At 40.7% G+C, this 492,462-nt stretch overlaps 2 protein-coding genes and 3 long non-coding RNA genes across 13 annotated transcripts; 3 read left to right on the top strand and 2 right to left on the bottom strand.

Moving 5' to 3' along the window:
- Positions 1-71,161: 71,161 nt before the first annotated feature.
- On the bottom strand, positions 71,162-85,363 carry LOC309628358 (uncharacterized protein; the record flags this gene model as incomplete). Of its 5 annotated transcripts, XR_014244438.1 has the most annotated exons (5): positions 71,162-73,277; positions 73,675-73,782; positions 76,840-78,457; positions 84,041-84,213; positions 84,757-85,173. XR_014244438.1 is itself a non-coding variant. In XM_082391364.1 (4 exons), the coding sequence occupies 4 exons, from the start codon at positions 85,171-85,173 to the stop codon at positions 78,446-78,448; spliced, it is 675 nt and encodes a 224-aa protein (XP_082247490.1). In that variant the 3' UTR covers positions 77,584-78,445. The 5 variants fall into 5 exon arrangements, 1 of the variants encoding a protein (XP_082247490.1); XR_014244437.1 differs by having other exon boundaries at positions 71,162-73,782; XM_082391364.1 differs by lacking the exons at positions 71,162-73,277; positions 73,675-73,782 and adding an exon at positions 80,994-81,066 and having other exon boundaries at positions 77,584-78,457.
- Positions 85,313-304,660, top strand: PDGFC (platelet derived growth factor C; the record flags this gene model as incomplete). Of its 5 annotated transcripts, none has more annotated exons than XM_082391355.1 (7): positions 85,396-85,535; positions 202,083-202,143; positions 213,750-213,945; positions 250,307-250,487; positions 290,754-290,961; positions 295,612-295,829; positions 303,112-304,660. In XM_082391355.1, 5 exons carry the CDS (start codon positions 213,842-213,844, stop codon positions 303,226-303,228), a joined length of 828 nt encoding a protein of 275 aa, XP_082247481.1. In that variant the 3' UTR covers positions 303,229-304,660. The 5 variants fall into 5 exon arrangements, with proteins under 5 accessions (XP_082247480.1, XP_082247479.1, XP_082247481.1 ...); XM_082391357.1 differs by lacking the exon at positions 85,396-85,535 and adding an exon at positions 85,650-85,922; XM_082391354.1 differs by lacking the exon at positions 202,083-202,143 and having other exon boundaries at positions 85,313-85,535; positions 290,757-290,961.
- LOC309628369 lies at positions 256,524-282,225 on the top strand. The gene is made up of 2 exons (XR_014244459.1): positions 256,524-266,595; positions 271,453-282,225. It is a non-coding gene; the product is annotated as an uncharacterized lncRNA (long non-coding RNA).
- Positions 304,661-448,369: 143,709 nt separating the features above from the next.
- LOC309628366 lies at positions 448,370-470,600 on the top strand. Its single transcript, XR_014244456.1, has 2 exons — positions 448,370-448,503; positions 452,723-470,600. It is a non-coding gene; the product is annotated as an uncharacterized lncRNA (long non-coding RNA).
- A 6,026-nt stretch (positions 470,601-476,626) lies between these two features.
- Positions 476,627-484,510, bottom strand: LOC309628371. Its single transcript, XR_014244461.1, has 4 exons — positions 483,886-484,510; positions 477,787-477,885; positions 476,992-477,073; positions 476,627-476,656 (listed from the first exon to the last, which is right to left on the bottom strand). It is a non-coding gene; the product is annotated as an uncharacterized lncRNA (long non-coding RNA).
- Positions 484,511-492,462: the final 7,952 nt, after the last annotated feature.

Raw genomic sequence — 492,462 nt, 5'->3', positions numbered from 1 at the left:
CAATTGTGGGAAGAAGGATGAAGTGTTTTGACAACGCAGTTGATACGGAGAACTGATGGACTGCGGAGGATAGTGAAAAGCACTCGAAGACCACTCGCAGTTTTTGAACTTGGATGAGTAGCTGGCCATTGGGATATTTCTAGAAAGACGGAACAGAAGAAGTGCAATTGTGGGAAGAAGGATGAAGTGTTTTATTTCAGGGGCACTGAGATTGAGACAGCAAACCAGTGCTTAGGAGAAAGTCAGGGAAGCAGAGGTAATATCAGGCACAATGCCAACCGATACACTGAGGGAAAATACAGAATAAGAGGGCCAGGTGCGTCTGTGGGGACGCTTACACTTAGAGGAAGAATGATGGGGAAATTGTTAAAATTGATAAGGAAATGAAATTCATGGAAGCGAAGAAAGGAGAGCGTTTGAAAAAAAAAAAGAGAGAGAGAGAGAGGACTTCAGAGCCTAAGGCTGCAGTTTGCCATCTTCAATGAGTAAGATGGAGCTCACGGGAAAATGCGGTCGGGGGTCGGGGGGGAGGTCAGGGACCCAGAACAAGCATGGATCCACTACCTTACATCAGAAGCTTTATGGGCTGTATCTCTGACACTGAAGGCAGGTATCGGATTTCATTTGTTTCTGTGTTAGAGCCAGGTTTGAAATCTAGGTCTTTTCATTTTCATACCCTGCTTCATGGAAATGAGTCATAGTAAATTACCTATATGGAATGTTAAAATAAATACATTTGAAGTCAAAACACAGTATTGAACAGAAAATAGAATTGGTAAGAATAAATGATAGATAGATAGATACCTAGATGTAGATAGACTCTAAAAAAACATTAGTAGAAGCTAATTTCTACTAAGTAGCTTTTTTGACATTCTTCAACCTCATATGTAGGTCACCAAGTGCCAATAAGAGATCTCCATAAGCATTTATGAAGTCCTCATTAGTCAAAATTGACAGTCCCAAGTGAAAACTATTTAAACCAAGACAAGATAACTAACTGTACTTTTGATAAAATTCTTCTTTCGTTATTGTGTTCAATTTCTTTTATATACTAATTCTAACTAATTCAACTCAGTTTCCTATGCTTTCTTTGTAGATTATTGAAACCTAGAATCTGGTCATTGAAAGTTCTTGAAGGTGGAAATGATAGATGCTTAGAACAATGACATCAGACAATACTTATTTTTAGTAAGAAAATTAATTAAAGCTGAAGAAATATCATATAGCTCATTTTAATTCTATTTTTTTTTTCAATAAAAACATGTTCTGGGTATTCACTATGGGTCAAACATTGTGGAAGCAACTGAAATATAAAAACTCGTAAGAAATGGTACTTACACTAAAGTGATCCAAAGTGAGGCAAACAGATATATTTATAAAACTATGTTACATGTTGCCACTTAACACAATGGCTGGATCATCATAGGGAAATGGAAAAAGATGAAGCCAGAGAGGAGAGTATAACCAGATAATGAAGAACATTGAACAACATGCTTAAGAGTTTATTTTCATTTTATTCTGAAGACTATGAGAGCTATTGAAGAACTTTAATTGGGAGATAAAAATGACCAGATTAACATTTAAGAAGTATGATTAGCAAAAGAACATGCTGATTTTGAATTGCTGTCAAATATTGAAGGGTGTCATTAAAATAGATTAAGCAAACAGTGTAATGAATTTGCACTGAGAGTAAATCTCTTTCAAAGTAACATATTGCGATTCCAAAATAACACAGCACCGTTATTTCAATTTTGTGCTATATTAATTACTTTTAGGTAATTTTATTAGAATAGAGGTAAAACTGATTCAAGAAGTTATTTATGATATTTTTTAAAATGTAAATCTCTCCACTAACAAATTCTGTGCAAAACTTGACTGTCAACCAATCTCTATCCGCGATTAATAACTGGCTCTATCCCAATGGTATGTGTTAAGTAATTTTGTACCTAAAACTTTTTAAAAATAAAAATAGTACTGGCATAAAGGAAAATAATGTGAAAAAATATACATATATGTATATAATTGAATCACTTCGTTGTATACCTGAAACTAACATAATACTGTAAATCAACTCTACTTCTGTTTTAAAAAATAGAGCTGGCAAAAATAGTTGCTCTAACACAAATCAGTGTTACTCAAGGAAATTCCGCCTGTGCTGCCATAACTGTGGCTGGGTTTGCTGAACCTCTGGAAGCCTGATGCCCGAGCAGGCACGGACTGCTAGTACGTGCACACAATGGACAGGCTTGCATTGGGAACACTTAAAGAGGAAGAAGAGAGACATTTATATCTCAGGATGAATTTGGAGCAGCCCTGGGGAATCTTTTCCACTAGACTTATGAATTAAAGTTTTTAATCTTCCTAAGTATTGGAGAACTATATGACACAATAGGGTCAGAATTCCTAGCTATTTAATATAAATCTCTGTCCATGGATTTTGGAAAACTTCCAGATGAATAATACATTTAAATTGCATAAGGATAAAATATTTATTATCTTTTTTCTAGTCTAGAATATAATGATATGTATTTAGGAAGACAAGCATAAAAACAGATCAGTATGATACTTGAGATGTGAGTCTACGCCCCTTGGAAAATTAGGGGGTAGTTTTGTTTGTGTTTGTGTTTGAGCGTGTTTTACAAAGAAATATAGGAATTCCAGAAATGATTCTTCATTTATTGCCATTCCATTTTGGTTAGTATAATTCCAAGGGAAAATATGTGCAACTGATTGAGTTAATTGTTTCCGTTTGAAAACCAAGACAAAAGATGTGTCCTCCACATGCCACACCAGGTACAGTGTTACTGATGGAATAGCTAAAAGCAGGACTCGTGGAAGAACATATTTCACATTTTACAGTAGGTGGCATTTAGTGCAGTTCCACTGATTTCCTTATGAACACGTAAATGCTGCTTTTAGCAAATTTGTGGCTCCAAATGGGAATTGATCAGGAAGATGAGGAAAGCCAGGGAGGAGAAAGTATGCCAAGATTTAAGGAGGTCAAAAGAAACTGGAATGTTGACACGTGAGTAAAGCTCAGTAAATTTAATGCTATTTCCATTGTTTTTGAGCAACGTATTTTATGATCTCCACATTGACAAGTAGGCCAAAATGTATTTCAAGAAATAGGCCTCTTCATTTTCACAATTTATCAGGATAATATTATTTTGTGAATAAATAGGGCAGTCTTGATTTGAGAATTTTCACTTGGCCAGATGTGAAATAAGAATTGAAGAGTTTTTCTAATACAAAGATATAGATATAGTTCTTTACTTCAGTTAATTGAAATGTGAGGATCTCTTTTACTTATAAAGATGAAATATTAAGCATTCTGCAGTCTTTGTCAGGCACACATTGCTGTATTTTAGCAGATCTCAATATAAAAGGGCTGCTTCGTCTAATTTTTTGTTATTCAAGAAGATGGAAAAAAGTTAATAACCAGCAAAAGAGTCTATAAAGATGGCTTCCTATGCTACTAATAAATCCTTTTCTAAAAATATTACCTCCTTAGTCATTTGAGTGTGTGTGTGTGTGTTCTAAGAATTGGGGGCCAAGGGCTACAGCTTAGGGAGAAGCAGGAGATCACCCTGTCTTGTAAAATGTGCTGTCTTCCAAGGGGCCCTGCAAGCAGCAGTGTCCGTCACGAGGCTGTGAAGTCTGAAAGGACAGCCTGCTGAGGACACTAGGGTGACGACGTCCCAGGCTGTGGCTTTCGCAGAGGAATGCCCCTGTCTGCTTTGTGATCATGGCTCAGGGAAAAGCATAAAGCTCTTATCCATCGTGTCCCCCTAAGGAGGACTGGCCAGGGGAATGGGAAGCCAGGAGAAGAATGCCCCTCTCTGCTCCCTGCCTAAGGGCTGACAAACCTGGAGGAGTCCAAATAGGGCCACTCGACCTATGGTCAGCTTGCCAGGCCATGGGGTCCTCACCAAATGATGACAGGATTCATTTCTAACCTCTCACCACCTGGGTAAGACATTCCCCAGATATGAGTAAGGAAATAAAATTGAATCTTAAAATAATAAAAGAGGACACTTCAAAGAAATGGGCAGAGAGCCAAAAAAGTTTTTTAAAAAGCAACAAAATGATTTTTGTATATTGAGGAAAAGAAATTAAAAATAGACTCCATTGACGCTCCATTGACAGAGGAGTGGATAAAGAAGATGTGGTACATATACACAATGGAGTATTACTCAGCCATAAAAAAGAATGAAAAATGCCATTTGAGACAACATGGATGGACCTAGAGATTATCATACTAAGTGAAGTAAGTCAGACAGAGGAAGACAAATATCATATGATATCACTTATATGTGGAATCTAAAAAAATGGTACTAATGAATGTATTTATAAAACAGAAATAGGTTCACCGATACAGAAAACAAACTTACAGTTACCAGGGGAAGGGAGGGGAGGGATAAACTGGAGGATTGGGATTAACATATACACACTACTATATATAAAATAGATAACTAATAAGAAACTACTGCATAGCACAGGGAACGCTACTCAATACTCTGTAGTGGCCTATATGGGAAAAGTATCTTAAAAAGAGTGGATATATGCATATGTATAACTGATTCACTTTGCTGTACACCTGAAACTAACACAACATTGTAAATCAACTATACTCCAATAAAAATTATTTTAAAAAAAAAGAATTCTTAAAATAATACAAGAAGACACTTCAAAGAAAAGAGCAGAGAACACAATAATGTTTAAAAATTTTTAAAACAGCAACAAAATAATTTTGTATATTAAAAAAATGTTAATAAAGAAAATTAAAAATGGACTTCCCTGGTGGTGCAGTGGTTAAGAATCCACCTGCCAATGCAGGGGACACGGGTTCGAGCCCTGGTCTGGGAAGATCCCACATGCCGCGGAGCAACTAAGCCCGTGCGCCACAGCTACTGAGCCTGCGCTCTAGAGCCTGCGAGCCACAACTACTGAGCCCGCGTGCCACGACTACTGAAAAGCCCACATGCCTAGAGCCCATGCTTGGCAACAAGAGAAGCCACCGCAATGAGAATCCCATGCACCGCAATGAAGAGTAGCCCCCGCTCGCTGCAACTAGAGAAAGCCCTCGCACAGCAACAAAGACCCAACACAGCCAAAAATAAATAACTAAATAAATACATAAAAGCAACCATTAAAAAAGGAAAGAAAAGAAAATTAAAAATAGATTGCTGAAAGCAAATTAATTTGGGAAATTGAAGGTCAGAATACACACAACACAAAGAATGATGGTATGGCATTTATGGGTTGAATTGCCCTATTAAAAGACAAATACTAGGTTGGATTAGAAAACAAAATCCAGCTATGTGCCTTTCACAAGGAACAAGACAAAAACAAAGTCACATAGAAAGGCTAACAATAATGAAATGACTAAGGATATATTAAATAATCATCTAAAAATCAAATAAACTGACCTATGACATGAAAAGCATTAAATGAGGCCAAAACCAAGTATATTTATAATGATAAAGACTAGATTGGGAGTTCCAGTTTCAGACGTAAAGAGCTGGGAAGAACTTGGAAGTTGTTACTCCTAAACCTACAGCAAGAGAAAGCTGAATAAACTGAAAATCAGTGATTTTTTTTCTTAGACCTTTCGGAGAACTAAGTTCGTAGTGAAAGTCTCCATCCCCGAATCTGGAGTGACGGGCAAACCTAGAGCCTCCTAGCTGAGATCTGCTTACCTGCAGCAGAAGCCCTTGAGCTGTGAACGGATAGGAACCCGTAAATGGGATTTTGACAAATTATCGAGGCAGAGTGAAGACTAGTGTAAGAGTGAGATCTCCTGGGGGCTGAGTTCCGAGCGAGCGTCACACTTCTTGGACTTTACCTTTAGGGACCTCCCCTGATTGTCACAGTGAAGACTGGGGAAAAGTCCCTTAGTGGCTCTGACAGGGGAAGAGAAGAGTGAGCTTTGTGATAAATGCCCGGAGACTTTGCTATGACAAGAATCAAGACTTCCTCAGAGCCTGGTCCCTGTCTTCCTAAGAGGAGAAGCCATACAAGAAAAAACACTCGTGAAGGTCACAGGCCAGAGATATAGGCCCCATGAAAGAGATTTAACTGGAAATTTGTGGAATGCCCTCTGTCATCCATACCTTATTATAAGAATAGTGGATTACAACGATTACAACTGTATACAAACAGACTCTCTGAGAAGTACTTAAGGAATTCCAAAGTCAAGAAGGAAAAAAAAAAAAAAGGACACAAGACGAGTCTGAAGTCTTGTCACTTAACAGCCACAGCAAACAGTAAGGAAAGCCCAACTCCAAACCAGATTAGCACAAAACTACACCCTAAGGACCTATCACCTCACTTCCCATTATCCAGTAAAACATGCTCGGATTTCATGAAAAAATTACAAGGCACATCAAAAAGTAAGAAAAAAACCATCTGAAGAGACAATGTGAGCGTCAGACCGGATCCAGATATGACAACAGGTATTGGCATTCTCAAACAGGGAATTTAAAATAACTGTGATTAGGGAATTCCTTGGCAGTCCGGTGGTTAGGACTTGGTGATTTCATTGCCATGGGCCTGGGTTAGATCCCTGGTCAGGAAACTGAGATCCCACAAGTCGTGTGGCATGGCCAAAAATAAAATAAAATTAAATTTAAAAATAAAATTAAAAAATAACCACGATAAACATGATAAGGGCTCTAATGGGAACAGCAGCAACAAGTAAGAGGAAGTGGGTGATGTAAACAGACAGATGGGAATTCTAAGAAAGAATCGAAGGAAGTGCTAGAAGTCTAAAAGACTGACAGAAATGAGGAATGCCTTTGATGACCTCGTCAGGAGACTGAACACAGCAAGGGAAGAAATAGCTTACCTAAAGAATGTTTGATAATCACAAATTTTCATGCCTCATAGGCTAGCCTTAAGGCATGTACAGCAAAAATTTCTATTAATAGAAAGAGAAGTACACAATTCTACCATCATGGTGGGAGATTTTAATATATATCTTTCAGAAATTGTCAGATGAAGTGGACAAAAAAGATAAAAGGTACAGAATGTGTTTGCTTTTTGCTTCTTCTATTTGCTTTGTTAACAAGATATATGATGCTCCTTGCCTCTGAGTAGGTCTGTGCTGCATGAAATATGAAGTAACTGGAATCGCCCTCAATTTTGTCTCCCTATTGTCCCTCCTCCCTCCCCCTTCCCCATCTCTGTCTGGATTGGGACCAAATGCTGAGGATAGAATTCAAATGAAACAATTAACATGATTGATCTAATATAGATAGAATTTTATAGCCAATAACAAAGGAAAAAATCACAAAGAAATGTTAACAATCCACAGATATTCTTACCCCAAACCCTAATTCTTTGCCCCTGCAGTAGTAGACATTGGCTATGTATAAGGCCACAACAAATAACTCAATTAATTTCTGGAAAAAGAATCTATACAGGCCTCATTTTCAAGCTACAATGCAATAAACTAGATGTTAGCTACAAATGACTCAAAACATACACATACCCATAAAGAATAAAAAATTTAAAATCCATTTCTAAATAAAACTTGGGTTAAAGAGGAATCAAAACAAATATATATATATATGAACTTTAAGACTTAATCATGAATCTCCATATTTCAAAAATAATGGAGTTAGACCAAAGCAGTACTAAGAGGAAAATTTATGACTATAAATGCATTCATTATAATTCAAGAATATTTTAAATAAATGAATTAAACATTCAGTCCAAGAAATTACAAAGAAGAACAAGGTTAATTTTCTTTTAAATATAGACAATAAAATCAAAAGTAAAAACTAATTAAAATAAATAACAAGTAAATTATGCCAATTAAGTATAATAATGTCTGGCCAAGTATTATTTTTATCAAAATAAAAGTTGTTAGCAACACATTATTAGTAATGAGAAAACAGACAGAAAGAAAAAATAAATTCAGTTGCAATACATGATGACAGCCAAGTAGATAGATAAATGACGAAAATTGACTCAAGAAGACAGAGAAAACACAAAAACACCAATATCCACAGACTATATTGAAAAGAATACTGGATTTTCTATTGCACGGATTGACAAACATTTTTCTGTAAACCTTCAAGTTGCGAACTTTCAAAGATGCGAACAGGTGTTCGCATGTCCAGTCACGTAAGTTAGTTCACGTGTCTGGCATACATTGTCACATGCGTGCATCCTCTACAAGTGGTTGTGCTGTTGTGTACTTTACTGTACAGGACTGTATAGAGCACAGTAGCACAGTATCTTTATTTCAAGATCAGGATGTCTGGAAGCAAGTGTAAAAGCAGCGGTGATGTAGCTGGTACTGCTAAGAAGTGCCAGGAATTGGAGGCCCAGGGAAAGGATGAAGAGAGACAAGAGGAAGAAGTAGTAACTGAAGAACTGAAGAGACTCACGACGCAGGAAATGGCAAGGGGATTTTCTTTATTAGAGGAAGCACTGTTAGTTTTTGAGGCACAGGACCTGAAGGTAGAATGGTATACGAAGGTCGCAGCATCTGTTCCACATGCAATCCAGTGCTACCATGTCATCTATGATGAGAAAAACAGATCTACTACCCAGACATCACTGGATCGTTTTTTCAAGAGGGTAGATAGAATTGAATCCGACAAGGAACCAGAACCTGTGCCATCAACGTCAGGTGTGAGTGAAATTGCAGTTTGCCCTCGGTCTCCTATTGCTGATGATTCTTCAGCTCTACCATCTCCCACCTCCTCTCCCTCCTCCAGTCAGTAACTCTTCTCGCCTGTTCACTCCATGCCAGCCCCTGGATGCCAGCTGTTGTGCTGTACTACTGTACTTTTCAAGGTGCTGTACTGTAAGACTAAAAATGTTTTCTTTACTTTTTGTGTTTGTTTTTTATGTATTATTTGTGTGAAAAGTATTATAAACCTATTACAGTACAGTACTATATAGCCAATAGTGTTAGTTGGGTATGTAGGCTAAATCTGTCAGACTTACGAACAAATTGGACTTACGAACGCGCTCTTGGAACAGAACTCGTTCACATGTAGGGGACTTACTGTATTTGAAACTTTGCCAGCAAGATTGTCTCTATTACAAATACACAGTTCTGGAGATCTATAAAGATGGCAGGATGAAGGGACGTGGAGCTCACCTGCCCCCAGGAACACATCCAAAAAATCTACATGGGGAACAATTCTCATGGAAAACTAGATACTGGCAGAAGGACTCCTGTACAACCAAGGCTGAGGAAAGCCACACAGGTAATCAGAATGGAAGGAAAGCAATCAGGTCAGGACCTGGGCCCCTGCGAGGGGACTCGGAGGAAAAGGGAGAACACACAGGTGGACACTTGCCCCAGGGACTGAGTGGGGAGAGCCACAGATTGGGGGCCCCAGTCCTGGGACCCCCAGCAGGAAGACAAGCCCCCCTTGCTGATTGGAGGGCCACTGGGACCCACAGGAGGGCAGCGGGAAGCCTGAGGGTGGCCTGTGCTGGCTTGTCCCGGGCCGGGCGGAAAGAGGTCTGCTCTGTGGCTGCTAGGTTTCCCACACTGGCCTCGGCCCCAGCTGAGCAAACACTATGGTCCCAGGCACGGGGCGGTGCCGGGTCTGGGGCAGCCATAGGTGGGCAGAAGATTTGACCATGGGACATCCAGGACCCACGATCCGGGGGCGGAGCCCAGGTGGGGCAGTGGTGCCATTGTGGGCGCTCGCCTTAGGGCACCTTAGAAGCCACCCAGCCCTGGGACAGGGGCCCCTCCACTTCAGCCCCACCCCCGACCACGGCGGCCGGCACACCCTGGGGAAAGACACCAGTCGCATCCATGTCAAATCCCACCACAGGCACTGGACACAGAGTCCCCGCAGGGACGTCCCCACATAAAAACTCCGCTTCAAGGCCGCAGTAGGTAACTGGTTCACCGAAGTTCGTAGAGGCAGAGAACATTAAGCAAAATGAGAAGGCAGAGGATCTGCTCTCAATCGAAAGAGTGAGAGAAAAACCATAAAAAAAAAATAATGAAACAGAAATAAACAGGTTACCAGATAAAGAATTCAAAGCATTGGAAAAAATAATGCTAACTGAATTAGGGAAAAGAATGAATGTACAAAGTGAAAATTTTAGCAAGGATCTAGAAAATACAAAACAGACCAAATCAGAAATAAAGAATTCAATACTGGAATAAAAAACACACTAGAAGGAATGAATAGAAGACTAAGTGATACAGAAGAATGCCTAAGTGATCTGGAAGAGAGAATAATGCAAATCATCCAATCAGAACAGCAAAAAGAAAATCAAATTTTAAAAAATAAAAACATTTTAAGAGATCTCTGGGAAAACAATAAGAATACCAACATTTGCATTATAGAGGACCCAAAAGGAGACTAGAGAGGATTGAAAATGTACTTGAGGAAATTTGTATATTATCACTTTCAATCGTCACAAAACCTTTATGGTGCGCTATTATTATTTTCATTTTATAGATGTAGACTGGGGACATAAAGGAAAAGAATTTAGTTCAAAGTAATATTTTCAACAATGATTCAATTTTAGCAAAATATCTTATGCTAGAAAACTATATTTCTTGTCATATAAATTTCCTGTGGACTGTTAGGAAATTATTTTATCGATGGAAATAACAAGGTCCAAGGAAGTTAAGTAACCTGCACCAGGTTACATACTCAATAAATGCTAAGTTACCAGTATTATACAGATTTATAGTTCTGAAACACACACACACTGCCTGACCTGTATTAAAGTTGAGAAACCTGAAGATAACAGGGCATCACTGATGTGATGGTTCGCTGGATCTTTGTGGATTCTATTTCCCACACTTCAGACACACGGGTCTTATCAAGGCCTCCAAATCACTAGCCGCTTTGGCTCATCCAGTTGCGTTAGTATAAGGGCATCACTATCATGGACCAATGTGATGCACTGTGGTGCATCCACAAGGCACAGATCTCCTTGGACCACATTGTGACACAGTGTGCCCTGGGGCAGAACTCTAAAGGTCTCTAAATGTCTTGTCTATTCCAAGTAAATGTGAGCTTTTTTTTTTAATTGAAGTACAGTTGATTTACAATGTTGTGTTCATTTCAGCTGTACAGCACAGTGATTCAGGTACAGTTCCCTGTGCTATACAGTAGGTCCTTGCTGTTTACCTATTTTATATATAGTAGTGTGTATCTGTTAATCCCCAAATCCTAATTTATCCCTTGCGCCCTTTTCCCCTTTGGTAACCATAAGTTTGTTTTTTATGTCTGTGAGTCTACTTCTGTTTTGTAAATAAGTTCATTTGTATCATTCTTCTAGATTCCACAAACAAGTGATATTATATGGTATTTATCTTTCTCTGTCTGACGTACTTCACTTAGTATGATCATCTCTAGGTCCATCCATGTTCCTGCAAATGGCATTATTTCATTCTTTTTTATGGCTGAGTAATAGTCCATTGTATATATACACCACGTCTTCTTTATCCATTCACCTGTTGATGAACACTTAGGTTGCTTCCATGTCTTGGCTATTGTAAATAGTGCTATGAACATAGGGGTGCATGTATCATTTTGAATTAGAGTTTTCTCCAGATATACGCCCAGTAGTGGGATTGCTGGATCACACGGTAATTCTATTTTTAGTTTCTTGAGGAACCTCCATACTGTTCTCCATAGTGGCGGTATCAATTTACATTCCCACCAACAGTGTAGGAGGGTTCCCTTTTCTCCACACTCTCTCCAGCATTTATTGTTTGTAGACTTTTTGATGATCGTCATTCTGACCAGAGTGAGGTGATACATCATTGTAGTTTTGATTTGCATACGAACTGTTTATGATGCTCTTTGTTAGTAAGAATGGAAAATAACAAACTCATCAAATCAGTGGCCATACACCATGCACCTGTTATTCTACTCCAGCAAAGACAATCACATCTGGCTCAGGAGCTGCAACTTGGATGAGGCCTTGGTAGACTTTCCAGTAGTCTGCTGCATCCTCCAGCCAGGCAGCAGACGAGCCAGCCCTGAAATCCTGTGTTAGCATCTGCTCCTTTGAACACTCCTGGCACCGGCTACTGCGATTTGGCTTCCCTACGAAGCATGCTCTGAGATGAAGATGAGTTTGCCAGACATTTGTTAAAGAGTACTCCTGGGACTCCACAAGTGTAGAAGAGACAGAAAGGAAACAGGATTGGACAGAAGGAGAAGCAGAGCTGCGATGACGTCCCGGTAAAAGACTCCCCGGATTCCACGGAGACGTCTGGAGCAGGCATGGCCTTTCAGAGTTGCCCCAGGTTGGGAAAGAGGGGCCTGGGCCGATCGGTCACTGGGTGCAGGAGAACCCCATTAGCAGCTGTGACCTTGAGCGGGCCAGTCTCCTTCAGCCGAGGCCATCACCGTAAATGGCTGTCAGTCTGGAAGCATCTCCCAGCAGCTTTCTCCCCATCTTCATCATTCTCAGCTGCCGACAGAAGGAGCCCTTCATTTGTTGAGGGAAATACGGGCTGCTCACCAGCGCACCCACCCCTGTCAGGTGACAGTCTGCGGGGCCGCTTCTGGGCTTTCAACTTCTCCGTCTGCACAAATATCACATTGTTCTAATTACTGCAGCTTTATAATAGGTCTTGCTGTTTGGAAGCGTCTAGCATTGTACTCCCAAGGATCATAAATTATCCCGCCGTTTCTTTAGCCTTTCATCTTAAGAAGGATTTTAGTTTCTAGTGCAGAGGCTTTGAACCTCTTTTGATAGATTTATTCCTAGATACTTGATGTTTCTTGATGTGATCGTAATGGTATAATTTTTTCCACTTCATTTTTGTCATTTGTTGATGGAATGCAAACGATTTTTGTAGATTGAACACATATGCAGTAACTTTGCTAAATTCACTTATTAATTTTAAATGTTTGTAAACTCGTTATATTTTCTAAGCATACAATGGCTATGTCTGAATAATGATCGTTTTATTTCTTCTTTTCCAATTGTTATGTCTTTTTTCCTTGCCTTATTTTACTGGCTAAATCTCCAGTACAGTGTTGAATGACATGTTGATAGTGAACACCCTTGTCTCCTTCCTAATTTCAAGGACAGTCTTTTCAGTATTTCACCATTTTGTAAGATGTTTGCACTAGGTTTTTTACAGATATTCTTATAGATCACTTATAGATTAAGATATTTCCCTTCTATTTCTAGTATTCTCAGAGTTTTTAATCATGAATAAGTGTTGAATATTGTCAAGTGATTTTTCTCAACCTATCAAAATAATGTGATTTTTCTCCCCTCCACCGTTTTTGGTTAGTGTGGTAAATTACACTGAAGGTTTTTCAGTGTTAAACTAACTTTGCATATGGAAGGATGATATCGGCATATATATAGACATACATATACATATACTGAATTGGAATTGCTAACATTTTATTAAGGATGTTTGCATCTATGTTCACTGTTGGTCTGTAATATTACTTTCTTGTAATTTCCTTGCCAGGATTTGGAATCAATGATTGGATGCTATTATAAAAAACAAACAAATAAACAAAAAAATACCCAAGGAATTATTCCCTTTTTTCCATGTCCTGGAAGAATTTATGTCTGGCTGGTATTTCTTATTTACATTTCTTCTTTAAAAGTTTAGAAAGATACACCAGTGAATGTTTCTGGGTCTGGGATTTTTACTATGAGAAGGTTTTTAAATGACGTATTCAACTTTAAATTCTAGACTATTAGGGAGTGATATTTAATCCCTATTTATTGAGTGTATCTTACCTACCAAGCTATGTATCAAATGTATATACTATACCAGTGTGATAGAGGTTGATGATTCAGCGGTAATCCTATGAGTCTAAAATGGAGCTTGTGTTGAAAATACAAAGGTGAGATGCATGGGCTTTCTTTTCTGGAATATACTCTAGAGGAAAGACCGGCTTTTGTCAACTATACAGCAATAAACATAAACTTTCAATCTTAATGAATTTAAATAGAGGCTCTGGGTGCCATGAGAGTTAATAACAAGAAGATTTGATCCCTAGACATATTAGAAACAACTTTCGTAAAGAAATACTGTGTGGGCATAACTAAATGTTTTCAACTTATCTGTATTTTTACCTGTTAATTATTCCTTTCATCTTTAAAAACATTCTGTTGACAAGCTGCTCCTCCACATAGCTGTTTCTCCAAGACGGGCTGTAGATGGGGTCACATCCCTCAGGAGTATCCACGCTGAGAGGAGACCCCAGCCCTCCTCTGTGGTCCTCCCCCACCCCCCTTAGGTGGGGAAGCTCGGTTTCTCATCCTTCTCCTGCTGCCATTGCTTCTCCCCACCACAAGGTGTCTCTGTTGACAACTCATACTCCACGGTCGCCTAGGTGATGAGTCCCTGCATCCCCAAAGGGCTCTGCTCTGAGAAGCCCTTGGAGCAAGCATCTCCGATGCTTGGACGAGCATCACCCAGCTTCTTGTGCTTACACCGCTAAGCCGTCTTGGCCATCCTCTAGGACCAGGGAGCACAGCGTCCACATTTTCTCAGAAACTGTCTTTGCGTTTCTGAACCTGCCGCTTTGTAACTCTCAAAACCCAAAGGGCCCCATGTGCCCCTTCTCCCCAGTTCAGCCACCTACCTTTGTAAGGATGTTAGATCAAATGTCCTGGGTCTAAGACCAGGCAAAACGCAAGAGAAGCCTATGGATCCCCTTTTTTAGACCAAGGAAGCTACTCTGTCTGTTCAGAGAGAGAGGGATCTATTTTCAGGTCTTAAGGGAGAGTTCTCCTCCTAGGGATTATTGAGGTAACTTTCTAGCGCTCCTCTCGCTAGATCAAAGAAGTGGAAAAACACACACACACACACACACACGTTTAACTTGGGGGTATATATACAGTTAAATGCTCTTTAATTGAACACCCTTCTTTTGTTCTAGGAAACACTGGTGTGGAGAAAAAAAACAATAATTAGTTACAATCTGGTGAAAATACCTCACGTATCTAATTATAACAATCAGGCTGCCCCATGGGCTTCTCTTCTCTACTATAAGCAACACAATTCTTCAAAACTTTCCTCAGGTTACTATTTTCTGTTCCTGTCTTCATTTTCCTCATTCCTTTCCCATCTTTTCCAGTTTGTCCGCATCTCTTACAAAGTATAGTGACACAAAGTAGCCACAGGATCCTAGTAAAGAGTTCATGAATGCATAATATAGCAGGAATATTGCTTCCAAATGCCCCATGAATTATTCCTTTTAATAAATTCCAGAATCCTCACAGCTTGGGTTCAGCATCCAGACTCCAGGTTTTTCTTTTATATTTTTGTCTAGTCAGTCCTTTCCATTTTTTTTTTTTCTACAAAATTTTATCCTGCTTTAGAAATCAACAGTTTTATTAATGTCACTTTGATTCTTATTTTCACATTTCAGAAAAATGGCAAGTTTTCCAAAGGCAAAGTTATTTCACATCGCAACCCTTTTTTATATACGAGATTGATTATTCAATAGTTTCAATATACTGACCTTTAAAATAATTACTTTGTACTCTCCCCCGGCCAACAGCTTAACATCTATTTTTTAAAAGCACAGCTTAGACGATAACTCACAATGTCCTTCCGATTCTGGCAAATTTAATTGAATTTTCTCCAATTTTAGCAATAATGCAACAATTTTCTACCAGAGACCCATTTCTATTCAATAAAGTGCTGTTACTAAAGAAAATATTTTATCTTACTTTTGTATGCTAATGTATCTGGAAGCAAATAGGTAGACAGGATGATTTCTCCATTCTTTGTAGCACCATTATTTTAAGCAAGGTCATGTGTATAAATTCTATAGCATATCATTATACTGTTCAGCAAATAACAAAATTTGTTGTATTGTTCGTCTATGATTCATTGAATCAAATAACCCCCAACCCATGAATCTTGAAATGACATTAGAAATCATCAAATAAAACCCAAAATTAAGACCATGAGGTTCATCCTGTCTCTGGCAGTGACACCTTCATCATCACCCAAACTGCTGGTAACTGTACTAAGTGTTTTGCATACATTATTTCATTTAAACTTCGTGACAGTCTTAGGATTATTGTTCTCACTTTACAGATGGGGAAACTGAGGCCATGCTTGTCTTTGTGATTTTAGAGGCAATGCTTTTAACCTCTACAGAGCCATTCTCTGTACTGTTTTCAGAGTGATCTATTTAAATAAACAATTTCTGATTGTGACAACTTACAAGCTTTTCATTTTTCTAGTGACTGCCCCTTGCTTACAGAAGCAAATCTAAATTTCCTAACATGGTATGCAAATATTGATAGATATGTTCCTGCCCATTTCTCCTGCCCCTTATCTTTCTTCACCTAGCACTTTGAAACCTCCCTATCCTACCATCCTGGATTTCTTGTAGTTTCCAGTATGCTGGCTTGTGTATCTGTGTCTTATGTTTCTTGTTCTACCTTGGATTTCCTTTTTCCTTCAACTTGTGACATAGACTTTTTCTTCATAACAAACTCCAGTGTTACCTGCAGCAGAAAAACTTTGCTGACCCTTGAACTCACTGACCACCTTGCCCATTTGCTTCTGTATCATTCTATGCACACATTTACTGGAATGTTTTACCTTGTGTATCTATCCCCACTCTTACCAGACTGTAAGAGAAAAGAATTTATGGGTTTAGTTCTGTTATCTTGGTGTATGGAACACAATAGACCCACACAGTAAATGTTCATTAAATGAAAAAAAAAAAAAAAAAAGACTATGAGGTTCAGGCAACTTAAGAGATGTGTCTAAAATCAATTAGTGATCAAAACTGGATTAGAAACCAGTTTTTCTGACGCAAAATCTAAGGTTCTTTCCTCTACATAACACTATCTTCTGAGTTTGCCATTTCAATAACATTTAATGAAAGGTAGAGTTAAATGTGAGTAATATATAGAACATTTTACTCTATGAGCTTAAATACCAAAGAATTGTAGCTATATAGCAGAAAAATCATATTACTAGTATTGATTAATTTGTTGTAAATATAATTTGTAATTACAGCTAAATGAACGTCGATAGGTGTTTTCAAAGAATGTAATAAGTAGACATTGTCAATATTTGCCTAATCATTGTGCTGGGTTTTTTTACATTTATTTATTTTTATTCTTTTTTTTTTTTTTTTTTTTTTTAATGTTTATTTATTTATTTATGGCTGTGTTGGGTCTTCGTTTCCGTGCGAGGGCTTTCTCTAGTTGTGGCAAGCGGGGGCCACTCTTCATCGCGGTGCGCGGGCCTCTCATTATCGCGGCCTCTGTTGTTGCGGAGCACAGGCTCCAGACGCGCAGGCTCAGTAGTTGTGGCTCACGGGCCCAGTCGCTCCGCGGCATGTGGGATCCTCCCAGACCAGGGCTCGAACCCGTGTCCCCTGCATTGGCAGACAGATTCTCAACCACTGCGCCACCAGGGAAGCCCCTATTTTTATTCTTATCATTGTTATTTTTTACTGAAGTCTAGTTGATTTACAATGTTTTGGGTGTACAGCCAAGTGATTCAGTTATACATGTATATATCTCTTCTTTTTCAGATTCTTTTCCATTATAGCTTATTATAAGATATTGAATCTAGTTCCCTGTGCTCTACAGTAGGACCTGGTTGGTTATCTATTTTATACATAGTAGTGTGTATATGTTAATCTAAAATTCCTAAATTATCCCTCCCCCACCTCTTTTCCTCTTTGGTAATCGTAAGTTTCATTTCTATGTCTGTGAGTCTGTTTCTGTTTTGTAAATAAGTTCATTTGTATCTTGCTTTTAGATTCCACATACATGGAATTGGAAGATTTGGATTCTTTAAATGGAAGTTTTCACAGACAAGAATTTTCTATATATTCTTTTTTTGATTAATTAATTTATTTATATTTACTTTTGGCTGCGTTGGGTCTTTGTTGCTGCGCGCGGGCTTTCTCTAGTTGTGGCGAGCAGGGGCTACTCTTTGTTGCAGGGCACGGGCTTCTCATTGTGGTGGCTTCTTTTGTTGCGGAGCACGGGCTTGCGAAGCACGGGCTCTAGGTGCATGGGCTTCAGTAGTTGTGGCTCGTGGGCTCAGTAGTTGTGGCTCGTGGGCTCTAGAGCACAGGCTCAGTAGTTGTGGCTCACGGGCTTAGTTGCTCCGCGGCATGTGGGATCTTCCAGGACCAGGGCTCGAACCCGTGTCCCCTGCATTGGCAGGAGGATTCTTAACCACTGTGCCACCAGGGAAGTCCCTCTCTATACTCTTTTTTTTTTTTTTTTTAAGAAATTCACGTTCTTTTATTTATTTGTTTATTTATTTATGACTGTGTTGAGTCTTCGTTTCTGTGCGAGGGCTTTCTCTAGTTGCGGCAAGTGGGGACCACTCTTCATCGCGGTGCGTGGGCCTCTCACCATCGCGGCCTCTCTTGTTGCGGAGCACAGGCTCCAGACGCGCAGGCTCAGTAGTTGTGGCTCACGGGCCCAGTTGCTCCGTGGCATGTGGGATCTTCCCAGACCAAGGCTCGAACCCGTGTTCCCTGCATTGGCAGGCAGATTCTCAACCACCGTGCCACCAGGGAAGCCCTCTATACTCTTAAGTATTATAATTAGTCTTTTTTTATGCAGTTAATTTTATCCAGGTAAATTCTTAGGATTCATGCAAATGTAATTTTATTAACAATTTTGTTTTATAGGTAAGTTTATTTCTCTTAGAATTTATATCACTGTCAGCTCCACTTTCCATATGTTTATTCAGTTATATTATTCTCGATGTATTTATTTATGCATTTTCTCTAAAGTTTTGGAAAAACTATTTTCTCAAACTAACAATAGGAACAATTATGGCAAATGGTTAACATGTTTGATTACACAAAAAAAACTTGGAAAATTATAAACATAACATTATAAATTTATAATTTTTAATTACTGAAATGTATTCTCCTTGATTTATTTTTCTTATTAAAGTGGCTTACTGTGATAATTTCACTGGTGAAGTGCAGTGACTATTTTGTTATATTCCAGAAGTGTGTGAATTATAATCCAACTACTGCCCTGGGTCATAAGTGGTGTGACAATGAGATGGATATTTGGAAGAATTATCAGCAGTTAACTCTGCTGATTCCAAAAATTTGAAAAATTACTTTTTCACAAATATCCAAAATAGAAAATAAAATGGAGCGGTTATTTGAATTATTTTTACTGGTACATGAAAAGTCTTTGTTGCTTTATGTCCCTTGCTTGGCATAACTTTTGAACTGAAACTCCATCTGCTTAATTAATAAGCTGGACCCTTAAAATTCACTAAGATTCAGACATTACGCAGAGCATTCTTGTTTGAATTAAGTAGCTGTAGCACAACTAAACGGAAACAGACTCACAGACCTAGAAAACAAACATATGGTTATCAAAGGGGGAAAGGGGGAGGGGAGGGATAAATTAGGAGTTTGGGATTCATAGATACACACTACTGTATGTAAAATAGATAAACAACAAGGACCTACTGTATAGTACAATGAACTATATTCAGTATCTTGTAATAAAACATAATGGAAAATAATCTGAAAAAGAATATATATTATATATGTGCATATATACATATAAACTGTACACCTGAAACTACATTGTAAATGAACTATACTTCAATAAAAATATAAATAAATAAATAGATATCGTCTCCCAATATTATGGTCCTTTATCCATGTCTACGCTGGATAAAGTTTAAGCCTCCTCCCTCCCCTCCACTCTGTGTGGCTTGTTCTCCGTCCAGGGCATCCCAGGGGACCAGGCAGCCCAGAAGTTCCTCTCAGCAGCCTGGCCACGCCTGCGTCCGCAGGGAACGTGCTGGGCTCTGGCTCTGTCCTTCTGTCCCATTGATCCTCTGCCACATTCCTTAAAACTGAAGCCACCTGTCACAGCTGGAGCTTAATCATGTGATAAAAGAATGCATACAGTAGAATGTCAAGGAAAACTGCCCCAGGACTTTGCAATAACAAAAAACCCTGCCGTTTGGAAATGATATAATTTGAGATAAAGTGATAAACTCCTAATGGTGAAATTCTAGTGCGTGCAGCAGGCCAGTGGGAACCAATGCAGAGAGTGGGTTCTTATGGTAAATACGCATCCTTTGTAATATCCTGCCTTTCAGTGTTGAAAAGTAGTATCAAATATAGCAAGAGGGGAAAGATCTCTGTAAGAGTGACGGAGTGAGAGAAAAGATCTCTGTGAGGGTCTATGAGCTTAGAAGTTGGAAATTTTCTTTTTCACTTTGAACAGTGTTTTCGATAATTCAGACATACAAATGGTAATCTTTGAACCAAGGAAGCTGAGCCAGAGAAAAACAAATTTAATCTCACTTCAAAGAAAGACATGGACCATAGTCTTCATCATAAATTAACGTGATTATTTTTTGTTTGGCCACCACAAAGAATATTGTATTTTTCACCAGTTAAAGATGGAATTTTGGCCTGATTTTACAAAACTTGAGCCAGATTAGCTTATTTTATTTGGATCCTTGGTTTATCTCAAGAGATGGAATTCAGGGCCAGCCCAATTGTGAAACTTTCAAATTATCTTCAGAGCCTGAGCTAATCCCTATACATCTTTACAAGAACTGCTTATCTTAGAATCTTGGCATTTCGTAAAGAAATGAATATTCATCTTCAAGAACAAATATTTGGGACATAATTATATTAAAAGTATCTACCTAAAAAGACTTACAGGAATAGTTCTGATATTTGACGTGTTAATAATTCTCACTGTCGTTAACCAATTCACCAGTAATGTAAAAAGTGATGAGATATACAATATATGCGAAGCAAGATTTTCTCAGTTTCAAAGGAGGCCATGGTGAGTGGCTTGGCAACTTTGAGAACTGAATTTTGTTTTACGATTTTAAATGAATATTAAATATCTTCAGGTTGCTATCTGTAATGGTGGATATAGATTAATTATTATCCTTGTCTTCAAAATTGGGTTGACCCCATCACATTCTACAGTTACAAGTGTGGGTAGTTCATTCAACTCCCAGAGAACTGCCTGTGTTAGGTGCTGTCTCCCTCATGTTGACCAAAGTATTTTCACGATTCAAAAAAAGTGTCACATCTTCCTGAGCTGCCCTTTGCCTGTGATTTCCGTTTTTTCTGAAGGTCCCAATAAAATAAGCATAATTTCAGAAAGACATGAGTGTTGGAAAAATTATAGCAAATCATTAGCTTTTTTAATTGAAGAAGACATCTTGGAAAATTGTAAACACATCATAATTGTCCTTATTATTAAAATAAATGTATAGGGGCTTAATGGTTGTTCTGGCACTACATGATAAGAAAGTCTCAGATGGAGTTCTGACCTCTACATCTCAAAAATCAGGCATATTTTAATCTGCTCTCTCTGCAAGGAAGTTCATATTTAAAGGCAGACTCCAAAATGACCTCTTGGGGGCACTGATGTGTCCTCATATGAAACCCCAGGTATCTTGTGAAAAAGTGCAAATTATGATTCAGTAGGTCCAGGGTGGAGCCCAGGAATCCACTTTCCTAATAAACTCCCATGGGAGGCTGCTCCTGCTGGTCCATGAATTCACCTTGAATAGAAGATTCTAGAACAGTCATCCCAATAGAACTTTCTGCAAAGAAGAAAAGGGTCTCTATCCCTGCTTTCCAACATGATAGATAGTAGGCATAGTTAGCAAGTAAGCTTTTGAAATATGGCAAGTGGGAGTGAAAGTTTAATTTTAGTACATTTAAGTTAACTCAAGTATTAACTGTCAGGTATGTCTAGTGACTCTTGTTGGAGCTTCCCTAGACCGCCTATGAGCGAATACAGTACCCCTAGCCATTGAACTCAGTGTCTGAAAACAGAGAAGTTAATTCCACAAATACCTTTGATGTCTCAGTATAATCAACTTTTCCTAACAAGAGGTGCCTCTTCTAAACTAGAGAAACAAATTGACCTTTTGAGGTAAACTTTCAGAATGAAGTACATTTGCTGGGAGTCACTGTGGTGATCCAAAGGAAAAAGTCTACGAAGGTTTATCTTGATTCACATAATAAAGAGATCACTAAAGAGGAATGAGAAAAAAAAAAAAAGCAGTATAGAACAGCAAGAGAAAGGTTGAAAAGACTGGGAGTATTGGAGGGGCAGCTGTCACTCCTGAGGGTCTCTGGAGAGATGGAAAGATGAAGAAGATTTGAATAAACTTGGGAAATTTCCCTAGGTCTCAGGTATTTCTCAGGAAAACTCCTTATTCTTCTGCATGTTTTTTACAATTAGATATTGTTTTCTTTGCATGTGTTACCTCCCACTCATGCTTTGAAGGAAAAGCCAAGAAAGGCAGATAGCTCTGGTATGAGCATGTTACCTGTGTCCTCCCTAATTCTCCCTCATTCATATCCCTTGACTCTGGAATTGACTATTTGGATATTTGCAATCTGTGAAAATTTTGGTTTCAATAATGATCACTTAAAAGGATAAGAATGTAGAAAACAAACTGATGGTTACCAGAAGGGAAAGGAAGAGGGATAAACTGGGAGATTGGGATTGACATATACACTCTACTATATATAAAATAGAGAACCAACGAGGACGTACCGTATAGCACAGGGAACTCTACCCAATACTCTATAATGACCTATATGGGAAAAGAATCTAAAAAAGAGTGGATATGTGTATGTATATAACTGATTCACTTTGCTGTACCCCTGAAACTAACACATCATTGTAAATCAACTGTGCGCCAATAAAAATTTTTTTGAAAATAAATAAAGTAAAAGGATAAGAGCTTTATTATACCGAGTTATAAAACAAACTACCTTAAGATAGTTCTATTCTTATGAAACCTGCCTTCTTAACACTTCCTAGATCTTCAAATAGCCAGGTCTCCTGGCCTCCCTCCTTTAATTTCTTTCATAGCAGTGGATACAGAATCAGCTGGGAAGAGCATGAGCTGAGCTGCTGACTGCATCACACTTTACCACACGCGTCAGCTTTTTCACTCTGTCTTTTGACCTAGACATCTCTATATAACTTTTCTGTCCTGATAATCTACTCCAAATTTCCTGCCTACCTGTGAGAGATTTCTGCAACGTATTTTACAGACTTTTCCATTCATTTGTTGAGCCCACAAAATCCCTGCTTAAAATATGACATTGGTGAAAGCTATGAAGAAAACAGCTATTGTTCAGACTGGAAATGTCTGTGGCCAAGAATAGCAGTGATTTCTCTGGTGCCATTTCTATCATCAGTATTCTTATTCCTGGCAATTCAACATCAGCATGCAGGGAATTTATTGAACAAAGAAAAATTGAATTAATGAGCCAACAAAAATGATCAACATCAAAGACCCGATGTAGATGGAAAAATTGAGCCAGAGAATTGAGTGTGTTCAAAGATGTTAGCACATTGCGTGACTATTCTAAAGGATGTCAGCTATCAACCTTTTGAATAAACAAAACACTCGTTAACAGTTGGCACTGCAATCGCCTCTTCCGAGGGCAGATTTGGATGAGATCCCAGTGACTATATCACCCAGGGAGAATGGAGGATTTTCCCTAATCTCTAACACTTTAAACCCAAAGCCATTCCATAGAATCTTCAGAGCTTTCCAATACCTGTTTAACTAATCCATTTATACCAGTTGTCGAGATTCTGCGCGTAACATACGCAATAGTTCCTACGAGCCCTAGCTGAAAGGAAAAGGTTGAAAATGTGTATTATAAGTGTACATTAGTCTACCTGCTTGGGCTGTAACGCTGGTACTGACTGTGCTCTATGGTGAGGTAAGGAGCCAAAGACATGGGTACTTCTCAAGATTCTAGCAATAAGATAAAGTAGGACTCACCACCAGGGTCCTGGGGACCCTGGGCCAAAACTGTACAGCAACAGGCAGACCTGTTAGAAAGTTATGAGTTTATGATACAATAGAATGCAATACAGTATAATGCAATATGATATGATATGATATGATATGATATGATATGATATGAAATGATATGATACCAGTTGAGTTGAGACACTCCAAAATGTGGTTCTGGGTGCTAATTCATATCCTGTTGAAATTTTACAGCTGGGCTAGTTGTCATGGTCAAATTAAGTAGAGCACTGAAACACTTTGGGGTAATGGCCTGAGATGGTCTGATAAATACTTGCCCCAATTCTGGGACTCATGGTGGAATAACAGTGACATAATGGGGCTATGGAAAAAAGAAGCTTAAGGAATTTACAGAGCATGGAATTAAACGGGGTAAACAACTAGAATTTTAGAAGCATCGTACTTTAATCCAAATCTTAGGGCTCCTCCTATTTGGAAGCATTTGAAACAATTTGTGTTTGCCACGGTTTTCGTCTCTGTTGGATGAGGGAAATGCTGTCATCCTAAACTTAGCAAATGAAATGATGCCTTAAAAAATGTGAAAATTACAATCTGAAATTTTGAAAGCGCGGCATAGGATGTAAAGCATTTGCTGGTATTTTTAATGGCTTTGCTTTCGTTTTCAGAGTTACGTTTTCCTTGAGAAGAAATTTACACATTACCCTCAAACTTTCACTAGCGTGCCTTCGAATCACCCAGAGAGTGAATATAAAAACGGGCAAGACCCTGGGCTCCACTCTCTGTAGATTCTGACCCAGCATGTGTGAGTCAGGCCCTCTGGTGGTTCAGGTGTAAACACTGCACCTGACCTGCCCCGTTGCAGAAATCGTGTCACTCATTTTCCATGTAGCTGCCAGTGTCCCTGATGTCAGGAGTTACTCTGTAATGAGTGGATGTGTGAATCACACTGGCTATTTAATGAATCTGGTTTAAGATTTGATGAGTATATGAAGCCTTAGGAGAAAAACTGTTGCATATTGGCCTCCCCATTGAAATCATTCTTTTATCCCAGTTACCAAATTCTGATGCCCAGTACAGGGGAACAAATGAGGTAAGTTTGATGAATGGTGAAATATTTTTCATTTATCATGTTTTTCTACCCAATACATTTTCTCTTATATCTTTTGGAAAATGCTAGAAAAAATTTATAAAGCTAATGTGTTTTAATAAACCAACATCTGGTAATAAGGTGTTTTCCCCTCATTGTCAAGTGTGTGCATTTGAGAGAGAGAGAGAGAGAGGAGAAAAAGAAAAAGTATTCTTGGTTGCAGCAGGCGAATACACAGAGAATCGTGCCTGAAGGCAATGCAGCTGGGACAGTTTCCACATTCTACTATAGGACCGCGTCCCAAAACATTACCAGACTCAGGTCCAGCTGCTTGCTGCTCGAAAATCAGTACCCAAGGGGCAAGTGTTGGTAGAAAGGAAAGTTGCTTTTAATCCGAAAGCCATCAATCTGGGGAGAAGGTGGTGGACTCAGTGTCCCCAAAAGCCACCTCCAAAGATTTTGCTCGGCCATGAAGGTTTTTAAAGGGAAAAAGGGAAGTAATTTCAGTGAATCATTGAGAAGGGAGGTGAGATCGGTCGTCATCCCCCGCTGCGTTCAGGCTTGTCAACTCCTCGTGATCTTTCTTCAGACGCTGTCTTGTTCACACACTTTGTTTGCCAGATTACTGAAGGGAAAGCTGGGGAAGAGATCTGGTCATCTGTTAATTACTTGTTCTTTATTTCTACTTTGATCTACGGAAAGAACCAACAGGTTAGGCAAAGTATTGCGTGCTTGGGCCAGAGATGAATAGAGCATGGGGGCGCCTGGTTTAAGATTAGTGACAATATAGCTCTGCTAAAGTAACAAGAAAAGGGGCTTCCTGCTGAGGGTGGTTTCCTGCAAAGAGCTGCTTACAAAAATAGAGGAAAATCATCAGCAAATGCTGGAGGCCATGAGTGCTTACCACACCACACATCTCTACAGGTCAGTAACAGTGGTCAGTCCACCACTGAAAGTCCTCTCATGAGGGATGTTATAATACCCTGATATTATAATACAAAACTGCAAGACCCTGTGCCTGATGATGGTGCCACGGATGTGGAAGAGTGAGATCATGTAGCGGGAGAAGAGCCTGTAATTATGAAACATCCTTGGCCTTTGTATGTGCTTAAACTACTGGCTGGGTGGGACCATTCTATGCTACTTATTATTCAATGTTAGCTACCTGTATGGAGACTCCAGACATTTTTCTGGAAATAAAAAAAAAATAGAAACTGACAATTAGACAATGTCCTCATCAGTGGTCAATCCCTCAATCTTGCCTTTAAGAGCAAACATGAATTTTATAAAACTCCTAAGAGGGTGTAGCTAAAGAAGGTACAACATTTCCAACATTGAATAATTTGGATATGATATGATTGTCTGAATTAGTTTATGTTGAATTTATGCTGCTTTCCTTTTAGAATCTTAGAAACCAAGGGGGCATTATGGTAGTTTCTTCTACGATTGTCTGAATTAGTTTATGTTGAATTTATGCTGCTTTCCTTTTAGAATCTTAGAAACCAAGGGACATTATGGTAGTTTCTTCTAAATCATTGAGTTTACTGCTCTACCAAATTTGTATCAGATAGATACAAGAATGCTGACTGCAACGATCACTTAAAAATGCAAATGCGCGGGACACCAGAAGACAGTGCCTCAGGCCTTGCGGAAAACAGCAGAGAATATTCCCGTGTGCTTCTCACCCACCACTGTTCCTCTTCCACTCGCACGTGCACAGAAAACATCTCCTGCAATCTTACGTAGCCCCCTTCTTTGTGCTTTCTGTCGCCCTTTCTAGTCCTGGTGAGAAAAATCAGTCCTACTATTTTCATGATAATTATAAATGTGTTCATGATAAATGTGATTTACTTTTTTTTTCAAATGAAAACATTTGAAGATTGTAAAGTTGTCAGCTTTACAATCAAATCTTTCAAGGCGCATTTAAATATGACATATTTACTGTTCTTTAGACATGGATATTTTACAAAGTTAGATGTGGTTTGATAATTTGATAGCTTCCAGAGGAAACTATTTTAATTCATTATTTAAGTTACTGGCCAAAATGTCTTATTTTCCCTGACTTACGATGGGGCTAAGTCCTGATAAATCCACTGTAAGCTGAAAATATCATAAGTCAAAAATGCATTGAATACACCTAACCTACCACACATCATAGCTTAGCCTAGCCTAGCTTAAACAGACTCGGAACACTTACATTAGCCTAGGGTTGGGCAAAATCATCTAAAAAACCTATTGTATAATAAAGTGTTGACTGTCTCATGTAATTGATTGGATACTGTACTGAAAGTGAAAAGCAGAATGGTTGTCTGCATGCAGAGTGGTTGTAAGCATATCGGTTTTTTACCCTGGGGATCACGGGGCAGCCCAGCATCACAAGACAGGACTGAACCACAAATCACTTGCCCGGGAAAAGATCAACACCCCAAATTCCAAGTGTGCTTTCTACGGAATGCCTGGTGCTTTTGCACTATCCAAAAGTCAAAGAATCATAAGTCAAATCATCACAGTATGATGGTCCCTGACCATCATACTAGGAATTCTCTCTCTCTCTCTCTCTCTCTTCTTGTTAAGATAGGAATTTCAGTTAAGATTCTTCTTGGATTTTCAAAGTCTACTTTCACTGAGTAGCTTAAAAGGAATGTTGAGGTCCCTTGGATTCTAACAAATTTAAATATCTTAAATATTTTATAAACAGTTAATTTTCTTGCAAATTGGGAAGACTTTGATCTATATATTATAAATTTAATTCAACTACAGAGTAAATACATGAGTAAAATAATAGAGAAATACTTAATTTTTCACACAGGTCCACGAAAAAAACAACTGGTAAAGCTAGTGTAGTGAAGCCAAGGAATTTTGTAATAAAATTCATGAATATCAGTGGAAGGGATGCTGAAGTCTGGGTGAAAAGACACACTTTAAGCTTCTAGTCTTATAAACAGTATTTTTAAATTTTTTCCATTATTATAAATTTAAAACAAATTTTTTCTATTTTTTCTTATACATGCTCATTTCTAACAGATTTTTCTCTTCTGGATAGACTTCTGAAGACTACTTTGGATTTCAGTGTCTTCAGGCTCTTGTGTGAAACTACACTTAGAACGCAGCATCAAACTAAAATATGTAATTAATACAAAGGGAAGGAATTTCTAAAATGACTCAAGACTTTAGAAGGCTTAAGATCTTTCCCTTCGTTCTACAGCTGCTTCTGTCATGGCGACAGAGACAGCAGGGAAAAAGCAAGTGCAGTTCAACCTTAGTACTGTTACAAACTTCATGACTCAAGTTTCTTTTGGTTTATAAGAATATCTAGACATAATGCTGACAATTCTGTTTTACATCCCCTGAGTTTTAAACTGATGCAAACTCAGAAGAATAAGCCAATACACTCACAAACCAAGTAAACTTGGGGGAAAATTTTCCTAAATTCTCAATAACATTAATTGTAATACTTTTCTCAAGAATTCTTAGGAGGGACTTCCCTGGTGGCGCAGTGCTTAAGAATCCGCCTGCCAGTGCAGGGGACATGGGTTCGAGCCCTGGTCCAGGAAATCCCACATGCCGCGGAGCAACTAAGCCTGTGCGCCACAACTACTGAGCCTGTGGTCTAGAGCCTGTGAGCCACAACTACTGAGCCCACGTGCCACAACTACTGAGCCTATGTGTCACAACTACTGAGCCTGTGAGCCACAACTACTGAGCCCACATGTCACAACTACTGAGCCTTCGTGTCACAACTACTGAAGCCTGTGTGCCTAGAGCCCGTGCTCTGCAACAAGAGAAGCCACCGCAATGAGAAGCCCGTGCACCGCAACGAAGAGTAGCCCCCGCTCGGCGCAACTAGAGAAAGCCCGCATGAAGCAACGAAGACCCAACAAAGCAAAAAAAAAAAAAAAAAGAAAGAATTCTTAAGAAGTCTTTTCTTCTTTACCTCTGGCTGCACTAGAAAAACAAATTCGTTGTAGACCATCTTTACTTTAGGGCATTTTTCCTTAGTACTCATGTTTGGGTCTTCTTACCCTTTGTCAGAAACAATATTGAATCTAGTCAATATATATCTTGGCCAAAAAATATATTTATTACTTTTTATATCAATATGAACATTAATGAAAGATAACCCCTGGAGTTTCCAAGCATCTTCTTCACTGTGTCTTAATTAAAAGTTTTTCTTTTACCCACACGCAAAAATTATTTATGTATTTACATTGTATGTTAAATTGGTAAGCCTTTAAGTCTGACTTTTTATACAGGACATATGTGTCTCCTTCATTTATTGAAAACAGATTTATTAGCATCTAAAATCTAAGAGCTTGGGAAAAATCATGAATTTATTCAGCAGTGACTACTGAGCATTTACAACGGGCTAAATCCCAGACATAGGCACGAGTGCAGGTGTCTGATACGATGAGTCACGGCTGCTGCTTGTATCAGCGTTAATGTATGAGTGAATTTCAGCGCAGGTGTTTGTTAGTCAATGTGGGTGAGTGGAAATGCGTACTGTAGTGAGGGCAGCATGGCAACTGCAAACGCAATTTCTGTTTCACGTTTCCCTCTGAGAAAACGTAATATATTATACATCTGTGATGGTCGCAACCCTGACGCTGTGTCCTGAGTGCTAATCAGCATCTGTGGCTCAAGGGGTTTCTCACTTTTATCTTAGACGCGCTGGAAATGAGAAACCATTTCATTTCTGAGTCCTCCAGCTTTCCTTAGACTCTCTGTGTCCCCTCGCAAACAGTACAGATGTTTTCTGAGCTTATTCTTTCTTGTATTAGCTTTACAGATATATCAAACCACAACCAATTTCAAACCCCAAATCCATTACATTCTCAGCCCCTCAGGTATTTGCATTCAAAAGTTCAGCCAAATATTCCCTTATTACATAACACGGCTTGCCATTTTTTCCAGACTCCTAAAAGTTTTCTTACATTACATCAGCCAGCCCCAAGCCAATGCCAGAGCTTTCTATTTCTTTGTTGTTATTGTAAAAAATGCTTCAATCTTAGATGTTAATATCTCCATTCGTCAGCTTTAAATATGTTATGCTCCATAAAAAGAAGAAAAAATCTCCAAATCTTAAGGGCTCACACTGCAAATACATCTTATTCACATTGCCTGCTGTTGGCTGTGGACGGTGTGGGCTGCAGCTGTGCTTCAGGCTATGAACTGGATTAGGTGTGCTTCACAAATTGAGGAAAACTTGTAATCTCTTTTAAAGGCTAGAGCTATCAAAATGTCACTTTTGCCACATTCCATTAGCAAAGCAAGTTATATGACCAAACCCAAAATTGATGGGGTGGGTAAGTACGGTGCTCTCAGTGGTAAGAGAGAAGAGGATTGAATATTTATTGACAAAAAATACAATTTACCACAGTTACTATACCTTTATTGGCCTTACTATGATGTGAATCAATTAAAGGAAAGGGCAATGTACAAACTTTCATACTTTGTGACTAATGATAGAAGCTAAAATATCATCTATGTGTTCAGTATTTACAGAATAGTTTTAATATACTAGCAATTAGTTTGAAATCAAACTGAAACATATTTACCCCTTGCTCTCTCTGTAAGTGGCTTTATTATAGTGTACTAACTTTCCTACTGTACGTACCCTGAAGTCAATGAGCTTGCAGTAATGACATTTAGATCTGGTACTGCACAGCTGTCAGTAACTCATAATTAAAAATCCGTGAGAAATGACAGTAATTTCTTTATCTGTAGTGTCAAAACACATAAAAGTGAATTTATCACCCCTTTGGACAACTTTCAATATCATTCAATCACCAGAGCGCTCACTGAAGGACATTTGGCAAATAAATTGGCTTTTAGTGCCATCATGATATGGTCAGTTTGCCTGTTAGCCAGGTTTACCCAGGTTTCCAGTTGAAAGATAAGAAAAATAATTTTCTTCTGTAACAAGACCAGGAATAAAGTAAAATTTCTTCCATTACCCACCCTCCTTCCTCTCCCCCAAACTTCAGTAGTGTGGAGTTTGGAATTCTTTGGAATTATATGAATTGTTAGGCTCTATCCTTCACAATATTTACATACAAGGGTCAGAATTAGAGCAGTCATCCCAAAGCTTACTGCCAAAAGGGAAGTGTGAACCACGGAGAATGTGCGTCTCTGACCAGGAATTTCTCTTATCCACTCTCAGCACCTTTAAAAATCTCACTCAGCACCTGACAGTCACTTCAGAATGTTAACAGATATCTGCAAAAAGCAACTGTATCAGTGTCCTAAGCTTCGTACCTGTGCCCTAATCCGCAGCCATCCTGTGACCATTTGGTTGTCCTTCTGTCACATCTCATAAATGCAGAGATAAAAGAGTCAGCACGTCGAAAGGAATTTTATACCAGCTGCTCTTGTCCATTTCCGACCTGTTTATTTTATCGCAAGCTCAACTTTATAAGGAAGGTGTGCAACTTTATAAAGAAGGTGTGCAACTTTATAAAGAAGATGTGCAACTACATAGTTGCAACTATGCAACTACATTCAGGGCAAAGCATGGGGCCATTAGTTCCAGAGCTGGGACTGGCTCCTCCGATCTTTGGGGATACTGGGTCGATTCATCCACCATCACAGTGATCTGACCTGCTCTCGGACGTGAGCCAGAAAGTACTGGAGTCAGTAAAGGATAAACAAAGTAAATTGCACAGAATTTTAACTCTTAGAAGCATGTTTTTCAGCTGAAGTTCCCACTTGTTCATACATGAAAGTTGAGTCTAAGACCCAAGGTGACCTACGATTTCAATAAATTAAGCCTGGATTCCCAGATGTAAACCTCAGTTCTCTACTGTTTTCTTCCACTTTTCACAGGTAATAAGGAGGACTTTGTCTGAAAACACAGGACAGAATTCAGTACCATGGAATAAAATTTAAGAAGAATCACTACACACTTACTAAAATGACTAAAATCCAAAGCACTGACAACACCAAATGTTGACAAGGATGTAAAGGAGCAGGAACGCTCGTTCATTGCTGGTTGGGATGCAAATGGTGCGGCCGCTTGGGAAGACTGTTTGGCAGTTTCTTACAAGATTAAACACACTCACAAAATCTGATCCAGCAATCTTGCTCCTTGGTATTTACCCAAATTCATTGATAACTTCTGCTCACACAAAAATCTGCACATGAATTTTTAAAGCAGCTTTACTTATACATTGCCAAAACATGGAAGCAACCAAGATGTCTTTTAACAGGAAAATAGATAAATAAACTGTGGTCCATCCATGCAATGGAATAGTATGCAATCACAAAAAGAAATGAGTTATCAAGTCATGAAAAGACATGGAGGAAACTTAAATGCATATTGCTAAGTGAAAGAAGCCCGTCTGAAAAGGCTCCGTGCATACCGAGTGATTCCAAATATATGACCTTCTGGAAAAGATAAAACTATGGAGGCAGTGAGGAGATCAGTGGCTGCCAGGGCTTCAGAAGAAAGGACCGAGGGAAGGATGAATAAGCAGAGCACAGAGAATTTTTGCATAGTGAAACTCTTCTGTATGATACTGTAAGAGTGGGTGCATGTCATTATACACTTACAACACAGCACAGCGAGTGAACTCTAAACTATGGAGTTTCGTCAGTAATAATGTACCAGTACTGGCTCATCAATTATAACAAACAATAAAGCACATCTTCTCACTGTAACATCTTGCACAATAATCCAAGATGTTAATAATAGGGGAAGGGAGAGGTATATGAAAACCCTCTGTACCTTCTGGTCAGTTCTTTTGTAAACTTAAAACTGCTCAAAAATTCAAGTCTATCAATGTAAGGAAAAGATTTAAGAAGATAGAGCTGTGGGGAGAATGAATTAGGTTACAACATGTGGCATCATGAGTTAAAATTCGTCCAACTGATTCCATGTTACACATGGCAATCAATGTCATTACACGTGACTTTTCATTTCATATTTCACAACAATCCCAGATATATTCAGCAAAAAGAGTTAAAAGAAGAGTGAATACTGACACAGTATTTGCCGAGTGTTTAAAAGCTGTAGATTTTTAAAATATAGTTTATTATTAAAGAACCATGTATTTTAAAAAGTATTCTTTTTTTTTAAAGGAATTCCTTTATTTTTATTTATTTATTTATTTTTATTTATTTATTTTTGGCTGTGTTGGGTCTTCGTCTCTGTGCGGGGGCTTTCTCTAGTTGCGGCAAGTGGGGGCCACTCTTCATCGCGGTGCGCGGGCCTCTCACTATCGTGGCCTCTCTTGTTGCGGAGCACAGGCTCCAGACGCGCAGGCTCAGTAGCTGTGGCTCACGGGCCTAGTCGCTCCGCGGCATGTGGGATCTTCCCAGACCAGGGCTCGAACCCGTGTCCCCTGCATTGGCAGGCAGATTCTCAACCACTGTGCCACCAAGGAAGCCCTAAAAAGTATTCTTTTTTAAAATAATTTCCAAATTGAAGATATCTTTAAATAGTTACTCATACTGCTTCCTGCCATTGCCTTAGTTAAAGGTACCTATTACCTCTTGCTGAGAATACTCATTCACTTATTTTTTCAACATATATTGAGTGCGTACTATGTGCAGGGCGTTGTCTCAGATGTTTCGGTAGAACAAGAGGTACACATAAATAGAGCAAGACCTCTGAGCTCAAGGAGCACATGCAATCTAGTGAGACAAAGTGAGTTTAGTTCTGTAAGAAACATGTCAAAATCTCCGCAGCCTAACACAGCAAAGGTTCATTTCCGGCTTATATCACAGCCTAGTGTGGACGTGTGGCCGGGGCGCGGATGGGGGAGTCGGGGGGGCGAGGGGCCTCCATGCCGTGACTCAGAAACTCAGTTTCTTTTTACCTAGCGGCTCCATCAGCTTCAACGTGTGGCCTTAAAAATTGCCGTAAACGGGGAAAAAGGAAGTTAGGATGAGGAAGACCGTGCAAGGGTCATACAGCCAAGCCTCCAAGTTCCGTACATCACAGGGTTTCATGGAAACCGTGGGGTTCCAGGGTGGAAAATAGCATCTTTCTATTTGGCCGGAAGAAGTGGATTGATATGGAATATAATGTTTTCTCCATCACACAGACATGGAAGAAAGTATTTCTAATGCAATGTGGTAGGTGATAGAACAGAGCCGTGTGTAGGCAGTCCCATTTTATTCAAAGGGGGAACTTTCCAAAGACATTAAATTAACACTCACATAATTCAACTAATTTCCCCATAAAAATAAATGTCAGTTAGAGGAGGTGTGTTCTTGGATATTAGAACTACTCTCGAACTATTTTAGCACCTTTTTTGCTTGACCGTCCCCTTTCATTTTCTCAACCTAGGTTCAATATTTTAAAGTTTCCCATTTCAAATGAATTAGCAAGATTTGTCCTGCAGTGTTTGACCTTGGCACTTCCTGTCATCTCTCGTGCATCCCAAAGTTTAGGGACGTATTTTTCAGCAAATTCAGTGCAAATGACCTCCAGATGATACTGTTAAAGGACATAAAAATATTCTACATAATAATATCATCTGATAAAATACATCTCCATATATAGACAGTCTGAGGCCCATAAACAAATCACATAATACCGACTAAATATGGATAGAAGTCATATCCGTTTACCGGTCAAATTGGTGTCACCTCACGACAATACTGTTTACATAGTTTACAATTTCCTCTGCCTGATAGCTTTAAAAGTATGTGATCTTTACACTTGAAACTAACACAACATGGTAAACCAACTATACTTCCATTTAAAACAATGGAAAAAAAAAGATGTGATCTTGATGAATATTTAAAAAATTTTTCAGATTCTCAATATCTCAGAGTGTGACAATCTTAAGGTTTTAGCTGTTCAAAATTACATAATAAACTTTGCATAAAATGTGCCCACATTTATAAACTGTGTTTTCAGTAGCCTCCTCGGCAACAGGCTGATCTGGGATAGCTTTTCTATCCTTAGAATTCCAATTCCGTCCCCACGTCATCCTCAGAGAACTGTCAACAAGGAGCACAAATCTCATTGTGTCGTTCCCTTAAGTCAAAGTCTTCAACGGTTCTTCACTCCACCGGCTCCACTACAGGACAAAGGCCAAACTCTAAAGCTTTTAAATACAGTTCCATGCAACAAACGTTTAATGAAAATCTACTAGATGCCAAGTCTTTGGGAGAAACAAAACTTAAAAACTTTGTAATCATTGTAACACTCTTCCATCTGTATTTTCTGCCCCGTCCATCCTTGGCTCTAACCCATCTAGCAGATCCTGATTCCCTGACCACAGACTTTTTTTTTCCCCACATCTCTTGCCTTTGAACATGCCGTGTCAGCCAGAGTGGAGCGTGGTAAACAGATATTTCCAGCAGAAGAGATTTGACACAGGAAATTAAATGCTTACGAAATGATCGAAGGGCTGCAGCAGGAGGAGGGGCGTGGGCAGCTCCTGCACTGATGGTTTCAAGGACACACTGGCCGCTGACAACTAGACCCAGGTGTGTGGACCGCGGCTTCTGCAATGGCTGCCTTTAGACCCACCAGACGCCAGACTATTAAGTCTGGCCGCTACAACCGTCTTTAAACCCTAACATCTCTTTGGGATTATTGGTACTTAAAGTAGCAGTGAAAAAATGGCTCCTACGACATAGCCAGGTTCCAAATTTCACACAAATGCATCCAGTTAGCGTGACCTAATTTGCATCCAGACCTGGGCTACCAGGAAGCCCAGGAGACATAGTTTTCAGCTCTCTGTCTACCATCATTCAGGAATGCAGATAGCAAGAAGTAGGAGAGGACGCTGAGTCACAGGCAGAACATAGAACGTACCTGATGCCTGGGTTGAATTCCTCTCCTATTCTTTGCCTGCTACCAGCCCCATGCCAGCGCCTAACGCTAGTACTTCCTTCTATGAGATGATGTCCGGGCTATCAGGACCACAACGTTGCTCAGTTCCTGAGGGCACCCTTCTCTCAGGAGGTATTGGAGCTAAAGAATCCATAGACTGTCTTGGGTTCTGAGTGAGTGGTCCCTCCTGAAATGGTTCACCTGAGCAGCCCCCACTGTAAATCTTCCACTTCCACAGTCTGACTGTGCTGTGGTGCTCTGCTCTCTGTTCACCCCGTAGACTGTGTACTTTCCGAACGCAAAACCTGTATCTTACTCTGTTTAGGAAGTCTTCTTTTCTTTTCCCCATGCCCAGGTGTACAAAACGTACCTTAGATGCTGCACACCTGAAACTAACACAACACTGAAAAGCAACTATACTTCAGTTAAAAAAATAGATTTAAAAACAGAATGTAGATATAAGGAAGAAGTATTTAGGTAGCAGAATCAACAAAACTTGGTGACTGCTTGAAAAATAAGTAAATAAAAATAAAGGTATGCCACCTAAAAAATAAATAGGTAAATAAAAGGCACTTAGGAAAAGTTTGTTAAAGTGAATGAATACATAAAGAAACAAATCTTTCAATCATGGACTTTTATGTCATTTTTGTTTGATGTCATCAGAGCAAGATGAAGCCTTCTGGAAACTTTTTTACGTATATGGAAAAGATGTTTGGTGAAATTTTAAGTACATAGGAGACCCTTTTTAATCACTTATCTTAAACGAGTTTAAGATGATTATCTGGGAAGATACATAGATACATAATGACTCATACTGGAGCGTTACCAACTCTGGGTCATGTACATAAGTTTTGTATGTATGGGTGATCTTCCATGAACTTCTCAGTTTCTGTTGGTTGGTTTGTTTTTGTTTCTTTTTCCTATTAAGGGTTCAGAATTAAGCTGGAAACAAAGGAGGGCACTTTAGTGTGGCTGGTATAACAGATGTTCTCTTTAGAGTTTTGTTGATGTCACATGGGACATGAGCTCACTGGGAATTCACACAAACGGGGCGTGAAGTGAAGCTGGAAACAGCCAAGAACCCAGGCAGCCCCGGGGAGGAGCCCTCCTCTGTCTCTGGAGCCACGTGGCTTCCCTGATCTCTCCTGCTCTGTGTGTGTTTACACTTCTCTCCTCTTCTCGGCCTCCTACTTCATAAAGGAGCTCCCTTGGCTTCCCTGATCTCTCCTGCTCTGTGTGTGTTCACACTTCTCGCCTCTTCTCGGCCTTCTACTTCATAAAGGAGCTCCCTTGGCTTCCCTGATCTCTGCTGCTCTGTGTGTGTTTACACTTCTCTCCTCTTCTCGGCCTCCTACTTCATAAAGGAGCTCCCTTGGCTTCCCTGATCTCTCCTGCTCTGTGTGTGTTCACACTTCTCGCCTCTTCTCGGCGTTCTACTTCATAAAGGAGCTCCCTTGGCTTCCCTGATCTCTGCTGCTCTGTGTGTGTTTACACTTCTCTCCTCTTCTCGGCCTCCTACTTCATAAAGGAGCTCCCTTGGCTTCCCTGATCTCTCCTGCTCTGTGTGTGTTCACACTTCTCGCCTCTTCTCGGCGTTCTACTTCATAAAGGAGCTCCCTTGGCTTCCCTGATCTCTGCTGCTCTGTGTGTGTTTACACTTCTCTCCTCTTCTCGGCCTCCTACTTCATAAAGGAGCTCCCTTGGCTTCCCTGATCTCTCCTGCTCTGTGTGTGTTCACACTTCTCGCCTCTTCTCGGCGTTCTACTTCATAAAGGAGCTCCCTTGGCTTCCCTGATCTCTGCTGCTCTGTGTGTGTTTACACTTCTCTCCTCTTCTCGGCCTCCTACTTCATAAAGGAGCTCCCTTGGCTTCCCTGATCTCTGCTGCTCTGTGTTTACACTTCTCTCCTCTTCTCGGCCTCCTACTTCATAAAGGAGCTCCCTTGGCTTCCCTGATCTCTGCTGCTCTGTGTGTGTTCACACTTCTCTCCTCTTCTCGGCCTCCTACTTCATAAAGGAGCTCCCTTGGCTTCCCTGATCTCTCCTGCTCTGTGTGTGTTTACACTTCTCTCCTCTTCTCGGCCTCCTACTTCATAAAGGAGCTCCCTTGGCTTCCCTGATCTCTGCTGCTCTGTGTGTGTTTACACTTCTCTCCTCTTCTCGGCCTCCTACTTCATAAAGGAGCTCCCTTGGCTTCCCTGATCTCTGCTGCTCTGTGTGTGTTCACACTTCTCTCCTCTTCTCAGCCTCCTACTTCATAAAGGAGCTCCCTTGGCTTCCCTGATCTCTCCTGCTCTGTGTGTGTTTACACTTCTCTCCTCTTCTCGGCCTCCTACTTCATAAAGGAGCTCCCTTGGCTTCCCTGATCTCTGCTGCTCTGTGTGTGTTCACACTTCTCTCCTCTTCTCGGCCTTCTACTTCATAAAGGAGCTCCCTTGGCTTCCCTGATCTCTGCTGCTCTGTGTGTGTTTACACTTCTCGCCTCTTCTTGGCCTTCTACTTCATAAAGGAGCTCCCTTTCCTCACACTTTTCTTCCTGAGAAGTTTGACTCGCCTGAGATCTCATGGCTCTGACGACATCCATCCATGGGCACCTCTCTCCACATCCTTTCAGCTGCAGTACCTGCCGTGTCGGATTCTGTCTCCCACTCAGAATCCTGAGAGAAGACTCTCCTCGGTCCAGCTTGTCTTTTCATGCTAGACCACATCCTGGGAAGTTTTCACATCAGGCCCGTGTTTTCAGCCCTGTGAGTCACAGCTGGAAACATTCTCAGTGTCCCGAGAGTACTGGCCCGTCCCAAGCCAGCAGGAAGATAAGTTCTTATAATTCCATAGGCAGTCATGAGTCACTTCCCATATAACACTTTACCCCAGTGAAATGTTCCTGGTTATCCGGGGTGTATATAGATGTTTCACGCCATATGACAGTATCTAGGTCTGTAAACAGTCTGTAGTAGCCACCAAGAGCTCTGATGAGTTTGGGATTATGCTGTGCTTGCGAGCTGCGTTGGACGGCCACGGTTTCGGCGACGTGCAGAAGCCGCGATGCTCCCGGGGGACGTGCGGAGGCCGCGATGCTCCCAGGTCAGAGAACAGGACAGTTTCTTACCCACACCAACAGCAGTAGCCTGAGCTCCACCCTCTTCTTCTCTCAGCTCCAGGAGGGAGGGCTACGTGACAGGGCCAAGCGACGCCCCCACACACAGTGGCTTGCGTCCCAGGAAAGGTCCTCCAGCTGAGGCCACCCACCCCAATCTTGTATCAGTAGAAGACCAGAGCAAACCTGCACATGACCTTTGCTTGGGAAGAAGACATCATCCTTATTATCACAGCGGACCACAGACACACCAGCCCTCTGTCCCAGAGGGACACAGTAGCTCTATCTTCCAAGGCCACTTGCTACAAACACCTTTGAACAGATAATCCAAACAGAACTATCAATGCTTGTAAGATACTCGGAAACCGGAGAGACCAAGATAGAATTTTCTCGCATCGTAGCTCACTGCTTCACTTTACGCCCCGTTGGTGTGAATTCCCAGTGAGCTCACTTTCCGTGTGACATCAACAAAACTCTAAAGAGAATGTGTTATACCAGCCACACTAAAGTGCCCTCCTTTGTTTCCAGCTGAATTCTGAACCCTTAATAGGAAAAAGAAACAAAAACAAAACAAACCAACCAACAAAACCTGAGAAGTCCATGGAAGATCACCCATACATAAAAACCTCACGTACATGACCCAGAGTTGGTAACGCACCAATGAGTCATTATGTATCTATGTATCTTCCCAGATAATCATCTTAAACTCATTTAAGGTAAGTGATTAAAAAGGGTCTCCTATGTACTTAAAATTTTCACAAAACGTTTTCTCCATATACATAAAAAAGTTTCGTCATTTTGTTCATTAATATAAAATACAAATTTGCATTGAAATCTTTATGTGGACAATGTTACCTTTTGATGAATATGTTAAGAATGTGCTATACGAATTTAAGTTTATATTTTGTTTCTATTCTGGGATTTTGCTATACTTCTTAAAAGTTTACTAATATAAACAAGACTAATATTTTACGCTGATTTAGATGGTCCATAAAAATAAAGCTGCATTCCTAATGCGTTGGGGTTTTTTCCACTGCAACAATGTCTATTTTGTGTAAAGTTAATAAATATTTATTGTAATTGATTCCTACTAACATTTTGCTCTAAATGTAGCTGCTTAGCTAAGCTTTGCGATGTCATTCTGTTTTCTAAAAAAGGTGTATGTAGGTGTTTGATCCCTAAAATTGTAGACTTCTACATTCTAATTATAGACTTTAACATTTTTTCATGTTAAAATGCTAATTTAGAGCAATGATACAAAATTTTATAATCTCATCCTTAGAGTGGAATGAATTAATAACAGTTAGGAAAGATCTTTATCCTGGGTATTTTTGAGCTAATATTTTTCCACTGGCATGATGACCAGCGAAATGTCATATATTTATGGTTTTGGTGGAAAAGCACATAAAAGCATTAGGTCTTGAATTAAGGAGTAGAAAAGAACTGTAAATCAAATATAATTACACTTAAAAGATAAATAAGCTCTTCATATTTCTACAGAAATCAGTTGGCAAAACTTCTATATAAACTTACTCCCAATTCTTACACAAGCTACGCTATTACACACACTTTCTTCATCACCTCGATATGGAAAATTACTTACCAAGAAAGTATCCAAACTATTAATATTTGGACAGGTTGAGTGTTTAAGAAAATATGAATATTGATATAAACAAACCAGCATACTTAGAGTATCTTAGCTAATTTCCTGGTAAAGAAGGAAAGAAAATGACCATATATTAAACCCTTGTGATATATACACTAGGTGTTGTTATAGACATTATCTTTTTTCTTTTTATATTTTTTTAAACATCTTTATTGGAGTATAATAGCTTTACAATGGTGTGTTAGTTTCTGCTGTATAACAAAGTGAACCAGCTATACATATACATATATCCCCATATCCCATCCCTCTTGTGTCTCCCTCCCACCCTCCCTATCCCACCCCTCTAGGTGGTCACAAAGCACCGAGCTGATCTCCCTGTGCTATGCGGCTGCTTCCCACTAGCTGTCTATTTTACATTTGGGAGTGTATATATGTCCATGCCACTCTCTCACTTCGTCCCAGCTTACCCTTCCCCCTCTCCAGGTCCTCAAGTCCATTCTCTGTGTCTGCGTCTTTATTCCTGTCCTGCCCCTAGGTTCATCAGAACCATTTTTTTTTTGATTCCATATATATGTGCATTAGCATACAGTGTTTGTTTTTCTCTTTCTGACTTACTTCACTCTGTAGGGCAGAGTCTAGGTCCATCCACCTCACTACAAATAACTCAATTTCGTTCCTTTATATGGATGAGTAATATTCCATTGTATACATGGGCCACATCTTCTTTGTCCATTCATCTGATAGACATTATCTTATGTAACATAAACACTGCTTGTAAACTACATACTATTATCATCTGTTTTAAAATAAGGAAATGCGATCCTACTGTTACAGTGAAGAACCAAATCTGACTCCATGTTGGATCTGTTTCCTTTACTTTAACCTTTACTTTCCACTGCTTTTGTTCACTAAAAGGTTACTGTCTATACATAATGGCCTGCCTCGGGGAACCCTGCCCTCTGCCTGAATGGTAAACTAAAGTGCCTTTGCTCAGGGAAACATCCTGACCCTGTCCCCCTGCGGATGGCTGCAAGAAAGAAGACATTAACACATCCCCTCCCCGAGGCTGGCCATTCCTGGGGACATTTGCAAACCTTGTGGTCTTTTCACTTTACTTCCTCATCTCCTCCCCCTCTCTGTGCTATAAAAGAAACTGGCACCCAGACCACAATACGATGATTTTCTGGAGATATTAGTCTGCCGTCTTCTCGGTCTGCCGGCTTTCCAAATAAAGTCGTCTTCCTGGCCTCAATGCCTTTTCTCCGATTCATTGGCCTATCATGAAGCTAGCAGAGTGACCTTGGACTCAGCGACACTACCGCAATTCACATAGCTTCTAAGTAACGTAGCCAAAATTCAAACTCAGGTCTTATCTGCCTCCAAAGCTCATGGGTTCTTTGTACACAGTGCTGGGATTTATATTTAATGGAGGGGAAAACTAATTAGTATAAGGAATAACATAACCTGCCCTGCTTCAATTCACTTGAGACAAAGGTGTGATGAAGAAATGGGATTTGTCCCCTCCTGGAGAAGGTTAGAAGAGTAGTGAATTAAGGACATCTATGGAGGCGTCTATGTACCTCCTTGCCAGTATTGTATCGATAACGCAGGCTCCAAGGTCAGGTTCGATTTCAATCCTGTCCCCACCGTTTAATAATAGCTGTGTGACTCTGAAGAAGTTAGGAAGGCTTTGATCTCAATTCCTCGTTTATAAAATGGTAATGATGAGAGTACCTACCTTCAACAGTTATTGTGGGGATTAAATGAGGTCACACGGGAGAAGACCTTCTAACGGCACCTGCACAAAGTTAGCATGTGATTTTTTTTGTCATTATTTCCACTACAACCTGCACATGTGTGTAAACTGAGTATAATTTAACGAACCAGGGCCACCCCATGATATTAATAAATAAATACATATTAAATTCCAAACATTTTAATAATAATGTGGGTATTACAGAAGGGTTGGTCACACTCACGTAGAACAAAACTTCCTAAGAATATTCTTTAGGCTTCTCTCTTCCCAGGTCCTAAGCAGAGGTTCTCCTAATTCTAAGTTTTTCCTCTGTCTGTCTGTCTATCTGTCTCTCTCTCTACCCCTCCACTCTCTTATTCTTTTAGCCTCAAAGCCAAGCTGCCTTTTGAATCTACCATCCCCAAAACTGAATACCCAGGAAGTAGTCAGCTTTTCTTGAAGGAGACAATGGTTTTATGGTGCATACAATCATTCATTATTTTACACGGAAAACTAATTTACATTGAAGCTAATGAAGTTTAATCTTCAAAGCCCTTGGGAAGAACCCTAGCAGGGTTTTCATATGGTCATATATTTTTATAGAATTTGCAGACGTTCACTATGTTTGCTCTAATCTCGTAATAACACTACCTCTTTCCATCTGATTATCCCTCCAACACATATTCCCTTTTATTGTGAGTGGTGGGTAGAAAACTGGAGCAGTCACAAACATTTTAGGGATCTAAGATGCATTTAGTTTAGGTTTGGTCTAGTAAAATTTACTGTGGGATTTGGGGTCACTACTGTATATAGATTAAATTAGTTCTAGCAAAATCCCACAGGTTAATAAGTGGCAGAATCGAGAATCAAACCAAAGTTTGTCTAATGCTAATAATTCTTTTTTTTTTTTTTTAATGCTAATAATTCTTGAACGTCCCAATCAAAGACGGCCAGATACAGTGGTAGTCAGAAAGCTATGTTGGTGTTTTGTTGTTGTTGTTGTTTTTTGGTGGTTTTTGTTTTTTATTAGGTTTTTTGTTTTTGTTTTTATTTTGTTGTTGTTTTGTTTTTTTGCTAGTTGCCGGGAATGCAACTCAAAGGAACTATGGCATGTCTCAGAAAAGAGGAATTGGAATGTACTTCTTGAATGAGTTGGGCTTAGGCTGGTTAAGAAACAGGGATCTGGGCTTCCCTGGTGGCGCAGTGGTTGAGAATCCGCCTGCCACTGCAGGGGACACGGGTTCGAGCCCTGGTCTGGGAAGATCCCACATGCCGTGGAGCAACTGGGCCCGTGAGCCACAACTACTGAGCCTGCGCGCCTGGAGCCTGTGCTCCACAACAAGAGAGGCCGCGATAGTGAGAGGCCCGCGCACCGCGATGAAGAGTGGCCCCCACTCGCCGCAACTAGAGAAAGCCCTCGCACAGAAACGAAGATCCAACACAGCCAAAAATAAATAAATTAAAAAAAAAAAAAAAAAAAGAAACAGGGATCACATTGTAGTTTTGATGTGCATTTCTCTAATAATTAGTGATGCTGAACGTCTTTTGGTGTGTTTGTTGGCCATGTGTATGTCTTCTTTGGAGAAATGTCTATTTAGGTTTTCTGCTCATTTTTTGATGGGGTTGTTTGTTTTTTCGATATGGAGCTGCATGAGCTGTTTGTATATGTTGGAGATTAATCCTTTGTCCGTTGCTTTGTTTGCAAATATTCTCTCCCATTCTGAGGGTTGTCTTTTTGTTTCATTTATGGTTTCCTTTGCTGTGCAAAAGCTTTTAAGTTTCATTAGGTCCCATTTGTTTATTTTTGTTTTTATTTTCATTACCCTAGGAGGTGGGTTATAAAAGATCTTGTTTCTAGATTGGCTACTGTCACAAAGAGGTGACAATTGGGTGGTTGGTTATTGTGTCATTCCGGGTCCAATGAGGACGTTGATTGGGAGAAAGACTTAGGAAGGATGGAGGGAGGAGGAAGGGCCAAGAGAGCCCTTGACCCTGGATGCGGGTCTGACATCCGTGAGGAGAGAGAGGAGGCAGGAGGCTCGGGGTGGAGGCGCTCAGACTAGAGAGCCACACAGACCAGGCCAGGCTGTCGTGGAGCCAACAGCAAAGGTGTCCAGTCGGGGAGGCCCGTGACGGAAAGAGGGCCCAGCTCCAGCGCCACCGCAGGCTTGGCTGGCGCTGCCTGGGACAGCCGGCGTGTCCTCGGCGGGAACGCTGCTCTGTGGAGCCCAAGGGGGCTGCCCCAGGCCCTCAGCGACCCCCATTCCTCCCAGCAGGGGAATCTGAGAGGTGACCTTCAAGGCTCCCGCTCTCCACTCGTTACACCGCACAGACACACAGATGCTCAGGGAGAAGCTTCTCCAGGGTCCCAGGGTTCTCACTTCCCACCCAAAGTGGAAACGTGGAGGAGGGAGTTGGTGGGACATAAACAAGCCCCAGTGGCTATTCTTGGTCTCTGACTGCAAATGCCATTCATCCTTACTCTCCTCCACTATCCCTTATCCATTCCCCTCCCTCAGCAGCCAGCCCTGCAGAGCCTGGGGGCCCACCCGGCAGTGGCAGCCAGCTTTTCCTGTCTGAAGCGTACCTTTCTCAGGCCAGGGCTGCTGTCGGGTCTGTTCATCACACGGCTGAAAAGGGGTACCAGGAGATGCCCCGGTGGTCACCTGAGTCCCACACGTGCTCCCCCCTGCCCAGCCGTGTAAGAGCAGCCCTCTCTTCCCGATGACCGGTGACAATCACCCTCCTCTTCTGCCTGCTGGGCTCTGGTCACAAGGACCTACAGCTTGTAGTTCCAGGGATAACTTTTGTGTTTGCTACTGTGAGAGGGACTCCTTCGAGTTTCCACTGCAACTGGAGAGAGCACAGAGTTCCCGGTGGGCCATTGGCAGTGACAGTAAGTGGGACCACTTTGGTCCTGAGAACTGTGTATTCTTCCCATTGGAGATACAGAGCCACATGGAGAGGTCACTCGATTTTTTTTTTATTTAAGTATAGTTGATTTACAATGTTGTGCTAGTTTCAGGTGCACAGCAAAGTGACTCAGTTATACATACATATATATCTATTCTATTACAGATTCTTTTCCATTATAGGTTATTACAAGATACTGAGTATAGTTCCCTGTGCTATACAGTAGGTCCTTGTTGGTGATTTTATATATGGTAGTGTGCTTATGTTCATCTCAAACTCCTAATTTATCCCCCTCTTTCCCCTTTAGTAACCTTCAATTTGCCTTCTATGTCTGTAAGTCTGTTTCTGTTTTGTAAATAAGTTCATTTGTATCATTTTATTTTAGATTCTACAGATAAGTGATATCATATGATATTTGTTTTTCTCTTAGTTGGATAATGTCTAGGTCCATCCATGTTGCTGCAGATGGAATTATTTCATTCTCTTTTATGGCTGAGTAATATTCCTTTATATGTATATATATATATGCACCACATCTTCTCTATCCATTCATCTGTCACTGGACATATAGGTTGCTTCCATGTCTTGGCAATTGTAAATAATGTTGCTATAAACATTGGGGTGCACGTATCTTTTCAAATTGTGGTTTTCTTGGGAGGTCTCTTAATTTGCTGCGTATACTGTATCCTGGGAGTGACACCGCTTCCTTGCAGACTATTACCTCCAAGATGGCACTTCAGGGAAGCCTTCAAAAAGCCATCCCAGGGCTCTAGCAGGCCGGCTGCCTCTGGTTGGTGTGGTACGTGACACAACCAGGGGATTCTAGGAAAATGAGTCTGCTACCACTTCTGCTTCAGTGTTCAGATGATGCGTCATGTGGGGTTTCCCGCCTGAGGGTCAGGAACTCTGTAAGCCCCCAAAGAGTGATGCTGGCTGAGGCTCTGAGGGCAGGAAAGGCAAAGCGGTACACCAACTAGGTACCTGTTCCTGGAAGGATGAATTCTGGGCAATGGGGCCCAGTGTAGCTGAATTGCCACCAGGCTGATGGTTGGTCTCCTTGAGAAACCAACATATGGGAGGCTCAGCATTGGTCTCCGTTGCTGGCAAGTGAGATCTTTAGAGGCCACAGCAGCTATGTCAGCCTCTGCAAGTGGGAATCCGTCTGGCCGGGTGCATGCGTATTCTCCTCTCTGCCGTCTTGATCACCCCCCTGGTGGGCCCACTGTGCCTGTTCTCGGATGGCTAACGACCAGGATGGGCCAAATCATTTCGTCACCATAGCTGTTCAGTGCCTTTCCCACGACGGACACTTTCTGGTGGGAGGACATGAACATATGATTGTAAAGCTATCTTCACACTCTGCCCACTCCTACATGCATGCCTCTACCTCCCATGTCTTTGTCTCTGATTTTTTAGTACTTTTCCTTCTAGGCCCCTGACCAACTGGCCAGGGCACTGACGACCGCCCACAGGTTTGTATATGCCCTCTGCCTGGGCTCCATCTTCCTGCATGACCGTGAAGCTCCAGCCACGGGGAAGGTCTTCCTGCACCACTGCTCGTATATGCACGGTTCCCCTACACCTTTCCAGTGTCAGAATCGCCACACTGGCAAGAGCATTCCGCTCCAGCAGGAGCCGCCGCTGGACCACCATCATGCACCCGGGAGCGCCTGTGACCTCAGACCACCGGGCCAGCATCCCCCGGTCCTCTCTGCCACTTAGGGGCTGAGTGACGCCATCCATCGGCAGACCCGACCTTCATCCTGCCTCCGCACAACCAACCGTGTCAGATTATCCTCTGGGAAGCAGACGCCAAGTAGAAAGTACAAGTGCAAGAGATTTATCAGGGGACCATCTCTGGAGAGACAAGGGAGGGGCAGCGGGAAGAAGCAGGGGACCTACAGGCCACCATGTTTCTCTGACATTTGTGAAAGGAGGTGGGATAGGAAATCCTTCTGACTCAGAGCTGTGCTGAGAAACACTTGGGGGGCGGGGGGCCAGTGGGGCAACCAGCCTCTCCGTTAGAAGAGTCCACATCAGGCAGAGATGCCCCAGCTCTGGGGCCCCTACCACCGTGTCACTGGCTTGGGAACAGCCCTGGGAGAGGTGACGTCCCGGGAAGCCAAAGAGGGGGCGGCTGGAGGCCATCTCACCCGTTCTTGCAGTGGGAGGGCTGAGCCGAGGACCCTTGTGGAGTCCGGAGGGAGGGGGCACGTTTAGTCCCTTTTATGGCTGCAGAGGGAACTCTTCCCGGCTGACAACGTTTACGTGAAGTGGGATCATTATGGACTGACTGCCACCAGAGCTGTTTCTCACTTTCTCGTCACCCTAACAGTGCAGTCTATTATCTTATGCCACTTTGTGATCTAGTATCAGGCCTTTAATTACCTAACTTTGAGGCAATACACTCTATTCATGATGACTTACCAGCATTGGACGCTTGGTCCTTGCTGAGTCATTTGCATCTGATACTATATCCCACCTTCCCACCTGACTCTGGAACACCTTTCTGACACATCACTTGGTGATTCCTGACCCTACAGGATGTCCTGTTCTAACTGGGCACCTTGCTATTGCCAGTCTATGCCTTCCTTCACTCTTCCCTTGGCCAGAAATGGGCTTGCCTGTATCTTAGCTATTCAGGACCTTACTAATTTCTTGCCAGCTTAACATAAAATGCTAACATCAATAAAAATAATATGCAATTCATATTACGCCATTACAGTGAGGGCATTGACCCTACGATGAGTGCCGCTGACATTCTGGTTAAGATTAGTCACAGTATAAGGACACTTAAAATGCCCTAAAATCATACAGCTCACATTTGAAATAAACTGTACACGGATTTTCTTAAATACGACTACACTCCTAGAGATTCACAGAGTAATCCAAAAAGTAGAAAATCTGAAACAATCATTTCTAAACCATTAATAAGAAGAAGTAAATCTTGATCTACCAGACTATAGGAAAGAACAGACTATTTCCCTATTCTCAGTGCAGCAGATGATATTATCAAACTACAATCAAATGAAGAGATGGATTAGACTCTACATCAAAATAAAACAGGAAGAATTTTGTGCAGGGATATATCAGACAGTTAGTAACCTCTAAATGCTATATCCACCAGAGGGAAACATTTTAAAATATTAATATAGAGTGTTATCTGTGTCTTACTATGTCAATATAAGAGTATAGTTCTGGTGGGAATGTACATTGATATAAACTTACTGCAATGGAACTCAAAATTTTAAGATTGCTTCTTAAATTTTTTGAAGGAGAAATTCTTAAGCTTTCTGATACTGAATAGTATCTCTTGGCTTTGAGAACACTTAAGCAATTGTATTTTGGCAGAAATGAGGACATGTTATCTTTTTTGAAATACTAGCATCGTAGTAGAATAGAAAGACACGGGACTGAAAACCAGGATAGCTAGCTGCTAGTTTCGTTTCTACAATAAATTAAACTTTTTTCTTTGGTCAAGTCATTGAATCAGCTTTTCCATCTGAAAAATTAGAGGATTAGCCAAAGTTTCTTGCTATACTAAAATTATAGGACTATTACCATCGATTCACCAGAAAATATAAATATCATGTTTACACGTGTGTTCTGCTTTGTACAGAAACCAAATAAAATTTCAGGTATTGTAACAGCTTGGTCAGTGATTAGTATTATCAGTCAGTATCAATGTTTATCACGCTCTTTTCTGGGGGTATTCTAGAAAAGTTTTCCATTACATTCAAGATGACTCCTTTTTAGAAAGTAAATGAAGGAATATTTGCAACTACCAAGACAAATTGTAGTCTATATGAGCTGTAACGCAGACTCAGAAAATAGTGACTTGAGTAAGAGGGACTTTTTATTTTTCCATGTAAAACGAATCCAGGGATAAGCAATCCAGGTTCATGAAGTATTTACAACCCAGGCTCCTTCTTAGTTTCTACTCTGCCTTCTCCAAAGCAATATCCATGGTCCAAAAAGGCTGCTAGAGCACCAGCCTTCACGTCTGCATTTCACATAGCAGGATGGAGGGAAAATCCAGGAAGGGAATATCCAGTTCCTTTAAAGTAGATTTTCTAAAAGCAGCACACCAATTTTACCACAGCTCATTGGCCAAACTGTCATCACTCGACTATAACCAGCTGCAAGGAAGGATGGAGAATGTCCTTACTTCTTCCTGGACTGCAGTGTGTTCACTGACCACCAGGGTAGTTATTACTAAGGAAGTAAGGAAGACTAGGTATTGGGATGCCGCTAGCCATCTCTACAACAGCGTGCTTACCTCATCTTCGAAGAAGTTACTGCAATTATGATGCTTTACTTCCAAGAATTTGTTTAGCCCTGGCCCTCCAGTTTTTTCCTGATTTCTGTTCCATTGCCTTGCTCTGATTTTTTCTGTTTCAGGAGCGAACTTCTGGCCATCTGCCTTCCTGCTCTTTTGCTTTCTTCCTAGGTCTGCCGCTCAAAGCCCAGCCCCTACCTGAGCCGGCGGTCAAGTGAAGTCCCCACCCTGAAGTCCGGCTCTGTCAGTCGCTACTCAAGCCTGAACCTAGCACTCTGGTTCCCTCCTTTTCCAGGAAGAGAGATCATCCACTAACAGGCTAAGATTTTCCAGTGCAAACTAGAACCCTAGATTTTCAAGCCTTTTCTAAATTTTACAAAGGGGTAGGTTTTCATCTTTTAGATCAGTTGCTCCATGACCACATTAATTTATTCACCCATTGCCTTACTACCAAACATCTACTGAGTACCCACCATACGCCAGGCACTGAATTAGCAGAGGATCTTTTCCCTCTACACTGACTCGTTTGTACAAAGCACACACTCCGAATCCAGCAGCAAAAGTGAGTTAAGGATACCTGGACACGGATTCGGTTGGAGAGCTGCCTACAGGGCCAGATCAGTTTGCTGTTCCACATCAGGATCTGAATAACAAGCAAACCCAACATCAAAAGCTCCCAGAGGCAGTTCCAGTGCTAGAGTGGAGTCAGAATCAGGCCTTCGTTCTGCCTTCTCGACACAAAAGTAAGACTAAAAACATAGGTCTAGATAGATTGTGGCAGATGGCGGAAGAGTAAGACGCGGAGATCACCTTCCTCCCCACAGATACATCAGAAATACATCTACACGTGGAACTGCTACTACAGAACACCCACTGAACGCTGGCAGAAGACCTCAGACCTCCCAAAAGGCAAGAAACTCCCCACGCACCTGGGGAGGGCAAAAGAAAAAAGAAACAACAGAGACAAAAGAATAGGGACGGGCCCTGCACCAGCGGGAGGGAGCCGTGAAGGAGGAAAGGTGTCCACACACTAGGAGCCCCTTCGCGGGCGGAGACTGCGGGTGGCGGAGGGGGGGAGCTTCGGAGCCACGGAGGAGAGCGCAGCCACAGGGGTGCGGAGGGCACAGCAGAGAGATTCCCGCACGGAGGCTCGGCGCCGAGCAACTCTCACCAGCCCGAGAGGCTTGTCTGCTCCCCCGCCGGGGCGGGCGGGGCTGGGAGCTGAGGCTCGGGCTGCGGTCGGATCGCAGGGAGAGGACTGGGGTTGGCGGCGTGAACACAGCCTGAAGGGGCTAGTGCGCCACGGCGAGCCGGGAGGGAGTCCGGGAAAAGTCTGCAGCTGCCGAAGAGGCAAGAGACTTTTTCTTACCTCTTTGTTTCCTGGTGCGCGAGGAGAGGGGATTCAGAGCGCCGCCTAAACGAGCTCCAGAGACGGGCACGAGCCGCGGCCATCAGCGCGGACCCCAGAGACGGGCCTGAGACGCTAAGGCTGCTGCTGCCGCCACCAAGAAGCCTGTGTGCGAGCCCAGGTCACTCTCCACACCGCCCCTCCCGGGAGCCGGTGCAGCCGCCACCGCCAGACTCCCGTGATCCGGGGACAACGTCCCCGGGAGAACGCACGGCGCGCCTCGGGCTGGTGCAACGTCACGACGCCTCTGACGCCGCAGGCTCGCCCCGCCTCCTCCGTACCGCTCCCTCCCCCCACCTGAGTGAGCCAGAGCCCCCGAAGCAGCTGCTCCTTTAACCCCGTCCTGTCTGGGCGGGAACAGACGCCCTCAGGCGACATACATGCAGAGGCGGGTCCACATCCAAAGCTGAACCCCGGGAGCTGTGCGAACAAAGAAGAGAAAGGGAAATTTCTCCCAGCAGCCTCAGGAGCAGCAGATTAAAGCTCCACAAACAACTGGATGTGCCTGCATCTGTGGAATACCTGAACAGACAACGAATCATCCCAAATTCAGGAGGTGGATTTTGGGAGCAGGATATATTAATTGTTCCCCTTTTCCTTTTTTTGTGAGTGTATATGTGTATGCTTCTGGGTGAGATTTTGTCTGTATAGCTTTGCTTTATAATAGCTTTATTTCATTTCATTTTATTTTATCCTCTTTCTTTCTTTCTTTCTATTTTTTCTCCCTTTTACTCTGAGCCGTGTGGATGAAAGGCTCTTGGTGCCCCAGCCAGGCATGAGGGCTGTGCCTCTGAGGTGGGAGAGCCAACTTCAGGACACTGGTCCACAAGAGACCTCCCAGCTCCACATAATACCAAACGGCGAAAATCTCTCAGAGATCTCCATCTCAACATCAAGACCCAGCTTCACTCAACGACCAGCAAGCTCCAGTGCTGGACACCCTATGCCAAACAACTAGCAAGACAGGAACACAGCCCCATCCATTAGCAGAGAGGCTGCCTAAAATCATAATAAGGCCACAGACACCCCAAAACACACCACCAGACGTGGACGTGCCCACCAGAAAGACAAGATCCAGCTTCATCCACCAGAACACAGGCACTAGTTCCCTCCACCAGGAAGCCTACACAACCCACTGAACCAACCTTAACCACTGGGGACAGATACCAAAAACAACGGGAACTACGAACTTGCAGCCTGTGAAAAGGAGACCTCAAACACAGTAAGATAAGCAAAATGAGAAGATAGAAAAACACAACCCAAAACATTTAAGAAAATGGGAATAGGAATATACATATCGATAATTACCTTAAATGTCAATGGATTAAATGCTCCCACCAAAAGACACAGACTGGCTGAATGGATACAAAAACAAGACCCATATATATGCTGTCTACAAGAGACCCACTTCAGACCTAGAGACACATACAGACTGAAAGTGAGGGGATGGGAAAAGATATTCCATGCAAATGGAAATCTAAAGAAAGCTGGAGTAGCAATTCTCATATCAGACAAAATAGACTTTAAAATAAAGACTATTACAAGAGACAAAGAAGGACACTATATAATGATCAAGGGATCGATCCAAGAGGAAGGTATAACAATTGTAAATATTTATGCACCCAACATAGGAGCACCTCAATACATAAGGCAAATACTAACAGCCATAAAAGGGGAAATCGACAGCAACACAATCATAGTAGGGGACTTTAACACCCCACTTTCACCAATGGACAGATCATCCAAAATGAAAATAAATAAGGAAACACAAGCTTTAAATGATACATTAAACAAGATGGACTTAATTGATATTTATAGGACATTCCATGCAAAAACAACAGAATACACTTTCTTCTCAAGTGCTCATGGAATATTCTACAGGATAGATCATATCTTGGGTCACAAATCAAGCCTTGGTAAATTTAAGAAAATTGAAATCGTATCAAGTATCTTTTATGACCACAGCGCTATGAGACTAGATATCAATTACAGGAAAAAATGTGTAAAAAGTACAAACACATGGAGGCTAAACAGTACACTACTTAATAACCAAGAGATCACTGAAGAAATCAAAGAGGAAATCAAAAAATACCTAGAGACAAATGACAATGGAGACACGACGACCCAAAACCTATGGGACGCAGCAAAAGCAGTGCTAAGAGGGAAGTTTATAGCAATACAAGCCTACCTCAAGAAACAGGAAACATCTAGAATAAACAACCTAACCTTGCACCTGAAGCAATTAGAGAAAGAAGAACAAAAAAACCCCAAAGCTAGCAGAAGGCAAGAAATCATAATGATCAGATCAGAAATAAATGAAAAAGAAATGAAGGAAACAATAGCAAAAATCAATGAAACTAAAAGCTGGTTCTTTGAGAAGATAAACAAAATTGATAAACCATTAGCCAGACTCATCAAGAGAAAAAGGGAGAAGACTCAAATCTATAGAATTAGAAATGAAAAAGGAGAAATAACCACTGACACTGCAGAAATACAAACGATCATGAGAGATTACTACAAGCAACTCTATGCCAATAAAATGGACAACCTGGAAGAAATGGACAGATTCTTAGAAATGCACAACCTGCCGAGACTGAACCAGGAAGAAATAGAAAATATGAACAGACCAATCACAAGCACTGAAATTGAAACTGTGATTAAAAATCTTCCAACAAACAAAAGCCCAGGACCAGATGGCTTCACTGGCGAATTCTATCAAACATTTAGAGAAGAGCTAACACCTATCCTTCTCAAACTCTTCCAAAATATTGCAGAGGGAGGAACACTCCCAAACTCATTCTACGAGGCCACCATCACCCTGATACCAAAACCAGACAAAGATGTCACAAAGAAAGAAAACTACAGGCCAATATCACTGATGAACATAGATGCAAAAATTCTCAACAAAATACTAGCAAACAGAATCCAACAGCACATTAAAAGGATCATACACCATGATCAAGCGGGGTTTATCCCAGGAATGCAAGGATTCTTCAATATACGCAAATCAATCAACGTGATACACCATATTAACAAATTGAAGGAGAAAAACCATATGATCATCTCAATAGATGCAGAGAAAGCTTTCGACAATATTCAACACCCTTTTATGATAAAAGCCCTGCAGAAAGTAGGCATAGAGGGAACTTTCCTCAACATAATAAAGGCCATATATGACAAACCCACAGCCAACATTGTCCTCAATGGTGAAAAACTGAAACCATTTCCACTAAGATCAGGAACAAGACAAGGTTGCCCACTCTCACCACTATTATTCAACATAGTTTTGGAAGTGTTAGCCACAGCAATCAGAGAAGAAAAAGAAATAAAAGGAATCCAAATCGGAAAAGAAGAAGTAAAGCTGTCACTGTTTGCAGATGACATGATACTATACATAGAGAATCCTAAAGATGCTACCAGAAAACTCCTAGAGCTAATCAATGAATGTGGTAAAGTAGCAGGATACAAAATTAATGCACAGAAATCTCTTGCATTCCTATATACTAATGATGAAAAATCTGAAAGTGAAATTAAGAAAACACTCCCGTTTACCATTGCAACAAAAAGAATAAAATATCTAGGAATAAACTTACCTAAGGAGGCAAAAGACTTGTATGCAGAAAATTATAGGACACTGATGAAAGAAATTAAAGATGATACAAATAGATGGAGAGATATACCATGTTCTTGGATTGGAAGAATCAACATTGTGAAAATGACTCTACTACCCAAAGCAATCTACAGATTCAATGCAATCCTTGTCAAACTACCACTGGCATTTTTCACAGAACTAGAACAAAAAATTTCACAATTTGTATGGAAACACAAAAGACCCCGAATAGCCAAAGCAACCTTGAGAACGAAAAATGGAGCTGGAGGAATCAGGCTCCCTGACTTCAGACTATATTACAAAGCTACAGTAATCAAGACAGTTTGGTACTGGCACAAAAACAGAAATATAGATCAATGGAACAGGATAGAAAGCCCAGAGATAAACCCACGCACATATGGTCACCTTATCTTTGATAAAGGAGGCAAGCATATACAGTGGAGAAAAGACAGCCTCTTCAATAAGTGGTGCTGGGAAAATTGGACAGATACATGTAAAAGTATGAAATTAGAACACTCCCTGACACCATACACAAAAATAAACTCAAAATGGATTAAAGACCTAAGTGTAAGGCCAGACACTATCAAACTCTTAGAGGAAAACATAGGCAGAACACTCTATGACATAAATCACAGCAAGATCGTTTTTGACCCAGCTCCTAGAGAAATGGAAATAAAAACACAAATAAACAAATGGGACCTAATGAAACTTAAAAGCTTTTGCACAGCAAAGGAAACCATAAACAAGACCAAAATACAACCCTCAGAATGGGAGAAAATATTTGCAAATGAAGCAATTGACAAAGGATTAATCTCCAAGATTTACAAGCAGCTCATGCAGCTCAATAACAAAAAAACAAACAACCCAATCCAAAAATGGGCAGAAGACCTAAATAGACATTTCTCCAAAGAAGATATACAGATGGGCAACAGACACATGAAAGAATGCTCAACATCATTAATCATTAGAGAAATGCAAATCAAAACTACAATGAGGTATCACCTCACACCAGTCAGAATGGCCATCATCAAAAAATCTAGAAACAATAAATGCTGGAGAGGGTGTGGAGAAAAGGGAACCCTCTTGCCCTGTTGGTGGGAATGTAAATTGATACAGCCACTATGGAGAACAGTATGGAGGTTCCTTAAAAAACTACAAATAGAACTACCATACGACCCAGCAATCCCACTACTGGGCATATACCCTGAGAAAACCATAATTCAAAAAGAGTCATGTACCAAAATGTTCATTGCAGCTCTATTTACAATAACCAGGACGTGGAAGCAACCTAAGTGTCCATCATCGGATGAATGGATAAAGAACATGTGGCACATATATACAATGGAATATTACTCAGCCATAAAATGAAATGAAATGGAGGTATTTGTAGTGAGGTGGATGGAGTTAGAGTCTGTCATACAGAGTGAAGTAAGTCAGAAAGAGAAAAACAAATACAGTATGCTAACACATATATATGGAATCTAAGGGAAAATAAATGTCATGAAGAACTTAGTGACAAGACGGGAATAAAGACACAGACCTACTAGAGAATGGACTTGAGGATATGGGGAGGGGGAGGGGTAAGATGTGACAGGGTGAGAGAGTGTCATGGACATATATACACTACCAAATGTAAAATAGATAGCTAGTGGGAAGCAGCCGCATAGCACAGGGAGATCAGCTCGGTGGTTTGTGACCACCTAGAGGGGTGGGATGGGGAGGATGGGAGGGAGGGAGATGCAAGAGGGAAGAGATATGGGAACATATGCATATGTATAACTGATTCACTTTGTTATAAAGCAGAAACTAACACACCATTGTAAAGCAATTATACTCCAATAAAGATGTTTAAAAAAAAAAAAGTGAGTTAAGGATAGATCACTGTTTTTCCTACTAAAACACGTTGCCACGTAAAACAAGGGATCACTGTGTACTTTCACAGGGCCTCCCAGGCTAATATTTCAATATTTCAAGACAGTTATAGCACATTTCCTTATTTATCTCCCTGCTCTTTCAGCTCCTAGGTTTCAGGTGTTGGCAGGTAGACTTTGGCACCTTTCCGTGGATATCCTTATACACCTTCCAGCAGGAATAGCTTCAAAGAATCAGCCTATTTACTGTTACCGATTATGCAGCACCTCATCTTGACAACCATAACACGACTTCCTGGAATTATGAGAACACGTTGTACTGAACTGACAACTGATGGAAGAAGTATAAAAATAATTGCCCAAGAAAATAGTGTATGATAAATCAAAAACAATTTAAAGTATTTCTTACATCAAATGTTATCTAAATATATTTCAATAATCCAGAGCATGTAAGTGGCAGACAATATTTTAGGAAAAAATAGAGTGATTTAATATAGGCCCTTAGCTTCAATGAGATCAAATTCCTGGCAATGAGGTCAAATTCTTGGCAAATCACCAAATGTTTGAATTCTGATGTGAGTTTCCGAGCAAACATGGGGATCAGAAGGTGAAAATTGACATTATCTGCTAAATGAGGTTTAATTTTATGATCTAAACATGAAAAAAGTTAACCTGGGATCTCTTAATGCTGCTCTAGCTTCCAAATTTTATAAAACTAAATGAAATATCAAAAATGTGCATTTGCTTTTAAGACCGTGAAAACTCCCCTTTTTTCCTCCTTTGCCTCATCACCAGATCCTTCAAACAATACTCTCTATGTTTTTGACCCAGTTTGTCATCACTTGTTCATTTTTGTGACTCTTAGAATTTGGTATATATTGTATGATAAGGTTTGCTGCAGGAATAAATTAATTTCAAAGCTGTTATGGACACACACACACACACGTGTTGTTTGCCTTCAGAAAGTCTGCTGCAAGTCAGTGACTCTGCAGAGCTACTGCTTTCTGATGAGTCAGGGATCTAGAATGTTCCATCTAGTGGCTCCGGAATCTCACTACACACCCACACGAGCACGGGGTGTGGAAAAGGACCAGCTGGAGCCTCATAGCACCGACTTTCATTGTCTCAGCCCAGAAGTGACACACAGACGTTCTTCTCCTCTCCTCATAGCTTCATTGTCTCAGCCCAGAAGTGACACACAGACGTTCTTCTCCTCCCCTCATAGCTCACTGCATCTGTCATAACTAAGCACGTGGCTTTGCCCGTTCGCAAGAGGGCTGGAAGGCAGGGTCACGGCTTCTGCCCAGTGCAGAAGGAGAAGACTTGGCTGTTGGGAAGCTTTAGCAGTGTCTACCATACCAATTTACTGAAGCCACCTCTTTATTTTTAGATATGACCATACTTTCCTAATGCCTTATAGTTATTAATTTCATTATCATCGTCTTCCCACGTTTGTTATTTCTGTTCCCAAATCTGGATACACTCAGAACCCGTTTTGAACCCTTGACCAAAGCTGCAGGCGCATCTTTTTAAAAAACCCAAACCCAAAGCAAAACTTCGCCATCAGCTTGGCCCCTGTGGTCTGCACCTCAAGAAGTTCATCTAGACTCCTCTTCTGAGCCCTCGCTCTAAGCCTGTGGGCTGTGGCATGGCCTCCCTGGTGGCCTTAAGGCCACCTGCCCTCACATTCAGAAAGGACGCTGAGAACAGGAACCCCAGCCCCCTGCTGATGGTGTCTCCCTCCTAACCGTCTGCTGGCCGCCTGTCTTGTCTTTACTCTGCTGGAGACTCTTACAGATGTGCTTGCTCATGGCGAGAACTTTCGGAAAGCCCCATCCATTTCCCAGTGGATAGCATCACTAGCGCAGGCCCTCAGATTCCCTGACTTCCTCTCCTCACGGGACACCTGCGTGTGATCCTTACCCAACCCTAATCAAGTCCCTGCGTGGAAACTCTGCCTTAAATCAAACTCCCCTGTCAATCGACGCTGCCTTCCCTCCTCCCACTTGGAGACAGTACAAAGGTCCCTGAAGGCGCTGCCTTCCTGACCCCGTAAGCAAGCGCTCGGCTTTGTGTTACCAACACAGCACGGTTTAGGAAGTCCCACAGAATGACACAAATGAACTTACTGAAAGACTCACAGACATAGAGAACACACTTACGGTTACCAGAGGGGAAATGGGGGGAGGGATACATTAGGAGTTCAGGACTGACATACACACACCACTATATATAAAGTAGCTAAACAACAAGGACCTGCTGTAGAGCACAGGGAACTCCACTCAATGTTCTGTGATAACCTATATGGGAAAAGAATCTGAAAAAGAAAATACATATGCAGAAATATATGACTGAATCACTTTGCTGTGCACTTGAAACTAACACAGCATTGTAAATCCACTCTACTCCAATAAAAAGAAGTAGTTTTTGCTGCCTAAAAAAGTCTTCTCTTTTCATAATTTTCATTTCGCTGCTGACTTCATCTATTATTATTATTATTAATTATGATAATGATTGTCATCCTTGGCTCTACACTTTGTAACCAGGAGTCAGTCTACTCCAGCTTCTGACTCAAAGGAAGTCCAAAGTTGCTGACAATTAGAACTGTACAGAAATGGTGTGGTCAGCTTTGAGATGCAGAAATGTCCTTGTCTCCAGAGGTATTCAAGCAGAGTTTGGACAAAATCTTATTAGGATTCTTTTACTATTGATTAAACTATCGTTTATAGAATTGGACTAGATGCCTCATGGAAGATTTCAACCCAGAGTTACTAATTTTGAAACCGAGCCGGACCCTGTGGGGCTCCTGGGCATGGAAGCCTTTCTATGTCCCCAGTTTCTTATTTGTAGGGAATAGACACCAGCCTCCGTGACCTTCCCTGAGTACCAAAGGGCAGATTTGAACAGCTACTCATCAGGGAAGGGAGGGCTGCAGAGACAAGGGAGGGGCCGTCAAGAAACAATGGTGCAGCCTTGGGGCAGGGTCCCGGTTCCCCCTCCAGGCGTGCACAGAACAACATCATTGAGCTGTTTTGCAGATACTGAAATGCCCATCAAATGAAAGATGAAGCATTCTTCATTCCGGAAGACAGGAAGCACAGAAGCTCATCAGGAGACCTCCTGAGGCCAGATGAAAGGAGCACAGGCCCTGGTACACCCTGGTCCTTATCAGCAAGCCCACCCTGAACCATTGCTATAAAACTCCTCACCAAATCCTCCCGGGTTGGGACACACCACAGTTTTTGGAGGGCACAAGCCCACTGTGTCCCCCTTTGCCTGGCAAAGCGATAAACCTATTCTTTTCTACTTCACCCTAAACTCTGTCTCTGAGGTTTGATTCAGCAGCGGTGCACAGAGGCCGAGCTTTTGGCATCAATTTCATGATTCAATTCAATCCTGGTTGTGTATGTGGGTTGACTCTCCTGGAACCGTAGTGCCACCCTAAATGCCCTCTTCTAGAGTTGCGGTGTGTCATCTTTGTGTAGCAAGGTGTTAAGGTGAGGCTTTCCTCTTGAGAGCTTCAGCTCAGGCCCCAAAGCCGAGGACAAGGTATGATAAGAACCCCTGACGTGGATGATTTGAAACAGTCCATTGCCAATGGAGAGCTAGGCAGCTTTCCAGAAACATCTGGAAATACATCTCTGTACCCAGCTGGGTGCTCACGAAGCTGCAGAAACTCAGGCCTCCCAACAGTGGCAATGTCCTTGGAAGTCTGTGATCCCTGGGGCTTGGGGGTGGGTGGTAGGCTGAGACTCCACTCCACGTGGTGACTGATTCTTCCCTGGGAGACTCAAAATCTAGGATTGGAGTTACTTGAAAATTAGAGCAAAGATTGCAGCTGCCAGCGGAGTGGCCCCTAAAGAATTTGGTGGGCAAATACATATAACATTTCCCAAAGCCAGAGGCTATAGCCTGGAAGGCAGCCAGGGTGACTCACCGGGAAAGAATGTGACATCAGCGGTTCTTCTCGGTGAATACCCTCGGGGCTAGGGCTCAGTGGCAAACGTAAGGAAAATATTAGCCAGAAAATCCACTGCTTGAGTTAGGAAACCATGCAGTGTTGGAGAAGGGGATGGGAAATGGGGAGGGGAGTCCCAAAGCGAATAGGAGAGAAGTATGGCCGGGACATTGGCCACGGCAGAGGCCCACGTACATATGGCAAGAGCACCAGTCCCCGGAGAACCCCACCTTTCCTCTCTCCCTGGCACCCTTTCCTCATCCTCGGATCATTGGCAGCACGGAGAGAGGAGGGCTTTTGGAGAAGCCAGCTGGGGAAAGAGGAAAGAGCGAGGCAACCTGCCAGGGCCCGGTCCCCATGGCAGAGCTCACGGGCTGGGTAGGAGCTGGAACAAGGAAAAAGCTCTGGGGGACTGAAGTTGGGACATTAGGTTGGAGAAACACTTTAATAACTAAAAAATGACCCTTAAAAGGCACCGCAAGGCCGGGGCCTTTGCCCAAGATACTGCTACAGAAGCAGGAGAGGTGCCCAGAGGCAGACTGGTAAAGCAGAGGCGGATGGCAAAAAGTCGCTTCAGCTCGCACCTCACCACCTATGCCTGATTTTATGAACCTCTTCCAGTTGTCACAGCGACCTTTCCTGCCCACATGCGAGTCTCTCTTTCCTGGGTACTCTTCACAGTTCTGCGCAGATCTGGTGAGGCAGTGGCCCATGTTACGATGCGAACTGTGTATCGGTTAACAGCTCCCAGACTTCAATTGTTGCAGAAATTCTTCTTTTCACGGACTTGTAAGACACTCAAGCTTTCCCTCTTTCCTGTCTTTGTTTTTAATTTTATTTTATTTTTGAATTTTATTGAAGTATAGTTCATGTACAGTGTTGTGTTAATTTCTGCTGTGCAGCAAAGTGACTCAGTTATAAACATATATATTCTTTTTCATATTCCTTTTTATTATGATTTATCACAGGATATTGAATATAGTTCCCTGTGCTCTACAGTAGGACCTTGTTGTTTATCCATCCTGTATATAATAGTTTGCATCTGCTAAACCGAAATGCCCAATCCTTCCCTCCCTCCCCCTCCCTCCACCTTGACAACTACAAGTCTGTTCTCTATGTCTGTGAGTCTGTTTCCGTTTCATAGATAAGCTCATTTGTGTCATATTTTAGATTCCACATATAAGAGATATCGCAGGGCGGTAAATGTTTGCATTTACTGCAGGACTTACACATTTCTTTATCATTTAACACATGTAACACCTCACTGCCACTTTTACTACTTCCCTGTCTTTTTTTTTTTAAATTAATTAATTAATTAATTAATTTATTTTTGGCTGTGTTGGGTCTTTGTTTCTGTGTGAGGGCTTTCTCTAGTTTCGGCAAGCGGAGGCCACTCTTCATCGCGGTGCGCGGGCCTCTCACCATCGCGGCCTCTCTTGTTGCGGAGCACAGGCTCCAGACGCGCAGGCTCAGTAGTTGTGGCTCACGGGCCCAGTTGCTCCGCGGCATGTGGGATCTTCCCAGACCAGGGCTCGAACCCGTGTACCCTGCATTGGCAGGCGGATTCTCAACCACTGCGCCACCAGGGAAGCCCTTCCCTGTCTTTTTTAATTTTGTTTTATTTTTGAATTTTATTGAAGTATAGTTCATTTACAACGTTGTGTTAATTTCTGCTGTGCAGCAAAGTGACTCAGTTTATAAACATATATATTCTTTTTCATATTCTTTCCCATGATGGTTTGTCACAGGATACTGAACAGAGTTCCCTGTGCTCTACAGTAGGACCTTGTTGTTCACCCATCCTATATGTAATAGTTTGCCTCTGCTGATGTCCTTGAATTAAAGATGTCATATGTTTTAGGCATTAGTCATTTGAGAACATTAGTTGAACTCTCATGTTGCTGTGTAGCTGAAGGATTTTTTCTCCCCCTCAACCACGTCCTTCACCGATGACACACCGCTCTCCACCCACTGGCAGCCTGGGACAAAAACAGGGGGGCGGAGGGAAAGAGTAATATCTGTCCACTTAAGGAAATATGCACAACCTAAAAGTTGAGCACGATGCTTTATTCGGGGGGCATCCTTAGGACTTCAGCCCGGGAGGCAGCATCTCAAGCAACCCTGAAAAAGGGCTCCGAGGAGGCGAGGAGGGGGCCAGGTTATAGGGGAGATTCTGCAACAAAGGGCAGGTAGTCTGAACATTAAAAGATTATTGTTAGCTAAGGAAAAACAGAGATCTCAAGGAATTTAGCACTTTTCTATGTTTGGGAAGATGCAAGAGTCTGGGCTCACTGAAATCATTCCTTTGATGTGCACCTCAGCCATCTGCGGCCAGCATCCTGTGCTTTCTCATCCTGAGTTTCCTTGGGGTGCCCCCTCGGGGTTGGCTGCAGTCTGATGGCTGCTAGATGGCAGGTATTCTTTCCTTCCTGAGTCCCCTCGGGGCCCACGGGCTCACCGTTGGCTGGTGGCCACAATCCTGATGACTGTGGCATCCTTTGCTTACTGATGTGGCAGGAAATATTCCATTTCTCATATCTTAAAAGGGTATTTAAAGAAAGGAATTGATGGTGAAGGGAGAGACTGACACTGGTTTAACGTAACGCGGGAGCCACACGCTGTAGGAGGTGTTCTAACCAGAAGTTAAATTTTACATCTAAGGTCTGATTTTCTTTTAAATGGTCCATCGGGAGGCTAGACGATGTTGAGAAGCCCAGGTCTAACTCCTTCTCCCCCTCCTGCTCCTGGCCCCCCCCCCTTTCTGGTCCTCCTCCTCCACCCTGAGAGGACGGGGAGGGAGAGGGGAAGCACAAGAGGACCAGGAGGGCTGCGCGGGCGGTAATTCAGAGGACCTGAGGGATGGGGGGGGGGGCGGTGGGGACTGAAAGGGAGGGTCATGGCAGGACTTGCTGTAAACAGAAGCCCAGGTCTGTAAACAGCACTGGGAGTGATGGGGAAAAACTGAAGCTCTCAAAACCTCTGGCTTTCCTTGGACGGCGCACGGCCCCGAATACCTACCAGCCTTCCTTCCTGAACCACCTCTAATTCCGTCTCCACGCTGCAACAGCAGTATCTTCCTAAACGCCATGGCAATCAACGGATCTCCTTCTCCTCCTCCTTCTCAGCCCAGGACGAAGTCTAGAGGAGGCCTTGGAGTTCCCTTCCCCACCCTCAGCGTTGATCCCTCCCCTTCCCTAGGCCTCAGGAGCCAATAACACCGCATGCCTTTGTTCCAGTTCCCTCAACGAGCCACGCTCCCTCTGGCTTCTAGGGCTTTGCACGTGACCCTTCTGTTCTGATGAGAACGTTCTCCCATCCCACATTCACCTGAATATCTCCTATAACAGCTCCGCTCAGAAGCACCTCCCGCTGGGACAGCCTCTCTGCCCCCCAGGCCAGGCTAAGTTTCCTGTGTGTCCTGCAGATGCCTGCTCCTTGGTACCCTGTGCTGAAGTGCCTTGTGTCTGGGTCTGCCCACCCTCGGACTCGGTGACAGCAGAGCTCTGGTCACTGGTCGGTCCTCGGAACCTTGCACATGCCTGGCACCAATGAGATGCTCAGTAAACTGTCAAGGTTTCAGGGAATGGCTGGAAAGTAAAGTTTACTGGAAGACACGACATTTGACTGTTGAAACTAAAACCAAGAATTGAGGTCCTGGGCTTCTATGGTGGCGCAGTGGTTAAGAATCTGCCTGTCAATGCAGGGGACATGGGTTCGAGCCCTGGTCCGGGAAGATCCCACATGCCGCGGAGCAACTAAGCCCCTGCACTACAACTACTGAGCCTGCGCTCTAGAGCCCGCGAGCCACAACTACTGAGCCCGCGTGCCACAACTACTGAGCCTGAACTCTAGAGTCCACGCGCCACAACTATGGAAGCCCGTAAGCCTAGAACCCATGCTCCACAACAAGACAAGCCACCACAAGGAGAAGCCCGCGCACCACAATGAAGAGTAGCCCCTGCTCGCCGCAACTAGAGAAAACCCACGTGCAGCAATGAAGACCCAACGCAGCCAAAAATAAATAAATTAAATAAATTAATTTAAAGAAAAAAAGAATTGAGGTCCTTGTCTTCTGAAACAGAACCAGTGTCGGTTTCCCAACAATTCTAGAGTTTGATCCCAGGAGTCATTTGATCAGCTCCAAGGACCTTCGTCTGTGTTCCTGAAGTTGTGTATGGTTCTCTTACAGAACTTCTCTTTTTTATTATAAAAATTTTGAATGAGTGTGTTCCCCCAGCAGGCTCTCCACACATGAGACAGGACATATTTCCTCCGTTTTGGTGTTGGGTTACCGAACTGCAGGCATTCAGCAGTCTTTGCTAATGCTTGATGGACCCTCTTAGGGAAATTAATCCTCTCAGGAGTGTGATCCCTCTAGTGGCTGACCTGCGTTACTACAGATTTTTACTTGATAAAACCCTTGCTCTGAACCAGCTCAGCCAGATACGTAACAACAGGATTACATTTCCGTCTCAGTTTTATTATGTGATGTTAGCAACACCTTGCTTTTATACACCTTTTGATTGAGGAGAAGGAACAGGTGGGGAAAAGAATTCATTAATCACACTTAACAAATATGAATTCACTGCATTCTTGATCTCTTAATACATGCCTAATGAGCAATAATAATTCTTTAATTAACATTTAAGAATAAAGTGTGTTTGAGTTCTTGTGGGTATATTAGTATATATTTTTAAATAAAATCTTTTTACCATCAAAAACTTAAATAATGTTGTTGTTTTCTGTACATTGCCGTGTGTCTGGTAACAGGGACATGCAGACCAAATGATATACATTTCCTATTTGGAATCTATTCAATTTTGGATACATTCACAGGGCTCAGCCTATTAACATTTGACTTGATGCCATGGACTTCCAAAAAAACCATATTTTTAGTCTTCACCTGTTCGTGTGAGTGGAGCCTACCAATTGCTGAAAACCTATGGCGATTTGATCAAAACCGTTCTTGGCAGTTTTTGCTTTGGCTACATGGGGATGGCTCCAATTTGCATACTTGTCACATGTGGCATCAGGAAATGCTTTGCTAGCAGCTTCATGATATCACAATAATTCACTTTTTTATTTACACTTCTGATATAACTATGTCCATAATTAATATGGCTAATTTTGTTTTTAACAAACATCTATCCCAAAGTACTTTGTTGTACTCAAAAGAATTTTTAGGGTACTAGTCATGAAAACCAATAGGGTTGGCATTGCTCAAAATACAGTTTTTAAAGCATGTTATATTTTTGTGTTATGCTCAGATGCACAGGCATTTATTTCTTTAGCAAACGTTTAATGAACATCAGCCATGGGCCTGATTTTGTGACACATCTCCTGTCTCAAGAATCTGGGGAGGGGGCCCGTGGTGAACACGTATGAATTAACACTCATAACCCAGTGCAGTCAGTGGAGTCACGGACATGATCACCCACTCCGGGATCTCAGGGGAGAGTCACGTAACTCAGCACGGAGGTTTCCAGGTTTCCAGAGGGAAATGGTGTCACAGCTGTGCCCTCACAGGTACATGGACATTAGCCAGGGAGGAAAAAGTGAAGAAAACATTGTAAGCAAAAGCATGAAGGCGAGAAAGAGCCTGATGTGCAGGAGGAAATACACCTTGTTTGGTCTTGCAGGGGCCAGTCGCCGAAGCAGCAGAGCCGAAATTGACGACAGGATCCTGACGATCAGGCCACGCCATCCATCGGGATGGAGAACAGCTGAAGACCGTTAAGAACGGGGACGACGGGGCTTCCCTGGTGGCGCAGGGGTTAAGAGTCTGCCTGCCAATGCAGGGGACACGGGTTCGGCCCTGGTCTGGGAAGATCCCACATGCCGTGGAGCAGCTAAGCTCGTGCGCCACAACTACTGAGCCTGCGCTCTAGAGCCCGTGAGCCACAACTACTGAGCCCACGTGCCACAACTACTGAAGCCCGCATGCCTAGAGCCCATGCTCTGCGACAAGAGAAACCACTGCAATGAGAAGCCCGCGCACAGCAACGAAGACCCAGAGCGGCCAAAAATAAATAAATAAATAATAAATAAATCTTAAAAAAAAAAAACAGAATAGGGATGACATGACATGGTCACATTTGGAAAGAAGTGTGCATCTGAGAAAGAGGAGACCAGAAACAGCAAGGCCAGTTACAAGGCAGCTAAAATCGCTCAGGCAACAGTCATGAAGGACTTAAGTAGAACAACAGTAGTAGGCCTGGGAGGGCTGGGAGGGGGCCCAGAAATTGAAGACTATTTTAAAGATGAAGCCGGCAGTCTCTGTGCTATGAGAAGGAATCAGGGGGATTTCCTAGACTCGGGTGATAAACCAGCTTCGAGGATTCGTTTCACGAGTGACGGAAACCTCACTTCAAAGCGGCTTGAAAAGAAATGAGACTAAACTGGGAGATTGGGATTGATACATACACACTACTATATATAAAATAGATCACTAATATGGACCTGCTGTAGAGCACAGGGAACTCCACTCAATACTCTGTAATGACCGATATGGGGAAAGAATCTAAAAAAGAGTGGATATATGTAACGTATAACTGAGTCCGTTTGCTGTACACATGAAACTAACACATCATTGTAAATCAACTAGACTTCAATAAAAATTAATTAAAAAAAAAAAATGAGACCAAGACTTTCTTGCTTCAGGCATGAAGCTCACACAGACCATCTGAGACTTAGTCCCTCTGTGCCTCCCCTCCCCCCATTTGGAGCCCACCCCTCAAATGCCCTGGGCAACCCTCTGTTTCTCCGGGAGCCCCCCCGGGCCCCTCCAAAACCCAGCAATAAGATTCACCCCTGGGCCAGCAGGAAACATCTATGAATCGCCTCCAGCACCACGGCTGATTTTTAGGGCCAGACAAATTGGTAAATCCTTTGGCCGCTTTGATACCGGACTCATGGCACGGATTCATTTTATATTAGGCACAGGTAACACAGAGTGCTTTGTTATATTAGATCATGGGGCTGATTCATCCGATTTGGTGAGCAGGAATTGGTAAGTTCTCTGGATGCCCCAATAAGATGCATGGGTGCTATCATGTAAAGCTTAAACAGATTCGGGGGCCTGGCACATTGGTGAAGCTTTAGGGGTCCAGAGATCTGAGTCAGGCTATGATGCTCTTTCCATACCGATGGGTATATTCTTGGAGCTTACAGCCCCCTAGAAGCAAACCCTGAGACAAGGCTTAAAGCGCAATAAGTTTCAAAAGTGATCCCAACGAGCACCGATAGGGAAATAGGAAAGTTAAACCAAATAAGAATATTTTACAAGCAGATTACCATTGTGTAAGCAGAACTTAATCCCTTGGGGATTCTAGCAGCCAACGAGGCTTGAACTCAGCGTTGATCCACTTGAGGGACAAAGGAGCTGGGATATTTATAGACCAACTTCCACTAGCGACTGGTTAAGAACTAACCATGGAGAGTTGATTCCTCAGCACTTCTGGCCTCTGTGCAGTTCTGATCACCAAGAAAACACTCAGTCAAGATTTTTGGAATCATGTATAAGAGAATCCTGCTTTTAAAAATGCTAGTTACCAGAACTTGTGAAATGATATATGGACCGATCGGTTTGCAAGTGTATATTATTTGTAGCCTACTCTATTTGTTCAGCTCCACTGTTAACTACCCACATACCTGGTACCATTGTGCAAGTATTGGACCCCAGTTCAAAAAATGACTTCCAGAAGCTACTAGCTTTTCGTGAGTTCAGTTCCAAATTACATGTCTGTTCTACACACCAAATTCTATTTTGTCTCTTATTCCTCATCATAGATTGCTTTTCTTACAATGAAACTGGCTTCCCTACAAATACAAATACAAATACTGATGTTGTATGTGGCCACTGTGCTTATGTCTGCTTCACACTGTAATGCTGGGCGATCCAGTAAGTAGCATGCCTATCGGCCATTGTTAGCACAATGACAACATAGCGGTGATTATGATGGGGGCAGGTGTTATGGCAGATCCATTTTTTAGGTTTATAACTTCTTAACTACTATCATTAAGCGAAAACAAAAAAGACTTTATATATAAACAGAAAATAAAAGGAAGCACTCAGTCAAAAGGTGCATGTGCCGGCGGTCAGAAGTCAGCCCTGGGAAGGCTGGGATGAGGATGGGGTACTATCCAGATCCACTTATGGCCCTTGATCAGCTCATCCGTTCCCCTCACTGCTTCTTCAAGGTGGTGTCTGATCACCACTTCCGATGGAAAGATTCTAGTAGGAAGATTTGTGGAACGAGGCATGGTCCCTGCCACATCTTTTGGGCTCAGTGGTTCAACACATCACTCAAGATACTGCTCGCGCACAGCCATCACCTCTGGTGGTCCAGTTCGCTTTCCCAGTGGAGTAACACAAACCTCCTTGTTGCGAGGTTGGAGCCTCTGGTTATTACGCCTTGTGAAATGGGGCGATTGCCCGCTCACTGCTATGGCAGGCTGTGGAAGTGACGAAGAACACTGAAGTTATCTTCTGAGTTTCAGACTTGATCCTTCGTGCTCCATTAGGACACAGCAAGCCTGTCTCCTCATGATGATTAACGCCACTTAATTCCTCCCGTGAATACAGGAAACTCCTTTCCTTTACTCTTGGAATGTGGGCATGGTGAGCCCAAAAGGACCAGGAGGGAGTGATGCTTTCGTAGCATCAATATTGCCTCTGGTAGCTGCTCTCCCCCAAAACCCAGGATGAAGATCATGAGTTTACTAGAGACTCCCTTCCTTCTACCCTTGATTCTGAGACCATATATTTTCACTACCAGGGACACAGCTCCATAGAATGGCCATAGGTTTAAGGTATATATCACATCCTGAAGGTCAGAGCCTCAACTCTACAGGCTATCATCTTTAAGTTGGCACCTTATTTACTTTTCTCTGAGGCTATTCCAACATTCTGTCAGACCAAGAGCACCCAGGTCAGTCTACATAGGACGAGAGCAGTGGATTCTATTATCATATGCCCATTGTCTCACCTGCTTTACTTTGAAAAAGGTCCCTTGGACTGAGGTGATGTTTTGTAGGATGTTAGTAAATCAGACACAGTGAGCTTTTACTAGAAGAATTAGACAAAAATAAATAAATAAATAAAGAAAACAGTAAGGATATAGAAGATCTGAATGACACTATCAATCACCTTAACCAATAAGATCAAACATACAGTCTTCTCAAATTTGAACAATTACCCAGTGAAACCTTTTATGAGGTCAGCATTACATTAATACCAACTCTAGAAACATGCATTCCAAACAAAGAAAACTACGGACCCTAGACACAAAAATCTTTAATAAATCCAGTATTCGTCAACTGAATATAACTAAGGAAACTAAGAAAACTACCAGTGGAAGGCAACTTTCTCAACCTGATAAAAACCCACAGCCAACATCAGCTGTGAGGTGAAAGTCTGGATCCGTAATTCGCTGGGATCAGGATGCAGTCAAGGATGCACATTCTCCTCACTTGTAATCCACATCTTACTGGGTATACTAGCGACTGTAACAGCAGGAAGAAGAAATAAGTGACATAGAGGTTCGAAAGAAAGAAACAAAACTCTCTACTTGCAGTTTCCTTGGGCTGCCGTAGCAAATAGCTCAAACAAGGTGGCTAAACGCAGCTAAGTAATTTCTGGGAGCTAGAAGCCTAAAATCAAGGTTTTGGCAGGGCCACAATGCCTCTGAAACTTCTAGAGGGAAGACCTTCCCGGTCTCTTCCCATCTTCTGGTGAGGCTGTCAATCCCTAATATTCCTTGCCTTGTAGCTATTTAACTCCATAACCTGCCCTAATCTTCACAGGGTGCTCTCTTTGTGCGTCTGTGTCTGCACGTGGCCATCTTCCTATAAAGACATCAATCCTATTGGATTAAGGTCCATCCTAATGACCTCATCTTACGTTAATTAAATCTGTGAAGACCTATTTTTAAATAAGTAATAAGTACATTCACGTGTACTGGGTGTTAGGACTGCAACATGTCATTTGAGGGGAGAATTGAGGGGAGACTTTCAACCCATAATAAGATGACATGGTTGTGTATGTAGAAAATTATAAGGAATCCACAAAAGATCTATTCGAATTAGTAAGTGAATTTAGGCAGATCAATGAGATCAATATATTAATACAAAAATTGATATTATTTCTATTCACTAGGAACACACAACTGGAAAAAGAAGTAAAAAGACGCAATTCCACTTATAATATCGTTTAAAAACAAGAAGAATTTGTTGTGAATTTCACAAAACACGTACAAAATCTGTCTACTGAAATCTACCAAACATTGCTGAGAGTAACTAAAGACCTAAATAAATGAGGATGTGGGACAGAATATGCTCACAGACTGAGAGACTTGATATTATTAAGAGGTCAATTCTCCCTAAATTTATCTATAGATTTAAAGTAATCTTAATAAAAATTCCAGCAGGATTTTTGGGTAGAATTTGACAAACGGACTCAAATTATCTATAGTCACAGCAATTTAAAAAAGAAAAAGAACCAACCTGGAGGACTCACATTGCTTGATTTCAAGGCTTACTATAAAGCTACAATAGTTCAGATGGCACAGAATTGGCAGAAAAAGAGAAATACAGATCTAGGGAACTGAACGAAGTGTTCAGATGTGGACCCACACATGTGCTCAATTGATTATCAACCAAGGTGCCAAGTTAATTCATTGGGAAAAGTAAAATCTTGGCAACAAAGAGTCTTGGAGCAATTAGATATGCATAATGGGGAAAAATGTAATTTTTTTCACTTTCCTCCATACCCAAATGTTAACTTGAAATGGATCATAGACAAAAACTGCAAAAATTCCAGAAGAAAACACAGGAGAAAATCGTATAAATTTGAGTAGGTAAAGATTTCTTAGGTAAGATATAAGAAACTTCACAAACCCTGAAATAAACACATGATAACTCAGACTCTATCTAAATTAAAACAATTTCTTTTTGAAAGATACCATTAAGCACCTAAGAAGGCTAACCACGGAGTGGGAGAAAATGTTCTCAATTAATATGAGAAAAGACAAAAGACATATCTGACAAAGACATATCTAGAATATAGAGAGAACTCTCATCATTTAATAAGAAGACCAGTCGCCCAAGGTGGTGGGGAGCAGACACTTGTTTTCGTCTGCTAGGGCTGCCATAACCCCAGCAAAGCGCCCAAAGTACCATAGCCGGGGTGGCTTAGACAAGAGAGGTTTATGTTCTCACAGTTCTGGAGGTTAGAAGTCCGAGATCAAGGCGGGGGAATTTTTGGCTTCTTCGAGGACCCTCTCCTTGGCTTACACGTGGCCGCCTTCTTGCTGTGTCTTCACATGGTCATCCCATCAGTTCCCTATCATCAGTGTCTACGTGGGGCAAACCTTACCAAAGAGTACACTTAAAATGCACAAATTAATTGTATATAAATGATAATACAATGGATTACTTAAATTAAAAACCAATCTGCAATTAACTCTTCCACTCATCCCATTCTAGCTACTGTCATTGCCTTACCACTAAATCTGCTTTTGTCAAGGTCAGCAATGACCTCCATGGTCCCAAACCCAATGTGCTCTTTATCTAATAGTTCCCACAGATGCTACCCAGTAACCACATTCCTTACCTCTAACAACTGAACACGTACTCTTTCCCCAGCTCTCCTGACAACATGTCTTGTGTTTGTTACACCTCACAGGACTGGCTCTTCTTAGACCCCTTTTCTCAATTGTTCTTCTCGACCCGAAGTCTACATATTAGAGATTCTCAGGGCTTCGTCCTGGCTACTGTCAGTTGTCTCCCAGGACCTAGCACAGTGCCTGATACTCATAGTCAATACTTTTTTGGAAAAAGGTGGAAATAAAATACTGAAAATAAAACTTCAGAATACACCTGTATCAATTACAGTATTATGATGCATGATCTTCAAAAGAGTCTCTGTCTAAGATGCTAATCATGGCACTTTAAATCAGTAAATACTATAAGATATTGTACATTTATTTCTCTGTCCGCTCACCCTAAAAATGATTTTGGTCCGCATACTCAAATCAAATTTATCCATAATGCATTCCAATTCCTCTTTATGGTTCCTTTTATGTTACAGAGGGAAAAAAACATCCAGTAAGTGACAGAGCTATGATTTGAGCCAGATCACACTGTCTCTAGAGCCTACGTACAGAATAACGTGTCAGCATCTTTAGAGGAAAACAAAAGTTGTAGTTTACTCTCCTTAAAAACTCAGCTATTTGTTTGTGTTGTTCTAACTAGCTATATTTTCCTTGAGAAGAAAGATAGGAAGCATACAACTTTAAACAATTTTTAAAATGCGATATCTAATTTCCAACGGCAATTCTAAAAGAGGTGGACAGTACTATTTAAATTTATGCATAATAATGGTTGCTTTTTCTTTCAAAATATGTCCAATAGTCACCATAGTAACAGATACAGAGTCTCCTGTATGTGCCTCCTGGTGTTATCGACGTGAATAACCACACAATATTAGATTCAGAGGAAGGCAAAGAACAAATCCATAGCAGAATGTCAGGAGATAAGTTTTAATAATTGTAGTGTTTTTAATTTGCATTGAAGTCTAGAAGATAATAATATTCATTATTATGATATAATGATAAAGGAAATGTTTCCTTTTGTATCTAGACAATATTAATATTAATGCAAACACAATTTGCGTATGTATAGAAGACAGAGCCATCAATCAATATCCTTTCATATTGCTCCATGGAGTTCAAACATCACAGGCTTGCCACTGCAGAACCACCAGTAGAAGCCAAAGCAGAAATTGGCCACTGTCACTTTGTAACTCATATTCATATGAAAAGATAATGACCAAAAGCAGTATAAAAATCCTAAACTGTTAAACACTTGAAGAATAATTTGGATAATCGTTTTTTCTAAACACATGGAAATTTTGATTATAGGATCCTTATCTTTCTCCCTTGGGAGTTTTTTTTTCCTTTCTTCTTTTTTTAGATTTCACATTCTTCCCCCCGCCCTCCAGTAAATTTTTGTTTGTTTTTTTGTTGTTTTAAACATTTAAAAATTTTTAGAGTGATCTATATACTGCCTCTGGCCAGAAAAGTCTTTAAGGTCAAGGCAGGCAGGTCTCTAAGAAATCATGACTGCTCTGATGTGACGTCCAGCTAAGTAGAAGCTCTCTGGACACAGGTTGTTTCCCTTTAAAGAAAAAAAAAGAAGATCCTTTAAGATGTAATTGTCTCCACACAAGAAAGACTATGAGAATAGATATTTTTTCCAGTAAAAAAGAAACAAAGTGTATATTGAATCGGAAAGTGTTGGAAAAAGAATCCTGAAATCAACCAGGTAAACTTTCATTTTTGCAGTTGTAGAAACTAAGGACCAGACAAGTTAACTCTTCCTTGGGGTTAAAGTCACAAATCTAATTGTGGTGGAACACAGAACTTCCAGTTGTGTGTACTTCTCATCGTAATATGATGTCCTACAATAAATTAACATCCTGCATCAGCATTTGGTATATTGTAAAACATTTAAAAATCTTTCAAAATTAGATTACTAATGAAAGCTCAATCCTAGTTTCAGAAATATATGCTACCTTTCTCCTGTGAAGTTTTGTGTCTGATCAAGTTCACCAGGGACATTTACATGAGGCAGTGCTTGGAAACTCCATACCTCAGCAGCTGCAAATGCATCATTTCAGCATCTGCGGTGAAAGGAACAAGGAAACTATCATAGACAGCATTTTTATTTATTTTTATTGAACTATAGTTGATTTACAATGCTACATTAGTTTCAGGTGTACAACACAGTGATTCAATTTTTTTATAGACTATACTCCATTTATAAACAGTATTTTTAGGTCACAATAAATAGAATCCATTATCATGAACTTAAAGCGTCATGAGTAATTATATTTTATCTAAGCTCATTAAGGAAGTGTTTTTCATTACTGTGTTATGAATTAATTTATTTCTAAGAATAAAATCTCAGCATATGTTTTTTAAAAATTGTTTTTTATTGAAATATAGTTGATTTACAATGTTGTGTTAATTTCAGGTATACAGCAAGGTGATTCAGTTATACATTCATATATATATATATATATATACACACACACACACACACACACACATATATATTCTTTTTCAGATTCTTTTCCTTATAGGTGTTAGAAATATTGAGTATAGTTCCCTATGTGCTGTTTTTAAAGTAATGAATTGGTGTCAGATAAGACAAAAAATCATGAAGTGGCACGTTTGGTTCAGGCCATGTCAGTTTCTTTATTTTGTAAGATATTAACTCAGAGCTGAAGTCTAATACTTCACAGTAAAATTAACTGCCCAAAGCACAGGAGATGCAAAGTGAATTGTCCTTTCATTAAATTACTTTACGTATGAATCTTCATAAACAGCTACCCTTCATATCCCATTGCAGCTCGGTGGCTCTTGAAATTTCTTCTCCCCGGGCAGCAACAGTCAGCAATTATTATTTCAAAACCACATGCTTTCACACACATACATGTTTTAGAACTGTAACACACAAATTTAAAATCTAAAATTAAAAAACAAAGGATTTCATTTGACATCATACTTTCAAAATAGGAAGAAGATACTTTCCTAGAAGTTGTTTTTCAAAATGATGACATCTTGGCTGTAACAGATTGGCTATTAGAGTCTTGTGAACCATCTGTTACATAAGATTTTTCTCTCATAACTCTATTTAAACCATTCAGGCAATACGAATTGGGCTGTTTGCCAGGCTTTAGAAATAACCTTGTAATATTGGAATGAGTATTACCGTAGGACTTCTGCAAAGACAGATTCTGCATTGCTTCCATTTTAGAACGTGCTCACCTGGTCTTCTTTCAGCTCATCAAATAAATAAAATTACATGAATAATTTTCACTTAGGTGTGAGCCTAGAGATTTGTACACTTTGACTCCTGTTTTCCATAATTCAGCTCTTCCGTTTACAAGCTCCCCAACTCTGACTGACAGCCAAGCAAGAAAATGAACTCCACACGGTCCAGTCTCCGCCACTGTGTCAGAAGGAGCTGCGCCTCATTCATTTCTCTTCCATGAAGATTTATCATGGGTGTAACTGCATTTGGCTACTTCATACTTTTGTTTATTTCACTCACCAGCTATTAAAGGATGTGTTCAACATGGAAGTGCACACATGCAGAGTTAAGTGCTGCGGTGGGCAGGCGGTCCAGGGGTGGTTAGATTTAAAACAAGAAAGAGAGAGAAGGCACGATTTCTGCCATCAAAGCTTTTACAGTCAGTTTCAGGGAGGGTTGCATCAGCAAAACTAGAGGATATTATCATTAATTTGGGGGCAGTGGGGTTAAGGGTTTGTCCTAGAAAGTTTTTGGAAGGATGAGACTTACCCTGGTGATGACTCAGTGATGGTGAGAAAAGGAGAGAAGTTAGGGAAAGACTTCTTTATGTAGCCAAAAAAATTACTTAGTGTTATCTTTATTTTAAGACACCATTAATGATAAAATCCTCCACTGAATTAATAACAGCCTTTTGGAGAGGAAAAAAAAGATGTTAGCTTGTACCTCTGACTTCAATGCTTAGATGGTGACTGGGCGTCTACACGGCCTCCCGTACTGGTTGGACACCTTCTGTTAGAGGCAGAGTGATGGTCGAAAGCAGGGACTCGAGAATTAGACTTTACCAAGGTCAAGACCTGGCTCTGCCACCTACAGCCTGAGTGGTCTTAGGTAAATCGCTTAGCCTCTCTGTTCTTACTCTGCTTCTCTGTAAATCCTATTGAGTACACCCATCTCAGACAGAGAAAGACAAATACCATGTGGTATCACTTATACGTGGAATCTAAAATATGACACAGATGAACTTATATACGAAACAGACTCACGGACATAGAGAACAGACTTGTGGTAGCCAAGGGGGAGGAGGTTGGCGGGGGATGGATTGGGAGTTTGGGGTTAGCAGATGCAAACTATTATATACAGAATGGATAAACAACCAAGTCCTACTGTATAGCACAGGGAACTATATTCAATATCCTGTGATAAACCATCATGGAAAAGAATATGAAAAAGAATGTATATATGTGTATAACTGAGTCACTTTGCTGTACAGCAGAAACTCAGAACATTGTAAGTCAACTATACTTCAATAAACTAAATTAAACAATAATACACCCATCTTGTATGTTTGCAGTGAGAATGAAGATGTAAGTATACGTGAAATCTTTAGAATGGTGCCGGGCACATGGTAGAGTTAGCGATTATTATTTGATAAGTGCAGTATGTTAAGTACTGGGAAAAAGTAGCTGATAAGAAGAGTAAAACAGAATAGAAGAAGCCCCAGATTGAGCAATCTATAACTGTGGAGTGAGCATATAAGAAAAGAAGCAAAGACCAGCAAGTGTGAACACAGGAGCTGTGGTGCATCGGAAGTGTGAGACCCGGTGGGTAAGGAAGAGCAGATCACGCCCAAGGAGAATTTTTTTTTTTCTCCTGCAGGTAAGGGGGAGGCCCAGACTTTTACAGCAGGGCTCAGGCTGTGATCAGCTTTGTGTTTAAACAGAGGAAGCTGGTAACCTGAGGACAGCTTTCAGGAACATTAAGAGTGGACCGGGCAGAGTGCAGTCTGCAGGGCTTTCTGCAGACTGTAGATGATGCAAGAGGACAGGTCACATCACGGGTGGAAACACACACACGTGAAGATGACTGGAGGCCCCAAATCAGGGGGAACTCACTGAGGGCAGCAATCATGCCTTTTATTTACCTTGTAGCATCTTGGGTCCAACAGCATACAAGCATCGAAGCTCCCACCAGATTGCCGTCTTGGTCAAGTCCATGATGATCTCAAGGTTAGCGGTAACAGAAACTCTGGCTCCTACTTAGAACGTTCACCTTTCCCCAGAAACAAGTTAGTCACCTCACTGCCTTTGCTTTTTCCTACTTCTGTCCTTCAGAAACTGATGTGAATACAAATCATGCTTTTCCTTCATCACAGGTCGTCAGACCCAGGAACACAGAAAAGACGATTTTATGGCAAAGTCTTCTCGCTAAGAATCAGGGCAACAGACCCTTTTCCCTTTGGATGGTTTCAGGAGATTCATTTCACATTTCTATAGCCACTAAAAAGGGTATTCCATCTAAGACACCGTGATGGTTTCATTGACTGAGTGCCTGGTTCCTGTAGGCTTGGGGCAGTGCTTTTGATGTGAGACCAGAATCAAAATGATGTATGTTTGTCGTTGGCAGTAGAATTTTTAAGTTACATATTTATGACTAAAACGGTGTAGAGTCATAAAATAAACACCAAGTGCTTAATATAAATGTACATTTCATAAGTCTGAGATGTCTTTTTGGAGACACTCGTGGAGGAATGAAAACGTGATGGTTTAAAGTGCCAGCACCGGAACCAAGTACCCGCATTCCAATTCTGGCTTCAATACTGATGCAGAAAACTCCGCCTCTGTGCACCGGTGCTGAATGGAATCTCAGAGACACAGCTGGGTGAAGTAGAAAAGAAGAGCTTTATTACTTTTCCAGGCAAAGGGGGACACAGCAGGCTCCTGCCTTTGAAAATTGTGTGTCCCAACCGGGAGGATTTGGTGAGGAGTTCTGTAGCAATGGTTCCAGGGTGGGGTTGCCGATAAGGGTCAGGGTGTGAGCAGGGCCTGTGCTCCTTTCATCTGGCCTCAGGAGGTCTCCTGATGAGCTTCTGTACTTCCTGTCTTCCGGAATGAAGAATGCTTCGTCTTCCATTTGATGGGGGTGTTAGTTCTGTAAACAACTCAAAGACATTGTTCTGCGCACCCCTGGAGGGGGAACCGGGACCCTGCCCCAAGGCTGCACCACTGTTTCCGGACTGCTCTTCCCTTGTCTTTGCAGCCCCTCCCTTCCCTGATGAGCAGCTGTTTGAACCTCCATGGGAAGCCCATGGACGCTGGCGCCTGCTGCCTACAAACAAGAAATGGGGGACCGAAAGGCTTCCGAGACCAGGAGCCCCGCAGGGTCCTGCTTGGTTTTGCTACTCACAAACATGTGACTCTGGTCAAGTTACAAAGCCTTCCTGGGGCTCAGTTTCTCATCTTTAAAATGGGGATTGTATTAACAGTTATGCACAGAGTTGTCGTTAATTAATTTAGCCGTCATTTGTAGAAACTCCACTGTAGAGTACTTCATTGTGGACATTTCAGTCAAAAAGGTGGTAATGTGATAACAGCTCTGCAGGATGTAAAATGAAAATAGGCTACTATACTTCACAGACTAGGTGACAGTCGATTCGTGTACCAGACCACACAGATTCCGAGGGATGGGACGTTTCTTCCCCCTTCAGGGCTGAGAATGCTGAACGTGGGTGTACACGGTGATGACCGTCTTCAAACAGAAATCTAGGTAGGCAGGAAGGAAGAGGGATTAGGAAGTGCTCTGAATTCTTAAAATAGTGTTTTTTAACAGACGCATAGTATAATCATTTGCCTCAGTAAGTGTGAAAAATAGTGGCTAGAATAATTGGCTGATTCTCACATTTTTGTTTGGTTTTACGTGTGTCTAAAAAGTCATTCAAGAAAGAAGAGAAAGAATGAATTTTTTTCCACACTAACTGTCCAGTGGGACAAAAATTGATACCGTGAGTGTCTTTTCCACTCGTATATCCCTTCAGATACAAAGGGAATTTATTTCAGGAATTAGAATTTCATCTGAAGACTTTTACTCGCCTGAGGGCTTAACAGGTCGCTGGTTAGTTCTTGTCTTTGGCCTTTGAATAACTCCAGCCAATCTAAAAATACCTTCATAAAATTATCAATGAAGATGCAAATTTGCCTTGCCATAGGGCTTTAAAAAAACACCGGAGACCAGGAATTTTGAATTAGAAACACGTGGAGGGATACACATAGAAATGGTAGGCGTGAAAGAAGCCTAGACTCTGACACCTAGAGTTCATCATAAATTGATTCTTCCAAGGGAACAACTGGGAAAAGAGTGTATTTCTTCCCAGCCCTGATGCTGTAATTCGGTAGCAATCACGAGCAGGAAGAGAGGAATGAGAATTCCTTCCCCTTTGTCCTCAAAGACAAGGAGATAGATTCTTCGTAACTGCCCACAGCTGGTGCAGACTGAGGCATTCCCTGGATGACTAACTTGGCCAGGATAAACAGGATGCTCCTGCCGGCCCACGCTTTGGGTGGGCTTCGACCCCAGGCCAGCTTTCCGATGCCTTAGTCACCACCCTACCTCCAGTGACCCAGATTCAGTCTGGCCCAAATCTTTTATTTAGGCTGCTCCAGAAAGATGCTAGCTGTCTCGGCACTGTGCTCTTGAACACGTGGGAAAGTTTGTCTACGTACGCCAAGGTCTACCCCAGATCAAACAGGGGGAGGGCAGTCATCATGAAGAAAACTTTGGGAAACATGTAAAAGCTTCACGTGGGAATGCTTTGGTCCAAAATCCAGGGCCTCAAAGTGTCAAATGAAACGCACTGGAGTCTAAGGGGAGTCGGGAGACAAAGGTGACCTGTACCTGTCACCGTAGTGTCACCCCAGGCAAATTCTCTATCTCTCTGCAGTAACATGGGGGAAACTCCGGGTTTCCTCAAAGGATTGGTGGGAAGATGAAATGAGAAAATATATTTCAAGGTATCTAACAGTTCCTGGGACATGACAGGTGCTTCACAAAGTAAATCTGAACCTGAATGATTCTCTCCTCACTGTTACTTTCCCTGGTTGCCTTCTGTTTAACTAGCAATCTGTGGGGAAAGACATGCTTTTTACCCTCCTAATTTCATGAAGGACCAGTAAAAGATAATCTAGACAATGAGCAAGGAGAGACTGCGGTCCGGGAAGATGGGGAAAGCATCAAAGCCAACTGTGCCCCCAGAAATAAAATTTGGGAAAATAAAACGATGCCTTAGGATGTCGCAAGGCTGTTTTAGGATAGAAGAGAGCAGGCACTTTTCTGACCATAAAGATGACAGACGGCTGAGAGCAGTAATCACAGTAGAAAAGGGTTATGACAACTCTTTGAACTATCCTGAACTTCAAAAGCAATTGAGGGAACCTTGATGTAAGATGAGTTAAGCTCTCTTTCCCTGCCTGCTAACAAACAGCACTCTTTTCACATTCGTGAAGTTGCATACTGAGGCTCTGGGCCCCTTTTACAAAGGCTGACAGCCAAGGAAAGACTGCCCTTGAAACAATGATCACAAAGTGAGAGGGTCCTTCTCTCATGACCTCTGGAAGAAGGGGCTCACTGTCTGAGAAAGGAAGATCTGTGGCCGTGTCTTGAGTTCTTTACTACGATTTGTCACCATGTGGACAGAAGCCTTCATAGCCTACACATGATTTCGGGGGAGAGAAAAATGACATTTATTGACTACAGGATATGATCAAACACAGTGTTTGGTGGTTGTCCGAATTTTCAGGGGGTGCCCCGATCTCAGGATTGTTCCGGATGCCACCCGTGGGCCTCTGTGGAATAGTAGGAGATCGGATGCCCGCGCTTGGCTAATGACGACAGAATTTCCTTACGATGTACAGCTCACTTATGTACTGTACTGTTTTTCTTTACCTCGGAACCACACTTGGCATCTTCTGATGATACCAAACAGATATTAAACATTAAAAGGCGGCTACCCACGCTTAATTTATTGTTTTCCTGAATTCAATACAATTCCTGGCACTTGCCTTAGTCAGTGATTTCCAAACTCTGTTTTCTCCCCTTCTTTCTGGTTACCCGTAGAATTTCTCTTTCCCAACCAGGGTCATAACAGGTGAAAGAATTACCATGACTGGACGGACCTGGGGAGAAGCACCTGGCCATCCTCTCTTGCCGGCCGCCAGGGACCCCGGAGCTGAGGCCAGGAAACAGGTCCTAGTCCCGTATCATCACAGAAGCACAATTAAGTTGAAAAAGAATTGACAGCACTACCTGTCGTGGCTTAGAGAATGGAAGAATTCTAAAGCAGTAAGAGGATGGAGGCAGACCCCAGTGTAAATTTCTCCTGCAAGGAAAAGGGGCAGAGAGGATTCTAGATCAAGGCTGTGCTGTCTGTTAGCAGTGAAGCCAGCCTCAGTCCGGGGTCTTCCGTCTCCCGGTGAAACAATCTTTCGTTGTGGTGGTTCTGAGTTGGCCAGGGCTCCTCTTTCTCTGGGGCTGTTTCTGGCTACTTACTCACTCTGGGTTCTGAGTCAGACAAGCACTTCTGCGATTTTGACAAAAAACCTTTGCATACTCAACCGTGATTTCCAGAAGGAAACAGCAGCTTGAGTTCAATGGGCAAAGCCACCTCAAGGCCGGTCCTTGTGTCCCGTGTCTCTGGGCCACACACCTTTAGCTTCCCACCTCCGGACTCCCCTCCCTCAAAAGGCCACAATGAGAAAGTACATCTGCTTCTCTGAGAGCGGGGCCCCGACACAAGCCTCTACTGTTTGCCTCCGCAAGGCTTTCTGACTCCAGCTGTACATGGGGAGGTAAGGCGTGACCGATCTAGATAAACAAAATATAAGGAAAAGTGCATTTTCTGTTTTTAGAGTGGAAGAACAGAGTATTAATACATCCTGAGGTGTCTGAAGAGAGCGAGGTCATGTGTTTCTCAGGGTAATTGGACAGAGTGGAGAAAGAAAAGCATGATTCTGAGAGAGATTTTACTTCACTTCTTCCTTCCCCCAGAACAGTCTTTATTCCTGCTGTGATCTGTGGGCATTCACTTTGCTTACTAACGACACCCCCAGCTCTCAGCCTCATTTAAATGTGTATAGAAGTGTTGCTGGGCTTCCCTGGTGGCGCAGTGGTTGAGAATCTGCCTGCCAATGCAGGGGACACGGGTTCGAGCCCTGGTCTGGGAAGATCCCACATGCCACGGAGCAACTAAGCCCCCACGCCACAACTACTGAGCCCATGAGTCACAACTACTGAAGCCCGTGCACCTGGAGCCCGTGCTCCACAACAAGAGAAGCCACCGCAATGAGAAGCCCACGTGCAGCAACCAAGACCCGATGAGGCCAAAAATAAATAAGTAAATTTATTTAAAAAAAGAAAAAAGAAGTATTGCTAGTTAGTCATTCTAGAAAGTAGTGGACACTTAGGTTGCTAGTTAGTCATTCTAGAAAGTAGTGGACACTTCAGTTCATAGTGCTCTAAACTTCAGAAACTCCTGCTCAGTCATCTGCCACTAAAATACTGAAAAGTTCTGGGAAAAGTCAAAATCGTTTTGCATGTGTCCCTGTGTGTGTGTGTGTGTGTGTGTGTGTGTGTGTGTGTGTGTGTGTGTGTGTTAGGACTGAATCAGAAGAAGAGCAAGAAAACTTGTAATATTTGATTTTCTGGGCAAAATATACGGCCCCATGGTTCCTGCCCTCCTGAGTGTTAAGTGATTAGTTGAATGGATAGTTGGCTTTAAATCTTATTTCATTTCAAAAAAAAGTTAGTAGCGACACCCACCCTCCCTCCCCCCAAAAGTGATCATGGCTAATATCCGAGTACCTTCCGGCATGTTCCTCATCAGGAATTTGTAGGTGGCACTCTACATATATTCAGCCGGAGTGGGCACGCCTGCTGAAGGTTTAAGAAAACACGAAAACCACAAAGAATGTTCCCAATTATTTTCTCCTGGTGGGCGGAACAGATGCCTTTCCCCAAGGAAAATGCTTTAGGCCAAAACAAAGCCATATTCATTCAGAACCCATTGTTTAGTAACTGTGCAGACTCTGGGTTATATAAAATTTACTTTCTATGCAAGGACCCCACTTTCCTAGGAAGGGTTTATAAGCAGAACGGAGCAGAGGATGATACAGTGTTAAAACAATCAACCTTGCCAAGGGCAAGAGCAGTTCAAGAGACACTAGTGCAAGGACACGGGAGGGAACCCAGGCAATGGAGATGTGGGCGGATTTGCTCTGGAGTCCTGCAGGGGCACCCGGCTGGCTTTATTCATAAGGCCAGTGCCAAAGCAATCTGTAGACTATGGATAAGGTGAAACGCAGCGGTGGAGGATTATTCTAGATCGTGTGTAACTTTTCAAATACAACCTCCATGCTGAAATTCCAGGGCGAATGTAAGTGACTCCAATCAAGAAACCTGTCAGTCAGTCACGAGTGTTTCGTTATGAGCTCCCTGGGCCAGGCACTCTTCTAGCCAATATGAAACGATACAAAAGAAACGGTAGTCATCACCCTTATCATCTCGTGAGAGCAAATGGATTAAATCTGCACACACACACACACACACACACACACACACACACTCTATGTGGGTGGTCATCAAACTCAACGATATAGACACAGAACAGCCTCATTTAGAAAAATCCTGATTAGGAAATTAAATGTACCGAATTCGAAAATCCGGGGAGCGATTAGTTTTAGGACAAATAGATTAGAGTGTGTTCATAAAGCATGTCTTTTACGTAACGAGTCTCCTTAAGCTGTTAAAACTGGGAACTCTCCCCCGGATCTACAGACCACGCTTAGAACACATTTACTGCGCAAATATGGATTCACAGTGGCCTTGAGAAGCCGCTCAAGTGAATACACTGCCAAGGCCTGTGTCTGCCAAACCGCAGCACCTTCAGGGTCAGAGACTGGGCCTTCCTTATCGGCCTTAACGTCCTGCCCTCTGAAGACAGACGTGGTGAAGCAGCAAGAATGACCCCACGGGGGAGGTGAGCAAAGGTCTCAAAGGGGAGTTGAGCCTCGGAGAATGTTAAGAGGGGAAAAAAGAGAAAAGAACTAGGATGTTACAAGCAGAGAGGTCAAGTTGGCCGGGCTCGGTGGGCATCCGAGCAGAGGAAGGGGGCTTGCCAGGTTCAGCGGGAAGGCTCCGCCCCGAGCTGGGTCCACGGAGGTGGCGTCCCCGCCCGAGCGTCCCTGCACCCTTCCCCGGGCGGCGCCCTCCGTACTGCCCGAGGGCCTAGCAGGAGCCCTGAAAGCCCGCCCGTATCTCAGCTCACGCCCTGGGGCTCCGTCCTTCCCCGGCCTTACCTGGTCCTGCCGTTCGCCTCGGCTCTTTGACAGGAGGTGGGCGCTCTTTGTGCTTTCTGCCCTGGCACTTGCTTGACAACTAATTTGAGGCAGGCTTCAGGAGGGCAGAGCCTTTCGCCTGGCTTCACGTCTGCAGCCCTAGAGCAGTGCCCGACGCAGGAGGCATTCTGTCCCTACAGTGTTTGTTAAAGGAGTAAACGGTGTTCTTATCCCGGCCATTTGTCTTTCCTTTTACTTTTTTCCACCCCCTGCTTCCCAGGGCTGGAAGCTGGAGGCAAAGACCTCCCTGCGTCCCGCTTTCCCTTCTTCCTCGGGCGCAGAAAGCCTGGCCGAGGGTCCCAGCCCGGCCCTCTGGGGACGGGGATGCCCTCGGGAAGGAACGAGGAGCCCCGGCCCGGGGGGGAGGGCCGGGGGGAGGCGGGGAGGCGCAGGAAGTTCTTCCCTCGTCCCCCGGCTCGGCAGCGCCCGCCGCGCCCAGCCGGCTCGTCGCGTCCCCGCCGGGGCCCCGCGGCACCCCGCGCGCGCGCCGGCACCTGCCGGACGGCCCGGGCGCGCAGGACCCCGGCCCCGCCCCCCCCCCGGCGCCGGGAAGGTGGGGAAGGGGAGGGACACGCGAGGTCCGCGCCGGCCTGCTCCGCGCCCGGGGCCCGCCCGCCGCGCCGCCCGAGCGCGGGGGAGGGGACGCCCGAGCGGCCCCCGCGCGACCCCGGCCCGACCTCCGGCGCTGCGCGGGGCGGGCGCGCGGGACCGCCTCCAGGTGCCCGATCCGCGCCGCGCGCCGGGCGGGCAGCGCGTCCCGCGGCCTCCGTGCGCCGGGCCCGGGGCCGCCTCGGCCGGGACCCCGGCCCTGCTCGGGACCCCCCCGGCCCCGGCGCCGCGCCCGCGCCCGGGCCTCCCCTCCCCCTCGGGCTGGGGGCGGGGCGGCGGCGGCGCCCGGAGAGCGCCCCGACCGGCAGCTCTGCGACCGATCGGGAGGTGCCGGCCGCCCCGCGGGCTGCAGGCCGGCCCCGCGCGACCCCCGACCCGCCGCCGGGCCGTCGGCCGGCTGACAGGTGCTCGGGGCCCCGGCCGGGGACTCGTCGGCGGCGCGCGCGGCCCCCGCGTCCCCCCCTCCCCCTCGCCTTCGCCCCCATCCCCCCCCCCCCCCCCCCCGCCGCCGCGGCGCGGCGCAGGATCTGTTCAGACCTCGGGGAACTGGTTCAGGTCCAGGTTCTGCTTTGATCCTCGGCGCAAACTGGAGACGCCGAAGAGGGCCCTCGGAGAAAGCCTTGGATGGGAGGATGTGGGAAGGAGCCCGCGGGGCTCGGCGGCGCTGAGCACGGCCCGCAGCCCCGCCGCCCCGGTGCCCGCCGCCCGCGCGCCCGCCCGCTCAGCCCAATGCTCCTCTTCGGGCTCCTCCTGCTGACATCCGCCCTGGCCGGCCAGAGACCCGGGACCCGGGCTGAGTCCAGCCTGAGCAGCAAGCTCCAGCTCGCCAGCACCAAGGAGCAGAACGGTGAGTGCCCCCCGCTCCGTCCCCCGCCGCGCCGCCCGCGCCGCCCGCGCCGCCCGGCGCGCCCGGGCGGGACGCACCCCGGCCCGCGCGCCGCGTTCGCGGAGCTTCCGCGCAGCCTGCGGCTGGGGCAGCCCGAGTGTCCCCGCCGGCGCCGCCGCAGCGCGGACATGCTGGGAGCCCTGGGGGGCGTCAGGGCCAGCGCGCTCGCAAGACCTCTCGTCGCCGGAGTCCTAAGTTCGAGAACTGCCTCTAGACCCGAGTCCGACAAGAACGCGTCCTGGCATGTTTGACTCTCCTCCGAGCTTTTTGCCCTGGGGAGGGGTGTCCCAGGACGTGTGTCAGCCGCATTAATTGAAGCGCTCGCGGTGGAAAGGCATCAATTAATCAGTAAGTAGAGAGCAAGCCGAGAGGTCGAGGGGCCCCGTGGACGTGTGCAGGGGGGAATTTAAAAAAATGTATTTCTCTTGTGCTTTTTTTTTTTTTTTTTAATGTGCCTTTGTACTCCTGAAGCCCTTACCTTTCTGGTGGTGTGTTTTTATATGCGATGGTGAGTGACTGCTATTTTGTGTGTGCTGGAAACGACTTAATCCTGCATAGGAAATGAGAATTACTTTCAGCTTTCAAGTGTACCTGAAATGTTTAGAAAACTCTCAGATGCAAGTTCCCTTGGGCTGGGATCGCACAGAGCCGGAGAAAGGCTCCTTTCATAAAGCCAGGGCTGCTTCAGGGTGTGTAATTTGCTTAGCCTCTGAACCCCATATGATTTACATCATTCAATTTCTAAACCCTTTTGCTCTTGATCTAACATTATGAAGTCATTTTTGAGACTACTTTGTAAATAGAAACTTTATACTGCACATGAAACCACAATGTCAATGCAGGCTGTCTAAAATTAGAATATTAAACACCCTGTTTACAAGTGGCGGCTCTTGGTGTTATTTGAAAAGAAATGTACATGTTTTTACGGCTTTGTATGCCATCTGTTCACAATGCAAGAAGGCTGTCACTTCATGAACCGGGCGAAATGAACATGAGCAGCGTACCTAGGAGATAAGAATGCCCTGAACTGTGTTTTTAAGTCACAGGCAACTTTTTCTGTATGTTTCGGGGGGTGTTTCAGAGCTTCAAGTCTGGATTGAAACTCTCCAAAGTGTTCACCTTTAAGAAAGCACAGAAAGTTCTAGAGTCCAAAAAGAGAGAAAATAAGGATTCCTGGGACCTTTGTAGCCATTATCTGTACTCGTTGTTTGGGCAGCAAGACGAGGAATCACATTTATCAGCTGATAGTACTGTGGTTGCTTCTTACGACTTGGTGATGTGATGGGACGGGGCACCTGCAGGCTGCTTGAACTGCTGATCAAAGGGATCCATCTCTAATCACGGGGACTGCAGAGGGCCGGGGCCGTGGGGACGGGGCGGGGGGCGAGGGGGGGGATCAAAGAAGCCGCAGCGCCAGTTGTACCCTGGCAGGAGACGGATCAGACCAACCTCTGTTCTTTATCACGTAAAATAAATGCCCAGTTCAAAATATTGCTTCTTACTGGACCAAGTTTCCCCAAATGACCATGCACCGTATCCCTGGCTCCTGGCTTCTGTGTTTTGATTTTTTCCGTCCCAGGTCCCTTCTCCTGATGCTCTGACTTACGTATCAGGCCTGTCCTGGCATCTCTCACCTTCCCGAGTCCCCTCGCGACCCGTGCTTGTCATTGTCCTTTCCGTGTCATTCTTTCTTGTGGTCCACGTGCCATCATCGCTTTGTAACGAGGCCCAGAACTTTCACCGGGGTCTTTGGCCCCTTTCCGGGGTCGATTCACCCCCCCCTCCTGAGAAGTGGGCTCGTGAAGCCAGGCCACACACATTGTGTTGCCGTCAGAGGCTGGGCCATTTCCATTCCTAAGATGCATGATGCTAAAAATAGCCGCGTGGTTTCCTAATCTGTGTGCAGGGGACTGGTCTATGTTTAGCCTTTGGGAGGGTTGGCAGCCGGAAGTAAGTGGAGGTGGAGGAGCCGCTCACCTTGCGGTGCTCAGCCGGAGACGCGGGCGGCCAGCGCTAGGGGGCGGTGTAGAGCTATCTTCCCGCGCATGGAAGGTTCCAGGATGCGGGGATAACAGGTGGGTGCTGAGGAAGATCCCCGGGAAAGTGAGCGGCTGTGCTGGAACTTCCCCCTCTCTTTGTGGCTTTCAACTTTTCCGCTCCGTCATGTGGGCATTTTTTTTTTTTTTTTTTTTGCCCTCTTACTGAATTATGATTGGTTTCTGATTGCCCTGTTGCTCCTCGCAATTCAGGTGAGAGTCTAATTCCCCCAGTACAGACCCACCTGCGGGTGCCACATAGAAAACGCCATTCGCCCAGTCTGTGCACTGCGTCATATCCAGAAAGGTCTTCCAAGTGCTAAATGTGAGACGTCCAAACAGTCGGAGCTCATTCTGTCCACCGCTGACCACCCCCCTCCCCGGTGGAAGGCTACTCTCTTCCCTGGAGGATTCCAGAGCCTCCTGTGGGGCTGACTCCATCAGATCCCCAGGCCTGCTCAGCTTCAGAATCAGCTGGGTGTCCTGAGCCCTGTCATACATGGAAACTGATTGCTCTAGCCGATGGTGGGCACCTGGATTTAGACTGGGGCAAGGGAGGCACTTCAACATTAGGTGTGAGGGGTCAGTGTCACTTACCCTGTTATTAGTTACTTGTTTGTCGCCTCAAAACTCTGTTGCAGTTCTTGCCACTTTACTGGAAAAATAATTTTATCCTCCAGTACTATGAGGTGGCTTTGTGTCTTTTTTTTTTTTTTTTTTGGCTTCTCTGCGCAGCTTGTGGGATCTTAGTTCCCAGACCAAGCATTGAACCTGGGCTCCATGAGCGAAAGCGCAGAGCCCTAGCTAACCACTGGACCACCAGGGAACTCCCGCCTTTGTGTCTTTCATTCTTAATCTGACTGCTGACAATGAAGTCTCACATATCCACCAAGGATCTGCCCCCAGATTTAACGTAGCGAGGGAGATGAAAGGTCAGAACGCTGACGCAGGTGGGGTTTCTGGCCTGGACCCGCTGCACGGCCATGGGGAAATGGCTGTGGTCTGCATGCACTCGTTTTAGGAGAGGAATCCTCCCAGGAAACGGGTGAGTTCTGGGATGCTGCTTCCGGGCTGCAGCAGAGGGAATCAGGCGCATCTCAAGCGAAAGGGAACACAGCTCACTTTATTGCGTGTATTTAGCCCCAGTAGACGCCAGTCACAGGGTTGTCGGTGGGCTAAGGCCTCACCTACTTTGTGTCACTGGGGAGGGATTTGAATTTACCCATAACCCTGAAACATGCTTCTGACTGTTCTCTTGTTAAGTGTTGTGAGTGTAGATTTGGGATATGTCTCTGTTGATTAGGGTTTTCCTTGCGAACATTATTTTTAAAAATGTAAGTGTAGTTGATGTATAATATTGTGTAAGTTACAGGTGTACAATATAGTGATTCACGATTATTAAAGGTTATACTCCATTTATAGTTACTGTAAAATACTGGCTACATTCCCATGTGGTGTAATATATCCTCATAGCTTATTTTCAACATAATAATAGCGTACCTTCTAATTCCCTACCCCAGATTGCCCCTGCCCCTTCCCTTTCCCCACCGAACATCATTCATTGTTTGCGCACTTGTCCTCAAGGGCTTCTGTGGCCTGTGCAGCCATTTACTCTGGGGACAAATGGTCCCCTGGTAATGCCTTGCTCAGTACGTGTATCTTGTGTTTACGGCTTTTCAGTGTGTCTCTTTCAGTGCCAGTTTACCCCTCCTCCCATTGCCAGTGTGCCCATATCCACTCCCCTCCCCTCTACCCTAGGTAGCAGCTTCAAAGCTGTATTTGACTGCAAGGCAGATCGTCACAACCTTTAGAATAGTGTCCAAGGGTACATAGCTCTGCCCGAGGACCCAGGGGACTTTCCTGTTAGTCTATAAGTTGTTGTGCATGACCTTTGTGACATTTATTTTTGTTATCTAGAGGTTTTTTTTTTTTTTTTTTTAACTTCCTCCTGGTTCTCTGCTCTTTTTGGGGTAGTTGAGGAAGTTGGAGAAGCAAAGTACCATTATGTAATGATGAATATTGCTTTTCACCATAGGTGACAAAAAAATCCCCCTTCTATTTTATGGTGACTTTTCCTCTTCTCCCAGCTGTTACCTTCTACCCTTAATCTTATAAACTTGGTGTTTACCTCTGAAAGGTAATTAGAAAGTACAAAGGTCTGTACGAAGCCTCAGGGACTATATATCATTTGTTGAATAGTTGTAAATAGATGCTGGGGGCCGACCCTACACTTTCCTCCTTGGTGCATTTTGTAGTGCCCTGTGTCGGGCACCAACGTCTTAGCTTGGTTTATTCTTAGTTCATCCTTCCTGAAACTAATTCCTTACATATCTTTTTGACATTCTCTTCTACTACATGTTTTTTTCAACATTTTGGTGCAAAAATTGTTTTATCTATAAACTTGCACACTTTTTGTAGAAATAGAAATCTAATGATAATGTGATGTATGTTAAATAAAGAATAATTGAATCAGTTTATTTGTAATGTCCACCTTCCCCCCAAAATGTTCCCAAGACTGCTAAACATTTCCCCAGACGTTTCTTTTTTTTTCTTTTTAAAAATATTTTATTTTATATTGGAGTATAGTTGATTAACAGTGTGTTAGTTTCAGGTGTACAGGAAAGTGATTCAGTCGTACATATACATATACATATATATATATATTCTTTTTCACATTCTTTTCCCATTTAGGTTATTCCAGAACACTGAGCAGAGGGGAAGTTTCTCTTTGTATCAACCAACATGGTAGAAGTCGTAATAGAGGTCCTTTCATTTACTTGGTCTGCTTTTGATGCCTCTGATGGTTTTATTTGCAAGTGTTATCCGTAGCCAGGATATCTCTGTATGACGCTCTATAATATCTGTACGCTCACTGGTTAGTCTCTGTGAATTATTTTGCTCTACCACTGCCTCCACCTGTGATTTTTTTCCCTCGCGTCCCCCTTCTCTGTCTCCTGGGGATACGTCTAGTGGTTGATTTTTGGCTGGTAAGCACGGGGTACGACCACACCCATTGTGGAGATACTGAAGCATCCCCAGTGGGTTGAGAAGGAGCCCGGCCACTCCGCCAGGACGGATGGAGCACCTTTGAGCAGAGCTGCAGCGTTAATGCCCGGCACAGCTGGGGACATCGGGGACGCTGCCCCAACCCCGCTGGCCTCCTTCCTGCTGGATCCCTGCACCTGCCACACTGATGCTTAAGCCTTTTGACACTTTCAGCTGTGGACAGTTTAGTTCACAGGGGAGTTAAAACTCCTGTCTCTTCTCCCCATTGCTGGGCACTCGGGCCTGGCCCACCTGCAGCTTGAAGGACCCGGAGAGAAGAAAGGGTACAGCCTCCTTCAAGCCTCCTTCCTGCAGCTTCTTTGCTTCGAGCCTGTCAAGGGTGGAGGCCTGGGGGTGAGATGGGGCAGGGGACGTGGCACGCGTGGCGTGGGATTGCAGCCCTCAGGTGCCAGTTCCTGCTTCCCCGGGCAACACCGGGCAGCTGCTTTGGCCTGGGCACCACCTTCCTGCCATCTGGGTTAAAGAGAACACCTTCTCTGCGAGGTCTTTTTTCTAACCACTTTCGTTAACCACCCCTGTTTATCACATCAAGGGTAATTCACCGCATAGCACTTACCACTGTGGTATTCTGCTTGTTTATTGGTTTATTTATTGTCTCCCTGCCACCCCTGTAGAATGTAAGGTCTCTGAGTGCGTGGCCCTGTCTGACTTGCCCTTTGTGGGTGCGCCAGCACCTGTAACTAAGGGTGGCGTAGAGTAAATGTTTGTTAGACGGTTCTGGATGTAGTGCCTTGCTCAGGCAGGACTCTGCTGTTGCCTGGAACAGCAGCCCGTCTTGGAAGGTGGCTTTCTGATACTGCAACTTTCACCATTGCTTGACTTTTTGCAAAGGAAGGTGCACTTGCTTACTGGTTGGGATGGGAGCCGCCAGTGAGAGTTCTACTTTGTCATCTTGGTAAATGTACCACGTGACCAGGAGCGTGTGTACCAAGCCGGTGGGTAGGTTTCCCAGAAGTGGTGCTCGTTACTGTCTGAAAAGTGCCACGGGGGTGTGCACGTCTGTAGTGCTGCAGCTGGGCCGCATGCACGTGATCTGGACCCAGGACTGCGCAGAACGGTGAGGCTGACTGGCCGACACGCTCCAGCATCAGTGTACTTCCCACCTTCTGCTTGCGGCTCACGGAGAACGTGCACAGCCTAGAAATCCCCAGTAAATCTGGCAGGTGGGACGTCAGGGCCGGAAGGGTCCCAGGAGTCCGTCCACAGCGATGTGTATGGTGAGGCCTTGCGTAGGCCTTGTGTAGACCACCGAGGTGACTTTGTCAAGGTCGCGCTGGAGGGTAGCCGGGTTCAACTGCTTATGGGCTGATATGTTTTCCTTCCATGGGAACCAGTGAGGCAAATGGCATTCTAGTTTCAAAATTCCAACACTTGGCATAAATGCATTTCTTTACTGTTTTAGGAGGTTTCGTGCTTTGCGGGTTGTAAGGGCAGCTTGGGCTCCCTTGATCCTGAAACATTCTTCACAGGCACGCTAAGGACAACAATCTCGGGATAATCCTATTAATGATGCAGAACACATACTCTGGCTAAGGTCTACAGTAACACCTCTGTTGGGGTAGAAATCTGACAGTTTGGCAAATGACTTGAAATACTTCCTTTAGAATTGTTCCTGTGACGTGCTGGGATCGAATTTTCAGCGGGTCCGTGGATGAACAGTGTTTATTGGCGTATTTTGCCGTATTTCTTGACGCTGAGGAGGAAGGCTGACGTGGGAAAGCTTGGTTCCACTGCGGGGTTTCCTTTTCTTTTCTTTTCTTTCTTTCTTTTCTTTTAACAATTTTGAACATTTTATTTAGCAGGATGTCTCAGTGGTGAAGTACCACAGAAGTGAGTAAATAAGCATGGTTTAAAGAACTCTAGAACACACAGCCTGTTACTCTTTTGCAATGGATGTAATGAGTGATTTAAGCCTTTATTTACACTATATTGTACAGGGCATTCTATTCAGAGGTTCAGACTGCTCTTAAAGTCGAGAGCATCGAGGAGATAAATTCATAGCTGTGGACTCGAACGGCTTGCCTAAAACAGGATTCATTTACCTTCTTAAAAAATCTTGTTTACAGAGTTCAAAATCTGAGAACAAATGAACCACAGTTATAAAGAGGAGTTAAGTTAATTACATTTATCCTTCGAGCCAAGTTCCTAAGCGTGATGTTTTCGGTAGCATGAGCTCATTCTGTGGTTTAGGCCAGGAGGATACATTTCAGATGGAGCTCAGCCCCTCTTATCTGCCATCTGCCTTCACGTCGGACTTCCTGCCCCACCTTCAAGTGGTTATTCCCAGTCTCCTGGTGATGGGGCAGCCGCCCCCGCCCCCCTGGACATCTGCCTTGTTGCAAAGCCAAACCATCTTTGCCAGGCTGGCTTCACTAATTTTGCTTTCGTGGTGTTAGGCTTAATTCCTTTTTATTTTCAAACTGTGATTTTTTTTTTTTTTTTTTTCGGATTTGGCATTTTCCCCATTGAAGAGTAGTTGAACCATCTCTCAATTAAGGGATGGTGTGTCGGGTTGTTGCAGTGTCTGGAGGGAGGGGGCAGGCAAAGCGGGGGTCTGGCTCCTTGAGAGAAAACACCATCCCCGGACAGCACGAGGCCCGTCGATGGAAACCAGTGCAAGAACGCGGCTCTGCATCGCTCCTGGGTTCGCCGCGCGCTGATGAGAAACCGGCACGCGCTCCCGGGAAGGGCGGTGTTTGGCATCGATGCCGCCCCGGGGGGCGATTCAGTGGGACCCAGGGGTCCCTGGTGGGCCTCTGGCTTTGTGATGTTGGTGATGACCCCCCGAGAGCCCGCTGGGTGCGGCGCTGGTGCTCGGCGTTTGCAGACGGTCGGCAGTTCATCTCTGTGGCCTCCCCGTGCGCTATTGGGAGGAACAGCGAGGCTAGGCTGGCCAAGGTCGCACAGCTGGCGAACGTTGGGACCGGGCTCCGACTCCAAGCCAAGGACTCAGACACGCGCCTCCCCCGTCATGAGTTAATGGCCTAACGTTTTATTAGAGCACTGTTTTTAAACAGCAAATATTTATGAGCGTGCGCTCTGTGCTGAGCTCTGCCCGAGGTGCCGGGTACACAGAAAGGAGGTGCAGCCCTTGCCCTGGCGAAGCGCTGTCCAAGGAGGATGGCGGCTCTGGAGTTTATCTCCAGGTCTGTTAGTTCTGGGCGTCAGGAGCTGTGGGAACGCAGAGGGCTTCACCGTACCCCCCAGATCCTCTGGTGACGGACCAGGTGGCGGATTCCGCCCGGAAAAGAAGTGCATGGAGAAAAAAGCTCCCACGGGGGAGATGACGTACTTTGAAGTGGGCCTGAGAAGGGAGAAGAGGAAAGTGCTCTAGGCCGAGGGCACAGCCTGCAGCCCAGGAGAGAAGCAAGTCTGGGGTGTAGGATGGGCAGTGGCAGGGGAGATGCCGGGACCTGACGCTGTGTGAGGGCAGCTCTCCAACAGAATCCAGGAGAAGGTTGTCTTCACTCTGCAAACAACAAATCCTGGAGAGGGGGTGGAGGAAAGGGAACCCTCCTGCACTGCTGGTGGGAATGTAAATTGATGCAGCCACTATGGAGAACAGGATGGAGGTTCCTTAAAAAACTAAGAATAGAACTACCATACGATCCAGCAATCCCACTACTGGGCATATACCCTGAGAAAACCGTAATTCAAAAAGAGTCACGTACCACAATGTTCACTGCAGCACTATTTACAATAGCCAGGACATGGAAGCAACCTAAACGTCCATCGACAGGTGAATGGATAAAGAAGATGTGGTGCATATATATATATACAATGGAATATTACTCAGCCATAAAAGGAATGAAATTGAGTTATTTGTACTGAGGTGGCTCGACCTAGAGTCTGTCATACAGAGTGAAGTGAGTCAGACACAGAAAGACAAATATCATGTGATATCACTTATATGTGGACTCTATTGATTCCGTATAAAAAATGATAGAGGTGAACTTGCTTACAAAACAAACTCAGACTTACAGACATAGAAAACAAACTTAAGGTTACCAAAGGGGAAAGGTGGGGAAGGGATAAATTAGGAGGTTGTGATTAGCAGATACACACGACTATATATAAAATAGAGAACAAACAGAGACCTACGGTAGAGCACAGGGAGCTCCACTCAGTATTTTGTAATAACCTATAAGGGAAAAGAATCTGAAAAATCATAGATATAGATATATAGGTGTGTGTGTGTAACTGAATCACCTTGGTGTACACTTGAAACTAACACAACATTGTAAATCAACTTTAATTTAAAAAAAGGAAAGGCTGTCTTCACGTTTAAGATTGAGTCACACCTTTTTTTCCAGTTGCTTTCTAGGCAGGCAGGTAGCAGTTCGGCTTTGGTGCGAGAGGCTGAGGGCTCACTGGGGTTTTCTTGGGAAGTTCTGAACCGGTCCGAGCGCGGCCTGCACAGCCTCAGTGACACTCAAATAAGCTAAGCCTGTGTCCACGCCGTCTCTGCTGCCTGCCTTATGTAAACACAGTGCTAATTTCACACTTCATTCACAAAACGGATGGCATGCAGAAGGAGGCTGGGTGTGGGACAGGGTGTGCTAAAGGGGCAGTGCACATAGGATCAGTGTAGTGAAGCTATTCCCTCGCAAGGAGCAAGGAAAACGGCCTTTGTACTTTTAGGGGCGAGGATTTTGAATTTCCTGGAAAATTAATTCCTGTGAGGTTAGTTTGCATTGAGTAACCTCTGGGGAGGTTCGTCCTGGTTCCTTGGACCCAATGCTAGAACTATTTTGAGGTATTGAAGGATTTGAAATGAATGCATTTGCTGTGATGTGGATACCGTGCTACGTGTTTTGAAGCCAGGCCATTTGCATTCCAGGAAAGCCTTGCTCGTGAGTGGGTACCATTTTAAGCTTGTCAGTGTTTGGGAGATGGGGCTGGGCTTCTGTGCTCCGCTGCCCAGCTGGCTCCTTCACCTGCCCTGAGAGTCACTGCAGAGATCAGAAACCATGAACAACAGAAGCTGGACTTGCCAGGGGCTCACCTTGTGTTGTTTCTGGCAGTTATTTTTGCTGGGTGTTTATAAGGACATCTGTCTTTTAAAGAGTCCTATTATTTATCTTTTTTTTTCCGACTGAGGAATGAATCACAGCTTGTTTTCTGTATTGCCACACACAGTCATAGGCTGAGGTGATTAGAAATGCAAATTGGGAGTCATTAAAGCGTTACAATGTCTTTTTCTGTGGCAACAGGCGATGTTTAAAATCCGTGTATGAAGAAGGGATGTTTGCTCAGAATGTGATTAAGATGGGAACAGATGAGAACAAAAAAGGATTCAGTTCCTTACTGGAAATGTCTTCCTGGGTTCGGAAAAAAGGGGAACCTGCAGGGTTCATTTCTGATGTATCTGACTTTAAACCTGAGGCATGGTGGTAGGGTGCAAATGGTTGAAGAGCACAGGAAGAACACAGTAACTTCCAGCATTTTCATGTTTTTCTTTGGAAATAGACTAGACTCCTTCTTACTAGAGTGTGACTTGCCATCTGCTTAGCCATTCAAAGGAGACTGAACGCCATAAAAACGAGAAACCGAATTGGCTAGTGCACATCGAGGGCCAGAGACGGGGTGTCCTGGAGGCGGGTCTCCCCTGCTGGTAATCGGGTTATGTTGTGGGTAATAAAAGATATTGGGGAGGCTTCCTGTTAGATAAGCAGCAATGTCTCAATGCGTATGTTTCGTGACTCGCTTTACTTTTATCTCTAAACTAAACTACACTGTTTCTGGAGGTCCACATGACAGTGGATGGCCTCTGTGATAGATCTAGGTGACTAGATCTCATAGCGTACTATGTTTTTACAGTTTCAGATGCAGTTTCCTGTATATTAGAGATGTGTATGGCCTCGGCTGTATCTGTATTTTGTGTTAGTCACAAAATTGTCTGGCTGTAGAAAACTCCACAATCAAAAACTAGCAGGTGTTCCTGGTCAAAATCTGGCCCGGATGTTGACTCTAGATACCTCATTGATAAATGCTAACCCTTGAAAAAGTGGTTCTAACCTCTCTTTTCTTGAGAAAATTAACAGGCTTAGTATTTGCAGGCATGATTAAGAATGTAAAATTAAAAATTAAATAATCTGTGTGTTTGTTTTAAGAAAGCACTTGTTTTGTAATGGTAGAAAATTTATCTTTAATCTGTACTGATAACTTTTTATTGGCTGTGTTGGGTCTTCGTTGCTGTGCACAGGCTTTCTGTAGTTGCGGCGAGCAGGGGCTACTCTTCGTTGCGGTGCGCGGGCTTCTCACTGCGGTGGCTTCTCTTGTTGTGGAGCACGGGCTCTAGGAACATGGGCTCAGTAGTTGTGGCTCGTGGGTTCAGTAGTTGTGGCTCGCGGGCTCTAGAGTGCAGGCTCAGTAGCTGTGGCACACAGGCTTAGTTACTCCGCGGCATGTGGGATCTTCCGGGACCAGGGCTCGAACCCGTGTCCCCTGCATTGGCAGGCGGATTCTTAACCACTGCGCCACCAGGGAAGTCCCGTACTGATAACTTTTGATGGGCACTGCTTGGGCACCCCATTAAGCTAACTGCTTTAGAATGGTTTCCTTTGAGGACTAACATTTACGTTCTCGGAAATCAATTAAGGTGTCTGGATCCCACATTTCCTTACAGTCTTCCTTTGCAGTCATTTCCAAACAGCCAAACTACCCTAGCAAAACACTCGGAGGTGCAAATCTTCTGGAAGAAGTGCAAATGCCACACTTTTTACTAGGAAAAATGGAAAAGGAGGACTTATTTAATACATATGCTGGACGTTTAAAACTGCATAAAGCACAGGAAGTACTTTGGGAGCGTGGGAGTGTGTGGTGTTTCCACACTACAAACATTGTTTTGAAAATTTCCCCGGTCCTGGTGAATTATATGAGACCACGTCCATCTAAGGAGAGCTCGTTTAACTGGCTTGTGGTCCGGAGGTTCATTCAAACACTCTTAAACAAAATAAAGGGAAAGGATGTAATGACTTCTTTATGGCAAGGCCGTAAAAAGGTACAGAGCTGTGTAAACAAATTGAGTCATTTACTAGACGTTTCAGTGATAGATTTGCAGTCCAAATTCAGGGTTAGGTATTATGTTTTATAGGCTCTGACCATGTTCCACCTTGAAAATGAAGTTACAAGCTTATTTTTTTGGTTTGTTTGTGTGTTTGTTTTTCTTTGGTGCGTGGAGACCCATTATCGCTATTTTATATGGCAGCTTGTAAAAGTACTTAAAATTCTGAGCATTTACGTTTATGTTGGTTCAACTTCAGAAAACGGTGCGAAACCTTTGTGTGAAAAGTCGAATTGACCTGAGTTTTGGTAGCACTGGGTTCTATTCAAGGAAAATAAGATGACTGAAATTGAAGTTTTCCTTCTGGGCTCAGACATGTCCCATCTAATTGTAAAATAATTCTTCTGGATAGCAAGAGTGGACTCATAGCTATAACTATGTGAAGTAGAAAGCCAACCAAAGTTCTGATTTACAGTTACTGTAACTGCCGCTCATGTAGTAAAAGCGCTATTATATCAACCGACTGTGACATTCATTCCTCTTACTTGAGGCGTAGGTAGAAAATCCTATCCCAAGTTGTCTTGCTTTAGAGAGTTGCTTTATTGCATTAGAATATTAACTGACCTCCCCTAACATTGGCATGAGGGCTGTGCCAGAATTGTCCAATAAAGGGGAGGCGGGCAGGGGGATTGTAAGAATGCGTGGTCCTGCACGTTGCTGGTGATTACTAGCGGGAGGAAGCCAGAAATAAATTTGGAAATCGAAGTGAGGAAAGGAAAGTAAATAATTTCTATGTGGATACCATAACATTTATTCATCCTGTAACTTCTCTCCATCAGGGTTGGCTTGCTTGGCCTTAGAGGAAGTGGATTGTGTAAGAAACTGCAGTAAAAATCAATGAACCTTTCTAAGTTCTGGAAATTGGTGGCATCACACCGTACTGGTAGCTTTCACGTGTTGCTGCTGGAGGTTTGGCAGTGGAAAGAACTGCTCCAGCTCCATGGGCCTGAAAAACAAGGGACAATGGTGGATATTATAGTTTCTGTGTAATGTGTGACTTGCTATTTCCTCTCCCCCGCCCCCTTTTTAATGAGTAACTTAGGGCTAGATGGCCTTACGTCTATGAAAAATCCAGGATCTGCTTTTAAATCGGATCCTTGGCCCGGACGTACGTCTGACTCCTCGTGGTGTGTGGCAGATAAGGACAGGGGCGGAGCTGCTGGACACGGAAGACTACAGGGAAGGAAAAGGCAGTCCCACCTTTGTGGTCCAGAACCAGGAAGATGAGTCCCTGCAGGGAGACAGGGAAGGAAACAAAGGGGGGAGAAGAGGAGAAAAAGAAACAGAGAAAAATGAGAGGGAGGGAGGGAGGAGAGAGAAAGAAAGAGGGAGGAGGGGAGGAAAGAAAGGAGGAGCCGTAAGGCAGGTAGAGGAGGAGGGTGCCAAGGACGGGAGAGAAAAGTCAAGGAAACTGGCCGACGGTACAAACTACAGTAGAGTTTAGGGAAATGAGGACCAGTGAATAAACAGCTTATGATGTTTCAATGTTGACAGAAGACAAAACAAAAGCCAGAACGCTTCAGTGTGATGAGGGGTGCAGAAGTGGAAGGAAGAATGTTTATGGGCTCAAGTGGAGAAGTGAGACATGAAGTCTGTAAGACTTTTGGGAGAGTTTTAGGGATCAAGGGGGGGGGCGATCTGAGATTGCTCCCAGAGGGGAAGGAGGACAGAGTATGTTTTGTTTACTTGTTTGGGGGGCTGGAGAGAGCCCCGCAGTGGGGTCTGGGTCCAGCCAAATGTCTCCTAGATAACAGGAGAGAAAAGGTAAGGAGAGTGGGTGTTTTCTCATGGTCTGTCCATCTAGAGGGAGAATGAGGTGACAGGCTTGGGAGGTGGACACGGACAGAAGATGCATGATGGCCGTGGCGGGAGATATGATCATGCGTAGCAGTGAAAATACTAATGGGGAGGTCAGGGACATGCAAAATGTGTGCTAAAGAGACACATCTAAACCAGCATTAGCAAAGACTATTAACCTAGAAAAAGCCGCAGAGATTTAAAAAAGAACCATGGAAATTCAAATTCAATGACCACTTTGTTACTTTAATTTTTATTTTATATTGGAGGAGAGTTGATTTACAATATTGTGTCAGTTTCAGGTGTACAGCAAAGTGATTCAGTTATACATATACATGTATCTTTTTTTTTAAAACACCTTTATTGGAGTATAATTGCTTTACAATGGTGTGTTAGTTTCTGCTGTATAACAAAGTGAACCAGCTATACGTATACATACATCCCCATGTCCCCTCCCTCTTGCGTCTCCCTCCCACCCCCCCATCCCACCCCTCTAGGTGGTCACAAAGCACCGAGCTGATCTCCCTGTGCTATGCGGCTGCTTCCCACTAGCTATCTATTTTACATTTGGTAGTGTATATATGTCCATGCCACTCTCTCACTTTGTCCCAGCTTACCCTTCCCCCTCCCCGTATCCTCAAGTCCATTCTCTAGTAAGTCTGTGTCTTTATTCCTGTCCTGCCCCTAGGTTCTGCATGACCATTTTCTTTTAGATCCCATATATATGTGTTAGCATACGGTATTTTTCTCTTTTTTTTTTGAATTTTACTTTTTTTTTATACAGCAGGTTCTTATTAGTTCTCCATTTTATACATATTAGTGTATATACGTCAATCCCAATCTCCCAATTCCAGCCACCCACCCCTTTCCCCCCATGGTGTCCATATGTTTGTTCTCTACATCTGTATCTCTATTTCTGCCCTGCAAACTGGTTCATCTGTACCATATTTCTAGGTTCCACATATATGCCTTAGTATATGATATTTGTTCTTCTCTTTCTGACTTACTTCACTCTGTATGACAGTCTCTAGATCCATCCACATCTCTACAGATGACCCAATTTCCTTTCTTTTTATGGCTGAGTAATATTCCATTGTCTTCTTTATCCAATCGTCTGTCGATGGACATTGAGGTTACTTGCATGACCTGACTATTGTAAATAGAGCTGCTGTGAACATTGTGGTACATGACTCCTTTTGAATTATGGTTTTCTCAGGGTATATGCCCAGTAGTGGGATTGCTGGGTCATATGGTAATTCTCTTTTTAGTTTTTTAAGGAACCTCCATACTGTTCTCCATAGTGGCTGCATCAATTTACATTCCCACCAACAGTGCAAGAGGGTTCCCTTTTCTCCACACCCTCTCCTGCATTTGTTGTTTGTAGATTTTCTGATGATGCCCATTCTCACTGGTGTGAGGTGATACCTCATTGTAGTTTTGATTTTCATTTCTCTAGTAATTAGTGATGTTGAGCAGCTTTTCATGTGCTTCTTGGCCATCTGTATGTCTTCTTTGGAGAAATGTCTATTTAGGTCTCTACCCATTTGTTGATTGGGTTGTTTGTTTTCTTAATATTGAGCTGCATAAGCTATTTATATATTTTGGAGATTAATCCTTTGTCCGTTGATTCGTTTGCAAAGATCTCCCATTCTGAGGGTTGTCTTTTCGTCTTGTTTATGGTTTCCTTTGCTGGGCAAAACCTTTTAAGTTTCATTAGGTCCCATTTGTTTATTTTCGTTTTTATTTCCATTACTCTAGGAGGTGAGTTATAAAAGATCTTCCTGTGATCTATGTCAAAGAGTGTTGTTCCTATGTTTTCTTCTAAGAGTTTTATAGTGTCTGGCCTTACATTTAGGTCTCTAATCCCTTTTGAGTTTATTTTTGTGCATGGTGTTAAGGAGTGTTCTAATTTCATTCTTTTACAGGTAGCTGTCCAGTTATCCAAGCACCACTTATTGAAGAGGCTGTCTTTTCTCCATTGTATATCCTTGCCTCTTTTGTCATAGATTAGTTGACCATAGGTGCATGGGTTTATCTCTGGGCTTTCTATCCTGTTCCATTGATCTATATTTGTGTTTTTGTGCCAGTACCATATTGTCTGGATTACTGTAGCTTTGTAGTATAGTCTGAAGTCAGGGAGTCTGATTGATTCCTCCAGCTCCATATTTTTCCCTCAAGATTGCTTTGGCTCTTCGGGGTCTTTTGTGTGTCCATACAAATTTTAAGATTTTTTGTTCTAGTTATATGAAAAATGCCATTTGTAATTTGATAGGGATTGCCTTGAATCTGTAGATTGCTTTGGGTAGTATAGTCATTTTCACAATATTGATTCTTCCAATCCAAAAACATGGTATATCTCTCCATCTGTTGGTATCATCTTTAATTTCTTTCATCAGTATCTTATAGTTTTCTGCATACAGGTCTTTTACCTCTTTAGGTAGGTTTATTCCTAGGTATTTTATTCTTTTTGTTGCAATAGTGAAAGGGATTGTTTCCTTAATTTTCTGATCTTTCGTTGTTAGTGTATAGGAATACAAGAGATTTCTGTGCATTAATTTTGTATGCTGAAATATTACCAGATTCATTGATTAGCTCTAGTAGTTTTCTGGTGGCATCTTTAGGATTCTCTATGTAGTGTAAAATGTCATCTGCAAACAGTGACAGTTGTACTTCTTCTTTTCCAGTTTGTATTCCTTTTGTTTCTTTTTCTTCTCTGATTGCCATGGATAGGACTTCCAAAACTGTGTTGAATAATAGTGGCAAGAGTGGACATCCTTGTCTTGTTCCTGATCTTAGAGGAAATGCTTTCAGTTTTTCACCATTGAGAATGCTGTTTGCTGTGGGTTTGTTGTATATGGTCTGTATCATGTTCAGGTAGGCTCCCTCTAGGCCCACTTTCTGGAGGGTTTTTATCACAAATGGGTGTTGAATTTTGTCAAAAGCTTTTTCTGCATCTGTTGAGATGATCAAATGGTTTTTATCCTACAATTTGTTAATATGGTGTATCACATTGATTGATTTGCGTATATTGAAGAATCCTTGCATCCCTGGGATAAATCCCACTTAATCATGCTGTATGATCCTTTTAATGTGTTGTTGGATTCTGTTTGCGAGTATTTTGTTGAGGATTTTTGCATCTATATTCATCAGTTATATTGGTCTGTAATTTTCTTTTTTTGTAATATCTTTGTCTGGTTTCACTATCACTGTGATGTTGGCCTCGTAGAATGAGTTTGGCAGTGTCCCTTCCTCTTCAATTTTTTGGAAGACTTTGAGAAGGATGGGTGTTAGCTCTTCTCTAAATGTCTGATAGAATTCACCTGTGAAGCCAGCTGGTCCTGGACTTTTGTTTGTTGGAAGATTTTAAATCACAGTTTCAATTTCATTACTTGTGATTGGTCTGTTCATATTTTCTATTTCTTCCTGGTTCAATCTTGGAAGGTTATACCTTTCTAAGAATTTGCCCATTTCTTCCAGGTTGTCCATTTTATTGGCCTGGAGTTGCTTGTAGTAGTCTCTTCTGATGCTTTGTATTTCTGCGGTGTCCGTTGTAACTTCTCCTTTTTCATTTCTAATTTTACTGGTTTGAGTCTTCCCCCTCTTATTCTTGATGAGTCTGACTAAAGGTTTATCAATTTTGTTTATCTTCTCAAAGAACCAGCTTTTAGTTTTATTGATCTTTGCTATTTTCCTTGTTTCTATTTCATTTATTTCTCCTCTGATCTTTATGATTTCTTTCCTTCTGCCAACTTTGGGTTTTCTTTGTTCTTCTTTCTCTAGTTCCTTTAGGTGTAAGTTTAGATTGTTTATTTGAGATTTTTCTTGTTTCTCGAGGCAGGCTTGTATAGCTATAAACTTCCCTCTTAGAACTGCTTTTGCTGCATCCCATAGGTTTTGGGTCGTCGTGTTTTTCTTGTCATTTGTCTCTAGGTATTTTTTGATTTCCTCTTTGATTTCTTCAGTGACCTCTTGGTTATTTAGTAATGTATTCTTTAGCCTCCATGTGTTTGTGTTTTTTACGTTTCTTTCCCTGTAATTGATTTCGAATCTCATAGTGTTGTGGTCGGAAAAAATGCTTGATGTGATTTCAGTTCTCTTAAATTTACTGAGGTTTGATTTGTGACCCAAGATGTGATCTGTCCTGCAGAATGTACTGTGTGCACTTGAGCAGAAAGTGTAATTTGCTGTTTTCGGATAGAATGTCCTATAAATATCAATTAAATCTATCTGGTCTGTTGTGTCATTTAAAGCTTGGGTTTCCTTATTAATTTTCTGTCTGGATGATCCATCCATTGGTGTAAGTGAGGTGTTAAAGTCCCCCACTATTATTGTGCTGCTGTCGATTTCCTCTTTTATAGCTGTTACCATTTGTCTTATGTATTGATATGCTCCTATGTTGGGTGCATAAATATTTATAATTGTTATATCTTCTTCTTGCATTAATCCCTTGATCATTATGTAGTGTCCTTGTCTCTTATAAAATTCCTTATTGTAAAGTCTATTTCATCTGAAATGAGTATTGCTACTCCAGCTTTCTTTTGATTTCCATTTGCATGGAAAATCTTTTTCCATTCCTTCAGTTTCAGTCTGTATGTGTCCCTAGGTCTGAAGTGGGTCTCTTCTAAACAGCATATTTATGGGTCTTGTTTTTGTAGCCATTCAGCAAGCCTGTGTCTTTTGGTTGGAGCATTTAATCCATTCACATTTAAGGTAATTATCGGTATGTATGTTCCTATTACCATTTTCTTAATTGTTATGGGTTTGTTTTTGTGGGTCCTTTTCTCCTCTTATGTTTCCCACTTAGAGAAGTTCCTTTAGCATTTGTTGTAGTGCTGGTTTGGTGGTGCTGAATTCTGTTAGCTTTTGCTTGTCCGTAAAGCTTTTGATTTCTCTGTTGAATGTGAATGAGATCCTTGCTGGGTAGAGTAATCTTGGTTGTAGGTTCTTCCCTTTCATCACTTTAAATATATCATGCCACTCCCTTATGGCTTGTAGAGTTTCTGCTGAGAGATCAGCTGTTAACCTTATGAGAGTTCCCTTGTATGTTATTTGTCGTTTTCCCTTTGTTGCTTTTAATAATTTTTCTTTGTCTTTAATTTTTGTCAGTTTGATTACTATGTGTCTCGCCATGTTTCTCCTTGGGTTTATCCTGCCTGGGACTCTCTGTGCTTCCTGGACTTGGGTGGCTATTTCCTTTCCCAGGTTATGGACGTTTTCGACTATAAACTCTTCAAATATTTTCTCGGGTCCTTTCTCTCTCTCTTCTCCTTCTGGGACCCCTATAATGTGAATGTTGGTGCATTTAGTGTTGTCTCAGTGGTCACTCAGGCTGTGTTCATTTCTTTTCATTCTTTTTTCTTTATTCTATTCCGCGACAGTGAATTCCACCATTCTGTCTTCCAGGTTACTTATCCGTTCTTCTGCCTCAGTTATTCTGCTATTGATTCCTTCTTATGTGTTTCTCATTTCAGTTATTGTATGTTTATCTTTTTTTGTTTGTTCTTTAATTATTCTAGGTCTTTGTTAAGCATTTCTTGCATCTTCTCGATCCTTGCCTCCTTTCTTTTTCTGAGGTCCTGGATCATCTTCACTGTCATTATTCTGAATTCTTTTTCTGGAAGGTTGCCTATCTCCACTTCATTTAGTTGTTTTTCTGGGGTTTTGTCTTGTTCCTTCACCTAGTACCTAGTCTTCTGCCTTTTCATTTTGTCTGTCTTTCTGTGAATGTGGTTTTCGTTCCACAGGCTGCAGGATTGTAGTTCTTCTTGCTTCTGTTCACATGTATCTATTCTCTTCCACATTCTTTTCCCATTTAGGTTATTAGAGAATACTGAGCAGAGTTCCCTGTGCTATACAGTAGGTCCTTGTTGGTTACCTATTTTAAATACAGCAGTGTGTACATGTCAATCCCAAACTCAGTATCTATCCCTCCCCCCACCCTTCCCCACTGTTAACCATAGTTCGTTCTCTAAGTCTGTGAGTCTGTTTGTGTTTTGTAAATAAGTTCATTTGTACCATGTTTTTTAGATTCCACATATGAGCTGTATTATATGGTATTTGTCTTTCTCTGTCTTACTTTCTTCACTTAGCATGAAGATCTCTAAGTCAGTGACCTCTTTAATGATCTTTACTTGATTTTTCTGGTTCTGATGCTCTTAAAAATATGCCCTCAAGTCATAAAAGGTAGGAGAACACCAGGGTAAGCCTTCTGGGTTCTCTGCTGTGGCATCTTTAGCATCTGTTGTAAGCACTACACAGATTTGTTCTGATTTGTTTTTTAACAGTTATTGAAGCCACATAGAAGTTTATTGGGTGTGGGTTCAAGTTATGGCAGTTGTTTGCTCAAGAGAAGAATATATCTTGGTATGTGTTTCCCACACCCGCCAAAGAGGGCTGTTTTCTGTGTACATCTGCAGAGTACATTTTCTGCAGGGATTCTCTGTGCTCCTGTCCTGGGGATCCTTCTTTATGTCCCCGTGGTCATTGGCAACATGCTGTTGGGAATTGGTTTGTTTATGGTCATGACTCTTGGGTCTTGATCAAAATACAATGTTATTTGCGTTGCTCCTGACTTTTACTGAGCAGGGAAATCTTCCCCTATCCAAGGATAGATATTTTTGCAAGACGGTGTTTTTATCAGCTCACTCCTAAGAGGTACAGAGTTCTAGAGTGACTTCAAAAGTAAACACCCATACAATTTACCAATGAGATTGCCCCGTCCTTTGGAATAAATAAAACTCTAAATGTGAGAGCTCTGGATCTCTTCACCCCCTGCCTAGGCCTGCTTCTGAGTGGGACCCTGTTTGGAAAAGGAAGTGGGATGGAGGAGGATTACACGTTTAGGGAAGGCTTTTGGCCATTTCCCTTGAACTCTGCATGTGGCGGCATCTGTCTTACTGTCGCTTCGGTATCTGGCACCTGTCTGTCTGCACCTGAGTCCCATTAGAGCATCCAGTTACACACATGATTACAGGATTTCCTATCCCTCCTATTGGGCTTGCTCTTACAACTGCAAGTCTGAGAGTGCAACCTAAAACTAACAACTTTTGTTCTGTTTAAATATCATTCCTTGGGGCTTGCTGCCTGGTGGCATAGTGGTTCGGAATCCGCATGCCAACGCAGGGGACACGGGTTCGAGCCCTGGTCTGGGAAGATCCCACATGCCGCGGAGCAACTAAGCCCATGTGCCACGACTACTGAGCCTGCGCTCTAGAGCCCGCGAGCCACATCTACTGAAGCCCGTGCACCTAGAGCCCGTGCTCCGCAGCAAGAGAAGCCACCACAATGAGAAGCCCGCGCACCGCAACGGGGAGTAGCCCCCGCTCGCTGCAACTAGAGAAAGCCTGCGTGCAGCAACGAAGACCCAATGCAGCCAAAAATAAATGAAAAAAATAAAAATAAATATCATTCCTTCACAAAAATTCAAAATGTGTAATATAGTAGATCAAACAAGCATAGCATTATTGTTTACAATACAGTACATTAATCAAGCACAGAGTTACTGTTAAGCTAATGGGTGAATATTAACATTTCTATTTTTAGGTAAAGCCAGTCTGTTTGTAATTTCTGCTTTCTCGCTGTCATCCCCCCAGGTCAGGCGCTGGCTACCTCAACGGTGGCAGAAGTATCCTTTCTCTTCCTTCTGCACCCAGGCTTTCCTCATACCCTCCTGCAAGCAACTGATCTTACGTAGGAGACTGATAGCAGACAGTCTTCCTGTAGTAGAATTCTGGCTGTTACTCCTGTGTCGCTTGGGTCAGTGCTTCTCACACTCTGGTGTATGTACATGTCACCTGGGAAATGTTAGTAAAACGTACTCTGATGTTGTGGGTTGGATGGGGGGGCAGTGAGTCACTGGGAATGCTGGTGTGAGGACCACACTCTGAGTCCTGAGGGCTCTCCCCGTGTTCCAAGGGCTGCTGTGATCTCATCGTATTTTTATTATCTTTCTAATAAAACGGTTGCACAAAGCCCATCTCTGCTCAGCACAGAGAGGCCCCTGTACCACTGCTTTTGAGACTCTTTTAACCAAGTAATCCAGGTCCATCCAGTGACCATCGAGAACCTTGTGTTCAAGGTACCACATCACATCCTGAGGACGGATAAACAAAGTGCGGTTCTTAGGGTCCTTGATGTTAACAGTCATGTGGCTTGTGACACACCAGAGGTGTCCTCAGAACCCACAAGAAACCAAGGAAGCTCCAGTTCCCAGCCATGAAAGACTCCACAGGAGGCTGTCGTACAAGTTGGGTCTTGAAGGATGAAGAGAATTCACTAGAAAAGGAGGAGGGTTCTAAGCAGATGATGTAGACTTGGGAGAGACCACAGTCTCTTTAAAGTCAGCTCTGTTTGGTGGGAAATATGACTGAAAAAGTGATTCATTAAATGTAAAGAGCTCTGTCTGACATGTTTGGACCTATTGGACGATGCAGGGGGAGGCTGTAGTTCCTAATCGTAAAGGCCTGTCTTTCCCTCCGTTTTCATATTCTTACGCTATAACAGATCAGTAACTATTCACTGAATGGTCAGATTTGGTTTTCGTTTGTTTTGTTTTTATTTGGTTTTGTTTTTTGCTTTCAAAAAAATTGTACATCAGGATGACTGTAAAGGACAGAGAAGCTAGAAGCAGAAGCTAGACCCCAGTTTGAAGGCATTGGTAACAGTTCAGATGTCGGATGTCCCCTGCCTGGGACAGAGGCAGGTCCACACCGCTTCTCCGTTACTCTGCGTGTTCACAGCCTGCAGGTATTCAAGGCCCGGCCTTCCTGTTTCTCAGGCTGGCATGTCTGCCTTCTCCAAACTCCCAGAATATTGCAGAATCCACCACTTTCTACCTGAGATTGTAATTATACATGTGCCTTATCTCCCATAATTGTCAAGTGTCAGAGTAAGATGTGGAAGAGTCTTGAGCTTGGAGCCCCATTGGATGGCAGATCTTTGAAGTGAAGCGAAAGCAGCCCCCTTGACCCAAGGCAGCCGGTCCTGTCAGCGTGGACCTCTGGTCTCATGGGTCATGGCTGATGGCTCTAAGAAGTCATCTGCCTTATTTCACAACCAAGGATGCAGCTAACGTCTGGCTTCATTTTGAGGAACTAAAAGGGGATGCACTGAGGACATCTTAATCTTTCTGCTTAGACTGAGCAAAACGAATGTGCAAAGAACCTCACTGGCAAAATTATAATGATGACTGCTTAGAATGTGATTTCCTTCACAAGAAGAAGAAACATATCATTTCCAGGAAACTTATTTTTAGACAGGGAACTTTGTGATAACGTTTATTGCAATCAGTTTATTCTAAGAAAAACATGACTATCAAAATCAATTTTCAAGAGATTTCACTTGTTTTTGTTCGGGATTATTCCCCCCTTCTGTCTTCTAGTTAACATAAAACGTGTACTTTCTTATTTTTGGTTTGTTTTTCTTTTTTTCTTTGAGATTGACAACTGTGATTTATTCCCTGGAAGGCAAAAATCTTGAAGAAAATCCTTATTTTAGAAAGTCACTCAAAGAATGTATTTTTTTTCTTGGAAATAAAGTGGAATTTGTCAGCCCTGATCGTATGAGATTATGGGCAAGTAGTCTTTCATTCTGGCATGTGGGCAAAACAGAAGCAGTCCCTGGAGAGGGAAGCTCAGAATCCATGGCAGGGAGCACACGCTCCGTGTGCCAGTGAGTGTGGTGTCACGTCCAAGTCAAAACCATACCCTCAGAAGTGCAGCCCCCAGACTGCACGAGTTTGTGCCCGTGTTTCTGGGTAAACCTAAGGCAGTACAGATGCTCAGGGCTCTTAGGGACCAGACTCTTTATCTTCACATCCTTTTGATTTTGCTCTGTGAGGCAGAGTGAATTGTCTTCACTTCTGTTCTTTCTGAAGGACTTGCATGTAGCAGAGGTGAAAACTGGCTTTGTGCTTTCCCACGTGATGCATTCAGGTAGTTACACCCTGGTCCGCTTACGTGCGGGCTGGGGGCAGTTAGATGTACTGCTTACTTATCATGAACATGGACAGCTTCGTATTTGTTTTTCTTAAGATTTCGAGTGATTTTTACTTTATTGTTCCAAAAATTTTTTTTGAAATGGCCATGTGTGTTTTTTTTTTTGCAAAAACAGGTACAGAGTTTATTATTAGAGACGTACACAACAACAGGTGGGAGAGCACACAGAGAAACAGTTTGTTTAGTTAAGACAGAAGCAAGGCAGAGATGCACACGGCCATGTGTTTTTAAATAATTTTTTAAAGCTATCTCTATAGGGAGGAAAAAATCATAAAATATAATGAAGATCTCATTTAAAATTGCAACAGAGGTATATAACCATTAGAAATAAATTTAACAAGAAATATATAGAAAAGACTTTAAAACTTTGATGGATATAAACGAAAGCTTATCTACCTGTATTGACATCCCCTGGTATGGAATAGAACCTCTTTGTTTTATTTTTTTTTAAATTTACTTCTCTTCTTTTCTTTTTTTCAATTTTTATTTTATATTGGAGCATAGTTGATTAACAATGTTGTGTTAGTTTCAGGTGTACAGCAAAGTGATTCAGTTATACAAGTATCTGTTCTTTTTCAAATTCTTTTCCTGTTTAGGTGATAAAAGAGTATTGAACAGAGTTCCCTGTGCTGTACAGTAGGTCCTTGTTGGTTGTCTATGGATGGCTTCTTAGATTAGATGGGTAGGTCCCCATCTTTACTGTATAGTGTCTTATTTCTGCTAGTAGAGGACCTGGATTACACCAGTTTGGAAAAAGAAAAATTCCAAGCATATTTTTGGTAAGAAGACATAGTTTCTGTCTTTTTATGGCAACTTTGAAAGCATTACCATCTGGTAAATTTTTAAGAACAGTAAAATGTCAGAAGCCTTGTTGAGATTCCATCTTTTCTATTTTTACAAGACCAAGAAATCTGGTAATTTAAGTTATAATCACACTGCTAGGCACTTGTACAGCATTCGAAGTGACAAAGGTAGTACAAAACTGCAGGGGTATGATTGGAAAGCGGTTTTGTAGAAAACAGGCTATCACCTTTGCTGGTGGATATGACATTTGCGTGTGAGTGCATCGCTAATGGTCTTTTTGAAAGTCCTAGGTTCTTGCCAGATTCCTTCGGATTTTAGCGTTAGCTGAGACTCTAGTCTAGAAAAAAATCTGGACAGGAAACAGATTAGTAGACCTCTTTAGAGTTTGGCTCTTTGACTCTTGGGGAGATGGTCCTATAAGTCAGTGTCAAGCGAAAGTTTTTCACAATAGTTGGTGACCACAAGTGGCCATCTATTCTGCAAGGGGGAGTCTTTCTCATTTGTAGGATAAAAGAAGTTTTTAAAGAGTAACTTCCCTGTGAGCAAATGAAGCTTGACTGTGTAAATCCTTCTTTTACGATGGAATAGGATCCAAGATACTTAAGAAGCTATTTTGTTTTTTTTGAGTTCAGTAATTTAAACATTGTGCTTAGGATCTTTTTTGGTAGTCCAGACATTGATCCTTGAGATTTCCCTTGGTGTTTCCTTAAAAAGACAAAATTCAGTATGTTTTCATTGTAAATAATTGTCTTAAAGATAGACAAAACAGAAAACAAACTTTACCATTTTTTTTCAGATGAAATATTCAATTGTTTTTATGCCCAAGAATTTTAAAATGATCACAGATTTTTTACTGATCTTTTAAAATCTTATTTTGGTGCTGAATAAAAAAAAAAAAACCGTACCGATTACTGTGGGTGTTTGAATCCTGTGCAGATTAATAAAAAATACCAAGGAACTTTCCTTGGTTGTACATTAGAAGGTTGAGGAAGATCACTGGCTTTTGAAGTCCTTTAGTACATCAATGTATTGAATGTTTAGTGTTAGGCGTGTCATTTACAGGCAGTGTCGTGGGCCTGGGGATACTTGGCCTGTGCTATTTACATTCTTGTCCAGCTGCTAACATTGATTTTCCCCATTTTGTTTGCAACTTAGGTCTTTGTACTGGAATAGATGGCAGGTTAAAGAATGGTTCATATCTTAAAACATTAATAGATTAAGTTCCGGTGCTGTCAGTGATCTTAGTGGCTGATAAGAACATTCTTTTGTGTGTATATTTAAAATGTAGATTTAGAGAATTGAAGAATTAAAGAATTGAAGATTTCTATTTGATTTTCTACATGGTAATAAGTATTGATATCTACCTCAGTGGTAACTGACAATAAATAAGTATTCCATTTCCTAAGGAACTTGACTGTATCATTGTATGTCTCTGTGTAGTAAGTAACCCATAATTTAGGTTAACTCCATCATTATTTTGTGACTTGAAATTCTTTGCTTCTGCCTGTTTCTTGAGTCCTTTTAAATTTTATGGAAAATACCTTATTTATTTAAGTGGACAGAGGATGTTGGTAAAATCAGATGTTTAGTAAAAGCTCTAGAAAGAAGTTTTGCTTATTTGAAACACCCAATATATAAAAATCCAGCAGAGTCATCCTTTTGGTTAAGTATATTGTCATAGGTTATAAACAGGACATGCTTCATTTCATTGTACATATAAAAGAGGTTATGCCACAAATAAGATAATGTGACCAACAGTCGTCATTTTTACTGTTTTGGGGGAAGGAAGTCTGAAGCAGAAGAATATTCCTAGAGGAAGGATTTGGTTTCTTTTCTACCAGTTTAGACATTTCACTATCAGTTTCTTTGCCACTGAAATTTATTCTTGAAATGGTTTAGAAATTTTAAATGTGGAACATTTTGGGGGCCTGAGTACATTGTGGGTTTAGGAATGACTAACGTTGTTGACCTTTTGTACAATTGGTCTGCATTAGAAAACAAGGATTTTCATCTTTCCAGCCACATGGAATGTGGATCTCCAGGCTCAGATTTTGGCTAACTTGAGAAAGATGTTCCTCTGGCTAGATTAGTATGACAAGACTAAGGCTGGCTCTGGCACAGAAGCAGTGGTTGCCTTCTTTTCATTGTCATTTGCCATTTGAATTGTCTTTGATGGGTTGGTATCATGACCTTGAACACGAAGACACTCAGGAGTCCTGGTTAACTTTTGCCCCGTGAGACAGTCTCATAGGAGAAACTGCCCTTTCAACAGATATTTCAGCAAGAAACCAAAACATAGAGAACCTAATCACAACTCGCTAATCAAAACTTGCAAGGTTAATAGTGATTTCAGAATTGAAGACCAATAGTCTGATGTTGGCGTACTCACAAGCAAACATATAGAAATACAGAAATGTGTATATTGTGCATCCTCTTTGCCTATATTGATTGTGGTGAGCACTCAAAAATTGAAAGAATGAATAAGTGAATTTTAAAAACTACAAAAACGTGAACTGCTGATTTTATTTGTTACAAAGACATATCAATTGGCATTTTTATTTTGCTATTTTGGCCAATTTTTATCAATTTATAAATTTTTGCACTTCACAAATTTATAGTCACTTAGCACTTCAACAATTATAGACATTTTGGAGATCTATGTATTTGTAAGTGTTAGTAGGATTTTTCCAACTCAACACTGCTTTTCAAACTGCCTATTGAATTATAGAAGGTGGGGGACATTTTCTCTACACTCTTAGATTCAGTCCTTGCTGTGTGTAAATTAAACTGACAAAAGACACATTAACAGGAGAAAGGCATACAAATTTTGTTAATATTTTTAATTTTATGTGCACAGAGTCTTCATAGAGAGGGATGAAAAATCCAAAGAAGCAGTTAGACTCAGGGGGCTTGTATACCATTTTAACAAAGGGCTATAAATAGTGTGAAAGTGACTAGGAAAGATATGGAGGAAATTAATGGAAGATAATGGTTATTTTCATTTTAGTGGGGTCTGTTTATTCATATTCATCTCAGTGCTGGCTCTCTGTCTCCAGGGATATGGGTAGCTTTTCTTACCCAGTTACTGGGGTAGGGGGTGAAATTTATGCCACCTTCCCAAAGGGAAATTTATGCTGGTACATGTGTACCTCTGTGTAAAGCTACTGTTATTTTCTGGTACACTCCTTACTTTTCTTGTAAAAGCCGAAAGGTACAAATAATATGGCATCTAGTTCTTAGTTTAGCTTCTGCCAGGACTAGGTCCATATGACCTCAAATATTCTCTGCAACGCGTAGGCAGGAGGGTGAGTGAAGGAGAAGCAATTCTCCAGCCTCATTTGTGCCGTCCTGGATTTCTGTAGAAATTTGGAGGTCGTTCTAGCAACACACAGCTAGGAAATGTGAAGTGTTCTGACTCATTGCGTGTTGGCTTTGCGCAGTATAGAAACTTCCTTGGCCGGGAAGGAATTCCTTTCCAGCTGCCCATCCTCCCGAGCTGTGAGTTGTGTTCTCTTCCCTCTGAATAGGTAGTTTTCTCTTTGCTCAGACATTCTTCTGGGCTTAGCTGCTGTGTAACCTCCTAACCCCTCATTAATAATTTCCTGAGGCTGGTTTGTTATAAAGAAACATTGCAGCACAGACAGTGTGTGTGTGTGAGTTGCGTGCGTGTGTGTGTGTGTGTGTGTGTGTGTGTGTGTGTGTGAGAGAGAGAGATGACTCCTTAATGACCAACTCTAATGATATTAATGCTCTGTAGGAAAAAAACAAGTGAGCATCGGATACTTCCCCCTTTAGTTTGCATGTTAATTTAGGAGATCATAGCCTCAGGCAGAAGGTAATGAATGCTTCTTAACTTCTCTCCATGATTCAAATTAAATGCCTCATTTTCTATATTGTACACACATCTCAATGGCTTGAGTATTTAAAGGAAAAATCGTGAATCTCTCAAAGGCTTTGTAATGTTAGGACACCAGAGAATACATTTGTCTCTTCTGGGTTCTTAAGAAAAAGAGGTTCTTTCTAGCTTCTTTTTCTTGGCAGGGGTTGTTGGAAAGGTTTTATTTGTTTACCTGTTTTTTAATTTTATGGGAATAAAGTTGATTTACAATGTTGTGTTAGTTTCAGGTGCACAGCAAAGTGATTCAGTTATACATATACATGTATCTATTCTTTTTCAGATTCTTTTCCCATGTAGATCACCCCAGAGCACTGAGTAGAGTTCCCTGTGCTGTACACATCAGGACCTTGTTGGTTAATCTCTCTTATATATCCGTATCTTGGTAGTCTCTTGAAGAGACCCCCCTGGAGCTGCGTGTTTTCCGAGGTGGGCTCCCATCGCATACACGTTCTCACCTTTCTCCGGTTTCAGCTTCACAAAGTGCTGTGAATTATCCAAAGCTGTCATTACTCAGGGAATAAGGGGTGGGGATCAAACTGCTGTCTGACCCTGGGAAAATGCTCACACTATGGTGTTAACAGGAAAGGCAGGGTGAAAGTTGGATTTTAAGATACTTCTACATATGCCCACATACATTTACCATGGTTGCAGAAGAGTAGAATGAAACATCCTCACATGTTCTTAGTATTTTATCAACAAGCGAAGCAGTGGGGATGCTGATATTTTCCTTCCTGCAATACATTTAATAGCTCTAAATTTTCCTGTAATACGCTTGCATTACTATTAGAGTTGAAGCCACGCTGTACTAATTGTGGAAACCAAATTTAAATGAAAGGGGGGCGGATTCAAACAATAGCATTTTCTCCTCTTCTGAAGGGAAGCACCTAAAATGCAAGCCTTGTTTTAGACGCCAGGAGGAGGTGGCATCGCGAACGTGGCCCAGCAGGGCTGAGAGCTGAACTTGGCTCTTAGTTTTCCCCCGGAGGCTGGACGTGGCTACGGCAGTCGGCAGGGGCAAGCCATCACGACAATGATCTGTGTTGTTTTTGGCCCTTTGCAAGAAATGTTGTTTTCACAAGACCACAGAGTTTTGTCCAGGAAGAGAGGAGAGATCATTTGGTACCATACGGGGATTTCTGCTTTCTCCTTTTTTTTTTTTTTTTCCCCAAGCTTAGTGCATAGTCTGTACACCCTACTCTTAAGCCTTAAAGAGTAAAACAGTATGGTGGGGCTTTTTGCACACTTGTTGGAAACATCAGGAACGTGCCACTAGGTTGCATACCATGGGCTTCATTTACAAACAAGTGTGTGAGATAAACCATCATGTAAAAAAAAAAAAAAAAAGACCTCCTACAGCTGCATCCTACGGCTCACATGATCCCAGGTCTGTATGGACCGCAGAATCCCATTCACCCAGACTGGTAGACTGAGAAACACACGGGACTCGCCCTTCTAAGCACAGCAGGTCCTTCCGATGGACCAGGCCCTGGTCCCCTACTGGGGTCAGGCACCTTCCGTCAGGGCTGTGCTGCCCCGAGGCCACAGGCTGTCACACTTTAGTTTTGTTTTTTTCATTTTCTAAAAAATTTATTTTATTGAAGTCTAGTTGATTTACAATGTTGTGTTAATTTCTGCTGTACAGCAAAGTGATTCAGTTATACATTAATCTACATTCTTTTTCAGATTGTTTTCCATGATGGTTTATCACAGGATATTGAATACAGTTCCCTGTGCTCTACAGTAGGACCTTGTTGTTTATCCTTTCTCTGTATAATCATTTGCATCTGCTAATCCCAGACTCCCACTCCAGCCCTCCCCCTTGGCAACTGCAAGTCTGCTCTCTGTGTCTGTGAGTCTGCTTCTGTTTCGTAGATTTGTTCATATGTGTTGTATTTTGGGTTCCACATATAAGTGATGTCATATGATACTGAATCTGCGACTGCCTTTTTAGAAATTCAAGACTCAAAATTATTTCAAACTCCAGGTGTAAAGCAGAAAGAAAACTCTGCTCTGGGGAATACTTTTTTGGAAGAAACCCTATGGTTTGTACTTAAGACACTGCAGGTTGAGTTTAGGGAATGAGAAAAAAAAAGACTCATAGTGATGACTTGTTTTTTTGTGCCCGTGGGTGAAGTTACACCTCAACTAAGGTGCTTACTTTGGGATATCCCCGCTCAGAGGTTCATCTATCAAGTAAGCAGTGACATTGGTAATCAATAAAAGAACGAAGAGAAACAAAAACCCAAAATAACAAAGATACTGCACAAATGATTGGTTTTTTTGGCTCTCCCTTCTCCCTGCTGCCCTCATACTTCATGGCCGCGCCTTCATTTTGAGGTTGAATTCTTATGGTTCCGTGATGCCAGTGAAAGATTCTGTCTGCAGAGGCTGGCGCCCCTCCAAGTGCACTGAGCTCTGCGACTCGCCAGCTCAGGGGGGGATCCTCAGTGAAAAGGGGGTTCTGAGTGGGGAAGGAGATTCGGGCTTCTGCACGGGGAAGCAGTGCCTCAGGGACCCTCTGTAAGCCGTGAAGGGTCGGGCGCCCGGGGCGCAGGGCGGGCGCAGCCGTGTGGACACAGGGTCTGAGCTGCCCGTGGCTAGGCAGGGCCCTGTGGGCACTGCGGCTCTTTTCCCCTTTGGTCTTCCATCCAGTTGACTGCCTCGTGGCGAGAGTCGTAGGACATCAGAGAGCGATGCGTTTGTCCATCCCGCGGACCTCCTTGCCCTCTGTGGCTGGAGAGTGAGTGGTGACTTATCCCCGCCGAGGGGCTGGGCTGTCTGAGCCACGGTGATGGCCACGCTCCCAGCCTTGAAACCCGGAGAGCCCTCTGGGCCTCAGCCTTCTCCACCAGAGTAGCTCAGAATATTATTTCAACATTCTGAAATAGACTTGAGGATGTCTTTTTAATGCTTCTGTTCTGGACATTTCCCGGATGATAGGATCCAGAGACAGGCCCTGGGAGTGGGTGAGATGCTTGTCAGGGGCCCCTCCTTGTCTGGGAGGTGAAGTCATGTCCTGAGTCACGGAGGCCTTGACAGAAGGACCGGAGCACAGGCTGACTCTCGCCCTGGCTGGTGGGCCGCACCCTGACCTGCCCTCGGTTCAGGTTGTCCTGGTGACGGAAGGTGACCTCCCGAGAAGAGACAAGGGCTCTGCCTTCCAGTGACCTTGGCACATCTGAGGTCACTGTGGCCTCAGAAACGGGGCTTTAAAACAATGCCATGCTCATTAAATGAAGAAATGATACCAAGGCCATTTTTCAGAACAGGTCAAAACCTTGCTCTGACATATTTGTTTATAATTTTCATGGATAAATAAATGAAATCATCTCGCGTGAAATATTGTGTAATATACTTTTAAATGGGTTGGTCTCTTTTTCTGACTTACACATTTTGTGTCTCTGGTTAGGTTGTCACTGTATCCTTTGAAACCAGAGCTGTTATTTCTGCCTTGACCTGGGTACATACTCCGTATTCTAGGTGGCAGATAAGGAGACATTGCAGAATTTCACCTTAAATTCCTTGACTTTTAAAATTACTTTCTTTGTATCTCCTCTGTCCATGTGAATGATATTAATTAGTACTTTCTGCAGGGCTTACTCTTCTCCTCTTTTCATATGCTGTCGGTTGCTTTAATAGGTAGGACACAGCCTACTTTTAATCCATTTTTCGTAACTAATACACACTCTGTAGTTTACAAGAAGACACAGCAAGGCTAAAGCATCCTGTTGTTGGGGTGATAAATAGGAGCAAACCAAATACGAGACGAGGACAGAATACGAGTTCTAATTCTCTAATTCCTTCCTTCTTAGCGGCTGGTTTGGAGGAGGTGGGGTTACTGTGTGTGGCAGCAGAGGGCCGGCGTCCTCCTGATGACGGGCCAGGTGATGCAGGAGCCACATTGAACCCCTGAGTAGGAATCTCAGTAGAGAGACGGTTACAGAGCTGGATACTCTTCAGATTAGAACGGAAACCAAACAGCTGAGTCTCGATGGCCATTACAGTCCCCAAGGTGCTTTTCGCAAGATTATGAGCTGTTAGCCAGCATCTCGGCCACGTGAGCAATTGCTCTGTCAGTCGGTCCTGCAGTTTCATTCGGGCAAGGTCATTGCCTCCACCTCCCAAGCAAAACCATCACATTCAGGGAGAGTGGCCTCTCTAACTGAGAGGGGGCAAGTTCTTTAATTCACAGACTTATACATTTATTGGTTTTTTTTCCCCCTGCTTTGGGAAATGAGACAGTGGTTGTTTAGCTTCTAAAAATTAGAGCTTATGATGAAGGGAAGTTGATGAGGGAAAGTCTCTCTATATTGAAGAGATAAGGATATTAACGCATTGTTTACAAATAACTTGCAAATATTTTTTTCTACCTTGTCATTTGTCTTTTTTCTTATGGTGCTTTTTTGCCATGCAAGTTTTTAAAAAATTTTTATGTAATAAAATCGATCAATTTAAAAAAAATAGAGTTTAGGTTTTTTTCTTTCATTTTTTCTTTTAAATCTTTGGGTTTTGATTTTAGATTTTTGTGCAGGAGAAGGCGTATTGCTGTCTGAAGTTTTTGCTACTAAGATTATATATATATTGATATATACATATATTTCTGTCTTGAAATATTAGGAGATCTCTAGACTATTCATGAGTCTAGGGGTGAATGGGATGGGAAAAGGATACCCCCTATTCATTTATTCTTTCAATGCATATTTCCTGAGCTTTTATTACGTAGACAGCAAGATACTAGACGCAGGTGATACGGCGATGAACAGAATGTCCAAATCCTCCTGAGACAGGCTGGGACCTGGGACCCTTTGCTGCAGTGCTGGCACCTGGACAGATGTCTCCTGGAGCAAGAGATACAGAGAAACTATAAGGGACTAAAAATAACTGCAGGCCTGAGCAGGGGGGCAAAGTCTGAACAAGATACAGAAAGGCCACAAGCCAACTGCGCTCCTGAGGTCCCCGAGGAGCAAACGCGGGTCCTGAGCAGGAAGCCTGCGCACAGCTCCACCCGGGGGGCGGGCAGCCCGCCTCAGCCGCCCCTCTGGCCCTGACCCTCGGGTCTGCCTCCACCCTCATCCCACGTAGGGGACCAGCCTGCCCTTCCCCCGCGGGGAGCGAGCAGGGGCCCCTGTTGCTTGTTTTCACTCCCGCCTGCTGCAACCGGGGCCCCGGTAAAGCCCGGCGTGGGTCCCTTGTCTGGCCTCTGACCAATTTCTGTTGATTAAAGAGCCCAAGGCGGGCTTCCCTGGTGGCGCAGTGGTTGAGAATCTGCCTGCCAATGCAGGGGACACGGGTTCGAGCCCTGGTCTGGGAAGATCCCACATGCCGCGGAGCAGCTGGGCCCGTGAGCCACAACTACTGAGCCTGCGCGTCTGGAGCCTGTGCTCCGCAACAAGAGAGGCCGCGACAGTGAGAGGCCCGCGCACCGCGATGAAGAGTGGTCCCCACTTGCCGCAACTAGAGAAAGCCCTCGCACAGAAACGAAGACCCAACACAGCCAAAGAGAAATAAATAAATAAATTAAAAAAAAAAAAAGAGCCCAAGGACCCGGGTCGGTAACACTGTGACCCGGGGGCCTTTGCAGTCTGGTGCGGAGAGAAGGTGACACGCACACGCAGAAGGAAGCCGCTGGCGCTCCGGGGCTGGATCGGGGCTGGATCGGGGCTGGATCGGGGCTGGATCGGGGCTGGGGCTGGAGGATGGGCAGAGTGGCCGGAGCTCGTGCCCGCAGTTGAGAACCGGCCGCGGGGTCTCCGCAGGGTGGCGCTGAGCTTGGATCTGAGGACGTGGCGAGAGGGCCTCGCAGGCGGGGCCCTCAGCGGGGACTGTGCCCTGTGCCGGACGCCCGGGGACAGCGGGGGGGGGTGGGGTGGGGGCTGCGGCGGGCAGAGCCGAGGGGTGGCTCTTTCTGCAGGGCTTGTTACTTCTGCAGGGCGGGGGGGAGAAAAGGGTGACTTCGACCACAGTGAAGGGGGTCGGGGGTCAGATTTGGCTGTGTTCTGAAATCAGAGCTGTTAGAATTGTCGGGAGCTGGGAGTCAGTTCTCAGGAGGAAGCCTGAAGCTCTGGCCCACGGCCCACGGGCCAGACTGGCATCTCGGTCTGCGGCCCGTGTTTATGTCTTCAAGGCTTCAGGCGACTTGTCAGTTGCTCTTCTGGGTACCCCGGACACATGGCTTGATTGTGACCGTGAAAGGATGTAAGAGATGCAAGTTGGTGATGGGTTTCATTGTTCATAATTAATAATGATAAGCGATCAACGTGTGTGAGTTTAAGAGCAACAAAAGAGAAGAAAGCAACGTCGTATTGATTTGGAAGAATATTACCAGCTGCTTACTAGGTGGAAGACTGGACCTTTTTATTGTAACCAGAGGCGGGTTGTACTGGAATAAATAACATCTAATAACAAATATACTTAACCGTTACCGAGTGCTTACTATACACCATGCGTTAATGCATGATTTACATACTTTGACTCCTTTAATCTTTGCAAAAACCTCTGGGGGCGATGGCTAGGATTATTCCCAGTTTGAGGAGGGTGTAAGCCACTTGCCCAGGGTCAGGGGCTCCAAGCAAGGCAGGCTGGTCCCAGGGTGCCTGCCCTTAACCACTGCATCACCCGGCCTCTAATCACCACCCTGCTGTGTTGGAACGAGAGCTTGAATTTGGTTAAGAACTGAGCAGACTTGCTCACATGTGGTTCCACTTTTTTTTTTTTTTTTTTTAAATTTATTTATTTATTTATCTATTTATGGCTGTATTGGGTCTTCGTTTCTGTGCAAGGGCTTTCTCCAGTCGCGGCAAGTGGGGGCCACTCCTCATCGCGGTGCGCGGGCCCCTCACTATCGCGGCCTCTCTTGTTGTGGAGCACGGGCCCCAAACACGCAGGCTCAGTAGTTGTGGCTCACGGGCCTAGCCGCTCCGCGGCATGTGGGATCCTCCCGGACCGGGGCACGAACCCGTGTCCCCCGCATTGGCAGGTGGATTCCCAACCGCTGCGCCACCAGGGAAGCCCCTGGTTCCACTTTTTAAAAAGATTTTATTGGAGTGTCGGTGATTTACAATGTTGTGTTAGTTTCAGGTGTACAGCAAAGTGATTCAGTTGTACGTATACATAGATCCACTCTTTTTTAGATTCTTTTGCCATATAGGCCATTGCAGAGTCTCTGTGCTATACAGTAGGTCCTTACTAGTTATCTGTTTTATACATAGCAGTGTGTGTATGTCAGTGTTCACTGAAGCACTGTTTACAACAGCCAGGACATGGAAGCAACCAAACGCCCATCAACAGAGGCATGGATAAAGAAGATGTGGCACACGTATACAGTGGAATATTACGCAGCCATAAAAAAGAATGAAATAGTGTGGTTCCACTTCTTCAATGTCTAGAAGGCACTGGGGGCCCTGAATACCATGGAGGTTTTTCTCTCCGTCATCACGTTCTTGTTTTCGGGAAAGCCTGGACATTTGGGGTGAGAAGAGCCCATAGAGGAAGGAAAGGATGGAAGTATGACTTAGTGGAGCCTGGAACTGAGCTCGAATCCTGCTTTACCCACTTGTTACTTCTTCCGTTCGTTGCCTCACCTTTCTGAGTGCCCAGGTCTCCTGTTTGTAAAATTTTAAAATTAAGAACTCCCTCACAGAGTAGAGTAATGAAAAGTAGCAAAATGTCTGGTCCAGTTAACACGTTTGACTTCCTCTGCCCATCTTCCAGGCTAGAGAGGCTGAAAACGAACATAGGGGTTTCCAAAAACAAGTTGGATAGAATGGAGAAAAAGACCCTGATGCAGGAGGCAGGCAGAACAAGGCAGTGCAGCCCCACAGCAGGACGGTAAAGAAATAACACGTGCATTTGCTCAGCTCAGTGCTCCTCAGACTGGAATGCTCCTTTGAACCCTCTGGGATCTCGATAAAATACAAATTCTGCTTCAGCAGGCTTGGGGTGGGGCCTGAGATTCTGCAGTTCTAACAAGCTGAAGGGATGCTGGTGCTGGTGGTCTGGGGACCGCACTCTGCCCGTTACCAAACCAAACCTCGGTCCCCTTGCTCACCTCGCTGCAAAGCCAAGCTACTGACACCCAGTTGTGGCCAAGGAAAGTACAGCATTTATTGCAGGGCATCAGGCAAGGAGAGTGGGCAGCTCATGCTCAAAAGACCTGAACTCCCCGATGGCTTTCAGGGAAGGGTTTTTAAAGGCAGCATTTGGGGTGAGGGCTGCGGGGTGCATGCCTTTCCTCTGATTGGCTGGTGGTGAGGTCACAGGGTGGTGTTTCCGGAATCTTCATCATCAGCCTTCTGGTTCCAACCAGTCTGGGGTCTAGTGCTTGCTGTCGGCATGTGGTCACCGTCCGCCACCTGGGCAGGGGTCTTAGTTTCTGCAGCACAACTCAAAGATACGTGTCAGATTGTTCTGTACATCCCTTGGGGAGCAACTCGGACTCTGATCACTCAACTATTGTTTAAGCTAACATTACTTTTCTTGTTTCACTGCTTTTCTTTTGTTTCTGCATGCCCTCCCTTCCCTAATTAGTAACTGCTTGAGTCTGCTCTTTGGAACTCAAGGAAGGTCTAGGAGACTAAAGCCTTTTTCTACAAACAAGAAACAGGGGACATGGAGGGGGTTTGTACCCAGGAGGGCCCCGCAGGTTCCTGCTCAGTTTCATGACAAGCCAGGGCTTATCAAAATAGGTTTATGAAGTACATGGGAAGCGATACTGGTTGATCTTCAGGTCAATATCAGGAAGACATTCTCCCGGAGCATCTCAGAGGCGAGGTGAGCTGTATCCCGGGAGACCTTTCCCCAGTCACTGCTGATGTTCTGGGGATTGAGCCAGACTCACACCTCACCTGACCCACTAGTACGGGGTAACCTCGCCTAGGAGCGGTGGAGCCTTTACGCGTTGTTGGCGGAGATCGTGTGAGTCTCTCTGGACAGTGAGACCAGCAAGCACAGACGTTTTAGCGGGAATTCACTCACTGCGATGATGGTCAGATGAGATACTGTTAATATTCACTGTAGCCTTGTGATGGGTCTTTAAATCAGACACTAATTCCAGCTGAAAGCGGTACTCAGATCTGTACCGTGTCTCTTTAACACAAGTTACTAAACTGAAATCTCAGAGTTTCCTAAGAGTTTTAAATGGAAACTATTCATAGTCATATCCACATGTTTGCTCTGTGATCATGGTGTTGTAGTCACCCCCCCCCCCCCAAGTATCATGTGCCTGCTGTGCCTTTAATTTATTGTTACCAGTATTTTTTGCCAGTTTTACATCATGGTAGTGTGTGCACTTAATGTTTCTCAGAAGTTTTCAAACTTTAGCCTTCTAGAAATATAAATGGATAGCCCATTGTGATGGAACAGAAATACCTTCTTTATTCCTCAGTTTTCACACAGCTGTACTGTTACTAGAAAAAAGTGCCTATTTATGGGAAGTGTGTCTTCTCTCCTCCTGCTGAATCTTAAGGGCTTATTTTCAACTATTTCTGGAGCTGTCACCTGTTAAATGCTAGTGATCTTAGCTTTGTAGATATTTTTCTCAGGAGAGAAGATAAGCTAGAAAAATAAAGTACATAAGACGTTGGGAAAACGTCACAGACTTTTTGAATCCTGTTTGCATTGCACCCGGGACCCACCTCTTCTGGCCAGGCTTCAGGAGCACCAGTGAGCACACGGGAATGGCATGTATTTATACTTGTGTAAATAAGATCCTGTATACTCTGCCCTGGGCACATGCAGGCGGCCCTTTTATGGTCAACCAGGGGTTTTCCCTCTGGCCTTCAGGCAGACAATGGGGCTAGGAGCTGGAGTGTATTTCTGATACCGTCTGTAGGAACGGTTTCACAAGCTGGTTCCCTTTTATAAAATCTTAGAAATGGCTTTGTGATGCTTGCCTTTGTTAGCTGATAGGTCATCTTGAACGAATGAAGGGATTTATGCAGAAAGACAACGTTTTTGCTTTTTTCAAACTCACCTCTCTTCCTGTTCAATTTTTAGCTTTGTTAATAGGTTCTGCTTACAAAATAGGCAGTGTCACCTTGTTATTTTAATCGTAACTTGTTCTGTACAGAATGGCTAGTGTTCCTTCCAGGAATAGATGGTATTACTTTGTCCCTTAAGTAACGTCCACATTTGTCTCTGAGGAGGAATCTCGTGTATTCTACACCCAAGGAGATTACTAACCAGCCTGAAAGGACAAAGGGTGAGTGATTTTAGGAAACACCATTGCGCAAACACATATTTGATATTTTCTTTGGATTTGACATTATTTTTTAAAGGGAAATAATATTAACATAGACCGTAATAACATTATTTAAAAACTGACGCATCCTCGAAAATGAGAGAACCAACCAGAAACCACACTCTTTCCCTCAGCACAGTTGTCCTAGGAAAGATGGTTGCGTGTCCGGCTTTAAATTCAAGATGTTCTCTAGAATTACAGCATAGAGTCTGTGCAGAGGCAGTAAACATCCATGGCTGTGGCTCCGTCACCCATCCAGTTTCTCATTTGTAAGGGACCACTTCATTTTTAATCATTGTCTACAAGTTGCTCAATGGCTTGGAAAACATTTTAAATAGCACGACTTACAAACTGTGTGCGTTGTTATAGAAAAGTTCTGCCCCCTCTTGTCTTGTGCTCACCTCATAGATCTGTGCCACCCTTCGGATCCCAGTTCAGCTATCCCTGTGTCTGCTTGGCCTTCCCTCTTAGTTCACGATTCAGTACTTACTTGAGCGCCAACTGTATGCTGAACCATTGGTTCTCTGACTTCTTGGTCTTAAGATCCTTGTATCCATGTGAAAACTATTGAAGATGCCGAAGAGCTTTTGTTTGAGGGGTTTACATCTATTGGTATTGATCATATTCGAAATTAAACTGAGGAAGCTTCAACATACTTATTCGTTTAGAAGTAACTGATAAATATTAACGTGAACATATTTTATGAAAAAAATCATTGTTTTTCCAAAGCAAACGCAATGAGTAGGAAGTGTGTTGTTGTTTTACATTTTTAAAAAAATCTAGTGTCTGGCTTGCGGGAAGACAGGTGAATTCTCATATCTGCTTCTGTACTCAATCCGCTGAGATATTGTGCATCAGGAAAATATGACTCAGGAAATAACCTCAGGAAAATATGACTGCACGTTCGTAGGAAAATAACTTTGATCTCACAGACCCCTCAAAGGTTCCTAGAGCACACTTTGAGGACCTCTGTGTCAGCTGCAGGTATAGACTGGTACACAAAAAGGGACTCTAGTCTTGGCTTTTGTGGACCTAAGTACGGTTTATTCTCATAGTAGGTGCAATTTTTCTTTTTAATTATTACTTTTCATTCTCCCATTACAGTAAAGTCTCCAAAAAGACTTCTTGTTTTTGATTCTCACTTATGGGTTTATTTTATTATTAAACATTTATGGGGTGAATGGATAAAATCAGCTGTTTATGGTGTTGAATGTACACTTTCTAACCCCATATTTAGGGCATGTGTTCTACTAGTATAGACATGACTCCAGATCTTAGAGCAGGCTGGCTTAAATCTCCCTGGATGAAGTGCTATACTTTTTTAACTTTTTCAGGATACTTGGAAATAGATAGAGTTAGTTGACCCTTGAACAACACAGGTTTGAACTGCACAGGTCCACTTATACACAGAATTTTTCCATAGTAAATAGACAGTACTACACAATCCAAGGTTGGTTGAATCTGAGGATACGGAATAACCTAGGATATGAAAGAACTGTGGGTTCGGAGGGCTGACCGTAACTTATCCGTGGATTTTCAACTTCACAGAGGGTTGGGGTCCTTAACCCCCGCTGTGTTCAAGATTCAACTGCACTAAAGTAGTTAGGAAGGAAATGCTATTTTCAAGTTTGAAAATAATTGATTTTATGTAATAGTAAGATGGTTTCCTTTATAGTTCCTTGACTACAACCAGTAGTTTGATTCTTTAAATATGTATTTCTGGTAGTTCACATTGTTCAGCATTATAAAAACCTTTCATCGGTGAAGAATCTACCTGAATTGTTACTTGGTTCGGATATCATGAGGAAATTAGAAACTCAGCTCTGCCTTTTTTTTTTCATGTGGTTGTCAGTAAAAAGCTGTACAGTGTTGTGCAGTGACACTGGTACAACTGTTTACCAGTTTCCAAGACTTTCTTTCCAGTAAGTCACTGACAGTTTCATATATTGTAAACCCTCTTGGTATAGTTCCATCTTTATTGTGTCCGGTGAACGTGAAACTGGTATCGGGTTGACAGTTTTCTATCACAAGAGCAATATCTAAGAAGTAGTTTGTAGGGGAAGGATCAAAGTTAGGAATCAAAATTATTATATAAGACGTGCTTAGAAGTAATATGTCTTAGAAGAATATGTTAATTTGATTTCTTCTGATGACACATCAGTATCATAATATGTTTTTTTAATTTAATTTTTATTGGAGTACAGTTGACTTACAATGTTGTGTTAGTTTCATGTGTACAGCAAAGTGATGCAGTTATACATATACAAGTATCTATTCTTTTTCAGATTCTTTTCTTATATAGGTTATTACAGAATATTGAGTAGAGTTCCCTGTGCTATACAGAAGGTCCTTGTTGGTTATCTATTTTATATATAGTAGTGTGTACATGTCAGTCCCAATCTCCCAATTTATCCCTCCCCACCCTTTCCCCTTTGGTAACCATAAGTTTGTTTTCTGTGTCTGTCTGTTCCTGTTTTGTAAATGAGTTCATTTCTTTGATTTTTTTTTTTTTTAGATTTCACATATAAGTGATATCCTACGATATTTGTTTTTCTCTGTCTGACTTACTACACTTACCGTGATAATCTTTAGTTCCATCCTTGTTGCTGCAAATGGCTTTATTTCGTTGTTTTTTATGCCTGAGTAATACACACACACACACACACACACACACACACACACCCCCCACATCTTCTGTATGCATTCATCTGTTGATGGACATTTAGGTTGCTTCCATGTCCTGGCTGTTATAAATAATGCTGCAGTGAACACTGGGGTGCATGTATCCTTTCGGATTATGGTTTTCTCCGGATATGTGGATATATGCCCAGGAGTGGGATTGCTGGATCATATGGAAATTCTATTTTTAGTGGTTTAAGGAACCTCCATACTGTGTTCCACAGTGGCTTCACCAGTTTACATTTCCACCAACGGTGTAGGAGGGTTCCCTTTTCTCCACACCCTCTCCAGCATTTATTATTTGTAGGCTGTTTGATGATGGCCATTCTGACTGGTGTGAGGTGATACCTCATTGTAGTTTTGATTTGCATTTCTCTAATAATTAGCAACGTTGAGCACCTTATGTTTTTGTAAGGTATATTATTTAAACAAGCCACGATTTAACTATGCCACAGTAAGAAATTTTCTTTGTATATTCTCTTTGGCTCATAATACAATTCTGAAGTGAATTCCTCATTCCCATGTAAATGAAAAATGTGTTTTCTTATCTTGGAGATTTATGTAGACTCATCTTTTCAAGCCCTCTTTTTATGAGCCAAATTTTATTTTTCAGGTTTATGAGAGAAATTCCAGGAGTGAGAGTAGGCCTTGCCGATGATAGGGTTTTCTTTCATGTAGAGATGAACTTGCTTGTTATTTCTTGTTTCTGCGTCTGACTCACTGAGTTATTTTTCTACTGAATTCACTTTGTTCATGATGTCAGCATTACAAGTTTACACACATGTTGTAGAATATAATTTAAGATAATATTTGGACCAGAAAAAGCATAGCTTTCAAGTGCTGATATGGTTGGACTGTGGTGTGTGTCTGGGCATACCTTTGAGCCTAAAGAATACGGACATGTAAATTAAATATAAAAAGATCTTCAGTTAATTCATAAAGCAGGCCTAGACTTTATTGATCCAGAGGCTGAGAGAGAAGCCAGCGTCTTCTGAGGCTGAGTCACAGACAAGGTCACAGCATCCTGGGTGAGGGCAGTGACCTCTGACCTGCCGTTCTCCTCCCATTGATATATCTAGTCTATCTGCCTTCTAACATGTCTCCCTTTTGCCTTTTGGAGAAAATCCACATTCCTTAGCCCGGATTTCAGATCTTTCAATCTAGTCTTTTCTCTTTGTCTCCCTACCTGGCATTTACCTGTTGGTCCGACCCACGAATCAAACTGCGGAGGGGAACAGTCCTGTGTCCTCCCAAGCTCTGCCCTCTTCCCTGAGATGCTTTCACGATAGCCCGCAGTTCTGCATTGCCTGGTCCAGGAAGCCTCCCCGGAACGTTTTAGCTATGTTACCTGCTTCTCCTTGCTTTCATGAATATTGGCCACCTGGTTACTAAAGTTAATTTTGGTGTGTCACCTTCCATTTTTTTCTTGTGCGTATTTACAGATCTGTTTTCACAAAAATGGACTATTAGGATCCATCTGCTTTATAGTATGATTTTTCACGAAATAATAAAATACCGTGGATATAAAATATTAGTTGGCAGCATTATTTTGTTCATGATATACTGGCCCTTTCATGTTTTATAATTCCTTGAGCCAGTTTTCTGTTGAAAAATTTTGACCTAACTTTTGGTATCTCTGTAAGCAATGATGGAATGATTAGCCTTTTTAGCTCCATCTTCTTTTATAACACTTAAAAGCAATTTCTCATTTTGCATAGCGTAATTTTAGTACTGGTAAAGTTGAACGTTTTTCCCTTTCTTTTAAGTTTCATTTGTGGTCATCTGCATTTCCCTCTTGGTGACTACATCTTCATACCCTGGGTCTATTTTTGTGTTGGTCAATTTCTTTTTCTCATTATGCGTAAGAATATGTTTACAATAAAGAGTTTAATGCATTGACACCTCTCTAGTGAATATGTTCTCCAGCTTACAGTTTGCTTTTCAATGTGTGCGCAGAAGATAAAGAACAGGTAGTTGAAGAGATCTTTTTAACAATGGCGTTTATCTTTTTTTCTGTGGTTGAAATATGAACAAAACACCGGGTTCCTTTTATTCAGGAATCAAAGCTGCTGGTGCTGATTGTACTAAACCCATGTCAGGCTCCTTACCCGTGTTTCTTTTCCGCTGAAGACTCTGTTTTTCTCTCTCTTCTTGGGGAGACCATCGGCCACTTGGTCTTTGGGGCTTGTTGCTCCACCAGACTGGCTGAATTGAATGACATGTTGGAATTTAACCCCCCAGTTTTTCTTCCTTTACTGTTCCCGAAGGCAAGTACAGAGGCTTTCTGCGTTTGAAAGGTTTTATTTTTAGTTACAAGCATTTGGTAAGTAAAATGGTTATGACTATATATAAAACTACTATAATTGAGCCGGACTACTTTGTTGAAGGGATAAATGAAGGTCAGGGGGGCCCCTGGCTTCATCGCCTGCTTTGAGACAGCAACTCCCGAAACCTTCTCTCATAAGTGCTTTGGGACCTAAGACATCCTTTCCCCGCCCCCCCTCATCATCCCTGATTGACAGAACTTGCGCCCCAAGAGCGGACAGCCTAGTGGTGACCAAATAACAGCTTTGGTGAAGGCTGGGCACCCATCCAATAACTCTGCCAAGTGCAGAGGTTCAGACAAATTATGTTGGAGAACGGGATTTGCACTTGAGACCGAAATAGAGTTTTTGCATCCATCACTGGGTCCTTAAACAGCCTGACCTGTTTTACCTACCAAGTCAGGGAGGTGGGCCTTTGTGGAAGGGGTTTGGAAGGAGATGCCCCTGTGGCTGGAAGGATCCTGGCAGGAAACAGATGGAAACTTTAAATATAACAACAAACCCATTGTATGTTACCCTAAATAACGTAATTTTATGAATCATAAAATTGCATTTTCCAAAGAAAAATTTTATTGATAGTGCTAGAATTCTGTCACGTTTTTGCCGATTTCTTTAACGTCTGGCCTGTTGGAAGACAGCTGGGTGTTCATATCCGTGTCTGCACTCAGTAGGTTGTGGTATCAGGTCCCGTTGCCGTTGGCAAAGTTCATTGCACACGCGTGACAGAGTGAGTGTGAAAAAGGCAGAATGCATGCTAATATGATTATGAAAATAATCTTGAGCTCATGGACCCTTGAAAGGCCCTTGGGGACACAAAGGGGTGCCTGGACCACATGTAGTGAGCCTCTAATTTGAGGGCAGGGGGTTGGCGGATCAGAGAATAAACTTACAGCCAGGACTTGAACTTCAAGGCAGGGACGAGAGGAAGTAAAGGGCTCAGCCTTTTCCTCCTTCTGCCCTCTGAGCTTGGGCCAGTGCCTAGTTGACCACACCCGGCCAGATGCTGGAGGGCAGGGGCGCCTGGCCTGGTGGCCTATGCAGGTCGGCACCCAAGGGAGGGCACAGGACAGGGGGGGAAGGGTGCATTGTGAGGGAGGAGAGCCAGTGCATCCCCTGCCTTTCTTTGCTTGCTGCACCAGACGATAAAATAAGGAGAAAAGAACAAACGGGCTCAGGGCTGGCCTTCGTAGGTCACAGAGAGAGGCCGCAAGCTGTTTGTTGGTTTTGTTTTAAAGACACAGTAAGACACTTAGGAGGGAAATTCATAGTATTGGTGCCTTCCCCTCCCTTGAAGGGGAATGAGTCGAAGGGGCGGGTGGGGAAGAGAAAGGCTGATGCCGAATCCGGCCTCTGTACCCGAACTAAATCTCGGAGACAGAGTTTTGGGTGAAGTAGAGAAGAACAGCTTTATTGCTTTGCCGGGCAAAGGGGGCCGCAGTGGGCTCAGGCCCTCCAAACCCTGTGTCAGGACCTGGAAGGGTAATGGGGAGGTTTATCATCGCGGTTCAAAGAGGGCGTGGTCAGCTCGTGGACGGCCTTCTGATTGGTCGGTGGTGAGGTAAGTGGGAGGAGTCGGCATCATCAACCTTCTGGTTCCCGCTGGTCTGGGGTCTGCGTGCTTGCGGGAAGCTGGCTGTGTTACCTGTTAACTTCTCCCACCTGGTGGGCGCTTCAGTATCTGCAGAACAGCTCAAAATATTGTTCTGTGCACCCCTGGAGGGGGAACCGGGACCCTGCCCCCAGGCGGCACTGTTGTGTCTTGGCTGGTCCTCCCAGGGTCTCTGCACCCCCTCCCTTCCCTGGTTAGCGACTTTCTGAACCTGCCCGCTGGAACTCAGGGAAGGTCCTGGAGGCTGAATGAAGCCTATTTACTGTCATCAAGAAAACAGGGGACACGGAGAGGCTTTTGTGCCCAGGAGCCCCATGGGGTCCTGCTGGGTATCAAGACCTGAAGTGGGGTGGAAATCGTCTTCAGAGGGCTCCACTGGCCACCTTCTGACTTATTCGTGAGATGCAGTCAAGGCTCAAAGTTGAAATACCCTCAAGGGAAACAGTTCACATCCTGAACAAAACAAAGATACTTTTTGAAACTCAGCCCGTGGAGGTGATGGGCACATGATGGGTTTAACTACTAGACACAGCAGACTGTGATAAGGGGTTGTATAGCAGGCAAAGGAGTGTCGCCTGATTCCAGCCAGAGACTGGTAATTTATAGTTTAATAGTAACCTCCAATGACAGGATGTTTGTGTATTTTACATAATTTGAAAACGAATGACACAAATTTTGTTTGTATCTTAATGTTTAACGAAGTGTGTACTTGACATTTTCATTTCCTTGAGAGCAAGGGGCTCTGTGCTTTAATTGTGCACTCCTGTTGCTTAACGTGAGGTCTGGTGTATACATACCGTCACTTGTTGCCATCCGTGGTAGTCATGTGGTGTGAAGTCATCGCAAACGAGAGTTAGCGAATACCAAACCATTGCTCCTCCAGGAAACGTGGGATCCGGTTCCCGTGAGCCCCTGGTCACATTTCCTTCAGCCCATCACCTCATATACCCGGTTTTATGTGCGTTTCTGTTTAAAGACACCTTATTTGATCTGTATTGTTGATTCAGGACAACTGAACTCACGGCCAGTGGCATATAACTCGTGTCTGAACAAAGCTTATCTCACACCCACAAAGGGCATTGCAGGGATGCAAGCCGGCGCATCAGTACCAGCTTGGGGACGTTGAAAACAGTGAACTCTCCCCAGAAACACAAAAACGAGGAACGTGTAGTGCTAAATATGCTGTGGAAAGGAAACTCGTTCGCAGGAAGGGGCTGAAACCAGCCGGAGCGTGTCGCCTGGTTGGACGTCGCAAACGTGGAAGCCACAAGTACTGAGAATCTAGTGTAGGGAGTTTGAATGTGTCTGAAACAGGTGAGCAGCATTTCATTTATGAGAAGCGTGTGCAGCTAAAGTCTACTAATGTCTGCCGTGGCCAGGAGTTCCTTAGCTTTCTTTCCTGCGGGTCTTTAAGCAAACCTGTGCGTTCGCTGACTTTGCTGGTTGAGGTGAGGCAGCTCAGACTCTGAGAAGTTCTGGAACCTAAGGGCTTACGGTCGGATTCTCAACAGGCCTGTCTGCCCCCCCCCCCCCACCGCCCGGTGATGCTCATGATTAAATATTAACTCTGTCTCTGCACTTTTTTTTGTTCCCTCTTTGAGCACAAAGGGTGGCATTTCTGGGTTTACTTCCTTTAACCAGAGAGTAAATATTATACCTTCCTGGCTTTCTGAAAGCTGAACCTAAGTGCCTTCATTCTTAAAGGTTTTTGCAGCGTTTCCCTTAGAAATGTCAACTGCAGGAAACCTGAGGAGGAAACGCACACAGACTCCTGATCAAAACAGAGGCTTTGGCGTATTAAAAGTTCCTAATAATAGATGAAATTAACCTTACATTGGTAAGGAAAAAGCCCCCCTGACTCCTTTTATTTATACAAAACTTGGAGCTATTTGAAAGCCAACTCATATGCTATAAATGTCATGACCAGGTATTGTGTGCTTTTTCAACGTTGCCATAATACACTCTTTGGGAAGGATGCATGGAACAATTTTCAAAGGAAAGAAGATTCTGAAATAAAAGTAAAGCAGACGGTACTACCTGAGACTTTTCTGTTCAACAGATGTAGATTAAAAAAAAAAAAAACAACCTCGTATAAATGTGATGTTTAAAATCCACACAAAGATAAGTATAAACCATAATTCCGAATAAATATCTCCACTTCAGTTTAAGATGACAGTTAGCATAGCGCATGTCTGGGTGGTCTGGGGTCTGCTGGGACGTGAGTCTTCTGGGGAGTTGGGGCCAGTGCTGACAGCTTGCCTTTGTCCACTGCCCTGGCCTTCCCGTCCCAGCTGCGATCCACACGTGAGGTGCCTCCAGATTACCTTGGGCTGTTTTTCCTGGATAGTAAGGAAAGGCCATGGCTCCTGTCCTTCTTCCCCGAGCAAGCCAACCCTGCGATCGTCACATGTCCCTGAGCACATGCACTGACCACAGAGGTGAACGTGATCCCGGGCAGCTCAAGCCTTTGTGGATCTTTGCCTATGATTTCAGTGCTCTTCTCAGTAGAAATATGATACTCCTGTCCCCTAGCTGACAGGCCCTCTTAATGGTCTTCTCATTGTCCCCGCGCAGTTATCTGTTCAGAAGCTCTCGTGACCCTTGGGAAGGTAATCCACAAATGCTTGAATAACAGGAAATCTGTGCCGTGTTACCCCTGGTACAAAAGAAAGCATGCAGACTGGGGAGCTGAGTCGTACCTTGGGTTTCCTGTTCTGAAGGTCAGAATTCGGAGGCTGTCACATCCCTTGCTTTCACGGCTCTTGTCAGTTTTGTCTGTTCAGATCGACTTGGCTGCGTTCCACACTTGGCAGGCTCTCTCGCTCCCCAGTGGGTAGGTAGCAGGCAAAGAAAGTTAAAATACATTGTGGGATTACAGGGCAGGGAAATTAGCACCGATGATAATTTCCCACCCATGTGGGAAAGGGAAAGAAGCCAGGCTGAATTTCGCCTGTAATAAACACGTAAACCTAGATTCTTCATTGTGGCCTTTATTACAAGTAGTCTCAGCTTTATAATGGGATTTCATTTTTGTTTACAATTATATGACTCTTGTGGTAATGCCTCATTTAAAGAAAGAGTCTTTTCGGATCATGTAAACAAATTGTTCTGTACGTTATTGCCTTTCAAAAATCTAGAGATAGGATTTCCTATTTTACAAATCGTCCATGGATCAAGCTCAAACTCCTTATTGCCCTCAGCCATCCACCTCTGATGTCTTAAGTCTCAGCTTTTCTGCAATCCTGACGATTCCCCACACTGTTTGATTTTTGCACGATTTTGCACACTCTCTTCCCAGTGCCCGAAATTCTTTTTCCATGAGGCTGCCTGGAAAAGTCATATAGCAATGAGGGTGAACTATAGAGAATTTTTTCCTTTAAATCTGTTGTTGAACAAGATTATTGCTTGCAATTTTAAGAGATACTTGCATACAGTGTATGTAAGTTACCCGTTATTCCCACAAAGGCATGCAGGCGAGGTCACAATGAAAATGTGCTCTTTGGAGGTTAGAAAGATGAGTCTAATGACAAATTAATCCAGTTAGTAACCCAGCTCATTTAGTTTAGACCCAAACTCAAATGGCAACCCACTTGGTGTTTTCCAGCATCTGGTATATTACCATCTGTGAGCTGACGATTTTTTCAACATTCTACTTGGGTGGGCCTTCTGGGCGGGGCGCTGCAAGTTCGGGCCTGTCAACACAGATATCTTGAAAGGACCATTTGAAAGTAGGAGAGGTAACTTGATGTGAACCCAAGTATTTAAAAATGTTATCAACTGTGCCTTGTATCCCTCTGAAGGGTAAAGAACCAGGGAATATTTTTCATTCTGTAATGTCTGAGTACCAGCTCCCTCTTTTTTCTTTCTTTTTTTTCCCCCCTTAAGCTGACCTGAGTTAACCCTTGTTGAACAATAAATCATTCATTGAAGGAGGAGGAGGAGGAAGAAAGATTTTGTCTCTTTGGGTCATTCTGTTGTATTTTGATGCTTTCCGGAAGGCTGGAAGAATAGAAATTACATGTGCACGTGCTGGGGGGCAAAATTAGTTTTGTTTTTTAACTGGAGAGTAGTTGTATATTTTATTGCCCATTTTTACTATGAAAAATTGATTTTATGAACTATAAAAATTATTTTTATAAGATAGACTTACTTTTTCTCCTCTTTCTTTCCTTTTTTTCCTCTTTCCTCCCCAACTGGTATCTTACCTAGATAGCTCAGGACATAGAATATATTATATTTTCATAATTTCTGTGTCGAGCAGACAATGTTAAATTTTCTTTGAAAGTACACAGGTATTTAAATGTTGGATTAACATGTTATTTACATAGTAGTAGTATCATTCAGTCATTCTCTATAAGCGTTGACGGATTTGTATGTGGTGTCTTCTTGGTAGTTGTCATTTTGCACATTTTTTTAACTAAGGGTTTCTAAGTTATTGAGTCTTAAGGCCCAGTCCGTGCAGGGGGGTCACTGCTCCTTTGTCACTTGCTTCCAGCCCATCCACCTGAGGTTCCCCTCACGGATTCACTTATTGCAGTTGTTTCCACTCACCTTTCTTTTGGAAAGAGGTCAGGCATATTCTTTGAGTTTATCCCTTCTTTGCCTGTTGCGTTTTCTAACTTGTAACTTGGTTTCACTTTCCTGTACGTGCAGTCACATATCGTTAGCATGATAGTCTTCTTGAGACCCACCATAGAGATAAACACTTGGTCCTTCAGTGATTATAAACTTTATTCTTACAACAAACAATATGAGAAAATGTGCAGTCTCTCATGGGCAGTGTTTTTCAGAAAGTCCTTTATGGCTACGTTTTTGTTTTGGGGTAACTGTGAACTAAGAAGTCTTCAAATGCCACCATAAAAGGATGTTTCTCATGGTCTCCTAAAGAATGGCAAAAAGGAGCTGAACTGGTGGGTCTAAAATGAAGGCTGTCTAGAGACAAGTGCAGGGTGTGGAGCTGGTGACACCCTCTCTGTGGTCCACACATCCGGGCCCCTCCATCGGTCACTGGGGCATGTCCCCTGTACTTCACTGTTCTGCGCCTTTTCCATCTTCTTTTTACCCAGCCCAGGTCTTTTCCTTTCCCTTTTTACTGACCAGTAATTAGGAATCCCACCTTACAGATCCAATTTTAATGCACAAATTTTCAGTCTTTAAACAGAAAATCAGATAGACAGGTAGATGGGAAATTATCTACAATGTGGGAACAGTATAACCGAAATGGGCAATGAAAGTGAGAACCGAATTTCTAAGTGCATAATGATTGTTCATAGTAGTGGAGTATAGTGGAAAACAATATTCTATAAAAAGGAGGTGAAATGAAAGTATGTCTTTTAAAATTTTTTCTTAAACCCGGCCAAATATATATTTAACACTGTGGAAAGTGAATTATTTACTTACATGGAATATTTGAGAAATGAATTTAATAACTCTGTATTTTAGAAATATTCACCACCTATTTCCCATTCATACATTTTATCATCTTGCAAATTGAGCTACTTAATGAACTCCAGAATTATGCTCCCTCCAATGTCCCATCTCTGTGATTTTGTTCTTTAAATCTCTAACTCTTGAAATGCATCCACTTTCTAAGTGTTTACAGGGCAAGTTCTACAAATTTGAAAAGGCTTTAAGCCCCAGCTTAAATGCTACTTTCCACTCAAAACCTTTTATGATTTTGCCAGGTGGAAGTAATCTCTTTCTCTTGAGTTTCCATGGTCCTTTTTCTCTATCTCCTGGGACAATTACTGTGGTCAATCTTTAATCTTGAAGGGTTTGTAGACCTTAGATCTTAAAAATGAGGATTAATATATGATATATTTTTAATTTCCTACAGTTCTCAGCATATTACCATGTGTCTCTTTTATGTTCAATAAGTAATTTTTATTGAGGTATATAGTTGATTTACAATGTTGTGATAGTTTCAGGGGAATTGTATATTCAATAAATAATGAATGAATGACTCACCTGTGATTACTGCGGTACGTTTTACGGATACAGTAAAAGATTACTGACATGAAACTATTATTTGCAGGATAACAGTCTGTCTTTGGAACCCATTTCTTTATCTAATCTCTTGACTTCAAATGCAGTATGCGTGTGGATGACTCTGATATTGATCTCTAGTTCTGATGTTTCTCTGATTTCAAACTTGTCTTTTTTCTCCATCTGCAAATATCTCGTAGGCATCTTAACTTTAACTTGACTGAAACAACCACTTCATTTCTTTCCTCAAATATACTCCTCCTCTAGTCTTCTTCCTTCTAAGTAAAAGGTCGCACTGACACTACCGGACACAGAATCCCTACAGAAGAACGCACGCAGGGTTTTTGGTCTGGCCTCTCCTGCCCGCCCGCCCCGCCATGAGTCCGCCTCTGTAGCAGCATCCTGACTTTCCTGCTTCCACTCAGGACTCCGCTACTCATTTGCACCAGTCATCTTTTGAAAATTGAAATTATAGAGGAATGGATAAGGAAGATGTGGTATGTGCGCATGTGCGTGTGTGTGCGCGCGCGCGCGCGCACACACACACACACACACACACACACACACACACAGAGTGGAATATTACTCAGCCAGAAAAAAGAATGAAATAATGCCATTTGCAGCAACATGGATGGACCTTGAGATTATCATACTAAGTGAAGTAAGTCAGACAAAGACAAATACCATATGATATCACTTACATGTGGAATCTAAAATCATGATACAAATGAACTTATCTACAAAACAAAAAATAGACTCACGGACTTAGAGAACAAACTTACGGTTACCAAAGGGGAAGGCGGGGCGAGGGGGGTAAATTAGGAGTTTGGGATTGACATATACACACTACTATATATAAAACAGATAACCAACAAGGGCCTGCTGTACAGCACAGGGAACTCTACTCAATATCTTGTAATAACCTATAATGGAAAAGAATCTGAAAAAGAATATATATATTATGTATATCTATACACACACACACACACACACACACACACACACACACACACACACACACACACACACACACATATATAAGTAAAAAAAGAAGAAGAAAATGCACATAAGATCCTGTCGAGCCCGTATTTCCCACTGGTGTCTCCCAGGCACTTTACTCTGGCGTCCAGAGCCCTCTGTGGTCTGATGTGATATTGTCATCCACTTTGCTCCAGACATTCTATCTGGGTGACCTTGGATAAGCACTCCAAGCTTGACCCTGTACTAGCAGTTCCTTCCGTCTGGGAGTCTTTTACCCTGGATCCTTCCCTCCATCTAGACCCCAGCGCACCTGTCGCCTGGTCCAGGAGGCCCCCTGCAGGCACAGCCCTGCACCCTGCCTGCTACATCCCTGCAGACCTGTGGCATCTACACCTCACTTGAGCCTCCCTTATGGCCCAGAAGGGCAGAAGTGCCAGGGAATTGATACTCTCTCCCCATCGGCTCTCAACCAATGACTGATAGGACTTGGTGTATAAATACCCCAGCTCCCCACCCCTCAGGATTGGGAAACTCGGAAGCATGCGTATGTCCATAGGGTCTCAGGGTTTGCCCAGAAAATTAACACCAGGGATTAAGTGATGTTGCTCATGGCGGTGACTGTCCTGATATAGAAGCTTCTACTGGCTACTCAATCTCCTGGTCTCAGTCCCCCACCCCCACTGGTGTTTCTTCCACATTTCGAATAAACGTTTTGCGCCTGAATCCTTGTCCCAAGGTCTACTTCTGGGGATGTCAGAACTAAGACACCTGAGGCCACCAGAGGACCCACCCTGTCTCTGTCACGTCACACCATTTCAATTCTGTGTGTAGCGCACATCACTGTCTGATATTTTTGTTGTTATTTTAGACAACATTTATTTTGAAAAGTTTTTATTCCCGCTGGGACTTAAGAGCAGGTATTTTTCTCGTGTCAGTACACCAGCAACTGAAGGATGCTCTGTGTATCCCAAGCACTCTGTAAGTGACTGATGGACGAGGTAATGAGTTTACGCAGGAAAAGAGGGCCCGATTTCAAGAATGCAGATTGTAGGGTAAGACCGTTCAGCTGCCCCTGAATAGACACTTGACTGCACGTCATGAAGTTTTAAACTTTTACATGACCCAGATTTGCAGAGACCAAAAAAGGGCTATTCATTTGGCCCACGTTTAGTGAGTGCCTCCTCTGTGCCTTTTCGACCAGGCTGCTTGGCTGGGGCTGCTCATTAAGCAGAGCCTTGAAAGAATAATATTTCCACTGATGCGGTGAGGCAGGGGGTACAGGCAGGGGGGCGACATTTCCTTCAGGAATAGGCATCGGCAGCTCCACACCGTCCATCTTTCATTTTCCCTGAACCTCACCACACAGCCACCTGTCTTCCCGTTGGCCTCTCTATCCGCACCTCCGTCCGTGTTTGCTGCTTTTCTGTCTTGTATGTTCTCCAGACCATGGGCTGCAGAATTGCAGGAACTGATTTTTTTTTTAACCTCTTTGTCCCCTATTCCTTGCATGTATTAGTAAATGATGAACAAATATTTGCTGACCGATTAGATGCGGTGTCTGTTGGAAGGTGGGTTTATGTGTCATATGGCCCCTTTTTGAGAATTTTACAGGTTATTTTAAAAGGCACTACTGGCAATCATCGGTCCTTCTAATGCCATTGAATGGAATTCGAAAAAGGAGTCTTTGCTTTGATAGTTCATTTAAAAAGGTGGCTTGAAGAAAATGGCTTCTGAGTTTTCTTTGAAACTCCTTCTTTGTTTATTTACAAATTGCTTTCTGCAGTATTTCCCTTTCGTGCTAGTAATTTAAAGTATTTAAAAATAATTAGTAACCACTTCCAGTCCTGATTTTCCAAGTCTATTCATTGAATAAAATTGAATAGCTTGCTTATTTTCTCTTTATTGTTTTTGAGATAGTTTTTTTAGCTTTTTTTTTTTAATTTTTTTTTATTTTTTTGGCCGTGCCACACGGCATGCGGGATCCTAGCTCCCCGACCAGGGATTGAACCCTCGCCCCCTGCAGTGGGAGCGCGGCGTCTTAACCACTGGACCGCCGGGGAAGGCCCTAGCTTTTTTTTTAAGGCTTACAGAGCATTGAGTTTGATCCATAGATTTGAAATAATCTTCATTTATGTCTAGCTGGTATATAATTATAGTAAACTATTAAAAAACATTTTAATAGTTTACTATAATTGTAGGAGAATGTGAGAGGCAGACATCATGAATTAATAATTATACCTGACTATGAATATATGTTCATTTTTCTCATACATTTAAATTTTATATAAGGAAGAAATTAATTACTCTGGAATTCTTTCGGCCAAAATAATTACTTCAAAGACCAACAGAATAAATATATTTTGGGATGCTTTAAACACAGGTTTTACAATCTGAAATCAGGAAACAATGGCCTGGAATTCATGTCTAATGTACAATATTACTACCATCCTTAAGCCACTCTTAGAGGCTTTTATATGTAAACAGCTAGGAAATTCAAAGGTCAGTTTGACATTTCATTGCTAACAGATGCCACTCTTGTGGACTAACTTTAACTTAAGCCATGATTAAGAAAAATAAAATGGGTAGACCATGCTATGGGCGACATTACTCTTTTTATTTTATTTTTATTTTTATTTTTTTGGCTGTGCCTCGCGGCTCCCAGGATCTTAGTTCCCGGACCAGGGATCGAACCCGGGCCCCTGCAGTGGAAGCTTAGAGTCCTAACCACTGGACAGCCAGAGAATTTCCAGTTACTCTTTTTATATGTTTATTGTGTATGTTATTTGTTGCTTTTGCTGGATGTTATTGGCATGGGGGTAATATGGTATTTCTGTACTTTTTTTTATTAAAAGACTATCTGTATCAATTTGGATAACAGTGTGGAGGTTCCTTAAAAACCTAAAAATAGAACTACCATATGACCCGGCAGTCCCACTCCTGGGCATATACCCTGAGAAAACCGTAATTCAAAAAGACACATGCACCCCAATGTTCATTGCAGCACTATTTACAATAGCCAGGACATGGAAGCAAGCTAAGTGTCCATCGACAGATGAATGGATAAAGAAGAGGTGGCACATATATACAATGGAATATTATTCAGCCATAAAAAGAAATGAAATTGAGTTATTTGTAGTGAGGTGGATGGACCTAGAGTGTGTCATACAGAGTGAAGTAAGTCAGAAAGAGAAAAACAAATACCATATGCTAACACATATATAGGGAATCTAAAAAAAAAAAAAAAAGGGTTCTGAAGAACCTAGGGACAGGACAGGAATAAAGAGGCAGATGTAGAGAATGGACTTGAGGACACGGGGAGGGGGAAGGGTAAGCTGGGACAAAGTGAGAGAGTGGCATGGACATATATACACTACCAAATGTAAAATAGCTAGTGGGAAGCAGCTGCATAGCACAGGGAGATCAGCTCGGTGCTTTGTGACCACCTAGAGGGGTGGGATAGGGAGGGTGGGAGGGAGACGCAAGAGGGAGGGGATATGGGGATATATGTATATGTATAGCTGATTCACTTTGTTATATAGCAGAAACTAACACACCATTGTAAAGCAATTATACTCCAATAAAGATGTTAAAAAAAAAAGTACTATCTGCTTAAGTTAAGAAAATGAAAACTGCTGATGTGTTATAATAATTTATTATATCTGTATTGAATATTTGGTAGGTCCTTGACCCCAAGATGCACATTTTTTACAAATTTCTATTGCTGAAGTTGGAGTAGACCTTGGAATACATTTAACGTTCTCTTTTTGCTTCAGAGCTGTTATGAAATCCATGATGCCTCTTCAGGTCGATGGCGTTTTAGGCATATGAATCACCTACAAAGAACAGCTCTTGCGAAGTGTGAAGTACGCTGATTTAAATCACGTATATTTGATACGGAAAAGCCCTTCAGGTAGCACACGGCTTCGTAGTTCCAGTCTTTTATTTTACTCGTAAGGCAGCTGAGGTCCAGAGCAATGATGAGAGTTATTGACAGTCAAGCAACTAATACATTTACGAGTAGAATAAGGGGACTTCAGGAATAGTGTTGATTACCTAACCCTTTAGAAAGAAGAATTTGGGAGTAACATATACACACAACTGTATTTAAAATAGGTAAACAGTGAGGACCTGCTGTATGGCACAGGGAACTCTACTCAATATCTTGTAATAACCTATATGGGAAAAGAATCTGAAAAAAATATATACCTATATGTATTCATTTAATATATTTTATATATATATATAACTGAACCACTTTGCTGTACACCTGAAACTAACACATTGTAAATCAACTATACGTCAATAAAAAATAAATTAATTAATATAACCAAAGACTATACTAATTTAACTGTCGTTCCGGGTTGGGGGAGATTCCCATTTCAGTGCTGGTGGAAGAGAAGGCAGTGGTGTCATTTCTCACACATCAGCCTCTATTAACCAGTGTTAGGACCACAGCTCTGGCCTCATGGTGCTGATGAACACGGTAGCCACTAGCCACATGTAACTGTGTACGTTTAAGTGAATTAAAGCTAAATAAGCTTAAATTAAAAATTCATTTTCTCAGTTGCTGTAGTCGCTTGGAAGTCGGTCACCACGTATGGCTAGTGGTACTGGGCTGTGAAAACATTCCTATCATCCCAGGAAGTTCCAATGGAAAAGGACAGGGATACCTTCTGGCTATCACCTTGAAAGCCTAAAATCCACCTACAAGAGATGCTTTTATTAAGACATAATGTGAATAAATCTCTATCCACACCCTGGGAAACTTGTCTTTGTGTATTAATTCCAACTTTGGTAGTAAACTCCTTTTTTTTTTTAACATCTTTATTGGAGTATAATTGCTTTACAACGGTGTGTTAGTTTTTGCTTTGTAACAAAGTGAATCAGCTGTACGTATACATATATCCCCATATCTCCTAAACTCTTTTTGGCAGCTAGGGGTTGGGGGGTCATTAGAGTGGATTCTCCATTGGTGGGAGGTTGTTTCAGTTACGAGACATTTTCATTGTCTTGGGGTTTTTTGTTTGTATTGTGTTCTCTTCTTTTTCTTTTCATTACACTCGGAGGTGGATCCAGAAAGATCTTGCTATGATTTATGTCAGAGTGTTCTCCCTGTGTTTTCCTCTGAGGGTTTTAGAGTATCCGGCCTTACATTTAGGTCTTTAATCCATTCTGAGTTTAATTCCGTGTACGGTGTTAGAGAACATTCTCTCCAGTGTCTTATTTATGTACCTGTTTAACTTCAGCTGGTGGTATTTGCCTCCGTGGCAGGGCTGGCGGGGCCTGCAAGCCTCTACCTGCCCCAGAACCTCCTTCCCGCAGGTTTCACGGGCTCCACGTTCCCCTCCTGGAGGGCCTGACATTCCTCACCTCAGGACCCGTCATTACAGTAGAGATCCAAGGGCACTGTTTCCAGAAGGCTGCTTGTAACATTTATTCTCAGAGTGGAAAGTGGAGGTAACCATCTGTAGCAATTTCCAAGGAGAATAAAGTATCAAGACAGTGTTCACTGTATCGTCAGTTTCCTGCTTGGTACATAGTAGGCGCTCAGTAGATGTCTGAGAATGACCAGGGATTGAAGAATGAGAAGATGGCTTAAGAAGACTCTTTTAATGTTGGTGTTGTATGATCCTGTGACTAAGCCATATCTCTTATAATAGCGATGTGTTGGTCTCTTAGCCCCTTTAATAGCAATTCAGTGAACTTCCTTTATATGCTGGACCTTCCTAGAAACACTCCTTTATTCTTGGTGTAGGAAGGACAAGCACTTTTCAGCTGCTCAGTTGATGATCTGAACGTTCTTGGGGCTGATCTCACTGTCCTTGTTTTCACAGTCTCGGTTCCTTGCAGTCAGGGGTTCTTCCTCGTCTCTTGGGACCATCCGTACTGTACTTGCTTCCTCATGGGCTTTAATTTCAGTCTGAGGCTATTAAAATTTTTATTGTTTTGTATTTGAATACTCCACTTACCCTTTGAGCTTTCATTCAGTATGTTGTATTTGTGTTTCACGTTTCAGCTTTTCTAAAAAAAATTCTTATTTTAGATTGGAGTATAGTTGACTGAAATGTTGTGTTAGTTTCAGGTGTGCAGCAAAGTGATTTAGATATACATATACATATATCCACTCTTTTTCAGATTCTTTTCCCATATAGGTCATTACAGAGTACTGAGTAGAGTTCCCTGTGCTCCACAGTAGGTCCTTGTTGTTCATCTGTTTTATATAGAGTAGTGTGTATACGTTCATCCCAAACTCCTAATCTATCCTCCCGCACCTTTAGGTTCCACCTTATATGCCACTGCTTTAGCACGCTTTTCCATCTGCCTGACGCTTCCTTTTAGGTTGTCCTCCGGTGGGCTTATTCCTGTCTCAGCTCCTATCACTCAATCTTTACTATCTTTAGCTCTTAAACAAGTGTCTTTTGAGTGTCTACGATGTGCCAGGTATTGTTCTCGGCCTTTGGGATGGGAAGGTGAGTAACACGGGCAGAATCCCTTCTAGAGGTTCCTTCTGGTGCGAGAGGAAGACAATACACAAAGATACTGCCTCCACAACACACGCACACGAGGGAGAAAGTAGAAAAAGTACATCTTTGGAGAGTGGCAGCTGCTCTGGATGAAGTCACACAAGATGAAGGGAACAGAGAGGGAGGAAGGAGGGTGTGTTTGGACGTGGCGGGCAGGGAGGGCGTCCCACTTGGCTGGAGACGGAGTGATGAAAGGGACGCAGTACCAAAACCACAGGTGAGCATTGCCAGGCAGGGAGAACGGGAAGCGTGAAAGGCCTGAGTCAGGACCCACCCGGCCTTTAACGGAGGGGCCTCAGGGCAGCCTGTGTGGCTGAAGGGGACCCGGTGAGGGACCAGGAGACCCAGCTGGGAGGTTGCCCAGGGGTCCCGTCGTGGAGGACAGCTTCGCGGGTCAGGATAAGGAGTTTGGATGATCTCCTAAGAGCGGTGAGAAACCACCGGCGGGTTTTCAGGGGAATAAAATGATCTGATTCGTGTTTAAAAGAATCACCCGCTTCCGTGTGGAGAAGAGACAGGGCACCTAGGAAGCCGCGGAGTGACCAGCAGGAGAAGGCGTGGACTTGAACGTGGTCGGGGTGGCCGCAGTGGCCTGGGGTCCCCTCAGCACCGCCGTGGCCGCGATGCTGCCTCACGCATCCCTCCTGCTTGTCCCCTCTCTTCCCATTGCTCCCCTTTCTCCAGCATCTTCTCCCCAACATCAGTCCACGAGGATGCCCGCGCCCTCTCCCCCCCATCTTCGCCTGGGGATATTCCCTCCACCTTCGCGTGTGGCCTGGCTCGGCCCCCACACCTCTGCACGTGAACACGAGCCACGGTCGTCGGTGCCCTACCTTACGGACAGCCTTCGAGGTTCATGCCGTTGCGCACGCCAGCCTCGGCCCTTCCACTTGCTGTCCCAGAGACGCACCTCACACCACGTGTTGTCATTACTACTTTCTAATATTCCTAGTACATTGACATTTCCGGAAGAACAGACCTGGGTGCACTTTCTTCAGTGTTGTAGTCTCAGCGCCTACAGTATTATTTGGATGTGTTAGTTATCGAATGGATAAATGAATGCGTTTTCCAGGTTGGAGGTGAAACAGAAGAGTCCTTTTCAAAATTCAGCACCAGTGAACAGTGTTTAACTGAGTACATACTTTACATAAGAACTGAACCAGGAACCAGAAACACACACATGCGTGCCATCCCCCCTTGAAAGGATGAATCCTTGTGACATGGGTACGGCCCTATGGACTCCTAACTGTATATTTTTAAATAGCCCTCATTAAGCTGATTTTCATTTTTTCGTTTCCCACTAGGCTGAAGCCCCTTGAGGGCTGGGTCTGGGCCACGTTCATCGCTATTGTCTGCACACCTGTTATTAGCACACTTAGCAAGTTGTTCCGTCGATCGGCAATTGTAATCATCCCTGTGCTGGGACCATGAAGACGTGTGTGTGTGTGGGTGTGTGTGTGGGTGTGTGTGTGTGTGAAGAGAGTTGCTCAGGAGGGAAGAATTTTGAGGTGACAACTTATGTATCAGAGAAAAATTAGAAATATTAACGACAGAAACTCAAATCAGTAGAAATAGTTATCTGTGTTTCTTTTAATAAAAGAGTTTCCTAACAGGCTTATAAGTTATATATATATGTTATATATATACTTGTATATATATGTTTTATATATATATATATTATATATATATATATATATATATACTTATATACACACTTATAAGTAGGTTGAGAATGTTTTTCTTAAGTTAAGTTTTTTTATGAAAAGCTTCCAAAAATGAGTCATGAAAAGAGAAACACCTTGAACTAGGGTGCAGGAGAACTGTTGGTGAAAAGCTGTAAGACGTTGGCAGGTGTTTGCTTCTTTGGAAATCACTCCTCTTTTATAGAATGGAGGGTTGAACTAGATGGGTTCTACTATTGCACGGTCTTTGATCGGAGACGTAAGATTACTCAGTTCAGAAGGTCAATTTAAATTAAAAAATTCAGGCATCACCCCAGAAACCTTTCTGTCCCTCAACTTGGTCACCAAGGGAAAAACCCTCTAGATGAGTGTTTGTCTTTTTCTTTCCTTCATTCCTCCTTTCCTCCCCTGCCCCTGCTTCTTTCTGGAAGTTCCTAGCTACCCACCAAATTCTCCAGACATCTGGCACCACATTCTCCTAACTCCCAAACACGCCCCATCCTGTTTATTGTGGGAAGCTCACCACGGTTCTCGGTATTTGGGAGGTTAGGGTTTGAGGTTAGGGTTTGATATTCTCCGATTGTCTGTTGCTCTGAAAACCTGGTCGTGGGTGACTGGATTCCTGGTCGTCACTCCTTCCCTCCAGCCATCTTGTGTAGAGAAATTTAACTTTTAATCTCCAGGCTCTGGGCTCCAACATCCTTGGCACAAAAGACAGGATTCATTGTACTTTCCCCCAAAACAGAAGAACCATCTACCAGGCCATAGGCTTTTTGGACCAGAAAAATATAGAAAAAGGTTTGCAGTGCCAGTTTTCATTTAAGTTGGGCCAGAGAAAATTCTTAGGCAGACCTTCTCTTCACCCATAGGACGAACTACAGGGCTCTGTGTGTGTGTGTGTGTGTGTGTGTGTGTGTGTGTGTGTAAGACTGTGAGTTTTCCCTTCCTTTTAAGGTTTTCAACAGCAGAATTTATATACTCTCAAAATACAAACACTTTCTCAGATCATGTGATTTTTCTTTTAACTGGAGAAGTCTGCTGATTTAAGCTAAGTTCTAAATTATCTTGGAACTGAAGACATTTTTCTCGAGGTAGGGGCAGAAGTTTGGGGAGAGTGTAGAATTTGGAGCCAACTCTTCTGCATTCACAGCCTCGTCTACCACTTTCCGTTCTTCAGTCTGTGGCCTCAGTGGTTTCCATCTGTAGAGATGATGGCAGTGTCCACCTCACAGAATTGTTACAGGGACTAAACAAGACAAGGCTTAGGCAGTGGCCTGTCTGCCCATGTGAGGTACCGCTTAGCTGTATTAAAAAATCAAGACAGGGAAGTTGACCCCAGGCTTATACGTTAATAAGAATAGTTCTGTTTTTAGAGAGCTAAGATATGTTGAAATTCCAATTAAGTGTCTTGCCGGTTGTAGAGACGTGGATAGACCTAGAGACTGTTATACAGAGTGAAATAAGTCAGAAAGAGAAAAGCAACTATCGTATAGTAACGCATATATATGGAACATAGAAAAATGGTACAGATGATCTTATTTGCAGGGCAGGAATAGAGACACAGACGTAGACAACAAATGTATGGATACCAAGGGGGAGGGGGTGGGTGGGAGGAATTGGGAGACTAGGATTGACCCATATACATTATTGATACTATGCGTAAAATAGACAACTGATGGGAACGCACTGTATAGCACAGGGAGCTCTACCTAATGCACGGTGGTAATCTAAATGGGAGGGAAGTCCAAAAGGGAGGAGATAAACGTCTGTGTACGGCTGAGTCATTCCGTTGTGCAGTGGAGGCTGACACAACATTGTAAAGCAACCACACTCCAATAAAAATTAACAAAAAAAATGCATAAAAAAAGGTTCATGCCGGTAACTCGGTCCAAATTAATACCGTCCTGTTGTTATTCGAATGACTGTGGAGATCACGGCTGACAGCCGGCCTCGGGTGCCGGTGGCATCTGTGTGCCCTTAACCGGGGGGCTGGGACGCATCCCGGGGGCCTTCTCCCTGGTCCTCAGCCTCGTGTCCATGCTCTTTGCTCCCACCAGAGGACAGAGCCCAGGTGGGCAGCCGGCTGAGGGCCATGCCTGGTCTGACCCGTGGAACCTGAGGGTCGGGCAGGTGCAGAGGAAGAGACCAAGATGCTGTGAGGACGTGGGCCCAGGCCGTCCTCTGGGCTGAACGGTTTCCTTCTCTGGAATCGCTCCGTTTTCAGTCGGGAGTTTCAGACAATTTTCCGTAAGTGCTTTGGTCTGCTCCACTTTCTATCCCGGTAAATTTTCCACTCAGATGGAGATTATGAAATTTGGGGGCCATTTAGGAAGGTTAGGGATTACCTGCATGTAGGAAAAGGTACATGTACTTCTCAGTAATGAATTTTTAGTTTTCCTTTTTTAGTTTGTAAGGAGATTAGTGAGAAAATATGATTTGGGAAGCCAGCCTGCCTTAAAAGAGAATGCTTTGCTTAACTTTTCTCAGATGTCCTGATACGAACAAGTTTTGAATGGTGTACTTTATATTTCTGCATTTGCATACTCGTATAAATCAGATTGAAAGCACATTTGAAAACAAGTGAATGTCTTTCTAGGCCTGAAAAGAGGGTACTTAGTACATAGCACTGGAAATATGTCCATATTTAGTAAGTCATATTGTAGAATCACTTTCCTTCTTTGGCAGAATCTTTATTATCCTACAACCTAATACAATACTAGAAACCATTACAAGCTATACATTCAAAGAAAGTTCTTTTAGGAAATTTGGTAATATCTTTTTTGATAACTTCATGAATTTCACTTCTTAAGGATGTTCGCTATAACAATTAGTAAAAATACTCCGTACCTATCTAAGGGACGTGGTCTTATAGATACAACCTTTTCAATGCCTGTTTTTTCTCCTTTATTATTCCTAAATGGAGTATATACTCTGTTTAACTCCATATACGTAGCTTATCTTCAGTATTCAAATCATTATGATTTCTTAGAGTAAATTCCCCAAGAATACTTATTTCTAAGGAGAAACAATAGTTTAAGAATAAGCAAATTTTAAAAGTGCCCGTTTAAAAAAAAAAAACAACAAAGAAAAAAATGCCCGTAAGACAAAAAAACAATGAAATGTCTTCAATTATGAGTTAAAGATGATGTGGTAGAAGTGATTTACTGTGCAATGTCAAGTTTGTAAAGAGATCACTATCGAAAACTAAATGCACTTAAGCATACATTTAAAACTTAAAAAGCGTTTTTTCTCACTAATGGAATTTAATTAGATTTGAAACAAAACTCTTTTGAACATTGGAAGAGAGGAGTGGTTTTAAGTATGGATCTACTTGAGAAAGGAACGAAAACAAAATAAAGCATTATTTACCATTCATGCAGAATTATTTTTTAACATTCTGAAAGCTTGAAAACTAAAAACCCCACATAGGCAAAATATTCCATTGAATATAACTCATGTAAATCAGATAAGTTACAGCTGGATTAACTTAATTTGTTAAAGATTTTGCAAAATAAGCATTTTAGAGCTTCTATTTTACAACCCCATTCAGGAAATTCTCTTTTTTTTAATATCTGCTATTTTAATATGTAAGTGAAAATCAGACTCAAGGCTTAAGTAGAACTTTTGACCTTACATTTCTTTTTAAATGTTTAAAAATTTTTTAATTTTTAATTTTAAAAAATTTTTGTCAGAGTATAGTTGCTTACATTGACATTTTAGCATAGTTGGTATACAAGTGTGACAGCACTAAAGTGATTGAAAAGTGCTCTTCAAATTATGTTTACAGGAACCTTTACTACAGTGCTTGTGTTTTACCATTGAATTACACACTTCGTATGGGTGAATTATGTGGTTGTGAATTATATCTCAATAAAGTAAACTATTGACCCACGGGATCTAGGTGGCCCGGTTCTTAGCTGAAGGATGGAAATGTTTGCATGTATAGCTATGTGCCAGTGATGCCCAGGGTGTGTAAGAAATCTTCCAGGATCTCTACTCTTTGAAGAGAATGGCGACACAGGGAACTGGCTGTTGAAAGGCAGACTTTTTTTAACCTGAACTTTGCATTTGGGTCTTTCTGTTAATGGGTCGTGGGCATCAACTTCCCAGCTGGAAGCCTCTGTCCAGAACGTGAGGATGGGTGTGGACTGTGTCTCAAAAGACTGTAATTGGAGAAACGAAGGGGAAAGCATCTGTTAAAATTTTAAATCCCTCCAGCTTTTTGTGCAGCATTCTTTTTATTTTATAACCTGTAATTAAAAAAATATATATATGTGTGGGACTTCCCTGGTGACACAGTGGCTAAGAATCCGTCTGCCAATGCAGGGAACACGGGTTCGAACCCTGGTCCAGGAAGATCCCACATGCCACAGAGCAATTAAGTCCGTGCGCCACAACTACTGAGCCCGCGCGCCACAACTACTGAGCCCACGAGCCACAACTACTGAGCCCGTGCACCTAGAGCCCGTGCACCTAGAGCCCGTGCTCCACAGTTACTGAGCCTGCACTCTAGAGCCTGTGAGCAACAACTACTGAGCCCACGTGCCACAACTACTGAATCCTGTGCGCCTAGAGCCCGTGCTCTGCAACAAGAGAAGCCACTGCAATGAGAAGCCTGTGCACCGCAATGAAGGACAGCCCCCGCTCACTGCAACTAGAGAAAGCCCGTGTGCAGCAACGAAGACCCAATGTGACCAAAAAATAAAGTAATTAAAAAAAAAAAGATTAAAAAATATATATATGTGTGGACTATGTGACATCCTACTGACTACCTGCAAAGTAGACAAAAATGTAAATGTGTATATAATATTGACAGTGTACTTACATACTTCCTGAGTTTGCCTCTTTTTCTCTCCTTAAGATTATGATCGATTCATTTCGTTAAAATTGTGAAATCTCATTAAAGTTGACAAATGAGGCCAGTGCTGTTGATGATCAGAATTTAGGGATAGATTCTGGCTTTGCCTTCCGTATCCTCACCTGCCAGAAAGAAGGAAGGAGGGAAGGAGGGAGAGAGAAGGGGGCAGAGGGAGGGAGAGAGAGGAATTTTCTAAGGACATTTGCCTTGAGTGCAATAAGGACTTCTGAATCATTAGAGGCCATGATCAACAGACATGTGAGCTTTGAATATCTACCATGGCACAGGGACTGAGTTCTTTTTTAAAAAATTTATTTTATTGAAGCATAGTTGATTTAGAATGTTGTATTAATTTCTGCTCTAGTGATTCAGTTATACATATGCACATATATTCTTTTTCATATTCTTTTCCGTGATGGTTTATCACAGGACATTGAATGTAGTTCCCTGTGCTATACAGTAGGACCTTGTTGTTTATCCATTCTCTATATAATAGTTGGCACCTGCTAATCCCAAACTCCCACTCCATCCTTCCCCCACCCCACCTTGGAGACCACATGTCTGTTCTCTATGTCTGTGAGTCTGTTTATGTTTTGCAGATATGTTCATCTGCCTCATATTTTAGATTCCACATATAAGTGATATCATATGGTATTTGTCTTTCTCTTTCTGACTGACTTTGCTTAGTGTGATCATCTCTAGGTCCATCCACGTAGCTGCAGATGGCTTTAATACATTCTTTGTATGGCTGAGTAATATTCCATTGTATCTATCCACCACATCTTCTTTATCCATTCCTCTGTCAATGGACATTTAGGTTGCTTCCATGTCTTGGCTGTTTGTGAACAGTGCAGCTATGAACATTGGGGTGCATGTATCGTTTCAAGTTAGAGTGTTCTCTAGATATATGCTCAGAAATGCGATTGCTGGATCACATGGTAGCTCTATTTTTAGTTTTTAAGGACCCTCCATACTGTTCTCCATAGTGGCTGCCCCAATTTACATTCTCACCAACAGTGTAGGAGGCTTCCCTTTTCTCCGCACCACGGAACTGAGTTCTTACATGTAGCACACTCAGTGTCTACAAACCCGGAATGCCTGGCCTCAAGGAGTTTGCCAGCTCATTCCTCAGGTGGCGACCTCAGCCAAACGGAATACATGCAGAGTCCAGCTCTTTTAATGTTGATGAATACTTAAGGCTTCCCTTGTTCAATGCCCGGTTTTCATTCCAGCTTGCTGAGAATTAGATACCCCGTTCTTGTCCTAGAATCCCTTTTCCTAACCGCCAGAAAAAAATCAGTTTCTAAGTTTAAACTAAATTCACTCTCTGCCTCCTTTGTTGTTGTTGTTGTTTTTTTTTTTTTTTTTTTGTCTAAACCCTAACAAAACTCTACTTATTCCCTCAAATCCAGACTCTGGCCCCTCTTTTTTCATATCAAAATCTTGATCCAAAACTAATTTCTGCCAAAGAATATAGATATTTGTTGTCCAGCTATAATTAATTCTCCAGTCATCATACTATTGTATATAAATCATAAACACATCTACCCATAGGAAATATAGCTTTTCCTTACCAGTAATTATGTGGACCTATTTTCAAATACGTCCTCTATCTTAACACCCCCTGTTATTCAGCTGTCTGTTGGGATAATTATACGTGTGTTGTGCTTAAGGGATTAATTCTGGCATCAGACAGAATTGGATTCATTTCTTATCTCTACCGCTTTCTGGCTGTTAGGGACTGAATGTTTGTGTCCCCAGAATTCGTATGTTGAAGTCCTAACCCCCAGTGTGATGGTATTAGGAGGTGGTATAATGCTGGTGGGAAAGTGAAATGCTACAGTCACTCAGGGAAATAGTTTGGCAGTTTCTTATAAAAATAAACGTGGTCTTACTGAATGATCTAGAATTGCACTCTTGGCCATTTATTCCAGATTATGAAAGCTATGTTCTCACACACACAAACTCTATATATGAATTTTCATAGCAGCTTTGTTTGCAAGAGCCACAAACTGGAAACAACCTTAAGTGTCTTTCGACCAGTGAACGGTTAAAAAAAATTGGTGCTTCTGTGCCGTGGAATATTGCTCAGCAATAAAAAGTTGTGTAGATATACCACGTTGGGTTTAACCACTCATCAGTTGATGGACAATTGGATTATTTCCAACTTTTAGTTATTATGAATAAAGCTGCCATACTTGTCTGATTATTACTTAAGGCTGTTGGAACTATAATTTCAAGCATAGGTCCAATTAAATGGATGGTAGGTTTAGGTAGCCAGAAATTGACACAAAGTTACTAGGTGGAAAGAACTTTTCCTGAAACAGAATTAGGATATCATTACAGTACTACTAAATTTTGTTATTTTGTTTACTGTTCTTGTGCTGACAATTTCCCAGTGCCAATTAAGTTTTGTGCTTTTTATTACTTAAAATAAGAAAAAATGTCATACCTCTTGTGCTTCTAAATAAAGGTTTTTCTCTTGTGCTGGTTAGGAGCCGGCATCATTTATTTAGATATTTTAATTCTAAATTGGCATTTCTGGGTTGAAATAATTATTTTTAAATGAATGAAGAGTATTAAGAGAGTTAGATTGTTTAGTAAATTGCCTTTAATGAAATGTTATATATTTCACCAACTGTTCTAGGTAATTAGAATAGTGTTGTCATGATAAGGCACTATAAATCTCTTAATTTTTTATTATCGATCAGTCAATATTTTCTTATTCCCTTAAAGCTAAGCTTTATTTTGTGAAAAGAGATACAAGAAATGAAGTCTTCAGACACTGAGATTAATTAAAAGATGCAAAGGAAGAAGAAGAAAGACTTCATTTCATCCGTTGTAGAGTACCAGATCTCTAGACTTTTATGTTCCATTTCTTGGTGCGAATTCCAGAAGTCATCGTTAGGCATGCTTGGATTTTCTTTTGTTTGCGTTTTTGACTTACATTTTATATTACATAACTTCACTCAAATACAAGCAAATGTATAGTTTATGATTAGAATTAGGTGTTAGGTTAAGAAAATCTGGTGAAAAAATCAGGATGTGTAAAAAGATAGAATAGTTTTATTTTTCACATTACCAAATTATTAAAGACAGGTGTTAACTTAAATCAGGCATTTCTTAGTCTCTTAAAAAGTCTCTTTAAAAATTATTGTTAATCTCTTTTTGACCCATTTTTATTTTTAAGTCTTTGTGGTAGTAAATTCTCCATGTAGGATGGATCCTGGGCTCCAAATACGCCTGTGCTCTGAGCAACGTAAATGCAAGTAATAAACAACATGACTGTCATTACAAAAGTGCATTTTTCATGACAGTAAAGATGTAATTTCTATCATGAAACATATTTGGCTACATCTGCATCATTTTATTGACTCACGTGTAGCGGATGGGACAGAATTGATACCCAGCCCTCTTAGTCTGCTCAGGCTGCCACAACAAAGTTCCACAGACTGGGGGAGCTTAAACAACACAACAGGAGTTTGTTTCTCATAGTTCTGGAGGCTGGATGTCCAAGATCAAGGTGCCTGTAGATTTAATCCTGGGTGAGAGCTCTCTACCTGGCTTGCAGACACCTGCCTTCTCACTGTGTCCTCACGTGGCCAAGAAAGCGCTAAGAACACCAATCCTGTCATGGGGTCATATAAGCCTCATCACCTCCTGAACGCCCCACCTCCAGTTACCATTGCATTGGGGTCAAGGCTTCAACACAAGAATCTTGGAGGGGACACAATTCAGTCCATAGCACCAGCTCAAACCAGGCTTCCTGTTTCCAGATGGGTCTCTTTGGAAGTGATTATAAAATTAAAGCATGTTAGAAATTATCCTAGAAATTAAAGGAAAAGCATGATTAACTTTTAAAAGTCCTATTTTGCATACAACTCTTTTGTAATATGACTGCTACCCAAAATAAACCTTATCAAATTGTGATGATATATAAATTCAGGAATATCTTTGATATCTTTTGTAACATGAAGAAAACATCAATAATTAAATGCCTTGTAGTAAGATCATCGCTGTACAGTTTTTAAGGAAATCCAGGTGAGTTTGATTGTGTTTCTTTGTCAAAGCATTTACTTTCTTTCCCCTCACTGGTTTACCTAAAAATCCTATCTGCCTCAAATAAAATATAGTTTCTAATACGGTATATTTTGGCCAACCTGGTGAGATTATTGGCAGAGATGCCAGAAGCAAACTAGACATATGGGAAACTTACTATATAACCCAGGGCCTCAGTCAGTTATACTTGGTTGAAGAAAAAACGCTTCTTCACATATTGCCCCACAAATTTGAGACAGTTTATGATAAATGGCAGAGACAATGACTGCTTTGAACGTTTGGAGAATGTCAGGAGCTATTTGTAAGGTCCACACGCGTCATGGCATAGCTATGATGATGGATTTGGGGATGCACTACCCCTCTGTATTTTCAAGGGAGGGAATAAATACAGGCAACAAAGTGCGAAAGTGTTCATCTGAAGTCTACAGCCTGGTACATTTTTACATGTATGTACCCAGTCAGTCAGAACTTATCCCTGCTGTAACCACTCTTTTGACTTTTATCATCATTGCTTTTTTTTCCCTTGAACTTCATTACAAATGGAAACATTTTATTAATACACTATTTAAATGTCAGTAAAGTACCCTTTAGTACTTCAACTTTTAAATTATTGAGTTACACTGAATTGCCGATATCTCCAAAAACTTACCTTAAGTTATATGCACGTATTATGTGTATACACAAAAGTAATCATGGAAGAGTTATATAAGTATGCCTTAATAAATTTTGCTTTATGTTAGCAAAATTTCAGGAAGTTGGAGAGGTTTTTATGCCTCTAATCATTAGCATCTTAAATATTTCCCCTTTTTTGAGTATTATATTTGATGAGATCTTTAAATTTATAGGTTTCCTATGTTCTTATGGAAATGTATTTGTATCCGTTTTAATATTTGATTTTTGTTTGGTAGATACCATCATCACTAATTAAAGTAAAAGTCATTGATGCTAGAATTTTGAATTAATTTTTATGTAGTTGTTTATATTATTAATATTCTCTTCATGGAATAGCTTTGGATGGAATTTATTTAAATTGCATGAGATTCATCATTTTTTCTAAAGTTTTTAATGCAAGTTGTTTCTCCTTTTAGAATGAAGCTTTCTACCAGGTTTTTGGGTATAGGTTAAATAGTGGACAATATTGAAGGTTTTGGTATTCACTGTTTTTGTTTTTTTTTTAATTAAAAAGCATAGTCTCCAATAGATTAGAATTGCCTGAAGTAGAAATGACTTTAAAAACTAACCTAATGTTTTAACTAATATCCACATGTCTATACTGATGTAAATAAATTATTGAATAAATAAATGAGGAGTATAGACAAATTTTCCCATGCAGATGAAACCAAAAAACTTATGTAGCTACTTTGCCCTCAAAGAGGTAGAACATAACTCCCCACCGCTTAAGTGTGAGCTCTGCATTATGATTTCCTTCCAAAGAATACAGTAAAACGGGGGAAAGAGTAGTTTTATAGTGGAGGAACTTGACAGATACTATGTCAGCCAGGTGATCAAGGTTAATATCAGCAGCCATACGTCATGTTGATAGTATACACCTTTGATAGGATGTGCTAAGGATGGCTGTTTCCTCTGTGGTCTCACTCCTAATAATCCATAACCTCAGTCTAATCATGAGGAAAACATCAGTCAAATCTCAGTTAAGGGCCATTCAACGAAATGCCTGACTGGTATGCCTCAAAGCTGTTTAAGGTCAGCCAAAAAAAAGGAATGTCTGAGAAGTTGTCACAGTAAAGGGAACCCTAAGGTAATTCAATAACTACATGTAAATGTGATGTCCTGGAACAGAAAAGGGACTGTAGGCAAAAACTAAGGAAGCGTGGATAAATTTTTGACCTTTGTCAATGACAGTGTATCAATATTGGTTGTTTAATTAGGACAAATGTACCATAGGAACGTTAAAATGTTAATGATGGGGAACAAGGTTTAGGGTTAATGGGTACTCTCTCTGTACTATCTTCACAATTTTTCTGTAAATCCCAAGCTTTTCTAAAATAAAAAGTTGATTTAAAAACTACATGTCATTACATGTAATTGAGGGAAAAAAGTCCCAGTTGCCAAATGCCACAGAGCTACAAATAAAGTCCATTGTGTACACCCCTTTCCTCACCTTGAGACGCCCTGAGACAACGCAGAGGGGTAGCCAGAAACCAAGTCTGCAAAGAGGAAATTATAAGAGCTTTATGAATCCCAAGTCTATTTCCACTTTAATTATATCCCCAAACTTCAAAGAGAAACCTTTGTCCACGCTCAGAATTTCTTCAAAGTACATCATAAATCTTTTTTTTTTTTTTTGGAAACTGTCCCCCTAAGCTACCTTCCAAGAATTCCTAATTACACCACAGGGAAGAAGCAGGAAGTCAGCTCCCATTACACATCTGTCTACTCTCAAGAATATAGTTTTACATTCCACTGTATCACATGTTTTACAGGTGATGATAAATATATAGTAAATCCAAGTGAGAAAGTGGTTATTCCTACAAAAGAGGAGGCCAAACCACCTCTCACCAGGAACCGTAAACGTTCTAGAATTTAAGCAAGGAAATAGAAGTTGAAGAGATAAACAACAAGGTCCGACTGTAGAGCACAGGGAACTATATTCAATATCCTGTAATAAACTATAATGGAAAATAATATGAAAAATAATATGTATATATAACTGAATCACTATGCTGTATACCTGAAAGTAACACGACATTGTAAATAAATATACCTCAAAAAAATCGTGAAAAAAAAAAACAAAAAAAGAAATTGAATTTCATTTGCTATCTTTAACAATGGATATAATTTTAATGAAAAGGAAGAGCAGAAAAAGCTTAAAATTTCCATTTTCACAAGTTAGGATATTACTATGCTAATAAACTCAGTCTTTACCTGCCCCCCCACCAAAAAAGTTAGGATATTAAGAAATCTAAGTCAGCAATATTTTTAAGTGGTTTGTATTTGTTTGGGTGCAATGATCATATGAAATCCTCTCTTGAATCTTTTAAAAATTTCCGACGTTATAACTCCAGAAGAGCCAGCGTGTAAAATGTATTTCACATATATATTACATGTGTACATACAAACAGAAACATTAAATGCATATGTGTAGATTATAAATGTATGTCTCTCTGTATACTTACACACACACGTATACACACACCACAACACGAGCTGACAAAGCCAGGGAGCATCTTTCTCCCGATAATACTGGGTGGCATATTTTACTTCTGGTCCCTGACACATTTGCATAAGGGACATGTAAGCAGAGCTCATATGTATGCCTGAGATATTGTATCTGCAGTACATTAAATGTGAGACAGTATCGGACAATTATGTTCCTTTATTCCATTTCGGAGATAGAATGCGTGCTTTGAGTGCCCCGTGGGTAATACAGAAAGGCTTTTCTAATGGAATTAAAAGAAAGCTGAGCTCTTTAAACTCTAAATAGATTTACTTTGGTATCTGGGGAAATAGTCTTTCTTTGGGAATGAATCAGAGATTGGATGCCAGGATTTCTAAATGGTTGACTGAGAGGGGAGAAGTAGATACATATTTTCTATTCCAAGTTGAACCACTTGACAGTTTAGAAGATCTGTTTTATAAAAATTTGGAGTGATCATGTAGTACTTTAGACAGAATAAGAAGCTTTGAAGTCAGGCTGGAGTGTGAATCCTGGTCCTGGTACCTAAATCTCTGTGTTATTTGGGTAGATTTTACTAATCTCTTTGAGTCACATTTCAGTTTACACATCTGCACATTATGGGCAACTGTCTTCTCTTTGAGAAACAGAGTGAACATAAACGAATGTGTGAAATACCTCTGCAACGTGTCTGGCATGTAGTCAGAATTCAAGAATGACACCGAAGCCATGCAGGGCTTTAGTGGGGATTCAATGACATCATAAACGTAACATATCTACAACAATGCCTGGCTTTTGGTAGACGGGTCCCCATTCTGCAGCAGTGCTCTCAGATCGCTGTATTCGTATTCTCTCAGAAATGCTGATGAATTCATTCAGTGGAGTTTGGGGGTTACTTTTGGGGTCAGTGTCTACTTCTGGGTCTAGGCCTGTCCCTAGACATTACCAGCGGCAGAATCGCCATTCTTTATTTTTTTTTTTGTCTTTTTAAAAATTTTTATTGGAGTGTAGTTGATTTACAATGTTGTGTTAGTTTCAGGTGTCCAGCAAAGTGACTCAGTTATACACATACATGTATTTATTCTTTTTCAGATTCTTTTTCCATTCACGTCATTACAGAGCACTGAGTAGAGTTCCCTGTGCTATACAGTAGGTCCTTGTTGATTGTCTGTTTTATATACAGTCGTGTGTATATGTCCATCCCAATCTCCCACTGTATCCCTCCCTCCCCCCCTTTCCCCTTTGGTAACCATAAGTTTGTTCTCTATGTCTGCGACTCTATTTCTGATTTGTAAACAAGTCCATTTGTGGCATATTTCAGATTCCACATGTAAGTGGTGTCATATGACATTTGTCTTTGTCTGCTACTCACTTCGCTTCTGGGTAAGGGATGTGCAGTGCCCAGATACTCCTGCTGCTAAGATACACGCATTAACGCCAGGGTGATTTTCCTCTTCCGACGTTCAGTCTGCTCTGAAGGTGGTTTTCTTTTTAACTCAGGTTTTTAATTCATCAAATACTTATTGGGCACCTATTATGCCAGCAATTATGCAGTAAAAATACAGAGGAAGTGTCTCTTCCCATGGAGATTTCATACCAGTGAGGGTCGACAACCAGTAAACTTATAAGATATGTCAGGTGGTGAGGAGTGCTAAGAAGGAAAACGAAACAGGAGACTAGTCTAGGGGACTAGAGAGGCAGGTGTGCCTGTTGGCAGGTGCTATTTTAGTAACCAGGGAAGACCCCACAGAGGAGGCGCTTTTGAGCTTCAGGGTAGAGTAGATGGTTGGAATAACTGTAGAACACATGTGCACACGAGTGAAAGTTTCTTAAAGCTTGCTTATATCTCCTGAAGCTTATGTCACACAAACATCTTAAGAGATAATTAGTTCTTCTTTGGATCTTATAAAGGATGGAACTAGTGTTTCGAGAGGTGGATAAAGGGTGGTCTTTTTACTAAGGAAATGCTGAGTTTTTATCGGTAAGGGAACTGATAAATGCAGGACACTTTTCTGTGTGTTATTTTACTTAATGTTCACAATGGTTAAAGAAGGTATAATTAGCCCTGTTTTAGAGGTGATAGAGGCTCAATAAAATTAAGTAATTTGCCTAAAGTCACACACTATTAATGGCTGATGGAAAAAGGATTTCAGTCATGATCTCTTTCCGTTATGTGAGCTTTCATCCATTACTTCACGTGATAAATTAGGAGCCGCGAAAGACTGAAAGTCTAAGTCAGGTGATGAGGTTCTCAGTTCTCTGTTCAGATAAAGACTCATGATCCTCCCTCAGCTCCATTTTAATCCCAATTTAATCTAATTTTGCCTGTAACTGGTATGTTGTGATTTCAGTGCAACAGTATGACAGGTAAATTCATTTTCTTTTTTTTTTTTAATTTTTAAAATTTTATTTATTTATTTTTGGCTGCTTTGGGTCTTCGTTGCTGCTTGCAGGCTTTCTCTAGTTGTGGCGAGCGGGGGCTACTCTTTGTTGCGGTGCACAGGCTTCTCATTGCGGTGGCTTCTCTTGTTGTGGAGCACGGGCTCTAGGAGCACGGGCTCAGTAGTTGCGGCGCACAGGCTCAGTAGTTGCGGCGCACAGGCTCAGTAGTTGCAGCTTGTGGGCTCAGTAGCTGTGGCACACGGGCTTAGCTGCTCCGCAGCATGTGGGATCTTCCCGGACCAGGGCTCGAACCCGTCTCCTCTGCATTGGCAGGCGGATTCTTAACCACTGTGCCACCAGGGAAGCCCCTAAATTCATTTTCATTGACAAAGTCGATTATTACATTTCGTGTAGTTATTTGAAGTTTATAGTTAACCTGGTTTTGGATTTCTAATGAGGCATGATTTACCAGCTTAAAGGCAGGTGTCACTCTGAACGTTAGATCAGACTAGTGAAGTTAAAACTGGTTGTTAAGAGAAAAACCTTTCAGAGTTCTTCACCTTTCAAAACCTTCTTTGAGTTCAGAGTCTCCCTTTCCTTCCTCTTCCTGTCAAATCTGTGTATTTGTTTATTTCTCTACGTATACTTTGCTATATTATAAATTTAATCTTGAAATTATGACGAGATCCTCCTGAATTGTTTGTCCTACAAAAATGGATTGTGTGGTCCGTGTGCTGGTGTTTGGTAAGTCACGCTATTTGCACATACGGATTTAGCTCTATTTCTGATAACTTGACAAGGCTGTTGTCTTGAATTGCCATGTCTTTCCAGTCAGCGTTCAGTCTTATCAGTCAACATTCAGTCTTTCATTTTGGAGTCACTTTTATTTCTAATATCTGTTTCTGGAACTTCCCTGGTGGTGCAGTGGTTGAAAATCCGCCTGCCAATGCAGGGGACACAGGTTCGAGCCCTGGTCCGGGAAGATCCCACATGCCGCGGAGCAGCTAAGCCCGCGCACCACAACTACTGAGCCCGCGCGCCACAACTACTGAGCCCGCGTGCCACAACTACTGAAGCCCGCGTGCCTAGAGCCCATGCTCTGCAACAAGAGAAGCCACCGCATTAAGCCCATACACTGCAACGACGAAGAGTAGCCCCCACTCGCCAGAAATAGAGAAAGCCTGTGTGCAGCAACAAAGACCCAATACAGCCAAAAATAAAATATAAAATAAATAAATAAATTTACAAAGCAAAAATATCTGTTTCTGAACTTGCTGTGTGTTATTTTTTAGTTTTATATTTTGGATGTAGTTTTCACTGTTCATAGGTGAAAACTGTCATGTCTGTTGCTAGTGCATAAAAATAAGTATACTTGTAGAAGTGGTACTTAACTTTACCGTCTGGGAACACTATAAATTCTTCTGATAGGCTCTTTTATCACCTTTGCTTACTTTGGTGTGGTCTCCTAATTGTTGTTTTTATTGAGTCTGTGTTCCCCTGTGAAGACTTAAATGGACACATACACATAAATGATATAGCTCATCAGGGCATCATTTTATCATAGAAAGTTGCTGTTTAATTTGTTCCATAAATCATTTTATTTCATAAACATATCCCCCTTACTGGTTTGTAGCTTGAAGATTTCATCTCATTAGAAAATTAAGATTTCTTTAAGTAACTGCCCTCTCACACTGTATTACACACACACACACACACACACACACACACACACACACACACACACACTTCTTGTCGTTGTTGCTTTCTTTCTTCACCATCAGAGCCAGGAGAGTAGGAAGTATTTGAAACCACTGTATGTTATTCTAACAAGTGAAACATAGTAGGAGCTCTGTAAATAAATCTTCAGCAACTAGATACTTGATTCATCCAGTAAACAATTACTGAGTGCCTGTTTTTTGCTCTGTATAGTTGAAGACTGAGAAGTTTGAAGGAAGCCAGAAAGGAAAAAAATACTGTTTGCTAATATACTGATTCTGGGAAGGATATTTCAGGTGGATATGAAATGAACCAAGGCCAGATGTTCAGGACCACAGGTTGTTGTTTGCCTGGGGTATAGACTGCAGATATAGTGTTAACTACCTACAAGCCCATCAAGATGTAATTTCATGAATAAACTATGGTGAATTTATACAACATACTATACAGTGATTAAATAGTTTAGAGCCTATTTTACCTGAATGCATTCAGAGATATAGCATTGAATTAAGAAAAGTAAATTATAGATGGTGCTTATAGTTTGATAGAACTTATGTAAAGTGTGGAAACATGCAAAGCAATCGGATATACACATATTAGGGAGAGTATAAAAACATACAAGAAATAATTAAAACCAAATTTAGCACAAAAGTTTTCTCCAGGGAGGCAAGGAGGAAAATGGGATTATGAAAGGGAGCATGGAGTCTTCAACTGTGTCCTCAATAATGAATTTCTTTTGAAAATTCTGAAGCAATTTTGGCAGAATATTAAGACTTGTTAAAGTTGGGGAGTAGATAACTAAGTTTTCATTATAAGATTTTCTGAACTTTTTTGAAATATTTTATGACAAAAGTCACAAACATGTTTTGTAACAAGATACGGTAGTAGACAGCAGTTAAAGAATAAGAAGATTGAAGGAGTAGCCAGGAGTTAGATCGGAAGGTGTTTGATGTGTCATGCTAAATTTTGGATTTGCCGTGAATGTATCCACTATTACGGTTTTTGTTACTCATCTTTTGGTTGATGACTCTGAAATCCTTGAGCTCAACCCAACCCAGCCTCCTCCTCTTCATGTCGGATTTCTGTGTCCCACCGCCCTTGTCCTGGTAGCACTGTGGATATAACATGCCCCAGACTAGACATCTTCTACTTTATTCTAGATAGCTCACCATTATTCTCATCTCTCACTCACCCCCATGATATAATGGTTCACCTGCTTCTACCTGTCTCATCTGCCATGGATTTGTCTTATGATTCTCTTTCTTCTCTTCCATCATCAACTGAGTCTGGCCCCCTGGTCCCTCTGTCCTGGTTTGCTGCGGTGTCCTTGCTGGTGGCACTTTGGGCTCACTCTACTTACCAATCCTTCACCTACTTTCTAGAGAGACCCACTCAAAGCCAGTCTGACCCTTCCCTGTGCTTGCTGAGAACCCTTTCAGGACCCTACAGGCTCTCTAAGGTCGTTTGTGTGATCCATGGAGGCCCTGGAATCAAAGCCACCTGTGGTCCTTGTCAAAAAGGCAAGTTCCCTGGCACAGACTCTGACCTGATGACTAAGAGTCTCTAGGGGTGGGTCTCCGATGAGTGTTTGTAAGAAACAGCCCAGATGTTTTATGTGCATCATACAATCTGGGAATCATCACTCTATTAGATAAAAGACCAGCTCTGGAGCTGGGTGTGGAAAGCTCATTCCTCACTCACCAACACCATCTGTTTCCTCTGGGCTTCCGCGCTCACTTCCCTGCCCTGTCCTTTAGTGCGTTCACTCTTGCCCATCCTTTAAGACTCAATATGCTATAGCATCTCATCTCAAAGTCTTACCTGTTTCCCTCCGCCAACTCCACAAGTTTATCTCTCTCAAGCCACTTATCCTAGTTTCTCAAACCTTCCCTTCCTTTAAGTGGGAATGGTCCTGAGGCTGGGAGAGTCTTGTTTATATAACACACAGCAAGGGATCTGGCATAAGAGGGGCCTTCTAAAAAGATTGTTAAATCAATAGCACTGCTTTAAAGGTGACAGGGAATCAGCCATGCCTTTTGAGCCTGCATTTTCGGTAGATCACTCAAGAGATTTATGAAAAAGAGAACAAAACTGGCCATGTTGAATTCTAGCAGGAATTTATAAAATTAGATTATAGAGGAGATCAAGATTGGAGATTTGCATTTGATGAAGGTAGAGATGACTAACATCTCAGGGCTGTAGCCAGGTGGGTGGAAAAGGTGAGGCTTTCTGTTTTGCACATATTTGGGTCAAGTTTTCTGTTTATTTATTTAATAAAGATGACTGATATTTATTTAGGGGTACAGACTCATGATCTTAAGTCTAGACATGAACTATTTGGAAGACATCAGCCAAGCTGGGGTAGTTGAAGTGAAGTGATTAGATTATCACTTAGAGGAAGGAATAGAAAGCATAGGATATAAATAATAGAGAATACCAATACTAAAGAGAAACTGAGCATCAGGGCTTCAGAGAAGGAGTGACCACATATAGGGCTAGCAGCAGAGTGGAGAGTTTATGGAGAGCAGCAGTGGTCAGCCATGACAAATGCGGCTGAAAGGTGCAGTGAATTGAGGGGATTGAAAGTTATCTTTTGGATTTTGCAATTAGGACATCAATAGGCACCATAAGAAAAGCCATTTTAATGGGGGCGGTGGGAGTGGAAGCCCTTGGGTTAGTAAGTGAATGGCCAGTGGAGATGTATTGATGATGAGATTCGACTCCGTGTTCAAGAAGCTTTAGACAAGAGCAGTAGGGCAGCAAGGCAATCATGCATTTGACTGGTTTTGTTTTGCTGGCTTTAGTTACAGTGGGTGTAACTTGAGCATGTGGAATTGCCCAAGAGATAGAACTCCTAGAAAAAGAAAAGTGCCTTAGAATCAAGAAGGACTGGATACTGTTGATATCAAGAGTGTGGGTTATTCTGAGCGGAAGTAGAGGAACTCTTAACTTGAGTAGGGGGACACATGCCTCTTCCTTGGGAGCGAAAAGGAAAGAGGAAATGCAGACTCCGTTTGGAGACATGCTTATGCGGAGGTGAGAGAGAGATCTGGAAGGTCTGTGCACACCAAACTCCTCTGATCCTCCACGGTGGGTGTCGGTAGCTTTTACTAGCGCACGTAGCTTGTTAGTTAAGACTCCGTAGGGCTTCATCTCATCCATCTCAAGCAGAGTAACATTTCTGTGGTGTGAAGCTCACAGTTTTGTTTTATTGTAAAGCCAACATTTATTACTTGAAGTCTCAATCGCGATGACGGGTTAAAGCAAATCTCTTCGCAAAGTGAGTTTCACGAGTCTTACGCATGAGCCAGTCTCTTCTGCTTGGTGATTGAGCTCGCTCATACACAGCTCGAAAAGTGGAAATAACCTCAGTTGTAAGTAACGTGTGTCTACCCAGACATGAATGTTCATGAATGTGAATATTGATAGTGAGCTTTCTGGAAATCGATGTAGATCACGGAGCTGTAATTGTCTCATATATTTTCTCATATTTTCAATTCATATTTAATGTAGAAAAAGAAATGATTCTGCATCCTGGCTAGGCTCTCTCCTGATAGGTCAGGTAGAGCTCATTCAGTCCTTTTCCTGTGGGCGAAGAGTCGCGTAATTTGGGGGCCAGAAAATGTGTGTATGTGCAGGGAGCAGAATAAAAGTATAAGAAGGCTGACCTAACGTGTGTTGAGTTTGAAAGAATGATTTTGGCTATAATACTGTTACTTCGAACAATTTCCTGTGTGCAATTATCAAAGAAAATGTAGCTTTCAGGTAACTAAAAAAAGTGAGATCTCCTCCCTTTATTTTTGAGTCCAGTGCCTTCCTGTTTACCTCAATAAAACCTTAGCAATTAATCTCACTGCTTTAAATCCCCCAGGAAGCTTCTGTTGTCTTTCCTATTATGTGTGGAGGCCTGCACATCTAAAGATTTCTTTATTGCTGCAGAGGGGCATTGACCGGGCTTCTTCATTGTACGTATTAAATTATACTCCTCATAAAGTGAGTGAGATCTTTCCTGCCCAGAGTGATGCCATTGTTTTAGCAGATGGTCCAGAGACACAGAGTCAGTCTCTTCCTGGGTCAATTTCAAATCTGAATAGAAGATTTCCTTCTTCAAAAAAAAAAAAAAAATCTACTTCCAGATATGGTACTTGGTGGTCCTTAAAGCTTACAGTTTTCCATAAAGCATCTTTCAGTGGCTTGTTTCCGAGCTTCCTGTACCTGGATGGTTGAGTAACCTTCTACCTTCTGACTACTTGGGTTGCTGTAGTAACTTGCTGTTCAGATTGCACAGTGGGATCTGCATAGTTTTCTCTGTATTTTCACCTCTTAGTGCACACTTAGTGTGTTACATGCATGACTTTTCCAAATATATAACTAAAATTTTGATTTGTTGATATTCTATGTGATATTAATATGTTAATTAATATGCACCAGTTTAAAATCGTGATGAAAGTTGGAAAGCAGTAGCTACGATTCAGTGCTGGAGGGATCCACATCAGATGGCATTTCTTAGACAGTCCAACCTATAGACCTGTGTGTCTAGGGGCGTGTAAACTACTTGCTCTTCACATTTCTAACCTGTAGAATGAGGATGTCACTTACCTCTCAGGGTCGTTGTGGGGAGTGAATGAGAGTATGAGAGCAGTTCGCACTTTCCCAGTCATCGATCAGATACTCATAGACATTGGTGGACAGTTGTTGAACCTCAGAAACTTCTTCAAGACTACAAGGATTTTTATAGCTAATCTTTACACACTGTAAGGTTATGAGGTAGTTTTGAATTATGCTAAGAAAGATTAAATTATGCCTTCTATATTTCTTTTATTTAAAATTATTATTCCCATTTTCTTTAAATTAAAAAGATTTATTGAAGTATAGTTGATTTACAATGTTGTGTTAGTTTCAGGTGTACAGCAAAGTGATTCAGTTACACACATACATATGTGTGTGTGTGTGTGTGTGTGTGTGTTCTTTTTCAGATTCTTTTCCCTTATAGGTTATTACAAGATATTGAGTAGAGTTCCCTGTGCTATACAGTAGGTCCTTGTTGGTTATCTATTTTATATATAGTAGTGTGTATATGTTAATCCCAATCTTCTAATTTATCCCTGCCCCTGCTTTTCCCCTTTGGTTACCTTTAGTGTGTTTTCTATGTCTTTGAGTCTGTTTCTGTTCTGTAAATAAGTTCATTTGTATCATTTTTTTAGATTCCACATATAAGTGATATCGTATGATATTTGTCTTTCTCTGTCTGGCTGACTTCACTTAGTATGATCATGTCTAGGTGCATCTGTGTTGCTGAAAATTATGCCCTGTATATTTCTGAATTGTGTATTAGGTAAAAAGGTTCATCATGTTTGGTACATTAATTGCTTTAATATGTAATTAATCAGATTTCCTTAATCCTGATATCAGGTCTCCATTATTATTCATTTTCTTTGTAATCTGTAGTTGAAATGCTATAATCATTTCTAATCTTACTTAATTTTTATCGAGATTTGACTAAGTTGTCTTCTTTTGATTCACTCAGTGGAAGTGGATTAATTATTATTGTAGCAATGCTAATGTTTAATGTATTAGTCATGTTTGTTTTCCTAGTAAATCAACCTTTTCAGCTCTTCTGTTACTTTGCTAACTTTTCTGTCTCCATTTCATCCTTCCCTGTTTACTTACTGTCTTCTGCCTTTCTGTGCCATTAACTTTAGCCTCATGCTTTCGTTTAAAACCACTGAAGTAGGCTTCCCTGGTGGTGCAGTGGTTAAGAATCTGCCTGCCAATTCAGGGGACATGGGTTTGAGCCCTGGTCCGGGAAGATCCCACGTGCTGTGGAGAAACTAAGCCCGTGTGCCACAACTACTGAGCCCACGTGCCACAACTACTGAGCCTGCGTGCCACAACTACTGAAGCCCACGTGCCACAACTACTGAAGCCCATGTGCCTAGAGCCTGTGCTCCGCAACAAGAGAAGCCACCACAATGAGAAGCCCATGCACTGCAACGAAGAGTAGCCCCCGCTCGCCGCAACTAGAGAAAGCCCGCACGCAGCAACGAAAACCCGATGCAGCCAAAAATAAATAACTAAATAACTAAATAAGTTAAAACAAAACAAAACAAAAACCCACTTAAGTGTTTTGCGTATATATTGTACTATAAATACACAGACATATAGATATATCCATAGAGTTTATGTCTCTTTGAGGAAATAAGGTAGAATTTATCACTTTTATGAAACCTGTGTTTTTTTAATAGATTGTTAAGCCCAAATTAAGTATCAAAGCATTTAAATTTTTGTATAACTTACAGCACTTTTGTGTTAACACTGTTTTGTAGAAATAGAAGATTTAGAGAACTAAGTGGACCCTCCTGCTGGTTGGGTCTGTAGTCTCATCAAGACTAGGGCCCCCGTTCACTAAGAAGAGTTCTCTGTTGGACAGTCATTCTGTGGTCCTCCTGTGGAGTGGTCCCTACATGGCACTCTTAGTGGCAGGGCCTGTGAGGGGACAAAGAAATATAACATGTGCTCTGAATTCACAGGACTCCACCTGCAGAGGCAAGAGGAGCTCATGAAAAGTGGACGTGACGTAATTGGATGTGATTGCACAGTGCGTTGCACGCAGCACTGCGGAGTTGCCTGTCCAGTGGCTGTGACGGTCCCCAAGGGTGGTCATAGCAAGAGACGGTCGACTGAAGAATACAGGGATGGGTCAAAGTCTAGAAAAGGGACTAAATGAGCGAAGAACCTGTGGCTTGGTTTTTGTTCGTTTTTCTGTTAACGTCTCAGACAGGATAATCTATCTTCTGGCTTATTACCACTGAGGCCTTTCATTTCCTATTTGGTGGAATCCCAACTATTCTATACCATTTTTTCAAGGTATAATTAACTGTTTTTTTTAAATTTTTTATTTTATCTTGGAGTATAGTCGATTTACAATGTTGTGTTAGTTTCAGGTGTACAGCAAAGTGATTCAGTTACACATATACATTTCCCTATTCTTTGTCAAATTCTTTTCCCTTATAGGTTGTTATAGAATATGGAGCAGAGTTCCCTGTGCTGTAGAGTAGGTCCTTGTTGATGCTATAATTTATCTCCTGTGTAACATATTTCCTGTTTACAACCTGCCTCTGAATGAGAGAATGAATTCGTTTTGAATACAAGATTTTGGAGGTTGAATTATTGCCATGTATTTGCTCGTATTAATTGATTAGTGGCTGAATTTTTTTAATATATGTTTAAATACCTATTGTGTTCATCACAGTGGTGATGAGACCAGCCCTGCTGGAGCAGATTGTCCGTAAAAAGCAGAAGCAGAACATACATTTAGAAGGATCTATAACTCCTCTATGGAGAGACTTAAATCCTTGGCTTTAGCATGAATTTGGGGGAGAACTGGATAACTAAGTTGCCCAGCTAGGAACTTAGAGTGATAATGTAAGTTATGAAATTTTACATTATATGTTTAGACTATAATTAGGCTTCTTATTTCTCCAAAGACTTTAAAACAGCCTCTAATAAAAAAGTCAAGTTTAGTAAAGTAAACTATAGTTCATCAAATTGTAAAAAGGGAGTTAACACAGCAGAATTTTTGCTAATATATTTGTGGTGATAAAGTAATAAATTGGGGCGTGAATGTTCTTTTAACCATGGAATAAAAGATGCGAATACATAATTAATTAAACAATTGTTTTTGAGCACCTATTGTATATCTGGCACCTTGGAAGATGTTAGGAATAAAAGGTGAATGATACCTTAGCTGTGTATCACCTTCAGGAAACACATGATCTAAAGGGAGGCCTCAAGGTCTAGTCTGTGAGAGAAAAAAATTACGAAAGAGAAAAAAATTAACCTCTGGCGTGATTTTCATGGAAGACTTTGAAATATAATATTTATATATATTTTCCACCTTAAGACGTTAAAACATTCTGAGTTTCTAAATTATATTTGTTTTGCTTCCCCTTGAACGAGTTAGTGTACCTCACTGCTGGTTAACCAAGCATGGAAACCAGCAGACCAATGCGTGTAATAATTGTCCCCACTGTTACTTCATCATGAAGTTTTTTTTAATGATGATGAATGAGTTCATAAATAGATCCAGCAGAGCTCTTTTTACCTGTTGTGTCCCTGGGTGCCTTCTCACCATAAATGACAGGACTGAAGTTGAAATCGTGTATTGTTGTATAGAATGAGCAGAATATATACACTACCAAATGTAAAATAGACAGCTAGTGGGAAGCAGCCGCATAGCACAGGGAGATCAGCTCGGTGGTTTGTGACCACCTAGAGGGGTGGGATAGGGAGGGTGGGAGGGAGGGAGACGCAAGAGGGAAGAGATATGGGAACATATGTATATGTATAACTGATTCACTTTGTTATAAAGCAGAAACTAACACACCACTGTAAAGCAGTTATACTCCAATAAAGATGTTAAAAAATAAATAAATAAATAAAAGTAATTTCGTGGGGAAAAAAAAAAAGAAAACTAGGCTCTCAGACAAATATGATATCACTCATATGTGGAATCTAAAAAAGTGATACACCTGAACTTATTTTAAAAACAAAAATAGACTCACAGACATAGAAAACAAACTTCTGGTTACCAAAGGGGAAAGGAGGGGAAGGGATAAATTAGGAGTTAGGGATTACCATATACACACTACTAAATATAAAATAGATAAACAACAAGGACCTACTGTATAGCACAGGGAACTCTACTCAATATCTTATAATAACCTATAATGGAAAAGAATCTGAAAAAGAATTTATATATATATATATATATATATATATATATATATATATATAACTGAATCACTTTGCTGTACACTTGAAACTAACACAACATTGTAAATCAACTAAAATCAACTATACTTCAATAAAAATGCATAAAAAAGAAAACTAGACTCTCATCTTAACCTTTTTTTTCCACTACAGTTCTTTTGTTGACTTGCAACATATTTTTAAAGGATTGTGACAAATGCTGTTATCCTGTTTCCAAATGAACAGTATTGCAATACAAAATATTGAGAAAGGATGTTATAGGTGTTTGTAAGATTCACCTGATGTTACTTTGCTTACCTGAAACTAGCACAACACTGTTATGCAACTATGCTCCAATATAACATAAAAATTAAAAAAATGAATCTGTGTGGTGTAGGGGTGGTGAGGGCTTAGCCCAGCATGTGCCAGGGATCTGCATAGTTGACTCCAGAGCACTTAGTAGGAAGTCAGGTCCTCCAAACACAGCAGCAGGTACACCGCTGTGCGAGCCCAGGGCCCGCCCTGCCTTGAGGCAGCGGTCCCCAACCTTTTTGGCACCAGGGACCGCTCTCGGGGAAGACAGTTTTTCCACGGATGGGGGAGGGGGAGGGGATGGTTTGGGGATGATTCAAGCGCATTACATTTATTGTGCACTTTATTTCTATTATTATTGCACTGTAATAAATAATGACATATTTATACAACTCACCGTAATGCTGACAGGAGGCGGAGCTCAGGCGGTAACGCGAGCAATGGGGAGCGGCTGTAAATACAGACGAAGCTTCACTCGCCCGCCCGCCGCTCACCTCCCGCTATGTGGCCCGGCTCCTAACAGGCCACGGACCAGGGACCCCTGCCTTAGGGGACTGACTCAGTCAGTAAATAGCTGGGGTGATAAACAGTGTGTGTGCCAACACTTAGCAAACAATATCGTGGTCCAGTGTGATTGTGCAGGTCATTTTCCATCATCAGTGTCATTTGCTGAGAAATTATAAATTCAGCTGAAATCCTTCGGCTGCATAGTTTATGTAACAAAAGCACATTTAAAGGCCCATCCATATTATAATGGATTATATATTTATACTTTTCTCCAACTTTTTTTTTTTTTTTTTTTTAAAGACTATTTTTCGAGGGGATGATTTTTTTTTTTTTAATAGCTACTTTATTATTTATTTATTTATTTATTTTGTTTGTGTTTGGGTCTTCGGTTCGTGCGAGGGCTTTCTCTAGTTGCGGCAAGCGGGGGCCACTCTTCATCGCGGTGCGGGGACCGCTCTTCATTGCGGTGCGCGGGCCTCTCACTATCGCGGCCCCTCCCGTCGCGGGGCACAGGCTCCAGACGCGCAGGCTCAGTAGTTGTGGCTCACGGGTCCAGCTGCTCCGTGGCATGTGGGATCTTCCCAGACCAGGGCTCGAACCCGTGTCCCCTGCATTGGCAGGCAGACTCTCAACCACTGCGCCACCAGGGAAGCCCAACTTTCTTCATAATAATCTCTCAGGACTTGTAAATCCTTTTTTTGGACTCCCAGTTGACCATTCATCAAAGATTAGGACAGCTTTCTGTTATGATTACATTTCATTTTTGTTTGAGACTTGTGGTAAGAAAAATGATGGTGCCATCAGAAAACTAAAAAGTAATAAAAGAAATCACAACAACAAAAATAAAAAAAATAAGTATACCGTGTCTAAGAACTGATTCTGGGGAGGAGAGCATTCATTCTGCTTTAAATGTGTTGCATTTTAGTAGCTCCTAGGACCTCAAAGCTGAGTTGAGAAACATGTCACTTTTGTGTTAATTATGCCTCCCGTAGGGTGTAATCTACATAAAGAGAGTCACTATATTCATTATTGTACAGCATCTGCCGCTACTGATGTCTCAGTGGTTTCTGGCATTTCTGGCGCCTTACCTATTTTGTTTTGTCATCTGTCTTACTAGGTAGATGTTCTTTTGCCCTATTTTATAGATAAGGACCTCCAAGGTCAGGGATTTTAATTGTTCCAGGTTACATAGCTGGTGAAGCCAGGACGGAGCCAATCTTGACTGTGCTGAGAGCTTGTGCAAGACTAAACACCACAGGGCTCAGAAATTGCCGTCTGGGTGACAGGCAGCAAGGACTCCACATCTAGGTAAAATAGAACACCCTATGCATCACAATAATGTCATTTAGAGTTACAGGACTAGTTTGTGCTTGTGTTCAAGTTTTTCAATTATAAAATCTTTTCTGTGCATTGATGCTGATAGGAACTTCATTTCTCGTGGGAAATGATCAGACTTTTAATGGAAGCTCTCCCTTTGGTAGAAATGATCGGTGAATTATTCAGCCGTAAAGCCAGTGCCTGTACTCAGCACGGTGTCTTAGCACACGTGGTAAGGAAGGGGGAAAGGTTTATATTGTTTGCTCGAGTCTGCACTTAACTTATTTAACTGAACACTCGAGAAGTTTGCAGAAAGGTTAATCTGAGGTCATTTCAGTTTGTCTTTGGCCACTGCCCAGGTGGAGATCACTATTCCTCTCTGAGGCTTGATGTCATAAGACTATGTCTTCCGTGAAAATGTAATATATATGCATATGTGTTACCAACTTGATGTATGTCACGGGGAACAGAAAAATTTAAACATTGAAATGATACATTTAGGGAGTATTCGGTTTGTAAAGGGTATTGTTTACATTTATATTTGCCACTGTATTGCCATAGCAAGATTTACATGAAACATTGTACAGTTTATTAAGGTTTTGTTTTGTTTTGTTTCCTTAGCCTTTTATTCAACACATTCACAGAGTGTCTGTTTTACTCTGTTTTTTAAACCGAGTAAAGAGAGGCCAGAGATCTTTGCTCCTGCTTCAGGGGGATCTCAGTTTAGTGACAAAGACAAGTAAACAAGAGGGGTGCATGTGCTTTGGTAGCATGGGGAAGAGGGAACCCTATCTTTCAGCAGCTCGACACCAAAAAATACCCAGACACCTAATTAAAAAGGGGCAGAGACCTGAACAGACATTTTCCCAAAGAAGACATGCACATGGCCGACAGGTACATGAAAAGATGCTCAACATCACTAATCATTAGAGAAATGCAAATCAAACCACAGTGAGGTACCACCTCACACTGGTCAGAATGGCCATCATCACAAAGTCTACAAACAACAAATGCTGGAGAGGGTGTGGAGAAAAGGGAACCCTCCTACACTGCTGGTGGGAATGTAAATTGATACAGTCACTATGGAGAACAGTATGGAGGTTCCTCAAAAAAAGTAAAAATAGAACTGCTGTATGATCCAGCAATCCCACTTATATCTGGAAAAAATTAAAAAAATTAAAACACTAATTCCTTACACTAATGTGTAAAGATACACGTACCCCAAAGTTCATATGGCACTATTTGCAATAGCCAAGATATGGAAGCAACTTAAATACCTATCAACGGATGAATGGATAAAGAAGATGTGGTGTATATATACATCGGAATACTCCTCAGCCATAAAAAAGAACAAAATAATGCCATTTGCAGCAACATGGATGGACCTAGAGATTGTCATACAGAGTGAAGCAAGTCAGACAAAGACAAATATCATATGATAAACTAATCTAAAAACTAAAACTAATGAATGAAGCAGACTCACAGATATAGAGAACAAGCTAGTTGGTACCAGAGGGGAGAGTTATTACATGATCTTGTAATAACTTTTGATGGAGTATAATCTGTAAAGGTACTGAATCACTGTACTATACAGCTGAAGATGACATAATGTTGTAATTCAACTCTGCTTCAATTAAAGAAACAAAAAAAGAATGCAGGCAGTGCTGGGTCAGGGGCACTGTGCAGCGGCGTCTTCTGAGAGGCTGAGACTTTCCCTGGGTCTGGAGACTGAGGAGAGAGGACTTGGGAGGAGGAAGGCGTCCCAGCCAGAGCAGCAGCTGTGCCAGATGCTGAAGCAGGGAAGCCAGGGGTGCAAGGCTCAGCTGGAATTCAGGGGGCGGGGGGCACGACCCTCTCAGACTAGCAGAACCCCAGCCTCCAGGGGGAACGTCTGGTTCTTGCAGTGGTCACCTCGCTTTCCTGGTCCCCCCGGTCTCTGGATGGACGCTCCGGTGCTTCCTTTTCCTCTGCAGTCTGGTCCGAGAGTCACTGCTTCTAACTGACCCCCTTCCCGTGTGTTTTCGTCCCCTCACTGGACACATGTCACTTTCAGCCAGTGCCCACCCTCCTTGTAAACCCAGGCGCTAACAAAACGCAGACCGTCAGCATGTATGAACTCAGAATACCTGCTTAGGTAAAGTTAAACGCATACACAAAAATAAGGAACGAATTGATTAAATAAGCAAGAAAACCCCCATCCCTACTTCTAGGTACCATATACCTTTTCCCCAGATAAACCAATGCTTGGACTGTTCAACATTGAAAAAACAGCTGCATGTACACAGTTTGCTAAACCTTTATGCGTGAAGCTTGCAAAGCTGCTGTTTAGACATTCACGTGAACTACATTCTGTTCACAGAGAAACCCAGTTGGCTGCTGTGGAGAATTGGGCAAACGCCGAGATCAGAGGAAAGCAAGACAGTTTCTGTGAGCTCCAGGTCTCCTTTTGGTTTGGAGGTCTGCCGTATTAAGCTGGTCCGTGTACGCCCTGTGGGGTTGTGTGGAGGGAGTTCTGTGGGCCTACGAGCTCCTGTCAGTGAAGAAAAGGCTCAGGTGTTACATGTGAACTCCACGTTACAGAATCGGCGTTGTAGACACCTGGACAGGTGTGCGGCAGTTAAGAGCTTTGGCCTTGAAAGTTGTGCACGTTGAAATCCCAGTTCTAACACTTGGGCAGGTGACTGAAATCTGTTAGGGCTGAGTATCCTCGCAGGGACTGTGGCATAGTGTCTGTTCCTTCTCCATAACAGGGACGCTCTGTGGATCAGATGACATCTTAAATATAGTCAGGCCTCCACACCCACGGACTCAACCAACCGTAGATCAGAAATATTCAGAGAGAGCTTCCCTGGTGGCGCAGTGGTTAGGAATCTGCCTGCCAATGCAGGGGACACGGGTTCCAGCCCTGGTCCGGGAAGATCCCATATGCCATGGAGCAACTAAGCCCCTGCGCCACAACTACTGAGCCTGTGCTCTAGAGCCCGCGAGCCACAACGACTGAGCCCACGAGCCACAACTACTGAGCCCACGTGCCACAACTGCTGAAGCCCGCGCTCCTAGAGCCCGTGCTCCACAACAAGAGAAGCCACTGCAATGAGAAGCCCGTGCACCGCAACGAAGAGTAGACCCCGCTTGCCGCAACTAGAGAAAGCCCACATGCAGCAACGAAGACCCAACGCAGCCAAAAATAAAAAATAAATTAAAAAAAAAAATTCAGAGAAAAAAATTCCAGAACTTTCCCAAAAGCAAAACTTGAATTAGCTGCACACCTCGACGATTTACATGGCATTTACATTGTATTGCGGATTGTAAGTTATCTAAAGATGACTTAAAGTATACAGGAGGAAGTGTGTATGTTGTATGCAAATACTGTATTATTTTATATAAGGGACTTGAGCATCTGTAGATTTTGGAGGGTCCTGGAACCAATGGCCCGTGGATACCAAGGGCCAACTGTGTGTATGTGTCTGGGAAAGTATGAAATGCGATGCACGGTAGGCTGGCTGTTTAATAGGAAGGTGTGATGTTTAGAGAAACTACCAGATCCGTATGTGAGACTTTTGCAGACGCAATTGGGTGTTTGAGTACATGAGAACAGGAGGAAAAGAGTAATAACGGTGAGTAGAGTTAAGAGATCATGGCTGAGGGGAGGATAGGCCTGTGTCTGGGCACGAAAACTAGATTTCTGAAGATAATAACTTTGAGTGAGAAATGGGAGGTTTGTAATCACACAGAATAGTGAGTGTCTGGATTCTTCATCCCAGTGGTAGACACTCAATGTGTTCGTTCTCTCGGAGTTCTGAGGGCAGTTCACAAAGGAGTCATTACACGCCCTGCAGTACAATAGTACATTAGCCCTAAAGAGTAACTCAAGGCATTTAACAGATTGACTTTGAAAAAACAGGTTTTTTTCTCAAGCCTGTAGGTCGTGGATAAACGGTTCCCGCCTCTAATTGTTTGAGAGCTGTATGTGCCCTTTTCTTCAGCGTCTTGTGAATACTTCCTGCAGGCAGCTGCTGAGCCTTCAACACCCGTTTGGTAAAGGATGCAAAACTGACAAACGATAAATATACGCTATTGTTGGAGGAAAAAGGGGTGAAACACAAAGAATGATGTGAATTGCAAATAAACAAAAGATGGAGCAAGCCTGAGTCACGTGAGAAGAAACCAAAGCAACAGGCAAAATAGATCAAAAAAGTTAGGCAGACTATGCAGGAAAGGGCCTTCTGAGGACGGATTTCTGGGTGATGAACCAGGAAGAAGCAGCAGCATGTGACCCAAGTGGAGGTGCTCTTTGGAGAATATTTTCATCTCACACCTAATTTTATACCTGAAATTATGGTCAGTAAAGGTCTTTTCTCTTTAAGGGATTTCTTGAACTAAATCAGGTTATAAATATGTAGATGGTATAAATGTGCACAAAGTTGAATTGTAAGACGATATTTGTGAGGTGACCAGGTAACTAACTGCAACCTTAAATGATGTGTCACAGTGGTAAGGTTTTCTCCTCTTTATGTTATTCAGATACCAGGATGAATAACCTCTTAGGATTGCTTGACCTGGAGACTGCTTACACACTCGCATGGTAAACATGCTTTAATTTTCTGTGGATACTTATCAAGAGGAGAGTAAAATAAGCCTATTATTTTAAGGGAGATTCCTAATAGAAAACTCTTTGAACTGTTATGGGACTAGGGTATCAGTTTCTGCTTTTCCTATGCTGGCAGTAATCTTGAACATGGACTTTTCCGGTCTCCTTGTCCTGAGACCAACATGGACTCCCAGATTTTCTTTAAAAATTGATTGCTTTTTTTTTTTTAAGAAGTTATTCCTTCTGTGACGTTGTCAGTTATCCCATTAATAAGAAAGAGTTCAGGTAAACTATGTGACCTCAGGCACAATTCTAATGCTCCTATTTGACGATAATGCATGTAACCTGTCCTTATTCCTGAAAGAGAAATGAGAGGATCAGGAGTGGTGAATGGACAGTTGCCCTGAAATGAGTTCTTTGTGTTCCGTGTTTAGTCACATGACTAAACAGATGACCTAGAGGGAGTCTTTCTAACAAATTGACATCAGACTTTTAAATAAGCAATTGGTATAAATGCTTTCTTAAATCAGATTTTCACACCTACGCTAAACTGGGATGCTGTGAAACGTTCATGGTGATCTCTTCTCCCTCACGTTCTAATGAGTATATGACCTAAGGTGTGTGAATGCAGAAATACGTTTCGTAATAGTAGGTCGTATGGCTCTATTTTTGGATGCATATTATGTGTATATACACACATGATTTCTAATATAGGGTCATCACGTAGCATGCTAATAACTGCCTGTAACAAAACACTCAACTCATAGCTTACGTGTTATGTTTATTGTCTCTTATAACAAGACGTCTGGAGTTCGGGCAGGATCAGGCTTACTTAGTTCCAGGGCTCAGTGTCATTGCCACCGGGCTCATTAAACTTGTTTCTCCACCATCCTCAGCCTGTAGACGTCAGACCTGAGGCTCTTCCCAGTATCACCTCCTCACGGAGCTGTGTCCAGACGCAGAAAAGGAAACTTCAACACGGCTATCTCGTTTTGAACTGCAACTTTTCCTTCATTGGCCAGAACTGGGTCTCAGGCCTCTGTCTAGAAGTCACTGGTCACAGGGCAAGGAGACCGCAGTTCATCGTATTAGGTCATTTCTGAGTCCCTGCTGGGCTGGGGAGGTGATCCGCTTCCAGTGAAGGACCTGACCCCTTGGAGAAGGGAGAAAAAAAAAATCAAGACTCTGTTAACAGAGTATAGTGAGTGTGGGATGACAATTGGAGCATTCACAAAACTGTGTCTACCAAATACTAATTCACAATATAAAACTACTTTAATTTTATTTTTAGCACAGAGTTTAAAAAAAGTCCCAACTAGAGCTGCAAGTCTTGTGGGAACGATCATCAAGGATGAAGGAGCAATTAACCTCTTGGTCATCTATGGATTGTTTGTAATACGTTGGCATTTTATTGACACATAAGTGAAGTCTCTAAAAAATGCCCCCCCAAATATACTTACATCAATAGTTAGGATTTTATGTAAGAGACTTGGCTATGAGTTACTCTTGTTTTGTTTATAACCTCCCCCAATTCTTATCCCCATCTGAGTCGTGATTTCATTTCCACCCACCCCCAAGTCTGGTTTCCTGCTAAATTGGCTTTGCAGTGCAACATTTTAATAATTGAACAAGAATTCTAGGTGATAATGATCAACCCAGGAGACAAAATGTAGTGTACTCTTAAATATTCCTCTAAGTGTGCTAGAATACTAAAAGAATTGCCAAAATTATTTTGTTATACTGGAAGCTGAAAAATAAAGAATGTAGATGCCTACATCTTATGACACAAAATGAAATGGCAGCAATTTGACAGTTAATGAGTGCTTACTTCAAATTATCAGTTGAAATTTCCATTTTTATATGACATTCATATTTAAACTGTTAGAAATGTAGAGTCTTAAAGCCACACATGGCTTTGAAAGGGTTCACAGGTACTCTAAGCCTTATTAAATGCATTTTAATTAATTTAATTTTTACAGCCTAGAAAATTTTGAAACTTACATTTTCACTGATCTCTTTATTGAATGTAATGCCCATCACTTGTATTAGGACATATATGTAACGCAAGATTTCATTGGATGCTATTAACATGGAAGAAGTAAGATAAAATAAGCCCACATAAACCTTCTGTTTGTGGAGTAGAATTGTTGGTAAAATATTTAGATATTAAATGTTTATGTAAGGGTGGGTATATGTGTGTGTTTCTGTGTGTCCACACACACGCAGACACATACATATGCACGTATGTAGGCCTGAGTCCTTTTTTTTTCTCATATTCTATTTCTGGTTAGGTTAGGACATTCGTTCTGAAATGTCTAACAGAAGAAATATTATTATTATGGCCTCTCCAAATATGCAGTACCTGAAGCAACAGTGCCAGTAATAATATGAAAATGTCTTTCATCTAAAGGTTTATAATTCACATGTAGGGGCTGGAAAGATTCTTTTTGGGAGAGGTTTGCCTAAGCCAACCTGAACTCCCAGCAACTTGAAGCCTACAGATCGCGTCGTTCTTTTCTAAGAAAACATTGATAAGATTCTACTTTTGTAGAATTCATTAGGGGATTTAGTGTGGCTCGTGACAGCAAGGTGATCCTTTTGTACATGTGTAAAATCACTTTCACGTAAGATATTTGCTGCGGAGAATCTGAGGTCCCTGTCTGCTAAGCCTCGGCTTCTCTGCATTTGAGGTTTGGGTCAGATAAGAGTCTCTTTACCCGCTAACAGCTACTTGAACGTACTTGTTAACTCAGCACGATTGTTCAGCGTCAGTGGGTGCTGTCTCTCATTTTCTAAGAAAACTGGAACTTTTAAATTGATCTGAAATAGACATTGTGTAGCTTACAGAGCTTGTACAAAACAGAACAAAGCCATCTTCAATCGTCATTCTCTCAATACAAACACAGACTCTCTGTAGATGACAGATCTCTGATATTAACAATTATAGCCATAGAGATATATGTATATATTTAAATCAGCTCCAGAAACCAATGCTTAAGGCCAATAAAAATATAGCCTAGTGTATTTATATTTTCCTAAAAGTATATGCATTTTAAATAATTATGACAGTCTGTGGTTTCATGACCTATTTCTATTACAAGGAAAAGGGAGAAAGTAAGGATGAACAATCTTTCAAGCCTCACAAATGTTAAATATACATTATGTCAGCTGATTTTATCTAACTAATATAAAGCATTACTATGGCCTCGTGTAAATGTGACGTTGTTGTGGAATCTAAATATATTTGAATGTAAAAACTAGTTGCCAGGTTTGCTTTCCCATGGGTTTCCTCCTGATCTCACTTCGTTTTTTTTTTTTTTTCTTGGAGGCAATCTCCAAGCAGGACATGACTTAAAAGAGGGGAAGGGGTGCTTAGGGATCCACAGTAGAATACACGCCTTTAATTCTTCTGCTGAAAGTCAGGGTGGATTAATTCTAAGTGGTCTGTAAGAGGTGGACATCCTTAACTTCCCCTCAAAACTGGTGCATGAGTGGTGTTTGCCAAAAGACCCAAGGTTTCTTGCGGGTGTGCTTGGATTTAGGTAGATACTCAGTAAAAGTGAAAGCCTAAATAAAGGGCCCCTATCAGCTCTGATGATATTGTTAATTAAGTTTTCAGTGAATAGAAATAACAATTTAGAAAACAGCAATTTAGATAAGCAGCTACTTGAGTTTTCTTTAAGATACTGAGAGGGAGAAAAGAAAGTCCCAGATCATTACAGATGCCCTTATCCTCATCAAGAAGAAAGTTCAGAATACACATAAGACCACTATAATTGAGGGTCATTGGAATTATTCTAGCTAATTTGTTTTCTTCTGCATAAGGTAAATGGGCAGTGTAATCTATCAAGGCAATTATATTTGAAAGTTTGCATTTTTTTCTTTTAATTTATTTTTTGGCTGTATTGGGTCTTCGTTGATGCTCACGGTCTTTCTCTAGTTGCGGCGAGCAGGGGCTACTCTTCCTTGTGGTGCGCGGGCTTCTCATTGCGGTGGCTTCTCTTGTTGTGGAGCACGGGCTCTAGGTGCGCGGGCTTCAGTAGTTGCGGTGTGTGGGCTCAGTAGTTGTGGCTCGTGGCTCAGTAGTTGTGGCTCGAGGTCTCTAAGTGCAGGCTCAGTAGTTGTGGTGCACGGGCTTAGTTGCTCCGCGGCACGTGGGATCTTCCTGGACTAGGGCTCGAACCCATGTCCCCTGCATTGGCAGGCGGATTCTTAACCACTGAGCCACGAGGGAAGTCCCTGAAAGTTTGCATTTTGAAAGCATTTCACAAAAAGAGTTAACATAGCCCCTGCCTCCTGAAACTGATCGTTCTTGGGGTAGGCTAATTGGAAGCCTGTGAAAGAGAGGGTAATGCGGCAGGCTAGGATGAGACGAGGACCAAGGGTCTGAAGATCACCTGGGTGTGTTTTCAGCTCCAGCCTCTGAAAAACCCAAATGGCTTTGATCCTGTCATATCATGGTGCTTAGTCACATAGCCCTCATCTGTAAATTAAAGAGTTGGACCTGAGGACCTCTCAGGTCTTTTCCAACTGTGCAATATTCTGAAATAATAGGGAAACACAGCAGTATCCAAAAGCGTGCAATCTTGTTTGATGTAGACAAAGACAAGAAAAGTGCCTAGGAATATTAGAACAACGAAGACGTCAAGCCGGAGTTACTGAGTGACGTTTCCTGTGTTATATTGTGGTCCTGAAGGCTGCAGTTATCTTAACAATGCAGTAGCAGCTCATTTAAATTTGTGCTTAAAATGGCTTTAGGGAAATCTATTTCAAAATCTACTGCTGATTACTTTTAGTGAAAAGATCTCCACTGAGTCAAATTTTAGCTTTCTAAGAAGAGAGAAGAATAATCTTTATCAACACACAACTTTCTATAATTGTAAACATTATGTGTGGCATCTTTTAGCCTTCTGAACCCTGTGTGTTTATATATTTAAGATGGTAGTTTTAAATATCTTACAATATGGTTCTGGAGTCTTTTTAGGTTGTCTTATATTTGGGGCATTAAATGCTCATTTAAGGATAACTGCCTTAATAGTTCTTCACGTTAAGTGAATTATACAGTGTTATATTTTTGTATTATTATGACTTCTTGGAAATAGGTTTTTGAGTCTTGATGCAGTTTGTATTCCGTGAAATATTTTTGTCAGAAAATTCCTTGATTACAATTTACAAAGGGATTAAAAGACAGACAGTGAATGGCAAAGATTGAAGACTCAATTGTCAAAGTAAATGAAAACTAGATTTTTCAGTTGTGGAATAATGAAACAGTTGGATACATAAGACTTGGAAGACTTATTACTATTTGAGATATAAATATCTAGTTTGGAAAGTCTGCCTGGTAATATAGGGTCATAAAACTAATTGATAATTTTACTTTGGAGATTACTGGAGGCTTTGAAAGAACTGTACTTCAGGAGAGGAAAATAGTGTGTTATTGTTTAAAATCAAAACAATGAAAATCTGCATGTTCTACTCAGTAGCTAAAAAATGTCCATAAATCATGGTTAAGAATACTGGAATTTGGAGTAAATGCCCCATGTTTGTATAAAGGCTTAAATACTGATCAACAGCTTTGTTCTTTATTATTAATGTACTGTATTTTTAGTTACACTGAGTAGTTTGGTTTTCTTGTGCCTTTGGAGAATTCATTTTTTTGTTTTCTATGTCACTGTTAGGCTTTTTTCTAAGGGGAGGGCTTTAAGAAAGTAAGCAACTTAAAAGAGGAAACAAGGAATTAAAATCTAAAATGCTTTACTTTCTCCCCTCGCCTCTGCCTTTGCTAGATGGGATTAGATGGTTGATGCCATATTTTGGTAGATTTTTGTTATCTGTAAGTGTGAAAGTGAGTCTTTCAGATATCTTGTGAAGATAATAAAAATTAGTTACTCTCATCAACTAGCAGGGACAAAGCTTTCCTTATTGTGACATCTGAAGAGAGAGTGATTTAATGGTTAAATGTTGTTGTGTTTTTCAAACTAAACTTCTAAGGCTTATCAAGTCTTTTCAGTAAAGAGCAGTAAGGAAACCTCCAGAAGGAAGAAGAATGGGAAAGGAGGGAACTCATTTTTGAACGTATATTATGTAGAAAACACTCTATAAGGCAACTAATGTTAACTACATTTACAGACAAATTATCTGGGGCACAGAGATGTTATATAAAGTAGTCATGATCACATAGTTCAGCCAATGTTTGAGGCGGTTCAAAATCAGACACATTTCAAGTGTTCAGGACCTATAAGATGTCAAGCACTATGTTAGTCTTTGGAAATACAAAGAGAAAGGAAACATAGAAATGCTTTGCAGGAATTCCTTCTGGTGGTGAGTCATTATTCTTTAATTCTGAAGTTCCTGCTCTATTCATTTATTGTAGAATAGTATTGGAGATGGAACTTATAGGCTGTGCAAAGATTCTACCCCAGTTAGAGGGAATGGAAGTCAGAAAGCTTTTGAATACTGGACCAGTGATTTTGTACTGCTTTAGTCTGCACTGGGAAGCCACAAATACTTTTGAGCCATAGAATGATATTATTGATTGGAATATTACTCAGCCATAAAAAAGAATGAAATAATGCCATTTGCAGCAACATGGATGGACCTAGACATGATCATTCTAAGTGAAGTCTGTCAGACAGAGAAGGACAAATACCATATGATAGCACTTATATGTGGAATCTAGAATAGGGCACAAATGAATTTATCTAGGAAACAGAAACAGACTCACAGACATAGAGAACAGACTTGTGGTTGCCAAGGTGGAGGAGGGTGGGGGAGGGAAGGATTGGGAGTTTGGGGTTAGCGGACGCAAACTAGTACATATAGGATGGATAAACCACAAGGTCCTACTGCACAGCACAGGGAACTGTATTCAGTACCCTGTAATAAACCACCATGGAAAAGAATATGAAAAAGAGTGTATATATGTATAACTAAGTCACTTTGCTGTACAGCAGAAATTAACACAACACCGTAAATCAACTCTACTTCAGTTTTTAAAAGATGATATTATTTAAACAGATTTGTGAACTATAATTTAAAATCATTTTTGTGGTGAATTTCACGTTTGGTAGAATCCATTCTGCCGTATTTTGGTTGCATCCTGCTTTTCCCAGCCAATCCGTGATGACTCGATAAGAGTACCCACTCCCCCATCCCACCCTCTCCAACCAAAGGCCGTTTCATCTCCTCTCCTTTCCCCGATCAGAATCCCAGGTAACTGTCTATCCATCCCACCCCTTTGCTCGTTGCACAAATATTTAAGTGCTTTCCCCGCACGGGGCCCAGGGGTACGTCTTGGAGTGAGCAGTGGTAGGGCCAGTGCCGTCTGTGCCAGAGGAACGTACCTCCCGGTTGGGTTGGTGGGCAACAAAGAGCTGATGAGTCCAGGTGCACTTCCAGTATGTGTTGTGAAAGAAAGACACGCTCAGTATCGCGTGCTCCGCGAGGGGTCCTGTCCCACCCTGGAGAACCAGGGGCAGTCTCCGTGGGCAGAGGAGAGCTGAAGGGTGAATAGAATTAACTAAGCAAGAAGATCTGGATGTGGATGGAGGGTAGGGTGGCTTGAGGATCCCCAAGGGGATGGTGTCAGGGGACGAAACAGCATGGTCCACTTATCCTGCTTTCCCTCCTTCTGAATTTCTTGGCACTCGGGGTTTGTAACCAGCGTTAGGTTGCACTGAATACAAGCGTGAAGTAGGGTATTCTGCTTTGCCGCCCTTCCTGACTGTGCACCCGTACAGCACCGGGATTTCTATTTTTACCTCCCAACAAGGCTTGCCTTATAGTATTTGCTCAGCGGACACTTGATTACAATATACAGTTTCGGCAAGATGTGGAATGGAGTTCAGTAGGAAGAAAGAACTTTTATAAAAATAACCTACACCATGCATCACTAACCCTATTATAACATTAACATTTACTTAAAATGATTAAGTTATGGTCATTTGAATGTGCCATGTAAAATTTGTCATAAGTAATTTTTGAAAAAGATTTATTTATTTATTTATATTTATTTGGTTGAGCCAGCTCCTTAGCTGTGGCCCACGGGCTCCTCAGTTGTGGCTCACGGGCTCCTTAGCTGTGGCTCACGGGCTCCTCAGTTGCGGCTCACGGGCTCCTTAGCTGTGGCTTACGGGCTCCTCAGTTGCGGCTCACTGGCTCCTTAGTTGTGGCATGTGAACTCTTAGTTGCAGCATGCATGTGGGATCTAGTTCCCTGACCAGGGATCAAACCCGGGCCCCCTGGATTGGGAGTGTGGGGTCTTAACCACTGTGCCACCAGGGAAGTCCCTGTCATAAGTAATTTTTAGATTAAAAGAGAGCAATGTTAAAAAAGTGAAACTATTTCTTTCATACCTAGAAGGGTATGTAGATGCTATATCATTGTTAGGTGATATTGAAATGATTAACTTGAGACATTTAACTAAGTGGGCCACTCTTTCTTAGATTAGGTATTGTTTTTGACTGCTGAAAAGCATAATAGAGATATATTTGATCTGTGAATTGAAGATATATGTCAACTTATACTCTTATAAGGGGACAGGGTATTGTGCTTAGGGATTACACTGGCATTTTTTGCTTTAATGGTGCTTCAGCAAATGAAGATATGCTGTTAATGATGAGAAAAAATTCAAAGTTTTATAATTTTAATAAAGCTACTCTTATCCTAGCATAATATGATAAATAGCATATATTTATTTTTTAGCATATTCCAAAGTTCTCACCAGAAATTCTATATTACGAAGAAGGGATCATAATCTCAGTTATGGTCTCATATTTAAAAGAGTTATGCAGTGAAATCAGGAGAAATCATGGCAGCCAAGACCCTCAGCAGTGTGAACCGTGACTCCCGTTTTGGAGGCCACCTCAGTTTTTCTTCTCTTAGTGCCATCCGTAAACCCTGCCGGGGTCATGTGTAATTCTCTGTGATTCAGTTTGCTCAGCTATTAAATGGGAGACTATACAGTAGTTATTTCAAAGGTGTGTTGGGAAGAGTAGACAGAATAAGTAATCTGAAGTTTAGGATTTTTCCCTATATTTTTATAATTTAAAATATTGTGGGGAAATGATTAGGAATAGATCGTCTTTCATTAAGTTTGTAAAGGGCACGCACGGGGAGACTTGTTATCTGCTTATTCATGTCATCGCTTTGTTTTCTTTTTCTCTGCACAGCCAAGCATTCGTGTTCGATTCTGTTTCTGTTCCAACTTCATGTTTTCTTCCGCAGGAGCATCTATCATTCTTAGGTTGACTCTCCATCCTTTGTGTTCTGTGTCCACTAGCTTCTCCCACAGCTCAGGGGTCATGCTTCCTCAGGATTCCATTTTTCATTTTACAAACATGTAAAACAGTTTTAAAATTATTTCGTCACGCTTCTGTGCTCAGTCACTTTTGAGATGCCTTTTCCTCTGATCTGTCGGGCTAATATTACCTTTTGCCTGGGCTTCAGTGATTTTATGATAGTCTCCATAGATTTATTTTACCACTTAGCTTGACTGCATGAAGGGACATCTGGTAGACCTGGGTGTTGCTGGAGGTCGGGGTGTGTGGACTTTTAAGGGCTCAGCGTCCACTTGAATCATGGTCACATTCCCTCTTCAACTCTGTAAATAGAAGGAAGGTTAATAAGCGTTAGATCCAGCCCAGTTCCCAGTGAGCTGGGCTACCCTTAATCATCATTGTCTTCATTCTGTTATTCTGACCAGAAGGGAGACATTACTGACATTTGTAAGTTCCACTGTGTGCACTTACCAGACATGTTCCTGGATGCACTCTGCTCGGAACAGTATAACATTCTGAAAAGACACGTGCACCCCAGTGACCACAGCAGCACTGTTTATAATAGCCAGGACATGGAAGCAACCTGAGTGTCCACCAACAGAGGAATGGATAAAGAAGATGTGGCACATATATACAATGGAATATTACTCGGCCATGAAAAGGAATGGAATAATGCCATCTGCAGCAACATGGATGGATCTAGAGAGTCTCATACTAAGTGGAGTAAGTCAGACAGAGAAAGACAAATATCATATGATATCACTAACATGTGAAATCTAAAAAAGAAAAGATACAAATGAACTTCTGGATGGCAGTTTTAACCCCTGACATCGGTCTTAATTCTGCTCTCACTCATCATTTAGTTTTGCTTTGTTTTCTGATAATTGCAATATCTACATGGTCATGCACATAAAAGGCAGTACATACACCTAAAATGATGCTGGCCATTTCAAAAATAAGTTATCAAATAGAGAAATGTTTATTTTGTCTGGCACGTATCCAATGTTTTTGACCAAGAGGCAGCTGGAGGGAAGATGCAGTATCTTCCTTCTTTTTTTTTTCAGGTGTGTAGGCTTTTTAAATTTCTTGAGCTGAATCATAGGTAAACTACTGATTTATTTTTTATATCAGCTGCCTTGACTATATCATACATGTAAATTCTCCCCAGATTGTGTGAGATCTGTTTCGCTACTCATAGTTTTTGTTGTATTTGAGTCTCCATTGTTCTCCAGCGTCTGTCTTAGAAACCACCTTAAACTAAAGTTGTTCTTATGTTTCAGTCTTCAAACTGGATGTTTAATAAATGTTTTAAATATTTTTAAAAAACTGCTGTACGGTCTATGATCTATAATTTTACTCTTTTGATTCTTTGAAAATGGTCATCTTTATGGTATATATTAAATTTTCTTTCCATATTTATGACACTTAAGACAATTTATTAACTATATAATACTCAGCTGTACATGTTTACAATTATACAACTGGGCAGTTACACAATTCTTACAACATTTTTTGAACATCTTGTAATTTAATGTCTCATATTAGAGCTAATGCCCAAAGGGCCGTTAGGCTGTTGATTTTGATTTTAATACAGAAGATACGTCGTGTCTGGAATTTGGTCATGCCACACCCTCTTCAGTCTTAAAAATCTCCTGATCACTACTTCTGCAAGTGACAATATATGCATATGTAGCAGTAAACACCTAATCTGTTATATCGTTGTAATCCATGCACAAGCCTGGGCTTTCATGTTTCTGACCAGGAATGACTTGTGATAGTTTCAAACAATTTAGTAAAAGTAAGAAAAGATCTTTGCAGCTCTGGGACTTTAGTATTCATTGAATTACTTTGCATATTTAATTTTGCTGTCTTTTGCTCAAACCTGACATTTTTCTTTTTTTTACCAAGCGAGAAGACCTACCTATGCATTATATGCTTTCCAAAAATGTTTATTAAGAGCATAATAAGTCCAAAGAATGTGCTAGACCTTTCGTATAAAACAACACATCAGCTTTGGTTCCACCCTCATGACCTTACAGCCTTTATTCCAGACTTGACACTGCATTACACCCGTTCATAGTTTTGACCAAGGTTTTACTCACCTGTTACTCACTAAATTATTCACTCAAATATTCCCTAAATATTTTTTCTTACATTGAGCAACTTTTCTCTTTTTTTTTTTTTTAAGATTTTTTGATGTGGACCCTTTTTAAAGTCTTTATTGAATTTGCTACAATATTGCTTCTGTTTTATGTTTTGGTTTTTTGGCCCTGAGGCATGTGGGATCTTAGCTCCCCGACCAGGGATCGAACCTTCACTCCCTGCATTGGAAGGCAAAGTCTTAACCACTGGACAGCCAGGGAAGTCCCATGAGCACCTTTTCTCTTAATTGAATAGATCTTTAAAAGAAGCAGTAGGGGGGCTTCCCTGGTGGCGCAGTGGTTGAGAATCTGCCTGCCAATGCAGGGGACACGGGTTGGAGCCCTGGTCTGGGAGGATCCCACAGGCCGCGGAGCAACTAGGCCCATGAGCCACAACTACTGAGCCTGCGCGTCTGGAGCCTGTGCTCCGCAACAAGAGGGGCCGCGACAGTGAGAGGCTCGCGCACCGCGATGAAGAGTGGTCCCCGCTTGCCGCAACTAGAGAAAGCCCTCGCACAGAAACGAAGACCCAACACAGCCATAAATAAATAAATAAATAAATAAAATTTTAAAAGAAGTAGTAGGAAATATCCATGGAAACAAAATATAATTTATGTATAGTTAATACTTATTAAAGTGAATTATCAACTGTTAAATAAAGAACGTGCCTTTTTAAGGTACTAACGAAAATCGTACTGAAACCTTCTAGTGGTACAGTTACTACGCTTCCAGAAACAGTGGTCCAGAGCAAGGGTTCCGAACTGGATCGCCAGGAACGAAGCTGACGGTCATGCTCATTCTGGGAGTTGGGGGTGAGAGCTGTGGTCAAACTTACTTTTCCTGAATCCATGCCTAGTGAGCTGCTGATATTGATGGGTGAAGAGTAGTTGCATAAACCTAGTCTTGACAGGAGGCAGTTATAATAAATAGTAAATGTTTTGTGTATTTTGTCAATATCATGGTGCATTTAGCATTATATATACTTTCTTTCAGCGCAAGAGGTTTTTTTAACAAAAGGCTAACAGTCCAAATGAATGTTGTCACTCACAGCCATCCTGAAATGCATATGTTTAATTGCTTACTGTGTGCAGAACAATCTTTGTCAAAGATGGAATCATCTGAAATTCTATATTCAGTCGCATTAACGTGGAATGTTGTAAAGGAAAACACACTAAGGTATATTTTGTGGCCTGAAGTAATCGCCAGTCTAGTTAAGGGGATAAAACTTCCACATATCCTCCAAGTAAAGAACAGTGAAGGCCTCCAAGCTTAAGCTGCAGAATGTGTGAGTCTGTCTGCTGTGCCCCGGGCGCTCAGGGGGAATGAGGTCATTGTGGGTGACGGGTCCAGGGCTGTGTGCTGGTCCGCCTCTGCCGCTGGCCCTTTGAAGCTCTGAGTCAACAGCGTGTTCCAGTTGGAACGCATCAAAGCGGTGCCACCAGAAATGTCTGCTAATGTGTGTGCTACAAAAAACAAATCCTTAATCAGGTTTCGGGATTTGAAGACCTAGCCTTGTTTGCACTTTTTTCAGGCCACGGACTCGTTGCTCTGCTTTCCCAGAAATCCACACCTGTGGCACGTTGTTTACACTTGGGTTTAGCGACGCGGGTGCGTGGGTGTGTACGTATTGTATATGTACAGATAAATTTCAGTATATTATCATATTTATGACAAACATGGTAAAGGACAGCAGCTGTGACTATTGTGTTAAAGGGGTCCCCAAGTATAACCAGAGTGGGCAAAACTATTATTTTTAATCTAAGTGGTAAATAGAGGTTTAGGGATCTTATTTGTGGTTTTTTAAAGAGGTTTATTTTTATAACCTTGTTAGTTTTTTTGTTGTTATTTATTCTTTAATTAGTTTTATTCCTTTAAAATATGCCGTTTGATTATTGAGAACCAAAAAAGTGTAGATTTATCAGAAAAACTATTTGAGAACTAGACCCCAGCGTTATTGGATAGGCACAGGTGCGTAAGTTAAAAGCCTGCAATTGATACATCTTTGGTGACACCTTTATCTTTCATATGGACCCACATGATCAGGATTCTGATGTTCATTTACAATAATACTGAAGTGTTATTGCCTAGCCTATAACTTTTTAAAAAGTAGCTTTTATTTAACCTTGTGGCTAAAGTACTTAAGCAGTATATTCTCTTTAATAAATTTTCCTACAGTGTGTCTTAACTCATTTTCACTTGAATTAAATATTTAAACACGCTTTATATTAATCCATAAACAAACATCTAAATATATAGGTATTGAGCAAAAATGATTGAAAGTTTTAAAATAGAAGACAGTTGTAACAGATGAGTTCTCTTATGCATGGCCCATTAAAAGAGTCAATTTCTTCATTCACTTTTTAAAAATTATTATACCTGCACCATTTCTTACCTTCAACCAAAAGTGTAAAACAAAAACTCAGAATGACACAGTAACTTCTTGTTTAGCCTTACTGGGCCCTTGTGATTGCTTGTTTGTTTTCATGATTTACAGTCTTCACCAGGAAAATAGTTTTAAATCTAATCCTTTTTAGGTTTTTTCGTCTATAAATTGCCTAGATTTGTTCCAGTTCCTTCCGTTTGTCTCTTTTCTTCCTGCTACTATTTGCAAGGAACTTCTTACACACTTCCCATCCTCAGCTGATTAAAACTCTCGCGTTGGCATCTCCCTAAGAGAATTTGCAGCTGCTACTACGGACTGAGCGGTTTATTGGAAGGAATAATGAGCATTATGGCCTTTTCCGCCCCACGTTGGTTTTCTTTGCACCGTACACTCGACACAAAAAAGCTTCTGCCTGTGAACCGTTATTCTGTTGACCTACAGGATTTTCCTCCACGTTGACTTTTAGTATTTTGAATCACTCAGCATTCAGTGTTTTCTATGATCTTTTCCCCTTTACTGTTTCCTTTGTCCAGTTTCTTCAAAGAAACTTTGCAACCGTTTTATAAAGCATAGCTTTTGTTGTCATAGAACTATAGCAAGATAGAATATACAAATAAATGGCATTAAAATTGGGCTAGACTTTGGAATACTGTGTGAACATGGACGGGTGAGAAAGTCATTTAGTTCCCCATAGGAAGTGGCTCTGTATTAAGGATTTCTTCATCTTCATGGTGTTTACGTATCAGTAGCATAGGGGCTGAGCATTCTTTTGAAGCACTCATTCCATATTTCTCTTTTAAAAAAATAAGTTTGTAATAAGCCTTGTGGAAACAACTTTGTAATATCAATTTATCTGTAGGTGAAGAGAATAAAAGCCATTTAAAGACGGCAGGGATAACATCTTCAAGAAGATTATGGGGAAGAGTGAGTTTCACAGAGACAGCGTGCTGGAGAGGAAAGTTCTTAGAAGCAGAAGATAATGCTGTGTTGTGTTCACCTTTTCATTCCATATTTAAGACAAAAACATTGCTTTAAGTTCACTTCAGCCTTGGGGCTTTATAACACTATGAAATTTGTGTGAAACACTCTAAACTTTTGTCCTAATGAAATTCCTTTGGGTGAGATAAATGGGGAGAGGAAAAAGAAAATCCTATTAAGGTAAAATGAGAGAGAGAAAAAGAAGACTCTTTAAAGTGTAATAAATGGGTAGAAAAAAGTGAAGGGAAGAAGTAGGAGGAGGCCTGAACCGGGGAAGTAAGTCAATCATTTTTGTTCAGTAGACTTTCCTGGTTTGGCTATGACGCCAGTCCTTTTGGTATCCTCTTCGTGGATAACAGGATCACAAAACTATAAAACTGTTAAGACAGTCTGACTATTGTATAGTTACATTTAAGGCATATTGTTAGATGAATATGAATTTACTAATTCAACAGATACATACTGTGTACTTCCTATGGACAATGTATTACTATAGTTGCTGGGAAGGTAGCAATAAACAGTCCAGGCAGGATGCCAGCTTTCAAGGGACCCACCTTCTGGAAGGGAGAGAAGGGCAGTGAAGCAAATGCCTGTTAACATAAGATGATTTCAGATAAGTACTGAGGAAAACACTGAAAGCAACGGATGAAAAAGCCATTGTAAACAGCGTGAAAAACTCCTATTCGTGACAACTTCACAACTGCTGCCTTTCAGTTCATCTGAAAGAAGGTGTGTGAGACCTTTGGGAAGATAACTGAAATTGTATTGAAATAGTAGCTGGAGAACTGTTAAAGCTGTGCAGGCGGCGTAAGGGAGACAGTGTCTCTTCTGGAGATGGGAGCGAGCCAAGATTTAGAACACTTTGGCAGCTGATGGTTTTGAGGGCCGTATGCAGCGGTTACTTTCTCCGCTGTGCATCTGTTTTGATTCCCTACCCTTGGATTTGGCTTTGGGATGTTGTCACAGATCTGACGCTGGCATTTCCTAGCTGACGGGAGAACACTTACCAGCAGTTTTATGCTTGTTCCTTACCTTTTCAGTAGCTGTCTTTGGAGGTGTTCAAATAGTCTTAAAAAGAAAGGAACACATAAGCTGTAAATAAATGAAGAGAGAAATACCATGCTTACTGGTGGGCGAATTTAACATTACAGTTACGTAAAGTATCCTCCCATCATTTTATAAATTCAGCATAATGTCAGTGGAATTCTTGTAGAATTTCATGGAACTTGATTAGCTAATCTGAAAACTGATGTAAAGATGTAAAGGGCCATGAGTAAGTAGCCAAGGCAGTAAAGCGTATTATAAAGACGTAATAACCATATGGTGTTTTTGTACAAGAATAGGCACACAGTACAATGAAAAAGAACAAAAAGACCAGAAATTGATTTATATACATACAGCAATTTGATTTGTGAGACAGAGAATAGAGAAATGTTTAGAATATTGTCCATCCATATGGGAAAATTAATGAAATTAGACATGATTCATACCATACACAAAAACCTTTTTTAAGAAACATTCAGGGGTGAAATATAAAAGAATATCCTTTCGACCTTATAAGATATAGTTTCTTAAATAAGACGTGAAAGACTCAAAATTTGACTACTAGTATTAAACTTTTGTGTATGTGTGTGTGAAAAAACCATACCAACGTTTTAAAAAGATCAGAAACCGCTTCCCTCTTAATTGTGTTCACTTAAAAATTCACTCTGATAAAACCAGACATGAAGAGGCATATTTGGTGAAATATGTTTACTTCCTAAGTTTATTCCTTAAGGAGGTATGGGATTATCAGTATTGATTTTAATATAGAAGATTTGTTTCACTTATAGGTGTGTACAAGTAGTACACAAATATGCTGTTAGTCGCAGGGGGCAAAACTCTGGTCGCAGAGCAGGAAGAGGCAGATTGCTGTCTGATCAAACTGAGTAATCCATACCGAAGACAGTTGCAGACACGATAGTAACCAGTATGTATTGAGCACTAACCGCGTCCTAGGCCACGTTTTATTTTAAAATCGTCTCAATCATATTAAATTGGCCATGTAGTGTCACACACAAAAGTTAAAGTAAAAAATAAGGAGATTTAGAGGCTAACTGGCTGGTGAAATGGTGATTCCGTTTATAGAAATTAGAAAAAAAAAAGTAGAAGAGGATCTAGACCTTATACGTAAGTTTGGAGTAGGATATATTGATTTACAGGACTAGTCAGACACTTGGGAGTGTGATTTTGTGGCTTGAGAGAGAGTTCGGAGCTACTGCTCTAGATTCAAAGAGCATATGCTTGTGGAAGATACTGACTTCAGTCCAAGAAGTAAGGTCGCCCAGGATTTGAGAACGTAGAAAGAATACTGAGGACAAATTCTTGGAGAAGAAGGAACTCTAGGTAGAAGAGGATGCACTTCTGTAGCATCTAAGATATCTAAAGTAGGAAAGGAAGTAGAAAGTGGTGCCAGATAGCACAATGAAATGAAGCAGTTAAAAGAGCAATCGGTAACTGTCATATCGTCCCATTGGTGGTCGGTAGCAAACTATTATAAAATCAGTCTCTGAAAATATATGAAAAAATAGTATGCTTCTAATTTTGGAGAGTTATGTTTACATATCCATTTTTTCCTTGGGTGTTTTTTGTTCATTGTAAAACGTTATTAAATTGATTCTTTAACAGATGCACTTACATTTTCAAAGCTGGTGACAGATAATCCTTAAATAGCAGTGTTTCCACAGGAATCATTTTGAGAAAAAATTTGTTTTTGTAGTAATAAAATTTTATTTGACTTTAAAATGACCTATGAAAGAATTAAGTTCCCAGCTCAAGAATTAGTTTTACGTTAGCTAAAAATATTCCATTTGAACTTTCAAAATGCTCCTTTTTCTTTTTAATGACAGGTCTGACTGGGAGTTGCATGACATTCATAGTATTTAATATCCTGCCTTTATTGCCACAAAATATTTATTCATGCAGTTTCTTCACGTGACATTACTTTGTCAGCGAATCCCATGATTTGGTCTTTGGGGCTTGAATTTAACTTTCACATTTTACTTTGACACTTCCATAGATTCTTAACACTGCATCAGTTCTGTCATATTGGGGGTTTATGGTTTTAATTTTAAGAACTCTGTTTAAAATATTAAAACTAGCTATAATCACATGCTTGTGAACAGCAAGAGAGACATATCACTTAAAACAGGAACCCCCTGAGGTTACAGTGAGCATCTGTCAATTCTCTAAGCCTTCTCTAGATGATTTGCTGCTTTTCTTCAGGTCAGAGCCGGCTGTGGGACGCTTGGTGGCTAGGTTCGCTTGAACTGATAGGCGTGTACACTTGGCTTTGGCCGTGATGTCCACGTAGCGCTTCTGCCAACTTCCACCTGGACCATCACCAGCCACCACTGTCTCTTGAAGCAAATGGAGACCTTAAGTGACTATGGAGACTTAGGCTATGCCTTTCAAAGTCACTTAGTTCAAGAGGTAGAAGGGTCACCTAGCATTGTTGCTTAGCACGTTGTACTTCAAGTAAGTGACACCCAAGTGTGGAGCAGTGAGCCCGGGCCCACCAGGCTGCAGCAGCCGGGCTCCTGTCTTATGCCCTGAACTCAGTGGACGGTCAATGAATATTTGTTGACTGCAACATTTAGGCATAGCTCTGAAGTCTAATTCTACTTAGAATATGTTCTGTCCATGATTTACTAAACATGTCAGCTTCATATGCATGCTAAGGTATTTTATTCTTGACTAAAACATGAAATTTGGGGGTGAAGACATTTTTTAAATTATAATTTAACTGCTTTTTAGGACTTTTATTATATTGGACTGTTTATACTCTACTGCGTGCTATACTTTTTATGGAGTAGGAGAATATGAAAGATACGAAGGAGATCACAGTTTCTGAAGTCTCTTCTCCACCTCACTTACACTCGACAGAGACAAGTAGAGAATGATGATGATTCCAGAGCCTTACATGGGCCTGAATCCAATGCTGATTTAATTTGTACTCACCGTGCACTGTTTTCCCGTACATTTTCTGTACCATGCTCACTGAAGAAAGAACCTACGTACTGTACATTTGTCAAGAAAAAACTGTTTTAGTTAATATGATTGAGTAAAATATTCAACTACCTACAGAGAACTTAAATATATACAGTACTGTTGTGTTTTTAAACTTTCTCTAATCTCCCTTATGAAATAGAAAGTCTGGTGAAAGATTTTAATTACATTATAACACTTCTTGAAGAAGCAAAAAATAACAGCATATGCAATCTTTGTGTTACTGCTTTTCAGCCTGACTGAACGGGCTTTTGGGTTGTTAAAACCAAAGGTAGATGAAAATTTCTAATGCTGTCTTAAGTATCTTCTGAAAATGAATCACTATCAATTCGGTCACCAAAGATCTAGGATTGAATTAGATCTGTTTCGTGCTATCTGACCCCCTGCATGGCTCAGGAGAACCACAGCCCATTTCAAAATACGTGAACTCCTGTCACTACCCACCCTAGGGGACAGTTACAGCTGCCCCAGAAGAAGGCAGCTTTGTTATCAACCCATGCCCAGGTGGGAGCATCTTCCCTGGGGGCAGGGGGGGCACATTCATAAATACCATTTTTTTATTCTCTGTGCTCATGATGTGTTGTTAGAAGTTAGAAGTGTTCTCCTTGGTGGAGCAGTGATACCAGAGTCTCCCTAACAGTATTTCTTCCTGGTTCAGTCTAGGAAGGTTGTATCTTTCTAAGGATTTGTCCCTTTCTTCCAGGTTGTCCATTTTGGCGTATAGTTGCTTGTAGTAGTCTCTTAGGATCCTTTGTATTTCTGTGGTGTCAGTTGTAACTTCTCCTTTTTCATTTCTAATTTGATTGATTTGAGTCCTCTCCTTTTTTTCTTGATGAGTCTGGCTAAAGGTTTCTCAATATTGTTTATCTTCTCAGAGAACCAGCTTTGGGTTTCATTGATCTTCGCTATTGTTTTCTTTGTCTCTATGTCATTTATTTCTGCTCTGCTCTTTATGATTTCTTTCCTTCTACTAACTCCCTGACAGTATTGCTGTAGGACAGTTCACGTGAGTGCCTGAGAGTTACTTGTCCACAATTATTGCTCAAACATTGGTAACTGCTCTGTCCTTTGCACTTATAAACTACTATAGTAAACAATCCTTCTTGTTAAAATACTATCTTATATTCTTTTATGTATACATTTCTTTTACATATATGTGTTCTTTTTCCAATTCTTTTCCATTATAAGTTATTATAAGATACTGAATATAGTTCCCTGTGCTATATAGTGGGACCTTGTTTATCTGTTTTATACATAGTAGTGTGTGTGTGTTCATCCCAAACTCCTAATTATCTTCCCCACTCCTTCACTATCCCCTCTGGTAACCATAATGTGTTTTCTTTGTCTATGAGTCTATTTCTGTTTTTGTATACATTTCTTGATAACAAATCTTTAAAATTTCTCCAGAAAAGAGAATATTTGAAGAATATCACTGAAAAGTGAATGTAAAGAATTCTTAGATTGTTCTAAATTACACATTTTAGATACACTTTTCCAGGAAATATTTTAAACACTTTTATACAGTTGCACTGGAGGTCTGAAATATTGTCATTATTTTTATGTAAAAAACATGCTACACCTACTATATGTGTATGTGTGTGTATATATGTATACATGTGTGTGTATGTATGTATACATACGTATATATTTTATTTACTCCAAAACTCAAGTTAGTCTTTCAGAATAATTTTCTTTTTTCATCCCTGATTGCTAAATTGTTTGCTTTTTTGCACTGATGCTGTTTTATCAAAATGGTTCTGTGTTTGTTTTGCTTTATAATGGACAAGTTATTTTTGAGCAAAGCCTTCTTAGCCTTGATTTCATAGATAAAAGGTGCATGGATAGTTTCTAGGGGCTGGATGGATACTCTGAAATTATATGCTATTTTGTGAAAATTATGAGAGTCTGTATTTAGATATATAATTTTCTGGCTTGAACATTCATATCTTTCATCAGATTCTCAAGACTTTCTCAAGCCACAGTTTAAAAGGATCAAAAAATAGCTCTTGTTATACTTGGTTCATCAGTTCAACATTCTTGAGGAATCCTAGTTTTATAATTGGAGCAATTGTAAAGGAACAGAGGATTATAGGCATTATTTAGCAAATTATATCAAGGTTTTTTTTGTCTCAACAACTTCCTACATTATTATATTCTGTATAGACCAGCCTATATCATGCTCTTCGCCATAATGGTGCTATTGTATTATCCCACCATTCCGTAATGCTCACAATCAGTTCTTAACATTACCTTTTATACCTCTCATCTGGCACAGAAAAATGAAAGCATAAAGCTAACTAAAACACGTTTTGATCTTGGAATCGTGTCAGAAAGGGAATTGTGAAGTGAAAATCTCAACTTTGTCCGTGTTTCGTATATATGTGTTTCTAAAGTCTGACCAAGAGAATGGGGATTTTATTTTTTAAAATAGGTACTTGACTTTTGATTTCAGAAAGGGAAAGAGAGTTTCTTCCCTGAATATGATGCTCTATGAATGAAATCTTACAGTTGCTTGAAGGTTTCTTTTAGAGATCTCAGAGATACGGTGAAGTAATTCCAAATATGCATTTAGTATAACTCAATTCCATAGAAACAGCTTTGATGGCGTGGCAGTAGATTGCTGGCGTCTTTGCATATAATGTGAAGGATTTGGGTTGATTCTTCTAAAGGCCAGAGATCTTCAGAAAGCAGCAATGTGCCAGGAGTCTACCCACATGCCATCCTTTTTATCTACTGAACTTTCTTTGTAAATGTGTTTGCAGCTGAAACATGGGCCTTTACTCCGGACAGCTCAGCCAGTCAACAAATATTTAAGTGTCTGTTTTGGGGGATGTGCTGTGTTATTTTGGGGGGGGTGGATACCTTACCTTAGGGAAAAAAGCAAACAATGAAAACAAAGCAAAACAAAAACCTAAGCAACATCCGTGATCTTTTGGAGTTTGTTAATGAAATTACACACAAATACTTTAAAAATTGAATAATCAAATAAGTAAATGAATATATACGTGAGACAGCACTCACTGTGAAAGGTAAGCAGTTTTTACTTTTAGTATAGCTTCATTTTTCTGTACTTTTTAACCCTAATGCTAAAGTACCTTTTATTTTTTTTGATTTTTTTTTTGACTTAAATTTTATTTTATTTTTGGGTCCATAGTAAACTACACTGTCCATTTCCCTGAGTTAAAAATTAAGAGAATTAAGAGCTAAACTTTTAAAACCAGTTCAAGCACTCTCTTTTTTTTTGACATCTTTATTGGAGTATAATTGCTTTACAATGGTGTGTTAGTTTCTGCTTTATAACAAAGTGAATCAGTTATACATATACATATGTCCCCATATCTCCTCCCTCTTGCGTCTCCCTCCCACCCTCCCTATCCCACCCCTCTAGGTGGACACAAAGCACCGAGCTGATCTCCCTGTGCTATGCGGCTGCTTCCCACTAGCTATCTATTTTACATATGGTAGTGTATATGTGTCCATGCCACTCTCTCACTTCATCCCAGCTTACCCTTCCCCCTCCCCGTGTCCTCAAGTCCATTCTCTATGTCTGTGTCTTTATTCCCGTCTTGCCCCTAGGTTCTTCATGACCATTTTTTTTTCTTTAGATTCCATATATATGTGTTAGCATATGGTATTTGTTTTTCTCTTTCTGACTTACTTCACTCTGTATGAGAGACTCTAGGTCCATCCACCTCACTGCAAATAACTCAATGTCATTTCTTTTTATGGCTGAGCAATATTCCATTGTATATATGTGCCACATCTTCTTTATCCATTCATCGGTCGATGGATTAAAGTACCTTTTAATTGATCTTTTATCTTCTCCCAATTAATAAGGAATTTATCATTTGTTAAGGAGTACCAAATTCTGGAAGCTGTTTATAGTTAGAGGTAGAATTAATGTCAAACTTATTGGTCCAAGCACTGAAATGGAGCTAGAATCCAGCAAATCAGCAATAATTGGTAAAAATGTCTCCCGATTCCTTGGTAGTATTAGAAAGACCTCACAAATAACCTGTTAAAAAGTGGTTAAACAGAGAAAGTTATTAGGATTGTGATTTTTGCTGTTTTGTCGTTTTAACTTACCTTGAAATAAAGTACAGTGAAAGTAATAGGTATTACCAAGTTTATGAAAACAAAAAGTTCTACTCGGTGTGCTGAGTTGACTAAAGATGATGATAAGAGGAAAACATACACTTAAGAATTCATCACACAGATGTTCAGGGTGAAAGATTTCCTGATTTAGACACAAAAGACCTGGATTGAAGGTTAATGCTGTCATTTGTCATTAGGGTAACCAATTGCCCAGGTTGTCTGGGGACCGTCCTGGTTTATATCTGTGGTCCTGACACAGTTAATAATACTGCCCTCTTTCAGGGCCCTCTTAAAAATGTGTTGGTTTGGGCAAGAAATTATATGGCCAACTTACTGTGACGACCAACTCTATTTTTACAATAATAAAGTTTGCGTAATACATTTGGTCTTTCAGGCTGTTGAGGTAGCCGGAAGAAACCTGTGTATAAGAAAACATTTTGTAATCTGAGCATCATTTATAAGAACTAGAAAGAAGTATATAAATATTAGTGTATTCATTTGAGCAGAAAGACTACAGTGACTTGTATACAGAGAGTGGTTTTAGTTTAGTCAGTCATTCTCGAACAAATTTGGTATTACTCTTGTTTAAGTGGTTGTATAATGCCCTAGTTTCCCAGAATGTGTTATGTTGAAATCAAGGCACAACAGGACAACGAAGAATATTGAAACCTAGATTTTACTTGTGAAGAGGATAAGGGGTAGATTCAAGGTCCCTTTATCAGTAGGAAGGAGAAACTTAATTCTGCCTAAATCTGAGAAGCCATTAACTAAGCGTCGTGTGGACCACAGAACCTTGGCAAGCAAGAGTCAGCTCACCATTTGGAACTTTTAAAAATACAGTTTCTGGGACAAGATAATAGGGGATAGGTATTACTACTTCACAGGGTAGTTAAAAATATTAAAGAGATAATGTATACGGAAACATCGGGTCTGTAACCTGCAATTTTGAGTAGCTGCTTAATAAATACTAGTTGAGTAAATGCGCAAGATCTGGGAAGAATGAAGCGTTAAGGGAATATATCCTACAAAATAATGCTCTTTCTTTAATTTTTTTCTATGCCAGCCAAGACCTCTCCCTTATAGATTGTTACGAATGACCATGAATACAAGTTCATTTGACTGACTCAAATAACACTTATTACAAGCTTTGTGCGTCTTCTCAATCATTCAAACTATTTTTACTTCCAAAATCTGAAACTGAAGATTCTGAACCCCCTAGCTTAGGATTTGAGGTCACCAAAAGACTCAATTTTACTATCTCCATCTACTGGCAGGGAGGAACTATCCCCAAGCATCTGGACTGGCATAGAAAAGAGGAGAAAAAACATTTAAAAGGTAAGCGGAACATATATTTTATTTACTCTCCATTTTAAACTTTCCTTATACACGCTTGACATAATCTCACGTGATTAAGGTTTATACAATGAACCCTATTAAAGCAGAGAATTTCTTTAGGTGGGATCACATTCTTACCTGATTCTTCGACACGAGCAAGTGTAGACTTGACTGTTTTCCTTTCATAGCGGGAGTCCTCTCACATCCTTGTACTTCTAAATGTCTGTCCACTTGTGCCACTGCTTCAGGGCTGTTTTCATATTCCTAATAATCTGCAAACTGCAGCATGCTTACTGAAACGTCTCTGTTCTCAGTTGTGTATTCTCTGATGTGTTCAAGGGAACGTCCCCTGGCATATTATTTGGCTGTTATGGTGTAGAGAGAGTAGCAGGGTGTTTTTCGAAGTGTAATTGATTATTCTGGTGTTTCTTAAGAGTTTTTTTCCATCCTTCATTGATACTTACTTTCTTTGGCAGAACTTACCGAATAAAAGCTTCTTGTTAATTCCTGAGTAAAAGTCTTAATGCATTTTTTTTATATCAGGGGCTTTTTCTCGGTATGTTGCTTCCCCATCATAAATCTTTTGTTCCGGTTGACTTTTAACAGGATTACAACATTGCAATCAAATTTGAAAGTATGATGACTGCTATAAAATAAATATTTTGACGGTTTGTGTGGCTGTGTAGGAATAGATCTCTGTAAATTTAAATCATGTGTTTTAAGTGATTAGTGTAGTTGTTCTTCAGGCTTCTGTTATGAATATCTTTCTTTAAAAAGCCTGATCTCTACTGGAAAATAAGAGTGAGAGATAGCCACATGTCAAGATAATTAGTATTACTACAGTTGCTGTAATTAAATTAAGTACAATTTGTACTTTTTCTCCTGTTAGTTTTCTCCTGCTTCCCCTCACTCCCTGGGCATGTGTTTCCATAACTTTGTTCCATTTCTTTGGACAATGTTCAATTTCTTTCAGAAGAGGAATGGATGGATTTATAGGAAACATGGGTGGAGAGCTTTCAGCATCAAAATCAGATTTCATGGGCAAGAATTTTCAAGGAAATGCTCTGTTGAGACAGGTCTGTTCCCTTGCTGGGAGGTCACGAATGCAGCTGGTCCATTTGCTGGCTGGGGATTACACTCACGTAAACAGTGCAAATACCATGCAGAAGGATTCTTAATCTTCTTGTGGCATCTGACACCGTCCAATCTGACAGACGTATCCTCAGAGTCTTTCCTGAGATCAGAAGCTAGGGGAGTAGGTATTTGTGAATAATGTTGAAGGAACCAGTGATAAGGAGTGTCAGAGAATCATCCCTCCTCACAAATGAAACTTCCAGTGGACTCTGTAACGTTCAGTTCAGTTCCTGCTTTGAAACTGTATTCAAAATTCAAAATATGTACCTTCTTGACTCTGTCCCATTCTGTGTTTCAGCTCCTCTTTTTAGACTGCTCGACTCTGGATCTTTGGTTTGATTTTAAAACTATTGTCATACAACTAGCTGTTGCTGAAGAATTCTGCTAACGGTTATATTCAGGCCAATTATTCGACATCTTCATGTTTGTGCTTATTTACTCCCTTATAATAGCCCAACTAGATGATAAAATAATATAAGCTGAGATGAAATAGCTTGGCATGATTTGCTATCTCCTGGTCATTATTAAAAAATGCCTTTGCTTTGAGAAATAAAATTTAAGTAATCTATTTCCCCACCAAAATTATGTGTTTTATTGATATTATTAATTTGCGACTTCCACTTCTTTTAAGTCTCCCAGTTGTGTTTTATACACATTCTAACATCACTTTACGATTGAGGACAGTTGCTGGCTGTGGAGGGTGGGGTAGGGAGGTGATGTTTTCCAGCAGGGCAGAATGGTTGGAATATTCATGAGCATAAGTCTGCCTAAACGTGGCCTGTGAAGGGCAGTCACGTCCAGTGTAACTGCTTTTCACTTATTCCTGCTATCTTGATGTGGAATGACTACTGAAACCAAAGGTCCTGCTGCAGATGTAACTTGTAAATCTCAAATGTTGCGTATGGAAAGAGCTGCAAACCCAAACGCTCTCCATTATTGAGAGTGTTTAATTAATAACATTTAAAACATAAGATGGGAGGACACGATTTGTGTAGAAGTGACCAAATTTATTATTTTTCCTATCTTTGGATGTTATTCATAAGAAACTCATAGGCTCATTACCTGTAAATTATATGCATTCATCTTTAATGATAAATATAATTAGGAAGCAGCAAAGTCTCATTTTTCAACACTGATGATGGTTGAATATATTAAGGCTGCAACAGGTTCCTATTTTATTGTTTCCTAGAAATCATTTATTTTGCCTAATTCAGAATTTAACATAAGAGAGAATTTTAAACATACTTTAAAAATTCACTTAAGTCATATACAAATGGCCTTATTTAATGAGTAAGTTTGTACTGATTACTGTTTCATTATTATTTTCCTTGATGCATTTTAAATATCTTCCCATCAGAATGTCACTACTGTATCTAGACATTGTGTGTTCACAAAGAAATAGGTCACTGCTTTCCACATTTGAAATTGCTGGTAAATTCCATCTGAATGTTGTAAATTATATGTCCAGAGCAGATACAATATACTGACAGATCCTGAGTCTCCAAATGGATTAGGTTCTTTATTGGACATACCTTTTCTTAAATAAGCATATTTGTTTGTTTAGAGGTTAAGTAATATGAATTTGCGCTTAATCGTGTGTCATAATATTTCACGTAAATACATTTCGCTGCTTAAAATATTTCAGAGCTCCTGGTATTTAATGTAAACTTTCTACACTGAATAATAGTTTTAATTCAACAGGAGAGTCAATTAAATATTGAAAAAATGAAATCAATAGTGAATCTTTAAAATGAATGTTTCTTTTATTCCTCATTTGTCTCTGTTCTACATTCTGGTTTTAGCCGCCTTGTGGTATGTAAAATAATGCACAATTTAATGCAGAATAAAAACTAATAGCATTGCCTAAACATGTTTCTGTGTAATGGTGTGTGTAACGTGTGTGTATAGAATTATATTCGTTACTAATTGGTGTGCAGTAAAGGCTTTAAGGAGATTCTGTGTTTATGTACTTGGTGATTTATCCTGCAGCGTAAGAGGTAAGAAGATTATTGCCAGTGTGTCTCCCATAATTGAGCCTTCACTGAAAATGTTATGTCATACCCCATTGTATAAAACCCAAATAGGTTATTTTTACCACTACCTTAAGGCTAAAATACCATGCTGTCAAATCATTACCATTTCTATATCTCGTGCCTCAATAGCAGAAGAACTTTATAGATCTTACTTGCCGTGTCCTTTGTAACATTAATCCAGATATTTTCAAGCATGAACAGGGAACACCAGTAATAATCACGCCAGGATAATGGGCCTGAACCATGGCCCATTTTGATTTTGGTCGCATGCGTAAAAATCTTAACTCTTAACTTAAATAATAGTAAAAAGTGATTTGTTTAGTCATGTACCTGAGAAGCCCAGAGATGGGCTGAATTTACTGTGTGGTTTGAGCTGGGATCTGGCTCCACTTTGCTGTACTGCTGTGTGTCTGTCTACTTCTGGGCACTGACTTTTCCATCAGACTGGCTTCTAATATGACAGCTTATTGGCTACAGCAGCTCTGGACATCACTTCTGCGCCCAACATGGTCTAATCCGCAGCTGTTGAGGGAAGAAAAAAAAAAGCCATTGGATTCACTCTGATTGGCCCCTTCGAGCCACCCGTGCATTGAGGGAAATGGACTCGTGTTGATTTTCCAGGAATATTTCTGGGTAGGGTCGACCAGGGCTGCTTCACGGTGCTGGTGGGCAGGGGGACGGATGCTGGGTAGATGCTCATGGGCAAACTTTCCCTCATTGCATTTGGAAGTTTTGCTATGAACTTCTCAACATGGGCCCTCGTTTCTTACCATTGCTCATAGGTAGGTAGGAGGCTTATGGCTGAATTCTTTTGCTTCTTTTTAGATACAAAAAAGAATTCAAACCTCTTTTTAGAGATAGTGCCAAGTCAAAGAAATGGCATAATTTCTACAATGTTATCCTCTTTCCTCCTCTTCAATCAACCTGTAGAAGGGACCAGAGATTTGCATCACTGCCGAAAAATTACTGCTTCTTGCTTCATCAGTTCGATCTTTGTGAAACTGGATTCCTTATACATATTGACCCATTTTGCATTATCTTCCATAGCAATCTTCTATTTACTAACATCAGAAAAACTGGATACCTGATAATAAATTTTCTTTCTCACTGTGTTTGAATTAGGCCGAATATGATGGACAGTTTCTCCTTCACGTACATACTGATTTGTGATTATCAAGGTGGTTAGTTTATACGAGCATCATTTCATATGAACTTCAAAACAGTCTCTGATTATCTCTAGTTTATAAAAAAATAAACCCTGATATCAAGTGTCTTGCCTAAAATAAAAGATTTTTTAAAATTAATTAATTACTCTATTTATTTTTGGCTGCATTGGGTCTTCAGTGTGGCTCGCGGGCTCTAGAGCTCAGACTCAGTAGTTGCGGCGCACAGGCTTAGTTGCTCCGCGGCATGTGGGATCTTCCCGGACCAGGGCTCGAACCCGTGTCCCCTGCATTGGCAGGCGGATTCTTAACCACTGCGCCACCAGGGAAGTCCCAAAATAACAGATTTTTATTATCAACTGATTCATAGTTCAGAGTTAAGATAAAATAATGACAATAATTGTGGCATTCTCTGTGTGGTAAAATTATAAAACACGTTTTATTTTAAAATGATTTAGTATGTTAAGAAAATGGCAAATCTCAGTAATGAGTAATCTGTCACCTTCAGCTGAAATATATATGTAGGTTACAATAGATGAACTTGGAGTAAAATATGAATTAAGGGACTTTAATTGGGGAGGAATGTACATTGTAAAAGCCTCTTATTCTCATATGTATAGTCTCTGGAAACTTATGAATGAAGGATGGAATGTTGAAACTGTTTTATTGCCAAGTTCCAAGATATCAAGTTTCTTTATACTAACAATATGTATTATGTGGTGCCGTGTGCCAGGCACAGAGCTAGACACTGGTTACAGACTTCAAAATCAGTTTTGTCTAGACGATTTTCTACCTCACTAGAAGTTCACAGTGTGGCAGAAAAGAAAGAAACGTCAGCCCACACGTGGTGATTAAAATATGCCGTCCTACACAGAGAACAGATTTGTGGTTGCCAAGGGAGAGGGGGTGGGAGAGGGATGGACTGGGAGTTTGGGATTAGCAGATGAAAACTATTATATAGGAAGGATAAACCACAAGGTCCTACTGTATAGCACAGGGAACTATATCCAGCCTCCTGGGGTTAAACCATAATGGAAAAGAATATAAAAAAGAATGTATATATAGGTATAACTGAATCACTTTGCTGCACAGCAGAAATTAACACAACGTTGTAAATCAACTATACTTCAATAAAATAAATTTTAAAAAATGCAGCCCTAAAGGGATGTACAAAGGGAATTAAGGATTACATTCCATCAAAGGTGACATCTGAAGTGGGTTTTGATAATTGAATATGTATTTACTAGAATACCTAGTCTAGGAATGATACTAAATTACAGTCCTAGAAGTTGTCACATTAAGAGGACAAGGCTTTGTCTTGCTCTGATGTCCCAAGCCCTTGGTACAGCGCATGAAACATAATAGGTTCTCAATATATGATTTTTTTTTCTTTTTTTTTTTAACTTTTGGGGTTTTATTTATTTATTTATTTATTTATTTTATGGCTGTGTTGGGTCTTCGTTTCTGTGCAAGGGCTTCCTCTAGTTGCGGTAAGTGGGGGCCACTCTTCATCGTGGTGCGCGGGCTTCTCACCATCGCGGCCTCTCTTGTTGCGGAGCACAGGCTCCAGACGCGCAGGCTCAGTAGTTGTGGCCCACGGGCCCAGTTGCTCCGCGGCATGTGGGATCTTCCCAGACCAGGGCTCGACCCCGTGTCCCTTGCATTGGCAGGCAGATTCTCAACCAGTGCGCCGCCAGGGAAGCCCTATGATTTTTGACTATTCATTCCCTTGAGGAATAAAATGATTATCTTCTGGAATAAATTCAAGAACTTCAAATGGGCATATTTTAAATAATTGCATTTCTTTTTATGGCTTACTTAATATAGCAATCTCTTCTTTTATTTTTCCTTAGTGAACATTTATTTTTGCAATTTGTAAACAGTTTGAGGTAGACAACACTAACTTTTTTTGATTGTCTTTGTTTTATTTTGCTGTTGTTTTAAAGTATGGGAAACTAGACGGAGCCAATAAGAAAACAAAAACTTGAGTCTCCGTTTTTTTGTATTATTGTATTAAGTAGTATTGTACTTTTGTGTTTAGTCAGAATTTAAATTATTAAGCATGAAAACAAGGTACTTCTATATAGTTTGGAATTTATGGAGAGAGATTTGTTTGCGCTGTGGAGTTCAAGTATACGTTCTCTCTACAGAATCAAGTAAGATTAGGTGAGATTACTCTGGATTTTCTAGGTAAAAAGGGCCAATTTATGGAGCCAGTGAAACTAGCAACAAATACATATACATATGTATGTGTGCATGTATATATATGTTAAATGATTTTAACTAACTTTTGTTAAAAGTGAAATTTGTTAATTAAGAGTTAGTGAGATTGAAAATGGAAATAGCCGTATAAAAAACTAGCAAGATTAAGATAAAGAAGGATTATCACAGGCAAAAAAAAAAAAAAGAAAAAATAGTGAACAGACCAAAGCACAAATAAGACCAGGAGGGATTTGGAAATAGGTGCACCTGACTATTACAGAAATACCTTTTCTAGCGCAATTTGAAGATAACATATATTTGGAAGTAAACGCATCAGAAATCTCATAAGACACCTGTGAAATCTACCAGTTTATGGGGACACATCCCTACGCCCTCCCTATGTGAACAGGAACCGGAATTCTTCAGACCTTAAAGCTAAACCAAAACTGGAGGCCTTTCTTTTTACCTCATTCTTAATCCTCCAGGTCTTTTCTGCTATAGCCAACTTAAAGCATTAGCATGGAGAAGGACATGGATGGTTCCTCTTTCTTTAGGAATTATATCTTGTCCACAGACTTTTTTTTTTTTTAATGTTTATTTATGTGTTTATTTTGGCTGCTCCAGGTCTTAGTTGCGGCGTGCATGTGGGATCTAGTTCCCTGACCAGGGATGGAACCTGGGCCCCCTGCATTGGGAGCGTGGAGTCTTACCCACTGGTCCACCAGGGAAGTCCCTACAAAACTTCTTTTTTGATGTTATCTTTTTAAATAATACAGCTTTTCAAGCATTAAATTTTTTTATTGCTTTTCATGATTCTCTTACTCCTTCCCTCTTTCGTTCTTAATACATATACTTTTAAAGGGGCTAACAGTGTGAAATGCATGGCAAATATTATGAAATTGCTTTGGTTTTACTGTTAACTTATTGAATTCATACAGATGTGTAATGATTCTTCATAACTGAATTGTATGTGAACATACATAGTCAACAGTTTTACAGTATTCACATTATTAATCTCCCTTCTTTTCCTTTTCTGTTGTTATTTCATGTTAGTTTTCAATACTGACCTCAAGGAGGGTTGGGAAGGATAATATGAAATGGTGTTAATTTTAATTTTTAAAATTTAGTGTTTATATATATATTTTCACTTTTCATGCTGTCTTATCTGGATGAACAAGACTTATCTGGATGAACAAGGCTTATTCTTGTTGAGGGTGCATTGCAAGGAGCATGTTGTAAATACGTTAATGATTGCTGACTTACATTTGTTTGATTTCTTCGGTACTTTCTTTGAGTGTACTGTCCATTGTTTAGGAAAAGCAAATGTTCAATAAAGTAGTCATAAAATAGGTACTTGTCTCATCCCTAAAATCCTAGTAAAGTTCTGGGTTTGGAAAGATGATTTTTTAAGCAACTGAACTACGAATGCAAAGTCTTATTTTGGTAGATACTACTCTTTGTTGCTTCTTTTTTTTTTTTTCTTTTCGATTATAGGCCTAGTTGTTTGAGATTTACATGTAACGTTGACAGTCGTGTGCAAATCATATGTATTTGGTGGCAAACCTCACTGCGTTCTGAGATGATTTTGGGGGAGCAGCAATTTAACTTAAAATAATTTAACTTAAAAGGAAATTTACAATTCTTTTACCACAAATAAGGCCTAGATTTTCAGCCTTTAAATTATGCTTAATTATAGTTTAATGGAATTGTGAACTATAAAGGAAAAAATAAAGATGTAAACACAATCTAAGTATATACGTTTTAGCCATGAGCTTTTTTGACTGAAGATATAAAAATAGAATTCAGATCTTTTAGTAGCCATGTAGTTTACGCATATGAAAGTGTAAACACTGTTATATTTGTAAACAGTGCTGTGGATGATATAAGGCACTCTTTTTTTTTTTCTTTTTTGAAACAGAATGGGGCAAATAATAAATTTTAATAAATTTGATTGGAAAAAATTAATTCATTAAAAAAAATATTAGCTGCCAAAATGAGAAGGACTCTTGATATAAGCTACTGCTCTAAAATACCTCTGAAATATGTAGGCTATTGTATTAAAATTTAGATAGTGGGGAAATATCTCATTTTTGAAAGAAATCTTTGAAAACAGACAGTATATTAATTTAATTTTAATAGTAGATTATAATCATTTTCTTTAAAAAATTGTCAGTATAGAGGAGAATTCATCTAACTTGGTAGATCCTTCTGTGTCCTTATGAGATATACTGGTGCTAAATTATGTGCACAGGAGAGGTATTGATTATTTGATATATGTTAATATAACCAATGGCCATATCAAACATTAGCCCCCAATAAGAGGGAACATGCTTTTGCACAGGTTATAATTATAATTATAAATAATAATTATTTAATTTAAACATCCTATGGCACTTAAGGCATATTTACTAATATGATGATATTCCCCGTTATATGCACTGTATATATTCAAAGGAAATTATGTTTGTCTTTATCTTGTCTTAGACAATATAAAATCATACTTAACAGACTCACTGTTGAAACAGCTGAGTTTAAGAGAATGAAAAAGCTGCTTTAAGAACCATAACTACAACTTGTTAAAATTATCTGGGGTGTTTTAACAATAAAACAGGTATTCTTTAACCCTAATCATATTCTCACTAATAAATAACCCTTGACATTGTCTTTTGAATTCAAGAAGTTTCTTAGAGCATATTCTTAAGTTGCATTTTATCAGTGTGAAATATGTATTTTGAGTCACATAAATAGTAAATGAAAAGTTGCTACAATTACTCTAAGTGCCGTTGAAGAACTAAGGGCAAAAAGACATACTTGCAAATCAAATAGCTTTGTGCACAACAGAAGGTGTATGAATTGTCTACTGTTAGGTAAGAAATCACCACAAACCCGCAGTTTTAAACACCCTGTTTGCTCTCAGCTCTGGAGCTCAGAAGTCCAGGCCTGGGAGACTGGGCTTTTGCTCCAAGTTTTTACAAGACTAAAATCAAGGTTATCAGCGAGATTCGATTCCTTTCTGGAGGCTGGTGAAGAGTCTGCCTCCGATTCATCGAGGTCTCTTGAGGTTTCAGGATAAAGCCCCCTCTTTCTCGGTACCTCTCAGCCGCCCACGTCCTGGGCACACAACCTGCTCCCTTTCCAAGGCCACCACACAGAATTCCCCCCGTTGAGTCTCTTTCACACCTGGAATTTCTAAGATCAAGAAGGGCCGGCTTCTGTTAAGGGCTCACCCTATTAGGTTAGGCTCTTCCTATAATGTAACTTCTGGTTAACTCAGAGTTAACTGTGACCATGGGGGTAATACCCCATCCTTGTCACAACTTCCACCCACTCAAGGCAGGGGCTCCTGACGCGTGACGGACATTGGGGGTCGCCTTAGAGTCTGCCTTCCAGAGCGGGAAGCAAGGTCATTGGTGTAAAATCATGGGGAGAACACGTGGAGTTGAAATACTGAGCAGGCAAGCTTGGCACTAAGGAGTCCATTGGTTAAAAAGGAATTAGGATTCACAGATCCACACTACTGCCTATAAAACAGAGAACCAACAAGGACCCACTGTAGAGCACAGGGAACTGTACTCAGTGTCTTGTAATGACCTGTAATGGAAAAGAATCTGAAAAAAGTGGATACATATGTATGTATAACTGAATCACTTTGCTGTACACCTGAAACTAACACAATACTGTAAATCAATTATATTTCAATTTAAAAAAAGGGAAGTAGGGTATGGAAGTGAAAGAATTGAAGAGGAAAAGGCAGAAAACCATAATAGAAAGAAAAAAAAAAGAGAGAAGAAAAATGAAGTTTAGTATAAAATGTCAATGATTTAATAGGCCTTAGACAACTCTGTATTGCACAGTTTGATGGGATGTACCTAAAAGGAGTCAATAAAATGAGAATTTTTTCATATTTCTGCAAGTAACTATGCATATATTGAGATTGGATGTTGGGAAGTGGGCAAATAAAGGAAAAACGGTGCTTATAAAGTAATGATAGTCTTCTCTCTGTGTAATACTGCAAATACAAAGTTCAGTCTTATGAAGCATATCTCTAAATCATGAAAACTAATGAGGTATTGGTATAGGATAATATTGTTGTCCTGATGTTATGAGTTGTCAAAGGTGAACAAAAAAACGTGTCAGGTGTTGTACCATGCGCGTTACTTCATGTGTTCAAGGTGCAGTTTAGGACTTTTACATTGTTTCAGAAATTGAATAAAAGAGTCTTTAAAAGGTTTTGTTTTTGTTTGTTTGTTTGTTTTTTACTGGGATTTAGCAAACTTAATGGATTGGATTTTCATGGCCTGAAAAAGTGTAACTGTCTTACTTCTTAGATTTTCTTTGTGTAGGTAAACAGCTGCTCATTTTCCAAATACCAATGATGTGTTTCCTCTCATTATGAACTCTCAGTTGGGTGGATATAAGAACACTTTTGTCTCTGTGCTACTGTGTGTAAAATAGATAAACAACTGGGGCCTACTGTATAGAACAGGAAACTATATTCAATATCTTGTGATGATCTATAATGGAAAAGAATCTGAAAAAAAAATATATAAGTGAATCATGTTGCTGTACCCCTGAAACACTGTAAGTCAACTATGCTTCAATAAAAAAAAGAACACTTTTGTCTCAACAAATTGTCTCAATTTGCCCGTCCCTTCGTCTCTCCCCCAACAATCTAAGCAAAAGAAAAAGATATTAATAACAATGTATTTTGGCGTTTCACCGTGTAAAAGGTTACCATGCCTAATAAACTTGGAAGCTATTTTATACTTCTCCTCTTCTAAAATTCATGTTAGCCTTTCAAAGTCACTGAGAAGTCCTGCAACATTTCTTATAATTTCATATCTTTATAGACTGCTGTTAGTTCCCTTACAACAAGAAATTGACACCATTGCTTTGACCTCATTTCTTTTTTCTTTTTTCGAGGTCATTTAAGGGTTGAAATCATTTAGTAATTACAGTTCATGGGAAACTTTGGGCTTGTATTGGTTACCTTTTTTCAGAAGTTATTTTGAAACCTATAATTTTTGAAATGTCCGTTCTAAGTGTGTGTCTATGCTTATGTTTTTACTTTCAGGAGTACAAGATCCCCAGCATGAGAGAATTATTACTGTGTCTAGTAATGGAAGTATTCACAGCCCACGGTTTCCTCATACTTATCCAAGAAATATGGTCTTGGTATGGAGATTAGTAGCAGTAGAGGAAAATGTATGGATACAGCTCACATTTGATGAGAGATTTGGGCTTGAAGACCCAGAAGATGACATATGCAAGTAAGTGATCATACTTGAAATTCCAGCAGTGTAACAACTGTTACAGTCTTTCAAGTTGCTTCATTTTGAGGCTGTGATTTAAAATGGCATCTTTTGTTCTCTTATGTTTTTCTGATGATCCAAGAAATGTACAACCTTATTTAAGCTCTGCTTCTATCTACATCTGAAAGTAATTTGAGGTAATATATGGTAAAAAAAATTACATATAGAGTAAAACAATTTATAAAATAAGGAATAGAGAATAAAAAGCCAAGTAAAGGAATGTAGGTTGTGCCAGAGTTACCACTAGTGCCAAAACTTTTACATTTGAGCTTCCTTAGAGCCAAATCAATAAGATAAATAGTAAGCTATAAAAAGAAAGAGAAGTGTCCATGTATACATATTATGCATAGTGTCCAGTATCCATAGGTACACAAATAGATACATACATACATACACCCAGAACTAAGAGGTTTGAATATTTCATTACAAGGAAGAAGTACAGCTCTGAAGGCAGAATTAGACATTTAGGCTAACATTATACTTGGCCAGGTAGAAATTTATCATAATTCTCCTGGAAGCTTTCATGAACCAAAGTCAGCTGGAGTATTTCACCCACGCAAAAGACCACCTACCGTATGTCATACAAATATTACTCTTTAAATCCTATGTGAATATTCTTGTCAAGGTTGGGTGGTCTCATGGAAGATTTTTCACTTCAGTGGCATTTGTATATCATGAAAATATTTTACTTGAGCTTCTTTGTGGGGTTCTTTATTTTCCCTTTGATATACAAGTTAAAAGAGAATTTTCTCTTTATGGTATATTACAGATAAATATTTCAATACAGATAAGATAAACTTTATACTTGCTGTCATCACAGTTTGTATCTTTAACATTTATATATAGTTACATTTTTTTTTTCAAGTTCTTCTTTCTGTGGCTATGCGTTTCAGGTTATTTTTTCCCTTACATCTCTAATTTTAGGCTTTGAGAAGGATAAGTTATTCTAGCTATTTTTGGAGATGGTGTTACTCAACCCTTCATTTTATAGATAAGCAAACAAGCCAGAGAAGTAAAGTAGCTGCCCTAGATCTCATTCATGTTTTATAACTCAACACATACTAAAATCCATTTTTCTAACCCTCGTAGAGAGATGGTTTTTCAGCACGCTGTTCTACACCTCTTGCCTTCTTTTCATATGGACGATTACATAATGTTGTAAAAACTGCAGAGGGTTTAAGGTTTGGCCCTCCTTGCAAAGTAGCAGCTTAACCTATCACAGTTTCGTGGACGCTGATTGCGGACAGGGGGCTCCCGGGTCCGAGACAAAGGACCGGTGACAGCAGTGGCTGTGACAGGAGTTCTGTTCCCACAGGTCAGTGCCAGGAGGGCCACGTGACACCTGCACGCCTGGCTGGACGTGTGACGGGACAGGCAGCGTCCTGTGTGCGTGCGTGTGTGCACGCGTGCGTGTGTGCACGCGTGTGTGTGATGCATGTGAACAGTTAGATCACAGAAGATAAACTATCGTCCAGAATGGCTAGCGTCGCCTGTGGCTCAACTTCACTCACCATGAGACTCGAGGAAAGTGACTCTTCCAGTAGTTCTGAAATCCCTTCTTTTTGTGCTTCCTTGATTTACCTTCCTATTATTCCTGCACATATAATCATTGTCTTAAGTTATTCTCTTTTTCCTCGACCTCCCGATTTTCTCTGTAATTTTACCACATGTACACATCTCCCTGTGAACTAGCCTGTAAAAATTATGTTTTGCCTCTTTTGAAGTATATATCAGTGGGATAATACAACGTGCTTACTCCTGTGACTTGATGCAGTGCGATGTTTTTCGAGTTCACGTGGGTGCAAAGAGCTTGGATCCTTTGCTTTCTGTGACGGACCGAACTCCCTTGTATAAATAGGCAACCTTTCTTATCTTTTCCGCTTTGATGAATGTCTGGCGTATTTCCAGCTCTCCTTGTCCAAAAGTGCAAGAAAACTTTCTTCGAATCTATAGCTAAGATTGGTATTGCTGTCTTAAGAAATTAATATTTTCAACTTCACGAGGTAGAGTTAAATTATTCTTAAAAGTGACCAATTTACAGTTCCACCAACAATATACAAAATTTTGTTTTTCTGCATTCTCCCCAACCTTTTGATTTGGCATTCTTTTAATTCTGGGTGTTAGGGTAAGTGTAGAATTGTACCTTAATGTTAATTCCTATTTGTTTCTTCTTATTACCAGTGAGCTTGAAAATTTTCATATTGTTATTGGCTACTCAGATATCCTTTGCTGTGAAATGCCTGCTCATGTCTTTTGCCCAGTTTTTACTGGGATCTTTGGCTATTTAAACTTTGGTTTCCACATTTAAGTCCTCGATTCATCTGTAATTTATCTTATCGATGTGAGGTTTTTCACTAGGGTATCCCATGGAGTCCTGATGTCATTTATTGAATAGTCACACTTTCTTCCAATGATGTGCAAAGCCAGCTAACTTACAGGTCAGATTTTTGTATCTGATCTGGCCTGTTTCTCGGTTCTCTGTTCTGTTCCTTGGGTTTACTGTGCCCCACTGTGTACCAAACTGCCCCTGTCTCAATTACTGTAGCGTTACAGAAGCTGTGTGGTGGGGAAGTCACCTCGTGTTCCTCTCCTTTTCAAGCATTCTCACCATTTTACTTTTCAATATATGTTTTTACAAATAGGTTACCAAGTTCCTTGAAAACTCCTGTTGTGATTTTTATTGAAATAGCATTGCATGTATAGATCATTCTGGAAAGAATTGCCATCCTTATTGTAATGACCTTCCTGTCCTTGAGAACTTTATGCTTCTCCGATTATTTGGGTCTTCTTTATTGTCTGTACAGTTTTAAACTATTCTTTATAAAGATGTGATGCATCATTATTTAGATTTCTTTCTATGGTCTCTTACTAAAATCCCTTTTTGAAAATTACATTTCTAATTGTATGTTGCTGGTATATAGAAAGGCAATCAACTTTTTAGTATCGATCTTATATCTAGCAAACTCACTAAGCTCTTTATTTTAATAATGGTTCTGGCAATTATTTTGGATTTGTGCAAAAAAAGATATGGTTCATGAAAAAGATTTCTTTCTTCCAGTCAGTTCTTTTTAGTCTTTTCTATTTCTTATTAAGTTGTTGATTGCATGAGGTGGTGTCTCTGACTTCCTGATTTTAGAGTTTGCTTCCTTAAAAAAAAATAAAGTTTAAACTCTGGAATAACTTTAGGTTTACAGAATGTTGCCAAGATGGTACAGTTTCCATATTCCCAGGTTCCTCCCGTGTTACGTCTTCTGTCACCACCACATATTTGTGTAACTAAGACACCAGCATTCATACAATGCCACTCACTGAACTACACGCTTCACTCAGATGCCAGCAGTGCGGTCACTCCGTGTGCTTTTTCTGGTTCAGGATCCTGTCCAGGATGAGCCTTGCATTTAGCCCTCAAGCCTCCTTAGTCTCCTCTGATCTGTGAGTTTCTCTTTTTGGTCTTTCATGGCCTTGACAGTTTTGAAGAGAAGTGGTCAGGCAATTTGTAGAAGAGGCCTCAGTTTAGGTTCTTCAGATGTGTCCTCGTGATTACACTGAGGTTATTGGTTTGAGGGCAGGGTTCCAAATAGGTAAGCTGCTCTTCCCCTCATATGGCGGCAGAGGGTACGTACTACCAACCGCACTCATCACTGATGGTGTTAGCAATAATCACTCAGGTCAGGTGGGCTTCTCCTCGGGTGAGGGTGTACATTTCCCTTCCATATGCTATTATTTGGAGGGATGTGACTAAGTTCAGTCCACGTTCTAGGAGACAGTGATTAAGTTACACCTCCTAGAGGGGGGAATATATACATATACTATTGGGAATTCTTCAGTAAAGAAAATTTGTGCCGTTTCCTTTTCTACCCTCCTTCCCTCCTTCCTTCCTTCCTTCCCTCCTTCCCTCCTTCCCTCCTTCCTTCATTCCTTCCCTCCTTCCTTTGTTCCTTCCCTCCTTCCTCCCTTCCTTCCTTACTTCCTTCCTTCCTTCCCTCCTTCCCTCCTCCCTCCCTTCCCTCCTTCCCTCCTTCCTTCGTTCCTTCCCTCCTTCCTTCCCTCCTTCCTCCCTTCCTTCCTTCCCTCCTTCCCTCCTTCCTTCGTTCCTTCCCTCCTTCCTTCCCTCCTTCCTCCCTTCCTTCCTTCCTTCCTTCCCTCCTTCCCTCCTTCCTTCCTTCCTTCCTCCCTCCCTTCCCTCCTTCCTTCTTTCCTTCCTTCCTTTCTTCCTTCCCTCCTTCCTTCGTTCCTTCCTTCCTTTATTTCTTCAATCATTTGTATCAGTATAGACTCACAGAGATTTATTTTATGCCCTGTGTTATAACGCAGTGCTATTGTTATTTACTTTGTTGTTGAAATCGTTTCATCTTTGGCCACTGGAAGTAAAAGGTTTGCTGTTAACACATCGACATTGAATATGATGATGATGAAGATTTTCTTATATTATTTGAAGTACTTTGTTTTTGTTTTGTTTTTTCTTACTTTTCTAAGAGGCCTTTTTCCCCTTTGGGAGACATTATTTTATTTATATAATTTGGCTTTTAAAAATAAGTTACAGACATAATGACACTTTATACCTCACCATGTATCACCTAAGAACTAGGATATTTCCTTTGTGTTTTGAAAACCAGTATCACCTGCAAGAAATGTAACATTAACATGAAACTGTTACCTGATATATAGTTGATTTTCCAATGTTTCTCATGATCCCAATATGTTATCACTTCATTATTTGCTTTTTTTCATATTATGTTTTAATTCGGGAATCAATCATTGATTGAAGTTGGTTATTGTAACTCTTTTCTTGCCTTTTCTTCACTTTCATGACACTGATATTTGTGAACTATCCAGCCCGTTTGTTCTGAGGAATGTCTCTCAATTTCATTTCTGAGTGTGTCTTCATAATTAAGTCCTGCTGAAAGGTTCTGGCCAGAACGTTCTCCAGGCCATGGGCACCTCAGACCGCTCATGCTGCTCGTTTTTTTATTTATTTGAAGGTCAATTTATTTATTTATTTATTAATAAAATTTATTTATTTATTTATTTACTTATGGCTGCATTGGGCCTTCGCCGCTGCACGTAGGTGCTCCCCAGCCGCAGTGAGCGGGGGGCCACTCCCCACCTCAGCGCGAGGGCCCCTCACCGCAGTGGCCTCTCCCGCCGCAGGCCCAGCAGCTGTGGCCCACGGGCTCTAGAGCACAGGCTCAGCAGTTGTGGCACGTGGGCTCAGTAGTTGTGGCATGTGGGCTCAGTAGTTGTGGTGCATGGGCTCTAGTGCACAGGCTCAGCAGTTGTGGCGAACGGGCTTAGTTGCTCCGTGGCATGTGGGATCTTCCCGGACCAGGGCTCGAACCCGTGTCCCCTGCATCGGCCGGTGGATTCTTAACCACTGCACCACAAGGGAAGTCCCCTGCTCACTTATTACATTTCCACGACACGAATTTGCTTTCTCAATCCAGTGTTCAATGCATCTTGCCAATTTTGATAATGTGGTATTTTTATTTTTGTCCATTTGAGGATTTTTATAACATCGATTGTTTTCTTCTTTTAAGCCACATGGGTCATATAGAAGCATATTGTTCATTTTCTACGTTAAATGCATTTTTTGTTATAGATTTCTAAATTAATTGTATTTTGGATAAAGAATATGGCCCGTTTGTCTGTGATTGTTCAAGATTTAATACTTGGCGTCACTTGCTTCAAGTTTTTCAAGTTTCCAAATGTGCTCTCGTTCCGTTACGGGTGCGGCACTGCACGTATGAACATCATGGCAAGTTTTGTAGCTGTGCTGGTCACAGCATTTGGGTCTTCCCTGATTTTGTTTTCTTCCTGGTGTAACAATTCCTGAGAGATAGGTGTCAAATACTCCTAATAGAGAATACATGTATTTATGAGTTTCACCGTGTAGGACTGTCCACAGTTTCACCTTGTAGGACTGTCCACAGTTTCACCTTGTAGGACTGTCCACTTTTGTGTTTATATGTTTTTAAATTGAGCCCGTTGGTGCAGGCAGGCTCAGAGACCTGATCTTGTTTAATCTTCATTAATGTTTTGTTTTGACTTCAAAGTATATTGTGCCTAATATTGATATAGCTGCGCCAGGTAATTGGGCTGGTTATTTGCCTGGCATTCTTTCCATTTTTTACTTTGAGCTTTCCTGTGTCCTTAGGGGTGTGTGTGTGTGTGTGTGTGTGTGTGTGTGTGTGTGTGTGTGTGTGTGTTTGTTGTCCCTTGTGAGAGGAACATGAGTAACATTAAAAAGAAAAATTCAGTTAAAAATCTTCATGTTACACTTAGGAACTTAATTTAGCACATTGGTTCTGATTATGCCTTTTTTAGATTCAGTGCAACTATTTCATTTTTCTTTTTTTTTTAATTAATTAATTTATTTTCAGCTGCATTGGGTCTTTGTTGCTGCACGTGGGTTTTCTCTAGTTGCGGCTAGCGGGGGCTACTCTTCGCTGTGGCGCGCGGGCTTCTCATTGCCGTGGCTTCTCTTGTTGCAGAGCACGGGCTCTAGGCACAGGGGCTTCAGTAGTTGTGGCACGTAGGCTCAGTAGTTGTGGCTCACGGGCTGTAGAACACAGGCTCAGTAGTTGTGGTGCACGGGCTTTGTTGTTCCGCGGCATGTGGGATCTTCCCGGACCAGGGTTCAAACCCGTGTCCCCTGCATTGGCAGGCAGATTCTTAACCACTGCGCCACCAGAGAAGCCTGCTACTATTTCTTTCATGCATTGCATTTCTACTCATTTTTCTATTTCTTCCTTTCCTTTTTTGCATTCATTGTTTGTCTTCTCATCCTATTTTTCTTTTCTACTAATTTAGAAAGTGTACATCAAGTTCTGTGTTTAAATGGCTACCTTAGAAATGCATACGGGTCTCCATATAGAAAGCTCGTTCATGTTTACCCGCCTTCCCCAATAGAAAGTTACCTGAGAACCTTTGAACTGCCCTGGAATGCTGAATCCCAGCTCTCAGCTCACTGAGCTGAGAAGACAGAGCAGAGTTTTTTGCTCACCGTGGTGACAGGGACGACCACCTTGACAGCTCGAGCAGCGTCTGGGGAGGAAAGGCAAAACCAGACTTTGTTGAGGGTTTGAACTTTGGTTTAAAATGAACTTAAAGACTTAAAATAGTCTTCGGTCTGAGACTGGACTAAGGGTTGGGCAAGAATTAGGACATAATAGTTTAGAACTGGCGGAAGCAAGGCAGGGATTTTCAGGCGTGGGTTCCGCAGCGCTGGATAGTAAACTGCTGATGCTTTGTTAAAGGAGTTGATGGTTCTTTGCAGGAAGTTCCTGTAATTAACAGTAAAGGTGTCAGCCTGGGAAAATAACGAAGACAGTAAAGTAGTCATGTTCTGTTACCATAACCACATAACTGGCTGGTTTCATCCTTCTCGCCCAAGCCGGCTTGGTTCTCACCACAGTTACTCCCATTCCTCATATATGTGAGTTTCTGAGGATTTTAGTTTTGTATTCTTTACCTTCACAAGTAAAACATGTGTCGTTATTGTTTTGTATGATCGATGTTTCTTTAGCCATCCCTACGGGCTTACTTTCGAGGCTAACGATTTCTTCTTGCACTTCAGAATTTTGGGGGTAGGATCATTTTACTTCTTTCAGTATAGTCTTTAAAAGTCTCTTAAGTGAAAGCCTGTGAATAGTAAATACTCAGGTCTTATTTATTTGAACATTTCTCTAGTTCACCTTCATTCTTGGAAGTTGTTCAGACGGGATATAGGATTTTCAGTTGTGTGTTTATGTTTCTCTCAATTCTGTGAAGACGCCGTCCACTGTCTACGGCTGTTGAGAAGTTAGTCGTCAGGTTAACTGCTGACGTATTCCTGTAGTCTCCCATCGAGGGGTACATTTTACAGAGTGACATGTGTGGGCCGCAGGGTTGAGAGGGAAGGATGGAGCTAGGATGCAGCCCCACGCAGCTCCTGGACCACCTGTGGCCCATTAACTGCCCATCCCCACCCCGCCCTCGCACCCACTGGAGGCTCCGCAGGTGCCCGCAGGGCCCAGAGCATAATCACCTCACTGAAATATTGGTTCCTTTTATTGTCTATCCTCCAGAGAATTCTCTTATTTTCCTCACGGTTCAGTATTGCATGAAACACAAAGGTTTTCTTGTACTCATTTGTTCAGCAATTTTTGTTGTAACGTACCAAGAGGAGTTTCTCTGCCTAACTTTGTCCACCATGTGGCTGGAAGCTACACTGTTTCAAGCAAAACCAAGTTCCTCCTGACAAGACTTAGTGTTCTCAAGTTCAAGTTTAAAGTTGATTTTTAAAAATGGCCAGAAGGACTCTTTTCCATGACAAGGCTGGAGAACTTAAATACAGATGTGTCCCCGATAAAATGCATCTTCGGAATTTAAGCTGCCCCAGTGTCAATATTTTCTCAAGTCTGAAACATGGAAGAGTCTAGAAAATGTGATTCACTGTTTTAGCGGCATCTTCAAAAGAGGGCAGACTCGAGTGAGATGTTTGACTTTTACCCCCGTGGCCTTGCTGGCTTCTCAAATTATCTTTTATAAAGAAACAGACAGAGGGAGTTGTGTTTTTATGCTGTGAGGTTGACATTATTACAAAGAGCAAAACAAGTCAGAGGCAAGTTTGGTTTTGTTGCTTTTCCGGCCTGAGAAGATGTGCAGGCAACGTGGTGGAGGGTATTGGTGTGGGACAGGAATGGAAGAATGGGGTGTGTTTGTGTGTGTGTGTGTGTTTGTGTGTGTACACACATTGGTGTAAAAAGGGCTGAAATATGTCTTGTTTTTCAGTGTTCTCTGTGCACGTGTGACTCGTGTGTGACATACGATGTGCTTAAGAGGGCACGTTTTAGTGGAAAAGTCTTAATTTTTTTTTTGTTTGCTCCTCTCTGACATAAATAAATGTACTTATTATATATTATATTTTACAAAGAGAAAGACCATAAATGACAGTGTGTGGAAAAGAATGGACTGTTCAGTAGTGCTTCTGTATAACTGAATCACTTTGCTGTACAGCGGAAATTAACACAACATTGTAAATCAACTCTGCCTCAGTTTAAAAAAATAAAATAGTGCCTCTTTTTCACCAAAACAGCTGAGTTTCTTTTGGAGGACATGCTGTCTCGGTTCCTGCGTGGAAAACGTTGAATGATAGAAATGCTAAATCTGCTAGGCGAAAGCAACACATTTTTTAATACTTGGAATTGAAGATGATCAAAACTGTTAAGTTTTTCTTCCAAATGAAGAAAATCTTTTGGACATGGTCCTCCCTTCCTGCTGTTTATCGTAGAATTAATGTGGCCTTGGTTTTTGCTCGTGTATTTACTGTAAGTCCAGTGGGCACTTGCTGAGCCCCATGGGGGTGCGGGGAGACAGTGGTGAAGAGCAGTGGTCTCTGCCCTCGAGTAACTCAGAGTCTGGTCAGAAGCAGACAAGTAAACAGACAATTAAAATAGAAAGGCCACAGGTCCCAGAAGACGGTAAGTAGAGAGTACAGTTATGACTGTAACTGATTGTGTTTAGATTGCTTTGTTGACCATTTTCTAATTCAGACTATAACTGCGTATCTTACCAGCAACAGCCTATAAATAATTGTTATTAATTTATTGTGGAGAAATGGGGGGGCACAAATTAACCCTCCCACGCACCCTCCCACACAGACCTCAGAAACTCAAATACTCATTTTCTGTGTTTCCCTCTAGTAGATGTAACTTTCAAGTCTAGGATAGATTTCTTATATCAATTTTACAATGACAGTGCAAGCTCTAGGAGATTAAATTTTAAGGAAAAAGTTATTTTGTGGAAAGGAATAAAGATATTTCTTAGTTCTTTTGCCATACAACTGAAAAAAAGACAGTATTATTGAGCTGCTAATGACCTTGGAGACCCATAAGTTCATCCTAAGAATTGATTTTTCAAGCAAAATGTTTTCGTGAGCCCCTTAAAATAGTGAAGGGAAGGATAAGGCGGCATTAGACACTATTTGGCATAAATGATCTTAAATTTTATCCGTGGAATGTCCAAAGGCATCCCGTGAAGCCCCAGCCTGAGTCTGCAGAACTGCGGCTCAGAACATGTAGCTGGGTGTGGGCCTCTCACTCAGCGTTCCAGTTCTGTTCAGGACGGCAAGAAAAGCTTAGGTGAGACAGAAAGCTCAGTGCGTCTTGAAGGTGCCCTGTGGGAGCCTTGCTGTGAGACCAGAGGACTTGTGCCTGGTGTGACAGGTGACAGCATGGCAACTTGCTTCGCGTCCACCTCAACCACTGGCAAGGGGTAGGGGGCCCAGGTGGGCTTGGGGCATTTATTATCCGTCCCCGAGACCTTCCTGAAGGGCCTGTCTGTGCCAGGCATATGCAGGCTGGTTGCCGACACAGGTCACTGGTGTTTTAGGGCAGAAGGGGAGGGAGCACAGGAGGAGGCCGTGAGGGCAAAGGTAGGGTCTCCTCCAGCGCCTGTCACAACTAGGAAGTGATGAGTGATGATTCAGAAGGATGGAGACACAATGCGTGTTCCGCCTCGAAGAATAGTTGAGACGTCAGTACCGACCAGCACCTATCAGGTACTCAGTAAGAGCCAGCTAACATAAAAGGATAGGTGGGTTAGAGGGGGAGAATGTGTGAATGATGATTTCCCCTGGAGCGCGTGATGCCGTCAAGGTGAGGCTGTCCCGGTGGGCAGGGTCCAACCGTGAGCCCCCAGGGATCGATTTGCTCTCCCTTCTTCTGCTCTCGGAAGCTGAGGGTCTTCTTGCAGAAGAGAACATGGACCAGTCTATAGTTTACCAAGAAAATACCTCCAGAAGCCATGCAAAATGGATTGGAGAAGAATTCAAAGGCACTTAGTTGAAGGAATTGTGTTATTTTCAGACACAAAACTCTTCCATGAGAGATTTCCTCAGACCTACCCTTGGCCAATTATTTTCTGCCTGATCTAATAACAGATCTGCCTCTCTTCCGTTCTCCTCCTTCCTTGTTAAAGCTCCGTGTGAGTGGAGGGGCCGCTGAGGGGCGGTGTGCCCATGCACGTGAGCGCAAAGAAGGACAGATACCATATGATGTCACTTATGTGCGGAATTGAACACAAATGGTGCAGATGACCTTATCTACGAAACAGAAACAGACTCAGACACAGAGAACAGACGTATAGTTGCCGGGGAAGGGGGGGAGGGATAAACTGGGAGATTGGGATTGACAGATACACACTGCTATATATAAAACAGATAACTAGTGAGCACAGGGAAGTCTACTCAATACTCCGCAAGAACCTATATGGGAAGAGAATCTAAAAAAAGAGTAGATGTATGTATATCTATAATTGATTCACTTCGCTGTACATCTGAAACTAACACAACATTGTAAATCAATTGTACTCCAATAAATTTTTTTTAAAAAAAGAAAGAACCTCTACAGTGGGATCAATGCTTTGTATTTCAAAGCTACGTTCCCCTTTGCCCCAGGGCATAAGTTTGGGGAGGAACAAAACGACCGATTTCAACATTGCCGACAATAGAAATATTTATATTAAAGACAAACCAGGGAATTGCTTAGAATGTTAAATGGCCCCTCTGTTATAGAGAAGAGATGGCCTTCCTCACTTCTCCACGGGTTAAGCCAGGCCTCCGTGGGCCCAGAGGAGAGCCGCAATACAAACCAGTATTGCGTAGAGTCTGGGGATACTACTGCAATTCTGCTACAGGTGTGCCAGGACAGAAGACATGTCCCTAATAGGTAATGGCTTCGATTGAAAGATAGTGGGATTCATGCAAGAAAGAGTAACTTTAAGATCCTTTTAGCTTCAAGTAACCAACTGAAAAAGGACATGTTTGGATCTGTCCCTGAACATTTCAGGGATGGGCTTCATCCAGGTTTTGAAAGATGCCACCAACTCTGTCTCCTTCTCTGCTTCCATAGACTCGCTTCCTTGTGGTGGACTTCACTCTCAATTTGTCTTCATAAAATCGCAGAGGAAACCAGACAGGTGCCAAGATTTTAGCACTTGCAATCTTCGAAGGAGACAGGAACTCTTCCTGCAAACATTTTTGGAAGAGTTTCTTTTTGTTTTGTAACTTCATTGAAGTATAGTTGGTTTACAATGTTGTGTTAGTTTCTGCTGTACAGCAAAGTGACTCAGTTATATATATATTCTTTTCATGTTCTTTCCCATGATGGTTTATCACAGGGTATTGAATGTAGTTCCCTGTGCTCTACAGCAGGACCTTGTTGTTTATCCATCCTGTATGTATAATGGTTCGCATCTGCTAACCCCAAACTCCCAATCCATCCCTCCCCCTTGGCAACCACACGTCTGCTTGGAAGAGTTTTGACTGGCCTGCTTTGAGCCAAGTATCCATCCCTGGACCAGTTACTATAGGGGGAGCTGGGAGCAGGCGTTACCATGCTTGGCAAGATTTGGGTTCCTTGCCCATCCTGAAGTTAAGTGATGGTTTGTATTGCTGGAGAAATGGTTCCTGAAAGCCAAACTTTCCCTTTCCATCAGAAAGAGGAAGAAGTGCCGATGGTGCAGAAATAACCGTCTCCACTCTTGGTGTCAAGACCCAAAAGGAGTTACGTGCAGCTTTCAAACGTACACTCATTGCTTTCCCCTCCTCCACTTCTGGCCAGAATAAAATTCTATTTAGAGTGAAGGTTTTACTAGAGCCCTTTCCAGCTGCACTTGAGTATAGTGAGCTTGATGGCATAATTTATAGTTTTGTTATCCTTTGACCTCTGTAGCAATTACTTTTGTAACTTTAAAAAAAAAAATCATTCCCAAGAGGGCTTAAAATGAAGGGTAGGGACCTGACCAAGTCTGAGATCAAGGGACTGTGCCCTTGGCTAATGAGATGTTTTGATTTTATGTTTTGAAATGTTCAAAATCAACATTCCAGCAGAGAAGGAATGAATCCCGTAACTCCCGGAACCCGTGCCGGTCTCCCCGTGCTTATCTGTCTCCAGCCCTGTCTGTACCTTTGTCCCCGTCGTATCCCCCCTTTTACCCCCAGCACCTCCCTCTCTTCTTGGCTTTCCTTCCCCCCATCTTCCCCGTTTATTGCCCAGTTATTACTTTCCTGCGGTTATTCAGCAAGATTCTGACTGTTTGCACTCCATGAGGATTCGGGGCATATCTCAGTGCCCTTCTCTGTGCCAAGCCTTTACTTTCAGTTCCTGCCATGTCTTCCCTTGGGGTGATGATGCCACCTCCTGTTTGTCCAACTGGCACAGCGACTTACACGTGGATAACTTCTGCGACCAACGAAACGCCCGTATTCCCAGCTAGCTAGCTAGTTATCCATCTATATAATTTTACCCCCAAAGAAAAACCAAGCAAGAGCAATACAGCACCAATCATTAAGAATCAAAGACTTCTACATATGCAAGTCTTAAATATACTGCACAGGCCTTTCTTTTCTCGGCTTATTCAATATTTTCTGTAGTTGTATCTCCAGTATTAAAGTATTAGTATCTTTTTGCTGTTTGAGCTTTCAAATGGCACACTTTCCTCAATTCCCCTGGCCATGACTCTTGGGGAGCTAGGCTGTGCTCAGCTCTCTTTAGGGTACAGACTACTTTCTAAAGAAGCAGTCTTTAAATAGGCCACCTCCTTTGGCTTTCATAGGACAGGGAGATGCTGACTGAGGTTTTATTTCTAATTCATTCATGGAATTATTTCTAAGTATTATTTGATTTCCCCTCTAAGGTTTTTGCCAGAATGAAAGGATTATTGTTTTGCTATGCAGTTAACAGAGGTTAAATTAAGGTATTTCACAAAACCCTCTGAAGTTAAGCTTAAAAGATTTCATTGTACCTAATTCACATGTGAAGGTAGAAGGTAGAAGTTAAGGACCCCCTTCCCAGCTTCCTTGGCCATGTTGGTTGTGCTTACACCTCTGTTTTCAGCAGAAGGAATGATGTGAATATTACCTCCTGGACCATGAACATGATATGAATAGTACATGGATGTGAGCATTATGATGATATGAATAGTATTGGGTTGGCCAAAAAGTTCTTTCGGGTTTTTGAAAAACCTGAACGAACTTTTTGGCCAACCCAATATATGGATATGAATATCAGAATGATATGAATATTGTATGTATATGAATTTTATAATGATACAAATAGTATAGGTATATGAATATTATGATATGCATAGTGTATGTATATGAATAGTATAATGATATGAATACTGTGTGTTTATGAATAGTATAATGATGTGAATAGTGTATGTGTATGAATATTATAATGATGCGAATAGTATATGGGTATTATAATGATATGAATAGTGTATGAATATTATAATGATATGAATAGTGTATGTATGTGGATAGTATAATGATGTGAATAGTATATGTGTATGAATAGTATAATGATACGAATAGTATATGTATATGAATATTATAATGATACGAATAGTATATGTATATGAATATAAGGATATGAATAGTATATGTATATGAATATAAGGATATGAATAGTATATGTATATGAATATTATAAGGATATGAATAGTATATGGGTATTATAAGGATACGAATAGTATATCGGTATTATAATGATATGAATAGTATATGAATATTATAATGATACAAACAGTATAGGTATATGAATATTATAATGATATGAATAGTGTATGTATATGGATAGTATAATGATGTGAATAGTATATGTATATGAATAATATAATGATACGTATATAATGATAAGTATATAATGATATGTATGTATGTATGTAATAGTGTATGTATATGGATAGTATAATGATATGAATAGTATATGAATATTATAATGATACGAATAGTATATGTATATGAATATAAGGGTATGAATAGTATATGTATATTATAAGGATACGAATAGTATATGTATATGAATATTATAAGGATACGAATAGTATATGGGTGTTATAAGGATATGAATAGTATATGGGTATTATAATGATATGAATAGTATATGAATAGCATAATGATATGAATAGTATATGGGTATTATATGAATAGTATATGGGTATTATATGAATAGTATATGGGTATTATATGAATAGTATATGGGTATTATAATGATATGAATAGTATATGAATAGCATAATGATATGAATAATATATGGGTATTATAATATGAATATTATAAGGATACGAATAGTATATGTGTATGAATATTATCACCATGCAGGTGAGGCAGACTCGCTGTGAGCCCAGTGGACTGATTCCGTGCAGGCAGACCCAACTTTAATCATTCACTGAAACTTACAAAAAGAACGGGGGAAAAGGGATTTTCTGTTGGTATATAGAGGATATCATAAAATCAAGGAGAAAGTTCTTCTACTGGATTACAGTATTTAAAGGAAAATGCTGTGGAGTGGACCTCACCTTAACATTTCATTGAATGAAATCAAGGGAGCCTCACCCTCTAGAGGTAGGGTTTGTGGTAGCTGTGACTTGCCTGCAGATGAGATGCAATCGAATATTGGCGACGATGCATGTTGTATCAGCTGCCACCTGGCTTAAGGACAACTGGGGAGACCTGTGTGTTCATAGATGCCCACTTAGAGGAGGGCCGTGGGCAGGGAGTCCTGCCCCAGGGAGTAGACTCTGGGGACTCTGGCTCAGAGCGTGCGCAGTGTTAGTAATCTTAGGGAGGTGCTTCTTCTTATGTAGATATAGAAAGGTGCCCTTGCCCACAGTAATGTGCGCCTTCTTTAATTTCTGGCCATACAGACAGTCAGGTTCCTGGTGCACAAAGCTGTGTGTTCCTATCCTCTTTTTAAAATCCCGCAGGAGACCGTGAGGGGAGCAGATTCTTCTGCGTGCATCCAGGTGAAGTTCTGAATGCCTTTTTCAGTACACACAGTATTAGGGCGACGAGTTTGGGAAATGGAGAAATTCCATTTGTACTTTGCTCCAGGTACCATACTAATGACTTAGATTTTTTAGTAGGATGAACTGGCCACTTATGTACATGAGAGAATTATGATGAGGGTACTGTTGTGTACATGGAAGAACAATGGCTTGGAATGCCGGACGTGTTTCAGATTCAGCTCTGTCCTTTTCTATTAGCTACATGGTTTTGGTTAAAATACTGAGCCTGTTTTATCATTATATTCTTTAAATAAAATAAAGTAAGGGGATTGGGTCCCAGACGAAGGTTCAAGTCTCTTCCACCACTGAAAGATCTGTGTTTCCTTGGACTATTCACACACATAGGGTCACACTAACATTTGTTTTGCCTTTATAAAGTAATGTTTTATAAAAGTTCTGTGAAAATATTAAAGTATAGGATAATATAACTTTTCTGTTCCTATGGGAACAAAATCCCTTCATATTTCTTTTTTTTTAATAAATTTATTTATTCATTTTATTTTGGCTGCATTGGGTCTTCGTTGTTGCGCACGGGCTTTCTCTAGTTGCAGCAAGTGGGGGCTACTCTTCGTTGTGGTGCGCGGGCTTCTCATTGTGGTGGCTTCTCTTGTTACGGAGCACAGGCCCTAGAGTGTGCAGGCTTCAATTGTTGTGGCACTCAGGCTCAGTAGTTGTGGCTCATGGGCTCTAGAGCTCAGGCTCAGTAGTTGTGGCGCATGGGCTTAGTTGCTCCGCGGCATGTGGGATCTTCCCGGACCAGGGCTCGAACCCATGTCCCCTGCATTGGCAGGTGGATTCTTAGCCACTGCGCCACCAGGGAAGCCCCACTTCGTATTTCTTAAACTGTAGTTTTATATATGAACCTTTGCAGTAATATTGATTCTTTTTTTAAATATACTTGATTTATAATGTTGTATTAGTTTCTGGTGTACAACACAGTGATTCAGTTATATATATATGTATATATGTATATGTATATACACATATATATTCTTTTATAAATATATATAAAATATATATATTCTTTTTCATATTCTTTTCCATTATGGTGTATCACAAGGTATTGAATATAGTTCCCTGTGCTGTACAGTAGGACCTAGTTGTTTATCCATCCTATATATAATAGTTTGCATCCGCTAATCCCAAACTCCTAATTTGTCCCTCTCCCACCCTCCCCTTTGGTAACCGTAAATCTGTTCTCTATGTGTGTGAGTCTGTTTCTGTTTCGTAAATAAGTTCATTTGTATCATATTTTAGATTCCTTTACATTTAATTTAATGGGACAGAAATTTCACTGCCCAGAAATCTCTCAGGGGCTTAGTTGTTTCTGTTGTCATTTTCAAACTCTTAACCATATGACCCAAGCCCATGACAAATCCCTAAATGTAATGGAACCAACAACTCTGGTGAATGCACTGCTGACAGTCGGGTGGTAGTAAAGGACTTATCCATCACGTACAGTACATGTTGAAACCTCATTGCTCAAAGATTTCTCCCCTAAAGTGATTCCTCAATAGCTGTTTCCAGCACTCGGACACATGTCTGAATATACAGTCAACAGTCAAGTAGACCGTGCTCCCTGTCTGCCGAGAGACCCAGATCGTTTCCCCATATGGCAGCTGCCTTAACCCCCGACTCCTTCTCCGCAGAAACCCCGTGCACTGACTTCAATCACCCACTTCTCCACATTCCTATCTGTGGCTCTCCATCTCTGCTCGTCCGTCTGAATAAGCGAGCCAGTTCATAGTATCAAAATATTTGTGTAAATGGAACCAGTCCTAATTCATTGCTTCTGAAATTATTTCATGGGGCTGTGGTAGGCACTGTTTTTGCTGGGGCATCGGGGTTAATCTCGGCAGAAACGAGGCCTGCTCTGTATGTTATCCGAGAGCATTTTGCCCCCCGAAACTCTCTAATCGTAGTTTCCCTACTATTTATCTAGGTTAAGGATGTCCAAAAGCGTGACGGTAAGAGTTCAACATCATTCTCCAAAGTGTGACGCTGCTCTTTTATGCTTAGCAAAATTCAGATTCTTGTTTATATCTCTGAAGAACTTGAATATGAGGAATTTCTTAGGAGACAAAAAGGAACGTTTAAAAAAACAATTCATAGTTTTCCACGCAGCCTGCAAAGAAAGGAAAGAAAGAAAAAGGGAAGGGAAGAAAAAAGGAAGAGAGGGAGGGAGAGAGGAAGATACTCTGTTTGCTGCCGGCTATTTGCAGACTACACTCCTTTTCTGATGCTGTTAGGTTTACGAGGGCCTGGGCAGAGAACCCTAGCAGATGGGAGCTACGTGACAAATAGCACCAGTTACGGAGCGCCTACTGTTTGCAAAGCAAACTAGGTTTGCAAAACAAACTAGGTTAGTTACTCACGCGAGCTCTAATCTTTCAGCAATCCTTCACAGGAGGGATTATCCTTATTTTACAAAAGAGGATACAGGTGAAAGAGGATGTAAAAACTGTCCAAATAGACAGAGCTGGAAAACGGTAAAGACTGTATTCATACCTTTGCTCCAAGTTGAAGCATTATCTAAGAGTAGAATTATCCCTGTCTGTACTAACTGTTGTATCATTTGCTAGGCAAGAAAAACATCATTATGTATCTTTCTTGTTCATCATAAAACTAAATACAAATAACACCTGGTAGCTTAAATCATTAAGTAATAGTCACGATCACATCGACAATGTACTTCCTATCCGGAGATTTTGATAATTAAGTAGTCACAACTACTTTACAACTCATAATTCCATCCCCAGACTGTTTGCTAATAATAGGAATTTATGTTCATCAAATGTTTACAATCGGTGCAAAGTTCCAAGTTCGCTGATGCTCTGGTTTACTCTGCTGCAGTAAGGTGATGTGAGCTTTCCCTCCTGGGACCAGAGATCAATTATGTGCTTAGTGAAGGCCCACTAAGTGTAAGGGACATAGTAGGAGCATTAGCATAATCCCTGCCCTCAGGGAGCATCTAAACTAGCCAGAGATACCAGTGCTTGAAAGACACAAGGTAATGTGAAATTGAATGCTAAATTGTGAAGAATAGAATAAGATTCTCAAAGTGGAGAAGTCTGAACAGAAATGAACAGCCTGAGAAGGTCACAAGCAGGGTGGTTGCCAGGAGATGTCAGAAGCTGGTATTTACCGTCATGAACTCACCACCGGAAGGTGGCCTTTACCTGAGATGATCAAAATTTGGCTTGAATAGCACATTGAACCAGCTTCTGAAGGCCAGGCTTAGGTGAAGCAAACTCCCAAAATATCAACCTGTAAACCAGAGTTAAATGTATTCAGTTTAAATGAAAAATATAATGTCCAAGGCTCTGACTTGGCAGAGAAGCAGATAAGTCACCACTCGTGGTTTTGTGTGTGGTGCTTGTGGCGTGTGCTCCAGTGTGTGTTGTAGGGAAGAGGCCAGTCCTGAAGGTGGGTAAGCCTCACAGCGTGTAGAAGGAGGGGAAGAGAGTATGGATTAGGGTCGGCTCTTAGAATCATCCGGATTATGGTAACCAGGGCCTGAAATCATGGGATTTCAGTACAGAGAGAGGAAATCGGCAACAATATTTTGAAATGAACAAAAATATTTGCACTAACAATTCATGGGCTGGGTTGTGTGTGATAAGGAAGCATTAGTCATAAAGCACTTCATAATTCATTAATCTCCTGTTTAACAGAGCAGGTGGGGAGAGTTAGAAAAACTTAGCTACGGTCCTGCTTGTTACTTCCTTGAAAGAGGTAAACTGTTTAGTCAAAGAGAATGATTGAAATATGCACACTATTATATACAAAATAGATAACCAACAGGGACCTACTGTATAGCACAGGGAACTACACGCAGTTATCTTATAATAACCTATAATGGGAGAGAATGTAAAAAAAAAAATATATATGTATACATGTATGTATAACTGAATCACTTTGCTGTCAATCTGAAACGAACAACATTTTCTTTAACTCGACTATATTTCAATAAAAATTTTAAAAAGAGAGTGATTGATGGTAACAAGAAGCCTTGAGGTTTGAGAATATGTAATTAATACTGCTTTTACAGGCCTTTATTCAGTATAGAAACACTGGTGAGGTTGAGATGTATAAGCATGGGTCCCTACTTGGAGACGATTTGAAAAAGGAACAGCCGGATACCTAGACCATAGAATTCAAAGACAGCAAGTAGCGTAACTAGTATTCAGCTAGTGTGCCAAGGTGTACACAGCAAATCAGAGAGCTCACCGTGGTAATGATTAGCATGTGAGGAAATGAAGGAGGAATAACTTTATAATGAATTTCTAAAAAAAATAGTGTCTAATTTGGGACTTCCCTGGCAGTCCAGTGGTTAGGACTTTGCGTTCTCACTGCTGAGGGCACGGGTTCAGTCCCTGGTCGGGGAGCTAAGATCCCACAAGCCGTGGCATGGCCAAAAAAAAGGTGTTAATTTATTACTCTGAATAAAGTCTAGAGTCCTCATGTTTTAAAAGCCACTTGCAATTATTTTTGAGAAAGTTATGCTTGTATTTAACGTGAATAGGCAGAATTAGAGAAAGAAGAAAAAAATGTTCAAGAGTATAAATGTTAGTTATATAGGAATATTTCAAGACCACATGTGTAATCATGTCTATTTGGTTGCCTACTCTACTTACATTTGTATATAAATATGTATGTTAACATATATTCATGTGTAAACTCATCCATCTGTCCGTCCGTCCATCCATCCATCCATCCCTCCATCCCACTCAACAGTCATTTAGTCCTTGCTATGTATGGACCAAAGACCATGCTAAACATTGGGAATAAAAAGATTATTAGATGGGCCCCTGGCCTTTAGAAAGCATTGAATAGTAAGAAAATAGTAATGTGTGTAGTGTGGACTTCGCTGGGGAAGGTTGCAACATCCTTGCCTGTGGGATTCACAGGAGACGTCTCTGAGAAGATGACATTCAGCTGCAATGTGAAGGGTACACGTCACTGTGCCGAGTGAAACCGTAGAGCTGATACTATTAGTCGTGCAGGACTTAATCGGTCAACTTTTAAAGTGTTGAGTGTGGGATCCATTGTTCTAAAGGATTCCATGCTCAGTATTTTAAAAGCTGCCATCAGGCAGCTTCTGAGTAGATCCAGTGAAGTGTCCTGCCGTATGTGCTTGGAGCCCATGAGTCATAATTGGTGATACAGTGCGTTCTTGACCAGTGACAGGAATATTATCACTGGAGTTGCTGTATTGAAAACTGGGATCATGTTCGCCATCTGGTGAGCTTTGCTGTCTCGCCCAGGTTGAGGTTCAAGATGACTAAAGCCCTGAGTAGCCCACAATTGCTCAGTTGCCCAAAAGCCCACAAGTAGACGGGAAAGTTGTCTGTGTCTCGTCAGATCCCTGAACTGAAGTTTGCGGAGGGCGGGGGCAGGGAAAGGATGTGTGTTGCCTTATCTTTCACTTTCCTGTGTGGTTTGAAGCACTTCGGTTCGCGTGTCAGCCAAATGGAATGAATGGGTCAGTGTTTGTGCCTTGGTGTCAGATAGTAGTTAGAGGCTGGGGACGTGGAGATTAAAAAGAAAAGAAAAGAAAAGAAATGCAGCCCCTGCCTAATAAGAGCTTATATTCTAAGCTTATATCCTGCGCTACTACAGTATTAGAAGGACATTTACATGTGTATTTTTTTTCATGTTTTAAACTCTAGTTTAAATGAAAATATGAACAGCTTTGTAATTGAAACCAGAGTACATAAGTTGCTGCAAGTGGCTCCTGTTAGACTTCAGTTTTGCCTATATGGCACATGATTTGGTACTCTTCTACTTTATTTATATTATTTTCTTGTTTACCTATAAGATTAATAAAATTAAGAAGTGACATTCATGATTGATTCCTGTCATTTTCAGAGAGGACATTGAGGCTGTAGAATAAGTAGGTAGATAAAAATTTCTGAATATATGAATAGAAGTCAGGAGATAATTAAAAAAAAAAAAAAAGCTATTCTACCCCTCTGTCAAGGGGTGAAGAACCTAAGAAAACTGTTAAAAAAAAGCTGAATTTTCTGGTAGCCCAGGAACCTATTAAAGGCTATGGTAAGAGTCCTGGATATCAAAGCCCCTTGAAGGGGTAATTTTAACAGGATGAGGAAAGAAATACAGAGCAAGAGGAAAGTTTTTAAAGTGAGAAGAGGAAAATAAAACAATCCTAGGGCCAAAACAAACCCGGCCCAGGGATATTGCCCAGGAAGGTGGGTTGAGCCAGGTGCACACGAAGCCTAGCATTTCTTATTTCCCTTTTCATGCCACGAAATATGAAGCAATTGCCTTAGCTGGACTTACCAGAGTGGTCAAATCACCTAGCAAAATGCAGTGTTTTCTTTAATATGAAGATTTTTGTTTTGTTTAGTTTCTCAAGAAATGACAGTCCTTTTTCCTTTTTTTTTTTTTTTTTTTTCTTCTGCCTCATTCTGTAGTCAGGTTCCAAGGAAAATATAATCCCATATATCCCATAAATCTTTTGCATTAGAAATAAAAGTGATGATCTTAGAAAAACTCAAAGTGAAGATTGATTCTTTTCAAAATTGCTAAGTAAACTTTAAAAAAAAATTATTCCAGCTTTACCTAATTCAGTTTCTGGATTTCATATATGTATGAAATATATATATGAATAGCTTGATAATGAACATGCTTAAAGTAAATACATACGTACTTAGGGGGTGATATAAAAATCAAAGTGATATGAGTAGAATTTTACCTATTCTACTTATACTCTACATATTTATACCCTAAAGACACACATGCATATATGTGTGTATATGTGTATATGTGTGGGTATATTTACATATGCATGGCGGTATATACACACACAAATATATACCTGTATTCTGTAGAGTGATCACTGAAGACAAAGTAGAAAAAGCAAACAAAATAGCAGTAAAATTCCATTTTTATGACTTGGACAGCACAGGTGAATGAGAAACGAGAAGGTCTAGGAAACTAATAGACCTTTCATTCTATAATAAAAACTTCCATTAATTAAGCATCTTCTCTATGCTGGACCCCATCCTATGGGTACGTCTTGGAGTCACTCCTTGGTGTATGTGAGGAGGGATGAGGGATCATTTCTTTTCAGAAGAGTCAGATGGAGACTATGTCACATGAATTCCAAAATCTGCTTTTGTGTTCCAAAGGATGACCTTTCTTTTTTTTTTTTTAATTTTTATTGGCGTATAGTTGATTTACAATGTTGTGTTAGTTTCTACTGTACGGCAAAGTGAATCAGTTATACGTATACATATATCCACTCTTTTTTAGATTCTTTCCCCATAAGGATGACCTTTTAAGGTGTGATTTGTGCTGCACGGCATGTAAGAAAAAGGATTTTGTGCTGCTAGACAGCTCTGCAGTCTTGGAGCCCTAGGTTTCCAGGTGGACCAGTCGGCACTTGGAAGAGTTTTGTGGAAGTGCCTTGGTTCGGAGGAGGGGAGGGACCTTCACTCCTGGGGGGCTTGGAGCCCCGAACCCCGGGCTGCCTGGTTAGGGAGTGGGCCGTGCACAGCACGGGGCTCCTTGTTGGCACGTTTGCTCAGTGCCTCAGCACCTCCACGACTGTATGTTTTTCTCTGGCTTCATAATACACTGATATTTACAAGTTGGTTTCCATGGATATTGTCTGTAGAAAATGATGATATCCGGTGATTGCAGTGCCACATAGGCCTTGGGAAATAATAAAATAGTCCAGAAAAATGTAGTAGTGGGTGTTTTCTAGTCATATGCTCTGTGTTTAAGCTGCTTTTTTTTTTTTGGACACGACTATACACATTGAAGGAAATGTGATTTGGATCTTAAACCAGAAAAAAAAAAAAAAAGAAAGCTAAGGTTTTTAAAAATGCCTTCTGGACTGTCTAGTTTGGTGCTTCATTTTGCCAAGAGGGACATGATGTCTAGAGCCGGTTAATACTGGGCAGCTATTTCCTTAAAATAAGGAGTTCATGACTCAAGACTGAAGTGCTCTGCACACCTGTTCGTGTTTGTTAAAGTACTACGCTATGGGTCTGTTCTTAGTGATTTTAAAACTTTGAATAATGAGTTATGCTGGATGGCCTGAAATTTTTTTTCAACTCTGAGACTATTTTTTTCAGAGGATATTTTCTCAGAAGTCATTCCATCATGAAGTAAATTTTAATAAATATAAATGCTCAAAATAAGTACCTCGAGTTTAAAAAAAAACACTCACATTCAGGACTATGCCAGAAATTCTCTAGTATCCCAAGAGGAAGAATATTTTTATTTCACTTTGGTGTATTTTAAAACAAACTTATTTTGCCATTTGCACAGACTTTATCACCAAAAGGTAAATTTGTGTATCGCAACAGATGAGCTTTTTAAATCCCTTATGCTGCTAATCAGCCATTTAAATATTTTCTTTTAAAATCAGGCCTGAAGTCATGATAATGCTTTGATAAGCATTGCATGAATCTGGTCCAAATTTTATTATCACACTACTTAAATATTTCTCTCAGCTTTAGATAAACCCGTATCTAGTGCACCTTGGTCTGTCTGTGCAAGTGTAGGGACAATACAGCATAGGTAAAAAATGAACCAACCTAACCAACAGCAATCCTTTGCAAATGTCTTGATTAATGATGTTATGGCCTTTTGTGAATACGTTTAGGCAATGGAATTCAGCTATTCAAAGAATCTGTTCGGTTGGTAGGTAAACAGCATACAGAAGGAGTAGTCCGTAGCGTGCCTTTGGGTGATGGTTAATTGTGGGTTTCCTATGCCTGGATTGGTCTTGACATTGGGTGGACAAGAGTATATCCGTAGGCCTTCGTTCTTCTCTTAAATTTTGAGGCCCTTTAAGTAAGCCTTGACATGGGCATTCCCATTTCAATATTCCTAGTATTCTAAACTCAAGAGTTGGAATGCATTACAGGAAGTCCTTTTTTCCTATATCCACCTACTTCTACAGGCAAATTCTCCTTTATCCTTACCCTATGTATTGAAAGTAGAAGGGAAAACAAACAAGATGATAATCCATGAGAGAAAAACTTTGCTTAAGTCTAAGGAGAATGTTAATTTCATTTCTTCAATTTAGTCCCTCCAGTTTCTTTCTGTACTACAGTGGTTTAGTAGTTGGCACGTGTAGCAAAGGGATATTGTCTATCATTTATATGAATTGTTACTTAATTATGACCAGCTTAATAGTGACTCAGTCAATATATGGTCAATAGACAGTCACACGCCACAAAGCGTCACGCTAGGCAGCCCTAAGTGTTAGTGAGGTTTTATTGTAAGGATAATTACCAGATAGTAATGATGATTAAGAGTGGTCCTCAGAGCAGAGCGGAACCTTGTCTCGCGAGGGAGCTCTGAGTTGACCTGGTAACGAGAGCTGCCTGCATCTCGGCATAGTTTCAGGAACTGCACAATGGTACGAGGTTATGTTTCTGTAACAGTGCGTCCATCACCCACGTAGTAGTTGGCTGAGGGGAGGGGTAATACGTACGTTTCAAGGGCTGGTGAGTCTTGGAAAGGATGCTGAGCGGGTAGGTGGGTGCTTTTCTCACATTAACTCATTTCATTCCCACAACAGCCATCCAGTTGATCCTGTTCCTGTGCCTGTTTTGTAGGATGTAAAATACAGACAGAAAATTTAAGAATTCGGTATTTTCCCACTGCATTCATGAATGTGTCTTCTACTACAGTGAAAGGAGCGACCGGTAATAATAACGAATAGCAAGGCTTGTGTGCTTGTGTTGTTCTAGGCAGGTAGGCTTCGGGAAGAAGGGCCAGGGAGGCTGGTTCTGAGGTCCGCCTCGAGCCAGAAGTAGTGATTCCTGCAGCTTGTGGCCCGATGAGGAGCTCGGGGGTCCGCTCTTTCTCAGAGCGGAGTATTGCATGTGGGATTGTGACGATAGCAGCTACTAAAAAAAAAAAAAAATACCACTTATTGGGCAGTTTACTCCTTAGGCATCGTTCTAATTACTTCATATACGTACATTCTCTCATTGACCCTTCACGACAGCCTTGAGAGGTAATGAATATTATCCTCATTGGAAAGAAGACAATCTAGGGAGGTTCCATTGTGTCCTGTTTCGCTAGAGGCAGTGTCAGGTAACGGCTAAGAGTATGGGCTCTGAAGCCCAGAGCAGGGACCTGCCTCCCCATTACTCCTTCGCTGTATGACTTGTTTTGTTACCTCTTTATACCTGTTTCCCATCTCTAATATGGGTATAATAATAGGAGCTACAGATAGGATTGTGTTTGAAGATTGAATCACTTAGTATTTATAAAGTATCTGCATACAGTATGTACTCCATATTGTTTGCTTTATTATTGTGGTTATTATTTTGCACAGATACTCTAGAAGACTTGGGATTTTGGTAAAAGTTATCGTAAACGCATACCTTTTTGTCGTTCAATAATATTGTTTGCCTTTCTTCACAGAGTGTTTATATTTTATTTGTTACGTTTATTACTACACATTTTTATAGTTCGCTGAAAGACATTTTTCCCTATTCGGTTTCTAACTTTTTCTGTTTTTTTTTTACTGTCATAAAGAAAAACTGTTGATGCTTGTATACTGATCTCACAGTTAGTCACTTTACTAAATTCTATTTTAGTTCCAGGTGGTTTTTAAAAGCCAAAAACTTTGAAATCGTCTTTGATACCTGTTTTTCTCTCACACCCAGACCATCTCCTCTCAGATCTTCAGACTATTCACAGCCTGGAGCCCATTCTTTACCCCTACCTCCCCCCATGCGCAAGCCACCCACCTGGATGATGGCGAAGCTTTTCCAGTCTCTGTGCTTACCCGACTACTGTCTGTTCTTAAGGGATCTGTTATCAACTAAGGATCGTTTTTCTCTTGCTTCTATTACATTTATTTGCTTTCCTCTCTTATTAAGTTAGCTTGAGCTTCCCCCCAAAATGCTGAAAATAGTAGCGAGAATGGCCAATCCTGTCTTTGTTCTAACGTTAATGAGAATGACTTTGATTTTATTTAATGTAACACTTGCAGTTAATTTCTGTTGTGTAATTTTACCATGATTTGAAAGTTTCCTGCTCTTCAGTTAGTTGACTCCGTTTTTATCTAAGTATAATTGACTTTATTATGTTTTTTCAGCATTTATTAATATGAACATATAGTTTTTCTCCTTTGAATATTCTAAAAGGTCATCATTACATTAATCCTCAAGTTCATGATGCAAATCCATATTCTGTCAAGAAGTATGCTTTTAACCCACTAATGAACGATATTTGATTAAATTTTATTTAGAATTTTTGCGTTTCCCTCCATTTATGAGTGAACTCGGTCTTCATTTTACATGTTTGATATTGCCATTTCAAAAAACTTGGACACAGTACTTTTTTTCAGTTATTAGAAATTTTTATTTTTTCCAGCTTTATTGAGATATAATTGACATGTAACATTGTGTAAGTTTAAGATGTACAACCTGTTGATTTGAAACACTTATATATTGCAGTATGATTAGCACTGTGGCATTAGCTAACAGCCCCTTCATACCACGTCATTCTACTTCTTTTTTGTGGTGAGAACATTTAAGATCCATTCTCTTAGCAACTTTCAAGTATATGATACAGTATTGTTAACTATATTCGTAAGATTTAGGCTAGCTTTTGTTATTATTAGTTGAGTGAATATCTGGCCATGTTCCATTTTTTTTACAATTGCTTACATAACATTGAAATTATACATTCCTTTAATATCAAACAGAACTCTTCTATAAATCCCATGCCATTGCGTCTTTTTTTATTGATAAATGTTTGACAGTCTTTTCAGTTTCTTCTAGAGTTATGTCTGTTCACTTTTTCCACTTTTTTAGTCAACCTTTGTAATTTACGTTTTCCTAGTAAGCCATCCATGTCATTTAGCTTTTCAGATTTAATTGGCAATAGTGTTGCCTAAAACATACTTACAGATGTGAAATCCATTTTTATCCATCTTTAAGATTACTTCTTCCTTACTCCTATGCATGGAAATTCTTGACCCCCTCTCTCTCTCCCCCAACTCCTTTCTGAGAACCAGCTCTTGGTTTTAATTCTGAATCCTAATTTGGTATTTGAATATATCTTTTAGAGTTTTAGTCTTCACTTTTTTTCACTTTATACTCTCTTGGTTTTCTTTTTTTTTTTAAATTTTTCTAGCTTTGTAGATTGAGTTCATGGCTTATATATTTGCAGTATTTTTATTTAGTAATAAGATAATTTAAAACTCTTCACTTCCTACCACGTACAGTAAACATCCCCATTTTTTACACGTAGAACTCTCATATTTTCCTGAGAACTATTCCATCGTATGTTGTCCTCCCTCTGAAGCGTGCTGTTTGGTTTGACTTACGCATTTCCTATGTAGGTTTAAAGTTCTCCATAACGAATTTTGAGTGCCTAAAAGTAAACAGTCCTGAGCCAATTAAAATAAATACCTGTAAATGTATATGCCCAAATTATCAAGTTGACTGATCAATTTATTTGAATGACTGTTAATGGTTCTCCAGCCACTGAACAAGTTCATTTGGCCAATCTGAACAAAGACACATAAATTCTATACTGTTAAGCCTCAGAATAGAGGAAATATAATTAAGTAGGCATATTTTAAATATAATAGGCAGTACGGCTTTGCTCTTGAGAGCATGGGCTTTGGAGTTCAGCTCCCAAAACTGAAGCCTTCGCTCTACACTTAGTTGCTATGTGACCTTGGCTGGGTACTTAGCTTTTCCATATTTTATAATCTGTAAAATGGGCAAAATAACAGTATTAACCTTTTAGGATTTTTGTGAGGATCAAAGGAATGTATAAAGAGCAATGACTATGTGTAACGTGTATAATTTTTAAAAAATTGTTATTGGAGTAGAGTTGCTTTACAGTGTTGTGTTAGCCTCTGCTGTACAGCAAAGTGAATCAGCTATACGTATACATACATCCCCTTTTTTGGATTTTCTTCCCATTTAGGTCACCACAGAGCACTGAGTAGAGCTCCCTTTGCTATACAGTAGGTTCTCCGTAGTGGTCTATTCTATTTATAGTATCAATAGTGTATATATGTCCATCCCAATCTCCCAATTCATTCCCCCACCACCCCGCTTCCCCCCTTGGTATCCATACGTTTGTTCTGTACATCTGCGTCTCTGTTTCTGCTTTGCCAATAAGTTAATCTGTACCATTTTTGTATATTCCACATATAAATGATATCATATGATATTTGTTTTTTTCTTTCTGACTTACTTCACTCTGTGTGACAGTCTCTAGGTCCATCCACGTCTATGCAATTGGCATTATTTTGTTCCTTTTTATGGCTGAATAATATTCCATTGAATGTATGTATCACATCTTCTTTATCCATTCATCTGTCGATGGACACTTAGGTTGCTTCTATGTCCTGGCTATTGTAAATAGTGCTGCAATGAACATTGGGGTGCATGCATCCTTTCGAATTACAGTTTTCTTTGGATATAAGCCCAGTAGTGGGATTGCTGGGTCATATGGTAGCTCTATTTTTAGTGTTTTAAGGAGCCTCCATACTGTTCTCCATAGTGGCTTTATCAATTTGCATTCCCACCAACACGCATAATTATTAAAATTTATTTTCATTATAAGGTAAAGTATGGATGACCATTCTGGTGCCCAAATAGGGATTTAAAACTTTTACTCTGTGTCTGGGTTGTCTTCTGTTAAACCGAAGTGTAAGCCAGCGAGCACTGCTGGATAACTGTCATCTTGTTAAGTTTATTACCTTCCCCAGCAAGCCCAGGCTCCCGTCGACACTTGCAGAATGAGGCCTTCTGAAGATGCATGTCTATTTTTTGGTAGAGTTTCACACCACCCTCGGGTTCGATCATTCTCCGGGTAGATTTAATTGACAGGGTTTTAGTTAGTGTGAACTAGAAACAGCCTGTTTTGCAGGGTTGGTTTATTTTCGTGGAAGGAAGCTGGGTGTCGGACAATTGTGTTTACAAGTGAATTTATTTCTTTGGTTTAGTCCTCAGCAACTCTCCTATCTTCAGTTTTTAAATTCCCATGTGAGAACGAAAATTTTGTCTACAGTACCAGACTTGTTTGTTAAACATAAAAGAACATAAATCCTCCGTGGGTCCCCAGGGGTATGATAGAGAAAGGGAGTGCTCATTATAAACCACTTAGGGCTGTGTGTACTGTATCATGTTTCCGTGAGAAAGTGATGTTTGATTGGCCCCTAAAATAGGTTTAGTAAATCCCTTAAATACTGATGTGAGCAATTGTGCATGTGGGAAATTAATACCTGAGAGTGTGTTACATAGGATTACCGTGTCTCCAGAAAAGTCATCTGGGCATGTGTAGGTTTCTGAATCTGAGGATGATTCTGTTTTGTAATTTCACTTTTATGGGTCAAACATTGCTTGGTTTTATTTTCTCCCGTTCATTTGGCTGAGGCCTGCAGATAATCTTTTATCATTGTTTTCTCTCTTACTTTTCTTCTTGATGTTTTGAGCTGTGTTGTAGTGTGTCAGCCAACCAACTTACGCAATGAGTCCCATATTCCCTACATGGCATTCTATGAGAGAAAAGAAAAATTTCAAAGTATTGGGGAAAATAATTGGATTGAATGCTTTAGTCTTTTTCCAACCACACTCTATAAACAAGTTGGAGGAAAATATGGAATCGAGTGGCAGTGGTTTTTGTTTTGTTTTGTTTCTATTTTGAAGGTTAGGAAGCAGCCATGAGGCATGGTAATATGTCCCAGGTAGATTGTCACTGGGTCTGTTTTAGACAACTTGAATATGATTTAAATATAAGAGTGCTATTTTTAGCAAGAGGATTTACTGTTTGTATTCACAAAATTAATGTGGAATAATTGGATGAAACTTAGCATTATATTATCATAACGACACTGCTTTTGAAAAAAAATCCTAAAATGCCAAATTTACTATGAAACAATTAGTAGTATAACTTAAGTTCTACTTCTGAAAGGCAAAGAACAGAGCACTTTTTAGATGTTCATTTCATTTAACTTCATGGAATGAAAAACTATGTAGGTCTTTAAAACACGATGATAAATTTGTGTATGCACCAGACTTGTATGAGCTTGTGAGAATTAATTACCAGCTATCTAACTGCAAATCCAAAAATTGTTATAAAGATTAGGGTTATGCGGATTGTTTGTTTTTTTATGGCATCAAATTCAGTAGCAAATCTTCATGAAACAAGTAATAATGTACTTGTCACTCTTCTCTTATCTGCAGGACAGTGATTTTTGTCTCAGGATACAAGTTAGATATGGCAAAGTTTAAGACTTATTTGTTCCTTAATACATTAACACTGATAATCTAGATATTTCTGAGTGTGAGTTAAAAGTCCTTTTGTTTTTATTATTTTTTTTTTCTAAATTGTGTGCTGTCGTGAGTTGCTGAATTAAGGCCAGTAAGATCTTTCTTTTTATTTTTATATTTTAATTTTTTTTTAATATTTTTGGCTGCGTTGGGTCTTCATTGCAGTGCACGGGCTTCTCATTGTGGTGGCTTTTCTTGTTGCGGAGCACAGGCTCTAAGCACACGGGCTTCAGTAGTTGTGGCACGCGGGCTCAGTAGTTGTGGCTCGCGGGCTTAGTTGCTCCGCAGCATGTGGGATCTTCCCGGACCACGGCTCAAACCCGTATCCCCTGCATTGGCAGGCAGATTCCTCACCACTGCGCCACAAGGGAAGCCCCTAAAAACACCTTTTAAATACTTACAAAGAGCTTATACATCGGATTAACACATACGGTGTTTCTTTTCTTTTCTTTTTTTTTTGGCCACGCCGGCGGCGTGTGGGATCTTAGTTCCCAGACCAGGGATTGAACCTGCGCCCCCCTGTAGTGGAAGTGTGGAGTCTTAACCACTGGACAGCCAGGGAAGTCCCTGGTGTTTCTTTTTTTAACAGAAATCGAAGGGAAATTATGTATAATAAAATAGTTATGTGAGTTGTTAGTTTTAGGTTCCTTGCAAATGGTATTCTTTTCTCTTGAGACGTTTCTATTAGAAAGATTATAATAGTTATTTTGAAAATGGTCTGGAGGAGGGAATAAGTTAGGAGTTTGGGATTAACATATACACACTACTGTATATAAAAGAGATAACCAACAAGGGCCTGCTGTACAGCACAGGGAACTCTACTCAATATCTTGTAATAACCTATAAGGGAAAAGAATCTGAAAAAGAACATATATATGTTTAACTGGGTCACTTTGCTGTAGACCTGAAACTAACGCAACATTGTAAATCAAATCGACTTCAATTTTTAAAAATTAGAAAATAAAATTTTTTTTAAATGATCTGAAGAAAGTTTTTGACACTCTGTGTTCACCCAACCAGTTGATTGAAAATGACTTCATAACTGCCAGGCCCAGGATGCTTCTTGGCTTTCATCTTCTTTGGTCTTTCTCTGGCAGTGATGGTGGCCCACTTCTGCTTGGGTGGACATTGTCCCTCCCTTTTTCCTTCGTTCTGCGCCATCCTGCTTCCCTGAGGGCTCCTCTTCAGGAGGTTTTTGTTGAAAGGGCTTTCTTTCTGCCCGCACTTGAGATGCCATTTTTTCCTGGCATCCTCACATGTGTTGTGATGCTGGATCTAGGCTACTGCCTCACTGAAGCCTCCTGTCGGAGCCCCATGGTCCGCGAGGGAAGCAAACCCAGATGCCCACGTGGGCAAGTGATGGAAATAAATGAAGATCTGGTTATTAAGGAAAAAAAATAAAGCAGCATAGGAAACAGACAAGGATTTTTAAAAACTGGAAGGAGGATGTCTCATCTCAAGCCCTTTCCACCTGGCCCAGCCTCAGTTTCCGTGAAGGAGTGAAGGCCGTACTGACCTCGTGCAGTAAACACTCTCTGTGCCTGGCACCCAGCTGCTCGGGTGAGGCCATGAGGAGGACGAAGACCCCTCCTCTCCCGCGGCTGACGCCAGTCTGCAGGTCTGAGTAACACAGGGAGTAACACCAGGGCTAATAACATTCAGTACGACCAGATGTTCGCATGTGTTTTAAAAGGGCCTGAAATCCAGATTTTTCTGTGCCATTTGACTTTTTAAAATGTTGATTTACAGACAGGGCAAGACAAATATCATATGATATCACTTATATGTGGAATCTGAAAAAAATAATATAAATGAACATATTTACAAAACAGAAATAGACTCACAGACATAACAAACTTACGGTTACCAAAGGGGAAAGGGGGGGAAGGGGGGATGGTGGGAGGTAAATGAAGAGTTTGGAATTAACAGATACACGGTACTACATAAAAAATACATAGACAGTAAGGACCTACTGTACAGCCCAGGGAACTCTATTCAGTATCTTCTAATGACCTATAATGGAAAAGAATCTGAAAAAATATATATATGTGTATATGTATAACTGAATCACTTTGCTGTACACTTGAAACTAATACAACATTATAAATTAACTATAGTTCAATAAAAAATAATAAGAAAATACAGGTAGCACCTAAAAACTTAATTGATTAATTAAATGTCGACAAATTTTTTTTGTTGTTTTTAATTTATTTATTTATGGCTGTGTTGGGTCTTCGTTTCTGTGCGAGGGCTTTCTCCAGTTGCGGCGAGCGGGGGCCACTCTTCATCGCGGTGCGCGGGCCTCTCACCATCGCGGCCTCTCTTGTTGCGGAGCACAGGCTCCAGACGCGCAGGCTCAGTAGTTGTGGCTCACGGGCCCAGTTGCTCTGCGGCATGTGGGATCCTCCCAGACCAGGGCTCGAACCCGTGTCCCCTGCACTGGCAGGCAGACTCTCAACCACTGCGCCACCAGGGAAGCCCTCGACAAATATTTTAAAGAAGGGTAGAACCTCTTCAAACTGGGCTTACCTATTTAGAACATTGGTCTCCAAACTACTTTTCTAACATCCGACTCTGAAATTTCAAGGCCTTCGTACCTACACGTGTTCTTCCAGCTTGAGCTCCATCCTCTGTTCACAAGGGACACCGCAGGCCCCTGGTTTCCTCTGTTACATCCTCGGGATTCTGCTTCTCGCTAGAATGCATTTCCACTCTCCCCGTCCCCCCCGGTCAGTCAGGACTCACTGGCAGCCCGCATGCTCCTTCGTAAGCGGACCCTCATCTCGCTGTGTCGGGTTTCCCTCGCCTTGCCAGCGTTCCGCACTGCCCCTTTTTCCTAAGCACTCGCATTAGAGCACTCAGCAGTGTTTAATGAACCCTGAGCCCATAGAAGCTATGGTTTCATCTCTGTATCCTGAGAATCTAGCCCAGCACTTTGTGCCAAGACAGTGCTTCACAGATGCTCGTGGGATGACTGACCAGGCCTGAAATCAGCTGTCTGCAAAGTGGTCCTGATGGTAACCCGTATCAGATAGCTTCACCTCCCAAACACAGAACAAGCATACTCTGCGAAAAGCAACTTCGTTCCACCTGTGAACAATCTCGATATAAAAATGACTCTTTGATTTAAAATGCTAGTTATCAACTTTTATACCGCGTAATGTCTGAAATACCCACTCGGTCTGTTTTACCCAAATCCTCCTCTCCCCGCCCCCCTTCCTGGTCCCCCTTCACAGCAAGACTCCTGGGAAGGTCGCACCGGCTGCCTTGTGCATTTATAATTTATCACCCAGGCTAGTCGTGTGATCGAGCAGAAATATGCTCTCCTCTGGTATCTGAGTTTTCTTATTTGTTGCTTTCACACGCGCAGGGTCACATTAAAGTAGGTGCCGGGTGGGAGCGAAGGGGTGCTGGGTAGAGAGGAAGGGCGAACTGTTGAGTGGGAGCTCTGTGCCAGGACGTCTAGGCGCCGCGCGTGTGCTGCCCGCCTTCCCTCTCTTAAAACATCCCACTGAGTCAGGTAGCATTCTCATTTTAAGGACAAGAAAAAGGAGGCTGGAACAGGTTAAGTTACACACCGTAGGAGAGTTCTGGCTACAGCTTGAGGACAAAGATGCATAAGTACAATTGGTTCCTTATGCACTTTGTCCTTTTTCATCAGTTTTTTTCTTCTGCAGATTCTATACTGTACAAAGTATATTAATTTTAGTTGTCTGGTATCTACTGAATTTAGACTTTTTAAAAACTCAACCAGTTATTTTCATCCATGTCAGACCTCCCTTAAGAAAAGTTTGGCAATGTCCTCTTTACTACTGTGAAACGCAATTCATAATAACGATCATCTATTTATATGTGCAGTTGTTTAAAAAATAAATATAATGGCCCACATGCTCTGTAAGGCTGAAATACTGCCAGTAATATATATTAAAATACACATGCACCATTACAAGAAATGGAAAATGAAGTAGTCAGATGTTTGTATCTTTTAAGCAGCAGACTCAGACTAAATGGGTATGTTTTCTGGTTTTCACTGTGATGCAAAGAGTATAAGCAATGTTCCTATTAGTGATTTGATTTTCCAAAGTAGTAGCTGTTGTTCCAAAGTATTAGAAACTTCCTTCGACTTAACATGATAGTTCTATTTCTAGAAAATTTGGCTTAAACTAAATCTGCAAAACATGTTTGTGTTTCTTTGTGACAGTATTATGTTCCAGACTCAGATGGACGATAGCAGAAATGTTGCCTACGTGAGTGTCCAGCGAACTGTTTGAAAGGCCTGGAGGGCGTGGAGCAAACACCCATTTTGGGGACTGTCCCTTGTCGGGTGTCCACGGCCCTTGCCCTCCTCACCAGCCCCCCCACTGAGACGGTGTAAAATGCCTCTACACGCTTCTCACAATTCTCTCAAGGCGCAGCCCTGCTCTCCATGAGTGCCACTGACTGAAACTTTCAAACCCAAGTTAACATTGGTTAGAAAAGTATTAATCACTCATTCCATAGGTTTCAGATACTGTGTGTAGCACAGTGTAAACCAGAAGTATGTAAGAATTGATTCCTTTCTTCAAGGGTTTAACAGCCTAGCTAACAAGACGGATCACTTGCGTAGACGTAGTTAAAAGTATGTGTTTATCAGGAAGAGAAAGATGGCGGTGAGCTGAGAACAGCCAGAAAGGTCTCACAGAGGCAGCGCAGTACAGAGTGGGATTTGGAGGACGTGTCTATAGAAAAAGTGGCTCTAGAAAAGCTTGGAACACAGATGAGGAAAGGGAGCCAAGGAGCCCGACGGGGGTGAAGGAGTGACCGCCGGAAAGTGATGGGCAGTGATCATGGAAATTAAGATTGGAGCAAAACTGTCATATCCAAATGGAGATTAACTTGAATAATTCATGAATGTCAGATATGGCCGCTGTGTACAAAATATTTAAGTTTTGACATGGCTTTTTAAATGAATTTGGAGTTTGTTACCAGTAAAACTGGACGGCTTAGAATAGAAGACTTGTATTTCTTTCATTGGGAATGCATTTTCAGTTGTGTCTCTTCTTTGGAAGACTTTATTCTATTCATGCAGTTAAATTTGGGATGAACTCACAGCTGTGGTCCGCAGGGACTCATTGTCTCCATGCACATGGACTTTGAATTCCTAAAATAACAGACCATGCTTTGATGTCTCTTTTGTCTTGGTCTCTTGCAGGTATGATTTTGTAGAGGTTGAGGAGCCCAGCGATGGAGCCGTATTAGGGCGCTGGTGTGGGTCTGGCACTGTGCCGGGCAAGCAGATTTCTAAAGGCAATCAGATCAGGATACGGTTTGTGTCTGATGAATATTTTCCTTCGGAACCCGGGTTCTGCATCCACTATAACATTGTCATGCCAGTAAGTACCACTTAGAGATGCCCTTATGCATCTGGATCAGTTGTTTGGTCACTTGTTCTTCTCCTTTTAAACAAGAGATTTAGGAAAACCAAGAACCAAAAACCTTTCCTTAGCTTGATTCTTTTTTTTTTTTCGTAAATGTCACTATGGTTACTACTATAACTATAATTTATTCACTGTAGATTATTAGTGTCTCTGTCGCCTTAAAAGTCCACGCTTTTATGTGATGTTTTAATTTTTCCCCCATTAAGGTGTCATCTTTCCTTTCTGTACCCACCAAAAGTTGATTTTTTAGATGTGTCATTTTATCTTTTTTTGGGGGAAAGGTAAACTTATTAACTACTCTTTTCAATTCAGTGTTTTAGTAAAATATATTTTAAAAAGTAGTTATCTCAGTTTTCCTACTTATCTTAATATTTGTCCTGATTAAATAATGTTATGGCCTTTGTACCCCAAAGAGGAAGTTTCGAAATTCTCACAAGGATTTAGGAAATCTATTTTTATTTGTATTGCAATTGTTTATTCCCTTTCTTTTATGTATTATTTCAAACACTTGTATCTATTTGTTGTGCTGCAACAAAAATATTGAAAACCTTCTGGCTGTTTATCACATTCTGCTTATAATGGTAATTCAGAACTATTTATACAAATATGGTGTCACCTAGTATACTTTTCAAATATGATCAGTATCACCATTTAAAAGAATATAAAACTGATATCATTAATGATTTTGACAGATTTAGCAAATCAGTATGCACACTGGGAACATGAAATGGTGTGGGCTACGTGCATTAGTTAACATGTATATTCTAACCAGGTATAAAAATAATGCACCCAGCACACTAACAATTCATGAGGCCAATTAGAAAATATGGGATCAATATTTAACTTTATATATTATTATATAATTAGTATAATTATAATTACAATTAGAATATATATAATTATAATAATTATATATTATGTTAATATATAAATATGAGTAATTATATATTATATCTTAACATATAAATATTATGAATAATTATACATTATTCATATATTATATTATATTTTGTTATATAATAATTTTTAAATATTGTGAATAATTATATATTATTCATATTGTAACGTTAAGCAGGAATTTCCCTTTTTTGATTGCCCAAACTCAATTCCGTGGAATAGTATTTAAGCAACTGACTAAATTATGAAATTTAAGTATTGTTTGAGATACAGCTGAAAAGAAACAACAGAATGTAAACTGAAGTTGGAAAAATGATAATTTATTTATTTATTAACAGAATCATTTACTGTGTACACTTGAAGTTAAGGGAGGTATCTCTAAAATATGCTGTGAATTTATATTGTGAGTCTTGATCAATTTCCTGTTATAGATTATTTGAGATATCTGTATCTCTATTCCATTATGAAATACTTTGCCCAGTATAGATTCTCTACCATGTCCTTTGTTAATTTCCAAAATTTTTCTTAATTTAACTGTTTAACATTTTTTATTTAAATTTAATCAATTTTAATAATTTCACCTAGAAAAGTGTTAATATTAGACAAGGATGAACTTATTTAAAAACCTTTTGATACTGTGACTATTTGTTTGAATGAAGCCACTAAGAATCTGTTTATCACCCTTTCACAGTACCCTGCTTCACAGAATTTATGAGTTTAATATTTGTTTTAAGCCTAAAATGCCCTTGGGAACCATGGCTACACTTTCACAAAGTTATACAGTCCATATTTTCCAGTTTGGATTTAGCACATCTAATGTTCTTAAATATTTAAATATGAAACAATCAAATTTTACTGTAAAACATAATGGTAGGTCTTGCATCATAGCGAAGGTTTGATTTATCCCAAACCTGTGACAAAAGTAAACTTGAAACTGAGAAGCTATTTGTGCAATATTTTAAATGAACTAGTGTCTTCACGTTATATTAACAGCAATCTATTATCATCCCACAGAATAAGACATGAAAGCAAAAACATATATATGCTGACACCAAGTGTTGCCTTCCTCTGATTTTATGATCTCATAGGCTGTCTGGTTGTGTAACCCACGGAGTGGTGTGGAAGAAATAAAATATGTAATGACAAAAACACAGGAAATGTACAGTGCCTCGCTTAGTTCTGGCCCCATTATAGTTTTTCAATAAGTAGTTGAATACTGAGTTGACCACACAACTCAGTCACCCCAGCTTAACTAACAGCTGATTCACTGACACTTGTGTTTCCATATGTATGTGTGTGTCAGATTCCTGAGCCTGGAGATGAGATAAAGACCCATAAGGATCTGCTGTAAGTACCACCCATCCTCTGGACTGGGAAAGACCCTGCCCCCTGGGTTTGACCTGTTACCAGGGATTCACTGTGACTAAGACCAGAAACTGTATCTGGGAGACTTTGGGTGAAGAGGGTATTTCTGTTTGCGTCATCAAAATTAAGTTCAGTACATTTTTAGATCGTTACTGAAATAGTTGGATAAATTGTCAATATGGACTTTGGATTGACACTCTCCTGGGCTCTGTTGAGCGTGTCTTTCTTGGTAACTAACTTCTTGGTGACTAGTTGCCCTGTGATGGCTGACTGGGGAAACAGTTTGCATTATGCTTAGGAAACCATCAGGCTGGGGCCAGAGGAAGCAAGGCAAGAGGACAGTAGGTTCCTGCCTTGCTTAACACGTGTGACCTGGTAATGTTAGTCTTGCCAGATGGCTTTCTGGAGTGATCATTGATACATGAATTGTACTGTCTCACGAGCTTTGACTCTTCAGGGTGTGAGTTTACTTTGACGGCTCACCTGCCATTCCCTCACTTACCCTTTGCCCTGATCCCGTGTAGCCGTGGCTCTCTCCATGCCGCGCACACTCATTCTGCTCTCAACAACTGCCCCGAGTCGGTGAGTGAAAATCAGTGAGAGATTTTGCTCTCTAGCCTCCCGGAGTGTTCTGAGTTATCAGTGTACGTTGCTCAAGGGCACCCCCCTGCCTGACCCTCTCCCCCAGCATCCCTGCCAACAGGGCGTCATCCGTCAGTCTTATCTGTGCACCAGCGAAGGAAAGCCTCAGGGAAGAAAGTTTGCCTTTTGGAGAGGAGGCTTTAAAGTTCTGTGGCACTTGCTCGGGGGCAAGTGCCCCTCCAAGCCCCTGGATCCTCACTCACACTTTATTTTTTTTCTTTTATCCCAGAGATGAACTTCATAATTAACACACCCAGCTCCCCAAAGGCCATGGTCTCCCTGACTGCAAACCCCCTGCTGCACAGTAGGACTGAGGGGCCGCTGGCCCGATGGCTTCTTAATTTTGTAATGATAAGATGCTCCTCAGCCCAGGCCCTGAGTAGACTGTGAACTTCCTGCCTTGAGGTCTGTCGCTGTGCAGCTGTTCAGTGTTACCTCACCTGCCATCGCCCCTGGCGGGGGGGGGATGTGAGCCCCCCATGGAGCTGTCTCACTTACTGTATGTGACAGTAGTGATGATTCATGAACCAGAAAACTGAAGAATCGCAGTAATGACACGACATCCCCTCCTGGTCCTGGTGTATCAGGCTGTACTGCCAAGGATACATTCTTGTCCTCCTTAAAGAAAGAATGGAACTGGAATCTCTTCTTTCTTGTTTTTTTCTTTTTGCTGTTGTTGTTGGGGACTGGAACAGCCCCCCCCCCCCAGGGTAAAGAAATTAGTCCCTACTTATGGCGTCGTACGCATTGATGGGTCTAATCATCCTTACCTGCTTTTTTATAATGATCGGAACGAATATTTTGCATCTATCGATACATAGAAAAAAAATGTTGAGTTTAATCACATTTTTTTCTGGGACAGTTATAGAGAAAGTTTATTTTAATATCCTTTATATTTAACAAATAAGAGAGTGAATTCCGCAGCCGTCTTTGGGAGCTTGAATGAATATTTATTCCAGTCAACCTTTAAGACTCTGTGGTTCTGATTACCATACATCTTAGCAGGAGAGTTTTAATGCATTACTTAAAATTCTCAGAAATAGTTTTTGTTACACGTGTTGCCATTAAAAATTGGGTTCGCCTTTGAAAGATGATTTATCCACTCTTTTTCCCTCCACCAGTGAATGAGAGAGCGTATAGTTAAACAAGGGATCCCTTACTATTTCGAACAAAGTGATGCTGATCTAATATAGTTCATATGTGTTTTATATAGAGATACGCTTTCCTTTGTAATATTATGTTTTCAGTACCATTTTCTTGATTCCCAGGTACCTTAGACTAAGGCATGAATAACATTTATCTTTCCATTTTGCTCTTTTAAGTTGATATTTTAGACTAAGTGTTAGTTTAGAAAAAAAACGTAGCATAGGACGTTTACCTGAAATTAGAGCTAGTTCTTCGTAGCTTTTAAAAAAATAGTACCAGATTGACTACATTAATTAAAACTTAAAGAATTTTCATGCTGTTTTCAAGAATTATTTATGGAAATGTATATTCCCCAATCATGCTCCATTAATACATAATGGAAAAGAAATCCAGGCAAATGGATGCCAAACGATATATATCCAGCTTTCTGATGGGGCATAAGGAGTTAATAATGTCTTTGATTTTTGTTTCCTTTATGCTAGAAGAGGAAAAAAAGGCCTGGTAGATTAGCAGTGAGAGATTGTTTGGGAAGAAATGAAGCAAAACTGAAATAAAACAGTGCAAGCCTGTTTCTGTTTGGCGACCACACACAGTGAGCGCCAGCGCACATTTCAGATCTCTTAGAAAGAAAAGAAAATTTCTTGTTTAATTTTGGAGTCATTTATAATAGAGTATGTGTGTTTCACTCTGGGTACCGTAGCATAAGCACCATCATTTTAAAACGTTAAGAAACCTACAAAGGCTGAAAAATAACATCTTTTCTCATATCAAAAAACGTTGTTAAAAGTGTTTTATTTTTTAAAAAATCTCAGCCTTAATGTAAAATATACTGCGTATTTTTGTCAGGCAGTTAGTTCACAAAACCATACCTATTTTTGAAATAAACTGCACAAATCCAGATCTGATATTTTTAGTGGTTTTATTCTTTATATAGAGAACTCTCCTTCTTGAGTATAATATTACTTGTAATCCGTACTTTTTTAAATGGTTATAAGATTTGAGGATTTTCTTTTTCTCCAAACTGGTTAACATTTTGAAGGGTGATTAAACTACTGTCGCTTTCTTTCAGGATGGTTTTATTGAATATTATATTTTTAAAGAGCTTTAATCTAAGCTTTCTGATCAGAAGTAGTAATAATATTTTCAACAATTTATTTGCTCTCATTTTCAGTTTAATGACTGGATCGGTTTAGATGAAAAGAAATAGATGTTAGCGCTACCGTACCACTTGACTCAGTGTATTTCGATCTTCTTTGTTGCCTGAAAAGGGGAGGGTGCGGGGTTGAATGAACTGAAGGCTCCTTTAATACCCAACAATCCCATGCAGCCCATCTTAAGTTACCTCCACATTTGTTCTATTATTTGTATGATTTTAATGTTTCTTTTTTTAAAAATCCAAAATTATTTTTTTAATCTTTTTACATTTTTGATTGACATACAGTTGATTTACAATGTTGTGTTAATTACTGCTCTACAGCAAAGTGATTCAGTTACACACACATATATATATATATTTTTTTTTTTAATATACTCTTTTCCATTATGGTTTATCACGGAATATTGAATCTAGTTCCCTGTGTTGCTTTTTCAATATGTATAATCGCTGGCACCTGTTGGATAGCACATATTTTTTATTCTTATTAGTAAAATCATCCCCGGAGAGGAAAGCATGAGAGAGAGGGTAAGTATGGCGGCCACTTTGTGACCCCACCGTGTGTTCTCCTGAGCGGCCTTCTTGTGAAGGACGCGTGGGGAGTGAAGGGGCGGCCGTGCCGGAGCCAGGGCTTCCGTGGGGCAGGCTCAGAGGACACTGGAAGCCCGAGGTGCCACTGAGGAATGCATGACTGATCGCCAAAGAGTTATTAATTATGCAGGGTGCAGAGAACAAAGCAACTCAGTGAACATTGGCTCCGGGGCAGAAAGGACGGGGGGTTTCCTTCCCTTCTGGATATGCCAGTAGGTTTATCACCGTTACTGTCTTGTCAAGGAATGTCTTACCAGAAGGCCAGATTTGCTTTTATGTTCAGGTTAGGAAAAATTCCAGCTAACTCTCAAACAAGGCATCAAATTCATTGGTTCACTTTCTTTGGGAAAAGAGCAGGGGGGCTGGAATAAAAATACTCAGAACAATATCCTAACACAGATGCCTTAGGAAAGAAAGTGTCAGAATGTATTCAGGATTTTTAAAAATCGCAAATCTTCGTAACAAACTGCACTGCATTCCTATGTTACTGTATTAAACCGATTTGAACAAGGAAAAAATTAGGTTTAAACCTTTCAGAATAAAATTCTATTTACCTTCAGAGAGAATTAAGAGAAAAATGTGTTCTTAGAATTTTTTCTGTAGCAGAGAATAGAAGTATTTCAAGTATTGTGTGTCTATACTGGAGTCTGAAACACGTTGGAATGATTTGATTTTTATTAAAATATACAATGTACTTGTATATTTATGCAGGGAGTCTTGAGGTGACAGTATTTTCTTGCATCAAAGAAATTATACAATTGCTGCAGAGACTAAACTCTTACTTGCCCAAGAGCTGTTAAATATATTTTTCTACCCACCCTCTACTCCATGGACACAGAGCTCCCTTTCACGTGAAGGGCATGGGCTGTCTTCCATTTCTGCTGATTCTTTTTGTTCCAGTTAATTCCTAGCTATCTAAGAAGGAATTTCACAGATAGAATGATTTGTAGTTGGAAAGAAAAAGGCAGTTGTTACAACTGCGGGAATGGTAAAAGGCAGGCAGATCATTTTAAGTTGATGTGCAAGTGGGCTGTAAATTAGAATTTAGGTGAATTAAAAGTTTGAAGTTTGATTCATATTTTACATCGAAAGCCACAAAGTTTTGGAAGTTTAGGGTTAATACAACAACCTAAACCCAATGGAGAGAACTGCTCTCTAGAAATAAGTTTGTTACAATTTAAAACGATAAAAGAAATAGTTTTTCTTCAATATCCCCATCCATGTTCCTGTTAATTCTTTCAACATTTGTTGAAGAATATGTGATGAGGTATTTTGTTATGGGAGAATTCAGAGGTGTATATGGCATTGCCCTGTGTTTCCGAGAACCTTGCTTGTTCTGGAGAAGAGATACATACTGTATACCTATACAAATACAGTGTGGTCAGTATGTCCTATCATCAGTGGTTTGGAAAGATTTTGAGAAGGAAGAGAGGCGATTGTTGAGAGCAGAGGATGTCGTAACTCTTAGATGAAAGAGAAAAAAACTAAACAAGCAAACAAAAACCCTGGGAGTTACCTAGTATAAATTCGATAACAACTGTATGATAAATACCTCTCAAGAGCTTATTAAAATGTATGTTTTCAGATGTCAGAGATTATGATTCTCTGGTTCTGGAGTGGTTCCCAGTTATCTGTATTTTCATCAAATATGCTTATATATTATGCTCCAAGACGTTCTCGCATTGAATTAGGGGGAAGAAATTTCTCTAAACTATAAACTGAGCAGGATACAGAGAGTTTTACTAAAGATGTTGGGGAAATATTTTTTATATTCAAACTAGGATGAATATTTTATGGAACAGATTGGAGACTCTGCTTTTGTATTTTATAGCTAACATGCCCATGCGTTCTCTATTTTTCAGGACTGCAGAAAAGAGTGGGACTTACTTTTAGATGGATAGATTTCAGATTTTTTTTCAAATTATTCCAATGAGAATTTTATTTTACTTTTTTATGATTTCAGTTTGTAGTACTTGCCTTTATTGTACCGACTTTTCTAAGCTGTAGATCAAAGCCTATCAATTCTGTCAATTGTCAGTGTTTGTTCCCCGTGGAACTAGGATACATGACCACCTGCCATCTTTTCTGGGTCAACACTAGCTTGTCTGGTAATTCACGGGTGGCCAAGGGCCAGCAGGGAGGCACCATTCCGGACAACGTATTCTTCTGTTGTTGGTTGTGATGGGTGTCATGAGACAATGTCAGTAAAACAAGACAGTTCCAGCCATCAAGAAGTGTTCTTTCTTTCTCCTCACTCTGTTTTTTTAACATGTAATTTTAATTTTTGTCAGAGTTACACTTGCACATAGCTTTGAAAGGCGACTCTTTTTCTTAAGCTAGTTACAGACATAGCAGTTGCCCCCTGCTGCCCCCTTCCCCTGCCCCGACTGTTGTCCTTTGGTGGCAGGTACTTCTGGTTCTTTTAACTGATGCTCTTAGAATTGACCTTCAGACCTTCAGGTCAAAGGCTTTTGTCGCTCCTTCTGGCTTCTTTGGTTTTAAGAATCGTCTGTGGACGTCATTGACGTCACGCTCTGGGAGGTGAGACCTTCACTCTTTTTCACCGTCCTGCCTTCACAGGCCCCTTCCCATCCATCCCCCCGTCCTCCGTTAGATCCTAATTATATCAAGATCCAAATGCACCCCGTGCATCCTGGTGGCCACGCCGCCATTTCTCACAGCTGAGCCATGAAGTATGCCGTGACTACATTTCCTTTCCTGCCCTCTGTTTTGTTTTATTCTCCCTGGAGCTGTGTCATTTTGCGCTGTGCTGAGCTTTCTGTATATTTATCACTGATTCATCCCCCAATCATTCCTCAGATTGTGTGAATCTCCTCTCAGTGCACTCAGATGCATTAGGGTTCCTAATCATTTCATCTTTGGGAAGAAACCCCTGCAGAAACAGTCGGTCTCCTTCCCTCTGGGCTGGTTGCCCTTCACCTGCTGCACAGCCATCATCCTTGGGGTCCCCCTCCATCCCCGCCCTGAGCATCCCCTTTGCGGTTGTCTTGAATTAGATCCCTTGTTTGTACCATCGTTTGTCTTCCTCTCTCTTAGTTTACTTCCTTATTTGGGAAGGCAGTAAAACCCCCATGACGTTACTGAGAAAAAGGAGTATCACAGAGAAAGATTTTGTGACCTCGCGTAACTGAAGATGCCTTGATCTAACCCTCAAACTTGAATTCTTAGCGCAGTCTAGAATGTGAGTTGGCCCCTTCGAAGCTGACTGGACATTGTGTGCATGTGATTGGCTTGCTGATTAGGGTGTTTACTGCCATGTGAGTAAAGGCGGGTCAGTCCCCTGAAAAGCCCCCGATTCTCCTCGCCTCTCAGCTGAGGGTGTGATCCTGGCTCCCAGCTCTGCGGACTCAGAGCTGAGAGCCAACAGCGTTAAGTATAAAGGTTTTTATTCCGCCTCCTCCTCACACCACGTTCAGAATAACATCGCTGCCCCCTTCTCTGCTTGGCTTCCCCAGGCCATAAATGCTCAGTTTTATCCTGTTCAGGGTGCAAGTCCGAGCAGGGACTATGTCCCTCTCTGCCCCAGCGGGGAAGTGGTTCTGGGGTGTCTGACGGCTTCACGATCTCCAGCCCGTCCCGCTATGTGCCACCTCCCCGTCGTGACCACGTCCACAGGTACCTGACGCCCCCATGCCAGAGCCTTTGCGTGGTTCTGCTGTGTCAGTCAGGTTGCTTCTCGGCTTTGTCTCCTGCAGGTCCCCCGATGCAAGGACGACACATCCACCTGCGTGTTGCTTTCAGAATGTTACCGCAGTCGGCTCCTTTCCAGTTTTCTTTGGCCTTAACAATTATGCATTTAAAAAATACCTTTAGAACAGAGCTAAAATCACCATCTTTTCATTTTTTTCTTTTATTTATATAGCAATGTCCTTATTAAAGACTAAGGTGTTATTTGCTTAAGAAAATATTCAGAAACTCTGCACGCTATGGAAGACACACTGTGTGCCAGGTGCCATGCCCTGTAACTGGTTTTCAGGAATTGTTACCAAACACAAGTGTTTGGGCCCAATGCACAGTGAGACAAAACAAACCAAAACATTGGTGTTTGGAGCAGAGAAAAGTTTATCGCAGGGCCATGCGAGGAGACGGGTGGCTGGTGCCCAAAAGTCCCCGAACTCCCCCAAGGGCTTCAGCAAAGCATTTTAAAGGCCAGGTCAGGGAGGGGCGTGGTTGGTTGTTGCGGACTTATTGGTGGCGGCATCCTTTGTCCTTGCAGCTGTGCATGTAGGTCAGGTCATGATGTTTCTATAAACCTCCAACAAGATGAATGATATTCTCTGTTCTGCAACTTTTTGTCTCAGATGAATGAAAAGTGTTATGCCCTTAAAGGTCAGAGCCTTGAGAATGGGCTGTCCTGTATATTTCAGGCTGTAGGCAACATTCTTAACTTGTAGCAAAAACAACAAAACACAAAGATTAAAGTGAAAGAAACAGATCCAATATGGAGTCAGATATCTTCTTCCCTATTACAGAATGACTCTCGGTTATCCCCCCAGGCCAGATAAAATAAGCCCACATAGAAGTCACTTTGCATGATTATGCTAATATTACGTTTACCTTTTTAAAGTTGGACAGGCAGAGAGGACTTGTTCAGCTATTTACCTTTTCCTGAACTATGTTTCAGTATTAGTGTCCTGTCTAGTAGTAACCAGTAGGACACCAACCATGATTCATTCTTTTTCTTTTTTTAATTGGAATATAATTGCTTTACAATGTTGTGTTAGTTTCTGCTGTACAATGAAGTGAATCAGCTATATATATACACATATCCCCTCCCTCGTGGACCTCCCTCCCACCATCCCACCCATCTAGGTCACCACAGAGCACCGAGCTGATCTCCCTGTGCTATACAGCAGGTTCCCACTAGCTGTCGATTTTACACATGGTAGTGTACATATGTCAATCCTAATTGCCCAATTCGTCCTAAATAGACATTTCTCCAAAGAACACGTACAGATGGCCAAGAGGCACATGAAAAGGTACTCCACATCACTAATCATTAGAGAAATGCAAATCAAAACTACAATGAGATATCACCTCACACCGGTCAGAATGGCCATCATCAAAAAATCTACAAACAATAAATGCTGGAGAGGGTGTGGAGAAAAGGGAACCCTCTTGCACTGTTGGTGGGAATGTAAACTGATACAGCCATTATGGAGAACAGTGTGGAGGTTCCTTAAAAAACTAAAAATAGAACTACCATGTGACCCAGCAATCCCACTACTGGGCATATACCCTGAGAAAACCGTAATTCAAAAGGACACGTTCATTGCAGCACTATTTACAATAGCCAGGATATGGAAGCAACCTAAGTGTCCAACGAGAGATGAATGGACAAAGAAGACGTGATTCATTCTGAAGACGTGATTCATTCTTTAGACGTGTCAGTTTTAACCAAACAGCTCATAGGACCCATACATTTGAGGAAATGCTATCCTTAAGAAGAGTCTTCAAATATTCACTTATTTGAGTTACGCTGTTAAAGTATTTGAATGCTTCAAACATTAAACCCAGAACTTTAAAGTTCTTACCTATTCCTTTAACTAAGAGGACATACTTGTATTGTTATTTATTTAAGATTACTTTAAAACCACATGAACCTGATTTTATATATCATATAACCTTCAATTTTTACATCCTCTGACAGTCTTAGAACAAAACTAAAGGGTCAGTGTGATTAGTGTTATGTACTTCTGAAGAGGTCGATTTTTTTTTGTTTTTAATTGCAGTATAGTTGATTTACAATGTCGTGCTAGTTTCAGGTGTACAGCGCAGTGATTCAGTTATACGTGTGTGTGTATTCTTTTTCGGATGCTTTTCCCTTATTCTTATAAAATATCAAGTGTAGTTCCCTGTGCAGAAGTTAATTTTTGAAAGTCAAGTATATTTTAAACATATTTTGGAAAGGAGGTTCTCAAGGATGTCATCTTGGAAGAAGTTGAATCAGGCAGAAGAGAATGAACACATGTTGACGGCTTGATGGGCGCTTTTATGTCATTGAATCCCCATACTGTGGTATTACCGCCATTTTACAGATTATGACTCAGAGAAGTGAGGATGTTAAGTAGGGTTTTCCTCACTCTAGTTAAAGCCAGGCTGCTTCTGCGCTGGTTTGGGAAATATATTAGGAAGATCACTGAGGAGGGAAGAGCAAATGTTTTCCTGTTTAAACACCTAAGTTGTATTCCTGCTGATTACGATGTCATGGCTTGTTTAGGAACTTTGAGAAGCTGGTGACCTAAATTAGAATTTGCCAATATTGTAAAAATGATAGTGGTAATCAATATTGAGGGTTATTGTACTTTCTCCACACAGATACCTTTAAAATGCAAGCAAGACATATAAGCTCCTTTAAAAGTCACTTTCAAAGTAAAGGCAATGTTACAAAGAAAAAAGGTGAAAATGCCTATGGAGTTAATAATTTCACTTATCCATCAAATTCAATTGCTATTGAAAAATTACAGTTGCCTGTAAGTACCCTAGCAATCTTTTCAGCTCCAAGGAATTTTTCAGAATTTCATCATGAAGGAAACTTTGAAGGCTAAAATTGATACAAAGAAATAGGAAAATGAAGTTGGAAAACAACCATAACAAGGTGAACGAGACTCCACTGAAAGTCTCCTATGAAGCACCTACTCAGTGAATCCCACTGAAATAAAAAAGACCCAGAGCATTTTTAGTTTGAAATTTTGCAGTTTGTGCACAGTGTCTGAAATATAGCAGACATTTGATAAGATTTTAAATGAATGGAAGAGGAAACGCTCACGTAAGCACTAGTATGCATAGGGAATGCCATTTCGCAGCTGTTTGCGGGGTGGTTACTTGAAGGCCACCAAAGGCCCGGTGAACAGAGAGGAAATTCAGGGACCTAAATGTCTTGGTGTCTTGGCCCCAGAAGAGAGGTCCTGCATCTGGCTAGGTGTTTCCACTTTAGAGAAGTGAGTCCGTTTTTAAATGATAATGGAAAAGAATATGAAGAAGAATGAATATATGTGCATAACTGAATCACTTTGCTGTACAACAGGAATTAACACAACATTGTAAATCAGCTATACTTCAATAAGATAAATTGAAGTACACACTGTACACACCGCTATATTTAAAATGGGACCTACTGTATAGCACGGGGAGCTCTGCTCAATATTCTGTAATCACCTAAATGAGAAAATAATTTGAAAAAGAATAGATACATATATATGTATGACTGAATCACTTTGCTGTACACCTGAAACTAACACAACATTGTTAATCAACTAGACTCCAATATAACATAAAAAGTTTTTTAAAAAGTAAGTCAGCTTTTGTTTTAGTGTGAGTAAAACTAACACTATTTACTTTACTTTAGTGGAAGTAAAACTTCCTCTATTATGGAAATACCTGCCTCGTACCTTTCCCTGTATTTCTCCACTGCAGGTAGTTATTCAGAAGCTGGATTAAGGCTGTCATCTGCCTTAAAATACTATGTGAATTATTTTAAGTACTCCCAAAGCAGGTTTGCTTAAGAAAGCTAAGATGTCTATTAAAAACTTTTCTTTTTTTCCTCTGGAAGAATAATAGAAAAGGCATTGAAGTGGCAATTATCTTAAGACTCTAAAATAAAATCTGAGATAGGAATAGGAAGTAAGCTTGGATAGCTCCAGGTCAGCCTGTGCAAGTGTCTTAATACCGTCTCTGAAATTGTGCTTTTAAATTTCACAGGGTCGCTAAAGAGGAAATGCCTTTTTCCAGAAGAATAACATTCTGATACAGCTTGAAAAAAAAGGCATTTTCCCGCCGGGTATAAGTTAATGAAATAGCATTAAGTATAATTAGTCGTTTTAGGAGAAGACATGTGAAATACACAGAATTGTTCCAGAAACAGAAAGACACTGCATGCCAAAACTTGACTTGCAGTGCTCGAGTGAGGCAATGTGAAAATATATGACACGTCTTTTGGATGAGATTCTTTAGAAGTCATCTCAAACATTCTGACAGAAATATTTTCCTTTCTTTTTGGAAGATGATGAGTGATGCTTTGTGGTATTCTAATCCCATTACTGGTAAAAGTAATACAAAGAACTCCCGAATCCACCCAGGCCTGCAGTGTTTTGTTTTAAAGTCGGGGGGTCCCTTTCAGACCTGGTCTTCTGCAGGGAGCTGACTTTGCCCTGAATTTCATGTTTGCATGCCACTTAGTCACCTCGTGGAACTCCAAAAAAGTTTTGTATTTTGTGACTCGATGTCAAGAAGGGTACGTTTGCCTAAGTCTATAATGGTGATGATACTGATTGAGAATTGTGCGTTCCTACTGGGTATTTAAATTGGTCTCCCCAAATCTTGAGATCATGCTTTTCGTTTATCCTCAGGTGACGTTTTCTCTTCCGATAGAGTTCCTTGTTACATAAAAAGCCTTCACTGTTGCCCCTGGCTTGCCATAAATGGCATAAATGGTGTGGCATCATTCCACGCTGGAGCAGTTTAAGGAAATGTAACTCTTTGAAAGCACCGTCTTGGACCTTCCGTTGGGGCCCTCATGCGTCTGGTTTTCACTTCTTTATATTGTGAGGTGCGGCAATTTAGCTTAAGTAAAAGGGTTCACTCATTTGACTTGAAGGTAAATGGAATCTTGTATTTTAACTGTAATTTTGTATCAAGCTGATTTAAAAAACTCCAGTCTACTGACATGAATAATCGTAGTACGAACCATTTCTGTAACATCTGCTACTGTATTGGATCCTTGATATATGTCATCTCGTTTCTTTTTTTTGGCTGCGCACCATAGCTTGAGGGATCTTAGTTCCCCAACCAGGGAAGGAAGCCAGGCCCCGGCAGTGAAAGCACGGAGTCCTAACCACTGGACCGCCAGGGAATTCCCTCACTTATTCTTTATAATAACTATGGGAAATGATTCCCATTTCAACTGTGAGGAAGCATGCCCAGAAAGAATGCAGCTTGCCTAAGGCTCAGAGCAAATAAACAGGAAAAAATGATAGTCAAACCATGAATTTCAACCATAGTACGTGATATCCCCTAATCAACGTTTGCTCAGTAAGAACTTTTTTAACATTTTATTTTGAGATAATTGTACATTGACATTCATCTGTAAGAAAGGTCCTGTACACCCTTCACCTGGTTTTCCCCAAGGGTGGCTTCGTGCATGACGGTACATGGAACAATGTCACAACTTAGCAAGTGACACTGTTACAGCCCACCGACCTCAAGAAGGAATTTTTGACTGAAAATACACAACACCGTAGTAGGTATTACGTGAAAGTGCTATATGAAAAGACTTTTAGAAATAAAAGCTAAAAGGGCATTTGATTAATAGACAGTTTTAAAAATGGCTCAATCAAGAAAGAGCACATATTTTTGTATCACGAAATGGCTTCAGAACGTCAGCTTCGGTCGTGAGAAGAATTTCTGTTCTGAACTAGGTGATCTTATGATCTTCATCTGAAACTCTGTAGTGTGGTGCAGAACCGTTTTTGCAGCATTGTAGAGTGGAACATCTATCATAGATTAAAGCTTATAAAATCAAAAGTAATACCACAAATCACCCCTCTGGATGTGGGATTCAGAGTGAACGTATGAAACGTAAATAGTCACTATAAATAAATCCATGAATAAGGGTCTGCTGCCTCTGAGACAGAGATTAATGAAGTTTTAGGATGCTGAGAGCTCAAGATATAATCTATAGCTTTAAACTGATGTCAAGATTCAGAACTGATTGCTTTAAAAGCCCTTCATCTCTCCAGAAGAGATTGATGACTTCAGTGCTACTAGGTCTCTTCTCATGCGAAATCTGTATAATGCGGTTCCAACAGGTATGGTATGTGGGAGTATTTACATAGTAAATGTAACTGTACAATAAGTAAAAGTTAAACTATTACGAAAGCAAGATATAGTAACATGTGATATTTTCCAGGTATTTTTAAATTTTAGAATTCTGTGGAATGCAGCTCCTGAATGCACTGGGGGCTCGTCCATTAGTTGAGCTCAGAAGGAGAGTCCTAACAATGATACATATATTCTGTAAGCATTTAATTTTCTAAATTTTTAAAAATTTATTTTATTGAAGTATAGTTGATTTACAATGTTCTGTTAATTTCTGGTGTACAGCAAAGTAATTCAGTTATACATATAGATATGTAGATATAGATATATAACTTCTTCATATTCTTTTTCCTATTCTTTTCCATGACGGTTTATCACAGGACATTGAATATAGTTCCCTGTGCTATACAGTAGGACCTTGCTGTTTATCCTGTAAGCATTTAATTTTAATTTCACTACTTTTTATTTAAGCCAAGACCTTTTATTTAAGTAGGGATATGCTACTTGGAAACTTGTTGTATTTCTTTCAAAAATCATAGCTGTAATGCCTTAATATTGACTTTCAGTTTGTATGTCTTTAAGTAAAAAATGAGAAGTCAAAGGTAGCTTTCAATGCAATCTAAGTGCAGAATTCCACTAAGCTGTTGTGTGGTTTTTCCCTCCTAAATGTTCGTTTTCTCTCTCATACCTACTTGAATAGCAACTTTGTATAGTAACTCATTTTGGATGGAATCCTTCCCAATTACCTAAGTTTGCAAAGAGACAACTGCTCTGTTTGATTGGGTTACATAATATTTAAATAAGGAGCATTACAGTAACAGGTACTACTGATAGAAGTAGTTTGGGGAACAATACAGCTGTCTCTTGGTAGGTGTAGAATCCAACTGGAAAGAGCAGAAAGGATGCCAGGAGCGTTCATTTAGTTGTGGACGTCATCGGTCGGCGTGCTTTGCGTGACAGGAAAGCTACCTAAACCAGGAGGCCAGTTGAGTGAAGGTCAGTTACGATAAGGACTCTCATCCTTTGTTCAGTTTGGATATTGACACTGCCTGATAGCGTGTCATTGGGAAATTGTAAAGTAAATGAGTGTGGCCAGTAGAAATGTAGGTGGTAACTGTGTCTTCGTATGGCTGTCAGAGTGGGAACAACACGCCTGGCACAAATTAGACATTTAACGCATTTTTATTCTCTTCCGTAATTTTTCCTGTGATTTAGCTTTGCTGTTTTTCAAGCTGCAGAGAAGAGCATGGCATCTGGAAGTTACTTAGTTTGAAGGAGTGAGTTTCCGACTAGTGAGATATCCTCTATAGAGAACTCCCGACGAAGATTTAGGAAGAGATGTTTTTATCTTACTGAAAACGTAAAAGAGCTTATGAAAAATATTAGATATTTACCAAAGTAAAGGGGGATCAGGCTTTCCTTTTCCTCCCTCCCTCTTTCCTTCCTTTTTCTTTCTTACTGTCTTTTTCTTTCCTTCTTTTTCTTTCTTTCTTTCCTTCCTTCCTTCCTTCTTTTTCTTTCTTTCTTTCTTTCTTTCTTTCTTTCTTTCTTTCTTTCTTTCTTTCCTTCCTTCCTTCTTTCTTTCTTTCTTTCTCTCTCTCTTTCTTCCTTCCTTCCTTTCTTTTCCTTCCTTCCTTTCTTTCTTTCTTTCTTTCTTTCTTTCTTTCTTTCTTTCTTTCTTTCTTTCTTTCTCTCTTTCTCTCTTTCCCTCTTTCTCTCTTTCTTTCCTCTTCCTAAATGCTCCTTATCCTAAACAACTGCTTGACTTTTGTTATTTTCAAAGTTAGTATTTCAGAATTTTGTCTATACTTTCTCACCCTTTCCTCACTTGGGAAAATGCCATTTTGTTGTTGTTGTTGTTGTTTCGTTTTGTTTTTCAACTCTTCTGTAAGTTAACCCGACTTTTTGGCCTTCCATTTCTTTTTTTTAAAGAATGCTAGTTAAATGTACTAAATCAGTTTCACAACCCACTAAACACGTCACAACTTGAGTTGGAGAAATCTGGCCTCGATTGTAAAAGATGCATCATTTGTAGATGGAAGAGTAGGGCTTTGGACCATTTTACTCACTTTCCTGGGAAAGTACCATATTATGCTAAAATATGTAAGAATTCATTCTTAAAATCCCCAAAATTGATGTTAAAGAACGCTTTCCATGATCCCCTGCAAAACGTACCATGGATTTTGGGAAACGGAGACTCAAGGTCTTTCATCAGTGTTGACCCGTTGAAAAGTTACTCCTTTGGGAGATTGTGCTTGATGGTGACTTCTCAGAATTGTACTGACACCTGAGTGACGATAGGAACTATGGATTGAATGCCTGCCTGTAGTCTACGGTATTTAAATGCACAGCGTGTTTGCGACGATGCACTATTGGTTTAGTTTGCTTCCGCGCTTGGCTTTTGAAGAGCTCATCCATCTTCAAGTGCAGGAATTTAGGGTTCACTTAGCAGTTTCTGAATCAGCAGTCTGGGGCCCACCTGCCCCCTGCGACTGTTTGGTGCCGACGGGAAGGACATGGCTTCTTGCACATGCTGCAGTTCTCTGTGAGTTTTCAGTGACACCAGAGCAGAGGCTGGAGCTGGGATGGGAAGCTGTCTCAGGGCCGACTCATGAAGATGGGGCTTGAATTAGTTCTCTGTGCTGTCCACGGTCCAACTGGAAACGCAGATGAAAGGTTTTGGAAAGCACCGTTTTTCATGGTTTAGACAGGTCTCTGGGCTTCCTGAGCTGTGCACATGACATGAAATGGGGCCTTTCATGGTATTTACTCTCTGTGTATTAATGACACTTCTGCTTGAAGATAAAGCGCTTTTGGTAAAAATAACTTGTCACTCAGTTGAGACATTTTGCTTGGAAGATGCTTTAGTTTCAAAATATTTCTCTGCTCATGTGTGCTCTTCTGTTTCCCTGCTCATCTGAGTTTTTCTAATTTTGATGTGTTGGTTTTTGTTTTTAAATCTTCTGCTCTGTGGTTTTTACCTTTGTCTTGCATCTGTGTAAGGTGACTGTTACTAACATCTTTTATTACTTTTAGAACAATGTCTTATGTAATGCTAAATAATTAAAGCAAAATATTTTGCATGGAGTATGACTTTTAGGTCTTAATTCAATTCCAAATTGTCTCAAGCATCCCACAACATTGCCATTTTATTCTTACTCTGAGTAAGTTGTATTCCTAACAATGGTGTTTTTCTTTATATATTTGGATTATGGCTCCAATGAAATCTGTATTTTTTCAATCTTTTATCCATATCTAAATCATACAGATATTAATATTTACTGAATCATTTTCCTATCAATGCTCTACTTTTGAGAACATTAAAAATTTCAGTCTCTTGTCACATTTGTTTTAAGTATGGGCAAAGATGCTAGACTTTTTTTCTTGACCCTTGGGATTGAGAGGAAATATTTACAGATGTTAACCATGGTGAAACTGCTTTTCACATACCCCTTTTGATCTCTATGAATAATAAACGGGAGGGTTTCATTAGGCGTATCAAAGTTTCCAGGCCTTCCTAGAATAGATTTGAAAGTTGATGGCCAAATGGAGATTAGGCTTTCAGGCCCAAGACAGACAGGGTATTACATTGTTGCTACCGTAGCTATATGTACCACGTAGTGAATGCACATTTTTAATATGTTTTAAGACTTGCCTTTGTATTACATCTGTGTAAAGTTACTGCTACTAACATACTTTACTACTTTTAGAACAATTCTGTTGGGCATTACATAATAGTTAATAATTAAAGCTAAATAATTAATACGTAAACCTTTGTTTTTAAGATTTATTTAACTGCTATAAAATCTTTGTTGGCACTGCTTTGTATTTAATGGATTTTCCCCCAGTCAACATGTGAGTCAATTCTTTAGAACTCAAGCCTTATTTTAACTAACCCTTACTTATTAGGTCATTTTGTTTCGTTTTTCACATTATTTCCTGTTTTGCTTTTTGCTTTCCTAAAGCTGTTGTTACTATACTCTTGATAAAAAAGAAAATTCATTTTCGAGGCCTCTTGGCTTGGATGTTTTAAAGGCACGTCAAACTCAATGTGGTCATTTTTAAATTTCAAAGTTCCTTATAAATGTTTTGTTGATCTAAAACAAATAGATTTTTTCTTCCTGTGGGGCTAGGCTAGTTGTAGGGCATGAGACTTCCTTAGTTCTGCAGCAAAAATGGATGTATTTGGGATGACCAAAGAATTGCAACTGGGGTTCTGCAACCTTGGCAAGGCACACGCAGGTCCCTGCACAGCAAGGAGAGTAGACCTCTTTTAAAGAGGGGACAGGAAGCTGGGAGGGCTGTAGTAAGCCCAGAGACCATTGGACGAGCCGAGAGTTCCGAAGTGTCTTGGCTTTTCATTGGCTGAGCTCTTGCCAGGCGAGCCGGGGAGTCCTCTTCTTTTTGCTGGGCTAGGCTAGTCATAGGGCATGAGACTTCCTTCTTCCGGCCTTGTGACTCGATTTTAATTGAGGTTTCTTTTTTTTTTTTTTTAACATCTTTATTGGAGTATAATTGCTTTACAACAGTGTGTTAGTTTCTGTTTTATAACAAAGTGAATCAGTTATACATATACATATGTTCCCATATCTCTTCCCTCTTGCATCTCTCTTCCTCCCACCCTCCCTATCCCACCTCTCTAGGTGGTCACAAAGCACCGAGCTGATCTCCCTGTGCTATGCGGTTGCTTCCCACTAGCTATCTATTTTACGTTTGGTAGTGTATATATGTCCATGCCACTCTCTCACTTTGTCACAGCTTACCCTTCCCCCTCCCCATGTCCTCAAGTCCATTCTCTAGTAGGTCTGTGTCTTTATTCCCATCTTGCCACTAGGGTCTTCATGACCTTTTTTTTTTTTCCTTAGAGTCCATATATGTGTGTTAGCATACTGTATTTGTTTTTCTCTTTCTGACTTACTTCACTCTGTATGACAGACTCTAACTCCATCCACCTCACTACAAATAATTCCATTTCGTTTCTTTTTATGGCTCAGTAATATTCCATTGTATATATGTGCCACATCTTCTTTATCCATTCATCCGATGATGGACACTTAGGTTGCTTCCATGTCCTGGCTATTGTAAATAGAGCTGCAATGAACATTTTGGTACATGACTCTTTTTGAATTATGGTTTTCTCTCTTCCTTAAAAAACTAAAAATAGAACTACCATAGGACCCAGCAATCCCACTACTGGGCATATACCGTGAGGTTTCTGTTTATTAATTTTTATGGTATCACAAATTGAATGTAAACCATAATAATTCTACTTTTTTTTTTTTTTTGCAGGGATCACTACAGTTCATCTAAATGCCTTGCCCTGCACAACTGTCTTAGTCGCTATTGTAGTCTCTCTTCCTAGCAGGGTACCTGGCTCATAGAAAGCACTCCAAAATGTTAAGCGGATGAATGAGTGATAAATATCATCTTTCATGGGTGTTCTGGTGGCAGGAAGGTGTTCCCATGATAGCCAGTAGCAGCGTCGTGAGTAGCACTGGCTGGAAGGATGCCAGCCTCTGTATTCTGTTGCAAATAAAGCAAGTCCTGCAGCGTGAAGCCAGGGAGGCATAGCCCTGGGCGCATTAAGAATGCTGATCCTGGGAAAAACCTTGGTGGTTTGCCCAAGAAATCACTGTCACTTTCAAGGTGTGAGACTGATGCTTACGTAGGAACTAAAGTTTAAAAGCGAGACAGGAAAAAAGATTCAGGCTATATGAAATAATATAAAAATGTCCAAGTTCCTACCCTGTTAATTAACTGAATTGCTCATTTCTTAGTAAAGCACCATGGTATCTATACGGAGGTTAATATCATGTAAGTTTCCAGTCACACAATACTTTTACATGCATTAACATGTTTAACACAGGTAGCTGTGATTTTTAAAATCTCAATGAATAATTGGTGCAAATTCCTGTGCTTACTTCTTGAACTTAGTATTTTTATTTAGAAAGTTTGGGGTGGGTAGGATTTGCAGGACACAAAGCAATGGCTCCTGGTGGCCGACTTAGGGCAAAGATTCTTTGTATTATTAATATTTGAATATTTTTAGTCTAACCAAGTTCATAGAGTTTCAAACTTGGAAGACCCCTATATATTAATTTTGCATGACTTCCATCTGGTTCAAAAATTTTTTGTTTCCCAAACAAAATGACTTTGTGACTTTGACGCAAAACTTATGAATTCATTGTCTTTTAAGCTGTTGAGGCCACTCTGCTTTTAAACAGTATTGTTTTTAGAAATTTCTTTTTTATATTAAGCAAAATTCTTTGTTCTCTTAACTCTCTCTTACTGGTCCTAATCTTTCCTTTGAAACTGCATGCAATAATTTTATGACTTTCTCCATCACTAGTAATGCATAATCACCTGTTAGCTTATGAAATATACTTATGCACATTATCTGATTTGCGCTTCAAAACAACCCAGTAAATTAGGTAGCTGATGTATTATTATTATCCCTGGCACATAGACAAATACTCTAAAACACAGAGAAAATAAATAATTTGCTAATGATCACACCCACAAATAATACAGGGTGGATCCAGGTCCATGCCTAGATTTTTGGATTCAAAATTCCATGTTCTTTCCATGATGCTGTGTTGCCTCAAAATATCTTTTCCAGTCTTAAGTGATGTCTCCTATATTCACTGCTCCAGATGCTATAAAGCCTCAGCTTCTTCAGTTCCTCTGTTTTGTTAGTCATGCCTCAAGTGACCTAATTTTCAGTGAGAAAAACGTCAGTGGTTCTAGATGGTGTGCGTGTGTGTGTACTTATGTCCATGAAGAGCTTGCAAAAAGCCCACAGCCTTCTGGTGATTGTAATGTATTTTGTACTCATAACCAACCTTTGTACCCCCATCCCATGTAGATACTTTTGGTTTCTCTGAGTCTCTTGTCTTACGTAAAATTTTATATAAATATTTTTAAACGCCTATGTGTACATCATTGTGAAGAAGTATGGGCCTTACCCTTATTTTGTACATTACTCTTTAGTGAAATCAGAAAAACTTCTTTTCTGGACTGCTGTTTAAGATTCCTACATTTTTCTGTCTGCACTCTGTGTTGGGTTAGAGGGAAAACCTCACATCTGACCGACTTCATCCAGCTTGGCTAGCACGGGAAATCAGTGCTTTCAGGTGGCAGTAGTGCACTCAGTAAAACCCAAGTATTTCCAAAGTTCTCTGAGAAACTGCTTCACTCAGTTTCTGGATACAGGATTATGCCATGCTCTGAATATCAAAGAAAGAGGTTAGCCCAGCGTCAACAAATATATAATTCTATACTTTCAACCCCAGAACAAAACTAACCACTTCCTAGCCTGTGAGTTGCAGTAGCACAAGCTGAAACGACAGCTGATCAGCGCATCTAAACCACAGGTTTGCTGGGACCACTGTATAATTATTTCCATATATTCTGCATAAAATCATCAGAAGCAGGAAAGCATTTCCACATCAGTGACTAGGAAAGACATTTAGAAAGATAAATCGTTTTAAAGTAACCATTTGTGAAACACAGGAAAAAAAAAAGTGGCATCGTGTTCACTGCATGAATATTCATGTGATCAGACTTAAGTGAAAGTCTTTAAAGCTGATTTATCTCAAATTATACTGCTTATGTTCAAAGTTTCAAGCTCGCCATGAAGTTAATACTTTTAACCAGATACCCTTCTTTGAAGTGAATTGGTTAGAAAATGATTAAAATTAGAAATTGAATTTCAGCATTTTTTCACATTGAATAAGAGGTAACGTTGAATTCACAGTGATGACTAAATTAGCCAGATGCTTAATTCAATTAAGGAGTCTGGGCCTGGCTGAGCTTCTGATACTGAAATGTATGTTTTCATAAAAACTTCTTGTATCAGTTTGTCTTTAAAAATCTCTAAAATAGATAAGCTTCGACTCTTTGTTGAATCTTAGTCAAGTTCTTAAAGGGCCTCAGCGACAGCATTCTGAAGCTCAGGGCACCTGGGACGGGGCAGTGATTCTGGACCCGTGATGTTCTTCCCTGAGTTAACCGTTTCTTTGTGTCCTCTCTGCTCAGTGTTTGCTCCGGGCTGGTCTCCCCCCGTATCAGCCCAGTGTGTGCCTACTTTGACCCCTTACTGGTGACTTTTGGCAAATGCACCTGACGTAAGAAAGCTCTGGAAACACCCAACCACAAGATCATGCCCCACGCCCTTCATGGAGTCCAGGAAGGAAACCCTGTTGTCATTCTGACTGATGGTGCTTTTATTTTATTTTATTTTAATATTCTATTGAAGTATAGTTAATTCACAATGTTTTGTTAATTTCTGCTGTACAGCAAAGTGCTTCAGCTATACGTGTATATATTTTTTTCATATTCTTTTCTATTATGGTTTATCACAGGATATTGAATGTAGTTTCCTGTGCTCTACAGTAGGACCTTGGTGGTCATCCATCCTATATATACTAGTCTGCATCTGCGAATTCCCGACTCCCACTCCATCCCTCCCCCATCCTCCTCCCCCTTGGCAACCACAAGTCTGTTCTCTGTGTCTGTGAGTCTGTTTCTGTTTCGCAGATAAGTTCATTTGTGTCATATTTTAGGTTCCACATACGAGTGATGTCATGTGGTATTTGTCTTTCTCTTTCTGAGTGACTTCACTCAGTACGATAATCTCTGCATTTAGGTTAGATTCACACATTTCTCTTGTGTTGCTGGGCAATCGTTCTACACCTTCTTTGTCCGTCCTGCGTCCCACTCTCCACGACTCCACTGGACAGTATCTTCTTTTAAAAGCTTGAGCATCTTTCCCTCTGTCCTCGCTCTCAGGAGATGCTTTTGCTTCCTGTTTCACGAGGAGAATACCAGCAATCACGAGCTCTCATCGTGCCCTTTACCCACCTGGCCCTCCTTCCTGCAGCCTGGGGGGGACCTTGGGGAGCCCGTGCCGGCCTGACCCCTCCCTCTCGTCTTCGTCTTCTCGGGGGGCTCCCGCACCCCCCTTTCTCTCTTGCACCATCTTAATGTTTTTGACCTTTTATTGGCCCACGTCCCTCAGCACACAAGTAGGCTGTTATTTCTCCTATATTAGAAAGCAGTCCTTCTCCCGATCCCACGTCCCCCTGCCACTCCCAATCCTGTCGTCTGCGCTCCGGTCAGCAGCTCCTCTCAACTACCTTTGTGTTTGCCGTCTCTGTGTTTATTCTCTGCTAAACCCACCCTCCTCAAGCTTTTCACCCCGCCCTCTACCAAAATCACACCTGAAACGTCTCCAAAGAACGCACGCAGTCGTCCCTCAGGGTCCAGGGCGATTTCTTCCAGGACCCCCTCGGGGACCAAAATCTGAGGGTGCTGGAGTGCCCCATATAAAATGCTGTCGTACAGGCATTGCTAAATCGAGTGTCCGATTCTCTGATCAGTCCTGTCATCAGTGTTGGACACAGCTGATCCTTTATCTTTTCCCGCTGAACACTTTTTTCTCCTGCTTTCTAGCGCGTTAACACCCGTTCCAGTTTCCTCCTAACTCAGTTCCCTGTACTGCTTCCTCCTTCCTCCTTGGACATGGAATTATGGGAGTATCCCTAGGGTCATGCCCTTTCTTTAATCAGGAACTCTCTATCCAGGCTTGGAAGCTATGATACTTACCTCTTCCTCATCAAAACTCACTCATTCGGCAAGCTCAGCCCATCGCGTGGCTTTTCATACAATCCGGAAGCCATTGGCTCCAAAATGTAAACATCCAGCCCCTGTGTCTCAGCTAAAACCCTTTTTTGTACATCCCCGTGCCTCCTTAACGTTTCCATTTGGATTTCACTGGCATTACCTGCTAAGTGCCTTCCTGAAGTCTGCTTTCAGCACAGCAGTGGGTATGACCCTTTTCAAACATATTCAAATAATAACACGCCTTTGCTTGAAACTCCAACTAGGGCTGCCCAAATTAGCGAATAAAAATAATTGAATGAGTATATGTATTATCTTAATTGCATAATTAAGATGCTCTTAATTGTGGATGCATCTAATTTTTATAGAGTAAAAGTGTTAGCTTTTACTAACACTTTTACATGTTTTAGTCCCTCAGTCCTCTCTCTGAAGTCAGCTGAAACAATGAGGATTTTTAGGGAGCAAGGTAGGGGTGAAGGGTGTAAAGATGGTTCCAGAGCACAGGATGCTTATAGCAAAGGACGGCAGAGCAGAGGGGCAGGGTAAGGACAAGACAAAGAAAACAATGTGGGAGGATATCTATACATTTACCTTGAACTTTAATAAACTCAACTGTGACTTGGCCTCTCCTGAGTAGTCTAGAAATTCTAGTGCAGAAATCTACTGGTTGTTTTAGTAACCCCGTTAGTTGACTCTGGTTGGAAGAGTTTTACCTTCTTTATCCGTGTGATTGTTGCACTTTTTAGAATCACACTCTCAACCACTCTCACTTACAGACAAAACTGTCCAGTAACCCCCTTCCTGCTCCCGTTCAGGACGATAAATGCATCCAGGAGGTACCCTGCTTATCAGGGTGATGACCGGAGAGTCTACTTTTTTTTAAGGATTCTTTCTATTTATTTCTTTCTTTACTTGGCTGCGTCGGATCTTAGTTGTGGCATGTGGGATCTTTCATTGCGGCATGCGGGCTCCAGAATGTGCGAGCTCAGTAGTTGCAGCGCACGGGCTTAGTTGCCCCGCGGCATGTGGGATCTTAGTTCCCTGATCAGGGATCGAACCCGCACCCCCTGCATTGGAAGGCGGATTCTTAACCACTGGATCACCAGGGAAGTCCCCAGAGAGTCTACTTTTAGATGTTTATTAATCTTAAATTAGGGAGCAACGAAGGAGATCTCAGGCTGCCTGTTCTCTCTCAGCCTACGTGTGATGTCAATTGTTGTTTGCTTTATAGTTTAGCTCACAGGGGCAATCTTATCCCTATGCTGTTAGAGCCCATTTCTACATTGTTCTATGTACACTGAAAAGTACTGGCAGTATGACGGACCGTTGGTCATACATACAGTATAATCCCATTTTTAACAGTCTTCCGTTGATGAACATTGAAGTTTTTATTTCATTTTAATTTTACTCTTCTCTAATCATATTGCTCCAAAAAAAATCCTTGAATTGTACCTCTGATTATTTCCTTAGGATAAATTTCTGAATATAAACTTACAAGATCTTAGAAAATACCATCAAATTGTCCTTCAGAGATGCTGTGACATTTTACTCTGTTTCCCTGTGGTTTATGGGAAGGATATTCTTGCCCTCTCTCTACCTGCAGTGGATATGAATTCTTCTGTCTTCAAGTTGCTCTTCTTCATTAGGCCTCTTGTACTCTGATTGGAAATACACACAGATTTCTCCCCGTATTCTATTAAGCCCTCTTCTAATCAACCTTCCCGTAAATCCACTATTCTTTCTCCTTCTTTTTTCTCACTGTCCAACTGAATCCAGTCCTCCTCACTTCCTGCATCGATGCCCCTTTCCCTGGAAGGCCCTCTCTCTTCCTTACCTACTTCAGTGAAAGGTCAGTAAATGCAAGGACACAGAAGGCCACCTATTTAGTGACTACAGTGGCCTCTTAACATCCCTCTCCTTGGCCTTCCACCACTTTAATGTTGCCCATCTCACTTGTCAAATCTCTCTTCCCTCGCTGCAGAACCACTGGCGCCTCAGGGCCCCTTCAGCCCCTGTGACTCCTGTATCCTGGGAACCAGTGCCAGCTCCCCCGCCTCAGCGTCACAGCTCAGTGCTGGGAAATCCCGATGTGCTCCCCTTGATCGTCTTCTCATTTTTCTTGCACTCTTAGTCCATGGCTGTAACCAACATATACCTGTGAATAACTGTCAGTTTCCATCGATGGCCAGTCCTGCATATGTGATGTCGGGGCGGGGGGGGTGGTGGCCGTGTCCACACCCCACCACTCCTCGCCGTCAAATGCCCCAACCTGAACGCTTTCTTTCTTCCATCCTCACCTGTTTAGTGCACCCTGGAGAGGTACGTCATGGGCAGCCCACTCTCCGAAGCTGGAAGCACTTGAGGTCATGCAGGACCCTTTCCCCGCTTTCCCTCTTCTCCATCAGCTACCCGATCTCGGTCTGTCTCTCCACCCTCCACCACCTGCTCTCCCGCCCGATGGCAACACCTCTGCTGCCCTTCCTCTTCCTTTTAACCCAACACCTTTCTGTTTCCCAGTTCAGGTTCTTCGTAAATATCCGAAGTGCCCCTCCTTCTCATCTAAGTGCTTTCTTGTTCTCTAAGCTCTAGGTTAACTTTCATCTCTTCTTTGTAGTCTCCCCTGATTTGTTCAGGCAGAGTCAATTGCTCTCTCGGCACTTAGTTTTTAAACGCTGCTGCAGTCCTTACCCACGAGCGTAGGTTTGCCCATCAGAAGCTCAGTGGCTGTTCGTCTCCATCACTTCCTGCAAGCACCTAAGTCGTCCAGTTTGCAGAATTATGTTACTTTCATCTGCCCCTGTTTTCAAAGCCATGTCTTGCTTATATCAACAGAAGGAAAAGACATCTCAGGTGTATTGGGGGATGATGGTAGCAACTTTTCACAAAATTTTTTTTTTTCGCCTTGTGTGATTTTTTTTTTGACCTGCCCAGAATGCTGACCACGTGACACAATTTCATTTTAGTGCAGTGACCAGCGCTAAAGAACATGATGAAAGAACATATAACTGCTTATACTTTTATTTTTTGGAGATGGTGGGATGTGTGGACAGTCATTGAAGACTTTGTAGCGTAATAGGAATGTCACGGAGCGATTAAAATTACGAAAGACAATGACTTCACACTCCATAAAATAATTGTTCTTCATGTTCCTCCATGGCTGACATGAACACTGCATGCTGACTAGTTACTTTATAGAAGTTTGTTTTAATACAATGCCGTACAGTGTAGTTAAGATACAGTTACACAGTGGGCCTGACTAGTGAAATCCTGTGCTTTTGGTGAGGTTTCTATTTGTCTCATTTCCTTTAAAGACTTTTTAGGCAAGGACTATGAATTCAGAAAACTGAAAACTAGAGATGTTAGTTATGAACATTATTATGGTTTTTTTTTTAAGTTTCTCAGCATAGAGTTTTTCATGGCCATGGAAATACCTAGACTTGCATTTACCGAACTTGTTGTTCTAAAATGCCCATTTCACTCCCCAGAACAGCTACTGGATATAAATCTGTTTTAGGAGAGAAAGAAGTTTGAACAAGGGGCTTCCCTGTGGTGCAGGGAGAGCTGTGTCAGTGTTATAGGAATGTTGGGCGGGGTATCAATGAACATGGACTAAATAGCTAATGTCACTCCATACAGCACAAAAGAACATAAATCAGGAACTAAATTTTATAATTATTGATTTGTTGATTGACTGATTGATTTTTGGCTGCATTGGGTCTTCGTTGCTGCATGCAGGCTTTCTCTAGTTGTGGCGAGCGGGGGCTACTCTTCCTTGCGGTGCGCGGACTTCTCACTGTGGTGGCTTCTCTTTTTGTGGAGCACGGGCTCTAGGTGCCCGGGCTTCAGTAGTTGTGGCACACAGGCTCAGTAGCTGTGGCTCGTGGGCTCTAGAGCGCAGGCTCAGTAGTTGTGGTGCACAGGCTTCGTTTTTCTGCAGCATGTGGGATCTTCCCGGACCAGGGCTTGAACCCGTGTCCCCTGCATTGGCAGGCGGATTCTTAACCACTGTGCCACCAGGGAAGTCCCCAGGAACTAAACTTTTAAAGATAATTGTTTATCTTGAGTAAAACTGACATAGTGGGGATGATGAAATGTACAGTTAAAAATGTGTATGATAATTCCTAAGTCTGTACAAGGCTTAATTGTTTATTAACATTTTTAGTGATACTGTTTTACTTAATTCTTAAACAATTTTCTGAGGTAGGTAGTATCATCCCTGCTTGAAACATTGATCCCTACAGAGAAACACATAAATGAAGTGTTCATTGTGTAATTTATGCAAATGCTCCATTTTCTTCGGCCGGTGGGTATGGCTCCCCTACTTTGAAGAAGAGACCATCTTTTCCATCATCTGCTTTCTGCAGGAGGGCTGGGGAGTGCCTTCCACCCGATGGAAGGAAGGATGCCAGGGGAGGGGAGGGGAGGAGCAGATTTCAGGAGGCGTAAGGAGTGTACAGAGGTTCATGGAATCTGTACAGACCTCTCCCGTTGGGCTCCACTGTGAGTAATCTATAGCATCTTTCAAACAAGGCTGTTTTGCAAAAGTATAATGTTTAAAAGCAGATATATATATTTCTGGAAAAGTAAAACTTAAAAATTAGTGTTTTTACTATACCCTACGGACCATCTGGCGTAGAACTGTGTAAATTCAGTCAACAAAGGGAAAGACAAAAGAAAACAGAGAGGCCAGCTAGAAGGCTATTGCAGGTGGTGGCTTGGATGATAGGATGGTAGCAGTGGAAGTGGTGAAAAGCGCTCAGATCCTCTTCGGGGTGTCCCGAGACCAAGTTCAGTGTTGGCAGCAATGTCCCAACACCAGCTGGGGGAACCACCTTCCACTCAACTCAGACCCCTCAGGGTAACAGAGCTCAGTCCTACAAGACTGCTTCCCTCCCAGCCTCAGAGACCAGGCACAAGCCCCGGCTGTTACCTGGGCTTCTGACCCACCAGCTACAAATGGGAGGTTCCAACAATCCCCTCCGATTCCGGCTGACAGTCATGAATCCAGGTTGTTACCTGTGCTCTGACCCATGGCCCCCTCCTCAGATTCCATTAATTTGCTGGAATGGCTCAGAGAACTCAGAGAAGTATTTTACTTACCAGATTATCAGCTTATTATAAAAGGATATCCCTCAGAACAGGCAGATGGATGTGCAGGGTGGGATATGGGGAAAGGGCTCCAGGCTTCTGTGCCCCATCCAGGCACGACTCTCCCCAAATCTCCACGTGTTCACCAACCCAGAAGCTCTCTGAACCCCGTCCTTTTGGGTTTTCATGGAGGCTTCATTACATAGGCTTGATTGGTCAAATCATTGGCCATTGGCATTAGATTCACCCACCTGCTCCTCTTGCCTCCTTGAAGGGGCATGGCGGGTGGGGGGGGGAATACGGGGGCAGAAGGGGTGACCAGAGACTTGAAAGTTCAAACCCTTCTCACCTGGTTGGTTCTCCTGGCAAACAGCCCCCATCCTTAGGTGCGGCCAAGAGTCATCTCATTAACACCACAAAAGACACCCTTATTGCTCTCATCACTTCGGCAATTCCAAGGATTTTAGGAACTCTGAAGAAACAGGATGAAGACCAAATCCATATTTCTTACTGTAAATCAGATGATCACAGATTCTAACCCTAGTCTGGTGGTAGAGCCGAGATAAGGTGGGGTGCGGGGTGAAGGCACAGGAGAGGAGTGAAGAACAACTCCACACGATGGGGTCCATCTACTGAGGAAGCACAGGGTACAGGTTACAGAGAGGAGGATGGTGGTAGTGTGTAAGTTGGAGGGAGTGCCTCGAAACTCTGAGGTCACTAAAGGAAGGAACGCAGACAGAAGATAGATGAGGTCCAAGCTTGGACAGACTGGAGGTGGGGTGGACCCAGCAAGCACGGCTAAGGAGAAGCATCTCTCCAAGTGGGAAGCAAGTCTGCAGAGCCTGGTGTCGTCATGGAGACAGAAAATGGACTCTTAGATTCAGCCTTGAGGGGTGGGGTGTCACCGGGGACCTTCATACTTTACGTACACACTGATTATTTCCATTAGATTATCTCATTTTTCCCCTCAAAGTAACTTTCTGAGGGATTTTTTATTACTACGCCCAGTTTCAGCTACTAGTTCATACTCATTATATTGGCAGGCCATTTTAAAATAAATAACTTGGGGCTTCCCTGGTGGCGCAGTGGTTGAGAATCTGCCTGCCGGTGCAGGAGACATGGGTTTGAGCCCTGGTCTGGGAAGATCCCACATGCAGCGGAGCAACTGGGCCCGTGAGCCACAACTACTGAGCCTGCGCGTCTGGAGTCTGTGCTCCGCAACAAGAGAGGCCGCGACAGTGAGAGGCCTGCGCACCGCGATGAAGAGTGGCCCCCGCTTGCCACAACTAGAGAAAGCCCTCGCACAGAAACGAAGACCCAACACAGCCAAAAGTAAATAAATAAATTTATAAAAATTAAAATAAATAACTTATACTATTGTTTCTTGCCCAAAATAGTCTTCCACCCATATAAAATCTGAATGAGGTTGAGGGTATTACCTGACTATTAAGCTTATTGAACAGATAATTGAAAATATCAACCAATACAGGCGCCATTTCTCAGCTAGATCCCCACAAAGCATTCCGAAAATTTCCCTTAATGGCTGTTAAATGATGCATTGAATAAATATGGAGCTGCAAGAGAAATTTCTGTAAGAAAGAGCCTTAAGGATTACGGTTTGAGGTGCACATTAATTCTAGTGTTTCGGGGAAGGCGTGTTTTTCTTCTAACAGTTCTTAGCTCACCTTCTCTTTCCTGTGAAGTGCCTTCCTGTGGGTCCTTTCTTGAGCACTGAAACCAAGCAAATCCGCAAGCATTCAATATAACAAGATTAGGGGAAAAGTCGCGTGGTGCTTTGTCGTCAAACGCTAGTAGCTGTAGATGTTGTCTCAGCTTTTTAGGGCCTGTCACATTTTTTGATTCAGAGGAATCCTTTTAAAAATCTCAGTAGGAAAGAACCCTTCATTTTGGCTTCGCCCGCAGATGCCATTGTGGAAAAAGTCCTCGGTGCCGTGTTATTTAGTTGCCCCATGGAATCCTAGCTTTCAGTCTGGATCATTACTGCTAATTCACAGTTTTACCTAGGAAGTGGAAAACTCTGTGTGTTGACTCTGATTCACCAGCCCGCAGTCAGCTGTCTCGGGAAAGCGCTGGTTTCCAGGAGACCTCCCACCCTTTAACTGGGGTGACCTCAGACCAGGAACTTTAGGTGGGGAGGAGTTGGGGTAATGGTGCTGTAATTTGTAAGTCTAGTCAGATGGCAGCGGTTCTCAAGTTTCGCACCGATAGGAACACTGGGCCGGTAAGAGTCTCATCCACTAATTTAGTAAGAAACTGTGCTTATAACATAACCACTCGGCTTTTTTTTTTTTTGAAATTTTAACAAAGCTAGCCATCTCTTTTCCCATATTTGGGCCCAGACAGAACACAGCTGCTACTCAGGGTTTGCCTGAAACCCTGAAACTCCGGGAAGCTCAGCTTCAGTTTTGAGCCTTGACGTGACAGCTTTTAAGTGCTGGAGGGTAAACATGGTTCCCTTTTCAGCCTGGACGGTCAGTCGCTGGGATCAGCTGTGTAGACAAATCAAGGTTTATTCCATTGCCATGCTCTCTGAGTAAGCGCTGCTCAGTGTTGAGACACGACATGAATACACTTGGCCACTTTCCCTAGGATTTCTCACTTAAATATATAATCTGCCTCACCCACACAGTATTAAAACATCTGTTCTGGAGTAGGAATGCAAGCATCTGATTTTCTTTGCTGGCTTTAAAATCATTTAAAAACATAACCCAGATAACTTTTTGGACAGATTCAGATAAGAGCAGGGGGAAAGGAGGAAGAAGGGTGTTTAAATGAATTGTTCCAGAGCATTCTCGTGTCTTTGCGGCACTGCCCGTCAGACGTTCCTGGCAGAAATTTTTGTCTGCAGGCCCCGTCTGCTTCTTAAGCTCTTTAAAAGGCAGCCCTATATTCAATATATCAGCTTGACATGGTGTAACGGAGACTGGAGACACCTTTCAAAGTGATGTAAAGCAAGGCTGCGAGGCTGAACTTTTCTTTTTTCTTCTCTTCCCACACCTGGATGATTACTTTGTTGTTCTTTTGTTTTTAGTAACTACAACAGTAAAACCTAATCCGCATTCCTAACCCTTCTGTTAGGTATGAATGAAGTGAAGCCCCCTTATCAGTTTGAAATGTCCTGTGTGCCTTGGCTAGGAAAGCTGCAGCATAAATCTCCGTAGGCCCTAAACATTTTGCAGCAGTTGCTATGCTACTCAAGGTAAACATTGGTGTGTGTGTATTTGTCCAGGGAAGGTTCATTGTCAATGTTATATTTCTAAATTTGCACTCACCACAGAAATACTAATAGAAAGGCAAGCTGCGGTTTTCTCAAGCTGGGTATTTATTGTGGAATTATAAGCAGTTCGGATAGTACTATTCCAAATAGGAAGTCAGCATTTCTTTTTCTAAAAAAGAAGATGATAATTAATGCAGAAGGTATCTAAGTAGCCATAAGAAAATACAAAACCACTAAGATGTTGATTTTTTAAATGAACCTGGAGAAGTCAACAGAGAAACTTACTTGCTGTCTTGAGCTTGTAACACCGATTCATCGTGGCCCTTACTTTGTCCAAACACATGGGCTGCCCATTATGTTTCAATAATAAAAGTAGAAATATGTTTGTTTTTCAGTTATTCTTTCATATTAAGTTCCCTTTTTAGGGTCCACACTCACCAGGATTTGTTTGATCCTTGCTGAGTTGCTTATGTGATTCGTAATAGCAAATTCTCAGTTTGGCTTTGTTTTTGCAAAGGGAAAAAGTCTCTCCTGTGAAACAAAATACTTGGTTTGTAAAGGTTAAGCTTCCCAAGGGCAAGAATTTTGGTCGGTTTTTCTCACAGCACCCACATGATGGGCTTTTTAATAAATGTTTGTTAAATGACTTAATGGACACGGTATAATATTAACCTTCGTTTGCCGCTCTGGTCGATATGAAGTTGGGAATTCCATGACATGACAGCATGTTTTAGTTTGCCGGGGCTGCTGCTACAAAGTACCACAGGCTGGGTGGCTTGAACAACAAAATACATTTTCTCACGGTTCTGGAGGCTGCAAGTTGGAGATCAAGGTGTCAGCAGGGTTGACTTCTTCCGAGGCCTCTCTCCTTGGCTTGTAGAGGAACACCTTCTCCCTGTGTCTTCATGTGGTCTTTCCTCTGTGCGTATCTGTGTCCAAATTTCCTCTTTTTTCAAGGACCTCCTCTTACAAATTTCTTCTTCTTACAAGCCCAGAACTGGGATTGCTGGATCAGATGGTAGCTCTATTTTTCATTTTTTGCTGACCTTCCATACTGTTTTCCATAGTGGCTAGACAAAGTTACCTTCCCACTAACGGTTCATAGGGATTTTTTGGAAACGACACCAAAAGCACAGCAATCAAAGCAAAAATCAAACAAGTAGGACTTGATCAAACTAAAAAAGCTTCTGCACATCAAAAGAAGCACTCAACAAAATGAAAAGGCAACCTGTGAAATGGGACAAAATATTTGCAAACCAAGTACTGGACAAGGGTTGATATCCAAAATGTATAAAGAACTCATACAACTCAATAACCAACCAAACCAAACAAAAATCCAATTATAAAATGGGCAGAGGAACTTAACATTTTTCCAAAGAAGGTGTACAAATGGCCAACAGGACATGAAAAGATGCCCAATATCACTCACCGTCGGGGAAATGCAGGTCAAAACCACAGTGAGGTATCTCCTCACACCTGTTAGGATGGCCGTCATCAAGAAGACAAGAGATAGCAGGTGCTGGCGAGGGTGTGGAGAAAACGGGCCCTCTTGTATCCCACAATTACACGGAATTCTTAAATGTAAAAGCTGGAAAGAATCTTAAAGGTCACTGGGTTCGAGCAGCCATGCTTCACAGAGGGGAAGACTGAGGCTCACATGGGTTACAGTATTTGCTGAAATTCCCTCTGCTGATGTAGTAGCGTCAGGGGTAAGTGCAGGCTTCCCGACTCGTGGTCAGGGCTCTTTGCTCGTGTCATGCTGCCCCTCAGAACGACCCTCACCAAGGAATTAAAAAGACCTCATCTTGTATAGGATCATTACACACGGCCCTGACATTCTAGAAATGGTTTGACAGGACAACTCATTGCATAGAGATTTCAGAGCTCTTTTCTCCTCTTTCAGGATCTGTCCTTACAAAGTCATATAGCCAAAAGAGTCTAGACTAGGATTAGGTTATCCGCCCAGGTTATTGCTGCTACACCGAAGAGAATAGCAGAAAAGCTTTTCTCTGGCTTACTGAAGTAGGGGTATTGATTTAGTTAGCTATGTGCATTACAGAAGCCAAGAAGCTCTGCTTTTTGTTTCTGAGCATCGGCACCCACTAAATACCGAACACAACCCATAGCTTAGTGATAAGCATCTATTTTCGTGGCGACTGAGAGAGCTGGGGGGTGGGGGAGGCAAATCCAATTCAATTCGAGGCACTTAGCCCGATCGTAAGTACTTTTACACAGCAAAGGTATTGGTAGAATTTTCTAGACACTAAATATGAGAGCAAAGCCTCTAGGCTTGTACCAGAAAGAGGAGTTCTTAGTTAGAGGAGAAATTAAAGCTTCAAAAAAGTAGAAGATATTTTTCCCTCTAACTTTTTTTTTTTTCCACTGCCCCCCTTTTCTCTGAAAAATCCCTTTAGACAACTTAGAAAAGCAGAACTTCAAAAGTGAACAATTTGATTGTTCCTTGAACCAGTGGGTGGGTGACAGTCATGAGGAAGCCCTTAAAAAAGAAAAGCACTGCTTCCTCTGTTCTGTCCCGGGATTGAATCTTTGAATCCAGAGGAAGTGAGTTAATTCTCGCCTCCTGTTTCTTTTGGGTGGGAACTGCTGTGTGTGCGCCTGTGTGTATGAGGTTATCTTTTTTAAGCATTGTCTTATTTTAATTTAAATATTTAGAAGTGTGGAGATTTATAACATCAACCAATTATCTGCATGCAGTAACATTTGCCAAGTTGTTTTTTTCCCCTTTGTCATTCGAGGGGATTGATATTCTGATACTTCATTGAACCCAAGATGGGCATATTCTGTTTGTCCAACATTACAGACTTATTTTGTTTTTCTTTTTCTGTGTAACTACTTTAAACTTTATCTCAGGGGTCCTCATTTCAGTTGGAACTTTTCATTGTTCTTGAAGGAATGCTCTATACATTTCCAACAGACTTGGAAGCAAAATAAGCCAACCCCAGAGCATAAATAACAATTTTATATCATGCCTACAATATACATCTGCACTCTGACACTTTAATGAATACTGTATACTTTTTGTATAGGCTTTCTCTACTCTTACCCTCTGTGTGCAGATTGACACGTTTGATTTGTTTTGTATCATCACAGTCATAACTCAGTTATCCTTTGAGTAATACTGACTCTTTTCACTTTACATAAACATACACATTTTGGCTTATAGTTTAAAACTTTGCAAAACCGTTGCATCAAGTTTTTCACATTATAAATTTAATCAATATTCACCAAATTGGTTAAATTAGTAGTGAACACGTTTATTAGAGAATTGCTTATTTATATCCATACTGTACTCATCAGTCATAATAGTACTCTCTATCAAAGCAATATTGCATTTCTTGGACAATTAAAAACATTCTGGTAGTAAAGAGGAATATATTAAATGTGCTTTCTACTCTTAAAAGTTGGATAGAATAATGGAAAAACATCTTAGTGCTAATATTTTAGCCAGAATCTTGACATTATTGAAAGTAGATCTTTAAAAGAAGAATGAAATCAGTGTTGACCAAAGCTGCCACATTCATTTCTGCTGAGTATCCGCTATAAACCCCACCACCACCGTGGGCAAGAGGGGCTCGGGACCCACAAAGCCATGAGTCCCAGCAGGGGCTGGGTCTGCCCCAGAGAATGGAGGTTCTTTTTTTCTGATTTGGCAGAGTACCCTCTGCTTTTCAAGCCATGTGTCCACAGGATAGCCTGGAGAGGGTCTTTTCCAGATTGACCCAATTGAGGTGTTTGGGGAAGCAGTGGCCCTGTTACTCGGGAAGTTTTCATGGATGGATTGGGTTTCAAGAGAGGCTGTTAAAAATGGTGAAGATTTATTATGTGGATCACAAGACGGAGAGTTTTGCCCATGGGAGCGGGGCAGCAACATTAGCATGGGGAGGAGTGCAAGGTCAAGGTCAGAGGAATATGGCATGTGCAGCAGCCAGTGAGGAGACTAGATTGATTGGCACAGAATGTGCCTGTCTTTGATGAGTGGAAGATTAGATGCGAAAGGTGAGCGAAGGTCAGGTGGTGAGGATCCTGAGTGCAGGGTGAGGAATTTGGATTTTATCTTCCAGATGAGAAATCACTCTAGGCATTTGTCCAAATTCATCCCGTGATCAGCGATAACTTATTTTAGGTAGATTAACCCAGGGTTATGCAGCATAGAATAAAAGGAATAAGAAAGAGTAAAGGCAGGGAGACAAAGTTAGAGACTGCTAAATGTAGCCCATCGTTTTCAGGGTCTGCCCTGTATCTGAGTAATGAGGATGAAAAGGAAGAGCTGATAGGATAGTTTTTTTTAATTATAGCAAATGTTATCATTTTTACCTGATCGCTGGAAAGAATCCATACTTACTATAGAAAATGCTGAAAATATGGATAGGTATAAGGAAGAAAATGAAAATCACCCATTCTCATTAAAACTATAGACGAACACTCCACATTTTAGGCGCTTTTGATTTTTCTTTGTTTTGTTTCAATGTATGTATGTATGTTGAAATCATGGTATAATAATGCTGTGTTTACATAGCTTGGATTTCTTGTCATTTACTACATATTAGGCATTTCTTTTTTAATAAAAAAATCCTAGAAGACCTCATTTTTTTTATTGCAGTATAGTTGATTTACAGTGTTGTGTTAATTTCTGCTGCACAGCAAAGTGATTCAGTAATACATATATATACATTTTCTTTTTTCAGATTATTTTCCATTATAGCTTAATACAGGGTATTGAATAGAGTTCCCTGTGCTATACAGTAGGTCCTTGTTGGTTAATCTATTTTATATCTAATATCCTGTATCTGTTAATCCCAAACTCCTCATTTATCCTCCCCCCCGCCCTGCTTTCCACTTTGGTAATCATAAGTTTGTTCTCTATGTCTGTGAGTCTATTTCTCTTTTGTAAGTAAGTTCATTTGTGTCATATTTTAGATTCCACATATAAGTGATGTCATATGGTATTCGTCTTTCTCTGTCTGACTTACTTCACTCACTATGACAATCTCTAGGTCCGTCCATGTTGCCGCAAATGGCATTATTTCCTTCTTGTTTATGGCTGAGTAGTATTCCACCGTATACATGTACCATGTCTTCTTTATTCATTCATCTGTCGATGGACATTTAGGTTGCTCCACATCTTGCTACAGGGCCTCGTTTTTAATGCCTGTCCCACTATTTCAGTTTATGACTGCAGGGTCATTAACTATTCCACTATTGTAAATTTAGATTGTGACCAACTTTTTGTTATTATAAACATTACTATAATAAACATCAGTCAACATAAATGTTTTATTCCATACTATTCCTTTTTCTTCTTCTTCTGCAGATAAACAAATAGATAAATTAAAAAAATTAAGTGGAGCATTTGTTCCTGTATTATTTTGCCTGTTTTGATTTCAGTTCTAATCTACCACTCCCCACTTTTAGTCCACTTTAAAAATTGGGGAGGGGAGGAGGGTGCTTCTTAATGAACTTTTCCTGAAATTATTACCTCCTTCTGGTGCTTGCCTTTTAAAATGGTGTATTTTCATCCATTGCTCTATACATGAGCATTTAGGTGGTTTGCAGTTTTTCTCCCTTTCAACACTGTGATGAATTGATATTCATGTGCACATATTTCCATGTGCACAAATAAAAGGATATAACCTCAAAAGTGAATTACAGGAATGTGGGACATATCCATCTTCAACTTTAGCATCCTGTGTACATCAGTTACATTAACTACAGTGATACCCATATATACTCACTTCTGCAGGCAGACCAGAAAAATTCCAATTTACCCACATCCTTGGCAATCCTTTCCTTTCAATGCTCGCCCATCTCCTGTAAGTGAAATAGTATCTCTTTTTTTGTACGTGAAATATCTCACTTTCTTTTGCATTTCTCTGATAACTAATGAATTTTAGCATGTTTTCATATGTCTAGTGGCCATTCAAGCTTCTTGTCTGGAATCTGTCCATTTTCTATTGAGTTTGTTTTTTTCCGTATACTCTGTCCTGTGACAGGTGTATGGTTTGCCAAGGTGTTCTCCCAGTGTCTGTATTTTAACTCTGTTTATTACAAAAAATTGAGGCAAATTTATCAAAGTTCTCTTTTATGGTTTGGGTGTTTTCTATCTTGATTAACAAGTTCTTCTCCAACGTCAAAGGCTTTAGCTTTTCACTTATATGTTGTTTTCTTATTCTTTATGGGTTAATTACTTTACATTAACGATTTAATTCCTCTGACACACATTTTGTATAACTCCCAGGTGATTTTCCAGAATGAGGAGGATGAAAAGTTGAAAACAAAAGAAAAATTTGGTAAACTCGGTTACGGCTTCCGTTGTTAAGTCCATAACTGAACTACGGAGACATCTTCTGTTTCGTGTACACAACAAATACCCACACCTACCATGGTTTGTGGTAACGAAAGTGAATGTCTTGCCCATTGGAAATCTTTTCCCACAGAAACTCCGTCCAAGTTCATCTGCATGAAGTCTTTGCAAAGTAGTTTACTGCTCACTGGGGTTGAATACAATTTCACTTCCAGGTGTTTTCGGCCTTAGTCTGCCTACCTAACCTCGTGCGTGAGTCCAGAAGGAGCACGTCGTTTTTAAAACGGTTGCCGTCTGACACTGGGTTCGTTTTACTTTCAGCAGTTCACAGAAACTGTGAGCCCTTCCGTGCTACCCGCTGCAGCTTTGCCACTGGACCTGCTTAACAATGCTGTCACTGCCTTTAGCACCTTGGAAGATCTGATTCGGTATCTTGAACCAGATAGATGGCAGCTGGACTTAGAAGATCTATACAGGCCCACCTGGCAACTGCTGGGCAAGGCTTTTGTGTTTGGAAGAAAATCCAGAGGTAAGCTCTCTCTTCAGGTTAGAACCTCATTTAAGTTTCTTAGCAGCTGATGTTTCCGATTCTTCTGCCATACCTTCTAATGAGGAGGGTTTAAAATTCTTCCCCGATAAGTTTAAATAATCCACCTTCTTAACATTTGAGCATATTTACATATTAAATAAGAATACATATAAAAGGAGGGTTTGGAAGATTAAAAGAGATGCTTTTGCTGAAAATTCCTGTTATTTCTTTAATTCAAAAATATCATTTTGATGAAGTCCCGTGCTACATTTCGCAAGAAACATTGCTTATTCAAACTTAATATTTGGGGTATATTGATTCAGAGATTCAAGGGAGATTATCGTAGCTGCTAAGCCAGGTTTAGGGCTAGAAAAGGGGAAAGCTCTATTAAAATCTGTATCCACCATGCCCCCATGAGTCAGGATTATATCAATTTCCATTTCCTAAGCCTAGAAACTTTTCTAAATCATATGAAAAATAACAGTGGCTCCGCAGAACACAGAACTGTAGTTTCCAAGATAGAAGTCACTGCAAGAAAATAATGCTCTAAAGGAGCTCACACCGTGATAATTTTTTCTATGTAAAGATGCTTCTGAAATGATCACTTTTGATCCTATGAGCACATCCGCCTTCAAGAGTGAAAGTGTTGATAATTAAACTTAATTCCACATGGTCAAGAGATTGGAAATAATGTTAGCTGAATCTGTTCTCAGGTCAGGTAACTTTGCTAGTCACCCTAAACTTGGAAAGCATCCCTCTCAAACGCAAATGAAAACGTAACTGGGTAGTTATAAAGCCCTCAGACAATCTGTTTCAGTCTGTCAGAAACTTTGAAATCTACCCAGGGTCCCTTTAGAGAATGGAGGACAGAAAGTCTGCAGAAAGTCTGTAGAAAGCGCAGTGTTTAGTTAATTTGAGCGACTCACAGGGGCAGATTGCATCAGACTGGTCAGAAAGAAACCCGATTCCTGCCCTCTCTTGCGGCCCTTCTGATCAGGACTTACATCTCAGAGGATCATGTTCGGACTTGCCCAGCACGGTATTCTGCTGGACCAGCAGCCCTGGTTTCTTCTCAGCGATACTGGAAATCGCTGTTCACGTCCAGAGGCAGCTGAATCTTGTCCAGATGCTGAAAACGGTTACATATTTATAGGACGTGATCGTGATAAATAACTCACCAACAACAACACTTCCCTTCCCTCCCACTTAGGAAGGGGAAGATGAAGATTTGCAAGGCTGGCTGAAACGCCCCTGAATAGAGCCTTTGTTAGCAAATTTGAGGTAGATTATCCTGTGGATCCATAAGAAGCAGAGCGAGTCAACCGGGTTGAGCTCAGATCTAGTTTTTTGACAGCTGATCTTGGGATAGGAGCCTGAAAATCTCCTCTCTATCCCTGCCTTTATGCCTGTACCTCTCACGCGGTGCTCAGTGACGATTTGGCCGGAGGCTAGGGTGTAATTTAAAAGGCCCAGCGCTGAACCAGATCTTTCAAATATTCATTTAACACTTTCCAAATTGAAGCCCTTTGCAGTTTGCCAAAACTATTAACTTTTTAAGCGTACAGTAAGTGTGAGCAAAGCAGTGTATATTTTTGGAACTCTACATAAACTAAAATGCAGGTGTGGGATAACATCTCTATAGACAAAACCAACTCCCCTCCCAAGAGTCTTTCTACAAAGGAAGGAGGAGTAAAACAGTTAAAAGCTTCTAATTAGAGATTGAGATAGATTTTCCAGAGAATAAACATATCACAGCATTACCACATTCATCTTAGAAAGACCACCCTCAGATTGCATTACGTTAATAGAATATCCTTGGGCTGAGTGTCTGAAAAGAATGAACGCTGACAAAGTAAAATGTGATCATAATTTTTTTTCAATCAGTGTTATTCTTTTTAGGAAAACTTGCAATATTTATGAATCCGAACAAGAAAATAGGCATTAGAAAAACAATTTTTATTGACGACAGGCTTCAAATCGTCATACTTTAGGAAGACAAGCTAATGCATGTACTGTCTTAGGAGCTTGTTACGAAAAGGAAATAAAGCATCTGAAGGCTAAGTTTACTTTACAAATATTTTGCAGAGGGAAACGTCCACAGTATTACAGTTAAGTTATTAAAACGTATGTGTTGGTGCATGATCTCTCTCTCTCTCTTTGTTTTTTGACTAAGATGTTCTACCCAATGTTTGGAGAATTTGTGACACCAATCATGGTCACATGACTTATTCTAATGATGCTTAGATGATTTGAAGCCCTAGAAGCAGGAAGCATAAATTTCAAATAACATATGCTAAGTGTAAAGTCCTTACTTGTATTTTTAGCCCAGAGGGGACTGTATTAATGTCTTTCCTTTTCTTTATTTTCCCTTTCTTCCTCTGGTTCAGCGTGTTCATTCATACCTTACTACTACAGAAAAGAAAAACCCATATTTTTTACGTCAGGCTTAACTAGTACTTAAAAAGGGCTTTTGACTTTTGTGTCAAACATGATCGATGAGTGGAAGCTAAGTTGAAAGTCTGTTTAAATTTTCACATTGTAGCAGGTATCATAACTTGGTTCACTTGGGAAATCCATCTAACCTTTTATTGTGGTTAAGTAAACATTTTAAAGCAAACATATACAGACTCATTTTCTAGTTTCATGAAATAGTATGTTTAAAACTCTTTAAGGTAGATGAATATCCTTTGAAAGCTAAGAGCTTCATTCACATTCTAAAGAAGTATAAATCTTAAATAAGCATTAAAAACTTTGGCAACTGGCCTTTGTATGTGTGTGCCTGGTTTAAGTTTTCTCTCTCCTTGCCTAGACGTTAACTTCTGGCAACAAGATTCAAAGAAGCTCATATACAGCTTTGACAGTGAAAGAGCTGTATGTACGTATATAGACATAGGTTAGGGTTCGGCAAAATGAAATGAGGTAAAATACGTGACATCATTTAACCTAATTATCTCATTAATTTTATTAGAGATAAGCTTCTCTTTAATGGCCCTCGAAAGAATGAACTCTTTTCCTCTTAAATATTTAAAAGCTTTACTGTCACAGGGTCATTTTTCAGATGAAAGGGAAATCTTTAGATACTCAGATAAAACAGTGATTTTCTCTTGAGTTGGAAAAAATAATTTCTAGCTGAATAAGATGTTGAAATGAACGTATTGAATTAGCATTTCCTCCGTGTTTCCCTTACTTGACCAAAGTTTTAGTCAACCATATGGTTTACGTGTGCTTATAATTGACAATTGCATTTGCATAAGCTGTAATATATTTCTTGAAAATACTTACATTGGCTTCCTTTGACATTTTAGAAAAACTTGGCCACATACCCAAGAATTACCTAGCTAAGAAAACAAGCATTTGATTCTTAATTACCTTGTCACTTTAAAAGTGTTTTAAAATGTCTTAATTTTTAAGACTGGGTTATGTAGTGATTATTATTATCTGAAGCTATCTTTAACCAGAAAATATTATTTATAATGTTGCCAATATTACTGAAAAGGTATTTAACCAGATTTAGTATATTTTAGATAGTATTCCTAAATTTTAATAAAAACTTTGTGTTTGAAGGAAAAAAGCTCTGATGAATTATATGTTATTCAAAACTTCACTTTTACTGGAATTGCTTTTATTTGAATATTTCTAGGGGAAAAAAGGCAAAGCTATAAAGCAGAAATTAAAATCATATTAGAATTGCTTATCCTAATAATTATCAGCTACTTCATATGTTATATATAAGCTCATGTTAAACATGATGTGTTATTTTGATGTAATTTAACTGAGGCAGTGTCGTTTTGTAGTTAAAAACAATGGTTCTTTAGAATGTACTGCAACAATGTAATGAAAGGCTATTTGGTTTAGTCTTCACATGTAGGTGCTCTCTTAAAGAATAAAACACAGCATAGTTAACTAAGTTACTAAAAGAATAGAGACAGTGGTTATAAATTAGACATTTCTTCTGCCCTTCAGGAGAGTAGAAATCTGAAAAGGAGTCTAGTTAAGCTCAATTTCCAAGTCCAAAAATTTCTCAACGCGCCAGAAGCAGTGCTTTCCAACAACTTCTGCGCCTTTAAAACGTGTCCTTTTCCCCACTCCTGGTCCACTCAGCCGTCCTCAGAAATTCATTTACTTCACTTCCTTTTCACACTCTATGATTCTTGTTGCCAGGAAGATTATAGAAGGTCCTGTCGACACGTGTCTGTACGTTGCTGCTTCATTCATTGCGGGAGCTTGTCATCCTTCTAAAAATCGCATCTGTTTTTTCATCAAAGCTTTCGTCTTACATTCTGTTCTTCCCTCCCACGCCCCCTTGTTTACTTTTTTCCAAAGGTTAAAAGGTGTAGCCCCCTTTTCCTCTAGAAAGTTTCCTGTTTGTAGCTGGTAACTCTTCTGTGGGCTCCATCCTCAACACTGCACAATGCCATCCCTTCATCCGTCCCTGGGTCACAAGGAAGCTCTGTTCGCCATGGAACGGAAAGCCCAGCCTGCGAGCTGCGTCGCCCTAAGACCTAGTTAAATAATCAGGGCTCCTGTTGGGGCGATTGGTCGTGGGGCGGGCTGGATTTCTGTGTGCGAGAGCGAGCGCGAGGGCGCTTGGTGAGACCGCAGGGCTCAGCGCGTGACCTCTTCCTCTGTTCCCCTTGTGTGCCGTGCCAGTGCTGGGCCTGAACCTGCTCAAGGAAGAGGTGCGGCTCTACAGCTGCACGCCTCGCAACTTCTCCGTGTCCATCCGGGAGGAGCTCAAGAGGACCGACACCGTCTTCTGGCCGGGCTGCCTCCTGGTGAAGCGCTGCGGCGGGAACTGCGCCTGCTGCCTGCACAGCTGCAGCGAGTGTCAGTGTGTCCCCAGCAAAGTCACCAAGAAGTATCACGAGGTACGGACAGCCTTCCCCTTCCCGAAAGGTGACAGGCCAGCCTCTCTGAAGTGGATTTTGGCTTAGAGAGGCGATGTCGCCTTCCCGAAAACCAGACCAGACAAAACCAAGGTTTTCCAAAGAGCTCAAGTTTTCATTTATTATTATTATTATTATTATTTTAAATTTATTTATTTATTTATTTATTTTTGGCTGCGTTGGGTCTTCGTTGCTGCACGCGGGCTTTCTCTAGTTGCGGCGAGCGGGGGCTACTCTTCATTGCGGTGCGCGGGCTTCTCATTGCGGTGGCTTCTCTTGTTGCAGAGCACGGGCTCTAGGCATGTGGGCTTCAGTAGTTGTGGCGCACGGGCTCAGTAGTTGTGGCTCGCGGGCTCTAGAGTACAGGCTCAGTAGTTGTGGCTCACGGGCTTCAGAGCGCAGGCTCAGTAGTTGTGGCTCGTGGGCTCAGTAGTTGTGGCTCGCGGGCTCTAGAGCGCAGGCTCAGTAGTTGTGGCGCACGGGCTTCGTTGCTCCGTGGCATGTGGAATCTTCCCGGACCAGGGCTCGAACCCGTGTCCCCTGCATTGGCAGGCGGATTCTTAACCACTGCACCACCAGGCAAGTCCCTGTTTTTTAATTAGGACCTTGAACTTAGGAAACCAGACATCAAGGATTTAGAAAGCTTGTCCTCTGATAACACATCATGGGTACTCAGTGGAGGTTTTCTGTCTCATACAAAAAAGAAACTGTTTTTCCAGGGGGAAAAATGGGTGAAACTTTTCACCTCTTCAAAATATGAAGGGAAAATATTTTAAAGACAAACTTGGAGATAAATTATGGTCTATTTTGGAGAAAATAAAGATCTTTAATATTTATTTTTCCATTTGGGGCAATTCGGGCACATAAATTCCAAGGGACATATTCATAATTATACTTCCTGTTATTTCATCATTTATAGTTTCCTCTTATTCATGGTGCCCCAAATAGTATGTTAAGCTTTTTATGGATTCTTCATCCTTCCCTTTATTCCATGGAATTAAGGAAAATACAATATTAAATGTTAGTAATTATTGTTTTTCAGAGCCTTGGGGACCTTAGAGCTTATACATTTCAAATTGTCATTATCCCCGGTGATACCCACCCCCCTCCAGTCCTCCCCAGAAACACCTAGCTTTCATACATCCGGAAGCAATCCCTTCTTGATGGCTCACCTTCAGTTTTTACAAAATGTCTTTTACCAACTTTAATTTTCACAAAACCAAACCAAAATCTACCTCCTGACTTCATTTGGATATGGCTTCATTCATTTTCATTTTTTTCTGCTAAATAAAAGAATAACACAAACTAAATACCCACTTAATAAATGAAATGATTTTTCCTGTGAGTGAAGACGTCGGTGAAACCCTCATCTGTGGGGTAATCTGAGCAGGTAGTGTCATAAGCTGCACTCACGTGACCTGGTTGCCCGGCTCTTCCCCGATATTGTGTTGGCAGTTGATTAAGTGGGAGAAAAGCAGTGGATTCCAGACAAGGTCCCTGTTTCCATCCTAGATCGACCATTAACTTGCAACCATCCACAGGACACTTAACCTTTGTAAAATATGTGCAAACTATGATAATCTCTCAGGTTTTTCCTAAAGGTGTTATTCTCTGACAATTGTCAGATGGCAATTTTTAGAAGATGACATCCAAAACTGGCAGTCTGGGATAAAAGTAGGACTGTTGGCTGCCATCCTCATGCTTCACTTTTGTTTCTACACCACACGCGTCTGAAGATCCTTGTGCTGGGAACGGCCTGCCCTCTTGTTCAGGAGGAGGTCCTCACGAGCTTGCGGGAGCCCCAGCTCCGCTCTGCCGAGAGGACGGCTTGTTGCTACTCTGAGAACTGGGAGTCTAGTCAAGGAAAAACCCTTAACATGGTAGTTTTGTTACCAAACCAAACTCGGGTCTGCTTGCCGGGGCAGTAAAGCTGCTGAGCCAGGTCGTGGTGAAGGAAAGTGCAGTATTCATTGCAGGTGCCAAGCAAGGAGTCCAGGCAGCTAGTGCTTAAAAGACCCCAACTCCTCAAAGGCTTTCAGGGACAGGTTTTTAAAGACAGGGTGAGGTGTGTGATCAGCTCGTGGACACTCTTCTGATTGGTTGGTGATGAGGTCATCGGGAGTCCACATCATCAACCTCCTGGCTCCAACGGGTCTGGGGTCTACATGCTTGTGGGCAGCATGCAGTTAACGTCTTCCCCCTGGTGGAGGTTTTGGTATCTGCAAAACAGCTCAAGGGACCTGACTCAGAATATCATCTGTAGCCCGTGAGGAGGACCTAAAGGTCCTTGACTTTGCCTAATGACTAAACTGTTATTATTTTGTCTTGCCGTACTGTTTTCCTTTCTTTCTGTGTTTTCTCATTTCTCTGATTAAATGACTAGAGTTTTTCTACAGACAAAAGACGGGCAGAGGACATGCGGCCGGGCAGGTGAGGAGGTCTGCTCTGGGAGGGCCTCACAGGGTCCTGCTCAGTGACAGCTCTAAAGTGCATTAAAGTTAAAATGCCTTAAAGGATAGGCAGATCTTAGAGTTGGTAGGCATAATGTAAAAGAATAGGGTGAGAGTAGGAGTTAACCTGGGGTGATCTTTCCCCACCTAAAATCATTTCATTTTGAACTTTCTAAAGCAGGGACTTACTAAGCAAAGTGTATTTGGGGACCTGATTTAGCCAACAAGTCTTGGGTTTATGACTCACCTTGCTACGACCTGTAAAACCCAGAGCTTTTCTAAACAAGCTTATCAGATGCTGAGTTGGTATCATGCTTCTGGGGCAGCTGGATCAGTCCTCAGATCAAGTGTATCCTCCCCCATCCTATACTTGTAAATTTCTTTTCAAATACCATTAGTTTTAGGGTTCTCCAGAAAGTTGCCCCAGAATGTGCAGTCTCTGTTTTAAAGTCTGAGATAAAGTTCTTGTGCAGGGAAAGGCCATGGTCAGTGCTTGGACACTCACTGACCTTCTTCCAGAATGGTATTGATTTAGCCTCTCCAGTCTTCAGGTGGGGTTGATTTTATGTGTGATCTGCATGCGCACGCTTAACAACTTTGGATGCTTATCTAATTGTATGACCATGTAGTGCAAGTTTCCCACAAATATCTCTAATGTGTGTGTGCAGAAATATACATGGTTACCCATTCCACATTTCTCATAGATATCTCCAATCCAATCATCTCAGTTCTCTTCTATGGGAATTATACATTTTTCTGTGATAGTTATTTTGTTAACCATCAAATTACCCTATGAAAAAAGGATTACTTGTTTGGTGTAATTCATGATTTCTGAGGCCTAGATTTTTCTCAGTCTTATATTTTGGAAGTAAGTTCTGAGTCTAGTACTACTCCTAAATAAGTGAAATTTTTTGAAAACATGATTCAAAATAGTTCTTAAGTCATCGAAAACCATTAATCTGGATCTAGAGATTTAACTCATTCAAAGTTAAGCCCATCTTGGGCTTTAATTCTTTTTGATGAACATTGCTCCAATTTTCAGTTTAAAGATTATCCCACTTCATGGACAAGGCAGAAGCAAAGATAGAGCTTAGGAGTTTTAATTTTTCTCTCTTCCATCCAGCTCTATTATACCAGCTTCCCTGCACATTAAGCTGACGTGTATCCATTTGTACCACTACAAATATAACTGAGTTATTCCCTCTTCTGCTTTCCTTTAGCATTTTCCTTGAGTTTTGTTCAACCATTGTATCAAAAATAAGTTCACAGACTTAAAAAGTCTCATAAAATATAGCATAATGATATTACTGTAGTAGTGTTTTGGTATAATATTATAACATAATAATATCATTAAGATTGATTCTTCGTATCAGTCACCAGATACTCTTTACTGGAAGCCATTTTAGCCAAAAACAAAAAATGGTTTTTCTTAGTTTCCCCGTCTCCCAAATAGGAATTCTCAGAAAAGCAAGACAGGAGCTTTACATACGTATAAACTTAGATGTTACCTCTTCCTTGAAACACTTTTGCGTTTCCTGCCAATCCCAGCATAATTCGTTCCTCCTCTGTGCATGTGTAGGACTTTAAAGATATCTCTATAACTTTTATTACTTCATAATTATTATTTATTTGTATTTGTTTCTCCCACATTGAGAACAAAGGGTAAAGATCCCATGACAGTGTAGCACTCAAAAGCAGGGACTCCCAGGCCGGGCATCCAGGTTTGAATCTGACGTTTGTTAGCTGTGTGACCTGGGCCTCGATCTCTCCATCTGTGAAGTGGGCTGTCATTCCTCGTGCCTAATTATGAATAAGGCTTAGAACGAGGTCTGGCACATTTCAAGCCCTCAGCATATGCTAGCGATTGTCTCACTCATCTTTACTTCCTCCCTGTGCCTAGCCTCATTAAAGTGTGGCAAATGATCGATAAAGATTTAATGAATTTGCCCAGAGGGAGGAAGGTATTCTCTTTCTGGCAAAAAGATCTATAGGAGACTCTGACAAAAGAAACATATTTGCTTCTTTTTTCCATTCTTAATCAGCATGATGAGTTTCACCTTGTTTATATCCTCGTATATTTAGTTTCACTTCTTTCCTTAACAGGTAGTGTTTTCTTGCTTAGATCTGTTTGTTTGGGAGAAATAAATATACCACTCAATTGCCGTATTATAGTAGTGAGCCCCATCACTCAAGGTTCTATGCCGCCCAGAATTTTGGGCATCGTTCCTTGATGGGTCTTTCTATGCCTGATCTGTTCTGTCTGCAGTCTCTGGTTTTAGCTTTTCCCTGGATTATTTTTTCACGGACTCGTAATTTTAGTTTGAACCTCTTCCTCAACATTTTTGTGAGATGTGCTTCTACCTTGTTTCTTTTCTGTGTCATAAGCTATGTCCTAAAAACCAAATTCTCTTCTTTAACATTTTCTGGGACCTGCTGGTCATCTTCCAAGTCTCTCTTTGTCTCCCAAAGTCCAAACTTTCAAAGGGAATTAAGAGGGAAAACACTAATTATCACCCACCCCTCCACACCACGTACGAGGCCTTAACATCACTGGAACATTATGAGATTCTTTTGCTATTTGTAAATATCCACAGGTATCAGTGGATGAAGATGGGGCATGGGGAAGGGATGTTTATTTGGTGAACGCATGTTGCATAAGCACTGCAGAGGAAGGAAAGACTGTAGGATTGCAGCCTGGCGTCATTGACTGTCAGGGCTGTATATGGCGGCCTCTCTAACCATTACCTTTCATAGTTATTTTTCCCCTGCCAACTGGGAAAATGTATACAAGTGGACATAGGAATTAAAGACATTGTCTATGCCAGTATCACAATGTATCTCCACCCAACCTCATTCCAGAAGCCATTTGTAGCGAGAGTGTGCTAATAAGGTATAGCGCCAGCATCTTCAGAGAAGTTGGTTTTGACACCGCCTTATGTTGGTCAAAAACAGGAAATCAGTACCAACGCATGATCTATATTCAATACTCATTGGGCTCAGTTTCACATTAATATAATAGTCTTAGGAATTTTTATTCTGGAATTGTAAATGTAATAGAAAATCTTTAAAAGTTTACTGTTTCTCATCGTTATCATAAGATTCTGCAGTTTATCTCTCTAGGAAGAAAGTTACTAAATAAATAGAGTGTATGACTAGTAATATTCTGAGTCTGGATGAAATTAGCATCCATCACCGCAACTTGAATCATTTCTGTTTGGCAGAAGTACAGATACTGGCGGTGTCACTCATTCTCTCTAAGCTTCTGTTCACTCACATGTAAAATAGGGGTAATAATTGTAAATTACTTCATAGAATTCTTGTGAGTTAAAGTATGTAAAAACATTATTAGGGCGCCTGGTACCCCGTAAGCATTCAAAAAATGTTAGCTAATTAACCTTCGATATGACCACATACTCCAAATGAGGGACCATTCTCTGTTTTTCTTTTTTAAATCTTCAAGTAAGACAGTCATAAAACCTGACCTTTGCCTTTTTGGATTAATGAATATTTCCAGCAACGGTATCTTTTAGAAGTTGCTCTATGAAGTTATCCGTGTCAGACCCAGAGAGCAGAGAAACTGGACAACTTCATATTATTCTGTGCTCTGGGCTTTGTTCATAAGCCAAAGCCACATAATTTCTAAAACTTTACCACTTCTGTCATAAGACCTAAAATGTAATAATACCCATTGAGTAGTTAGTTCTTATCAGATACGTCAGATAGTCTCTTATAGAATACATAGCCGTGTCCTTCCGTCACAGTGTGAAAAGGCTGTGTTTAGTATCAGTGTCTGTTGTGCTATATTTCTGGCTAAGAATCTCAACCATCCAAACTGCAAATAACTTCACTTAATAGAGACATTCTTGTTATTATTGCCAAACCGTCTACAGTGCACTAGGACCCAGCTGCAGAAAGTTAGCTGTGACCGAGGCTGATGTCTATGAAGTACATGTAATCCGTCTCATCAAGTTGATGGAGGACTTGACCTTTAGCCAAGGGCATTAATGAGCGGCATAATTGACTCAGACTCAGCTGCAGACCATGTTTCTCTTCATGGCATCGCAGTCCTTGCCTGCCTTGCTTCAAGGATAAATATTTGCTAAGTGTGTGAATAAATGAATGAGTGAAAGAAACCAACAAACAGAAAAATGAATTGCGCGTTAGTGGTCCCAAGACACCTAACCAAGGTGAAATTCTCTCTAATACAGTGAGGTGCGTAAAGGAAGGAGGGCATGGCATGGTGGATCTTTCCGTTTAAGGACGGTTCTTTTTTTTTTTAATTTATTTTATTGAAGTATAGTTGATTTACAACATTGTGTTAATTTCTGCTGTACAGCAAAGTGATTCAGTTATACAAATATATACGTTCTTTTTTGTATTCTTTTCTGTGATGGTTTATCCCGGGATACTGAATATAGTTCCCTGTGCTCTGCAGTAGGACCTTGATGTTTATGCGTTCTATACGTAATAGTTGGCCTCTGCTGACCCCGAGCTCCCACGCCACCCCTTCCCCACCCCCTCCCCCTTGGCAACCGCAAGTCCGTTCTCTGTGTAAGGATTGTTCTCTATTCTCAGCAGCCTCCTTCCAAACTGTTGGTATTAAAAGGTCCTTCCTTTCATACAGTGATGACGATCATTTGTGATTTCTTTGAGGGCTGGGGGAATATGTTCATCCTGCCTTCAGTGGTTAAAAATCAAAATGTGTAGGTCGCTGCTGGGCCCCGAGATGCTGGTCTGAAATTGACCTTGTCCGTGAAATCGGAAGTTGCAGATGTGGCCTGATTTTAAAGGTGGTTTCCATCGTTCCCTTTCAGGTCCTTCAATTGAGACCCAAGACGGGCGTCCGGGGGCTGCATAAGTCGCTCACGGACGTGGCCCTGGAGCACCACGAGGAGTGTGACTGCGTGTGCAGGGGGAGCCCCGGGGGATAACGCCTCGCGGTGGCTCGGGGCTGCCACTGCGACAGAACTCGTGCCTTATCTCCATCCGCAATCCCGGCTGGCTGTTGGTTCCAGGGCCCTTTCATCTTCAGGATTTACGGCGTGTTCTGAGAGAGGAGACACCACGCAGAATTAGAGGTTGTGCAACGGCCCTTTGGAGGAGAGGCCCCACGACAGGAGAAAAGTCCTCGCCGGGGAAAGGAATGAACCTTGTAGATTCCTTGTTGGTGGCAAAGTCCCCACGTGCGCCCTTGGCTGCGTCTGTGTCTCTTGTCTGGATGTGGCCTGGGTTCATGTCAGCACAGGAGACACTGCCCCTAAGCCCCTGGTTCTGTCGCCTTGCTTAACTCTAAAGCCCCCTGCTCTGGGCCTACAATCACAGAAATCTGGGATTGTTTCTCATATTCACATGCCTAAGCCAGAGTGTTCTAAGTTCTACCAACGTGGGTTTTAAAAAAGAACTGTGTTGCCATGAATTAAACTTGTGTCACGCTGATAGGAAAGACTGGATTTTCCCTATTTCTTACTCAGATTTCTACCATTTAGAAGAACAGACCTCCATCCACGGTTTGGAACAGACAAACCTGAGAAGAAGAGTGGCCTTATCTTCACTTTATAAGTTGGTTTATTTGTGTTATTGTGTACATTTTTATAGTCTCCTTTTGACATTATAACTGTTTGCTTTTCTAATCTTGTTAAATATATCTATTTTTACCAAAGGTATTTAATATTCTTTTTTATGACAACCTAGATCAACTATTTTTAGCTTGGTAAATTTTTCTAAACAGAATGGTTATAGCCAGAGGGACAAAGATGATATAAAATATTGTTGCTCTGACAAAAATACATGTATTTCCTTCTTGTATGGTGCTAGAGCTTAGATCAGTCTGCATTTTAAAATATTGACATGGGAAATGGATAGAATTTGATAAGTTGCAAAGACTCTTGGAAAATAAATAAATATGTCATCTTCCACTCCTCTTATTGGAGACGCCAGCGAGAAGCAGCATATTCCCGTAGACATCCAGATCCAAGAATTACTAACCCTTAACCGTTATTTTGGGAAGTGTGAGCCTAGCTCAGTAGAACATAAAGCACCTTGAAAAAAGAGACTTGACGGCCTCCTGACAAAGCATGCTTGGCTGTCCTGTAGGACCACATCCTATTTATTGTGATGTTCTGGTTAGATTGTCTTTAAACTCTGTTCCATACACTTGTATAAATACATGAATATTTTTATGTACAGAAGTATATCCTTTAACCGATTCACTTATTATACTCTTTGGCAATTAAAAAGAAAATCAGTCAGATCCTTTGCTTGTAAAATGCTTAATATTGTGCCTAGGTTAAGTGGTGACTATTTGAATTAAAAATGTATTGAATCACCAAATAAAAGAATGCAGCTGTTTCGGGGAGAAACTGAGTGTGTGTTTGCAAGATTTGTCTCTTAAATGCCAAGAAAACAAAAGCGACAGACTTGTGTGTGACCATGATTTTTATTATGCAAAAGCTGGTATCAATTCAAAAGACAGGCAGGAAAGTGACCATTTCTGGTGAGACTTTCCTGCCCCTGGACTCCAGTGCTTTTGAGCAGTAGTTTTCTTTTTCCCAGTCATCTTGAAAGTAATTGCTGGTAAATTAAATTGCAGATGGCTTGGAGTTGCGTGTGGTTAATGAAATGCCTGATGATAGCTTATATGGTAGTATGAAACTGACAGTGGGCGGGGATCCTGTAACTTTCCACTCTTGTCTTCATTTCCAACGGCTGACGCTAGAGGGGCTGAGCCCAGGTCCACGTGGCACGTGGATCCGCAGTTTACACGGCACTCCTCCAGGTGGCGGCCTCGGTTCCAGAGGTAGATCTCTATGCAGGCTGCTATCTTCAACACCTGATCCCTGCCTTTGAACTTGTCCGGGAGCCATCTAGGTCCCAGACTCTTCTTCCAAGGCAGTACCCTTTCCGGCACTTTTCCACCTGGCAGTCCTACCCTGCGCCCAGCCATGTGGAGGACAAATAAAGAGTGAAAATACGTGCTCTGTCTTATTGACGTATTTTCATAGTTTTGTTGCAGCCCCCCGGAGGCTGATTAGATACAGCCCAACTGCTCCCCTGGAAGCTCTACACTGCCTCTCCCTGTGGGCAGTTGGCAACTCTCATTAGCATAGTCAAGAGGCTCAGAAATCTAAGAGCAGTGATCGGCGGGACTGTGTTCAATCCAGCATTTCCAACTGTTTATTTTGAATTTATTTTATTGAAGTATAGTTGATTTACAACGGTGCGTTGGTTTCTGCTGTACTGCAGAGTGATTCAGTTTACATACATGTATCAATACATTCTTTTTCGTATTCTTTTCCATTATGGTTTAGCCCAGGATATTGAACATAGTTCCCTGTGCTACACAGTAGGACCTTGTTGTTTATCCATCTTATATATAGTAGTTTGCATCTGCTGACCCCAAACTCCCGATTCATCCCTCCCCTCCCCCCCTCCCCCTTGGCAACCGCAAGTCTGTTCTCTATGTCTGTGAGTCTTTCTGTTTCGTGTGCTAGCACTCTCTACGGACCAATGGTTCTGCACTCATCTATTTCAATAATTTCCTCCTATGTGTATTAAAATGTTCATTATACACTTTTGCACTCTGCTTCAGAAAGCATTTGAACAGCCACCTACACCAAATCCAATTTCTTTAGTAATTCCTAAGGCATTATAGTAATTTTTATTCAGTTTAAATCTATATAAAATTTTAGTATTTTGGTAGGAAATATAGCTTTTAAGATTAATAACTTCATTATTTTAAAAGATTATAAATGCAATCCCAGCTAGCTTTTTTTTTTTTTTTTTAACAAATAGGAAAGCTGATCCTAAAATGCATATGAAGATGCAAGGCACCCAAAATAGCTAAGAAATCTTGAAAAAGAACTACAAATTTAGAGGACTCACACTTCCCAACTTTGAAACTTACTACAAAGCTATAGAAATAGTGTAAGTCTAATAAATTTAGACATGCAGAAAATTGAGAGTCCAGAAATAAACCCTTACATTTATGGTCAATTGATTTTGGCCAGGCTGCCAAGACAATACAATGGTGAAAGGGTATTCTGTTTTCAACAAATGGTGCTAGGACCACTGGGTATCCACATGCAAAAGAATAAATTTGGACCCTTACCCCACACCATATACAGAAATTAACTCAAAATGAATCAAAGACCTAAATGTAAGAGTTGAAATGTGACACTCTTAAGAAAGACATATAGGAGAAAATTCGCAGGGCCTTAGATTAGGTGATCTTGTCTCAGATATGATGCCAAAAGCACATGTGACAAAAAAATAAACTGGGCATTATTAAATTAAAAACTTTTGTGCTTCAAAGGACATCGTAAAGAATATGAAAAGAAAAACCACGTAATGTGAAAAGATGTTTGCAATTTATATATCTGATTAGGGTCTTACATTTAAAATGTATAAAGAACTCTCACAACTCAACAATAAAAAGATAATTAATTCAATAGAAAAATGAGCAAAGGGCTTGAATACACATTTCTCAAAAATATATATATATACACAAATGGCCAAGAAGCACATAGAAAGATAGCTAACTTTATTTGTCATTAGGGACATGCAAATTAAAATCGTGAGATAACCACTTTACACCCCCTGGAAAGGCAAGAATCAAAAAGACAGACAGTAATAGGTGTTGGTGAGGACGTGGAGAAATTGGAGCTTTGTATATTGCTGGTCAAATTGTAAAATTGTGTGGCCACTTCGGAAAACAGTGACACAATTCTTCAAAACCTTAAACCCAAACCTAATCTATGACTCAGTAACTCCACTCCTGGGTATATACTCAAGAAAATTGAAAGTCTTGCACAAGACAGTTCATAACAACATCTTTCATAATAGTCAAAAAATAGAAACCATCCAAATGTCCATCCACTAATAAACGGATAAACAAAATGTTGTGTATCCATACAATGGAATATTATTAGGCAATAAAAAGCAAAGAAGTACTGATACAGGCTACAGCTTGGATGAACCCTGAAAACATTATGCTAGGGAGAAGAAGCCATTCACAAAAGGCCATAGAATGTATAATTCCATCTATATGCAATGTCCAGGATTGACAGATCTATACAGAAAGAAAGTGGACTAGTGTTTTGCCAGTGGCTGGTGGAAGGGGGTAAAAGGGCAGTTACTATTGGTGAGTACAGGTTTTCTCTTTGGAGTGATGAAAATATTCTGAAATTTGATAGTGGTGATAGTTATTTGAATATACTAAAAACCACTGAGTTATACACTTCAAAAGGGTGAAATTTTTGTGTTCAAATTATATCTCAATGAAGTTATTTTTTTAATTACAAGTGCAGTATTTTTAAAAATTATACACTGCAGCATTTAAGAAATAAAGCCCCCTTTCAAAAAAAAAAAAAAAAAACAAGGAATAAAGTAAAAAAAAAAAAAAAATCTAAAATTCTATCACCCTAGCCCGCACCATTTCTATCTATGCCTGTCAGTGTATAGATAAATGAATGGGTGGTATGATGGGATTACTGGACTCAGTTGTGTCCCCAGTAGTAGTGGCTGATGTCTATACCTTTGCCATGGCTATATGTTCCCATCTGAATTTGGTCTTTGCCATGTCTTGCTCTAACCTACAGGAGGACAGTACCTGTGACAGGTGCCATGTGCTGGCGCAGATGGTTTGCTGTCTTTGCTGCCATCACCAGGAGAAGAGTGTGCTCCAGAGAGCACCCTCGGCCAGAACTCCTGCTGCTTTTCTGAACCCGGTCCCTGCCATGGGGTCAAGTCCTGCTGAGCCGAGGCAACCCACATGCACTTGGGTGAGAAACGAACAATTCTTGCTGTAAGCTGCTGGGGTCTTGAGGGTGTTTGTTATGCAACGTTATTTGGCAAGAGTGACTAATAGGTATTTCATTTAAAAGGAGGTCATATCATACTTGCTGTTTTTTAGTGAAACTTTCCTGTATACCTTCACTTGAAACTTACAGACAGAAAATTGAAATGGGACAGAAAAATATGTACTTTGGAAAATGTTTCATTAATGCAAGATATAATCTGCTTAAACAATCCCACTAAAGTTGTGAAAAAATGTTATTGAAAACGTTAAAAACATAGAATCACTTGCAAAGCACTTGCTTCTAGTTCAGCCAGCATCTATCTTTTTGCTATTAAGAAGAGGAAATAAGCTCTCGGACAATGTGGTCCACCTCTTCAGTAACCATTCTCACTGTAGTTTATTATTTATGTTATGTTTTAATAAACATTTAACTAATACAAAACATTGAAACATTTAATAATAATGTTTATATTTTTAATAAGCTCTTTTATAACTTAAAGCATCTTGGGAATTTTCTTCTGTTCTTTAGGTTATTTTTCTTTCCAAACTTTCTCTCTCTCTCACTCTCCATCCTTTCTTCCTTCCTTCCTTCCTCTTTCTTTATAAAACATTAGGTTATTTATATAATCTCCATGCCTTTAATTCTTTTCTGATTATTTACATATGTATAGTTTACGTCCAGAATACCGTTTACTCTGTGTGGGAAGGGTAAATTCTTGACTCCTTTTTTACTTTTCTACAACTTGTTTGCCAACCAGCACTACAGTTTGAGGATTAGATATTATATTCTATTTAATGTTCTGTTTCTTGTGGAGGAAGGAGGTCGACAGCATTTGGAGAAATGTGCAGATTTTTTTTTTTTGTAAGTATAGTTGATTTACAATGTGTTAATTTCTGCTGTACAGCAAAGTGATTCAGTTATACACAGATATACGTTCTTTTTCATATGCTTTTCCATGATGGTTTATCACAGGATATTGAAAATAGTTCCCTGTGCTCTACAGTAGGACCTTGATGTTTATCCATCCTGTATATAACAGTTGGCATATGCTAACCCCAAACTCTCAGTCCACCCCTCCCCTACCCCCTTCCCCCTTGGTGACCACAAGTCTGTTCTCTATATTTGTGAGTCTTGTTTTTGTTTCATAGATATGTTGATTTGTATCATATTTTCGATTCCACATATAAGTGACATCATATGTTATTTGTATTTCTCTTTCTGACTTACTTCGCTTAGTATGATAACCTCTAGGTCCATCCATGTTGCTGCAAATGGCATTATTTCATTCTTTTTGATGGCATCAGAAAGGGAATGTAAATAAACAATCCCTTTTAAGATCGCATCAAAATATAAAATAAAATACTTAGGAATAAAGCTCACCAAGGAGGTGAAAGATGTGTATGCTGAGAACTACATAACATTAAAAAAGGAAATTAAAGGTGATTCAAAGAAATGGAAAGATATCCCATGCTCTTCGATTGGAAGAATTAATGTTGTTAAAACGGCCATACTACCCAAAGCAATCTACAGATTTAATGCAATCCCTATCAAATTACCCATGACATTTTTCACAGAACTAGCATAAATAATCCCAAAATTTATATGGAACCATAAAAGATCCAGAAGTGCCAAAGCAATCCTGAGGAAAAAGAACAAAGCAGGAGGCATAACCCTCCCAGACTTCAGACAATACTACAAAGCTACAGTAATCAAAACAGTGTGGTATTGATGAAAGAGTTCTGCTCAGCCCCCTCGTAAAATATCTCGTGCTGGGATTCACTCTGGGAGAAGCATCCACTCTTCATGGAGTGGGGAAAGGAGACAGGATGGTTTCAGATCGTATTCAAGACTCGGTGCAAAGACCTTGAGTCTCTCCTTTTGCCTGAGGGCATCAGCCCCCACTCTCCGATTTCCGTGTTTCATCTGCCTCCCCAGAAACCATTGCTCCTTGCCCTTCTACTCACAACAGAGAAAATATAATGCTACCTCCTCTGACTGCTTCTCTTTAAAGTTAGCCATATTTGTGAGGATGCTTAGAATTTTACCTCAGTCCTGTATCTGGAAAGAGGGGTTGGAATGGAGATTATCCTAAGCCTCACCCTAAACTCCTCTTTCACTCTTAAATTCTCATTCATGTAGCAGGAATATGTCCCTTTCTTGGATGCTACTAGCAAATGAACTTTTCTTTGGAATTTTGTTTCTGAGATTAAGCTCCCCTTGACTGTTATTATCCTGGTGTTAGAAACTGTTTTAATATCATAAATTATTGTGACTCTAACGATCATTTAATTTTTGCTACCGAAATAAGCTATTTCCATTTTATACTTATAAACTAAATATTATATGACTCTATGAAATATGAAAGCTTTTGAACTCTGTCTTTAAATCTTGCTCTGATTTAATTTTTAAAATTATTAATGCTACTCAGTACTAGGTGGGAGGTGGATATTTTGCCCATTTGTTCAGAAAGACTGAGATATTACACTATTCTAATTTGTTATGAGACAAGGTCTTCCACAGAAGTCAGGTAGAAAAAAAACACAATTATTTTCTAAGCTAAATTGAAATTCTGTACAAGTGTTTTTTAATCTCCTGTTTAGGAAGAAAACAAAGTATTATAAATTTTGTAATGGTCTTCAATCCATTTAATCAGTAAATACTTTACTAAGAAGTACAAAATTTAACTCTGTTTAAAGAGCTTAGTATTACTTCCTTAAGTGACACCTCCAATATAAGTCAAACCGTGACAACCCACTAAACACTATATGAGTTTCCTGTTAAAAGAAATCCTAGGGGAAAAAATAATCAATTTTAGTACAGTTATTTAAAGAAGTACCTGATGGACTTACCAGGAGACAACTAGCTCCAATGACATCCCAGATAGAGAGATGTAAATAAAATATCATTTATATGAAATAACCTAGTTTCTGGTATAACTAAAATGTCTATATATTTAATAATAATAAGCAATAGACAAATTTTAAGGAACAATTCACTCCAAAATCCAGAAAATAAGATGCATTCCAAGTAACCTGCACAAGGAATAAAGTTAATATCTCCTAATGCAGATGCTATTTTCTTCAAGATAGTATGTGTGGTAGGGCTTATCTTCCAAATTTCCAGACTGGCAGTCTTAATTTCAGAGTGTTCAGAGATCAGCAACTATGTGTCGTATGTATCCGGAACGAAATCTATTACAAGGATAGCAGGAAATACATGAATAATTCATTGACCAGATTTGATGTGCCTTGTTTTCAGTCCTAAAGCTGTGATCTGAAAACATGATTTGCCAGCATTTGAGCAGAAGCAGGAGGGAGGGAGCTGGCATCACTTCCAGCTTAGCTCCTGGAAACCCTGGAGGCTGAGGGGCTACTGGACTTGACCACCTTGAGAAGAAACTGGCCAGAAGCAAAAAGCAGAAGATGAAGAGGCTCATATTGACCAATCCTATGGTAAATATCTTTAGAAGTCTTCTGGAAGACGTGATAATTCAACCAATGAATTTTTGACTGCTATCGTATATTTGGATGGCTTAATGTACGGGATTTGCTAAATCAAATTCTTCCTGTATTACATAAGGCATATCTGCTTTGACAATATATTGTGTCATCATCGTGGAATAAAGGCAAATAAATAGTTGTTAACAAGACATACGTCTTGCCGCCGTCAACTGGCATGGTAATAAATCAGAGTGATTTGTTTCTAAACTGTCTTTTATCCAAAACTACTTCAGTACTTTGCAATGATTACCTTTGTGGAAAGTTTTTCATCTTGATGTTTGCAGCTGGAGATTGAGTCAGGAAGTGAGAATGTGCCATGATGGAATAATTACTTGGCATTACACACAGACATGTAAAAACATTTGAAGACAATTATGAGGTCCATAGTTGGTTTCTCTTCCTGGGAGAAGGCAACTATTGTGCCTGCACTTGCATCTGCTTTTAAAATTAGCCTGTGAATAAACAAAACCTGTGTTCTTCTCTCTGTAAAGTAAGCTTCATTTTTACTCTTGAACTTGATCAAAGGTGTTGCCCGATGTCTGTTTAGGAAAACATAGACTGTGGGTGCTCAGCGAAATCCTGGAATCAAAACAGGTCATGAAGCCCTGTGCCTCCATCGCCAGACTACTGCTATTTCTGTTCTTATATAATCACTTTTTTATTGAAGTAGAGCTGATTACAATGTTGTCTTAGTTTCAGGTGATAGCAAAGTGATTCATATGTATATGTATTCGTTCTAGATTCTTTTCCATTATAGGCTATCACAAGATATTGAGTACAATGCCCTGTGCTACACAGTAGGTCCTTGTTGTTTATCTATTTTACATATGGTAGTGTGTATCTGTTAATCCCCAATTCCTAATTTATCCCTCCCACCCCTTATCCCTTGGTAACCATAAATTTGTTTTCTTTTTTTTTGAATTTTTGAATTTTATCTTATTTTTTTTTTTATACAGCAGGTTCTGTTAGTTATCCACTTACATATTAGTGTATATATGTCAACCCCATGTTTTCTACATCTTTGACTGTATTTCTGTTTTGTAAGTAAGTTTATTTGTACCATTTTTTAAGATTCTATATATAAGCGATACCATATGATATTTGTCATTTTCTGTCTGACTTACTTCAATCAGTATGACAATCTCTAGGTCCATCCATGTCACTGCAAATGGCATTATTTCGTTCTTTTTATGGCTAATATTCCATTGTGTATTTGTACCACATCTTCTTTATCCATTCATCTGTCCATGGACATTTAGGTTGCTTCCATGTCTTGGCTATTGTAAATAGTGCCGCAATGAACACTGGGGTGCATGTGTCTTTTCGAATTAGAGTTTTCTCCAGAGATATGCCCAGGAGAGGGACTATTGGATCATATGGTAATCCTATGTTTAGGTTTTTAAGGAACCTCCGTACTGTTCTCCATAGTGGCTGCACCAATTTACATTCCCACCAACAGTGTAGGAGGGTTCCCTTTTCTCCACACCCTCTCCAGCACTTATTGTTTGTAGACTTTGTGATGATGGCCATTCTGACTGGTGTGAGCTGATACCTTGTTGTAGACTACCGCTATTTCTATCAGACATGATGAAGGTGCCTAAAGTCCTTAATGTGCCCACTTGTCACCCTGCAGTTACAGCTGATACACTCTGGGCTCAAAGATTCTGAGATGCTTTGACAGGGAAGGGCCCAGCCTTCTCCTCCTCAGGTTTCACAGGCAGCCCTCTGTGTCCCACAGTCATGCCATAGAAGTAAATTCATCAGTAGCCTCAATAACCACCCTAAGATCTCACATACGATACTTGTTCAATGAATTTTGAAGCAATAAATTTAAAAGTCAATATCCAAATTACTTTCTTATCACCTCTCATGGTTCCAGTTGGTCCATGAGATGATTCACAGCTATTTAATCATGTGTAACCCATGGTTAAGTACCTGGATAGTGTCCTGTTATTATTATAGATGCAAATTCCTGATATTTCTCAGAAACCCAAACCCCCCCCCCCAAATCCACTAAATTTCCTTTTTGTTTGCTTAACAAGTTGACTGTAAAATTGGTTCCTAGAATGAAGATCTGTACGTAATTGCTCAAGCTTATGAATGTAAAAGATCATTCAGTTAAAAATGGCCTTTGAAGTCAGTCTTCAATACAATAACCAGTGTTCGAACATAACCTGAGTGTTACATATAAACTTCTACCACTTTTCGTCATATGTTAAATCTGTGAATAGTTTAAACTACATGCTCTCTGAGATTTCTACCTGCTCTTACATTGAAAACTTCATTTGATATCACTTATATTGGAATCTAATAAAAAAAATGATGCAAATGAACTTATTTACTAAACAGAAAGACTCACAAACATAGAAATCAAATTTATGGTTACCAAAGGGGAAAGGTCGGGGAGAGGGATAAACTAGGAGTTTGGGATTCACATACACACACTACTATATGTAAAATAGATAACCAACAAGCACCTACTCACAACTCTGTAATAACTCTACTCAATACTCTGCAATAACCTATAAGGAGAAGAATCTGAAAAAGAATAGATACATATGTATGTATAACTGATTCACTTTTCTGTATACCTGAAACTAACACAATACTATAAATCAACTATACGTCAATAAAAATTTCTAAAAGAGAAAAGAAAACTTCATTTGAAAACATTCAGCGAGGGAAGACAGTACTCATTGGGTCGGGATTTCTTCAGACAGTTCAAAAAACAAATCTATTTGCCCGGAAATTCCACCCATCAGTCCAGGTTTTGACCTTTGTAAAAACTGAGGCTCTCTCCTTCACATATTGGAAGACAACTTACCAATTTTGTCTCTGAGTTGCCTTTTGCAAGTGAGGCTTGCCAGTATTCATACCAAACTTCAGATGTCACGGCTTCATATTCTGTTCTGTGTGTACACCACTTGTCTTAAAATTGCATCCTGATTCCCAAAGCCTGTTGAGACCAGAACTTTCTTTGGCCTGGCTGTGGCATTCTTGTTAAAGTAGGCTAGGTTTGCAACAGCTGGTCTAGCACCTTGAAATACAAGTGGGGTTCGTGCATGAGTGGCATCACCTGGGGTTCGTAGAAATGCAGAAACGGAGCTCCACAGAAGACCTACTGGGTTGGGATCTGTATTTTAACGAGCTCCTCAGTGATCACATCCACGTAACGCTTGAGAAGCGCTGACATGGTAGAGGTCTCTAGGTGTTGGTGTATACTGAGCTGTGGTCAACAGACGGAACCAACATCTGAAAAAGAAATATATATTGCATTATTATATTGTGCTAAAAGAAAGTACATCATTATAATGACTATGGCCGTCAGTAAGTGGATGTGAAGCTACCCACCACTCTCTTTCTTGCTACTCTTTCTGTACTAGTTTCCCAAGATGCCTTTGTCCTTAGTTCTCCTCCAGGACCTCCTTCAGTCTCCTGTGCTGAATCCTGTTCACTCATCTTGGTTCTTTATACGCTTTTCCTGATTCAACCCCTGCACTGCCCTGACTTCAATTCCCCACGGACTGGTCCTCTCACACCGCCCCACCTCCAACCCTGCTCTTCTTTCTGAGTTCGAGCTTTGGTCACCTAAACCATCTACCTGAATGTTCTCTGGGTACCACTTAGATGGAATTCACTTCACCCACTCCTCCTCCTCACAGCTCCTCCTCTTCTTTTGTTTCTGTTAATGAGTGAGTGGTACCTACCAAGTTCCTACCCTGGGAGGTATCCTGAGTGTATCCCTCTCCGTTCAGCATCTTATCAACCACCCAGCCTTGTCAGTTTCACCGTTGAACCGGCTCATTCTGGACCCACTCCCACTGCTCCAGCCTAGAGTCCCGTTGTCTTTCAAGCTTTACTGTCAATTTCTTAATTTAGCTTTCCTCTTGCACATGATTTCTCTCTCTGCACTACCTCTGTTCCTTTTCCAGCCCCCCCCCCCACCACCAAACGCAAAGGACGTTGTATTTCTGTAAAGAGGCAACTAAATAAAACACAGATCCGTCCCCTCCTCAAAAATCTCCTCTGTCACCTGGTCTGTCACCTGGTGCAATAAAGTTCCCGCGGCTTTCTGGTGACCCTGGTCCAGACGGTCCACTCTACCTGCTCTTCCATTGCTTCTCTCACCATGCATTGCCTCAGCTCCTTACCTTCATAGGTGCCTTGTTCTGCTTTCAACTCCTTTCCCCTTCTCGCTTATTGCAAAATCCCATTCATCCCTCCAGACCTAGCTCAAATGCCACTTGCCCTGCAACGGCTTCACAGATTTTTACTGCTTCCAAAAATGTGTGCTTCACCCCTTGCTTTATCCAACAGGAGGTTGGGTTGTTCTGCCAGGGCTTTGGGGTCAATCCACCCCTACCTACATGACCTTAGACCATTTATTAATATTTTTGATTTCCCCCTTTGCTCCTGTGTGATGCAGAGATCAGAGGACCACTGCTGGGAACTAGATTAGGTAAGTAAGGTGTGATGCCACGTGGCTGGTACACGATAGGTGTGGAGTAGTCGTTTGTCCCTTCTGGGCACCAGTGACCATCATAGCTGAGTTTCTCTCCCTTAGCAGGTCGGGGGCCAACCTCAGGGAGGCACTGGTCTCACTCAATGGACAGCATTTGCAGCTGATCTCACCATAGAAGAGACAGTCACTAAATGTTTGTTGAACTGAGAGCCCCTCAACGTTGCATTTTGCCTCAGTGTTCCCTGACCGCTCTACAGGAGGGAACATTCTCAGAACCATAGACGGCACAGCCATCCTTAACAGAGTCTGGCAACGCGCTCCTTTTGACATTCTTGTTTTTCACCCAAGTACTCTCCTTTGTGCTTCTTTAAACAAAGTGTACCCTGGCCTTTCCATGTGCTTTTCACCCATTGTGTTCAGTTTTGTCATAGTCATAAAATTGTGTTTCCCAGTCCTTTAGGATTTCAATCCTCATTTTGTTTATTGGCCGTATTCTCTGTATTCATGTACAGGTATTTCAGTCAAAAAGATACTCTGTCTTGTGTTCCCCGGCACTTGCTCCACTGGCGTTCCTTCTCAGGCATACATGTCCCTTTCCCGGAATTGTCAAAGGATTCTATTCAATCTGCTGCTGTCTCAGGCTGCAAAAAGCTATTCGAAGAGTGTTGTTACATCACCTGCCAGAGTTCTTTCCAGTCCTTGTGAGAGGTGTATAGCCACATGTGTTTTGAGGTAGATCTCCTAGGAAGTATGAAGGCGAAGAGTGAACAAATTTGATTTCTGTTAAAAAGAATCCATGGAGAATTTCTCCATTAAGATACATTTCCTCATCTTGCATCTCAACGGTTATTTTTAATTGCAGAATTTGCTGTTTATTAATCACGTGATATTGGAAAGTCCCTGTTTCTCAGGGATGCTTGTGTCTGAGTTCATTTTATTATATCTTTCTGTAAAAACAAGTTATTTAGATATGCATCTCTGAAATAACAATGTAAATCAGTGGGAAAATAGAATTCAGTAATAGAATTTTCTCAGAATATCAACAGAGTTCTCAACTGGAAAGAGTCCCGATTCCAAGTGTCTACTACAGAAATCTGGTTATATATTTTAGTGCTTAGAGCAAAAGCTCTTAGACTGAGGTCCATGAATGCACTTAAAATTCCCTGTGAACTTCATGGAGCTGTATGTAGACAGTTAGTAAACACACATACACTGTCAGAGGACTTGATCCAAAAAAGGTTAAGAATCAGTGACATCACCGAGGGAGCTGGAAGGCAATGTGGTGATGATTTTTACATTGCTAAGTTTCTGCAGAAGAGTGACTGGCGGGGCTAAGCTGGAATCTGTGGGTAAAGCATGCGGTAAACTTGATCTGTTGGAAAAGGCCACACAGGGGGAGGTGGGATGTTTTACTTAGAGATCGTCTCTTTTATCAGCACTGCAGTTGTTAACTTGTATTTAGCACCAGTGAAAGCTGTCCTACAAATCAGGGCCTGTGGGAACCAGGCTCTCAGCCTGACTATGTCTAACATTTTAAGTTCAAGGATGCTTCAGTGCAAGGTGAATTTGACTTACACAACTACAGAAAGACTCTCATGGATTAAGTTGCCAGATGTATGTCAGTGATAATTACTCAGAAGGAAAACAGAACCTTCTTGGGGGAAATTATGGGAAAGATGACAGAGACGACACCAAAAGCTTAAGCACATTAACCTCTGGTCGATTTTGGACTCACCTCCAGCACTGCGACCACCTAACGTGCACATGTTCAGATGTCGAGACCCTCCCCTCCCAGCCTCCAAAACCCTAAGAAAGTAACCCTCACCAGGTGCTCAGAGAGAAAGCATACGGCCCGAGCAACATAGCCTTGATTTACACTAGGGTAACATGGGAAAAGAATTCCTGCCTGGAGCACGACCCCAGTAGGCTTCTCACTCCTAAGTAAGCTGCGTCCTTGTTGTGATGTTTTCCCACTTAGAATTTGGTTCCATATTTGTTTCAAAAATTACACACACATCCTTCAAAACCATTGAATCATAAAATTTACAGGTGATATTTCATTTTTCAACATGTGAAGCGAACATGACAACGGCAAGAAGAGTTTCCCTTGATAAAATTTCAGAAGTGTTGGCTAGATTTTATTAACAAACTATTTTTCCTAATGGTATCTTTGGGCATAATTCTTTTCATGTCTTATAAATTCAGTCTCATAATGTTAATACATGTCACCCCTACTTTTTGCTTGTAATATTGTATGATGCACGTTTTTCCCATGTCATCAAAGTTTCATAATTAAAGGGAATGGTTTCATCATATTCCAATGCAAGGATATATCAAAATTTAGTTATATCTTCTCCTTCCATTAAAAGTTTATTTATAACTTTTTGTTGTTAGGTAAGCATCTTTGAGTCTGCTGGTGAATCTATTCCTATGAAAAATATGATAGTGGTTGGATCTTAAATCCATTATAAATAAATTATAGCAAAACTTACTTGTGTGATTTATTGGTAGTAATAATGAAACAAATAATCCAGGTAGTTTTTCGGAGGGGAGGGTATCTTTTACTGACTGTTTTATCAGTCCAAGCTACTCATAGGCAGAACCCCTTTTTCTACAGCTTGAATTGTGCACGATATCAGCACAATATCAAGGAGAAAATAAAATAAAGTTGTCTGATCTCTTTTTTTTTTAATTTTTGAATTTAATTTTATTTATTTTTTTATACAGCAGGTTCTTATTAGTCATCCATTTTATACTTATTAGTGTATATATGTCTGATCTCTTTTGAGGATCATTTTTGCACAAAGATTCCATCTATATTGGAAGTTAATTTTTAAAATAAATTTTTAATAATATTATTTAAAATTATTATTAATAATTTAAAATTTTTAATAATCTGCATGTTTCTTGTATGCAGAGTGTTAACCCAGATACATGATTTCCTCTTTTTGTCTCTTAGAAAGTGAGCTTTAGGTTGATTTTGCTGTCTGTTCAGCTTGATGATTTTTATTATTACATTTTTTTAGGGTGAAAATAAGTTTTTAGGGTTCATATCTTCATTCTTTTTTAAAAATTGAAGTATAGTTGAATTACAATGTGTTGGTTTCAGGTGTACAGTACAATATTCAATTATATATATATATGTGTGTGTATATATATACAGACACACACAGACACAGACACACACATATATATATATATTCTTTTCAGATTCTTTTCCTTTATAGGTTATTACAAAATATTGAGTATAGTTTCCTGTGCTATACAGTAGGTCCTTGTTAGTTATCTATTTTATATATAGTAGTGTGTATGTTAATCTCAAACTCTTAATTTATCCCTCCCCTCCTTTCCCCTTTGGTAACCATAAGTTTGTTCTCTATGTCTGTGGGTCTATTTCTGTTGTGTGTTCCTTTATATCATTTTACTCTTATTTTAATAAAATCGGGTAAATTAAATTATCTGGCAATATGACCTTTTCATGACATTGTTCCATTAATACAGGAGTAAAACTACCTGTATTCTCCCTAGTTTATTGAGGATGCTTTCTTTGCCTTCTGTGTCATGCAAGGAATTAATTCTGTATTTGTGTAGCTTTTGTAGCAATGGATAGACCTAATCTAGCCAGTTATACTAAAGACCCACAACTTACACTTAAAAGGTCTATCATAGCTTAACGGAGAAGAACTGTAAAACCTCAAAGAGAGTGAAGGGAAAGAGGGTTTCAACCACAATGAGAAACAGGCGCTGGCTGTGAAAAACTCCCTTCAAAATTCTTGGCAACTTTGCACTCACACATTGTTATGTTTTTCATGCCAAGGAAATCTCAGTATTTTGCAGAAGCAGCAGTGAGGAATAAGAACTGCATCATGACCTTGTGAATTTATTAACATTCCATGCATAGAACCTGACCAGACACACACGTGTGCACATACATGCTCACATATACACACTGCTTGCATATATGTGTACACGATAGCCAAAGGTACATACTGTGGAGTTTAGAAAGAAGGGATTCAATATGGAGCATTGTTTTCTAAAAGTGCTGAATACATCTTGGAACTGTGTCGGACACTTAATGAGTATGTGTCATTGAATAAATAATCGAATAAGTAAATTAAAATATGAACATAAACCAAGAATATTATAAAAGTTTAAATATTTAAATACCCAAGGTAAATAAATTTAATGCTCTAAAGTATTCGTCTTTAAAAAAAACCGGGAAGGCAGGAGTAAACTTCTGGAGCTGATGTATATCTTTATCACTTTAATCGTGGCGATGGTTTCCTCGGCGTATACGTCTGTTCAATCCCATCAGATTGTAGATATTAACCCTGTGCGATTTTCTTGAACATCAATTACACCTCGAAAAACTGTTAACAAAATAAAAAAATGCAAACACCCAAAGTAAATAAATTTAATGCTGTAAAACATTCATATTTTATGTTTCCTTGACAAAACCCTCTAGAATCTGTGTTTTATCTTAAGTAACTAAATTTTGCCCTGGATCAAACGCACAGATTAGATCAAGTGTTTGAGATTCGCTTTGCATCCAAGATTTATCTCTTTGGCATTTTTCATATTGTCGTCTCCCACTAGATCTCACATTCTTTCCTGTAATGTGTTTATATCCTATCTTAAATCCTGCTGGCGCGTTCTAAGACCTAAGAGAGACATTTTTCAAGTTTTGGACCCACTTAACTCCTTTTACTCCCGATTCTCAGTGCTCTAGTTTGGGGAGAGACTCTTTCTAACTAGAAAAAAATGGATACTTTTTTTCCATTATAGCAGTTCATTATTACATATTACCATAGGGAGTCAAACTGCTAATATTGTATTTCTAAGAGAATTTCCTTTGCTCCTTTGTACCCAAATGAGAAATAGGATTGCTTCATTTCCCTTAAGAAAAGTCTGGAAGCAAGAAAGAGCCTCTGTTAAACAGTTTTGAGCTCTGAAATCTGCATTTCATGTACGAAGCTACCTTCTTAATGCCCTTTCAGGGTGGAATTGCATTCACTGCCTTGCTCACTCCTGTCTGATTTCCATAAAAGTGATTTCTGGCATCTGTCTGTGTATTACTCTCTCATTGTTGTGTTTCTGAAAGTATGTTTCCTGCAGTAATTTCTGCATCCCAAGCAGATATTTCCAGTGACTTATCGTGAAAGGCCACAGGCATAGAGGTTTATAGTTAGGGCTCAAGGACCAAAGAGAATTGGTTTAGAGCGAGCTACACCACGTACCGGCCAGGTTACCTCGGGAAGCTCCTGTCACCTCTTTTATCTCAGAGTCCTCAGCTAAGAAGAGGAGAGGAATAGCAACAACACCTACCTTTCCAATTCGCTTAAGGATGAAATGAGAACACTCACGAGAAACCCTTAGTGCCTGGAATGCTATTACGCAAACAGTAAACACGAACGATTATTCTTCTCATAATCAGTATATAAGTATGCAAAATGTATGTATTTACTACAATAATTATATGATTATAGAATGATAGTTTATTATTATTATCTTGTTATTAATTGGATTCAGATTGCTGTCTTTACTCTGTCTTTTCTTAGAGTGTTATCCTTAGGGTTGTAGGTTCTCATACTTGCTCTCCTCCCTGTGAACTGCAGATCTCCTCCTTCAACCCTGGGGGTCTGGTGCGTTTAATGCAGGTGCTTCCTTCCCATGCATCCTTGGAGGGGCTTCTTCTGACCGCAGATGATGACCTGTGTACCCACATCTCAGCTCTCTATGGTCGATAGGAAGGTGAAAGTTCAACACACCTGAGCCTTCATTCTGGGGTTTTAGACGCCTTCCTCTAATCTGGGTTTATAATCAACTCTGTTCCAAGTGGCCATAGAGCTCTAAGTCACGTTGGAGGGAGACAAGCCATGGGGTAATTTGAATGGAGGAATGAGGCCTGGGTACAAGATATGGGTACAAGCACATCTGTTGGGAGGGAAAAGGAAGGCCAAGGGCAGATGCGTCCTTGAGAGCCCCGGGGAAGTGTTTCAGGACCACCGCATGAGGAGGGATCTGGCTGCGGCCTCCGAGAAAGCCAGGCGCAGATGTACAAAGCACAGGGGTCGGTCGCGTTACCAGGCACACCACGGTAGGCTTCCCTGAGAACCTTTACGTTCTCAGAGCCTGTTTGAAAAATCCCCACTTTTAACCTTACATCTTTTTACTTTTCTAATATTGAACTATAGATGGTTTCTGGAACAGGGAATTTCTTTAACTAGGATGCATAAAAGAAATCTTTAGGATGTATTAAAATGTCAAAAAGGCTTATTTCCAAAAATAAGGATTCAAACTGAAAAAAGCAGTCTACATTTTTTTCTGGATGAGAATCGTGTGTTTTAAGTTACCTGGTCCTTCGCTTTTCCAGGATGCACCAGCTCATGACCTACCTGACCCATGTTTTCCTTGAGCATATCCAAGGGCAGGCATTTGTTTTCGTGATGCACCCCTTATTAGATTAAAAGCTTCTCGAAATGATTTCTACGTCTTATTCCCAGGGCCTGGTCCCCAGGGCCTGACACATAACAGAGAGTTGGTTGGCAAAACAAAACAGAAAGAAAAACTCTGAAATCACACTGTGTGGTTTATTTACTCATTAAATTATGGAAAATGTACCTTTCTAATTTATGATCTTAATATACCAACAGTTTAGCTACATCTATTATTATCTTTTGAATATGTTCCATCCCTGCAAGCTGTTGAGTAGCTTTGTTCAAGATGTCAGGTACTCTAGATATTCTCTAATTAAATCATCAAGTTAGGATTAAATTCAGGATTACATCTTGTTGGTAAAAACCTACACAAACAAGCCGGGCAGCACCTTAGCAACTTGTACAATCTCTTTTCTGAAATACGAGGAGCCTGTCATGTTTTGGAATTCAGAACATTTTAGATTTTTGGAAGGCAAATTGGTGAGACATATTCTGGACCGGACTCAAGTACTTTAAAATTTCTGTAGCAAAATGTATGAAAAAGTACATAATAAATAAATAAATTCTCTTAATAACCAAATGTCAGCTCAGGTTATGTGTTTCTACCCGTTAAGCTACGTTCAAGTCAGGTTTTGGGAATTTAACGAATTTAAAAAGTCCTCTGGGTTTCAGATTTTTTTCTTATAATAGATTCTTCACATAGCTTTTTCTTGTTTTAAAATCTTTTTTCCCCCCAGAATCATTGTGTCTGTTTTAGTAGATACAGTGACTCTTTTCTAATATGATTACTTTATAATATTCTCTTTACACGCCTGAAATAAAACATGGATAATACATCTCTCTACAGGAATCTTTTTAAAAAAATCAATGCAATGGCCAAACGTATAAGGCAGAAATAAAAGGAAATAAATGCATAATAAACGAATATCTGTAACAACATGTACAAAATACAACGAGTAGTCTGCTATCTGCTCAAATGGTTAGAACCACTATGTTTGTGCCAGCTGCAAATGTAGACAGAAAAAAAGATGTTTTATTGGTTATAGGCACACCTAGAACGACGTTCCCAAGGGGGCACGATTTCCAAAATACCCAACAACCCTTGGTAAAATTCCTTTAAAAAGTCTATTTACGTATAATTTTGATAACAGCTGTTTTCCTGAACAATTTAGTATTTCATGAATCAGTTAAGACTTCTTTGCAAGTGTACGTAACATGTAAGTGGTTCTAAGGTCAGATCGTTATAAGCTGACTTTCCCTCCACGTGAATGAGCAGCTGGGCGCTGGGATCCCTGTGGACCTGGACCAGGTCTGCCACCTGCCCTGCAGGGCCCTCTCCTGCCCCTGCGGAAGGGCCGCCACCCTTGGCTCTTTCCACTAAAAGTCGGCAGCGCTCCCCGGTCATGTTGTCGACAAAACCCGCCACCACACCTTGGCCGAATGTCCTCCAGTTCCCGTGCGAACCATCGACCCTTCCAATCCTCACAGCGGCCTGGCAGCCTGGTCTCTGGGTCCCATTCTGCAGGGGAGATAACTGAGGAACAGAGGACGTTATCAAAGGATGTTACTGAGCGGCAGGGCAGGACTCCTCCCAACACAGACCTTTCAAGTTCAAGTCCAGCTGTCTTGTCACCAGAGAGGCGACATGGACGGATGTCGAATCTTACTTCTTCTCTCTCATTTCCACGTGCTTGGAGGTAACTCTGTGGCCTTATACTTTCTCTCCTCTTCCTGACGGCGCTGAATGCCTGACGTTACCTGCTCGGGATGTTTAGCTGGAGGAGAAGGTGGATCTTGACTTGTCAGGTGTGAGAAGACCTGGAGTTATTTGCATTTTTGAATATTCAGCCTATTCTTGCAGCTCTGCTGCATTTTATTTGAAAATAAATGACCTAGCCATTGCCTTGACCTAAAGAAAGCCAGACCTACCAAGAAGATACCAAGAGGTTGTATTAGCTCTTCCTGTAGAAGAAATTCCCCCAAAGCTTAGCATCTGAAAACGATGAACATTTGTGGTTTCTGGGGGTCTCTGGGGATCAGGACTTCCGGAGTGTCTTAGCTGGGAGGCTCTGACTTCGGGTGTCTGCAAGTTTTCGGTCAGGACACAGGCCGAGTCTGAGTGTGAACGGCCTGGAGAGTTCACTTCCCAGCCCAGCCTCATGGAGCCGTCAGCACCTCACCACGGGGCCTCTCTTGACCATGACATGATAGCTGGCTTCCCCGGAGCAAATAATCCGAGAGAGAGAGAGGGGGAGAGAGAGAGGTGGGGGGGGGGGGAAGAGAGAGAGAGAGAGAATGACCACAGGAAGTCATTTTTGCCTTTTGTGGCCTCAACCCCAAATCACAAACCATCACGTCTGCCTTGTTGTATTTTCTAGAACACAGTGGCCAGTTCCAGCCATACTCAGACTCAGAAAAGAGAATTAAGCTTCCCTTTTTTTTTTTTTTTGGATTTTAAGACTGTCAGGTTTAATGATAACGATAACAGATGATTTGCATGTGAACGAATGCCTTGGTTCGGAGAAAGTTCAGAAGGGAAAGAGCTGTGATAGAGAAGCTAATAGCAGAAAGAATAAGACTTTGACTCATAGAACCAAAGAACACGTGGGTGGTTTGAAAACGGGTCCTCTGAACTCGACACTTTTCCAGGCTTCTGTGTCTGCCCTTGCTTCCCTTGTTCAGGGATAACACTTCCTCCAACGCGTCCCTCTCGTTTTCCCCAGGTAGTGCAAGGAACGGGGCACACCTGTCATGCTCAATCCCCTTGGAAGATACTGCTAAGAGATCACAACACTCCTCCCACCCCACTGAATCTGGCCTCAAGATCCTTCTCGGCACAGCTTCCCAGAACAGCTCAGACACCCATACCAAAGCATTACAGTTGGTCTATGAGGTGAAACACGGCTGCCATCTTGGTGACTTAGCCCAGATTGGTGTCTGCTTAGGTCAGACCAGGACCGGGTGGCTTTGGAGAATATATTGGGTCGGCCAAAAAGTTCTTTCTGTTAGTGAGTACGCTGTTCAATGAAGTTCTTGGTAAAAATGAAAAATGTGTATTTTATTTTCTTTAACCTGAATGAACTTTTTGGCCAAACCAATACTTTCTGGCTTGACTATGAAGATGTTTGTGGAACCGAATGTCCCTTTTTCCATACACATGGCAACACCAGGCTTCACTTCTTGAAGGAAGGAATAGCAACAACTGTGGACATATTTTTAAAAAACCGACAGAGAGGTCCCTCCAGGGCTGAGAATTGTGTCTGGTGTCTTGTTTCATGAGAAAAACAGCTCCAGTCTTGAGGCCCCACCCAGAACCCCTCAGACCCCTTTTCCTAGTTTCGTGCATCATTCCCAGCTCCCATTTCGCTGCTGAAGGCTCGCACTTGCCATGTTTGGTCACTGAACTCACACATACGGAAAGCCAGGGTGCCAGGGGAAGTCTCTCCATGTGACAAGCAGGCACACACACACGCACACCAACACACACACGCACGCACACGCAATCTGTGGCCAGTGGCAAAATAAACTCCACGGTATATTTCTACCCTTTGAGCTCAGGCTACAGCCAGGGCGTCATCTAAAAATCTCCCCTTTGCGTGGCTTTTTCCTCTCTTGCCTGCTCTTTCTTCCCTCCTGGACTGGCTCTCCTGAGAGATGGTCCTTCATAAATTACCTGCACCAGGATCATTGTTTCAGTTAATTTTGACCCCAAAAGAGAGCATGGAATGTTGTCTTTGCCCTGAGCTTTGCAAAAATTTTAAACTCAATATGTACGTATTGATACTATTTTACTCAAAGTTACTTTGGTTGAAAAGTTTCTTAAAAAAAGGATTCAAGCTGGCTCAAGTGAAGAGAAGGAGTTATGTAGTTACAGGATCTCGTAGGTATTTGTTGAAAAACTATGTAATATTATCCTGGAGTCCCAGGGACGTAAAGGGGAAGATACTTTCTATGTCTCGGGGACACACGACTTCTCCCATCACTGTCTCTCTCGGTGGATCCAGTCCATCCTTTTTCTTTTTTCCCAAATGACTTCTTCAGCTTATTTTTCTAAAATGTGGTTCAATGCAGCTGTCCCCATGCCTCTCTCTATATTCATAAACCCTCTGGTCCATCACAGATTCCTTATTTCCTGCTTTGTTTCTTGTTTTAAATTCCCAAGACACAAACATCCCAATAAGGTTAGATTCTATGTGAAATCAGACCACCCAAGTCAGCGATTCATTCCATCATGTTCCAGGAAGCAAACTGGGAGACAGAGATTCATAAAAAGTGGCTCATTGGCAGGTGACTCAACAGCTCTGAGGGTCAGGAGGCAGCAGCGCTGGGCAGAGGGGAGGGTCAGGCAGTGAGACGGTCAAGGTCAAAGCCTCACCACCCTTCTGGGAGCCCTAGACCTGGGGTGCCCTCCCAGCTGTCCTGAGTTGGGACCGGGGGCCTGAGCCTTCACGCCCCGTATCTCAGGGGTGCAGGACAGGGAGGGGCGCTCTTGGGGATGGCTCTCTAGCTCCCAACAAGTACAGGGTGAGGACTCAGCCGAGCCTCAGTCCTGAGGCTGTGGGTCTGGTGCTTCACCACAGCGCCCACCAACGCAGGTCCAGACCAGATGCCCCGCCCGTAGCCCAGCCTGCGTGGGGCGGACCCGGGACCTCTGCCTATCAGCACTCAGGTGGTCACACATCTCGGTCCCTGAGGAGGGAGACTGGAGAGGTCTCTTGGAAGACCAGTCTCTCGAGATCTCTCCAGGTGGGGAAGGAAAGAAACGGTGGCCAATAAGGTTCGTGAGAGGTCTGATGGAAAGTCAGAAAATAGTTTAGGAAGGACAAATAACTTTTGCAAGATGCTTTGGGAGTCATTATATATATACAACAGGGTGAGACCTGCCTGGAGTTCTGCACATTTAGGGCATGGAAAGAGGTGCAAAGTCGGCTTCTACACTAATCACCCTATAATCGCACACTTGAGTTAAATCCACCTAAGTCAAAGCATGCTTTACTGATCCGAGATAAAAAGGCTCTTTAATTTAAAACAGTCCCTTTGGTGCTTGCCCTTTAAAACATACGAATGCGTATGTTTGCCCCTCTGAAAATGTAAAGCACGATGTTTGTTTAAAGTACAGCGTAATTCCCTTCCCGGGCATTTTGAGATGGCCCTTAAAGAAGTAAGGGCAGCGCTCCTTCCACACAAAAGCCACGAACAAGACTCACTGCATAAATATTTTGCTCCGTGGCACCAGCATTGACATGTCACAGCTATAAAAACAACACTCCATCATGGGGCCGGAGTTTGGAAACTGTCTTCAGTGTGGTAGCTGAGGTTTAAATGATTGTAAACACAAAAGGGTTTACAGTTGATGCCTGGAAGGTATACTTTCCATGTACTTGACTCCTTCATTCTCCTTCTCAGGAGGGAAGAAAGAGAAGCAAGGATGTAAGACACTAGCACGTGCACGTGCACGACCAAGGTGGTCCAGGTGCGCTGGGAGTGGCCCGGCCCCGTGCGTTCTCAGAGCTCACGGAGGCTCTGTGTCCCACAAGATTCTTCCCTGCAAACCACAGAATCCTTTTTGACTATTGTAAGCAGAAAAGGATCGAATCAAAGGATATTAGGTTGTTCACGAACCCTCTTCAAGGGCCAAAGATTCATGTTCTTTTCTTCTCTGCTTGTCTCACTGTTACCTTTTCCTCTGCAGGTAGCCTCTACTGGGTGGTACCAATTTTTTAAAAAAGAGTATTTGAGTTATTAACTTTGATACTTATTTTAATTGTATTTGTGATATTAGAGCAATTGTTGCATTCAAAATCTAAGGGTTAAAGTATTCCAAGTATTCCGTCCTGCAAACGTGATGCTTTATTTATTTGCTTATTTAAGCCTCATTTTTTAAATGAATAGTATCCTGATAATTATTACCTTAAACATATGATGTAACACACAAATTATACGTTTTAGTGGATTAATTTCAAATGAAATTAATTTTTAACATGTATTTCTTGTTACGTTTTCTGTTTTCTACTAACATTGTTTTAATATTTTTTGTTTTATAAAATTAGACATAAAAGATGAAAAAAGTAAACAAATAAAAATGCAATTCTAATTCAGTTGTGAATTATTGTCAGTTTTCCCCTCCCTTTTATACTTCTTCCCCCCACCATTCTTTTTTTAAAAAAATAAGTTTATTTATTTATTTATTTTGGGCTGTGTTGGTCTCCAGTGCGGCATGCGGCCTTCTCATTGTGGTGGCTTCTCTTGTTGTGGAGTACGGGCTCTAGAGCGTGGGCTCAGTAGTTGTGGCATGCAGGCTCAGTAGTTGTGGCGCACGGGCTTAGCTGCTCCACGGCATGTGGGATCTTCCCGGACCAGGGCTCGAACCCATGTCCCCTGCATTGGCAGGAGGATTCTTAACCACTGTGCCACCAGGCAAGTCCCCTCCCTCCATTCTTTCCTTCCCTCCTTCCCTCCTTCCCTCCTTCCCTCCTTCCCTCCTTCCTTCCTTCCTCCCTCCCTCCCTTCCCTCCCTCCTTCCATTCCTTACTTCACTCAGTCAACCCTTCAACAAAGACTTCTTGGTTACCTACTATGTACAGACTTGAGATCTATCCTGGGAAACGTAAGTAAACACCTCACCTCACCTCAGGTGTAGAGGGCCTCCTATTCAATTGGAAGAGCTATCCCTCTGCAGTGTAATATTCACCATAGTTCTTTGCTGCAGTGGACGTCTGTTACTTCCTCCCTAGAATCAATCCCCCCTTCTTTATGGCAAGAGTACCTTGGATTTATGCTGGAGGACGGGCCTTCCTCATCTACATTTTAAGGTTTGGTTGGAAGTGATATCAATCACACCCCCAAGGATGGACCCTGTCTATTCTATTTCCCCAGCAACAGCAGTCGGCATAGAAACAAAAGAGGATGAAATTAGCACAGGGCTTAGTGATGGGCATTGGTGATAGTGCTTACAAACGGCTTCAAGCCAAAGCTTTGCCGGGGCCACAGACACTGGTGACCTTCCCCTCTGGTTGCCTCTGTCACAGTGACCAGCAGCACTAGAGAACCTTGCTTCTCCATCAGCAAGATGTGTCGGGAAGGTGATGCCAGGCACCCCAGTGTCTATGGTAATGTGAGAGAGAGAGAAATATTTGTAGCTTTGGGGCAGTGAGATTCGGGGTCTGCTTATAATAGCAACATAACCTAGCCTATCCTGACAGAGACAAGGTAGTAAGTAGGGATTGATGATATCACAGAGGAACAGGAATCAAATGCTTATTCGCAAAGGCACTTTCTAATTAATGGTGGCCTTACAGAATAAAAAATTATGGTTTTCTAGGTACATTTGCCAGTGTCATTAACATTCAAGCTATCATTATGAAGTTTTACACGTGTGCGTTGCCATATGAATTAAATAGTTGCCACAATTTTTTGTTCTTTTCTTTGTGGCTTTAACCTCTTTTATTATTATTATTATTATTAATTATTTTTGTAGCCAGTTAGTTCTGATTTAGCTTGTCTTGTATAACTTTGCACTTTACAAAACCCTTTTTATTTTGAAATAATTATACACACACAGGAAGTAGCAAAAATAGAGAGAGGTCCCATATACACTGTCCCAGGGTCCCCCAGTGGTTACACCTTTCATAATTAGAGTTCGGTATAAACCCAGAAAATGCATTGACACAATGTGTGTGCTTAGTTTGATGTCATTGTATTACACGTGGTGATCCACATGAACACTACTGCAGTCAAGGCAGAGAACTATTCCATCACCTTGAGCCCTCTCTCCTGCTCCCCTTTCGTGGTCACCCCACCACCCCTCTCCATCAGCTCCCTGCTCCTGGCAACAACTAATCTGTTCTCCATCCATATGATTTTGACATTTGGAGATCTATAGTGTTTTCGAGTATTTCTATAGTATTTCTACTATAGAAAATCTGTAGTATTTCTCTGTAGAGCTGTTGCTCTAAGCATTTTTTTTTTTGCTCTAGGTTACTGTAGGTTATTATACTGTACATACGCATATGTATACATATATACACATATATATAACTTATCATGGCTTATTGGTGTCAACATTTTTCAGTTCAAGAGAAGGGTAGAAATCTACTTGTCTTTACATACCTTTACTTCCCCCATTTATAATATAATTGTCTTAAGTATTCCTTCCACATACATTGAGACATTAGACAGTGTTATACATTTTGCTTCAACCATCAAATACAATTTAGAAAACTCATGAGAATGAAATATTTTCACTCCTTCTGTTGTTCTGGTTTTCTTCCTGGTTTTCCAAGATTTCTCCTTTATCATTTTATTCCTGGTTAGAGAGTTTCCTTTAGGCATTCTTTTAGGGTAGGTCTGCTGTTGATGGTTTTAGTTTTAGTTCCTAGTTCTCTTTCATCTGAGACTGTCTTGATTTATCCTTCATTTCTGAAGGACATTCTCATAGGATGTAGAATTCCTGTGGACAGTTCTTTTCTTTCAGTGCTTGGAAAAGGCTATACTAGTTCCTTCTGGTTTCATGCTTTCACAAGAGAAATCTGCTATCCTTCAGATTGTTTTTGCCCTATGGGTTAATGAGTAATTTCTTTCTATTTTTAAGACTTTTTCTTTGTCTTTAGTTTTTGGAAGTTTGCCTATGATACATCTTGGTGTGGGTTTCTTTGGGTTTATCTTGTTTAGTGTTTGTTCAGCTTCTTGAATCTGTAGTCTTATGTCTTTTGCCAAACCTGGGAAGTTTTCAGCCACTTTTTACTTGAATACTTTTTCAACCCTATCCTCTATTTTCTTTGCTTCAGGGACACAGATGACATAAAAGTTAGAATTTTTGTTAGAGTCTCCCATGCCCCTGTTCATTTTTTTTTCAGTTGATTGTATTTTTCAATTCTAAAATTTCAATTTTGTTCTTCCTTATATCTTCTAATTCTTTGTTAAAACTTTCTGTTTTTTAAATTTGTTTCAAGCATGTCCATAAGTAGTTCTGGAAGTGTTTTTATGATGGCTGTTGGGAATCCTTGTCAAAGGATTCTAACACCTGTGTCACTTGAGAGTTAGTATCTATTGATTACCTTACCTCATTCAAGTGGAGATCTTCCTGGTTCCTGGTAAGATGAGTCATTTGATTAGAATCTGGACAATTTTGGTATAATGCTATGAGAGTCTGGGTCTTATTTAAATCATGTGTTTTAGCAGACCTCTCCGGTCTCCTCTTCAGCAAGGAAGAGGGTGCTGCGTCACGACTGCCAGGTTGGAGTGGATGTCTAGGTCCTCCACTGGCTTCCACTGACACCTGGAGAAGGGGGCTCCTTCTACTGCTGGAAGGAGGTGGGCAATCACATTTCCAGGGCTTCCATTTGTAACACCCTGGCTGGGAAAGAGGGGGCGCCTCATGTCCCTTTTCACATGGTCCCCTACACTGTGGAGGGAGGTTCCATCACCTCACCACTGGGCTGTGGTTGAGGTCCTGACTCTCCACTGGGCCTCCTGTACTCACCGGGTGAGGATGAGGGGGCACCTCATTAGTACTGGTGGGTGGGATTCCAGGCTCCCTGCTTCTCTGACACCACACAGGGGGGTGGGGGGAAGGAGTCTTGTTAGGGTCTGGTGAGGGTGGAGTCTACCCTCTCCATGTGGATTGTGATGACAGGGATGGGGTAGGGCCACAGTTTCATCTCTGGTTTTGCCTGGAGCAGAGTGGTTATGTTATAGAAGATCTCCATCTTTCTGGGATGTCCCTTTCCTATTCCTTTGCTGAGAGAGCAGGTTTTGCTTGGGCTTTTCTGATCTGTCCCTGTTGGCATTTCCATGTTGTCTGCTTCTCCAGTACCTCATAGACCCCGTCTAAGGGATTCTAGGCAAAAAGAGAATCCAGGGCACTCACCACTGTGTCATTCTTCAGACTCTGAGGTCCTGATCTACTTTGCTTTCTTCTCTCCACCTTTCAGAGTACTCTTACATTTGTTTATATACAATATCCAGGATTATTACCTGTACTTACTGGGAGGAATTGAGAAATTATATGTACTCCATCTTTCCAGAAGCAGAAGTGAGAAAAAAACTTTTTCAATAAAAATGATGATCTTAATTATTTAATCATGATTACTTTAATATTTCTTTCTATTTTATGCCAATTACTAGTAAAGTTTGAATAGTTATCTAATATACTTTTTATAATTTGCAGAATCAGTATAGATCATTCAGTCAAAGAAGCCAGTGGTCCCACTACTCTGTAAGACTTAATTTTAATGTACTTGCCTGAAAAGAATTGATGGTCTCATTGGACACATCCCTATTTGTGGTAATGTTTGATTCTATTTCAAGTTCTCTAACACTCTCCTAAGAGTGATTTACAAGGAGTAAATCTCCTCATGAGCTCATGGTGAGCTGAAAATCTAGAAAATAGCTCCTAATTTTTCATCCAGAGTTCCATCCAGAATTCTACTCTGGTTCAGCTTAAGTCATTTTGAGAAGTAATACCTGTGGATCTATTGCAGCTCTTTGAATGCACGGATCTCTTATTCTTCATATTCCTCTTCATTGTGCTAATTTTCATATCCTAATTTTGTCTAAATTTGCCTTACAAATGGAGCATATAAAATGCAGTCTTTCAAAAATTAAGCTCTAACCATGCCAAGAGTAAGTTGGCACTGTTATGATGGCGTGACGTTAGCACTTGGACACCTCAGTTCATGAAATGGAGAACTATTTAAGGAACAAGTGGAAACATTTGTAATAGTATTAACCTATCTTTGGAGAAATTGGCTTCATGCTTCACTTTTAGACCATTGTTTCTTGTATTCATATAAGCCTTCATGGAACAAGTTTATAGGTTTGCATTTTATTTTATTTTTACTACCAGAGTGGAGTTATCTTTTAGGTAACTGAGACTTCTAATTTTCTAGCAATCTGAGTCTGTTTCCTTTTATTAATATTCCAGTAAGCTGTTTACCAGAGACTAAGCTCCCAGAAGGTCTCCTGATAAAGTGCACATGTGGGAAAAGAAAGAAACACACCATATTTGGTGGGGGGTGAGGAAGGTGGAGCAAATCCAACCATTTGTAACCTGAAAAGTATTTTAATAAGAATTTGATTTTTCTTGTTACAGGATTCCATTGATAGATGGTTGCCACTTCTTTAGTGAGTTAGTATAAAATCCTAACTAAATATTGCCTACCATTTGTTCACCAAATACATAGTTTTGGGCAAAGCATTGTATTCTACACTATGGGGTAGAGACAGAGACATAAAGGAAATGGCTCACATCCTACAGTGCTCTCAAGAAAACGCTAAGTCTGGTTCAAGAGGCAAGATATACACTCATGACCACGTGATAGCAGGAAATTTAAAAAATGTTGAATGAATTGTAAAAGCCTGATGTTGGAAAGCCTGCTGGATGAAATACTGAGGCAACACTCCTCAGAGGAAAGCAAGTTGCATGGGAGGTGAGGTGGCAGAAGGGAGGCGAGGTGGCAGAAGGGACGTGAGCAATGCTGAGGAAGTGACACCGCGTGGAGCATGCAGGGGTCTGAGCAGGAGACCAGGAAGGGTGGAGGTGTCCTGCTGGGTGGAAGAAACCAGGAGAGAAGGAGCACTTTGAGAAGAGGAGCTTTAGTAGAAGGAAGGAAGGAAAGGAAAAGCAACTTGGAGCCGGAGTTCGCACTTTGACAGCTTTGGGGATTTGGTGGAAGAGTTTCTATGTTGTCCTGAGGCCACACGAGCGCATGGCAAGTTCAGATACAAGGCAGATAGGTGAGCAAAGTGCTATTCTAGGGGGTCACATTCTGCAGAGGTGTTATATATGTTTTGGAAGAGGAAAATACAAGATGCAGAAGCACCATTAAAGGCTGAGATGGAAACTCAGCTGCAACACATCAAGGCCAGTGACCACAGCGGAAATAAAGGGAAGCGGTGATTATGAAGGAAATGACAGAGACCATGGTTCCCGATTGTCTGCAGCCGACTCACTAGGAAGTCAGGAATCGTCAGCAAGGGCTCAGCCTCACTTTCCACCGTCACTGGAAATCACTCTATAAACCATTTAAACTTCCATGAGAAATGGAGATTACATTTTTCGAATACTTATCCGAGAACTTGTCAAAGGAAATAAGTACAGAAATAGGAAGGTGGTTGTAAAAGACAACAGCCAGGACATAGAAGCAACCTAAGTGTCCGTCAACAGAGGAGTGGATAAAGAAGATGCGGTACATATATACAATGGAATATTACTCAGCCATAAAAAAGAATGAAGTAAGGCCATTTGCAGCAACATGGATGGACCTAGAGATTGTCATACAGAGTGAAGTAAGTCAGACAGAGAAAGACAAATACCATATGATATCACTTATATGTAGAATCTAAAATATGACACAAAGTAACTTATCTAGGAAACAAAAACAGACTCACAGACATAGAGAACAGACTGGTGGTTGCCAAAGGGGGAGGGATGGGGAAGGGATAAATTAGGAGTTTGGGATTAGCTTGGTGACCTAAATAGGAAGGAAATCCAAAAAAGAGGGGATATATGTCTACCTATAGCTGATTCATTTTGCTGTACAGCAGAAACTAACACAGCATTGTAAAGCAACTATACTCCAATAAAAATTAATTAAAAAAAGGAGTTTGGGATTAGCAGATGCAAACTATTATATACAGGATGGATAAACAAGGTCCTAACTGTATAGCACAGGGAACTCTATTCAATATCCTGTTATAAACCATGATGGAAAAAAATATGAAAAAGAATATATATATGTGCAACTGAATCTCTTGGCTGTACAGCAGAAATTAACACAACATTGTAAGTCAACTATACTTCAATAAAATTCATAAAAAAGGAGAGAGACAGTGGAGGTGAGCATGTATGTTTGCTGGTCCATAAAGCAGAGAGGAGGGAGGTGTTCACAGGATTAGTTGAAGGTACTGAATTAGTACGATGGAGTGAGGAGGGGAAATTCAAGAGATACAGGATGGTTATCCCATTGTAGGTCAGAAGGATGGGATGGCGAGTGGCGATGGCCATTGGAGAGGAAACATGTTGGCATCTTTCCCTCTGAGTCAGGAGAGAACAAAGAGAAGACGAAGACATGTCTTGACAGGCAGCTTGTGTCACGGTCGATGTCACAGAAGTGGAGTTCATTCACTGTCTTTCCTGCTACTTCTGTGACTGTGGGCAAAATACTCACCTTTCTACATTTCAGAGCTTCCCAGACCTGCAGCTACTGATGATACCTATACGGGTGGCGTACTGTTAGGAATAAATAAGATAAATTACATAAAGCATTAGCACGATCTCTGGCACACTGCAATCCGTACGTAAATGATATTATTGCTGTTGTAGTTTTTTCCGATATTTCCTTTTAGGATGGAGATGGGCTCATGAAATTCCCTGCTTGAAATAGATGATAGACAGTTTAGCTCTTACAACCACTTGTTTTCCTTTGGCCTCAAGGCTTTTCTGAGAAAGATGATCCACCCAGAGAATATTTGCATTTTAATAAGGCCCTTCAAACCTCGGGGGAGAGGACAGGAGAGCGAAGGAGCTTTTCTCCTCCTCAAATAACATCCGGTAAATGGACACTTCTGCCTGCCTGTGTGTAAATCGATCGTGCTCTGTACCACGTTTGTAATAGTATTTTTGAAAAACTTTCTAGTTAGTCTAAACTAGTTAAAATAATGTTTAGCTTTAAGTCATTTCTAAATTCTCTTAAGGTCATTATAGTTTGAGAAATAACTCCTGGAAGGTTGGGCCACCTGGCAGAGCCCCTGTCACTTCCCTTGTCACCCTGGTTTCTGTCTTGGGAAGAGCGTGCTTTCACAAGCCTGGACCTGTGGATGCATTTAGGCCGTGGTGATAGATTGTCTGGAAGATTAAGTCAGAAAATGACATAAATTTACTCGGTACTTTCTCAGTTCTGAATTAGCATAAATCAACACCAAAGATTATTTGTGAGAAGGAAACATTTGCAGAAATTGGTAAATATGTTTTGAGCCTAAGTTCTTTTTCCAGCATGAATTCATTGGCATAGATATATATTTACATTTTAATCATGTATGTATTTTTGCTAAAATGGCAAATACCAGAGGGCATCCATTTTATACTTTGGGACTTCCAAGTGTGCTTCTGATATATCAAATGAAGATTTTGGACTGGATTTAAAAAATAAAATGAAATTAAGGGAAAGTTGGGCTCTTCTGAGACCCAAATAACTTAGTTTGCTTATGTCACTGCTTATAGCATGTTCGCTGAGGACAATTATTCGGAAATCTCAATGAACGTAGTAAAGATTTTGCTGAATATTAAATCAGAATCGAGAAATAGAATTGCATAGCTTTGTGGTTAATTTCTTTGCTTTGGAGTTAAATTTTGGAAATGGGAAATTCTGTGAAGTATTATGTTGCATGAAAACAAATTAATTGACTTTTCTGCATCCTAGGGAGGTGTTTGCAGTTGAGACAGATGAGAACAGAAAGGATTTGGCTCAGTTACTGCCAAGATCCACGTCGTGACCGTGTCCTGGACGGGACGGGTGAGGTCATGTCCACAGCTATGCTCCCCCGTCAGGACTGCTCTGTCTTAAAAACTTTTTATTTTATCTTGGAGTCTAGTTGATTAACAATGTTGTGTTAGTTTCAGGTGTACAGCAAAGTGATTCAGTTATACATATACATGTATCTATTCTTTTTCAAATTCTTTTCCCATTTAGGTTGTTATATAATATTGAACAGAGTTCCCTGTGCTATACAGTAGGTCCTTGTTGGCTATCCATTTTAGACATAGCAGTGTGTACGTGTCATTCCCAAACTCCCAATCTATCCCTCCCACCACTCCCCCCCCCAACCCCGTAACCATAAGTTTGTCCTCTAAGTCTGTGAAGTCTGTTCTCAATCTGCAAATGCAACAGGTTTCAACTGAAACATGGCACGTTTTATTCCTCAGTGATAACAAATTAGTTACCAACAGAGACAAGATCGGAATTTTGTGTGGCAATTTTTCACATCCTGCTTCTCCAAAAAGTGTAGTTTTTTTTTTTTTTAAATGATTTGGCATCTCCCTCTTTCGTATACAATCCTGTTTTCAAAGAATACTTTAATATTCAGGTTTTGTTTTAAAATAATCAACCCGGTTTATTCTGTTCTAAAAATAATGGTCACTATAAAAGTTAAGATATTTTTGTATGCATTTGAATTTAATTTTTTTTATTGAAGTATAGTTGATTTACAATAGTTGCATTATTTTCTGCTGTACAGCAAAGGGACTCAGTAATACACATATATACAGGTTGGTGTTAGTAAATGCAAACTATTACATATAGAATGAATAAACAACAAGGTCCTACTGTAGAGCACAGGGAACTATGTTCAGTATCCTGGGATAAACCATCATGGAAAAGAACACTTGAAATTTTGACTCTTGTCCTAACTATCTCTCTGAGCCAGAGTTTCTTAAACTTGCCAAACCTATGTCCCTATTTATTACATAATTTAAAATAAATAAGCTTAAATTTTCTCATTAAACTTCTTTTTTTGGTGAATGTTTTTGAAAGTGATATTAACTCTTCTTGCTAGAGTAACGTTACCAGCAAAAGTATTCATTTACTGGGTATTTTAGATTGACTGATATTGGAGGTCTGGTCCCTGGAGTGCCGATTCCCAGAGAGATAGACATGCAGGAAGTTTACTGGGGAGAGTTCTTGGGCTCAACACCTAAGGGGAAGGGAAGGAAGCAGGACTGGGAAGAGGGCACCACATGCTGGGCAGACTCAACAGAGACCCCAGCCCACGCTGCGGGAAGCTCTGGAGGGGAGATGGCTCTTCAGAGCAGACTTACATTGAGACCCTGTAGGCACCAGGCTCATATCCTCCTGCACTGAACCAACAGCCATTAGGTGTGGCCGCCCCCAGGAAGTAATCCTGCCCATTTCAGTGGAGGGCAGTTTCTGGAGAGGCCACGGGGTGGAACCTGGCTTCAGGTTGGGGTGGGATGGTACCCCCCCACAAAGAGTTAGTGCCTTTAAAAAATGTGCAGCCGAATGGATCCTAGACTCCGTCATCACCTTAGAAAAATGAATTTAGTAAAGTTTGTGTAAAAAATGTATAAATGACTGGAAATCACTTAAATTATAATGTTGGGGTTATCAGAAATCCTACCCTTCAGGGAGACATTAGCTGCATTCTCTATCCACCTTCCTCTAGCTTCTGTTTTTCAAAGTAGTTTTTGGAAGTAAAGTTATTGGGAAACTTTGGAGGTAGATTTTTAAGGATTTAAGGATTAAAACAGGGTTGAAAACAAGTTTTACTACTTACCAGCTGTCTGATCTTGGACAGTAACATCTTGAAGCCTCTGTTTCCTTGTTCTAAGAAATGAGAACAATCATGGGGTGAAAATTAAGTGAGAGAATTTTAATAGAGTCCACTTAGAGGGAGCTGGAGTTTATTTTCTTCCGACCATGGAATATCAAACTCCACAGCAATAACAATTGACATCAACATTAGGAACTTTGTATTTTCTTATTAACTTAAAAATCATTCTTCTGTCTGTTGCTGGTAATAAAACTCTTCTTTGATGAGAGTAGCCTGCCCAAGAAGAAACTGGAGTCTACAGGTAGAGGGTTTAATTGGTGTTGCCAAGTGGGCTGGCAACTTTACCACTCAGAATTACAAACTTTTTAATGGTTTGTTAGAAAACAACATTTGAAGCAAAAAAAAAAAAAAAAAAAAAAAAAAAGCCTGACTAATTAACTAATTAATTATTATCAATTACTATTGATAATAAATAGTCACTATTTATTTGTTGTCAGTCATTTTTTAATGGTCATTGGCTTTTTACCTCTCCCCATTAATAATATGTGACTCCTCAAAGACTTCACAAAACTTGAATACATTTATTTCAACATTATTTACCAAACTAAAAGTTCTCTCAGATGAAAGATTGTTGACTTTCTAATTTTTTTGAGTCCTTTTTTAAAAAATTTATTTTATTGAGTATATTTGATTTATAATGTCGTGTTAGTTTCAGGTGTACCGCACAGTGATTCAGCACAGTAATATATATATATATATATATCTGAATCATATATATACATACTTTTTCATATTCTTTTCCATAATGGTTTATCACAGGATATTGACTATAGTTCCCTGTGCTATACAGTAGGACCTTGTTATTTATCCGTCCTGTATATAATAGTTTGCATCTAATCAGAAACTCCCGACTTTCTATTTTTAATTCCTCTCACCCTCCACAGGAAGGGCTGAGAGCTAGCAAATAGAGCACCTCAAGTGGGGAAGATGCCTGCGGTGGTTCTGCCTTGGACATCAGAGTCCCATCTTTCCTTCTTTTTTTGAAGTCCTGATAGTTAATTCTGCCTTGTTCTTCTGTGGCTCAGCAAAAGGATTTATCTTTTTGGCTTCGTTTACCAAAATGCTCCTTTGTTCTGTCCTTTATTCCTTCTAATTCTTTTTCACCCAGCACGTTTCTGAGTCTGAGTATGAACAAGCCACCGGGTAAGAAAATGAGGACCTTAGAACCTCCTTCATGGGCTAATCCTTGAAGACAGGATTTGTACCTGATGCCCCGCAGCCCTTCAAGGGGCTTTGTGGGCAGAGAAGTGGGACCGGCTGACAGGGACGGGATCAAGAATGGTCTTGTAGGAAGTGCTAAGGGGTTTAGACTTTTGCGGTGGGTGATGGAACACAGTTAATGAATTCTGAGCAGAAAGATGAGATGATTCAATTTACGTCAAGGATAATTAAAGCTATAATCCTAACAGGTTCGTTTTGTTCAAAGTTTTGATATTGAAAACAGTAACGAGATGCAAAGATTTTCTGAACTTCAATATCATCGTTAGTTACCTTCTCAGTCTCTCAGTGACCCTGATGTGGTCAGATTCATTTCTCCTTCCTCTAGACACATGCCTGTGTCCCTATAAATGTTTCATTTGGTTTACTACATATTGAAGATGGAGTAGGCGACCATTAGAAGTCCTCCTAAAATACCAATAATCTACTCTCAGCTGGAGATGACTACACTACTGAACTAAAAAAAAAAAAAAATTTAATTCCTTCCCATTCAGTTATGTTTCTATTTTTACCAGATCTGCCTTTTCAAGGTAGCGCTTGCCACTTCCACACACACGCGGTACCTGCACCCATCTCTCCTGTGATGGACGCCAGCTCCTCCCTCTGTGCCCTGGCTTCACCCCTTAATTGGCTTCATCCTACTCCCAATCAATCCCGGAGCCCTTGACTGTCTACTGCAGAATGAATCTCAAATATTGATATTCGCCCTTCATTCCAGATGCAGTGTTATGACACTGGCTCAGGCCTCATCATTTTCACTCTGAACTGTTGAATCAGCCCCTTGACCCCGACTCTGCCTCTAATTTCTCCAAAGCATGGGTCATGCTGCCGTCCTAATTGTCTCTAAAATCCAGCTTGGTCTCGTCGTTCCACTGGAGAGCCTTCTGTGCTCCCATGGGGTCCAGGCCCTCAGCAAACTCTCAGAGAAGGAACTCTAATTCATTGAGGAATAAATTTGCTAATGAAAGTAAAATTTGAACAAGTCTGAATGGAGGAGGAAAGGTTCAAGTTGCCCTGTAGTCCCTGGTTTTCCATCCTTGGGCAGAAGAAAGGGGTTGGTTATCAGATGAAAACGGGTGCTGGACAAAGGGGCCCTTAAGATTCACCGGGTTTAGGATCTAGGGAGGGGTCACCCTATTTGATGTCTGAGAAACTCAGTGGAACAGATGAAAAAACAGCTGCATGAAGTGGTTGACGGCACAGCCCCGGCAGGATGTTCTTTGGGAAGCAAAGTGACAGGTGAGTTAGAATAGAAAGACCAGGGTGACATTCAACGGCCAAGATCCTAGTGAAAAACAATTCTTTTGGAGACACGCCTGCGAATTCCCTGTTTACCAAAAAACAGGAGAATACTTTCACACATTGAAAAGAACTGAATTAAGTGGTTTGCTGCAAACCGGCATTTAGGCTCGGCCTGGCCTGGGAGAATCCCCTTGAACGTTCTGGGGCCTCCCCTCCCCTGACAGGTGACAGGCTCTCCCCCAAGGAGGGCACAGCCTCTCTGAGGCATGCTGGCTTGTTCCTTGCTGCCCCTGGGCACCTCTGGACTCTGGCAGAATTGGTTTCCTCTTTGTGAAATTCTCCTTCTTTCCCTGCTGATTACAATCCTGAAGCTCATTGTTGAGAACCAATTTAAGCCAACTTGTGTGTTCATTTTCAGAGCTAGCACAAGCCATAGGGAACTTTGAGGTGAAAGACGGTCAGATGTCACCCACCCACACCACGTCCACACTTTAAAGAACACAAGTCTCAGACCAAATGCTGTCCCTCACGTACACTTAACACACACACGCACACACACACGTACACACACTGGTTAGCAAGCAGTTATGAAACCGTACATGCATATCCCGTCTCTAGGGCAACACTCCAACCGCCATCTTGCAAGAAAAGTTCCCTCAAGGCAAGGACAGCCGTGTCCCAGCACAGGCTCCGCCCTGTGTAGAGTAGTAGGAAGGCTCCAGAAATCCATCGGACCAGAGGACGGTAGAGGAGCCACCCTGGGCACCGTGGGGGCCTTACACCTGGTTCACCCAAGAGCAGGGAGGGCCCACATGTAGCTAACCCACACCATCCCAGCTATGACATCACACACCTTCCATCCATACGCTAATACACTACTGCTTTCCCAGATGCAAACCCTTTCCTGATAGTCACTACTTTACTTGGCAAAATGTGTAGTATTGATTAAAACGGCAGTGATGGAGCATTTGTGGTGGCCGGCTCTGAGTCTGCCTTTCCTGGCACAGTGCTGGCTGAACAGCCCTGGAAGGTGGGTTTTTGCCCAGAGTGGCCAAAGACCCCATTTTTATGTCACTCTCTGTAAACTACAGACATCAAAACAATCTGGCTCATGGCATGATGTGGGAAAAGCATATCCTTGGGGTGATCCTCCAGGGGCCAGGATTCTAAAAAAAAGTAAGAAGTCTTTTGGACACAACCCCATGAATTCCTGGACCACCAAAAATCCTGGGAAATCAGACAGATCTGGATTAAATCTGAGCACCACCACTTAGTTCTTGAATGAACCTGACACGTTACTTTTCTGATCCCCTCTTTTTTCATCTATAAATTAGGGTAAAGATCCAGGCATATACGTATTCTCTAAACAAGACATCCAGTGGGTGCTGGAGCCCCTGTGGGACTGGGGTGGTGGAGTCCAAATTTGCAAGAGTCTTATGGGACAGTTCTTAACACAGCTGTTAAAAGAATCATATTATATAGAAAAACAAAGGCAAGCAATACTCAGAACTTATCACTTCCTGATTATTTTGCTACATTTTCCCATTTTCTGGTTTCTCTGCCCCTTAAGTCTATAGCATAACGTTGTGCGAACACAAATATCTTCTCAACTCCATTTTCACTGACTTCATGTAGTTCGGTAGCTTGAGATCAGACATGGTGAAGTGTTCATACCATGGAAATCAGCAAGCACGAAAAATCAGAGTCTGATTGATCATTTTGTTGGCTGTCTCTAGACTTAAGAAAATGTCAAGAATGTGGATTAAGCTTAAAAGTGTGGGGCTTCCCTGGTGGTGCAGTGGTTGAGAATCTGCCTGCCAATGCAGGGGACACAGGTTCGAGCCCTGGTCTGGGAGGATCCCACATGCCGCGGAGCAACTAGCTCCGTGAGCCACAATTACTGAGCCTGTGCGTCTGGAGCCTGTGCTCCGCAACAAGAGAGGCCGAGATACTGAGAGGCCCACGCACCGCGATGAAGAGTGGCCCCCACTCGCCACAACTAAAGAAAGCCCTCGCACAGAAACGAAGACCCAACACAGCCAAAAATAAATAAATAAATAAATAATAAAATTAAAAAAAAAAAAAAAGTGTCATGTTCTTGCATAATGAATAGCATGAAAGATTGAAGAAATATAAAAACTATTACTAATCCTGAAAAGTTGCTCACATCATTGACAAACTATTGAAGTTCCAACATAGGACATCTGCAATTACACTCATTCATTAATTGCAAACATTGGTTGTCTACAGACACAAGCGTATAGCAAAAATCAATGGAAGTGAGAACATTCTATATGGAAATTACAGTAAAAAGGATTACTCAATTCATTCTTTGTTAATTGTGGGCTATGTATATCTATATCATTCATTTAAAAAAAAATTTTTATTGGAGTGTAGTTGATTTACAATGTTGTGTTAGTTTCAGGTGTACAGCAAAGTGATTCAGTTATATTATATCATTTATTTTTATAATAAAATTATGTACAGACACACACATATATATTTATTCTTTTTTTCTAGAGAACTAGTTGTTAAAAATTTACCAGCACTCTTTTGCATATATCTTTCTTTTAAGTCCCCAGTCAAATGCTACATCCTTCATGAAGTCTTCTTGCCTAAATCAGTATGAAATGCACCTTCTGTTTCCCATAGCAAGCTGGGACTCTTTGAAGTGCTTTTTACCCTAAAGAGTAGTTAGTTGTGCATATATCTGTTTATCTCTTTATGTTGTAAACTCTTAGAGGATAAAGTGTTATATATCTTAATTTTAGCATGTCCCATGTTTAGCTTTATGCTAGACATGCCCCAGCATGTCTAGCATAGAGCTCTACACAGTAAGACTCTCAGGAAATATTTGTCAAAAAATTGACTATTTCTCTAGGCTTAGTTTGTATAGCATTATAAAATCTACTTCCTTTTATCCAATTGAGTCTAGAAAGTTTTTCCCTTGCCCACTCATAGATTAGCTGACAGTAAGAGTGGACTTGAAATCAAGGAATTGAATTAGTATTTGTCTTTCTCCGGATTAGTGACATGGACAACATCAGTAAATCTCTTAAAATTTGTTTATTTCTTTTTTTCCTGGGGAATAAACAAGCTTTCTTCTTCTTTACAAAGATACTCTGAGTAAGCGAGAAAAATCTGTGCCAGGATAGAATTATTAGAGTCAGCTAATAGAGTCAGGATAGAACTGAGTCAGCCTTTTCTTCCCTGCATTTTTCTGGGTCTGAGATTCTTCCCCTTTGTTTAATAAAAATAACAATAATGATAAAATAATAGTAATAATAATAATATTAGTTAAAACTTTTATGTACCTACTGTGTTCCAAATGCTTTACATGTCTGAGTCACTGAATCCTCGTCACATGATTATTAGTTAGGTAATATTAATAGTTAGGTAATTATTATTATTATTATTATTATTATTATTAACATCTTTATTGGAGTATAATTGCTTTACAATGGTGTGTTAGTTTCTGCTTTATAACAAAGTGAATCAGTTATACATATACATATGTTCCCATATCTCTTCCCTCTTGCATCTCCCTCCCTCCCACCCTCCCTATCCCACCCCTCTACGTGGTCACAAAGCACCGAGCTGATCTCCTTGTGCTATGCGGCTGCTTCCCACTAGCTATCTATTTTACATTTGGTAGTGTATATATGTCCATGCCACTCTCTCACCCTGTCACATCTTACCCTTCCCCCTCCCCATATCCTCAAGTCCATTCTCTAGTAGGTCTGGTTCTTTATTCCCATCTTGCCACTAGGTTCTTCATGACTTTTTTTTTTTTTTCCTTAGATTCCATATATATGTGTTAGCATACGGTATTTGTTTTTCTCTTTCTGACTTACTTCACTCGGTATGACAGACTCTAACTCCATCCACCTCACTACAAACACCTCCATTTCGTTTCTTTTTATGGCTGAGTAATATTCCATTGTATATATGTGCCACATCTTCTTTATCCATTCATCTGATGATGGACACTTAGGTTGCTTCCATGTCCTGGCTATTGTAAATAGAGCTTCAATGAACATTTTGGTACATGACTCTTTTTGAATTATGGTTTTCTCAGGGTATATGCCCAGTAGTGGGATTGCTGGGTCGTATGGTAGTTCTATTTTTAGTTTTTTAAGGAACCTCCATACTGTTCTCCATAGTGGCTGTATCAATTTACATTCCCACTAACAGTGCAAGAGTGTTCCCTTTTCTCCACACCCTCTCCAGCATTTATTGTTTCTAGATTTTTTAATTTAAATTATTTATTTATTTATTTATTTATTTATGGCTGTGTTGGGTCTTCGTTTCTGTGCGAGGGCCCCCTCCAGCCACGGCAAGCGGGGGCCACTCTTCATCGCGGTGTGCGGACCTCTCTTGTTGCGGAGCACAGGCTCCAGAAGCGCAGGCTCAGTAATTGTGGCTCACGGGCCCAGCCGCTCCGCGGCACGTGGGATTTTCCCAGACCAGGGCTCGAACCCGCGTCCCCTGCATTGGCAGGCAGACTCTCAACCACTGCGCCACCAGGGAAGCCCTGTTTCTAGATTTTTTGATGATGGCCATTCTGACCGGTGTGAGATGATATCTCATTGTAGTTTTGATTTGCATTCCTCTAATGATTAATGGTGTTGAGCATTCTTTCATGTGTCTGTTGGCAATCTGTATATCTTCTTTGGAGAAATGTCTAGTTAGGTCTTCTGCCCATTTTTGGATTGGGTTGTTTGTTTTTTTGTTATTGAGCTGAATGAGCTGCTTGTAAATCTTGGAGATTAATCCTTTGTCAGTTGCTTCATTTGCAAATATTTTCTCCCATTCTGAGGGTTGTCTTTTGGTCTTGTTTATGGTTTCCTTTGCTGTGCAAAAGCTTTTAAGTTTCATTAGGTCCCATTTGTTTATTTGTGTTTTTATTTCCCTTTCTCTAGGAGTTGGGTCAAAAAGGATCTTGCTGTGATTTATGTCAGAGTGTTCTGCCTATATTTTCCGCTAAGAGTTTGATAGTGTCTGGCCTTACATTTAGGTCCTTAATCCATTCTGAGTTTATTTTTGTGCATGGTGTCAGGGAGTGTTCTAATTTCATACTTTTCCATGTAGCTGTCCAGTTTTCCCAGCACCACTTACTGGAGAGGCTGTCTTTTCTCCACTGTATATGCTTGCCTCTTTTATCAAAGATAAGGTGACCATATGTGTGTGGGTTTATCTCTGGGCTTTCTATCCTGTTCCATTGATCTATGTTTCTGTTTTTGTGCCAGTACCAAACTGTCTTGATTACTGTAGCTTTGTAATATTGTCTGAAGTCAGGGAGCCTGATTCCTCCAGCTCCATTTTTCGTTCTCAAGATTGCTTTGGCTATTCGGGGTCTTTTGTGTTTCCGTACAAATTGTGAAATTTTTTGTTCTAGTTCTGTGAAAGATGCCAGTGGTAGTTTGATAGGGATTGCATTGAATCTGTAGATTGCTTTGGGTAGTATAGTCATTTTCACAATGTTGATTCTTCCAATCCAAGAACATGGTATATCTCTCCATCTATTTGTATCATCTTTAATTTCTTTCATCAGTGTCTTATATTTTTCTGCATACAGGTCTTTTGTCTCCTTAGGTAGGTTTATTCCTAGATATTTTATTCTTTTTGTTGCAATGGTAAACGGGAGTGTTTTCTTAATTTCACTTTCAGATTTTTCATCATTAGTGTATAGGAATGCCAGAGATTTCTGTGCATTAATTTTGTATCCTGCTATTTTACCAAATTCATTGATTAGCTCTAGTAGTTTTCTGGTAGCATCTTTAGGATTCTCTATGTATAGTATCATGTCATCTGCAAACAGTGACAGCTTTACTTCTTCTTTTCCGATTTGGATTCCTTTTATTTCTTTTTCTTCTCTGATTGCTGTGGTTAACACTTCCAAAACTATGTTGAATAATAGTGGTGAGAGTGGGCAACCTTGTCTTGTTCCTGATCTTAGTGGAAATGGTTTCAGTTTTTCACCATTGAGGACAATGTTGGCTGTGGGTTTGTCATATACAGCCTTTATTATGTTGAGGAAAGTTCCCTCTATGCCTACTTTCTGCAGGGCTTTTATCATAAATGGGTGTTGAATTTTGTCAAAAGCTTTCTCTGCATCTATTGAGATGATCATATGGTTTTTCTCCTTCAATTTGTTAATATGGTGTATCACGTTGATTGATTTGTGTATATTGAAGAATCCTTGCATTCCTGGAATAAACCCCACTTGATCATGGTGTATGATTCTTTAGTGTGTTGTTGGATTCTGTTTGTTAGTATTTTGTTGAGGATTTTTGCATCTATGTTCATCAGTGATATTGGCCTGTAGTTTTCTTTCTTTGTGACATCTTTGTCTGGTTTTGGTATCAGGGTGATGGTGGCCTCATAGAATGAGTTTGGGAGTGTTCCTCCCTCTGCAATATTTTGGAAGAGTTTGAGAAGGATAGGTGTTAGCTCTTCTCTAAGTGTTTGATAGAATCCGCCTGTGAAGCCGTCTGGTCCTGGGCTTTTGTTTGTTGGAAGATTTTTAATCACAGTTTCAATTTCAGTGCTTGTGATTGGTCTGTTCATATTTTCTATTTCTTCCTGGTTCAGTCTCGGCAGGTTGTGCATTTCTAAGAATCTGTCCATTTCTTCCAGGTTGTCCATTTTATTGGCATAGAGTTGCTTGTAGTAATCTCTCATGATCGTTTGTATTTCTGCAGTGTCAGTGGTTACTTCTTTTTCATTTCTAATTCTATTGATTTGAGTCTTCTCCCTTTTTCTCTTGATGAGTCTGGCTAATGGTTTATCAATTTTGTGTATCTTCTCAAAGAACCAGCTTTTAGTTTTATTGATCTTCGCTATTGTTTCCTTCATTTCTTTTTCATTTATTTCTGATCTGATCTTTATGATTTCTTTCCTTCTGCTAGCTTTGGGGTTTTTTTGTTCTTCTTTCTCTAATTGCTTTAGGTGCAAGGTTTGGTTGTTTATTCGAGATGTTTCCTGTTTCTTGATGTATGCTTGTATTGCTATAAACTTCCCTCTTAGAACTGCTTTTGCTGCATCGCATAGGTTTTGGGTCATTTTGTCTCCATTGTCATTTGTTTCTAGGTATTTTTTGATTTCCCCTTTGATTTCTTCAGTGATCACTTCGTTATTAAGTAGTGTATTGTGTAGCCTCCATTTGTTTGTATTTTTTACAGATCTTTTCCTGTAATTGATACCTAGTCTCATAGCGTTGTGGTCAGAAAAGATACTTGATACGATTTCAATTTTCTTAAATTTACCAAGGCTTGACTTGTGACCCAAGATATGATCTATCCTGGAGAATGTTCCATGAGCACTTGAGAAAAATGTGTATTCTGTTGTTTTGGGGTGGAATGTTCTATAAATATCAATTAAGGCCATCTTGTTTCATGTATCATTTAAAGCTTGTGTTTCCTTATTTATTTTCATTTTGGATGATCTGTCCATTGGTGAAAGTGGGGTGTTAAAGTCCCCTACTATGATTGTGTTACTGTCGATTTCCCCTTTTATGGCTGTTAGTATTCGCCTTATGTATTGAGGTGCTCCTATGTTGGGTGCATAAATATTTACAATTGTTATACCTTCTTCTTGGATCGATCCCTTGATCATTATATAGTGTCCTTCTTTGTCTCTTGTAATAGTCTCTATTTTAAAGTCTATTTTGTCTGATATGAGAATTGCTCCTCCAGCTTTCTTTTGATTTCCATTTGCATGGAATATCTTTTTCCATCCCCTCACTTTCAGTCTGTATGTGTCCCTAGGTCTGAAGTGGGTCTCTTGTAGACAGCCTATATATGGGTCTTGTTTTTGTATCCATTCAGCCAGCCTGTGTCTTTTGGTGGGAGCATTTAATCCATTTACATTTAAGGTAATTATCAATATGTATGTTCCTATTCCCATTTTCTTAAATGTTTTGGGTTTGTTATTGTAGGTGTTTTCCTTCTCTTGTGTTTCTTGCCTGGAGAAGTTCCTTTAGCATTTGTTGTAAAGCTGGTTTCGTGGTGCTGAATTCTCTTAGCTTTTGCTTGTCTGTAAAGGTTTTAATTTCTCCATCACATCTGAATGAGATCCTTGCTGGGTAGAGTAACCTTGGTTGTAGGTTTTTCTCCTTCATCACTTTAAGTATATCCTGCCACTCCCTTCTGGCTTGCAGAGTTTCTGCTGAAAGATCAGCTATTAACCTTATGGGGACTCCCTTGTGTGTTATTTGTTGTTGTTCCCTTGCTGCTTTTAATATATTTTCTTTGATTTAATTTTTGATAGTTTGATTAATATGTGTCTTGGCGTGTTTCTCCTTGGATTTATCTTGTATGGGACTCTCTGTGCTTCCAGGGCTTGATTAACTATTTCCTTTCCCATATTAGGGAAGTATTCAACTATAATCTCTTCAAATATTTTCTCAGTCCCTTTCTTTTTCTTTTCTTCTTCTGGGACCGCTAGAATTCAAATGTTGGTGCGTTTAATGTTGTCCCAGAGGTCTCTGAGTCTGTCCTCAGTTCTTTTCATTCTTTTTTCTTTATCCTGCTCTGCAGTAGTTATTTCCACTATTTTATCTTCCAGGTCACTTACCCATTCTTCTGCCTCAGTTATTCTGCTCTAGATCCCTTCTAGAGTATTTTAAATTTCATTTATTGTGTTTTTCATCATTGCTTGGTTCCTCTTTAGTTCTTCTATGTTCCTGTTAAATGTTTCTTGCCTTTTGTCTATTCTATTTCCAAGATTTTGGATCATCTTTACTATCATTACTCTGAATTCTTTTTCAGGTAGACTACCTATTTCCTCTTCATTTGTTAGGTCTGGTGGGTTTTGACCCTGCTCCTTCATCTGCTGTGTGTTTTTCTGTCTTCTCATTTTGCTTGTCTTACTGTGTTTGGGGTCTCCTTTTCACAAGCTGCAGGTTCATAGTTCCCGTTGTTTTTGGTATCTGTCCCCAGTGGCTAATGTTGGTTCAGTGGGTTGTGTAGGCTTCCTGGTGGAGGGGACTAGTGCCTGTGTTCTGTTGGATGAGGCTGGATCTTGTGGGCATGTCCACATCTGGTGGTGTGATTTGGGGTGTCTGTGGCCTTATTATGATTTTAGACAGCCTCTCTGCTAATGGATGGGGCTGTGTTCCTGTCTTGCTAGTTGTTTGGCATAGGGTGTCTAGCACTGTAGCTTGCTGTTCGTTGAGTGAAGCTGGGTCTTGATGCTGAGGTGGAGATCTCTGAGAGATTTTCGCTGTTTGGTATTACATGGAGCTGGGAGGTCTCTTGTGGACCAGTGTCCTGAAGTTGGCTCTCCCACCTGAGAGGCACAGCCCTGATGCCTGGCTGGAGCACCAAGAGCCCTTCATCCACACGGCTCAGAGTAAAAGGGAGAAAAAATAGAAAGAAAGAAAGAAAGAGCATAAAATAAAATGAAATGAAATAAAATAAAGCTATTATAATAAAAAATAAGAAAAAAAATATTAAGAAAAAGATTATTAAGAAAATTTTTTTTTTAATTTTTTAAAATAAAAAAATTATTAAGAAAAATTTTTTTAAATTTTTTAAAATAAAAAATAAGGGAAAAATTATTAAGAAAAAAATTTTTTAATTTTTTAAAATAAAAAATAAGGAAAAAATTATTAAGAAAAAAATTTGTTTAAGTAAAAAAAAAAAAAAAAAACAAAAAACGGACGGACCAAACCCTAGGACAAATGGTGAAAGGAAAGGTATACAGACATACTCTCACACAGAAGCATACACATATACACTTACAAAAAGAGGAAAAGGGAAAAAAAAAAAAAAAGAGGAAAAGGGGAAAAAATAGTATATCCTGCTCCCAAAGTCCACCTCCTGAATTTGGGATGATTCGTTGTCTATTCAGGTATTCCACAGATGCAGGCACATCAAGTTGTTTGTGGAGCTTTAATCCGCTGCTCCTGAGGCTGCTGGGAGAGATTTCCCTTCTCTTCTTTGTTCGCACAGCTCCCAGGGTTCAGCTTTGGATCTGGACCCGCCTCTGCGTGTAGGTCGCCTGAGGGCGTCTGTTCCCGCCCAGACAGGACGGGGTTAAAGGCGCAGCTGCTTCGGGGGCTCTGGCTCACTCAGGCGGGGGGAGGGAGCGGTACGGAGGAGGCGGGGCGAGCCTGCGGCGTCAGAGGCGTCGTGACGTTGCAGCAGCGTGAGGCGTGCCGTGCGTTCTCCCGGGGAAGTTGTACCCGGATCACGGGAGCCTGGCTGTGGCGGGCTGCACCGGCTCCTGGGAGGCGCGGTGTGGAGAGTGACCTGTGCTCGCACACAGGTTTCTTGGTGGCAGCAGCAGCAGCCTTAGCGTCTCCTGCCCGTCTCTGGGGTCCGTGCTGATGGCCGCGGCTCGTGCCCGTCTCTGGAGCTCGTTTAGGCGGCGCTCTGAATCCCCTCTCCTTGCGCGCCGCGAAACAAAGAGGCAAGAAAAAGTCTCTTGCCTCTTCCGCAGCTGCAGACTTTTCCCGGACTCCCTCCCGGCTCGCCGTGGCGCACTAGCCCCTTCAGGCTGTGTTCACGCCGCCAACCCCAGTCCTCTCCCTGCGATCCGACCGCAGCCCGAGCCTCAGCTCCCAGCCCCCGCCCGCCCCGGCGGGGGAGCAGACAAGCCCCTCGGGCTGGTGAGCGCTGCTCGGCGCCGAGCCTCCGTGCGGGAATCTCTCCGCTTTGCCCTCCGCACCCCTGTGGCTGCGCTCTCCTCCGTGGCCCCGAAGCTCCCCCCTCCGCCACCCGCAGTCTCCGCCCGCGAAGGGGCTCCTAGTGTGTGGACACCTTTCCTCCTTCACGGCTCCCTCCCGCTGGTGCAGGTCCCGTCCCTATTCTTTTGTCTCTGTTGTTTCTTTTTTCTTTTGCCCTCCCCAGGTACGTGGGGAGTTTCTTGCCTTTTGGGAGGTCTGAGGTCTTCTGCCAGCGTTCAGTGGGTGTTCTGTAGGAGTTGTTCCACGTGTAGATGTATTTCTGATGTATTTGTGGGGAGGAAGGTGATCTCCGCGTCTTACTCCTCCGTCATCTTGCCCAGACCCCTATTATCTTTTTAAGATGAGGAAACTGAGTTCCAGAGCCTTTAAGTAACTGACCTAAGACCTCACAGCTAGAGAGGGACGGACAGTCTAGCTTCAGAATTAAATTTGCCAAAGCATTTTTGCTCTCCCGGAAAGAGACCATCTTTTGAGAGGAAAACAAATTTTTGTGTTTTCAAAGATTAAAAGCATGAAGGACTCAAAACATATAGTTTATCTATAGCCTACAAATTTGAGAAGAATTCAAATCATAATATAAGAGGGAAATTTTTCCCAAAAGGAGATAAAATTTTACTGTTTGGAAGAGGAGGGGGGATAAGAGAAAAGGTAACCACCGCAGGGGTAGATGTTGGTGTGGCCTCAGAAAAAACAGTGCTACTCTGGTCAGCTCTGCCGGGTGGTAAAGGAGAGGAGATTATCTCCCAGATATTGTGGTGGGCACCCAAGGTCTCACTACTAGGTTGCAGATGGGGGTACTGGTCTCCCAAGAAGTCCCTACCAGCCCTCTTCCCAGGTGTGAGCGGGCAGAGCGTGGTAGCCTGGATGGTCTAAGGCAGGGGACCTGGGGGAGCTCCATGGGGGCTCTGGGGTCCCCGAGATCACACAAGAGGAACTCAACAGTTTCCCATCACAAACAAGAGGGCCTGAGAGGGTTGAAAGGGTCCTACCAGCCACAAGGAAGCCATGCTTTCAGCAGACGCGGGGGTTACTGAAAAGGCTCGTCTGTAGACCAGACACAATGATGGTTCCACTCGGACAATGTGATATGTAAGCCGTTCTAGATTTAAATTCAGAGTTAACTGACTTTTCACCTGGAGTTGTGGAGTAATTTCTAATTTCACCGAGTTACTTGAGGGCTGATTAAATGATGTTTCATGCAATAGAAAGAATGTGGATTTAGAGAAGATATTACATTGGATCTAAATTTAGGATTCTCTCAAACTAGAGTTAGAAACTATGAAATCTAAACTTGTATGCTCTCTTCAACCAGTACCTGCCCACTGAAATATAACAGAGAATTAACCAACGTCCTAGTGGACATGTATTCGTTATACATACATGTGTGTATGTATGTGTGCGTGTGTATGTATGTGAGCGTGTGTGTATGTATGTGAGCATGTGAATGAACGCTCACACACACACACGTAGACACACCCCTTGCCAGACTGATTCACCAATTATTTCTTTGTCTACCTGTTCCTTTGTTTTTAAGACACCACACTTTCCTGAGACGTATTGCCGTAGTGGGTAAGAGTGCAGGTCTGGGGCCAGACTCCTGGAGTTTAAATCCTGACCCTGCCTCACACTACCTGGGCCACTTGGATGCGTTATTTAACCTTTCTGCAATGCAGTGTCCTCACCTCTAAATCCCATGAGGGTTGTTGGGACAATCAAACATATTAATGTTTTTAACATAAAAGTGCATGTGCCCTGTGACCTCTCTGCCTGCTCTTCATTTTGGTGACAGAGGAAGGCAGTCACTGCCGGTGGCCTTGGCCCTTGCCCTGCGACCTCTGTGTTGTGAAGCATCACAGGTGAGGCCTGGGCTCTTCCTGGGATCATTTCCTGTGAGCGCGGCCTCGCTGTCCCAGGACACACTCCAGTCTCTCCAATCCCTTCTCTACCTTGCTTACGTTCTTGGCTTTTCATGGGAAAGGAGACTTTGCAAACAGCACAGGAGCAATTATCTCATGAATAATGGTTCCCAGGAGATCACCTGTAAAAAATTAATATTATTAGGGGAGGGATAAATTAGGAGATTGGGATTGACCTATACACACCACTGTGTATAAAGCAGATAAACAACAAGCACCTACTCTATCCTACTCTAAAGGGCAGGGAACTCTACTCAATATTCTATAATAACCTGTATGGGAAAATAATCTAAAAAAGAACATAGATACATGTATATATAACTGGTTCACCGTGCTGTACACCTGAAACTAACACAACATTGTAAATCAATTATACTTCAATATAAAATAAAAATTAAAAAATTAATATTATTAGGGGAGAGATAAATTAGGAGATTGGGATTGACCTATGCACACTACTGTGTATAAAGCAGATAAACAACAAGCACGTACTCTATAGTGCAGGGAACTCTACTCAATATTCTATAATAACCTGTATGGGAAAATAATCTAAAAAAGAACATAGATACATGTATATATAACTGGTTCTCTGTGCTGTACACCTGAAATTAACACAACATTGTAAAACAATTATATTTCAATATAAAATAAAAATTTAAAAACTAGTATTATTAAAGAAGCGAAGTGAGTGTTGAAGAAAGAAGTTAATGCAGCTTTCAGTCCTGAGAATCATGTTTCCCTCACGTCCGTTTCAGCTGTCATGGTGCATGGAGCTGTGGTTTCTGTCTTTCACCCTGTTCTCTGCCTCCCATTTCACAGATCATCGCTTCCAAAGAATGAGTTTGCTGCTAATGTTTGAAGCCATGAGTACATTTTCTGATCTACTAGTTTTAGGGGTTTGTTTGTTTGTTTTTGTTTTTTATAATTTTATGTATTTATTTATTTTTGGCTGCGTTGGGTCTTTGTTGCTGCACGCGGGCTTTCTCTAGTTGCGGCGAGCGGGGGCTGCTCTTCCTCGCGGTGCGTGGGCTTCTCATTGCAGTGGTTTCTCTTGTGGCGGAGCACGGGCTCTAGGCGTGCAGGCTTCAGTAGTTGTGGTACGTGGGCTCAGTAGTTGTGGCACACGGGCTTCAGTAGTTGTGGCTAACTGGCTGTAGAGCGCAGGCTCAGTAGTTGTGGCTCATGGGCTTAGTTGCTCCGCGGCACGTGGGATCTTCCTGGACCAGGGCTCAAACCCGTGTCCCCTGCATTGGCAGGCTGATTCTTAACCACTGCGCCACCAGGGAAGCCCTGTTTGTTTGTTTTTGGAACCAGGTTTTGTCTTTAGGATTTAGAATCCTGCGTGAATTTGTTAGCGTGTAGTGAGTATTTACTTTCACATTTAAAAATGAGTTATCAGTACTTGGATAATTGTTTCTGTTTATCAACATGTCACCGCCTAAGGCCTCTGGTTTCAGAATCACTTTTATTAGAGAAGCCAGCAAAAACACCCACTCTGACTGATGTTTTTAAGAGAATGGTCTTGCTTGGGTTCCTAATGCTTCTGGCTAAAATAGGGGCAATGAGTAGCTTGTGGTTCTCGCCCTAGGATTCTGTAGCTACTGAGTTATCAAAAGAATACTGATCAAATGTGAATCTAAAGTGGGGTCGAACTGTAAAATTAAGAAAATCAATCTCATTTTAAATCCCTTGAAGATGACAACTGGAGATTTACTTTCCCTTCTTTTGTTTGGTAGAGTTTCTATTCTTTCATTTGAAAGTATTACTGTGAATTTTTGTCGTGTAATTTACAGAATTCCAAATCTGTAGTACAGAGTACATGAAATTAGGTTAGTGGGCTCTTATACTCTTTTGTTATTGAGAAACTTTAAAAACCAGGTCAAGGACTATGTATTCTGAAATATTCCAGAAAAGTAAATTTTGAGGTAAATTGATACCAAGTATATTTTAAAAGCAAATTTCAGAACATAGGCTAATATAACACATTTTTTCTAAAAGCAAAAGGAGTTACCTTACTTTATCTTCTCTGATAATTTAAAGTTATTCACAGTTATAAGGGAATAGAATAGAAGACTGAAAGATAATGAAGCTATATATTTAGTAAAATTCTAATATTTTGTCCTTTAATATTTGATCTTATGTTTTTATCAGGGAACCATTATTTTCTAAAAATATAGTTTCTAAAATATAGGACCCCATTTTCCTCACTCTTGACTTAGAGTGAGTGCTCCTTAATTAGGCTGACATTGAATTAAATTCTGAAATTTTAAGAAAATTGTGACATGGTTTCTTGGGATGTCTGAGAAATCATTAAAAACATGGTATAGTGTAATAAAGTCATTTATCATCTTACTTGTCAGAATGTCAATTTCACATCTTTATGAGAAAGAAAACTTGAAATTGCATATCTCATTGGGAATAATGAATCTTTTGCATGAGACACATCTGATTTAAGGCAGACCTTAGGGCCCCAGATTTTTCACGTGTAAGATGAAGTTTATTAGATTATCTGCCTAGCTCTAATATTCTTCACTTTCCTAAAACTTCTGAGTGAAAAATAAGCAAATATGATTCTAAAAGAAAATATTTATCAAAGAGGCTTCTAATATTTTTTTCTACCCATATTTCCACCAGAGTAATTTGGAATTAATATAAAGCAACTCTGTAATAGAAGCGGCTTAGCTTGTTGCTACCTGATTAATTTCAGGCCCCTGCATTCCAAGATGAAACTTCAGTGTTCTGTGGCCTTCATCATACAATCCACTATAGTGCTGGTGGTGTGCAGTTGAAATTTGGGAAAACACTAGGGATTATAGCCCACCTGGAATAATCTAATAGTGGTTTCCATGGTAAAAAAAAAAATGACCTAAATGACCTCATAAGTTTCTACTTTCCGTGATACCCTAATTGCATTGCCCAAGACAAATGCCACGTTTGATTTCATCCACAGTCTGTGATGCTTGATATCATTATTGTTCTTTGCATATATGTATTCATTTCAGGACTATCTCAGCTTTCATCATAAAATCTCATTTCTTGCCTTAATGCAGATTCCACCAGGTTTTTACTAACTTTCCAGTGCACCTGAGAACTTAGAAAAGTTCGGTAGTGGGACTTCCCTGGTGGCCCAGTGGTTAAGACTTCACCTTCCAATGCAGGGGGTGTGCGTTCGACCACTGGTCAGGGAGCTAAGATCTCACATGCCTTGCAGCCAAAAAACCAAAAAAAAAAATACAAAACAAAACCAAAAAAACAAAAAAACCCAGAAGCAATGTTGTAGCAAATTCAATAAAAACTTTAGAGATGGTCCACATCAAAAAAAAAAAAAAAAAAACTTTCAGTGGGAGGAACTGATTCCCCGTGAAATTATGTAGCAGTCTCAGCAGTGGAAACATACTGCGTTTCACATAATCGAGGTTGGAAGAGGTAATGCGGCTGTGAGCTCTCAGATGCTGAGCAATATTTTTTTTCTCCAAGGGTATTATTCTGCTTCAGAGTAGAAATATCACTGGGACCAGGCTTTCTTGGACACATCTGTTAACAAATACATCCGCTGCAGAGTGGCATCAGCGTCACTGGGAAGTCCAGCGATGTCTGTCCTCGGCTGGGCCGGTAGTAGGATGTGCTGTCACGGAACCGGGCTCCTTTGCAGCGATGCTGATAACACGATTCCAGACTATTGTAAAGGCCCGGCGATGGTGCGAGGTGTGTGCACTGGTCACAGTGGTGGCGAGCTTGCAGGAACAGCCAAGGGGGCTCAAACTTCAGACGGCTCTAGGGATGGGACTTCTAGAAGCAAGAGGGAAAGACAGTCAACAAGGGTACTTCTGATTTTATACAATGAAAAAACTCAAGGATGGATATGCTACTATGTATAAGATAGATAACTAATGAGAACCTACTGCATAGGCACAGGGAACTCTACTTGATGAAAAAAATGTTCTTATTCTTAATGAAAAATGTGAGATTGAGGGCTTCCCTGGTGGCTCAGTGGTTGAGAATCTGCCTGCCAATGCAGGGGACACAGGTTCGAGCCCTGGTCTGGGAAGATCCCACATGCCGCGGAGCAACTGGGCCCGTGAGCCACAACTACTGAGCCTGCGCGTCTGGAGCCTGTGCTCCGCAACAAGAGAGGCTGCGATGGTGAGAGGCCCGCGCACCGCGATGAAGAGTGGCCCCCGCTAGCCACAACTAGAGAAAGCCCTCGCACAGAAACGAAGACCCAACACAGCCATAAATAAATAAATAAATAAACAAACCCAAAGTTAAAAAAAAAAAAAGTGAGATTGAAAGATTAAGTCTTGCAAACTGGTACAATTTGATGTCTAAACAAATAATGGGTTACTAATTTTTGTCAAATGGTTACCTTTTCTGAAAATGTAATAAACTCTATTTCAACGCCAAATAAAGGATGGCTAAGCAGGAGACTGATGGCGGTGCCCCAATAGAAAGTCACGATTCCTCACCAAGCTCCTGGACCTGAGCCGGTCCTCACACCTGGGGCCGCTCACTGAAGGAGAAGCCGGATTCCCAGGAGGATGGACCCTGCATCACTGCACGCAGGTATTCGGTGGTCCCTCCCCAGTCCTTCCCTGAAGTGAACTATGAACGTTAACTCACGTAAGGGCGCCCTGGGAAGTCAGAGATGCTCAGACGTGCAGAGACCCTCCCCCAAGGGTCTAGGTTAATATCATCAGCTAGAGACCCCCGGTGCCAGCGCGACCCCCTGGGAGCACTGAGGCAGGTGGCGGCCGGGAGATAATCGGGATCCTGGCCCAGGTCCTGCTCACAGTGGGCATCCTTGGTAGTTGACAGAAGCCTCAGCTGGTTCTTGATCTTTGACGTAAGGGCTACTGCAGTGGGAAGTAGAAGCCCTGAAACTGCCCCCTTCTTCCCAAGACAGCAAATCCATCCTGCATCTTAGGAGTGAACGGCAGGGGTGAGTGTCCTGCTCACAGAATCCAAGGGGGTCTCCATCATATTCCCATTAAGTTAACCAGTCTGGTCTTTACAGAAATATGATGGATGACAGTGGAATTCCACAAACTGAATCAAATAGGAGCTTTCATTGCAGTTGTTATGCTGGATGTGGTACCTTTGCTGGTACAGATTAACAAACATTCTGCCCTCTGCTAGGCTGCCGTTGATCTGATGAATGCCTTCCTTTCCATCCGTATTGCGAAAGAGGATAGGAATTGTTTGCACCTTACCTAGGACAGATGTTTACTGTGTTGCTCTAGGTCTATGTTACGTCTTCTACTGTCTGTGACAGTACAGTCAAAGGGGACCTGGGCTTGACATCCTGTGGTGTGTCACATTGGTCTGCTGTGTTAGAGACCACAAGCTAACAGGACCAGATGAGCCCAAAGTGTGTGCATTGTGTTGAGACACGTGAACCCCATCGGGTGGGAGACAAACCCCATGAAGGTTCAGGGACTACCACATCAACCAACTGTGTAGGGAGCTTAGTGGCCTGGGGAATTCAGGACATCCTTTCCAAAGTGAAGGACAAACTCTGGCATAGCTCACCTCCCACCACGAAGAAATACAACTCTAGGTCAATTTCTCTCAGGTTCTGGATACAACATAGTCTACCTTTGGAAATCCTTTTCTAACAACTATACCAGTTATGTGAAAAGCTGCCAGCTTTCCTCAGGGCCCCAGGCAGGAAAGAGGTCTGCAGCAGACCTAGGCAGCAGCAACGAATGACACATCATTCAGAAAGCAGCAACTGGAATGTCATTGGTCCTTTGTAGAGACCTGACCATGGGACATCCAGTGACCAGCCTCATGTGGTCAAAGACCTTCATCTTGAACAAGATTATGCTGAACCACCAAGATCGGGCAAGCCCGGCAGGGATCCAGTGGAAGAAGGAAGTGATGCCACAGGCCCCAGTCACAGGTGGGGCCAGGTGGCACAAGCGAGCTGTGCAAGCAGGTGGCGCAAGCCCCTTCCCATCCCACCTGCCACCTCGCCCCTCTGGCTTCCTGTGGCGGCTGAGGTCCCCTAGGACCGTCTGATGAGGAGGAAGAGGCCGGCGTGGTTCATTCATCCGTGTGCTCAGCATATCCGTGGCAGCCCAGAAGGAACCGCTGCTCACTGCAGCCTCATCCAGGATGGCCCTGGAAAGCATGGTGAGGGGAAACCCTCCCCCTGGGTGGGGTTCTGAGAGGCGCCCCTTAGTCATCCACTGCATGTGAACAGACAAGCTGAACAGCGTAAGACTATCCACAGACTCATGGGGGTTGGTGCTGATCAAACAGGGGCCTGAATAGGGAAGACTGGAAGATCTGGTCCACGAGGTCTGGGGAAAAGGCGTGGGGATGGATCTTCAGGGATGCTTAGGCAGCAAGAAGTTCTTGTCCTGACGCCTGTGCTGGGATCAGACTAAACGCCCACTGGAAAGCACCCACCATTGAAAAGACATTAAACACACAAGTAGACTGAATGAGCTGGCCAGTTAGCCTGTGTCAGTGACCACCCCAGGGCTGGCCTAAGGGCTGGAGAGGTGTCAGGGAGGTGGAAACGGAGCCTGAGAGCCTGGACTCCACTCGCCGAGTCTAATCTGGCCATTGCCGTGGCTCAGCCTTCAAGCTGCCGGCTGTAGGGACCAGCACTGAGCCCCTGAACAGAGCCTTCTGAGACCAACCAGCCCCTGGTGCAAACAGCATTGGACCCTCCCACCTGGAGGGGCCGTAAGCATCTTGACTGGATTGGCACCGCTTCTGAATTTGAGTCTGCTTGTTTTGCACACAGGGTCTCAGCCAATGGAAGTAATGGAGGGCTTGTAGATTCTTTGGTCTGCCAACAGAAGATCCCCCAAAACATCGCATTACACCAAGGAACTGACTTTAGGACAAAGGAAGTACAGCAGAAACAGAAACCTACCACATCCTTCACAGCCCGTAAGTTACTGCCCTGATGGAGAAACAGGACGGTCTGTTGAGGGGGCACCTGTCACCAGGTGTGAGGTGAGACTCAGAGAAGATGGACATTTAACATTTACACGATGCTGTGCCCCCAGAAGTAGAGCCCGTGGATCCAGGAAACAAGAGTGGAAGCACGAAGGGTATCATTACTTTTCGTGACCCACTATCCGCTTCCTGTAGTCCTGAGGCGCTGTGTGTATACAGATCCTGTCTACACAGGAAGAGTCTCATGCAACTTTAAGCAAAATCTGTTGCCTGGTCTCTAGGCTCCTCGTGCCGAAGGACCAGCAGGCGAGGAAATGGGTGACCCTACTGGCGTCGGCTACTGAACTGGGTTATCAGGAGGAGTTGGGCCACCGTGACACAACGGTGTGTGCAGGACGCTTGCTGCCAGGGGGTCCCCTGGGGCCTCCTGTGGTATTTCGTGTCCACTCTGGGGGTAAATGGACAACAGAGCCGCCATGGCCTGAGGAGGGGCTCAGATTCACTGCTAGTGAGGATCTGGGTCACCCCTCCAAGCAAGACAACCTGCGTTGCCAGCCCAGCATGAGGGACGTTCAGAGGGAGTGGTGGAGGAGGGCGCTGAGGGGTAGACCTGGGAATCAGCTGCTGCGCCTGGGCTGGACCCCTTTCTTCTAAGCGCCCAGGGGCTCCTCCCGCGGGGCAGACGTACTCTGACTCCCTCCAAGAAGCAGTAGTGCCAGGGCGGGTTGTAGGGGGTCCAGTTGTACAATCGTGCTCTGCCCAGATCCCTTCCTGCCTTCCTTCCCTCCTTCCTTCCCTTCTTCTCTTTCCCATCCTTCCTTCCCTCCTTCCTTCCATCCCTCCTTCCTTCCCTTCTTCTCTTTCCCATCCTTCCTTCCCTCCTTCCTTCCTTCCTTCTTTCCTTCCTCTCTTCCTTTCTCTCTCTCACACTGTGTTTCTTTCCCTGTTTCTTTCTTCAGCGTTATTGAGGTACCATTGACTCAGACCCATCTTTCGGGCTAACGTGCTCCTTGGTGGATTAGCTGCTGGTTTCTCACAACCCAGGCTTTCCACTCAGCCCCAAGGAGCTGCCTCACCTCCAGTTACACTCTCTCCTTGGGGCAGGTTGGGGGCACTACCGGCGACTGGTGGGCATACAAAGCCAGACCCCCTTGCCTCAATTCGGGACACTCAGAAGGACCACTGAAGCTACACAGCTCTGGTAGGATTGTCCAAGGTCTCAGTTAAAGCTGTGGAGTCCTCAGTGTCTCCTTGTGCCAAGTCTGCCCTCCTCCCTTTTTCTGAAAGCTTCCCTAGTAAATTTCCACATGCCCCTCTGGATCTCACAGACCGTTTCCATGGAACCCAATCTGGGACAGGTGGAGATAACATTCAGGTCATTTATAAACCAGAGTAACTTGGGGAATGTTTTCAGTATTAAATTAAGACCCACATATTTTAAAGAGTGGCAAGAGAGTCCTCTCCTACCCATCCATTAACAAGTCTGTGGATAATTCGAACAAGGCATGATCTGACTATTACCCTACAGTGAATTAATGTGATTTAAAAAAATAGTTTCTATATTAGCAATTTCAAAGACTACTTTCCCCACTTTCTAAATTCCTGTGCTCTTAGAGGTGGGCATACCATGTTATTTAGCATGTAAAATCATTTTCTCTCATCAACTCAGTTTTCATAAAATTAAAGCATGAATTTTCTTTCTCCACTAGGGCATATTTTTTCTTATTCAATCCAAATTTCAAAACTTTTTTTTTGACACAAATTCATGTTAATTCAACTTCTTCAAAATTTAGAGCATAATCCATGCACTCTTTTAATAGCCCCCCCCATACAAAACCAAAATATTATTGTCGAGTACATATCTGTGGCTTAAATTTCTGACTCAGAATTTTAGTAAATTCTTTCTGGTAATGCCATATGTGTCACCAAGTAATACAGTGCTGCAATGATAATTATGTGCTATAAATGTGCTTTTGCATGGGGATCCCTAACTGGTATGTGAGGCCCACATCCTCTCAGCTACTCACATAACAGCTAGAGTTCCTGTTTTGTCTGACTAAATTGACTTAATGTCTTACTGTTCTTTTTTTCTTTTAATTTAATGGTGAACGGGAAGTTTTAGGTTTAAATTCTGAGTATGCCCTACTCAAATTGAAATAAAAGGCATTCTTTTACATTGACTACCATTTTCTACGTTTTAAAACACCAAGATGTTTGACATCCAACTTCCAAAACACTATATATTAAAATGTTACTGGAAAAAAAATGAAAGGAAGTTTTGCTTATTTTCTAAAACAGAAAACAAAAAACCTAAAACACACATTTCTTTTCCAACTCCCGCAACACACACAAGTTATACCATCTTAGTCAATAGTTTGCACAACTGCTGTAGTTCCTCGACTTTGGATAGATTCAGAATCATTTGATTCCTCATGTTCTGGAGATCCTGACCCAGCTGGGTTGAGGTAAGGCTTGGGTATATGGATTTTTTCCCCAAACTCTGGGTGATTCTAAGGTAACACCAATTTAAAGCCCAAATGAAATAAAAACAGAGTTAGATGACATAAACTAGCTGTTAATTTTTTATATACAAATTGTACGTGAGGAATTTAATGTCCATCTCTGGTAATGTAAATACTGTTATCTATCTATCTGTACTAAAAAATTACTTTGGTGATCAAACCAATGTTCTGAGATGATGCATATTAGAATATTGTTCACTTTTGTCAAAATGAAATGCCCGATGAATAATTTAGTACAATATTTGGGGTTTCCCAGACTATGTCTGTATAACAGTTTTTTACAATAGTGAAAATATCACCAACACCTAATTTGGTGACCCAGTGCATTCCCAAATGGTGTCTCTTGTCATGTAGGTCAACTTTAAATCAGTTACTCAAGAAATACATCCTCATATTCATACTGACATTCTCATTGCAAGAATTTCTTCCTTCTAGGGATTTTTTTTAGAACAAATTTAAAAGTTTAGTTGCCACTCTCTACCACTGAGCTCAGCAATCTAAACAAAATCATTTCACTTCCTTATTTCATAATTTCCTCATTTGATGAGTAAAGAATGATCCTGAGGGCCTCTTATCGAACCACTTGTCTAAGTTATTTAGTTTGGAAAAGACAAAGGACATACCTTCCCCATCAGCAACAATGAGAAAATTATAAAAATAAAGAGCAAAGCTTTGCGGGTGGCTGTAGAGGTTGGGGAGGTGGAAGCTCAACTTTTCAGATTATTTAACATCCATTCTCTCCTATCTGGAAACTCATCACTTACTGAAGCAGAGAAAATTGAGGTGGTAAATGTATTCATTTCTTCTTTTCTAAATTTTACATAATGGATTGTTTGGAAAAAAATGAAAACTTAATCAAAAGTTTTAGAAAAAATTGAAGACTTAAATGTGTCATTTCTTCTTAATTTGTTGCAGAAGAGGGACCATTCTTTGGGCTAACGAGATATTTCTACCTTTGCCTTGGTGTTCTAGTTTTTTAATTAATTTTTTATTGAAGTATAGTTGATTTGCAATGTTGTGTTAGTGCCTTGGTGTTCTTTTCTTAGTGAGGATGAGGGAGCGCTTTCCCTAAAAAGAGGGTGAATTGGATAAAATTTACCTTTGTTTTTGCTCCTACAAAAATCTAGCATCTATAATGAAGTCTCATTCAGAAAGACTCTCATTTTATGATACGTAAGATTACTTGGCGGATTCCACTTTGATTTCCAGTACTGTATTTAAGCACTACCTTTAGGACATTTTCTGTGGGTTGTCCCCTTTGAGATTCTCCTTTTTCCTTAGAAGTTTAATGATAATTTTTACAAGTCTGTTGGCAAATGAGAGTTTGATCATTTCAACAAGTCAATAAGGACATTTTCTTTCTCAAAATAGTATCATTCAGAAAATTTATTGTGAGTAAACTATCTGAAATAGAAAAAATTAATTTCATGATATTAAAGGATAATTAACACCAGTGAACATGAAAATATTAAAGAGATTTAGGGTTGAGGGAGAGAATAGGGGGAAATTGTCGTTCCCTTTCTTTGTGGTTCAACATTAATTATCTGTAGAAATAGAATGAAGGAAGCTTGCCTCATAATTCATGTTTTGCATTTTCTATATTATATAATTTTCATGAAATGAGTGTATATTCATCTTCATCTTATTTTATTTCTCTCATAATAGGACCTGAGATCTTTCTGTGTGCCTTGAGGTATTTGGCTTTTAAATTCATGCACACATTTTTTGGGGGGTAGAAACAATTAGCTCACTGAATGCATGCTCCCTTTTAAGATTTTATTGATGCAGTTGATTTGTTTTCTTTTTTTAAAAAAGATTTCTTGTTAATAGAAAAGTCTATAAAGACTGTTAGTATAATTCTTGCTAGCATATTACAATGTCTAAAATTGTTATATGAAAATCAGTCCTTGGTGTGTCTTCATTAACTTTGAAATGCACATTTGACATAACCAACATCAGCACAACTTGGTGATTTCTGAGGCTGCAGAAGAAGCCAGTGTCCTTGGTGGGAGAAGAGGAAGAATATGTTTCTCTGCTGGGTGAATAACACCACTGAGCCCTTGACCTACTTCCTGGCTGTCCACCAAGGCTGGGAATTACTCTGGCCATAAAGATATTTGGGGCAGGATATAAAATTGTCTTGTAGGACTTGCTAAGTGACAAAAAATTCTAAACTCCAAGTTAATAAGATATTGCTCATCTCACAATTGTAAAGCTAGGAAATTTAAAGTCAGAATTTTTATGAAAAGGAACTTCAAGTGTATATTGTCTCTACAAGGAATATACAATTCCTAGAGGAGATTTTCAGAAATATAATGAATGATGTTCCTGGAATAGAGGGCACTGTCTTTCCAACACAATGCTTTGGTTCAATTGGAAAAGAGAAGAATACGTTAGGGATTTAGGAATTAGAGTTCAGATTATTGGCTCATATAACTATTAGTTTTTGAACATAATTGATGTCAAGACTCAGTACCATCTGTTTGAGGGATTCAAAATTGGTATAAGACATGGTCTCTAGGCAAAAAACAAACAAACACAACCTAATAGATACACACGAACAAAAAAACTAGGGTCTAGAATGGACTTGTCTACTATTCAAGGCAAATGTGATAAACATCCCAAATGGTATACAAGTAGTACTCCAGGACTAAAATTGAAAGATTTTTCTCTGACAGTTGATTATAGAGAGTTCCTGGCTTTGGGCTTTAAACAATGTGAGGGATTTAGATTAAAAGCTCAGAAATGGAATTTCAGTCACATCCAAGGAGTCTGGAATCGGGAAGCTGGTGGTATTTGTGGCCAAGAGTAGAGGATGGAACCTGATTTTCGTGCCTCTTGGATGTCACAGCAAGTGTGACTGTATCAGCTCTAGAGATTGGGAGTCCGTGCTGGCAGGTTGCCTTAGGTAACATGTCAGGAGGGCTTGGAACACTATTGGGCACAGCAAGATGGAAATAAGCCCCTTCCTCCAGGCGTGTCTGTCGAGGAAAAAAGTAAGAGCAGAAACAGTGGTACTAGAGTCCTGTGGATGACAGGGCCCAACGTTGCCTTAGCGGGATTAGTGACACCCATCCATCCTTTTCTCTGTCCCACTGAGGATCGCTCGTTTGCCCAGACCCTCGCTGCAAGGCTCTTCTCGCTCTCTTTCTGTCTTAAACAGATTTCATTTACTTTTTGTTGAAAACAATCCCTCCTATTCTTATGCTATTAAGTGCCTCACATAAACAGTTTTCACTCTCATCCACCGCACGCGAGATGTGAAATTGGTGGTTTCTGGCCAAGGATGGAGGTGAAAAGTGAATTTGGTGAAAGTCACCAAGTGGGTGATTCTGGAAGACAGATTCACAAAATGCAGACCATCAGGCCAGAGGCCTGCCAAGCAGTCCAGGAGCCAGCAGAGCAGTGGCCCAGGATTAGCCAGGAAATAAGGAATCTTTTCCCTAACACCGGGCTTCTCACACTCTCCGGTGCATAGGTGGATCGTGTCAAAGATGGAGATCCTGATTTAGCCCCAAGAGCCTTCTCATCTGAGAAGCTCCCAGGTAACCTGCAACTGCTGGTCATGAAGGCTGTTTGAGATCAAGGCTGTCCAAAGGCTGAAGCGGTCTCTCTAGATGGACGAGGGCAGGAAGTATAGTCTCCTTCTGGGATTATTGGATGGAAATTCAAATCAGGACCTTAAAATCCTTCTTTGCTTTCCCCAGGTTGGCCGTAAAGTCAGTTTTAAGCTGTTTGATCTGTGTTTCGAGGGCAGTGGTACTCATTCAATGAAACGTTTTGAACAGTGGAATGGCACAAAAATCCATCTTCAATCACATGATGGGTGGATGGCAGGAAGGAAAGAAGGAAGGCAGGTAACCTGGTCAGAGGCCACTCATACAATCAGTTTGGAGGCTCTAAGTGCAGAGCAGAGGGGGTGGCCGGCGGAAGGTACGGGATGAAGTTGATGAAGTTTGACTTTGAAGGTGGAAGATGGCAGAGGGGGAAGAACAATTAGGGTGTGAAAGGGAATTTAATAGAAAGTATAGTGTAGAACCACGGACACTGGTCTTATGGAAAAGCTCCTCCTACTGTACGTGGGCACATTCATCCATTTTCTGGTTTATGGTCCTTTCTCTTTATCTCTGTGTGTCCTTTCTCTTTATCTCTATTTTAAGGTCCAGTGGGTATGGATGTGGCATGCTTGGGGCCAGGCTCACCTTTTCCCCCACTTCATGCCTCATTAGTTGTGAACAATAAACAGCTAGGAACTACAGCTACTGGGGCAGGGACAGAAGACCAGAAATATGAGGGTTGGGATTTATCAGCAGCAGTCGGTTCTCTTTACCAAAGAGAAAGAAGAATATTGTTTCTGTTGTTGTCCTAATGGAAACTGATGGTCACAGTTTTTAAGCAACTACTTTTGGTAGATTATCTTGAAACTTCAGAAACTTAGAAGTATAACCAATGGGAAATGGAGTGCAGAGAAAGCCTGATTTCAGTTGGAACAGAAAGAGAAATTCAATACCCTGATAGCATTAGCGCCGTGTTTATAGCTGTTGCTGCGCCCACAGGAATAAATGCTCCCTGTGGACCCAGATCAAAGGTGTCGGCAGGGCGGGGCAGAGCATGGGGCCACGCTGTAATAATGTTACAGTTTTAGCAGGATGTTTCCAATGAGAGGGCATGTCATATCTGTTGCTGGTGTTCGTAAACACGATGCAGGGTTCAAGCTGCTGTCCGTTGGGAGCTTAGCTGCTCTTCTTACTTCTTTCTCCTGAAGTTATGCCCCAGTGGATCAGTCATAACCACGGGGGTCCCCTTTGGGAGTAATATGTCAGTTCTGGGTGTGTGTGTGTGTGTGTGTGTGTGTGCACGCGCGCACGTGTGAGTGTGTGTAGTTGGTACTTTTAATTTACTGTGTGCATTCTGATATTAATGTTCCATCTCTAGTGGAAATTTTATCTATATAGGATTTTAAATTTTTATTTTTATTTTATTTAAAAATTTTTATTGGAGTATAGTTGATTTACAACGTTGTGTTCATTTCAGGTGTGGAGCAAAGTGAATCAGTTATACATATACATATAGGCTTTTAAATGTTTAAATTGTATCTCTTCTGGTCCCTTATTTACATTTGATTTAAATGTGGTATAATGAACATGTAATATATATATATATAAGCATATACATATATCTTGAAAAGTGCTGTCTGAAAAGCTAGAGGGAGTGCATTTTTGCAATTTTGCACACTCCCAGGCCTTTCAGTCTGAGATTTTAATGGGAGTTAAGATGTGAATGCTCCACATACCAGGGTGATTGACGGAACCCACTCGTGTGGTACTTTCCTGCTTTCCAAACACTTAACGACTCTATTTATTCGCAGTCTCCGTTATTGCTGGACAACTCGTAGTTATATGCCGTTAGATAAATAATACTTAGGGCCTGACAAATGGCTCCGGCCACATAACTTCTGGCTCCATCTCGATTCTGAAACTGTGAACCAAGAAAACGACCAGTAGCCTGTAAAGCAATTGATTTCCATTTTTTCCCCTATTGTTGTCTGGTTCCAAAAGAGTTCCATTAGGGCACGTGAACGTATTGTGGAAGACAGCTGGACAGCACTCATACAGTAACTTTGTTTAGAATTTTCTCTGGAAAGAATAGGCCAAATTGCCGATGATTGATTTAACATTTGACTTTTTATGCTAATTTCGTTTTTTAAAATTTTATAAATAAATGTAAATAATATATGAAAGTGGCATATATGATAAGCATAGGATCTCTATAAATTATGAAATTATTTTTAAAAAGAAAAAGAAGTATGAAACTATGGAATATCTTATTCTGGCCACCCATAACTTCTTTGAAATTTATCTTAACAAAATTCTCTTTGAATATTTTTTCTTTTTTAAATTTTACGTGTTTTCGAAGCAAACTTTACTTTCATAAAAATCTTGAAAGAAAGACACTGAACATTTCTACTTTGTTAATCAGACACACTCAGAATTTTACACAACTGGGAATATGAAGAAATGGCATTTTAATCTTTACTTTCTGGCCTAAGTGTATTGCAGGACTTGTAAAATGTTAATTGAATAAACTACGATATTTTTCAATAAATGTTGGCCTGAAAGCACTTTTAACAAATTCGGCGGAAATGATGGCTCTCTTTTAACAACTATTTGACCATTTATGTTTCCCTGCTGTCCACAGACTAGATGTGAGCATTTTCTTAGGATGGTCAAGGTCCTTCCTCCTAACAAACCCACCTGCCCGTCTCCATCTATTTCCTGGGTGGCAGCTGCCAGGTGCCCACTCATCCTGCTCTGTATTCAAACGCTTCCCAGCCCTCTCAGAGGAAACCCCAAATCCCTTCCCTCCCTGTTTTCAATATAATTTTGACCAAATGGCCCATTAGAAAGTCACTTGATTTTTCTTATTTATAAGGGGAAAAAAAGCTACAAGAACAGTTAACAAGTTTGTTTTGAAAGCAGTACAGGTCTGCCCTAGGGAGTCAACAGAATTGCTCGGGTGTCTGAAAGGCAGGGCTTTCGGGCTGCTGCCATTATTTCTGGATGGTGAGAAAGTGACCCCAACATTAGGGGACAACCTAGTGTGTGAAGACAGTAATTGAATACTTTTAACCGGGAGAGATTTGGAATTCGGTATAGAAACATAATGAAGCAACACTGTGATATTTATATTTTGTGTTGTTTAGCAATATTTTGAATATTATAAGTACTGTGATTCATGTTTGGGTATCCTTTATGATGCTTTAAAATACATAATTGAGAAGTTAATTTACATTCAAGTTAAAAATAAATTACAACTAATATCAAAACATTTAAGAGAACTTAAGAATTACCACATTTATAAATCCATTTACTAGATATTTAAGATCTTTTTAAGTGTGTGGAAAGGTTTCGTTGATTATGGCAGACAAGTGCAATATTTGTAAGGAAATGGAATATAGTAATTTTATAAATACATGTTGAAATAACTCAGAGGTTTTAATTGATTAAAGGTTAACAGTCCTATAAAATGTGACAATATTTACAAGCTGAACTTTCAACTTCCAGGGGAACTTCACTCTTGACTTTGTAATTTTCATAAATTAAATATTGATTCGGAGTACAAAATCATTTCTACCTATCAGTGCTATATACACAAGCTTATCCTAAAAGCACCAGAAATGCTCCCGCTGATAGTTTAAAGGTGTGACCATTTCAGGATAAGAGGTAATGATGAAAGTGATGACGGCAGGGCGGGGAGATGGTGCCGGGTGAGTGAGGGCAGAGTCGTCCCCACTCTGAAATGGGAATCCTTTGATTCCGATTCAAACACTGCATACTTATTCAATATTTAGTGGGATTGGGAAGGAACCAATTTTCCATTCAGAGAAACTGGAGGCATGAACAGGTCCTCATAGCCATGAATCCATTCCTACTGGAGAAGGCGGGCTTCATGTGATCACTCTTTTTTTCCCAAAACGTTTCCTATTTCTCTGTGTGTCCTTCAGTTTGTTTCAGTTGGTTGGTATTTTTGTGCACATGTGTGCTATTTTTGAGCCAACTTCTCGGAAGCATTGTAAAGGTTCTAAAGTTGAGATTAAACATTTAAAGCACCAGCTTCTGGGACCCTAGCGAACGGGTTATTGGATTCCAGAGTGTCCCTTGGCTATCAGGGACAGTAGCAGATGCATATTGCAAAAACACTGGGTGAAGATTGGTTGGCATTTTAATTTCCTCTCCAGGTGGCTGGCTGTTTGGGAGATTAGGATGAATTTACACTCCTTGGCAGGCCCATAAAGGATTACCTGGGGGAGCATTATTACACTTCCTGACTCTTTAAAAGGGCAGTGGTGCAAATTGATCCAATTGTTGGACGTAGAAGTTTTACAAGACGGGAGTCAGAGCATTCCCATAATTTTTTCCAACCGGGGTGAGGTGGGGAGTAATGATGTCTCTAATAGGGACAGAAAATGCTGAGGAAGTGGAGGGGAGGTCACAGGGGCCACTGAGTCTGAAATTCCAACCAGTCAGGGGTTGGAAACAAAGGATGGAAGCACGGGTCAAAAGCCAGGGTAAGAGAGGAGGATTCAAATATATCTGGGGAAAACCATGGTCCAAAAGGACACATGCACGCCAGTGTTCACTGCAGCACTGTTTACAATAGGCCAGACATGGAAGCAACTTAAATGTCCATCGATAGATGAATGGATAAAGAAGATGTGGTACCTACGTACAGTGGATTACTACTCAACCACAAAAAAGAATGAAGTAATGCCATTTGTAGCAACATGGATGGACTTAGAGATTATCGTACTAAGTGAAGTAAGTCAGACAGAGAAAGACAAATACCATATGATAACACTTACATGCGGAATCTAAAAAAAAATGATACAAATGAACTTATTTACAAAACAAACAGACGCACAGACTTAGAGAATGAATTTATGGTTACCATGGGGGAAACGGGGGCAGGGATAACTTGGGAGTTTGGGATTAACACATATACACTACTATGTATAAAATAGATAACCACCAAGGGCCTACTGTAGAGCGCAGGGAAATCTGCTCGATATTCTGTAACAACCTAAATGGGAAAAGAATTTGAAAAAGAATAGATACAGGTATATGTGTAACTGAATCTCTTTGCTGTACACCTGAAACTAACACAACTTTGTAAATCAACTATAGTCCAATATAAAACTTCTTTTAAAAAGTGAATTTTCAAGAGTTGCTATTGAAACTGTGAGATTGCCAAGAAAGAGTGTGCAGAGGGGAGAGATCCTGGGGCATCTCAGCGCAGGAGACTGAGGAGAAGCTCTGGGGTGGAGATGGGCTCATGGCCTGGAATTGCAGAGCTGTGGGCCGGACTCTGCCGACTGGTGCTCACACAGTGTGTGTGTGTGGTGTGTGTGTGGTGGTGTGTGGTGTGTGTGTGTGGTGTGTGTGTGTGTGGTGTGTGTGTGTGTGGTGTGTGTGTGTGTCTGTGTGGTGTGTGTGTGTGTGGTGTGTGTGGTGTGTGTGTGTGGTTGTGTGTGTGTGGTGTGCGTGTGTGGTGGTGTGTGTGTGTGTGGTGGTTGTGTGTGTGTGTGGTGTGTGTGTGGTGGTGTGTGTGTGTGGTGTGTGTGTGTGGTGTGTGTGGGGTGTGTGTGGGGTGTGTGTGGTGTGTGTGTGTGTGTGGTGTGTGTGGGGTGTGTGTGTGTGTCTGTGTGGTGGTGTGTGTGTGTGTGTTGTGTGTGTATGTTGTGTGTGTGTGTGTGGTTGTGTGTGTGTGGTGTGTGTGTGTGGTGGTGTGTGTGTGTGTGGTGGTTTGTGTGTGTGGTGTGTGTGTGGTGGTGTGTGTGTGTGGTGTGTGTGTGGGGTGTGTGTGGGGTGTGTGTGTGGGGTGTGTGTGTGTGGTGTGTGTGGGGTGTGTGTGTGTGTCTGTGTGGTGGTGTGTGTGTGTGTGTTGTGTGTGTATGTTGTGTGTGTGTGTGTGGTTGTGTGTGTGTGGTGTGTGTGTGTGGTGGTGTGTGTGTGTGTGTGGTGGTGTTTGTGTGTGTGTGGTGTGTGTGTGTGGTGGTGTGTGTGGGGTGTGTGTGTGTGTCTGTGTGGTGGTGTGTGTGTGTGTGTTGTGTGTGTATGTTGTGTGTGTGTGTGGTTGTGTGTGTGTGGTGTGTGTGGGGTGTGTGTGGTGTGTGTGTGTGTGGTGTGTGTGGGGTGTGTGTGTGTGTCTGTGTGGTGGTGTGTGTGTGTGTGTTGTGTGTGTATGTTGTGTGTGTGTGTGGTTGTGTGTGTGTGGTGTGTGTGTGTGGTGGTGTGTGTGTGTGTGTGGTGGTGTTTGTGTGTGTGTGGTGGTGTGTGTGTGTGGTGTGTGTGGGGTGTGTGTGTGGTGTGTGTGTGTGTGGGGTGTGTGTGTGATGTGTGTGTGGGGTGTGTGTGTGGTGTGTGTGTGTGGTGGTGTGTGTGTGTGGTGGTTGTGTGTGTGTGTGGTGTGTGTGTGGTGGTGTGTGTGTGTGGTGTGTGGGGTGTGTGTGGGGTGTGTGTGGGGTGTGTGTGGGGTGTGTGTGTGGGGTGTGTGTGTGGGGTGTGTGTGTGTGTGTGGTGGCGTGTGTGTGTGTGAGAGAGAGAGAGAGAGAGAGAGAGAGAAAGAGGGTGGGGGAAGGAGAATACAAATAGAGTTTCTTGGGATGAATACAAATCCTCCTCAATCAGGACATCTTTTCAGTAAAAATTCACCCAGTGTGGGTGGGAGAGGAACCAACCCCCCTACCCCGCATGTGGTAAGTGTTTTGTGCCACGTGCAGGCCTCGCCCACCCTCCACTGGGTCCCTTTTCTGGGTTGGCATCCCTCGGGGACAAAGACCAGGCTCTTGGTGTTGAATTTCCCAGGCTGTGTTTGTCCTCTGCGATCGATGCAGACCCACCGCGGGCCTAGTGACCCGTTGGGATGTGCGGGGGGGGCGTAGAGGGGAACCCCCCAAACTAAGCTCCCAGGTTGCTGGCTCTGCTGCTTTCTTGTCTCTGCCCCAGGGGAACGTGTGTCCTCTGCCAGTATCCGCAAAACCAGGCTAATGTCCTAGTTGATGAGTATGGAAAAACCCCAGGCCTGAGAGCGTCTCAGAGCTCACTCTGGAAACTGCAGTGAAAGAGTGCCAGTGAGGGGGGTATAGAATTTGATTGTGTGTCTAGGATACCATTCCTGACGATCTACAAACAGCCAAAATATATCTACTATTTTTTTCAAGTCAGCAGTTTTTGGTATACACATCTCCAACGGAACCAAAAGTAGTTACAAACCACATTCAACATAATTAGATGGAATGAAAACAAATCTTTTTGTATGGATGTAACTTCTGAAATGTTAGTCTCAGTTCAGAGAAAATATTTTTGAACTACTTAAACAGCAGTTTAGAAAAAAAAAAAAAACACTTGGAAAGTCTTTGAAATGAATCAAGTAGTAGCATATTTTGAGTTGTCTGAGAGCAAAATGATGAAAATGATACTTATGATTTGGTAGTTCTGAGCAGAATTTATTTGGAGTTTGCACTTTCTCGTTATTGAATATAGTGTGGAATAATGAAACACCTGTAATGTAATTTTAATAAATCCAGTTTAATAATCCAGTTTTTCTTTTCTGAACAATTGTGGAGACTGCAAACTTATCTTGAAAGCACCGGGTCTGCAGGTACTTGCTGAGTGTGGGACCTGGTGTATCTCTAAGAACTGCAATTAAAATATGTTTATGTTTGGAGATGGGAGATTTTGATTCTTTTAGGGCCTCTTAAATGAGGTGCAAAATGAGATGTTCATGTTTGAATTAAAAATAACCTGTCAGAACTGCTTAACATCTGGCAAAACAGTCTTTTAGTTTAGAACAGAGATCACTGTACATTGATTGCTGACCTCAGGATTATGCTACTACAAATGCATGCTGCTGCATGAACAGGGAGAGAAAATTAGCTTTATAAAGAAAGAAAGTATAGATCCTGTATCTTAAATAATATTTCAGTTAAAAAAATGAGAAGAATCTTGGGGTCCCTCAATTTTACATTTTGCATCTCTTCCTATTTTGGGGGTTTTATGGCTCAGAACTCTAATTTTATCATGAAAAAGTGCCTATTTGGCGTCATTCTATCCAATAATGGTGAGCTAGTGACTTCTTTTTCCATATGCATTTTCTTATTCCTCTCTTTTTAAAACATAGTTAATTTTCATTTTTAAATTTTTATTGAAATTTTATTTAATTGATTTACAATGTTGTATTTGTTTCAGGTATACAGCAAAGTGATTCAGTTATATATATATATATAAACATATACATATATATTCTTTTTCAGATTCTTTTCCCTTATAGGTTATTACAAAATATTGAGTACAGTTCCCTGTGCTATACAGTAGACCCTTGTTGGTTATTTATTTTATATGTAGTAGTGAGTATGTGTTAATTCCAAAGTCCTAATTTATCTGTCCTCCAACTTTCCCCATTGGTAACCATAAGTTTGTTTTCTATGTTTGCGAGTCTATTTCTGTTTTGTAAATAAGTTCATTTGTGTCATATTTTAGACTGCACATATAAGTGATATCATATGATAATTTGTCTTTCTCTGACTTACTTTACTCACTATGACAATCTCTAGGTCCGTCCATGTTGCTGCAAATGGCATTATTTCATTCTTCTTTATGGCTGAGTAATATTCCATTGTATATATGTACCACATCTTCTTCATCCATTCACCTCTTGATGGACATTTAGGTTGCTTCCACATCTTGGCTATTGTCAATAGTGCTGCAATGAACATTAGGGTGCATGCGTCCTTTTGAATTATGGTTTTTTCCAGGTGTATGCCCAGTAGTGGGATTGCTGGGTCGTATGGTAGCTCTATTTTTAGTTTTTTAAGGAACCTCCATGCTGTTCTCCATAGTGGCTGTATCAATTTACATTCCCACCCACAGTGCAGGAGGGTTCCCTTTTCTCCACACCCTCTCCAGCATTTATTCCTCTCTCTTTTTATCATGTAGTTTAATGCATTACTTCTTGTTAAATTTACTTATTTTCCTTCTTTTCATGTGACCTTTTAAAAATAACCTATGTATTTATCAGGAATAGGCTTAGGAGGTGGCCTACTTTTTGTGGAGGAGTAAAATAAGTAAATGTTTCTTTGTTAAAATACACTGATGACCAACATTGTGAGGATAGCACAACTTGTCCATTTATGAGGAAAGGATCTTTGGACTGTGTGCTCTCTTACGGAAGGTTCCTTGACGTTTTGCTTATGAAGTGCCCCCCGCTGCCAAGGCTGGCCTCCAGGACTTTATTGGAGTCAAGTCTGTCTTCATGTTTGCAGCTTTCCTCAACTGCATATTTTTTTCTTTCATTAAATAGGGTTTCCAAGTTTGTAGACACGGTCCATTTTAGAAAGTAAACATCACTCTAAAAATTGAAATACACGTTTCCCTTCAGTTCTTCCACGGAGACTATTGAGGTCCAAGGGAAAAACACAAGATAGAATAGCGACCTCTGTTCCTGTTTTCCAGTGAAGGGGCTGCTTCTCATATTATTTCCTTCCACTAAATTTGTTGCCACCTTAGCAGCAATTGCTAAAATATAAAATGGAGTTTCTTCTACTCTTTAAATAAAATGTGATGTCTCTAAAAATTAAATAAAAGAACCCGAATCTGTCAGTTACCATCCGTTTTGACATTGGCCTCCATGATGGTCTTGGAATAAGCAGGCAGGTTCGCTCTTGACTCCACAGCTGGCTTCCCCAGGGGTCCCTCCCTCACCAACCCCCAATGGTGAGGAAAATTGCAACCTTCACACAAGCCAGCACCTCGCATCCTCCTTTCCTGCTTTATCCTTCCTGTGAGCACTGCTCACAGTCTAAGATAATGTTTATTGTTTTTCTCCCTCCTTAGAAAATAGCCTGTTTGTCTGTGTCCTTCTATGTTATCCCCCAAACGTCTCCAGAGATGCCCAGAACACTGAAAGGAAGAACTCAAAAAATCTTGTTTGAATGAACGATTCAGCGTCGCTCTGTGGTTCTGTCACTCATCTGAGGCAAAATGAGCATCTCTGTAATTTTTTTAAAGAGTGAAAATTCTGATTTAATAGACACCAACAGAATTTTATCATTATCCATTTTGTTTTCTTGTGTTTTAAGCTTAAAGGTATGGTATTACCTGCCAGGTTTGCTTTTTCTATTTTGCTCTCTGGGAACCTCAGTTGCCCTCATTTCCTTTAAAAGATTATGTAGGTGAAGCCATTGTTATAGAGCTGTGATGGCCGCCAGGAGCCTGAGAAAGATATAAATGGGAAGGGCATTCACACAAGCTACCTGTGCCCTTGAATCCCACCATAGAGCTGCACCTCTGAAGGGCCCCCTTCTTAGAATCAATCATCACCTTGGGAAAATCAATGAAACTGCTGTTGCATCTGCTTCCACATATGTTTCTTTGCACGGGGAAACTGCTTTTTAAACAGAGTAATGTGGCTTCTGCCTTTTCTCACCAAGTGTTGCTAAAAATAAACACATATTTCTTCTCATCTTCCATGACACACATCTTCCCATGCAAAAACTCCATTAACTGAAACGCAAATAGTGATCTTTTTCTTACTAAGTTAAAGAATGGTCAGAAAGCAAGGCAGTGGATCAAGCACATAATTCACACAGTAAAGTGACGTGGAGATTTATCATCTGGAATCCATAGGAGGATAACTTCCACCAGGGCCCTCCTCAGCCGTATCTGTAAACGGTCACGGGATCTCCTCCATCCATTCTGCTGAGAGCCGCCCTGGGCTTGACGAGGAACCACTTTCACGGGATTGTGAAGGCCTTTCTAATTATTTCCTTACAGATATGTAAACGTGGCCATGCACATGCTAAAGCATATCACCTCACATACTTTTATGCATAAAATTGAACAGATCAGAGCTAAGACCACAGATTACAGGATTAAAATATGTATTTTTCTTAAAATCTGTCATGGCAGTTTTCTTTATATTTGTGGAATGACCTTAAGGAGAAACACTAAGATGAACACATGCTTGTCAAATTTCTGCGGTATAGTTAGAAAGAGCAAACCCCACCCACTTTTCATTAAATTCACCGGCATAGGAATCTCTCTTAAAGATGCATCAAATTCCTTGTTCTACAGGATGTACCATTGGTGTGCTTCTTAGTTCTTTGTAAGCATTGATATGCTGGTTTCCAATGATTAGAACTAAATTAGTGTCCATCCTGCATCCTCCAGAGCTTTTTGCATCTGGCATCTTGACACATGTCACCACTTTTACACTTGCTACATGTATCTACACATACGATTTTGTCAACCTCCATGTGGCCAGCTACAATATACACACATAATTTTTATTCTAGGGGAAATAGTGACTTTAGATGAATATTTACACTTTCTGATGCTAAAATGTGAAAACGGTGCAACCCAAAATGTTTCCCATCTTTTGACTTTGCAGTCAGAAGCCTTCCAGACAAATTTATTGCCTGAGTTTGGTAATTTACTCAACTCAGGTGTCTTAGAGCAGTTATTCAAATTTCCTTTAGGAAACTTTGTTATATTTATCCTTCAGTGGTTTATCTCATATTGTGCTTGAGTCTGTAATGTGCTTCACATTCTGTCAGGATGTCAAACAACCAAATGCAAACAATGAAAGTAAGTTTGTACTTCCCTTATGAATAAACATGTATCTACCTTTAACTCCAACAGGGAATAAAATTTGGATTTCATTGGTTAGAACAGCAGACAGACTATCCTGAATGCTTTTCTCGAAGGAACGCATTTTCATTAAACTTCTTTTGGTGACTAAGCATTCAGAATGTCTTCTCGCGTTTGAGCTCTTCATTAGAGAGTTTTTGACCCTAAGAGTTAGTCGTCCTAATGTTTCGTAGCATGTGGATGACTTCGCATGCTTTCACTGAACCCCTATTTTTTTGTAAATTCATTTCTTTAAAAAGATAACAATGGCATTTATGGGGAATAATCTGCCCAGTGGTAGACCAGCATAAGCCTGCGTCTTTCATGAGTTTAATAATATTCTTGTTTTATCTAGTCACCCTGCAGCTTTGGTTCGTCATATTATGAAATCATCAGTGCGAGGCTTTTATTTTCGTTCCCAGCCCAAATGGATTTCTTTATAAACGCTGTGATTTCCCATGAACCCATGAGTTTTGAAACTCCTTATAGCATCATAAGCAGTGCCCTACTCTGAGGATTAATGGGGAAATATTTGGGGTTTTCTAGCTCTGACTGAAGGCTGGGTGAAATCAATTATTTAAGCACCATAAAACAAGGGTTTGGGTCTCAGACAACGATTACAAAGCAGACACACTTTAACACCCAGAACAACCATGTGGCGCTTGTTGACTTTCAACCATGGCTGAAGGGTGAAGGAAATATCATTCTATCTGCTGATGCCGTGGAGATTCCTTCACTCCACGAGCAGCTGGAGCTCCCATTTACACACACACACACACGCACACACACACGCACACACTTCTTTCTAGTCGTACAGATGTTAAATATAAAGAATTCCAACAGTTTTTGTTAAAGCCATTAGAAAAGCAACTGACTTTTTTTTCAACTGTATCTGCAGTGGTCTTCTGGGTCTCAAACACTCAATTTGTACAAAGTAATAAATGTCATGCTTTAAAAAGGGAAAATATAATTCTTCTCACTGCCCTCTAGAAATAGTCAAGTGGTATGGAAAAATTTATTGAAGATGTGATGTGACTTTTATAGACACCAATTTTTAAATGTCTAGAAGAGATGTGTTTTATTAAGCATGGGCGCTTAGCGATTGTTTCTACCCCATGTTTCCCATCATAGTCGGAGGAATTGTTTCAAATGAAGGGCTTCCAAGGTGCTAAAACTTCTGATTCAAAGAAAATCAAGGCGTATTTTCGATGGTATTGGAGAAAGTGGGGAAGAGGAAACCTTAGAGGAATGAGGAAGTGTTCACAAACAATCGTGTTTAGGACTCTTATGTAGAAGATTATCACGGGCTTAGTGGCTTTGAAATCTAATCATCACATAAACCTTCCCTCAAAGCATTGCAGCTTTTGGTGTCAGTTTTTTTCTGTAGAGATCAACCTGGAGTGATATATCAAGATCAAGGTACATTTCAAAGAGAAAGTCTTTAAAAACAAATTATGGTCACTGTCGATGAATCATTCAAAATCATAAATCTTGTGTGGTGAGTTAACAGCGACAGACATGGTCACTGAACTGAAAGAAAAAATAACAGGACCTGTCCAAAAGACTCACCGCTCTTTCTTATTGTTTGTAGGGACCACTGTGAGGTTTTAGACACAGCACTCTCTCAATCAAGCATCTTTTGGGTCTCTGATTTAGACTAGAGCCCTGGACTTCAAACTTTTATTCTTTTACTCCTAAAGGAATTTTGTAAAACTATGGACAACTTCAGATATTTAGCTGACCATTTTAAAGGTTTTAACATAAATATAAACATTGCAATTAAAAAGTCTCACAGCATATTGTAAATGATCACAACTAAGTTAAAACAATTACTTCATCTTTTGAAATATATCTTACTGATTTTAAACCCTATGGTAACTTGATATGTACTGTCATGTTTTAAGAAATATATGAAATACACTTTTGTTTGAATGCCTTCTACTGATCATCCTTTCATACTTCTATTCAACAAGAAAACATACACGTAGCACAGGGAACTCTGCTCAATGTTATGTGGCAGCCTGGATGGGAGGGGAGTCTGTGGGAGAATGGATACATGTATATGTATGGCTGAGTCACTTTGCTGTGCACCTGAAACTATCACAACATTGTTAATCGGTTATACTCCAATATAAAATAAAAAGTTAAAAAAACAGAACAAAACAAGAAAAGTTGCACATACATATGTATAATTGAAATCTAATATTTTAAAACTTCCTGGGGTTGCAAATCTCAGACAAAAATTTTTTTCTAAATTGAGTTTTCTTTAAACATATAATTATATACCATTGATAAAAACAACATATATACTAAAATGCTGAAAAATAATAATTAAATATAACAGTAAGAACTTTATTGTCACATCTCTTTTAATAGATCTCTGAAAGGATGGAATTAAAAAATTAATTTATGTATTAAAATTGAGTTGTTGCTACATTTAGTGTTCAAACACAATCCTAATCATATTCTTTCTTGTTTGCTTAGATGTACATGTTCAGAAACTTGTCACATAGATAAACAGGTAGAAATAGAAGCTTTGTTATTAGAATTTGGCATAATTATTTGAAGTCCTTCCTTGTTATCATTCCAAATCACACAGATTGTTAAAAATAATCTTGATAATATATTGCTACTAGTTACATCTTTCTTCCATTTTGTTCAAAACAAAGAATTGTAAACTACCTGACTTACGAAAAGATTTGCTATCAATCATCTGTCAGCACCAACATTAATATTTTTATAGCCCTGTTTGGCTTCCCTGAAAGTTTTATACCCCAGAATCGTGGACTGTAATAACTTTGAGATGGGCATAGGATATCTTGAGAGGGTGATTGGAAAGGAGGTCTTGAACCTCAATCTAAAGTGTATTCTCAGGGAGATCAGTTTGAGACAGTGTATACTTGGGAGTTTAAGAACATGGAATTTGCACTTATGGTCAATTAATCTTTGACAAAGGAGGTGAGAATATACAATGGAGAAAAGGCATTATCTTCATCAAGCGGTGTTGGGAAAGCTGGGCAGCCTCATGTAAATTGATGAAGTCAGAACACACCCTCACAGCATACACAAAGATAAATTCAAAATGGCTTAAAGACTTAAATATAAGACATGACACCATAAAACTCCTAGAAGAGAACAAAGGCAAAACATTCTCTGACGTAAATCAGAACAATGTTTTCTTAGGTCAGTTTTCCAAGACAATACAAATAAAAGCAAAAATAAACAAATGAGACCTAGTCAAACTTATAAGTTTTTGCTCAGCAAAGGAAACCCTAAAGAAAATGAAAAGACTGCCTAAGGACTGGGAGAAAATATTTGCCAACAATGCAACCAACAAGGGCTTAATTTCCAAAATATACAAACAGCCCATACACCTCAATAACAAAAACACAAACAACCCAATCAAAACAGGGACCGAAGACCTAAATGGATACATCCTCAAAGAAGAAACACAGATGATCAATAGACACATGAAAAGATGCTCAACGTCACTAATTTTTAGAGAAATGTAAATCAAAACTACAATGAGGTATCACCCCATGCCGTGATGGCCATCATCAAAAAGTCTACAAATAATAAATGCTGGAGAGGGTGTGGAGAAAAGGGAACCCTCCTACACTGTTGGTGGGAATGTAAATTGATACAGCCACTATGGAGAACAGTATAGAGGTTCCTCAAGAAACTAAAAATAGAGCTACCATATGATCCAGCAATCCCACTACTGGGCATATACCCTGAGAAAACCATAATTTGAAAAGATAAACACACCCCAGTGTTCATTGCAGCACCATTTACAATAGCCAAAACATGGAAGCAACCTAAATGTCCATGGACAGATGAATGGATAAAGAAGATGCGATACATATATACAATGGAATATTGCTCACCCATAAAAAAGAATGAAACAATGTCATTTGCAGCAACATGGATGGACCTAGAGATTATCATACTAAATGAAGTAAGTCAGACAGAAAATGACAAATACTGTATATCATTTATATGTGGCATCTAAAAAAATGATACAAATGAATTTACTTACAAAACAGAAATAGACTCATAGACATAGAAAACAAACTTATGGCTACCAAAGGGGAAGGGGGGAGGGATAAATTAAGAATTTGGGATTAACATATACACACTGCTATGTATAAAATAGATAAACAACAAGGTCCTCCTGTATAGCACAAGGAACTAAATTCAACATCTTATTAAAAACTATAATGGAAAATAAACTGAAAAAGAATGTATATATATATATATATATATATATATATGTATAACTGAATCACTTTGCTGTACACTTGAAACTAACACATCATTTTAAATCAACTATACTTTAAAAAAAATTTTAAAAATAAAAACCATAGAAGTTGAGAATCTGAAAGTTCATGCCTAACTACTCCTTGAAAAGACTTTACATATGCCTAGGTGTATGTACACCAAACTTTGAAGACAGCTGATTTGGAGCATTTTACCACAAAGAATTTCTCTTCTTCAATTCAGATTATGTTAATGGTGTGGTCATAATCAGAGTTTGGGTGTTTTTTATTTCTGACATCCATATGCATCACCACTTTCAAGGGAGGTAAGAGGAACTAAGACAGCATCAAATACTCTAGTCAGGATATTCTGGTACAATAAAGGATTAACATTTTTATAAGTAGCCTCACAACACATGTCTAAATTCTTTGACTTTCAGAGCAGCATTATGTGTGAAATTTTTTATAATGACTTTAATTTGTAAGATTTATTCAAAGATTTGTGTTGTATTTCAAGCTAAAATACAGGAGATACTGGAATATATTTAACTTTTAATTCACCAGTAGATTTGTATAAATTCTTTACTTAGAAAATCCAAGGAAATAAAACCCATTTATCTTTACTATGCTCTTTATTTTTATTATATCTCCTTCAGTCTTCATCTATGTAGACTAAATAACTTTTTTCTTTATTTCTATTCCCATTCAGAAATCTACCCATGTTTCTGAATTTTGGTTGCTACACATGTCCCATCTCTTTGAGGTCTTTCTTGCTAGGTAAGTAAAACTCCTGAGCGTATTTGTAATGAGAAGCATGTTATTTTTGTACTATGGTTGGCTGTTTCCATTTCCATTTAAAATATACTTTCAGCGATGTTTATGTTTTGTTTTCTTTCATGTCTTTTTTTTGGAATGACATGGCACATGAAAATTTTTTTTCTTGGAAATTGTGATAATAACTAGTTTTTCAAAACAGTGCTGTGATCAAAATCAATGACCTCTTACTCTTAAAATGAATGAACTGACATATGTACTATACTTTTTATAGACATAACATCCAATACTCATAACTACTCTATCAGAAAGATATTATCCTTCATGTTAGGAATGAGGAAACTGAGATTTTGAGAAGTTGTGTATCTTGTTTAAGAGTATATTTCTAGAATACGGTTAAGCTAGGATTAAAATCCAGCCTTTTTTGTCCTCCATAGTTGTACTTGGTTGAATTTTTTTCTCCCAAATGCATTTAAGAATAATAGCTTTGAAGCTGTTCTTCCATGTTTCTGAATTTACATATGTATATTATTTCAATAGCATTGTGACTTTATTTGCAAACTGTTAGACTCACATAGTCCTGGCTGTCTAAAGCCATCTCTTCACTAAAACTAAAATTATGTTTTTATTATAATTATATATTCTGATAGATGGGTAACTGGAATAGTGTCTTATTCCCCTTTTCCCGAGTCTTTAAATTCATAACTAACCAATGGTCAAATCTCTCTAAGATTATAAACGTCATTTTCCATTTTATTTCTCCCTCAAGACTCAAACCCTACCCTGAGTTTCTGATGGGTTAAAAAGTCTTTCCTAAATGTTTTTGGATGTTTGTTATTAAAAATAAAACTTCTTAAGTGTCCAAATATTGTCTGATCCTAGGTTCTCATTGCTGCATTTCATTTACCATTGGAATATCCATCTCTTCTTTACTATTTATTTCCTGTCGCTCCCTGTGTATTTCTGGAAATGCAGCGTCCACCTGACCAGCTTCCTGCTGGCATTCTTGTTAGATTTCTCCTGTTTCTGAGGACTCGCTTACCCAGTCATCATATCTTATATCTATCTGTAGTGGTTGGATGGGTAACATGTCAGGATTTTTGAAAACAACAGGAAGTAAAATAAATGCACAGAGCTTTCAATACAAAAATGGCAGAGTACATAACTAGGTATCCTGGAAGAGGCACATTAAAGAACTGAAGAGATTCAAAGAGAGGTGGCATCTGGTTGGTGGTTTCTATAATTTTATTTTTGATACTTCAGCATTGGTGCGTAGTATAACATGTTTCTCATTTGGATTAAGTTAAAACTCAATTGATGAATTTTGAATTCTAATGGGGAATGTAAACTCCAGGTGTTGTCAGCTAATATTCTAAGGAGAAATCCCAAGTTCTGACGACTATACATTCTCTGTCGTGGTTATCACATGAGGCTTTTCCCATCACACAGTGAATGTCAGAAATGGTTCTAATTTGTGAGTTAGATGTTCTCTATTTACCATAGGAAATGTTAAAATGGGCTCTCTTGGTGAAAATAAGATATTCAAGATACATGTGTCAGCTTAGGTGTTTCCCGACATGTTCACCCTTTTGAGAATAGTGCATAAAAATCCAGCAAAGCTCATGGTCTTTATCCTTAAAAATGAGGGCCTAGCTCAATTGTGTATAATCTTTTTGGTCTCAGAATCCATGTACACTCTTACAATTGATTGAAAATCCCGTAAGAACATATATTATGAAATAGAAAATAAGGAATTATTTATTAATTTAAAAATAGTGATAATGGGTTAAACATAAATATTTATGAAAAATAACTTTATTCTTGAAAACAAAAAATGGCAAGAGTGGCATTACTTTACTTTTTTGAAAAGTTCTTTAGTGTCTGGATTATTAGAAGATGCCTGGTTCTCACATGTTCAGTTTGTTGAGATACATTGTTTTGGTTGGAGCACATGAAGAAAATCTGACGTCAAACCTCATCTAATTTATGTAGCTGGAAAAAAAGTAACTAAGTATCCTTTGCAAATAATTTTGGAGTTTTTTGATATTATATCACAACATAACAAGTGGTAGTTTATTGAAGATTAGTTACAGTGGGAAACTTGAAACTATATCCATGAACATTTTGTATTCTGTTCCATTAAGATCAAAGGGACTGCTTATCCACACATGAGTTTGTAACATCACACATTGGCCATTATGAAATATAGGTGCACCAACTTGTCCAGATCTTCCAAATGTTAATACACTTCATTTTAATAAACCCACACATACATAGAATCATTAATATAACCACCAATCTCATGAGAAAAATTTAAAAGTATTGGGAGACTGCCAATATGGTGAAGAAGACAAAGTTCTAAAATTCTAAATTTTGCATGAAATTTTCCATTTTGCACACAGAACACTAATGAGACACTTTTTCAAGGGTCTAGGTGTAATAAAATTAGTAAATTTCATTGCTTTCTCAAGGCCATTTTCAGTGGAATTTCTCCACCCCGTGAATACACTGGCAGTGGAGAACACAAGACGCCCCAGGACAGTTTGGCACCTCTGTCTTTACTTGTGCAAAGACTCCGACAGTTTTACTCGCCACTGCTTTTGCACCATCAGTGTAGATGCTGAAACACTGATAAAAGACAAATAATATCTAAGTATTACTACAGGGTCGTTTTGACCTTGCAGATTCCCTGAAAGAGACTTAGAGATCATACTAAGAACTGCTAGTCTAGCTAAATTAAAAAAAAAAAAAAGAAATTTTTGTATCCAACCAGTAACACAGCGGGTTCGGGTTGCCCTTTCCTGGAATTAAGGTAAACATAATCTTGCTCCTGGAATCTGGCTCTGGTGAAAGTGAAGCTTTCCTGCCTGGTGGTAGCCGGACCTCTAAGGGGACAGAACGCTGGGCCTTCCTGACCTTCCAGAACAGGAGTATGAATGGCTGCTGGCTCATAGGCTAAACACTGCTGGTGACCACGATTTCTAGCAAAAGCAGCCTAAGAGTTCCGCCTGACATACCTGGATAAAGTCGGTTTATAACGTTTGGGAAATCAAAAAACTCTTCTGAGAAAGAAGGTATTTGCCCTCTGAGCTCTTCTGCATATAAGGTATGAGACCTTGGACAGGTTAGAACAATATCTCAGTTTTTCGTTAACAACAGAGACTACCACCCAAGTTGTCCAGAGGAAGGGAGGACCTACTGCAGGTGTGAAGGGAGGACCTACTGCAGGTGTGAAGGAAGGACCTAGTGCAGGTGTGAAGGGAGGACCTAGTGCAGGTGTGAAGGAAGGACCTACTGCAGGTGTGAAGGGAGGACCTACTGCAGGTGTGAAGGAAGGACCTACTGCAGGTGTGAAGGAAGGACCTAGTGCAGGTGTGAAGGGCTCCACTCAGTGCTTGGCCCACGATAAGCCTGCACCAGTGCCAGCTGCTACTCATCACTGCCGTCCTCATCTCTGCCATTAAATGTAGTTGGACTGGAATTTGAATTGGTCCATGGTAGTTGGTGGATGGCATTAGAGTCACATAGAGGAAAGCAGCAGATGAATTTGAAGAAGGAGAAAATAATTCACCTTTCTAAGAATTTGTCCATTTCTTCTAGGCTGTCCATTTGAAAAAGGAACCCTCCTACACTGTTGGTGGGAATGTAAGTTTGTGCAGCCACTATGGAGAACAGTACGGCGGTTCCTCAAAAAAGTAAAAATGGAATTACCATATGACCCAGCAATCCCACTCCTGGGCATATATCCAGAGAAAACCATCATTTGAAAGACACATGCACCTCTATGTTCATTGCAGCCGTATTTACAATAGCCAAGACTTGGAAGAAACCTAAATGTCCACTGACAGATGAATGAATAAAGAAGATGTGGTACATATATACAATGGAATATTACTCAGCCATAAGAAAGAATGAAATAATGCCATTTGCAGCAACATGGATGGGCCTAGAGATTATCATACTAAGTGAAGTACACCAGACAGAGAAAGACAAACATATGACATCGTTTATATGTGAAATCTAAAAAAAAAAAAAAGATACAGATGAACTTATTTACAAAACAGAAATAAACCCATAGACATAGAAAAAAACTTACGGTTACCAAAGCGGAAATGTGGTGGGAGGGATAAATTAGGAGTTTGGGATTAACACGTACATATTACTATATATAAAATAGATAACCAATAAGGACCGACTATATAGTGCAGGGAAATATATTCAGTGGTTTGTAATAACCTATAAGGGAAAAGAATCTGAAAAAGAATATATAAATGAAAAAGAATATATAAATGAAACACTGTGCTGTACACCTGAAACTTACACAACATTGTAAATCAACTATACCTCAATTTAAAAAATACATGTATATAGAGAAAAAAAAACTTTATGAATCAGAAAAAAGAAAAGAAGAGTAATTCAGTGAGGTTGGAACTTAGGAATGTCCAAAAGAGAATAATAGAAGTATAGATGGAGATGTTGATGGAAGAGGACTTTGAAACTTACACAACATTGTAAATCAACTATACCTCAATTTAAAAAATACATGTATATACAGAAGAAAAACTTTATGAATCAGAAAAAAGAAAAAAAGAAAAGAAAAGTAATTCAGTGAGGTTGGAACTTAGGAATGTCCAAAGGAGAATAATAGAAGTATAGATGGAGATGTTGATGGAAGAGGACTTTGCATGTGAGGACAAGACTTAAGAATTTAATTTTGTAGGTAACTGGGGAGCCAATAACGGCTTTTGAATGATATGATTCCAACTCTGCTTTGTTAGGTTCACCTGGTAGCAGGACGCATATTGCATTTCACAGAGGTCCCTAGAGAGAGGCGCAGCGCCTGGGCTCATGGACTTTACCTTGCCATTTTTACACAATTGTCTATCAGATTTCAATTTTAAAAACATAGTATGAGTCAAAGTTTTACAAGAGTGAGCCTCAAATTCAGGAATGCTGCCACTGTAAAATGAATAATGTGGTTGGAATTCCAGAGTTAGTTTTGAGCCAAAAACAAATGGAAGGCAAATGCTGCCAAATATTAATTACATTTTGTGGTTACATGAGCTTTGTTGAGTTTTATTTTATTATATTGGAAGAGGTTTAGTATTTGGTCACAAAATTATTTCTTATGCCTGAGAGATAAAAAAGTTGGAAAGAAATTCCTTTCGTACCATTGTATCCATATAGTTATCTGATCTCTGAAACAAAAAGTTTGGACTTCATAAAAGTAGAATGATAAATTTGCTTTTCTTTGTCCCCATTTACTAATAGGAATTTAGTTAATGATTCCTAATCCCTTATTGTCTGGACACTGAGAATACAGTTGTAGTGAAATTCCCATACATACCTATTGAGAGGTAGTAAAATCATGACGTAAAAAGAGCCATGTGGCTTTGGTCACTATTACTGCTGAAAAACAAAAGAATTAATCTGAAACTCTTCATTCACCACTGCAATGCCCCTCGCATCCGTTTTTAGATAATGTCTCTCTTTCAGGAAGAGAGCAGTTGGAAAGGATCACGTGACACATTCATTTATTTTCTAGTCACAGGAGAACAGACCACATAATTATGGCTACGTATTGATATTTAAGTAAATTTGTGTTCCTCTTGCATGGCTGAAAACACTGCTATTTTCTAATTCAAATATGGTCAACATGATGAGAGATCCGTGGAGCAGAAATTGTACCCCAAATGCGACGGAGCAATTAGGGTTGCATTTCTGGTGTGGAGCAAAAATGTCCTCCTCGGGGGCTCCATGTGTTGGCATCACCCAGCTGTTGGAAGAATTTGCTGGATGAAAGCAAAAACCGAGGGAGAAAGAGCAAAAAACAGGTGGTGGGTCAAGAGCAGTGTGTCAGTGTGATGTGTGCGGGTGTCTCTGTGGATCCAGGTCTAACTGAGTCACTTCAGAAGAGTCTTCCTTGGGCTGCATTCAAAGTCTGCTAACACTGAATGCCAGCTGATGGCGTGAAAAGAGGCTTAAAAATAGAAGAAGAGGGAAAGAAGGCGTAGCAAGGCATCCAAAAACTTCAGAAAGGATTAGATCCTGTAGAATATATGTATTGTATATATTAATCTGTATTAATATACACTTAATATTCATGTCACTATTATTTTAGTGTCATATGAAAATTATGAAATACTGTATGTTTTATCATGTCCATAATTTAAAACACACACACACACACACACACACACACACACACACACACACACACACACACACACAACCCCCGCAAACCTTTGAGACCTTCTGTTGTCCTTTATTGTGGTCTCACACCAAACCAGTAGGGTGTGCTCATAACTCAACATTCTGCTGGTGTTCAACCACTCTGGCCCTGTGGTGTTTTCAACACAGGTAAATAAAAGCAGCACACATTTAAGAGGTGAAAATGCCCTGTTCACACATGGCTCGTACAGTCACTTTCATGCCTCATGAAAATGACATGTTAAGAGACACCTCCCCTCCTTTGGCTCCTCTGCTAAATTGTGGACCAACCTCTTCCCCAATTCTTTTCTTCGCTTCTTCTGGGGAGCAATCCCTCAATCCAGGTCCCAGTCACCAAAGGTTCCTGTCTTCTCCCCTGAGTCTTCTTTGGGGCAGCTGGCATTCTTCAGCTTCGGATACAGGGATCTTTCTGGTAGATAAACATTTTTGTGAAATGAGATAAGCTAAAGTATGTTGGCTGAATCATGGCCACACGCCACCCCATGGTACCTAAAGTACGCTTAGAAGCCATCCAATCATCTACTCCATGGCTTTCAGCTTTTTAGGAGAAGACCTCATTTCTCTTGCTGCAAAGTGAAAAAGAACCTTTTGGCAAAATGGGCTCAGAGGAGAACTGAGAGATGAAAATCCAGGATGAATACAAACAGTTCCTTCTTGGATAAAAATAGCCAGCAGAACATTGCATTGCCTCTCTTCGAGACTTTCTTTATAATTTGTGGAGGAGGAATACGCTTAGTAGCCTTCCCTGGCTGTGCATGTGAAAACTCAGCTGAAGCATCCTGACAAAATGGGCAGTGTGAGCTCATCTGCCTCCAAACACTGCTGGTGGATGTCTGTGTGGACCACTCTTGTTTAATGTTACCTGGCACAGCTGAAGAGGACTGGACCCAAACATTTCAAAGCATACACAAATTTAGATTGACCAACTGTGTGTTTACTCACATTGCTGTTCTAGGTCTAAGTTCATTCTTCTCCACTTGAGATAGGAAATACCCGGTGTTCTAAGACATCCTAGAGTTCTCATCTGTGTATCTTTATTTGAAGTATGAATATGCCTTTTCATTTTTTTATTATTATTTAAAATATTTTTTTAATTTCATTTTTATTTTATATTAGAGTTGATTTACAATGTTTTGTTAGTTTCAGGTGTACAGCAAAGTGATTCAGTTATACATATACATATATTCACTTTTTTTCAGATTCTTTTCCCATATAGGTTATTACAGAATATTGAGTAGAGTTCCCTGTGCTGTACAGTAGGGCCTGTTGTTTATCTATTTTATATATAGTAGTGTGTACATGTTAATCCCAAACTCCGAATTTATGCCTTTGAATATGCTTTTTTTAAATTGAGGTAAAATTGGTGTATAACATTATACTAGTTTCAGGTATACAGCATCATAATTTGATGTGTGTATATACTGCAAAATGCTCACCACCAGGAGTCTAGTTACCATCCATCATCACACAGTTGACCCCCTTCACCATTTTTGCTCACCCCAATGCTCTTCCCCTCCGATAACCACCAACCTGTTCTCTGTATCTAAGCTTTGTTTTGTTTGTTTGTTCATTTTTTAAAGATTCCACATATTAGCAATATCATATGGTATTTGTCTTTCTCTGTCTGACTGACTTCACTCAATATGATAATCTCCAATCCACGTTGCTGCAAATGGCATTATTTCATTCTTTCTTAATGGCTGAGTAATATTCCATTGTATATATGGACCACATCTTCTTTATCTATTCCTCTGTGGATGGACATTCAAGGTCATTTCCATGTCTTTGCTATTGTAAATAATGCTGCAAGGAATATAGGCATTCATATATCTTTTCAAATTAGTGTTTTCATATTCTTCGGATAAATACCCAGCAGTGGAACACCTGGGTCATATGGTAGTTTTAACCATTTTGTTTAAGGAAACTCCATACTGTTCTCCATAGAGGCTGCACCAATTTACATTCCCACCAACAGTGCAGGAGGGTTTCCTTTTCTCCACACTTGTTATGTGTTGCCTTTTTGATGATAGCCATTCTGACAGGTGTGAGGTGATATTTCAGTGTGGTTTTGATTTGCGTTTCCCTGGTGACGAGTGATGTTGAGCATCTTTTCATGTGCCTGTTGGCCGCCTGTATGTCTTCCGTGGTAAAATGTTTATTCAGATCCTCTGCCCATTTTTTATTAACAGGCTTTTTAATGTGGTAGAATCAAAAGTACATAAAACAGAGGTTACATAAAGTATGAGGCTTTATAATTAAGAAGCCCTTTATTTAAAAGCTGACTGACTAAGGAGTGGAGAGCGCAGCAGTGATTGCCAGGGGCCCCGTGCAAGCTCTTCCTTACGCCCCCGTCCTGCGTTCGCTCAGGGCCACGTGCCTGGCTCTGGCCCCTGGATTGTTGGCAGAAATGATGTGTGTCTGTTCTGGGCTTCTCACGCCTGTCTTTCGTTGTGACCAGTCTCGAAGGCCGCTAGTTCCAGATGTCATGAATACTAGACGTATGAGGGCCATCCAACATGTACTAGGCTCTACTGAGTGAGAAATAAACCTTGTGTGTGTTAAACTTTGAGATTTTAAGGAGTTTTCTGTGTGTGGCAAGCACCAACAACACTGATTAAAATATGAGGATATCAGTTTTTTATAAATGAAAAAGTTTAATTCAATTTTTACTTATGTATTTTTGAATAAATAACACTTTCCCAGAGTTCATAATTTAAAAGTTCAATGGCATACCGTGTGAAAAATCTCTCTTTTGTTTCTGAATCCTGGCCATTCTCCAGCACACTCCCGCCCTGGGACAACCAATAATCAATAATTTCTCATTTATATTTCCAGAGATATTTCAACTATATATAAACAAATTTCTATGTCGAATTCCCCTTTTGTATACAAATGGAAGCATACCATAATTATTCTTCATTTTGTTTTTAGTAACCTTTTATGTATTAGAGAAATTTACCTTTTGTCTGTGATATGTGTTGATAATGCTTTTTCTTACTTGGTCGTTATCTTTTGACAAATGCTCTCATAATGAAAAAAAATTATTTTGCTTTGGTTCAATTTATGTAACAAGGTTAGAAAGATCTATTTGAGATTATATATATATTTAATTCTCACCTGTTTTCTCTTCTTTTATTATTTCTTTTCATACATGAAAATCATTGCTATACCTGAGGTAAGGTTTGAAGGATGGGTCTGACTTTAATCTCTCCCAGATAGCTACCTGGTTGTCTCGGTTTTATTAAACACTTTGCTCACTGATTTGAAATGCAATCTTTATCGTCTCTACTTTTCCAGATGTTCTGGAACAGTGTTTCCAGTGTTCTAGACGCACTGTTTATTCCATTGATCTCTCTCCCTGTTTGTGAGCCAGTATCATTTATCGTTCAGCTCATGCCAAGTTGGCTTCTGTACTTATTGCTTCAGTGAAATTCCTCTGGTCCAAAGGTGTTCAGTGTAGCTGATGTTTAACACACTGTGGAGGTCTGGCCGTGGATGGCAGGTGAGAAGGATGGGGATGGGTCTACAAAGGAAGAAAGCAGTGGTTCCAGGAAGGGGAGAACTCTTAGAGTCATTGTACCTTCCATGGACTGTGGCCTGAGTTAGTCATTTCTTTCTTCTTTTTATACCTTGCGCTATGGAAGCCAGGTATACAGAGCCCCGGACAGGTAACACATTGGTGGGTGTCTACATTTTTGTACACCTTTCCCTTCCTGGCATTCATTTTGAATAATCTGCTGAAAACTCAAATTCCCTTAAATTAAGAACGGGGAGTTTCTGGTTACCCATTTTTTTTCTCATAGAATAAGCCAATTTTTTTACAAAAAATATTTGATCAAGAAAGATTTCAGGCAGATCGTAGTAATTATTTTTTTAGTTATCCAAAGTTCTTGGAGACTGACTGAGCAGGGTAAAAATATAGTCTCATAGTTTTTTGTTATGATTTATATCTTTTATCATTCAATCTCTTTGATATATAAGCATGAGAAAGTCTTTGAGAGTAATGAAAAATTCTGAATAAGAGCATAAACAAGTTAAAAAATATTTTCAAAATTTCACCTAACTTTTAAAAAGGAAACTCTGGGTACATTAAGCCTTCTTAATAATTTTCTGTCAGATTTAGAAACTTTTCATGGAATTGTAATGAAAAGCTTACTTATAATATTTGAAGTTTTTAAAAATGGAGTTATTCTGAATCAATTCTTAGATAGTTATCTTATTTTTCTTGTAAACAGGCCACTAATCATCTGTCTCATACTTAGCATTTGTCCTTGTTTTTGTCTGTGTGCTTTAATTTAACTGAAGTATTATTAATGAATAAAAGTTCACAGAATTTCTTTTTTCATCAACCTACCAAAGAGAATATTATAATTTCCAGCCCTGTTTTGCTCCTGCTAAAAAGCATATCAGTTATCTGTTGCCATGATCATGATGTATATCAAATCACCTCAAATTTCAGGAACTTAATATAATAATAAGGATTTACTTACCCACCAATGTATAATCAGAGAGTCTGGCTGGGCTTGGTGGGTCTGTTCATCTGGTCTTGGGCGGAATTGGGCACAGGTCCAGCTAGGCTGAGAGAGATATCAGGACCAAGCGTCTCTCACCCTCCAGCAGGCCAGCCTGGCCATACTCTCATGCTGTCAAAGCAGGAATGAGAGCAAATCCAGTTGGGCAAATGCTTTCTCAAACCTCTGCTTGTGTCCTGTGTCCCCAAATTTCCGTGGCCAAAGCAAATCACATGGCTGAGACCTGTGTTAAGGCAGGTGGGAGATACAGTGTTTCCTGCCAAAGAGCTTGAAAGCGGAGGGGTGAGAACTGGGGCCATTAGTGCTGTCAGCCCATCACAATGAAGAATAACAATGCATTACAGCAAAAGGTGCGAATTAACACTTAATTCATTGTAATTAATGACCAAACAGTACAACGTTGGGAAAGAGGAGGAAAGAAAGGCCAGTGGACTGGGGGCAGAGGGCGATTTTTTTCCTTTTAGATGCGGAGGAAGCAGAGAGGAGAAAGAAAGCTGTGAGGGGATTGGATGGAGACAAAGGGCCCTTGAATGGATGTTTCTAAAGACCTTTTATTACAGTCACTTTAATATCATCCAAGAGGTAGTAGAAAGAAATTCCTCTTTAGTCACTTTTGGATCCCTGACTGTAATCTGCATGTGTCCCAGCCCCGTAGCTGCATCTGTGGACTCACGGTGTGAATCTCAGACCCTCTAGCCTGGGTACCCACAGCCAGGCTCCACCTGACTTGTTTAATGAATATGTTACTTTTTTTTAAGATTAAGCATTATAGTTTACTAATGAATTCTAAAATGCAGATTATGCCCCTACATTAGGGGCAATGTAGAATATTGCCCCTCAGGTTAAAATTTCTTCTATTTCTTTTAAAAAAATTCAGATCTTCAGAAATTGCAAATTGAAGAATAAAAAGCATATGATCATCTCAATAGATATAGAAAAAGCTTTGGACAAAACTCCACACCCATTTATGATAAAAACTCTCCAGAAAGTGGGCATAGAGGGAAAATACTTCGACATAATAAAGGCCATATATGACAAACCTACAGCTAACATCATATGCAGTAGTGAAAAGCTGAAAGCATTTCCTCTAAGATCAGGAACAAGGCAAGGATGTCCACTCTTGCCACTTTTATTCAACATAGTTTTGGAAGTCCTTGCCTCAGCAAACAGAGAAGAAAAAGAAATAAAAGTAATCCAAATTGGAAAAGAAGAAGTAAAACTGTCACTGCAGATGACATAGAAAATCTTAAAGATGTTACCAGAAAAGTACTAGAGCCCATCAATGAATTTGGTAAAGATGCAGGATACAAAATTAATATACAGAAATCTGTTGCATTTCTATATACTAACAATGAAAGATCCTAAAGAGAAATTAAAGAAGCAATCCCATTTACCACTGCACCAAAAAGAATAAAATACCTAGGAATAAACCTACCTTAGGAGGCAAAAGACCTGTGCTCCGAAAACTATAAGATGTTGATGAAAGAAATCAGAGATGACACAAACAGATGGAGAGATACACCATGTTCTTGGATTGGAAGAATCAATATTGTCAAAGTGACTATACTACCCAAAGCAATCTACAGATTCAATGCAATCCCTATCAAACTACCAATGGCATTTTTCACAAAAGTAGAATGGATATGTACTTAGAACTCCAGCGGCTGCGTCCTATGGGAAGTTGAAAGCCTCCTTAAGTGTGCTGGTTGTAAGTATTGTCTTGCAGCTCCAAACCAACCCCCCTACAATTTGCTTTGTGACCCTTGGGCTGGGCTTCTGCAAGCCATAGCTGACCTTTGCCGCCTGAATCGCTGTTAGGTTCTGCCAATAGGGGGCGCTGACGGGGTTCTGGAGGAAGAGGGGCGAGCTCCTTCCTGAAGCTCTTCATCCCAGCGTGTGGCTGGAATAACTGTGGTTGGAGCCTTTCCAGTGTTTTCCCGTGTTCCGGGGACCATCACCCAGCTGACATCCCTCCGCTGGGGGCTGGGCCCAGCTCTGTAGGACAATGCTCCTCTAAGCACTTTTTTATATTTTATTTATTTTAAAATTTTATTGTATATTGGACTATAGTTGATTAAAAACGTTGTGTTAGTTTCAAGTGTACAGCAAAGTGACTCAGTTATACATATACAAGTATCAGTTCTTTTTCAAATTCTTTTCCCATTTAGGTTATTACAGAGTTTTGAGTAGAGTTCCCTGTGCTACACTGTAGGTCCTTGCTGGCTATCTGTTTTATATACAGCAGTGTGTGCATGACAATCCCAAACTCCCAATCTATCCCTCACCACCTCTTCTCTTGAGGCACCAGCAGGGGTAGGAAACTTTTGTTTAAGGCTTGAGCTGATGAGTGACCTAAAGCAATGTAACTAACCTCCAGGGACCCGAGTTAAAGAGATTCTAAGGTTACCATCCCTTCTAATTGTCCTAATATATATTTTTTCTCTGCAATGCACTCCTCTACACACACACTTGAAACAATTTCAAGTGTTTAATTTAGAAGCCGCTTCTTTGGTGCAAATTATTCTAGACAAGTGATCTAATAGATTCACTGAACCGTCTGGTGACCAGTAAGAGGAACTGTCTAATAGAAGGAAAATATAAAAGTGAGGTAACAAAGTGGAACAAAAAGCATTGTTTGGAGTGAATGAAGCTTGCCTATGTAAGAGCATATTGGAAATTAAAGATGAAATTAAAATCCTTATAATAGAAGACGAATTTGATGTACATTAAAATCATTGACTCCTTAAAATTGCAAATAAGCCTTTTCTGATTCAAGGAGATTCTAAAATTTTATGTTAAATTTGTAACTTTTTAGTTTGAATTTCCCTGGTTAACTGTGCATCTCTTCTTACTGGTTGTCTTCCATTTGTATAACCCGCTGAAGAATGTACTTACGATGGCAGGCGTTTGCAGTGATGTATCCGGGCAGAATCTGATCACGATTGAAATGGTTACTGCTAAATGTTCGTATTTAACTTAAAGCGGGAGTTGTTTTCCTGGTGCTTTTGGGAGCCCCTCCCTCAGTCATTGACATAAATTTCAGTGAACAAAAGAGCTTATGGAAACGGAAGAGGCAAAATGCAGATTTGCTGGCCTTTCTGCAGTGGCGCGGGGACACAGGGGGAAGGGAATGTGACTTTGCCTTTTCTTTGACTTCTTAGTGATTCCTTGCTACCTATGTACCTGGAGACTCTAATAGCAGACACATTTTCCTGAGTACAATAGCACGCTTCATACCGGCAGGGCCGTCATGCATCCCAGAAGCTCTCTGCTGTGTCGTCGTTAGAAGGTGCCATAGAGATTTCATTAAAAATAAGGTGTAGACGACACATCCATTTCCAAACAATTGGAAAATACTAGAAAAAGACCCCCTAATATAATATAACATAAAATATGTATAATATAATATAAACAAAAGTTTTGAGGACCCCTCCCAGACCCTTGCTTATTCTATTATTTCTAATCTCAGGAAAAATAATTTTCAAAATTAAAAGTAAATTCTCAATCATACCATGTCACTGTTTGAATAACTAATTTAAGGACTCAATGTGTGTGGGCCTGTTTCTGTTTTGTAAATAAGTTCATCTGTATCTTTTTTTAAAATTTTCTTTCTTTCTTTCTTCCTTCCTTTCTTCCTTCCTTCCTTCCTTCCTTCCTTCCTTCCTTCCTTCCTTCCTTCCTTCCCCTCTTTCTTTCTTTCTTTCTTTCTTTCTTTCTTTCTTTCTTTCTTTCTTTCTTTCTTTCTTTGTTTTCTTATTAGTTATCCATTTTATACATATCAGTGTACACATGTCAATCCCAATCTCCCAGTTCATCCCACCACCACCACCCCTAGCCGCTTTCCCCCCTTGGTGTCCATACGTTTGTTCCCTACATCTGTGTCTCAATTTCTGCCCTGCAAACCGGTTCCTCTGTACCATTTTTCTAGGTTCCACATACATGTGTTAATATAAGATATTTGTTTTTCTCTTTCTGACTTACTTCACTCTGTATGACAGTCTTTAAGTCCATCCATGTCTCTACAAATGACCCAATTTTGTTCCTTTTTATGGCTGAGTAATATCCTATTGTATATATGTACCACATCTTCTTTATTTATTCCTCTCTCAGTGGGCATTTAGGTTGCTTCCATGACCTGGCTATTGTGAATAGTGCTGCAATGAACATTGGGGTGCATGTGTCTTTTTGAATGATGGTTTTCTTTGGGTATATGCCCAGTAGTGGGATTGCTGGGTCATATGGTAATTTTATGTTTAGTTTTTTAAGAAACCTCCATACTGTTCTCCACAGTGGCTGTATCAGTTTCTATACCCACCAGCAGTGCAAGAGAGTTCCCTTTTCTCTACATCCTCTCCAGCATTTATTGTCTGTAGATTTTTTTGATGATGGCCATTCTGACTGGTGTGAGGTGATACCTCATTGTAGTTTTCATTTGCATTTCTCTAATAATTAGTCATGTTGAGAAGTTTTTCATGTGCCTCTTGGTCATCTGTATGTCTTCTTTTCAGAAATGTCTATTTAGGTCTTCCACCCATTTTTTGATTGGGTTGTTTGCTTTTTTGATATAGAGCTGCATTAGCCGTTTGTATATTTTGGAGATTAATCCTTTGTCCATTGATTTGTTTGCAAATATTTTCAGCCATTCTGAGGGTTGTCTTTTCATCTTGTTTATGGTTTCCTTTGCTGTGCAAAAGCTTTTAAGTTTCATTAGGTCCCATTTGTTTGTTTTTGTTTTTATTACCATTACTCTAGGAGGTGGGTCAAAAAAGATCTTGCTGTGATTTATGTCAAAGAGTGTTCTTCCTATGTTTTCTTCTAAGAGTTTTATAGTGTCCTGTCTTACATTTGGGTCTTTAATCCACTGTGTGTGTGTGTGTGTGTGTGTGTGTGTGTGTGTGTATGGTGTTAAGGATTGTTCTAATTTCATTCTTTTACATGTAGCTGTCCAGTTTTCCCAGCACCATTTATTGAAGAAGCTGTCTTTTCTCCATTGTATATTCCTGCCTCCTTTGTCATAGGTTAGTTGACCATAGCTGAGTGGGTTTATCTCTGGGCTTTTATTAGAGAGGTAATTTCCTTTTATTTCTAGTTTGTTAAATGTTTTTATCATGAAAGGTGTTGAATTTTGTCAAATGCTTTTTCTGTTCTATTGAGATGATCATGTGATTTTTATCCTTTTTTCTGGTAATGTGGTGCATCACATTGATTTTCAGATATTGAACAATTTTTTTTATCCCCACAATAAATCCCCATTGGTCTTGGTGTCTGATATTTTTAATGTGCTGTTGAATTCATATTGCTATTATTTTGTTGAGGATTTTTGCATCTATATTCATCAGTAATACTTCCCTGTAGTTTTATTTTTTTTTCTTGTAGTGCCCTTCACTTGCTTTGATATTAGGGTACGTGTGGCCTTATAAAGTGAGTTTGGAAATGATCTCCTCCTCAATATTTTGGAAGAGTTTTAGAAGGATTGGCATTAAATCTTTAAATGTTTAGTAGAATTCTCCAGTGAATCCAACTAGTCTGGGGCTTTTTTGTTTTTGTTTTTGGGAGGTTTTTGATAACTGATTCAATCACCATGCTAGTTATAGGTCTATTCATATTTTCTCTTTCATCATGATTCAGTCTTGGTAGGTTGCATATTTTTAGGAATTTATATTTCTTCTAGGTGAAACATTTTGTGACATGCAATCTTTTTTTATTTCTGTGGTGTAAGTTATTGTCTCTTCTTTCATTTCTCATCTTGTTTGAGTCTTTTCTCTCTTTTCCTTAGTCTAGCTAAAAGTTTGACAATCTTGTGATGTTTTCAAAAAACTAACTCAATTTTGATTTTTTTTTTATTCTTGATTTTATTTACTTCTGCTCTAATATTTATTATATTCTTTATTCTGCTTTTTCCTTATTTGTTCTTCTTTAAAACTAGGTTGTTCTCTTTTTTTGCGATAATTCTTTTTTTTTTTTTTTATAAATTTATTTATTTTTATTTTTAGCTGCACTGGATCTTCGTTGCTGCGCACGGGCTTTCTCTAGTTGCGGCGAGCGGGGGCTACTGTTCGTTGTGGTGCACAGGCTTCTCATTGCGGTGGCTTCTCTTGTTGTGGAGCACCGGCTCTAGGCACTCAGGCTTCAGTAGTTGCAGCACGCAGGCTCAGTAGTTGTGACTCACGGGCTCTAGAGTGCAGGCTCAGTAGTTGTGTCGCACAGGCTTAGTTGTTCTGCGGCATGTGGGATCTTCCCAGACCAGGGCTTGAACCCGTGTCCCCTGCACTGGCAGGTGGATTCTTAAACACTGCGCCACCAGGGAAGCCCGAGATAATTCTTTTTTAATGTACATGTTCATCAGTATAAACTTCCCTCTTAATATTATTTTGCTGTATCCCATAAATTTTGGTATTTTATTTTTTCTTTTTTGGTTGTCTCAACTTATTTTCCAATTTACTGGATGATTTATTCTTTGATCCATTTGTTGTTCAAGAGTTGTGTTTAATTTCCACCATTTGTTAATTTTCCAGTTTTCCTGTTTCTGTTGATTTCTACTTTTCTTCCATTGTGGTCAGAAAAGATACTTTGTATGATTTAAACATTCTTAAATTTGTTAAGACTTGTTTTGTGACTGACGTGTGATCTATCCTGGAGATACTTCTGTGCATGCTTGAGAAGAAAGCATCTTCTGCTGCTGTTGGGGATGTTCTGTATATATCTATTAAATGCGTATGATCTATAGTGTCATTCAAGTTCCTGTTCCCTTATTGATCATCTTTCTGGATTTTTTATCCACTATTGAAAGTGAAGTATTGAAATTTCCTTCTCTTACTGTTTTACAGTCTATTTCTCCTTTCAGTTATGTCAATGTTTGCTTCATATATTGGGACCTTGATGTTGGCTGAATATATATTTATAAAAGATAGCTCTTCTTGCTGAATTTGCCATTTTATAATTATATAATTACCATCTTTATCTCTTGTGACAGTTTTTGGCTTAACATCTATTTTGTCTGATATGATTATGGTCATCCATACTTTCTGTTGGTTACCACGTAGCATTTTCATGGAATATCTTTTTCCATCCTTTCACTTTCAGCCTATGTTTGCTCTTCAATCTAAAGTGCATTTCTTGTAGACAACATATAATTGTATCTCATTGCTGTTGTTTCTAATCCACTCAACCATGCTATGTCTTTTGATTGGGGAGTTTAACCATTTACATTTAGAATAGTTTTTGATAATGAAGGACTTAACTATTGCCATTTTGTCTCCTGAGCTGTATTGGCTTCTCTATGCTATATTGTGGGTCCTCTGGAGGAGGACCCACCCCTGCATCCAGAGTGTGTCGGGTCCCATTAGCACTCTGAGACAGGGAAGACAGGGAAGACAGAAACCAGTCCCTTGGACAGCGCTCCTCAAAATGTTGGACATATGTTTCAGCTTTCTCTTTTTCTCCCCAGAAAGAAGCTGGGGGCTGGGAGTTTTCTCTCAATTATGTCACACTGAGCTGGGGGGTGGGGCTACAGCAGGTGAGTGAATCTTCCTAGCAGCTTTGCTGTGGCTGGTTTTGCACTTACCTGGGGGTACAGGAGTCTCTTAACTAGTTCTTGGATCTCTCATGAAGGGAATAGGTCTGTGTTGTTTTTGAGCCAGTGTCTCCTGGCAGAAGGAAGTTCTAGGAGTTCCTCTTCTACCGTCTTGCTGACTTCATCTCAATTTTATCCATTTTTTTAACCTAAAATGTTAGTGTGCTATGATTCATGAAGGCCTGCAGAAGATGTGAGATTCTTCTTGAACCAGAAACAGTGGGTTTTGTTACTCACATAACAGCAAGCTGCACACACATCAGTGTATTTTGTGCCAGGTCCCTAAGCTACAATTCATACAGGATGACGGGAAAGCCAGCTAATATCTGCACGTGCCGTGAGTTGTGTTACAGGAGAAGAGAAAGGGCTTAGAAACTTGAGCTTTTTACACTGGATAGTAAACACGCCTGCCTGCTGTTCCAGAGAGAGACAGTCTTCCCAGTGTGAAGGAAAACCTGCCTTTTGTTCTGGAGGGAGATACTATCTCATCTTCCAAAGTTGATCTCTGCACAGACATTCTTCAAAGTACAGTCCAGACTACGGAGAGTCAGGACTTCTGCCCCGAGGACTTGCAGAAACACAAGAGACTCACAGAGAATTGTCTCCCACTGGTATTAGCTGAAAGAGAACATATGCTGTACCATAAAGCAAATCATCCCAAAATTCAAAATTTTGAAAATATTCATAGCATATTCTCTGGCCACAGAAGAATTAACCTTGAAATCAATTGCAAAAGTAAAAGTAGATAATCTGTAAAAATGGTTGAAAATAAAAATGTACTTTTCTAAATTATACCTTGGTCAAAGGTGAATCACAATAGCAGTAAGAAAATATGTGATTTTCATTTAGTTAAAAATATTAAAACTTGTGGTATGCAGCTAAACAAAAGCTGAGAAGAAAACCACAGAATTAAACCATACATTAATAAAGAAATAATTCTAGAAAACAATTATCCAAGCAGCCTTCTCAAGGTCCAACAGAAACCATAGCAAATTAAAGCTAAAAATCCTAAGAGAAAAGAAATATAAAAGAGCAGAAACCAATAAAACCCCTAGTGAAACAAATAGAAAAAACCAAAAAATAAAAATTTGATTATTTGGAAAGAGTTATAAAATTGATGAACACTCTAGCAATACAAGTCATAAAAACAAAGGGCAGGAAGCAAACATACAATGCTAGTATAAGGAACAAAAATATCATATTATTATAGATTCATAGACTGGAAAAGGTAATAAGCAAGTGTCATTAAGTTGAAGTGGGCAAATCTTGAAATACACAACTTTCAAAAATTGACACAAAACATAAAATCTCAATGCTCCTGTATTTTTAAAGAAACTGAATCCATGGTTAAAACTACTTATGTAACACAAAACTATACAATAACAAAAGAGCAAACTACTGTTGTGTATAACGTGGATGAATCTCACAGAGAGAATAGCAAGGAAAAAAGCTAAATACTTAACAGTACAAAATGTATGACATCATTCATATAAACTTCAAAAACAGACCGAACTAATCTGTGGTGACAGAGGTAAATATGGCAGTTACTTTGGGTATGAGACAGTGATTCCATGGTGGCATAAGAGGTACTCTGGGCCACTGGCGATGTTCTTCCTCTTGATCTGGTGGTGGGTATGTGTGTGATGACCTTGTGAAAATCCATCAAACTATACATTTAAGACTTGCATTCTTTGTATATATGCTTATTTCAGTAAGCATTAAAGTTAAAACAACAACTATAAAAATTGTAATGAGAAAATGCACTCATTTCTTGAAGTTGATATCTGAGGTTGCCAAATCATTGTTCTGCCCTCCTCTCTCTGGACTTTTTACATGAACGTTGCATTAGTCTTTTGGGAAAGATTGTAAAGAGGATAATTGTTATTAAACTCTCTGCGCGGGGTTGGATTATGTCAGTAAAGAATGAAAAACCAAGTTTATTTTTAGCATTTAGGCCATCTAAATTCACCAGCTGACTTCAAGGAAGAAAAAAAATCCAGGGTTTTGAGGAGTCTCAGTGGGGAGTGTTTATATTAGATACTTCGCATTGCAGGATGCTGTGAGTTGGAAAACATAGGCAGATCCAGTTAACGGATTCTGCACTGTGGAAACTGAACCACATTAGGCTTTTGGACAGCTTTATGTGTGAATGTGAGAACATACTTATAAAAAATGTTATCGTTTTATCCCATATAACTTCATGAGAATTTCTCTACAGGCTAGGGATTTGTGATTAAAATAGAGATAGGCTGGCTCCTCGTTTTTGGAATTCTCTAATAAAATTCCTTGAGAATCATTATTTTAGGGAATGCTTTGGGGGGATGAGCACAGCATGTCTGCCTGTCCTGAGACAAGGAAAGGGAACACCTTTCCCTGCCCTAATGATATCTACCCTAATGATCTGGTCCCTCTGTACAGTTGAGGAACTTGCATTTACATGTGTGTCAGGCTTGCAAAGGTTGTTACATGTGACCAGCTGCTTCTGACGAACCTTCCAGCCACCCATCTGACTTTCTAAATAATGCATCGTTTTGAAAAGACTCATTCATAACGGCCAACTATTGGTTACTGCAGAGGTGTATATTTAAAAAAAAAAAGAATCTACTCGTAAATCCTGGAGTTAAAATTTAACCAATGATCTCTTTAGAGATTAGTGGAATTTGGGTTGGATACCTTGTTTCTAGAAACTTATCCCGATATTTCTGACCTTATTGGCTGCGTGGAATGTTTAGGAACACTGATTCTTAAATTGATATTTGTAGGTCTCTAGAGAATCAGAGCAACTCCCTAAAAGGTTGCAAAAACCAGAGTTATGGAAACTTCAAGCACACTTTGGTGGCGGTCAGATCCATTAACCGAACCTCCTTGCATTACGTTTATTTTTTTCCTTTGGCTAACATGTATCCAACCATTCTTCCTAATGCATATTTTCAAGAGTCAGACATATATTTCTCTCATTTTTTGTTTTACATATCACTGCCTTCTCCAAAATCGTCAGTCAGGAAATCAAGGTAGGGGTGTGTGTGTGTGTGTGTGTGTGTGTGTGTGTGTGTGTGTGTACATATGCATGCTTATATTTCTTCTAAGTTGTGCTTTATATTTGGGTTGAGGAGAAAAGGAGGGTGCAAGCAAGAAGAAGATTAAAAAGTAATTGGAAAAGTTGCTGGAGATTGTGGTATAAAAAACTGAAGAACTATTTTTCCAGAATACTCATTCTTAGTAAATATATGTTGTGAAAATTCAAAATTTCAGAGCTTATGCAAATGAATAAAACCTTTGATTACTATTTCCGGATCAAACATCACATTCACAGGGAAGTGTGTCAATGGAAATTCAGTGTGTGTTGGGATAGTCACATTTTCTTTCACACTTAAATAATTCCACAGAAAATGAATTGTATTCATATTACTAATGAAATAAAACAAAAATACAAGTCAGGCATTTAATTAAAAACGATTTTAAAATGAAGTAATTGCTAGAGGGTATTCTCTGAGGATCAGGCTTCCAAGATATTTGCTTTGATGAGAGAAGGTAGCGTTTCCAGTGGAAAGTTGTTTAAATTTTATTCCTCAGAAACACGAGGCCTTTCAGTAGGAGACAAAGTAAGAGGTAAGTAATTAAACAAAAAAGAAGAAAAACAGAATAGAGCCATGCATTTTTTTTCTTCTAAAAATGTAATTGTACAGTTCTCAACATTTCTGTAGGTTCAACTGAAACACATATCCATTTTCAAAATAATACTCAGACTCTGTGACTTGTTTGTGTTCAGAATCTAATGGAGTAACTTCTATTACCTAAGGAATCCTCCTCCTCCCTCCAAAAAAGATATTTTAAAAAGTGTCGGGGCTTCCCTGGTGGCGCAGTGGTTGAGCATCTGCCTGCCAATGCAGGGGACACGGGTTCGAGCCCTGGTCTGGGAAGATCCCACATGCCGCGGAGCAACTAGGCCCGTGAGCCACAACTACTGAGCCTGCGCGTCTGGAGCTTGTGCTCCGCAACAAGAGAGGCCGCGACAGAGAGGCCCGTGCACGGCGATGAAGAGTGGCCCCCACTCACCGCAACTAGAGAAAGCCGCCGCAACTAGAGAAAGTCCTTGCGCAGAAACCCAACTCGCACAGAAGACCCAACACAGCCAAAAATAAGTAAATAAATAAATAAGTAAAAAAAAAAAAAAAAAAGTGTCAGTCTTTCTCAAGTTTGTTATTTATTCCACAACAAGGCTGTGAACCAATTAAAAGTTTAAAGAGCTATCGAATCTGCAATATCTAAAACACCTGAGATTTAACCTGCAGAAAGTAATTTTTTAGAAAGAAAATAATTGGAAAAATGTTCCATATGCTACTGTCTGTATTTTATTGGTTTAACGTGTAGACTTTCATAGACTTTTTGGAACACAGGGGGTAATTTTTTCTTTTTTGAAAGCAGAAGGGCTTTGTTTGCCAGGTGAATATCTCAGAGCTCTCACAACTCTGATAGAAAACAGCTTTAGTTTGGGAAAGGAGAAATATGTGTGAAAAGTCATGATAAGATCAGAGTGAGGCTTTCTGTGACAACATTGATCTATACATAACATTAGACATGACTGTGCAACCTGTTGTCAACAATTGATTCTGCAATTGTCACCTCAGCAATTTTTAAGGAGGGTTGTTGGCATATGGGGAGGCTTCTGATTTTGAAAAATATATGCTGCTGAGTAACTCTGACCAGTGAGTTTTTAGTTAAATGCATGCAGTTTACAAGGAAAAATAGTACAATTTTAATAATTCTTAAACTGAGAAACTCAGAAAACCAAATCTTATTTTATAGGCTCCCCCGACCACCCTACAATCAGCCCCACCAACTACTCCTAGTCACCCTTACTCCTGTTTTCTTTCATTTTCATGGTGTTATTCACCTTCTAAATCTCCATAGTTTTGTTCATGTATTATGTTCATTGTATATTTTTGGTTTCCCCCCACCAGGAAGAGCAGGGATCTTTGTCTGTTGTGTATACTGATGTATCACAGGCTTGGAATGATGTCTGGCACATAGTGATACTCAATAAATATTTGTTGAAATCAAGGCGATTTTTATATTTGTGTTGGGAGAAATAAAAATAATAGACAGCATGTATTGAGCCATTCCTATGTGCCAGGTACCTGCTACGTTCTTTCTTTGGTTCCATTTTTTCATTTAATCCCCACAAATAACCTCATGAAGTAGGGGTTGCACTTGGGACTAGCACTGCCCCATTTTAGAGATGAGAGACTGAGGCTCCGGTGGTCACTTCTAGGGCAAATGACTAGTGAATGGCCAACAAGAAGCGGAATTAGGGATTGAGGTGACATCTGCTCAACCCCAGAGATTCTGTCTGTCATGTGAGGTGTCCTTCTTTAGGTAATAGTTCATTCTTTCCAGTGCTTGAACTTAAACAGATAAATGTGAAGTCTAACTGGTCTTAAAGGACCTCCAAATTATAATGAATAATTCTAGCAGTCATTAACAAATTTGTTTATGGAAACTGGCATTCCATAGGAATAGAATTGTATTGACCCTTATTTGCTAGTTTTCAGAATATGGAATGCTGGACACTCTACCTGGTGACACACAAAGAGCCAGAAGGTGGTCACTGACCATTCTGGCTTGGCCAGGATTGACCCTTCCAGAGACTGAGGTCAAGAGAAACGCAGGATTGTGATGGCGACCATGTGAAGCCACATCAGGGTCCTGTTCCCCAGGGTAAAATGTGAGTCTGCTGGTGTGGATGACATCAAATTCTCCCCAGTTATAGGCTGAGTGGTCTTTCTAAAGCTTCATGGTTATGGTGGTTAGTTAGCAAAGAGCCAAAAATGAAAGACCCAGACCTGCTTGGCCTCTAAGGAAAGCTCTGAGGGCCAGTACTTGCTTATTTGATGTATGTGCAGAGTAGCTCTTAGGGTAAGCAAAGGTGAGTGAAAAGAATTATTAATTTTAATTTTGATTCACCCATTGAATGAAGTTGGCTCTAGATTTTGTCAATCTTTATATTTATATGTATGAAATATATATTTATATATGAATATATACATATATTCATATATTTTTATATATGAAAAGTGGGGCAAATCTGTCAATAACTTATTAATTTGTTGAGTGTCAAGATTATAAACCAGGTAAGTGAGGCATCACTATCAATTATACAAGAGAAGATCCAACTAGGATCATGAATCACCTGGTTTTAGATCTTGATTGTGAGTAACTTAAAAATATTTACTTGCAATTTTGATGTACACTCAAGTTTTTATTTTAGGAATCCAACTTATTTAATGGAGGATAATATGTCTACTACACGACATATTAAAAAAATGACCAATGCAGAATGGCAAAACTACTACATGTATGATACTAAGGCGTGATTTGCTTCCATAAATTGTATAATATATGTATGTGTATATATATATATATATATATATATATATATATATATATATATATATATATATATATATATGAATAATCTGACCTTTTTGGATAAAAAGCTACTTATACATTTGTAATATTAATAGCAATATAACAACGATTCTTCACAGGAATATTTTTGGATATACTGTGGAGTTATGATGAATGACTAATATCTCTCATCAGATGAAGAGGGACCTTTTAAAATCCTTAGTAACATGGGTAGCACTTAAGACAGAATTGGCTTCTGCCTATGGAAAGGATACATAACATTTATTCTGAAGAAAGGCAATGATTAACCTTAGATTGCATCTTGATTATTTCGTTCCATAGTGTTTGAATAAGTTCTAACAATGAAAGACTACTCAGGTGGACTTTATTTGCTGTGGTCTGGTCTATCAGGACTGAGTACTGCCACACGAGTCATATATTACCTTTCACTTCTGGATTTTTCTTTCTATGTACGTGTGTGTGCTCTGAAACCGACAAATCTCTAGTTGATTTTTAAGTCATTTAAAATCTTTTAATGTTTGATTTTTCATTTATAATGATTGATTGTTAAAATACCAAATGTTTTCTATAACAATATCAATTTCATTTATGTTTAGATTTGCTTTTCTAAGTGTAAAAGATAAAGGTTTTTAGCAAGGGCCCAGGAAATGACCTAAAATCCTTAGACTGTCCAGGGAATTTACTACTCATGAATGTTAAATAATGGTCAGAAGCCATGGTCTGAAGGGTGCAAACTGTATGTAATGACCCTTTCTGTGACCCTCTTCTTTGTTTCTCAGATGCGTATAACTCTCTGGCTCAAACACAGCCAAGATTGTTCCAGAAGTTTTGGGACATTCTTAGAATATGCAGTGAGATGCCTGTAAAGTGCTACCTTGTCCCACATCCACTGAAGCAAGTGAAGAACTTTAATACATTGGTGGTGGATTTAGGGCAGTAAAACAGTGAGGGCATGGGACTCAGTCAGACTTGGGTTTACATTCTAACTCGGCCACTTAGTAGCAAAGTGACTGCAAGCAAGAAGCCCACCCTCTCCAAGCCTTGGTTTCCTTGTGTGTGAGAAGAAGGATTTCAGCACTTACTCTTTTTGTGTTGTAAAGATTAATGAAATGATGTATTTGTGCATTCATTCAGTACTATTTATTGAGAGCCTACCTTGTGTCAGTTGATGTTCTTCCTAGTTTCCTGTGATGGATGTAGTGTTGAACTTTAAGCTTAGGGTATTAAAGTACTTATTAGAGAAAATAGTATATCATGAGTGTCCAGTCAATGTCACCCATGGTGACAGATGAATAGTTTTGTCACATCTGAGAGCCCAATGCAGTTATAAGATAGCTTCTCTCAGAACGCAAACAAATGTGTAAAGGTTACAGGGTAAAGGAAAATTTAATTTCAGTAGATACAAAAGAGAACCACAACCACTTAGGTTATACCATATTGTTAATTGTTAGCAGTGGGGGAAATCCTAGGAAGAGTGAAAACTGTAAATTAGTTAGATGTAGGTTCTTGATATATTTGAATGAACCCTCTTCTGCTCTCTCCCCCTTCCCCCTCCATCCTCCACAGGCATGCTGACAGGGAATTCTGCTATTTGTTTGTTTTATTTCATGGCTATTGTGATAGCCTGTGATTAGTTGGAATAATAATTTTGAAAAAAATATGATGAATAGATTTACTTATAGGGCCTATTACAGTCAAATTATAACCAGCTGGTATTTCAAAATCTGACCAGTTTGATACATTGGCAGCAGGAGTGGGGTAAAATTTATATGAATACTGGAGCCATGGCTAAAGATTTAGAGTGTCACCCTCACTAAAAAAGAGATATCAAGTGATATGAAAACCTACAGAGAAATTTCAAGGAAAGCGTGAGACATAGAAGTTTTGGAAGAAAGACGCACAGATGCTCACTTTGGCCATTTTCCATAAAACAATATAAAAAGAAGCCACAAACCTGAAGTATGAGTTGGAGGGAGACTTTGGTGTTGGAAACCAGCCCCAGAAGAAAAGACAGTGCATGACTTGTTACTTGGGAAAAGAGACATATTTTAAGAAACAGGAAGAGAAGAAAGAATTCCAAGACAAGACACTGAATGAATGAAATATTGAACTAAATTCTTTGGTTTGTATATCTCCCCTTAGCTCTGGTGTTTGAACTAATAGGGACATACAGCAGGTGAAGGGACAAAAGCGGCATCAGGCAGAGGGTCGATCTGCAATATAATTATGATGCTTTGAGGTTTTGCTTACTTTTATATTTTACTAGCCTTTTACATACTCATGCCTGTGTGCAGATTAGCATGTGGGAGAAGCAAGGAATTCTGATGCTTAGAGAGACCCCAACGGTGACCACTTTCCAAGTTCTCAATTAATGGTGGAGAAGAGGAGGACAATGGCATGAGTTGACCTGGCCAAGGTCACTGTGTGGAAAGTGGCCGAGCAAGGGGGCAGCTTTCTTGACATGTTACTCTTGTGTTCTCTCTGCATAACTAGTTTACTTTTTCTTATTAACCCGAGGTTCAACTACCGGAAAGCATAACCATTTGGTAATTTATCTGTTCTTTGTAAAACATACATTTCATCAAGAACTTCAAGTGAATTAACACAGAATTGCACATACTATTATTTTTTAAATGTTTAGCCATATCTATTTGTTAATTATTTCATTCAAAATTTTGTGTGTACCTCTCATCATTTGATTTGCTTGGCCCTTAGGTTTTATGGGTTTTTAAAATCAGCTTTTAAAAAAATCTGTTCTAACATCTCAATTTCTTGTTTTTTCTTTCTTCATTGGTACCACCTTAGTCTACTTTTGTTTTCTTTCTTACTTTGAATGTTAATTTCATTTGTTACTTATTTTCATCTTTCTGTTAATATTAAGAAAGCATTTAAAGGTATACAGTTGCCACTGACTACAACTTTTGTTACATCCCATATGTTTAATAAGTACATTTGCATTGTTACTTTCTAAATAACCTACATTTGAAGTTTTGGTAGCTTCTTTGACTCAATTACACTACGTTAATAGTAGGAAGTGCGGGCTGTACAAGTTGTGCTATAAAAAAATGTCTTGATATGTTCTTTATGGACTAACATTTACTCAGATGCTTATATTTATAAAGTATTTTCAAAAGTTATGATTACAAAATTTGTATCTTTATTAATTATTTATCCTTTTATTAATCATTATTAAATTATCCTTTTATTGGTAATTATGTTGTACCACATCATGTTATTCTATTTTTATTTTTTTTAAATTTTATTTTATTTTTTCATTTTTTATACAGCAGGTTCTTATTAGTTATGTATTTTATACATACTGGTGTATACATGTCAATCCCAATCTCCCAATTCATCCCACTCCCCCACCCCCTTGGTGTCTATATGTTTGTTCTCTACTTCTGTGTCTCTATTTCTACTTTGCAAATCGGTTATTCTATTTTTAAAGTTAACTAAATCATATTTCAAAATAAAGTAACTTACTTGGATTTACCTACTGCATTTTATCTTGCCACTCTGCTTATTACAGTTTCTGAACTGTTGTCCTCTCCTGCCTTCTTTTTATAGTATTTGTATAAAAAGAATTAACCACTATTTTATTTTTAAATTTTAGTGTCCTTTTGAATTCTGCAATCAGCACAGCTGGACATTGCTGCCTAGCCATGGTTTGTTTGCTTTATCTTACTCAATTATTTAAATGTTACAAATTTTGTTGGTATATTTTTCTCCAAACATTTAGACTGTATATAATACTAATTTTCCAATCACATATTTGTTTTGGACCCCCTTTAACCCAGAAAGCAAGACATTTCTACCCTCCAAACCTCCCACCTACCATCTCTGGTCTTTATTTACCTTTGTAATTCTAAGACGTTCCAGTATTTTTGAATGTCTAGGTTAAGACCTGGTTAGCCCTGGCTCAGATCTCAAACACACTTTGTTTAGCACCCTCCAGTGCTTTTTTTCAATAGTTGGATTGTCTTTGTATATTAAGAAATTGCAATGTTGCATATAGATATCTGGCTTCCCTTGAAATGTGTTGACCTGCCTGTATTGCGGGGTAATGGTGTGAGTGGTTCTAGCAGCATCTGCTGCCTTTGGCTGGCAGACACGTCCCCAGCTCAGCATGGCTTCCCCCACTCTCTGTCCATCAAGACGGGACCTCTTTCCTTATCTGCCTTCTATCCCAGGCCCCATGGTCACGTGAAATTGTGATCATTGATCTAGAGATTCCTACCTAGATTATTATTAAAATATTATTTATGTCATATATCTTCTTTTTAGAAAAAGTTTAAATATTTCAAATTTGAACATATGCCATTGAAACATTTAATATTTACTGTCAATCTTTTTATATGATGACACATCTGTTTAAAAATTATGTTTGATCATCTCTAGATGTTAAGATACTGTGTTTTTAATTAAGATACAGTTTTCTTTAATTAAGATACTGTTTTCTATTATTTTTTTCAAACTATACATGTTAGCGTTATGTCTTCTGAGTTTTTTCATATTTGCAACTATTCTTTTTCTTGTGGTCTGCACCCATAGAGGACAACTTGACAGGAAATGCAGTTTGGGGGATAACTTTTTTTGCCTCAAACTCTAGAAATTTACTTTTATTTTTCTGCCATTTACCATTTGGAAGAAATAAGGGTTAACCTGACTTTTAGTAAATAAAAAAAAAATGTTCAAGTGCTTTTAGTATTTTTTTATCATTCTAACACCATTTTTCTAAACATACTTTAACTCTCCATAATTCTTATGCTCGAAGATTACTAAGCTTTTCTGATCTATACGTTGGCCATTTATTAGCATAGGAACATTTTATTTCACTACATCTTTCCTTATTGCTTCTGCTTTAGGTATTGTGCTTTCTTCCACAGTAACTTCTATTAATTTCTGGTTGTCATTTTCTGTCTTTCAGTTATGAATTTTTACTTACTGCTTTCCTTTCCTTGGGCCATTTTCCCTCTGTGTTATTCAGAGATGTATCTAGCTTGCTCTTCACATTAGGATTTTATTTTTATTCTTTGTCAATGTTACCATTTATTACCTTCAATATGCACTTTTTTAATGCTACTGTGATCTTTTCTCATCTAACCCATGTCACTTTTAAAATATATTTTAGGAGCTTTCACTGATAAACGATTTCTTTCTTTTTTTTTAAATTTTTATTTATTTATTTATTTATTTTTGGCTGTGTTGGGTCTTTGTTTCTGTGTGAGGGCTTTCTCTAGTTGTGGCAAGCGGGGGCCACTCTTCATCGCGGTGCGCGGGCCTCTCACTATCGCGGCCTCTCTTGTTGTGGAGCACAGGCTCCAGACGCGCAGGCTCAGTAGTTGTGGCTCACGGGCCCAGTTGCTTTGCGGCATGTGGGATCTTCCCAGACCAGGGCTCGAACCCGTGTCCCCTGCATTAGCAGGCAGATTCTCAAAAATATGGAATGCTTCACGAATTTGCATGTCATCCTTGCGCAGGGGCCATGCTAATGTTCTCTGTATCGTTCCAATTTTAGTATATGTGCTGCCGAAGCGAGCACCCATGTCACTTTTAATAGGTCGAGGATCTTTCAAAATATAAGATCTTTTTAAAACAAAAGGATTTAAAAATTTTTTTACACCTGTTTCACGTGGGCCTTAAGTTCATCTTTTTTGTGTTTTTCTGAGAATGTCATATTTTCCTAGAAATTTTCCTGGCTTCTCAGCTGCTTAGCCTTCAGAAAGTGGTTCTCTTTTTCTTGCCCTGCAGTGTTTTGCAAGTGTTTTCTCACTCTTACTTGACTGAGCAGAGATCTCTCTAGAACTCGTGTTTTCCACGGACAAGCTTTGTCGACTGCCTGTGCCCTTGTTTCACTGATGTCACATGCATTTTTTCCAGTGCTGTCCTGTGTCATTGTGCACAGCTCCTAGCCCAGGTCTCAGGGCACTAAAATCTATCTTTCATAGAGCCATTAGGTTGCAAAGCAATGGAATATATAAAAATTATAATCGCCAGACTTTTGGATTTATTAAGCCTTTTCCTGCTGTTTACAATCCTTAACTGAGGGGTTATGTTTTCCAAAGTGACATCAAACACCCAATCCCTTTTCCTCCAAAGCATTTTACTCTCTCCTTGCCTAGATGTTTCCTTTAAGCTTTAATTTCTAAAAGAATGAAGAAGGTATTAATGAGTGTGTGTGCATATGTGTGTGTTGGGGTATTGGGGTGGAGGGTAGGATTAAGTTTAATTTGAGCACGAAGGGAACTCTGAACTAAGCAAACTGTGACATCCATTCAATAGGAGGGCAACTGCTTTGTTTTCTTCTTGGTATGTATCTTGTGTAACTGATCCAGTGAGCAGGGCTGTGAACGTAGCTAAAGGGTCTTCCCTCCTTCCTTTAGGTAGGTGTGTGTTCAGTTCCGTCCAGTCTGCCTCAGGGTACCTGGAATCTCTTTCATTCTGGGTTTCATACGTTTTGGAGTTTTCATAGGCAATGTGCTGGGAAGTTGGGAGAAGCTGCTTTGGGGATGACTAGCCCGTTTTTTGATTTTTGTTTGTTTTTTGATTTGAAAGTCTCCTTAAGTGACACTTTGAAATAGCTAGATGACCTTGTTTATCATCGCACACACTACTAGGAGGGCTGAAAGGAAGGAGGCAGTGACCTTGGGCAGAAGTAGGCAGAGTGATCATAGTGACGATGTTGATTTTACAGCAAGCTAATTAATTATGAATGCAGTGGAGAACATAAAGTATGTGGAAAAATAGTTGTAGGCATCTAAATGGATTTTAAGACCAATCTGTCATTAAGAAAAGGTTAAATTATATTAAAATTTCTTTTGAATGTGGTGATGTACATAACACTTTGCTTATAAAAAGGAAAACATTTCAAAAATTCTTCATACGTGAAGAGGCTCAATTTTATTATCTAAAATATTCACTTAAATAGACTAACCAGTTCCTCGATATTTTTCACTGAATTAGATATTATTGTGCACACATGCATTCTCTACATATCTACACGCATATTTGCCTTAGACTATTTGTTCTTGCCCTTTAGTTTTGGAGGAAATATGACTGAAAATTAAGATCCATAAATATACTTAAAAACATGACACCGTCACCTCATGATAAAATGTGAGAACAAATAAAACACTCTTTACTTAGCATCCCCTCCACCATCTGAAGAGCACACGCACACTTTCCTTTTCAGGAATTCCAGACAGCCCGAAGCCTTTGCTCAAAAAGATGAAGTTCCCTTAAAGCTAAATGAAGAGGTCCTGCAACTGCTGTGGTTTCCAACCACCCACTTTTAAGCCTCATTTTTCGAGGCTGTGTCCCAGTGACTCTTTAAAAGTTATGATCTGCCTCACTTCAACTTGCTTTACAATAGCTGCCAGCGTTTCTTGCTTTCATCTGTGCTCTGCACATGGTCAAATATTTTTATGGACAATCCAGAGCTGAAAGCTGCCATGGCATTCTTTCACCTGGGCTCTTTGACAACTATGCAGAGAATGGATTACTAAAGAACCACACAGCCTAGGGAAGTTTTGCAGTGTTGAACCTACGTGACACCAAGATCCAGGTCTAATGCAAAGCCGCTCAAGGGATTGTGTCTGAAGCCCTATGTGGTGTGAGAAGGTTTTACATTAAATACAATGGAAACCCATTTTTGCATATGCAAGCCTCCGTGTGTGTGTGTGTGTGTGTGTGTGTGTGTGTGTGTGTGTTTGTGTGTGTGTGTGTGCACAGACAATGAAAAACAGAGAGGGAGAAAGAAAGGATGAAAGAGAGAGGTGGAGGGTGAGGGGTGGTTACAGAAAAGTTGGCAGAGAAGGTGACTGTCCAGAGGATTGGGGATGTTTTAACACTACTCTGACATTTCAAAAAATTAATTTTTTAAAATATAAACATACAGTTTATCAGCGTATAGAATTTGAAGAGTACTGAAAAGTTTTAGCTTTCTATTATATTAATTCAAATTACAAATGTAATAATCTAATTTTTTAAATGTTTTTACTGCTTTATCTTATAATGAATTCCTAATACTACTTACTATGTCATGGTAGTATATCATCCCCAGAATCTTTCTATGATTCTCCAGGTGCAAACTAATTTTTTTTTTTATTGAAGTATAGTTGACATATAACATTATATTAGTTTCTGGCCTGCAACATAGTGACTTGATATTTATATACATTATGAATTGATAACCATAGGTCTAGTAACCATCTGTCACGATACAAAGTTATTGAGATATTGACTATATTCCCTAGCTGTACATCACATCCCTGTGATTATTTTATTACTGGAAGTTTGTACTTCTTAATCCCCTTCACCTATTTCTCCCAACCCACCATGCCCCTCCCCTCTGGTAACAACCACTTTGTTCTTTGTATCTATGGGTCTGATTATGTTTTGTTTTATTTATTTGTTTGTTTTGTTTTTTAGATTCCACATATAAATGAAATCATATGGTATTTACCTTTCTCTACCTGAATTATTTCACTAAACATTAATACCCTCTACGTCCATCCATATTGTCGCAAATGGCAAGATTTCATTCTTTTTTATGGCTGAGTAGTATTCCTACAAATATGTATACATATATACATGAACCACATCTTCCTTATTCATTCATCTATCAATGAGCATGTAGGCTGCTTCTATATTTTGGCTATTGTAAATAATGTTGCAATGAACATAGGGGTGCATGTATCTTTTCAAATTAGTGTTTTCATTTTCTTTGGATAAATACCCAGAGTGGGATTGGTGGATTGTGTGTTAGTTCTATTTTTAATTTTTTTGAGGAATCTCCATATTGTATTCCATAGTGGCTGTAACAATTTACATTCCCATCAATAGTGCACAAATGTACCCTTTTCTCCACAACCTCACCAGCATTTGTTGTTTGTGTTCTTTTTGATGATGCCCATTCTGACAGGTGTGAGGTGGTCTCTCATTGTGGTTTGGATTTGCATTTCCCTGATGATTAGTGATGTTGAGCATTTTTTCATGGGTCTGTTGGCCATCCATATGTCTTCCTTGGAAAAATGTCTATTCTGGTTATTTGTCCATTTTAAATTGGATTGTTTGGTGTTTTAAATTTTTTTTTGGTATTGAGTTATGTAAGTTTTTAAAATATATTTTGGATATTAGCTCCTTATTGGACGTATCATTTGCAGATACGTTCTCCCATTTAGTAAGTTACCTTTTTGTTTTGTTGATGGTTTCTTTCGCTGTGCAAAAGCTTTTTTTGTTGTCCCATATTTTAAATTTGGCTTTTGTTGCCATTGCCTGAAGAGACAGAGACACTAAAATACTTTTAGGACTGATGCCAAACCATACTGCCTATGTTTTCTTCCAGGACTTTTATGCTTTTAGGTCTTATATTTAAGTCTTCAATCTATTCTGAGTTTATTTTTGTATATGGTGCAAGAAAGTGGTCTCCTTTCATTCTTTTGTATGTAGGTGTCCAGTTTTCCCAACACCATTTATTGAAGAGACTTTTTTTTCCACCATTATATATTCTTGACTCTTTTGTGGTAAATTAATTGACCACATAAGTATGGGTTTATATCTGAACTCTACAGTGTCCTGTCCCAATGATCTATGTGTCTGTTTTTGTGCCAGTACCATACTGTTTTGATTACTATTTCTATGTAGTGTAATTTGAAATCAGGGAGCGTGTTACCTCCAGCTTTGTTCAGGGCAAGAGCAGCTGTAGACTTTTCAGCTACCATAGCACCTTCCAACTCAAGCTCAACACACATGCTCAATGAGAAAATTTATTGACAACAGTATTTTTTTGTAATCTAAGATTCTAAATAGTGAAATGTCAGACTTCATGGTCTTTTAGGAAAAAAAAAACTGGACAAGATACTACCTCATACTACCTGATGTCATATGTCTGCAAGATATGATTCCTTGTCAGGAAATCATAAATATATATATATATATATATATATATATATATATATATATATATATATATATATATATATATAGTATAGACTATGTATAGACTATGTTAGGTTCAAAGAGACCTTGAGGGTAATTTTGTATGAGGTAATTCCGAGATTCTGTCTCATTTTAACAAGTTAAGATGATCTTTCATCAGGGGTATCAGAGTTGAGGTTGAAGAATTATATTTTGAGAAAAAAATCTATTCTTTCCATTTCTTTTCCTTTTTACCTGATTATTTCAACAATAATGTGATTTTACATTTACTGAGAATGGTTTTGTTTATAACAATGCTTCAGAAACGAACTGGAGACAAACTTCTCAGTAAATTTGTCTGTATGGATTACAATTTGTATTAGAAGTACATGCATATTTTGGTTTTCTGACCTTCGATTCACCTCTCATGTTTCTTTTGGAAAGGAATAAGTGCACATATATTTTCAGGGAGCAGCAAACCTTGGAAATTAGGACATCTTGGACATACACTAAAAAGCGAATTAAGACGAGCCATCCTCAAGTGGATTCTGGAAGGATCCTTTAGTAAAATAATTTTTTTCAACACCCCAATCACACTACCATCAATGCCACTATTAGAATACAGTTTTACTATTAAGAATCCTTAAAGAATAAAAACACTTCTTATATGGTGGATTCAATCCTTGGTGGACACAGAAAAATGGCCTTTCTTTCCTTTTGTGAACTGCCGTTCACTCAGATGGTATGTTATCAATCATGACATCTTCTCTGCCATGGGAGTGGGAAACCAGTCATTGCTGACTAATCATAGTCGTGTCCCACTAACTCTGGGGACTGTCTAGCTTGGTCACATGATCCAAGCAGAACCAGTCAAGGCCCTTTTGGGGAAAATTATATGTATGCTGAAAGAGAAAGGGTCTTTCTCCTTCTGTGATTGTAGATAATAAGTGCCATATAAAGTTACAGCTTTCCAGACCCATTTTTGCTCTTCATGGGCAGAACCTGCCTAAAAATAAATAATAAATGATAAAATAATTGATGCATGCAAGAGGGAGATTCCTAACAACGTCATTCAGAATTCTGGATCCATTTGTGCATAAAGGTTATACAGTCACTTGGATTTCCCAATTAAAACAGCCAGTAAATTCTCTTTTGGCTTAAACTCCTTGATCAGGGCATTTGTCACGAGGAGAGGTGGAGGGAGAGGGTGATGGGGCATACGTGATTGTCCAGGGAGGGTATTTCTGGAGAGTCCATTGGATTGGGGATCTTGAAGAGACTGAGTGGAGTATGGAGACACCCCGTGGATTTGGGAACCAGAGGTGGAGGAAAGGAATAAGGGAGACATGAAAATCAAAATTCGTTATAACCAGCAAGTTGCTAGAAAGAGCCCCAGAGAAATCCTGTGTATTTTTCTTGCACTGCATTTCAGATACTTATCAAATAGTAAATAATGATCCCTTGTAGCCTGTGCATTTAGAGTTCTATAATTCTCTGAATTTGGCAATGAGAAAATAAGGAATAAAAAGAATGTGGGTTGTAACAGTGTACTCCAGAATTTTTGTTGTTTTAACTTTTTGAAAGTTAAGCAATTTTGACAACGTAATTGGGTAAATTCTATCAGCTTTCCTGTTTAATAAAGTGGAATCTTTAGTATTGCAAATAAGCCTGACATTTTATTTTTACATGTGAGGACATATTAGGATGATGAAATTCTTCAACAGAATGTATATGAAACGTCTCCATAGTTCAGAAATAACCTAATCTCAGTAATAAAGAGATTTAAGTGTTACAGTCACATAAATTGTCACCTTTATCATATAAATAAACATTTTGAAGCCAATTGTAAATTGTTGGCATCTGGTAAGAAAAAGCTACCTTTTAGTCCCACCCCCCAGTAATTTTGTGAAAAGCGTAAAAGTTAATTTTTTCTCTAATTATAATACATTTCAAAAATATGTGTAACTATTCAAAAGCTACCTCTTGTAACTATGTGCCATGTATGGTGTTTCTAATTGGCTAGATGTGAAGCAGAATACATTACTTCTTAGAGTGTTGATGGAAGCAAAGGCTGAGATTTCATGGGGAGGATTAGCATTTGGGGGAAAATTTAAGGGAGTGGAAGATAATTATACCAGAGCTAATAGCAACAGACTCGAATTTCAGAGGGCCACCTGGGTCTCTTGTTCTCTGTCACTTTCTCTCATGCTTCGTTTTCTCATCGAGCAGGTCATCAGTCATGAGGACTTTTCCTAACATGTAGGCAAATCTTTGCATTAACTTATTTGTAAGTGTTTAGAAACCACATATTTTGTTTTTAGCATTCAAAATATTCAGCTTCCACCATTTTTTCTTTCTTCTCCTTCTTCTCTCTTTTTTTTTTTTAAGTTGAAATACTCTGGGAATCAATAAGTGCCAAACACTTTCATCAGGCCCATAAACAATGCAAGATTCCACAGTAAATGAAGTTATTTCTTGGGAAGTTTCAACAAAGCACATTTTCACTCATTCAGAGCTAGGATGATTAAATCTTGAGGTCTTTCAAGAAAGGCACACTTTAGACCCTAGGAGGCTGACGCAGTACTGGATTTCACACAAAAAGATCACAAAAGCCATCCTGCAGGCTCAGTAAATGCTGGAGGTTCTTGGAAGATTTGACGTGCATCTCAGTGTTGGAGCCATTTCTCTTAGCCTCACGGTTTATCTCTTGACCCAGCAACTTGGATAAAATAAGAGAGCAGAGAATCAGCTTTCAAGAAGCTGTCTCGTTTTAATCAAAGAGAATAAAATTGAGGTCAGGTTATCATATGAGGGAAAGGTCAAATTGTTGCATCATTGTTTCTCAATGTCTTATGATTTTACACTTATTTTCCTTCCTGACTAATATATATCTACTATGTATTTTCATTTGTGGCTTGTTCTATATTGTGATAATTCTGCCAGCCTTATAAAATTAAAAATTTTATCTGCTAGGATATGACTTAATTAGGAGCATGATTATGCAGTAATTATAAACTGAGGAAGTAAATATCAGTAAACAATTTATTGCCAGTACATGTGCTGATAGGACGCTAGAGAACTGTACCCTGAAAATGTATTCTCCTTGACATTCCTTTCCAGCGACTTGAGAAAGAAAGCTCCACTGAGCCTCTCCCGATAGATCCTCTATTGATCGCCCTAATTCATAGAATAATAGTGTCAAACTAAGAAAAACATGATGACATGAATTACAGGTGGAAGGCCAGTAGTTTTCACAGTATTGTAATCCAAAGACTACCTGTCTCAAAAAATACGTGGTACTTTTAAACAGTTTAGATCTCTTATCATTTCAAATCCTTTGATTCGATGTTTTCTAGTGGCTGGTACCAGGAATCTGCATTTAACAGGCTTCCCTATGTGATTCTGGTTTTCCTTATGGTTTAAAAGCTACTGGTGTGTGTTGGGGATATTGTTATCAAATTTGGTTGGGATTGCCATGTCTTTGAGCTGAGGGAGGGGTGGATTGGAGAACAGCTGGCCTCAGAGAGCCATGGTCAGCAATTCGTTTACACGTGTCCTTAAGTGGTAGTTCTGGATTTCCTCTGTGATAGCAAGGTGAACCCATGAGGCACTAGGCCAGAAAAGAACATCAGTGACTATGCCCATAGGCCCTTCTCAGCAGTGCTTTTGAATCCTCTTTCTTCCAGGGCTGAGTTGGTGGCAAGAGAGCACAGTCTGATCTACGTAGGCTGGAATCCTGACTACAGAGAAACTGAGTCTAGAAAAATAGATGCTCAGGACTATTCCCCAAATAGTCCTCCCAGAAGACCAAAACAGGCACATCTGACTGAAGAGTATATGATTGAGAGGAATCGCCCTGGGATGTAGCCAAAAGCTCAGAGATTAGCTGAGGACCCGATGAAATTCATCGTTCAACGTGTCATTATCAGACACATAAAACAAGATGTCCTCATAGAAGTGGTAGCACATTGAACTAATGCTTACATTTAATCCAGGCTGTAACTGTTTGTAGAAAACGTCTCGCCTATTTCAGGCAAAGATTTAGTGTTGAGGGCAATGCAACTGCAAGTCAATTAATTAAACACAGGAGAAGAAATTTCACGGAGTATGTGTGGACATGTGAGGTAGCAGGAGGGCAGGAGAGATGCAACAGGGAGCTTGTTCTTGTGGAGGAAGAGGAGGCTGGAGATGAGGGTCCATAACTTGTGAGATATATTCCTTCTAAGAATTTGCCAGAACTTGAAACTCTGCATTTGAAAAACCTTCATACCTGAGAATCCATGGCAGTTAATCTGGTTATTGCTTGACTTTATCATTACCATTACTATGTTTTACAGTATATATCTACTTCCCTGGTTATTCTTGGCTAGAAAAAGTTCTGCTTTTCTAATGTGTCTACCTGAGGAGGACCACTTGCCAAATATTTAATAATGGTCATTTGCATGACAGGTTATTACTATCACACCTTAGGATAGTGACATTCAATGGAGCACAGATGACTAAACTGTCCCAATGCAGTGCCAGACTTGAATGATTTATGAGCAGGACATAATTTATGGGCAGGACAGAGACCACATTGCAAAGCACTATTAGATGAAAATACTGTCCACTTAAGAGCTGACATAGACTTTGCAGTATCAGTAAGAAGGAGCATTTCCTCTAAATGGAATTAATAACAACCTGCGTCTCGAGCTTGTGGTAAGTTTTAAGAGAAGATAATAAACTCTCCCTTCCTTTCTTCCTTTCTGTGTCTGCATTTTCTTGCATGTGACTCTGTTTCGTGAGACTAAACGTGGTGTGTGATACGGAGTCCTTGACCAGTAGTCAGAGGACAGACAGATTCCCTGCTGCAAATTACCTGTATGATAATGGTCTAGCCACTTAGTCTCTTCAGGTTTGAGTGGACTCCCCCCTGAGAGTAGGAAGACTTGAATGAGTCTCTTTCATTAAGTCAAAGAAGAACTTGCTCAGTAGCAGGTCATAAAATGGAAAGGAAGAGCGCAACCTACAGAAAACGTGAACTCTGAGAAGAGATAAACAGGAAAATAAACGTAGCGCCTGGGTCTCCTGAAGAACGTCCAAGCCCTAGGAAATGAAATTAAATGGATTCAGGCCCCTCCTGTCACATCCCATGGGAAAGGTCCTGCCTCTCCTATTTCTGGATACTCCTGGGAGATACACGTCAACATGGTCAGTTTTGGCTTCAGGTTTGGGGTCTGAGCTCCTATTCCTTCTGAACATTTGATTTAGCTTAAATTTAATCTCCTGCATCTATTCTGTCTGCTCAAGGGCGGGGCACAAAACTCAAGCCCTTTCATTTCAGAAAGACGGCAGTGCACACAGCTTGGTAGGTGACAGTCTCTCCACTCAAGACCTGAGGTCTCGGCTGTGGCCCTGACAACATGTGTGAATTGGCCAAGGATCTTTACCTCAATTCTCTCATTTGTAAAATAAATAGGATAACAATTGTTTTAATTATTAGTGTTTTATGAAAAGTAAATGTGATCGTTTAGGTACTTAACTTAGAATGTGACACATAAATACTCAATATATTGTTTGCTCTCACCTTTAAAAGTCACTTATACTGGCATTTGTGTACATAGCACATACTCTGGAGGCCAGGGTGTGTTGGGAGAGTTTATTACTTTGTAGAAACACAAACCCTTGGCTATTAGATATCTTTGTTTGCTAAGAGCACATCTGTTGAAATTTTTTTTACTACACTACAAAAGTCAATTGTAAGACATGGTAATAAATGCAATAGTACAAGATACAAAAACAGAGGGGTGATAGTAATTAACTCTGCTTTCAGAAGTGGCAGATGAAAGATTCAGGTGATATCTGCATTAGGTTTTGATGGGTGAATAGGAATTTATCCAGCCAGCAAGTTACCACAGAGCATTACACGTAGAAATAAAATGTACAAATGCTGTAGTTTTTCCTTCTCTTAATAATTTCATAGAATATCATTTGGCATCTAGTACAGGAAAGGCATTACCTTAACAGCTGGGGTTACAAGAGAAGATACACAGATACAAAGACAAACACTGAAAGGGTGCATCCTGTACAAGGACAGGGGTCAGGCCCCTGGGAGTGTGTACCGGGAGGTCCTAACCTGGTCTGACGTCAGATTTCCTAAGGACATCACACAATTTGACGCTCGTATCCAATCCCTCAGTCAGTCCTGTCCGGCTCTGCTTTCAAAATACGCAGAGTCCTGCACCGTCTCGTCAACACCAGCAGTAGCCCCCCGCTCCCGGCCACACTGTCTTCCACGTGAGTGCTCCCCAGGCGCCCCCCCACCTGCAGCACGGCAGCCGGGGGATCCTGGTAAACCCTGGAGTCGGAGGACGGCACTTGTTAGTACAAAGCCCTCTGACGCCTCCTGCTTTACTCAGAGTCGAGTCCGATGTCCACGGTGCCCATCCGGTTCCTCCGTGGGCCACTTGGTCCAGTTTCTTCTCTGAGTGGCCCCCGATGCCCCCTCCCTTGTCTTTGCTCCACGCATTCTGTCAGCCTTGGGAACCCTCAAACCTGACACGCGTGCTCCCCCACAGGGTCTCTGAGACTGCTTGTCTCTCTGTCTGGAATAGACAGGCGACTCACCCCTCGCCTCCTGCGGGTGTTTTCCCAAATGCCATTAGACTGCACTCTTTCTAAGAGTCATCACACTGTCCCAGTACGTTATCCCCAGCTCCTGCCCCGAATCGTTGCTGCCCTTGGTACTTACAACATCTGACATCTTCCCCTTGGGTGCCTATCTCTTGCCTCTGTCCCTTTCCTAGAATGTGAGCCCCACGAGCTCTCCGGTGTCACACCCCGTCTCTGCAGTGCTGGGACACTGCACTTTCACTCACCCAAATGCTTGAGTGAAAGGATGAAGGCATGGGACGTGCTTGGTGAGTCGGCTCTGGACACACGAGATGGAGGGGTCAACAAGTCCACTGGCTCAGAGATGGGAAAGGTCTAAGGATGCTGGATGTGGACGGAGCATGGAAGGCAGAGGGAACTGGAACTAGGTGACTTTTCCTTTTTTCCTCTACGATTCTACTGCCATGATGAAAAATGAGATTCTTTTATCATATTTTAGACTTGGTGATGGGAGGTGGAAGGGGCCTCAGGATTATAAAATGATGAGATTATAGCTATACAGCAGAATATTTTGTTTGTAAAGAAATTCTGCCTTATTGTGCTGAAATTGTAGATCTGATAAACTTTCCTGGAATGATTTGATGTTCTTATTAGATGGAGAATACTCTTTTGAGGATGAATCTTTTAGGTCACCAAAATGGAAAATGTGGCTTTCTTAATCTGCATTTCTCTCTGTCCAATTTTAGAGACTGTCCTTCCTTCGTATTTTGTACTCAACATCTGCAAGCATTTTTGGAATGGTTTAGAATATTACATTCTCTTTGCTTGGCTGTGAGGTTCTTTCTTTGTCTGTTTCTTTCAAGCAGCCGGAGGAGTCTCCTTCTGGTGGACGGCCCCCTCGGCTGAGTGGTGAGTGCATCCTTTCTGGTTTGGGGACAAGAATTCAGAGCCCTGCCAGGGAATCATGGCACTTGGGCTGGCCACTATCATCCACCATATGGAATGGAAAGTTCACTCTTGAAAAACACACGTGGTGAAAGAAAAAGTTCTGCTGAAATTGCTGAATTAAGGGAAAAATAAATGTATAAATTTGCTCATGAAGCCAGGGATTGTTGCTAAGAGAAAGTATACTGAGAACTTTTGAATTCCATCATATTATTATAAAAATGTTTATTGGCTCCTTTATTTCAGCTTAAATAATTTCTTCATGAAGCAAAAAATGCTCTTTGACCTGGAGCTCAGTACAGTCTAGCCAAGAAGAGCTGGAGGGATCGAAGAAATTGAAGATTAAGTCCTAGTTTTTGTCACTTTGTCCCTGAGGCTGCTGGGACCTCAGCTGCCTGCTGCTGCTGGCGGGCAGGTGTGTGTGGGGGGAAATGCGGTGGGCAGTGGCAAAACCAGGGTAAAGTGAACAGAAATCTGGCTTTAGGGAGGGGGTTGAACTTCCGTTCAATGTGCCTTAACTCGAGGATGTGGCAAACCTGACCTTCTTTCTGACAAATTTCTATGATAAAAAATCAAGAATTGCATATGCGACCCAGCACCATAATTTTCCAGATAAGTCATTTGTGGATGGTTAGAGTCTGCAGCTGTGAGATTCACATACCTGGTAAGTGAAGCCCATCCACAGTGTGAGGGCATCGTTCTCGGCAAGTCGGCCAGTACCTGGGCAGAGCACTAAGATTAGTATGGAAAGACATTGTAAAGCAGGAAACAAATTAGGTGCTGAGATTTGGGGGCATGCGGGTGGGAAGAGAGGTTTGTACAAATTACAGCATAACAGGAGGACTGAAAAGCTAATCTTTTTGAGAAAACAGTCATCGTGAGTGGATGTCATAATCAAATCTCCATTTTATTTTATTTATTTCACAAGCAACTCAAGGACAGTTTGTTCAGACAGTACAGAGAGGTATAGAATGAAAAGCAGAAGTTTTGTAGCTGGTTCTACTCTCCAGGAGTAATAATTTCATATTCCTCTTCTTACATAATAAGAGTTTAAGAAACACTCTAATGTTGCTTAATAGATGCAGATTCAAGTTTTGTACCTAAACTTAAAAAAATAACCAAGAGAAAAATCATAAATCACCATCACCACCACCATCACCATCATCACCATCACCACCATCATCACCATCACCATCACCACCATCATCACCATCATCATCACCACCATCACCATCACCCTCACCACCATCATCACCATCACCATCATCATCACCATCACCATCACGATCACCACCACCACCATCAACACCACCATCACCATCACCACCATCATCATCATCATCATCACCACCATCATCACCATCATCATCATCACCATCATCATCACCACCATCATCATCACCATCATCATCATCACCATCATCACCATCATGATCATCACTATCATCACCATCATCACCATCATGATCATCACCATCATCACCATCACCATCATCATCACCATCACCATCATCATCACCATCACCATCATCATCATCACCATCATCACCACCACCATCATCATCACCACCACCATCACCATCATGATCATCACCATCATCACCATCACCATCATCATCACCACCATCATCATCACCATCATCACCATCACCATCATCATCACCACCATCATCATCACCACCACCATCACCATCATCATCATGATCATCATGATCATCACCATCATAATCACCACCATCATCATTATAATAATAATAATAATAATAGTATTAGTAACAAAGAGGAGTGGCCTGGGGGATAAAAATGTCTGATTGTTATTTTTCATAGCAGTAAATCAGTAGATAAAATTTGGAATTTATAGACCGAGATTTAGAGGTGAGATCTAATTATGTAGTTACATGATGTCATAACCTAGAAAACTATACGTTAAGGAGCTGTAGATAAAGTTGCATTTAGAAACCAAGGTGGAGCACGGAGTGGAGACAGGAGGTGGAAACCTGAATCGAGGCAAGAAGGCTGGTGAAAAGTAGGAGATCTTGGTCCATGACAGTGTAATGGGGGCAAAGGTGGGAGTAGGTCACGGTGAAATCGTGGAAGTAAAGTCTGATGGAGGTGTTGGAACAGGAAGACCAGGGTATCGAGATGGTCATCTACGCAAACGGTGGTGTGGCTCAAGGTGTTAGGAAAACTGAGTGGAGAAAAGAAAAACAGACTTTGAGTCTCATTTCAAATATGTTACGAGACATAAAGAAGTGACCTATAGTCAAGGATGCAAAAGGATGCAGGAGAGAAGTGACAAATTCAAAGCCAGTGTCACATTGCTAAAAATAGGGACTGGGGAGGGACACTCTCACTCATATCTCAGAGGGCAGACAACTGCAGGTGGTGATGCTTCCCTTTGAAAGTTACGGGACAACTGCTATTTCCTGAGTCATCTAGAGTAATAAAGTAGACGATGCTGATAAACCGTGGTACATAGGGTTTCTTGACATCATAGCTTTGGATGGAAGGAGAGCTGGTTAAGTGCCTGGATGAGAGGCCAGGGATGAGAGAGGGAGGAGCAGGGCTGGATTGATCTGAAGTGAGAGTGGAGAACAGGACAACATGTAACGTGCATAAATTAAGACACAGAAAACTTGATCTGTACTCCAAGCATAATTCTAGTGCTTTGCTAAAGATGTCTTACACATATACACAACATTCACTTATATTTAATTTTACTCATGGATTATTCATTTAATAATTTCCTGATGTGTAAGTTCTTAATAATCTTCCCTTTAATATTGCAATTTTTTAACTTAATTTCCCTAGAATTTAGGGGAGAGAAAGGGCTCATGCATGCAGACGTGCATGGCAACTACCCTACGAAAATAATTCCGTGACCTTTTAGACAGGTAGACAGATATATCTTACTAGTTATTTTCAAATCACTTTTCTTGATGTTCTGTAAGTTAAAGAATAAAAATACTTAGACGTTCATTGATTTCAGCTAGGTTTTCTTTTCTCGTTGTGATTCAAATCTTTCCAAGTCTGAAGTTTATAGCTTTGGTGCCGTTTAATTTACATGAGTGAAAAGAAAAATCTTAACAGTATTTTTTAAAACTGGAGAAGCATATTTCTTCTATGTTCCTATAACTCACAAACAGCCAGACACATTTTGCTTAAACTTTCAAAAGAAATTCCATTTTAGACTAGACACTAATGTGGAAAATTTGAGGCCAAATGATTCAGCTTCTTCAAGTCTTAATAACTAGGAGAGAGAGAGACAGAGAGAGAGGCAGAGAGAGGTAAAGTAATTTGTGAATTAATTGGAATACTTTTCTGAGTCATTCCTCTAAAGTTTACATACGTATGTATATTTTGACATTTCCTTGCCAGTTCTATGAGGCACTTATCGTGCATATATGAGCACCATTTGCTTAAGGCATAATGCATGTTTTCCATTTTAGTTGAATAAGTATTTTTGTTTCTGGAAAGTATACAGATTAACTCTTCCTCTGGATTTGGATTGTACTATTTGGATGCAACTTTGTATAATAGTGCGAAGAAAAGCAGAAGATAAAGCAGGAATATATGTTAGTTCCACACTAAACATTTACAAAACATGGGGGGAAAGTGAAAAAGCAAAGACCGGCCTCACCAGACACAATTCTTTCTGCATGTTGAGCTCCCGTGGACTGCAAAGGGTTCACTACTCAAAACCCAGACTCACAACTCAGGGAGGGAGTGAAAACCAGCCGACGATTGCAAGTCGCAGAGTCTTGGCCAACGTTACAATCTTGGAAGCTGTACTCTTTGATTTTTTATCAGTGAAAAATGTCTGGAATGAGGGGAGACACTTCTAAAGTTTTTCACTTCTTTACGTTTGTACAGACTAAAATAGGTTGGAAAAACTGGATTTTCACTAAACATGTCCTAATTATAATGTAAAGTGTTCATCTCTGTATTTCCTTCAGGGACAACTAAATTAAAAAAAAACAATTTCTAGGTATTTATTAAAATTATAGTATTTTAGGCTTCGAAAGCTTTTGGAGATTATAGTGCAAAGTTAAAGTGTTTTATAGGAGAAGATATTTGAGGTTGCATTTTCACTTGTGTTTTCACACTTTGTACCATCTTCCTGCCCAGCGTGTGATGTGCTTCCTGACTGTGGCCTGCTTTCCACCAGTGAAACAGGATCTTCAAATATCCTCACCAACTGCCTTCTTTGCTTTTGAGCCAGTTACTTGACCACAGTAGGAAAATAAATGTGACGTTGGGCTACAGGTCCCAGAGGAGGTTAGTCTTGACGGAGACCATCACCACGGAAGTCCAGCACAACCAAGCCTGTGTTTTGTTTTTTTTGTTCTTTGGAACATAAATACCTATAAAAGGACCAAAGAAATCTAAATGATAAACCCGAGAAATCCTAAATAGACAACAAGAATAAACATTGTTATTGTCAAGTGGTTGTCTTATTGACCATCACGTTTGCTGGACGAAACAGGCTTGAGAGAATTTTTTTGGAGTAATTTGTCAAAACCACATTTAAACGTAAACATGTCCCACTGTCTTTTATTGTAAAATGCTGCTGCCTGTGTGTTTGCAGGTGTGTGTTTGTAAGTTTCAGAAAGACTTAAGATGGGTCTGAGGTGATGGCTTTTACAGAAACAACTGTTCTCTCTTGCCTGTGAGCCTAATAGAATCATGCAAAGCCAATGAGTTGACATGAAGAGATACGTGTCTCTATTTTTTAAGATGCCAAAACAATTTTTTGGAGGATAGCGGACTAATAACTAGTTTAGCCCATGCATTGCAAGACAACCAGCTTACTTCATTTTGTCCCTTGAATGTAGGGTTTCCTTCTCTAACCTGCAAACAAGGAAACTATTTTTGTTTTTGTGTAGAAAGAGGTTTAGTAGGTTTCCTGCCCCTTCTACTGTGTGCTGACAGCTGCGACGAGTACACACATCTGCCCTGTTGACGTCAGGTGGTCCTTGGGCATCCATCATAACAGCTGTTGTTGGCAGGTCATTTCAAGTATCTGGGGATGGCTGGAATATCAGTGATCGTTGCACAAAGCGTAGAAAGCTGGGTTTGTGGCTTGTGACACTGGTTTATTATCAACATATTCTATGTCTTCTTCCCAGTACTTCTGTGATGGTAAAAATTTGGTTCCAAAATTAAAAAAAAAAAAAAGATTTTTTAATCTAATTACCCAAATATTCAAGAATGCTGAAATGTTGCTGGTATGACAGATTAGTGCCAGAAAAATGTTTTGTTATAAAACAGTTTTGTGTTTGGTGCCTACTTGAAATATATCACAATGTGTACTTAAAAATATATACACAACTACAGCATATATATGCTATATATCATATATAACATAATGTATAAAAATATACAAAATAATATATTGGATTTAGTACATCGGTAAAATTCTAGTGTTATATAATAGGCCTCACAGTTATTTATAAAGCCTGTCTCTCTCTCTCTCTCGCTCTCTCTCTTTCCCTTTCTGTCTCTGATCAGATACCACTTCTGCTAAAGAACCATCCTATTAGGTCTCCTATGTGCTATGTGTGTTTGGCCACAGTTTTGTTTCTGCAAAATCAATGCTGTTGAACAAGGTGAAAAGAGTGTTTCAGGAGTTCACATTAAAATGAAAATGTGTTAAACCCACACCCACACACCCACACCTGCCTACAGGGTTTGTAAGTAGATTTGTTCAATCTGTTTAGAAATAAAGAAGGCATTTGGATGAAAGGAAATTATTGGTTATGTGGATGAATCACAAAGATGAAGACATAATTGGGGATAATTATCAACAAAGGGAGGATTATTGGAGGTAATTATATGGTTTGGTACATACTATTTTTTTTCACCATTTACCATTCTTTGTCTGACATTATCACAGTCAACCATTAATTTGTGAAAAAAATCTTTCATAAATAGATATCTCCAGAACTTAGGAATTTTAGCAACACAAGGGGAAGAGAGGACCTTTATGAAAGGATGATGCCAGGTTTAATTTGTTTGGTACCCATTCTGCAAAAATAGAGTATTTGAATCCATAGGAAATGCCTATCTTTGGAGCTTCTGCTTGGGAACATGTTCATGTACAAAGTCCATGCACTGCCGAGTTCCCTTTTGTTTTCTCTATCTTCCACACTCCTTTCTGTGGTCTCATCCAATCCCCTGGCTTTAAATCTATCTCTGTGTGCTGATGACTCAGATGCCTACTTCCAGCCCTGACTTTCCTTTAAACTTTGGACGCCCTCATCCGACCACTTAGGAGACATTTTCCTTTGGGTATCTAGACATAGCTTGTCAAACTATTCATTTCTTCACCTAGCCCACTATTTCTATGGATTTCCCTTTCCTCAAAGGGAGAAAAGCCTGTTCTACTGATCACTGGGGCCAAACAACTTGGGTTTTTCTTTATTCCTTTTAATCTCATTCTTCCCATCCAATCCACCAGGAAGCCACACTGGCTTTTCCATCAAAATATACCCAGCGTCAAATCACTTCTCAGCCCTGGCCTCCTACTCCTCTTATCTCTCCTCAGAACTATTTCAATAGCTTCCTAATGAGTTGTTTTTTTTTTCTTTTTTCCTTTCATAGTAGTCAGATTTTTAGAAAAGTTTGAATTTTAAAACTTGAGTCAGACTGTGTCACTCCTCAGCTTCCAACCTTGTAACTTCCTGTTTCATTCTGAGTAAAAGCCAGAGTTTTCACCATAGACCATGGACCCCTAGGTGCTACATGATCCCCTTCTCCATTCCTTGTTTTTCCTCAGAGATGCTGGACGTGTTTCTGCCTCAGAGCCTTTTCACTTGCTTTCCTTCTGCCTGCAATATTCTTTCTTCCAGTCATGAATAGACTGACTTACCCCTTCCTTTGGGTTTCCACTCAGCAAGGTTTCCTCTGACTCTTGTACCCACCTGCACTATCGATATTACTTGACTTTAACCTCTTTTGAACAACTTTTTACCACCATCTGACATAATAGTCTGTATTTCTTCACTAAAATAAACTTCCGTGAGGCTGGATTTGCTTTGTTCTCCAGTATAACTTCAGAGTCTAGAGGGGTGTATGGCATATAGTAGGCAGTCAATAAATACTTGTTGACTTAAATTAACTATGTTGTTTTAATCTCACTGTAAAGTCTTATTGAATGCTAAGTGTATTCAAAAGATTGCTATGAGAACAAGAAAAAATAAATAGCTTTTTCTAGTTCTGTTTTACAACATGACAGATGTGGACTTTTTTCCCAATAAAGACAATAGTGGTCTTAATTCAATCAACACTGTTCTTGTTGGCAAAGGAAAGCTTTCTGTGCAGAATGAAGAGGCAACATGACCTCTAAAAATTCCTTCCCCTATCCCTCATAAACCAAAAAAGAAATGTATCTAAATCAACTATACTTCAATTTAAAAAAAAATGTATCAAAAAAACACATTTTAGAATATGCCCAATTGAATTAAAATCTCCAATGGAAAATTGAGATAAAATGTTTTAAAATACTGAGAAGAGTCAATATATTCCTATATGTTTTTGTTTTTGTTTCCTATCAATATAAGGTAATTAATGATTATTTTATCAAATGCATTACTTGAAATTAGGACCATAAATAAACACCTTCATATAAGGAATGAGAAAGAGGAATAAACATACCAGAATATTATAAGGGCCAAGATAAATGTATTTTAATTTTTAAATATTTTATAGTCAAAATATATGGATTTTGTCTCTCACTTCTCCTCAATGGGCAACTTCTGAGAAAAATCCAGGAATAAAATAACTGTGAGGTGTGAGGTCACAATAACCTGATTTAGTGCAGAAGGTGAGCAATCCAACAGAAGACATTTTTTGATGCTCCAAATTCTGTCTTTCAAATCAGAAAGATACTTTCCCTTTCAGGCACCTTCCTATGCATCCTGTGGTTTTGTTCCAGATGATATAACCATGGCAAGTGACTCATGGCTGCATCCAGAGTACAAATGACAGGGGGAGATTTACTTTTCAAATGTAATGATTTGCACACATGCATGGAATTGAAGTTCCCAGACTGCTCAGATGTCCCATGTAAGATCTGTTGTTCTGAACATAGAAAGTAGCAGAGTTAAGAGATTTTAAGAACATGTAGAAACGATGCTGATGACTTCCAGGGCCTGAGGACTTAGTCTCAGAAGTGAAATTGCCTGAGGACCTGGATCCCGGGCTCAGCAGTGTAATTTCCCAACGACTGCCTGGGTGGCCTCCCCTCCAAGCCCACGCAGCCTCATGTCAAAATGGGGACAATAATCGTTGTCTTGCTTAACTACAGGTTGTAGGGGATATTAAAAAGCATCATAAAATAGTTGGTACATGTTAAGAAGGGTTTGTACATTTTTACATGGATGTGTTCACAGCAGACAGTAGGGGAGCAGGATGCAGGAGACACCAAAATTCCAAGTTCAATGATAAAGCCAACACATAACTGATCAGATGAGACGTATGCAAAAGGCACCATAGACACAAACTATTTCTAGTGCTGGAAGCAAGGCGATCCTGGCCAACTGAGGTCCTTTCAAGCCGGTCAAGAGCAGTTCATTTCAGAATGTGTTCTGTATAGAAAGGCTGCTGTCTTGGGCTGGGTTTCCCAAAAGCAGACCTTGAGATGAGGCTTCATGTACCAGTTACCCATCTGGAAAAATTCCCTGACAGCTGTTGAGGGCGTGGGTAAGCAAGATGCAAGGGAAGGAGAGGGGCAAAGGTGTGTTGCCATCTCAAGAGCCACAAGGGTAACTGTGCTGAAGCCCTCAGCAGAGGTTTGAGACCTTTCGAGTGTGGCTCAACGATACATATTCCGCAGATGTACGGAGGGCTCAATGGAGGAATATTCTAAAGTGTCCATTCTCTCTAAGTCTGATCAACTGAGTTCAGACGCTATTGGCGGTTCTGTAGCGTGGTTGTAGAGATGAATGGACACTTTAGAATATTCCTCCATTGAGCCCTCCGTACATTCTGCGGAATATGTATCGGTATGAGCCACACTCTGGGGGAGGCTCAAAGGGTGCCTGGGAGAAATCAGCTTATGGTGGGGAGGACAGAATTAGAGGAGGATTTGTAACAAAGAAGGCTGGATGTTATGGTGCCCCCAGAGCTTTACCTGGATCCTGGCATGTATTGCTGAGGAGATAGCGAAGCAGGGAACAACCTTTAAGTGCTCTCCTGGTTTCCAATTCTGGCTCCATCATCCATCCCTGTGTGACCTTGGGCAAATTCCCCAAACTCTATGGGCATACGTGTTCTCATTGTGCCATGGAGATGACTCTCCCTAACTGCTGTTTGTTTTGTGAAGACTGAGTGAGGCAATGCATTACAAAAGAAAAAGAAGACTTAGAAGACTGTTACGAACTTTATATCTATTTCTATTGAATATTCAACACATACAAATTATCTTCATTTTTCTGCTTCTGCTTCTACCAAGAATCCTGAATATACATAGGTTTTTCATTAGCATCTGCAAAGAGGAGGAAAAAGGGCTGGTGAAAGATGCAAAAGGCTTTGTCTCCTGGCAGTTATATTTCCTGCTGTAACTCAAACTTCGGTTTTATAGACCTACAGCAAAATAATAATAAAAAAATGTTGTTTAACATCTTCACTGCAGTCTACATCAAGGTAGGGTCTGGGGTCTGGAGGACCCTTTTCTTCTTGTTGTTTGCACTAGAATGCACATCCCCGGAGAGAGTATTAAGTGGTGTCCAGGTGGGGTGCACGCTTGGGAAGCAGAGGGAGACAAGCTCTAGTTTAGATGCTTCCACAAGTCTGGGGGTCAGAATCCTCATGGTGGGAGGGAAGGGAAGGTGCTTTATTCCCGTCCCATTCACCTCATCGGTGTGTGTGTGGGACTCCTGCCCTGGACTTTCAGGGATGGCTGAACACACACCCCTGACGTTGGACGCAGGAGACCAAAAGCAGTTTGTGAGTCACTGGTACACTCAGACCAGGGGGCAGGGCCCCTCTCATCACGCAGAGCCCGTGGGACGCAGGCGTGCGGCATCTAGAAGTGGAGCCCCTGGTTCCGGGTAGAATGTGGACAGCGGGTTGAGGAATTCTGTGGGCTGGCGGGAGCTGAAGCCTGTTGCCCAGGGAGAAGCAGGAAGGCATCTGGTCCCTCTGATAAGGAGGATGTTTGGCGGGGCCTTATCAGCTGGCTCACAGCGGGAAGGGGAAGTGCTATTACGCCCCACCAGGCCCTCGGGATTCCAGCAGTTGTCAGGGCAGCTCGCAATCTTTTTTTTTTTTTTCTTCTTTAAGGTTTGAAATTTTTATTTATTGAACTTAATGGATTCTGTATAACCAGTGTCACTGTTAGATGCTAGACAGGAGGGTTGCTGGTGAGGAAGGAGCAACTTTGAGGGAGTGTGTAATTAATGAGATAATTCTTATTCCGAAAACGACATGCATGAGTGTTGTCTTAGTCTGGGCTGCCGTAAGGGACCCGGTGGCCTAGACAGTAGAGATTTCCCATATATATATATATATATATATATATATATATATATATATATAACTGGAGTAGAGTCGATTTACAACGTCGTGTTAGTTTCAGGGTACAGCACAGTGATTCAGTTATATGTACACATACATGTCTATTCTTTTCCAGATTCTTTTCCATCATAGGTTATCACAAGATATTGAGTCTAGTTCCCTGTGCTCTACAGTAGGTCCTTGCTGGTTATCTATTTTATTTTATTTTTGTTGTCATTTTTTAACTTTTTATTTTATATTGGAGTATAGTTGATTTACAATGTGGTGTTAGTTTCAGGGGTAAAGCAAAGTGATTCAGTTATAAATACACATATATCTATTATTTTTCAGATTCTTTTCCATTATAGGCTCTTACAAGATATTGAATATAGTTTCCTGTGCTATACAGTAGGTCCTTGTTGTTTATCTATTTTATATATATGCATATGTTAATCCCAAATTCCTAATTTACCCCTCCCCCTACCTCTCCCCTTTGGCAACCATAAGTTTGATTTCTATGTCTGTGAGTCTGTTTCTGTTTTGTAGATAAGTTCATTTGTGTCATATTTTAGATTTCACATATAAGTGATATCATGTGGTATTTGTCTTTCTCTGTCTGACTTGCATCACTTAGTATGATAATCTCTAGGTCCATCCACGTTGCTGCAAATGGCATTATTTCATTCTTTTTTATGGCTGAATAATATTCCATTTTGTGTGTGTGTGTGTGTGTGTGTGTGTGTGTGTGTGTGTGTGTGTGTGTATGCCATTCGTTCTTTATCCATTCATCTAACATATGATCATTCTAAGTTAAGTTTGCTCATCTTGAAATACACTCACCACCTTTCCTCTCTGATATTTTTTGCTGGGTCAGATTTTTTCATTTCTTTTTTTGTAACTTCTTTACAGATTACACAGCAGGGAGCAAATCTTTTAGAAAATGAATTACCTGGTTTTTCTGTTAAGTATTTTCACAGAATTTACTTTGAGTAAGATTTTATTCTTAAACAGATTTTTATCTTTCAAATATGTAGCTTTGACCTTGTGTTGGAAAATTATCTTTAAAAGAGATATAGAGAACAAATGTATAGACACCAAGGGGGGAAAGCGGGGGGTTGAGGGTGGGATGAACTGGGAGATTGGGAATGACATATATACACTAATATGTATAAAATAGATAACTAATAAGAGCCTGCTGTATAGCACAGGGAACTCTTCTCAGTACTCTGTAATGGCCTATATGGGAAAAGAATCTAAAAGAGAGTGGATATATGTATATGTATAACTGATTCACTTTGCTGTACAGTAGAAATTAACACAATATTGTAAAACAACTATACCACAATTAAAAAAAAAAAATGTTCTCCTTCCACAGAGTAATTGTGCTAGAAATCAATGATAAAAGAATACTTTGAAAATCCCCATATATTTGGACAGAAAAGTAAGAAATGTACTTCCAAATAGCCCATGGGCCAAAGAGAAACCTTCTTACAGTAATTAGAAAATATTCTAACTGAAACTGAAGACAATGGATAATTATGTATTAAAACATATTAAACCAACTAGAGCTGTGCTTGGAGTGAAATCTACAGCTCTAAGTGCATATTTTAGAGAAGAAGAAAGCTGCAAATTATTAATCTAAGTATACATCTCAAAAACTTCGAAAGATAAGGCAAATTAAGCCCAAGAAAATAGAAGAAAATAATAAACAGCAGAAGTTATGAAATAGAACAAATATGCACAATAGGGAGGATGAATAAAACTAAAAGTTAATTCTTAGAAAAGACTAACAGAATTGATAAGTTTCTACTGAGACTGACAAGAGAAAAATGAGACATCAGAAGTAACCAACATCAGGAATGATGAGAGATCTAACACTATAGATCCTACAGACATTCTAAATATCATAAAATGATACTATGAATAACTTTATGCCAATAAATTTGAAAATGTAGATAAAATGGATAAATTCCCAGGAAAATACAAATTCTTAAAATGTACACAAAAGGAAGTACAAAAATCTGAATAGTTCTCCATCTATCTAGAATCAGAAATCAAACCTATAATTATGTCTTCACAGAGAATTTTATAAATCATTTGAGGAATTATTCTAATCTCACACAAACTTTTCCAGAAAACAGAAGAATTTTAAAACTGTCCCGTTCATTTTATGAAGCCAAAAACATGACGAGGGCAGTACAAAAAAGGAATATCACAGGTCAACTCACTCATGATGAAAAAGTTTTAAACTAATTTTTAGCAAATCCAGTGATTTATAAAAAAGATAATGCCTATATTAAAGTTGGAATTATTCTAGGAAAGATGGTTGATTTAACAGTAAAAAAAATCATCCAATATAATTCAACATACTATAAAATAAAGAAAAATGTTATGGATATTTCAACAGGTGCAAGAAAATCATCTTATATACTCAATATTCATTCATGATTGAAAAATGAACAAAAACTTTTTTCTGTTCTTTTTTTTAATTTTTGAATTTTACTTAGTTTATTTTTTTATACAGCAGGTTCTTATTAGTCATCAATTTTATACACATCAGTGTATACATGTCAATCCCAATCTCCCAATTCATCACACCACCACCACCCTCCCAAAAACGTTTGGTAAACTAAAAATACAAAGTACTAGCATTAATTTTATTAAGAGTTTCTGAAAAAAGAAACAAAATCAAAACAAAACAAAACAAAACAAAAACAGCCTAAGCAAACATCATACAAAATGGTGAAATCTCGAAAGCTTTCCCATTGGGATCAGAAACAAGATAAGAATGACTGCTCTCAATGTTTTAAATTTAACATCTCAGACTTCTATTCAATACATTACAGGAGGACATAGCCAGTACAATAAGGAAATAAAATAAATAAAAGGTATAAGGAAAGGAAAAGCAGAAACAAAATAGACTTCATTTAGAAATCATCATTTTTTTAAAACCAGGATTTATTTATTTATTTTTAAAAATAAATTTATTTATTTATTTATTTATTTATTTTAAATTTATTTTTGGCTGTGTTGGGTCTTCGCTGCTGTACGTGGGCTTTCTCTAGTTGAAGCTAACAGGGGCTATTCTTCGTTGCAGTGTGTGGGCTTCTATTGCACTGGCTTCTCTTGTTGCAGAGCACGGGCTCTAGGCACATGGGCTTCAGTAGTTGTGGCTCGTGGGCTCAGTAGTTGTGGCTCACGGGCTCTAGAGCGCAGGCTCGGTAGTTGTGGCGCATGGACTTAATTGCTCCGTGGCATCTGGGATCTTCCCTGACCAGGGCTCGAGCCCATGTTCCCTGCATTAGCAGGCAGATTCTTAACCACTGGGCCACTGGGGAAGTAAAAAAATCCAAAAGAATCTACAGAAAATTCGAATTGAGGTAAATTAGAAAGTTGCTAGATATAAAGTCAAGAAAAGAAATCAATTTTATTTCAATTTACCAAAACAAAATCCTTTTTAAAAAAGTATCATCTATAACAGCAATAAAAAATATCAATTTCCTGGAAATAAATCTACAAAAGATGTACAAGATGTCTCCCTCGAAAACTATAAAACGTCATTGAAAGAATGACGAATGGGAGATTGGGACTGACATATATACACTAATATGTATAAAATAGATAACGAATAAGAATCTGCTGTATAAAAATAAATAAATAAACAAATTAAATTTAAAAAAAGAGCATCACTACGATTTCCAAGAAATGCATCTGTGATTGCTCTGAAGTAAGCAAGAAAGAGAATGCAGGACAGAATAGGACTCTGATTCTTAATGTCTTCAAAAATATTCAGAGAGAGGTGAGAGGGAGTGCACAGATCTAAGGTCAGAATAATGATTTTATGCATATTTATATAATTATTTCAAAAACCCTCTTGTAGAGCCTGCCGTGTCTCTAGGCTCTAGGTAGTGCCTTCAAAACATATTGAATAGCAGTTGGAAGAGTAGGAAGAGATGGAAAAAGAGAGTAGAAATTCTAAAGCACAGATGCTAGAGAAAGTTCAGGGTAGAGCCTTAGGAAAATGTGGGTTTCCTGGTGGTCTCTTTGTATTCTTTTACCTTTTAAGGTAAAAGCATTCTTTACCTTTTCTGCCTAATTGCCAAGAGGCCTTTTCATATTTATTTGCGTCATCAACATTTGTTTAAACTTCTCAGAAATCCACTAAGTGGTGAACTCTGTGGTGTATAGCTGACCCACAGTATAATTAAAAAACCCATTGGCCTTAACCTTGATCTATTTTGGCCTGTCCTCCACTTCTTGTCTGAGGATGCGGTATTTGCTGTTTTGAGATCCCAACCTCCGTCTCTTTGTGGCGATGGTGCCCCATCTTGCCTTGGATGAATGATTTCATTCTCATCCTGCACATGCTGCACCCTCTCCTGCGCTTATGCTGTGAGTCACTTACATTTGTGTAATACCCTTGAATGTCTGTTTTATCTGTACTACACTAGGTTATAAATTATACCCTAGAGGTAAGCCAACTCTTTTCGTCCCATTTGTACATTAAGCATTAAATGCCTGGGAGGAAAGAGTTAAAGCAGATGGTCTGAGATCTTCTTACTCTCTTTTACAGGTGATGAAAGTGCTCCCAGGAGAAAGAAAAGGAGGTAGGTGACTGCTCTCTGATCTCCTGGTCATCCTGACCGCTGGGTCATAGGCTAATGTCATTTGCTAGGAAGAAAAGCCCTTGACTCTGAGCTGCTGTTAGTAGGAAACCCCTAGCTAAGGATTTCCTAGAAACGTAGAACCCAGGATCCGCAAGATGTGGCCTCCTGAGTAATGTAGGCAATGCCACTCCCTGGAGTTATTTCATATTTAAAACGTTCCAGCCGTATGAGGAACCCGGAGAAACTCCCGTGGAGAATTCATCTGTTCTGAGCCAGCGTCTGGGGAGCTGCCATGGAGGGCTCAGATGTCTCTGTTTTCTCTGAGCCTCTCGCTTGCCTGCATCTTTGGAATGATTTCGTAAAGCTTGATATCAGATAAAATCTCTGGTTCCTGTGAGTCTGATTTGACAAGCAATTCTGTGAGTCAGGTCAATGACCTAAATTGTTCAAGAAAGGTTTGACTGTATCATCAGAGATGCCCGCAGACTCGGCCTACAAGGGCGTTCAGTCCAGGTCTCCCTTAGAGTCTCTAGAGGGTTTGACTGTATCATCAGAGATGCCCGCAGACTCGGCCTACAAGGGCGTTCAGTCCAGGTCTCCCTTAGAGTCTCTAGAGGGTTTGACTGTATCATCAGAGATGCCAGCAGACTCGGCCTACAAGGGCGTTCAGTCCAGGTCTCCCTTAGAGTCTCTAGAGGATTTGACTGTATCATCAGAGATGCCCGCAGACTCGGCCTACAAGGGCGTTCAGTCCAGGTCTCCCTTAGAGTCTCTAAAGGGTGAGCGTTGGGCTGTGCTTCATTTGTGTGTCATAAGAGCCTGGCTGATCAGTACGTACGGCTCTGTTTCTACCTTGTGAATGTATAATGTTGTAGAGCAGCTTGTGAAAACTGAGCACTCTTAGGGCCTCGTCGTTGAATGAGGCGTAAAGATCACCAACAAAAGCATCATGGCGAGTATCGTTATTTCCCAAAATGATACGCTGGACCATCCATGCAAGACTTGAGAAAGAGGTGAAGAAACCTGGCTCGGGACCTCTGACCCTTCACTGCTTCAGAGGACAGGACGTCAAGTCGGACCTCAAGGGCTGAAGATGTTGGAAGCCAAGTCTTTCTCTGGAGAATGCTGGGTGCTGTGAATTCCCACAGGGAAGGAAACACGTCTCCCTCAAGACTAGTGGGAAGGTTCACAGACACCAGTCAGAGTCTGGGGATCGACTGCACATGCCTGAGGCTGCAGAGGACTGGGAGGGAGCTTGGCTTAGCGGTCAGAAGCCACACTTGCGTCCACACCAGAGAGTTTCTCTGGACCCGATGTAGCCCGTGTGTAGAGAGAGAGTGTGCTCGCCGCCATTTCCACCTTCCAAAGGGTCGACTGGAGTGACGGGGTCAATACCTTTGGCTTTGGGTAGAGAAGCATATCTGGGAACTCAGAGGAAACCATGCTACTTGTGTCCTAGGAATCGTCTTCAGAGTTTGGACGGGAGCGGACTTGGGAAGAGCACACCGCATCACACACAGAAGCTGCTCTCCGGGTTCAAACACCTGCGATGCTGAGAAGAAATCAAGACCAGCTCAGTGCCGGGCAGGTCCAAGTTCCTGTTCCTTTAACTTTGCTCCTTCCTAACCAAACTGCTCCCCGATTCTCACATCTCCCCGCCCCTTCCACCCAAAACAGGAGGAATCAGAAGCAACAGACACACTGGGGCCGTGGGTGGGGAGAAGCCAACCTAGAGGGAAAAGAAAAGAAGGTCACTCAAGCGTCCTTGCCTGCAGGCAGCTAGCGTGAAGGAGATAAATCCTGGGAAGGGGAGAATTCTAAGCCTAAATTAAATTCTGAGTTTAAAAAAAACGGTATGGATCTTACTCTAGTAATTAGTGACGTGCAGCTGAAGTGCCACAGTTGCTAGAAGTGGCCAGAGGATGCTTACACTTGGTGAGCCTGCCGAGTGTGCACCCAGGATCACGGCCCTGACGGTGGATCCAGAGGGGCTGCCTGACCCTAACGGGGCTTTTTTCTTAACGTCACCAGCCAGACACGTCCTCGTCATATCCCTCTTTCCATGAGTTTCGGCAGCATCGCTGTGATAAAAGGAATGAAATGTTGGGCTTCCTTGGTGGCGCAGTGGTTGAGAATCCGCCTGCCAATGCAGGGGACACGGGTTCGAGCCCTGGTCTGGGAAGATCCCACGTGCCGCGGAGCAACTAGGCCCGTGAGCCACAACTACTGAGCCTGCGCGTCTGGAGCCTGTGCTCCGCAACAAGAGAGGCCGCGATGGTGAGAGGCCCGCGCACCGCGATGAAGAGTGGCCCCCGCTCGCCGCAACTAGAGAAAGCCCTCGCACAGAAACGAAGACCCAACACAGCCGTTAATAAATAAATAAAGCACACCTAGTATAGTGTAATTTAAAAAAAAAAAAAAAAGGAATGAAATGTAAATGTAGCCACAGGGGTAGGGAGGGAGGCATAGCTGGTACCTGCTGTGTCTGAAGGGCTCAAGGTCATGTCCCCATCCTGGGGGGGGCTATGCAATGACGCACAGACGTGGGCTCTAGACCTCTGGGTCCCGCGCCCCGTCGGGAGAGCTTGGAGGGTCGTCTGGGCCTCACAGCCCTGCCGGGGCCCACGCAGGCCTTTGCTGGGACTGCAGGGTGCCCACCACAGGTGGGCTTTCACAGGTGTCGGTCACAAGGGCTCGTCCTCATGTGCCTCCTGCATCCTAACCTCTGTTCTCCACCCCAGGGCCACACTCCCAGGAGCCCAGACCATGACCGTGACCATCCTGGTATTTAAATCAAGCTCAGGAAACTCACAAAGAAGCAGCAGGCGAGTACTATTACTTGATTCTTAGATGTCTTAAGTAACAATTTGATTTATTTTAAGGATAGCATTTATTTTCTTTAATGTTTTCAAATACAATTCTTTAAGTCATGGAAGAAGCACTTTTTATTATGTTGTCATAAATTAGTTTATGAGGAAGTATTTCAGAGGAAAACGAATACTGTGTCATGTGAAATGAAAACATTTTTACTTTCATTGCCTTAAAAATACATAATCATACATAATCTCTTTCTGGGTATATACATTGTTTTGTTTCTTTTAGCCAGGATCTTGTCCTCAACTCTGTCTGAAGTAAAGAAAACTGGGGAAAAAACTGGTTTACCCAAAGCCACTAATAGAAAAATTAATAGAAAAATTGTCCAGGTAATTTTCTGAGGGTATATCAGTTAGAAATACTATTTGGTTGTTAGTAATAAAAAGCTGAAAATAGTGGCTTGTAAAAAAAAAAGCATACATAAATCTAATTAGATAGTTTTAATCATTTATAATTTATTAGTTCACCAGCTACAATTTGTTCTAATTTGCATTCCTTACATATATTTGTTCATTTTGGAGGATAAATTTTCTTGTGATGATAATACATAGGTATCTTCCCAGAAGGACACAAAACTAATACACATCCACTCTTGCTTTCAAGATACAATAAGGCATTTCTCCTCATGTCTGTTGAACTTATTTTTTGGTTAAGTATTTTTCTATAAAGTTAAACCATTTGATTTAACTTTTCATGAAGATGACAGAAAATTTCAAACTGATTGCATGTTTATAAATGTTTACCATTTCCAAGACATTTCCTGAAGCCTGTGAATCAGAGGCAAGGTAATATTTTTCTGTGTTTTCCAGACTTGTGGCAAATAGGGCAGGGGAGGTTGGACAGAGGGAGGAAAATAAAGAAGCACTCGAATAATCCTGAAGGAGAAAGACATTTAAAAATTCTTTATTTTGTGTCCAGAGTTCACAATATACAAAAACATGGAGCTTTTAATAAGTAAGTTCTGATGCTTAGGAAAAGTAACATTTTATTTTCTAGTTAATTACATTAATGACACATTTACTTTGTAACCGGGAAGAATCACATCAATATCAGAGGAAATAGGGTTCTTTGAAAAACAGCAGCAACAGCAGAACAGCTGAGAGTAACTCAGAGTTTCCCTGACAGAGGCCGAGAAGAGCCTTCGTGTTGAGTTTTATTGATCTCTGGAACAGTAGCTCCCCCGAACTGAGGACCATGACGGAATTAAGGGAAGAGGTTTCCATCCTGGAGACCAGACGTTTGGAGGGCAGCCATCGTGAGTACAAAACGCGAGCCTGGCCGAGTGCTTTACTCCTCCCTGGATTCCTGGCTCTTTCTGACTCTCAGCAGTTCGTGAGTCATGACTGACCGTGTATATGCACATCTGCAGGCCCTGCTTCTGAGAGAAATCTCTCCAGGGATCCCCGCTGCTTTCTTTCAAACGCATCAAGGGGGAGCACATGTCAGACCCAGGAGCTGCAGAAGCAGGGCCAGAGCAGCCCAGACTGCAGGGCTCTGCTTTCTCCTGCACAGCTAAGGGTCAGGGTCACTGGGGGCCTCCAGTCACTCCAGAACTGCTTCACGAGCCCCCCGTGATCCTGAGAGCTTCCTGGGCAACAGAATGGAGTTAGGCAAAGGACGGCAGGACTCGGGGTCAGCAGCGCTGGGTTGCAGCCCTGGCTTCCGAGCTGTCGTGTTGGGCAAGTCAGCTAAATCCCCAGCCTCAGGTTTTCTTTTGGCAAACGAGAGCTAGTGCTGTAAACCTGTGCGGTGAGATGAGTCGACATTTCAAGGACAGCTGGGGTTTTATGTGAGATCATCCGATTTTAAACGCTCTGTTACATTTCACTTTTTAACCGTATACAATAAAAACGGCATTGGATGAGACCCCTTATCTGGGGCAGACCAAGCGCCGTTCCATCTTTCTTCTGCCACCTTCTTGGCTCAACGCCTCAAAGAAATCCCGCTGCCAGCCCTTCCGAGTCTCTGTTTTTCAGTCCTTCACACCCTGCACTCCGACTTTGGCTCCATGCCCTCATGAAGAGTATCTTCATAAAACCCCCTTCGGGGGCCAGGTGGATATTTTCTGTCTGCACCTTCCCTGACCTGGAAGGGGAAGCTGCACCTCTCAGGCAGCACTGCCATCTGGAACCTGCTTCCTGGGCTTCCTGGACACGGCTCCCACTTCCCCTTATCCTCCGGATGCTGTTTGCACAATCCCTTTAGGAAGGTGACTTCCTCCTTCCTCTGAGCTTTACATGTTACATTTAAGCCTTCGTTCCAGCCCTTTTCTTTTCGCACCCTCTACTCTGGTCCCACAGGTAAATCGTGTCCACGCTCATGGCTCCACACACCTTTTATGCAACTAATGACTCCCAGATGTATACCTGTAGACGAGAGTCAATTGCTTCTTAAATATCACATTTTTAGGCAATTCAAACTCACACGCCTTAAAAAAAAATCATGATGTTTTCCCCCTAAAATCTGGTTTATCCCAGTCTCACATTTCTATCTAGGCTCCTTATTATATATTAATATGTTATTAATTATATTATGATTAATCATATTAATATTGGATACTTTATTATATTATATATTATATCCGGTCGCGAGAGCTAGAAACTGAGGGAGGAAGTACCACCCCATCTCCCTCTTCCCACCTTGAATTTCCAATCTCTGTGCTCACACACGTCTTAAATCGCCTATGTTTCTCCGTCTGCATGCTGTTCTCTTGGTCTCAGGGACAATCCCCCTGTCGAGATGACCTTTTCCCCTTTAATACATTCCACAGACAGATTGATTGGTCAAACAAAATCTGATTACGTCGTTTTCCTGCTCAAAAGCGTCCATGGATTGTTAACTTGGGGTGGGGAGGCTTTTTCAGTCTTGTGGCTCTAAGGCGGGTTGATGACGCAGTCTGGGCTTCCCTCCCCTCACGAGCTCGTCTTTCCCTCCAGCCTCCAGCCCTCTTCCTGTTGCTGGAACTCACCAGGGCGTTTTCTGCGTCAGGTCCCTGACCTGCCCCACACGCTTGATTTCTGTCGGTCCTTCAGGTCCTCACTTCTCGAACTCGCCTTGCAGACTTGCATGCAGGCACGACTTCCACCGCGAGGCTCGCTGAGCCCCAGCCTTGGGCAGCTCCTCCTGGGTCTGCAGGTCTGTCCTTCCCCTTCCGGGCACTTGCTACCCTGTGTGATCACCTGATGTCAGCGTGTGGTGGCCGTGCGTTCCCAGCTCAGCTGGGGGCTCCCCAGACAGTGGTAATGTACACATTTTTGCTCATAATTACATTCCAAACGCCTAGCATAGTTCCTGGTATTTAGAGAAAAGTCAGTAAATAGTGACTGAGGGAATGGATGCATGATTTGGAAGCAGCTTTACTTTCACAGTCTAATATTCTCTGTATGTTCAGAGACCACGAGGCCTTTTTCGTGGTCCATGATAATAACGTCGCCTCTCCCACCAGGTCTTGCAGCGTGACACCCCCCAATCTGCTCTGCTGTCTACGCAAGACACGCAGCCCCCGGAGGGACGTCTATTTACACATGATCTCTGGAGAAGTTAGAGAATCCTTTATTTCTTTATTAAGGCACTGACCTCGCAGAAAGTGATGCACTGTGTAATTTCAGAGTCTGGAACAAGTGCCCTTCCTTAGAGGAAGAATCACCAGGGCCCTTTATTTCCATCTTCTGTGTTTCAAATAAGCAACTTTCAAGTCTCGGTGTTAATCTGATCTGCCCTCGTCCTTCTCTGTCCCTTCATTGTCTTCTTTGCGACAAATGCTTTGCGCTCTGCCCTCTTTAATAGGTGTTTGGATGAAAATCTTTCATTTATATGCAAACTTTTTTTCATAGAAGTTTCTAGGCTCTCGGAACCTCCTTATTACCTAGCGACCCCCTCAGGTCATTTTCTTACAAACCCAGCTTGGATCGTTGGTCCATGACTTAGAAGACCCCTGACCATCACCTCAAAGTTCCTGCTTCCTTGTCTTTGTGCTACATTCTTACTGTAACTCCAACCTCTGTGTTTCGATGATGGTTGCGTTTGAGTCTCTAGGACTCCTTAGCGTGAATCTCAGCGCAGCTGGAAAAAATGCCTATACGTGGCCCCGGCTGACGCCCTTTTCATTGCAAAGCTTCCACTCCTTCCTTAAGATCCCGACTCGCTCCATCCTGCCCTCAGAAATCCGAGAGGGTCACTTTTCTTCTTCACAAAGGAAACGACAACTAAACTTGATTAGATTTCTTCCAGATTAAATACAAAGAGCCCTTCCTGGGATCTCTGTCCACCTCTAGATACCGTTCTCACTTTGCCCTCTGTTAGGGAAGTGCCTGGTATTTGTACCCATTTACCCATTTTATATTCTCTTCCCCACCAACTGCAATATGGCTTCCCTGTGACTTTACCTGGCAGTGGAGGTTGCCTCTATCCCCCTAATTGCTGACTTCTAAGAAATGTATATATTTCTTGACCTCTGAACTACTGTTAACACCTCTCCCAGCCTTCTTTTTTTGAATTTCTCCCTTTGCTTGAGATCTTTGATGTCAATTTTCTCCTAATTTTCTTTTTAACTCTCAGCCCCTCTGTCTCCTGTAAGCCTCTCTCTTCTGCCTTTTTTTTTTTCTTTTTGACTGGTAGCCAAGAATTTGTTTGTTTATTTATTTATTTTATTGGAGTATACCTGATTTACAATGTTGTGTTAGCTTCAGGGGTACAACAAAGTGAATCAGTTATATATATATATATATATTTTTTGTTTGTTTGTTTGTTTTGTTTTGTTTTGTTTTTGTTTCCAGGTTCTTTTCCCTTATAGGTTATTACGGATTACGGAGTAGACTTCCCTGTGCTATACAGTAGGCCCTTGGCCCTTGTTGATTATCTATTTTATACATAGTAGTGTGTATGTGTTAATCCCAAACTCCTAATTTATCCCTCCCCCAGCTTTCCCCTTTGGTAACCATAAGTTTATTTTCAAATTCTGTGAGTCTGTTTCTGTTTTGTGAATAAATTCATTTGTGTCATTTTTTTTAGATTGCACATATAAGCGATATCATATGATACTTATCTTTCTCTGTCTGGCTTACTTCACTCTGTATGACAATCTCTAGGTCCATCCATGTTGCTGCAAATGGCATTATTTCATTCCTTTTTATGGCTGAATAGTATTCCATTGTATATAGGTACCACATCTTCTTTATCCATTCCTCTGTCGATGGACACTTAGGTTGCTTCCATGTCCTGGCTATTGTAAATAGTGCTGCAATGAACATTGGGGTGCATGTCTCGTTTCAAATTATGGTTTTCTCCGGATACATGCCCAGGAGTGGGATTGCTGGATCCCATGGTAGCTCTATTGTTAGTGTTCTGAGGACCCTCCACACTGTTCTCCACAGTGGCTGCCGCAGTTTACGTTCTCCCCAGCAGTGCAGGAGGCCTCCCTTCTCTCCACTCCCCATCCAGCATCTATCATCTTCTCCTGTTTGAAATGTGGAATCTCTGTTGCTCATTGTCAGCCGTCCTGCGCTCTCACTTTTGCAGGACCCTGCACCTTCCTGCCCTGTGTCTGGCGTTCCATCGCCTGCACCCGCGGCTCTGCAGTCAGGCAGCTTCAAGAGAACTCTGGTGCTCCCACATCTTTGCTGAATGCTCTGGGCAGGTCATTTTTGAAACTGGTGATTGTGCTTGTCTTCCCAGAAGCATCGAGCAGCTTAAGCCTGCAGCTCCTCAGGGTGGAAACCAGACAACAGCTGTTCTAATATTTCTTTAATGACTGAGGGCACAAAAATACACCCCAGACTTTGCCAATCTGACCACTTGTCCGAGCCCGTGACGTAGAGAAGTGGGGTCCTCTGGCCCTGGGTGGGGGTGGGGGGGGCAAGGCGTGGGAGAGGAGGTCAGAGTCACCTGTGGATGCAGGGGCAGAAGGTCTGGCCGTGGCACCTGAGGTCTGGCTCTGGCAAGGAGAGTCTGGGGGTTTGTGGGCAGGTCTGCCCTGGGAGCAGGAGGGCTGTCTCAAGGGGGACTTTGCCTGCCGTGAACTCGGGGCCCTTTGTGCTTCGCGATGCTGACGCCAGGCCTTCCTGGAAGAGGGAGGAGGTAACTAAGAGCGCTTAGTAAACCCTCTTTCTGCTCAAGTAGTGACAGTGGCCTGGCACAGGAAGTGCCCTTCCTCTCTGGTGCAATGGGACGCTTCCTGCCCTGCTCGATGAGCCCAGAAGAACATTGCCTAAAGGAGCAGACTTGAAAGGGGAAGGAAGATTCTCCCAACAATACCATTTCCCTAAAAACCCCGCCACATCTTCAGACCTGGAACTAGAATCAGTGCCCTGGGATGGTGTAGAGGCATCTAGGGAATAAAGCCTAGTAGGACAAGGCTCGAGCACGTGAGGTTTGTGCAGCTTTGCTGATTCGCATAACAAGAGCCTCGAGTTGAGGTGTGGGAGAGAGTCTATGGTGTCAGGTCCGGAGAGACGCTGCATCTTAAACTAGATTGAAGTTACTGATACGGGTTCACATACCAGGACTGGGAGTGGTTCTAACTGTTTTCACTGTTCACTGAAGTCTGGACTCGGTGACCAATGCCAAAATAATTCCATGTGCCCAAAATACCTGGTATAACCTAGACTAGGGGTCAGCCAATTATAGCCCTGGGAGCCAAAGCCGGTCGCTGGCTTGCTTTTGTGTTTTATTTATATTTTTTATAGCTCCTGAGCTAAGATGGGTTTGCATGTTTTAATTTTCTTTTTATTATTTATTTATTTATGATTGAAGTAGAGTTGATTTACAATGTTGTGTTAGTTTCCGGATATATATATATATATATATGTATTCTCCCTCAGATTCTTTTCTCTTATAGGTTATTACAAAATATTGAGTAGAGTTCCCTGTGCTATACAGTGATATCAGTTTAAATGGTTATGCAAATATCTACATTATATCTTTGATTTTGTCTCTTAGTCTAAAATATTTCCTATGTCCCTTTTAAGAAGCAGTTTGCTGATCCCTCACTAGACTCCAAAGGAAGGGTTGCCAAGTTCATGGTGATGGGCAGGGTGAATGGCTTTGTCCTCTACTACCTAATTACTTCCTGCTAAATTTGTCCCCCAAAGGGACTTTCTTCCTGTGGCCTGTTAGTGTGACTGGTGTGTAACAGGTCAGGGAGAACTGTGTCCAGAACACAGGACGTGCCATGGGACGGTCACGTCCAACGATGAAGATTAATAAAAGATTACAGCATAGAGGTGGGACCTCTGCCCTCCAATCGCTGAGAAATACGGGTTGTTTCTGGGTTATTTCGCTGGGTAAAGGACCCGAATCTACTGAGCAGCCAGCTGAGGGCAAAGGCAACGTGGTTCAGAGAAAGAAGGAGACATGTTTAAAAGTCTAAGTGCAGCCTCGTGGCCACTTGCAGTATCTATACCTTCCCCTCTTTCGCATGTCATGTACACATGTGAATATTCTAATGTCTCCCCTCTCGACCTCTCCCTCTTTTACATGTATATAGGATGTTTTGATGGTGGGAAGCATTACATCCTGACCCGTAGTTTATAGAATATCGAGCAACAAGAGAGGATCATGGTGGAACCAGAAGAGAAAAGGCGTGATTCAGAGATCCTGGACTTGGCTCTATTTGCTGTGTGGATGAGAGCTGGTAGTGTCTCCCTTTGGGACGACGGGTGTATGGCAGTTTTCATTTGCCATACAATGATGGTTACATCACATTAAGAGGAATGTATTTCTTCTGGTTGTTTGCATATGTAAGTGAGAAAGAAACATCTATATGTGAAGGAGCAGACACTGAAGGGCATTTGTAAGTTACCTTTGGCTGTCCAGCACTTTTGAACCCTTTCTTTGAGGGCGTTTCTTAATTTATAAGCTCATTCTTCCACAAGGTCAAAGCCACAGATTCGCTCCCCACCACCCTGCTCTATTCCTGGAGGGCAGGCATATTCCCTGACTCTGCGAACCACGCAGACCCACTGGAGACTTTCATTTGGAAGCCAGTGATGCAAATAAAGAGGTGACATATGGGATGCATCGTGCTGAGGGCCAGCACTTGCCCTTTCTCCAAAAGCGGCAGGGGTCCTACCAACAGCATCCAGGGCTCCGTGTCCAAAGTGAGAGGTGCAGTTTTGTGTGGCTGGTCCCTGTGGTCCGGGCAGTGGTGTACCCAGGATAAAGTTTCTGCAGGGCAATTTAGACTGTTTCTGGCTCCAAAGTCTAGTCATCTTGCCCTCCTGGAGGGTCTAGGAACTGTTTACTATTTTATTTAATGGCACCTTTCCTTGTGAAACTCGCTAGAGTCAGGTATGCATTTTTTTTTCACCTTTAGGAACACTGACTGTTCTATGACATCTTCTATAGCATGTCAACTATCAGCTTTGGCAGTGTAACCGATCAGACCCAAAACTTGGGGTCTTAAATGAACAATCATTTCTTAGCTCACTATTCTACGAGTCCGAGGTTTTCTCTGGTTTCACCTGGGCTCGTCTATGTGGTTGCAGTCACCTGGCAGGTCAAGGAGGGGCTGGCTGGTCTCTGTGGACTCATCACGTAGCTGGTGGTTGGTGCTGGTGACCACTGGTGCCGGCTGTCAGCACGGGGCGGGTGTGACTCGGGCTTAAGAGGTTAACCTCTTCTTCCTACGTGAAAAGTGAAAGCAACTTTCAACCTTCTGCTCCTGTCACACTTGGTAACGTCGCAGTGGCCAAAGCAAGTCACGTGGCCAAGCCCAGATTTAATGGGTAAAGAAATAGAATCCACCCCTCATCAAGTCACATTGCAAACGGTGTGCAGATAGAGATGGAAGAATTGGCAACCTGTTTTGCAATCTTGCTTACCAGCATGGGATGTTTTCTTTCTTTCTTTCTTTCTTTTTGTTTTGTTTGTTTTTAAATGAAGTATAGTTGATCTATAATATTGTGTTAGTTTCAGGTGTACAGCAAAGTGATTCAGTTATATATATATACGTATTTTTTTCAGATTCTTTTCCCTTATAGGTTATTACAGATATTGACCACAGTTCCCTGTGCTATACAGTAGGTCCTTGTTGTTTATCTATTTTGTACATGGTCATGTGTATATGTTAATCCCAAACTCCTGATTTATCCCTCCCTGGTCCCCACTTTCCCCTTTGGTAACCGTAAGTTTGTTTTCTATGTCTGTGGGTCTGTTTCTGTTTCATAAATAAGTCCATTTGTGTCTTTTTTTTTTTTTTTTTAAGATTCCACACATAAGCGATGTCATATGATGTTTGACTCTGGCTGACTTCACTTAGTCTGATCATCTCTAGGTCCATCCACGTAACGTGGAATGTTTTCTGTATATTCCATTTAACTCTCAGAATTTTGAACGAATCTCTATACCAGTGAACATGTGTTTTCTCATCTAGATGTCTACTGCTCCTGAGTCTTGTTAGATAAATGCCAATGCAGGCTCGTTTTTACAGGTCAAGACTCCATTTCTTCATGAAATAATGAATGCATTGGTTTCTTTTATATCTCAGTTCCCACAAAATGTTGTGGATCTTTTACTGCTAGTACCTATTCCATTACATTCCATCATTAAAGGTCCTACTCATTAAAGGACAGCAATTGCCTAGAGAATGGAGATCTCCTCGGGTCCAGCACAATGGTTAGACCTAAACTGCTAAACTGCTACTAAGTCACGTGAGTCCCACGCTACTGACTTCCTCTCTTTGGAGCTCATTAACCATGACACACGTCCTGGCAAATCTGTCTGCCGAACTGCGGGACTTGTAGGTTTCTGGGAAGTCTTTCTATGCTGAGGCCATCGTAGCTATGGGAGGGTTAGACCTTTTCTGTGCTCCTCAACGTGTTCGTACAGATTCTGAGCTGTAGCCTAATCAGTGGGCTAGAGATTGTGACTCTAGAATGTTTCTGAAGCTTGTTCTAATCGCCATAATGATCCCTGCCTCTCCTTCTTCTTAATAAATCAGAAGAGAGTATAAAAGTCGAGCCCGTTGGCACACAGCAGTCCGAATTATTTGGACAGCCGTGGCTTCAGCTGAATCTGCTTTTTGCCTAGATGGAGTTCAATGTTTTCTATTTTACTTCTTGTTTTAGAAAAGTGAGAAATAAATCATCCATTTCATCCAGTTCATTTCTTCTAAGAAGCTGGACAGCCTGCTCCTAAACTGTTTATTTACTCTTTATCCTTTCCCTGAACTTGTTGAAGTTGGTGGAATACAACCCTTTCCAAAGAATCAAACTAAAAATAAGATTTCATATATCCTGGCTGCTCTCTTACCCCAAACAAAGATGAGAAACCGTTCAGAACTCAGAGGGCTGTTTAAGGGACTTTCCCATTATCTCAGCGTAGCCAAAATATTTTGTTCTTTTCCCTTTCCCCTTCCCCCAACTTTCCTCCAAATCCGAGCCAAATCAGATAGTTGTGGGCAGGGAAGATCTCCTTTCCTCACTCTCTTTGCGGTAGGAGGATGGAAAATGCTCTCTTGGTCAGGTTTGAGCTTCTGGCAGCTGCTGTGTTGTCAACAATTAGGGGAGATTTTGAACTAAACGTCTGGATGCTGAAAGTTTTTGGATTTGGGGTTTGATGTTATGAAAAAAATCCACCTGGTCCGGTGCGGGGACATATTGTTTAATCTAGCAGGAATGCAAGCAGGTTGTCCCGCGTGGAGCATTTTGGAGTGCTCAGTCTTTTTTTGTGGTCAAGTCTACAGCAGTTGCTCTGTGTAATTCGAGAAGGGCCTGTCTGGGGACCGAGTTCCCCGGTGCATTTCATGGAGACTGTTTCAACCCTTAGGCAGATTCTGAAGAGATTTCTCCAATGAATAAAACCATGGTTAAGTTTCCTGGTTTCTTCTGCAGACTCTGAATTGTTACACCCATCTTAAGCTAATCCTCTTTCCTAATAAGATTTCGAATATTTGGTTCAGGAATCATTTTCACACACACCCCATATGATCTTAATATGGAGATTCATTTATTTTACTCAGGCAAAGTCATTTTATTGGTGGAAAAAATATTATTTCTCATAAAAAACTATTTTTTTTTTACCCAAATTGGCCAATCTTTCTATGTCTGCTCTGTTATTTAACTGTGTCATATTAATTGTTGATAAATATATCGTATAGAACTGACCAATTAATACATACTATCTTTAAATTTTTAAATTTAAAAATTATAATGAGTTGGAAAATATCTCTTCTAAAACTCTGAAACTCATATTAATTTTTGAGTCTTTATTAATGAGAGAAGCATTGCTAACCTTATTCATAGGGGAAATATCTTGCCTAGATTAATACATCTTCAGACATAACATGGGATTTGTAGGAGCCAGCAGACAACAGATTATAGTGTGAAAAATAACCCTAACCCTAACCTTAACTATATTTATTCCTTGATCTTCTGAACTATTTTGCTTTTCCTACCATTAAAGTCATAATATCACTGGGATACTTGGTTCTTTATAATTTCTATGAGCAAGTTATTTTGTTGGAGAGCATCAGTCTTCATGTGCTTAGTTATGGTTTCTTTTGTAGTTTAGGGCATAGACTAGATAATATCTGTTTTCCGAGGCCATTTAAGTATGGCTTAAGAATTGGATTAACTATTTTTTAAAAACTCAGCAGGAAATTTCTTCCCACTTATATTTGACTCTATATCATTCTCTCTGATTATTTTTCTAATAATCTGGTATTTGATAGTTTTATTTGGTTTACTCATTAAACAACCTTAATTGGTTTGCCCTTTATATGACTGTCTGTGTTGGTTCATATTACTAAAACAGTAAGATCAAAGTCACCTGCCAGCTTTTCCTGAAGTAAGTAACTTTCAGATGTTTTTAGATTCTTTATTGCTGGGTCTTCATACCAATGGCCAAATAGGACATTGTGGAATGTCTGAGGATCCATTTCAGCTGTGACTATGATTTCTGGCTCCTATATAACCAAAACGTTAAAGCACAGAAAAGTTAGACCAACATTATTCTTTGATCTCTCTACTTCTGCTACAGTAGTATGCAACAAGATGAAACACATAAGCTAATGGTTACTTGAAAATATTTAGAAGTATCAAATGTCTGCAGAGTTTCTGAGAAACTGAAAATCTGAAATGGAAGGCTCGGTGTGTCTTACAATGTTGAAAAAGAAAGTGTATCAGTGTAACAATAGCTTTAGGAAGGCTCGATTGAGGTTAATGGTGGCTGCGTTATGCAACTCCACCTGCCCAAATTTATCTTTTTCCCATTTTAAAACAAACTTTTCCTTATAGTACGGGCCTTACTGCTGTCGGTGGACCACGAACTCCTCCAGCTTTAAACCTAAGATCTGCCCTTGACTCTGTGACTTCCATTCATGAGATTCGTCGTAACATCAGCTCTTGTTCATTCCTGTCTTGAACTGTGTTTTAGAGCCTCACCTCCCTTCCTCCTGTCACCATCCACTCAGAACTCTGTCAGGCCCTGCATCTGTCAGCATCTCTCCATCACTCACTTTTCTGTCTTCCTTGATCACTCTGTTTGTACCCTTCGTCCAGTTTGATCTTCCTAGAACATTCTTTGATTACACCACTCCACTGGAATGTTAATGTTCGACTCTTCTGTCCCCCTCTTTTTTGCCTGATAGACCCCGTTAGTTGTGAAGCTCCATCAATTTTACTTTTTTTAAATTTAATTTTTGTTTTATATTATAATTGATTTGCAATATTGTATTAGTTTCAGGTGTGCAGCAAAGTGAATCAGTTATGCATATACCTATATCCATGCTTTTTCAAATTCTTTTCCCATATAGGTCATTACAGAGTATTGAGGAGAGTCCCCTGTGCTATACAGCAGGTCCTTGTTGATTATCTACTTTATATATAGTAGTGTGTATATATTACTTTATTCATGAACATCTTCTACCAAGCGATCATATTTCTCTTTCACACCACACAGCCTGTCAGATTAGTCTTTTCAGTCAGTTATGATAATATGATTTTCCAGCTGACATGCATAGTGTGTGTCCCATTATCTGAGGCATAAAAGGCACCTGCAGAGGAGGTGGAGGCCTGGACCTGCTTCGCGGAGTGTGCGGTTCACTGCTGCCCTTGCAGACTAAGCACTCCGGGCAAACTTCACTCTCAAGTTTTTAACCCTGCTTTCCCGCCTCAGCACCTTCGCTGGGCTGTTTCCTCCCCCTGGAATGAGCTTCCTCCTAGTGACAGATATATTTTTCCTTTTAATATCTTTAAACCATCACCCTTCATACAGTGTCCCCTTATCTTCAAAAATCTCTACGTTTTCTGAAATCCCATGATATTTATTTTCACAATGATCATTTTCTATCTTCTATTATAGATAATTTTTTATTATATCTTTCCTGTAAGCTCCTAGTTGTTAGGGTTTGGGATATTTAATTTGCTCTCTTTTTATAATTCTTATCATAATGCATTGACTATGATAGATATGAAATACATTTCATGGAGTTTTTGAATTAATATTGCACAATGCCTCTCCACTGCCAATAAAGTTGATTTCATTTCTATGTTATTTTATTTCACTTTTAATTGAAGAATAGTTGATTTACAATGTGGTGTTTGTTTCAGATGTACAGCACAATGATTCATTATACATACAAGTATATCTTTCTTTTTCAGATTCTTTTTCCTTATAGTTTATTACAAATATTGAGTAGAGTTCCCTGTGCTATACAGTCGATCCTTGTTGTTTGTCTATTTTCTATATAGTAGTGTGTATATGTCGATCCCAATCTCCTAATTTATCCCTCCCCACATTTCCCCTTTGGTACCATAACGTTGTTTTCAATGTCTGTGAGTCTATTTCTGTTTTGTATGTAAATTCAATAGTATCTTTTTTTCCTTTTTTAGATTCCGCATATAAGTGATATCATACGGTATTTGTCTTGCTCTGTCTGACTTACTTCACTTAGTATGAGAACCTCTAGGTCCATCCATGGTGCTGCAAATGGTGTTATTTCATTCTTTTTTTATGGCTGAAAAAAGTTGATTTCATTTCTTCAAGGCCACTTGGAATCGAGTCACCTCTTCCACTTCACTTTTTTCTCCCCTTCAAGAGAGATGATTTTCTACAAGTAGCAAAGCCTGCTACTCTCACTGCCCCCTGTTTTCTCCACTCTTACTCCTGCTTGAAGCTTTGCATATCCTGCACGTAAAGTGCTAGCATCCTATGTTCTTTTAGGAAGCATTTAATAAAAAGTAGTTAAGGTGACTGATGGTGAGATGCCTGGGTTCAATCCCAATCCTGCTGCCTGGGAGCTGGTTAATAATTACCCAACATCCCCAAACTGTAGTGTTTCCTTTGTCAAAAGGGGAAATTCATAGTACCCACATATTATAAAGGAAAACCATTTAGCACAGTGGTTGGCGTACGCTGATAATAAATAAATGTTGACTGTTTATTCTCCTGGCTCTTTCCCTTCTCTTTATTTTTTTCCTCTATCTTTATGAGAAAGAAAAATTAAGAAATACTCATCAATACTATGTTCCAAGACTTATTTTATCACTAGGTGAACAAATATGAATAAGCCATGGTCCCTGCCCTCACTCCCATCCCTCATTTTTAAGGGCTTATATCCTCAGTAAAAGATGGACAACATTAAAAACCTAAAAATAGAGCTACCGTATGATCTTGCAATCCCACTTCTGGTTATATATCCGGAGAAAAACATGGTCTGAAAGGATACCTGCACCCCAATATTCATAGCAGCACTGTTCACAATAGCCAAGACATGGAAACAACTTAAATGTCCATCGACAGAGAAATGGATGAAGAAGATGTGGTACATAAATACAATGGAATATTACTCAGCCATAAAAAAGAATGAAATAATGCCATTTGCAGCAACATGGATGGACCTAGAGATTGTCATACTGAGTGAATTTGGAAGAGAGAAATAAACATTTGGAAGATTTAATTAGAACGCCCAGAGAGAGAGCCAGAAAACCAAGACCAAGAAGTCATCTGAAGTCCATGACCGTGATAGGTCATATTGATGATTATTATAAAGAATGCTCTATTTCCATGTAATTTGACAATTACACAAGATTAAATATGAGTTCCTAAGGTTAAAAAAAAAAAAAAGATGGACAACTAAACGTTTGTAAAAGATGGGCTTGAACGGAGAGATGCTTAAAGGTGTGTATGTGGCAGAAGTTGGGGGGAGCTTGAAATATAGGAAATTGAAAGGGTTTCTATTTTCTTTGTGCTGCAGGAGACTGGAAAGTTTATGCACACCCTGAAGTTAATAGAGCTCAGCTTGGACGGAAGCACGGAGGAAAGCCGAGGGGAGCTGGGGGACGGATGTCTTATGATGAACAGGTGGGAGGGTCCCAGGCCAGTGTGGAGACCACAGCGTCCACGTGGTGAATGCCCCCCCAGCATCCACGGGGGGGGCGCCAGCCTCAAGTCACGAGGGCAGTGGGGAGAGCACAGGGCGGGGGCTCCGGGTTTGGTGGCAGTTCTGGGGGGTTGAGGCGCGTGTCATGGAAACGCTGGCGTATTAGTTGGAACAGGAAGACGGTTGAGTTGAACGTGTGTTTCTCGAGTCCCCTCTGTGCTCTGGGGGCTGCATGGCCACAGTGTGACCTGTGCTGGAGTCGAGGGGGTGCTCAGTGCTGCCTGAGGGTCAGGGCGGACGCCCCGGGCCGATGAGCTGGAGCTGTCTGCGCAGCGGGCCGCTGGGGGGCCGGAGGTTCGCACTGGGGGGCCCCAGCTCACAGCGGCCCTGGGAGACGAGGGAGGTCGCTGGGGTCAGGATGACGCACTGTCGCCACGGATGCTGCTGGGTTTTGACAGGGATAAAGTTTACCCTGTGAGTCAGGTGATGAACTCCCTGTAGGAGGGGCACTTAGAAATTGAGGAGGAAGAATGACAAATTGTAGAATACGGCCAAATGGCCAGGGCCTCCGAGGAGGGGCTGCTTTGGGGAACTCCTGGCGGTCCAGTGCTCAGGACTCGGCGCGTTCACTGCCGAGTGAGGGTTCAGTCCCTGGGCGGGAAGCTAGGATCCCACAAGCCATGTGGCACGGCCAAAACCAAAAACCAAAACAAAACGAAAAACCACAACAGAACAAACAAAAAACAAAAAAAAGACGGGCTGATTTTGTTGGAGGGAGTGTGGTGGACACGCGTTGACTTTGGTGCTCCGAGCGATTGTCTGTCTTTCCTGTGACTGAGTGTAGAACCTCAAGGATGCTCTGGGACACTGCCTTCTTCTCCTCCCCCGGGCTCCACGCTTCCTGTGGAGTTTGGTCCGGGGCGGGTTCTCCGCATGCACGTGTACCCAGGCCCAGCGCGTTCTTGCCTGTGTCATCACTGGGACTTTCCCTTCTCGAAGCTGTGACCTTCCCCAGACACTGATGGAAGCCTCTGAGTGTATGGGATATGGTGCTGCTCACCTGAGCCTTGTACTTACCGCCACGCCTCCGAGCAGTTCAAAGAGTGCCTGCAACCAAGCCAGCAAGCAGCAAGCAGCAGACGGGAGAATCAAGGCAACTGAGAAGCCGAGAAGACAGAATTAACTCAATATCAGGCAGAAACAGGGTAAGAACGAAAGGGGAGATTCACGTTCTAGGAGAGATTTACAGAATGACTGAGTTGGAAAGAGGCCCAGGTTGGTTTTTCCGACAAAGTGAACAGTTCTAGGATCAGTGTTGGGCCTTGCATGGTAAGGTATCCAACTCCTGAGGTGAAATAGAATAGAAATTTTTTTGAGAATCTGGTCAGATATACTTTGCTCGGAAATGGGCTAGTGAAAAGCATGGTGGAATCCCCTTTCACAGAGATATGTGAGGTATTCCTAGATAACTCTCAGTATTAACTGGATGCTCTCCTTCAAGACAGTGAGAAATAAGCTAGATGTTCTCTTGAATCCATTAGCATCTTATTGTGAAGAAGTCTATGAAAACAGAATCTATAATCCACATTACTAGCTCTGTGTTTTCCAGAGTATTTGCTATTCCCCTGTTATTTTTCTGAGATCATCCCAGATTTATTACCTCTGTAGAGCATTGATCTCCGGGCATGAAAGCTGAGAGGGCCTCCCTGCCATTTATTAAGATAACTGGGTGAGTTCTAGGATGAGCAAGGCTTTTACAGTGGAAGCAGGCTGCCCGCTAACGGACCGCAGCCTTTCCCTAACTCATGAAAGCACAAGCCCGTGTGCTTCAGCCACTGAAATGCTCCTGATTACATTGCCATGACCGGTGTGTAGACTTTACTTTCAAAGGATGACCTTGATGGATTGTTCTTTTCCATTTGCACCTCTTAGGCATCCAGTGTCTGGAATCCTCACTCCCTAATGAAAGGGAGCTTTTGGTTTATTTTAACCTGAGTTCAGTAGTTCTGAGGGACTCCAAGCAGGTCTTACTATGTTTCTCCTCCAAACTCAAATTTAACACCAAATGCTTTAAAGAATAATGTCGAGTTTACTAAATGGCTCATGGGGAGGAAAAGAGATTTGCGTTTCACACTGAAATATATTGATATATATATATGTATAACTGAACCACTGTGCTGTACACCTGAAACTAACACAACTTTGTAAGTCAACTATACTTCAGTTAAAAAATACAAAACGAAAAAATACAAAAAGAATACAAAAAAATTAAAAAAACAAAACAAAAGAAAACTATCTTTCCCCAGATCACCTTTCAATGTTTCTGCTCTTTGCTCACAGTGTATCTCCCAATGAGGGGTCTCTTCTACCTTTTCGGCTATAAACATCACGCTAGTACTCAACTCTCCAATTGACCGCACGATTCGATTCCATAAAGAAAAGAGGTTACCGAGAGACTTCTTACTTTTCTTTAAGTACGCTCCCGAAGGCCTTGACTAATTCTAAAAATGTCTATATTTTAGAAGATGATTCTTTCAATGCATTTTGGTTCTCTATTAGCACACAACACATTATACCAGAAGTTAATGGCTTAAAACACCATTGCTCAGCTCGCTGTTTCCGTGGGTCGGGACCCCGGGCATGGCTGAGCCGGACCCGTGGCCGGGGTCTCCCGCCGGCTGGAAGAGGGGTGCTGGTGGGAGTGCGGTCATCTCAAGGCTCAGCCAGGGAAGGACCAGCTCCAGGCTTGGTCTGGTGATCACGGGCAGGACTCAGCGCCCCGGGGGCTGCTGGGCTGAGGGCCTGCGGTCCTCGCTGGCTCCTGCAGGGACTGGCCGATGCCCTGGGGCCCTGCGTTCCCCGCTAAGTGGCCTCTTCGTGGGGCGCTCACAGCACAGTGGTTCCCTTCACCAGAGCAAGCAAGTGTGAAGAACAGAGAGGACAAGCAAGACAGAAGTGGCAGAATGTGGTAGTCTCGTCTCAGAAGTGACCGTTTCTCACATTGCTGTGTGCCGTCCTTCAGAACCAAGCCCTTAGGCTACTGAGCTCCTGAAAACTTCAGGTGGGCATTTGTCACCACTTGGTATACAAGCCAGAGTTGATCTAATGTTTCAATTACATGTTGTTTAAACCATTTGATGACCTTTCTCCTGATTCTTTTTCTTCAAACTTGTGATTGGCACGTCCATGAAAACCTATGTCAATTTAATTAGCTGCTTTTTCAGTATTTTTATTAGGTAGACTAAGAGAACAGGTTTTATTGTATTCCTAAGTAGACATAGCTTAAATTTGCTCTCAATATTTAGAAGGCTGCGGGAGTTCCCTGGTGGGCTGGTGGTTAGGATTCTGGGCTTTCACTGCTGGGGCTCGGGTTCAATCCTTGGTCGGGGAACTGAGATCCCGCAAGCCGGGAGGCATGGCCAAAAAAATACAAAAAAAAAAAATTAAAATATTGGATTGGACAAACATCCAAGTTACAGATTTACTATTGTAAGGGGTCAGGTTACTATGTCATGTCATAGTAAACATTGTTTTCCTTTCAGACAGCTTCTTTAGAAGTAAACTGCTTTTAGCATATTCAGCCATTTTTTAAAAAGATTTGACATAGAATTTTTTCCCCTTGGTTACCGTGCATGTTCACCCACCCTTTCTCTCCAGTTAGGTTGTTCCAATAGGGTGAGTTTGCTTTTGTAATAAAGAAAAAAGAAGTGGCAGACTTTTATAGTGTCATCGCAGAAGTGACCGTTTCTCACCCTGCTGCGTGCTGCTCTTCGGAAACAAGTCCTTAGGTCCAGCCCCCAGGAGAACAGAGGGCCCTAGAGAGAGGCTGTGACCCCCTAGAATGACTGGGCAGTGGGGGGCATGTTAAGACACCCCTCTGCCCCCTGATACATCCCCTAGATAGCTGGGTAATACGTGTCTGTTTGTGAATTAATTTACATCAGCCACGTACCTGGTGGTGCTTTTTTTTTTTTTTTTTTTATTGGAGTATAGTTGCTTTACAATGTTGTGTTAGTTTCCGCTGTACAGCAAAGTGAATCAGCCACACGTACACATATATCCCCTCTTCCTTGGATTTCCTTCCCATTTAGGTCACCACAGAGCAGTGAGTAGAGGTCCTTGTGCTACACAGTAGGTTCTCATTAGTTATCTATTTTATACATAGTATAGTGTATGTATGTCAATCCCAATCTCCCAGTTCTTCCCACCCCTCTTTCCCCCTTAGTAGCCTGATGTTTGTTCTCTGTGTCTGTGTCTCTATTTCTGCTTTGCAAATAAGTTCATCTATACCATTTTTCTAGGTTCCACATATATGACGTGGATGGACCTAGAGACTGTCATACAGAGTGAGGTAAATCAGACAGAGAAAGACAAATGTCATATATTAACACATATACATGGTAGTGCTTTGATTGTCACCATTCTTTCCCCTTGTCTCAGCCTGTAACATCCAAGTGGGAAAACAGGATGTCCGTTGGCGCACGTTGTACAGTTTTTTATCAGAGCTTTGTCAATTCTATGAAAGGAGGAGGAGGATTTCTTCTCTTGTCGCCGTAAATACGAGAGCTGAAACCAGAAACCAGAGGGATAGACGTAGAAGTGCTTATATACTGAACCAAAATAAAAGAAACCTCAGCTAAGGGGGAACTGAAAATCTGGGGGAATGAACGTTTCTGTTATAACATGAGGCTGAAAGCATTGGCATCAGTTTTGCATTCTCTTTCTTTATATTTTCTAGTTCACAAATTGTCAGTAAACTGTCAGGACCCCATTTCCGAATACCAGCATCCTTTTCTAGATTCTCATTCTCTGAAAAATTTTACTGCAGTAGCCTCCAGGCTCTTTGTCACCTAGGGCTCCAAAAGTAAAATTGTCTCTCTACTGTCATATTACCCAAAGTCTATAGGTGACAAAATAAAAGTATTTGTTGTTTTTTTAAAAAAAAGTTGGAGGGAATTAATGATCTACCAATTATGTATTGGTCAGTGTCCGTTGCTCTAAACAACAGAACCTGTTCTGAATAATCTAAGCAGAAAAAACGTTCTGTTAGGAGGTATTGCCGGGTTGACCAGAGAGCCAGATTTCAAAACTCAGACAAGGCCATAACCAGCCACAACACAGAGGCTTCCCAAATGAAAACACTGCTGTGGCATCAGTGAGAGCCCGTGGGCACCGCCAGCAGCTGTGCCCCGCAGACCCCAGAAGCACCTGTTAGAAGATCAATCCCCCCTTCAGTATCTCAGGCTTGAATCCAAGTATCGCCTGGGTAAATCTGATCGTCCAGACTTAGACCCTGCGCTGCAAAGGAGCCCGAGGGTGTGAGTTTCTTGTTTTCCCTGGGGAGCATGGGACTCATAATGTGGAAAAGATCCAACATGTAAGGATATTATATTTCAGAGATGTTGGCAGCCTCGGGTGATCATCATGTGCGATGGGAAGGTACAGGACTGCTTCACTGCCACCTGTAGCCGTGGTAACCCCTGTGCATGCGTAAATGCCGTCACCTCGGCTTCCCCAGTCTCAGGGATGGATACCTTCCCTGATCGCCAGCACCAAGCCCTCTCGGTCTGGTGTATTTTGGTTTGAAATCTGATGACTTTCTGGTTGGGAAGCAGTTCTGTTAAAACTGGATAAACGAAGAATGCAGGATGCGTGGTAGGAGTGAGAATGTTCTTTGCCCTCTGGGCAACCTCAGCACAGAAAGAATATTCTAGGTGAGCCAAAGTGCTCCCTGAAATCACATAGATAACGGAAGAAAATGTGTGAAGTGCCCCGAACACTGATTCCCCAGCTATGAGAAAAGCGCTGCCAATTTCAGAATCTAGGGGTTCCTTTCAGGTTCTAGGTTGAGAACCCAGTTCTCGGTCCCTGCATCAGAGGATGTGCTGAGCCCGGAGAAGCAGATACAGAGCGGCTGTCTCTCAAAGCTCAGCTACTGCAGGAAAAGCAACGGGGTGGTGGTGAAAGCTTTCTGTAGGGCTTTTAAGCACTTCATCACACATCAAGTGCATGCTGTCTTTTTTTCCCCCTGTTCTTTTTTCCTTTTCTTTGCAGAGGTAGGTAAGTTCTGTTAAACATCATCCAGTGTGTCTCGAGCTTTACAGAATTTCCACTGCTCGTTAAATTCTTCATCCAAGCACATTTTTTCATCTTTTTTTTATTCTCCTTCACTTTCACGATGAGCTAGGGAAAAACCTGCTAATCATCTCTCACAGCCCCTAAATTTTCCAAAGTGGTCTATCAAATATATCATTTTCTAAGTAGACATTTTTCTAAGAAAGGAACGATTTAACCACAGAATAATTGTATCACATGAAAGATTTTACTATGTTCTTAACACAAGAAAAATGGCTCTCCCATGACTACAGAGTCCAAATATGGGTAGGAATGCCAGGAAAAGAAGCAGTGATTCACTGAGATCTCACATTGTCAGGTGTTCTCTTTCAGGGGAATTTTCCAGGGTGGGCTCATCAGCATCTACCCTAACTCATAAAGGAGGAAAGGACGCAATTACAGGTGAGGGCAGCAGGCCAGGCGTGGAGACTGAAGAAGCGAAAGACAAAGGCTAGAGGGGCTTTGCGGACCCTCGCAGGGAGACCCTGCCCTCAAAGGTTCACCATTGTGCCCGCAGCAACCTCACCCGGCTGCACCTTCACCTCCAGCCAGGACGAGTGTCCCTGAGCTCTCGAGGTGTCTGATTCCTGAGAGAGCTCTGGGTCTCTCCTGGAAGGAAAATGGGTATGATCTGGTTTTGAGGGACTCAGTTCAATTTGCTGGAACTGCTCGAGGAGCATGAAAGACATGGAAGGACACGGTTCTAAGTGGTGATACGTCAGCTACTGTAGCAGATGCGGGGGGTAGTTATCCGGGTGCAGTGCTCCCTTTTCATGTTTACCCCCAATCACACCTCACGGCAATGGCTTGTTCTCTAGGATGGGTACAGAGAGCAACATTTCAGAGGATGGGTCAGAGAATAATGCGATCAGGAGTTGTACAGTCGGGAAGCAAGAAGAAATGCTTGATTCTAAGATACTTAATCATCGAGCTAACGTTGATGAGGGTGGTAAGTGGGAGTTGGTCTCAGCCGACTGATGATAGGACGACCAACTGGCTGACCTACGGAGACTGACGGTGTATGTGGTGACGGGATCCCATAACTTCTGTTACATATGTTTTATTTTCAGTTTTAGTTTAAGGCAGATATTTCTTAGTAGGAAGAAGTAGCTTTTGGGGGTTGCAAAACTGAAGTGGTCTGCATTTGTGAGCAGTACAAACATGTGAATTGAAATATTCCATTCTATCAAAAACCCAGGGACTTCCCTGGCGGTCCAGTGGTTCAGACTTCCCGCTCCCAATGCAGGGGGCACCGGTTGGATCCCTGGTCAGGGAACTAAGATCCCACATGCCGCGCAGTGCGGCCAAATAAAATAAATAAATAAAAATGAAGACAGTCAAAGAAAGAAAAATATTTCAAAAACCCATTGAATTTTTTTTTTTTTTTGAGGCCTATGAACTGTGAAGGGTGATGCATTTTTGTTGCAGTAGGACTAATGTTTACACTTTGGTAAGCGTACAACCTGGGCTGTGAAGGATACTCCCACAGTGCTTCACTTCTACTGCCATTTTCATCCTTGAGGCTGGGTGGGGAAACCCAAACTCAGAAGAGATAAGTGAACACTGGAAAACATACTAATCTTTCTGGAAGGAGTATCTTTTAAATATTTTTAAGTTATGACAAAATGAAAAAAATACATAAAATAGTAATTGCTTAACTATGTCAAGTTTTAAGGGAAAAAGATATGTTGGTGAAATGTCTTTGTCATAGTTTAAATGCAAAGAATTAAATGGTTAATTTAGGCTTTATTCGGTAGCTGAAGAATAAACTTATTTTCCAATGTCAGTTGATAATTAACTAATTAATAATAAAATATATGAGTAATAGTTATTAATTCATGGTTAATGTCTTATGTGGACCAACTTCAATATATTGAGAGGCGGGGAACTTACCAACTGTTATTACCCTTTTGGTTCTATAATTAACAGTGACATAATCAACTTGCCGTGTAAACTTGTCATTGTAGGGTCCATCATTCCTACTTTTTCAATGTTGATTTTTCTCTTTGATTGAATGCTGCTTATGGCCAAACTTCAAAGGAGGTGGTTATTACATGTGTAACATTTGATCACATCTATGTTTTCCAGTTCAGAGATCCCATGAAGTTGCGAATACCTCTTGATTTTTGGGCTGAATTCTCAAACCGTAAGACAGAAACAGCTTTTTTGCCCTATTTTGGTAGTTTCTTTTCCTGGCACAAATTGAGACAGGAAGTGCTGAAGCCCATGAAAAAAAATGGGGAAAAAAAAAAACAAAAACAAATGTGATGTCTCTGAATTTCTGGAACATTTGCAAATATTTAGTTTATGTCAAGATTTGGTTATTGGGCAGACTATTTATATGCACCAAACTGTCTTAAAAATATTCCCCTGAACACAGGAAAACAAATCTTCAATTGGAAGGAAGCTACAAGTGCTTTTAACTTACAATATTTTAATATCTGATCAATTTAAAACATCAGGTACGGGTGCCCATTTTCCATATGATATATTTGATGGAAAATGCAGGATAATAGTTTAAATGTGAACAAAAACAGTTTGTAGAAACAGCCAGCTTAAAAAGTAATGGCAAGCATTATTATGATAGCAACACCCCCAATGTTTTGTTATTTGGGTGTTATAAGCTTTCTTATTAAGCCCCTAGTTATTTTTTAAACCTGGTATTATTTCACTGTAGACATTGAACAGAAGAAGATCAATATATTTCTTCCAGCTTCCTGCTTCTGCCTAATGTTCTTGATTAAGCTGATCTCTTGCTTCTTTCCCAGAAGATGATTCTTGGGTCTCCAATTTATTATTGAAGCTGAACACAGAAGTGGAAAACCTTAGGTATCATTGCAGATGTGACCAGAAGCCCCCGTTGAGATTCCATTTCACATGTCACATTTATTTTCAACGTGGGACATTTCCTAAGTAGAACATGAATAACTCAGATGAGTTTCCTATTCTCTTTAGAAATCAAAGTTTTCCCTTTAAACCTCTGCTATAGCTCTTCTGATCTGGAAAGTCATCTGTTCAGCTCATATCTGGGCTTAGACATTTTCTTAGTCAAATCAGCTTTGAAATATTGGACACACCAATATGACAGAATGGCGTGAAGCAAACGGTACATTTCCTGCTAAAAAACGTCTCCAAGTTGACTCCCAGGTGGCATCAGAGAGGGGCAGAGAGGTCAGGGAGGCACAGGTGCTACTTGAAGCAAGCAGTGACCCTCTGAGGGTGGCTTGGGCACTTACTGAGACTCCAGACACACTGCAGTCAGAAAACCGACATTAAGGTGCGTCAAGGGTGTCTACAGCAGACGGGACACATGGTGTCCAGGCGTTTGCAACTTTCCTGTCCTGGGCTCCACTCGTGGTCCCTGCTGCTGGTTAGAGCGTCCTGGGAAGGAAACGCAAACGGTTTAAATTGGGTATCACGGCTCACAACTCTCACGTGACTTTCTGCAAAATGAGGGATGAACCCATCAGAAACACTGGAGGTCCTAGTCTGATGGGTCAAGGGATAGAAGAGGGATTCTTGGCTCCAATGAGCAGAGAGCTTGGGGGGCTTTGCCATATATGGGTGAGAGGCAAGATCTTCAAGCAGAATTCCTGTGATCTCAAAACTCAGACAGCTGTCTCACATTCCACTCAATGTCAAAGTAGTACCTTAAGCTGGTTTATCTGTTTTGGCTTTGAAGTGGCAATAAAAACCAGGAAGGCTCCTGACCTGGGTCATTGCTAAAAAGAGTTGTTTTCTTTTCGCTTTACCCACTTTAAGAGCAGCTCCTTATAGGTATGTCTGTGAAACAGGGCAGTAAAGAGGACATTTACTAACACAGGAAATGTGAAAGTAGCCCAGGAATCTTCCAAGTTTATTGTAGATTTGGGCTTTAAGCAACCACAGGACAAACATTGGATGCAATAGCGTAAAGCAAACATCATTTTCAATCAGACACCATGTACCCCTGTGTTCAGAGAAACCTCATTGATTTTATTCTTCAGTGACCTTGTTCCATCCAAATGACGACATCTGGGATTGAAACTCCATCACCATGGAAAGAGGCCGGACAATGCATGCCACGTCCCATTTTGCAAGCAGAGGTCTTTCGACGTTTTGGCAAGTAGCTATCCTCTTTGGGTGTGTTCTTCTCCAGCTGGTGCTTCTGGAAAACCCAAAGTGTCAGCTACCTTCCATAGGAGTCTTAAAGAAAGGCATCATTTCTGAGATGGTTGAAAGTCAGCTTTGGAAAGAGTTATTCAACAGCAGTAGTTTTTGGAAAATGTAATAGCCATCACTTTGTGGTGATGAACGTTTCACTTCATATATTTTATAGTTTTTTTCCCCCTTTGGCCTGTTTTATTTCTGCTAAAAATATCTTGGCTAATCCACTACTCATTACAAATAGTAGGCCAAAGGAGAAGTGCTATAAAACCAAGTTAGTTTCTAGGTTTTTCAACAGCTGTACAAAAAAATGACAAAGAGATTGTTAATGAATTAAAATAAGTTCTTTTGTAGTTAACTGAGGAATCCAGTGCCCAAGGACTCCAGTGGAACTCTCCCTTGGGGCCCCCTTTACCTGGAGGGGGAGGCTCTGCTGTAAACCAGACCTGCCCTATCCTTCATCCCATTCCTCCAGGACTCTCACGCCATCATCCGATGAGATGTGCTGAGCTGCCTAAAATAAATTCTTCTTTAAAATGGGAATCAGGATGATCTGACCGAAGACAAGCCTAGATTTAGGGCAGTTCCAGGGCCCTGCCAGTTGGTAGAAGGGCTCTGTGACGCACCTCCACTCCCTCAACCAAGTCAATTCTGCTCTCCAGGAGAAGAGCCGATTGCTTCTGGTGACTTTCCTTCCCAATTACAAACCATGTGAAATTGGTTATAATTTGTTGCTTTCCATTGTGCATTAGGCTCACCAGCAATTGCTAATGTCCCCCTTTTCCCTCTTCTTCTTAATCGTCATATTAATAGACTAAAGAATATAGGCATTTTCCTACAAAAATTCCTTTAGTATTTTCTTCTAATACACATATCCCCCCCACCCCCCGAAATCAAACCAAACAGGAAGCTGAAATAATCAGTATCCTCAAGTTCTTTTCACTGACTCTGATTTACTCTAGGTTGGTTCTGACTGCTTTTAGTTCTAAGGATGGGCGTTGTTTGCTATCTTTGTGGTCACTATGCACAGGCCTGTCGGAAGAGAGATGGCCGGGAAGCTTGGACGCTGACTTCCTCTGTGCATTTGTAGAAGATGCAGAATCTCTCCTGACCTAGAAATAAGGTAGTCATTGCTTCAAAAATCGGTGACAAAAAGAATCTAAAAAAAAAAAAAAAAAGTAGATATGTGTATGTGTATAACTGATTCACTTTGCCATACACCTGAAACTAACACAACACTGTAAATCAACTCTACTTCAATTTAAAAAAAAAAAAAGTCCGTGACAGATTCCTGCAGAAGGCATTCAATGGCAGAGTCTAACAAAAACTCCCTCTCTTCGGAAGCTGTTTCCTCCAAGAATCAAATGGTCAGAGTTTATCCTCTGGGCTCCTAATTTTTGAACATCCCTTTGATTTTGCCTGGCAGTGTCATTGGGCAGTGAGGAGTTTGCTTCCATGGAAGAACTAGGTCTATTTTCTGAAGCAAATTAGAATTCATTTCAAGGAGAGCACTGTGGGAGTTGGGTGAATATTTTGGCAGCCTGTGTGAGAAAGTTCCTTCCTGGGTATTTCTGATCCCACTGGGGAGGGACACGAGAAAAGTGCCTCCGTCTGTTCTCACGAGGCGTGGGACTCGAAACGCACACACCCACAAGGCTCAGACAAGCACCTGCAAGAGCCTGGTCTTTGCCGATTTCCTCCAAGTTCTGAGCAGTATTTCCATCTTCCGGTGGGTCTCCCCTGCTACCTGTGCTGGTATCTGGACAGCTTGTCTGCTCCAGGAGAAGAGAAAGCAGTGAGAGTGATAGAGGAAGAGTGATTGAAAGGCACACCTGTTTTTCAAACATGAAGACAAAATCAGGTGAAAATGTCAGCATACAACAGATAGACCTTCCATTGACCTGATTCTACCCGTTCCTATGTGGACAGACTATATATAATCTTTTTTTAGGAGGAGAGTTGCTGCATGTACATTCTAAATCCCTTTTTCCTCTTGAGAGTTTCCTCATGAGATTTCTCTCTCCCTTCTTTTGCTTCACTGATCTTTTGGTAAGTGAGCGCCTCCAAAATCAGCCCCATACTCTGGATGATACAATCAAGCTCTGAATTGAGCTGAGCAGACCTTTTTTTTTAAATTTAATTTTTAAAACATTGAAGCATAGTTGACTTACAATGTTGTGTTTATTTCTGCTGTACAGCAAAGTGATTCAGTTATACATATATGTATTCTTCTTTATGTTCTTTTCCATGATGTTTATCACAGGATATTGAATATAGTTCCCTGTGCTGTACAGTAGGACCTTGCTGTTTGAGTAGACTGTTAAATTGAAAAAAAAACTATTTAATTCATCATCTTGCTTAGAGATATATTGAGTCTAGTCAATGGGATAAACCCTGCATTCTGGCTCCAGAATTTATGCTCTTAATCCCTACCCTGTGTTGTGTGTGTGTGTGCATTTTGCAAATAGTTTTACAAGTCATTGTTTGAAAGAAGGCATTTACTTTTGTTCCTTTTCATTCAGTTATTTTATGCTATTGAGCGTATTAGTTATCTTTTGGTGCATAAAAACATTACACCAAGACTTCGTGGCATCAAGCAATCCCCCAGTTTCTACAAGTCAGGTATTTCTGCCTGCACCTTGCCGGGTTCTCTGCCTCAGAGTCTCTGGATTTGCAGCTACAGGACTGGCGGGGCCGCTGTCTCATCTGAAGACACAACCAGAGCTCTCCGGCCTCCAATCCTGGCTGCTGCCAGGCTTCGACTCCTTGAAGGCTGTTACCCACGCTTGCCACTTGGGCCTCTCCAGAGGCAGCTCACAGTGTGTCAGCTAGCGTGTGATCTATTACAAACATTTGAAATGTTTGCTGTACAATAGACCTGTTTTATTAAAATGAGTTCTTTACTCTGTGGGTTTTTTCCTCTTTTGAATACAATTTATATATTTTTAAGCCCATGCAGTCAACTATTCGGTAATGTAAAGATGGTAGAATCTGGTGTCCAGTGACAACATACATGTTTAGAAAGTCTTTTAATTACTTTTTGAATAGAATAGACCACACACAGTTGTGTAGTCAACCTGTATTAACCAATTAAATTCACTGATGCAATACAATCCCACTGAGCCCAGGGTATTTGAGAGAATAAGGGAATCATACTCTGTGAGACTAAAGAATATTTATTTGTTTACACATGTATGTGGGTTAAATACATAATGAAAAAGACATGTTTAAAGTTCTGTTTGACACTCTCAAATACACAAGCATTGCTAATGTGCTTTAAGCTTATTCGTCTTGCAGTCTGGATAGCTTTTTCTTTTTATTGTGTGTGCAAGTGTGTTTGTGATTGTGTGTGGGTGAAGTGTTAGCACAGCATAGCCAGTTATAACAATAATTTTTCAGAAAACATAGGTGACATATTATTTGATATATAGACTATTTGCAAGGAAATATTCATTTTTCTGTCATTTTTTGAGAATTTCTGAGTGAAGATACACGCTCAGCTCTGTGGAGAATTAGAAAATGAATCAAATCTCTGCCTTCATCAAAAGAGTTTGGGCTTTGAAATCAGAGAGGCACAGTGTAATGTACTTTAATTTCTGTGGGCCTCAGTTTTCTCATGTATGTAATAGAAGTGATATTCATACTAAGTTACAGAGCGTGTGTGGTGTTTCTTGAACACCATAAGGATTTGGTAAGTACAATGATGCTGTCTTCCACGCCACCCGCCTCTGTACTTGCCACTGCAGGGCTTCGTAGGGAAGGGAAAACAAAGGCTCAGACAGTTGAAGTACAAGGTACAGAGTGGCAAATGCCACAAGAGGAATACATGAATTGCTGTAGGGCTTTAGAAAATGGAAATGCCTTTTATGGAATTACTTCAAGATGGTGGACTGAGCCTATTACACAGACTCTGGCTGCCCCAATAGACCTTTAAAAAAACATAGAAAATATGTTATTTATAAAAAGTTCAGTTAAAATTAAATTTAAAATAATTGAAATAATTGAGAAGGACCGAATAATTTTTTTCTGGGGCTTTTGCAAGCTAGATTTCCTGTCTGCCCTGTGGTGAGGCGTCTTCATGCGGTGAGTTACTCCGCCTCTGCCCTGGATGACTTGAGAACGTTTCCCCCCTCAGCCGAAAACAAGCTGTAAGCCTTGTAGATGTTCATTAGAGAATAAGGAAACAAAGAACAAAGTAAGGAAGCAAACACAAAACAAGTAAAGATAAAGATAAAATTTTCATATGGACAATTTATAAATTCAATTAGAATTAAAAATGTTGGCCTTTGAAATGTAACCGTCCACCTCCTGTCATTGGTAAGTTAATAATAAATAGAAACATATATGTGCCGTGTAAGAAATAAAATAAATTTTCAATTATAGCTTAAATCCATTCCCTAAGAATAAATAGAATACACAATTTGTAAAATTCTTGACTGACATATTTTCCTCGTGTGCTTGCTGCACAAAAAGAAAAGCTGAGAGTTTGAGCTGATCGTCAATAGTAACGTCTGACTGTAACGCACAAATATCGTGCTTCTGGCTCTTTCCACGCATGGAGGGTGACGTGGTAAACAAGCTTGTTTTGCTGAATGTCAACAATGAGGTGTAACTGGAAATTCTGAACCACTGCTGTCCACAAACCTGACACCTGTGGAAGCCGGCTCAATACTGAGGTGATGATGATGGTGGTGGCAATAAGGATAATCCATTTCTGAAAACTTGCCATGTGTGTCAGGCACTTTTCCCATTGCTTTAGGTATTACTTAATCCCCACATGACTCCTAGGATGTGGCTAATATTCTCGTTCTCATGCAACAGATGAGGAAACTGAGGCACAGGAAATTTTAGTGCACCATTGGTAAGCACCATTTGGTTAAGTGGCAGAACAAACAGTCTGGGTCTGTAGCCTAAGCATTTTACCTCTAACAAACTCTTTTATTCGAGGGGAGGGGAGGTCCCAGCAGTCCCCAGAGGAATCAATACTCATTTTTTTTTTGATGTTTTCTTATTTTGTATTTATTTTTATTGGTGTATAGTTGATTTACAATGTTGTATTACTTTCAGGTGCACAGGTTGTGGTAGTTTCAGGTGTATAATTGATTCAATTATACATACATATATTTTTTCAGATTTTTTTCCCTTATTGCTTATTACAAAATATTGAGTAGAGTTCCCTGTGCTACACAGTAGGTCCTTGTTGATTATCTATTTTAGACATAGTAGTGTGTGTATGTTAATCCTAAACTCCTAATTTATCCCTCCCCCACCCCCTTTCCCTTTAGTAACTGTAAGTTTGTTTTCTATGTCTGTGGGTCTATTTCTGTTTCCTAGATAAGTTCATTTGTATCATTTTTTAAAGATTCCACATATAAGTGATATCATACAGCATTTGTCTTTCTCTGTCTGACTTACTTCACTTAGTGTGATCATCTCTAGGTCCATCCATGTTGCTGCAAATGGCATTATTTCATTCTTTTTCATGGCTGAGTAATATTCCATTGTATATATGTACCACATCTTCTTTATCCATTCATCTGTCGATGGGCATTTAGGTTGCTTCCATGTCCTGGCTATTGTAAATAGTGCTGCAGTGAACATAGGGGTGTGTGTATCTTTTCAGATTATGGTTTTCTCCAGGTATATACCTAGGAGTGGGATTGCTGGGTCATATGGTAGCTCTATTTTTAGTTTTTTGAGGAACCTCCATACTGTTCTCCACAGTGGCTGCACCAGCTTACCTCTCTTGACCCCTGCATATGCTGTCTCTCCAGTAGGAGGTTAGGTTATGTGAGAGCAGATCTGACTGACACTTCTTTTGGAATTGGAGTCATGTTTCTCATATTAAGCCTTCTCATTATCATCTACAAATATTGTTGTGATTTAGTATATTTTTTACACTCTGGACTAGGGTAATGAAATCTCAAACACCAAGGTGGGTGATCCTGCAGACTGTAATTTACTTCTCCCTAATGTTTATGTCCCTTGCCTGCAACTGGGGCAGGGAAGGACTCAAATTAAGGGCAGCATCCTTGAAACGTGTTGGAGAATTCTCTGCTCTCGTGAGAACCGGGTGATACTGAAATACCTTCTTCCATTTCAGCCCAGCGCAAACATACCTTAGACTACGCCCCGCAGCCCCTGGATGTGTTCCTGGGCCCACTGAGGGCAGTTTCAACATGGACGACACTGCCCATGGCTTATTCTTTTCATAAGCCCTCCCCTCCGTACTTGTATATCTGTGGACGATGTCTCTCTCTCTTCCTCTGGGCTTAATTCTTCCCAGCACAAGAGATAAGACCTTCAGCACTTAGAAGTGCATTATATGTTTTATGCTTCTTAGGCCTGCCTTTTAAAGCTGTAATCTTCAGCGTCATTTGGATAACGGAATGTAAGATCTAGGAAATTTTATTCGAGTAGGTTTCCCCAAGGACCTAAGTGATGTCTTATCTCGGCAGTTATATCCAAAAAACCCTATTTTTGTTTGACATATTATTCTTGTCAATGTCCTGGGAAAGATACTGAGAATATGATCTTAGACCTAATTGATATGCTGCAGATAAAACTTGAGACTTGCCAGCTTATGGGATACGGAGTGGGGAGAGAACAACTGCTCTCCCTTCTCAAGCCCACTCCTCACCCCCGACTCACCACTGCAGTGCTTTACTGTGCTGGAAGCACAACCTTATTATTATTATTTTTTTAAAGATTGTTTTTTTGATGTGAACTATTTTTTAAAAGTCTTTATTGAATTTGTAACAATATTGCTTCTGTTTTATGTTTTTGGGTTTTTTGGCCATGAGGCATGTGGGATCTTAGCTCCCCAACCAGGGATCGAACCCACACCCCCTGCATTGGAAGGCGAAGTCTTAACCACTGGACCACCAGGGAAGTCCCAGCACAACCTTATTATAAATAACCAGACTATTGGATTGTTGCCAAAGAATTCGATTTTCAACTCTTTTCTAAAAAATTAACATTAGATAGAATTGATACTGTTCTTTCTTTTTATATATGCCCAACATTTTCTGAAGGAGAAATTGAAAAATACATAATTCACTGATGTCATGGAAAGAATTGAAAAGTTATTTACAAATTACCTCAAAAACTGCCAGGAGGAAGTTTATTCTCCTTTTGAATGAACAAGTAATTCACTTTCTACAGAAACGGGTGGGAAAAAAAAAAAAAAAGGAACTGGTGGGAACATATAGTGGCACTCCTGCTTTGGAAAGCAAGGTGAGATCTTGCAAAGCTGAAAATGCACCTGGCCAGCAATTCCACTCGTAGGGACATCGAGAAACCCTGGCGGGTGTGAGCTGGGAGACACATGCAAGAACGTTCAAAACGACATTGTTCATAACAGCCCCAAACTGGAAGCAACTTGACTATCTATCAACAAGGGACTAGAGATATCATTATCATTATCATTATTATTACTATTAGTACTAATATTATTCTTATATCATTGGATCAGCAAAAGTTAATCTTAATGACTAAGCAAGTTGCAGAGGACTACATTTGGTATAATACCACTTATATAAATTCTCCATATATCCAGAACTTAAAAATATATTGCTTAGAGATACATATATGTAGTAAAAAAATAACCAAAATCAGAGTCATAAACAAAACAATTCACAGTAGCAGTTACCCTTGTAACAGAGGAAGAGGGCTGTGATTGTGGAGGGGCACAGGGTCACTTCAGAGGCATCAGACCTGTCTCATTTGTTCAGCTGATGGTGGGTCCAGGGGCGTTTGTTTTATCATTCATGATGTATTATGTAAAATATAAAACAGGTTGTTAATTTATCTCCAGTAATCCTAAGAATATTATTTCAAAATGTGCATCAACAGATGAATGGATAAAGAAGATGTGGCACATATATACAATGGAATATTACTCAGCCATAAAAAGGAACAAAATTGAGTTATTCATAATGAGGTGGATGGACCTAGAGCCTGTCATACAGAGTGAAGTAAGTCAGAAAGAGAAAAACAAATACCGTATGCTAACACATATATATGGAATCTAAAAAAATGGTACTGATGAACCTAGTGGCAGGACAGGAATAAAGACGCAGATGTAGAGAAGAGACTTGAAGACACGGAGGTGAAGGGGAAGCTGGGACGAAGTGAGAGAGTGGCAAGGACATATATACACTACCAAGCGTAAAATAGATAGCTAGTGGGAAGCAGCCGCATAGCACAGGGAGATCAGCTCGGTGCTTTGTGACCACCTAGAGGGGTGGGATAGGGAGGGTGGGAGGGAGACGCAAGAGGGAGAGGATATGGGGATATATGTATACGTATAGCTGATTCACTTCGTTGTACAGCAGAAACTAACACAACATTGTAAAGCAATTATACTCTAATAAAGATATATTTTTAAAAAGTACCATACGTCTTTATTTTTCTTCTTGGCAACGTATTTGGAGAAGATAAATACCTGGTCGAGGTACAGCGTTAAATGAGAGGGCTTTCTATCTCCAGAGCTCCCTGTATTCCACAATGCACAGTCCTCTGAATTTCTCATATCAGGAAACCTCTGAAATTAGAATGCAAGCGGAGAGGTTAATATTGGGGATTTTCTATATTAAGAAAACTGAGAAATGGAAAACCATTTTATGGGGCACTTTACAACTAAAATGGGGCTCAAGCATCATCTGGTCAATGACAACCCAAGAGAGACCGTACGTCTTTCCTGAGGACCACAGCCAAGGATGCACCGTCTCTAGTGGCACGAAGTCAACTAAAAGCAAAATAGCTGAGACTCTTGAATACACAAAAACAGACTCAATGTCTTTTAATCATATTGTCTTCATTTTTTTTTTCTGTTTCATAGTTTTGTCTGCTTGAATGGGGGTGGGATCTGAAAAATATGAGTGTTGAACAATTCTTTTCTTCAGGTATTTCTATAACAAAGTAAAATTTACAGATTAACCCGATCACACTAACAGGCCTTAAATATCCTGTTTATCCTAGGTTTTGAGACAATGGGTCTTTCATAATTTTCTAGAGGTATGTGGAAATCGTCAAGAGTGATGCCGGACTGTTAAGGAGGAATGTTTTTTCTTAGACAGATAAGGATCAAGTTCATATTTGTGGTGCCAGAAATAAGATGAAATTTCACTTCAGAGCCTGAGCTATGTTGATCTACCTATTCTCATTACATAGAGCCGTTCACAGATGTCAGGGCCCGCACGCTGACCTGCGACAATCACTTTCCTGCCGGCTTAAAAATGCGATGGTTCCTCAGCCGTGCTCAAGGACAAGCAACAGTTCCTCGGGCGACCTGGCCACACGAACAACAGCACCAATGTACCTGCTGGCACAGGCTGTATATTTTTCATTGGAAGTAAGGCAATTATAAGGCTTCTTTTATAAAGTCAGTAAATGGTATTTGACCTAAGGTGAAAACCCTATATTTAATTGGAGTCTGGAAACTCTTCATTTTTTTTCCCTTTGCCCTTCTTATATTTATTTTTTCAGAGAGTTCATGGCAAAACTGTTGTATTCCAAGCAACGAAAACACACTTTTCCATTGCCTTCCTTCTTTTCTTGCTATTCACTTTGGTAATAATTATTCCAACTTTTGAAAAGTACCATGTTTGGTCCTTGGCCAATGCTGACATTTACTTGGGGAAATAAAATTGTTCAGCATATGCCTCCACTTTAATGTTCATTTTGTTAAAACTTTTGCCATGAAGACAATTTTCCTAAGACAAGCCTTCATACCAACATCATTGAGATCATGTACATTAATTTCTCCAAATTCAAAAGGAGAAACTGGACTTTCAGATAAAGGCTTTCATAGTAAGTCAGTATTCTGTCTGTGTAATAAGATAGAAGTTCTTGGGTTGCATGCCATTCAGCAATCTTGCTAAACAGATCTGAAACCTGAAGCCCAGGGCAGGTATGAACTTCGGCAAGACTTTGGCAAAGAGAGACCACACCTGTTCCAGCTTCTAGTAAAATAAATCATGGCTGTAGAAAGACCTGACCATTTGCAGAAGAGAACACCCTTCAGGGCATTTTCTGTTATTCAAACTGAAAATCATAACACCAGCTCCCCTCTGCATTTCTTCTCTCCTATACAAGTAGTTTTTTGTTGTTATGAAAGCTGCTCCTTAAATATGACACATAATGATGATAGCAATCCCCCATTTCTTATTGTCTTAGCAGTGTCAACTAAAATCCTTTAAAATATTCAAAGTGCTTAGATGTTCTGAGACCAAATGTCTTATAAATGTAAAGTACTATATTGTCATTTGGGGTCCAGACTTCACCAATTTAAGTCTGCCACTCAACTTTTCAGTGTTTAAGGTGACAAACTGGAGAATGCAACAACAGAATGAGAAATAGACATATATTTTTATTTTAGGAATGCCACTTATTGTATTTGATAGTGATCTCCAGTGGGGTTATTATGGCTTGTTTTCCCCATCTCTTTATGAGAGATGGTGATAGAGGCCAGAAATAATTCATGAACCATAGAACAGTTAATTTCCCTCAAACCCTTTTTAGGCTAAAACATTAAACAGGATCATTCTCAAAATAAACCACATTTTCCCATTCCAAGGAGCAATTTCATTAAAAAAAAAAAAGACCTAATCGTTAGCACAAACCAATCTATCACAGTAACCATTCAGGAGCTATGCCTCAAACACGTCAAAGTTAATAAAGGCATATTATAAAATGACATTGTAAAAAAAAAATTGCCCGGCTCTTTCATTATATTCATGACAGAGCATTTACATGATTGCTGTACGAGTCACTCTCTTTAACATTTCTGCTACTGTAGCTGGTACATTAAAAAATCTATATAAATGTAATTCTACTACATCACATACCTAGGTCCTAAATCACACAAAAATGAATGTCAGATGCTAACACGATTAATATGAAAAACCTAGAAAGTAAATATAGTATGTTTAATTAAAGACAAAAGTCATTTGTACCACAGACAGTGATTAATAGGTGTAAGTGAAAGAGAATCTATGAACAAGGCAAACTAATATTTTGAAAGTCTCCTCATCACATTTTTTGCTTGTACCCTTTTCTACCCCTCATTCTATTGCACAGCCTGTCCTATTGCACTAAATAGGAAGCTTAATGTTCAACATATTCTAGGTATTTTTGTATTTGCTATAGTTCATTACTTCTTAGGTCTTAATAATTGCAGTAAACCAGTATAAACTTTACCCCAAAGATGAAAAGCGTTCTAGTTGAGTTATTTAAGCATTGTGGCTGATTTTGAAACAGAAATTTCTTTAGATTCATTGCCTAAGAGAATGTCCTTGCCCTCTTGATGTCGCCTTATAATGCTTACTTCAAGTGCTCAGTCACGGGACCTTTACTGTTAGTATAAATTCTCTTCCTTTAAAACAAGTCGGCTCATCTCCAAATCTGCAGCTCTTTGTAGAGCACATTTGAAAGGTTACGTGAAAGTCAGAATGTCTATATATTCATTGGCAAAGTGACAATAACCCATTACAATTTCTGCAGCACTTTCATTTTCTATAAGGAATTTAGTGTGATTTCGTTTGTCTGTCTTTTTAGTTTGTTTTATAAGAGTCATTCAAAGAAAAAAATTTACACAGAATTACAAATTCTCAAAGCTTCCTAAGAACATTGGATCTTTGTATATTTTCTACCCGTCATAAATAAAATTACTGCCTTCCTCTTAGGAGTTACTGTACTGAGTAACCCAGATTATTGGCCCCATTTAAACCCCAGGCACTTCTGTTATACTTCTTGGTAACCTAAGTTTTTAGGGAGATGATTGAAGACATATGAATCTGCTTTTGCCTGTATTTACCTAAAAGGTACTCTAAACTCTCTTTTTTTAAAAAAGAATTAAATAAACAAGCATTATGATGGCAGTGGTGGGCAGTGAGAAAGAGAGTCCTGGCCCCTGACCTCAGTTTATACTGACTATCAGGGAAAATAAAGAATTTAACTAGTAATTTGCAGTAAGATGCAATTGTTTTAATAGTGAAAGTGCCAAGTACTTTAGCATGACATACGAAGTTCCAAATGTGTGGAAAGGTCTAGTAAAGGAATGACTTTTTTTAGGTATAATCTGAAGAAAGACTGTTGAGTGGAAGGTAGCCAGGCAAAGAGGGGAAGGAGGAAGGAAAAGAGAGTTATGGACGCAGAGAAGACAGACCAGAGAGAGCCCGGCAAGTCTCTGCGTGCCTGGAGAGTAACCCAAGAAGTGAGAAGCTTCAGTGGAAGGCGTTGTAAACAGAGTACAGGTAACAGGAAGCCACAGGGTAAAGGTGAAGTGATCTATAGATCTAGAGCTATACATCTCGGGTCACTCTGGCTGCTGCAGAGACCAAACAGTTGAATGACCAAACATTTGGTTCATTCACCCTTGTCAGGATGAGATTTTGAGTACCTACCTTCAATTCATTTCAATATACTTAGTTTTTTTGTAAATTAGATAGCTGTACTTGACTGGCCAATATCTCAAGATCCAGTGTGCATTTAGGCGAAAAGTTCATTACTAATAACTAACAGATAGGGACTTCCCTGCCGGCCCAGTGGTTCAGACGCCGTGATTCCACAGCAGGGGGCGCGGGTTTGATCCCTGGTTGGGGAACTAAGATCACGCATGCTGTGTGGCCAAAAAAAGAAAAAAAAAAAGAGTAATAACAATAGAATGAATACCAGTGTATCCACCGCCAGCTTAAGAAACAAATGCTAACTTAAGAAAAAGTAATAACTAACAGATAATTTCAAATTCTCTCTGATTTCCTGTCAAATTTGATTAGATTGCATTGTTGTGATGTGATAATGCAGGTAAGAAAAAGCTAAATTTAGAACTTTATGCTCTGATATTTTCTTCTTCTGAGTAGATGATCAAAATGCACATTTTTCAAAGCTCTGTGCCTAATCCAACAGTATCAGAGTTCCCAGAAGTGATGTAAACGCAGATTTCTGTATCCTACTTTAGTTTTATTGATACAGAAACTTTTAGGATATTGGACAAGAAGCTGAATTTTAAACAAATGTCCCAGGTGAGCCTGATGCTTTCAGTTTGGAAGTCATTGATCTACACAGAACTTGGCATTAAACTTCCGCTGCAGAGCCAGTGTGGACCCGCAGAGACTTGGAAGGCTGCCGATCTATGATGTGCCTTCCGGGACAGGAGTTGCTCTGTCAAGTTCTCAACTCGTTGTTTTGCCTGAGGCTTCTCTTGTTCCCAACTCCTTCTACCTCGAACTCTAGAGAACCTGGGGTTTGTCTTCTTTAGTCTTTCAATAGCCAACTAACTTTCAAAAAGGGCAATTCTTAGGATTTAGCTATTATTACTAATACTTTGATGATACGTGTCATTGCGTAGAATTTTGCATGAAGCATGAGTCCTTTACTAACCACCCCTAGACGTGTCATCAGTGAAAATGAAATACCAACAGGACCGTTTCACAGAGCATGTCTGGTGCAGCTGCAACTCTGACAATTGCAATGAAAAACTGTGAATATCCACATATATTTATATTTACATACATTTTCTCCTTGATAAAGGAGATTTCATTTTTGTCTATCCTTCTTTGGTTTGAGGCTGCTAAATTACTCCAGTGATAAAATAGGCACTTTTTTGTTGTTTCTTCTTTGTTTTTATTTTATTTATTTATTTATTTTTAATTTAACTATAGTTGATTTACAATATTGTGTTGGTCTCAGGTATACAGTTGCAGATTCTTTTCCATTATAGGTTATTATAAGGTATTGAATATAGTTCCCGGTGTAGATCCTTATTGTTTATATTTTATATATACTAGCGTGTATCTGTTAATCCCATACTCCTAGTTTATCCCATCCCCCTTTACATCTTTTGGTAGTCATAAGTTTGTTTTCTATTTCTGTGTGTATACTTCTGTTTTGTAAATAAGTTCATTTGTATCATTCTTTTAGATTCTACATATAAGTGATATCATACAATATTTGTCTTTCTCTGACTTACTTCACTTAGTATGATAATCTCTAGGTCCATCCATGTTGCTGCAAATGGCATTATTTCATTGCTTTCACATTTGAAAATACAATAAAATTAAAGTAAACTTTAACTTTCCCTGGACATTTGGACTTTACAGAGACTAACTTAAGTAATAAATTCATCTGCACTCTCATGTGTTACTTACTTCATATTTAGAGAGTTTAAGACAGTAAACCCTGTGCAAAATGGAAGGATTTCTGAAGGAGGTGAGAAGAGCTTAGTCGTATTTGAAAGTGTCGTGTGCAGCTCCACTTCACTTAATTTCCTTTGGAGAACAGTTTGAATTGTTTTGGAATTAATCATGAACTATTTAGTTGCAAATGCTCAAAACACAAGCCCACTGGAGTCCTTTGAAAATTCAGGTCTAAATCTCCAAAGCCTTTACCTCAATTTTGCCCAGAGAATAATATCTGAAAACATGAATACCGTTTTCTCAGGCCGGCCTCTCGACCCATTCTTGATGGGATTAAGGGGGTCGCAGTCAAAGCAGGGATTTCAGAGTAACTGCCGCCTGGGTTTGACCCTCTCAGTAGCACTTACTGCCTGTGAAACTTGGTCCAAGTTAACGCATTTCGTTCTCTGGGCCTCATGGTCGCAACTTGTCAGGTGGCTGCTGTGATGACCATATTCTAGTTGTACTTTCCGTAGGATCAGCGTCACCTGGTCACCTCAGCACCAGCATCGGCAGATCTAAATGGTCCAGGGAGGAGGAAGGGGTGGCGGGGAGGGGTGCCCTCTCCCAGAAGGCTCCCTGCAGAAGGAGCCCTGGGTCGTGGGCAGAGCCAGCCCGGGCAGCGCTAGAGGCAGACAAGGCGTGCTATCTGTCCTGAGGGCGGAGGGAAGGAGAGACAGGGAGAAGGGAGCATGTGGGGCGTGCACACGACATCCATGAGTCACTGTAGGGTTTCACTTTTTTTTTTTATTGGAGGAATAGCATTGATTTACAATGTTGTGTTAATTTCTGCTGTACAACAAAGTCAATCAGTTACACATATACATATATCCTCTCTTTTTCACATTCCGTTCCCATATAGGTCATTACAGAGTATTGAGTGGAGTTCCCTGTGCTCTATAGCAGGTCCTTATTAGTTCTCTATTTTATATACAGCAGTGTGTATATGTCCATCCCAATCTCCCAATTTATCCCTCCCTTCCTCCCCCCCCCCGACCCAGGTAACCATAAGTTTGTTTTCTACATCTGTGACTCTACTTCTGTTTTGTAGGGGGTTTTGAGGCAAGATTTCAGGTTGAGCCATCAGTCAAATTCTGGCACCAAATGGTTTAATACGGGATGTCTTATTCCGGAGACTCTAGGGTCTGAGCTGTTTCTACAGAATGTTAGTGTAGCCTTTTCTGCTGTGGGCTCGTGACAGTCCTCAGCCAAGTTCACTTGTGAGATCAGTCCCTCTGCTTCCCCGTGTACCCACGCCTGTGCTCATTCTTCCTTCCGTGCATCCGAGTTCAAAGGAAAGAAAAAATATTTCTTTCCAGTAGTCCTCTTACCTCCTTTCTGAAATCTTCAATTAGTCCTTCTCTATAGGCTTATTCCACTCAGCTTATTCTTACTCAGCTGTGCTTGTGCCTTTCCAGTTTTTAAAAACAAAAAGTTCCCTTCTCTCTGTCTTTGCGGACAGTGCCCCCTCTGTTTCTTCCCTTTCTCAAATGTGCAGCAACAAGAGTTCTAGAACCAACAGGCAGGCGTCTGGCCACCCCCGCTTGGCCTCCTGGGTCGCCTGCATCCTGGCTCCCCCGCCCCACCTGTGAGCACCACTTCCTACCTGTGGAGCCGAGGTTTCCTCCTCAGTGCTCATCCTGCCCGACTTCTGCACAACTTCTCACCCCGCTGGCTGTCTTTTGTTGAAGTCTCCTCTTCCCTGGATTTTGGGGTTAACACACTGGTGAATCCCTTCCATTTCTCTGTCTGTTTTTCTCTCCTTGTCTCTCCCTCTTTTTTTTTTTTTTTTTAATAAATTTATTTGTTTATTTTTGGCTACATTGAGTCTTTGTTGCTGTGCGTAGGCTTTCTCTAGTTGCAGCGAGCGGGGGCTACTCTTTGTTGCGGTGCGCGGGCTTCTCATTGCAGTGGCTTCTCTTGTTGTGGAGCACGGGCTCTAGGTGCACGGGCTTCAGTAGTTGTGGCACACGGGCTCAGTAGTTGTGGCACGTGGGCTTCAGTAGTTGTGGCACATGGGCTTCAGTAGTTGTGGCGCACGGGCTCAGTAGTTGTGGTGCACGGGCTTAGTTGCTCCACGGCACGTGGGATCTTCCCAGACCAGGGCTCAAACCCGTGTCCCCTGCATTGGCAGGCGGATTCTTAACCACTGCATCACCAGGGAAGTCCCATCTCTCTCGTTTTTTAAATTGAAGTATAATTGGTTTACAATGTTTCAAGTGTACAGCAAAGTGATTCAAAAATGTATACATATATATATTCTTTTTCAGATTCTCTTCCGTTATAGGTTATTCGAAGATATTGAGTAGAGTTCCTTGTGCTATACAGTAGGTCCTTGTTGGTTCTCTATTTTATATATAGTAGTGTGTATATGTTAATCCCAATCTCCCAATTTATCCCTCCCCCCTTTCCCCTTTGGTAACTGTAAGTTTGTTTTCTATGTCTGTGAGTCTGCTTCTGTTTTGTAAATAAGTTCATGTGTATCATTTAATAGATCCCACATACAAGTGCTATCATGTGGCATTTGTCTTTCTCTGTCTGACTTTCTTCACTGAGTATGATCATCTCTAGGTCCATCCATGTTGCTGCAAATGGCATTACTTCATCCTTTTCTATGCCTGAGTAATAGTCTCTCTGTCTCTTGCTCTGACTTCTCTGCCTTGCTAGGCTTCCCTTTTCTGGTGCCCCATCTTCTGTCCTCAAAACCTGCTTTTCTATTACTGTCCTGGGTCCCTCCCTCCACCCCGAAGCCCCTTGTCCATTCCCCAACTACACCCCCCAGCTTTTGTCCCCCAGTCTGCTTTGCCTTTCCTCCTCCACCTCCTGGGCCAACTTACGCCCCTTTATAGCCTCCAACAATCCCGAGAGCAGCGCAAGAGTTCACCTTTCACCCTCTGCCTTGAATCATGTTTTCCCCCTGCCTGAAATGTCCATCCTTTGCCTATTTGCTGGGCGAACTCTTATTTACACTTTACAGGAAACTTCTTGGTTTTTTTAGTAGCAGGGACTTTTCCCTGATATTAAAGAAAGAAACGCAGTACCTCGGTTCCCTGTGCTTCCACATCTTCTTTCTTTCACAGCTAGTGTAGCCCTCATTATATTGTAGTTTGCTTGATTATACGAGTGCATTTTCTTAGGCTGCTGTTTTATTTCCTTATGATAAGGGCTGTGTTGTATTTATCTTTTATCCCTTGGAACTGGAATAGTGCCTCACATATGGTGACTTTATCAATGCCTCTCTATTGTATGTGTGCTGAAAAAAGGACAAGCATGAGGTTTTACATATTATGACTCCCAGTGACAGGAGAAATAATACAAATGAAATTTGTGTTAGTAATCATAATACAAATGAAATGTGTGTTAGCCTACTTTTGATGGATTTAATTCAACAAATATTTACTATGCATTAACATTTAATTAATAACTTGTCACTTATATTAACTTTAAAAGTAGAAATTTGAAGAAGAAAAATGAGATTTGCTTCAGGAGAGATGAATACATTGCAAGAATTTAGATAAGATTTATAGGCTATTTTTATATTTCAAAGTCCATTAATTTACACATTTTATTAGATTTTAGATTAAACTTAGCTCATTTGACTTCTAATATGACACTTCAATAATAAGTATCTTGATATCATAATCACTTATACTTTCATAAGTCTCTTGTCTTTCAACACAGGACAACAAAAGCTGTTTTCTGTATGTTTGTTTTATATATATATGTGTGTGGGTGTGTATATAGTAAATTTTTCCACCATTCACTCATTCCCCCAAATGTCATCTGGTGTACATTCTCATTCCTGAAATTACTGAAATTGCTTTTCTTTGAATTAAATAAAATATATACAAACAGTCTACACATCATAAGAGTATAGCCTGATGACAAGTGATGAAATAAATGTACCTATGTAACCTGCACTTAGGTTAGGAAACAGGACATTGCCAGCCCCATATAACCTCTCTTAACCCTTCTTAACTGCTAGCTAATGTCTTTCTGTTCCCTAAAGGCAACCACCATCATCACACCTGGTACCACAGGTTAGTTTGGAAATGTACATAATTCAAGCCTCACAGAGTGGAAGCATAGAGGTGCCCTGTGTAAATGCCCCTCCAGAAAGGACCCCTTGTTGGGTGCCAGCAGTGTGGTTACTGAGAGCCTCTTGCTGCAAACTTCTGCAGGGTCTGCCTCAATTTTTGAGCCAAGGTCACACTATTTTTGGCAATACCCAGCCAATAACGAAGTCATGTGGTAGGAGCTTCAGGACAAGCTCGTTTCCTCTCCCCTGTGTTACCCCCAGTAAAACTTCTGCTTTAACACAGAATCTATCTTTTGCCTTTCTTATTTTGTTCAATATCATATTACTCTCCCGATAGTGAACATTTGGGTTATTTTTTCCTTTGGACTATTATGAATAGAGATGTTATGAACATATGTGCAAGGTTTTGAGGACCTAAGTTTTCAGTTCTTCAGGCAAGTTTACATTTGTGAATGGAATTGTCAGGTTTTACAGATCTCCAACCAGCAATGTATGAGGGTTACAGTTGCTTCTTATTCTTACCAATATTGTGTCAGTCTTTTAAATTTTATTTCTAGATGGTATGAAGGAATGTCTTATTTTCCTACAGACCAGAAATGTTAACCTTTTGTTAATCTTTGTCAAATATATGTTTTTGTTAATATTTCACCAGACTATCTTGCCTATTAATTTTCTAATGATATTTTTAATGTGCAGAAGTTTAAACTTCGATGAGGTCCAATTTATTGAATTTTTCTTTTATTGTTAACTTTTTTGTGTGTTCTGTCTAAGAAATCTGTGTCAAGCCAAGGTAATGAAGATATCCTCCTAGGTTTTATTCTAGAAGCTTTATAGCTTTAGCTATTAGGTTGAGGCATAGTATTTATCTCAAATTAATATTGTGTGTATGGAATAAGGTAGGAATCAAATATCTTTTGATAAAAGTATTTTTTGTGGTTTTCTGAGCTTCACCTTGAAGTATAGAGTAAAAGTCATCCCTAATTTTATGTAGGGGTAAAATTGAGTTGAGAGGAGGAGAAAGCATTAAACAGATTAATTCTCGTTAATATTCATGTGTCTCCAAAGAGGGAGAAACACACAGATGTCCTGTCATACTCGCATATATACACACATATTGAAAAAGGGAAAATAAGATAATCGGTACCAGACCTCCAGTGAGCCGACCGGAGAACTGAGTGTGAGGCTTAGAACTGAAGGGGACTCGGGAAGGACAAGGAGAAGAGATACAGATGACGCTGGTTCAGTCAGGGGTAAAACACACCATGAGAAAAGGCAGGGAGAAAGGACTTGACAATATATATAACTCTTTAAGATACAGGATTGCGTTTCAGCATCTTCTTTATCTTCAAGCTAAAAGTATAGTATCAGGCTTCCAAGTGAGTCAGGTATCCCCAGTTTGGGACTCAGAGATACAGAGCTATTTAAAAGAGGAGGGGTCATTTTGATTCAAAGATTAATATAAAATCAGGGCCTCCATCTTGGAGCTCTGCTTTTAGGAATTTCTACCTTTTCACATAAGTGTAGTTAATTTATTTTCAGATTAGCGCAGTTAAAAAGACTTAAGGGCTATCCTCTCACCTTTCTACTCAAGAATTCCCCTTTAGAGATCAAAGAAAGAATAATGCATTTCCTGTCTTTGATGAAGTACATGCTGTTGCTTGGTCATCACAGAGACAATGAACATTAGATCAAAATAATTGGGAGCAAATCCCTCTGGACGACCGCCATGTCCAACCTGATGTGCCCTGGCATTGATGAGAGAGAGAAAAAGAGAGAGAGAGACAGACAGAGGGAGAAATTGAGTCAATACTTGTGTGAACTCTTGCCCTGATAAATCATGGTCCCTAAAATTTCTATATATTTAGATCTATCTTTTAAATAAACAATGAATGAGGATTTTGAAGCAAAAATTTGCAAAATTAGTTTTCATATTTTGCAGGTATAGAATGAAAATATTTCAAATCTTGAAAAGAAATCATACATACAATTTTTTCCCCGAATGGAAAAGGATATTATATGATCATGCTATAGGAATTTCTAAGGTGCATTATCTTTATGCACCTTAGAAATTAAATCAATAACTCAGTTCTTTTTGATAACATATTTTCCAACAGTGCAAAGTAAAAGTATGATGTAATGGTAAAGTTGTAATACAGCAGTGAAGTATGTGAATTCTGGGCTTCAAACACTTTTTTTTAGCTTCTGTAACAAAGCTGGAAAAAAAACAAGTTAAAAAAATAAAACCTGCTGAGGTGATTGGACTAGTTTGTTAGGAACCTTTCTTATTGAATTTAATTTTCTTCAAAGTCAATTTTTTTTTTGGAGCTCTGGGCTTCAGAGACCAGAAAGAAAGAGCTAGAACATAGTACTGGAGGCAAAACAATGATGTTTATCTATTAAAGCAAGTTTTTTGTTTTTTTTTTAATTTGAAGGAAACACACTTTATAGTTTTCTACATACAGGAAACTCATTTTGTAGTTTGCTATTTTTTTCATCTTTTTTGTGCAAGGAAATCAAAATTTTAAAAACCCACTAATTCTCTACTTTAAATACGTAAAATCATAAACTGAGAAGAAAAAGCCATTAGTGCAAATAAGGTGTACAGATGTAGGCGCAAGGAATTAGCAGGATGAGCATGATGAAGTGGGGTAACGAGAAAGCTGGAATCACAGGCTGCTGAGGGGAACGGAAGGGAAGGGCGGGTGGGCGTTGGCCCTGACCTCTTCAGACAGTCCCTGCCGCCGGGAAAAGGAGGGTTTACATCAGAGCTGAGAGTCAGGGTCAGTGGTCCTAAGAGAGTGTTCATGTAAAGAGTGTTCTGTAAATTGCAGATGCGAAAGTAAAATACTTTGTTAAAATCCAACTTCAGCTTAATATTGTGTAAAAGCTTCTGGCATCAATCACAAAGTTCTGGAGGCGAGATACATTCCTTAAGGTTTATTTTCTAGTTTATATCTTTACTCATATTTAAATGCAAGTATCACTGATATTTACCCCACCACTTTAGAGAATATGAAGCATGAACAAAGCACTACTCTTGCAACTATTCACGCTTGTGAAGCCTAGCGGGTCAGCAGGGAGCGCTGACACACAGAATTCCGTTCATCTGGAATTAGTTGCTCAAGTGACACGATCAGAGCTCGGAGGAAAAAGGGCCAGGCGTGCAGATCCAAACTTAAGTGTTGGCATGTCTGAAGAGGAATTTGTGATATATTTGGAGAAGTTAACAAAAGAGGCTTGAAATTCTTTGGATATAAGCAAGATAATTTATTGTCAATTCCATTTATTTGTTCAAATGTTTATTGAGTGTTCCGAAACGCTGGGGGTACAGCAGGGACAGCAGGGACAAACCCCTCTGCCCTCAGGAAGCCCCCTTCCACACCATAAATGGTGGGTTTAAACTGAATTCCAAACGCTAGAGAAGAGGGAGGTCGGGCAGAACTAGAGGAGCCAGGTAAGTTTTGGGGAGAGAAAAAATAAAAGGAGTCCAGTCCTTAAGAAGCTGAAAGAAAGTATTCTTTCTGAGGAATCTGGGATGCAGATCTTCAGTATCAAGCCTTTGCTATTATAAAACTGGTACAGGACTCCCCTGGTGGTGCAGTGGTTAAGAATCCGCCTGCCAATGCAGGGGACACGGGTTCAAGCCCTTGTCCGGGAAGATCCCACATGCCGCGGAGCAACTAAGCCCGTGCGCCACAACTACTGAGCCTGCGCTCTAGAGCCCGTGAGCCACAACTACTGATCCCGCGTGCCACAACTACTGAAGCCTGCGCGCCTAGAGCCCGTGCTCCGCAACGAGAGAAGCCAGCGCAATGAGAAGCCCGCGCACCGCAACTAGAGAAAGCCCATGTACAGCAACGAAGACCCAACACAGCCAAAAATAAATAAATGAAAATAAATAAATTTATTAAAAAAAAGTGGAATTTTGTATCAATTTCATATGATTAAAAAATACTAGAATTAATATCACTTTTAAAAACTTAGAATTAAAAGCATCAAATGTGACAGGGATACTAAATATTAATTTTTTTAATATAAAGAAACATTCCAAACATTAAGTCAAAAGATACATTTATAAGAAATTTAACGTTAAGTGTATATTATCAGTTAAATACAAATTAGCAAATGATATTAATTTGTCTCACTCGAAAATTAAAGGCTAACATTATAAAAACTGTAGATAATTTGTTGTTTTATTGAAATGTATCTTTAAAAGGCAGAGTATATCAGCAGTGTCATGGTTGAGTTTTTTGGTAAATTTCTCTAGCTTAGAAAAGTACTTAAAAATAGTGCTTTTTGACTTTATGGTGGTCAGAGGAATAAAGAGAATGTAGTTGTAAGGCAAGTCCAAATAGTTTATTCTGACTATTTATGCTTCAAATAATTTTATCTCTTTTTTTGATAACTTTTAAGAAGTGTTTTGTGAAGAGTCATCTCCCCTTGCTATCTTTTTATTGAATAGATTTTCTTCTAATGAAAGCATTACTGGTTTTCTTCATCTTTTCTTTAATCATGCATGAAAGAGGATTCTCGTGCACAATAAGTATATTAGTTTCAAGATATATTTGTATCCCTCTTGTTTGGAAGTCTTTGAAAAAAATTATTATTCTTTAATAATTATTCTTGTAATAAACACTTTGTTTTATCAACTATCATTTTCTTGTTTTAAAAATTTAGTTACAGAAAAATACTTTCTAAATTAGTTCACTTTTGCTCATTTCCAAATTTTAAGAGAGTTAACTCTGGAGAACGTCTCAAGATTAAAATGGTTCATACTTCTTTAAATGCCAAGTTTTCTGTATTCACACATAATATGGAAAATGGGAATACCAAAGAGTATTAACGTCATTACTACTAGCCTTGCAGAGATTTTGGAATTTGGTGCTCTAGGAAATAAAACATAACT

This window comes from Balaenoptera borealis (assembly GCF_965194805.1).
Source record: "Balaenoptera borealis genome assembly, chromosome: 4".
NCBI lineage: Eukaryota > Metazoa > Chordata > Mammalia > Artiodactyla > Balaenopteridae > Balaenoptera > Balaenoptera borealis.
Note: the sequence above shows the minus strand (reverse complement) of the source record. Positions and strands in the feature narration are given on the sequence as shown.